The sequence below is a fragment of the Sciurus carolinensis genome, chromosome 3, assembly GCF_902686445.1.
Source record: "Sciurus carolinensis chromosome 3, mSciCar1.2, whole genome shotgun sequence".
Taxonomy (NCBI): domain Eukaryota; kingdom Metazoa; phylum Chordata; class Mammalia; order Rodentia; family Sciuridae; genus Sciurus; species Sciurus carolinensis.
Window position 1 is genome coordinate 6,926,831 of NC_062215.1, and position 562,567 is coordinate 7,489,397.

Below are 562,567 nucleotides of genomic sequence, written 5' to 3' on the forward strand. Positions count from 1 at the left end.
ACACCTGCTTTGGCACATTCGCTAAGGGAAAGTCAACCCCTCAAACCCTCACAAGAGGGCTAACTGGTGAGTTCATCCATCCCACTTCTGCTCAGCCTGCCTTTCCAGCTGGTGGTTGCTGGATCGAGAGGGGCCAGACTGGATATTTGTATTTTGACTTTCTGCTGGAAAAAAAAAAATTACTCAGTTTGTGAAGTTCAAACACATTTATGAAAAATAGCAGATGCCTATTAAATTGGACAATTAGCTCTGGGAGTAGAAAGCTAATCAGAAGCACAGCTCTGACAGCGATTATTTGATCCTGCCTTGCCCAGGATGTCTGCGGATGCTCATTAGCCATAACACGCACATCCTCTCGCCCGCGTGCCCGGCCCGGCCCGCGTAGGCAGCAGGTACTCCAGCGTCGTTCATTGCCTAGCATCACCTTGAGGGACGGAGAACAAAGACTTCAGCTCGAGTCTCAGGGGAGGCCCAGGAGGGAACACGGGTGATACCAATCCTCGGAGGCCTCTGCATACCCACAGGCAATTTACAAAAGAAAATGAGGGTCAAACTCTATCAGCGGAAGCCAGTGACAGGCTCTCCATGGCCCAGGACATAAATTGTGCTCAGACCCTTGCTGCCAGAATGCTTTCTCCCCACTCACGCGGCCACGCACAGAGCGCACCTTCTCTCCGGTCCCCAGGGTGGTCGGCAGGCACTCCACCAGTTGCAGTTCCTTTGCAGGTGACCTGGCTCTAGGCTGGAACGCACTTCCCAATGCAAACTGGGAAAATCCCCAAGGTACAGAGACTGTGGCAGAGGTCCCCAGGCCCTTGCAGAGAAGCGGGTGCAACCCTGTCCGGGCCCCCAACCTCCCAGCAACCTTCCAGTGCAATTCATCACCGCCCACAGAGACCTCAGGGCTGTAAGAACTCTTTTGAGAGTCACCCCAGTGTGCTCAGGACTTGGTGGCAGCTCCAGAGGGCTCTATTCCAACTCCACAGCAGACGTTTGCAACTGGCCATCTCCTAGACCAGCCAGCAGCCACCCTGAAAAGGTCCTCTGCTTGGACACTGGGGACTCTGTGGCCAGGCCGAGCCTGGAGCCCTCCAGGTTGAGGCAGAGCCCAGCGTTGAACCCTGCGAGCAGCAGAGCAAAGGCCTCAGCTGCGCTGGCTATTCCTGCCGAGGACGGCTCTATGTCCGACCGTCCAAAATGGGAGTTCACTGTCATGATCCGGCATTGAATTCCCCTTAACAATCAGGGGGAGTTGATCCTGACTGTTTGCAAGCTGTGGAATGAGTCGACATGTGTGTGTCTCTCCTCTCCGGGCGTGCCAAGAGTGGGGGTGGCCAGTGCTGGGCAGAGAGAAGGCGGCCTTTGAAGCTGTGGGACCAGATCTGGATCTTCCAGGCTGATGATGTGCTAATGCAGGTGGAAACTTAAGCCATGGTGGTTTTCCTGAGTAAATATCAATATTTATATGACATAATGGCTAGTAATAAATACTATAAATATTATCCTTGCTCTAAGCCTCCCATATATGTGATCTAATTTAAACCTCAGAATGATCCTGGGCGGTAGGCAATATTCTTACACCCCTGGTGAGAGTGAGTGCTAAGTAACTTGCCTGAGGTCATGCAGGCACCAGCTGGAAGACCCGGGATTTGAATCCAGGCTGGGTTGCCCCAGGATCTAGGACTTACCTAGTCTGCGGAGTTCAGCAGGATCTGGGACTGGAACAGTGCTAGCTACCTGTGGCTGTTCAGCAAATCTGCCCGAAATTTCACAGCTTGAGACACACATTTATCATCTCACAGAGCATGTGGACCAGGCCTCTGTGGGGAAGCCTCCTTTGAATCCCCTTCTTTGGGATCTTTTGCAGGCTGCAATCAGGGTATTCACCAGGGCTAGGGCCTGATCTCAAGTCTTGATGGGGGAAGGATTCACTTCCAAGTTCACTTCTGTGGCTGGTGGCTCAGATTTTGGGTCCTTGTCACTTGTTAGCTGAGGCTTCCCTCAGCTCCTTATCACTCAAGCCAGCAGGGGAGAAGGCTAAAAGTAATCTCAGAAGAGACGTTGCATTGCTTCTGCCATGTTCCTTTGTTCAGAACAAGTCACCAGGCCAACCCACGTGACAGAAGAGGAGCTTATGCAAGGGGGCGGTGCAGACACTGGGAGGGGGAATCACCTTAGACCACCCTACAGTTGGCCAGTCTCAGAGGGAGGGCTGCCAGCTCCCCTGCTCTCAGCCACAGCCAAGGTTAGGAGGACGTTCTGCAAAGCACGGGGCGTGGGCTCCTATCCACACACAAGGAGCTGGTTCCACTCTAAAACAACTGGAGAGGATGACCTTTTGAGAGCTTTGTCCCCTGGCCTTTCCCACAGGGGTCAGAATGAGAGGTCGGCATCTTGTTTCTGGAGATGATGCGGAGCTCTGCTCTGCAGCCCTCAATTCAGAATAATTCCCTCTCACACGCCCCTCGCCTCCTTCTGCCTCTGCTTCTGGAGGGATCAATCACGGCTAGCGCCCATGCTTGGTGAGCGCCTACTCTGCCATGCGCCGTGCTCGCTGATAAAGCGCCGGAGATCAAGCTCACGGCTCCTGGCTTCAGGAGAGCTCCAGAGCTATTATCTGGACAAAAGAGCTGTTAAAATGCAGCCGAGCTGTAGGAAGGGGGACTAAACAGAAGCCTTTTCAATCCCAACCCAGATGACACAAGTCCCTGTTGGGTTAGTGCAGGCTGCCCTGGGAATCCAGATGAGGCGGCTCACTCAGGCCTGGAGAGGCGGGGCCTGTGGGATGCTGGCCCAGCAACGATGGTGAGGAATCAGGGGGACAGTAGAGGACAGGGGGGATCCCCAACACTGTAGCCTGCTAAAGGCCCTACTCCAGGGAGCTAGAGGTCATGTGAGTGCTAGAGTCCATGTGGCATGAGGCTGCGGGGGGCCAAGTTCATGTCCTAGGGATGCTGACTGAGCATTTCCATCGCTACCTCATGAATACTTGCTGCTTGCCTCGAATGGTCCGAGGCTCCTGGATGACGTTTGTGACTAACACGGAAATGATCAAGGGCTCCAGAGACCCCTGGAAAGTTTGGGAGCTTCCCAAGACCACCAAAGGACTCAACAAAGCCCTGCTTCTTGCAGTGAGAGTTTATAGACCACCAAGATCACAGGTGAAAATGAGCCCGAGAAGAAGCCCACGGGGCAGGGTCCAGGAGAGGCCAGCATCCTCCTCCAGCAGAACTGTGAACAGGGTGTGCTCTCCCAGGCAGGTGGCAATGCCAGCTAAACAGGCCCTTCACCCAGCCTTAGTGTGCAGAGATGTTCTTGGGGCTCAGTCACGTTGATTGCCAGTGTCGTTGGCCTTAGTCTCCAGCTCCTCCGGGGGTCAAGTTGATACCTAGAGGCCCGAGGCCCTGTACTCCCCACACTGGGTCACATTTTAGTACAGAGTATTTGACGTGGCTGGAGACCCCAGGCAACCAGACACTCTTATCAGGAAGGACATTCCTGGGTTTCAGAGGGTCCCTCCCAGGACCCAGGGGTAAATGCAGAGCTGCTTTTTGGGCAAGGTGAACCCTTCACTGCACAAATACAGATTAGTCCTGACTTCGAGGCGTGTGCCTCCTAGGTGTAGTTACCACACACAGGCCACCAGCACCACCACCCGTACGAGTCAACCGGCCCTGGACACGTGCTGTGGCAGACAGGGATCCCAGGGGAGCCCAGCTGGAAAAGCAGACTTTGTTGATAGCAGGGAGAAGGAAGACATCTCCGCAGAGCTGGCTTTTGAGTTATGATCTGAAGGATGAGAATGAGCTGTGTGTGTGCCCAGTGAGGGCCAGAGCGGGGTCAACCCGTGCCTGGTGGGGACACGTGGAGGTGTGGTTGTGTGGCATGTTCAGGCACAGGAAGGACCCAGATGTGGCCGGAGTCATGACTCCGAGGGAGAGGACAGCTGGTGGAGTGGGACAGGCAAGTGGGGCCTAGCTTTGTGGGTCACCATAGGGAGCTGGGAAGGCAGAACAGGGCGATGCTGCGGCTCGCCCGAAGGACAGAGAGGTGTGCGGGGGAGCTCACAGGGTCTGAAACCCAGCCTACCGAGACCAGTCGTCACGCAGGGAAGCGCCCGAGGAAGGGGTCTGCTGGAGAAAGGCTGGCTGAAGACCCTCTGGGGAGGAAGCAAAGGGACAGCAAGAGAAAGGATCCAGGACTGTCTTCCATGTGTGACGCTGGAGAGAGAAGCCTCCAGGTGTCATGTGGCTTAAGAGCAGAAAGAAGGCAGGTCCTGCTGGTTGCGGCTATGTGGTGGGAGGTGACGGGTGGAGGGACAGTGTGAGTGGAGATCCAGAGGTTCCGTTCACCTCCTGGTCCCAGGAGAGCTGTCCGGCTCTGCAGGAGTTTAGAAGTCCAAGGTGGAAGCATGCGTGCGTGCGTGCGTGCCCGTGTGTGTGTGCACATATCTAACGTGAATCAGTCTCTGAGAGGAGAGAAATTTCGTGGTCTGTGTTGACTCAAGTGGATGTTGGGGTGGCAAGCTCTGTGTAACGTCCACTTCCTGATCCTCCCTGGCTGGTGTCCTCTCCCTGAGTCTTTATTCCCTCAGGGCTTTCTTGTGCTCTGAAGCATGAGTCTTAACTCAGATGGTATTCCCTACTTACCAGTCTTTTCTACAGCCTGTCTCCCCTACTACCTGAAGGAGGGTGCGGACAGGGCTCTGCTCTGCCCATGGCAGCGTCCCTGCTGCTGGACAGAGCATGCATCCCATGGACATTGCAGAATGATCCCCACAGGAGCATGCGTACCTGGCAGCACCTGCCCTACCTACCTTCAGGGGCTTCCGCAGAGAGCTAGGGTGAGGCTCTCAGGAATACAGGCTCTGGGGGTCTCAGAAGATGCTGAAAGCCAGGAGGGCAGGAGGGAATGAGCCATTTTGTCATCTGAGACACACTCACACCAGGAAATGAAATGCTTTCACCTTTATTAGCACTAATAAGAATAATAGTCCATTCTCCTGGCTTTTAAATCTTACTCGATCATCATTTCCAAACAAAGCTGCTGAGCAGGGCGGGATGACAGTCTTGATGCAGCTAAATCACTCTGGTGCTGGAGCTTCTGCAGACACCAGCCCCTAGGGAAGGCCAAGTCCACCTTGGAGGCAGACCACCTGGATCAAGGGGAGGGTTCTTAAGGACAAGAGCTGGCCCAGAGCTACTGGGACTTTGCATCCTGCCCCGGTACAAAAATTGCAAAGGTGGTGGGGTGCAGCCCACGTGCATGAGACTCGATTGCCTGGGTTCAAATCCCAGCTTGGGGCTCACTAGCTGTGTGAACTTGGGCATATTATCGACCTTCCTGGATCTGTTTCCTCATTTCTAATATGGGGGAGATAATGGTGAGTAATCCCGGGCAGCTGCAGGGATGGAATAAGTTAATATAGATAAAGTGCTTCAACCAGCGTCTGGCAGATAGTGAGTACTCCGGTGTTTGTGAGCTGCTACTCGTATTAATTGGGTGCTTGCTCTGTGCTGAGCAGTAGCCCATGCACAGCTCATCATCCCTCATGAGTGGATGAAGACATGGAAGCTTGGTGGGTTAATCACCCACATCCAAGGTCACATGCCCTGTTGAGGACAGAGACATGATTTAAGATAGGCAGTTGGACCTCAGTGGCACGTGCCCAGCTACTGGGACCTCTGGCCTGTTGGTGGCTGCTCATGTGAACTTTTCCTCTGCCACCTTCCGTGGCTGGTCACAGGCTGTGAATTTGGCTGGCACTCCATCTACAGGCTGAGCTTCAGCTGAAGCCTGGGGAGGTGGCTGAAGGAAGTTCTGGGGACCCACAGGCAGGGACCTTGTGCCCAGAACCCACACAGCCCCATGTCCTTCACCCTGAGCGAACACACACGCATGTCTCTACTCCCCCGGTCTGACACACCTGGGATGGCAGAATGGGTAAGTCAGGGAATGGAGAGCAGCCCAGATGAGACAGGAAGGCGGGAGACGTGGCGGGCAGCCCAGGAAGGCAGGGGCGCCCCAGCACGCGCACACGCGCTCTCCGACCGACAGCGCCATTCATATTGATCTACCTAATTTCCAGAAGCAAATTGATCTCGGCTTTTAACAACTGATCTAGGACGGAGAAATCTCTGAGAAGCCTTTTCACGTGGTAGACAGCCCTGGGTACCCGTGTTTGTGAGAGAAGAATTCCCATCAGCTCCCAAGTGCCAAGCCCAGCGGGGCAAGGCCTGCAGCCTCCACGGAGGCCTGGGACCTCCCTGACTACCTGGTGCTTGGTCTGCTGTGCTGGGAGAAGAGGGGACGATGAGATGGCATGGAAGGAACCCGCAGCCCTGGCTGGGGCGTGGACGGAAGTCTTCTAGGCAGCTAGATTTGGCAATTTGTGGGAGGGCTAGGAAAACAGACAGCTCCCAGTGGGGCAGCGTGCGGAGGGAGGTAGCCAGATGATTCTGCAAACAGCCTGGACTCTGCTCTCCAGGAGGCTGGCCTTGGAGAACCGCCTGCTCCTTTGCGAAAAGCCTGTTACCAAAAAGTGTCAGGATCATTTACAAATAGAGCAGGTGCCAACAGCACCTCTTTCCACTAATTAAACGGGAGTGATGGAAGGCGAATGTCCCGTGTCCCTGCACAACCACGGTGTCACCTGTTACTGCATGGGCACTATCAACCAGGGAGCATCAGGGAGAACCCCGGTCCTGCTGGTGGTTGCCATGGTAGAAAGTGTGGTGGCTTGAGGTCAGAAGAGGCAAGCGTTGTGACCTCGGGGCATGACATATGCGTTACTGTGCCCTCCACACAGAGAGAGACCAGAACTCATCTCTTAATAAAGGGAGGGAGGCGAGAGTTATTACCCGTCACACGAACCCAAGATGAAATCCAGCAGCCTGAGGTGGGCAGTCACCACTGATAAAAATCTGTCTCCCTGCCAGCTTAAAGTGCTGCTTAAAAAGCTAATGTATAATTTAAACCGTGCAATTTGGGAATGGGCTTCTATAGGGCGACAGCAGAGACTCTCCATCCCGGGGAAAGAGGCCCTGGAGGAACAGCCGGAGCAGAATCATCCTTCTAGAATTGACCCAAGGGCTAGCCTCGAGCGTGTGAGGGGCGGGGGGTGATGAGGCAGGTGCTGGTTCTTTAAACACAGGTGGCCATAGCGTGGAGAGTGAGCAACTGCGTTTCCGCTGCTCAAGGGCTGGAGTGTTTTCAGGACAGATTTGTCCTTCCCTGGGCTCAGGGAGCAGTTAGGCGAGGTGACATCCCAGCCTCCCAACTGCGCTCGGTGTGGGACAGAGCAAGGAGAGTGACCGTGGAGGGAGTGCCCACTGCAGGCAATCGACGCTCCCCCAGGTGTGGGCCCCGATGGAACTCTTTGGAGGAGTTGCTCTCTGCGCCGCAGTGGGGTGAATGGTGTCCCCCAAAGTCATGACCCTGAAACCTCAGAACATGACCTTGTTTGGAGACTTGTACAGTTAAGATGAGGCTGTGTAGCTAGGGTGGCTGGTGTCCTTATTAAGGAAGGCCAGGACACGCAAGAAGTCACGTGACAGAGGCAGAGATGGAGTGAGGTGCCCACAAGCCAAGGAGCATGGAGGATTCAGACTTTTGGCCTCCAGGACGGGGAGAGGATAGACTTCCATTGTTTTAAGCCACCTGGTCTGTGGCCATTTGTTAAAGTGTCCCTAGGAAACTATGAGCCTCCATGTGCTCATGCCCCAGAGCACGGAGCAGTCGAGGTTCTGGTTTATCTGGTCCAAACTGCCCTGGCGCTGTTTTGGACACCTGTGTCCAGCCTGGACACCTGTCCAGGGGCTTCCCCATCCTCTATGGGACAGGGAGGCCAGTTTCACAAACCCACTTTGCAGATGGAGAAGCCAAGGCGTGTGGGCTGGGACCCAGTCCTCTCCTTCCATGATGTGCTTGTCGACAGGTAGGAGGTGAGACAAGGCAGGAAATTCTCAGGATCTTCCAGACTCAGAATTGCTCAGTTTACTGGGTTTGGTTCTGTCATCGCCAGGGCAGGAGGGACACTTTTGTCACATCCCTCTCTGCTGTCCTCACTGGCCCTGTCTCTCCCCACATCCGCAGGGTTGAGCTCCCTCCTTCCTCCTTGGCCACCACCCCCAGCTGCTCAGAGGAGGGGAGCCTGCCAGACCCCGCCCACCGACTGCACCCCGGTCTGGAGCTTGAGGTGTGGATGGGCTCCCCTATGGTCATCGGGGACCCTCGGCTGGTCACTGGTGGTGCTTGCAGACAACAATGGAACCCCGTGAGCACATTGATGATCATGAAAGGAGTAAAGTTTATTGTCTGGGCCATTTCGGTTAGCGGAGGGAAAAAAAACAATGTATGAATCGCAACGATGAAAGATTTACTGCATCTGTCAGCACAGATAGAGGGGTTGGCTGGAATTATTGCAGCTGGGAAGAATTGTGTTTTAGGATCTGCCCCGGGTATTAATTTGTGGCAGGCTTATCCTGTCAGGAACATACAATGCTCGTGGTGTCGAGAAGTAATACTTTAAAGGGCCTTTCCGCCAATTGGATGGAGCTGGGTGTCGGAGCCTGGGAGGCAGCTGATCCCCTGAGCAAGGTTTTCCAATAAGTTCCAGATGAAAAGCGTGAGTCTGCTGAGTAATATCATCTTCCAAGACTCTCAAACCAGATCTGTCCCCACCTATTGTGCCAGTTCGTGGATCACCCTCCGCCCCAAAGCACAGAGCCACGGGGTCTCCACAGGCGACCAGGGATCCCAGCTGGTGGCCCTGGGCTCCGATCCTGTGTGGAGGTCAGGCAGGGTGGCTCCCGTGAGGGCCTTGGGACTCGGAGTCCTGCCACCCACCCCTGCAAGTTCAGAAGGAGTGGGCGCAGGCCCTGCAGACTGTGCAGGAAAGGCCTTCCATGACCTCTGCCATCCCCACAAGTCCTGCTTGGAGCCAAGATGGTCCAGCACTGTGGTCCTGTTGCAGATCTAGTTACCCCAACACTTCCCTCCTTCTCTGACTTGGGGATGTCTGGTCCAATCTGATTTTTGCCAAATAACCAGGACCTTGTTCAGAGAGCATGCTGCTTGCACCCCACCTCTGAACCCTTCCCAGGCCCAATGCTGTCATGATTCCACAGGTTTTCACACATCTGTGGGTGCACAGCTAAGCCTCCTCCTTTACCCGCTTCCTTCAGTCACGTCCTCTGGGAACTGAAGTACACGGCAAAGACTGGAACCAGCCGGGGAGGAGAGACAGGTAAGACTGACTTCTGTGGGAGCCCCCAGCCCCCAGGACCACCCCGTGCCCCAGGCCACAGCAGCCCAGCAGGGCTAACTGGGGCAGGGAGAAGACAGCCCCAGGAGGGACCAGGCCAAAAAGGAGTTAATGCCCACTGCCGCTTGGGTGCCCTTCTGAGTCTCACGAGAGGGAGGCAAGAAGAGGCCAGCTCTGGCTGGGGAGATAGCTCAGCTGGTAGAGAGCTTGCCTTGCAAGCACAAGGCCCTGAGTTCAATCCCCAGTACCGCAAAAAAAAAAAAAAAAAAAAAAAAAAAGGGCCAGCTCTGGTCAGCTGGGCTGAGGCGGCTGAATGGGCTGGCATCCTGCACGCCACCAGAAGACCTGACGGCAGCAGCCTGGGGCACCCCTGGCTGGGGAGGACGGAGCCGTTGGGAGCTTGGTGGTGTCAAGGTCTGTGGGGAGGAAGTGCCGGCCCCAAGGATGGTGTTCATGTGGCCTCCGGAGTGCCTCTGGAGCCAGTCTCTCCCTCTGCTCCTCCTCCAGGAAGCCCCTCTGCTCCAGCAGGGCCGAGCACTGGGAGGAGGAAGGCCAAGAGTCTGTCCTTCAGCAGGGAGCCCTGGGAGGGTTCCCTGGGGGCAAAGTGGCTCCTTGCCAGTGCCCAAGGGGTTGAAAGGTGGTCTGAGCCGATGGGACCTGGCTCCTGACCCTAAGGGAACCAGCACCCTGAAGGCTTCCTTCCCTCCCGGGGCAGACAGCCACAGTGGAGGACAGGGAGGTCCCCCAGTCCCAGGGAGCTGGCCAGCTGCTCACTCCATCTCTCTCCAAAGCAGTGTGGCCTCCCACTGCAACAGTGGGTCGGTGACGGGTGCCACCTCTTCCTGGGTGGCTTCCTGAACACCACAGTCCCTGCAACTGCCCAGGAAGAAGCAGAAAGTGTGTTGAGAGAGAGGAGGGCAGACTGGTTCCTCCTTCGACCTTGACCAAGGTCAGAGGGGGCAGCTCTGGCCTGGGCATGGGAGGAGCTGGCGGTAAACCTGTCTTCCTTCCTCTTAGAGCCAAAATCAGAATAGTTGCAGAAAGTGCACGGGGTGCAGGTGTCCTCACGGCCAAGAGCAATTCAAACGTGAAAGGACAATTTTCTCACATTGATGAGCTAGAGCGAAGGCGTGTTCTCAGCCCCGCTCCCCCACCATCCGGAGGTGGACGGCAAGGAGCCTCTTTCCGGCTCTCTGCACTGTGGCTTCAGGGCTGCTCCCAGATGCTTGTGGTCTCTCCAGAAATCTGAGTTGCAGGGCATGAGGGAGAGGGTGGGGCAGGGGCAGGTGCCATGAGGACACACGAGGCACTTCCGGTGGTCAGAGCCTCGTGGGGGCGTGGTGCTGGACAGGGAAAGCCCATCTGCTTCAGAGTTTTGTTGGGTGGGTTTGCAGGCTCTGGGCCCAGAACCACCTACCTTCTCAGTGGGACCTGTTAGACTTCGAACAGCAACAGTGAGTCATAGCCGAGGTCTGTTTTCTGAGTTTGCAACCAGTGGAGAGATGGACCCAGGTGTCAGAGGAAGAGAATTCAAAAATCCCAGCTTTATTCTCCAGGGCAGCTGGGCTGGCATGGCCAGGGGCCACATAGGCGGCGGCACACTCCCTGCTGAATCGAAAGGTCCCTCCAAGAGAAGCTCCGGCCTGCTTTACAGGTGAAACCGTGCCCCGGGGGCTCTCCAAAGAAATGAGGCCCTCTAAGGGATTAGATTAAGGTGTTTTCACAGAGCAGCAGGGAAGAGCAAGCCCAGGGGCTGAGAGGGCATGTGAGCTCAGGTCACCGTCCCCAGGAGCCCCACAGGCCTTGAGGAGAAGAGGTGATCAGAGGGCTCCCAGCACGTGCCTCGGACACTCCAGTTGATGATCTTCACCACGTGGGTGCATGCAGGCACTGCGCGATGTTGGGCATGCTTGGTCTCCACGCTCCAAATGCCAGCAGCAGCCCCATGTCATTGTGACAGCCACCCCCACCCCATTTCCAAATGCCCCAAGGACAGGCAGTCACACCTCATTTGAGAGCCACTGAGTCATGCAGACAGGTGGGGGAATGGGGACTACCCACTTGACCTCTGGGCTCTTCAGGAAGCCCCTGGGGTAACCTCTCGACAGGATACAGAGGGAGGCAGGCCCGGCCAGGGGGCAATCAGGATGGAAGATGCCATGCGCAGAGGACCGGGAAACCCACAGGGAGGTGTCCGCTCAGGCAGTGGCAAGCACGAGGGGGCCCAGAGGATGTAAGAGTAAGGAATATCTGCAGGGAGGACCGAAAAGTTCTCGTCCCATAAGACCTACCTCTCCTCCTCAGCTCCCAAGCGCCCCGAGAAACCCGCCCTCTGTGGCATGCCCAGGCTCCCCGCGTGGCTTTCTCCCTGTGCTGGGAGTGACCTTTGGCTGTCTGCAATCACCTCCTCAGTTCACCCAGGGTGCAGGGCTGCCAGGCCCAGCTCCTCCCTGCGCAGGGAGCAGAAGTCAGTGCTTTGCCCGCAGGCGATGAGCGATCGCCTCATGAGGGTACGAATAAGCGAATGAATGCTATAGTCTACGTCGCTGGGCCACCCTGACTTCCTGACTGTGGGTATCCCCCAGATTTCTGGACAGGCAGGTCCCTTTCCGTTTGGAGCCAACTCTATCTGTGCAGTGTCTTCTTGTAACAGCCACCAGCTGTCATCCCCACCCGGCGCCCTGGAGCTCACCACCCTCAACCCCCTGGGAAGGCTAATGGCCTTTATGTTGCTCTCCTGCCCTTCCCATCATCGGAGCTACTTCGCAGCAAATTATCCTGCTTCCCCCCGACCCGTTTCCCTTCTGAATTCCCCATTTCCTGGGTCTTGACCTCCTCCCTTGCCTGACTCCGGAGTTGGAGGACTTGGCCCTCTTCTGTGTGACCCTGCCCTGTCTCATTAAAGCAATCCTCAGCTCTCTCTCTCTGGGAGTTGCCACCATCATCACCACAGGGAACTTTCTGAAGGCTCCCCAGTCAGACACAAGCACGGGGCCAGCCCTACCCGGGAGATCCCTTTCACCCATGGTTATTTTGGAGGCTGATGGAGGCACCCTGGGATTAAATTGCAGAGCTTCCAACGGGGTCCAGCTGCCTGCAGCTGACACAGGAGGAGGGGGCTGCCCACGCCTGGAGGCCTCCAAATGTCAGGTGGTGGCCTCCCAGAGCCCTCCAAGAGTCAACAGGAGCATGTTGGAAATGAAACAGCAATCGGATTGGGGCCTCAGGCAGGGCGGGGGGAAGCCAGCCCAAGCGCTCCTGTGAGGTTCAGCTGGCCGCAGAAGGGCACAGAGAGGGTTAGGGACTGGAAGGCCTTGGCACAGCTTCTGTGTGCCGGGGGCAGGAGCAGAATGTGGAAAGGGGCAATGGCGGTGGTGTTTGGATTGTGTCAGCAGGAGGCACGCAGGGAGCCCATGATCCTGCCCCATGGGAGGCTTGGAACCCCAACCTCTCTCCCTGTGGACTCAGCGGCTGCATGCTCCATGGCAATGCCAGGAGGTCCCTCCCTGCCTTGCTGGGGCCTGGTGAAGACACACAGATGTGTCTACACAGAGGGCAAGGCCGTTGGCCAGGACACTCCAGCTGGGAGCCAGCTTGTTTCCGTCTGCTTCTCCCCAGGGAACTCTGCAGTTGCTGTGCACTTTTCTCCAAGCTCCCCTAGGAGGGGACACAGGAGAGGCCATGGTATACTCAGTAACTAACACACACACACACGCACACACGTGCACACACGCACACACACGCACACACGCACACACACGCACACACACGCACACAAGTGCACTGAATGAGAAGAATTTGAGCAGAGTTCTTAGACACTGCTTAGGCACAGACTGCATTTTCCAAAGATGGCCCAGTGACACCTCCTGCTCTTTGGGCTCTTTTTCATCACCTGTTCTTGACACTACCCCTGTCTCTCACTCCCTTGATCCTGGGAGGACCCATGTGACTGCCTAGATCATTAGAATACGTGGAGGTGACATTACATGACTTCCATGCGCTCCCACCGAGCCGCCCTGGAGATGCTTGCTCTTGGACCCAGTGACCATGCTCTTTGGAAGCCGGAACCAGCCCACATGGTGCCCATGCAGATACTCTGGCTGGCAGCTGCTGCGGTCCCAGCCGACAGTGAGCATCCAGCAGCAGACTGTGAGTGACGATGCCACCAGATGGGTTCAGCCTCCTGGTCCTCCCAGCTGAAGCTCTGGAATCAGAACAGAGGCAAGTTTCCACTGTAGCCCATCCAAATCCCTGACCCACAGGAACCATGGGAGAATATAGGGGTTCTTGTTCCAATCTGCTAAGTTTGGGGATTACTTGTTACCCAGAAATAAATAACCAACACCATCAACATCCACAGGGGACCCTCTCTGGCCTCCCCTGCCTGGCTTGCCCATAACTGCCTTTGCCTAGAGTGCAGCCCCCTCTCCCCTGGACCCATCACTGGTTGCCAGGGTAACTGCGTCCCCTTGCACAAGGAGTGGGGACAGACTTTGCAAGGAAGTACTGAGTGGTTTTCCTTAGGAGAGAGTGTTGCCTTTCCAAAGCTTGACCCGTGTGGAAGAATCCAGAATTCTCCTTCTAGTTCTTACTCTGCCTCCCATTCTCTCCTGTTAGACACGGCCTCACCTGTCCTCCCTTGTCACTTTCTTTCTCCTTCTGCATAAAGAGCAAGCTGGACACAGTGAACTCGTAGGTCCCTCTTGGATCTATGAGTTGATTTGTTGCCCCAACTTTCAGTAGAGGCTGTGTCTGATCATGAGGGGGTCAGCGTATGGTGCGGAGTGAAGACCCCACGGGAGAAGGCTCTCCCTCTCTCCTGCCATTGACCGAATGCTAACAAGCTGGGTCCTGGACTAAGTAATTCATAATGCGCCAAACATATTGGCTTTCTTTATTATTTTCTCATCTCCACTGGGGGTCATTTGTAGATGATTAATCTAAATCATTATTTAGATTCTGTCTAATCATTTTTTTCAGAGTGGCATTGATAACCACAGATGTCTCTAATCCGCCTGAGAGGTGATCATTCACCATGGAAAGGGCCGGCTCCTGGATGCTGATCCTCCTGAGGAGGCAGGATTCCAGAGTTGCAGGTTTGGATTGGCCAATACCTCAGTTTCCCTACCTGTGAAACTTCCCACCTGGGGACTCCATGTGTTTCTTAGTCACATGGTTGGGAGTGTCTGGTGCCCTCTGAACTTCAGTTCCTTGGAAAATACAGCTCTGTCTATCTGACAATGTTTTGCCAGCACCTCGTCCTCTCTCCGGCCTCAGCTTCCACAGGAAGCTTTCCTGAACCCTCCTGGGCTGCGGCTTCAAGGCCAAGTAAAGCAGCCACCAACAGACTCACGAAGAACAGGTGCCAAGCCTATTGCAGGTTCTGGCAGCAGTAGCCACATCTTCATCCCCACCAGAATACAGATGCTTCAAGGGCATTGACCCAGTCTGCTGTGCATCCTGACCCATTCCTAAGCCCACTCCTGGTGCTGGCTCATACTCTGTGCTCAATAAATAGTTGCTGAACAAGTGAGCAACAATCATGGTAACGCCCCTGTCGGCTCCCTGTGCACTGGGAGTGAGATGTGCAGTGAGCTCTCCTGCGGGAACAGATGCCAAGTGAAGAGCTATTAGTGCCATTAAGGACCACAAATAGCCAGGTGCTCCTTGCTCCTGGAAGGATCTGCCTGAATGTGAAGGCAATCCGGATCTTCCCCAAATGTGCAAGGCAGGAGCAACTTGGAGCAACTTAGAGACTGAACGGACGGGGCTCCTAAATGCTGGGGGACACCTGCCCTGCTGAGCTGGCCATGCCACCTGGCTAAGGTAGCTCCTCTGTCTGTCCCTCCCTCTTCATCTCTTCCTTCCCCTCCCTCAAGAGGAGGATGCACTTCCTTGAGGAGGGCACAGGGCACCAGGGCTACTGCTGGGGACGGGAGGGACGTCATGTGTCCCCACCTGGGGCTGCCAGCCATAGGATGGCTGCAAGTGACTTTTCAGGAGTCTGGAGGAAAACGTGACCCTTTGGCGGGGTATCCAAAGAGGCAAGATTCGTCAGGAGTGTGTACCAGGTAGGTTGGCTGCTCTCAGCTCCAGCTTCCCCAGAAACTGGCCAGAGCCCTTGGTCTCATCTTGGGGAGACCCCGCAGCCACTTTCTCCAAAAAGTAAGCCACCCCTCCCCCTGCCCCCATGTTAGGCTCCAACTCTACAAACTCTGCAAATAAAACCCCAGGGAATAATTGGGTGTGGAAGGGAGAATCGAGTGTGGGCATTACACTGTGAAAACCCCTTAACTGCCTGGCCTGGCAAATGAATTAACTTGTTAAACAAAATGCATACATCTGCATACATTTGAATACATGAATAGGATCAACTCAGACCCTACCCAGGTCCAACTTCTCCAGGGAAGAGGAGAAGGGAAGGAAGATCCTGGAAAAAGGGTTTGGAGCGCTCTTTCGCTACACCTTAAAGAGCCGGTGCCTTTGCATGCTATATTTATAGATTAAACACAAAAAGCGTCTCCCTGCTGCATTAAAAACTACCCATCAAGGCTGAGGACTCCAAGGAGCAGTAAAATCAATCTCATTGCATAAAGACAACAGCAAGCAATTGGCATGACATTTTAAGTAAATGCTACAGCCATTTGTAAATGTTCATTTTCTGGGAGACCCCATCTATTATATGACAGCTATTTTCTTAGCATCCCAGTGTGAATTCAGTCGGTTTACAGATAAGCCCGTTGAGGAGAATGGATATCAAGATGTAAAGTGCTATAATACGGACAATTTGTTACCGCTGCACCACGTCGCTCTGTCATTATGTGTCTGCCTCTTGCAGGGGTTAGAAATCGCTTGGCTGTTTTCAGAGGTTGGTGTTGGTAAGTGAGAGGGTCTAAGTGGGTGGAGAGGAAGTCGGGGAGGGAGGGGACAAAGGAGGCAGAGGTGGCTCTGAGGTAGGTTCAGGCTGCAGACTCAGAGCAAGGGGACTGGCCTTGAGGCCCAAGTAAAGACTGGTCCTTTCCCAGAGTTCCTTCCCCAGAAAGGCCCAGGTGGGAGACAGGAGCACAGAGCAGGGTGGGCCTGGATTCTGATCCCGAGTGGAGAGTCGGACAGAGGCTGCAGACCTTCCTCAGGAGGAGACCGGCGGTGCTTCTCCGATGCTCACGCAAAGACCCCCAGGAGAGGGCCTCCTTCCCTTGGTTTCTTCTCCAACTCCTCCTGGAAGAGCGGAGGGGACCAACAGGGACTGAGAAACAGCCTAGCCACCGCCTGGAAACCTGCTTGGGAGCTGCCCGAGTTGAAATATGGCCCAAGAGAAACTGAGGGTCCCCCTGCCTCATAACTCACCGTTAACTCCGACAAGCCAGACGTTTCCAAGGAGGAAATAAATGACCCCCGCGGTGAACCTGGAGCTGCGTTGAAGAGGTGCCATGCAAGGCAGGTGACAGATTGCACCAGGTTCCCCTGGGTGGGGTGGGTCGATGGGGGGAGCTCCAACCTCAGGTGGTAAGAAAACCAAGTGCCCAGAAGTTACAGGGCACTTTCAAAAAGCGCGGGAAGCCGGAGCGATGGGTCACATGCTGCTCAGGGAGCGCACAGACGGCGGGCATCTAAGTGCCAGGAGAGCAGGCGCCACCCAGACTGGCCCCTGCACTTCATTCAGCGAATGTGGGGGCCTAGCAGGCCTTTCCCAGGCAGCCCCGACCTTCCCGGGACACGGAGCTGGTCATGTAGTCTGCTAATCCTTTTAGGGCACAGATTATCTCCCCCACGTCTGGCACAGTGCAGCCTCACGCACCTGCTGCATGGAGGGTGGTTGGCCCGGCAACTGAGCCCCGGCAGGGCCTCCCTCCAGGGCAGGTGGATCCCTGTCTCTCCAGGACTGTTCTGGGCACAAAGCTCACAGGCAAGTCCCACAGCCTGAGTTTTAATGTCAGGTCCAGCAAGCATGTCACCTCTCTCGTTGGTGAAATGGGGCCACGTGACTCATGAGAACCTTCCAGCAAAGATTCTGTGATGCCAGCAGAAAGAAGGAGCAGCCTGCAGAACCGGAAGGGTCAAGTACTTGACAGAGTCACCTGCGGCCTCCTCTGTCCCTCAGCACCACGGGAGGACGTGGCTGCTGCTCACTGCACAGCCGAGGGTCTTCAGGAAATGCCCATCCAGACTCAGGGCAGGCTTCCGACGACCCTTTCCCGGCCCACGTGAGAGCAAGAGGCAGTTCACCTAGGAAACTGCTTGAGGGGTCCCAGGTCCCTAAGGTGAGGCAGCCAGTCCTCCGAGCTGCCCCTGCAATCTTGCTGGTTTCTGGGCTGACCCACCCCAAGGAGGCTCACAGGTGAACCTGTCACAGGTGGTGGCCCAGGAACTTCCCTGACGGTGTCAAACGGGTGACCAGAGAATAAGAGGGTGGCTCCGAGGTTGTGACATGAGCGTCCACGGCTGGTAGGTGTCCAGAATGGTCTGAGCCGGGAGGCGTCTGGGGTTTAAAAAGTGTGTGTACAGAAATCGGTTCTTTCAAGATAAGTACATTGGCAATCGCCAGCAGAGGTGCGTCCAAGAGTACTGAGCTCCATCTGGCTGTGTCATCCCCGAGGTGATTTGGAGGCCATTCGTCACGCTCTCCTGTGTGTCACCGCTGCCAACGGTCCCCCAGTCAAGGCAAGAGGTCACAAAGCTGACTTCCAGTCACCTCTGCTCCTTCCCTGCCGCAGCTCTGCACCTCTGGGTAGAGGACAGGGTGACGCCAGGAGAGTGTCCCCTCTGCCCAGGAGGCAGCCAGGCAGGAAGGCCACCAGCCACCCTGGGTGGCATTGGCAGAACTCTAGCCGGGAAGAGGGTGGGGCAGGGAGCAGGCCCTTCCTTCATGGCCAGGAGACCTGAGCAGCTTTGAATTCTCATTTTTGTAACAAACCTGAGAAGAAAAACCATCCCCCCATTTCATCCCTGGGCAAACCAAGGCAGGATGGACTAATGACCATTGGGTGTGTTGTTACCGATGAGTGGGCTGCTCAGGTGGATGCTCAGGCCACTCACAAAAGCAGACCTGGAGGGTTGGCTGCCAGGGCCTGGGGAGGAGTGGGCGGTGGGCAGAGGCTGGCCGAGGTGCCCAGGTTTGGTCAGGCAGGACAAATAAGCCCTGGAGGCCTGTGGGCAGGATGGACTGCCTCTCTACCTGTGCCGTATCCTGGCAAAGTCACCAAGAGCGGAACTTCACCTCTGACACAAACAGCAAGTACACGAGGTGACGGATGCCTTGAGGGGTCTGACTGGATCATGTCACAGGTCCGCATACATCGCATCCTGCGTACTCCGGAGGAGAGACCACTTTTGTCTGTCAATCAGACCTTAACAAAGATGAAGGGGGGGGAATCAAACTCTCAGGCCTGGATTCCAACCCCGGGTCAGCCCTTCGGTTGGTGCAGGGCCACATGTGGACTCCCCGTCTCTCTGGCCCTCTCCTGTACTAGTAACGCCCGTGTCACTGACCATGCGATGACATCACTGGGCCTGGAACAGGACCGACGTTAAAAAGCAGCAGCCAGCCATGGAGTGGAGGGGTGTGGCTGAAATCATGCCATGGGTCAGAGCGGTGTGGGGAGGCACAGTCCAAAATCCTGGTCTCTCGACTCTCATTCTACGGTTTCCATAGCAACAGATCCCAACCTGTCAATGAATGTGCTAGATTTTGTGACATCCCATAGTATATGAAATTATCTGAAGGCCATCACAAAATAATCAAATCATATGCTCTGCTGTGCTTTCTCTGGGTGGGTATGTCATAAAGACTTGACAAAATGACAAGATGTCAGCTCAGCTCCTAAGGAGTCAGACGTCCCAAGTTCAGCCCGCCAAGATGATGTTTGCCTTTGACTCTGACATGGGAGAAAGTTCCAGTCAGATTCAATTGTTTGTGCCTTTCTAATTAACCTGCAGATGCTCAGCGTCAACGGCCCGGATCCCTCATCGCTCAATGTCCCCTTATTTTTCCATTGCCCGTGTCTCCAGTCCACCGCTCCCACCCTCCAAAGCTGTCCCCTTCTCTGCCCACCAGACCTTCACAGAGAGCAAAAGTCCCAAAGCAGTGGTCCTTAAACTACAGTGGGTGGGAGAATTCCCTGGGAGGAACTTGTGGAAATGCTAAAGCCCAGCTACGGCTTTTGGGAAAGTTTAAGATTCAGTGTTTCTAACGAGCCCCTGGCGAGGTGGCGGGCTTGCTCTTGGAGTTTCAATGAACTTGAGTGGTGCCTCTCCAACCCTGGCATCGGGGTTGCCAGGGAATGGCCTCCTGGGCTTGTTAAAACAAATGGCTGGACTTGCCCCCAGAGTTGGGTAGGTCCGGGCGGGGCCTGGGAATTTGCATTTCTAGCAGGTTCTCAGGTGAAGCTGACGTTGCTGGTCCAGGGAACAGCCTGGAAGCATAGCATGGCGCGGAAGGATGGGGCACTGCCAGGTAAGGCGGAAGCCACCCCAGCCAGCTCCCTCACCTGTTCTAGCTGTGTGCCCACCAGGTGTCTCTCCATCGTGCCTCTTCTCCCACCTCCCCTCGGGAAGAAGCTTCGCTTGTGAGCCTCCCTCCTGCAGGGCAGAACCATCTCCTGGTCTCTGCAACGGGTGTGTATACACAGAGTGAGACGGAGGGAGACTAATTTTGCAAAATCTGCACAAAAATCGGCCAAATTTATGTTTCCCTTGCAAGAGAAATGCTGCCGAGTGGAAATAAAATGCAGGGTTCCCGGGCACTTCTATTACCTCTTCATGTCACCAGCGGTGACTGATGGCGAAAAGTAAGATTGCAAACGGAATTGCTTTCGCTTTGCCCAGAACAAACTCCGCCTGGCGTCGTGGAGCCTCCTGCAAATCTGTGGTTCTCCCGAGTGTCACCAACAGCCGCTGAGAGGAGCCGGGAGAGTTGCCAGCTCGGAGGAGGAGAACCTCCACCCAGCTCGGGCCCCTGGGGCCCGTCCTTCACCTCAAAGCAGAGGCCCCTGTAGACGAAAGGAAATCTAGTCTGATTTAATGCGGTTCATTTTTCTTCCTTGTTTTAATCACGGAGTAATAATAATAATAAACTTGGCTTTATATAGTGTTTTTCATTGCTAGTGTATCATGGAACACTTTACAGATTTAATAATAGAGTTTCAGAAATAAATAATGGGGAATAATAATAGGAAGGATAAATAACATATTTATGGAATTGTATTGTGGTTTATGGTGGTAAACAATTGCTCAGACCGTCAGCAGCGGGAAATGAAGCTGTTTGGAGAGGGAAAGAGAAAAGAAAAGGGAGATGCTTGCAGGTGAGAGCCGACGGAACTGGAGTCAGCAGGTGAGCAGGCTGCACGGAGCCCTGCATGCGGCTTTCCTGGCGGGGACCCAGGCTGGGAGGCACGACTCGGTGCTTCTCCTTGGAGTCTGTGGCTGCCCTGGACTGGGTTCTCCAGATGCGAACCCAGGGAGAGGTTTCATCAGTGCCCAGCCCCGTGTAGGAAGGCGGAGGATATAGGATTCGGCAGAAGTAGAGCTGATCCTAAATGTCCAGGCCTTTGGACTTCGGCTGGCTCAGTCACAGGAGCCAAGGGGGCTCAGGGACCACTCTCTAGAGCCAAGGTCACCTGCTGCCTGCACTTCTACTGCCTCCAATGAGGGGGATGTCAGCTTTCCTTGAAGGACCTGGTGGTACCTCTTCACGTTCACCCCAGAAACAGGCAGGGGACCTCGCTTGGATACAGCCTCCTATGGGGCAAGGCCCTTGAAAAGAAAGGCAAGTTGCACAGAAATTTCTCTACACAGACTGGATGTTCCCCTCTGAGTCTGTGGTTAATGCCAGGCTGGAGGGATCGAAAGGTCAGAAGGGAAAGGAAGTGGTCAGGCGTGGTGGCACACCCCTGTAATCCCCGAGACTCGGGAGGCTAAGGCTGGAGGATCGCGAGTTTGGAGACCAGCCTCAGCAATTTAGTGAGACCAGGTCTTGAAACAAAAAAATAAAAGGGGCTGGAGTTGTAGCCTAGTGGTAAGAGCAGTCTGGGCGCAAACCCTGGCACTGCAAAAAAAAAAAAAAAGGAAAAGGGACAGGGACTGGTCTTGCTACCAGGCTGAACAGAAACTTCCAGGGCCTCTTCCTGCACTACCCCTTCCCTTGTTGATGGTACTTAGATTGGAGCGTTGATCCATGATACTATCAGCAGTCTGGGTTCTCAGCCGACTGTGGTTTTCCTGGCAGTACTCTAAGGGTTTCACAGATACTGTCCCTTCGGCAGAGGAGGGAAATGAATTGGAGGCTGAATAATTTGCCCAGGGGCTGTGGGGAAGGTGTGGCAGAGTCAGGGCATGACCCCAGCCCCACTAGAAGACCTGTTCCCTGTACAGACTGAAGGTTTCATGGAAGCCAACATGAAGCCAGCATCAATTGTGGAAGATCGGTGAGTGTAATTTTGGCCTCCTAGGCCTTGATTCTGGAGGCCTCTGACCTCTTTGAGGTGACGGCCTAAATCTGTTGATGGAGTGGGAGGCCTAGAAGCTGACCCCACCACGCCTGGGACCTGGAGGCAGAAGCCACTGGGCAGACTTGCTGCCCAGACCTGCCCTGCTGCTGGCCAGCCCTGCAGAATGGGCTCTGGCCAAATGGCCCCATGCAGGGAGACCTGCTCCAGCCACTGGCCCCACTTTGGGACCTGCCAATGCCTGGCAGGTGGCTCCCCGGAGCTGGCCTGGCCCTGTGGAAGGCTGGCCCCGTGGAAGGCTGGCCTGGCCCCGTCGGAGGGCCCTTCCAGACCACACAGGCTTGCAAACAAGCGTCGCTCGCCTCGACAGCATGTTACCTGGGCTTTAAATGTGTTAGTCCTTTTATCATCTTGTAGGAGGCGGATCGCCAACTCGCACAGCACAGGTCCATCTCCCTGGAGCATCTCTGGTGTCTGACTGCTGAGCAGGTGTAACTTGGTACCTGGCTGGGGTCTCAGGAAGGAGAGGACCCAGGGGCCTGGCAGTTGGATTCAGATAACTCCCCCCTCCCGGAGCCCATCCCTGCTGATCCTTCAGGCAGGTTTCCTGAGCACCTGGTGTGGGTCAGCCATGTGCCACCCCCTCCAGATAGAGCCAAGAGTAAGCCAGACAGAACGCTGGCCACTCCAGGAGTCCTGGAACTAACTACGGACCCACGACCCTGCTAAGGAGACCCAGCCCCGCCTCCAGCTCCACACCTCTCTTTTAAGAATCTCCGTTTCCACCTGGAAAATAGCAGAGATGCCTGGTGGTCGGCCATTCAGAAGCTTGTGGACGGCAGCCTGTGCGTGACCCAGCCCCCCCGCCCCCAGCTGCATGGAGATTGTCACCAAGGTGGCATTTGTCACGGCTTCCTCCCTGCAGTGCGGGCAGGTTGCAGCCCAGGGCCTCCCGCTGGGCACGATGCTTAGTATTAGAGTCAGACAACCAATTTGCATTTGATTCTTTTTAATGAAAAGCCTCCCTTACCACCCCTACCCCCAGGAGGTGGGTGCTCCCTGTTGGGGACAACAGGCAGGGACCAAGGCCACTTGGGCTCTGGGGACGTCCACTCCTAGGGTTTGGTGAGCTCTTGGTGATGGCACCTGTGTGTGCACCTTACCGCACTGGTGGGCGGAGCCCCGTCTGCGCCCCGTGGGCGGCTCTGGGTGCCAGTCAAGGAGTTCTTAACCTCCAGGTGCGGAGGGAGCCGGCAGGGGGCATGAAGAAGGGACTCAGAAGCTGAGTTCAGCCAGCAGCACACCAGCGAGTCTGTGGAGGCAGCAGTCACTGCCGTTTATGCAGAGCCCAGCGTCACCTGAACAGAGCCCGAGAAGGAAGCAGGTCCCCACACCCAGTTCAAGCAGCCCCACCCAACTGTGGCTGGGAGGAGCCACAGACCCCTGCACCCACCTGGCTGTTGAACTGCCTTTCCTGGGACCAGTCCAACTGGCAGCACTAACGTGGGCCCTGGAGTCCCTTTGCATGGGGCTCCAACTCAAATGTCACCATCGGTGTGAATGAAGAACAAGCCCTGAGCCACAGACTCATCTGTGACATGGGGGCCAGGAGAACCCAGATCTGGGGCCCTCTGGGGAGGCTGGCAAGGTTGACGAGTGGCTGGCAGGCACCAAGGAAACGTCAGGCACCTCTGTCCTTCACTTTCCCTGCCCTCTGGCCCCTGAGCCAGATGAGGACCAGAGCCATTGGCTTAGCATAGGAGACCCCAACTCTAATGCAACCCACAAGCTCTGGCCCACAGCCCCAAATTTAGCCCTGCCATGGCCTGATTGTGTAAATGAAGTTTGGAACGCACTCCCTCATTTACATATTGCTTTCTGGTTGCTTCTGTGCTACAAAGGCCGTTGGGTAGCTGCCATGAAAACTTTTTAGGGTGCAAAGCCAAAAATATTTCCTGCCTGGACCTTTGTGGAAACATTTGCAGACCCCTGTTTAAAAGCCCCGGGCTCCCTGAAGAAACTGTGCTGGAGAACTTTCTAGGGCCAAGGTCAAGGCCCCCTATTATAATGATACTCCTCTCTCCAGTCCAGATCCTAGTCTGTGCAGGGAGACTTGGGTCTGCCACTCAAACTCTGGACTCACTCCCTTAACTGTCGGCAGCCCAAAGGGTCACTGCGCACCTGGCGGACAGCGGAAGGGTGAACTGACCCCCGGAGAAGAGACATAGAGAGAGGTGACCTCGAGGCTGGCCAAGGGACGGCAGGGCCTGACCCAGCTGGCACAGATGGCCAAGCCAGGCCAGCTCTTCTCAGAGGTTCTTGGCGGGCAGTGCCAGGAGGAAGGAAGCTTGTGCCCTGGCTGGGCTGTGGCCCAGTTGACTTCCGCCTCCTTCCAACCGCACCCTGCTTCTCCTGCTTTGGGAGGGAGGGACGTCTCTGCATGCCCCAGGTCCAGAGTCCCCCACCTTTGTAGGTGGCAAAGAGGGACAGAAAGAAAAGGGTCTCAAACCTTGCAAGGACTCAAAGAATTCTAGCCAGTGCTGTTAATAACTATTACAAACCCCAATTTCCCTCTGCTGCTTCTACCTGCTGGTCCTAATGCAAACTCCTAACAATGCAGACTAACCCTGCTCTCTTTCCAATAGGTCAACTTACACAAATATTTGAAGATCTTTGCCAGTGGTTGAGGGGCAACTCGGCCCTGCTGCTGAGTTCTAGCAGTTTCTATCACCATAGCATCACCTCCTGAGAAATGATAAGTTTCCTGGTCTCAGAGTTGAGCTTAGGTACTGTTTTAAAATATATAAATAAATCTCCAGCACAACAGGGTTTCATGGAAGGGCCTGTGCCTGGGACTTTCTGGATGTGCATCGAACCTGATGCACAAGGTTGAGGCTTGACTCCCAGCTGGTCTCGGCCACGTCAGGGTGGTACTGGGAGAGAGCATTGGGTCAAGGTCGGCCCCGGAGGCTCCCTTCACCTCTGCCTCTTCTTACTCTAATCATATGGGTACTCACGGGACTTCAGAGTCAGCAGCCTCCTCCAACCCCAGAAGTCAAGCGGAAGTAAAGCCGCCTCCCCGCGAGATCTCAGGGAGCGTCTTCCAACCAGGCTGGGCGGAGCCCCGGCAGCTGGAGAAGCCTGCACCCGGTTTGCAGACATGGTCTCCTGGCGATGCACCGTGTATTGCTTTCTGTGTATCTTTGATAAATGGCCGTACTTTTATATTCTAATTGGCAACAGAAACAACACCTCAGAGACCCGGGAGAAGCCCCAAGTCCCAGCTCAAAAGGGAGATGAAAGTGTTTCCAATGAGAGGAAAAGACCGTCACAGGAAAGCAAACCCAGAAGGCGACTGGAAGAATTCTCAGCAAGTAGAGAGCGGGACACTTGGTCCTGCAGCCTGGAGCCTGGGCTTGGCTGGGCCTCAGGTCACACAGAAACAGATGCATCCCAAGGGTCAGGGAAGCTGGAAAGGGGGAAGTCAGCAATCTTGAATACCCAAAGAGAGAAACCCGAGACGTGGCTAGACCCAGATGTCCAGCCCCAGACGTCACCAAGCAAAGCGTGCACCTGCCCAGTCTCCCTGGCTGACTGGGTGGCTGGGACACATGCTCGTCTCCTTCCACTGACCCAGCCCTGCCTGCCCTCCTGCACTGCCCCTGGAGAATTGCCACTTTAATGCACCCCTTGTCCCAGGGTCCTCAATATCAAAGTGTAGGTGCCCATTCTGCATTTAGGGCACGGCTGGGATTCTGTGTGTCAAGCCAGCTGTAGGTCATGTTGATGCTGTGGGTGAGTGGCAACCATTTTGAGAAGCAATCAAGGGGACAGTCAGGAGCATGCTACTAAGAGGATGGTCTTTGGGTTTAAGTCCTGGGGATCCTGCTTACACATTGGCTGTGTGACCTTGGGCAAGTTACTTAACCTCTCTGGGATTCTGTTCTTCCATTTGTGGAATGGGAGTAAAACATCACCATAGACTGGCAGAGGATAAGTGTGATGTAAGGTAAACACATTGAGCTCAGCGTCTGGGATATGCTAAACACACAGCAAATAAAGGACTCAAGTTATTACTTCGAGCACATCTTGTTGATCTTCCCATGAAGACCGGGTCAAGAGGGGGAAGCCTTTTCGCCAGACTGCTGCCTGGAGGAGATCCAAGGCAGGGAGCCTGCTCTCTCTTGCAACTGAAGGGACGGACAGAGTCCGGCAGCAGGTCCGAGGGAGGTGACACAGGTGTGGCCTTCTCCCCTCAGGAAGCCCAGTCCAGAGAGGTCAGCTGGCCATGCCAGGTATGGGGGCGGTGAGGGAAGAGGGAAGGCCAGAGGACCGGGATGTCCCTCCCTCCCCCCTCAGCTCCGCTTATGAGTGGATTTCCGAGGATGAACAAGTGGCAGGGCCCGCGGGGCGCGCGGGAGGGGCCCAGAGCCTCTGTCTATTCACCCCCCACGCGCTGTTCACATCGCCCCCAGGCCGCCCCGCCTGGACGGTGAGCCGCATTATCCCTGGGAACAGGGGGCGCCCGGAGGTCCTGCCCTGACCGTCAGCGCCGCCCGTCATTTGCAGAGAGTCCTCGCGGGAGGACCGGGTGCCGCGGCAGAGGTGGCGAAGAAGCCAGACCAATCCACCTGGAAGCCGGCAGCCTGGCTGGAGCCGAGCCCTGCCAACATCCGGCTCCCCGCCAGCGGGGTTTCTCGGCTGGGCTGCGCTGGCGTTCTGGGTGGGAGGGCTGGTGTTGTGGGGGCTGCCTGGCTTTGCAGGACTGGCTTTATCGGCTGCGGCAGCCTCCCTGGCCTCTACCCACTAGATGCCAAGAGCCTCCTCCCACCCTCCTCGTGACAACCAGAAAATGTCTCCAGACACCGCCAAATGTTCCTGGGGGACAAGGCCGCCCCCGGTGAGAGCCACTCCACACGTCCTCCCATGGACCTAGATACGTCTGAGGACACGGAGCCAGGGGTCGGCGAACCTGGCAGTGAACCAGGGGTTAAAAAACCACTGAGCCCCGTTTCCTCTCTGCCAGCTCCAGGGGGCCCATGATTGACAGGTCCTCAGAAAGCTCTGGGGCTGGGCCCGCCTGTCAGCTCCCCGGCTGCCCAGCGCTCGGGCTTTGCCTGGGGATGCCGGGCTTCGAGCGCAGCACCCCCCTCACTCCCACTGTGTGAATCTCCAGGGGCCCCAGGTTCCTGAGGAAACCGTCTTTGGAAAGGGCAGGGGCTGGAGTTGGCACGGGGAGCCCTGTGGAGGAGCCAGGGGATGCGGAGGCTGGGTGGGGGAAGCGAATGTTATCACAGAAGCCCGATTTTTCTACACACTCTATCAGCTCCCCATCTGCTCCTTGATTAAATGTATTGCGCGCTCCCTCCCCACATGCCCGCTGCCAGGCCGTCTCGGGAGTCCTGATTACATCTGTGGAGAGAGCCTCAAACCTCACAGACGAGCGGCCCATCCATCAGCCCGGCGACTGACGAGTGCTTTAGAACCTGCAGGAGGACGGGCAGCAGAGCGCCCTGGCCGGGGTGGCGTAGGGGGCTCTGACCCCACAGGGAAGCCCCGCGTCCTTCCTCTCGCCCCCGGGAACCAGAGTCGGCGCCTAGGCCAGCGTGGAACATCCATTCCCTGCTCTGGGACCTCAGCCAGCTCCTTCCCCTTCTCTGCCTCGGTTTCCTTCTCCAGAGGGAGGGTCCTGGAGCAGGTGCTTTTAGAGTGGCCTCCAGAACCAGCCACCTTCTGACTCCAAGCCTGGTCCCGGGGCCAGCAGCCCGGGACTCCCCCTGGAGCTTGTTAGGAATGCAGGCTCTCAGGCCCAGGCCGAGCTGGCGCAGGCCGACCGCGTCTGAACCGCCTTTAACAAGCTCCCCAGGTGCCTCACGGGCACCTCACGGCGTGCCGGATGTGCCGAGAGCTCCACTCATTTGGCTACTTCAGAGATGAACATGTAAAAGAAATCCCTCAAAGGGAATGAATCACCATCTTCTCTGGCCTCAAAAAAATGTTAGAGATTTTCTTCCTGCCTGAGATCCTTAACCCTAAAAAGGAGCCAGTACTGAAATCCTGCTCCCCGCCTGTGGTTTGAAGAGTGAGATGGAAATTGTCACACCCCATTCATCCCTTAACAAGCGTGGGCATAGAAAGACCACCAAGATCCCCTGCCCGTCCTCCCGGAACTGCCTCTCTAGTGGGGACAGGAGACCCACCCCTACCTCTCTACTCCCTGTCCCTCCTCAGTGACATCTGAAGGAAAGGCTGGTTCCATGGGACCATCACCAAGTGTCTTGCTTTCTTGTCACTGGAACAGGACCAGAATCCCAGGAGCAGCTTCAATCTTCTGGGACTCTATTAGTGTCCTGAGGCTGCTGTAACAAATTACCAGAGACTTGGTGGCTTAAAGCCGCAGAAATGAATTCTCTCATGATCTGGAGGGAGGAACTCTGAAATCAGGGTGCCACAGGGCTGTTCCCACAGCAGACTCTAGAGGAGAAGCCCCCCTTGCCTCTCCAGGTTACAGTGGTTGCACCACTTTGCTCTCTGCCCCATGGCCACATGGGTGACTCCTTCGGTGGGTGTCAGAGTCACTGTGCTCTTTTCTTATAAGGACGCTCACGTTGGCCTGTAGGGGGCACGCAGATGATCCAGGCTCGCCTCCTCCCAGCATGCTGAATTTCAGCTGCGAAGACCCCCTTCCCAGGTAAGGTGCCATCGCATCACGCCCTGGTAAGGGTGGCTTACTTTTGAGTCTGCCATGCCCTTCAATCAAGATGTGGCCTCATTGACAGATCCCGGGTGAGTTACCGGCTGACCTCAGAGTTCTCCCCTGGAGGTTGGGTTGGTATTTTCTCATGGGGTGGTGTTATATTTGAGTGCCTGGCATCTCCTCTGGGGGTGGGGTCTTGTTCAACACAGCTGGGGTGCCACACCCACATCTCTAATCCAGTGAGTCTGGGGAGCAGCTGAAGAAGGTACACTTCTGACCAGTTCCCCAGTGATGTTGAGAACCCCGGGATTGAATAGAGTGATGCACCCAAAGAGCCTAACCCCACCCCAAAAAGCACTCAGTGGATTGACTGATCGATTGAGTGATTTTGGTAGTGGGAGGTGGAACTCTCTGAGCCACATCCCCAGCTCTTTATATTTTTTATTTTGAGACAGGGTCTCCATAAGTCGCCTAGGGACTCGCTAAATTGCTGAGGCTGGTTTGAACTTGCGATCCTCCTGCCTCAGCCTCCCGAGCCCCGGGATTATAGGTGTGTGCCACCGTGCCCTGCTAGGACTCGGTAGATTTAAATGTTGGTGACCGACCAACAAAAATGACATGCACCAGGGCTGTTTGGCTAATTGGAAGCAAGCCGAGGAGGAGGGTCAGCCCCCGTAGCAGGCGACGCTTGGAGGGCAGGGCTGTGTCCATGCATCCTGGCTGCTCTGGTTCAACACTCCACTCACAGAACTGGCCCAGGCTGGGCCCTGTCTTGGGCTGCTCCTGGCCTCTGTGGGCCTGGGTTGTCAAGGGGCTTCCCATAAAGCACTTGCCTGTAACTTAAAAGCCCCAAATGTGCACAGACCGGGTGTGCAGGGGGAAAGTGACGGTCCCCCAGGGAGGCCCCACAGAAGTGGTGGTGGCCGCAGGGCTCCTGAGGGCTGTGAATTCTCCAGCAGCTCCGGAGTAAGTGGGTGAGAGCACGTGCGGCCTGGGATGCTCTGTGTGACGCCGCATCCGTTACCCAAGCGCTGGGGACCCTAGAGATGGGGGAGACCTCAGCAGCCCCCAGGAGGAGAGCAGCCTTCCTTGCCTGATTTGGAGTGAGGGTCTGCAGCCTGTGGTCCCGTGGGTGACCTCATGGGGCTTTCTTTGGGAGAGCAATTCGTTTAGCCTTGGGTTGGGGGAGGCGGCCCTGGTGGCCAAGCAGGGGGCATTGGAGGAGGAAGAGACTGGACACAAGAAAATCATGGAGGCAGCCTGGACTTGGAGTCGGGAGCACACTCTGGGCGCTCCTCTAGCCTCCTGGAGGAAGAAGCGTGAGCGGAAGGTCAACGGCAGCGATACCCTGGCGTCCTCGGCTGTGCCTTCGCCGGGGAGGCTGCCCACGCTTCCTTGGCACCTCTCTTTCCTCCGTCCTGGCGAAACGGCCCCGCTCTGTGATTACCTGGGGCAGGTTTGCTAAGCATCCTCAAATGTTAAACTGGCTAATTTCTTTGGGGACTTTTCTTTAAGCCAGCATGACACAGGCTTTAAATCAATTTGAAATCCGTTGTCTACAGATCCACGCAGACAGGGTCCTTGGAGGACGGTACCAATTATTCCCATCAGTCAGCGAGGACAGGCCGGCTGTGAGGGGCACGGGCTGCAGCGGGGACTCAGGTTCCAGGTGGCGAAGGAGTGGAAGTCAAGACCGCCCTGGGCAGGCCGGAAGCTGAGGGCACGGGAGCCGGCCGGCTGCAGGGGAAGGGCGCCCAGCGTGGGTTTGAGAGAGAGGAACGGGGAGATCTGGTTAAAAAGACAGGGTAAGCTCTGGGGTGCCGGAGTCCCCCCAAGTTCAAGGCCTTTGCCCTTTGCTCTTGGTCTCACTCCATCCGTTAAATATGTGACCTTGGTAAAGCAGGAAGGAAGGGCAGGGTCTGGACGGGACGGTGGCTGTGCTGGTGGGCATAAGGAAGGTCAAGGGGACTCATTAGTGGCCATTTGCCGCCTGCTTTGGAGCTCGAGATCGCTGGGAGTATTTATGAATAAAATCAATCTTGCCCCCGATGCAGGGAGACAAGCCAAATTCACAGGCTCCATCTTCCCGTCCAAATGGCTCTCTTCTCCTTCAGAATATTGCTTTGTAATAGAGCCCACCCTTGCCGTCCTTCCTCCCCGAGGGAAGCCTCCAATTTATCTGCCCTGGGTGGAGGACGTGGGCAAGTTGCTAATGTGGCTTTGCCCCTGCCTGACCAGCAGGGGAGCCAGGTGGGAGCTGAGGGGTCAGCTCCAGGACCAGCCGACGTGCTCTCAAGGGGCAGCCCCAGTGGGCAGGTCGCAACCCACTCAGCCCACCGCTTGGCCTAAGGGGGGACCTTCCTCTCCGCATCCCAGGAACCAGGGCCGTCAGGTGACCAGCTCGGCCAATCCCAGCCGCCAGAGTCATCAGGTGACCAGGAATAGCCAACCATACATTCTAGCTTTGCCTCTGTCAAGACATAGGGACAACTGGAACTTGTTTGCAGAGGTCTTTGGGGGCAGGTCTGGTGACCACGGTGACCGAAGTGTCACAGCCAGATTCTGCTGCCCGCCTTCCAGAATCCATTTTTCTCCCTACTTTCCAAACTTTCTTTTCATCCTCTGTGAATGCCTCGTGCCCCCATATCCTTCTAGAACATTCCCTCGGTGAAGGTTTCTGTGGTTTGCTACCAGACAGATTCAGGAAGAAGTTCTTCAAAGTCTGGGAAAGACAGGAAGAGCACATTCTCCTAGAGGGTGACACGATATGTCCTTGGCCCACCCAGAGGCCGGAAAGTGACACTGAGCTCCTCTCCTGTGTCTTACGCTGCCATGACCCCTCCCTGGAGGGGAGATGATGGAAAGCTGATGTCCATCCCTGTCTTCTCCTAAAGAACTTGAAGCTCTTTTATGTCAGAACTTGCCTGTGGTCCTGATGCCACCCAGATGCAGGAAAAGGACACTGAGGCCACAACCTGTGCCCACAGCGAGTCAGAGGTGGCACTACCAGCAAACCCGCCCTCCTGAGCCCACGGGCAGAGGCCTGGCCTCCTCTGCAGCCCTCTGTTGGCAGCTCACAGCACCAGACGCTTTGGGACTGTGACTATTCTCTCCACAGCAGCGGGTGTTGTCCCTGTTTTACTGCAGAGAGAGCAGAGGCATCGAGGGGCCTGGCCACAGCTGCTCAACACGACCCCGCGAGGGCGTGGTGCAGTTTGCATGGGCCTGTCCATGGGTCCTCCTTAGACTGGAGGGCGTCACACCAGGCGTCACACTGGAGGGTGGCCTGCTTGCTGACCAGAGCCCAGTTTCTGAGAGTCACTAGACAAGTCTAATCAATGATTTATCACTTTCTAATTTGGTGGTGGCCGTGTGGTCAGTGATGTCACCCCGGGTCAGCAGGAGCTGGAAAGGCTTTGCCTGAGGCCTGAGTGCATAGCCCAGAATGGGGGCGAGAGGAGGCTGGGAGGCCTGAACTCCCGGCAGCGGGTCTCCTGAGGTCCTGGCCCCAGGGATGAGCCCCCAGCCTGCCCCTCCCGGCCTCCTTCAGGGGCAGAGCAGGTCTCTCCAGAGGGTCTTCCAGCCTGTGCCTGGGACCTTCGTGTTTCCTTTCAGGGTGGAAGAGGAGAGAAGGAACATCCAGCAGGGACCAGGTGGACGCGTATGTTATTTGTGTCCAGGTTCCACAGCAGCCATGGTCCTTCTTGATTCCTTCCATGTGACAGGAAGAGGCCCTCCTGCCCCACCTCCAGCTTTTAATGCCTTCAGAGTTTTGCAGGGTAACAGGAGCCCACAGCGCCCGGGTCACCGGTCCCTTAGCACAGCAGTGAGTCCCTTAGCCCAGGACTGCCGCCTTCTCTGTCTACATCCTGGCTGGCCTTTTTACCCACCCTCCTGCCTCCCGCTTACCCCCTTCCCACTTTCCTCCATCGCACAAAGAAGTCCTGCTTCCCCTGGCACATGCCCTGGCGCTAGACCCGCCTCCGTGCCTCCCGACCCATTCAGGGCAGAACCCAAAGGACTCCACAGAGGGCTGCCACTCGTGGGAAGTCAGTCGTGGTTATACACCTGGGGAAAGTCCCCCTTGAGCACAGAGCTTCATTGGGCCTATTGCAACCCTGGAAGATGGGTACATTTGCTGCTGTGCACACAAAGGCGAGGCCCGGGCTTACCCCAGCCCAGTACCAGGCCGAGTGCACGCTCAACTCAGGTTCCAAAGCTTGCCCTGCATGCTCAGCTGCCAGGAGGTAGGGGAGGAGGAGAGGCAGCCTCAAGGTCCACTCGGCAGGTGCAGGGACACCTGAGTCCTGAGCACAGACCCTTGCTGGCCAAGAGAGCGAGGTGCCCTCTGCATGGCCTCCCGTTTCTGGAGGAGAGACACCTTCCAGAAGAGCCAGAGGAAGCTGCTCCCAATGGCCTGAAGAGGGTCAGAGGTCAGACCAGTGGGGCTAGGTGATGTGATGGATGAGGTGCCTTGGACGCGGAGCTGACAGGCTGGTGGAGGGGCCGCGCAGGGAAACCGAGCCGGGGCGACAGGCCCAGGCCTGGAAAGCCTACCAAGTGCTTCCAGACGTGCTCAGCTCAGCCTGGAGCTTCAGCCCTGGACACGCAGGGCCAGATGCCCAGCTCCGGCTTCCAGCTCCGGCCTCCCTGGGGTGCCAGTGACCCATAAAACTAACAGACAAACCTGGTGCCCAGCTGCCCCTTCCACGGCCACGCAGCCTCCAGGCAGGGCTCTGCACCTCCCTTGGCTTCCCGGGAGTGCTGGCCCCACTCCGGCTGGCAGTCAGAGGAGGCCTTCCAGATTCCTCTGCCCATCCTCGCTCTGGGCTGCTCCCAGCGAATGAAGAACCCACAGATCGATGCCAGAAAAATGACCATGTCCCTCATCCTCGCCAGGAGTGGGGCTCCTACACGCCCACCGTGGGCTCCGGCAGGGGCGCAGCGGGGCCCTCTGCTTCAGTTCCCTGAGTTCTGTCTCCTCTCGGCGGCATCCCGAGTGCTCGGGGCCAGAGCGTTCATTTATCTGTCACAGGCACTGAAGCGGCTACGACATATTGATGTGGCCATCAGGGCGTGAGGGTGGATAGAAAGCGCGGCATTGGGCCCGGCGACGGACTTGGGGTGCACTCCCAGCTCCAGCGACACTGCACCTCCGCGATGTCCGCGTGCGGATGAGCGCCGGGCATCGTCGGCCTTTCAGCTGCAGCTGGTGGATACATCCGAAGGCTGTCCTCGCCCAGCTGGAGTTAAAGGCTGCGGACACCTCCCTGAAGACGTGGAGGAAAGCACCCAGCTCAGGGCCAGTTTGGCTCGAGGGCCCAGCCCTGCACGCTGGGCTTTTCCCTTTCTCCCTTGCTTATGGGTGTGATGAAGGTGGCAGGGAAGGAATCCGGGCAGAACCAGGGACCCTGGTGGCTGAGAAGGTGTTGTCCTTGGAGTCACCTGGGTGAGAATCCTGGCTCCAGCCAAAGCTCTGAGACCTGGTCACAATTACACAACCCCTCTGGGCCTCAGATTGGCAACAGCAATAAGCCTCCTTCCTCAAGGTCTGAGCACGGCACAAGGAAGTAACCTGGGTAGATTGTTGAGGTTCTAGACTACGGATGGCTGCTTCAGCCAGGGTGCTAGATGCAAGCCACAGAGACTGATTCTGGCTGATCTAAGCAGAAGAAGGAAGGAAGGAAGGGAGGGAGGGAGGGACGGACACTGGGTGGTTGCAGAATTTCTTGAAGAATTTGACTTTATGACAAAAAACACAGTCAAAGTCTTACTGGGACTGGTCTGGTGAAGACCCTCCACCACCTCCGCAGAGTGGCCAGGGCCTCGGGGCCTGGGCCCTGCACACAGGACCCTGCAGCAGCCACTACAGGCCACTCATCCTGCTTCTGTGTGGCCAGTTCCAGAAGATCCCATGTGGTGGCCAGACCCGGTCACAGGTAAGAAGGACCAGCAAAGAGAGTCCCTGGCATGTTAAGTTTCTATATCCGGGAGGTTTCCAAACCTAGAGAGGAGCCTCGGGTTCTGGATGGCCCCAGGGTCACTGCTTCTGTGCTCTGTTGCTCTCCTGAAGTGGAGACAGGCCTCAGGCTACGTCCACCACGTGTTCACGTCCAGCCCCAGTGCTGACCAGTCCCTGTCTGTGCCAACTGGTAAGTCTCCCCAGGGAGACCTTGGGTTGCTCTTGCCTGCCACATCCCTCCAAGGCAAGCCTGGACCAGTGGCATTCCCAGTGTTGGCTGAGACCTTTGTCACCTAGGAAGCAAAAGCCACAAGCCCTCTGTACTGGTCTCCAGAGAAGAGAATCAACAGGAGACCGTGAATGTGTGTGTGTGTGTGTGTGTGTGTGTGTGTGTGTGTAAGGAACAGGCTCATGTAATTGTGGAGGTTGAAGTCCCAAGATCCGCAGTCAGCCCGCGGAGAGGGAGATCCAGGAGCACAGTGGGGCATCGCAGCAGGAGCTGGAAGGCCCAGGGGAGAGCTCAGGATGCAGCATGCTGTCCCCACAGAGCTGCAGCTCCAGACCAAGAAGAGCCAGTGCTTCCGTCCAAGTCCGAAGGCTGGAAAAGGCTCACGTTCCACTCAGCAGCCGGGCAGGAGTTCCCGCCTACGCAGCCTCTTGGCTCTGTTTGGTTCTTCGGTTAGTTGGACGAGGTCCCCCCATGGTGGGAAGGGCAATCTGCTCTCTTTGGTCTCCTCAGTCCGCGTTAATCTCCTCCAGGAACACCCTCACACACACGGAGAATGACGTTGGACCGTCCATCTGGACGCTCTGCGGCCCTAGCAAGTGGTCATGCAAAATTAACTGACATGCACACCTGGAGGAGAACAGTCAGATCTAGGCGGAGAGCAGTGTGGGGGTGCCGATTCCCAAGACCATGTTCCTAAGCCGTGGTTAGCGGTCAACGTCAAGGGTGTTGAGACTAGTGGTTAGAGCCTGCTCTGGATCCACGCTGCCTGAGTTCAAATCTGTTTCTGCATTGAAGGAGCTGTGTGATGGTGCACAAGTTTCTGGGTCTCTGTTTTCCTCTCTGCAAAACAGGGATGATAATGACACCCGTCACATAGGGATAATTGGAAAACTGAGTAAATAAATGTCAACTTCTTAGGGCTGGGCAAACAGTAGGCACCTCATAAATGTTAGTTTTCCTTCTCCTCCTGCAGAGCATAGGCTGCTGCAAAATCAGGCTATGGCTGTACTTCCGGGGTGCATGATTAGGTGGTGAGGGGATGTGCATGGACTTGAGGGGGGGCTGGTTGCACCTCCGGGCCCACCAGGGTCTTGTAGGAGATTCCAAGATGAGAGCCCCTCCAGAGGATTCTGCCTGGAAGCTCAGGCACAGCTCTGGCCACCTCTGGAAACTTACATTCTCTTCGGGATCCTGCTCTGCCCTTGCAGAAGGGTCTTTGGGCAGTGGAGTCGGGCGCAGGTCAAGTGCGAGGCCTGGCAGATAAGGGCTGCCAAAGATGCTTTCTTGAACTGGCTTGAGTCTGCTGGCCCAAGCCTGCTGGCTGCTCTACCCCCACTGGCCCTTGGCCATGGACTTGGTGACAATTCTGTGGCCTTTCCAATAGCAGCAGAGATCTAATTCCTTGCTGGCCCTAGCCCAGTGTCCTCTGCCTCCAGTTACCAGAGCCCTGTCCTGACAGCCACTGAAAGCAAAACTATCTCAGAGTTCTTATTCCCGAGCCCACTGGATTCCAAACCAGGATGGGTCCTTCTATCCTGAGGACCCTGAAGCCAAGGGAAGTTGAGGTCACCCGGCCTCTCCCACACAGGGACCCTTGCAGGTGGGCCTTGCAGAGGCAGGAGAAGGGGTGACAGGGAGAGAGACACTGCGGCATCTGGAATTCAGGCCCCTGAGCTGGGGACATCCAGACCATCCTCCTCACTGCAGAGCTAGCTGTCCTCCTCCATACAAGGACGTGTCCACATGGACTTGGGCCAGGCCGCAGAGGAGGGGCCTTGGTTTGGGTTTTCCCCAAAGCTAAGCCTGAGACAAGGATTGGGGTGCAGGAAGTTGATTTGGGGGCAATCCCAAGATGCATATAAATGTGGGGAAACAGACCAAAAAGGACAGGAAGCAAACAAGGGGCATGTTGATGAGCAGTAGCCATGGTGGACACCGTGGGGGACCCTCCAGGCGGCTGGCACAGGTCCCAAGCCTGGGGTACTTCCCACAGACCCCAGGGCTCTTCGGTTGCTCCCAGAGGAAGGGGAGCCGCCTGCTTCTTGCAGCCTGACCTGCCTGCAGGTGACCACACGGGAGGCTGCGGGGTGTGGTGGGCATTGGCACCTCTGCCAGAGGAGGCCAGGAGAGCACTCTGCACACTCACAAAGGTGACCAGGTTCATTCGGGACCATTTGGCTGCCCTGGGCACCCCGAGCTCTGTGAGTCCTGGGTCAAGGTGGCTCCCCTGAGGCCTCCATCGCCCTCACCAAGATAGTGGCCCTTGCCATGGGCAGCCCAGGGACATTTCGTTTCCTAGGAGGGATGGGAGTTTGACGGACACCAGGAATCCAACCTCGTAGGCCCCAGGGAAAGGAGGAAGAATGGAGAAGGAAGAGCCCTTAAAATATCCCCCGGCTGTTTCAGGATTGGAGATCTGCACTAAATCTCGAGAAAAGGAGTAATTACACTGTCAGCAAAGGTGATATAATTTTTAAGACTCAGTTCCACAGCCGTAATTTTTCCTCATCCTCCCCGTGTCTCACGGGGGATTTAGGGGCCAATTACCTGTCAGTTTGCTGAGAGGTGCTGTTCCCAGGCAGGAAGCCATCACCTGCCACAGCTTCCTGAAGACCCACTTGACAGCCAGGGTGGACGGGTGGGGGAGCTGACAGCTTCTGAGGGGACACTGTCTGCATTCAGAGGGGCACTTCCCCAGAGCTTGAGGGAGGAGCTGGGGACAGAGCCCTGCCAGCCTCTGTGCCATCTTGGTCTTGTCCTAGCCAGGCCAACCCAGTCAGAGGCTCGCAGGGAACGCCGAGGGAGGAAGCAACAAGGGCTGGGTTTCTGGGCAGTGGAGGGTTGTCTAGCAGACTGCAGGGTGTCCTAGTCCGTTTTCTGTTGCTATAACTGATTACCACAGATCCAGTAATGTATAAGGAAAAGAGGTTCATTCAGTTCACTGTTCTGAAGGCTGGGTGGCCGCATCTGGTGAGGGCCTTCTTGCTGGTGGGAGCTCTCTGCAGAGTTCTGAGACTCCTGTGATGAGCAGGACTGAGAGTCCTAGCTCCAGTCTCTCTTTCTTATTAGGCCACAGTCCCATGGGATCAGGGCCCCATGCATATGGCTTCTTTCAACCCTAATCACTTCCCAAAGGTCTCCCTCCGAGTGCCATGGCAGATTCAGCTTCCACCCTCAATGCTTTACAATGGAGACTACCTTCCAACCTGAGTTTTGATGGGGACATTCAAACCATAGCACAGGGGCTTTGGGCAGCAGGGGGTCTTCCAATAGACTGAGCATCTCAGGCAGTCTGCTCCTTCTAGTCCAGGGGTGGCCGTGCATGGGCTCTGTGGCCCACCTGGACCTGACCCTGTGAGACCTTGATCAGTTTCTTAACCTCTCTGTGCCCCACGTTCCTAGGGAAAGTTGTGTGAGGCAGGGGACCCGCCTCATCAAGCTGCTGGGTACTCTGTTGTAGCCCTAGTGCCTGAAATCTGTCAGGGGGTCGCCTAGCTCTCTTGAATACCTCAGTAGACAGGGAGCTCAGTGGGGGAGAGGCAGCCCATTTCTGCCTCGGATCACTTGCTTGACCCTCATGGAGAAAGAATCTCTTCTGCAGTGGTCACCACAGGTGCCATTTAACCTTCAAGGGTCCCTGGTGTGACCTGTGCCAGGCTCCAGGGCTCAGCTGTCACCACCCGCAAGCCCCTCCCCAGCCTTTGCAGGGAGTCACAGCCACTCTCCGGGGGTCCTCAGGCTCTGAGAAACAGTTTCTACTCTGCCAAGAAATGCTGGGCACCCCTGGCACGGGGGACCCGACCCTGGCACCCAGCCCTGCCTGTCCATCCTGGACGTGGGATATGGGCTTGTTTTGTCTCTCCCGGATTTCTCCTTGTTCCAGGCCCAGGAATTCCCTGGCTCTTCTTTCTGGAAGAGTAAGAGGCCCAATCAGCTGAGGCTTCCCTCTGGCCTGGGCTCTCCCTGAGTGTGTTCCCGTTCTGGCCAGCAGAGGACGCTGTGCTCCACGTCACCATGACCCCCAGGCCGGGCGGGACACCGCAGGGAACCCGGTATTCTGGGATGGGTACCCCATGGTCGTATCTCCTCTTGAGACCCCTTGTTGGCCCAGGATCGTCTCACTGGACAGAAGCAGGCTAGGGTGAAGGTGGACGGGTCATCTGGTCCCCGGCGCCACTAGAGCCACTTTCTTCACGCTTTCCCGGCTGAGCTCAGCTTCTTCACTAAGGGACAGCACAGACCAGTGTTGAAGGCCACCACCCCGCAGCCGGACCCTCCCGTTCCAGTCCTGACCACCGTTCCCAGCGAACGTGCCCATTGATCTGAACCTCGGTTCCCCATCTGAACACCGAGGATGACAGGTGGGCGGCGGCGGTGAGAGTTAATACACACGGAGCCTTTAAGAAGCGCACCGTGAAGCCAGGCAGCGCAGCCCAGACCTGTAATCCACCTCCTCAGGGGCAGGAGGACTGCAAGTTCAAGGCCAGCCTGGGCAACTGAGCCAGAACCCTGCCTTAGGAAACCTCCCTGGGTTCGTAGGAGGAGAGGAAGAGCTTCATCCAGAGGCGGCCTTCAGGCTCTGCTGTGGTTGGATGTGGTTTAATTGCCTCCTCAAAGGCTCACGTATTAGAAGCTTGGTTCCCCGGGGTGGCCCTATGGGGAGGTGGCAGAATCTTGACAAGGCAGGGGCTCGTAGGAGGTCCTCAGGTCATTGCAGGATGTGAACTCGGAAGGTAGTTCTTGAGGGACCTTTGAGTTCTCAAGAGAGTCAGTATAAAAGGAGCAGACCGAGCCCCACTCTGCTCTCTAGCTCCTGAGCTGAGATACAGTCACTTGCTTGCTCCAGCGTGCTTTGCCATTGTCCACCATGAGGTGATGCTGCCGACGCACAGCCCTCCGCAGAGCCCGTGCCCTGCTGCTTGGACTGTGAGTCCCCAGACCTGTCAGCTGAGTAAACCTCTTTTCTTCAAATATAGCATTGTGTCAGACATTTTGTTACAGTAACTTAAAGCTAAAGTGACTTGGCATGACACCCTGATGGGGCTTACTTGTCTCTTTTAATCCCTCAAGTTTTCGAGACCTTGCAATTCAGAGGGCTGGGATCTGAACTCATGACAAAAACTGTATGAGTAGCCACCATCCACTCTTACATCCTATAACCATTTTCCTTTGTACCCAGGCCTACCCCCATGCTTACATAATTTCATGGTTTCAAATACACAAATCTTCCCACCCCCCTTAACATTCGGTGGTCTGGCTGTTAATAGTTACAGTGTTCTGGTAGATTGTGAACTGTAGTGTATGTGTATGGACCAACTCTGAATTGCCGTCCAGGTTGACCAGAAGGACCTTTCTGGAACATCTAACTCAGTGTCAGGGCGGGAAGAACTGTCTAGTCTACACCCCGTATTGAAAGGTGAAATGCAGCCGCTGTGCCGGCCTGGCCAGGGGAGAGCCGAGAACACCCGCCAAGGCCTGACCCTGTCCTGGACTCATCTCGCCACGCGGGGCTGCTCTTGTCCCTCCAGGCGGGTCCTCCGTCTTCTGGGTCTGAGGACTCTGGATGTCTTGCCTCCACCTGCCACCTCTGCCTGTTCCGTCTCAGGCAGCTCTTCTGGCTCTCACCACCCACTTAGATCTAGACAACAAAGACACAGAGAGTGAACAGGACCAGGGGAAAGGGGGCTTCCTCACGCACCTCTGCTGCCCGTTCCGTCCTTCAGTTTCCTGCTCAGAAAGAGAAGCAGGAAAGGGTCGGAGTAGCCTGGGGTAGGATGGGGAGGCCGGAGAAGACACCAGGGAGCTAGCCGGGGGACGGGAAAGGCCAGCGCTGGGGGCGGGGAAGGACTCTTCCCTCCATCCCCCACCCCCCCACCACGCCGTGCTCCTGAGACTCGCCAGGATCTAATGGCTCCCAAGCCCTTGGTGTGCCAGTGTAAGGGGGTGTTTGCCTGCAAAGGGAGGGGCCTGGCCAGCAGCTACCCGGGGTACATCCCTCTTCAGGGCCACAGCCAGTTTAGGGTATGGATGGGCCTCGAGTCAGGCCAACCTGGGTCACCTCCCAAGGTGGCTGCTTGTGACCTGCCCAACAGGTGTCCCGACCTCACTGAGACTCCACATCAGCACGGCGGAGACTAACAACAGCAGTTGCACGCGGCTGTGGAGAGATTTAAATGCAGTAAGGCGTGCCAAGCGCTTGGCAGACAGAAATGCTCAATAAATGTGTTGCTTCTATTTTTCACTGGAGAGCAGAAGGAGAGGACAGCACACCATCTTCCTCCACTTCTCACATCTGAGGGTGTTTGGTCTCCACCACTGTGGGGATGCCGAGGTTTTGGGATGCAAAGCAAAGCCGAGACCCCACCCCAGCACCCAGCGGCCAGCCTGCTCCTGAGAAGCACGGGAGCCGGTGTGTTAATGCTGTGCATGATCCAGGCAGTTGGGAAAATAATTAAGTGCTAACTTGTCATTTTTTTAATGAAGTTCTGGAGTTAGAGATTTATAATTGCTAATGAGCCAGGCTAATAATTAGTTGCTTTATAATAAGGGTGATGATCACTCAGACAGAGGTAGAGAGAGCCAGGCTCCGGCCTAATTTTTCTCTGTAATTATGTGACATGCCCAACTGCCTGGAACAGCTCTCACCTTCCGTCCCTTTGTCCCTCTGCTCCGTCCCACCCAGCCTCTGGATCCTGAGGTTCCAGTGCTTCTTCCCCGGCAGCACTGTCCTTCGCCCACCTCTCCTGCTGTCCTGGTGGGCTGAGCCCTTCTCTCCTTTTGCAGGTGAGAGCCCAACTCCACGAGGGGAGAGCCACCCAGGGCCTCAGCCAAACCAAGAGCTGGGATTGAGAGGACACTACAGCTGGGCTGCTGGCACACCACACCCCACCTCAGAGGGAGGGCGGAGGCTCCTTTTCCCCTCCACGGTGTCTTCAGCCAGAGGACTGCCCAGCGCAGGGGTGTCTGGAGGTGGCCAGGAGTTACACTACTCTGGCTGAGGAGGCCCAGCAGTGCAGAGGGAGAAGGCCGGCCCAGAGCAGAGGCTGCAGGTCCACCATGACCTCCCCAGCTTCTCAGGTGCAGTGGGAAGAGTGCTAGTGGGCAGCCCTGGGACCCGGCTGAGAGTCCTGGTCCACCGTTCCCTCGCCGCCTGACCTGGGCACGTCTCCCGATGTTTGGGGGCATGACTTTAAGAACCCCAGAGTACACCAACATGCCCCCGTGTTGAGACCCTCTGCAGCCCTTTAAAGATGGGGGTTCACTGGAAGGCAGAGTCCCAGGGGAGCCAGTGAGGGGACAGAGACAGATAGAGAGGGAGGCCCTCTGTCCCCGTGGCTGTGGACCTGGGAGAGTGGCGCCACTGCAGGAGGGTAGACCAGATGTCCAAGCAGCCTGTGCCCTCGGATTCAGGTGTTTGGTGTCAGTTCAAATCCAGCAGGTAAACCGTAGCCTGGTGAATCCCTTCCCCTTCCCATGGTGGGAACCATGTCGCCTCTCACCTCTGCACTCCCTTCCTGTGGCTTCCTAAGCCATGTCTCCGTAACATGACTGGAAACAAGCAAGAAAACAGACGTGAAGCATAAGAGAGACTCCACCTAACCTGGGCTTGTGTCCTAGGGTTGATGACAGGGGGACGCCCTTCGGGGGTCTGCAAACGTGCGTGGGGAAGGTGATCCTTATTTCCACTGACCTTGACCTCAAGCTGTCATTTTTAAAATTTTCGGCGTATGGCCGCCAAACCACAGACACAGAGCCCGAGTCTCTCCCACCCAGGAAAACACAGATATTTTCATATCACATTACAGTCGTGGCAGAGAGCTCAAAATATTGTTTGTGCTCATCATGACTTTGAAATTATGGTAGTTATTAGAGCCACTGCTAGATCTTGTTATTTAACATATTAATAAAAGACCACAGCAGTTACTATATATTCAGTTTTTTTAAAATACAAATTACTACGGATTTTTAAAAAGGGGTTGATAGCCATGTTTCAATATAACTGCCTTCCTTGCTAATCCCATGTATTTCATTCTCCCTCCTCCTCCTCCCACCCCATTTTCAGGATCCGTGTCTTCCTCCTGCCATTCCTTCCCGACCTGGGGCAGGCTAGACACTCCCTGAGGACAGAGACTAATGGCTCAGGCTGCAACCTTGACGCAGGCCAGGCCAGAACTTCAGCAGAGAATGAAGGTGTGAACTGACTCGGGGGCTAGGAAGGAGAAGACAGGAGGGACGGATGGGTCTGTGGGCTCTGTCCCCACCGGCTCCCCCTGGCCAACACGATGGCCTCCCAGGTACCTAAAGTTCTCCCCCTGTTCCCTCATTTCAGATTCTGTACCTGTGAGTCTCTTGCTGGAAGCAGAAGAAGGATACAGATGGAACGTTCTTTGGAGTTCCAAGCATGGCTGGCTGTGTGCCCACTCCAGCCACGTGGTGGTTGGCTTCCTCCAGTGGAGCAGCTGGGGACGCAGAGAAGGCCACCCGCAGGCCCAAGAGGACAGCAAGACTTCTCGGTGTGGACTCTCTAGCCCACTTGCTTCGAGTTACAGAGCATGCTGCAGGAGCACACTGGTGTCCATTCAGCCAGCAAGTTCTCTCACTGGGCCTTACCTGAAGGGACGACGGCGCACCCAGGAGCTTCTTCCCGAGATCAGGACAGACCTGGGCAGACGCTGTCCAGGAGACAGGCCTGGGAGTTCAGGGTGGACCTGGGTGAGACATAGCTGCCCTTGGGGGCCGTGGGAGTGACAAGTGATAGCGAGTGTCCCCTGGTGTGCCAGCCATCTGGGGCTTACTTCTGATCTGTTTTGCAACAAACTTATGATTGGAGATTAGAGTCCCCGGACCTACAACGGTTACCATACGACCTGGATTTTTACAAATGGCTCTGATTTCAAGAATTCTACTCCGTTCTGCCTATAAACCATCGAAATGCCAACATGTCCGCAACCAAAGTCCACCAGGTTGCCTCATCCCAGATACGCGCCACACAGATCCTCCCGGGTTCGGTCCCGATTTCAGGTTTGAAAAAATGTACTGTGGGTCTGTCCTGTGCCGCTCCTGGGCTCTCCCGCCCCACCCTGCTCCCTCCCCTCCCGGTTCAGGCCTCCCATCTAGCTCAGAAGGTGCTTATGCAGGACACGAAAAGCCATTTGGAAATTAGAGGAAGCCAAACAGAAGGAGGAGGCTAGGCAGCCGGCTGTGGAAAGAGGTCACTCAGCACATTCCCCAGCCAAATGGGAGAAGAGTGCTCCTTCCCCGCCGATTGTATCGATAATTGAGTATTTTCTGTTCCTTCGGCCAGTACAGTCTGTCTTCAAAGCCTCTTTGTGTGCATTGGAGGGAACTGGCTAAGCTGTGAGCGGATGAAGTAATTGAGCAAATTAAACCTGGACGTGCAGCTCTTTCTACTCAAAGGTCCAGGGCTCAGCCTGGGAGGCAGCAGCACCTTTACTAAGGTGGGCTTGGGCAGGGGTGATTTTGCTTCTCTTTCCCAAATAGAACAAATAGATCATATTTTTTTAATCAAAGGCAGTTGTAGAATAGATTTCCAGGCCTCTGGGAAAGCAGCCTTGTCCCCGGCTGTGGTTCCTGAGGATGATGGAAAGTAGCCGTCATTTATTGAACACATACTATGTGCCAGCCCCTATAAAAGAAGGTAAATATCTCATTTGCCAGCACACTGCAGGTGAGCTGAGCCATAAAACAAAAATTTGAATCTCAAAATCTGAGCCCAGCCCTCTTAAGACACTGCATGGGACCACAAAGGGTAGGGCCACCCCAACCCTCAGTAATGCCTAGCTGCAGGGAGGACTTTCTGGAAGAGACAAACTCCTAGGCAGAAATTGAGAAAGGGAGTCGTTAGTCCAGCACAGGCTCAGCGGGAGGGAGAAAGACACCTGGGTGCATTTTGCAAGAGCCTCTCCCACTCACCTTTGCCTACACTTTCATTTAATCCTGAAGGTGAATACGTAGGTTAGGCATAATGATTGCCACTTTACAGGGGGGAAAACAGGCCAGACAATAGCCTAGGATTCCAGTCAGTATGTGGAAGACCAGCCCCCGACACTCATCCCCACATCCTATCCCTCCTTCATTTGGTAAGCCAGCAAGGTGGGGGAGTTCAGGAGGTTGATAGGGCATAAGGGACAGAAGCACCAAAAATTAGGTTAAAAATTGGCTCCAAAGTGCCAGCCCACCAGGATCGGTATCTGTTTTAATCACACTCGAGAACCTTGAGCATAGGACACCCCCTTTCTTCCCTCATTCACTTCCTTCCCTTTCCTCCCCTTCCTCCCTGCCTTTGGGACAGAGTCTTGCTACGCTGCTCAGTTGGTCTGGAACTCCTGGGCTCAAGCAGCCCTCTGCCTCAACTGGAATGCAGGTGTGCACCCCTACACCTGGTCGATAGCAAACTCTTTTTCTTTTCTTTTCTTTTTCTTTTTGGTACCAGGGATTGAACCCAGGGGCATTTAACCACTAAGCCGCATCCCCAGGCCCTTTTATTCTTTATTTAGAGACAGAGTCTTGCTAAGTTGCTGAGGCTGGCTTTGAACTCGCCATCCTCCTGCCTCAGCCTCCAAGTTGCTGAATGATAGGCGTGGGCCACCATGCCTGGCTTGTAGCAGACTCTTGAAGGAACACTTGTTGAATGAAACTTGTGAAGAAGTAACTGCATGAATCCACATGTATTTTAATATAACCGTTTAAAAAGCAGGTGTCCTCTCATTATCAGGGTCCTCCCGCCTGTCCCTGGCCCCGGGGACGCCCCTCTCTTCGCCGTCTCCTCTATCACTCATCCGAGCTCCTGATCCTCATTAAGCTCTGGGAGGAAGTGCATCGCTCCAACTCTCCAGCCGCCTCTTTGCTGCTGTCGAGCTCCAGAGCACAGTATTTAAATCCTGTTAAATAACCTGTTTTCATGGGCAATCACAGTCAGGTTAGTAAATTCCCTGCACGCTCACTCTTTAGACAAAACTGACATCCCAGGTCCCCAGAAAATTGGCCATTGTCCTTTAATGGTGGAATTGAATGGAGCAAACGGTTGCACTTTAAAAGAAAGTTGTTCCCATTCTGACAAAAAGTTCAGCCTACTGCTCTGGAAATTTCCAGTTCACGGCCCATTTCTCTCCAGGTATAAAGGAGAAAATAAATACCCTTGCAAGGCAAGTGATTAATTTCAGCCAGCATTTTTAGGCTCCTGCTGGTGACTGGCTCTAAGGCTCTTAATCGGTGGCCTCGGCCAGGTGGGGGGTCCCATCTCTGGGATTTTAAACTGGCAACTTCTCGGCTTCCACGTGAAGGTGAGAGGGGACCTGGAGGAATGTGCCTCTTCTCTCGCTCGGAAAGGTGGCGAGGCGGTGAGCCCCAGAGGCTGCCGGGGAATTGCTCATTTTTTTCCAAACCTGCATCTCGGTGGCTCTGATCCTGGCTTCTGCCACAATCATCACCACCTCTGTGCCTTTATTAGGCACCACAGTGCGCATGGCTCCACATTAAGGGACCAGGGAGGGTGGGCTGCTGGGATGCACACACTGCTGAACTCAGCAGCTTCCTGCCTCCAAGGCGGTGTCTAGAAGACGTCAGAGGTGCTCAGAAGGCGTCTTGATGGCCAGGCCACTAGCAGATGGCCCAGGTCTTAAGCCACTGGTTTTTGTTATACCCCAGGCGAACCCCGGGAGTAGCATCCTCTTCCCCATCTGCCCAGAGCCAGTTCCACCTTGTGACTCAGTCATCTCTTGCCACATAACAAACATCCCCAAACTTGGTGGCTGAAAGCAGGCATTCACTCAGTCTTGACTCTGGGGTGACTGGTGTCGGGGGGCTTGGTAGGTCTGGGGAGTTCTCCTGGCTCACTTGCACAGCTGCTGGGCAGGAGGGGGGCTGGCTGGTCTAGGGTGGCCTCCACTTGATGGGTGGGGTCCTTCTCCACACCACACCTTCTTGGCCCCCTGGACTGCTTCGGGTTTATTGACAGGTGGCTCGGGGGTCAGTGAGCAAGTGCAGAAGCTCCGTGGTCTTCAAAACGATGCTGTCACCTCTACACTCTATTGGTCATAGTGAGACATAAGGCCAGTGTGGATTCAGGGGTGGTGGAGTAGGTTGGCTAGGGTTCCCCCAAGTTCATGTCCATCTGGAATCTCAGAATGTGACTTTACTTGGAAATAAGGCCTTTGCAGATGTGATTAAATCAAGGCTCTCCTGATGATCATCCTGGATTTGGAGTGAACCCTATATTCAATGACTGGTGTCCTTAGAAGAAGGGGGACCCAGAGTCAGAGAGACATGGGGAAAGATTGTGGAGGGAGTCAGAACTTGGAGCCATGGAGCTACAAGCCAGGGGCACCCAGACTGACGGTCGCCACCAGAAGCTGGGAGAGAAGCATGGAGGGGGCCCCCGCCAGCCTCGGTGTCCCGCCAGCGACTTTGGACTCATTCTGTCATTTAAGCTGCCCGGTTTATGACAATTTCTTACAGCATCCCTCAGAAATGGATGCTGACAGGACGTGGACTCCCGTCTCTCGGGAGAAGCTGCGAAGTCACAGTGCGCAGGCAGAGGATCCAGGGAGGCAGGGAGCCACGCTTGCAATCTTGCACCTTGGTTTATGGTTCCCACTCTGCTCCTGGCGGCTGCCTTCAAACCCAAGAGCGGCCTCAGGATGCCAGACACCAGACGCACCGCAGCCCGAGGCTTCTATTTTTGCTCAGGCTTCGGAGAGAACGCGTCCCGTGTGCCGTCCAACACAGCTGCCTCCTCTGCCACAGCCTCTCCTCCGGCGACAGATTCCTCGCCACATCCAGCTCCAAGTCGCCTCCATCTGAGGCTGAGGAAGGCAGACGGCCAGGAGACGGAGGCCACCAATGCTCTGGGTACAGCACAGAGCGCCGGCAGCATCTTCAACACCTCTGGCCTGGGTGGCCAGGGATGACGGGTCACGGGCCCCTCCCCAGACCTGAGTGTGCTCCCAGGGTGCAGAGGGGCAGCCCTGTGGTTGGTGCAAACATCACACCAGGTTTGCAGGGGGACGTTGCTCTCACTGTGCAGGCACCTCGGGCTTGCTCTCTTGGGAGCCTGGCTGTCACCTCAGGAGTCACCAGCCCGTGTTTTCTGAATTCCCATCTGGCACCAGTGTTCAGCAGTGCGGAGAGGGCCGTTGCCTGAATCCTGCCATTAGAGCTGACACTGCGGCCCAGCTCTCGGGTGCGCCGGATCCACAGCTCTGCGGAGTATTGGTGCCTGGCATCCCAGAGTCCCAGCTGGGGCAGGTGCTTGGCTCCCATATGTGTCACCTCTTGCAGGACCAGGTCTCCCTTTCTCCTTCCAGGTCCCTGGAGAGCTGCTGGGAACCATTCCAGGCTGCAGCCCCACAGTGAAGGTCAAGGTAGACAAGAGGGCCACCTCCAGAGACCTTTCACACAGCACGGAAGCAGACACGTCTCCAACAGCAACACCCAGCTCCTGGGCTCAGGCCATCCTCCTGCCGCAGACTCTCCGGTAGCTGAGACCACAGGTGTGCACCCCGGATAATCAACATCAGCAGTAAACAAGCCAAATTCCAGCTTGTGAAGTTGCCCAGAAGCAATAAGATGTGGTGAGAGAAGGCAACCGGGTTGGGGTGGAGGTGGGGGTCAGAAGGAGATCGGACATGGGAACAGACTAGGCTGGATAGTGTCCCTCCAAACTCGTGTTTCCCCTGGAACCTCCAAATATTATCTTATTTGGAAGTAGAGTCATGACCTATAAGTGGAGATGAGGTCATCCTGGAGTCAAGTGGACCCTGACCCCAGCACGGCTGTCCTTATAAGGAGGAAGAGACGGCTGTGTGCAGAGGAACGGTCACATGAACAGAGACACACAGAGCGAAGCCGCGTGATGACGAGACACTGGAGAGATGCAGCCATAAGCCAGGATGTTAAGGATTGCTGGCAGCCGCCAGAAGCTGGGCATGACAGGAGGGATCCTCTTCCAGAGCCTTCAGAGGAACAAAGTCCTTCTGATGCCTTGATTTCAGACTCAAGCCTCCAGGGCCGTGGGACAATCCCTTTCTGCTGTTGGAAGGCTCCAGCGTGTGGCATTGTGTTACAGCAGCTGCAGGAGACTCATACAGGAAAGAGTGCTCCAGGCAGCGAGGACGGCGAGATGCCTGTGGGTGGGAGTTTCTGGGTCTGCAGAGAGGAAGACAGGCAGGGATGGTTCCGGAGGGGGTCGGCGTCCAGGCACAGGGTCCTGTGGGTCACGGGGATCATCTGTGCTTTATTCTAAGAACAGTGGAAAGTCACTGGAGGGTTTCCAAAGAAGGGAGAGACACCATTTGAAGTTCACTTATTAAACAGCCACATCAGATGCTCTGGGAAGAGGAGATGTGGAAGAGGCAAGAGAGGAGGCAGGACAGTCACCCTGGACAAGAGTCTGCAGGTCCTCAGGGGATCACGTAAACTTAGTCATTATGTGCACAGTAACTCCACTCCTGGGTACAGACCCAAGAGAAATGAACACGGGAGCCCTTAAAAAACATGTGCTTGTGTTTGAAATAGCTCTGAGGTAGGATCCAAACAGCTGTCCATCCACTGATGGGCGCATGAGCAAAACAGGGAACGGCCGTGGGGTGGATGGTTTTCAGCCAGAGCCAGGAGAGAAGTCCTGACACCGTCACAACTTACGCCAACCCTGCAAGTGCCACGCCAAGTGAAGGCCGTCCGTCATGAGACACAGGGTGCCCGGTTCCCTTTGTATGCAAAGCCCAGAATCAGCAAATCCATAGGGGTGGCAAGTAGACCAGTGGATTCTGAGGGCTGGAGGGGTTGGGGGTTTGAGTGGTGAGAGCCACAGGGTCTGGATTTTCACTCTGGGAGGCTGGAAACATTCTGGAATTGACTACCAGGACACAAAATATGCTGACCGTGGAATTGTACACTTTCAATGGGTGAATTGAATAGTATCTACATTATATCTCAACAAACCTCAACTTTTACAAAGAAAGAGGAGGGGAGGCCAGGGAGAAGGCCCCTGAGTGTGCGGGTGGAAGGGCTGGTGGCTTCCTCTGGGATCCTGGAGACAAGACAGCAGGGAGGGAGGAGAACAGGGGGCAGAGTAGACCCGGGTAAAGAGCCAGCCAAAGATGGCCTTCCCATACGTTGCAATGTTGCCTGTCCCTAAAAAGAGATGGGGTTCCGACATGGGCCGCTGCAGGGAGGAACGTCCCTCTCCCTGTGCTAAGCGACATCAGGCGGACACAGAAGGCCACAGGTTGTATGATTCCTCCCATGTAGAATTTCCAGAATAAGCACATTTGCTGAGACAGAAGAGGACCGGGTGGTGCTGGCGGGCTGGGAGGTTCCTACCTAGCAGTTACAACCAGGATTTGTCTGGGATGCCGAAAAGTTCCAGCAACGGGGAGCCAGTGGCTGCACCTTTTGAACGCGCTTCGTGCCGTTGGCTTGCACACTCAGCCCCTCGTGGGTGCAAACCCTCTCCCGGATCTTCCTGTGCATCCTCCCGGGGCCTCGAAGCCTCCAGGGCAGGAATCTGGCTGTCTTTCTGCCAGGCCTGGGGCCTAGGCTGGCCTGCGGGTGGGCGACTGGACCCCGGATCCTCCCCGACCCACCTGGCCCAGCTGACCCCAGCTCTCCTGCTCCCTGTTTTCCTGGGCCGGGCCCCGGAGGTGGTCCCCAGACAGAAGCCGTGCTTCTCCACGCCGCCGCACTTCGTGATCACATTTTATTAAAACACAGACCCAGCCCAGACCCTGGCTCGCGTGGTCTGGGCAGTCCCCAGGGGACTCTGCTGCACAGCCAGTGTGAGGCCACAGCTTTAAAGCAGCACAAATCCCTGGGACTTCATTAGACTCCCTCGGCCCCCAGAGATCTGGCCTCTGGAAGTCCAGGGTGGAGTCCCAGAATCTGTGCTTGAACAAGGCAGCCCTCCAGGGGATCCCCATGGTGAGGCCTGGGGGACCCTCTTATCAGTCCCAAGGCCCGTCTCCTGGCAGCTCTGAAGTCAGGGCTCCTGAGGCTGATTTGTGCCCGAGTGCGGCAGGCACGCAGCGTCCAGAGAGCCCAGCCAGGTTACCTGGACACCAGGGTGGGGCAAGCAGCAGGTGAGCACTGGGTTCAAGGGCGTGGGGTGCGGCCACCTAGCTCAGGCCATTCCCGCTCTCTCTCGTCCCGAGCCATCATCAGGGCCACCAGGGAGTCTCCCTAAGTCCCTCTGGGGAGGACAGGGAGAGGCTGTGCTGGGCCAGGAGGCCAGAGGTGGGAGCCTGTGGCCCGCAGAGAAGGTGGAGAGGGTCGGGACGGAGCTTGGGGCAGGTGCTCCCAGCAGGGGTCCTGGGCACGGGTGCTCCGGGCAGCCCACTGCCTTGGCTGTTCAGATGGACGAGGGCCAGCGGCACCAGCACAGTGACTAAGTCCCCGCCAGGTCATCCCTGCCCCACCCTGTCACCCAGCCATGGCTGCTCCATCAGTAAGGCGAAGTGAGCCTGCATCGCCATCGCTGCGCCCCGCACTGCTCCTCCCGCCAGGACAGACTGGCCCAGGGCCAGCGGGCCTTCCCACCTGCAGGGCGCAAACTGGCACTGAAGCCTGTTGCTGGGGAACAGGACCTGAACGCAGACTCCTGAGCCCTGACACCTGTCTATACCTGTGTGCTCGCCCTCCATCCTCATCTTAGAGACGGAAGTCTGGGCAGCAGGCCAGATCGCCTGAGATGAATCCGAGGTTCTGCTCCAGACAAGCTGTGTGGCTCTGAACATGTGTCTCAACCTCTCTGTGCTTCAGATAACCTCATCTATGGGTGGTTAATACTATTATTACCTGCTTTTTAGGGTTGCTGTGGAGATTAAATCTAGCCATTTAAATGTTTGTTTTTTTTATAAACCTGTGCTTGGCGTAGTGCTCACCAGGAAGGACACAGTTCTAAGCACTTCGTAGAAGTTCAGCTATTTGTACAAATATGTGTGCCTGCTGCGAGGAGGAAAGCCCCACGCTGTACCCATGAGGACACCGAGTCACAGAGGGACTAATGGCGGAGTTGGAATTTAAACCCAGAGTGTGGCTCTAGCTTCCCGGCCGTGCCAATTGCCGCATGGCTGGCGGTGGTCTGAACGTGGCTCTGACGTGATCGTGGCGTGAACCCCACGCCTTCCTCTTCCTCCCCTTGCCAGGCAGGAGAGGCCTGGAAGTCCCTGCAGCTGGGAGTCCCCGTGCCGCCAGCTCAGTGGCAGGGCCCTTCTGCCCCCGTCCACAAGGGTGCGATTCACGGCGGGTGCTGTGAATCTCTGGTCTCCTCCTCACCTCCCTGCAGGGTCCCCAATCCTAAAGCCACGTCAGAGGGTTCGCAAAACCACCCTCACCGACGCAGGTTAACACCCACATAAAATGCCTCAGAAGAAAAGGGACCGAAGCAAAAGCAGCGACAATAACGTGGCCGGAGATTGCTTATTTGGGGGGTGGGAGAGGGCTGAACTGAGGTCTGGTTATGGACGGACAGAAGGTAATTCCAAGATCCTTTCCTCAGACAGAGGCCTATTCGTCTCCCTCCTTGCTGGAGGTGAGGGTCAGAGTGGCCCTCTGCAGATGAAGGGTCACAATGAGAGAAGCCCCCCTCTCCAGCCCCGGGGACCCCAACTTCAGGGAAGACATCCAGAAACTGAAAAGCCTTTCCACAAGTCTTCCTCTCCTCCTCTTTAATTGCTTTGTGCTTGGAAATCCTCCCAGCATATTGACCCCTGGTCCCTCCCAAGAAAGAGCAAGAACAGGGAGGACTTGTGTCTCCCAGGCAGTTCGCCCTGCCTGCTCCTTCATTTCCTGGCAGTCAGAAGTGACTCTCTTTTTCTGCGGGAGGGAAGGCACACTGCCACTTTAGATTCTCAGCAGGCGCTGCCCTCCCCGTGTTTGGGCCTGAGCTGCCTTGGAGGAGCCGCGCACCGCAGAGCACAAGCCAGCCTGCCCCCCCAGGACGGGGCGGCCAGGAGGCCCCAGGCACGCGGGGGGCTCCATCCTGCACCCCCCCCAGGTCAGAGGGGTCTCTACCCGGACGACTGTGCTGCTGCTACCACCCTGAAATGTTCTATCACTTTTTACAGGAGCCTGGGGTCTTCCCCTGCGCCGCCTCCTCACCCCTCGCCCACGTTCCGCTAGGGGGTGTCCGCCTCCTGCAGGCCCAGGGCACCTCCATGGGTCAGCCTCTCTCACGGTGGGGTTTCGCACCCGCAGCCCTGGTGACGTGGCGGGCTGGGTAACTGCCATTCTGACATCTCGGACGCTCAGGCACATCCTTGACTTCTACCCAGAGGAGGCCCGTAGCCCCCCGGCCCGGTCTCCCAGGTATGACGACCAACTCCAGATGTCCCTGGGGGAAGGAAGGATCGCCCGGTCCTACCGGCTCCAGCTGCGGGAGCCCAGCCAGGAGGGAGGAAGGGAGACGAGGTTTTCTTCTGGCTCAACACAGAAAATTCCTAAACAGCCCTGGTCCTGGGTTCACTCTGATGCCACAGAAATAGGAGAGGAGGAAGGCTGCAGCTTTCAAACCGAGAGACCACACTGCCAAAGTTCTGGAATATTCCAGAAGGTTGGGGAAGAGGTGGACGGGCAGAGCCCAGAGAACTGACTCCTTGATGGAGCCAAGTGCAGCCCGCTCCTGGGCTTCTGGGCTGCCTCGGGCCTCCCTCCTCGGGATCTCGCCTAAGGGGGCGTCTTGTCCATAGCCCGGTTGGGCCAGGGCGGTCGGGTAGGTTGCAGACAGACCAAAGAAGGTGCCCGGAGACAGCATGTGAGACTTGTGGTTTACACGAGCTCACTGGCTGCTCCGAGGTCAGGGTGTCAGCACCTCCGCCCCACAGTGCTTCTCCAGGCTGCACCTCTGCTCCCTCACCTGTTTGGAAGCTGGCTGGTGAGCCTCTCATGTCCTTTCCCCGTGCCTTCAGTTCCATGAGTGTCTCCACCCGGGGAGGGGTTTCTACGTCAGACTGCCGAGCAGTGCCGTCATCAGCATCAGCTTGCTCCGTCAGCTGTCTGACCAGCGTCCCAAGGAGCAACAGTCCTGATGTACATGTAAGAAAGTAGCTTTGCACAGAGAGCAACGACTTGCCCCGGTTCCCATGTGCACCAGAGAAAGCCAGCGTCCTTCAAGATAATAAGCATCTGAACTTCCCAGCCCAGGCTGGCTCTGTGTTCCCTTAACGCCGCTAGGGTTTGGGGGAACAGAAAGGAGACATTCAGGGGCAGGGTGTTGTACCACCTCCCTTTGCTTTAGGGGTGGTACAGGGGGCAGAGGGGAAACCACTAGGATTTTTTTTTTGTAATCTGAAGACACACGTTTCCATTCCACCTACCAGCTGTGTGACCTTGAGCCAACTTCTTAACCTCTCTGAGCTTGTTTTCTTGTCTATAAAATATGACAAATACTATTTACCTTGAGAATTCAGGGTCAAAGAAAAAGTGAAATTCCCCTGCACTGTGCTCAATGTGGTACTAATACAGGCAGCAAGTAATGGTTTTTTTTCTAACCAACTCTGAGTAAATCCCTGACCTGCCCGGGACCCTCATTTATCCTTACCAGGAACATAGGAAAAACAGCCGACTGGCATCTTCCTCCACCAACAGGACAAAGAGAGCTCGGGAGAGACTGAAGTGGAGTGCTGAGGCTTTAGCAGAGGCCTGTCTGAGAAGAGGACCTTTTCATGCTTTCGTGAGTAATTAAAAACTGTGTTTGGTCTCCCGCGGTGAGAGAGCCTCGTAAAATCAGCTTCAAAGGTGGCCGTGCTCCCCAGATGTTCGCTCGCCGCTCTGCACGCAGCGTTTAAGTCCCCATTAAGGAGCAGCTGAGGCTGCAGGCAAGTCCGGGCCCCATCTCTCCTCGAAAGAGATCGAATCTCTTCGCTCAGAAATTTGGTTTTAATTGCGGTTGTTCTTACTCATCTTGAAATTCATTTGAGGATATAAATCGACGCTCCTGCCTCACTCTCTTGATCCCAGGAGGTTTAAAGCCACGGGGGGAACCACACTTCTGTCCCAGGTCGGTAGACCTGGGCGAGAGTGGGCTCTTGCAAGGGAGGGGGCCCTGGGAGTTAGGGACTCGGCTCAGCCTGGAGGTCCCCTCGGGCTCAGGAGCTCCTTCCAGATACCGCGGAGGGTCCAAACCAGGCACTGCTCTGCCCTGGAGGAGTTAACGTCCAAAGCATTGAGGGACTGGGTGCTGACCTCCTCCCCAACTCCAAACAGCCACGCAGGACAGAATCTTCCAGAACAAAGTGAGTGGAAGCTCCGTTCCTCTGACCTTCAGGGCTCTTAGGTCCTTCTACTTGAGATGTCCTCCCTCCACTCTGACCCCCTACTTACTCCCTTCTTTGCCAGAATAACTCCTTTTAATTCTTCAAAATCCCAAATAAGTGCCCCCTCCCCGGGAATGAGAGAGAGTTCATTGCTGTGGCCGGTGTCTATCTTCCTAGTCATCTTTGAGTCCCCTGGGGACAGGGCTTTTGCCTCCTCTGCACCTCCGGCTTTTCTCTGGCTATTGAATTTTGCAATGGAGCCAGTTAGAGATGGGGACCTGGACTAATGGCTTCTGGAGCTCCCTGCTTGCTCTCCGAGTTCCAGAATTGCTCTTTCTCTGCAAGATGAATACTTTGGCCATTTAGTGAGGAAAGTGAAAGGATAATTTCCTGACCTTAATATGCAAACTGAGATTTTTCTCAGCGGTTAATGATCAAAGGGCTGCCCTGGCCTCCTTAGGCACAGGCGGGGAGGACGCAGTAGCTCCCAGGCTTAGTAAATGGCTTTAAACATTGCCACGGCCCTGGACCTCGTAATTAAATTTTACATGTTAATCCGAAAGGGATCTCTCTGAAGCGCTTCCTTTGAGCCCAGCAGGGCTAATTCAGTGGAGCCAGCAGTGAGGGTATATAGCCTCTGCTTAAAGTGGAAATAGAATGGCAGCCTCCTGCAGGTCAGGCCTGGGACGTGGCCATATGCTAATGAGGGTGCTCTGCTGAGTGGAGGGGCATTGTGGGAACATCCCGGGTCCTCTCCGTAGATCTCTACACCTCCTGAGCCTTCACGCATCAGCCCTCACGTTGCCAGGACCATGTGCAGGGCTACCAGCAGGGCTCTTAATTGGCTCAGGCTGATTCGATGACTCACCACAATGCTAATAGCAGAAGGAATGTGTGTCATCCAGTGAGGCGAGCTGTGCCTGTGGGTGTGAAGGTGGGAAATGTGTTCAGGAGCCATCCTGGGGGGTTGTCCAAGGTGCCTTCCCTGAGGAAGCCAATCCTGCCTGTGGGTATGTTGTTGAAACCCATGATCCTAGAGTTTTCCCTTTTTCTACTTTTTACCCTTCCTCTCCTTCCAGATTTAGCCGGCCCCCCCCCCCCCCCCCCCCCCGCTCCAAGGTCAGGAGCACTGAAGTTTCTTTGAGCCTTTCATAGAGGACTTGCATGAATCACTTCAGGGACCTGGTTCATATTCCAAATCCCAGACCCCATTCTCAGGGATACTGATTTGGGGATCCGAATGCTAAGCAAAGCAGGCTTGATTCTGATACTCAGGTAGATCTCCCTTGGAGCAAACCCTGCCCTGCGTTCCAGATCAAGAAAGATGGATACTTAATGTGGCCATGTGGACCAGAATGACCTCAGAAATCTTGATCATCAGAAAGAAGAGATTTTGTTGAGTTTCTCACTGTGCACGGCTATGTGCAGCAGACACATCCTCTGTCCTCCAAAACACTTGGACATGAAGTCACGTTTGGGAACATAACAGGACAAAACAATCATGACCATTTGGGTAAAGAGGAAGTAACTTTTCTTAAGCATTACACCAACGTGGAAGAGTGAGCGCTGGTATGTGAAATCTCATTTATTCTGCCATTCACCCAAATAGCTAGACATCCTTATTCCTATTACAGGGCTGAGAGAAAACTCAAACTCAGTGATGTTAAGTTGTTCAAAGTCACATCGGTGTGGCACAGAGAGGACAGACACCCATGGAGCCATGCTCTGTGATAGAGCATGGAGTTTCTAGCATCTGCTAAGATGCTACTGGCCAGACGCCCTGCAAGCACTTTGACCCATTCACCCAGACTGGCTAAATCTTGCCCCAGCAGAAACACTGGGCAGGGAGAGGGAGAATAAGAGGTCTTGTTGTTCCTCTTGCCCAAAAACATTCATCTGTCCATCCAAAACATATTAGTACCAACACCCATGCTTAACAGTGGCAGAATCTCGGCAGTCACCATGAACCCGATTGCCCTTCCTCTCCCTCCATGCCCTCCAGGCCATGCCTGGTGTGAACTATGAATTCCCACGGAGGTCTTGTCCAAACCTGTGCTAGGAGACCTGACCTGAGCAGTCTTGGGCCTGGCTTCCAGCACACAAGGCCATGTCCCTAAAGGTTACTGGAGAAAATGAAATACCACCAAACCCCAAAAGGTGTGCATCCCACCCCACCTGGCCAAACCTCTTTCAGCAATCCCCACGTCCTCAGAGTCTCCCCTTGTCCCTTCTCTGTTCCCTTTAAAATCCTCCGTCTCCCTCATCGGGTGGAAGCTCAGTCTGTAGTGAGCCTGTCCTGGGCGGCTGCCTGATCCAGCGTGACACCTTTAACTCTCTTCGGCACTGGATTCCCACAGAACACAGGCAGACGTGAGCCCTCTGGAGAGGGGGTTCTGGTGTGGACTCTGTGCTGAGGAGTTTGCCTGCGCCTGTGGCCAGTTAGGAAATAACTGTGCTCGTGAAGCCGAGTGGATCAAGTTCCCCATAATCCTCCATATTCACAGGACCCCATGGGTCTCTCACTCTGGCCTGCCCTGGGTCACACCCTCTGGGCTCCAGCCGTTCTTCAGATGCACCCCACCCCTCTGTCCCCGATGTCTTCTCCAGACGGATGCACTCATTGGAGAAAGTGCTCATGGTCCTTCAAAGGTACTTCTCCACTGGCCCCTGTGTGGTGAGGTCCACTCTATTCCCTGGCCCCTTTGGCCCTAGACGGAGGCAGTCTGCATCAGAAAGCACTTGCAATGACCCAATTGTGGAAACTGGCGTGGCCTGAGAGCGGGTAAAGGGTAACCCGACCTTTTAACATCTACAGTGCTGGTCATGGCTCCTCGTCCAGAGGCCCAGCCGGCTACCAGCAGCCTTCCCTGGGATTTTCCATACTGAGGCTGATTGGGATGCCATCTTCCCTCCTGGGCCTCCAGGAACAAGGTCACCCTAATGCTGCCTATGGCCATGTTCCCAGCAAGTGGGGAAAGAAACTCATTTGCAGGGGAAGGAGAGGAAGCCAAGAGGCAAAAGAACCTGGTGGAGAGACTGTGATTAGTCCTGGTTTAAACTGTGATGGCTGCTTTTAACCTGAGCAGCATCTGCTCATTCTGATTCTACCCATTGGGGTGAGTGGCGGGAGGGCACTCGGCAAGGTGGGCAGCAGAACCTTCTTCCCCTGGGATTCCACACCCGGAAGGAGGCCTTGGCTCTTTCCAGCTCTCAGTGGTAGCTGCCCTCGTCCCTGCATGGAGAACGCCCGGCACCAGAGGAAGGGTGGGCTTTCCTTTTTGGAGGTAGATCAGTTGAGCAGGAAAGCGACCGCTGCAAAACTCTCACGGTGACAGAGACGATAATTTACTCTCACAAGGGGCGAAGGGTTTGCCTGAATCACAGAGATGAAGCCACCGCAAGTCACATCTCGGTCCCTCAGCCTGACCGCATGAGAGTGTCACCCAGGAATTCTTTTCAGAGCCCCCTTTTCCAAAGAGTCACCAGGCAAAGGTCACTGGATGGGGGTGGGCCCTCCACATGGGCTGTGGACGCTCACAGGGGATTCTCTAGGCAGTGGGGGGTTCAGAGAGCTCAAACCCACCTGGAGTGCCTGTTCAAACCGGCCGTGGCTCCACCTTGGCGCCTAGTGCAGCGGGTCTGGGAAGCGGCCTGAGAAGCTGCACGTTGAGCAGGTTCTGTGTTGACGCCCCTGTTGTGAGTGAGAACCACCAGCTTTCACTCTGACAGATAAGTGAAGCATCGGTTAAGAATGTACACAAATGTCTCCGTTTCTTTAAACGTTGCTTTGACTATCGCTACTGACCGTCATTCATAAGGTGAGAAGTCCTTTTCCAGTCCTTTCCCATTTGACACCATCAAATGGTGTCATCTCTGACCTTTAGGGCCGGGTAGTAGGTCGCGCATGGACTAACTTTCGTTGGCCTTGCCTGTGGGTTAGCCTGGCTCCGGGGCCAACTGGGTCCCAAGAGGGTCTGCTTGCCTCACCTTCCAACAAAATGCCAAACTAGACTGAGAGCGGAAGCGTGGGCATTTCTACACACAAATGCAGTGGACAGCTGCCATCTGGCCGCCGTCCTGCACGTCCCTGCTCTCTGCAGCGGCAGGAGTCCTGACCCACGAGGCCCTGGGGACGGCAGCAGAGGGGCTGCTGAAGTGGGACCAGCATCCTCTCTCCACCCCAGAAGGTGAGGGCACATGGCCGGTCCCCTCTGGACCTGGGGTTGAGGGAGCGACACAGGGCCCCGGGGAAAGTTGAGTAGCCTGGAACCCCGGGGCTGAGGGAGCACCAGCAGCAGCCCCCTAGCTGTCCTGTGTCCACTGCCTGCCCTCCCTGGTTTCCGGCTCCTTCCCCCAGCCTGGCTGGCTCCCCTTCGTGTTGACGCTGAGCTTGGCTTTCTCTGAAGCAGTCTGTTTCTGCAGCAGTTAGCCAGGCCCTCTTCTGTGGCTTGCACACCAGAGTTCATCTGACACACCAGAAAGTTCCCAACGGCCAGATGCACACGCAGAAGGTCAGATGACCATGGCATGGGTAAGGACCACCCTGAGGGTACCTGCGACTGTCATTGCAGACGAAGGCCAGAGTGGGAAGACTCACACGGTGCATGGAGAGAGCCTGCACAAGCAAGGGACCAGCTTCAGCCATGCAGGGAGGAGGAGGCACCACGGCGAGCAGGCAGAGTGGTCCCCAAGAAGGCCCTGGGCAAGTGACAGCTGAGCAAGATGGAACATTTTTTTTCTGGGGTAATGGAAGCAGCGGTTTACTGAAACCACTCCTGCCTTCTCTCTGCCTCCCTGGGCTGTAGGAGGACCAGCCCTCTCCTCATTCCTAGTGTTGGTTAAATATCGACAAGGCCTCTCAGGAAAGCTAAGAGAGAGAGATGCTCTCCCCATATTTCATAGAAGCTAAGAGCCGATTGCAAGGTGCACCATTATTTTATGTAGCCAGGAAGAAAAAAAAAAAAAAAAACCTGCAAAATAAATTATGACATTGATTGCAAAATGTATCCAATTCCAGAAATAGTAAAATATGAAAAAAACCATGTCTTTGAATCAATAACACACAGTAATAATCATGAAATACTAATCCCAGTTCTTCCTTAGGAAGCCTCTGCCAGGCTCCTTACCTGTTTTTTTTCATGGAGACTCTCAGGATCCCTCAGTGGCAGGTGCTATTATGACTCAGATAAAGTGAGGCTTCAACATTTGAGGCAATTGGTCCCCAGCTAGGAAATGAGGGGCGTTGGACTTGGGGCTGTCTGGTGCCCTTAGAGTGAGCTGAGGGAAGAGGAATCTCGTCTCATCTACTATCGCTGGAAACACAGATGCTCGATAAATAATTGAAGGGCCAGGCTGCTCTGAACAGGCAGAAGTCGTCCAGTGGAAGTTTGATAGGGGAACAGCCTCGGAGGGGCTCGCTGAGAACCTAAGTGTAGGTGATGTGTGAGCGGCGCATCCTTTTGAAACATTAAAGCACTGTGGTTAGAGCTCCGGAGCCTTTGGCCGCTAATCTCACTCGGGGTTGCCTCCCCTCCCCCACCCCGAGGTACAGGGCCCAGTCCTGTGGGTGCGGATCCTGCTGGGTGCTGTGTGCATTCACACGCCCGCGTGGAAATGGGCCCGTCTTCACCTCTGTGGAAAGCATATGGTCTTGTACTGTCGAGTTGACTCATTCACTTTCTAAGAAACTGACTTTACTGAGCTATAATTTACATACAATAAACTTTACTGTTGGATCAGCTTTAACAGACACACACGGTCTTATAGACACAACACCAAGATAGTTCAAGTCATCCTGAATGTCCCCGTGACTCCTGACGGTCAACTCCACCCCTACCGCCAGCCTTTGATCCGCGTTCTGTCACCGTGGCTAACACTGCCTTTTCCAGAATCTCCTCTGGAAGGTATCATACAGTAGTACCCGGCGTCCAGAGCCTTCCACTCAGCATCTCGCCGAGGTCCCCACGATCGTTTCACGTCAGTAACTGATGCTCATCTGTTGCCAGGCAGAGTTCCACTCTATGATCTGCCACTGCAGACCCGTCCCCTTTCTGGCGGGTGGACATCTGGGTTGCTTCTCATTTGGGGCTTTTAGGAATAAAGCTCTCATGAACATTAACATACAAGTCTTTGGGCAAAACTTTTCACTTTTCTTGAGAAAATATCTGGAAGGAACCGTTGGGTCACATGTCATAGACATGTCTGTCCCTGTAAGAAGCTGACGCCTTGTTTCCCACAGTGTGGCCCCACTGTGCATCACCACCTTCACACGCAAGCTTTCCAGGGGCTCGTGGCCTCACCGATTCTTGGCGTGATTGCCGTTTGGTTGTAGTCATTCTAGCAGGCGGGGAGCAGTGTCTCGCTGTGGGTGTTTTTATTCATATTGGGATCGATCCCAGGGTTGCTCCGCCATGCAGCTACATCCCCATCCTTTTCATCTTTAATTTTTATTTTTTATTTGTTCTAATTCTTTTATTTTTATTTTTTATTTGTTCTATACACGATCGTAGAATGCATTTTGATACATCATATATAGATGGAGTATAACTTTTTTATTTTGAGACAGGGTCTTACTAAGCTGTCCACACTGGTCTTGAACTTGCCATCCTCCTGCCTCAGCCTCCCCAGTGACCAGATTAACTCATGAGGAATAGAGCCCTCCTGAATGGGGTTAGTGTCCCTATGAAAGAGACCTCAGGGAGCTACCTTGTCCCTTGTTCTACCTTGTCCCTTTGTCACATGGGAGGACCCAGGAAGTAGGTCCCCACTAGACACGGAGTCTGACAGTGCTTTGATCTTGAACTCTGGAGCTGTGGCAGATGAATTTCTGTTGTATATAAGCCACCCTGTCTCAAGTATGGTCACCTCAACCGACCAAGGCACCCGATGGTCAATAGTTTGAACACCTCCACGTGTGCTTCTCTTTTTGACTATGTGCCTGTTTAAATCTTTTTTTTTTTCCTTTGAATTTTTGTCTTATTTTTGAGTTACAAAATGTTTTTATAGTTGCATACAAGTCTTTTGTTGACACACATGTCATGAATGTTTGGCCCAAGCCTCTAGCTTACTATTTCATTCTCGTAATGGTGCTTTGAAGAACAGCATTTTGATATTTCTGTGAAGCACAACTTACTGTTATTTTTCAAGCTTTTGGGGTCTGAAGACATCTCTGCATCCTCTAAGATCACTTTCTTCCATGGTTTGTTCTAGAAGCATCAGAGCTTCGGGCTTTACGTCTGTGACCCATTTTGAGTTACGCTCGGGGTGAAAAGTGACGGGAGTGAGGCACGTGTCGCCTCCTTTGGTAAGTGTCAGGTACCTTTGAAAAGCTGATGCTACAGTCACCATGGCTGTGCACCAGTGGAGCAGCTGTGGTGTGAGGTAAGGGTCACCCTACTTATTCGTGTAGGGCTGCTGTTGTTCCCTTCCCCACCAATCCTGCTGGTTTCTAGAGCTGCCGTTCAGACCGGGCTCCTCGCCCTCTATGTTGGCAAGTTGAGTGGCCCTCTCCTTTTTGGGGCTCATTTCTCCTGTTCTGCACGTGGTTTCCGACTTGGCACTCCTCCCCTCCCCCACCACTCCCTCATCGTCTGCGGGTACCATGTTCCTCTTTCCTCCAACCTCCCTTTCTGAGGCTGGCTTCTGCCCCCACCAGAGCAAGACCTATGCCCATCTCGTTTCCATTCCCCCCCTCCTCCAGTCTTACATACTATTCCTCATCCGCACACCAAGACCCCCCACTTTCCCATGGCTCACCCGTCCGTTGGTCCTGGATTTTAACACACACATGTGTTCCAGTGGCTCCAGGTGCTCACAGGTCTTGGCATGGGGAGACTTTTAATTTGAGCCGTTCCAGGAGACAGTCGAGTGGCCTCTTGTGATTTCCCTTCCCCAACGCTGCAGCCTGAGTGTTGGCGAGGCCACGTGCTGAGGCTGGAGGAAGGCAGCTCCCGGTCAGGAAGAACGAAGGCCTCACTCGCCACCCGGCGGTTCCACTTCTGCACATTTACCCTAGAGAAGTGGAAGCGCAGGTCCAGAGCTTTCTATGCTAATATTCCCAAGGACTTCATTCCCCAAAGTCCTTCATTTGCCCAACTCCATCCATCTCCAGGAGATTATCCAGCTGGCACCTCAAACTTGACAGGTCTCAAGGAGAACCCTGGATTCCACCCCTTCCCGTATTGGCAGCTCCCGGCCTCCTCCTTCTGAGTCCACGGCATGGAATCTGCTGAGGGTCAGGCCTCCTGGGGCTGAGCTCCCTGACTGGGGAGTCTGGGTCAGGCAAGTCAACCATGAGCATGCGCAGGTCCGTGGAAAGGGGATGAGGTCTCCTGACCCGCCCCTCCCTCTAGGCGTGACACGCTGACTGTGAGCGCGCCCCGTGGAGGGAGAGGAAAAGGACTTCTGAGCCTCAGGCTCCCACTGTTGTTCTGGGGCCTCTTGGATCCACTGGATGTGGAACAACACGCTCACTTCACTGTGGACGTCACCATGAGGGGACACCTGAACGCTCGTGGATGGGGGATGGGGGTGAGGAGGACACCGTAGGTCATACACGACTCTCGTCGGAAGTCCCCCGCCCCTCTTGGTGGCCCCTACCACCCCCAGAGCGGCCTTCCCAGGGAGCCCACGGCCAGCTGTGGACGGCGAGCCCTCCCAGCCTCTGCCGTCTGCACTGCCCCACGGGTGCTAAGCAGGTCCCTCCTTGTGGCGTTAGCTTTTTATAGGCAACCACTTAAATTTATGTGACTGGTTAAAGGAGGAGCTGAGCGTGCCCACACCCACCCCACCCTCTCCACATGGTATTGTGATGGTCACTTGTCATGCGCCTCCCACCAAGCTCCTGGCACACAGAGACGCCACTCTCCTCTAGCCCCAGCACCTGGCACCCGGTAGGTGCTCAGTGGCGCAGGTGAGGATGGGTTTTGATGAGGTGCTGTCTGTCTTCTTCCTCCAGGAGCACCTGGTAAGACTTGGCCCAGTCCTCATGCGCACAGTGGGTCAAGCCCACCTGCCAATTCATTTTAAGGAGATTCCGGTCGCTCCCATGTCCCCGACGACTCTGGGAACATGTAGCCAGAGCTCTAAGCTGGGACCAGGTGAATGGTGTGAACCCCTCCCTGCACTAAACTTGCCAGCTGGTAACCTGGCAAGTCCCCGTCCTCTCTGAGCCTGCTTCTTTTGCAAAATGAGAGGCTGGGTCGCCTGATCCCAAAGTGCCCTGGACACCTGTGATCTCAGCACAGGGGCTGGGTCACTGCAGGGACCAGGGAGGGCTTGGGTGTCCCATGATGCACACCATCACCACCCCTTCCAGAAGAGGGGGGAGAGGCCGAGGAGGGCTGAGGATCAGTAACCAACCCCACCATGGCCATGACAGGCAGGAAGCCGGTGCAGAACCAATCTCTCTTTAAAATTCCAGGCCCGCGGTGCGCGCCTTGGATAAAGTTCAGGTAATTGCCTCCAGCCCGCCTCCTCCCCCTGCCCACCTCTCCCCTGCTCTGCGCTGGCAGAGTTTTAATAATTGGGTGCTGCTGCTTAAACTCATCAGCTCCAGCTTCCTGAAAGGAACGTTGCAATTAGCAGTCCTCACCCTGTAATAAAGCCTTTAATATCCACTTTCATGGTTCATATTACAGTCATTCAGGCCTGTCCCCTCATACACAGCCTGTCAGGCAGCGGGGCCGGGTGCCGCCAGGGAGCTGCCCCACTGAATGGCTCGGCAAACAATGGCTCCAAGGGCTCAGCAACGCGGGCCAGGCAGCTGGGGAACGTGCTGCGGAATGAAAAGGGCTCTCTCTGCCCTCCGAGGCTCCGGAGGGCCAAGGGGGAAGGGGCAGCAGGCAGAGGAAGGGGCCGCTTCCCCTGCCTCTCCCTCTGTCTCCCACAGCCTCCAAGCTTTCCCACAATGAACTCTCCTCTCTCCAGCCAGCTCGCTTCCATTCTACTGTTGGAGGTTTTAAAGGAGGAGTGCGAAGATGGAGGTGGTACTGGGAAGAAATGGAGGATTCGGATGGAGGCTCTGCCCCGTGCACCCCTGGGGTGGGGAGGCTGTCCTGAATGGTGGGTACAGGCTGTGTGTGTGTGTGTGTGTGTGTGTGTGTGTGTGCACGCACGCGCCAGGGTGGGAGACAGCTCTGGCTGGAGACGCTGGCCATCTTTGTCTGAGTGCTGGTCACTGGAAAGGGCATCCCTGCTACAGGCTGGAGGGTCACTCTCAGTCTCTCACTTATTCAGTCATTGATTTTGCAAACATTTAATGAGTGCTAACTATGTGCCAAGCACAAAGATAAGTAAAATATAGACTCTGCCTTTATGAAGTCGGATTAGAGGGCAGTGTGAGGGTGGGCACAGAGGTGGCAGGGGATGGGGTGGCTGGAGGGAGGGCCCGTCCTAGGCTTCCTAGAGGAGGGCTTGTTGCGTGCGCGTGTATTTACTCAAAGTGGCCATGACACCGTTTCCATTCCACACATTCTCTCACCCTCACCGTGCCTTCTCCATGAGACAGAGTCTATGTCCTCTTCCCTTGAATCTGGGCAGGCCTAGTGACAACCTCAATGAGTGGAATATAGCACAAGCTATACTGCAGGGTTTCCAAGGTCAGGTTAGAAACAGCCATGGAGCTTCTGTTAAGTTCTGTCTTGGAATGCTTATTCTGGGACTATGGCTGCCATGTTGGGAGGAGCCAAAGACTTACGCAGAGGCTGAAGAATGTTCTGGTTCGCAGCCACAGCTGAGGCCAAGCTGACGTGGTCAGACCTCACCGTAACTCCAGCCCCAGCCACATCTGACCCCCATTCATGTAAGACCATGAATAAGAACCACTGCCCTGAGCACATCAAGACAGACTATGAGAAACGGGAATAAAGTAATTGCTATTGTTGTGAGATACTTGTTTTGGGGTGAGTCATGACAGCAACAGATAGCTAGAATAGAAATTCCTTGGTTTCTAGAGTCTGAGCAATGGTGGATGGAAAATTTTCTGGCTAAAAGGGCAACATATGCAGGACACAAAGCAAGAGATAGGTCCTTGCAATTGGAGACCACAGGAACTGGTATTATCATGGTGGTGGGTGGGCAGGGAGTGGAAGGAGGAGGAATCCAAATAAGACTGAACAGCATGGGGTCAGGGGACTTGATCCTGCTGATCAGGGGGAGTTATGGAGGTTTTCATGCAGGAGAAAGACATAATCATCTCAGGATTGGGAAGAGGACCCACAGCAATGTGGACACTAGGATGCAGGGAGACAAGGCTTATTCAATGACCAAATGTTGATTACCATTGACATGATTACCAGCCTCTAGGCCACCCCATCAGAAGACCAGCAGATGGGTGACCACTCCACAAGCGTATTCAAGAGAGGAAGTCAGTGGCAGTGGAAAGAGAGTCCTCTGATATTTCAGGCATAAGGTAGGTTTTATGGTCGGATGAGTGTGGGAGCTGAAGAAGAGGTTCTGGAAAGCTAGTGTCTGAATTGTAAGAACAGGAGATACCAGTCCCTGAAATAAAAAGCAGAAGGAGAAGTAGGTTTAGGAAGCAAGACAAAGGGTTCCATTTGGGGCACCATGATTTTTAAGTAGATGAATATGTCCCGTGGACCACTGGATTTACAAATCCTGGCATTCAGAGGAAAGGGCAGAGAGTTTATCTGCACAAACAAATCATAGGAAGGCCTTGAAAATGGGAAGGTTGAAGGGTCAAGGTTAAAATTTTGGAGGAAGCCAGTATCTAAGGGTAGAGCAAGAAAGGAGAGCAGGAGAAAGAGACTGAGAAGCAACAGAGGGCATGGTGGGACAGCTGGAAGTGGAGACAGAAGGCACGGGTGGAGGAGCGTCCACGTGAGGGTGCCCAAAGACCCCACCATGCATATGCAATGTGGGCACCCACCATCAGGTTTCCATCTCGTGTGTGGTTAGGGGAAGGAGCAGGGAGGCTGGGCAGGGTAGGGAGCAAATGGGATGGGCGGGAGAAGACAGTCACTGTCCTGGGAACCTGGGATATCCCTCTGAGGGGAGGTGCTCTTCCCTGTGTGAAGAGAGGGGTGTATGATTACCAGGCCTGTCTCTTGTTCAAACTGAAGGGTGTTTCAAATCATAGAACACTGGGCACAGGGATGTTGAGGTCGTTGAACCCAGTTGCCCTCCACTGGTACTGTATTAGTCCATTTTCAGTTGTTACAACTGAATACTTGAGATTGGGTAATGTGGCAAGAAGAGAGGTTCATTTAGCTCACAGGTTTGGGCGTTGGAGGTCTCAGCTTGCATGACTCCACTGGTTCTGTTTCTGGAGGGGGATTTGCCTGCATCACAACATGACAGATGGCATCAGGGTGGGAGCAACTGAGAGGGGGAGGGAGGGATCACATGATGGGACAGGAAGCAAGAGCAAGAGCTTCCCCTTCTTAGGTTTTCCAGTTCTACCTGGGCCCAAAGTCAATTAGATGGTGCCTGTCCACCCCATTTGCTGACCCAGCCACCCATCTTCTCTGGAAGCACCCTTACAAACTCACCTAAATGGAACAACTTCCTAATCTTTAGGCATCCTTCAATCCAGTCAGGTTGACACCCCAAATTAATCATCCCATGCGCCATTTTTCAGGTGAGGATTTTGAGATTCAGAGAGACAGTGATTTTTGGTCTTTGCTCCAGAAGAGCAAGGAACCCAAACCCAGGGTCCCAGGCTCCCAGACCATTGTTCTTTCTCCCCTCCACCCCCAGAAAAAAATCCCAAGAGTGGCAGAAAGGCTTTAGCATTGCCCCACGAGGGTGTCCTGGTCTTGGGGTGGATATTCAAGCCTTCCTGTCTCCCTACTCACCCTCCTTCCTCCAGCAGGGTTGCGGCTGCTTCTCTTGCCTCTGAGCCTGTTCAGCTCAGCCTTCTACCCTGTTTGGTCCTCATGGTGCCACCAGCTTACAGAGGGGCCAGGAAGTGGGTGGTGATGGGTTGAAGGGCAAGGAGGTTGGCTTGGTGTAGGGGAGCGGGAAAGAGAGAAGGGCATCGGGGTTGGGGACGCCTGCTGCTCGCTCTCCCGGACTCCCCCTGCGCCCGCCAGCCTGCTCCTACCTGTCCTGCCCGGCACCACCGAGCCTAACTGCATTAAGGGGAGCCGGGCAGGTGCTTAGCGCCTCTAATGTGTTCCATTACAAACGCGCACAAAAAGGTAATTATGTTAGAAAATAATAAACGTGTCAGTCTTTCTGGAAATATTTTTACTTCTGGCGAGAGGGAAGCAGCTCCATTGTTTTTCAAGTGCATCTCTGTTCCTGTACATATTAATTAACTGTGCTTGGGCTCCACCACCTCACGGCATTTGTATTATTCATAAATGTCTCGGGGCTGCAGTAACTTATGTACTCCCCACCTCGGCTCGGAATCATTTTTTAATTTCAAGTTCTTTTTTGACTAATTGCTCTTGTGGTTTGTGCCTCTGTACCAGGAGCCCCGTTCCCTGGCTGTTTCTCCACGCTTTCTCCCCAGCCCTCTCCCCGGGCTCCTCTCTCACTTCCAGGTCTCCAGAGGAGGCAGGGCGGACTCTGGGCAGGGTGGACTCTGGACAGGCGGAGGCCACTTTAGGAAATCCGGGGAAAGCGCCTGGCTCCTCTTTGGAGAGCTCTCCAGGCTTCCTCCTGCTCCTCTGCTCCCTTCCCCTCTTCTAACCCCGGCTTGTTAGGGGAACTTCCCAGAATCGCTTCACCCCCTCTTCGCTTCTTCACCCTGCACTTTTTAAAAAATTCATAGACTTTATTATTTTGAGTGGTTTCAGGTTTAGAGAAAAACTGAGTGGAAAGCAGAGAAAGTTCCCGAGGCCCTCGCTCCTGCCTGCTGCCAGCATCTGGCATTAGTGTGGTCCGTTGGCTTCGAGGCATGCACCAGTATTGGTGCGTTGCTCTTAAATAGCGTCCACAGTTGGCATTAGGGGTCACCCTGGCACTGTTCATCCTGTGGGTTTGGGCACATGCATGGCACATACCCACTATAGCAGGCCCACTGGAAGAGTCTCTCAATCCTGAAAACTCCTCTGTGCCTACCAGTTCACCCTTCCGTTCCTGCCTGACTGCCCTGAACCTCTGCCAAGCACCGATCTTTCATTGTCCCCTCAGTTTTGCCTTTTCCAGAATGTTCTACAGTAGAAATCATACCTTTGGCAGTCTTTTCAGATCTGGCCTTTTTGGGATCCAAGTCTTAGTTTTTGAGTTGGTGGAGTGGAGACTGCTGGGGGACTCTCAGGCTGGGGGACTCTCAGGTCACTACATGGAAGCTTCTTGGCTCTTCCTGGAAATGTGTGGGTGCACACTGGGCCACTGTGGGCCAGGGCCAGTGACAGGGGCCCCACTGTACAATACCTGGTGGGGCCAGATGTCCTGTGGGACCTGGGGTTCCAAGGATGAATCAGGGGTCTGGACACATCAGCGCTTCTAGATACTCTGCAGGTCCCTCTGAAGCAGGAACTGGTCACCGTGCTGGATGACTTCCCAGTGCCTGTCTGACTCAGGTGGGTCTGAGACCTGAAGGGTCAAGCAGTGGTCTGAGTCCTCAGGAGGAACGGGCTGTGATGTGGGTAACATGTGGGGGCGCAGGTGGGCTGGCACCTGCCAACAAACCCTCTCCCGTGGAACCCAGCGGGGCCATGCGCTTCTCTGGCTCTATTCCAGTGCTCCACTGTGGCTCCATCTCCACCTCCCTCTCCCTGGCCGTTGCCTGTCGAGCCTGTCTCAAGAAGGACAGCACCTCTGTCCAAGAGAGACCTCAGCTGCAGGATCTCAGGAAGGAAAGAAAAACCCGCTTAGGAGCAGCGCTGCCTCCACATTTAGAGGAGACTGCAGCCGAGACACAGGGCCCACACTGCACACGGACCTGGTTCCAATCCTGGCCCAAGATGATAGTGTCCTTTAGGATTTCAACACCTCTGGAGCCGGGTGGGCTGCTGTTCCTGACTGTCCATCTCAGACCTTCCCACTAGGACATTCTTGCTGAGGTGTAACCGGTATCCATCATGAGAAAACCACAGAGTGTCATTTGTTATTCTGTTCCTCCTGGGGTAAGAACAACGGCTGGGTCCCAGTTGACAGGGGGCTGAGAGGACTGCAAATTCAGTCATCCAGCAAAGTGGGTGGCGTCCAAGACACTGATTCTGCAGATGTAGAGAAGTCAGGTAAAACGAGAATGTTGCAGTGGCCCCCAAGAGCTGGAAGTCCGCGCTACATCTCTTCTAGAACAGCTCTCTCTCTGCCCTGGTCAGTGCTCCTGAGTCAACAGAGCGGGATGCACTGTTCATTCAAAGCCCAGAAGAGGATTCTGCCTGATTGGCTCGGGACAGTGATTCCCAATGGTCGGTGCTCTCTGGGATTCTAAAGCCCTTATGATCTGGCGACTTCCCTGAGCCTTCTGTTCTCTGCCTTTCATTTTTGTTTTCACATAAGGAATTAAATTCTAGACTATGGACCCACAAAGTGGAGGTGAAGTTTTGGATAGGATGTATCCTGGCCCGTGTCTCCAGAGTAGCTATATCAAAGGACATGTGCCAAGGCACCCCTGGTCCCTCTACTACAGGGGCACACTGGCACTACCCTTGTCTTTGGGTTCGGACGGCTGGACAAGGCTTCTTCCCATCCATGGAGACTGTGGATTACAAGTGACAAGAATCCACCAGGAAGTCTCTGGTCTAGCAGCGGCCGCAGCTGGAAACAAAGGGGCCACCCTGGCCTGGTGTACACCACTCTGACTATGTTGCTAAAGCAGGCGTCCAGCTGTTGCCCGCCTCTCTGGGTTCCTGGCCAGTCTTGACCTGACACCCTCCAGCCCAGCCTAGCCGGCTCCTCACTGCAGGAGGATGGGGGAGTTGGCTTCCCAGGCTCCCTGGCCCCAGCTCCCTGGCAAGGTGAGGTGGGTGGTGTTTCCCCACTAGCCTTCACGGTCCTTCTCACTGATTTGGGTGCCCGCTGAGGTGGTGTTTGCACTGCTTTTCCATTGGTGCCTATGTGTCTGCTCACCTAGAGGCCACATGGGGAGACCCAATCAGCCCCGTCCATGGGAGGTGGACAGTACCCTCACGGAGAAGCGGACATGGCCACCTCTGGATTTCAGCCTCTGCCCCTGAGCTGCAGAGGACAGACTCTCAGCTTTGAAGCCACAGACCACTGGAGTCGAACCTGATTCAGCGGCTCGGCTTTGAGGATTCCTGGCAAGCTGGATGCCCCAAGCTTGGGTCTTCGCTTTGGGTGACGTGAGGGTAGCCAGCAGCCTTGGGAGGACTCTGTGGGGATCCAACTGGATTCTGGCTGGGGGGGGTTCTAGATGAGCTCTTGGTAAGCAGCAGCTGTCCAAGGAGCCCCTCCAGGGCAGAGAGAACTGCTCTCGCCCAGGTTTCGCCCGCCACCCACCGCTTTCTTCCCTCCGCCTGCCTTCCTTTTCCTTCTCCCCTTGCTCTGCGTGTCACCTTAGCACGTGGCCTGTGTATTTATTTCTTGTAGGTGTCACAGAGCTGTTGTGGTTTGCTGCAATTTCCATTTTCTCATCCGATCAATATTCATCAGATGGTCACTGGATAGCAGGTGCGGGCTGGGCACCCTGTCCACCCGTGAGGATGGGCAGCGCACACATCTTGTTCACGTCCGAATTATGGTCTGGTGAGGAAGGCCGGGGCGATCGGGTCACTTTATTAAACAGCAAAGGTTGGCATCACTCAGCATGTGGCATCAGCGCTGGCCCAGGTGACAGGAGGGGTGGCTCCTGTCAGGTGTCCTGCAGCTCGTGGAGCTCTCAAACCCAAGCCTGCTGTCCTCAGTCACAGCACAGGCTTCACCCCACCACCAGACCCACCGGCAGACCCACCACAGGACCCACCACCAGAACCACACCAGAACCACCACAGGACACAACACAGGACCCACCACAGGATACACCACCAGAACAACCACAGGACCCACCACAGGACCCACCACCAGAACCACCACAGGACACAACACAGGACCCACCACCAGAACCACCACAGGACACAACACAGGAGCCACCACAGGATCTACCACCAGAACCACCACAGGAGCTACCACAGGAGCCACCACAGGATCTACCACCAGAACCACCACAGGAGCCACCACAGGACCCACCACAGGACCCACCACCGGAACCACCACAGGAGCGACCACAGGACCCGCCACAGGATCCACCACCGGAACCACCACAGGAGCCACCACAGGACCCGCCACAGGACCCACCACCAGAACCACACCAGAACCACCACAGGACACAACACAGGACCCACCACCAGAACCACACCAGAACCACCACAGGACACAACACAGGGTCCACCACAGGACCCACCACAGGACCCAACACCAGAACAACCACAGGACACAACACAGGATCCACTGCCAGACCCACTACAGGGTCCACCACAGGACCCACCACAGGACCCACCACAGGACCCACCACCAGAACCACACCAGAACCACCACAGGAGCCACCACAGGACCCGCCACAGGACGCACCACAGGATCCACCACAGGATCCACCACCGGAACCACCACAGGAGCCACCACAGGACCCACCACAGGAGCCGCCACAGGAGCCACCACAGGAGCTGCCACCTCTGGCTGTGCACGTCCTCTTATCCCCAGTGTTCCTGGCACTCACACACAATTCCACGCAGTAGCAAAGGATAATGAAAATAGAGAGACCTAAGGTCAGGGACAAAGTATGTGGCCATGGGAGCCACAAGCAACCGTGGGGTCATTAAAGTGGAACCCCACACTCAAGTTCATCCAAGCAGCTGGGGTCAAGACAAACGCGATCCGTTTCGAAAGTCTCATTCCCCTTGTATCTCATTTTCAAAGAAAATAAAGCGTTTGTGGGCTGGATCTTCATGTGGAGGATGCTGGCTGAAAGGGAGCCACCCCCATCCATCTCTCTGAAGGAGTCGGGCAGATGACTCTTGAAGGGTCTCCAAACAGAGGCCCAGGGCCACTACAGTCCAGTGCCTGGAAATGATCCGACCTGATCCAGGGAAAAGCCCTGAGTTCTTGGATCAGTGGCTTCCTACCCCAACTCTCCTCAGGGTCACCTGTGACCTGGATGCTGGGCCCCTCCCTTGGGGACTGTATGCAGTGTTGCAAGGGGAATTTCAGAGCCTGTGCTTTTCAAAAGCTGTTTCTGATTCACAGAGAATGTTGAGAAACAGCCATGTTCACCAGGAATTCTCAAATTGTTCTTCAAAGCCCTGGGAACCTGCTAGCAGCCCTGGGGCTGCTCCGGGGGAAGCTCGGTGTGGGGGAAGGTTCTGTTGAATGGCCTCCGGGCTCTCGTCTTGGCTGTGAGGAGGGTTGGGCAGACTCTGGGCGCGAACCAACGCATCTGGGCCAGGGCCAGCCAACCCTTTCCCCCATCTTCCCGCCAGAGGAAACGTACAGAGAAGCCGTCTGCCACCAGAAGGGAGAAAGCGGAGACCTTAGCTCCTTTCCCAGGGTGGGGGCTGGGGGACACCTGGCTGGTGGGCCAGGTCGAGTCCCATTTTCTTAGGTCAGTTGAGCCTCGGTGGTACCGGGCAGCTTTGTTTCCATCTCCAGGGCTGGACTCTCAGATCTGCACGCTGCGGTCAGAAACCCAGCACATTGGAACCCACGTGGCAGCTGACCTGCCCTCCCAGTCCTGGCCACAGGGAAAGGGGACGTGAGCTATTCTTGCCACACTGTCCTGAGAACACAGCGACTGCCTTAAGACCACCCAGAAAGAGAAAGTGCTTTCATGTCTTCCCGCAGGGACAAGGTCCACTCAAACAGGGCAGCTCAGCCTTGCCTGGGCCTGTAGGTGAGGCTGCTAGAGGATTCGGCAAGTTCTCATTTGAAAAAAAGGTTCCTTGGCTAAAACCCCAAGCCAGTGCTGGGGCGTGGCTCAGGGCTGGAGCTCAGGCCTCACCTGCTCCAGGCCCTGGGTCCATCCCCAGCACACCAGGGAAAAAACAGAGCAAAAACGACTATTATAAACCCTGAGCAGAGGAGGGTTGAGGGGTCGGGGCAGGGGACGGGTGCGAGCTGTCTGTGTGGCTAAGGACTACTCAGATGCTTTGAAAAGCCCGCGACAAGTCAAACCAAACCACAGGTGGATGTGCTGTTACGTCAATCATGCAGATGTTAGGTGTGCTTTATGGGTTAAATTGGTGGCCCTTTGAAAGCTGTGTGGAAGTCCGAGCCCCTGCTACCTGTGCACCTGACCTTATTTGGAAGTAGGGTCTTTGCAGATGTAATCAAGTGATAGGCTGAGCCCATGTCCAGTGCTGTCCTCATAGAAAGGAGGGACATTGGGTGCAGGCACGCACAGAGAAGCCCTGGACCGGTTCAGGTGGAGGTGGGAGTGAGGCTGCCTCAAGGCCCAGGCCACCTGGCACTATCAGAAGTTGGGAGGGGCAAGGAAGGACCCTTCCCTGCGGGCTGTCGGGGGACGGTGGCCCCCCGGCCACCTCGACTTTGGATCTGGACTCCAGGGCTGCAAGGGGACACCGCTCTGCGGTTGTGGCGCCTGCTTCGTGGTGCTCTGTCTTGGCAGCCCTAGCAAACTGTATTCGCTGTGCTTTTTGGCCGAAGTGAGAGTCCTGATCAAAAATGTCACCTGATTAGACAGTACCCCGGCCTTCCACAGCAGGGGTGCTCCGTGGGCAGGGCCAGGTCTTCCCTAAGAGGCATCCGGGGCTACCATCACTGGGACTAACTTCGGCTCTCGGGGCCCTCCCTCTTTTCGGGAACGTGGCAGGTGGCTTGCCCTCCCACGAAGTCCTGTCGTGGCCTTTGGCCTGTGAAACGTGAACAGGAGCAGGCTCTGTCCTCGGCACGGGCGTTAAGAGCCTGAAGGTGCCTCACACGTTCTCCTTCCCCCTGGTGCAGAGGCTGCCCAAGACCCACGCAGGGTGCTCAGGAAACCTGGCTTCTGCAGTTGGCAGGGTGGCAAGGGGGCTGGGTCCCAGTTTGGCTGTGTGTGTGTCTGTGTGTCTGTGATCTGAGGGAGACATAAACCCTCGTTTTGAGTGACCGAGGTCTGGGGACAGCGTCACCCCTCCCACGCTGACTAGACTGCCTGGCTCTGCTCTCACGGGTGGATGCTCAGAGTCCCCGGTTTTACGTCATGCTCTGGGGTGGCTGTTTCTCGGGGGACACGTGAGTCCATTTTCTACTGCAACAACACAATACCACAGACTGGGTGAGTTACAAAGAAAAGAGCTTGATTTTTGGCTCATGGCTCTGGAGGTCCAAGGTTGAAGGGCTGCATCTGGTGGTGACCTTCTTGCTGGCAGAGTGCCAAGGAGGTACAGGGCTTGGTCTGGTGGGTGACAGGCTTGCTGTGTCTGCCACATGCCCGTCTGGTGGCTCTCGCTCGGCTCCAGCCACGGGGATTCAGTCTTGGGGGTCCATTTACCTAACCCTAGGCCCTCTTCAGGGGCCCCACCTCTAACCCTTCGTAGGCTTCCCTCTGGGGATTCAGTTTCAACATGCAGAGCTTGCGGACACTCCAGTCACCGCTCAGGAGTTAGCAGGTGCTCACCGTGATCGTACTAAACACGGAGCGTCTGATCTCAGGGGCGTAGCCGCTGAAATTCCACCAGCAGTCATAACAACACTCATCCCCGCACAACAAAAGCAACTAACTTGTACGACAGAGCTGCTGAAACGGAAACCCACTCCATCGGTGGGTGGTGGGTACCTTTCCCTCAGAACAAGTGGCTTTGTCTTAGTTGTTCTTGGGGCTGTCATCCTGACAGTCATTGCTGCTGATGAATTTATTGCTGCTCTGTGACAACAAAGTAATAGCGTCACAAAGAGGAAGCTGCTGATTTTTTTCTCCTGTTTTTTTTTTTTTTTTTTTAATCAAAAGAGGGCTATTCAGATAATCCAAAAGGCATTTCCAGTCACTAAGATACATATTCAGAGGAGGAGGACCGAGCACACTCTCATTTTGCATAGCTCTGAATTATCACCAGGTTCTCTGGGTGACTATTCATGTCATGCCTGACCCTCACAACATCACTGGGCCGCCTATGATGAGTTCATAACTCTTGGCCGATAACCAACTCCTTCCACGAAGTCAGAAGTCAGCAGGTCAATAAAAACTGCATGCGACCTGAGGTTCTCCTTATCAGCTTTCTTCTGGAAATGAAAAAGGATGTCAAAATAGTGAAGAGTAGAATAACCCGCTGACCCCTTTCTGCCCCTAAGGGACAATTACTGGTTCAAGAAACCCAGATTTATAGTGTGTAGAGCAACTTCTGAGACTCGTGGTTTCGGGGAGAATAGTAAATAGACGCTGTGTAAAATGGAAGAGGCGCAAGCCCTGTCCTCACTCGCACGCATGCTAGTGACCAGAAGGGGAGCAGGTCAGACAGTCTCTGACCGAAGTCCATCCAGGGCCATGAAGTCCCCTGATCCACCCTGGTATCTACTAATCATGGTCCAAATTATGATCACATTCAAATTAGATCATTTGGAGTGAGTTTATTTATGCAGGGACTGTTTTCAAAGGCGAAGGCAGAAAAGCGGGCATGACCGCCTGGTCTATCTCCTGCCTCCCTCAGTTGGAAGCTCCAGAGCCAGGAGCCCATAAGGGGAGAGGATGGAGAGAGGGTGCGGAGACATCCCGTGCCTCCAGGTGCCACCCTCAAGACCTGTCCTCGTGGCTGCTCCTCACAAGCATGTCTTGTCCCCGGGTTTCAGGGTGCCAAGCTTGGTGTGTGTGGAGGGGCGGGGGGGTTGTTAGTCATGCTAACCCTGACTCTGAAATGGTAAGGTCCACATGGTCCCAAACATGGAATTGATAACTTTGGCCTCACTCAGTCACTGATCCACCCACGGTGGCGGACCCTTGAGCCACCCAGATGGTACTTGGATTGATCCTTGAGTATCAGGAGTTCATATTGGATATCAAAAGGCTGTCACTCATCTAGGGCTCCTCCAGCTCCTAATGAATCAGGTTCAATGACTGCTACCTTTCCTAGTCGGAGACAGGCGGGTGGTCCAGGACTCAGGCACGGCGACATGGGAATGTGGGAATAAAGGGAACCTTCTGGGTCTCAGAGGAGGTGCTCCACACCTGACATGCAGGAAGCACCCAGGACAGTCACAACTCCTGAGCAACGGGCCCTGACCCTGCCCTGGACCCGTGCCCTTATAACAAGAGGGCAATGAGGGCACAGGGAAAACCAGAGTGGAATCTGCAGCTCCACTCCTCCAGCTCTCCTGCAGCCCAGCACGGGCCGTGAGCATCGCACCACTGGAGGCTGCTGCCTCCCTCTGGAGTGCCCTTGTTCCCCCTGGAACATGCATCTACCTCCCTGAATCAACCTCTGTCTATACCTTAGACTGGCACGTGCCAATCTTGTAAGCCAAAACCTCCTGGTCCTGAGTGGAATTCCCCCTTCTCCCCTCGGACCCTTCTTTGGAGACACCTCTTCTCCTGTGCGAGACAAAGAGGATCCTCCCGCTGTGCCTCAGCCGCAGAACTCTGGGGGATTCCTTTGCCTCTTGGTTGGTACAGAAACACCCTAAGCTCTAGGAATAAGACTCCACACTCCCAGAAACCTAGAGTTTATTCCGTTCTCTCCAAAGCCCCAGGCAAACGCCAATTAGTGCCTGCTGGTTAGAAAGATGTGAAAGTGGTTACTTCTTTCATCGTTCAAAACACCTCTCCTAATAAAGGCAGAAGCCTGTAGTTAGGTTCATCTTACAGTCGGGTCATCTGGACCAGCGGCCCAGTTTCTCCAAGATCAGAGCTTCTCTCCTTTGTAAAATGGGGATAATAACACAGACCTCAAAGAGACGAAGCTCTTGTAATAACTCCTACAAGGACCCACAGTGGGTCTGACAGGTGCTGGGCACCCACCAGGGTCACTAGGGCTCCCTGCTCCTCCGTGAGGTCAGGAAGGAGGAAAATGACCATGAACTTCATGGTCTGGCTTGGAAAGGGGAAGAGATGCACAGGGGAAGACCTGGACTGTCAGGTTCAACACTCCTAAGTGCAGCAGGCCTGGCGCCCACAGGCCGGCTGCGGAGGACGCAGGCATCCCGAGGAGGCAGTGAGGAAGGCCAGGGGGGCCCAGGTGGACCTTCCTCCCATGCGTCGTTCAGCCGCAGGACCTGAGGGTGTGAAATGTTGATTAAACGCTCTGTTCCTGAATGCAGCCTGTGCTCTGGCTGGACACACCGGGACCTGGGAGCCTCACCTAGGAGTGGGTCCCGCCTGCATTGGTGCTCGGCTCCGTCCCACCCTGTGGGGAAGCTGGGGAAGTACCTCACCCTTCTCTGCATCTCAATTTCCCCTTGAGAAAAGTGGGGCTAATAATTCCATTTTCATAGAAAGGTTAGAGGAACTAGTGAGATTGCAGGGGAAGCAGCCCCTCATCTGAAAACCCAAAGTCTGGGCGCTCTACTTGACTCATACGACACCATGGGGAGAAAATTCCAGCACACCGGGCCTCATGTGAGAGGTCAGAGTCAAAACGCAGGAACCCTGAAGATGTATACAAGATGACCTTCAGGCTGCGTGCACAAGGCGTATGTAAAGCAAACGGATTTCTTGTTTGGGCTTGAGTCCCGACCCCGAGGTACCTCGTTATGTATACCCAAATATCGAAAGAAAATAATCTCAACTCCAGAACACCTGCAGTCCCCAGCATTTTGTATGAAGGCTACTGAGCCCGTATCTCTAATGACTCCTCGCGTGTCTTACGGTTCAGCCTCGCCCCTCACCCACCGTGTTTGTGCCAGCGCCGTGCTGCGCAGGGGATCTGGCTTCAAAGATCAGAAGGACGGTCCACGCCTTCCACATGCTCAGTCGGAGGGGCAGCCGGCCGCGGACCAAGCAGTTGATCTGCAGTGAGCAGCTCCCACGCAGACACCGCAGCTGGGGCCAGGGCCCCTCCGAGCTCAGAATTCTGGGTTCCGTGTCAGCCTCAGGGGCTCAAAGGAGAAGATGCCTTGCCTGGATCCTGAAAGATGAAGGAGAAACGATTCAGGCGGAGGGGACCATGCGTGCGAGGGCGGAGGGGGAGAGATCTTTCTAGGTCAGGGAGTCAGGAGGTGGTGGCCGGGCTAGGGAGTGTGGGGTGGCGGGGGTCCTCGGGCTTTGTCAGGTTGGGGATTCCTCTGCCCCTGGGTCAGCCTCATAAGACCTCATGACCTCCCAGAGCTAAGACCCTAAGCAGCCAGACACCCACAGGGTGCCCACATTTATTCAGTGCCTCTCAGAAGCCCTGGGCAGACACCAGTTATTTCCTCCCCTGCCACGCTCCCCTGCAGCCTGGGGGAATCTTCTTCCAGAGGGCAGACCTTCCGGTCAGGAGCCCCGAGGGCAGCTCAGACCAGGCTGAGTCACCATGCCCCTCCCGGGCTGGCTCATCATTCAGGACCTGCCATAGGGTCGGGGTGGAGGCTCTTGGTATTCCTCCAGGACCCAACTTAGAAGTCAAAAATGTGACCTTGTTCGGGAGTTTCTTTAAGTACATATTCTGGCAATTTAGGGTCTTATCTCTGGGAGGTTGTGATATCTTAAAATGTCAAACAAGGGGCAGAGGAGTCTCCCCAAGACTTTCCAACATTTATATCTACGTGTGTGTGTGTCTATCTTCTCTCTATCATCTATCGCCTATCACCTATCTATCATCTATCTCTACTACCTATCATCTATCTATCACCTATCTATCATCTATCATCTATTACCTATCACCTATCTTCTATCTATCACCTATCACCTATCAATCATCTGTCTATCATCTATCTCTCTAGATACACATCACACACCTATGGGGACCAAGAGGAAGTAAGGTGGAGAAGGCAAGTGGATGGCAGGGAGCAGGAGAGAGTGCATAAGCACATAAGGGTAAGAAAGAGAAGTTTCACAGATTTTAAATATAGGAGTATAAATATTTGAAAATCCGGGAGCTGTGCATGTGTGGAAAATGAAGACTGGGCTCAGGAAGTCAGACACCAGAGGAAAATGTTCCTTCTCCTAAGACACTGCGAAGAGAGGATGGTGCCTGTTGAGGACTCCCCACACAGCTATTTAGGGACACTAAAACAATGACACACAGACGCAGACACAGGCGCACAGACACCAACACCAGAGGGAGGAAGACCCTAGAAAAACACGCACATCTGCTTTCCCACGGCACCTCCGCCTCTGGGCTCGCGGGTGTTGGAGCTGCTGCTAGGTGCCAGCGGCAGTGCTGGGGTCAGGACGCGGCTGTGGGCAGGACCTCCCGGACTCTTCTGTCCAGCACCAAGGCTGGAAAGGGAACCGCAGGCGCGGAGAACTGGAGCAAGGGGCTGAGTCAGGGCGCTCCGGATCCACACCGTGCGACTAGCAGGCTCCGCTCTCCAGGTCTCCGGAGGAAGCTGAAGGGTTGACGCGTTCCTCACGCTGTGAATCGTTGCCATGGCTCCAGAGAAGACAGTGAACAGGTGGATAAATCAGTCAGTGAGTGAATGAATGAGCACCTGCCAATCTGGCCTTGGGCTTCCGGTTCCAGGAGAGAGGAGCCCCAAGGAGCTGAGCTCTCCAAGTACCAACCAAGGACGATGATGGGGTTTTCCGCTCAGGCCCCTGGGCCCAGACAGCACACCTGATCCCCGCCTGGCCCTGCAGCTCCAGGACCTGGGAAGGGGTGTGGCAGGGGAACACCTGTCAGGCTGCAGCTGGGAAGCCAGACTCTGATGAGCCTTTAAAACAGGGTTTCCCTGTGTCCCCAAAGGAGAGGAACTTGCTCCTCCCGTCCTAGAGTGACTTCCTCCTCAATGATCTCTTCCAGGGCTCCAAACTCTGCAAAACTTCCTGGAAGGTGTCCTGACTTCAGCAGTGAATGGCAGCTTCTTACCAGTTGATTCCTGGTAAACCTCGTCTAATCGACTCCTTGCTGCCCTCATGACTATGGGAGGAGTAGGAGTGGGGCCCAGGGGTGGAGGCACAAGCGATCCTGAGGCCCCAGGCCCAACCCCCTGGACTTCTGGGCTTAAAAAGGTCCAGGCTTAGCAAACGCTGCAGGTGCCCAACCACGTGCCTTGGACCTGAACATTTTATGGACTCCGGCCAACCTCCAACTGCCAGTATCTGCACTGCTCTGCCAGAGGGCTTTCTCCTAAATGCACCAGAGTGCTCTGCCCCAGGAGCACAGCTCCCCAGAGAGCAGAGGAACTGGTGCGCTCTGGGCACTGACCCCCAGGGCCTCGGGTGGTGCCCACGAAGTTCAGGGTTTACCTAGCAGCTCCCCACGGGGGTGGCAAGCTCAGAAATGGCCCCTGCAGAGGATTCCTTCCCTTCTAGTACCCCTGCCCAGCCCTCTCCTCCTCCCACCTCTGCTCCCTGGGCCTCCCAGCTAGAACTCTACGCCCTCGAGCCCTTCAGGGCCAGCTTCTGGGAGAACTCAGGAAAACACACTTGTACTGAACTCCTGGCAAAGGTGGCTGCCCTCAGGCCAAAGCTGGCAAAGCCGCGTCCCGGGAAGGTCACCTTCCCCAAGGAACTGACCTCATCCGAAGGTCTCATGAGGTGCTTCTGAAAGGGGAGGGGCTGCCTAAGAGAAGACAGAGGTGTCTCCTCTGTTCAGGAGATGCATGACCAGAGTAGGGACTGCAAGTTTTCTGGGGTCCCCGTCTGTCTCAACCTCAACCCCAACTCAACACCTACCTCCTGCACCAGTGACTGAATGGAGCCTTCTGAAGCTCTTCTCAGGGGCCTCTGGGCAGAAGGAGGGGGACAAGAACCAACCCAGGACAATATCAGAGAGAAGGCAGCAGGTCTTTGGGTAATTCTTAGCTTGTCAGTCACCCAAAGAGGCAACCAATTTACAAGTGTATGTAAATACACCACGATGTTCAGATAAAGGGAAGAAAATGGCTTCTTTAGAGCCATTATAAAATGCAGCCAGTTGTAGCTAGGGAAGGCGATGGAGGGTGATAGCGAATGTTCAGGGCTTGGGGAGGCGTGATGTAAATGATCTAAGAGAAACTGGCCATGGCAGCGGCATCTGAGAATGCACCAAAGCCATTGTATTGTATGCATGTGTAAGTGACACTTTTTAGGCAGGTGGGTAGAGAAAAGCGCTGTTTTAGAGGCAGACAGTTGTGGCTTCAGGTCCCACCTCTGCCACTTCCTAGCTCCACGGACAAGACACCCAACCTCCTTGAATCCTCCGCCTCTTTGAGTGAAATCCTTCTCTTTTAGGGTTGTTGAGTAAAATTGAGACACTTTACACAGCACTTAAAAAGTTCTTGGCACATAACGCACAGTTATTTTTAATAATTTTTAATGATAATAATTAACAGCTGAAAATTATACAGAACCTGCTACGAGAAACCACCATTGCATACGAAATTCTCATTCATTAGCGGAGAAGGTAACTGGTGCTGGAGGGAAGCCATCTTTCCACACTGAGGCTTCCCTGGTAACCTGGCTGGTTGAAGTAAAGAAGGGTATTAGGAAAAGGCTTCTGGAGATGACCACGGCCTTCCAAAGATTCTGCCCTTGAGGCGAGAAGTGGTCACAGACAGAGGGGCGTGCAGGTTATCAGCATGAATGGCAGAAGAAAACTCATCTTTCTCCAATTTGAAAAATTAGCAAGCAGTGGGTTTCTGATAACCACAGGTTGAGTGAATTTGGGGTGACAAAGCAAGGCTGGACCAGAGGAGCATGTGCAGACCTAGAAGCCATTCTTGTGGGATTGGGTGAAATGTTCTTAAGAGAAGAGCTAGCTCCAAAGAGGAATTGGGAACCAATAGGGAACCTCATTGATCCCAAGTTTTGTATGTCTTTTTTTTTTTTTTTTTTGGTACCAGGAATTGAAACCAGGGGTACTTAACCACTGAACCATATCCCCAGCCCTTTTTAAATTTTTTAATTTTGAGACAGGGTCTTGCTAAGTTGCTGAAGTTGTTCTTGAACTTGCAATCCCCCTGCTTCAGCCTCCATCCAGAGCTGCTGGGATTACAGGCATGAGCCACTGCACCGAGCTTCTTTTTAACACTTGATATAATCTATTTATCTCACAGAAAGGGGAAGGTGGTTAATCTGTGTTATTTAGTATCTAGTTGAAAATCAATCATTAATGGAAAACACAGATTTTGCTTAAATATCACCTCTTGCTCACCTATCTCCTAAACACACAGTTCTTGAGGGAAACAGATATAGATTTAGATGCCAAATCCACTGTTCCTCATCAGGAACCACGCAGGATCTGAGGTTTTACACCGTGAGTTAACAAGTCAGCCTGACTTGCCACCATTTCATCCGTGCTGGCAGAAGACGTGAGATCCACAGAACAGAGGCAAAACACAATCCATCCCAGCAATAATGGAAGTCAGGGAAGCATTGATTTTGCCCCAGAACCCTTAGCCACAGTTCCCGTAAGGTAATGCAGAAAGGGCTGGTGATTCCAGCACACACATTGGATCAAAAGGAGCCCTGAGCTCAGGGAGTCTGAATCTTTTATACTGGATAGTAAGCATGCCTACCTTCCATTCCAGAGGGTAACAATGTATCTTCCAAAGCTGTTCACTATGCAAAGTCTTTGTCAAGATGGTTCAGAACAAAGGTAATTAGTGTCTCTGCTTGCAAGACCCACAGAAATGTGAGAGACCTGTGGAAAATTGTCTCCTAGCACTCAAGAGCTGGGTAAGTCACTTGTCTCTCTGAGACTCAGTTTCTCCTTTGTAAAATGGAGACAATACTCATCTGGCATAATGTTGAAAAGAATAAATGAAATTTCAGTATAGTCTTTCAGGCACAGTTCCTGCCCACAACAGATAGTCAGCAAATAGTAATTACTTCTTCCTGTCACCTCCTCCTTCAGCTAAATGGCAGTTTAGTGAAGACTTTATTCTGTGCAAATCTAAACTTGCACCAAATCTCATTAAAAGCCATGACAATAAAACTCGTGAAAACCATATATCATGCTTTTGCAGCAAGGTAGGGACTTACCTGGCAAATAGAATCTGTATCTTGATCTCATTATTAGGGTATCGAACTTGATCAATTTCAGCCCAAAGACACACTCACCACTGAACAATTCAAAACTCCTAAATCCTCTGGTTCAGCAGTTCTGACTTTGTTGCATGTCTAGGTCACCAAGGGAGCTTTTAAAAAATGCCACTGCATCCAATACCAATTAAATCGTATTCTCTGGGAGGGTGACTCAGGCGCCAATAGTTTAAAACATTCTCCAGGTGAGTACAATATGCAGCAAGGGACCCAGGCTCTGGCGCTTGCTTAGTCAGACAGAAGGCTGTGCATGTGAGACTTTGCATTGCTAAGTCCTTTCACTTGAGTGTAATTGGGCCAACTTTGAAAAGGTCATCAGGCATTTGTAGGTACTTCACGGAGCCCAGCAGGGAGCTGTGACCTGGAGGAGGAAAGGGAGGAGACACAGAGAAGAAATTGAACAGTGGGGGCGAAGGGCCCAGGCAGTAACAGAAGATGGAGGAGAGGCATTCCCTGGAAGAGCCATGACTTGAGAGTGGGCTCTACATGCAGGGGTGCTCCATTAATGCTTGCAGGCAACCTCAAGCCTCCTAGCTCCACCCCCAAGCATCAAGGGTTGGAAATAGCTCCAGTCCTTGCCTCCCTCCCTCCTTGGCAGACTAGATTATAGGATTAACTCTTTGCCTCCTGGTAGGGCGATGGGAATCCTCTTCCCTCTTTTTCCCTAGGTTTAAACAATCGATGATATTGATTTTCACTTTCTTCTCCCACCTCCCTTCGGAGCTGCTCTTAGGCAGTTAACGTTTGCTTCACTGGCGGGTCCAGAAGGAGAAACTAAGTCACAGCCCAGGACGGGGCCAGGCTCCTCCCACACTGCTCAGTTTGGGATAGGTGACAGGCCTGCTCCCCGCCGCCCTCCCCTCTTCCGGGGGGTGGTAAGTGAAGGAGCAGCAGAAGGGCCTTCAGGGACTTGCTTCCCAAGTCAGAATTTGGAATTCATTTTGAGCTCCAGTCCAATCCCTTCACTCATAAACATGCAAATCACCCAGGTAATGGGGACACCTGAAGTCCAAGTAGGCCTATTTGTCTAAATAATTCAGGCTGCAGGTAAATTACCTGAAACTCAGTGGAAGTGGGCTTTTCAGACTGGGGGAGGGCCTGCCAGAGCCTTTATTTCCAAACGGGAAATTCCTTTTGATGCCACAAAAGGGCCACTCACGGGTGGGTGGTCAGAAGCCGGGGGAGCTGCTTCTGTCCTCCATGAAAGTGCAAGTCCTGCCTGCCCGCCCCACCACTGAGGCTCCTTCTGAAAGCCACTTGGCTCTGGGGCAGCGACAGAAGGAACCCAGGCTGCAGGGAACTAGGCCTGGGGCCTGAAGTTTGCTGGAGCTGGGAAATGGGCAATGAAGTCAGAGGCGGGGGTTTGCGGACTTCGGGCCTGTTGAAGGGAGAAAATGGTCCCCTGGGGAAATGGAGTCCCGGCACCCACAGGTGCCCATCCCTCTGGTGATTGTGTGGCTTTTAAAACCATTGCTGTTCCAGCAAGCGTGGGGGGCTGCATGGGCATCAGGGGAAGAGACTTGGGGCGTCTTTCTGCACTGCCCTGAGCTGGGGCGATGTCCAAGCAGACAGATGAGGACCGGCTGCAGCCTTAGGTCCGCGCCTCCCTATCTACCCCACCCCCATTTTCCATTTTGGAGGGCACGATGGCGCAAAACCAAGATCTTTGTTCCTTCACTCTCCCTGGGCACCTGCCGCTTTCATCCTCCCACCTGTGAGGAGGCTCACAGGCTGGTGACATCACCAGCCTGTCACCGCGGAAACGGGCAATGAGGTCAGGCAGCGGGGGCTTGATGGCTTGATGGCTTGAGGCAGAGAAAGGGGAGCGGAGATGGAAGGCCCGGGATTCTGGGAACGGAGCGTGAGGCGGATTAGAGTGGGCAAGGGGACAACATTGTGGCCAGCCAGTCTCCTGGATGGGGAGCCGGTGCCCAAAGGCCCAGCAGATTAGCCGCTGGCTGGGAGCCTCACCGCCCGGCACCACTTTCCAGAGCCTGATTGCCAATTCGGAGCTGGTTCTACTTGTAATTTGTGGGCTCAAAGGTCGGAATGGACTCCCAAGGAAGACAGATTTCCTAGTGGCCATTCCTTGGGGACTGAGCTCTCGAAACCAATTGGCCCACGTTCAGCAGGATAAGGGCTTGAAACTCCCATGGGGTGGGCATGGCTCTCAGGGGGCAGGGGCAAGAGGAGTCAGAGGCCAGCAGGTGTGCGATCGGCCTGGGAGACCTCACGCCCCGCGGGTCAGCGGCCATTCTGTGGGGGCGACGAGAAGGGACAGGGAAAGCTGCCGGAGCCCCAGGAGGCACAGAGAGAAGATACTTTATAAATCACCAGCTCCTTCCTAAAAATGGAGTTTAACCTCCCCCAGCTTTGCTTTTGAATTTATTAGCGGCTTCTTCTCCTTGGGTAATAACTCATTAGCTCATTCCCTGCCGGGGGAGCGGCGCTGGCCCAGAGGTGGCATTTACCTCCGTACCTTCAAGGGAGGCTTTCTCAGCCCTGTCATCTGCAGCTCACTCCCAGCTGCCCCGGTGCCAGCCGCACCCCCTGCGCCCTGGCCCTGGGAGGAGGGCTGGCAGGCCCCTGCAGCCTCCTGCCCCACGCCGGCCTGTCTTTGGGATGCTGTTTGCACCGGGCTGTCTTTGGGGCCCGGAGCCTCTCTATCGTGAGGTGAGGCGGCTGCATGCTGCGGTGAGATAGAGCCATTCTGCCAGCAGAGATAACTGCCACTGGGAGGGGACCCGGCGGAGGGCGGGGGCCTCCTGCGTCAGCTTAACTGGAAGATCTGAAAGAGCTGTTTCAACCTCCTCTCCAAGGGGGAGACTGGCAGATGCCCTTCTGTGCAAGGAAAGTTCCTCTTCCTCTTCATCCCCTCTGCCAAGGAGGAGCCCTCCATCGCCAGAGCAGGATGCCGCTTTCTCACCAGGAAAGCGTCCGCTCCCCCAGCTCTCCCGGCTTCACGGGAAGGGCCCCTCCCGATGTGGCCGACCAGATCTGGGGGGCTGGACTGCAGGAGCCCCACCCCCACCACTAGCCTGAGCTCGGACACCTCTGTCCTCCGTGGTGTTCCCGACGCGGGACCTGGATGTCATCAGTGAACAAAGTCGTCCCTCTCACAGGGCTCACTTGAGCACCATGATTTTGCCATTTGGTGACAAGGGTTACCTCCTTTCACCATCCAGTTCTACCAGCTGCGGAAGGCCTGGGTCTTCACTCTGTAATGACGAGTTTCCTAAGTCACCGTGGGGGTGGGTCAGCCCACGTCACCCTCTCTCCATGGACGTGTGTGCTGAAGGCCGGTGGGCTGTGTCTGACTGTGGCCAGACGCCATCTGACAGCAGCGGAGCCCAGGAGGCACCTTCAGACCCCCTGATGCCCAAGACGTCGGAATCTTTGAGGTGGCCTCTCCCTGCATCTCAACACCTCTGTCACCGATGCCGATCAGAGACGTAGTGTGCTATTATTTCCCCCCGTCACTCAATTGCCAGACCGGCAGCTCCAGGTTGGTAAAGGACACCTCTGTCCTAGCCCCTTCACGGGAGCGTGGTGCCTGGCTTGCAAATCACCTTTGATATTTGCTGAATGAATGAATGGATCAATCAGTCAACCAACCAATGAACGGACAAACCCCGGGGGGCTCCGCCCCAGCCACTACGATTGCTCGATATCACGCCTGTTTTCCTTCTAGACTGAGACCCTCACGGCCACCAAGGATCTTATTCATCTCCATGCTTGTGGTCCCCAGAACAATGACCGTCCTCAGAGGTTGAGTGGAACCCAGTCAAACTCTGAAGTCCAGCAGGGCCTGTTGCTGAAAGGTCAGCCCTGCCCAGGAAGGAGGAAGTGACCGGGGTCTCCCGAGCCCTGGCTGGGGCTTCCCGCGCTTGTCTTCACGACCTGGACGGCAACTCCCTGAAGGCAGGACCACGCTCCCAGGACGGAGCCAAGGACAGGGCTCCCCTGCCCAGCAGCCTAATCCCCAGGGTGCAGAGGCGGAGACGCCAAGCTAGACCACTCCTGCAAAAGGCTCCACTTAACCCTCTTCTTCGCGAGCCTGAGACTGTGAGTCAACCCTCAGTGAACCTCTTCTCCCGGGTGCGCTCCGGCGGGAGGCTTTGCTCTGCAGGAGGGACGGCTGTTTTAAGATCACCTCTGCGGTTGCATTCATACCGAAGCACAATAGGTCAGTGCTCTTCCTGTGCAACCAGAAAACGTGGTCACAGTCAACAAGCTGACGCCAAATGCCATGGTGCCAGAGGTGGGGGCTGTCCCTGGGCATCACCCCCCAGACCCCAGCCTCCCGAGCCCCTCACTCCCTTGTCCACTAGGCCAGTTGCAGAGCGATGTTGTCGTTTGGGTTAGAAATCCCGTTACGACGCCGAGGCCCTCCTTTTCTCTTCCCTTCCCTCGGTTCTAGTACATTTCTTGTGCAACCCACGGGCCACCTTTGGTCGGTCAAATGGTGCGTTCTCATACCAAAGGACAGACAGCCAGGCCCGGGAGGTCTATTTTTGGAACATTACTAAGCTCGTATTCCAACTTTATTTTTATCCTGAGCTTATTTTTTCATGAGCTAAAAGACCAGGGCACCTGCCAAGAAAGGGACTGCGGGACCGGAAGACATGAGCAAGATGATGCAGAGAACGATGACACAGAGCAGGTCACCTCCCTCCCGGAAACACCACAAAAGGTCTCTGTGCCTGGAAGGAGAACAGATGCTATGGCTTGCATTTGCTTCGGTTGATGCCTCTTTATCAAGAAGTAGTGACAGTGAGATTCTCCGAAATGCTTCAGATCTGCATTCGTTGACCAGAAACAGTAAGAACCACCATTCCTCATCCGAGTAGCTGCAGCGTTAATGGAGGTCGGGGAGGGGATTGATGGCAGATGGATAAATAAATGATGACAGACCCACGAAGGAATATTATACAGCCATTAAAAATACATAAGCCAAGAATCTTTAATGACATGGAAAGTGTTCACTACATAAAATTAAGTTTAAAAAAGTCAGGCCTAGCTAGGGGCAGTGGCACAGGCCTGTAATCCCAGCACTCAAGAGGATTGAGAAGGATCACAAGTTCAAGTCCAAAGCAAAACTCTGTCTCAAAATAAAATTTTTAAAAAGGAGCTGAGGATGCAGCTCATAGGTCAGTGGGAAAGCAACCCAGGTTCAATTCCCAGTACACCCCCCAAAAAAGTTAGGCCTTAAAACTATACATTCAGTAGAAACTGCATTCTGCATGTTGAAAGAAGACTAAAAAGAAACACACCCAGTATTTTCTTTATTCTTCATATTCCCTGAAATGTATCTTTATTCCATCTAATTTCATTTCCTTTTTTAAAAAACCTTTTTGAAGTAAAAAAAAAAAAACAAAGTCATTCTCCATGTGCACATAAATCCTCATTACATCGAAAAATAAGTTTGAATTATATAGACGTCAGAGCCGTATCCTACCACAACTACTGTTAATCATCTAGTATCTCCAGAGCTCTCTCTAAGGTGTATGTGTAAGATATCTGTACATACACAGATTGAACATCCTTATCCAAAATGTTTGGGACCACAAGTATTTCAGATTTTTTAATAAATTTTGGAATATTTGCATATTCCATATTTGCATAATGAGCCACCATGAGGGGCCCATGGTTAAACACAAAATTCATTTATGCTTCATATTCAACTTACATGCACAGCCTCAAGGTAATTTTATGCAATATTTTCAGCACACCTGCATTCTGAATACAAACTGACACCTGAGATTGCAAGTGGGGGTTTCCATTTGTGGCCTCATGTTGGTGCTCAAGAAGTTTGGGATTTTGGAGCACTTCAGCTTTGGAATTTCCTGATTCAGGATGCCCCGCCCACACATGGGCATGTACATACCTATGTGAATTGTAACACCAAGACTGAAAAATGAGACCACATTGCGCACATACACGCCATTAGTTCTGTTATTTTCTATTGGCGGCATCAGGCCGGCTGCTTTTCCTATTAAAAATTGTCTAGCTTTTTTTTTTTTCCCTGAATATACAATTCATATTTGTAGATGTGGCTTTAAAACAGGGAGACTGTCCTGGGCTATCCAGGCAGGTCCAGTGGAATGGGGAGGGTTCTTAAGGGAGGCAGGGGTGTCAGGGTCACAGAGGAGACCCCCTGAGGGAAGCCAGGTCAGAGCGGTACCCTTGCTGGTGGAAGGGGATGCAAGCCAAGGAACGTGGGCGGCCTCCGCAAGTTGGAAAAGTCTGGGAGCTGACGCTTCCTGGAAGTCTCCAGAAAGGCCATGCTCTGCGGACAGCGTGATTTTAGCCCCACAGGACAAAGTGGGAGTTTCTGACCTCCAGAACTGTGGGATAACAAATGCACGCTCTGACCCACCAAGTTCGTGGTGATTGTCACAGCAGCAATAGAAAACTCAGACACATGATCTCAGGGCCTCCTTCAGGACAGCGCGACTCACTCCATTCTCTGGGGTTCAGTGTTCGTCTCTGCAGCGCCTGGCTTCCCACTCCAAAAATCTCTGTGTATTCTGCCTATATAATCAAAAAAGCATTCTTTAAAAAGGAGGCAGCATCCTGAAGGGAAAGAGGGCCCCTGAGTGCTCACTCCATAAGGCCTTGCTTAAGGGCCTCTGTGACGGGCACTTGGCACACGTCAGCGAGCACAGGACAGATTTCCGCCCTGATAGAGCTCGCGTCCCGGGCAGTTCTGCTGGGGGGAAGTGGACAGTAAATACAAACGTAAGAGAAAAATAAATCACAAAGTTGGAGGTAACGCTGCAGCAGAGGGAGACTGGGAGTGGGGGGTGTTTGAACAGGACCGTGGTGGCCGCCTGGACTGATCTTGGGTAGGCCCTTGTCTGCCGGGCGCTCTACCTCAGCCTCTAAGCGCAGGCACTGAATCACCTAACGCACATGACGACCCTTAAGTGGATGCCATTTTCCCATTTTGCAGAGAAGAAAAGTGAGGCAGAGAGGAGTGTAGTAGCAGGTGGCTAGCAGGTGGCCACAGAGAAATTCGAGGCCAGTCTGTGCTCCTACCCTCCACACGGGCTGCCCGATGTTTAAAAATAAAATTCACAGTGATAAAGGAGTCAGTCACGCAGGTCTCTGTGGAAAAGCATTCCAGGCAGAAGTGACAGCTGGTGCCAAGGCCCTGGGGCAGGAGCAGACTTGGGCTACTTGGCCATATGGGCAGGGGAGCCAGGGCAGGGGACCGGAAAGGTGGGCAGAGCCATCACTGAGGCCACATCGCAAGGGCCTGAAGCCACAGGGGGAGGACTTGATTCCTTTGCGGGGGGAGCTCTGAAGAGGTTAACAGAGGGGGTTCAGCCTCAAAGCTATGTTGAGAGTGGGTGACCAGGGGCAGGGATGGACAGGAATCACACCCAGAGATGGGGGTGACCCAGTCAGGGCAGTGACTGTAGAAATGGAGCATGACCACAGGCTTCTGAAGAGCCCAAGGCAGAGCGGCGGGGTGCTCTCCTGCTGTCTTAATGAGGAATGTGGGAGAGCAGAGGATCTGAGATGGCTCAGAGCCGCGGGAAACCGGGAGGACTGCATTGCTCTGTGCCCGGATGCAGAGGAGTCTGTTTTCCAACAGGCGGCAAGTCCCCTTGAGGACAGAGTCTCAGGTTGACACGCTGGAATGACAATCGCCATCTTGCCATGGAGGTGGTGTCTCCACGAGACAGGACTTTCAGAGGAGCCTGCTGTTTTGATGGGTTTTTTGATGGGTTTTGATGGTGATGGGTTTTGATGCTTTCCATACACACCTGATCCAAAGGCCACCTGGCAAGTCGAGAGAAGCATCAAAGAACCCGAAGATCTCAAGGCCAAGACCCAAGTTGACCTCCTGAAAACCAGACTCGGCCAGCAGGAGGAAACGGTCTCCTGAGTGCCCCCTAGTGGGCACTTGCTCCTTTCCGTCCCCAGGACGTCCTGAGGGTGGGGTGTGCGTTGCCTCTGTGCTCAGGCCTCTGGGCTGCCTGGGTGGGCCTGCTGGTGCTTTAATCGGTCATACAGACATCTCGAAACTTCTGTATTTCCTTGCAAGGGGAGGAGGCAAAATGAGGAGCCATCCTCAAACTGAACCCCAAGCAGAAGAAACGTGTCATATCAAAGCCACTTAGAACTCCCTTCCCATCAGCACCTAGCTCCAAGAATTCCAGCCAGGACAGAGGAAACCAGGCCAGCACAGATGGCACAAAATAATACCCAAATAGCCGGCTACGGAGAGCCTCACCCGTTCTGCCAACACCCACGCAACGGACAGCCGCGAAGCAGGGCCTCTCAGGGAGGTCCACGGGTGCTTCCCAACCCATACGTGGTATGATGTCCGTGGGCAGCAGGGACCCCTTGCAGCAGTAGGAGCCAATGTGCGACTGTCAGAGAGGGAAACCCAGGTGAGCAACCCCCCAGCCTGGTGGGAGTCGCGCTGCCCGGGCTCAGCCGTGGCCAGCTCCGGGAGTCCTTCTAGCCTTTCCTCGAGAGCCAGGGGCTGGGCGAGGGTGGAGAAGCGGCATTCCCACTCTGGCTGGATCCTGCCAGTCACGTTACTCTCCCTCTCTCGCCCCTGCTCCTGCTTGTGAGAAGGGCGTGCGTTTGGGGCGGGGCGGGGCTCTTGGAAGCCCTCTGCCATCGCTCCGTTTACCTGGTGCCCGCTCAGTGCCAAGCACTCTAGGAGAACAGGCTCTCCATATTTACGTGTGAGCCTTCAGGGATACGAACCTTACGGAGCCTGCCTGGGAGAAAGCCAGCTCCCACCTACAGGAAGCTCTAGGCATCTTCCCTGGAGGTGATGGGTGCCGCGGGTGAGGACAGGGAAAGTGGAACCCCACACGCTCAGGCTGGCTAGCCTGCTAAGGCAATGACGTCCATCCTGTTGGTCTCCCCACCCGCCTCCACCAGCTCCAGGAAACACATTTGAGCCCAGGGCCCTGGGAAATGGAACCTCCCTCTCCGATTCCTTCTCTGGGGCACTCACCCCAGCTGCCAGCATGAGTTTGATCTGCATTTCCGACCAGCCCCTCACGTGAGGCCCAGGTCTCACGCTTCGGGGCTAGTGGATCACATGGCCCAGGACAGGTGCCCGTGCCTGGGCAGACCTGTACGGGCAGTCACGCTGGGTTATAAATATCTATAGAGTGCAATACCAAATAATTGTGGGACATATTTCACCCAGCCTGTTGAACACATCGCAAGCAAGGGATTGATCCCTGCTGTTTCATTTATTAGATGGTGTAATACCACAAAAATCGTTTCCACAATATCCCAAACTAAATCATTTATTCTTGACAAAAATCCAATAAAGAGCTCAATCCTTCTCCATAGGCAGATAAAGCACAGATTAATGGGGCTGCCTAGATCAAGAAAATGCTGGGAAAATGAAAGGGAGACGGAGAGAGAAGGCTCCTTCCTCCTCCTCACTTCCCCAAGGCTGCCTCGGCTCAGGGTTTTATTACAAAAAGCCGCCTAAGTATTACAGGCTAATCCGTAAATCCCAGCCTAGTAAAATATGTGACGGATTTGTAAATTGTGCCCTTTACAAATCTGATTGAACTTTTTTTTTTTTTTTTTCCTGTGGGGAGTTTTGTCTTTCTCCTGTTCTTCTTTTTCTCACCTTTCTCCACCTTGCCGGCTGCCCGGCTGCGCAGGACCCAGCATCCAGCTGCCTGCACCCCGCAGCTCCTCCCTGTGAGCTCAGCTCCTGTGTGACCCCTTTCTGACCTGGCTCACGGAAGGTGGAGATTGTCGTGGTACAGGAGGCTCCACTTGCCATCTACAGGGAAACCGCATGCAGGTGGGGTCAGGGGCAGGGGCAGCCGTGGCAGGAGTCAGGGGCCTGGGGGGCACTTGCAGCCCGGGGCAAACGTGACCAAGGACCTGAGGGGGCAGGGTGCATGGGTCCCAGTGGAGAAGAAGGAGACCGAGCTGGTGGTGCTCAGAATCACAGATGAGCTGGCCAGAGGAGGCGACTCGTTCTTCCCCCGAATGGAGCCCTGATTTCTTGAACCCAAGTCAGGCGGATCCCCAGGGCCCATCCGGGGTACTCCTTTCACGCCCACCTCTCTGTGCACCCCCACCCCAAGGGGACTGACCATCTATCTCAATGTGCCTGGGACCCAGCAGGTTCCCAGGATGCAGGACCTTCAGGAATAAAAGCATGGAAGCCCCAGGCAAGTGGGACCGGCAGCCCCCTCGGCACAGCTACTAAAGTCCCCGTCCACCTGCACCACGAGAGGAGCGAATCCCTCAGGCCTGCTTCTAGCTTCTCCGCCTCTAACCACTTCCCCTGTGGAAGCAGAAAAGCGAGTGGGCAGGAGCCTGGGTTTGGAGCTGTTAGCCTGGGACGTGGATCTAGGATCTGTCCTTGGCTACCTGTGGGCATTGGCAGGTCGCAAGGCATTTCTCAGCCTCAGTGTCCCCATGTGAAGCATGAGGAGAGTGATACTGTTTCATAGGCTCCTCGAACTGATGAAAGAGCAACCCCAGGAGAACTCCTGACCTGGAGTAGGCACAGGGTGCCGTCGTCGCCATCCTTATCCGAACACATCTCCCTAAATAAGGTGATGGAAGAACCAAGAGAACAGGGAAATGGCAGCCTCCCCTCCAGCTCCCTGCAGCAGGAGCCCTGGCGGGAGCACGGCTGTAAGTCTTTAAAGGAGGCCATAATGCAAGCAGCTGGGGCGCAGATGACGTCCTGTTCATCCCGCGAGGCTGCACCCGGCACCCCAGGAAAACGACGGCTTCCTCTTCTTACAGATTCCCAAGGGCAGAGGGAAGAGCCAGCTGGGATGGTTGCCCTGGCAACTTTCCTCCCCACCCCTCCCACACTTAGGCCTGTTCAGCAGGAAACTGGGCTGTAGGGAAGCGAGGAGAGGGAAGGGTCCTGGGGCCTGCAGACTCTGCGACGGACGAACGGCGTTTAGCGTTGTGCAGAAACAGTGAAAGCAGCACCAGCCCTGAGAACCAGATCCCGCTCATTCCTCTCTCCAGGGTGGAATCGCCCCTTACGCTCCAGAGCGGCAGCTGCGGGAGGTTCTCTCTGCTGTTCCACCCCCACCCGTCAAAGGGGACGGTGCCCGGGGAGCAGAGGCAGAGCCTCCTCCAGCTGCGGCCTCTCTGCAGGTGTGCTGTCTCCTCCAGGTCCAGGAACCTGTGGCCTCGGACCTTGCTTGGTCCTGGAAGGAACCTTCTGCCCTCTCGGGATGGAGGAGGAGGCGGGAGGAAGGGACAGGGTGGGGTTCGGTTCCAGGGAGATGAGGGCCTCTTGGCTGGCGGCTTCCGCAGGAACCACAGAAAACCCGAGCCCTCTGCGAAGAGAGGAGGAGGCAGAGGCTGGGGGAGGCAGGCGCCCGAATGCAGATGCAGGGCGAGGTCGGGAGGCAGGCCTCACCTTCCAAGACCAGCCCAGGGAGAGCAGGGCTCCCGCCTGCTGAGCCTCTGAAAGCCGGGAGGGCAACGTGACCCCGCTTGTTGCCACCCGGCCAGGGTCCTCCCTTCTGTCCCTCAGCTTCCTGCCCGGCTGAATCGGGCTTCCCCTCACTGTCCCTCCCGCTCCCCTGGCTGCAGCTGGGATGGCCCTGAGTGTGGACTCCCGTGGCCACAGCCCTGGGCAGCATCTCCCAGGCGGGTTCCCCTGCCCTCTGGGTTCTGGCCCTGGCGACGCAGGTTCAGGTGACGTCCTTGGCAGGTGGTGGAGTCGCAGGATATGGGCAGTTTTCTGAGCCCCTGTGTGTGGGGGAGGGGAGGGGCCCTGCCCACTACTCTTTTGTGGACGCAGGGTTGGAAAAAAAATCAGCGAGACCCCCCCCCAGTTTTGTGGGCCATGCATAGGAGCATCTGAGAAGGTATTGCTTTTCTATTCTGGGACTGAAGAGGGGTGGCATGAAAGAGGGGTGCCAAGGAGAGTGACCCCATTCCGCAGGACATCCACCCCACGCCCACCACCCAAAGACCCAAATTATCAAGACCCGGGAGCAGGGGCATCTGGTGGAGCACAGGCTGGGGCTGGGGTTCAGGAGCCCCTGAGCCGCTCTCTGGCCCTATTCCACCCCCATGCTGCCTCGTGGGGGCCCATGGAACAGCCAAGCACCGTTCAAGGTCTCGGGATTTGGTTCCTTGGGAAGGGTTTTAAGGGAAGGAGGGAAGTTAGCAAGCCCAAGAGGTATGAGAAGTGACCCTGGCGGCCACCAGGCCAGAGCTTGTCTGCATGGGCCTTGGCCACGCTGGTCTGCCCAGCTCCCTGGGGTGTCATTCCCTGTGGTCTAGGTGGAGATGCCAAGGCTCTGGCCACTTGGTCCCCGCCTGCCTTGCTGGGGCCATCTCCCACTAAGGCTGCGGGGTGAGCTGGGCAGAGGGTTGGGCCGGAGCAGAGCCGTGGGGTCAGGGCGAGCGTCTCAGGAACTTCTTATTTATGGGTTTCCGCCAGGCCCACAATCACCGCTTCTGCTCAATATTTTATTCTTGTTGCACCTGCTCAGGAGCAGTGCTGCAGGCGTTTTTGATAAATGGATTGAAGGTTTGTCTAGTTTGGCCGAAGCTTCTCTAAGTGCCTCTGTATCTTCCACTGAAATTATATTTCCCATCTTCCTACAGTGATTTCTCTCCCCCGCGGCCCCTCTTCCCCGCAGCCAGCTCTGGCGCCCTCTTTCTCCCCCTCCGCACACAGGACAGGCAGAGGTGTGGACGTCCACCAACTCACACGCCCACGGGCTCATTGCACACCCACCCCTCAGGACCCCCACACGCAAGGACCCAGGGGGCAGCCGTGCACCCACGCACACCCCTGTGCACACAGATGCAGGTGTGCACCGAAGAGTTTGCTCCAGTCGGAGTCCTTGGGCCGCCCTCCCCGAGCTCATCCAGTCTCAGGCCCCGAGGGAGAGCTCCAGGGCCAGGCGCCCTGTCGGAGCCAGGGTGGCGATGACAGGCAGACTCCATGCGGGAGAAGCGTGCGCCCCCGTGGTCCCTGGCAGCGCCCCGCGGAGCCCGGAGCAGCCCTGCCCCCATCCTGGCCCGCTCCTCCCTCCAGCCTTCCTCCTTCCTCCTCCGCCTGCCCCGCCCTGGTGGCCCCAAGGGGCCAGCTGGAAGCTCTAGCCCACCACATCTGAAGCAGCTCAGGAGCTGTGCCTGGCCGCCAGCCGTTTCCATAAATAACTCGCTGGGCCTGGCTCCTGGCCCTCCTGGTGATGTCATTGGCCACTGTCCCAATGATGAAGTCATAGGCTTCCCTTCCCTGGGCGTGGGGCGCTCCTCCGGGGTGGGGCAAGAGACCCCCCTGGCAAGCCGTCTACTGGGAACACGCTGTCCGCACCCTCCCTGTTCCCACCCGCCAGGCAGAGGTGGAAAGTCTCCAGCACCTGGGACGGCGGCGTGGCCGCGCCAGACAGCAGCACCGTTTCTGAACTGCCTCCCAACTTCCCATCTCCCACTCCTTCTCCCCTCATTATGATATTTATGGCTTCCAGGTGACAGCAGACTTAGGCGCTTCGAGGCTGGCGCGGGAGGACTGACGCCTGGGTAAAGCTCTACCCAGGTCCACATCCTGGCCGCCCCACTGACTAGCTGTGTGACTGTAAAGAAGATGCTTCACCTCTCTGTGTCTCTGTTTGCTCATCTTTAAAATGGGGAAAATGATAGGACCTATCTCGAGGGTGGTTGTGAGGCTCACCTGGGCTCCTGTTTGTAAACAGAAGCATTGGTGGGCACTGAACAAATGGAGTCTGTGATCACGTTGCCATGCGCCTGTGTGCTGGGGAAGGGGGTCTTCTCTCTGTGGTGTTCAGGTCCCCGCTGTCGCCAAAGCTGCCATGTTCCCGGCTGGAGCTCTCCCGGACTCCTTGTCCTATTCTGATGGCATCCTTAGCTCACGCCCAGGACTGCCCTGGTACCAGAAGTGGAAAGACCCAGGGTGTGGGGGGCACTTGGTAGCAGCCCCAAGGCACCCGAGCCCCACCCATCCTGCAAACAGAAGGAGGCGAGACTCCCAGCCTGGCCAGGGCTAAAGGGACAGATGTGAACCGTGTCCTGTGACCTGACCGTCCACAGAGCCCCTGGTCATTGTCTCCAGATGTGCGTGCTTGGAGACCACCAGGAGGCCACAGGAAACACACTGCCTCTGGATTCGAGAGTGGAGACCATGGAGACGTGTCACTGTGACTTTTGTGGCCCGTGCTGTGGCTGTGGAGCCCAGGGCTCCGGGCTCACATAGTGGAGGGATGAAGAACACACCAGATTTTGAGGATTTAGCATGAAAAAGAATGCGAGATAGCTCACTAATAATTCTTTTATATTTATTATGTGTTGAAATGACAGTGTTTTCATATGTTGGGTTAAATAAAATATGCTATTACAGATCATCTCTCCCGTTTCTTTTTACCTTTCTCATGTGGCTCCTAAAAGAGTCTGCCTATGGGTAGCTCTTGTCCGTTCTCTCTCTGGGTTCTGGAAAATAGTCACGGTTCTCCCCATCCTGAGGATCTGGCTGGGTCAGTGTGGCCTCTGGCCACCTGCACCCCACTCAGGATTGCAGGGGACAGGGCAGCGGGGCAGGTGTCCTTGTCTGGCTTCCTCCCCATGTGGAGTGTCCACCTGCCCAGCAGCCAGTGGCCCGAAGGCAGCACTACACAGTGAAGGAGGGGCTCCCAAAGATGGCCAGGACCCCCAGGGACACCGAGCCTCCCGTCCCAGGTGCACTGCAGTATCACTGTCACTCCTCCGTGACTTTCACCCCCCGGAGACCTTGCCCCTCCCCTCCACGCACGCAGGTCTTCTGCCTCCACTGAAGCCGAGATCAGAGGCACCGCCTCCGTAAAGCCTTCCAGGCTCCTCGAGGGCAGGAACCAACGGGAGGATGAGCGACAGCCTCCCCTGGGCCCTCACGGCACTCAAGGAAATGCCGCTAAGGGCGATTGGCCGCAACCTCAGGGAAAGCACGGCAAGTCCCACCGTCTCCGTCAGCGTGAACCCTTAGAACGGCCTTTCACGGCGGCTCCTCGGAGTGTCCTTATTTTATAGATGAGGAAACCGAGGCAGAAAGAGAGTCAACATTCTGCCCAAGGCAGAAGCGTGTGTTGGTGGAGGGAGTGGACTCTCAACCCAGGAGATCTGGCCCAGGCCTTCTTCTCTCAGGTCAGGCCATGGCCCAGTCAGAGTGCCTATCATTTCCGGGTCCCTAAAAGACAAGTGTGGTGTCATGAGCCAGCTAGTTCACCTGTTGCTGTCACCCCACTGCCTCCAGCCAGGTCCTGGCATACAGTAGGTGCCCAATAAATGCAGCCTGCATGAGATCCGCCTTGAACTCTTCAGACTGGGCGTGTCCAGTGCCCAGGCCCGGCTGCCTCACCCACACTGTTCCTGAGGCCCTCAACCTCCCCACGACCCACCCCCTCTGCTCCTGCTTAATACTCAGGGACAGTCCTGCCACCTCGGCCAGCCGGGAATTAATTCCCCAGTTACCACTGCATAAAACCCAAGCTCTCTCTTTATGGCCTCTGCACGCGCTGCCCTTTCCTTTTATGCAGGTCCCACCACTCTTCTGGGGAATAAATAAACAGCGTCAGACTCAGGCCGTCTCTATCAACTGGAGCCTGTGGCACACGGACTGACCTAGCACCCCAGCCTCAGCTGGGCGCTGGGGAGCTGGGCACCAGGAGGATTCTGCACCTCTGACCTAGAGCTCTCTCTGCAGGAGGCTCCCAGGGCGCACCCCAGCCAGACGTGGCTTCTCCACCCTCTGTGGTCCTCGCTGCATCTGCCACTAGTTCCCTTAAGGAGGTCCTTGAGCCCTGGAGGGGCCTCCTGAAGTCCAAGTCTGCACTTAGCAGCAGCTGGAAGGAGCGTCCACTAAACACATGGCGAGTAGAGGCTGGGCCAGACAGGAGGACTGATGGGTGCAGGGTCTGGGACTCCAATTGCTGAGCCCCCTCCCTTCCTAGAGAAGGACACCAGAGAGGATTTCTGTGGGGGCTCCTGGGCGGTGCCCTGCCACCCCAGGGGTCCCCACAGTGGGTGCCAGGGTCTACGACCACCCTAGGGAAGTGGGGCACCCCTCCCGGTGTTCAGCAGGGAATAAAAGATGCCTGCCCAGCTCCCAGCTCCATTGCACCTGCCTACCTGGCCCCTGCCCGTGGGCCTCAGATTCCATATGTATGCTTGCTGGTTTGGGATTAAAGTCTTCTAATCCCTGAGCATGTTTTCCATCAGGAAAACCAGGGAATGTTTCTCTTCCCACTGAAAGGTCTGTGTAGGGGTCAAGGTGGTGCTCAGTCAGGAGGAGGAAGCCCCCGTCGTAGGGGAATGAGCAGGCACATGGTCCTGTGGACCCTGGAGCCATTTTACCTTTGGCCTGGGTGCCTCTCTGCCAACCGTTGTCTTTCTAAAAAACATTCCCTGTGTGGTAAGAGAGGATCAGCACTAAAAGGCAAGCCCCCTCCCTTCCTTCCTAGCTTACCGCTGTCCCCTGCCCAGGCACAAAGCTGCCCCTGGGGTTGCTTTGCCACACACCCACCTTGGCCAAGTGGGTGAGGGAACTTTGGTTTTCTCTCCCAACTCCCAGACCCAGGAACTTCCTTGTGCCTCAAGCCTCCCTCGCCCCTGAGTCTGAGTGACTGGGGACAAATATCCTTTCCTCGCTTGGGAATTGCAGGGAGAAGGTATTTGGGTGGCTTTTGTAAGTAGAACTACAGGTGGCCTGGTTAGCTCAAGCGACAAAATTCAACAACAAACAGATCTTTGGGGTAAGTCTGGCCCAGCCGATGTCTGAGATCTATTTATACCACTATTTCCCCCATGGTTTCTCTGTAATTCTGATTTCTCTGGGCATCCTTGTTGTGGATCTACCGATCTAAGCCCTGGGTTGCAGGTCTGAGGCTTCCAGAAGGATCTGTGGGGATCTGCGTGTTGTCTGCCCATGGAGGAGGAAGGTGCCAGTCACTCCTCCCACCAGGTGTGGGAAGTCTGTGCAGTAGTTGGGAGTCAGCCCTGGGCTCAAGAAAAGGCCACCAAGGAGGCTGTGGTCTCCTCCAGACAGAAGCTGGCACTTCCCTCTACTTCTGGCCTGGAGCCTCTCCATCTCTCTCAAGCTGACCCCGAGACCCAGGCTCAGGGACCTGGTGGGCTCAGCCCTCCTGTTGTGAGTCCTTTGCCACGTGTGCCCGAGGCTCCAGGGACGGCAGGGCAGCCTTCGGTCCAGCTGTGTCACCCACGCCCGCCTGTGAGGCCCACGCTGCTGCCTAGCTCAGTGGGGAAACTCACAGAGTGTTTCTATATCTGGGACTCCCCAAGTGCACCCCGTCTCACTGCTCCCCACCCTCCACAAAAAGTTCCTGGAGATGGGAGCAGCTATCTCTGAGATAATTGCTTAATTAGGGGAAAATTACTTAAATTTCAGCAGCAGCGGCAGCAGAGGCAGCCACCATACTGTTCTGGCCATAAAAGCCTCTAATCCCGGCTCCTGGGAGAGATCTCCGCCCACACCACCCCCACGGCGCCTTCTCCAAGGGGCGGCGGAGAGAGCCCCAGCTGGGTGTCAGGAACTTTTCACGCACACGTTGGCACACACGGGCCTGAGGGCCTGTGCACACCACCCTCAGCTCCAGCCCGGCCGGACTCAGTCAGCCACGGCTGAGCTTGGGCTTCGGCTGAAGGCGAGAGGTAACACAGGCCGAGAACTGAACACGCGTGTCCGCCCGACACCATCTGTTGAAGCCCAACCCTCCCTGTGATGGTCAGAGACGGGCTTTGGGGAGGTGACTACAGTTAGGTGAGGTCATGAGGGTGGGGCCCATGATGGGATGGGCGCCCTTTCTCTGTCTCTGTCTCTCTCCCCCCATGTCATGTGAGAACACAGTGAGAAGCTGTTCGCCAACCAGGAAGAGGGTCCTGGCCACCATTCAGCCATGCTGCGCCCTGGTCTCTGACGGCGGCCCCCGGAGCTCTGAGCCGTAAATGTCTGTGGTCCAGACCCCAGGTCTGTGGCATCGGGTGAGCAGCTCCAGCTCAGACGTGCATTCTCTGCAAAGGGCCCGACAGTGACCCTTCGGGCTCTGCAGGCCACCCAGGCCCTGCTGCACCTACTCAGGGGCCATTGCACACGAAAGCAGCCACGGACTCGCGTCCATGAGCAGGCCTGGCTGCCTTTCAAGAAAACTTCAGGAAAGCAGGGAAGTGAAGACCTGGCCCTTGAGCCAGAGCTGGCTCACACAACCCACCGGTTGGTGGGGCTGCAGCTGCTGTGACTGGCTCCAGGGTCCTTGGAATCCAGGAGGAGGGTGTCCGTGAGTAGCCCAGGGGTCCGCAGCCAGCCCCAGGCCCGCAATGAGCCTTGTCCTCTGGGGAATGGCCACCCACCAGGTATCCCACAGGGGACACTGGAGAGCAAGCATGGGGCTGTCACTCAGGGTAGCCAAGAGGTCCCGCCAGGTCTGTGTTCATTCTCTCTAGTCTCCAGGTCTCTTCTAGACAGGGACATCCTTCCCCCTGGGCCTAAACAGTCTCCTCTAAAGTTGCCATGGATGGAGAGAAAGCGTGGTCTGAAAGGAATGGCCAGGCAATACGAGTGTCCATCGCTGTCCTGGTGCCAGGGGAGACGGTGCGTGCCCACATGAAGGCAGTACTGTGTGGGGGATGGGGGCGCAGGACGGAAACCCCCATCGTGACAATGAGCAGCAGGGCACAGGGGAAATGGGGCTGTGGGCTCGGAGGGTTAGAAACGAGAACCCCCTCCCCCCCCCAGGCCACATGCCCAGAGATGCAGGGCTCAGGGGACAGAGATCCTGCTTCAGACTCCAGAGAAGCTGTAGCCCTGCACTTCCCAGGCTTCTGGGAGAACCATTTCCACCAGGTTGGGGGGCATTGGGGGGCATTCTGAGAGGGGTGGAGAGCGTCACTCATGTATGTGAGCAAGTGGCCCCCAAGGATACCCCAAGGCGGGGTCCACCAAGAAACCACTCTATCATGCCTGGTCGTACATGCCTGAGGCGTGACCAAGTGGTGTGAGTCTTATCTGACTGTATTTGACTGCAGCTTCCCCTAAGCTTCAGTCAAATATTTTATGTACTTTGAATACACTATCCACCGAGTCCAGCCAAGAGGAATGCCATAGATGGGGAGAAGGAAGGGCCCTGGGAGCCAGAGACCCGGCCTTGGGGACGGAGCATCAGCTGACGGTTATCCCAGCTGCAGGAAGTCAGTGGAGGAGTCTGTCTGGGCTCCTCCTCCTGAAGCTTTGCTCACCCTCTGTCCCTCCTGGCCCCTTTCCTGCTCCTGGATGGCTGCAGAAGCCGATGACAGCTACTGCCTGCGGCTGTGCCCAAGGCAGGATTCTCCACACTTCCCGGGAGAGGTCTTCCTCCTGCACCAGGCCAGCAGCCGGGTCTGGGGACTTGGGGGTGGCTCTGGTCCTTGGGGCTGCCCCTTCTGATGCCTGGACAGCAGATCATGGAGCTTTAGCCTCTGCACCATGAGAACCAGGTTGCTCCCAGCTGTGGCCTTACCTACGGCTGACCTTCAAATCCAAGCCCCCCTGGAGCTGTAAGGGTCTCTCACCCCACGGTCCCCTGTCTAAAGGCAGGGAGCTAAAAGGGTCCAGGTGCATGACTCCCTACCCAGCTCACAGAGTGGGACTCTGACCTCAGGCCCAATGTGGAGTTTCCGGCCTTGCTCTCCCGGGACTTCTGCCCGGTCGGTGACCTGTTCCCAGTTCCCTGCTCTGTACTGTCTCCCTTCTCCGTCACCAGCTGCTTCAGCTCCTCGGAGATCATGTCATGAACTGGCCACCCTCTCCCCATATCCAGACCCTGCCTCTCCCGCTGGCTGCCATGCCAGTGGCCTGCCCCGAGACCTGAGTGGTCCCAAACATTGTTTTCTACCTTTTCCTCCAGCTGGTCTCTGCTTCCTGCCCCTCGTTCTCTACTGCAGTGGTTCTCAGACTCTGGTCTCTGGACCCAGGGCAGCACCCAGGAGCTGGTTAGAGATGCAAATTCTCCACCTCAACCCAGACCTGCTGAATTGAACACTCCTGGGCCCAAGACCAGCGATCTGTTTCCATCAGCCCTGCAGGTGATGGCGAGGCAGGGTGGTTGAGAAAGTGTCTGGCACATCCTCCCTGAGCTTCCGGAGCACAAGGCTCTCTCCTAGTTCTGCCTGGCAGCAGCGGACTCTCTCTTGCCTTCAGAATCGATTCCCAGGCACAGCGGTGGGGGCCCTTTGCCCTCCCACCAGACTCCCTTCCTGCCTCCTCTCCTCCAAGCTGGCCGCCTCAGCACCCCTCTCCCCTTGAACTACTGAAGGCCCTGTTTAAACGCTGGATGGCGCTTCTCAGTGCTTGGAGTCCCTGGAACCTCCCCTTCCCCGCCATAGTTTACCGTGATTACTTGGGAACACACTGATCCCTCGTTCAGTGGGGAACAAGGATAATGGCCTTGCTTAGCGTTATATTCCCAGTGTCGACCCCTGGATGCTGCTGAGTGGCTGCCGAAGGGTTTCTCCCGGTGACAGGGACCAATAGAACTCTTCCTAGTCTGTCTCCAAAGGCGCCCCCTCGACCCGGCCATCCTACCAAGCCCACCTCTCTTCCATCCTGACACGGTGCCTCCGGAGACACTTAGACCTCCTGGGATCTCTCTGAATCCTGCTCATATTCCTGCAGGTTCTTCTGGGCCAAGTCACTTCTGGCCCAGTCACTCTGCAGCCAAATAGCCCGTGGGAAGGGTGGAGAGGGGGCACCACGGGGCCGGCGAGGGTCTCTCCCCATCCAGGAGGGTTGGCAGGGAAGCAGGTATGGGATCTCCTTCAGGGCCCTCCCAATGGTCCATTCGATCCCTCTCACAGAGGAAAGCATGCCACGGACACCCCTGACCAGTAGCCACCCTCCTGTGACTCCACGGAAGGCTCCTGGGTGGGGCTTGGGTGGCACTGTTTATGTATAGATCTAGCATCCTCCACGAGGTCTTCCTCCCTAATCATGTCTGCTTAACACCAATATTAAGATGGCCTTGCGTTCTCTGCCCACAGCAACGGACATGATGGCCGGACAGCCCAGGGGTCAGTGCACTGAAATAGGAACGGAGCCTCGGTCTCACCTGCAGACACACAGGCCCGGGTGGGTCATCAAGGGCTGGAGGGAGTCTCCTCAGTGGGACCCGAGCTCTCTGGCTGACATCTAGGGAAGGTGCAAGACCGTCCACAGACTGGCCTCTGCGGTCTACTTTGCTCTTGGACGGGGCCAGGTTGCACAGGGGGTCTTATACCCGGTGGAAGAGCACAGGCACTGTAGTTGGGGTTGTTGGGGTCCCCCTTTCTCCTGGGACCCTTGAGGACTGGCCCAGCCCAGGCCCTGGAGTCCTTCTAACCCCAGCTTTGGAGTCCATGCCAGCTGGTGTCTCTGTGACCTCCTGCCTCTGGCTGAGTAGAGGGCTCTGTCTTGTCCCGTTCATTCTTCAATTAAGGTCAAGCACAGACACACGGACCCCAGGACGACATCCGGACCACAGCATGGCAGTCTGCCCAGGCTGCCCCCAGTGTCCTCAGCTTCCATCTGGAGACACCCCCTCTCCCCAGCCTCGACGCAGGTCACGGAGCAACGCCCTGCCCAATAAGCAGCCAGCCTGGCCAATCACTGGGGGCTGCTGACCCACACCTGCCTGCCCGGCCAGGAGCCGGCACACCAAGGGCTGCCCACCCCGCCCCCACCCTGCTGCCCCAGGCCGCCCCACCTTCCCGAGGCCCCTGAAGAGGCAGCAGTGACCAGTGCTCCCTCCTCACCCTTCACTCCCCACCCGAGGCCCATTCTGTGGCTTAATCTGTGACATTTAACATAAATGGTTTTCTATTCCCAGGTGACCTTTAATGGCTTTTATCATCAGCGGCGGCTCCTGGCAGCCATACAGGGCCTGCTATCTGTTGCCCCAGTCCATTCCGGCAGAATATCCGAGGAGCGCCCACGGTTCACACCACGTGAAGCCTGGGGCCCTGGAGCCGACTGCCAAGACTTGAGCTTGCCACTCTCCGCCCGGAAATATCGTTCCGTGTTTCAATTAGAATTAGTGGGGAAGCCAGTTATTAAGTGGTTAGTTATTATGGTAATGGAGACACTCTGCGTTAACTGGGGCAGGCTGCGCTGGCCTTCCCCTAATGGCCACTTTGGAAGCCCCTAATCCCTCCCTGGGAGAGAGCAGGGCAGAGGTGGGAGAGGGGAGGCCAGGAAGAGGCGCCCCCCGGGGTGGGGGTGAGGTGCTGCCCTGACGTCAGCAAACCTTCCGCCCAGAAGCCCAAGCCATCTTCCTGCCCCCAGAAGCAGAGGAAGCCCTGTCGAGTCCAGTGCCCCCTCCAAACCCCTGCCGCCATCTTTCTTCTGCCCCACCGCCACAGAAAAGGGTCTGGAGGACTCCTTCAGGGATGTGGGAATTTTGTTCATTTTTAGTGCTGGGGATGGAATCCAGGACCACGCCCGTGCTAAGCACTCTCTCTACCACTGCGCTACGCCCCCAGCTCCCAGAGGCGAAGGCCCTGGAGATACTAAAGACGCAGAGAAGTGACCAAGCCTCCCCCAGGCTGGAGGGCAGGGGACAGGGCTTTGGCCCCTTTGTGCCAAGTGACCCTGGGTAAGTCACGGGACCTCCAAGAGCCCCAGCCCCTCGCTGGGAACCAAATCCCCACCATTGCCCTGGGTCAGGGTACCCAGCACGCCACCTTCCCACAGCAGGGAGGGAGGTCCATTACCCAGGGTCTTCAGTGGGCGTCCGGGAAGCGCAGGCTCCTCTGTCCAGCGGAGACACCTAGGGTGCTTTCTAGGATGGCTTCCAGTGCGCCTGTCCAGTCGTCTGGTCCGCCTCCTGCCCAGGGCTCTGTCTGGGTGGAGTAGGTCAGCAGCTCCTCTGCCACTGACCAGTGGGCACGGCTCATCCTCTGGGTTCTGACCTTGGTCAGCTGCCTGACCTGAGGCATGTCCCAGAGCCCACAGGCCTCAGTGTTCCCCTGAGGGTGACCAGCCAGGGCAAGGGCATCCCAGACCTGGAGCCACAAGGGTGGAGGGCTCAGGCCTGCAGTTGGGGTGGTTCTCGTAAAGGCCAGCAGAAGAAAAAGAGGAAAAGGGCAGCCCAGCATGGCTCCCTGCTCTGTGAGCTCTGACAGGTGTTGGGAAGGGAAGGATGTGGAGACTAGAGATGGGACAAGCGAGGGCAGACCCAGGTAGAGACGGCTGGGGGCGGGAGGCTCAGGAGGAGAGAGGAGAGCGGGAGGAAGAGAGCGGACCAAGCAGCGGGCGGGAGGAGAGAGGGCCTGGGCAGGGGCTGGCACAGACCAGGAGAAGTGCTTAATTTGTTTTCTTCTGCTCAGCTGTGCCAACAAAAAAGAAAATGAATCCGAGACGCCCAGACAAGGCGGCAGTGCGGACACGCAGCTCCGGCCCAGGGAAAATTACCTTCCTAACCACCGCCTCCTAACGCAGTCGCCTCCGCGCGGCTCCGGCTCTTGGGGGAGGGGTGCCGGAGCGCCCCTGGGTTTGATTCCTTTAATCTCTGACACCGCCTGTCACGCGGAGTGTGTAATTAGGGCACGCGCACCTTCCCGCCGCCCAGGCCGCAGCCTTGCAAGATGAGAGCCGAGCTGAGCTGCCGGGCCTCCTGGCCCGGCTGGGCTGGGCTCTTAATTGGCTTATTTGCTTATCTTGGAGTCTGTTTTCCTAGGGATGAAGCTACAGCCCTGACTTCTGCAGCAATTGCCTTTCTCCAAAGGCAAGGGCATGTGGCTTCAGGGTGCCTCTGAGAAGCCAGGGATTCTGCTGAGACAGTTTTGGGGACATGTGGGTGGCAAGCAAACCCCAGTCCACTCATCGTGGCCTGAGAGTGTCCCTGTCTGCTCCTGGGACGGGGTCATCTCTGATCCCAGAGGCCTGGCTGCTCACACTTCTGAACCCCCACCCTGGGTCCTGGCACCTCACTGTAAGGAGTCAACCATGGAGACACGGCCACCCCAGGGGCGCCATGGTGAGGCCCTCCTTGCCTGGGGTGGCACCAGTCACCTGCCTTCCATGCTGGGCAAGACAAGGAGTGCCAGAGGAGTCCCTGAGAAATGGACAAGGGAATGGGGGAGGCAGGGTGGCCTGGGGGTGACGGAGAGACTGGGTCATCCACTTGGACCCCAGACCATATGGAAATGGCGATGGGGGTTTGCCCACAACCCCCTGCTGGTGCCCACGTCCAGGCCACACTGCCACTCGGAAGAGGCGGCTCCCTCCTCCCAGCCCAGCCTCTCCTGTGTGTGCAGGTGTCTCCCCTCTGGCCTGTGGGGGCTGGAGAGTCCGTAGCCGAGGGTGGCAGTTTCCCCGTCTCCAGGCTGCAGCCCGCTCAGCAGTCCCCGCTGCAGGCAAAGCTGCCCAGCAACCCTGCATCTAATCATCCACCAGCCAGGAGCAGCAGGGCTCTGGGGGCGGTGATCCCCACCATGTGGGAGGCTGAGACAGGAGGGTGGCAAGTTCAAGGCCAGCCTCAGCAACTTAGCAAGACCCTGTCTCAAAATTTAAAAATATTTCAAAGGGGCTGCGGCGTGGCTCAGGGGGACAGCACTTGCCTAGAATGCTTGAGGCCCTGGGTTCAATACCCAGTGCCACCAAAAAAAAAAGTGTGGGACCAGTCACAGCAGGGAGGGGAGTGGTCTGGGACAAGGCCATGTGCAAGGACCCACGGCCCAGGACTGGGTTTGCTATCCTGCTCTGCCAGGCCCGGGCGGCACAGGCAAGGCAGAGGACACAGGACACCCTGTTTAGGTTCCGTAGGATTCTGGAAGTGGGCATGATGATCAGGCCAGATCCAGACTCCAGACACCAGTCCAAACCCCAGCTTCCCAGATGGTGCTGTGTGACACGGGCACATTCCTACCCTCTCTCCACCTCCGCTTTCTCATCTGCAAAGTAGAAGAATAAAGGAAGCCTTCAAACCTCTGAGGACCTCTGTGAGCGCAACGGTCACAGCTGACCAGGACAGGGGTGCACAGGACTGGGGTTCCTCTGCATCTTCTCACAAATCCTTTGACCCCAGACAGGATGAGCCTGGGCAGTTTAAGAGGCCCCTTCCAGGTCTCCCAGCCGGTGATTCTCCGGGAAGTCCATCCTAGACATCCTGGGTCCCCTTTTAATTGTTTGTTCCCAGAAAGGAAGTTGGATCCTTTCATCCAAATGTGTCCTCCACAGAGCACTTGTTGGAAACCTCACCCTAGTGCAGCAGTGTTGGGAGATGCGGCCAGATGTCACGAGGGTGGGACTGGATGCCTGTCATTTGGTGGGAGTGGGCTGTTTATCTGGACAGTGAGTTTCCTAACAAAAGTGAGTTTGGCTTCCTCTCTGGCTTTCTCTCCCCCTCCTGATCCCCTTCAGCCTCCTGCCAGGGGTCAAAGTCTCACCAGAGGCTGGAACGTTGCTCTCTTGCTCTTGGACTTCCCGGGCTCCAGATGATGAACCAATAAACTTCTGTTCTTTATAAATGACCCTGTCTCAGGTATTCTGTTGTAGCAACACAAGAGACTAAGACTGCTATGTTTCATTCTGGCTAACTAAAGTTGTAGCAAGACAAAATAAACCACAACCCACCCACTGAGTAGTAGTAGCTCCAGTCCTTCTGGAAACTGACCATGAGCCTCTCTGGGTCTGTGCCACCCGAGGCAGGTTCTGTGGACCTGCAGCATTACTGTCACCTGGGAGGGATGTGGCTCAGAATCTCCAGCCCCAAGCCAGCTCATGGAGTCCCACCTGCATTTGAAGCAGGTGCCCAGAGACTCTCAGCACACAGAGCATGAGAAGGCTGCTCTCCACCCTCAAAAAAGTCATGTGAGTCCTCTTAAGTCTCAGTAATATGTCCAGGGAATGGGACCTACCCACCAGTAAATTATTAGTACTAATAGTCACAGTTCAACGTTTGCAAATAATGTCAGTTTTGGAAAAGGAAGGCAGAGGTCTTGCATGGACGGCTTTCTTGAGAGTCAGAGTTGTGATCTGCATGCCCAGGGTACCCATGCTGCAGGTGTCCTTCGAGGGTCACTGAGTTGACCTGCCCTCCCCACAGGATCAGGAATCCTATTCACCACACTCCCAAGAAGCAGTCAGTCAGGTGATGGGGACACAGAAGTTCCACTGTGCCCAAGGCAGTCTCATTGTTTCTGGGTGACTCTCATTCCAGAAAGTTCTTCCTCCAGCTGGTCTGAGAGACAACCCCCTGGAGCTTCCACTGAGGGTCCCCATTTGCTCTGGTCCCATGCAGAGCCAGCCAGCTCCCCTTTGATATGATGTCTCTCTTGATCACTTGTGGCTGCTGTAAAATTGCCACAACCTGGGGACTTGTAACAGCATAAATGGATCCTCTCCCAGTCATAGAGGCTGGAAGTCCAAAGCCAAGGTGTCCGCAGGGCTGCACTCTCTCTGCGGGCTCTGGGGAGGATCCTTCCTGGCTTCTTCCAGTTTCTGCAGACTCCAGTGTCCCTTCCAATCTCCTCCTCTGTGGTCACATGCCTTCTCCTCCTTCCTCCCAAATCTCCTGCCTTTCTCTTAAGATGCGTTGGATTGAGGCCCCACCCTGAATCCAGGAGCATCTCGTTTTGCAATCCTTAACTTGGCCACATCTGCAAAGATTTCTCTTCTAAACCTCGTCACTTCCCAGGTTCCTGCAGCTGGGACTCTGACAGATCTTTTGGGAGGTCACCACTGACCTCACCATGCCATCCACTCATGCTGTGAGACCTTCTCTCGATCATCACACCTTTCCCACACAAAACCAAATTCCAGGCTCCTTTAGGGGGTCTTCAGTGGGACCCCAGGGACCTGAGCAGAGCGCTGGTCCTCTCTTCTCCAGGACAAAGGAGTCGCAAATTAAACCTGTGGGGTGCCTGTGGGGATGGGGGTGTCACTGGGCAGAGAACTTGGAGAAAGAGGTTCCCAAAGCAGGGGTGAGGCAAGCGCAGGGCTCAGGATGCAGAAGATGCCCACCCCCATTTGTTCAGGTGCCAGGTGGGCCCAGAGCGCAGGCACCCACTGCAGAGGGCGCCCTGGGCCCCTCTCTCTCCTCTCTAGGCCTGGCCATGCCGTGGACACCAGCCTGGGCGTTTCTGGGCCCCTCCCTGGAGAAGTACTCCAGAACTAAGCCTCCAGCACAAGTGGGCTTCCTTCGGGGGTGAGGGGGACTCCTCAGACCCCTGCTCCCACAGCTTCCCCTCCAGGCTCCCAGGTGGGGTGTCGAAGACCTGTCTCCACCTGGTGCAATCAGGGACGGTCCTGGGAAGAGTCAATGGCACATAGCCAAGAATTCCGTTCCCCGAGGGCCTTGGCGCTGCACCCCAATTGCAGTGCATCGTGGTTTGTGTGGAGAGCGCCCCCTGGGGTCAGGCAGTGCACAGCTCCTGTTGTTCCAGGTTTTCCTAAGTAGAGTCCTTGAGCTTCCAGACCCTCTATGGACCCGATCCGAAGCCCCTCTGGAGGCTGAGGAGGGGTCTCATGCGGCTCGGTGTCCTCAGGCAGCCTCCCTGCAGTCTCCTGCTGCCACCGCACCTGGTGGCAGGTTCAGGCAGGTTCTGGCAGGTTTCCCAGCCTGCTTCTCCTTCCTGACTCTGATAACAACTCCCATTTGTACAGAGCTTTGCAGTTCTCCAAAGCACTTTTTAATCCCCTTTCACAGGACCTTGACAATGCCCTTGGTACTCACTTACCCACCCCTTTTGAACCAAGGAAGAGGCTCGGTCCATGAAAAGCAAGCCGCCAAGGCTGCACGGCTCAGAACTGGGGTTGGGGCTGGACTCCCACCCATCCTCCCAAGCAGCTGAGCCCTCTCGGCCCTGCATCTTGGCCTAATTCAGGATCACAAGCATGTGGCCTAGTCCCCTACAGAGCCAGCTCTTCCAACTAAGAGGAAGAATCCATGAAGAACAGGGTCCTGGCCTGACAGGAAAGGATCTGCCTGGTTCTTGAACTTCCAAGAGGCTGCAAGAAAACAAACTGCAAGAGGCCAGGCCAGGGTGGGTGAAGACCAGCCCAGCTCCTGGTTTCCGGGGGCTGCCGAGTCAGCCCTCCCCTTCCCCGCCCTTCCCCACTCGCCAGGCTCTACCTGAATTGCTCACTCCTGGAAAAGGCTTCCCCACAGGCCTGTTTCTGAGATGGGCTGGGAAACCTGGTTGCTGTGCTCTGTGCTCCCTGTTCTGCCCCTCCCAACCTGCTCTGTTCCGGGGGACAGCTGAAAACACTCCAATTAGTTCCCCTGGTTGGCTTCCAGCTCTGATGTCCCAGGTGCCTGGAGGATGGGCAGGATCCGCTCATCAGAAACCTCTTGGGAAGCTCCAGAGGGTGGCTCTCCATCCAGCTGGCAGGAGGAGAGCCCGGGCCCCAACGTGCCCAGATTCCCTAGGACGAGTACCACCTGTGGGTACTCAGGCTCCAGGCAGCAGGCCCCCGAGGTGATCCAAGATGGCTCTTGCCTCTGCTGCCAGTACAGTGGTACATCCCAGGAGAGGGCAGATGAGGCTCCAACTCCGGTCTTCAGGCCTGCTTCTTTAAGTCCATTTTGTGTTAATCCTTGACTGCACTATGTACTGGGTGACCGAAAGCAGTGACTCAAGGTCCCCGAGTATGACCATCCCCTTCTGCATTGTGGTTTTATGGTTTGGATCTTAAATTCTCCCAAAAGCTCGTGTATTAAAGGCTTGGTCCCCAGCTGATGGCGCTATTGGGAGGTGGTGGAAACTTTCAGAGATAGAACCTGATGGAAGGAAGTTAAGTCTTTGGGGGTCATGTCCTTGAAAAGGATTTGGTCACACTGGCCCTGCCTCACCCCTCCCCTCCCCTCCCTTCTCCTCTCCCTCCCCTCCCCTCCCCTCCCCTCTCCTCTCCTCTCCTCTCCTCTCCTCTTCTCTTCTGTTCTCTTCTTTCTCTCTCTCTCTCTCTCTCTCTCTCTCTCTCTCTCTCTCTCTCTCTCTCTCTCTCTCCCCCCTCTACCCTCTCTTCCTGGGCATCATGGCATGAGCAGCTTCCCCAGCCACACATTCTCCCCTGCCATGATGTTCTGCCCCACCACAGGCCCAAAAGCAACAGGGTCAACCATGGATTGAAACTATGAGCCAAAAAATAGATCCTTCCTCTTCATAAGTTGATTTTTTCAGGTATTTTGTCACAGCAATAGACCACTGACTAGTACATGTGGAAATATTAATAGGTCTCCTACCCTACAGCTTATGAGAAGGATCACAGTAATTGACGGATGGAAAAATACTTACTGATCTGTAAAACACTCCACAAACGCAGTTACCGTTAATGTCCCTGTTGTGTTGGGGTGGGCAACAGGAGCCACTCCTGCCAGAGCACCCATCTTTCTGTCCACTTCCTTTTCCCACCAAAGTCAAATTTCTAATCATAATGCCATGGCTATTGCCTTGGGTTGAAATGAGTCCCCCTCAAATTTATACATTGTCGCCCTAATCCCCAGTACCTCAGGATGTTCCCATGTTTGGAGACAGTGTCTTCAACGAGGTAATTAAGTTAGAAGGAGGAGGTTAGCAGGGGTCCTAATCTAATATGGCAGGGGTCCTTCTAAGATGAGATTGAACAGGACATTGTGAAGGGACAGTTGCGTGAAGAACAGGGAAAAGACGGCATCTACAGGCCAAGGACTGAGAACAGATCCCTCCTCGCAGCCTTCAGGAGGAACCGCTAATGCAGACACCCTGGTTTTGGACTCCTCACCTCCAGAACTTGAGAATATATATTCCTGTAGGTTAAGCCACAGGGTGGCTGAGGCACGCTGTCATGTCTGCCCTAGGAATCTAGCTTAGTTAAGTTCACCGCCATGTGTTCTGGGAAACGCTGATCCCACGGGACATCCGCAGGGCTCTGTAGCCCAACACTTTGGGGAGCCACTGGGCTGAGCAAAGCCAACTGGGTTTCTGCACAAGACGCAAGCTACTAGGCATTCTGGGTCTCTGGCAGGGGGCTAGATTATGCGGCATTTCCCAGACTCTCCTGACACAGAACCCTTTAACTTCAAAGCATGTGTTCTATGGGCCATGCCTTCCAACATTCTGGAAACTTCTGGCCCCCACAGGCATTCTGCACCAAGGATTCTGCCTTCTGTACCTTCTTCCTCCCATCCCTGCCCACCTACTGGGACACAGAAAAGTACAAGGACCCTAAACAGGCATGGAGCTCAGTGCCCTCTGCCTGTGCTGGGAACTCTGCTCATCGCCCTCATCAGACACAGCAGAGCCAGCCCAGCTCCATGTTTTATGGCCCTATCGTGTGAGATCTTGCCCATTAGGGAGAAGCTGTCAACGCAAAACATAGATTTCAAGACACACTTTCTACTCCGGGATTATGAATAACCCCTCTGATCATTAGAACCAGAGCATTTTTTAAAAATCCAATTTGTTTCTCACTTCGAAACCCATTTAGTTTGCTTCCTGCTCTTTCTGTTAGGGAGGGAGGGCTGGAGGTTGGAGCCTTCCAGATTCCCGGCTCTAGAAACCCGGCACCCCCAGAAACCGTGCAAGTTCCTCCTCCAAGATCCTAACTTCCCCTGGAATCATCTGTTACCCCTTTCCTGCAGCCCAGACACAGATCTGTATTGGAAGGTGTTGCCTCTGTAATTGGAGCTGAAGAGAGCCCTATGGAGTGGTCAGTGTGCCCAAGGACAAAAGGGCGTGCCCCGGAGGGCCAGGCTGGGAGTGAACCATGGGGGCTGGAGGTAGGGGGGCAGTGCCGAGGGTCCCCTCACAGGGGAGTTTTGGAAGGTGCTGATTTAGATCTGACGGGTCCTCAAGCAAAGCCTAAAACCAAGATTAAAATAAAACAAAAATATTCACCAGGCGAAGGAGCATTAAAAATCTCCATTTCCGCCTCTCTCCTCACCAGTGACAGAAACTCCAGCTTCCTAGAAGAAACGAGGCTCCCCCCGCACCCCCCAATCGTGCAGCCTCATCTCTCTGCGGTGAAAACTGACACGAGAGATTCATTGGAACATGTGCCTCCTTCCACTCCCATCAGCCCACCACGGGGACAGGAGCTGTTCGTCTTCTTTTTGGCTCAGCTTGCAGCCTCCAGAACACTTGCGAGGGGCACCTTGCCCAGCTCCGTGATCGCGAGGGGCGGGGGCTCTTCCCAGGGCTGGCGCTCTCCCAAGTCGCAGTTTGCCTACCTTCTGAGGTCAGAGTGGACGGTGTCTGTGCGGCAGGCTGGACAGACCCCCAGGAGGCTGGGGCTGCAGAGGTCCCGGCCCATCTGCGTCATGGCTCACCCAAGCCTCCTTCCTGCCTTCCTGACCCCGTGCTGTGGGCTGCCAATGGCAGATGAGCCCCGACACCCTCCCTACCCTGGAGAAGGTCAAGGTCCTGGAGGGAGGGGCACCGGAGCAGCTGTTTACAAAACCACCTGATTGCAGCAGCGTGGGTGTGGGCGGGGATGACCAGGAGCCCCAAGGAGGTGACGATTGACCCCTGGTGGCCTTTGGGCAGTGTCAGAAGAGAGGGCCCACCGAGCTAGGCCTGCAGGGATGGTCAGGGTTCCTCCGGCAGACGAATCGATTTGCTTTCCATGCACGTACCAATCTCTGAAATTACCTTCTTCGTGTTGGTGACTCATTTGTTTGTCTTTCCATCCCCTAAAACGTCTCCAGCTCCATCTCCCTAAAATATAACCTCGGGGAGAGCAGGCCGCTGTGGGTTCTGTGGCTCCGTCCCTGCTGAGTGGTGGGGAAAGGGGGCACTTGGAGGCCCACGTGGAAAGGACCTTGTCAGGGAGCAACAAGGACTTGCCCCGCCCAGGGATCTTCTCCAGACGTCTACTTGACAGGCGTGGGGATGGCTTGCCAGGAAGTCAGTAGCCATGAAGTCTCCCTTCAGAACTCCCAGGTGCACCTGGCGTCACCAGTGGGAATGAGTTCCCCGGGCTCTGCCTCCCTCGCCAGCAGGAACAGAATGACTGCCCCGTCCCCCACCTGTCCCGGGCCCTTATGGGGACCAGCCCAGCATCCTAGGAGCCTCGCTGCCCCTACCTCTGCCTCCACTGAGCCTCAGTCCTTTTAGCTCTCATTTGTAAGTGGGCCTCAGCCCAAGAAAAAGATTCAGCGGGAATCCGGCCGGGTTCCCAGACGCTTAATTGGAGCTGGGCTCTTCATTACCCGCACACCTGTTCCCCAACACCATATGGTCTGAGGTAAATAGACTGTAATTGTTTATCCAGAGTCAATTCTGCCATGAGTGAGTGAGTGTGTGCGGGGCCATGGCCTCCCCCTCCTCCCCAGCCTCCCCCGCCATCGTCCCTGCAACTGACTCCCTCTCCCGGCTGCTGAAGGACAAAGCCCCACACAAGGTTAAAGAGTGCCCGCCGTCCCAGCAGAGGTGCCTCCGTGTCCAGGCTCACCTTGCAGCGTCTCTCCTGCCAGGTCCAAGGAAAGGGCCCCGCCCAGCTCTGCTGGTTGGCAGGAGCTTGGCCACCAGGCCTCTCTGCCCTTGCCAACGTGGCTGAGCCAGTGGGCACCTGTCTAGCTCTGGGCTCGTTTGTCTTTTCCTCCATGGAGGCTGGAGGTTGTCTGAGACGGGCTGGGCTCAGGACCCTGGCGAAGCTGGGCCCCATCTCGGCACGGCCAGACTCCAATTCGGTGACCCAAGCGATTTCCTTCACTTCCTGGAACCTTGGCTGCTTCAATGACTAAAAGCATAATCCCTGTGTCACACGGTCCTCCATAATAAAGGCAGCGTGCAGGGTGTGTCCTGAGGGGCCAGGGGTCAGTTGGCGCCCCCTCGTCTCTCTGCCCTTCTGTTGGTGAGCAGTCCTGCCCTCTGCTCCTGGCTCCCATGTCCAGGCAGCATCCAGAGCTTCAGGCTACAGGTGCCTCTCCCCAAGCTAGAGTTTAAGTAGAGCAGATTCCTGGCGCCTCCTCAGCCTCCTGTCTTCACCCCTGACCTGCCTTACAAGGGACAGTTAACCCTGTCCCTGGGTGTGGCTATCCCCACACTGCCCAGGCTATAATGGCTGACCGAGGTGGTTCCCAGCTCTGAAAGACATTGAGGGAGTGATCTTAAGAAAGAGCAGGGGCCCCTGAGCATTTTCTGGCACCCAAGAGCCCAGACAGTCCCCAAACCTGGAGCCTCTTTGCTTCCTGAATTTCCCTTCCCTGCTCAGCCCTCCTGCCTGCCCCCAGGCTACTCCAGGTGGACGGATGGAGCCCCTCCAGAGCAGACACTGCTCAGGGCCCACCTGAGCCAGCAGGCAGCCCCATGGGCAGCTTGGACGCCGCTCACCCAGCCACAGGGCAGTGGCTCCGGCACAGGCCTCCGCCAGGCTCAGGGAGAAAGGCTGATCCCTGTCCTCGGAGACGCCGGCATGCTTGGGATGAAGACGCTAAGTTCCCACCGTATGCACGCAGGACCACAAAGACAAGCTCCCACGTCAAGCACATGGTCAGGAGGAAGCCGTGGTGGCAGAGGGAGCAGAAAGGAGAGGGGAGGGGATTAGGGCCTCTTTACACAGGAGGCTTCCGGGGCTGCGGGGCTGGAGGACCCCACAGGTTCCCTGAAGACAGGAGCCAATGCAGGAGCAAGAACTCTGCCACCAAGAAAAAATAAGTGAGAAAAAAAAGAAAAGAGCTTTTCCTAGCAAGTTTCCACCTGCCCCGGGCCCGGCCTTTGAAGAAGAGCCCAGAGCCTGGGGCAGCAGCGCTGCCTCCCACGTCAGCAGGGAGGGAAGGAGTTTTAAAAAGGCATTTAAGCTGCTGCATAAATTGACCCTTCAGGGGATGCCACGTGGCTCTGCTTGGCCTGGTGACTGCAGGGACATTTCCACCCCAGGCACCCGAGGAGTTTGTGCAACGGCCCACGGGGGCACCTCCCTGTCCTGGGACTCGATGGAAGGGGAGTGTCCCAGAGACAGGGAGTTCCGCCCCCTGGGAACGTGAGCCTCGGAGGGAACCCTGCCTCCCGAAATACCCCAAGGGGAAGTGGGTGCCGGGTGTGGGGAGGACTGTGGATGGAAGCACCGGAAAACCAACCCTGGGAATGGTGTCCCGCCGCAGCACCCTGCCAGGCCCCTTGTGATGCTGTCCCACATCGCACGTTCACGCACATTCCTGCCGTGGCAGCAGCACTCAGCGTCACAGATGAGGAAACTGAGGACAGAGAGATGGAGCCACTTGACTGAGTTCACACCACCAGAAAGGGCCCGGCCAGCATTCGAACCCGGACAACAAACTCTGCCTCTCCTTGAATGTCCCCTTCAGGATAAGGAAGGCAGAGCAACTGGACACAGTCCCTGTCCTCTGCACCCTGGTCTGGACTTTGCAGCCTGGCCTCAGACCCTGACATGGACACAGGGGACCCACAGAGCTGTCAGAACTGGGGTGAGGGACAAGGGCTGCCACCCCTGCCCCAGGCTCATCCTGGGATCAGAACACCAGTGACCTGCCCCTACAGCCTCCCAGTGCCCACCCGTCCCGCAGCCGGCCCGTGCTACAAGTACCGTGAGTCTCCAGCCAAGGGCTTGTCTCAGGGGCCACACCCCGAGGGCTGGGGAGCAGCCTCAGTCAAGATCAGAAAGGTCAGGTGGGAAAGGAGAAGACTTGGCTCCCAGTGGGGTGCGGCTCAGCAGCAGGTGCTCCCCGGCCTGGCGAAGGCCTGGTTCAGCCCCAGCACCAGGAACAACACACCGAGGGGCTCCTCATCTCATCCTTAGGTTCCCAGCGCGATTGACCCCAGCTCCCCGTGGCTCGGCACCCTTTCTGGGCCTCCTCCCTCCTTGTCCCCCCCCACGGGTGCTTTCCAGGATCACCTCCTAGTAAATGACCTGCCTGCCACCCCCTGACCCAGGTCAGCTTCTCAGAGAGCCCAAGGAAACCCTCCCCTGTGCAACATCCCTCCGGCCTGCACCCTCTCGGGGCCTCCTGTGGCCCGACTCCCTGTATCAGGAGAAAGAAGGTAGGTTTCCCCCGGAGGAGGCATGACGCAGGCCCCCGGGCACGGGCATCAGATGCCGCACAGCCAGCACCAGATCCTTATCCCTCCGTCGGCCAGCACGGTGCTGGGCGGCCACCCTCCCTCCCGTTGATGAAGTGGGTTCTAAGTGCTAAGTAATAATAATACCATAAAATGCCTCAGTGCTCAAGCGCGAGCTCAGGCTCCGGAGAAAACGCCAGACGATAGATTAGCGGGCGGAGGAAACGCTCCGAGAGCCGCCCCACTCGGCTCCCAGGCCTAACGGATAGGCCACTTCAATTACTACTCGGGGACTAATAGTCAAGAGGCTGATTAAACCCCCTGCTTGGGAGCTGGGGAACAGTGTCCATGCTGTGCTGAGCTGGTGACAGCAGGGCAGGAGAGCAGGAGAGAATGGAAGGTGTGTACTGCCCTCCCTGGGACAGGAGCCTGCAGGTGGTCATCTAGGCTGACCAGGGGACAGGGCCCCAGCCTTCCGCACGACTTGCTGAAGCCCAGACTGTCACGCAGCACTGGATGGGCCTGGCGGAGGGCTGGCGCCCTTTGCTGCCCTGCTCTGCCCCAGGTCTCCTGGGCGCTCTGGAAGGAAAGTGGGAAACCTTCAAGCCCTGGGGGAAATTTCCCACCAAGAGAAAATGAGGAGGCGCTGCGGTGTGGACGTGGCCCCCAAAGCCCAGGCTCCTTCTTCTGCTCGTGGTCTTTGGAGCATTGCTGGAGAGCCATGGGGCCAACCCGAGGTGGCACCACAGGCGGGAAGGGCTTGTCTCAGGGAACGGCAGGACCAGAGGAACTCTGGCCACTGTGCTAGAGAAGGGCCGCCTGGGCCCGGGCTGCAGCACTTGGACCTGGGCAGGAAAAGCCCAGGAGGCGTGTCCGGCTCTGGAAGAAGCTGCCTTCCACCGGGGAGGCGGGAGGAAGCACCCAGAGTCGCCGTGGGGCAGCCGTGACTGCACCCCGGCCAGCCCAGACACCTGCCTCCTCTGTCCCGTCTCCAGGGTGGCATGGAACACCTGGGTGGCCACTGCTGCAGAGCTGAGAGGCAAGGACCCTTCAAGTACAACCGTGCTGCGTGTCGCGCCAGCCGGGGAATCTTTTTCCTTGCAGTGTTATTGACCTTCAGAAAAATATTTAGCACAAGGAGGAGGAGGAGGAGGGAGAGGAGAGGGAGGAGGGAAGAGAAAGGAGAAGAAGGAAGAGGAAGGAGGAGGAAGCCTCAGAAAACAATTTCCATTAAAATCTGTACTTGGGAGAGAGCACGGGAACGCGTGGATTCTCTCAGAGTCCTTCAGAGAACACGACAGCGTGAATGTTGCTGAACATGTGTTCCTTCAAACCCTAAGAAAGCAAAACACAAGAGGATGCGAGATCCCAGCCAGGCCTGGAAACAAGCAATACTTAAACGCTCACAAGGGGGTTTGCAGACCCCGGGGGGCAGGGCGGTGCAGAACAGGCAGCAGCTCAGCAGACAGGACTCCAGGAAACCTCCGGAAACCTCTGGGTTCCAGGTCCCAGCGAGCCACCCATGAGCAGAGGGGAAATGGGACCTTGGGGAGCAGGCCCCACATGAGGCTGGGCTTCACGGCGTGAACAGGGTGAGGGAGAGGCGGGGGAAGGGAGAGGCCGGGGAGAGGGGGGACCGGGGCCAGGTCTGCGAAGACTAGCTGGGGGCTGTCATGGAGGAGAAGGGAAGGAAGGGGTGCCTGGAAGTGGGTGGCAGGCGGAAAGACTCCCGCTTCCAGGTGTTCCGGGGGGCCCGGAGCCAGGATGGGTGGAGCCACCAGCCAGGCCAGGTCTGGGTTCTGGGACCACAGGATCGTTTTCCAGCCAGATCCACATCCTCTCTGGCCCTCGGTCAGGTTCTCATTCTAACAAAGGAGGAGGCAGAGGACTCGGGGCACCTCCCCCGTCCTCGGCCTCTGCTCTCCACACTCTGCGGTGCTCCTGGCGCTGGCCGCAGCTCCTCCCCGGCTGCACTGGCCTGTCCATTCACCTGAGTGGGGTGCTGGCCAGGGCTGCTGTATCCAAGTGCACGAGAAGTGGGGTTTGAACAACAGAAACATTCTCCTCAGCTCTGGAGGCTCAAGTCCAAGATGAAGGTGCCCACAGGGCTGGTTTCTCCTGAGGCCTCTCTCCTGGGCCTGCAGACGGTCCTCCCCATACCCTCACAGTCGTCTTCTGCACGTCCCTCTCTGTCCTGATCCCTTCTGATAGGGACACTGGTCATGTTGGATTAGGGTCCACGCCAGTGGCCTCCGTTTAACTTACTCACCTCTTCCATACTCTACCACACTGCCGGGTTGTTGCTGCAGGATGGGTCCCCAGATTAGTGGATGTCAACATCAGGCACCCGATCAGAAATCTAGAATCTCTGGGGAGGTTTAGAAGAACCAGCAGAAACCAGAAGATAGGGAGGAACCCAAAGCCAGGAATCGCAGGTAAGGGGGTGTTTGGAAGCGCAGGCAGAACTGAGGCAGAAAGGCTTATTTATTTATGTGTTTACTTACTTATTTGTTTATTTAGTCATGTTGGGATGGAACCCAGGGCCTGTCCATGCTAGGCAAGCGCTCTACCACTATTCCTGCCCAAGTGGCTCACCGAATTGACACCTGAGGGTGTCCAGGCTGGGTATGTTCTGGAGACTCACCTGAGCAGCCCAGCCCTAACCCAGCTGGAATGTAGCTCCCGGGTCCTGGCCAGCAACGTCCACGCCATGTTTGCTGCTAGGTCTGCAGGTGCACCTCAGCTGCCTGTGCAGAGCTGGGCTCCTCAGGGGTTAACCAAGGGCAAACGGAGAACAGGAAGCAAGGCCAGGGTGCACACTCAGGTTGCCCAGCCCTGACCTGGCCTCGCCGTTGACCTTGGGATCAGTGCACTACTGGGACGGCTGGGAAGGAAGTTCTTAATAGAAACTGGGGTGACCCAAGGTGGGAAAGACCCTCTGGAAAGGCCAAGCTGGGGCCCAAGGTGGAGGAGCGAGCCCTCTCTTCAGCTACATCCATGGCAATCAGTGGTGATGACAGGGACCAGAGAACCTGGGTCTACGGTGTGACCTTGTCCAGGGACTTAACTTACCCCTGCCTTAGTTTTCTCACCTGTAAAATGGGAATACATCCAGAATGCTTCTCAGTGAATGGAAACGTTCCCAAGGGTGCCTGGCCCAGTGCCAAGGTGTGTCCAGGAGAAGCTGGGAGAAGATCCCTCCTGGACAGAAAACCACCTGGCTTTGACAATTCCTTGGCCCAGTACTTGAGGTGAAAGTTGGGACTCTGGAGCCTGATGGGTGAAGAACCGCCTGCAGAAGCCAGAAGAACCTGTGGGCTGTGTTGCAGGGAGGACAGAGCCAGGGCCAGGCCAGGGCAGCTGGGGAGGAGGAGGGCTGGCAGGTGGTTCCCACCTCGCATCCTGGTGACTTATTGAACTCGGCAATCCCAAGACCAGTGGGTGGTTCTTGGGAAATGGTGAAGGGTTATGTTTTGTCTCCGTATCTGTCCCGATGATGTCCCCAGTGACCACAGGCATGACACAGTTTGAGGTAAGTTGTCCTAAATCTCTGAGGGGCAGGGGACTTTGCAGTCACCATTGAATCTCAATGAGTCCTGCTGAGTCAGCTGGAGGCCAGAGAGTGAGCCAGATGACCGAGCTGCCTCCCGTGACAAGTCCCCAGAGGTGAGAGCCAGCGTCTCAATATCCAGCTTCCACCCCAGGTCCCAGCCTCTTGGCAGCTACCTCTTTCTGCAATTTGCGTCCCATTTCGAGCGGTAAAGACCGTTGGGTGTCAGAGACGGTTGGAGTCTGGGAGCAGGCCAGCGACTCCTACGGAGTTCCCAGTACGAGAGCGCCAGGCCCGGGGAAGATTTCCCTAGTGGCAGAGCTGAATTCCCAGCCTGCTTCTCACCTCCACAGCCTCCGGGTTATTGAATCCAGCGTGACTGTCTCCTGGGCCCTAGTGGAATTTTATCAGGGATCCCCGTAACTGGATTGCTTATTCGCAGCCGTGTGCCGCGGGCAGCTCCAGATAAAGAATGCAGAGTCTGTGCTGTGGTGTCAGAAGCCGTGCCTGGTCCCCATCCATCATCCTGTCAAGACATCAGCCCAGAGAGCCCGGCCTCAACTGAATCAGGTTGGGGACTTTCCACCCAAGAATAACAAACAGCATCAGAGTGAGGCCGGGCCTCTGCCCCACCCCGCCCGCCCCTTCGTCAGAGGTGAATGGATTCAGGGGCTTCCCTGTTGCCTCCCCCCAATTTCTTAGAGTTTGGAGTAACAATCCCCAACTGCCATCGGTTCTGGAAGCCTCTAAATGCCACAGGGTGTACAACCTTTGACAGGTAGGGTACAGACAAAGACTAACAGAGATTCTGTGCATGTGCGGGGCACCTACAGAGGCAGCCATGGCCCTGCTTTAGGGCCACCCTGTAAGAGGGGTACGGTTATTTGCTGGTTGACAGATGAACCAAGCGAGGCTCCGGGAAGTTAAGTGACATCTCCAAGGTCACACAGAGAGGGGACGTTAGGCTGCACTGGGTTCTTTCGACTCCAGATTACGTGACCTTTCTGCTCATTCTGTAACTGTTTCTCCCCCAGACGGTGCTCACCTTCACCCCAGGTGCTTTCTTGCTGCCTGTCCCCAAATGCGGAGCCAGGGACCAGAGTTCAGTAGCTGCCCTCGCTTGTCTGTAGAGGGCGTGATCTTCATCCGGTCTGCCCCCACCCCAGTCGCACCTCCCGGGATGGGTGAGCCCCGAGCTAACCCAGGGCCAACAGGCTCCAGGCTCCGTCTTTGGACTGATGTGTCTAGAAGCACAGCCTCGCATGGTTCCCTTCTTTGGGACTGTGCAGGGTGACAACAGACCCAAGCCCTGACCCCCGTTCCCTCCTTAGCAAGATGTGCCCACTGTCCTCAACCAGGAGAGAGGGTCCGGGACTGGGTGCCCCAGGACTCACGATCCCCATCCAAGCCACCTGAAGCTCCGCCAGCGGTCCCTGTGGGAATTCATCTAGGAGCGCGTGATAGGACAGGACTTTGGTGTCTCACTCTGGGACACGGAGCACTGTTCCCCACAGTCCTGTGCACCCCACATGGAGAAGGGGAGGAGGAGAGGAGAGGAGCTGAGCTGCACCCGGCGCCACTGAGCATAGGCATGGGAGAGAGAGGGCGCAGACTCAGGGTCACCTTCGCCGGAGGACGGAGGCACAGGCCCAAAAGGTTCACAGGTTGGATCCCTAGGAGCTGCGAGGGTTTCTTCATGTGGTGGAGATTTCAAAAAGGGCTTTGCAGATGTGATTGAGGGTCCTAAAAGGGGGAGACTACCCTGGATTATCAGGGTGAGCCCCAAATGAAATCAAGAGTGGGGGGCAGGAGAGCTGGCCACAGGCCAAAGGGAAGAATGCAGGGAGTTGGGGAATCACACAGGGCCACATGGGGCAGAAGGCCCATGGGATGTGCAGCTGAGCCGTCCGCTGGGGAGCTGGCTATGGGAACCAGTGACAATGGGGAATGACTGGCGGCCTTGTTCAGGGTGGTAGTGCAACGACAGAAATAGCCAAATACAGAGGCCGACCCCAGGAAAGACCACTCAGGACGAGCCTGATGAGTCGCCTCCCAGAGGAGATGTCAAGGATGAATGAAGGACGTGGGGACTGGACAGAACAGGGTCCAGGACCTAGGAATAGAGGCAGCCAAGCTCTGGGACCCTCGGGGGTCCGTTCTCGGCTCTGGGCTCTGGGGAAGGCAGGACACGGAACCAAGGGTCCTGCAGCCCAGATGCAAACAAGCAAAGCCGAGTCGACCGGCAGGTAAGGGCAAAGCCCCGCTCCCAGGCGGCGCGGAGCCCGCCACTCATTAACAGGGGCATTCCCCGGGCTGGAACTGAAGTTCAGAGGACAGAGTGATGGCACGGGGCTTCCATTGTCACCGAGGGATTGCTGAGAGGTAAGACAGGACCTGGTTTCAAAGGTGGGGTGGGACCTGTAGGGGAAAGATGTGGGCAAGAGCTGGTCAGGTGCTGCGGGGCTGGAAGGAAAGTAGGGACCAAAGCCAAGAGCTCAGGTCACGCCTGGATGGAGGGCAGGCACGGGCCAGGCTGCAGGAGAGGGAGAGGGAACCCCAGGGCCGGTGCCACAGACCGACAGTTCTGGATGTGCTCCTGCCTGCGATTTGGGATCAACAGAAGACTTTTGAGCAGGGAAGTGATAGAGCCAAAGCTTTATCCCCAAGTCAACCCCCAGGAGGGTGGAACAGAGGGCACCGGAGGAAGGAGGGAGGCAGGGATCCTGGGTGGGGGATGCTGTCCATCATTGGGTGGGGAGGTGAGGAGCCAGGAGAAGGGAAGAGAAAGAAATTGGCAAATGGAAAACATTTCCGGGAAAAATGGACAGAGAGGAAGACTGGTGTGTGGACACAGGAGTGGAGACTCTGCTGGGCCTCTCCTCAGCCGTGGAGCTCAGCCCCTGGGCGGAAGAGCCCAGACACCCCACCCTGCCCACACAGGGCACCTCGCCCGTTGCTGTTATCTGGCTTTATTTTGTCTTACTCTGTTTTCATGTTTCACACCAGCCTGGGAACTACAGGGCTGGTCCAGGGCTCTGCTCAGGTCAGCACCCAGGACGGCTGGGGGCGGAGCTCGGGCTTCTCGTGCAGAAGGCCAGGACTAGGTGGTGCCCTCCCGGTCCCCTCCAGATGGCCGTCAGAGGCTCCGCTGTCCCTCACAGCCCGCACAGCCCAGACCGCCTGCTCCTTATCGCCCGCAGCACCTTCTGCAATGAGCGCACTCAAGCAGGACCAGGAAGAGGAAATTCATTCTCCTTCCTTCTCCCGACTCAGAGCGGTCTCGGGCCGCGGCCCTATTTCGCAATCTCTCCTCCAGCGCGTTTTAATATTTATAACTGCGTGGACAGAATGTGCGGCCAGAGCTCCTCGTCCTGGGGAGCAGAGACTCAGAGAGCTGTCACCCACCCGGGGCCCACAAGCATACCGGGTCTGCCCAGGGCTGCCAGGAGAGGGTCCCAGTGGCTATCTGTCTGATGGCACCCCTGTCCCCTCCCAAGCTCACCTTCCTGCTCCTGTTCTGGTCCACTTCCTGCCTCTCCACCAACCCAACCCCGATCTCTACCACTTGATCCTGAGGACCAATTTCTGGTCCTCTGTTCAATTTGTCTCCATTGGTGTACTAGTGAGCTACTGCTGCATAAAAAAATTACCCATCACATCCTAGCTTAAAACAATCCAGAGTGATTCTTATACTTTCTGGGGGTCAGGAGTCCCGGCCTGGCCCAGCTGGGTCGCCTGGCCTGGGGTGTGTTACGGCTGCAGCAAGGTGTGGGTGGGGCGGGGTGGGGTCTCATCCGAAGGCTCTGCTGGGCTGCTCACCCCTGGTTGCTGGCACAGCACGGTTCCTTAGGGGGTGTAGGACTGAGGGCGGTACCTTCTTGCTGGCTGGTGGCCAGAAGCCACCCCGCTCCTTGCCACCTGGTTCTCTCTGACAGGACAGCTCACTTCATCAAAGCAGGCATGTCCATCAGGCGAGGAGATGAGAGAGTGCCCGGGAGAGAGTCCTGGGAAGACACCCCTCCCATCCTCTTGCTCTGCTCTGCTCCTTAGAAGCAACTCCCCAGGTCTGGCCTGAGTTCAGGAGCAGGGATCACCCAGGGCATGAACACCAGGAGGGGGACTCAGACCAGCTCAGACGTCCAGTGGTACCTGTGTGCTGGCTCCTGCTGACAGCACCATGAGCCAGTGGAGTTCTCTGGACCTCAGCAGAGCAGTCAGCCAGGCCACTCAAGCACAATCCAGGACCAAGTAGGATGTTACACTGTGCCAGGCCGTGACAGAGGGGGCAGCACCCACTGCAAGCCAGGGGAAGGCAGAGGGGGGTTCCTACCCAGACTGGAAGGGGCCTGCCTCTGTCCTGGGTCTGCCATAACCTTGAGAGCCCCACAAATGTGACAGTAACCTGGAGTCACCTTCACAAGACCTGACAGTCCTGGACTGAGGGGCCTTGTAATGGTCACTCTGAATTGTCAACTTGATGGATTAAGAGATGCCAATGATTGAGAGGCCTCTGGGTGTGTCCATGAGGGCGTGTCTAGGAATAATTGGAAGGTGGGACAGTGAACTGAAGTGGAGACCCTCCCTAAGCGTGGGCAGCACCGCCCAGTAGGATGGTGGCTTGGGTGGAATAAAAGTTGGAAGAACAAGGAAGCAGATGCAGATGCAGGCCCGGCTCTTGAAGGGGTTCTTGATTGCTGCTTCGATTGTCTGAGGATATCAGACTCTCGCTTCTTCACTCTTCCAAAGCAGACTTTGCCAGTGATTCTCCAGGGAGTTTCCAGAAGGCTTGATCTCAGACTAGGTAGCACGGTTGATCCCTCTTGTTCTGGGGCTTCTGCTTCTTGGGCTGCACAGCTGCTGGTTCTTCCAGCTCTCCAGCAGCAGATGGCCATTGTGGACTATCCAGCTTCTGGTCATGTGAGCCAAACTAATAAGCCTCCTTTTCATAATCAGACTTCCTGTGGATGCTGTTCTTCTAGAGAACCCTGACTAACACAGGCCTAAAGGGTCAATTGGAGGAAACTACAAAGATCCTAGACAGAAAGAAGAGAGAACAGAAGGTCACCAGGAGGGAGGAAAAGAGAATGACCTTCAGAGACCTTGCAACGGCTGGGGCGTCTGGTGGGCACATGGGAATTTCAGATCATGCTCCAAACCGAGTATGTTAGTCAGGGCAGACCAGCTGCTGTAACAAACATCCCCCAAATTTTCAGTGGTGTTCACACAATATGGGAGTATTTCTTGCAGTAATAGCTTCAGTGAGCCTGTTGGGACGTTCCTCTCCTCCAAGGCTATTGGGGACTAGGCAGCTCCTGTCCAATATTCTCACTGTCTTCCTTCACTGTGTCGTCTGCGTCCGGGTGGTTTCCAGGGAACAGAGAGCCTTTTAGGGCCCAGTCCTGTAGGTGGCAGCTCTCCTGCTGCCCAGATTGGGTCTCTTCCTCCCCTGGTGGCCATGCCACGGTCCCCTGGACCTGCCCCTCTGGTGGGGGAGGGAAGGGGGCACAATGGCCAGGGAGGAAGCCGTGGGGGAAGAGCACCCCGCCCTTGCCCCCCGCAGAGTCAGAGAGCAGGACGAGGGTAGAGACGGCTCCACGGCTGCCCACCCTCTCCCGGGCCTGCCAAAACGGCCTTTCCCGGCTCCGCCCCCACTGGCCATCTCCCACCGAGGCTCTAGACACAGGACCTTGTGTTCACATGACCTCTCTTCCGGCACCTTGTGCTTGTCTCGTGGAGACTCCTCACGGCAGACAGTTGGTCTCACTGTCAAAGGCTGGGCTCGAGTCCACACCTGACCTCAAGTCTGGACACTGCCGCTTCTCTGGCTCCTCTGTCTGGGTTTCTTAAGTGAGGAGTAGGGACGGTGAGGGGGAGGTTTGAGCTAAGTGACCTGGAGATCTCCTCCACCGTGCTCCCTACCTCATCTGACCAAGCCTTGACCTCGCCGGGTGGTTCTATGCAGCTCTTTCCTGAATCCGATGCACCCTCCTCCCCACGTCTGAGTTTCCACACACCTGTCACCTCCATGTGTACCACCTGTGTCTCTTTCTCTCTCCCAAAGAGGGAAGCTGTCATTCAGAGGGAACTGGGATGGCTGGGTCATCTGCCACACCTGGATACACAATCAAACCCCAGATCGGGGCTGCCCAGGAGAGAATTCTGTTCTGATGGACGTGTCCTCTCATCTGGGGTATCCAATAAGGCACCCATAATCCCCAAGTGGCACTTGAGCCCTTGAAATGTGACTTGAATGACCAAAGAACTAAAAGATTTCACTGCGCCTCGCATCCCTCAGTTTGCATTCGACTCTGTTAACCGGCGCGGCTCGGCCTCGCTGGACAGGCAGCGGCAGCTCAGCCCTCCCCCACTCTACTAGACGCCCTTCCTCTTGGCGAACGGAACCTCTGGATGCGCAGAGTGGCCAGGGGCACTGAAACCTTCCCGGGATTGCCCGTGGCTAACACAGGGCTTCTCAGACACGTGCACACGTAGAGCAAGCCGCCTGTTACCCAGCAGACTCTGATGCCAGAGTCTGGGGCTCCTCTGAGGCTCTGCATTGCTATGGAAGTTTCTAGTTGATGACGAGGTTCCTGTTACATGGACCCCACTCTGAGTAGCAGGGCACTCAAACCTGCCTCCTCCACCCCTCCCCACCCCCTTCACTGTATTTACCGGAGCTACTATCTATTTTCCAGATTGTTCCATCTATTTCTTTTGAGAAAGAGAAGCACCAAACCTGCAGCACCCCAGGGGAACCCTGGCCCAGGCTGAACAACAGGAGGAGGGCTTCCCGGGCTGCACGTGGGCTTGACTCAGACTTGCAATGTCAGCGCGGCCGTAGCAGTTCAGCATCTACCGGGGGCTCCCACGGGCTCTCCAGCGTGCGCACGCTCCTGGCTGCAGGAGGAGGGTGCGCAGAGGAGCTCTGAAGCTTTCCGCTGGAAAACTTTATTCAGAGTCGCACACATGTGGCCCCGGACTGCCGAAATCATTGGCCTGGCCATAGGATGGAGGCCAAAAAGCCAGGACCCCTGACCTGAGTCTTCCTTCCCACAAGACACCTTGCAGCCTCTCATTGGGTCTCCTCTCATTCTCACAGAATGCTGGGTGCCAAGTGCTGTATCGGCTCCTTTTACAACAGGGGAGCTGAGGCACAGAGTGGCTGAGCAGTTACCTGATCTACAGTCACATGGCTAGTAAATGGCGGACCTCAGAATCCAACCCAAGCGTCCTGGTCCCAGAGTTGGCCCCACTGGGTGTACTAGGCCTCCCCACCCTACCTGTTAAATGGAGATCCCAGGCACGTGGGCCCTACCCACTGCCCGGGAAGATGGAGAAGATCCAAGGACACAGGGTGTGGGATGCCTCAAGTGTCTGTCAGTTATGGTTGGTGGGGTCTGTTCACACCTGGGATGAGGTGTCCCCAGGGAGCAAGCAGACGGCCCCCCACCTTACATGCAGGTGTGCACGTACCTCCACCAGCCCACACCTGACACCCTCCTGAGGACAGGGCCGCAGGGGTCACTCACGGCTGCACTCGGTGCTCAGTGCACAGTGACCTCCCTCTCACTGAGTGAAGCCTTCGGTATTCACCGGACCACACGTGTGCACCTTCCCTCTCCCAGGCTTCTCTGAAACTCCATCCAAGAACCTCCAGCTCCTGACCCACCAGCTAGACAGCGTTCCCCTCAATGAGCAGTGATTGTTCCCTGGGCCACCCAGCTTCCTTCCCATTCCAGGCCAGGGGCTACCTGGTCCTTTTGTCCCATTCCCTGTGGGGCCAGCCCCACCTCCACCTCCACCTCTAGGCAACCAGCGGGCACAAGACTGGTTCAAGAAGACCCAAGTGACCCAATTCAGGCTCAGAACTTGGCTTTTATTGGTCGGGAAAGAAAAGCTCATCTCCCGGGGAGACCTGTGGGCTGCCATCTTGCCGCCATCACCTGAGCGAGGAGCCAGAAGAGAGGAAACGGAGCTGAGAGCTGAGATGAGGCAGAGAGACCAAAGCCTGAGCAGGCCACCGCTCCTGGATCCCGCCAGGCCTGGGCGTGTTGACGAAAGGACGCAGTAGGAGCTGCCCCTCACTTCTGACCTTTCTTAAGTCATTTTGAGATGCATCTTCTGTCACCTCTGGCCCAGAAGAGTGACTCCACCTCTCCTCTCCCTGCTCTTCTGCCCGCGCCTCTCCCAACCCCACACGCCACACACAGCCCTGACCCACACCGGCAGCTCTGCTCCAGCCAGAGAAGCCCAGGTTTGCCACAGTTCAGTGGGCACTGAGGGAGAAGGCACCCAGGGAGCTGCCCGCTGCCCTCCTGTCATTCACTCTGTGACAGCCAGGCCCGGCCACCTGCCACCAGCATCCAGTTGTGCAGATCTTCTCAGAGATGAGCAGGGTCCGTGCCCTCTGCATGGCTGCACACAGCCGGAGCCTGCTCCTTCTGCATGCATTGCCCCTGCCCTGGGAGTCCTGGCAGAGAGCCATGACCCTGGGGCCTGAGGTTGGTTCATGCCCCTGGCTGGGACCATAATGAAGACAGAGCTGCCATATTGATCAAGCACTGGGACATTTACCAAAACCTCTCAGACGACAAGTCAATAGCTTGCTGCTTTCTCTGCCCACATTGTCAGGAGCACAAATAAATGTGCAAAACTGATGTAGGTTCCAGGGCCCACCCTGTGCCCCTGCAGCCTCGAAAATATAACAGCCCTGGACGGAGACACCATCTCCACAGCTGCTACCTCGGCCTCTTCAGAGCTAAAAACCACTTGTGCTAGAAGTTTGTCCTGCTGAGCTGCACTCTGCCTCAGAGTGATGGGTTTGGGGACTGTCCAGTGAGAGGCCCAACAGGCACACAGAAAGCTTCCAGGCCCTGTTGGTCACCAGCAGTGAGCAGGACCTTATTAATGGCTCCTCGGTGTGCTCATCTGTAGGATGGGGCTGCAGCAGTGTCTACCCCAGGAGGTGGAGCACAGGCAGGCGAGGGGACTTGGAGGGGCACACGGGCCACCCTACCTGCCAACGCAGGAGACGGCTACTCTTAGGCATCATGGGTTGCCCTGGCCACTGTCCCTGGACTGCCACATCTCTGTCTCCTAACATGCACTAGCCTGTCACCACACACACACACACGCGCGCGCACACATGCATATTCCAAGTTCACATCAGCATCCATTCCCCATTTCTCCAAAATAGATTTTCACCTGAAAATGTGGAACTCCTTGCTGGTCCTTTCTGGCCTGTCCTGCAGGGCTCTGCCCTCCCTCTGCAGCCCACACTCACGTGTCTGCAAAGCCAAGCGGGTGTAGGGAAGGAAATTCGTTGCAAATTGGAATCCTAATACATCCTAAATAGAAGCAATTTTTGCAGTATCGGCTGTCTGGACAGAAGGGTGCATGGCCTCCTGCCCGCCGTGGTGCCAGGAGAGGAGGGCCCTGCCAGGCCTGGCACTGGGTGCTGGGTTTGAGACCCTGCGGAACCGCAGTCCAGAGTCTCCAAGGTAAGGGGCAGCGCTGAGGTCACCGCACTGCTGACAGCTCCTGATTCCCCTGCCTTCCGTGCTCCCCAGAGCCCAGCCCACGGCTTTCGGCACAATTCATTTCCAGGTTTGAGGCTCCACCCAACTGACTGGGGAGAAGCTTTGCTTGGTCCTTTCAACAGGGATGCTCAGAACCGGCTCGGAGCCCAGCCATTGCCCACCGCGTCCGGCCCTCTGTCCGGCAGCTGGCTCTGGTCTCTTGCGTTCATGGCAGCACTTGCCAGGACCAGGGTCGGAACATCCTTTCCCCTCCCAGGAATTCTGAGGCTCCAGAAAGCCCCCTCCCTCTGGAAGCTTGCTGGGCTCTCAGATCTCAGAAGTGCCTTCTGAGGGTGACAGCTGGACCTTGGTCAACAACCCCATTGCTGCAGATGGGCCCAAGGGGGCTTGTGAGGGAGCCGCAGCCGAGGGAGCACAGCCCGGAGCTGCCCAGAATGTGGCCAAGCCCGAGGACAGACAACCCAACACCCCAGAAAGACAGCTCATCAGCCTCAGACAGACAGCTCAACAGCCCCAGATGGACAGCTCAACAGCCCCAGACAGACAGCTCCAACAGCCCCACACAGACAGCTCAACAGCCCCAGACAGACAGCTCAACAGCCCCAGCCTCTCCCAGGCTTCGAAGCCGGTCCTGGTGTGTGGGTGGGGGGGCACTGTCCACACTAGGGGTGACCCCAGGGCCCTCACGGCTGCACCAGGCCTGTGCTGAGAGCTGGCTGGGCTTCACTCATGGCTCTGAGCCTGGGGAGCCTCACTGGCTGAGCCAGGAGTCCCAACGATCTGTGCTTTCCCACCTGAGCCAGACCAGCAGGAGAAGCCAGAGGGACCTGGACATTAAGAAGGGACTGACCCCTCAGGAGGAAAAGGACCTGCTTTCTCTTCTTGTCCTGCACACACACACACACACACACACACACACACACACAGAGGCCCTGTGGCCATGGAATTCCATAGGCCTATTTTCCTAGGACAGCTTCCATCATTCCTATTGTTCGGGTGTGACCGGGGTGACTGCCACCTCCTAGTTGGATTGCTGATGTGCACAGCCACCCACCAACGGGAGTTAGGGAGAAAGAGAGGCGGGAGGGGCAGCTGGAGAGACCTCTCAGAGTGGAGGCATCTGTCTTGCTGCTTTGTTCTCTGTTCAGATCCTGTGCCCTGGGCAGGGTCCCTCAGAGGGAGGCCAGCAAAGATTGCTGTATGCTCCCACCTGGAATGAGGGCGGTACTCGTGTCAAACCCAGGGACACGCATCACATGACACCCTGATGTGAAACCTTAGTGTGGCACAAACCCTTAACTTTTGGGCAAGGTAAATGATCACTTGGGCTATTATAAATCACTCACCCTTTCTTATCAACGTATCTGTGTGGCTGCCACCCATTTATCTGTGTCAGGGAATTAGGCCTAGAATGTAAGTATCCAGGGAAGACGAGAAAATAAGTCTCCGCCTGGATGGCAGCTCTGTATCTTAGAGCTAGCAGCTGCCTGCTAGATGGTAGTGTTAAGAAGGATTCTGAGGCTATATCCCAGCCCAAATCAGAATATGATATATTACATCTGCTCGGGAGGTGGGAGATGGGTTAGCAAGACCCTTGCCTGCTATTCGCCATTCTCATCCAGTAGGTACCAGGCATCTCAGTCTCTGTTCGTGCAGGTTCCTGGCCCAGAGCTGTGCTTAGTGAGCGTTCGTGTGTGGCATCAGGGATACTCTGCAATGCCTCTAACTGCAAAGAGGGCACAGTGTTGGCTGCTTGACCTTGGGAAGAAAATTGGACAAGTCTGGGACCCAGAGATAGCCTGGTCGGGCAAGATGCCTGCTCAGATTAGCGTCCGCTCTTAGAGAAACGGTCTGTCCCAGCCCAGTGCCAGGCTCAGCTGTGATGTGTCCAACGCTGATACCTTGACATTCTGCCCATCCCTACCCATCCTCCTCCTTCCAGGCCTCAGCACGTGGTTCTAAGGCAGGAGACCAGGGAGGCTGACGCCCAGGGTCTTCCACCAGCCTGTCTTGAAAGAATTCCTCCCAGGGATAAAGAGGCAGTGACACAAATGACTTCTTGGCTGAGAGTCAGAGGCTGCTGCTTCTGAGGCAGGTATGGCTCTGAGGTCTGTTGGGTCACCACCCACTCCAGGCAGGAAGTTGTGTTGTAGGAAGCATTTGCATGCAGGCCCATCTGTCCAAGCCAGGAAAGTCCCCCTCCTGTGCCTGGCAAGGTCACGAAGCCCAGGGTGTCAGACGTGCGGTCTGAATGGCTTACTCTCCTTCCTTCCAATCGACTGCAAAAGAGAGGACACTTGCATGTGCCCCTTTCAGTTCATGCTGCCCTTGCAGTTGATCTGGAAAGGGACGGTCCTCCACGCCAGCTTTGCTGCAAGAGATGGATATCAGGATGGAGACCCACTGGGGACTGGTTTCAGGACCCCTTGCTGAAACCCAAGTTCCCATGTGCTCAAGACCCTCCTATACAATGGCGTAGTAGTAGCCTGTGCTCCGGCTTCCGTGAACTTCACATTGCCTCTGATACCTAATACAGTCCAAATACGTGACTAGTGTCGTTCTATATTGTTTAGAGGGTAACGACTGGAAATCGAGTCTTTCATGTTTAGTACTGACACGGTTTAAAAAAAAAATTACCACCCATGGTTTGCTGGAACTGCAAGACACAGGACCTGGGCGTACGAAGGGCCGATCATACTGGTACTTGCAAAGGTTGTTCATCAAGGAGCATGAGGACAGGGCCAGCTTTGGGGGAGTGGCAACTAGGTCACCGGGCTCAGCTCCCATGTTGCAAAACAACAGGTCGACTGGCCGTGATGGATCTGTAACTGAACCATGAAGAGCGTCGTGATTGCCCAGGAAGCACCTGAGGAGTGCCGGACACCCGGAGCCCGGCTCCACTAAGGATCGCAGCGAGGGAATGAGCCGTGTCTGCACATCGGCTGAGGTGGCTGAGGTCAATCCTACGGTCCTCTCGTGCTTTCCCCTTAGACTTTGTCTTAATGCCGTCTTCAACGATGTCAGAATTAGCTCGTCTAAATTCTGCCCAGATCTCTGGTTCAGGAATGGAGGTTTAAATGGCTTAAGAGTCCAGCAAGGAAGTGCGTTCCTGTTTGGGGGCAGATGGGAGGGACAGAGAAGTGCTTCTGTTCCGAGACCGGAGCGGAGGGGTCTCTTACGCAGGGCTGGCCATGTGCGCCTCGTCTGGCCCTGGGCTGCGTTCTGAGCTGCTTCAGAGCACACCCGGTGATCAGCCCCTTTCTCTGCGTGCCTGTCCTCGTCCTGCCTGTCTTTCTCCTGTTCTGAGGTCTTGGAACAGCCAAGATACCTTGTCGTCTGTTTGAACTGCTCTAGGAACGACCCACAGACACAGAGATGCTGACATTTGCTATCTCTGGGCTCAGCCAGTTCACCAGAAAGCAGGAGCTGAGAGGAGGATCCAGCACATGTTTAGGTGACACAGGACCCCTCTGGAGAGGTGGGAGGTGGTGGAGGGGGCAGGCAGCCCAGAAGGGACAGGTCATCAAGCTGGCTCCCACTTGGGCTGCTGGTGCTTCATCCCATGGGGGTCACTGAAGACCTGGAAACAGATGCCTCAAGTCCTCCCAACTGAGGACGTGCAAGCTGGGGTGGTTACACACCCTTAGCTGCTGGTGAGGCTGCTCTGGAGCCTGGTGTTCTTCCCCCGCTCCTGCAAAGCCATGAGACCGTGAGATACTGAGCATGCCAGCGACAGCACCCCCTTCCCCTCCCCAAGGACTCAGAGAGAAGCTGGAAGATGGGCAGAAAATTGGTGCAAGGCTCTTTGCTGGGTCCCTGTTGTCTCTGCGTCCTCCTGTGCTCTCCTCCTACCTCCGCCTGGACCACAGAAGGCTCTGCTGGGTCTGCAGCAATAATATGCTTCTAGAAACATCTTGGAAGTCCTTAAATCCATAACCAAAGTGCACGTTCCCTGGGGCTGGAGACAATTAGATGTGAGTACAAAAGGGCCTCCGGGTCCTTCTTTTTCTGGAGGCAGATGTTCCTGTCATGTGGTCTGAAGAAGTCCAGATGTGTTTGCTCAGGATGTAAAGAAGGGGCCTCCCAGGAGCGAGGATGAAAGAGCAGCAACCCGACAGGCAGCCGGTACACAAAGGAGGCTGGTGCAAACCGGGCCTGGGGCAGGAGGCCTTGCAAATCACGGAGTGGGCCAGGATGTTTCCATGGAGAGGGAACCAGAGCCGGGTGCAGCCCCGTGGAGAGACTGGAGTCACCACAGACCTTTGAGCCCAGGGATGGTGCTCACTTGCCTGAGTTCTGTGTCCAGGACCAGATGGTGGCCTTGGGCCCTAAGACGGAGCTCACCATGGGGTGCACTAGATAGGGAGTCCCCTTCTTATTGGCAGCTGCGTCTGTGACACAGCACATGCCTTGGTGCAAATGGTACATTTGAGAGGGAAGGAAGGAAGAAAGGGAGCAGGGAGGGAGGGAGACAGACAGGCAGATACACATGCTGACAAATAATGCAGCGAGCCTCATCCTGGCCTCGGGAGGTGGGGCAGGGGAGAGCCCTGGGGCAGGGTAAGCGTGGGAGGCGAGGGTAGAAGCGACATTTCCCCCACCTGTTCCTCCACCTCAGCAAACTGCCGCTCACCCTCTCTGTTCTCCAGCTAAAATCCCGGGACTCCTTTCCGCACCCTCAGCCTGCAGTCTACTGTCAAAGTGGATCCCCCGGCCACCTTCTCTGCTGCCACCGAGGTCCGTGCTACCACCTTCTCGGCCTGTGTGCAAGTGGATGCCTGCAGTGCAGCCTCTGTGGCCGCTGCCCATCTCTCGGCGTCTCCTCTCTGCCCTGGACACAGCACGCAGGCGTTTGCCTCTGGGCTGAGGGTGCTGTCCTCCTCCTCCTCCCTAGCAGAGGGGAAGTCCCCTGAGCCCTGGGACTTGTCTCTTCGGACCCTTCATGCTTCCCTGGGGTTTTGCGGAGTGCCAGGCACAGGGCCAACAAGCATGTGCTGGACTAATCCAAGCCCAAGATTCAGATTTCATAGTCCCTCCCTGGTGTGGGTCCACCTTGTCCCCTTGCTCAAGCTCTTTAACGGCCCCTAATACTGTCCCACAGATAGAGGGAGAAAGAAGCAGTCGTAGCCCATAACATCGGAAGAAAGGCTCAGGGACAGCAAGTGGCGCGAATATGGGCAGGGCCAGGTCATGTCTTTGCCTGGTTCTCTCGGGATCTGGTCCAGCGTGGGTGCTCAGGACAGGTCTGGAGAGTTGGAGCGAAAGGCCAGCACCCCTCCTCAGAGGTCGGGCTGGCTTCTCCCTTGTCCCCAAACTGTTCTCCTCTGACCCTGACTTCAGCATGACTCCCTTGAGCAGCAATGGGACTGTGTTCCCTGTATCCCGAGGTGGACCCAGCACCTCTAAGTCCAGGTCAGGGGCACATAGTGGCCGCTCAACAATATCACGTGATGAATGAATGAACGGGAAGGAAACACCAGGGTGGCGACCCCCAGTGCAAGCTGGGCAAACCTCCCGGCCGACCACATCCACCTATTTCCAACAGGACTGGACGATCCCTAGGAAAGACCCGTCCCACCCCAGAGGCAGGTGTGCGCAGCCACACCAGAGCACATGCGGAGCTGGGGGCAGCTGCTCAGAACCAGCGGGGTCGGGCGCGTCTGAGACATCCAGCAAGGCTCCCCGGCCCTGGCAGCTCCGATCCAGGCAGAGCCCTGACTCTGCTCAGTTGCAATCTGTGTTTATGGGCCCATAATCAAATGGAAACTGAAAGTTTCTCGTGAGAATCATCTGTCAAAAATGTGAGGTGTCCAAGCCCAGGGCTGGGAGGCTGGGTTATAAACAGCCAGCTCGGCTCGGGCTCTGCTCCATCTCCGGGGACGCGTGGGTCATTTTTCAACCCAGCACTAATCCGAGGAACTCGATCTTCAATCAGACACTGTGTCTAACAGGCTGGGTATTTGGGATACTGATTGTCCCCTGTGGGATCGGGGAGGTGAGAGCGACCGTAGGAGATGAATCTGAGAGTTCTACTCACCTTTAATACCCGCCCAGCCGCTCCCAGGCCACCTGCATCCTAGACCTGACCCGGCAGCTGCTGTGCCCCGAGCCAGACACCACAGCCTGCGGCGGCCGCGCACCCTGGGTCGAAGGACCCGCAACAGAACCACTTCTTTTAAAAAATGGGTTTCCTAATTACAAAGGCGCTCCATGCACTAAAAATCCAGTTGAAAACTGAAGGGCACAGGAAAAGAAAAATTGACCATCATTCCATCACTGAGAAGAAAGCTCTAGCATTTTTGATACATAGATTTCCAGCCTTCTTCCTCTCTCCACCCAATATTTTTTCCTTATTAAATATGCAACATTGCAAATACTGTATCTTCCCCGACCCCCACCGCCGTGGCCTTCTGATCATTCTGCAGAAAGGCTGTCTTTCCTACTGCCTAATATTTATTTTTTATTTTTTAATTTTAATTTTTTAAATTATTTATTGTTTTAAATTTTTTACAGACTGCATTTTGACTCATTATACACAAATGGGGTACCATTTTTAATTGTCAACAGCCACCTTTATTTTCTCGGTTTGTTTCCATTTCTCCAACAGCATAAAAGAAGCTGTGAAGAATATATCGTATCTAGATCTGGGTGCAAAGAGAATCGTTTCCTCCAGATAAATTTGCAAGAGTGAAATTGTGCCAGGTCAAAGAATACGAATATTTTTTAAAGTCTTTTGATACTTCCTACCTGTCTCTCATGTTTCACGTTCTTAGAGAGAGCCAAATACTTTTGGAATAATTTTAACCGGTAGCCACCCTAGAGTAATAGCGGTGGAAGGAAAGTAACTTATTGTTTGTGACAGACACGGAGGGGACAGTTCATCTCTCTGCTCACGCCGGCTGTTTCCAGAATCATCGTTCATCTCCCCGGGTGCGCACAACAGATCTGGAGACGGGGATGCGGAGAGCAGCGATTTCTCTTGAAAAGCGAACTCCGAGCCCCCAAACTCCTTCTCACTTTGTGGGATCTCTGAAGGGCAACACACACCTGCTCTTTGCTGTCCGTGACTTTGACTGGGGACATGGTGACCTGATTGGGTGGCCTGGGGAGGGGGAGTCTGGTCAAGAGGGAAGGTGGGGAAGACGGGTGGCTGGCCTGACCTGGAAGAGCAGTAGGGCTAAAGCAGAAGAAGGCAGAGAAGAGCCATCAGAGGAGGAGCGCGGGACCGGAGGGAACCCGCAACGCTCTTTCCCGTTGCCCTGTGGAAGCCTGTGTGCTCAGGGGGACAACTGAGAGCTTCGAGCTGGTCCACGGGGCTCATTTAAATGTGCCCAGGTCCCAGGGGCAGTGGAGCAGGCCAAAACCGCAGCCCCCGCCCCTGTGTTTATTGCCCTTGACCCAATTCTTGCACAGACTCACGGTGAGGACCCCCGAGCCCCCACAGGAGTGCCCCTGGAGGGCTGGGCATCAGGGTGCCCAGGGACAGGCCAAACTTTGGGAAAATCGTCAACAGGAAGAAGATTGTCTCTGGAGTCCCCCAACCTCCCTGGCAGTGTCCTTCTTCCTTCCTGGACCCCCCGCCCGCCACAGGGGCACAACATCAACCCCCTGCTGCGTCTGCCCTCCAGCAAGGAGCAAAGAACTGGGCCTGCGGACCAGAGACCTGCACCCCGAGGCCCAGCCCCTACTCCACTCTGCAGTCTCGGGGGAGTCCCCACACCGTTCTGATCCTCCGTTTGCGCCTCTGTGGGAGAGAACCAATATGCGCGCTTCATTTCCTGTTGGCGCAGGTGTGAAGGAGAAGGAGCACAGACGTGCCCGCGCACTCCTTGGCACCTAGCAGACACCCACCCACCGTGCTTCCTCGGTTCCTACCTGCAGATCCAGAGCCGCCGTTCCCAGCAGGCTGCAAACTCTGCCCTGCGTCCCTGGCGGGTCACCATGGAAAAGATCCAGTCACTGTGTGATCCTCCAGGAGTTTATCTTAGGTAAATAACCATGGGCTTAGCCACCAAATTGTCCTTGACAATGTTGTTTATAACACCTGAGAAACACGCAATTTAAATACCAAGCTAGAGAGGACTGAACAAAATATAAAACATCCACATAATCAAACACTATGGGTATAAATTTCAGCCCATGAGGCAACAAGACAAAAACAGAAATCCCAGTTTGGGTCTCCACGGGCACTTCCTTAGTTACTACGTTGCTAAACGTTTTTCTTTTTTCTCTTTTGGTACCAGGATTGGACCCTGGCTTTGTTTTCGTAGGCACTGACCTGCTATGTAATGTGTGCCTCTTTGTATTTGATAATTTAAATTTTCTTCTTACGGGTTGTCTGAGTGCTTCAGAAACTGGCTTCTTGCCTGTGATTTGTGCTATGGGCATTTTTCCCCCATTACTCTCTTGTCTTGTGATCCTAATGGTCCCTTGTCCTTATTTTCCTTCAGACTGAAGTTTTCATTGTTCAGAACTGGATTGATCCATCTTTTCCTAGATGGTTTCTGGATTTTGTTTCCCCCTTTGAAAACTAGTTTCCACCTCCAATGTTAGAAATACATTTACACATGTTTCTCCCATACCTTTTTTTTTTTTTCTTTTGCTTCATTTTTTTGAACATTTAAATCCTCTATCCATCCGGAGTGCTTTGGTATGAGGAGTCAGGTGGGAATCCAATTTTATTTATTTATTTTTTCCAAAGAGTTAGCCAGTTATCCCCAGCCACTTATTGGATAATCCCCCTTTCAGACAAATCCTTTCAATAAGTCCTTTATTGAGGGGGTCATAGAACACTTTGAGAAGCTGATGAAAGCTAGGCACCTTCTCCGCAGGAAAAAATAACGATCATAAAATAAACTCGAAATTTCATAGCCAGTCTCCACCAGGCCCCCGGACCCGCCACGGCACATTCGTTGACTCCCGGGGTCTGTACGCGCTGGATAAATCCCCTTCGCTTTATGTGGAAGGGACAGTGTGCACACAGGCCTCCACGCGGGTCATGAGGACCATCTGGTGATGGAGCATGTGCTAAAAATATTCCCAGAACCTCCTCCAGGCGCAGACTTCCTGGCTGGCCCTGGGCGGTGGGACAACCCCAGGCTCCCGCCCTCCTGGGGCAGCCCACCATTCCACCCTGTCTCTGGGCTCAGAGCATCCGCCCACAGACACCGCTGACCACCACAGGTGGCCCCTCGGGTTCCAGATTCAAGGAGCCCTCGGTGAGCAGCTACGCAGAGGGGCAGGCGGGTGCCCTGCTTCACGGGAGGAGCGTTCCTTGGTTCCACGCAATTGCCTCAGTCCGTTTCGGATCTGCCTTTCCCCGATTTTGTCTACTGCTCCAGGACCTGATCCTTTGGGTCATGCACCTACCCCTTTCCTCACACACCCACCACTTCTCTCCCCTCTGCTGAAGTCCAGGGCTGGTCTTTGGCTTCTGGCGCCTGGGAATACAGGTTTGAGCCGAGCTGACTCGGGTCCCTCCTGACCTGCACATCTGGGCGGTAGCAGTGGCCTGGCCTCGGAGCTTGTCTGTGTGGGCACCTCCTCTGTCCTGAGCCTGTGGTGCTTTCCACTCCTCTGGCTCAGAGGATTCTCAAAATTCTCACCTGGGAACTCATGAGAAGTGCACATTCTTGGGCCCTATCCCAGATCTTCTGATCCAGAAATTCTGGGAAAAGGGCACAAGAATAAGCTAGATCAGGGAAAGCCAGATCTATCCCTTGCAGGGCCAGGGCAAAATGAAAATGTGGGACCCCTTGTTCTAAATTTATTAAGAGTTACCATATGGTGGCAACCAACAGTTAACCCTTATCAATGTAGGATCTTTCTGAGTGCGGGACCTGTGCAACGGTACAGGTGGCTCCCCTGTAATGCTCCCCTTACCCCTGGTGATACTGGGCGTGCTCTGGTTTGAGAATCTCTGTCCCAGCCAGCAATATTGCCCATTTTCCATGCATTTCTCACTCGACTCCCTAAACAGTTCCAGGTCTTGAAAGGGTTCATCTTCTCATGGTCCTAGAGTTTGTAAGCCCAGGTGGCCCATCATGGGGACCCCAGCCCCCACTGGAAGTCTCTTCTCCAGGCCCTGCTGCTCCTGACTGGTCCCTGTTTGAACAAATGTTAACACCCTGGTTAGCGTCTCTGCTGCTAACCATTGAAGTCTTATTCTGGCCTTAGATGGAAAACCTAAGATCTGCTCTATATTTGGGGATAGAGGTTTGTGTCCCGGCCCCGTGTTTCTCAGCTCTGCCCAACCCCTGGCCCCCCACACAGGTTCAAGGCAGGCCCCACCTTGTTCTCGGCCCCTTTGGCCACACTGACTTTGGTGGCTGCCATCTGTTTGCCACTGGTTTGCACCTGGCTTGTCCTAGGAGAACCCGGCTCTGGCAGGATGATGCAGCCGTGGCCTGAGGCCGAACCTCGTCTGTTCCCCTCACTCTGGAAGCGTCATCCTGTCAGATGCCCAGAGATAGTATCTGCGTCCAGCCCAGAGCCTCGGGCCACAGCCTCAGGGCTCACTTCAAGGTCTGGCTCCAGGGAACTTCCTGTCCAGGGTCTGTGACTTTCTCTTCTCCTGAACCTTGAGACAGGGAGGTGGACATCTTGGACAGTGTCCACCTCAGTGGAGGAGGAGAAGGCAATGTCCTGCCATCCAGGGACTCTGTCCAGTGCCCTCCAGCCCTGCCCTCTGCGCTCAGAAACCTACCTCATTCAACAGATGCTAACTGAGTATCTACTAAGCGCCAGGGGTAATGGACTCTTAAAATCCAGGCCTTCCTCTTGAGCCCACCGTCTAGTTCCTAGAGATGGAGAGCTTTGTTACCAGGACCCGGACTTCCGCCAGCTCAGAGCCTCTTGCTCCACTTTGGGGAAGATCGTGAGCCTGTTGCTAAAGCATTAGTAGCTGGACATAGCCATCACTGGAGTATTTACACTGGGAATTGGCAATTGCCACCCGGCAGACTTTTTGGGGGGAGGGTCGCTATAGCCTTGCAGGTCCTTATTAGGATGACCATTGCTCCTCCCCCACTGCAGCCTGGTGAGGATCGGTCCTCCGATACTCCCTCACGTCCCTGCAGGAAGGGCCCCGGGATTCGCAGCCCTTGTGACACACTATACAAATGGAGACCTCTACCCGTGTAACTCCGTGTGGCAGGAGAAAGACCAGGAGTGGTCGTCCATCAGAAAATGCGACCGCGTAGACCCAGTAGACCTGGTGGACCAGCAAGGGAGCCACTGCCCAGGCGGTTAGAATGGCAGGTACACAGGCAGGAGGCACAGAGGGGCTTGAGGGACCATCCGGAGTGACAGGCATCAGGAGGCGTGCTGGGGCAGAGCATCCAGGGGGCAACAGTCCCCTGTCCCCAAGATGGCACGGTGTCCCCAGGAGCCAGCCACTGGCAGACGGAGCACCAGGACAGGAGGATGCCAAACCCCAGCACCAACCAGCCTCAGGGCAGCCGGAGCTCCGGTCCCCCCTCAAAGGCGTGAGTGCCCGTCCCCTGCTTCCTAAGGCTCCCAGCGCTGGCCTCTGCCACCAGTGCGCCCACGCCTCCACCTCACGACCCCGGGGCATCCCCCGGCCCGCCGCCCTCGCCTGCCGTCCTTCTCCCGGCCAGCAGGGGTCGCTGCCCCCATGTGCCCCTGCACACGGGGCTCCGCCTGCTCCCTCCGTCTTCACCCGTCATCTGCGCAGCCCGCACCGAGGCCGCCCCGCCGCACTAAGCGCTGTGTCACCTTCAGAGAGCCGTCACCTTCAGAGAGCCGTCTCCGAATCGCAGCCCGGGATGACCGGCAGGCTGGGTGCCAGCCACATTCTCCCCGCATCTGCCAAGCGGCTGCCCTCCGCCGGGTAGCGGTCAAGGTCTGCAGATGGAACCCGGCCACTGCCACGGCTATTAAAAAGCAGGCTTAAACAATATTATGTGATCATCTTTACAGTCATTGTGATCACCGCCCAACAACTTGGCCTCCCATCTGCAGCCTACGCGGCGCCAAGACCAAGATGGGTTGAAGTCGGCTTCTTTGCTTCCGCGGGAGGGAGGCAGCCAAGCCAGGGAGTTCAGGATGACCAGCATGTCCATAGTCCCCGCTTCTGTGCCCGTGGCAGGCATAGCTAATGGAGCCCAGGTCTCTTCCCCCCTTGGTGTCCCCATGCAGACCCGCCGCCTTTTCAGCCAGAAGTGGGGGGGAGGGGGGCGCCTCGCTCATTCACCTAGAATTTGAAATGTCGGGATGAACCTTTCAGGGTCTGAAAACGCCTGGGGACCTGCAGAGTGATCCATGCAGCCCGCGGTGAGCTGGGGAGGCTGCTGGCTGTGCAAACCCGGGCCAAGCCACATGGCCCTCCATGTGACCTTCTGCTATTGATGACCAGCTAAGGCAAACAGCTCGGATGAGCCCCGGAGAGCGCGTTGGTGAGATGGAGAAACAGGAGGGGCGAAAGCATTCTCTCCCTCCATCAGCCGAGAAGAGAGGGTTCTCATCCATTTCTCCAGCAGATCCCACCCCAGGGCGGCAAGCACCCCGACCACCTGGAGCAGAGCTTAGGAGCTATAGCCTCGGGGGAGGAGCAGGGGATCTGAAGTCTGGAGACTCCATTCTGGTCGAGCCCTGCGGGGAATCATGTCTGGGCCTCAGTTTCCTCATCTGTGATGGCCACTGTGAACATGAAGATCAACAGTGCCTAGAAAAGCCCCAAGTCCAGCTCAGCGGCTACTCAGACCCGGCTGAGACGGGGAGGCCCGAGCGGCAGTGGGGGAGCTGGCCGCCTCCCCATGCTGCGGGGACTCCGCATGGACACAGGCCAGGCTGATGGCTGTCCACCCTGGCTGGGGAGAGGCGGGGCTGTTGGAGAAGCGCCCGTCAGCCCCCTCCCCCTCCCTCCCTGGGCATCTTTCTTCCTGTTCCTCTTCCCCCCCTCCCCCCAGGCCAGAGGAACTCCGGGTGGTACTGAGCCAGAGTCTACGCTCCTCTGGGCAAGTGGGAGCCAGGACACCCGCGGCTGCGGGCTGGGACCAGGGTGGAGGGCCTGGCTGGGGGTCATGGCTGACCTGTGGCTGTGTGGCACAGATTGATGGGGACACAAAGGACTCTGTCCAGGAGCAAAGCTGGAGTAGAGAAGGAAACAGAAAGTCGGCGAACCTGGAGAAAGGCCGGGACCGCGTTCTGCAGGCGGCGTGCCCAGAGCAGGAGTTTGGGAGAGTTTCCTGAAGGTGGGCTTCGGGCAGCACCCCAGCTCCAGGCCTGGACCGCGAGGGAAGGGCCCAGACACCAGGTTCTCAGCAGGAGCAGCTCAGAAGAGGACAGTCCTCAGGAGCTGTGGCCCAGGGCGGGGGACACAGGCAACCGCAGCAACTGCAGCAGAGGCGCCCTCTGACCTCCAATGCCCCGCCCCCCGCTGGTCTCTCCCAGCCCAAGCCAGAGACAAGGAAGCCACTCAAGGACACTGTGGCGTCCAGCCCCGGGAGCACAGAGTGGGGGGTGGGGGTCATCCAGAGAAGCACAGACGGCAGCAGAGCAGAGAAATGCCAGGGCAGAGCGAGGATCACAGACGCCTGGAAAAGAGGAAGGGAACCCTCGTGGAGGGGCAGAAGGAGCCCTCAAACAGCCATTCACACTGGTTCCACGAAGGCCAGTCTCCCACCTGAGCATTCACACCACCTGGGGTCAAAGAGTCCTGAAGGAAGACCTTGGGGGCCTCCGGTAGTGATCTCACTTTCTGATACAATGAGATGTGGAAACTTCCTTTGCACACCACTGTATACGGTCAAGGTATTTGGAGCTATGGCAGCTATTTTGTGGCTATGAGGGGACACACAGTCCACTGTGAAGGACAGAGAACAAAGATGGAAACACTGTTGGCGATGACATTACTGAATCTTTGCCCCAGCACTGGAACCCCTCTCCTCCAGGTTTCCTGCTGGGTGAAAGCTAACATCCTTGGATTTAAGGCCACTGGCAGTTGGGTCATCTGAGATAGAGTGGCAAGTGTCTTGGTCTGAGCAAAGGGTCCATCCCTGGACCCTGCAGAATGTCTAGCCCCTAACAAGTGCTGGATCACTTTGTTTGTTGGTGATCAGTAAGGACTGCATGCACCCATGCACAGAGTGAGTGACACCTGTCACTCACCTGTCTCTCTGCCTCCCTGAGGGTCCAGAGAAAGCCCCTTTGCCTGTGGGGGAGCAGGTCCACAGTACGGAGCGTCCCGGGCGAGCACAGGAAGCGACGTGGTGGCACACATACAGATGACTCATAAAGACGTATTTTTACCCCCTTCAAATGGCGATGTTCCTGTAATAAAGAATTTAATAACCCGCTGTGCCTGTGCGGAGAGGAGACTCATTTGTTTAATAGGCAGCAGTTAGGCTTTGTCATGTTCATTTAGTTTTTAATGACACACAGTTGTGCCAATATTGATTTTAGCTTATAGGGACTCAAAAAATTTACTGTCTAGATGGATCCAAGACGCCACCGTTTTATCTTGCCTGCCCTGGAGACCCATGGCCCCCGGCCTGGGCTGCGAGGGCCCTTGCTGGCCGGGGCTTGGGGAGGCGTACACTTTGGCTCCACCTGCCGCCCACTGTCCCCAGCCTCACCTCTGGCCCTCCCGGATGGAAGGGAGGCTGCGGCCTCTACAAGAGAGGTGACACTCTCACCTTGGAAGACGAAGCCAGGCTGGGTCAGGGGAACCAGGCACCCTGACAACCAGGACTTGTGCGTGCCGTGTGCACACCTGCGGACTCGGGCCCAAGCCCAGAGCTCAGGTCCCAGATCCAGGAGAAGGCCCTGCTGGGTATGCAGAGGGCAGTTTCAGACGTGGCCTGTGCCCTCTGGGTCGGGCCCTCTCTTTCACGTTACTTACAAGGTTGTTTTTGTTTTTATTTTTACCCAGGGACCGTATAAAAACAGCAGAAGGGATCATGGAGGCGAGCCCATCCACGCTGTTTTCTGAGCAGCCCATTTAAGCACAAACGCGTAGAGCAGGCCCCTGGTGTTTGTAGGTTTGACATCTGTAATCGCAACTGTGCGCAACTCCAATTACTGGAGACGGGCCCTGCAGAACGGACTGGAATACTAAGAGTCGACATTTATTCAGCACATACTATGTGCCGGGCACGGTCGGTAGCGCCTCACAGCATTATCTCATTTAATCGGCAGCGAGGCTGGCGTCTGCGTCTCTGTTTGAGAGGCATCTTCTGCTTGGAGACGTAAAACAGCTGGCCCAAGGTCTCGGGCAGAGGAAACGACCTCAGACCCCAGTGCGCCCTCGTTCTCTGCATTTCCAGGGGTTCTGAGTCCACCTTGCCCGGAGGGAGGAAAACTGGTGTCCAATGCCTGGGCCACCCTCCTCCAGGCAGGTGAGCCCCACAGGCATGATGTCTGTTTCTCTTCTGCAGAACACGACTGGACATCCCCAGGGGTCGCTGGACGTTTGCTTGGTGGCCGCCTTTCCTAATCCCCGAGTGGCCATTAAAATAAGGCAGGGGTGAGGGGGAAAGAGGAGCGGGGTGGCTGCGCAGGATGGTAATGAATCACATTAGATATAATTTCACGTCGTTGGCCTGCTTAATCTATTTATGTAAGTTTTAGCGAGCACTTTAGTCATGATGGGAAGTCATTGAGGATTGATTCTCAGATTCACAAAACTTGAAAGGATCTATAAATCATCCCCAGGAGTCCAGTCCCCGGAGAGGGGAAATGACCTACCCAAGGTCATGCAATTAAATCTGAAGTTGTGGCGTTTTCCAGGAAAGATTGGCACAGGGACCCCGGGCAGGAGGGCGACCCTCACAAGAACCGGGGTCCTGGTGGTGTTCACAGCGTCATTTCAACTTGGAGCGCCATCTCCAGGAGGGTGCTCACCATGCTTACGAGGCACCACACTCCACACCGACAGGGGCTGCTTCCTTGTCAATGCCCAGTGCCCAAGAGTGGTCTGCAGGGCCTTACTCTGTGTTCCTCTCTGGATTCTCTTTGCTCCCCATCCTGCAGCTTCACTGGCCTTTTAAAATATCTCTTCCTGCCCCAGGACCTTTGCTCATGCCAGAATACTCTTCTTCTCACCCCCTGTCAAGTTCCTGCTTTTCCTTCAGAGTTCAATCAATCACCACGTTCTAGGGCAGCTGCCCTGACTCCTCTGGGCCAGACCAATGGTCTCTCAGAGTTCTATAGGGCTCTTCTTTGTAGGAGACTTTAATATCTATCTCGCCACCTGGGTAGTAAGTTCTTTGAGAGCACAGTCCAGTCACCAATTGCTATGCAAACGCCCAAACTTGGTGATTTAAAACAGTCATTGTACTTTGCTCATGGTTCCATAGGTCAAGAATACGGGGATAGATCATTTGGACAGCTCTCACCTGGATCCGTTACTCAGGTACAATCAGATGTCAGCAGGGACTCTGGTCCTCCAAACGTTCACCTGAGCTGGGCAACCAAGATGGCGCCCTCACTGTCTGGCAATTAACTTCTATTGGTCGAATCTGCTTGGTTGTTGGCCAGAACATTCTCACAGTGGTCTCAGGACACTCAAACCTCTTATAGCTCCCAAAGTCGGCTGCCCGACCTTCCGATCTGGCCTGGGAAGTCACTCAGTGCACATGACTTCACCTACATTCTACTGGCTCTAAGAGTCATTTGGTTATGAAAGTCCAGCTCAGATCCAAGGAGAAAGACATGGACTCCAGCCCTTGCTGGGGGCGTGCAAGGCCACCATGCGGAAGAGTGTGTGGGGCGGGGGGTGTTTCTGCAGCCATCCTTGACGGAGGAAATCCACTACCTTGATGGAAGAAGGCCTTCTTCTTTCTTTCATCAAATTCCTGATACCCGGCACAAGAATTCAACCATTATTGCAGAAATAAGTGGATAGACGGATAAATTAATAAACGTATAGATACAAGAAGTTGGGAAGGGGGAGGGAAGGAGAGAGAGAGAAGAAAGTGCCGTTACACACGAGGCCCCCGGCCTGCAGGAACCTGGCTCTCTGGTGACCCCAGTCCTCATTCCTATTTCAGGGGTGACTCTCCTGCAGCTCCCACCCAGGGCCCCTGGGGACAATGCCTTGTTCAATTTGGGTGTGAACCCCAAGATAAATTCATTTCAATCTCAATCAGAGCAAAACAAGACAGGAAAACCAACAGGCTGTAAGTCAAACAGCAGCAACAAGAAGCCAAACGGGCACGCGGTGCATTTCAAAGCTCAGAAGAAATATAATTTAATTATCTAAGCCTCCTGATTTTGCACCCGTCGCAGTGGAGAGGTGACTGTGTTTTATGCGGCGTCACGCAGCTGGGGCACCTGGGGGCAGAGACAACATCTATGTCCCTAAAGCCAGTGATTCAATAATGTGGACTTTTTGATTTACTCCCCTCAGTGGGTGGCAGGTTAATAAAACTTCAATCAACTTGCCGAGCTGCCCTTCCTTGTTCTCCTGACAGGGTGGCGCACACTGTGAGAGCTCGGGATGGAGTCAGCGCCCCCCTACAGCCCCATCGTCCCCTCTGCAGGCACCTGGGTACCCCAGTTCTGTGTGCCAGGCGGGGGCAACTGCTGACCGGTCTCATTGCTTGGCACAGCCTGTGCCCTTGCCAGTCCTGATAGGCGGGGCACTAAGGTGAGCAGGAGCAGCGAGCCCAGGGAGCCAGCTCGTTGGGGGCCAGGGGGCCCCGGCTCCTCCACAGTCAGGCCCACATGCACCTGTGCCTCGCGGCCGTCAGCAGTCCTGCCAGTCCCTGAGGCCACCAGCCCTCATTCTGTACCTGACAGAAAATTATATTGACAAACCCTCAATGAACACAATTACTCAACAGGAACCATCCTGAATCCATTAACCAGAGCAGACCCAGCTGTGGTTCTGCAGGACTCCCAGCATTTGGGAATATTCACGGTCAATAGTTGAGTCTCGTTTTTAGAAAAGACTTCACTCCGCAGAGGGGCTCTCTGAATAACAGACCCTCCGTTCTGTGCTGAGACTCGCCTTCTTCAATCGGTCCCACTTGGGAGCTCCCACCCTCCCCAGTGGTCACCTTGGTGCACTGAAGGCACCCTCTCCTCTTCCACAGCGTACTGAGGGCCCGCGCTGTCCGTCGCTGGCAGAGATGCAGCTTCAGTGGCCCACGGCAGGGACCATGGCTGCTAAACGTGGCATGAACCCAGGTCTGTGACTCCAGAGCTGGGTCTCTGCCTTCATGGCTGCATGGCCTCTTGCCAAGAGCATGGGCCCTCCTCCTGGGGACACGTGGCTCACCATGAGAGCCGGGCACCGCATCAGAGGGCTGTTCTGGCGTCCCTGGTGCGCTGCAGGGACAGGCTCCACGCAAACCCAGCTCCAGCCCCTCTCCTTGTTTCTCAGACGCCCCCTCTGGCTGGTTCCCCACGTGGTCTTTCCCTCGTAGGAGCGTGCCCCTGTCTCCTTGCGTCTCCAGCCCCCTCTTCCACGAGAGCACCCAGCACACTGGATGCCGCCCAAATGGCTCCCCGCAACCTCTGGGAAGACCCCGTCTCCAGACAGTCGCACCCTGAGATGGACTTGGGACCACACCTCCTCTACCGCATGGACTCAGCAGGGACACGATGCCGCCCATAACGCCAGAACCCCAGAGCGACCGCGAGGGGACAGAAACAAGAGGGGACGTTGACCAAGTGGGATTGCTCTTTCCAGAACTGGAGGAGGGTCCGTCGTCTTGACAAAGAGGAGGGCAGGAGAATGAGTCACACTAGGGGAAGGTAGCAAGGCCCAGGCCCAAGACTCGGGGGCACAAGGACAACCCAGCAGGGAGCACCTGCTGGGAGGGACTGGGCAGCTCCCCAGGAGAGGGACCAGAGCAGGCGCTGAGGTGTGCTGGGACGGTGGCGGTGGCCAAGGACAGCTGGATCCTGGAGGGTGAGAGACAGGCGCCTCCTGCAGGCTGGCCTGACCCCTCCCCAGCTCCCGTCCGGCAGCAGCCTGGTGGAGTCTGCCTACCACGGTGCCTAAGCAGCAGGGTCCTGAGTCTGCACAGGGACCCGGGGGCAGTGGCGTGGGGGACACCGTCTTAGCTTTGTGCTGAACACCCCAGGTGGGGCCATTTATCACTAATAGAAATGCGTCTCCACGCAGCTCTGGAGGCTGGGAAGGGACGAGAGCGGGGAGGTTGGCATCGGTCAGCGGCTTCCTGCTGCGCCGACTCTCCCTTCTTGGAAGGGAGAAGAGAGAGCCGAGCTCACCCCACCAGGGTTCCCGGGGATGACCAACACCCTCCCAGCAGCGCCCCAGGACCAGCTCCGCCTCTCTGCACAGACGCGCTGGGGACAAGGTTTCCAACACAGGAGCTTCGGGGACACGTTGAAACCATCGCAGGCGCCCATGAAGTTAGACTCCGTATCCTGTGTGCCCAGGATGGGGCGGCGGGGACCCCAGGCTGCTGAGTGGGGTTTCCCTCGGGGTCCTGCAGCTGCACCATGTCCACTAAACAGATGGTTCATAAAGAGGGGCTCCTCCTGGCCCACCGGGTTCCGGCACCGGGGCGGCATCTTTAAGCCCTGGGAGCCTGTGCTGTTTGCTGCAAAAGGAGGAAAAAAGAAACAGAGAACCAAACAAAACAGATTGCAGATCTTAAAACCTGACAAGGAGGTGAGCTCTCTGAAGCCGCCTCTCCTCGGGCCCTGAGCTCGCTGGGGAATCCCCCGCAGCCCTGCCCCTTTGATTCCGGCCGTGGCACCGGCGGACCAGGATCAATGGGAGGAGGGCTGATTTTCTATGCCCTGAATTGGAAGCAAAACGCATGTGGAAATAGAGAAATCAATTTCCAACCTTGGAGGCTTCCTGGGAGACCATTCTTCTCCCCAGAAAGGAAAAATGCAGATGAAAAAATGAAGGGGCTGAGCCCTTGGCGCGACCTTGGCCTTGAGGCGAGACCCACAGGTTTAGCAATCACTTCCTCTCACCCTTCAGATTCCAGAGCTCCTCGGAGTTACCCCGAGGAGAACATCCCGGCGGAGTTCAGTTTTCAGCGGGCGGGGTTGTAAGTGCGTGGTGGGGTGCGGGTGCTGGGTGGTGCCGGCGGATGGGGTCATGCTAGTGAACCCTGAGCCTGGCAGCTCCCCAGATCCCTCTGTCCGCGATCACCAGCTGTCAGCCACCCGGGAAGGAACCGGGGAGGAACAAGACTCCTGAGAAGAGTCAGGCTGGCTCTTTCTGCCAGCCTAGGGATCCAGGCCCTGTGTCAGAAGCACCCACCAGAAGCGCCCCAAGCAGGGTGCAACCCTGCTGCAGGAGGGCACGTCGCCTGTCCCCCCACCGCCCTAGGGAGGGGTGCACAGCGAGGGGGGCCTGCTGCATGGCACTGTGACTTGCTCTGAGGTCAGCAAGCCGCTGAGCCAGAGTTTGCCCTCCGAGGCCAGGGTCCCAGCAATGGCTAGCCCCGTCCTTCTGGGGCTGTCCTCAGCACAGACTTGGGACCCCCAAGTCATCACAGACAGACCCAGACTTTGACCTGTCCCCACGCAGGAGAGCGCTCCCTGAGCTGCCCGTGGGGCCTGGCTGGGGTCTCACGAGGAGGAGAAAGCAGGGGCGGAGGCTGTGCCGTGGACGCTGCCTCAGGGTTTCCTGCTACTCAGGGACAGAGCACCTGCGGTATGTAGGGGTGGACCTGTATCGCCCAGCCTCTGACTCAGAGGACCTCCCCTGGCCAGGCTCCTGCATGCCCAGCCACCCCGAGTGTGGTCCTCAAGTCCAGCGCTGGGGTAGCAGTGTCCTCCTTTCTCGGCCTCAAGAAATAAGCAGCAGGAGGGGTCACCTGGCAGCCGACCGGCCTCAGGCGTCTCAGCTGTCCGTCTCCCGCCGGCCTCCTTCTGGGCGACATCCCTGGTATTTGCTGTTATTTGTTCCGTGCGGCATCATGGCTGGTACTGGAGAGGCTCTCGAGAAGCCGGGTTCCACCCCCAGGGCTCACAATCAAGGCAGACCAGCAGCTCAGAATGGAGTGCCGCCGAGACTCAGGGAATCTCTGCCAGGGGCCCCCCTTGGCACTCTTCCCGCAAAGTCCACATGGGAATAGGGGGGACTCTGGGACACTCCCTTGGTGCTCCAACTGGGATTGCAAAGCTCAGAAACCCCACCCCTCACCTCTGTGTTTGGCCTCGCTTCTCCTCCCCAGCACTGGTAGCTGTGGCAACAGGCCAAGCTTTATCCCTCCCCGGGACAGGTGGGGAAGCAGGACCACAGCGGGTGAAAGAATAAGTAGCCCACCGTCCCTGTCCCTTGGGCTGCTATGCAAACACCATTAACTGCGGGACTTAGAGGCACCAGAAGGCCATCAGGTGAGTTCTGCAGGTGGGAAGGCCAGCAGGTTCCACGTCTGCAGTGGACGGCTCCCCAGTTCACAGGGGGGGCCTCCTCTGTGTCCTTGAGGGAGCTCTGTGGGGTCTATTCTTAAGGGCACTGATCCCAATTCTTGGGGGCTCCACCCTCATGAGCTAATCACCTCCAAAGAGCCTCACCTCCAAATCCCGTCCCGCTGGAGATGAGGTTTCGGCTTGGGAGTCTGGGGAGGACACACGTTCAGTCTACTGCAATCACAAAGGGCAACCCTGCAGAAGAGGATGTCCTGACAAGGACAGAGCAAGAGAACTAAATGACAGGCCCAGGGGAGAGCTTCCAGGGGCTGTGGAATCCAACAGAAAGGACTGCAGAGCTTCCCGCCCATTTCCCAGCAGCGCCTTGTCTAAAGCCAAGTGAGGGCTGGGTCTAAATCTTTGTTTTCCCAGGAGCGGGATGGAGGTAGCATACCCAGTGGCCACCACGCCTGGACAGTCACAGAGGTGACTCAAACGAATCATTGATTTCACAATTGGTGGATAACAACCTATGTTTCCAAACCCTGTGGCACCCACAGCACCCCATCCAGTCTCGTAGGAAAGATTAAATGATCAACTACCTTGCCCTGAGGGCAGCCGAAGGCAGACACTGATCCCGAACATTCTGCACTTGAGCTCACTGACTTCTCACAAGGAGCCTAGGAGGTAGGGGCTGCGTTGTCCTTAGGGACAGATAAGGACACTGAGGCTTGAAGGCATTGGGTCCCACAGACGAGATGGCACAGCCTGCTGGTGCCGGAAGGAGGACTGGCAGGAGGCAGCACTTGGCAGGAGAGCGCTACCATCAGTGTACGGGGATTGAAGGGCACCAAGCCGGTCCAGCAGGTGACCAAGCTACACAGCTTGTAAACTGATGAGCGGTGGTCAGGGGAACTTAGAACACACGGGTTGGGGATCATGCCATCAAGCGCACCATGGAACTTGGGCTTCCCATCCCACCTAATGTCACCAGGTACAAGCAATGTACCTTGTCCACGTGAACTAAGAGCAGGTGTTTCTGATAGGACAGCCAAGCCTTTGAGCAGACTTCAGCTCCTGTGGGTGGGGAGGTGGGGGACTTGGATCTATTCTTTTCCCAGGACAGAGAGTCACCTAGAAAGAACCCCCATTGGTGGGCACCATCCTCCCTGGCTACTGCTTTGCCACTGCTTTGGAGATGCAGTCGGCTGCCCAGGCAAGGAGCAGCCACCTCGTTGCAAGACTGGGAGCTGCATCGTACTCACGGCCCTTTGTATTCTCCAGTTTCACAAAGTACAAAATAGGAGGCAAGCTCCGAGCCAGCTCCGATGCCCGCTCAGACAGTCTCAGCCAGGAGAGTGGAGGTGCGGGGGGAGCGGAACCCAGGGAAAGGGAGAGAGAAAGGGAAATCAGCCACTTAAGGTCAAAGCAGTGAGAATAACATGAAAACGCTGCCAACCGAGTGGAAGCAAGACGCCTTCGAGGTTGGAAATGTGACAACGGAGCTGTTGTTGCCTCGGGGCTGGTGTCACCCTCACGGAGACAGGGATGTAGCGCGGAGGCCGTGGAGGGGGAGGCCGGCCCTGGCTCTCACTGGGGGCTTGCAGGGTCCTCCTGAGGGGCGGGGCTACGGATTCGCCCGAACCCCTAACCAGCCGGGGCCTCTTCGATCCTCAGATCTCTGAGGCCCCCGGAATAGAGTTGTGATGGATGGTGCTCGATGGGATGGCATGCAAATGTATGCAAATGAGGCCTCCGAGACCAGGCCTGCTTCTCTTTATTTGTTTATTTAGTTGAGACAGAAGAAATATATGCTCATTGTAAACAAATCAGAAAATTACAGATATGCACAAAGAATGAAATCAAAGTCCTTTGTTAGCCCACCACCCACAAAAAAAAAAACAGAACTCCATTGCTAACATTTCGGTATAGATTCCCCATGACAATTTTTGGCTGGTACGCATATAGTTGGTTTTCTTTTTGCTCACCAAAATAAGTTCTTACTTTACATACTGATTTGCAACCTGCTTTTAGCATTGAAGAAAAATACCATAAATGTGTGTAGGGCACCACAATTTATTTAACAGACTCCCCTATTGTTGGAAATTCAGCTCATGCTCTCCTTTCTTAGCCAAGGTTAGGAGATCCCACAATGCAATTCCAGGAGGCAGGGTGAGCATTTCAAGGTGGGGTGGTCATGTGCATGGTGGGGGTGAGCAGAGGAGACTCAGACTCTCCCGGCCCAGGATGGGGGTGGGGAGTGCAGCCCAGATAGCAGGCCGGAAGACCAGAGGCAAGTGATACGGCTCCCTCATCGCTGTTCTGGAAAATAAGTCTCGAGGGGTCTCAGCCAGCTGGAAGCATGGTTAGGCAACTTCCCAGGGAGAAGGAGAAAGGAGCACATTCCCATAATTCACCCATCTCCTCTCTTAGCGTCAAGCATTTGGCTGCCCCAGCACACACAGCCCTATATCAGCTATTGTAAGGAAGGACAAAGACAAGCCAAGATCACCCCAGTCTGATGAAAGACAAAGAACATTCCAGTTGCAATATGAAAACCAATTCTGGTTCCTGCAAACTGGGTGTCTAGGTAGAAGAAGGCCTGGGGTAAGAGGGTCATTCAATTAACTTTAGTTGAACACCAACACCTACTTCTCGCCAGACTCTGTAGGCCCCTTTGCAAATAGGACTTTGTTTAGTCCTCAGAACACGCCCCTAGGAAGCTGCCCTCCTGCTGACCGGGACACTGAGGACCAGAGAGAGGCACTAACTTGCCTGGGGTCACTCAAGGTCAGAGCTCAGGTGTGAACTCAGCTCCTCCATATCCCCAGAGGGGCCCACTCTGAAGGGAGAGTCTGCAGGGCTGCTGGGAGGGGCCGATTTGGAGAGACACTTTGCAGAAGTGTAGGAGAGGGTTTGCAGAGGGTAGGAGAGGGGGAGCAGAGGGTTCCAAGGCAATGCACAAAAGAGAGAGGAGGGAAGACCCCGGGCCAGGCTGCTGGTGCCAGAGGGTGTGGAGTGTGAAGCATCATTCATGAGTTTGAGGGAGGAAAGGGCCAGGCTGTCCCAGGGGCCACGAGGGGCAGACGTGTGGGAGCCACAGGGGTGGGTGAGGGCCGTGCCTGCCTCACGTGGGGCTCAGGAGAGTGAGCATCCCCCCCCAGTGTGGGGCTCCTGCCGCCTCCCTCTCTGCTGCCCCTGACGTGGCCCCCTCTAATTACAGCTTAGGGCTCCAAGCAAGAGCCACTTTGGACGAGATTTATTGGGCTGCTTCTCTCCCTGCAGCGGGGCTTCATTTGTTTTGCTCCGTATTTGCTGATGGCCCGTGCGCAGTGTTAATGGCCTATTTGGGGTCCACGATCCTCTGGTGCCCTCTCTGAGGCCAGAGGGGGCATCCGGGATTTTTATTTGCCCATTTGGTTTGCTTTTTAATTACACCAAGCCTGGAAGCAGGAGCTCTGGGCAGAGGGGCTTGTTGCCGCCAATATTTTTCATTATTGTTAATGTTTTCACTACTAATAATCCTGGTAAATGAGAAACTGTAATCCAGAGGATTGGGTTGTTAATTGAAAACTAACGCGGAGGACAGATAGCAAACGGGTGGGTCTGGGAAGGGGACGGAAACGCAGGCTTGCCTCCCGCAAGTGGCAGCGGTATGGCCAAAGCCCTTTGTGCCCACGGAGAAGGCTGGTCTGCGCACGGGGAATCCAAGAGAGCATCCTGGATGTCTTTATTATTGTTATTCTGCAAACTGGGCCTGGAAGGATTGATGGGCGGCAGTGGACATCCCTGGAGGTCAGAGGGCAGCTCCTGAATCCACCACTCCTGCTGCTCAAGCCAGAGGAGAAGTTACAGAAAAACAGAACCAAAAGAGAAGGCTCAACATCAAGGAGCACGTGGGACAGTGGCCGTCCACTACCACAGTGAAAGAAGGAGCCTGAAGACCTTCTCTGGAAAGGAAGGTGGAAACAGGAACGAAAGAGATCCTGAAAGTGTGCCTTCCCTCGGACCCAGCAAGTCTCTGTCTCAGCGTGCATCCTAAGGAAACGAGAGGTGAGAGAGGCAGGGGTCAACAGGGACTTGGGATCAAAGTCTCCAGGCCCCCCTGTCTAGAGAAGGGTCTGGAGTTGTGTCCAATAGGACAGCTTCCAGCTACGAGGGGCCACTGAAGTTTAAATTAGCCCCTCAGTCACGTCACATCCATTCTGGGGCCACATGGGATGCATGGTCACCATGTTGAATAGCACCTCCTGTTTGTCACCCATCGTCACTGAGGTTCTTTTGGACAACACTGATCTGGAGGTTCGTCTCCAATCTAGTCTCCCTCGGCAACAAGAAAGGGTATTTTTAAAAATGTAAATGTTGTGACGTCATCACGGTATTGGCGACCCTTCGGTACCTTCACATTGCCCCACAGTGGGGTCCAAATTCTTCCTACAGGCTCATCTCTGGCCTCAGAGTCAGCAACATTCCTCTCTGTCAAGTTTGGGACACGTGGATCCTTTAGAACCCCAGGACCTTTGCCCTGGCCATTTCCTGCTCCTGGAACCACTTTCCTCACGTAAGCCTGGCGGGGAGAAGTGGCTGCGAACCCGGACATCAGGCCCAGAAGCAGACACAGTTGACCACGTCCTCAGCAGTCCCCTCCAGAGACTGAGGGCCCTTCAGAGCTCCTCTTGGTCTTTCTCCACGGAGAGGAAACCAGGCTCTGAACCCAACTTCTGGAGTTTCGAGAACAGTGAGTACAATGAGCAAGCAGAGTCCAGGATTGTGGCTGGACCCTTTCCTCGACACAGGCACCTGTGAGTGTCCCGCCTCAGGGAAACACAAGCGGACCAACTTGGATTCCAGGGTCACTTGGCCACGGCTTTATGACTGTCATTCCAGGGGACATTTGCTTTGGGTTCCGTCAGCCTCCCTGGCCCTAGATCGAGCAGACTGCTCCTCCAGGGTGCCCTCGGGTGCTTACCTGCCTGGGTCCTCTCCATCACTGCAGGGCAAGCTTCTCAAAAACAGGGCCCTGTGTTGCTCCTCTTTCCATCCCCAGGCCCAGCTGAGCATGCAGCATCCAGTAGGTGCTCAATAAACACTCGTCAAATGAAGGGGGGAAACGTGGAGAGCCTCCTCTCAGCATTATGAACCTGAATTAGACACTTCCTGAGAAAAGCGGTGAGAAGTTTACAGCTGGGATGCTAAATGGAATGAGGGCATTCCTGGTGGTCTTAATGGGTATTGTTATTTTAAATTAACTAATGGATCTGATTTTAATGCGCTCTTGCAACGCAGGCTCATCATCAGCATGATCATCGTTTTATAGCTCTCCGAATCCAGCCTCGCCTCCTAATAGCAGTGGTCCCGTTCGCCAGGTGTCTGGTCTTCATTGACTCAACACGGGGGTCCCGGGGCCATTAAAGGCACCCAGCAGAGATGCAAGCGGATGTCAACAGCCATTGGCCTACCCTGTTATTAACGTTATTACTCAGATTCTAACTAACGTCTGGTATGTCGTCTGGAAGTCGTTCTTCCAGGGAGATGAAGACCCTGACACGTGGAGGAATCAGAGACAGCCCGTGCAGGGTGCGTACTGCGGAACTGGCTACTGACCGCCTCGCTTCCATATCCAAGCATCTGAATCTAGAGTCGCCTTAATTGGCACTGTCTCCTCTCACTCTCCATGAGGCCTTCCTCCCTCTCGTCTCTTCTTCATTCTCTCTGCTCATGTTCAGAACAGGTGCTCCTCCCCTCCCGAGGTCATGGCTATTGGCATTGTTGATCTTCAGTGTTCCTGCCCAGTTCCTCTGGAAACCACACGTAACACAGCCAGACTCACTTCCGTAAACCTCAGGTCCAGACTGCTCTCTAGTCCTCTCTCTCTCTCTCTCTCTCTCTCTCTCTCTCTCTCTCTCTCCACTCTGCCTTCCATTCCCACCTCCAGCCAAACTCCTCTCTAGCTGGCAGCCCTCTGCTGGACACTGGGTGTAATGAACAGATGGTCTAGCTAGCCAACCCCTCTGGTGGAGGTGGGTGCAGCTTCCTGGAGTAGATACATGTAAAAGCCAAGAACAGAATGCAGTGAGACAAGAGCAGGCGATGACTGATACAAGGTGCAGAGCGGCCCAGAGGAAGGAGCCTCCCAGGTTTCACAGGGGAGGAGTTGGAACCTTCTCAGAGGCAGCGATGTTTGCGTCTCTTGAGGATGAGCTGGCCTTCAAGTCTCTGTGTCCTTGGTCCCAGCAGTCTCTTCACCTCCTGTGTACATAAACTCATGGCTACCAAGTCCGCTCGGTCCCATCTGTCTGGCGACCCTGGAACTCTGAGCCCATGATCTCTTCCCCCTCCTCTGAACACCTCAGTCTCAAGCCACCTGCTGCAGTGAGGGGCTTTCCTGCTTAGGCGTTGGTCTCCAAGTCATCTCGCCTTCCCAGCAGGGGAAGGGCCTGTGCCGAGATCCCCCTCTGGCTGAGACGTACCCCAACTGTCCCTGGGGAGCGGCCCCATGCCTCCTCCAGGTCTCTGCTCTCACCTGCACAACCCCATCTGGACGAGCCTGCTCCCCAAGCCAGCCCTCCTCTCTGGCTCCCTTTCCTGCATCCTTCGTCAATGCACAGAGAGCTCCTTTCTGCTTTCCTCCCCAGCTGTTATCATCAGGTAACATGCCCCGTGCTTCCATCTGTCGACTGCGTCTCCCTCTGCTGCCATGCCAGCTCGCCAGCGCGAGGATTCATGTCTGCCTGCGACAGCACCGTAACTCTAATGCCCCCCGCGCCAGGCCCGTGGCAGGCGACTAATGTGTGGTTGTTAATCTAGCAGAATGAACGAAGGGAACAAAGTTGCTTTGTGTCACTTCCTATGAGGTGGCTTCGCGGCCCAGTGCTCCTCTTAACATACCTCATCAGTGGCTAGCTGGGGTCTCGTGTCCCTTGAGAGCTTGTGTCCACTCGCCCTGGCCCCTCCTGGGCTGCCTCCGTCTGATTGACTGGCTTCAGGTCACACGTGGAAACCTCAGGTCCCCATGTGCCTCCCCATGAAGGATCCACCCCACCAAAATCCTGTAAGCAGAGAGTTTCTGGGGCTTCGTGGGAGGACTGGGGTGGTCGCCTTCAGCACTGGGCCTCGAGGTCATGGCTGCTGGCCCACCCTCCAGCTCCCACCCCTCTTCCTGCCTACTTCTCTCCTGGGGTTCAGCGGATGGGTTCTGCCCACAGCCAGAGCCCCTGGGGTCTCCCCCAGCCCCAGAGCAGCCTCCCTGGGTCTCCCTGCAGACAGGAGCATTCCGCGGTGTACGAGGACTCCCACCCTACCAACTGCAGGGACCTGGGCTTCATTTTGTTACTGTCACGATCCCTGTTTTATGGAGAAAAGAAAAAACCCACTGAGGTCAACAGTGACCTCTGAGTGCCACATCCCAGCGAGACGTCTCAGGCTTGGCGCGTTTGCTGTTTTGACGAGATACGAAGCTCCGCCACCAGACCTCCGGCAGGCCCCCACCCCACTCCCATCTCAGCAGACCCCAACGCAGGCTCGTGGACCACTGGAGCGTGGCTTCCTCAGGGAAGCCCTGTCTGACTGCCCCGTAGGTGACCTTCCATCGTGTGTGCTGTTCCATGCAGGACAGTATCCAGCATGCGGTCGGCAGGTCTGATACCTGCTGAATGATCAGCACGCGTGAACGGCCCCGTTTACTTCTCTCGGAGCCTTTCACTCACACACGCAATTGCACACCTCTCCCCCACCAGGCGGAAGGCGCCCCGAGAACAGGATCCATGCTGGTAGGTTTTCCCTCCACTGCATCCCTAGCACACAGGCCATGGCCTGACCCAGGCTGCAGCCCCCTGGATCCGTGTTGCACGGATCAAGAACTGGGATGCATACCCAGATTGCCAGTTCCAAAGCCTGTGCCCTTGATTGACAGACAGTAGGTGACCCCAGCCATCTCCATGAAAGCAGTCTTGTGAAACTTTAATGTGCCTAAGAATCATCTGGAGATCCTAGTAAAATATAGATTCTGATCAGTGCATCTTAGGGGGCCCCAAGGGTCCCCATTCTAAGAAGTTTCCAGGAGAGCTGATGATGGAGGCCCGTGGGTGCCACTCTGGGCAGCAGGGGCCACAGGGCGTTGACCTGTGAACAGAGCATCCTGTGATCACAGAATGACGGCAGCCGGGGGCGGGCAGCGGGCTCTGAATTCACCGAGGGTGCCAAACAGTGTCCAGGTCGGAATCTATTATCCGTCCCTCAGCTCTCTGCGGAAAGATTCTCCAAGCCGGCTGGGGTGAATCCAGCGCGTTCATTTGAAAGCATTACTGAATTCAGAGCAACTTTTCAGCATTATGCATTTCCTCAAGTGATAGCTGCTGGACCTGTGGGGGACGGTGGGAAGGAGCCGAAGGAACTACAGGCCCTGCCCTCTTCTGGGGCTGTGGGCGGACACCGGTGCTACAAAGAGGAGCCCCTGAGGGGACTGATGGGAGGGCGGGAGGGGAGCACAGGCCCAGGGGACAGGGACAGAAAGGCAGGCTGAAGGAGCAGTTCCCGGGAGCAGGACAAAGGATGCTGTCACTCCACCACGCTCTGGGTTGGCATGGCAACAGTTATTCATGTAAATAGCTGACCCATGATTAATTAATTAAAAAAAAAAAAATAAGAGAGGGATGGGAGGGGCCGTCTTAGCTGGATCCTGCCCTTGCACCTGAGGATGGACGGGCCTTTCTGACCAGCGGCAGATGCTGGTGAGAGACAAGGGACTCCGCAGCTGACCGCTGCTCCCAATAGCTGGGGAGGGGGCAGATCTCCCCTGGGAAGAGCGAGGCCAGCACAGGCCCTGGACGGTGGTGTGGGTGGTAAACACATCTCTACCGCAGCCGCTGCTCGCCGTGAGGATATCGCCATTGCCCTGGGACAGGCACCTGCTGGCTCTTCATAGCTGTTGCTTTATTCTATTAGACAAGGACACGATGACAAAATGCCTGCATACCCCTACTGGAAAGGGGAGAAGTCCGAGGCTCGGGGAGTAAGTGACTTGTCCAGGGTCCCGTGGCTAGTAGGTGGCTGTGGGAGTCTACACTGTGACCTGGGTGTGGTTCCCCTCCCTGGATCCAGGCTGGCCTTGGGACAGGCGTTAACCCAAACAAGGTGACACCATCAATGCAGATCCTCTACATGGCAGACATCAACCCAGGCTCCAGGCAGCTCATGCTGCGGCCTCCTGCCCTTGGCCTTGAGCCTGGGGAGAAGCCCAGCTATCCTTCTGGAGGGGCTCCATGGGGTTGAGGAACAGGAGGGAGACAGAGAGAGAGAGAGAAAGAGAGTGCGCGCAGGCCGTAGCCACCCACACTTGAGACCACTGGCAAGACCAGCTCCCTCCAGGGCAGCCCAGTCCAGTGGACCAGATCTTGGGCCGAGGTCTGGGTGGTTGGTTGCACAGCAAGAGACAGTGAACTCTGCCTGCCCTTCTGCCCTCCCCCGCCCAGCCTGGCAGTGCTGCGATCCCACCCACGGGAACCTCTGGTTTCTCTGCCTGTCGCGGCACACACCTCGCCAAACCCCACTCGTCCTCCTGAGGTGCCGGAATCGTCTTCTCCTTCCCCCTCCAGTCCTCCAGCCCCCACGCTTCCTCTCCCTCCCTGCAGACCATTCCTCTCTGCATCTGAGGACACCACCGCTCCTTCCCACTTGGCTGCTGTCTCCAAACACACTGGCCTCCTCTGTCCTTGGGGGACTCTTCCCCACCCCATGAGCCTGCCCACGGTGGTTCCCTCTGCCTGGGATGCTCTGCGCCCTGCCTCCTGAGCTAATCGCTACTCCTTCCTCAGGACGTGGGGTCCCAGACCATAGGGGAGAGGTGGAGTGTGTTTTACATAAAATGCCCAGATATTAGATGCATCGTTTGGTGAATTTTGACAAGTCGTTGCATCCTTATAACGATCCCTCGAATCTCACACTTTGTTCCCATCATTCATGGCCCCACCAAGACATGCAGGACATTCCCATCACATCAGGGTGTCCTGGGTCCCTTTCAGTCCACCAGAGAACCGCGGGTGTTTTCCATCACCATAAGATTGCTCTGCCTGGGCCCCAACTTCATGCAAATGCATCGATCCCAATCTATTCTTCCGTGGCTGGCTTCTTTCACTCAACAGCGTGCTTTGAGACTCACCACGTGCGTGTCGATAGTCTGTTTCTGTAGCTGAGTATTACTCCCTTGCATGAATACACTTTGTCTGTCCTTCCTGTTGACAGGCATTTGAAGTGGTTTCCAGGTTTTCGTTATTAATACAACTACGACGAGCATTTGCATGCAAAGCCTGTTGACGGGCGCACGTTTTCATTTCTTTTGCACAAGTGCCCAGGAATAGAATCGGTACGGCACCGAGCGGGCACGTGTTCTCCTCGGTGAGACGCCAACGGCCCCCAAGCAGCTGCACGGCTTCCCGTTTCCGTGGTAGCGTGTGCATCCCCGGTCCTCCCAAGTTATTGCCAGCACTTGCTGCTGTCAGTCCCTAGCTCGCCGTCCGTCAGAACTTCCTGCGGTGGAGGGCTTCTCAGCACCCCTGGGTTCACCGGCGGGTGCTCAAACGCGCCCATGCCAAGGTCCGTCCAGGTCTCTGCATCCTCCGCTTTTAATGCTACCATTGTTCCTTCCGTTGCTGAGTTGTCCATCTCAGTTTTCAGGCCATTCTCAGGGAAGTTCCCCATGAGGGCACTGTCTCCATCCCCAGCGGCCACACAGGAACATGTACACATGCTCCACACACTGCAGGCCACATGCAAGCACACACACCACACACACCATACAGCCTGCACATGAGCCCACCTGTGTACCCATGGCTTATGTAGCACACATACGTGACAAATGCACACCCCATCTACACACATAGACGCACAAGCCACACAAACACAACCCACACAAACACACACAAATGCCATGCCAAAGGCACACACACCACTTATGCACACACCTCATTCACATACGCACTCCCCCACACAAGTACACAGAGCACACACAGCACACACCCCTCAGACACCAACCACACACAAACCCCACATTCCACATACGGCACGCTCCCCTCTCCCTCCCCTCACACACACAGGTAGGTCCTGCCATCACCTGTGCTCACAGGACCTCATGTCATGTGCCTGCGTTGTCCTCCTGCACACTCTGCTCCACCAGGGCCCGTCCACTCTGCCCACTCTGTGTCTTGCTCAGTCTCTAGCTCTGAGCACTGTCCTAGGCCTCAACAGTTTTACCAATGTGCCTGGAGCGTGCCGTGCAGTGTTCTAGGCCACCGTGGGCCACTCAGGTGAGTGCACTGTCCTGGGGCTGCCATGCAGGGAGTGGGAGGGAGAGAGGCCAACAGCAAGCGGGAGCCATGGGTGGTAGGTCACATGGTGGCACCGAGGACCAAAGGGTCAATGACAAAGTGTGGAGAGCCCCGCACAGGGGGTGGGCCACGACACCAGCCTGGAGCCGGCAGGAAGGGTGCCCAGCGAGATGTCCGGGCAGGAGTGGACTGAGCGGGTGCAGATCACACAGGCCGCTTTCAAACCTCTTCCCACAATCCCCTGGGGAAGCACACACGTGCAGGTGTGCACGCACAAATCAGATGGTTCCATAGCCTCACCTGGCTCTGTGATCAGTGCAGCACTCTCGACCACGTTTCTCCTTTGCTCCCCTGTATTATTTTGTTCTGTTTCATAAGATAGAAATGAAACACAGTGCACCAGATTGGTTTCATGATCCCTTAACTGATTTCTGGGTAAACGACAAAGATGTTGGGTTTTCCTCTGCGAGAGAAGCCACTGGAGGATTTCAGACAGAGGAGTGGCCTGCCCTCACTTCTGGCTGATTTTTTAAATTTAAATTTTATTTTTAACCTTTTCATGGGATATTGCATACAGACAAAGGCAGAGAGGATAAAATAAAACATGCCTGCCCTGTACGACTCCGTCAGCTTCAACAGTGAACTAGTGCCACCTCCTTCCTGCTTTGCTGAAACGTCCTAAGGCAAGTCTCATGTGTGACGTCCTTTCACCCCTAGGCATCTATGAATGCTATTAACAAAGAACACCAACACCATCCTCAAACCCAGTAACAACGATTGTCTGATACCTTCTCCAGCCCAGTTCATGATCAATTTTTCATGCTTGTCTCAAAATAGATTTTTTATAGCTGGTTGATTCCAATCAGGTTGTGAACAAGATCCATACATTGCATTTGGATGGAATTTCTCTGAGCTTCTCTCCTCCTTCCCTCCCCTCCTGTCTTTTCCTCTTTCTTTCCTTCCCCCTCCCTCTGATAAGGACGCTTAAGCTACATAGAGTAAAACGAACAAGTTGATGGGTTTGGGCAACTATGTACAGTCAAGCAGCCACCCCCCGGGATCAAAATGCAGAACATTCGTCACCTCTGAAATTTCCCTCAAACCTCTCACCAGTCAGTCCACCCCACCCTCACCCAAAGGCAACCGTTTTTCTGATGTCTATCACCGTGGATTTGCTTTGCCTGTTCTTGAAAGTCGTAAAAATGAAATCATCGAGCATCTTCTGTCTGGGCTTGTTGGTTCAGATAAGTTCTGTGGGGCTGGTCCCATGGTTGTGTGCAGGGGCCCTCCTGTCTTTGGATCCCTGAGCCCAATCCCACCGTACGGATGGAATACCGCGTGATTCCCGTTCTCCCGTGGACGGATAACTGAGTCATTTCCAGGGAGGGACTGCCAAAACCAGGCTGATGCCCTGAACGTACTTGCACAAGACTTTGTGGGGCTGTGTTTTTACATTTCTTGGGCAAAACGTTGTTGTTATTTTTTCCAGACTGGTTCGTCTAGATCTTTACTGTCTTCACGTAAATTTTAGGACTAGCTTGCCAATTTCTATTAAGACAACTGTTGGGATTTTGATTGGGATCCTACTGAATGTATAGATCAATCTGGGAAGAATGACCATCTTAAAAATACTGATTTTTTCTAATGCATAAGTGAGACAGAGTTCTCCATTTAATTAGGTCCTTTTTTCCCTAGTGCTAGGGAGGGAACCCAGAACCTTGCATGTGCTAGACAAGTGCTCTACCCCTGAGCTACACCCCTGGCCCTAACTAAGTCTTCCTGAATTCCTCTCTCTGAATTCCTCTGAGTTCCCAGGGCAGAGGTCTTGTACATCTTCTTGTCAAATTCATTTGTAAGTATTTGATTTTTTTTTCTGTGCTATTTTGAATGATTTTGTTTTAAAATTTTATTCTCTAAGAGTTCATTATTGATATATAGAAATGGAATTGTATGTTGCATATTTGAACTTGTATTCTAAAATCTTGCTAAATTCATGGCAATTCTAAGAATTTTCTATACTTAAAATGGTGTCATCCGTGAATGAAAAGTTTTCTTCTTTCTTTCCAATTTTTATAGTTTTCATTTCTTTTTCTTGCCTTATTGCACTGGCCAGATTTTGAATAGATGTGATGAGAATGGGTATCCTTGCCTTTTTACTAATCTCGTGGAAAAAGCATTTTAGTGTGCCTTCAGTAAGTATGATTTAGCCTTAAGTTTTTCATAGATGTCCATTATTAAAATGAAATTTTATTGTTTTCTACTTTTAGGATGTTGGCAAATTTTTTAAAAAATCACAATTAGGTGTTGCATTTTGCCAAATGCTTTTCCTGAACTTATAAAGATGACAAAGTGTGTTTCCCTTCTTTATTCTGTTATATGATTGATTGTATAAATTGATAATTAAAGATTAAATGAACCTTGTATTATTGGGATAATTTCACTTGTTGATAGATTACCCTTTTAAAATATCACTAGATTAAATTTGTTGGGCAATGTGGGAGGGTGAGGGGTTTTTATACCTAAGTTCATGAAAGATGCTTGTTTTTAATTTCCCTTTCTTGAAATTTCTTTGTCAGGTTTTGGTGTTGAAGATATACTGACTTCATGAATTGAATAGGAGAGTGTTCTCTCATTTCATATAATATATATATAATCTTACATATACATGTATGTATTATGTATATACATATGTAAGATTGGTATGATTTCTTCCTTAAAAGTTTGAGAGAATCCACTGGTAAAGCTGTGTTGAATTTAATTTCTTTGGGAAAAGGGTTTATTTTTAATTCAACTTCTATAATTGACATAAGACTATTGAGATTTTCTATTTTCTTGTGATAGTTTGTGTTTCTCAAATAATTTGCCAATTTCACCCAATTTGTCAAACTTATTATCATAAAATTTTTATAATATTACCTTATCATCCTTTTATTGTCCATGGAATCTGTAGCAATAATATCTATTTAATTTCTGATATTGGAAATTTGTTTCTCTCTCTCTCCCTGCCTTTCTTTCTATCAGTGTGGCTGGGCTTTGTCAACTTCATCAATCTTTCCAAAGGACCAGTTTCTCTCATTGATTTTATCTATTGCTTTCCAGTCTCTATTTCATGGATTTCTGCTTTTATCTCTAATATTCTATCCTTCTAGTTTGATTTCAATTGGCTTTTTTCCTGGCTCCCTCCAATGGATTTTGAACCTTTTTTTAATTTCTATTATGAGCATTTAAAGTGGTAAATTTCCCTTAGAACACTGAATTATCTTCATTTTGCAATGTTTGATATGTTTGCATTTGCATTTAAAACACTTTTTAATTACTTTCTTCAGCCAATGGATTATTTGGAAGTATATTGCTTAATTTCCAAGTATTTGCAGATTTTCTAGAATCTTACTGTTATTGATTTATGATTTAATTATGTAATGCTTAGAGAATACACTCTGAGATTTCATTTCTTAAATCTGAGTCTTTTTTTCTTGATCCAGCATATGGTCAATCTTGGTGAGCATTCACATACATTTGAAAAGGAACTGCACTCTATAATTGCTGAATGCAACTATGTTCCACAGACACCTGCTCTATCAAGTTTTTTAATAGCGTTGTTCAAATCCTGTATGCCCTTTACTGATGCCTTGTTTATCTGTTATGTCAATGAACAATAAAAGGACGCTAAAATCTCCAAGTACAGTTCTATGCTTGTCTGTTTCTCTTTATTTCTGTCAATTTCTGCTTCACATATTTTAGGTTCTGTTATTAGGTACAGACAGATTTAAGGCTGTTCCATCTTTTGATAAATTCACTCCTTTTTCAAATGAAATGGGAGCTAGGACTGTGGATCAGTGGTACAGCGCTTGCCTAGCATGCAGGAGGCTTGCTTTGACTCCCAGCATGGTAAAAGAAAAAGAGGGTAAAAAGAAAGAAAAGGAACTTTATGGAATGGTGCATATGCTCCTCGTTTGGACACCTACTTTTGTACCCAGTGGACACACCAGTTTTCTAATGCTTGGAGTTTGCACTAGAATCTCTTGCTACCTTTGACTTGTCCATGACTTTACATTAAATTGTGCCTCTTACGTACCACATATATACACCATTTGACCCAGTTATCCCACTCCTCAGTATATATCCAAAGCAGTTAAAAATCAACATACCACAGTGACACAGCCACATCAACGTTTATAGCAGCTTAATTCAAATAGCTAAGCTGTAGAATCAACCTAGGTGCCCTTCAACAGATGCATGGATAATGAAAATGTGGCTTATAAATATACACAATGGAATATTACTCAGACATAAAGAAGAATGAAAGTATGGCATTTGCCAGAAAATGGATGGAACTAGAGACTATCATGCTAAGTGAAATAAGCCAATCCTCAAAAAACCAAAGGTCAAATGGTCTCTTTTACATATGGAAGTTATACACACAAGGAGTAGGGGGAGAATAGAGTTTCTGTGGATTAGACAAAGGGGAATGAAGGGAAGGGCTGGGGGATGGGAATAGGAAAGACAGTGGAATGAATCTGACGTAACTTTCCTGGGTACCTATATGAATACACCCTGTGAATCTCAATGTCATGTATACCCATGAGTCTGGGGTCCTAATTAGAATAAGAGATACTCCATTTGTACAAGTGTGTCAAAATAGATTCTATGGTCATGTTTAACTAAAAAGAATAAATTATAAAAATTTAAAAAATAAATTTAAAAAAACCCAACCCACATATCTGGCCAGATCCTGCTTTTTACCCGTTCTGACACTCTGTCTTTTAATTTGAGAATTAGGTTCATTTGTGTTTTTTTAAAAAATAGTGATATGGTAAAATTTCAACGTGCTTTCTATACTGGCTTCTTATTGGTCCTCTACCCGCCCCCCCCCCGCCGCCGTCTCCAGCCCCTACCTTGTTTTTGGATTAATTATTTCTCAGTATCCCACTTTGTCTCTTCCATTGATTTTTTTCCTCAGTCATACCTCTTTATGTTAATTTTTCATTGCTACTCTAGGTTATAATATGCATCCTCAACTTAGCACGGTTTTCTTTCAAATAATTTCATACTGCTTTATAAACAACGTAAAGCCCTTGCTGCTACATAATGTGCTCTTGCCATTACCCTCTTTTACTTCTACATAAGAAATGAGCCCCACGAAATATCATTATAATTTGTACATTAACCAAGTCTCCTATAGAAAATTGAACATATGTTTGCATAGACTGTAAATATCAATTTTGACCATGTCTGGGTCACACAGCTGGGTGCTGTCTCCACCTCTTCCCACAGGGGAAGACTTCCACCTGGGGTGACACCCTCCAGCCTGAAGTCATTCTCCAGGGCAGGTCTGCAGGAGAAACCTTGTCATCCCAAAGTGTTTTTCTCTTTCTATTTCCAAGGACATTTGCACCTGGACATGACGTTCTAGATTGGGAGTTTGACGTTTCTATTTTTAACACATGAAAGATGTCAGCTCATTGTCTCCTGGTCTCCTCTAAGAGAAGTGACTCATCACTCTAATGTTTCTCTTCATGTATTATGAATTTCTTAGTTGGTGGCTTTAAAGAGTTTTCTCTTCATCTTTGCTTTTCAACAGTTTGACAAGTAACGCGGCGAAGGATGATTTTGTGTGTGTTTATACTAATTGGGGATTATCAAGCTTCCCGGATCTGTGGGTTGATCAGTTGCAGAATACTGTTGACTATTATCTGTTCAAATATTTCTCTCCTCTCCTCTGGGTCCCTAATTATATACCTTAAGTCACATCGATCCTCTTGCTCGGGGCTCAGAAGATCTGTTCAGTGTCTTTCAGTTTTCCGTTTTTGCTTTAAGGCCAAAGATTTCTTTTGACCCATCTTCAAGTTCGCTGGTCCTTCCTTCGACTGTGTTCAGACGGCTTTTAAGCTCATTGAGTAAATTTTATATTTACGATACAGTAGATTCTAGTTTGAGAATAACCGTTTGGTTCTCCTTTATAGTCTGATGCCCAAATCCACCATCTGTTCTTCGATATTGTTCACCTCTCACACTGGAGCCGTTACCATATTTTAAGCTGTCATTTTAAAGTTCTCACGAGTTCATTGCAACCTCTGGAATAACCACGGTTCTGCTTCGGTGGCTTTCTTCCCTCCTGATTATAGGGCACGTCCTCCTGCTTCATCAACTGTTTTATAATTTTTAATTATATTTCAGACATTGTGTATAAAAGAACAGTAAAGACTAAAGTACATAATTACTCACTGAGGCAGGAGGCTGAGTCAACTTAATCTATGCTTCAGTTGAGTGTGAGCATCACTGCCTCTTGGGGACAGCCAGCTCACCACGGACTTCGAACATTCTGCGAGTTGCTTCAGGCCTTCCTGCAGCAGGCCTTAGGTGCAGCACCCAGAATTCTTCTAAGCCACAGACGCGCTCTTTCTGAGCCCAGATGTCCGTTCTGGGGACCCCTGGGATCTGTTGCTCTCCAGGCCCACCCTGGCTTAGTGCCTTGGATGATCTCTCTGCGCCTGCTCCTCTGTCCCACCCTCGGGCGGGCTGCTGTCTTGCCCGTGGTGATGTCCTGGAGTTTATTTCAAGGGTGTTTCTCCAATATCCTGACTTGCCTCTGTCACTGCCAGCCGCGTGGAGAACTGGAAGGGATGGCGGGCTCTGCGGAGGGGGAATCTGCCCTGTCAGCCTCCACAGGAGACTTGCAAAGTCTCGTTGGTCTGGCTTTTGTCTTTTTACCCTGGTGTGTTTAGTTTCCTCCCACCACCCTCACATCACGGGCCTCTTCTGACCCAGGAATGACGGATACATCTGTGTCCTCGGCTCTCCCGATGGGTTTTAAAAGATGTGATTGTGTAGCTTTTCCAGCTTGTTTTCGTTTTTAGGATAGAAGGCAGAGTGGTGGACATCCTAACTAGTGGCAAAAATCCATCTTAACCAGAAGCAGGCGTCCTGATAAATAATGACGAGGTGGGCGCGTCTCCCCCTGCGCTCCTGCGGTCTGGGAGGTGCGATCGCTCAGGCTTCTCGTCTTCCTCCTTGAAGTATTTCCCAATTTCCCCAGCAGCCCTGGGCACTTCTTATTCTAGGCTCCTCTGTTCTTTGATCCTGCCTACATTAAAGCTGTTTTCTCACTCTATCATAATTGTTTGCATGTCCGTTCTCTGCTGAACTTTGAATTCCTCAAGGGCAGGGACCCTGCAGTTAATGGCACATACATAGACACAGACACGCAAATGCACACACAGACGTCTATCCGCAGACACACAGCAATTAGTGAACCAACCTGTGCTTATTGAAACAACCAACACAAGGCTTTTCATCTTTTGTGTCTGGGTCCTAGCACCCTGGTAGACACGTGGTGAGCATGCAACATGTGTGGTGACATTAATGCATGAAGAGACGAGGCCATGAACTCCTGCTCCTTCCTGAAGCTTCATCAGCACCACCTGCTAATTTGTGGGTGGGGAGGGGACAGTGTGGAGGGCAAGGGTTGATTTGCATATGCATATTTATCATTCAGCCTGAGTATTCTGAATCAGATGCATTTGCTTTGAAGTTTGAATTTTTGGCAGCTTGAGCCAGTGTCCAGAGGAGACAATCAGTAGAAGATTTGGAAACGGGCCCAAAGCTGGCCAGAGGGGAAAACGGCTTCCAGGGCTGAGCTGAGCTGCCAGGATATGGTGATCAGCAGGGTTGGTGCTTCCTACTTCTATTCTTGTCATTTCAGATCAATATTTTTGGAATTTCAGATCCAAGGCGGGATCAGAACTCCAAGGGCATCTATACCAACTCTCCAGTCAAATCAGAGGTCTGAATGTCCCTGTTCTCCTCTCCTCTGCACCCAGAACACTTCCTTCCAACACATGGCTCAGTTGCGTCTGAGACCCGAGTCAGATCTCAGCTCTTAGATTCTCTGACCCATTTTCTCAGCTGTCAATGAAGTAGACTGAGCCTGCACCAGGGTTGCTCTGGACACCCCGGGAACCCTGTGAGCAAAGCGTCTGCCCTGGGTTCCCTCCCTTTCCCAGCATCTTTCCCACCTGAGTGGGATTGTCTGCCCATCGGCATCAGGACAAGTCACCACCCTGGCTGGAAAGCAGTGTCCAGGCACAGGAGAGGGTCTGCCTCCATTTCCCCCTTCTCCATCATGCCCAAGGCTGCCCTCAAGTCCAAACCACCTTGGCAGGGTGCAATCTGGGGAGAGAGAGCTGGGAGAGGGCAGTCAGCAGGGCCACAGGAGCTTCGAGGTGACCAGGGAGAAAGGCAGGAAGGGAAGAGAGAGAACGACCCCATTCACACCAGAGGGCATGGAGATGCCCCATAGCCCACCCACCCAAGGACACAGGCAGCCCACCCTGGATCAGAGAATCCCACCAGGCTCAGCCCTGTGAGTCCCAACCTCCCAGCAGGCCCAGCACCGCAAGGCAGACCCAGAGTGGACCATAGCCCAAGGCGTGGTCAGTCAAGACACAAACACAGGATCTGACAGGAAGAGGCAAAACCTTTTAACTCTTCCTGTGAATGAGAAACCAAAATAAGTGCCCAGAGCAGAGCATGTCAGGGAAGAGAGCAGGGTGTCCACCTCTCTGCCGTGCAAGGACAGCAATAATAAATCAACCAGGTGAGAATTACCAGACACCCACCAGGTACCAGTCCCCCAACCTCCCTGATTCCACAACCAGACAGGTAGCACCTGGCTGGGGCAGCCTAGCAGGCCGTGGCTTGCAGGTAATAAGACCAGGGACGGCTCCTACGTTCATTTGGCCTCAAAACATAAGCTCTTTTTATGACCCCAGCCTGCTTGGTCTCCAACCAGGTAAGTTTGGGCAGGTTAAGAGAGCTTCTGGGAAGCAGGTATCTCTATCCAAAGTCCTGGATGTTCTCATGGGACTGAGTGTGACTCTGTGAGACAGAACACACACAGGGGTTCCTTTCCTTTCCCAGGCACAGATCATAATTCTGAGAAAGTTCCCTTGGTGGGATTCAGGCAATATACGGGAGTCTGTAGTCTCCACTTCCTGCAAGAAAGGTAATCAGTTTTAGAACCAACCCCCTCCGTGCCAAGATGACATCTGGGAGGAAAGGGATTGGTTTTTTAGCTGCTGGGCTTGCTGGGCAGGCCCGGCCCACCTCCATGGGGCCACTTATTGACATTGAAATATCTCAACAATAAGCGGCTATCGATGGCCCCGAGGTCAATACCAAGATTCATTGACCCAGGCTGCAAATATGGAAGGCGGTGAGTCCAAGGTCACTATTTACCTGAAGGGAAGAAAAATAAATCTTGATAAGAACCAAAAATAGAAATCAATATGCGTACTGTGGTGTGCATTGCATTACCTCTTTCCAGCAGAGGGCTATTTTAGGAGGGTTCGGAAGTTCTTCTACCATCAGAAGCAGCACTCAGGACTGGAGAGGAAGTCGAAACAGAAAACACTCCTCTGGTGGCCCCGGCCAAGGAGATCGGGCACTCTACACTGCCAGTGGGGATCAGCCCAGTTCCTACGGAGAATCTCCACGCCTCCCGCCACCTGGGAAGAACGCGGTGCAGTGTCCAGTCGCAGGACCTGGTGTGGGCACAGCAAGGTGGCCACACCCCACAGCACAGTGCATTCAGCGGGTCACCTGTAGGGCAGTTGACATGACCTTCACCTGTCTGGGAAACCTCAGCCTTACCGAGGGGTAACCTGGTGGGAGTGGGGGACCCAGGTCTAACCACTAAAGCCAGCACCAAGCAGGCGAGTGTGGGTTGCAGGGCCCGTGCCTCTGCTCACAGACATTCCAAACTCTAAGTTGCTGCGCTGTGACATTTCCTCTTCTTTCAGGGCTATTTTTATTATAATTATTTGTTTAGGCTTAATTAACTTCTTTCCCAATTACAAAAGAAATCCATGTTCTTTGTAGAAAATGTCAAGCCTGCTTGTGATGATCCTTTTAATCTGGCGCGGAGCGTTCTGCTGTCTGACAGCGAGAGGCAGGCACCGGCTCTGAATTCAGACAGGTCTGAGTTCGAGGCTCAGGTCTGAGGCTGAGTGGGCCTGTGGACCCTGGCAAGCCAAGGGATGATTTTCTTTGCTGCCATTTCCTGATCATATAAAGCTCCTTTGTGAAATTGGTACAAAGATTAAATAAAGATATATGTAAAGTACCCAACCAAACACTAATAATGCCTGACAATGCGCTAAGAGATTTGAAAATCAATATACGAAATAGGTGACTCCTTAAGAAAAAAACAGATGACATTTCAATATGGTTAAGAAAGTAAATCTCAAATGTTCCCATCACAGAAAACGTCACATGTTTGAGGTGATGGATAGGTTAATTAGCTTGATTTAACCATTCCTGGTTGTAGTCAAGGATCATAACATCACTTTGTGCTCCATGAATACACGCAACTAGAATTTGTTAATATATAATTAAAAATAAAGAAAAGAAAAAGCCTAAACGATCAAAGTCGATGAAAGAGAGGTTAAATCGAGAGCTACATGAGTCAGAAACCAGTCAGAACATAGAAATGGAGGTATCTCAAACCAAAGGAGTTTAATACAGGGAATTGGTTCCATGTAGACAGGAACTTAACTGGGTTGCCTAGCAACTATTGGAAGCTGTAAAGAAAAAGGGGAGGGGCACATCCAGGAGGGGCCAGTCCCATGGGAGTTGGACCCTCCAGGCACGGGTGGTGGGAGTCGTCAGTAAGGGCTGCAGCTGCTGTCAGGGATGCTACTCAAAGCAGAGAAATGAGAGGGACCTTCCTGGGCTTCTCTCCACGTCCCTTCTTCCACTCTTTAAGCACTGCTTCCCTTGGACCAACCCACCTGGAAGCCAGAGGGCGAGCCAGCCTGAACGTGTATTCCCCTCCACACAGAGCAAAGCAGGGGAAGGGCGGGGAACAAATCTGAGGTCAAACGGGACTACTGCTCAAGGTCATAACCCTGGGGAGTTCATGGCCAAGTTCAACTAAACCTTCAAGGAGCAAGTTTCTGAAGATATATAAACTATTCAGCATAGAAGGAAATGAAAAGTTTGCAATTGAACTAGCACGACCTGATTCCAAAACCAATGGAGCACAAAAAGCAAGAAAATACCCACAAGCCAACTTCATTACCAAAAATTAGAGGCAAAACAGATGATGAAAAATCAAATTCATCAGTGCATTAAAAATAATATGTTATACTCAAGTTTAATTTTGTTTCAGGAATTAAAGGATGGTTTAATAGTAGGAAATATGTAATATAATTTTTATATTAACAAATTAAAGGAAGAAGCATTCTGATTATTTAAGTGGATATTGAGAGAGGTATGATAAAATCCAACACATTTTCTCATTTAAAAAGTGAAACCTTAGCAGTTATGACAAAGTTCCATTTTGCAGAATTCAAGGCTGGGGTGGAGAGTGATTTTCCCCCCTCTTCTCAGGAGGAAAACTTAATCAATTTTGTAACCTCCTCAACCAGGTTCCTGGTTGGGAATGTGCTATGATTTAAATGACAGAATCCCCTCTAAAACTCTATCAAAATTTAATCCCCAGTGTAACAGTATTAAGAGGTGTGGCCTTTAGGTTGTGAAGGCTCAGCTCTCACGATAGGATTGGCACCCGTTGAAAAGGGCCCAAGTTTGAAGGTAGAGCTCTTTAGCCTTTCTCTCTTCTGCCAAGTGAGGACATAGTAATAGGGCGCCATCTTGGAAGCAGAAAACATAGTTCACCAGATACCACAGCCAACCCTTAATCTTGGACTTTCAGTCTCCAGAACTGTAGCAATACATTTAAGTTCTTTACAAATTCCCCCAGCCTGGGATATTTTTTAATAGTACAAATGAACTGAGACCTATTAGGTTTGAGCTTTACTGTTTACATCTACTGGTTTATTGGGCAAACCTCTTATATTTCCAATGAGTCTCATACTGACAGAGAACCATCTTAATAATAAAAGAGGGATGGAATGGAAGAAAAGTTTTTCAATGTGCTGAAGTTCCCTTCCCACTATAGCAAACCAAACCACAAATATCATTCTTAATAGTCACATATTAGAGTAATTCTCACTAAAAACAGTTTCAATAAAAGTTTAAATGCTGTAATTCCTGTCATTTAACATTATAATGGAAGAATAAGCTAATGCAATAAGGAAATAAAACAAAATGAGGTATAAATATTGGTAAAGGAGAGACCAAACTGTCACTATTTGCACTTGATTATCAACCTAGAGAATACAGGAGAATTGACTGAAAAGCTATTAGAACAAATAGAACTAAGTTGAATTAAAGTCAACGTAGAAAATCCAATACCTTTTCTATTCATTAGCGATAACCAATTCAGAACTTGCATAGAAAAATAGACGCCATTCACTCCAGGGCAGCAGAAACTATAAAATATCCAGACAAACCTAAAGAAGCATATACAAAGAAAATTATAAAACTCGAAAGCAGAACACAAAAGAAGACTTGGATAATATTCCTCTGTGGGGAGACTCAACCTTGAAAATACATTAAAACTTTGCACTAGTTAATATATAAACATAACATGATCACAATTAAAATCCAGACAAGAGACATTTCACTAGGTAAGTTGTTTCACGCGGAAAAAAAAAAGCAATGCCTAAAAATGGCTGAGAAATTTTTGAAAAAGAAACACATTGAATAAGGTCTTTTCTGTTAGGTAGCAAACCATGCTCGGCAGGCATTTGTTAAGAGAATGTGGTCATGAGGCAAGAATAAACACGCAGATTAAATGAGCAGAAGAGAGTCACCACTTGCATAGGTGGTGACTTTGTCTAAGGAGTAGGTGACATCTCAGCAGGAAAGGATCACCTAGGCCCTACATCACATCCTACACCAAAACAAACTCAGGGTAAATTAAAGAGCCAAGCATGAGCAAAATCCAACCTTAGAACACTATTTAAAAAAAAAAAAAAAAAAATTCTTATAAGCGAGAAAGCTTTCTAAAGAAAAAAACAGAGAACCTAGTAGTCACCCAAGAAAATGACATAATGCAACAATTACAGAAAACCAGAACCCAAAGGACAATATGGGAGAAAATATTTACTCCAGACCTAAACCAATAGAAGACTAATATTGAGGTTGCCAAGAAGGAATCTACAGGTTTAAAGGAAAAGCCAAAATAATTTTTAAATGGAAGATGCAAGTAATTAAAACAAAACCAAAAAAAAAAAAAAAAAAAAAAAAGAACCAAGAAGTAGTTCTTTGGCAATTTGTTCTTAACTGATAATCAGAAAAATAGACAAAGATACAGAGGTAACTTTTTAAACCACCACTTCATTAACTGGGAACTATAGACTGCTCCTCACCCACCACCTTCTGCAAATTCTGGTTTGGGTAACTTGGCTTGGTGCTGGTTTCTGCTGTCCAGGAGCTTGGCTCTAGGGCAGTCACTTAGAGATGGCACCCCTGCCCTTGGGCCAAGCTCTCCCTGGTCTCTCTCAGCCTCGCCTTCTCTCTGTCACCCCAACATCTGTGTTCAACACCTCCACTTCTAAGTACTCAGTGATGCTGCTTTCCCATAGGGAAGTCACTAAACAAAGTATGGTTCTCCATATCCTGCAATCAATACCACACAGGATTTTTTTCCCCCAAAAAAAGGTAGACATGTATCATCATGGAAAGATTTCTGAGACCTATTGTTAAATGAAACAAGTCAGAGAAAAATATGTTCAGAGTTATCCAACTTACTGTTAAATGCATGTGTGTGTATTATGCACACACAGAAAGGTGACCAAATTAATCATGCCACCAGTGATGTCCAGAGGACCCTGGAAAGGGCCAATGGGGAGAAAGAAAGGGAGGAGTCATTTTTTCCTGCATACATCCTGCTAGTTGAACCTAGAGAAATATATTTTAAAAGACTAAGAATAACATCTGTCATTCTTCCCAAAAGCAGAGCCCCAGACAAGGATTCTGTGCAAGTGACTTTTGGGGGCTGTGTACCTGGGAGGAGCACTCACACAGAAGTGGAGGACATGGGGGACGGAACACAGTGCTGAGCGGAGACATCCGTCTTGCTAAAGCAGCACTTCTGCCTGACCCCGCCAGGCTGCTCGGAGCACCAAGAGCTCGGCACAGAGCGTCCCTCTGTGCAGCGAGACCTCCCAGTGACCCACAGGTTCTACTCTGAGTGGGAAAGGCAGGTGACCCCCAGGGCCGCTGGGCAATTCCGAATGGCCAAAGACAGTTTGCTGGACAAGGAAGCTGTGAGTGGCAGCAGTGGACACGGATGGCAGCTGGGAACAGGTGCACCTCCCTGGAGGAAGGACTTGGGCCAGACCCAGCAGCATGTGGCGCAGTCTGCTTTCTGCAGAACTAAAACCCACCTGCTCCCAGGAAGAGTCCACTCTATCTAGGTCAACTTCCTTGGGGTCACAAGTTCTTGGGAAACTTAAAAATTTGGGGGGCAATTAGTAGAACAAATACAACCCTTTCTGTTGCAATTAGCCCTGAGTCCATAACTAATACTGGCTGTCTCCTCCAATGTCACTCCTAGACCACTACTAGTTCCATGCCTCTTGGGTCATGGCTATTGTTTCTTACTATTTCTCCATATGTATGAGAATGAGGGTACCCCAGTGGGTCTCCTGAGCACCCTGTATCTTCCTCTCTACTTCCATTACATAGCAGCTGCTCTATCCCGTGATGGTCACCAGGGTAAACATTCCCTGCTTTGCTTGCTGGCCTCCTGGAAGGAAGATGCCAAGGCAGCTTGGAAGCAGCTGTCATAGCTTTAGATTTGGGGGGACCTCACCACGTCTCCCGGTGGAATCATCCTCCTGGGAGCTGCACCTCTCTCCTCACAGACCTGACATTGCAGAGGTAGGAAGTGCATTGCCCGTGAGAGCCCCTGGAGAAACAGCGGCTAAGGCCGCCCCTACTTCTACCCTGTGGTGCCTGAGCCCATGCTTTATGTACCAGGGACATGGCACTAGGAAATGATCATTGACTCAAGAGCCCTGGCGTGCCACGTCCTGAAGCGCAGCACTGTGTTATGCTTTGGGTGTCAAATGTCACCCAGGGGCCCATGCATCCAAGGTCTGGTCCCCTGTGGCACTACAAGGAGGTGGAGGTGGGACCTAAGGAGTGGTCCTTGGGTCATGGGGGTGTGCCCTTGAGAGAGGTAGTGCTTGTGGGACTTCTCAGTAGTTCTCACAGGAGTATGGCTTTACAAACCCAAGCTTGACTTTCTCTCTCTCTCTCTCTCTCACTCTGCTCTGGCTCATGATGTGACAGCTTGATCCACACATACTCCCACCATGATGTGCCACCATCCCCTCCCTCACCAAAAGCCAAAACAGTGGGGCTGCTTAAGCTTGGACTTTGAAACTCCAAAACAGTGAGAGAGAGAGAGAGAGAGAGAGAGAGAGAGAGAGAGAGAGAGAGAGAGAGAGAGAGAAAGCTTTTGTCTCTATAAGTTAGCTGCTTCAGTTAGTTTGTTGTGGTTGCTCAAAGTAATACCCACTCCATCCTCAGAAGATGTTGTCTCCAATCTGTTATTTTAGCTGCACTTTCAAGAGACCATTCCACAGTTCTCTCGGGCTGGGCCCTCCTGGATGGTGCTGCACGTGGTAGGAGGTTCAAGGTGCAAACATTTTTCTTTCCTCAGAGGAAATTTTCTGGCATGTCTCAAAGCACTGGGTCCCTCAACGCTTCACTGATGTAACAGATTCCTGAATTTTTGTTGAGTTATTTCCTAGCCTCTGGAGAACATGTAACCTTCCAAGGTGTGTAGACACTTGTACTTCCTGCTTACTGGGTCTAATTAGCATGATGCTGTCCGTGTAGACCGGTGTCATGTTTTATGGAACATCCAGACACCCCTATCCCGTTGAGACAGACAGCAGGAGAATTAACACAGCCCTGGGACAAGACTGTGAAGATTTACTGTTGTCTATTCCATAAATGCAAATTGCTTCAGCTCCTCAATCTTGAGGGGCATTGAAAAGAGTGCTTTGCCTGATTGGGAGCTGCATACATACCATAAGCTACGTTAACTTGTTCGTTGAAGTTATGGCATGAAGCCAGCAGCCACAACTGAGGGTGGTGCCTGCCTGAGTTTGTGGAAATCCTCTGACATCTGCCATGACCCCCCTGGTTTTACAGGGGTCAGACGTGAACAAAGGAGAGCCTCCCCTGCATCCTGTGGTCTTTGAGGACCTCCTCTCTGCCATTCCTCCCAGGGTGCGATATAGGTTTTTTGTTTTGTTTTGTTTTGTTGTTTTTTTAATATTTTTTAGTTGGCGATGGAAATTTATTTTATTTATTTATTTATTTATTTATTTATATGTGGTGCTGAGAATCAAACCCAGTGCCTCACACATGCTAGGCAAGCGCCCTGTCACTGAGCCACAACCCCAGCCCACAATATAGGTTTTGATTTACTATCATGGTCAGGTGAGGGGTGGTGATGGTGGTCAGTTTCAAGAGTGGCCACCTGGCCATCTCTACCATGATTGCACTTCCTATTACAGAGCACCTATTTCATAGGCAAAGGAGTGAACCTGAGGACTGTGTCAACTTCTAAGTATGGTTTATAAATTCATTACCTGTGAAAGTGACCAGTAGGGGCCATGGACTCAATGGAGTCACTGTGAGGTGACCCTTGGCTAGAACTCTATTTATTACCCGACCTCATATACTTATACAGGGAAGCCATAGCAGCACTTTGGGCCCCTGGAAATCATTGTCAATTTGGACCCTGATCAGCCCTTGAAATATCTGGATATTCCCTTTCCTAATGCACAGTAAACTGAGTTAACAGACTTTCTTCTAACGAGGTGGGTTGGGCCACTTCTGAAGTCCCTGGGGGCTCAAGGAAATCCTCTGTTTTAGTCAGCTATTTCACGCGGCAACTAAATGTTCTGACCAGCACGTCTGTAAAGGAGGAAAGCTTCATACGAGGGCTCCCGGTTTCAGAGGTCTCAGTCCATAGAAGGCCGGCTCCATTCCTCGGGGCTCCAGGTGAGGCTGAACATCACGGTGGAAGAGTGTGGCAGAGGGAAGCAGCTCACACTGTCAGGAAGCAGAGAGAGAGTCTCCACTCTCCAGATACAAAATATGTGCTCCAAAGCCAAGTTCCAATTCCAATTTCCTCCAGCCACACCCCAACACTCAGTTAATCCCTTTCAGGGGATTAAATCACTGATTGGGTTAAGACTCTTACAACCCAGTCATTTCTCCTCTGAACTTTCTTGCATTTTCTCATGTGTGAGCTTTTGGGGTCACCTCACATCCAAACCATAACATCCTCCAAGTTCCTGATCACAGCCACACGGACATCACGTTCCTAAATCTCAGCTCCTACCCTTTTCCCATCAGCATCCTGACTTTGGTAGGAGACTTGTCAAGGCTGAGAAGTCAAACTTCTCTCAGGTTCTGCATCTCTTAAAATTAGATACTAGGTTTGGTTTTCAGCATGATCAGTCTTTCTCCAGGAGATAAGGACCTCATTGCCAAAGAAATCCTTTTCCTTGTGCACTCTGCCCTGAGTTGGTATTTAATCAACTTGAGCCTACATTCTCTTTTTTTGATGCTCCAGTAACTCTCAGAAATAGCCTCTCAATTCCACACTCTTTATAATTACTGTCTCTACTGTATTGCTCAAATGCCAGAAATATTGCAAAAGCTAATACATCCCCTTCCAACTGAAAGCTGTCACAGAAATTGCATTACTACCACGTGACCGGAATTATCAATTCTCCCTTTACCACTGGTATTGCCAGTATTACCATTGCCAGCAGGTCAAGTCATGTCAGAATCCTTTCCTTAGAGTTTGCTTCTCCTGGCACCAACTGGCTTAAGTCAGGTTCCCTAGAACCGTGATTCTGGAAAAGGAGCATCAGCACCTAGAGGCTTACTGGAAATGCAAATTTTGGGGTTGTTCCTTAAGACCAACTGAAACAGAAACTCAGGATGAGACCCTAGAATGTATGTCTTGGCCTGCTCTGGAGGTGATTCGGGGCATGTTAAAGGTTGAGGACCATTGCCCAGGAGTGGAACCTTGGGCAGGAACCCTGGTACCAGCAATGTCTTGCAGGAATGTTCTCAGGAAGGCGTGAGGAAAGCAGACTAAGGCAGGAAAAAGCTGGGCAGAGATGCCTCGGCTCCAGGGAGCTCTGGAACATAAGTGCTACCACAGAGTTGTCCCCACCAGAGGCTCCAAGGCCAGCTCTGTGCACCTGTGTCCAGTAGCCATGGGCTGAGGCATCCCCTGCCAAGGAGAATGGAGGACAAGTTTCAGGCACCCCCAGGTGAGTCTGCTCCAGATGACGGATGGCAATTCCCAGGGAGGAGCAGCTGTGGGCCTTTAGCAGGCAAAGCTCACACCCTGGCAGATGGGCACGGGCCTGGGAAGGGGTCTGCATGGCACCACAGAGCACCCAGAGTCTGTTAGCTTTCTTCGCAGAATAAAAGCACAGGGAGGAAGTGTGGGGTAACAGAAAAAGCACTGGACCAAAACACGGGTGGGATTTGATCCCAGCACCACATGGCCAGTGGGCGACTTTATAGCTAGCCTCAGCTCTCCCATTTATAATATGAGACTAATGCTCCGCTCCTGTGCCTGTGAATGTCAAATTAGGTGATATATATAAAAGCGCATTGTAAACTTTAAGTCATAAAGGAATATTACATATTTTATGTTTTCTGTTGAGTAGAAAAAGAATATATAATTTACCTTTGGTGATAGGATTTATTACACAGATAGAATTGCTGGGGCACAGGGCTGAGCATTTTTATCTTAAGTAGATATTGCCAAATTGCTCTCTAAAACGATGATATCAATTTGCGCTCCCACCGGCAACAGCACCTGAGTGTTCCCATTGCTTGGTGACCTGGCCAGTTCGCGCTCATTTATTTTATCCGGGGTAATGAGTATGAGGCACCTGTGCATTAGGAGACACACATGCAAATTCACTCCTTCCAGTTGTGTGTGTGTGTGCGTGTGCGTTGGAGATAAGTCAGACGCAGCTCATTAAGGGAATGAATGAATCAGTTGTGGTGTACTCGGAGGGGGGACTGCCGTGTAACAGTTACGAGGCGGAACTGATTCATCATCTCTATGCACACACGTACATACGTGACAACGCTGAGTGGAAAATAGAAGTTGTACAACACTGCACAGCATATTATGCCATTTATTTTTAAAAACGCATCAAACAATACCATTGTTTATGGAGACGCACATTTGTAATAAAAATATTAAAAACATGCGCTGAATACACATCAAATCACACAAGTGGCTTATGGGGAAGGATGGGGATAGGCCTCAGAAGGAGGCAGGAAAGACTCAACCTTACCTCCGAGTGTGTTTTCCTTCCGTATGAAAAATGCTTAAGCTTTGCTGATCGGGCAGAGCAGATACCTGTCTTCCTGCATCCTTTTTTTTTTTTTTTTTTTTTTTTTTTAATTACTGGCTTTAGCTGCCTGGAGCAGGTTTCTTCTGACAGTCCAAGGTGTGGTGGGCTCCTCCTATTATTTTGCAACACCATGCATGCGTGCGGGGCATCAGTGTTAACACCAGAAAACAAAATAGCTATGAACTTTGCCCTCACGAAATGCATGCCTCAGAGGAAGATAGACCTGCAAGGTGGGTGGCATAAGCACAGACTGGGAAGGTCAAGGCACAGGGGGGAGGTTGGAGAGGGACGTGGCATGGAGGCCAAGGCCAGGGCGTTGGAAAGGGTGTTCCTGAGAGGGCTTTTAAATGACAGCTCACCAGTCAGCAGGAGGTGGCAGGGTGCCAAGGAAAGTGGGTCTGACGCCTGGCCTGGAGAAGGCGCGTGGAGAAGCCCCCCGGAAACAGAGTGGCATTCATTGCAAGGAGTCTGAAGGACACTGGAGGCAGTGGGCTGGGTAGGGCAGGAGACAGGCCAGAAGCATAGACGGGCAAGACCTGGCAGCAATAGCCGACTCCAGGAGAGCTGTGTGGGTCTTTAAATTTTATGAGTAATGGGGTTTCTTTGCAAGTTTTTTTCTTTTCTTAGTCTTATGAGTAATGAATTTACGTTTTAACTTTTTCTTTATAAAAAAATTTCAGACACATATCAAAGCAGACTAGTACCACGAGCCCCGGGGGCCATACTTCACCAAGGCCAAGCTCTCCCTTCCCTGCCCATCTGGTCTGATTTTGAAGAAAATCCAATGCGTCACATCATTTCACATATCAATATTACAGTATGTGCCTCTAAAAGGAAAGGACTCTCTTTCTGGGGAAAAGAATAAACCAAGCGACAACGTTACCCCTTACAGAAAAAATAATTTCAGAATAACATCAAATATTGAAGAGTTTTAAGAGGGGGGAATCTCATGATTCAATTTATTTTTAAAATATCATTCTGGCTGCTCTGTGCAGAATGAACTGGAGAAATGGAGGCAGAGTTTGGAGCCCATGACAGTAGAGGCTCTGGCAGGACTTGGAGGCTGGGCCAGGGTGTGGCAGAGGAGAGGAGGGAAGCAGCGATATTGGGTCTATTCTGGAGGTGAAAGCACAGTCTTGGTGATGGATGGAATGAGGAGAATAAAATGGTTTAGATGGCAAGGATGACCCTCAGCTCTGGCAGAAGCATTAGGAAAAGTGGAAATGCTATTTATTGGGCAGGGGACTCATGGGTGGGCACGGATGGCGTGGGCAGAAGGGCAGAGGGAAAGCTCAGCTTCAGCACCCTCTCTGCTCCTCTGGTTCCTCAGAGGGTCATGAAGAGGTGCCCGCCTGCCCCCGCCAACCCCCTCCACCTCTCCATCTCCTCCCGTACCATCACATGCTTGCAGCACGTCCCAGGAGGAGGAGACCCTGGCTGCAAGTCAAGGAGCAAAGCGGCCACTCACTGTCCAGAAGGGCCACAAACTGTCTGTGGGCAGCCAGGGGGTCAATCTTATGGGAGGAGCATGTTCTGCCCACAAGATCCTCCACACTCGACTTGACCCTGGGCGGCCATCTCTGAAGTGTTCTCACATTGCACGTGGGAAAGGAGAGTGGGGACTTGTCCAGGCACGAAGGCAATCGCAGCGATGGACCCTGCCAAGCTGGAATGGATCCTGGAGAGCACAGAAGAATACAGCCTGTGCTGGGCCCTGCAACCCTTCGGGTAAGTCAGAGAGAAAGTCCCTTCTGGGCTGATGTAGCCACCCAGCACATGGCTTCGACAGAGCCTGGAAATTTTGTGAAAATGTGGGGAAAGTGTTCCTCTCCAGGGCAGTGAAGCCTCTTGTCCAGCTGTCCTTGGGCAGCAGAAGTCACCATAGTGATCTTTCATGGTGGCCCAAGACTTAGTCCTTACAATGAATAGCTTTTAATCTGGTCATTGGGAAGAAAATTGCAATAATTAGATCATTGTATACCTTGGCTTCCATGTGCGTGTGTGTGCATGTGTGTTTATGTACATGTGTGTGTTCATGAAAAGAAGGGTCTGCTGCAGGAGCTGAGGGGCTTCGGTGACCAGCGTGGAACACGGTAGTCAGGAAAATCCCTCCCAAGTGCAAATTTGAACCGAGCCTCCCGGGTGAGGGGATTCCCACTCCTTCTCCAGTAGGATAAGCCCACCCCAAGGTGGCCTGAAGGTCAAGGGAAGAGAACGTTCATGATGTCACGGGGGCCAGTCACAGGCAATACTGCCGAGAGGACCCCAGCATAAGAGCTGAGAGAAGATCTTTCCAGGAAAGATTTTTAGTGCAGTGAGCCAGATGCCAGATTTCCAGGGGCTCAGGAAGGGACTGTGTAAGGAAACAGAGGTAGAGCTTGTTTTGCATGAATTCAAGAAATTTGGCAGGAAAAGCCAGCTGAGAAATGGGATGAAAGCCGCACAAGGCAAGAGGTCAAGTGAAGCTTTACCAAGGGGGGAAATACCTGCTTCTAGTTAAAGGAGTTAGGAAAAGAGTCAGTGGAAAGTACAGGCTGAATGCAGCAGAGAGGACCAAGCACACAGAGGAGCCGAACCCCTTGGGAGTGGAAGGTTCGCAGAGAACCTTAGAGAAGATCAATGTCTGATTTCCAAGCCTGGGAAGAGGCAAGGAAGGCACAGGGACAGCTGCGGTGACAATTAGGGCTCTTCTGCCACGTGGCCTCAATCCTTTCAAGCTCATACAAAGTGAGAATGAGTTAAACGGAACTTCTCAAAGTGGAATGCACCCACCTTACCCAGGGATCTTGTTAAAATCCAAACCCCGCTTTGGCAGGTTTGGGGTGAGTCCTGACAGCCTGCATTGTCAACATGGGCACCACATCCAGCTCCTGAGAGCCCTAAGGAGTGGCAGCAGAGAGCCTAGACAGAAGAGAGGCACAATCATCAAAAACCTAGTTGAAGGAGCATCGTAGAGGGCCGCTCCCCCAGAGTGGCAGGATGGGCGAGGCCAAAACCAAAACACAACCTGGTGACATTTCAGAAACATATGCATTCTGAAATTGGAGATGAGACCTTCTCTCCAGAGATAACCAACAGGTTGTCTGCAGAGCTAGAAGAATAAAACTAGCACGTTAGGTTTCACCAATGCAGAGGCCTCCAGGGTCTACAGGATTTTATATACCCAGCCAGACTATCGCTCCAGTGGGAAGATACTTGGACATATAGAGCAACTTTTTGAACCAGAATCTCATGGATTCTGTTTCTCACACTATCTTTCGTGGCAGGAGGACAGTCCAAGGTTCAGGAGGACAGTCTGAGGTTCAGGAGAAGCGAGAGCATAGACATAGTGTAGATAGGCAGGTCTGATTTCCCGACTTGTAGCTAAAAGACAAGAGTTGAATGCTCTAGAGGGAAAAATGAGGCAGTCATTTAGGCATGGGGGAGTGGCTCATGCCATCGGTAAAGGTGAAGCCAGCAGCAGAGACTTGGAACAAAAAGAAATAGAGGCGGGATGGTGGTTCCTCAGCCTGGAGAGCCACACCTCCTGTGCTATGACAGGGAGCAGAAGTCACCCGGTTCTTTGGCAGCATCTTTAGGGGAAATTCAGGGTGTGGTCAAGATAGGGAGGTGAAAGCAAGAGGCGAGGAATGGGGTTCCACAGAAGGTGGCAGAGACAGAGGGAGAGAGCTTGACGGGCGTGTGGGTGGCATGGAGGTTCTGAAGATTTAGGTCCCTCAGGCTAGGGTAGCCTTGGATGGCAGGGGTGAGGGCAAGCAGGGCAAGGAAACACGTGTCCAGGGAACCTTTCATCTGGCTCGGTTTGTAGGAATCACGAGCATTTCGTCTTACTCAGGGCAGACTGTAGAGGTAAAAGGAAAAGAGAGGAGGCCCAGCCTCAGTGTCCCCAGTCCTTGGGTTCGTCAGAGCACTAGACCATGGGCGGAACTGGCCTTGGGCAGACCCAGGCAGGGCAGATCTAAGCCCAGATCTAAGCTCATTCATACAGGGTCTGAGCAGGAAAGAGAGACTCCAAGAGGCCACTGGCCTACAGCAGCCAGGGCAAAGGAGAGGGAGAGGCTGGGGCATCAAAGCAGAGAAGGGCCAAGCTCAGAGGGGTCTGTGGGACCCAAGAGTGTGTCTGGAGCTGGAGCCTGCAGGGCCCTGGGCCAGGAAGGAGGTTGGAGACAACCAGCTTGGTGCTTCTGGACCTGAGACAGAGCAGATTTGCTCTCTGCCCCACTTTTTTATATCTTACAGATTCCTGCTGGGTGACAGTGTTAGCCAGATAAAAGTCAGATGCATGGGAGCCAGGGTGACCTCACAGCACTGAGCTGATGCCCTGACAGCTTCAGGCAAGCCTGGCAGGAGCAGCTGATGCTTCTACCTGCAGGACAAAGTGAGCGCAGCCCCGCAGGTGTGTACTTGCCAAATCCAAAGGCCTAAGGATGCCTGGATGACTCACCTTCATTTGCTTCTAAACCCAGAATTAGCAGACTTCTTTGGTAAAGGGCCCTACAGTTAATATTTAAAATCTGTGGGCCATGAGCTCTTTGTCAAAACTTCTCAACTTTGCTCTCATAGTGGGAAAGCACCGACAAAAGTAACAACATAACATGCAAGCGAATTAGTGTGGGTGTGTTTCAATAAAACTTGATAAGAATTGCCAGCTGGACAGATTTGGCCCACATGGTATGGTTCACCAACCCCTGCTCTTCTTCCATTGTCTTGAGAAGTAATTGCAGAATGGTTTGAAAACTCCAAGTTATCATTAAGGAATACATTTTAATAATAATGGCCACTATTACCGAGTGTTTATTAGAGACCAGACTCTGTGTATTGTCTCATTTAATCTTCACGACATTGGAAGGCAGGGATTTTTATCAGTCTGTCCTATATCTGATGAAATGAAAACAGATCTCTCTGGCACGACATTCCTGCTCTTGTCCGCCTTTTAAAAAATACCTCCATCTTATCCCAAGCACTGGTGAACGCCGTTGTTAGAATGGAAACAGAATGATATTTTATATGCATTGATTTTTTTTTCACAAATTCTGTAGCGTAAAGCTTTAGAAAGAGTCCTTTTCAGAAGCCAAGTAAGATGGCTTACCTCATTCAGAGGAAAATGAGAAATGTGCATATTGTGCATAATTAATGAGAAAGAGCCACGTGCCTAAGACTCATGCTGCCTCCCGACTTGCTGGGCTTGCGAAGCCTCACTTCTTAGGAACTGAATGAATGCATGTGGATGTAGAGTCAAACATCGGGTTAATTTTTAGGGATTAATGAGTGTTTGCTATAAATCCAAGTAGCAGTAAACACACATCTGAGGTGTAAATAGCTTAATTTGAAAGGTCAGCGTAAGCAGACGCAGTCATGAAATCAAAAGGCGGTCCACACTTGATGTGTATCTTCTTGCTGTTTTGATCACTTTGAACAGGTATCAGGCACAGAGCCAAACAGGCAAAAACCCCTGCCTTCAAGGGGCTTGCCATCCAGCAAGGGAAGACAGGCACTAAGTAACAAAAACCAAAGTCTGTGGTACAGTGCACTGGAGGGTGGAGAAACTGCTAGAAGGGAAATGGCAGGAAAGCACACATGTGTGTGAGAGTGAGCACACACACATACACACGTGTGCTGGTAGGCCACCAGCTGGCATGCAGCGGCATGGCTGTGGAGGGACTGGGCAGCGGCTGGCCGTGGGTCGGCTCCTCTGCCTTCCAGAGACCACATCTTCCCACGAGGGTGATTGCTTTTCCAGGTGACTGGCAGGGAGGCCTCACTGGTCGGTGCCCATCAAACACAGATGCAGGGAAGATGAGGGAGTGAAGCACGTGGGCACCGGAGGCAGGGCATTTCATGCGAGAGATCAGCCGGAGCAGAGTGCGGGGGCAGGCCTGCCTGTGGTGTGACTATGGAAGGGCAAGGAGGTCAGCTCAGCTCACCTAGAACAGGCTCCATCAAAGGCACTGGCCCTTTGAGGCGTGAGAACTTGACTCCACTGACCCTGAAGGGCAGATCCACCAGCTTCCTCTTGTACTAAGCAGATGAAATAAGCCTTGTTCAAGTTAGAGTTCTTTACTCTGTGATTCCGAATGGCCCTAAATGATTCTAAATTCTTGTCCAATTCAAAGATCAATGTCCCAGCCTCCCAGAGGCAGACTTCTCTGTGGTGCTTATGTATTTTATGGTAGACACATTAAAGGTGTCTGCAAATAAAATGACTCCGGCTTTTGTTTCTGAAACTACCACAAAGTGTACATTCTGCCCCAACCAACTTCCTCCTTCCTGGGCTTTTCAGGGGCATGTGTATAGTGCCCTCTCCTGTCCAGCAACAGCACGGCGCTTTAGACAGCTGGGCACAACCCGCCAGCAGGCTGTGCCTGTGACTCAGAATGGCTGAAACAGACTCAGGTACAGGACAATCCTGTAACTTCCTGCACCCCCTGCCCCAGCCTACCTACAGACAGTGTTCTATTGTTTTAAAAGCTTGTGTCCCAAGGTCTCTTAACCTCTGTTCTCTCCCGCTGGCATCTGGCTCCCCACCAGCTCCCTGCTGAGCATCTCTGAAGCAGTGCTGGTGGTTTGGAGCCCTCCTGGGTCCTTTCTGCCTTTCCTGGAGAATGGGTGGGCACAGCAGGAAAGAGCACAGGAGTCCGAACCCCAGTCCGTTAGGATACGCGCCTGATCAGATCCCAGGGCTTGGAGGCCAGGAACTGGACACGCGGTGATTTGGATCTTAGCACAGAGAAGTTAATGGTGCTGGCCGCCCCTAGCCCAGCCCAGCAGTGGACGGGCACCCTGCTCCTAGGCCCACTTTCCTAAGGGATCGAAAGTACATTTTAATGAAGAGTTGCACGTGGGGAGTGAAGCCTGGATTAAAAATGGCACCGAATTCGTCAACTGAAGCTCTTCGTGTGAAGGTATTAGAAGGCGGGGGCTTTGGGAGGGGTGGCTTGGTGTCTTCATGAGAAGAGGAAGAGACCCGATGGAGCTCCTTCTGTCTCCCCAAGAGAGCCCCCGCCAGGAGCCAGATTGCCGAACTGCCCAGTCTCCAGAACCGTGAGAAATACATGCCTGGAGCTATAGCCCCCATCTATGGGGTTTCATCAGGGCAGCCCAAGCTAGCTGGGGGCCCAGGCCTCCCTCTTCCCATTCCCCCACTTTGGCTGTGTCTTCAGGACACAACAAATTGAGAAAAGAGTGCCACTGTGTTTGCTGGAAGCCCATGTGACAAGGCAAGGCGTCTCTATGTTTCTTTCAGGTAGAGGGGCTCTGCTGAAAGCCCCTTCCCTGGGGGCCTGTGTCCAGTCCAGCCCACAGAGCCCCTGGGTGCAGCAGGAGAGAGCAGGCACAAGAAGCCAGAGCAGCAGTGTCGGGAGGGACACAGGTGAGTCAGTACCTTTGCTCCAGAGCCCCAGGACTAACGGCCACTTGGGCCTCCCGCCTCCTTCTGAATGCCGTCCTGTCCTGAGCTTCTGCTCACTGTTTCCGGCTTCTCGTCTCCGTCAAAACATCCCTGGGAGTGACATCTTGATTGAAGGTGGCACAGAGCAACTTGGGAGCAGGGCACAGGGGAGAGGGCCTGGGGGCCTGGTGTGGGGCAGTGGAAGCTCGCCTGTGTCTCTGGGGGATCATGGCCGCCTGGCTGGTCCTCCTTGGTCCACCCATTCCCGGCTGGTGGAGAACACAGTCTGATCCTGCAATGGAACGCTCTGTCCTAGCTCCTGTTACATCTGCCATTGAAAACAGAAACAGATACATTGTAACCACGCTGAACTGCGCCTGTGCTGGGTTGACATGGGGGCAGAGCCCCACCGTGATGCCCCAGGATGGCGGAGTAGGGAGCATCTTGGCCTCTGTGACAGTGAGCATGCCCCGGTGCCCGTCCTGGGCTGTCTTCTGGCGGCTTGGCTGGGAACAGGGGGTAATGCACCTCCCCCTCTCAAGGCTCTCTGACAAAGGCCTGTAGTGACACCCGCTCACTGACCACGTGTGGTTTAATGGGAAAGGAAAGCGGTCCTGTTTGGGGTTCCCTGGAGGTTTTCCAAAGAGGAGCGAAGCGTTTTACACACACCCCTGGAGAAGGGAGAGGGGCGCGGGCGGAGAGAAGGGGAGAAGGCCTTCCTTCTCTTTGGAAAGGCATCCCGTAGCTCTCTGCCTCTGCCCACTCCCTCTCCAGTTTTCGGACTCAAATGTAGAGAGAGAAGAGTCTTCCACAGGGGTCAGTCCAGGGGATGGCAGATCTAAATGAGCAACCCCCATCCTGGCCCTGAGCATTCGGGGAGAGTTAGATGCAGGAGTCCAGTCGGAAGGAGTAGGGTGACCACAGGAGGCAGAGGAGACACAGTCCCTCCTGATGGGGCCCCCGTTGTAACTGTGCTGCCTGCGACCTTCTAATTATGCCGCTGGTGGCAGGAATGAGGTCATGGCGTCTGCAAATGACTTTCCCAGGGACAAGGCCCTCTCGAAGTGCAGGTCTCCTGCACAGTCTCCTCCTGGGCCAACAAAATTCTGATAAGAAGCAAAATCCCTTCCTGTGTGTAAAGGCGGTGGCCCCCAGGAGCACAAATCCGCCTCTTCAGCCCAGATGGATGGAGACAGATTTGCTGTAAGATCTGCTGGAGGGCGACCTCCTCCTCTTTAACATGCAGGCATGCCTGTGCCTGCCAACAAAGACAGGGACCCTTCTCCCCACCCCACCCCCGGGTCCTACGTGGCCCCCTACCCTGGCCTTAGGAGATAAGGCTCCCAGAAGATTCATAGGGCCACACAACGTTGTGCAAGAGGCCAGTTCCCAGGAAGGGAACGAATACTATTCCAGGCCTCAGGAGCACCCAGCTCAGACTCCTGGCTTCTGCCAGGTCCAGGGACTGGACAGCAGCAGGGAAGAATTCACGGAGGTTCCAGACATCTGTCTACAGGAACTCCCAGGCTCTGCAAGCAGAAATGCAGCCTCTCTGCCGTCCCTTTGCTGGCTGAGCAGAGGTTCCTGGCAAATCTGGCTCTCAGGCCCCCTCTGTGAGTGAGCTGTGCAACAGCACCCTAAAGACCAGCGGCTGCTGATGGGCTGGAAGGGCCTGAGCTCCCAGCCGAGGCCCTCAGACCATGGCAGGGTGTGTGAGGTCACATCCTGACATCAGGAAGCAGGTGTGAGTAGTGCGGCCACCTAGAAGATGAGAGCTGGTCACATCCAGGCTGCCTGCCTCCAAAGCCCTTCTGTCTAGGAATTAGCCAGCCAGAAGGGCTTTGGCGGGGCATGGAGCACAGGCGTCCAGGGAAAAGTTCTACAGTGTTTTTAAATTAGGTGATTGAAAGGCGAAGGCAGGTGGCCAGCTTTTCATCCATTTTCAGAAAATGCCTACAGCTCTTCTTCCGAGGCAGGTGAAACGAGAACGTGTGTAATGAAATATTTGTGATGTCTGTGTCCGTTTGGCAGCTATCAGAAGGGGTATCCTGGGGACGGAGGGGAGTGGGCATCTCCAAAAGTTAGTGAGGCAGGGGCCCAAATTTCAAGGACTGAAAGAGAAGGCAGGGGAAAGTACAGGTGGGGGCAGAATAGGCAGGACCAGGAGGAAAGAAGAAAAAGCAGCAGGCAAAGTGGAAGGTCTCACCAGTTCTTTGTTTTCCAGCAGAAATACCATGCTCACTGGTGGACTTCACTGAACCCAGCAGGCACAGGGCCAGGGACCATAGTCTTCTAGGGGCCTGTGAAAATGTTTTAATTTCTTTTAAAATCAGAAAAAAAATGCATTTTTAAGTGGAAAAAATGTCTTAATATGTAAAATCTGTCACTATGCCAGCACAGTCACAAATTATTATTTTTAATATTTTTTAATGGAGGAAAGGGTCCAGGGAAGTAAAGGCGACTGGAACCCAGGGAAGCTTAGCTGGGTCCTGATGAGCCTGGGCTGGGCTTCTCGCTCTAGGGGTCCGGTTCTCTGAGCTCCCCTGGACCACAAAAGAGGACATGTCCGGGCTCTCGCCTTTGTGACTGCCTTGTTAATGTCCCGTTCTCCCACCCTTTACAAGTAGGAGCTCAGCAGAAAGAAGAAACAAAGATTTCACGCGCCTTGGCACCAACTTCAGTCTGGGCCCTCAGTGAGTCCCAGGCCTCCCTTTTGTCTCGCTCTCCGCCCTGAGAGGTTCCAGACTTTTGAGAGAGACCTGGGAAGGGAGAACTGGAATCAGCCGGCTGACCGAACCCCTCTCCCCAGACCCCTCTTCCTTCGCCCCTGCCACTCCAAGTCCGGGAAAGGTGTTGGAGGTTCCCTGAGACGGGGCTGGAAGGCGAATGCGGCGGAAGAGCTAGGGCTCGGTGCGCCCCTCTCCTCGCTAGGCTGCACGGTTGGCACTGCTGCCCTCCGGCGGGTCCCGGAGACGCTGGGCGCCCGCGGCCGCGCACACGGCTCGTGTTTCCGCGGGGCTCGCTCCCGGGCCTGGCTCGGGGCCGCCGCCGCCGCCGCCCCCTCCCGGCGCGCAGGCTGCTCTCCAGTCGCGGCCACGGGGTAGCGCTCGGCCCCCCTCTCCGCGTCTCCGCCTCCGCCTCCGCCGCGCTCGTCCCCGGCTCACGCTGCCCCCGCAGCTCCGGCTCGGCGCAGGCAGGAGCGGTTCTTAGGACGCCGAGCCCGGCAAGCGGAAGGCGGCGGGCTCGGCGAGCGGCGGCGGCGACCGAGGTGGGCGGCGGCGCGGCCAAGGAAGGCGCAGGGGCGGCCGCAGCTCCTCCCGCCGGGGCGGTCGGCAAGCTCCGGGCTTCCGAGGGGGCCCCGAGCCCCCGGGGCCGGGGCTGCTCTCCGGGCTCTCGGTGCGTCTCGCCGAGAGCTCTGGCCAGGGCGCGGCGGAGGGCAGAGCCTCGGGTCTCCATTCTCGCGCCGGCAGGAGGCTCCGCGCCGGAGCGCCGGCTTCAGCTCGGGTCGCCTAGACCAGCAACCGCCCCCGCCGGCCCGCAACTGGCGTGGACATGGGCGCGCGGGGCTGTGCCCCGGGCCGCAGCACCCTCAAAGTTTGCTAGCCCCCGGGCGCGGAACCGAGGGACACCCGGTCCCGAAGCCCCCGGAGAGGACCCAGAATCTCCGGACTCGGCGCGAGGGCGGTGGAGCCGAAAAGGGTGGCTCGGCCCCGCCAGATACCGCCCGCAAAGTTAGAGAAGAAAACTTCAGCTCCAGGGAGATTCGGACCGTTATGCTAACCGCGCCCCCCGACACTGACGCCCCTGAACCAGCCTCAGCACCCGCGTCTGCCGCCGCGCTCGCCTCAGAACGGGCCCCGGGGACCGGGCGCCAGCAACCACGGTGACTGCGTGGGCCCGGAGAGCCCTACCAGGGGCGGGGAGGGGCGGGGGGCGGGCAACGTGGCCACCGGAGGAAGTTTCCTGAAGTTGTCCGCCGATTCCGGAGCTCGGCCGGCGACCCGGCCGGATCGCGGAGGCCGCCTTGGCTGGGAGAAGAAGTCGGAGTTGGGGTGCTAAGGGAGGCAGGCGCCCGGAGACCCAGAGGGCGGCCCTGCCTCTTTCTCTTTGCTTGCCCCTCTCCTTCCGGGCGCGCCGCCGGCATCAGACTCGGACAGCAGAGGAGGAAGGACTGGGGTCGCCAGCGCGGGTCCTCCCAGGCACAGTACGCCTGGGACCCAGAGCCGCGTAGACAGTCTCCCGGGACCAAGCCGCGGGGCACCGGACCCCACGAGGATTATAGAGCAGGACGGAGGGGAAGGAGACCCCGGAGGACCCCCTCCGGGCCGGCCACCATGTGGAGGCTGCTGATCTGGACTCTGCTGGCTCTGTATCGGATCCCGGAGGCCGGAGCCCAAGGTACTGGGGACCATCCCCACATGGGGCTGGGAGGGGGCGGACGGGGGTGGCCAGCGGGACAGCGGGCTCAGCCTAGACAGAGCCCTCTCTTGGGAGTTTCAGGACTGCCCCTCCCCGAGTTTGGGGGCTTTCTGTCGGGTGGAGCATTCTCTGTAAGACTTGTGGCTTCTGAATGGGGAAGGTGGGGTCGCCCGGGAAGGCTGAGAAAACCCTAAGGTGAGGTGGGAGGGACGCTCCCTTGTCCCCCGCCGGCTGCGGGAGGGGCGCGCCATTCCGTGCCGGCTCTACGGCGGCTCCACTGAGCTCGGAGGCCGGGCTCCGGGTTCCCGCTCGGCGTCCGCGGGAAAGGGCAAGGCCCTGCTGGGCAGGCACTGCCGCCCTGGGGAGAGGGAGTGGGGCGGGCCGGCGGGCGCGGGGAAGGAGCGGGGGTAGGATGCTGGGCGCCGGCTTGGTCGCCCCTGGAGGGCAGTTGCCCTGCTTGGCCACGTACCGGAGCCCGCGCCTCGCCGCCTGGTCGGCCGCTGGGACCCGGGTGCTCCTCGGCAGGAGCTCGGGGCCGCGGGTACAGTCGCGGACCCACCCGGGGGTGGTGCACAGGGAGGGGCTGGGGCCTCCTTCCCACCCACCTCCAGACACGCCCAGCATCCCGCCCCTGCCTCCAGCCGCCTCTGGTCGCTTGATTGTCTAGCAGCCTGTGCTTTGACCTGTGGCTGCCTGGAGCTGCCTGGTGGTGTAGAGCTGGCGGACTGTGGGGTGGGAGTGTTAGAAAGGATGAGGTGTGATCCGCCCTGTTCCTCTCTTGAGAGCGATGTCCAGACGTCCCCTCAGTTCCCCGGCGGATCCTGGCGGGGATCGGCGGCTGCACCCTCGCTTCCTTTCTTTGGGGTTCGCGGATCTGCACAGTGGTGCCCGCGGTGTCCGAGCGGCGCCTGCTGGGGGCGAAGGGAGATGAGCCTGAACCAGGGCTCCTCTGGGCCTTGCCTCTTCCAGGCTCAGAAGGGGACCGGACCCACCAGGGGCGCCGGACTGCAGGGCAGGGGCGGGCTGCAACCCTGACAGAGTCCAGAGCCTGCGGGAAAGAAGGTACCCCTGTGCACCCAGAGTCGGGCAATCTCCAGAGCCAGGATCAAAGATGAAAATGATCGGTTCTTGCTCACAGGGTTGAGGGGATGATTTTACGAGGTAATTTAGGTAAAAGCACTTAGAAATTTTGTAACGAGCTCTATAAATGTAAAGGTAATAAAAGTTATTATTTTTATGATCGTCATAAAAATTTCTAGCAGGCGAGGACCTCAGAGGTCATCATATTCTAGTAGCCATTTAACAGATGGGGAAACTGAGGTCCTGTGGCCGTAAGTGATTTTCCGGAGACCATTTAGTGATCTGGGGTCAGAGTCAGGGCTGGGACCCATGGGTTCTGGGACCTTTCCTGGCACTAGGACAGGGCCCCTTTAGGCAGGGTGGTGGGAAGGTGATGCTGGCAGAACAGGGCTGTAGTCTACCCAGGGGTACCTCATGGGTAGGTTGAAGATGCCCGTGGGATTACTAGCCAGAAGACAGGGAGGCCTCTGAGGGGGTCAGTCTCTGTCTGGATCCTTCTAGTTTCATGACTGAATATCCGCCAGCAACCATGTGACTTCCCTGGGCAACTGGCTCTCCAGTTCTTGTCCCATCCAGGACCAGGCCCTTCTGGAGTTCCCCAGGGCACCTGGTGGCTCTTCCTTCTGGGTCTTCATGTCCCTCCTGCCTCCACACCTGCCCCATCCACCCAAGGCCAGGGTATCCACCTGTCTCGCTGAAGTTAAGGCCAGGCCGCCTCCTGGCCCTGCGCTTCCTTCGGGAGGGGCTGCGCCCGTCAGAGCAGTGCAGGTCTCTGATTGATCCACTCCCTCTCCTGCTGCTCCTGTTCGCTGCCTTTTTGTGTGTCAGGCTGCCCAGGGCCCCTGCTGCTCCGTTTGTGCTCTCTGGCTCCAAGAGCGTGTGTCTGCCAGCATTGGTCCCCTCCTTCCATTTGTCTTCCAAGCAGCAAACCCTGCAGAGGATTGTGGGAACAGGGAACACAGTCTCTCCACCCCAGCTTGGGGGACCATGCTGGGTTTGCATGTTGGAGAGGTGGGGTCAGGATGCAGGTACCTTTCTTATCTACTTTGGGGTCAGCAAGTGAGTTTCTTCGAGTCTGAGACCATGCCATGGTTGCTTTGCTGGTAATTGAAGGTACTTGCACTGTCTGGTCACTTCTGAGCACAGGAGCCCACACCCCCTGGAGACAAACCTCACACCGGCCACATCACTGGGATTTTTATCCAGACCTTGCTTAGTTTTAAGGATCTTTTTTCCAGGTGCTGGGACTGAGCTCCATCACCTGGGTGTACTGGAAGCCACCATTTGACCATGTCCCGGCAATCTAACGTCCCAGGATTCAAACTCGTTTCCCACATGAAGTTCAGTGACACTGTAGAAAGAAAACTGGCTTTGGCAGCAGAAAGAATGGACTCTCGTGATCTGGTGTTGCTGCTTAACTGCACTGAGGTTTCAGGAAGTCTCAGCCACTCAGAACCTCGGTTTCCTCATCCGTACATTGGGAATAGTAGCTCCCCCCTTGCAGATTCAAATACCCTGGCAGGTGTACCCCATATAGAAGTGCTTCATACTTGGCAATTGCTCTTGGCATTTTTGGCATTTTAATGGTTCTAACACTACGTCAGACCACTGAAGAGTGGTCCCCTGACCTTGAATTCCTTTCTCTTACCCAGGAGCTTTCTTTAACTTCTTTCCACGAGTATCTTTGTGTGTCTCTGTCTGAGTGGCCCTTAAGCTCTTAGCTCTCTGGGAGCTGATGACCGTGCAGATTCGTGTGCTCCTCACAGACACTGCGATTGAAAAGGTCTGGGTGAGCCTGGCTGACTGCCTCCTGTCAAGCACAGGGAGCTTCCTGCGCTTGCAATCTTGCTTTCTGCTGGAGGTCTTCCTGGCCATCCCGGAGGCTGGGAGGAGGGTAGCAGGCACCTAACCAGCTGGTCCAGAAGATTCTCTCAAGAGAAGCATGCCTGGGGGAGAACACGAGGGTAGTGGTGCCGAGTGAGCCAGGCAGTGGGGAAACCCTGGAAGAGGCCTGGATCCAGCTCTGGAGGCTCCTGCCTGTAACTCCAGCTCTGGAGGCTCCTGGAGGGGTCCAAAGGGAGAAAGTTTAGTGCTGGGAGCTCATCACAATAAGTGCCAAACAGCACGCGAGGGAGCAGGATGAAAGTTTAATTACATGGTGTGGCTAAGCTGTAATTATTAATTACTGACAGCAAAAAATAACTTATTGATCAGGGCCTCTTGCTAATTACCAGGAGGCTGAGTGTCGTGCCTGCCTGGGGCTCAGCCATCTAAAGCCTCACACCAGAGCAGGGTGGGAGGTGTCTGCTCCCCATTCCCTTCTCCCATGCACCTTCTGCCTTGCCCTGGGTGCCCCCTAGGCTTCAGCTGGGGAGTCTGGAACATTCTTAGGGTGGGTAGATGAGTGATACAGTTTGCTGCTTCCACCGGCTGCAGGTGATACCCCTGCCTAGGACAAAGGGCTCAGACCCCACCCAGAGGCGGATCATGTGGGCAGCCCACACCTGCCTCAGGAACCCTCCCTTTCATGCATTAGTTCTGCAAATATTTATCGACTGCCTCTCCCTGTGTCCTCTACTGGAAGGCCAGAGTAGGGGCCAGGAACCTCGTTCCATCAGGGAAGGGAGGCTGGGAAGGAGGCCAAATACTTTACAGCAGACCTCTGTTTAAACAGTGCCCCAATGGTGGATTTTAAGATGATGTGTTAAACTGCAGATTGGTATGCATTTGACCTTGCGCCCTAGGACGTGGCTGGGCTGTAAGCTAAAGATAAGGGAGTGTGGGCTTGCTCTCTGTCCTAAGGACTAGTGGAATCATGGCATTGAACTTGAGTGACACAAAATCATCTAGAACTGTTCTCTGACCACAAACCCTGGACAACTAGCCGTCTGTCTGCTTGCACACCCTTGGTGACAGAGGACGCACTACTTCATACAAGCTGGTTGTTAGATGGTTCTTCTTCATGTTGATGAAAGAATTGGCCTCCTAGTGGCCCATTGGACGGTCTGGAGGCCTCCTCCCCTCTCCGCCTGGGCTCCTTGCCCCTGTGGGCACGGGGAGACGGTAAGGATTGACGCTAGGTGTTACCCTGCTGCCTGCAGGATTTCCACCCAGCTCCCCCTGGAGCACATTGCTGAAGGCTGCCTGGGGCCTGGAGCTGCCTAAATCGGTGGGAATTAGTCATCGTAATTTGGGGCCTTGGGATGCCAATAGCAACAAATGGGCCAGCAGCAACTGCCGGCAGCAGCCCACTGCCTGTAATGGAAAGGAAAACAGTCTGGCTGCTGAGACGCCCCCATGCTTCCCGCCTCCCAGCGCCTGCTGTCCACATGCTGGGCAGGAGGCAGTCCAGGGAGCCATGCTGGGCGATGGACTGTCCAGGGCAGCCCGGGATCTTAGGGGAAAGGGAGAGGGGACAGCTGAGGAGCTGTCTGATCCCAAGCCCTGGGCCAGGAGTCCCGGCCAACAAGCCCTCCCGAACCTGGGAGCCTCCTCCAGGCCCTTCTGATGTGGGAGGTGCCCATAAAGCCATGGTTCCCAGCCCCATCTGCCCCTTTGAGACCTGCCTCTGCTGCTGGGCGATGGCAACTTGAGCCTCAGTTTCCTCATCTGTAAAATGAGTAAATTAAGAACTAAAAATTCCCATATTTACCTCCAGGTTGTTTGGGTGATTACATGCAATTATTCAAATTCATTTTAATAAATGTTATGTTTATTAAATAATAAGCATTAAATATGCCATTAAATAATGCATGTAATATGCTGGTCACATGGCTCCCAGGATGTCAGAATCGACCACTCTGTTCTCCTGGAGCCCCCTACGTGCTCTGGCCTCCTACCTGACCCTTGAACTTCCTGCTGCTCCCAGAGGTCCGCAAAGCCCACTCCTTGTTTCCTTCGGGCCCCTGCTGTTGTGTCCCTCCTCTGACTCCGTGCGCCCCACACCTGCGTCTCTGAGCGTGCTCCCCTTTCCCAGCAGTGCCGTCTGCGGAGCGCTGGGCCCCCACTGATTGCTTTCCACTTGGTCAGTCTCAGGAGGGCAGGGCCTTGTGCATTCCCAGTACAGTGTCCGCAGCCTCCAGGGCAGTGCCTGGCACAGACGGGAGCACAACACCTATGAATGAACGAAGGATCCGCTGGGTGAGTGAAGGAACGTGCACTTTGGTGAGGCACACACCCGCTTGGCCCTTGGCCCTGCCTACTTCTCACTTCCTGTTCAGCCTCCTCCTGTCCCACCCTCCCCACGCCTTGTGGGAGCCCCGCCCCAGCAGTGACCTCCTGGGCTTATTCAGGATAGAGTGGTGCTGCCACTGGCCACTGAGACCGCAGCCCCCGCTCAGGCCCCGGGCTGTGGCCCACAGGTGAAGCTGCCTCTAGCGGCCCGCCAGCTGCACTCTGCCTTGACGGCCGGAGGGCTGGGGGTGAAGCCCCTCTATGCTGCGGAGGCACCATTCTAAATACGTGGGCCCTTGACCGGCGCTGCGGAGCAGGAGGGAGGAAGGCTCGGCTCCGGGTAAATGCTGCAGCCCCTGTCTCCTGGTGCAGCCCTCTAGCTGATTGGGTCCCATGGTCCCACCCCTGGCAAGGGAGCTGGGAGGTGCAGGCTTCCGGGTGCTGGAAAGGAGCTGAATCGCGTGCACTGGTCATGCCTGGCGTTCCTCTGTCACCCCAGAGAAGACACGGGGGCTCTGCATTTCATACAGGGCGTAACTACAGGGGCCGGGGCCGGTCCAAAAGCAGAGCCCCAGCCCCTGCCGTCGCTTCCTGTAGTGAAGTGGTACATGGGTAGCGATGGTCCTTGGAATCGGGGCCACTCAGTTCAAGCTTGTGACTGGTGGCCTGTTCCACTCGGGGTTGGCACTTAGCATTCTCAGCCTCTGATTCCTTGTCTGTAAACAAGGATAAAAGCCTCCAATAAGGTAATACCAGTGGAGCACTCAGGGCCAGGCTGCGTGATAAGCACTTCGTCAGTTAATTAAACTGTATTCCTGCAGTCGTGCGTCACTCAGCCCCGGGGATGCGTTCTGACAACTGCGTCACTCGATGGTTTCATTGCGCAAACATCACAGAGGGTGCTTGGGCAAACTAAGAGGGCCACCGTGTCACCGTGACGCAGTGCATGGGAATGTCCCGCACGTGGTTGCTCCATTGACCAGAACGTCGTCGGCGAGTGGCACCTGGCTCTCCCGTGTTTGCCCCTCCGCTGGTCCTGGGGTTCTCAGCTGGCATTTAGGTCCCCGATTTTCTTCCCTGCTATCCGTAGTCTACACTTCACCTGGGTCTTGTCTTACTCACAGAGCCTTCCCCAGTTGAGAGTCTCGGGTGCTCTCCGTGGCCTGGAACTCTGTGGCCTTCTCAGACGTGGCAGGTGCACAAAGTCATCACCCGCCACCGTCCTTCCTGTCAGTCGAATATGTGGGTAAACTGAGGCTCCAGCTGTGAAGGCAGGGAGCCAGGATTCGAACCCAGAGCTCTGTGGTCCTCATGCCTGTCCTCTTTCCACTACCCCAGGCCGCCCTGCTTCTCCTTGGCTTCCTTTCTCTCTCAAGGAGAGATGGCCTTTCACCACTGAGAGGCCGGACCATTTTGCCACTAGGAGACCAGGGCTGGCCCAGGGAAGGTGGGAGAGTTTGGAAATGAGCCCTGAGTCCACCCCTTCTCCTCCTGGTCCTCCCGGCTCCCGCCTCCACTCTGGTTGGGTCGCAGGGGCCTGAGTTTGGCAGGATGCCAGAGGGCTCCTCCCGCCTTTCTCCCAACCCTCCCTGGGGTCGGGATGTCACCAAGCTGTTGGAGGAGGCTCCTTCAGGCCACTTGGGACGTTTATGGCTGGCTTGCCAGTGACTGAGCTACACAGAATCCTGTAAACTGAGCAGGGTGTGGGGTGGGTGTAGGGGGACGGGGAGGAAAGGCAATTAAAGTTTGATGCCACTAGGATGCTATTAGGGACCCAGGGGGACCATGAAATTTTGATGATGTGATAATCCTGAGGGGAGGAAATGTTGCTTGCTGTAATGGGGCCCATGCAGGGCATTCGGCTCTCAAGGGTGTGCTGGAGCCAGGACCCTGGACACCTCCTCGAGGCCCCAGGGGAGGTGCGAATCAGACAGGAGGTTGCTGTGTCGGTCGTCTGGAATCTGCGTATTGCCAGGAATATGGCTGAGTTCCTAATTGCCGGGGCCATTGCAGCATTATAGGAGTTGGTGATGAATCTGGCACGGATTCTCCACCCCCCTGCTTTGAACTATGGAGCCAGTGCAGAATGTGGCTTTGGAGGGTCCAGGTGGGTCAATAGGGGCCTCTACGGAACCTGCAAATCTGGACGACTCTCTGGGTTCAAATCCTACCTGTCATTGGCTGCTTGTGTGACCTAGAACAAGTTAATTACACAGCCTGTCTGTGCCTCAGTTTCTCCATCTGTAAAACGGGGATCACAGCCCTGCTTCCGTCACTGGGTCATGACAGGGTTCAGTGCTAAGTTCTCAGGGCAGCGCTCAGAGTGTGGGAAGCTCTAAGCGAGTGTTAGTGCTATCTGTCACTATTATCCTCATTTTGGAGACTCGGAGACCAACGTCCACCTTGGGCCTATCATTTGATGGGTTGCCTCAGTTTCCCTTCACAACCTTCCGGTGGCTTCTAGACTTCTGCTACCTTCTGGGATTCATCTAGTGGGCTAAGACAGTCTGTCTCCGCTTAAAATGTCTCTGTGCGGTGGAGAACCCACACACTGAGCCGTCCTCAGCCGCCCAGGCCTCGGGGCGAATGTTTTCCCTGGGGCCTTTCAGGAGACCTCAGGTTGATCCAGGAGCTTCCAGACCTCCCATTGGCTCTGCAGCGCCCCCACGAAGGGAGTTGACCAGAAAGGATTAATACTGTGTTAATATTAGTACTGATACTGTTAGCACTCAAGTTCAGAAACAGTAACTTGCCAAGGTCACTTGACTTGTAAGAAAGGGTCAAGGCCTGCAGGGTAGCTCTTCCCAGGCCGCTGCTTCTGGCCTGGCCAGTGTCGCCACGTCCAGGAGGGGCTTGCCACGCTGCTGTGGGCCAGCAGGCCCGGGGGTTGGGAGCAGTCTCGTTTGACCACAGCCTTCTCCCCAGCTTGGGAGGTCACAGGGGCTGAGCACTGGCTGCAGCCTGGGGCAAGCCTACCCCTGGTGGCCCTTCTGTTCTATCCACAGGTCTGGATGCTGAGTCTCATCAGAGCCCCCTGCTCACATGCCTCTGGTGACCTCCTCCAGTGTAGTATTGACCCCCCACTGTCACCCTCTGCACTGTCTCTGTGCACTGCTGCTGCAGTGTGGTATTGACCCCCCACTGTCACCTTCTGCACACTGTCCCTGTGCACTGCTGCTGCAGTGTGGTATTGACCCCCCACTGTCACCCTCTGCACACTGTCCCTGTGCACTGCTGCTGCAGTGTGGTATTGACCCCCCACTGTCACCCTCTGCACACTGTCCCTGTGCACTGCTGCTGACCCTGCACCAAGCTCAGGCTGCCCTTTCCACCCGGGACGCAGAGCAGCCTTCCCTCTCCTCTTCTGGGCCCCTCGCCCCCTCCACTGACCCAGAGTCCACCTGTCCCCCACTGTCCAGCGGGAAGCCGTCCTGACCACCAGCTGAAACAGTCCCTGAGGTTCCCGGCCCTCGCGATGCCGGAGGCCTGGTGTGGCACTTTGGCCTTGCTGGTTCTGAATGATCTTGTGAGGCGTGTGTGAGACTGATTTCCTTAATTACAGACCCCTTGAGTTTAGATAATAACCCTTCATCAACAAGGATTGAGGTATTAGACAATTATTTTTCTCAATTAATGAACTTCACCCAAAGGGAGCCACGGGGTCACGTGGAAGCCAGAGAGAAGTTCATAATGCCGTGTGGGCCCCCGAGGCCTCCGAGAGTCTCAGTGGTCCTGCTGGGCCAGGCCTTGTGGCCTCTGTGACTAAAGTGTCCTCCTTAGGGAAGCAGGGGACATCAAGACAGCATTTCCAAACTCGCCCACGGGGCCTCTAATCGGAGGGTGGACACCCGCCCTGGCCACGCAGCCTCAGCCGCCTGCCGTCCATCCACATGACCTTTCCCTTTCTCATATTTTACTTTTTAAATATACGGAAATTTGCATTCTATCCCATGGTCTTCCTGAATTCTATTTTAAACCATAAAGAATATTTTAAAGCCAGGGATGAAGCTAGAAGATGTGGCCTGTCTTCTCTATGGCTTCCTGGATCCCCCCAGGGATATATGTTAAAACCTGCTTTGAAGATCTTGGCTGGACTTATTTCTTGGGTCACCCCATCTCTAAGACTCTAGGATGCTTTACATATACAGTTTAACCCTTTCTACTTAAAATGTTCAATCATGTTCTCTGTATATACCTACCTTCTGAAGCAGCTGTATGCTAAACATGGTGGACTCTGGGCCGCCATAACTGTCCACCATGACTGGTCTGTGGTGCTGCTTCCGGGAGGCAGGGGTGGGTTGAGGGCTGCCATTCCTCACAGATGCCCCTGCGGCAGGGGTGGTGGGTGTTTTCTGGGTTCTTCTTCCGCTTCAGCCGTTCAGCTCTGTTCCACTGAGGCCTGTCTCCTGGTCGTCTCTGCCTCTCCTCCCTCCTTTTGGTTTGAACCAGGTCCATGGGGCCATGTTTGGAAGAGTGGGGACCCACTGAGTGAGGGTCTGAATCACCACTCTGGGCTCTGGGCATCTATCCTGGGCATAGCACCCTCTTCATTCAGCTGCATGGAGAACCAGGAGAGCTGAGCTTCCTGGGTGTGTTGGCCAGGTCAGAAGCAGTGGCCTGGGAGGAGCTTACCCGCATTGGTTGTCTCTCTTACGAGTCAAGCGACCTTGGCGAGTTACTGAGTGTTTCTGCACCTCAGTGCTAATAATATTAATAACCTGAATCCTTCTAGCCAACTTCCTTCGTGGGTAGGGGTGAAGGGTAAATGGGATGTCTGCAGGAACTACTCACATAAATTTGAGGCTTTATGAAAGAATCCAGTAAAAAAAATTCACCTAAAGGCCTAAGAGCTGATAATCACAGAGCATGTAGGTTCTCTGTGGCATGTTTGCGTTTATCTTCAGAAGAGGCCACTCTCCAGCAAAGCAGGCCTTCTGGAAGCTTGCAGCTCTGAGCACCTAGCTCTGCCCCGATAGCAACAGCTGTGTGGTTTTTGGGTTTTGTTTTTGTACCAGGAATTGAAACCGTGGTGCTTAACCATTGAGTCTCATCCCAGCCCTTTTTATATTTTATTTAGAGACAGGGTCTTGCTGAGTTGCTTAGGGCCTCACTGAGTTGCTGAGGCTGGCTTTGAACTTGCAATCCTCCTGCCTCAGCCTCCCGAGCCCTGGGATTACAGGCCTGTGCCACCACACCAGTCTACCTGTGTGTTCCTGATCGGGCTCAGTCACTTCCTCCCCCAGAGATCCAGCCAGCTTCCCAGGCGCCCGCTGGGCTGCCGGCCTGGCCCGTTGCTGTTGTTAGCCTCTAGCTGCGTGGCCCATTGACTTGGAACCCAGAGCTTGTGCCCTGGGGCCGGGCCCAGCGCCACACCGTATTGCTCAGTCAACCCTGAAGTCTCCTCCCCACGGGAAGCGTGCTGCTCTGACTGGCTCAGCCGGGGACCCTTGACCTCCCCATTTGGAGCCCCTTCTCCCTGCCCTGGTGCGGCGTCTGCAGGCAGGGGTGGGCTGCAGGGCAGGCCATCTCAGACCAGAGCTGCTGAGGAGGGCCAAGGGGGAGTTCCTCATTAGCTCCGCTCCAAGCTCATTACCAGTCTGCGCATCACTGGGTGAGAAATGGCTGTCGTCAGGACAGTAATAAATACGCGGCTGTCAGTGTTGATGTGATTGCACTAATGAAGAGAAATCAGACACCAAGAGAGAGCCGCTCCTGGCTGCTGCTCTGGGTGACTGGAGTGCTCTGTCCACTGCCCGCCCCTCACCCAGGAAGAGGCAGGCTGGACGTGGAGAAGGAGAAGGGAGGGGTTGACATTTGACCTCTCCTCTTGAGGTCATGGCAAATGAAGAACCTAGAAGGTTCTGGAAACCATCCGGGTAAAAGGAACACGGTTGGGCCCCAGGAGGAGAGGGCGGTCTGCCGAGGGGCTCCAGGCCTCAGCCTGGGCCTTGGGCAGAGGCAAGCAGAACCCGTCCAGTGGACAGTGGTCCTTTTGAGGGCTCGACCTCCCTCGCAGGCCCCGGTTCGAGAGCGGTCCGGCGGAAGGCGTGGGGAGGAACACAGGCGCATTGTCTGTGCCACCCGGCCGCCACCTCGCCTGCCATGTTAGGCCTGATTGTGTCCACGGGAACTTGGAATGCTCGGCCCAGGGCCCGGAGCCGCCTGGACTCCAGCATCTCCCACCTCTGCAGCAGCAGGCTCAGGGCCCAGGGCCGAGTCCAGGCAAAGCCAAGGTCCAGCGCTGGCGGAGGGGAGGGGAAGTCTTCCACCCGACACAGCGCCAGGCCTTGGGGGCCCCCCGGGAAGGGCAGGAGGGCCGATGGGAGGAGTCGGCTCTGTCCTTCCACCTGGGGCCCAGGTGTCCCTGCCTGGTGAGAGAGCGAGAGGGTAGCAGGCTGCAGCACAGAATCCCCCCGGGTCTTGTTTAGAATGCAGAGCCTGGTCCACCACAGAACTTCTGAAGGGGCAGGTCCACGGTGGAACCTGGTAATTTGCATTTCTAACAACTTCCCAGGTGCTCTTGGTGCTGGTCTGGGGACCACACCTTGAGAAGTCCTGGCATAGAAGTTTGGCCCAAATAGGGGTGTTACAGTGGTGGCCGGGCTGAGCCACTGCCTCTGTGGGCTCTGGGTCCGCTTCTGCTGCAGAGGCCAACTGATTAAAATGAGAACTTGACATGTGGCCTTGTCCCAGGGAGTAGGAGGCAGATCCCACTCATTCTTCTCTTCTTTCCTAAAAAAAAAAAAAAAAAATTCTTGTTCTTAATGTCTGTGTTAAATAACTTTCCATTACTGTGACAGAATACCTGAGGTAAACGACTTAACAAAGGAAAAGGTTTACTTTGGCTCAGAATTTTGGAGATTTCAGTCCACGGGTGCTTAGCCCTGTTGCTTTGGGCTGGTGGCGGCCCAGTGTGTGATGGCAGAGCACATGACAAAGGAGGCAGGAAGTAAAGAGAGAGGGAACAGGCCAGGTTCCTCTATCCCCTTCAGTGGCCCCACCTTGTGACCCACTCTCTCCCACTAGGCTCCACCTCTTAAAGGTCCCATCACCTCCCAACAGTGCCACAGCCTGACACCCAAACCTGCAACGCACAGGCCTTTGGGGACACTGACCTGTAGCCATGTCCTTCCTTAAATAAAACAAAAGCCAGCCCAGAGGCTTCTCTCCTGCACATAGATGGGTACCAGCTGAAGCTCTGAGTGAACCTCTAAGTGAGTCGAGGGGTAACCAAAGCCAAGAGCTGCTGCTTACCTTCCGAGCCTTTTCTAAGCACTAGCTGTGTGCCAGGCACCACGCCTAAGACCCAGCGGGGATCAAGGAGGTCCCTGGCCTCAGGGTGCAACAGCCTGTGTCAGTTACAGGGAACAGTGTGAGAGGCACTCAGTGCAGGTAGGGGCCAGGGGACCTGGGAGACCAGCAGTGACCTGGGAATGCTGCCCAGAGGGAACTCCAGGGGTGTGCGGGGTGAAGCAGGGTCCCGCAGTACGGGACCTGAGGACACTGGGCTCTGTCTGAACCCCCTGGCACCAGGGAGCGTGTGCTCCTCTTGGCACTAGCTGCCAGGGTCAGCTTGTGCTTGGTCAGGCAGAGTGGCTTCCTCAAATGTGGCTTCTGCTTGGGGACCCTCATGCCATCTCATAAAGCTGTGCCCACCTCACAGGGAAGTGCTAAGCAAAAGCCCGGGGAATCACCAGACTGCACCCGTGTGACCAGCAAGTGCATTCGGGGCTCGTTGGCTTGCTTTCTCTCCTCTTCCTCTGTTCCAGGTCCTGGAGCCTCCACAGGGGCAGCATGTGAGCTGAAAGTGTAGGGGAACTGGGGACTCACTAGGGTCAGATGACAAAGGGCCTCCTCCTTTTATCGAGGAGGACATGGAAAGAAGTAAGTGAGCCAGAACCTGGATTTCACGTCCCCTTCGCAGGTTCTGTCCACTGCCGTGTTGGGCCTTCTGATTTTCTCGCTAGCTGGAAAACCAGCCTGTGGTAGGACTGAGGTTTCTCTGGTCCCTCTTTCTCGGCTCCGTTCCTCACGCAGGATCTGGCTATGGGGATGGCTGTGTCAGCAGAACTGGGAGGTGGGGGGCTGTGGAACAGCTGAGCCAGGAGCCCGGGGCCAGCGGGAGTCCAGGGCCAGGCACAGAGCTCTGCCCCCTCTGCCCGGGCAGGGGTGGGTCCAGAACCTGCCCTGGGGGTGCGCTGGGCTTGCATGTCCTCGCAAAGTTGGGAATCAGAGCGGCAGGGTGGCCGGCCTGGAGCTGGCCTGAAGCAGCCAGGAGCCTGCTGGGGTTTAGGGTTGAAGCACCCCAGGCCCCTCCTGGGCCGTCCCGACTCCCCTCTGCTACCCCAGCTCTCAGCCCCTGAGTGGGGTCCAGGGAGCCTGCCATGCACCCCGGATCCTCAGCTTTTGGAGCCACCTGCAACTCAGGACTCAGTGACGAGAGGCTGCATGGAGGGAGCCTCTGCCATTTTCACTGAAAGCCCAGTGTGGATTTGTCCTCGGATCCTCTTGACGCGGGAGGTCTGCCTTTCCCGCTGTATGGATCAGGCGACAGGCACGGAGAGCTCAAGCAGCTGCCCCGAGCTCGTGAGCCGTGGACTCAGGGGTGGACACAGCTCCGAGCTCTTCCTCTAAACTCATCGAGGATGTTTCCATGGTGACCTAGAGGTTGGCCTCGCTCTGCCCCTCAGAGGCCGATGGCCTTGCCCACGTGCCCACGCCTCGGCCTCCCCAGCTGTTCTGTGTGGGTTTGAAGCAGGAAACCTGGGGACAAGACCCGGCCAGTGTCGGCGGGTGGGGAACTGCTGTGACGATCCCAGGGCGCCTTTGGGAGGCCTGTCCTACCTGAGGCCCACAGGCTCCTGCCCCGCCTGTAGGACTCGGCCGGCCTCTGCCCGTGACCTTGTGCTCAGCCGTCCTGCCCGGCTCCAGAGCCCGGGGGCCGACACCAGCTCCCAGACCCGAACTCGCACAGAGGGAGTCCGCGCTGGGACCTGAGACGGGCGCCACCATCCTCGTTGTCATTATCAGCGCCATCTCGCGTCTCATTGACCCAAGACTATGGTGAGACGTGCCGTGAGTTCACGGGTCCCTAAGAAGGAAAAAAAATGCAATAATGGTGCCACTTAATCCACAAAAAGATGCGTTCTGACCCCAGAGATGTACAAATGGGGAAAAGGAAAAGAAAAGAGCTTCGGAGTGGGCGAGCTGCTGACCGCGCCGGCTTCCCGTGCCTCGGTGACACGGGGGCTCTGACACGGGGGCCGTGCCTGTGGGAGGTGACCGTCCTAGAAAGCAAATAGCAGACCAGCAGCATTGGTGTCCACACTGCAGTTGGCTCTTCTCACAGCCGTCCAGGACCTCGAGGATTCCCCCCCAATCCCGCCCGGCAGCCAGCGCCAGGGCCTGTCCTCGGGGCTCGGAGACGGCGCCAGGGAGGCTAAAAGGCCCGGGCACCCTGACCCTGGCCCCGTCCCCAGCACGGATCGGGCAGACCCGCCTGGGGCCAGGCCCCGCGGGACTGAGAGCCTGGTGTGCCGGCTCCCTCCCCCACCGCGCCTCTCCTGCCCGGCTGCGCACGCCTTCCTCTGGCTTCCTGATGCCCGCCCGCGCCTGTCTCCTGGCAGCTTCGGCTCCTGCACCTGGCCCGAGCAGCTGAGGGTGGGTGAGGGAGCCCGGGGAGCCCGCAGCCTGAGCTGGGGCCTCAGGCCAGGCCAGGCCTTCTGAATCGGATCCACTTGGCTTCGGCCTCCCCTTCAGCCAGGCCCAAAAGGAAGGGCTTGGCTCGGCTCAGACTCCACAGCCTGGGGATCGGCTGGCACAGCTGAGCCTCATCCGCCGGCCCTCGGGGCTCTGGTGTTGAGACAGAGGCGTCCTGGAGAGGACAAGGCCCACGGCAGCTGACCCTGACCTCCCCTCCCCAGCCTGGCCAGCTGGTTAGTCTGTCACCGCAGACCAGGGAGGACAGGGGGGCAGTTCCCAGGCCTGGGGTCTAACCCTGACCCTGGGCTGTCCCTTCTCCAGCCCTGTCAGGAGGCCCTTCCTCACTCCAAGCTCCCGAGAGTCCTTGGGGCTCTGTTTGCAGAGGGTCACCAGCCTGCCTGACAAACCAGCCCACGGAGCCCAGCCCTGGTCAGCAGCCACACCCCGGTGCCTGCTCGGAAAGGGCCCGGCCCTGGAGAGGGCCTCGCGTCCCCCTGGCAGGACCAGCGAGTGATCTGTGGATCCTGGTGTGAAATGAACACACCGGCCCCCCAGCCCCCATTAGAAACGTATTGAGAATGTCCAGGTAGCGACAGGGAGCGTTGAACGGAGGCCCCAGTGCATCTGCACAGGTCCCCTGCCCGGGAAGCCCACCCTGTCCACAGCGAGCCCTCCAGCCCACCCCTCCCCCCACACCTGGGTCCTGCTCTACAGCAAAGGGGCCCTTTCCTGCTGCCCCTCCCCTGGCCCTGCTCCCTCTCAGGGGCTGACGTGCAAACAGCCCCTCTTGTCTCTGACCCCAAAGGTGAGATGGGGATGAGGCAGAACAGTGACCAGCAAGCCTAGAAACTTCTCCAAGAAGTTCTCCAGCTTTGTCTAGGAGGCCGGGGACTGGAGGGGCAGGATGTGGAATTCAGTGCCTTGGTGCCTGCTTGTCTGATCCTGTCTGGTATGCACCGCTCTATCCACCCCTGACTCCTTACCTCATGGGAGGTGGTGTACACAACCCCACGGGCTCTGAAGCCAGCACACACCCTGCAATCACCAGGAACCACAGGTGTGGGACCTCAGCAAGATACCGAAGCTCTCCTGGCCTCAGTCACCTCATCGGCAAAGTGAGTCGGCTGCACAAGTTGTTCAGTTCAGTATGTTAGTCAGCTTCCTGTTACTATAACACATGCCTGAGATAATCAACTTATAAAGACAGAGGGTTATGTTGGCCCACAGTTGAGAGGTTTCAGTCGACCATCAGTTGGTCCTGTTTCTTCTGGGCCTACAGTGAGACAGCACATCATAGTGGGATGGGAGTGCAGAGCAAGAGACCAGGGTCCCTCACAGATGTGCCCCAGTGACCTAGAGACCTCCCACTGCACCCCATCCTTAGAGTTGCCACCACCTCCTGATAGGGCCAAGCTGGGGACCAGGTCTTTTTCTTATGGGCCTTTTGGGGACATTCTAGGTCCATTCAGAAAGTGTGAACCATCTTATATCCAGGTTCCTCCTTCCTGCTGATTGGCTGATTCTTTGAGGGAGTTCAGGAAGGTCCTGCCAGGCTGGTCCTCCTGTTGTGTGGGGTGGCCTGGAGCACCAGGCTCCTGGTAGGTGCTCCGTGGATACTTCCTGGAACAGCAGCAGCTCAGCTGCCGCCTCCAGGCCCCGAGTGCTCCTTCCTCAGGCCACACTGGCCACCAGGGCCCCAGGTGCTCCTGTCCTGTGAGCGGCTCCAGCGGTCCTCGTACCTGCAGACGCTCCACTTACAGGGTGCTGCAAATGCAGACTCTGAGCCCAGGCCCAGCCCTGGTCAGTCTGCCCTTTAGATCCTCAGGGGACAAGAAGCCTGGAGCTCACTGGCTGCCATTGCTGTTCGGAGGGGAGACCCTCCACTACACCCCGAAGCTCTCAGCTGGAGGAGTGGGCGCCGAGAGTCTGCTACCTGCCTAACACGGGTCTCCGTTTTCTGTGTCCCTGCCCCTGCCCCAGCCCGTGGCAAGGGGGCCCCTGGGAGGGACCTGCAGCCCGAGCAGTCCCACCCAGGCCTCCTGGAAGAACAGAGCAGAGGCCCTGCTTCGTTAGTGGGATGTCTGCTGCGCTGTCTTTGACCCACCCCTTAAATAAACAAAACCAAAAATTCCCCAGGGGACGGAACAGGCGAGCTCTCGGATCGCATCCCTTGTTTGAGGGCAGTTCCCTGCAGAGTGAACCCACCGAGCACCTAGCCTGGACCCACATGGGGGCGGAGCCCGGCGAGGCAGGGTCTCCAGCGAGCTGACCCTGGGGATCAGAGGCCAGCATCAGGAGGTGGAGAGGCAGCAGGCACCCCCATCCCTGCTGGTGCAGAGCGGAGTGGGAACTGAACTGGGACAGGGCGTCCCCTTTCCCCCACTGCCCTCCTTCCTCCCTCAAGCCCCTCAGGGCCCTGGGCAGAGGAGGGTTGGCATTGCCGTTCCTCTACTAAACCAGTTCCCAGGGCACTGGAGAACACCCAGCTGGGGGGTGGAGATAAGACACAGCCAGATTGCCTCTGCAGCCTTGGGCAAGTGACTTAACCTCTCTGAGTCTCATTTTCCCTGCCCATAAATCAGGAATGATCATGCTTCTCCCTGAGGATTGAACAAGTTATTGTTTGTAAGAAGTCTTGGTCGAGTTTCTGGCATAGACTTAACATTACGTAGATCGTTGTCAAACAAGTTGAAATAGAATGGGAAGCAGCGTTCAAATGGGGAAGAGATGCCTCCCTCCTAGGGAATCAGGAAGGACTTCCAGGAAGGTGGGACATTTGAACTGGGAGCAGAAAGGTGCATGGTTGTTGGGATATAGAGATGCAGGCTCGGGAAGGGTGCCCGGGCAGAGGGCACTGCAAAGGCTGAAGGCTGGACCACTGGTCAAGAGCAGGATGTGTGAGGTTTGGGGCTGGAGGAAGGGAGTCAGGGGTCAAGACCCTTGAACTGCAAACTGTGTTCAGGATCCCTGAGGATGAAAAGCAGGACTAGCCCCAGCCCCTCCAGGAGCACTGGAGCATTGCTCTGGGCCACCCTAGATCTGGAAGGACCTCTGTGGTCCTTCTGGGGCTCTTTACTCTGGAAAGACATCAGAGGTTCCCTGGGAGGAGCAAGGCCAGGCGAGAAAGGCCCAGCTCCCCTTTGCAAGTCACTCTGCCCCCAGGTGAGGGGATGGGTGGGTTTCCATCTTGGCATGGGCCATAACAGTTGCTACCTCCCACCCTCTTCAAATGCTGAACTGAGAAGAGGAGGAGGAGGAGGAGGAGGAGCAGGAGGAAGAGGAGCAAGAGTGGGAGGAGCAGGAGGAGGAAGAGGAGGAAGAGGAGCAGGACAAAGAGGAGGAGGAAGAAACAGACAGACCTGCTCTTCCTCCCTGAGCTAGGAAAGCTTGTCTGGGACATGAAAACAATTCCAGCTGCTTCTGGAATCCAGGTGGGTCAAGCTACAGCCAAGGGGGCATCACAGGGTGGGTAGGGACCCTGCATCCACTGGGGACTCAGCCTGCACAGAGATGGTCGGGCCTGGGGCAGGGGCCAGGGTCACATTTCGAGTAGCTGCTGACTTTCTGGAGGCCTAGGAACGGAAGGAAGCCTTGCTTTCCCCTTTAGTTGTCCTCTCTTGGCCCTGGCTGAGCCCGAGAGCCTCCTGAGGTTTGGGAATGTGGGCACAGCTCCCGCCTCACGTAGGATGCAGCAGTGGGATGCTGACTCCAGGGGACAGCTGGATTGGTCTCTGGATCCATGCAAGTCCCTCCTCTTAAGCATAGCTGCCAAGGGGACCCAAAATCCTTCGACGCCTTTCTCTCTCTGATCGGTTTTCAGAAGTTTGCCTATGATGTGTCTGGACATGGTTTTCTTTGTATTTATCCTGCTTGAGATTCACTGACCTTGATCTTGAACCAGAAAATGTGTGTCTTTCACCACATCCTGGGAAATACCAGCCGTTATGTCTTCAAATTCTTTTTCAGGCCCATTATCTTTCCTTTTTGGGCTTCTCTAACACACGTTGGACGTTTTGATACTGTCCACACGTCCCTCTTGACTTTTTTCAATCTTTTCACTTTGTTCTATATTTCTATAGATACGTTTTCAAGTTTGTTGTTTCGTTTACTGTCTCCATTCTCGTTATACCCACCCAGTGGATTTTAAAATTTCATATATTTTATTTTCCAGTTCTATATATGTATATGTGTATATATTTGTTTGTATATGTACATAATAAAATTTCTAGTTCTCTAAGGATGTACTATCTGCTCATCAATTATGAGCATATTGTCATTTATTTCGTTTTTAGCTGCTTTAAAATTCATGTCTGCTAATTTCAACATCTAGTCATTTCAGAGTCAGCTCACTGGTTGTCTCTTATCTTGATAACAGGTGGCATTTTTCTGGTTCCCTGTTGGTGAACTACCTTTATGTGTGTCCTGAGCTTGGAGAAGCTAAATTGTTACATTTATTCAAAGAGTGTCAATTTTATATTTGATTTAGTGGAAAATGAACTGTGTTCATGATCTCCCTCTGGACAGTAACTCAAATCTTGGTTCAGTTCTTTAACCTCAGCTGGGTTATTTGCAGTCTCTCCTGATTGTGCATGGTTCAAGGTCAGCCAGAGATTTGGCAGCGTCTTTACATAGCATTTGGGGTTCCCTTTGGTTGTCAACTTTCCAGGACTCACCCTTTCTTTCTGGTGACCAGGTTTGCTCTAAATTCTATACTGAGTTTCTTTTTTTTTAAAGTTGATATGAAATTCACATGATATAAAATTGTCATGATACAATGCAATATGATACATTGGCATTAAGTGCATTTATCATGTTGTGTAATCAGTACCTCTGTCTAGTTTCAAAACGTTCCACCACCCCAAAAGAAAACTCCCTATTCACTAGGCAGTTGTTCCTCATTTCCCCTCTTTATAGTCCCTGGCAATGCCCAATCTGCCTTGGGTATCCATGGATTTACCTATTCTGGATAGTTCATAGAAATGGAATCATTTTGTGTCTGGTTCTTTTCACTGAGGATCATGTTTCCAAAATCTGTCCATGTTGTAATATATATCAGCCCATCATTCATTTTTTATGACTGAATAATAGTCCATCATATGTATCTGTCACTGGTTGTTTATCCATTGATTTGTTAGTGGTCATTTGGGCATTTCCACTTTTGATGGTGGTCATAGTGCTGCTGTGAATATATATTCATGCATACTTGTTTGAGGTCCTGTCCTCAATTCTTTCAGGTATATAACTAGGAGTGTAGTTACTGAGTCATATGGTAATTCTATGTTTAACTTTTTGAGGCTCCAACAAACTGTTTCTGCACTTACTGAACAATTTTACATTCTCACCAGCAGTATACAAAGGTTCTGTTTTTTCACACCAACACTTCTTATTTTCTATTTGTTTAATTATAACTATCCTGGTGGGTGTGAAGTACTGTCTCATTGTGGTTTTGATTTGTATTTTCCTAATGACTAATGATGTTGACAGTCTTTTCATGTACTTGTTGGCCATTTGTAGATCTGCTCCAGAGAATTTTTTAATAAAGTTATTTGCCCGTTTTCATTTTTATTTAGTTTTACAGTTCTGGGGATTGAACCTGGGCACTCCTCCACTGAGCTACATCTCCAATCCTTTTTATTTTTTCATTTTCAGACATGGTCTTGCTAAGTTGCTGAGGCTGACCTTGAAGTTGGCCATCCTCCTGCCTCAGCCTCCCAAGTTGCTGGGATTCCAGACATGTGCTTCTGTGCCTGACTCCTTTGCCCATTTTAAAATTTTGGCTTTTTTCTTTTTGTCTTTCTATGTTCTGGATATTAGACCCTTGTCAGTTACGTAATTTGCCAATACTTTATACTATTCTGTGAACTCTGTTTTCAAATTCTTGATTATGCCTTTCAATGCATAAAAGTTTTAGATTTTGGTCAAGTACAGCTTAACTCTTTTTTCTCTTTTGTCACCATATCTAAGAATCCATTGATAAATCCACAGTCATCGAGGTTTTGCTCTGTGTTTTCTTCTAAGAGGTTTATGGTCAGCTCTTGTGTTTGGATGTTGATCCCTTTTGAGTTTTTCTGTATGGTGTGAGGTAGGGACTCGCCTGATTCTTCTGCATGTGCATTTCCCATGATCCAGGCTCCACTGATTGAAGAGACTAACGTTCCCCCCGCTGAGGTTCTCGGCAGTCTCGTCAGAACTCAGCTGACTCTGCTCGCGTAGGCTTCTTTCTGGACCCCGTCCTATCTGGCGTTCTGTGCGTCTGTCCGTACGGAGGGACCACTCTGCCTGGAGACTGCGGCCCTGTTCTGTTGGAAGTTGAGCTCCCTGTACCAGGCCTTCGGGTGACCAGCTGTGAAAGCCAGCACCCTCACCTTGTGCCATCTGTGTGCCCCAGAATCGGCCTTCAGGGAGTTCCTGGTTGGGGTCTGGTCCAGAGTTCGCAGTTGTCAGCTGTGGTGGGGTTGCTCAGCGGTGGCAGAAGCAGACCCCCTGCCCACCTTCCGCGCTTCGCCTACCTTGCCCAGGAGGGAACAGGAGTCACCTGTCCGATACTCACCCTGTGGAAGGGGTCTCGTGTGGCCCCTGCTCCCCCGAGTCCCCGTGCCATCAGACACTGAGTGGACTGTCTATTCCAGAGACACACCCTTCCTGTTGACAGGGCAGACGCGGAGACTCCCCTCCTCCGTCTCTCAGCCCTGCCCGCCGGGCAGTAGGCTTTCAGGAGTTGCTCATTGAATAAGAGCCGTGCCCTGGGTCCTGCTCCTGGCTCAGCCCTGGGGCTTGGTCTGTGCTGCCTCCCGGGAGGGTCTTGTCTGGGCCACAGGAAATGAATCAGCAGACACGTTGAGCTCTCCCTTGCCGCAGGGAGAGGCCAGTTGGCATGAGCCGTGCTGCTGCCCCAAGCCCAAAGCAAAGCTTCCCTGTGGCTGGCTGAAGGTGGGGCCGGGGACACGGGGCACTCCAGGATCAGAGCCGTGTCGTGTACCCGCCGACGAAGGGTTCTGCCCAGCAAGTCAGCCTCTTCCCTGCTGTGGGAGGAGCCTGAGTCCTGCCCCAGCTCGCTAGGCTGCCTGCCGATGCGCTGAGCATCCCTTCCTGGCTCCCCGCGCCCAGGGACCTCCTGGGCTTCTCGGCTCCTTGGGCTCAAGGAGTGTTCAGCTCCTCCGAGGGCAGCTGGCTGTGCTGGTGGCTCGGCTCCTTTGATCTCCTGGGTGTCCAGGCGTGGCCATCTTGATGCTTTCTCCACACAGGGCTGCTCCTTGGTTGGGTTTGGTTCAGTTTCACCACATCAGGGCCTGAGGGCTGGACAAGGCGACTTCCAGAGGTCTCTTCAGGCTCCCGGCTGTTACTGTCCTCCTCTCCTGGAGCTGGATCAAGGATTCTTTGGTTAATGGGCAGAAAGTGCTTTGAAAACACAAAGTGTTAAGTAGCGTGCATCGGGCTGGGCGTGCTAATTATTTATGATTTCAGGAGAGCCGGTTAATCCACCAGGAGAGGGACTGTGCTGGCGGGTGGGGTGGGAAATCATTTAGGAGGATGCGAATAGGAGCTCCCCACCCCCACCGCCACCACGGCCCTAAGCTCCCGGTCCGGGTGACTCTGTCCTGGGCTCACTGGTCAGGGAGAGCTCTGTAGCCAGGTGGACAGGGTCTTCAGGCAGGTCACCTGCAGCCTTCCGTCCCCTCCTTTGTTGCTGGGAGTTCAAGGTCAGCCAGGAGCTGGAAGGGACCCCAGAGGTCCTGGTTCAGCCCCCTGCCTTAGTGCAGGACCGTGGACACCAAGTGGCCAAGGCTTCCTGAGAAGGGCCCGCGTGCTCCCAGGTCTAGAATCAGCAAGGCTGCTCGGTGGTTACCAGGCCCTTGCTGCTACCACTGTCCCCTGGGCACGCTCCCCTCCTGGCCACCTCACCCTGGGGCCACCGGTGCTCATGCCTGTGGCTGTTCATCCCTTCCTCCGTCATCGGATGCACAGCTGCCCTCCCCCCACGCGCCCCGTGAGCTGCACCCCACCCTCCAGGCCTTCCCTCCGCCCCAGCTTCCTGGGACCTCTCCACTCGCCCCACCCGCAGCCTCCCTTCTTGCTGTCCCACTTCAGAGGGGCCTCGAGCCCTGAGCCCTGGAACCCCACCCTTCCCCAGCGTCCCCCGCAGGGGGCGCCTCTGCTGAGCCCCCGCCCCAGCCCAGTCTCGGGCCCTTGGCCAGGGTGGGCTGGGGAGCGTGGCCTCCCGACCCGGGACTCGCGCTGCTCTCCCCGCACAGGCTGGCGGCGCCGGTCTCTTCCCTTCCTTCTGCTAGACCTTCCTGGACCTCCCTCTTCCCCAGCCCCGGACTCCAGGACTAAAACTCCGCTCTTCCAGGAAAATGGTCTGCCTCGTGGCGATTCAGCCAGGGGAGGAACCAAACCAAGCCACACACGGAGCCGAGGCGGCACGCGGGGCCTTCGAGGCCAGGCCGGGCTGTCCCCACGGGAGGGATCCCCGCAGCAGCCCGTGGCTGTCCCCGCGTCCTGGGCTGGCACGCGTGCCTGGGGCTCTGGTCTGTGGCTGGGGGCGCTGAGGGACCACAGTAGGTAGAAGTCTGCCCGGCTCAGGAGAGGAGGGACGAGGGTGGGCAAGGCACGGCAGCCGGACAAGAGGTACACGGTGCTCCCAGGTCCAAGTGCCCTTCTGGTCCTTTCATGTCACCCTGGGGAAGACGAGGGAGGGGCCCATTCCAGAAACTGGGTGATGTGCCTGCTTTGTGCAGACTGGTGAACCAGAAGCAGAGAGAAGAAGTGTGCGCCTGAGTTCACGTGTGTGTGTGTGCGTGCGTACGTGTAGGTGCTGTGTGGGCGTGTGCGCGTGGATGGTTTCTGTGCACTCGTGTGTGTTAACCCGTGCACGTGTGTCCGTATGTGTGGTCGTGTGTGTGCATGTTTGTGTGTGTGTTGCTTATTGCACAAAGCTGGCCAGTTGGCTGTAGGACCGGCTGGTCCACAGGGAGTTTGGTTCTATACCAGGCCCAGCGCAGCCAGGTCAGGCCCTGAGGTCATGCTTGATGGCAGCCTGGGATGGAGACAGGGACATGTCAGGGGCTCCCTCCTTTTTGGTGAGCAGCATGGACCAAGTGTGCCAGCCTCATCCCAGATATTCCCTAAATCCCATGCAAAGACCCGGGTTCCACCGGAACCCTGAAAGGGCTTGCCTGTGCACCAGGAGCATGTGGCCTCAGGTGGACTTGCAGTCATAGGGGGAGGACAGCAGGCTGCACGTCATTTGGGACATCAGAGGGTCTGGGCCTAGGCTCAGCTCTGCTGGTTAAGGGACCGCAGATAAGTTATAGGCACCCCCTTCTCTTCAGGGGATGTGTGCCAAGACCCCAGTGGATGCCTGAACCTGGGGACAGTACCAGCCCCCGTGCGTACGATGGCTTTCTCTACACGTACACAGCTGTGAGAAAGTTTAGTTTATAAATCAGGCCCAGGAAGAGAATAACCACAGTAACATAATACAATAGGACAAGTATGACAGTAAACTATAATAAAAGTTATTTCAAACTTACGAACTGTGTGTTTCTGGAACTTTCCATTCGGTATTTTCAAGACTGTGATTGACCTTGGGTAACTGAGGCTGCGGAAAGTGAAATCATGGGTAAGGAGGGACTGCTCTCCTTTACCTCTGGCTCCTGGAATTCACGGTCAGCAACAAGAGGACTGTGAAGCCAGAGATGACCAAGGCTGTCCCCTGCTGCGTCTTCCCCAGGTCCTAGAACGGAAGCCCACACTCAGAGGCAGCCGCGTCTGGACCAGGGGTGTGCTCACGGTAGCCACAGTGCTCAGAGTACTGGGGGACAAGGACACTGGTAGCCCTAGCGGCAGCTCTAGTGCCCAGGGAGCGTGCTTTCCACACCAGGCGTGGTTTGCACACAACCCAGGACGTTTAGGATGGGTTTTCTCCTCCCTCACCTCGGGTCCAGCCTAGACCCATGGACTGGTCTGGGGGGTTGGTCAGACCATAACCAGGAAATCCAACAGGACATTCAAATCAAGTGCTAGGAGAGACGTGTCAGAGGCGGGCATGTGGTCCATCCTGGGCCCATCCCTGTGCTGTGCAGTGAAGCAGCCGGGTGGGACCCGGAGACTGGAAGGGTGGGGCCACAGTGGAGCATCCATAGTGGAGACTTGATTCCTTCCCTGTGGAGTCCATGAGTTCCCCTCCTGTCGTCCCTTCTGCCGCATCCCTCCTGCTTCTCCTCCCAGGGGCTTGGCCAGTGCACCCAGCCCTGGTGATGACCCAGAATAGAAGGGAAGGAGGGGCAGCTGCGGGGGGCGAGATGCCACTGGGAGGGGGTTGGTGGCCAACCAAGGGGTCCCGGACAGAGTGATGGATGGCCGGGCGCGTGCGGGGGAGGGGCGGCACATTGGCTCCGATTTCAGAGACCTGCCCCCAGCTGCCTGCCAACAGCTGACTGCCCTGGAAAGCGGATGAAATGGGATTAGGGCGTCCTTTCCAGAGACAGCAGGGCAGCCCAGCGTGACAATACGGGCCCTGTCCTGCTGGCTTCCTGGCTAATTCCCGGGGCCTGGAACCATCTCTCCCAGGGGCCTGGGCCAGGGGACCTGGGAGGAGGGGGAGGGCGGGCAGCCCAGGAGAGCAGTGAGCTGCCACTCACTGGCGTCTCCAGGGAGATAGGTTTGGAGCCACGGAGAGCCTGAGCTTCTCCAGAGGCCAACCTGTCCATCCTCCTGCCCCTGCCTGGCCACAGGACTGTGGTCTTGTTGCTCTTCGATAGTCACTTCACTGCAGGAGACGCCCTCCACGAACCTGAGTCCCTCTGGCCCCCTCACATGCCCCGTTCCCCAGCATGACCTTAGGCGGGCCCTGGAGTCTTCCTTGGTAAGATGGGATCCATTTTTCCTACCCCGTGGGGTTGGTGGGAGACCAAGGAGCACACGGCCAGTATATAAGAAGCACCCCCAACGCCGTGGCCGGCCCCCTCTCCCACAGCCTGACCCCAGGACTGCGGCACCTTCAGATGGTCACCCTGGTGTCGTCATGGGCTCTTCTTTCACCCCCACCCCAGTGAGGCAGCCCGCCCTGCGGGGTGATTCGCTTCTGCCCGGCCAAGTCTCTGCCCGCGGGCGGCTGGGTCAGGCCAGCCGGCCTGAGGATTTCATTTATCTTCCCCGGCTTGAAGAGGCTGCGGCCGGGGTGAAAGGAATTGATGTTTATTTTGATAACGAGTTCCCAATGCGTTTGCAAACTAATAAAATCAACTCATTAGGCTGCATGTTTAATTCACAACTGTTCTGTGGGAGACTTCCCTGGTGGCTGATGGGTAACACGGGTTCCCTCCTGGGATGGGGGCGGGGGCCACAGGGTTTAAACTCTCTGTGCCGGCAGCCCATGGGTCCTCCTCCCCCTCCCCCTGCAGGCTCAGCCCTGTCCCTCTCAGAGCCAAAGCTGGTGACAGCTTCATCTGCCCTTGGTCCCTGGTGCCATCTCCCTGCATGTGGGCTGCAGGGCAGGAAGAGGGCAGAGGCCTGGCTGGACAGCTGCCTCCAACACTGGCAAGGACCTGGGTACCTGGGTCCTGACGGGAGGGGGTATTGGACCCAGACCTTCAGTAGCTCACACACTGAACAGAGCCAGATCTCACAGTAGGCCTCAGGGACGTTCCTCTTGTGTGTCACTAATCACGTGAGCCTGGGGAGGACCTGCCGGGGTCCTAGGTGTCCAGGAGGGAGGAGCACAGGGGCAGCTTGCCTTGGTGCCTGGGCCCTGGGGGGACCCCACACAGAGAGGCCCTGGCCCTGCCGGAGAGAGGACATGTGGTCCTCTGGAAAGCACTGGTGTGGGAGCAGGGGCCTGCCTAGGTGGTGGCCCTGCCCAGAGGGAGATTCAGAGGACGCCAATGTCACAGCCTGGCCTCTTTCCACACCCCAGTGCCAGGACAGGTGCGGGATCTGTATCCCTCAGCAGGGTCCTAGCACAAAAAGAGAGAGAATGTAAATCCCTGTCCTTGGGCATTGGTTCCCTTCCCTAGGGGAGACCAAAGTTGTGCAGAGCTGCGTGTGCCTGGGCAGGACCACAGCCTCTCTGAGTCCCTGGGCCACCCCTTGCGTAACCACAACAGGACCACAGCATCTAGCAGAGCATGAGGTCTTGAATTTCTTGCAAAGTGCAACTTCACTCCATGCAGGAGATGCAGAATCAAGATTTGTCGTCGATTTCACCTCCTTTGGAAAGTTCTACCTCTTCGTTGGCTGGGTGTTCGTTGCAGTTGGACCCCAGGGGCCCATTGCCGGTGCTCTGCGGACCGCCCCGTTCCCGGCCCCGCCACCTCACCCCCACCACACACGCGCACACACCTCTCCTTACCTGCATACCGAATGCATAGCTAGACATGTGCAGGAACATGTGTGCACACGCAAATACCCACGCTCACCCACCCCAGTCTTCCCTGGACACACAGAGCACACCCAGACACACTATTTACGTGCATGCCCTTACACACACACACGCTGAACACACATGCCCACACTCCCACCTGGCCCGCAGGTGCTCGGGGGTGATAGCCATGCCCAGCTCTCCAGGCTGCCAGGCTCCTAATAGCAGGGAGGGAGGCAGCACTGTGAGTCTCAGAGACCCAGCCGGTGACCCCGATATGGAGAAAGGCTACTAGATGGATCCCCTTCTGCAGCTGCTGGGCCTGGGGTTGGGACAGGGGCATCTCAAGGCTCCTTCCCTCCTGAGCACGTGGACCACTTCAAAGAGCTGAGGACCCCTGGGTATCCCCTCCCCTCCCCAGAAACCCCCGGGCTTGTGTCCCAGCACACAGCTTCTAGGGTATGATTCCAGGGAGTCTCCACCCCTGCCTGGGGACCCTGGGGGCAGTGGCTGCAGAGTACCCTAGGCTTTCCCTGCCCCCGGATTGACGTCACTGCCCCGGGAGATGGGGCCGTTCCTCTCCTCATAGCTCAGGGCCGACGGTGCGCAGGATGCAGGGTGCCCTCTTCCTCACCCGTTTCCCAGGGCAGGTTCCACGCGGCTGTGTGACAGGCACTCACGCCGGGCCTCGGGGGCTGCTCGGTCCTGGCAGCTGCCTGTTGGGGTCTGTGCTGGGTGCCTGTCTCCCTGCTGTTTCCGGAGGACCTCATACAGCACCCCCCACACAGCCCCTGCCTTTCCTTGCCTCCTCCCTGCGCTGTGGCCCTTTTGGGACTTGGAGAGATCCAGAGGCTGTGCAGCCCTGCACAGGGCTGAGAGGCCCCTGGGGCCTCCCTTAAGGTCACACCCAGCGGTGAAGAGAAGCCACGTGACCTCTGCCAGCTTAGGGACAGACCTGCTCCTGAGCCGTGGTCCCACACCCTCTGCCACATTCCTTTGCTCCCTTTGGAGCCCAGGGTCTTGGGAGAGCTGTCAGTGCCCCCTTCCCTTCCCTCCTAAGCTGGCCTGAGGCCTGGACCCTGGTGCCCACCAAAGCTGCCCTCGTGGGGTGGGTCCTCCGTCTTGGACCCCACCCATCGTTTTCTTCTCCAGGCTGCCTTGGCTCGGCTCCTCCGCCGCTGGCTCCTCCTGCAGGTCTGGCTGTGGCAGGGCAGCCTGGGACTCCAGCCCTGGCCGTCTCCCCTTCCCCAGGCAGGCTCAGCCCTTGGTGACCTCAGGTGTGTCCCTCCAGCCCAGACCTGCCTCTCAGACTCTGGACCTGTCTCTCCAATTTGTCATTCACTTGGATGACCAAGGCACCCAACCTAACACACCCAGGTCTTGCCAACACCTGATCCTTCCCCAAATTGCTGTCCCCTGCCTGGCTGTGATGCCAAGGTCATTTGTTCCTGGTCCAGGCACCTGGGCGGCTCCGCCACCCCGTCCCACAGCGCAGCCTGCTGCCTGGAGTCCACGCAGGTAGTGCACATGCCGTCAGCTGCTTCTCGTGGCCCTTCTGTTGCTCACCGGCCCCTGCCAGCCACCACCCTCTTGTGCCCAGCTGCTGTAGTGACCGCCTCACATTACACAGGACCTTCAAAAATAGACGGCCCCCTCCCCTGCACGGGGGCTGCACCCCCCGGCCTGCTGGGAGTACAGTGTGCACAGAGCCACTCGGTGGTGGAGAGGCGCGGCCCGCCCTCTCATCGGGTCCCCCGGGTTAACGTCACCCGCAATGAGTCACACTGACCGCACATCCTCTCCAGAACCCAGGGCCTCAGTCTGACCGTGGCAGACGAGCCCAGGTTGGGGGACATCGGCTAGGTTCCTGACCAGTACTGCCCACAGTGTCAGAGCCATCGGAAACGAGGGCTCTGGGGGACAGCCAGTTGACAGCAGCTGAGGGGCGCCATGACTGTCAGGAGGGAACCTGGGTGGGACCCGGGACAGCAGAGGACGGGGGGCACTCTGGCAGTATGAGGCCTCCATGGGGTGCAGGGCCTGCCAATGGCTTCCCGGGCTCCTGAGCTGTGACGGACGCACCATCGCAGGCGGGAGGTTCGCGGGAGGGGCCGGCGACGGGGTGTGTGGGAACCCTCGCGCTCTTTGCAACTGTTCTGCATAGAGTTGTTCTAAAATAAGACATCATGAATGACAATGACAAGTGGGACTCCGAGCACGTGTCCTCTGCTGAAAGCTTGTCACGGACAACCTGGGAGGACATGCCTTCCCCCCCCGCAGCTGGCGAGGCCCCTAATCAGGCCTGTGGTTGCTCCTCTGAGCCTCTGCCTCGGCCGTCAGCTGTAGCTCGGTGGCCTCTGTCCTGTCCCTCACCCCTGCAGCACTGCTGTAGACCCTCAGGTCAGCTGGTCAGCCCTAGGTAACTCCCTGCTCTACTTTGGAGTGTCTCCTCCTTGGGGGGTCTAGCCTGCCTCCCCTTGGTGAGGTCTAGCCTGCGTCCCCAGTCAAACTCGAGAGCCTCTGCTGCCCCTTACCTTGACCAGTGAGTTCCTTTCTGGCACAAGACATGCTGCCTGCTAATGCATGAGATCGCTTACCTCTTTCCCATGTCGATGGGTGATTGTCGCCTCTGCCAGACTGTGACTTGCAAGGGCAGCTAAGGTCCCCAGGGGCAGTGGCCTTGTCTCAGTGGTTCACTGGTGGATCCCTAATGTCCGGAACAGCGCCTGGGACTTGGGAGGTGTTGAACAATCCAAGTTTGTGGAATGAATGAACGAGTGTGGCCCTGCCCAGCAGCAGGCCTGGTCATAGTTAAGATGGTGCTGTAGTTTGGATCCGGACTGTCCCTCCAGGCTTGGCCACCAAACCGTGGTGCTCTTGGGAGGTGGCGAGACCTTAGGAGATGAGGCCTAGTGGGCAGAAGCTGTCTTTGGGGGCGTGCCCTTGAAGGGGACACTCGGATGCCAGGCTCTTCCTCTCTCTCTTCCTTCCTGGCCACCATGGGGACCATGAGGTGTACCACCCTGATGTGCTGTGTCCCACGGGCCCAAAGCAGCAGAGCCAAGTGACCGTGAGCTGAAACCTCAGGAACCATGAGCCAGAATGAGTCCTGCCTCCTTCAAGCCTGTGACTGCAGGTATTTTGTCCCAGCGATGGAGAGCTGACCCACATGGCTAGCTATAGTCCACCACCGGGGCCCTGGCCAGGGCCTGCATGTCCGTCACCATGCTCCCTCAGGGCTGCTTCCCACCAGGCTCCTCACAGCCAGGCCATGCCCGGAGCAGCCACCTCTTCCTTCTCGAGTGTCTGGAGATGCCATGGCCCCCCCTTGTCCCCTCCTCCTGTTTGGCACCTGAATCAGGAGACCCTGTCTCAGGGATGTGTCTTACCTTTCTCAGAGAGTGTGGGACAGAGAGGCCACTCCCAGAAGAGTGTCCGAGGAGCAAGGAGGAAGGGCCAGTCCCCATCGCCCGCCAACCTGTGTCCAGTTCAGAGCCTTGCCTGTTGAGAAGCTCAGGGGACGCTGGCTCGGGGGACACTCCTGTGCTCGTCCATAATGGCGGCCTGGACACTCACCTGGCCTGGACGCTCACCTGGCGCCCGACCTTTGGCCAGTAACCACCAGTTCCACATGGCTTGGGAACCTTCCCGCCCGTGCCCAGCCCCTTCTCGGTCCCCGGCCTGGATGCTTCCTCGGTGAGGAGCCGTGTCCACTCCTCAGAGAGGCCGTTCCTGTTTCTTCGCCTTGCCCTCGCCCTTCACTCGCGGAACTGCGAATCTGCATTCTCCCACCGGGGACCCTGCCGTGGCTTTCCGGCAGACCCCAGGCTCTGCAGGGAGCCAGAATGGAGCGAGAAGCCCGGCTTCGCCATTTACCAGCCACGTCCCTGAGTCCCCAGCCCCGTCTGCAAAGCAGAAGCAGCGGTCCCTGCCTGCGAGGTCCCGCGAGGGCCGGCTGGACGTGTCCTGACAGCAGGTGCCGGGACAGGAAGCTGGGGCTGTTTTCCTGTCCTCCTAAAAGCCCTCCAGCTGTGACTTGCCAGTCCCTCACCCCTAAGCAGCTCCCCTGCCTCACTCAGAAGAGGGGCTCAGTGGGCCACCTGGTCCCTGCCTGTCCAGCCTCCCCGGGGGCCACCGCCGCAGTTTCCTGGGCTCCCCGGCTGCCTCTGGGAACTGCCGGCTTCCATCCCTGGTCCCCCGGGTTAGTCCGGGCGTGAGGCTAAGTAATAATAAGAAGCAAGCCTGACGTGTCCGCCCCGGCACCCCGCACGTAAACAGGACGCCTGCGAGGGAAAGCCCGCGTAGACCCGTCTCCGCCGACGGCGTCTCACGCGCCCTCCGAGGCCACCTCGTTCTGCTGGGTCGGAGTGGATTTTTTTTTTTTTTCCCTCTAGTTTTCCTTAAAACACAGCAAGGAAAACGCCAAGTCCACAGTTTTCTGTGGTCTGGCTGGGTTGGCAGAGAAGTGGGGTGTCGGCTTTCTCAGACTTGGCGGATCCCCAGGAGCTGAGCTTGAGAAGAGCCTGCGGGTCTGCCAGTCACTCGGCGAGCCTTTGAGGAACTGTCACAGGCTGGGCGCGCACGTGCGGAGGGCTCGTGCTGGGAGTCCGTGAGGAGCCCCCACGAGCGTGCCGGGCACGGGGTGTGCCTGGGACTAGGTGACAAGGCAGTCCGGCGGGGACACACCCTGGGCTGGCGCAGGTAGGAAGGCCGGGGCGGGGTGACTGGCATTCCCCTGCCTGCAGACTGCCTTCCCCCAGAGAGCCTCAGATGGGCTGTCCCGTGCCAGCCTCGGCCTCCTGCCCGCCACCCCAGCTCCTGGCTCAGGCCAGCCTCCACTGGGCATGGAGCTGCTCAGCTGCCCCTCTGCCCTGCGCCCTCAGCCTCTGTCCCTGGGGCCTGCCACCAGCACACGGCCACCAAGTCTCACCCCAGCAATGCCTCGTCCCGGTCTTCCCTGCACACCTGCCTCTCAAAGGTGCCAGGGCCACGTGCCCACATCCCTCCCTGCCCACCCGCCGCCCACTCCTGTCCCTGCCCCTGCCGGCCCTCGAGCTTCCCTGCCAAGGATCCTCTTTTCACTTCTGGTGCTGGGAAATGCACGGGGGAGGTGCTCTACCCCAGCCACTGCACACGTGTTTTAGAGTCTCGCAGATGCTCAGGGCCTCGCCTCCCGAGGAGCCGGGATGGCAGGCGTGTGCTGGAGACCAGGTCCGGGGACTCTGATGGCCTTGTACTCTTGCCCAGCGGGGGCCTCCTCTTTCTTCTTGGCTTCAGAACCCTGGTGTCCCTCTGCGCTGCTCTCCTTCCTGGGCCTCCCCTTCCTGCGGTGGGTGATTGACAGATGTGGGTGGTGGCCACGCTCCCGCCGTGGGGCTCCATCGCTGTGCAGACGTCACGCTTGCTGGGCTGCCTCTGCGGAGTCTGTGACGAGCCCGGACCTGCTGGGCGCACCAGGGCCCCCCCCTTTCCTTGGCAGCACCCCCTGCAATTCCCCTGATTCCTACACCTGTGTGCCTGTGGCCCCGGGGAGACCCACCCTTGCCCGGTGGCTGAGGCCTGAAATAGGGGTTCAGCCCCTTGTGCTGCGTCCAGGCTGAACAACTCAGGTTCCCCAGACTCAGGGACAGTCGGCTGCGGGTCCTGCCTGCAGCCCCAGGACTCGCCGGGTGGGGGGGGGGTGTGGGGGGGGATCCCGGGGTGCTGTCATCCCTCAGGCAGCCGCCCGGTGTGTCCTGGGCTGTCGCGGGCCTGTCTCATGGCCAGACTGGGGAGTCACCAACCAGGCCTGCCTGCTGTGCCGGGCCGTGTGGGCTGCGTCCTGGGATGGGGCGCGGGTCGGCTCCCAGCCTCTAGCTGAGTTGACTTTTCCACCCTGCCCGGACGTGGCCTGCGGTGCCCGGCTGCTGAATGGGGCTCTGTTCTGAGGGTGGCGAGGGCAGCCCCGGGGAGGCTGAGCCTGGGATTTCCACGGACCCCCACCTGGAAACCGCTCCCGGCCTCACCCTGGAAACAAACAGCCCCTTGGCCAAGGAGGCTGGCGTGCTGGCGCCGGTGTTCAGGAGCCGCCCGGCGGGCGTTCCCCACTTGCGGCCGTCTCCAGGGGATGTGCTGCCCATTTGGCCCTGGGTCCTGAGACGGGCATTGTCTTCCTGCCAAATGACGTTGTCGGCAGGTTCTGACCTCCCTCCGCGCTCCCCATCCTCCTTTCTTGGAGGCTGGGGTTGACAGGACACTCCTTGTGACCCCTGGCTTCTCTTCTCCCCGGATGTGGTCCAGGTAGGACGGAGGGTAGACCCCGGCCCGCGGTGCAGCACCTCGGTGCTCGCAGGAATCCTCCACCCAGAGCTGACGGTGCTCAGCACACGGTGGTCCAGCCTCTATCCGGCCCCTGTGGACGGGAAGCTTCCCGGCCAGGCAGGCCCCTCCCGCCAACCCCACCTTGTCCACCACACAGGGAGGCCCCCGGGGCAGCCTGGCGCCCTCACCTCTGCCCCCCACCGGGGACACAGGACAGTGTCTGCAGACACTTGGTTGTCACAGCTGAGTGGGGGACGTGCAGCCTGCTCCCAGCATCAAGTGGGTGGAGGCGAGGATGGGGCTCCCCAGCCACGGAGGCGGGGAACCCTGCCAAAGCCAGCATCCCGCCTCGCGGGCAGGGCCAGGGCCCAAACAGGACTCCTGTGTGGGTTCCTTGGGACTGAAGAGAGCGAAATGGGAAAACCAGTCGTCCACCTCCCTTTCCATATGGCTTTTAAAAGTGAGGGTTTTGCAAAGAAACGCCACTTAAAAATCCAAGATTTCTTTCTTCTCCTTCTCCTTTTCCTCCTTCTTTTTTCTTTTTCTTTCTTTTTTCTTTTTTTGGTCCTAGGATAGAACCCAGGAGCATTCTGCCTGTGAGCTACACACCCGACCCTTTCCATTTTATTTTGAGGCAGGGTTTCACTGGGTTGCCCAGGCTGACCTCTAATTTATGATCCTCCTGCCTCAGCCTCCTGAGTCCCCAGGATTACAGGAACGTACCACCGGGCTGGCTCAGATTTCTTCCTCTTCCGCCCACGTGTTCCTTTATTAGCACCTTGTGAGCCTCAAGCCCGAGTTCTAGAGTTCCTAGACACCTCTTCTGAGGTGGGACACCCTGGCCACAGCCTCGTGACAGGGACTCTGTGAAAAGCTGGGGGACAGAAGAGGAAACGTCCCCTGCCACCATGGTTCTCCGGCCTCCCAGCCTGGCCTCCTTCCTAACAGAAGGGCCACTGTGCAGGGTCCTGTGCCCCAGTGCCAGGAGCTCAGAGGGGATCCTGGGTGGGCAGGGACCTCGAAATGCTGGCCTTCATGCCGTCACTGCCTGGACCTCGGGTGACCACTCCACTGCCTGGGCCTCAGTTTCCCAAACTTTCCTGACCCACCTACGTGCTGGTGTTGGTGCCTGTGGTCACCACAGTGAAGGACACGTACTGGGGCGTCCAGCACAGTTCTGGGGTCCAGAAGTCCACACTCGAGGTGTGGGTGAGGTGTGGAGTCCCCAGAGAAGAGTCCGCCCAGCCTGTCCCTGCTCTCCATCCATCCGTGGTTGTCCTCAGCTTGGAGACACCTGGCTTCAGTCCCTGCCTCCACCACCAGGGCCCTTCTGGCCTCTGGCCTCACATCTCCTCTCTGCCCCTCTTCTTGGAAGGACACCATCTCTGTTTTCCTCACACCGGGGGTCAGATCCCCCACCCATTCTAGTGTAATCTGGTTTAAACTCCAGGAGCCCAGTTCCGTATGAGGTCACAGTCTGAAGTTCCCGGTGGATGTGAGTTTGGGGGACACTGTTCAACCCAGGGCACTGCCTCAGGGGCTCCGTGTGGCGAAGGCCTCGTCATTTATGAGGAGGAAGCTCGGAAGGCCGGAGGCCTCTCAGTGGTTACTGGACACAGACCCTGCCTCTGCTCCTGCCCCCCGGGGCGCCCGGACCAACTCGGGCAGGGACGGGAAGGCAGAGGCGTGAGCGCTGGATCAGCCCAGAGCTGCTCCAAGGACAGGCAAGGGTATGGCAGGAGTGGAGCGGGACCAGCCAGGCACGGGGGAGGGGACTGTTTGTTTTCAGGACAATAAATGCCTCTTGATGGGCTGCGGTTTGCACAGGGACTGGATGCCAGATCGAGTTGTCCGCATTGATTGGATGGCCACAAAGCCCTGTCACAGCAGGAGGGGAGCTGGCAGGGGCTGCCTGATGGCCTGTCCCCAGCCCATGCCCGGGCATCTTCCTTCAGAGTCCTCCAGGTCGCTTTGCCAGTCAGGGGCCGAGTGACCCCAGCCGTGGGCTGTACCCTGGAGAGGCCCCGTGGGCCCCCCGGGCGGAGAGCTCTGACCTGGGACCCGGAGGCCGCCTGCCTCCCCTCCCCCAGGAGGGAGTCCCGCCCTTAATGAACAAATTACCGTCCTTGTCAGCTGCACGGACAGCGCTTTGGGGGATCAAGGGAGCCGGAGCTTGGGAAACAGCCACTAATTTAATGAAGAGGATGAATTCCAGATGTGGCCTCTGGCCAGCAGACAGCTGCCCTCCTTGGGCGCCTGGGGAGAAGCCCCGGAGCTACTGGACGGGCCGAGCGTGTGGGGGGAGCCTGGGCTGCGGGAGAAAGGTCGGCGGCTGAGGCTCAGGCTGCCGGGGCGGCAGCGCCTCCTGGTCCAGCACAAGGGTCCCTTTGCCAGAGGGCCGTGGGCGTTGCCACGTGCTCCGCTGTTTACATAGCAACCACAGTTGAGGAAACGCGGACAGCGGTGCGTTGCCGTGGGTGCAGGGCCACCTTTAAATGGGCTTTTATGTATTCATCGCGGCAGCGGCCACCATGCTGACAGATGACCACAGGTGCAGGAGACACCACGGGCAGGCAGAGTGTAGCACCCCACTGCCCTGCAGGACCCCAGAGCAGCTCGGGGACCCTTGGCCTTTGCGTTGAAGGCCTTTCCTTAACTCTCCAGAGGTCAGGAGCAGGCAGGGCACCTGAGGGCCTATGGAGGGGCCTCCAATTGTCCCCCAAGTCCCAGGAAGCAGAGGCGTTAGGGTCGGGGTAGAGGAAGGGGTTTAGGGCTGGGCATGAGGCGAGAGAGAAAGGAAAGTGGGTTCAAGCCCGTTCCCCGCCTCCCTCTCTTCCTCCTCTGCACCCTCTGCACGAGACAGGTTGACATGCCGGGCCCACTGAGCAGGACAGAACAATGAGGAGTGTCCAGTCTCAGTCTTCTAGAAGCTTCGTGACTTCAGGAGAAAGCAGTTTTGAAAGGGGTGGTCTTGTCGAGGTGGTGCTACACTTCCACTTGCTCCTTAACCAGAAATCTGTTCTTGTCTGCTGGGGACCCGTCTGTAAAGAGATGGCTCCACGATTTAAAAAAAAGAAAAGAAAAGTGCCCAGGCTGGAGCCACACCGGCCTGAGCTGCTCTTGGATCTGCGGGAATCGGGCAGAGGCCAGGGAAGCACCTGACTTACCCGGGGCCGCACAGCTCAGGGCTGTGACAGGCCCGCGGACCCGGTTCTCTGCCTCCCTGCCCGGGACCACCCCACCCTGTGGGCAGCAGGTGCCCTCGCAGGATGGATCGGAGCCCCCACTCACAGAAGAGGCCGGCCAGCCAGGCTGTGCCCGGTGCTTCACACTGAGCTGGCAGCGTCCTCTCTGGGAGGGTCCTTACTGACAGGGACAGGGTTGAAGTCCAGCTTAGCAAGTGGCTTCTATAAAGAGCCGAGCCGCATCCCCGGGAGCAGGCGGGAGCCGGCAGGGAGGGGGAGCAGCGTGCTCCGTGTTATGGATTTTATCGAGTCGTAAACAGGCTGGAGAATAAACAATTAAAACCGGCTGAGGCACGGGGCTGCCTCGGCACGTGGCGCTCGGGCGGCCTGGGCGGCGGGAGCGGCCCTGCCCAGCCCGAGCAGCGGCCGTTGGGTAGGTACCCCAGGGGGGCCAGCCTAGGACGCCCCCAGCCCAGCCCCAGCCCCAGCAAGCTGCCTCTGAGGCCACAGACCCTTTTAATTCTGCATATGCTTAGATGGGTCCTGAGGGACAGGGCAGATGAGGTACTGACCAGGCCAGGGTCCAGAATCCTAGCACCCTCCCACTGGGGAGATGTGGTGGCAAAGTCCTAACTTAGGACACCCAAGAGTGACCCTTCCCTTGGCTACCTGTAGGCCCTGTGACCCCAGGGTAGTGACTGGCCTCTGAGCCCGTTTCCCGCCCCTAGAGTTGAAGGAGGATGTTCAGCCACGTAGGGGGTCATAATGGCTGAGAACAGTTTGCTCCTGAGGGCGGATCGCGGGGAGGACTGTGGGGGAGCGAGGGAGGGGGCTGTGGCTCAGGTCCTGAGAGCGGGGACCAGAGGCCCGCTGGGGACATCATGGGTCTGTGAATCTGCGCCTGCCATCTTCAGGGACTTTGCCAGCCAGTTAGAGATGTTATCTCGGAGAGTCCCACAAGGAAAGGATTATGGTTCCCTGTTTGACAAAACCGAGATCACAGAAGTTAAATAATTTGCCCGCAGTCAGACACTGACGTGCAGGAGGGAGGCTCCGTCACGGGTGGGTCTCTTGAGTCCGGCGTCCGGGTGTCTCAGCACATCCTGGGCCATCTGCCCTGGGTCAGCTCGCTTTCCTGCATCGGTAACGGGGGTAGCTGGGGGCCGGGCAGCCAGAGACCCCACCCTGCAGGCATCCCGGCATCCGAGAGGCCGAGAGAGCAGACGTTACGGACAGGTCAGGGGAGAGGATCACAGTGACCCAGGGGGAGCCTGGGAACAGCCGCTGTTGGCAGGAACAGGTCCAGGTACCTTGCAGGAGAGGCAGTGCCCGGTCCCTGCTCTGCAGTGGGGCAGATGGAAGGGACAGCCCCTGGGCCCCTAGGCTTCCCACCAGGGTCCTCCGGTCCCCCTGTGTCCTCCCGGGCTGGGAGTGAAGGAGGCAGTGGTGGCCCAGGGGTGAGGCCAGCCCCCCGTGTCCCCTGCCAGCCTGCTTGCCCTCCTTTGCCCAGTTGCTGCCTCTGGCAGGGAGCAGCTCCCAGGGCCCTGCCATGAGGCCACAGATCAGAGTGGTCCTGGAGGCCGGAGCCACCACCCTTGCTGTGTGCCGCTCCGCCCCTCCTGTCTCCCGCAGGGAGTGGGGGACATCAGGGACAGCCGCAGCCCCACTGTGTGCTGGGGACGGCTCGGGAGGGTTCACCATGGATCCTACCGCACAGCGCTTGGGGAAACAGACACCGCAGCCAGCGTCCTCTGCCAAAGGCTGGACACTGGACAGGGAGGCTGGAGAGGACACAAATGCATCGATACGGTGACAGATAAAGCGCATGGTGCTTTCCTGTGTCCTACATTCAGGGGACAAGGAAACCAAGGCTCCCGAGGCCTCGTGCTGTGACCTGTCTGAGCCTCCAGGTGACTGTGCAGTGCCAGCTGACCTCTGTACCACGCCAGGCAGCCTCTTCAGGGGCAGGAGGAGGCTTCCTGTGGCCGCCCTCCAAGTGGGCTGGTGCCCAGCTGTGCCGACATCCCACCAGGGTCCTGACCACCGCACCAGGCGCCTTTGCTAGTATTGACCCCATTGCCATGTTCTGTCCCAAAGCTGCCCCGACCCTGTGTGGCCTCCCACTGTCTCTGACCTCCTGGGGAGTTTATCCCTGCCTGGGACAGGTCCACGCACTGGCACAGGCAGGGGACAGGAGGCTGCTTGGAACCTGAGATCTGGGGAGCCTCACGGGATCCCACCCATTACCCTGACCTCCCGGGCTTCCCCGTCAGCCCGCCTGGTCTGCGTCCTCCGCTCCCTCCAGTGGCTTGGCTGGTCTGAGGTGGCAGGAAGCCAGATAGGAGGGGCCTGCCCGCCATAGGCCTGGCCCCTCACTGCCCTCTTGGCTGCCCGCAAGCATTCTGGGGAGGACGGTCCCTTGGCAGGGCCGCAGGGTGCAGACACCAGGCCTCCTCCAGACCCCTCTGGTCCCTAGCGGCTGGGACCCCCTGCAGTTTCCTGCCTGTCTCTGGGCCTGTGAGCAGCCAAGGCCATCGGGACTGGACTGGCCACCTTCCTGTGACTCCACACCTAATTAGGAGGCTGCCCAGGTGACGTCCCTGATGCACATAGAGCTGAGGGCCGCTGGTGGGGCGGGGTCTCTGGGCGGCACCGGCCCTCTCCTTCCCCAGCCTGCCACGTGCCAGTGCTGCCCCCGGGCATCCCAGGGGACACCTTAGTTAGGAGCCAGGGCGTGGGGGCCACTCCAGTGGCATTAATAAACTGCCCCTGCCCCACCAGCCCCACCTGCTCCCTCCCTCTCCATGACCACCTCTCACGCCCTCGGGGCTTCTCTCTCACGAGTGCCCCAGGGGCCCTCCACACGCCCCCGCCTTCTGCCCAGGCCTCCGTCTCCTTCCTGTGTGCCCTCACTCAGCAGCTCCAGGTTCTGCCTCTGGGTCTCGGGCACCGTGCTGGGGGCTGGGGAGATGGTTTTTAGGATGGAAATGATATTAGATAGATCCGGATTGGAGTCCCAGCCTTTCTTGCTGTGAGTTCCAGGGCATTTTCTTGATCTCCAAGCCTCAGCTTTTCCCTCTGTTAAATGGGGATGCTGCAGCCTACCCTGTGAGTCTCCTGTGGGTGCACGTGTGTATGCGCGCAGCTGAGGTGTGCAGACGGGCCCAGACACACGCTCAGCACTGAGAGAAGGAAGGGCGTTGGGTATGGTCCAGAGGGTGGGTGAGGGGTCTGGGCCAAAACAAGAAGGCTGAGGCGTGGGGCTCCCCAGGCCCTCCTGAGTGCCCCTCACCCCTGCCCAGGAGGGAAGGAGGAGGGCGAGGTGGACGCCAGCCCCGGCACATGCCCAGGCCCCAGTGCTTCTTAAACACCCGCTTCCACGCCGGTCCGGAAGCCTCCTGCCTAATCCAGTTAACACCTCCAGGGATCCGATTACTCTGATTATCTGTGTAGGAAACCCCAAATCTGATCAGTAAGGCAGCATGCGAGTGGCACTGGTCAGGGTGGGCACTGCGGAGAAGGAGGCTCCACCTCGGGCGCCAGCTCCTCCTTCCTCCCAGGACTCTGCCCCTTCCAGGCAGGTTGTCCTCCTTCTGGGTTCAGAGTCCTGAGTCACCACGACCCCCACAGTTCCCCTGGAAAGAGTGTAGTGCCCCAGTCAGCCCAGGACCCCGAGCTCAGGCCTCACGGGCTTGAGGGAGCCCCCACGGCCACCTGCCCTCCATAGTGTCACTGCACTGAACAGTGAGGAGCGAGGTCAGGGCGTGTGGGGCCCCGGCTCCATCTGTCTCCTGCCCAGCAACACGAACAACAGCACTGGACGCAGTTCTGTTTGGCAAGGATGTGGGCAGGGGACAGAGGCCACCAGGTTGTGGGAAGACCTGCCGCAGGAGCCGGAGTGGGGACAGATGTGCCCCCATGTCGTCCCTGAGAGCGGGGTGGTCCCCCTGACCCACAGCTTCGCTTTCAGTTACCCACGGACACCTGCCCTCTGAACACATTAGACGCGAAGTTCCAGGAATGAGAACTCCTGAGTCCTACACGGCCTACCGTAGTATCTGGTTGGGGTTCTCTGTCTTTGTTCCTGCTGTCAGTCCCTTCCGGAGCCTGAGAGGGGCACCAAGCTTCGTCCTGGGTGTGCATCTAAGAGCTCCTTACGCCTGGGGGCGGTGCTGTCTGGGGTCTTGGAATGCGTCCCCATGGATAAGGGGGGACATCGTGTGCAGCCAGCACAGCATGACGGGTGAGCTGAGGGGACACCAGGGAAACACCCAGAGGAGCCCGTGAGGACAAGACACATCCGTGACCTTGAATCTGGACGTTTCCCCCAAACTCCTGGTACTGTGAACGTGGGCACGTTGGCCCTCCCGACGTCCTTGTCCTCAGAGCAGGCATGAGCCCCCGGGCACGCCTGTCCTCCCCGTCTCCCCGTACCTGTGTGTCCTGGCCAGCCCCGGGCCTGGTCCATCCCTCCCTTCTTCCCACCCGGGCCTGGCTCAGGGTGGTGGCTCCCAGTGGCCCCATCTAGACCCCATTCTAGAAGCGAGCTAACCAGGCAGGGAGCTGATGGGGACAGATGGCTGGAGGCTGGCAGGGGCTCCACCTCCAAGCTGTTGGCCCGCTTAAAAAACAAAAAGGCCGCAGCCTCCCTCCAACTCTCCCTCTTGGCTGGACTCCGACTCCATTTTGATCATTTTTATTTTTATTATCCCGTGAAATCTGCTCTGGCACATTCTAATCATACAGGTACAATCCTGCCGGCAGGTGTGGGGCGGCCACACGGAGCCAGCCACTAATTCTGGCGCTCTGGGGACAGAGGGCCTCCACGGTTCCAAGCCAGAGGCGCCAAGTGCACTGGGCCTGGCTGCGGACTGTCATGCGCGCTCTCTCTTGACTGGGGGGCCCTTCCTTTTCGTGTGTGGCGAGGGCTGTTGGTAGGACAGGTTACAATTCCCCGACGGGACCTATGGACAGGGAGGCCGCAGGCTGGACTCAACCTCAGGGTCCAGGTAGAGGTGGGGCCACCGAGATCCGCTTCGGGCCTCTTATAAGGGAGGATGGAGCTGAGCCTGTGGGCAGGTGCCGGTAACTTCCGGCCTCTGGATGAACCTCCGCTGTCCCCCTCTACCTCTGTACCCCGCAAAGCTTTCCCGCTAGGGCCAGTGACGGCTGCCTCCGGGCACTGCGGCTTCATGGAGGGGCAGCGACCCCACACGTGGCCATGTGCCTGCCGTGTGGGGCGAGTTGGAGGGCACAGAGAGGTCCTGCCACCCGCCACACTGTTCTCCTGCCTGTTCAAGATACTGCAGAGCAGGGTGCTCCAGGCAGACGGGGTTCCAGGAAAGAGACGGCATCTCTGACAGACCCTGACTCATGCCGTGCGAGGTTCGGCCACAGGGTGCGCGTCTGCCCCGCTCTCCCTGCAGGCCTGGCCCCTGAGGCCCGCCGTCTGAAGGGAAGCTCTCATTAACTGGGCATCCTGTGTTGGCCTTTGGCTAAACCGGGCGATGCCATCATGGAGGCCCGGAGGGTTGTGCTGGTGACTGAGGGGACAGAGATGTTCCCCGGGGCTTGACCAGGAGCCCTGGTGTGACACCCCACCCCTTTAGTCACCTGTGCACATCCTGGACCCCAGCAGGGCCTGCCCCACCCTCTGACCCACACTCCAGAGCACAGGCACTAAGAAGCTGCCACCCCCCAAGGAAGTAGGCACAGGCGGCTGCTCCGCAGTTGGCCCGAGCCTGCGATCGGGGTCTCTGACGCACTGCCCCTGGCCCGAGCCTGTGATCGGGGTCTCTGACGCACTGCCCCAGGCCTGAGCCTTGAGATCGGGGTCTCTGACACACTGCCCCAGGCCCGAGCCTTGAGATCGGGGTCTCTGACGCACTGCCCCAGGCCCGAGCCTTGAGATCGGGGTCTCTGACGCACTGCTCCTGGCCCGAGCCTTGAGATCGGGGTCTCTGACGCACTGCCCCGGGCCCGAGCCCTGAGATCGGGGTCTCTGACGCACTGCCCCGGGTTTGCTCTGCTGGGAACCTCGGTCTGATCCACCAGGGTCCGAGGGCACAGCCCTGCGTCTCAGGGGTCAGAGTGAGCCGCTCTGTGCTGGGTGACGCAGGGTCCCTGCTGACTCTCTCAGCAAAGCCAGCTTCTAGCCGTTGGCATGTTCGCATGGGACGCTCGGGCTTTTGAGCATCGTCTCCAAAGGGGGAAGTGACGCCTGGGAGGGCAGCGTCGGCCCTGTCAGTTCTCTGCTGTGTGAACGCACCCTGGGGCGCCGTGCCAGCCTCCTGCACGACCCCTGCCCCAGCCCTCGGCAGTGACAGCTGCCTGCTCTCTCCGGTGCCCCCTCCTCTGCCGTTCACCTGACTACAGCAAGGACAAGGGCGTGATCAGGTGCCAAGGGCCCTCAGCACCTCCAACGCCTGCTAACGCGGTGCCCGTGCATGGCTGGGCCAAGCTGGAACCCGGGTCAGCCTGGCGGAGGCTCCTCGCTGTTTTGCCCACCTTGCCTGATCTCACACCGGCCTTGAGTCCTGGTCTCCGAGGGCCACCTCAGAATTTCCTCTGCTTCCACACCAGCCAGCGCCGACCTACGAGCAGCACTAGGAACAGCCTGAGGACTTGGAGCCTCCCCTGGGCCTCCCTTTCCCTCCTTGCCCAAGGCCATGGGCACACGGTGGCATATTTGGAAACTGAGGCCCACGGAGTGAACAACTTGGCCAAGATTCATGCTGCTCGCAGGCTGGCGCAGGGCCAAAGTCACCACGTCTGCTCCCAGGCCACACTCCCGGCCCCTGTGTGACCGGCCTCCTTCCCCAGCCCTAATCTCACTCCCATCCCAAAGCCTGGCTCCCCTAAGAGCCTCCCTCACTGTCTGTTTCCCTTCTAAGGGTAGAAGAGACCAAGAGATGCTGCCTTGTTCAGGCATGTGTGTGCCTTTGTGCGTGTGCGTGTATGTGTGCGTGCGTGTGCGTGCGTGTGTGCATGACTCTCTCAGAGCTGACTGGGAATTCCTCACATCCCGGACCCGCACCATCCCAGCAGAGCGGCCGGCCAGAGAGGGTATGCAGTAGGCACTAACTGCAGAGACCGAGCGAGGGAGTCAGGGCAAGGCCTCTCTCCTTCCCTTTCTGGCTTAAAGAGATGCTGCCACCCCAACAGGCCTGTCCGCCTGGCCACGTCGGGTGTGTGGCCTGCTGGCGGAGATGCTGGCTCTGGCTCCAGTGGCTCCGGGTCCTCCCTGGCCCCGCCGGGTGCTCGCGAGAGCTTGGCCGAGTGGCGTCCCTGGGCTGCTGGCTCCTCTCTGGCAGATGGTCCCAGAGGACCCTCCCTGGGCACTGCTTTGGAGGGAGGTGGGCTACCGTGCATGCAACTCTGACCACCCAAAGAGCACAGTTCCCTGTGATCGGCTGTCCACAGCCCTGGGAGGGACTCGGCCCTGTGCCAGCCCACCCTCCCTGAGGTTGGGGCAAGATCAGCCTGCCCGCGCCTGCGGCGGGCACCTAGCACTGCCGGCCCTTGGGCGGGTGCATCTGTGACCCGGAGCCGTTTGGTGTGCCAGGGGTGTTTAGCAGCATCCTGGTCTCTGCATGCCAGCGGTGATGACCAAAAATATCTCCGGACGTTGCCGGACATCCCCGAGTGAGTCACCCCTGATGGGAAGCCCTGGCCCGGAGCATTGGTTCCCTTCCCGGGCAGCAGCATCCAGAAGCTGTACGGCACCCCGACTGCTGCCCCGCCACCCTGAAGGTCCCCACTGGGACCCACTTTGAGAAGTGCCGTGCAAGAGTCCTGCGACGCGGCCAGCTTCAGAGGGGCCAGGTTAGTAGCTGAGGTGGGGCCCGGATGAGAAGAAAGGCCAGGGCGCAGCTTCTTGGAGACACGCCTCCTTGAGGGGCAGAAGAATCACAGACAAATCTGAAGATTTACAGAAAAGCAGCAAAAGCAACAGACATCAAAAGCAACGAGCAGATTTTGAAGGGGAGCAGCTGTGCACCCGGGAGGGGGACTGGCCCAGGGACACTGCGCAGGGGTGGCCGCCAGCCCGGCTCATCTTCAAATGAGCCCACACCACAGCCCCGTGGATCTCTGTGCAAGGAACAGAGGGCGTGCGAGAGAGAACCCAGGCTCCCTGCTGCTGAAGGGAAATCCGTGTGCACTCTCCGCCGCCAAGGAGGGTGGCCACGCTGGAGTGACCCAGGCGGAGAGGCGTGCCAGGGGCCACCCCGGGGCGGAAGCCGCTCAAAGTTATGCAGCAGCTGCAAGTTAGACCTCCCGCAGCACCGTCAGTTCCAGTTCTGTCTTGGCACCGACAGCTCCCAGCTGGGGCTTGTGGACACACACTGGGGCGGGCGTTTGACAGGCTGGGGCCAAGTGGACTGAGGGACCCAGCACAGCCACCCCAGATTTCAAACCCTGGAGATGAAATGCCAAGAGTGTGGAATTTGAGTGGCTACCGGTGGCTGGGCTCTGCCTATTTGCAGCTGGAGGGGTCGCCCTGGTTGGGTCATTTCAAGGAAGATCTCTACCCTGGGCAGCAGGTCCGCGCCAGACACTGTACCAGGTCTGTTACTTGTGGCATTCAATCTCCTGCTCACATCAAAACTGCAGGAGGCTTAGACAGAAGAGGAAACAGAGGGTCAGAGAGGCAGCTAGACCATGTCTGGGCAGGAATTCCATCCAGATCTGCCTCTAAAGTCCATGTTAACTCGGTGTTTCCATCTCTGGAATGAGGTTCACACTCCCAGCCTGTTACCTCATAGTGTGGTCCTGAGGCTCAGATGGGACCTCATATCCAAAAGGCATCACAAAGCCAGGGATTAGAATCGGCAACTGAACTGCTGAGCTTTCAGGTTTCGCGAGCCAGGCACACTCCGCCTCCAGACATCCGGGAGGCGGGTTGGCCAGCCCAGCCAGTCAGCCAGGGGTCTGGTGCCCGGGCTGAAGTTGGGGTGGCCCCTGAACAGGTGCCCACCCACCCCACGCAGTCCACTGGAGCGTCAGAAATTAAATTTCACGGCCGGTTGCACAGAGATACCAACTCGGGCTGCGTGTGTTTATGGCTCGAGGAGGAGATAAGATTTGATTAAGAAGACTGCTATTAATTTATGGCAAGTACACTGGCGCTAAGGGAGAGCCTGCTTTTAATTAATAGCCAGAAGGAATTGACGCTCCTGGTCTCAGCGACGGGGAGAGGCCTGGAAGGAGGGGCGAGCCAGCCGGGCTGATGCGGCGCATCGATCCACCGGCGCACCTTCTCCCGGAGAGGATGGAAATAAATAAGGGGTGACAGGAAAGAGAGGAGCAGCCCAGGCCAGGGGAATGGCAGGTGCCCTGGCAGAGCGGGGTCAGCAGGAGGCGGAGGGGGAGGTGAGGAGGGGCCAGCTCACCCTTGACCTCTGCCGCTCTGCCAGGGCCCCGCTCCCCGCGCAGCCCGGGCAGGAATCCCCGCCGCCAGGTGGGCAGATGGAAAGGCATCTGGGAAAAGCAGCGTCATAAGAAAGCAGACCCCCAGGGCGTGCTGGCCAACACGTCTCCCCTGCCCGCACTGACCCGGCGACGTTCCAGCGGCCACCTCTGGGCCTCGCAGACTCCATGTGGAGGCCTGGGGTAGAGGCCATGTTCTGTTCAGCCCGAGCGTCTGCGGGCAGCGGGTTGCAGGCCTGCTACAGACCCCGGCTTGGGTTGGCCAGCTTCCCTTCCCCCACATCAGCCTTCTAGCTCCTGTATTTTGAGATCTGAGAGGAGCCGGGAGACCCTGGAGCTGTGCTTGGCTCAGGGTGGGATCCACAGACCAGCAGCAGCCACATCCCAGGGTCCAGGGGCAGCTGGGAAGCCGCTTACCCAGCCTTCCAGGTGCTTCCTCTTCTCCTTAGTTTGAGCAGCCTCCATTTTACAGACAGTAAAACTGAGGCCCACAGGAGATCCTGAGTTCTCCAAGGACACAAGGCTTGGTGATTGGGGGCTGGCCTTTGTGGGGCTCCTGATTCCCAGCCCAGTTCCTTTCCACGGACTCACCCTAGACCAGGAGGCACCTGGCAGAGGGAAAAGAGTACGAATTTTAAATCAGCCAGATCTGGGTTCCTACCAGCTCTGCCTCCAGCTGTGTGGCCCAGGGCCAGTTTCTTAACCTCTCTGAGGCTCGATTCCTTACATCTGCAGCAGAAAGAGCCCTGCCTTGCCTGCTGGGTGGCTAAGCAGACCCGGCGAGCTGGCGCGCTCTGCACACTGGCCAGTGGCGGGTTGTTACCCCTGATGGAGAGCTGAGGCTCCGTCCCCTTCACCCCGCTCTTCAATCTTCCCTCTGATGCGGGTTTCTGATCAGCCGCCACCACAGACGAGCGGCCGTCAGCATCCATCACGTGGACCATATCAACAGGCTGTGACCTGCGCGCCCTCCTCTCAATCACCCTGTTCTCTGAGGCAGAGGCCACGGCTGGGGACGTGCGGGCAGGAGTGGGGGACAGGGAGCCGCAGAGCAGGGAGGCGCCGCTGGACGACGGAGGCAGCCTGTGCCTTCTACGGTCTCAGAGGGGGACACACAGGGCCCACGGGGACACACGGGGCACATATGGGACGTGGCAGAGGCTGGAGCCACACCTCAGCCCGGACCCTCCGTCTAGACTCGGATCCCCTGCCCGTGGCCCAGCCCCACCTCAGAGTCCACTGCTGCCCTCCTGGGAGATCGGGGAGGCCTCTGCCTCCCCCACGCTGGAGCCAGGACGCACTGCCAGGGACACGTGGCCCACGCGCAGGACACCGCCAGGGAGGGAGGCGCGCCCGCTGCAGAGCCGTGCGGAGCCCCACGCCACCCAGTCCAAGCCTTGTCCCTACCAGGCCCCTCCTGGAGGCCCCTCCCGGAGGACCTGTCACCAGGTTGCCTCTGACCCTGGCACCAGAGACCACGGCACACCTGGGACTCACCTGGGACTCACCACCCCTGCGTGCTGGACCCCTGCAGGCGAGAGTCCTGGACAGACCATGAGTGACCACCTGCCCTGCAGGCGGCACCTGCCAAGCTCACGGTGAGGCGGGCAAGGCTGGGCCGTCGCCCAGCCCGGGCACTGCACAAGCTGCCCTGTGGGCGCCTCCTCTGCTCCTGGAGGGGTGGGCGGCGGCTCGCGGGGTGGATGTGCCTCTTCAGGGCTCTGCTCCCTCTTTTCAGGGGGGCTGGCCACGTGCTGGATGCATGGCAGTGACCCAGGGGCTGCTCCTGAAGAAGGGGCAGTGCCACCCCCACGTCAGACCCCAGCACTCGCCGGGCCCGTGGCGCCTCTCAGCGACGCCTCTCAGCGACGCAGGCTCGCCACCACTGCTGCCCACCGCAGAGCCTGGGGGACTCAGGGCTCGCCTGGGCGGTCGCTCGTTCGGGCTGTGGATATTTATGGTCACTACTGTCTGCTCTGAAGACAGCAGTGGACAGAAAACCACTCCATCTTGAGGGAGAGACAAGTTAGGTTGAAACTTAGCCGAGGACTAGGATGATGACGGGCGCCATGAGGAGGTTATAGGACTCGGAAGATCTGTGACCTAGAAGAGGAGAGGGGAGTCCGAGAGGGCTTCCCACACCAGCTGGCAGCAAGCCTATCCCTAAGGATATGTAGGAGTTAGTAGACAGAGGTAGGTGAGGGTCTGGGAGAGGAGACAGCATGTGCAAAGGTCCTGGGGCAGGCTGGGGGGAGTTCACCGTGTCTAGGGGACCGAAAGGAAGCTGGGGGGAGATGTCTCAGCCCCAAGGAGCTCTCAGTAGCAGGAGGCAGGGCAGGATGATGAGGCACAAGCCTTCCCAGCCACACTCCTGCTCACAGAGCGTACCGCTGCAAGGATGTGGCCTCCTGGAAGGCTTTCTGGGTGGACGCATCTCATGCCCAGGTCTGAAGAGCCAAGGGGACACCCAGGAAGGGAAGGGGCCCCATTCAGTTCTCAAGGGACTGGACGAGCGAGAGAAGGAGCAGACCTGCTCAGAACGCAAGCCTCTCCCAGCTCCAGGGCACTGGCCGGGTCGTGGTGAGTGGGCAAGAGAGCAGAGCCCTTCCCGGGAGCCTGGCCCCTGGCTGCCGCTCTCCTGCTCTGGCTGAGTGGCGGTGGGCCTTCTGCATTATTAATAGTGACACATAGTAAACATTTTGATAATCGTCGCAGCCACGGGCTCCAGACTCAGCGCCAGCTGTTGCCAGCCTGGAAAGAGCAGATCTGGCGCCTGCGCGGCTGGCTCCCACGCCACCCTGTTCCCGCTTCCCCAGAGGTCAGACGCTGCCCTGGCCCAGCCAGAAGCGGATGCTCGACGGGCAGGAGAAACAGGGTGGCCCGGCCTCCTGGCCAGCGCCTGGGCAGTGGGGGCCGTGCCTCCCCTAGAAGGCTGCCCACCCTCAGGAAGCTCTGCCATCAGCCGCCGCTCCGCCCCAACGTCCCCTCCCCAGCAGGCCCGGGCCAGTGGGCTCGCGTGGGGACAGGCTGGAAAGGGCCTTTCCTGTGCTGACAGGGGCTCCTCTGGGGCTCCTTGGACGAAGGCCTCTTGCGGCACTTGGGGGGGTGACCTCATGTGAGTGGCAGAGATGGGGGTGGCGGGCGGTGTGGCTCACGAACGGATGTCAGCCTGCAGCAGGGAGGTCCAGCAGGGGCCGGACCCGCCTGTGTGCCCATCGAGAGCTGAGCAGCACAGGCTCAGCCTGCGGACCAAAGCTGTGGTCGGCCAGAGCGCGGGAGGGACCGCCCCGTCCCCTCTGGGAGGTTGGAGGAATTGGTCAGAGGGAGGCCTGGCTTAGTGGCAGCTGGAGAGAAGGTAGCCTGGGCGGGGCTGTGCCTGCCGGGTGGGACCGGCCACCGCGCAGGGTCACGTGTCTGAGCAGCCGAAGCTCAGGGCCACGGCACTGTCCAGCTTCTCCTTTCTTCTGCACGGCGTCCGCTCACGTGTGCGTGCCCTGGCTCCAGAGGACGCCACTCTCAAGCCCTAGTTCACAGAGAAGAGCGCCGGGAAGTCCTCACGCCGAGCCGGGGCCCTTCTGAGCGGCGGTGGGGGCTCCGCGGCCACAGGGGGCTCTTACCAGAGGCCACCGGGGTCTGCGTGAGCCCAGAGCAGAGCAGCAAGTTGAGGTCAGGAGCATCGTCCCTGCAAGGGAGGGGACATCCCAGGGGCCTCAGCTCAGGGTGCAGCTCAGGCCCCTGCAGAGCGAGGGGTGCAGTGAACGGGGGGCTGGCACCAGGGTGGGGGTGTGGCCGTTTCAGCCTGGACGCCAGGTCCTCGGAGGAGCCAGGAGGAGAACGGGCTTTGCAGTCTGGACAGAGGACGTGTCCTTGCAGACGTGTGTGTGCCGAGAGCGAGGTGACAGTGCCTGAGAGGACAAGACCACCCACCCAGCCAGTGCACACGAGGCCTTCCGGGTCCTTTTGCCGGGTGACCATAGAGAAATGTGCTTCCCCCGGTCCTGGAGGCCAGCAGCCCACGATTCGAGAGCCCTCCTGACCCACTACCCTGCTTGCAGGTGGCCTTTTCTTCCTGTGTCCTGCAAGCAGGACCCTGGTGCTGTCTGGGCCCTAATCTCTTCTTACAGGGACTGTGCTGTGTGTCTCCAGCACAGTCCTTGTCCCCTCCGGAGGTGCCTGGGGCTAGGACGCCCACCTCTGGATTCTGGGGGACATGATTCAGCCCGCAAGCTGCTTCCCCGCCGTTGGGCTCAGATCAGTGGTGAAAGGAGGGAAGGGAAGGGGAGAGTCCCCAGGCCCAGGGACCTTGTCTGAGAAGCCGGGGGGAGGGGAGAGGTGAAGCCAAAGGGCGGGGGAGGGGTGAGGGCACTGGAGAAGGTTCCAGAAGGTGGCGCCCAGGGAGCTCGCAGACGAGATCGGGATCTCCATCCCAAGAGCCCAGGAGGACTTGGCCCTGCAGAGCTCAGCGTGGCCCTGACTTTGCCGAAGAGGACGGACTGAAAGGGGGTGAGGGGCTAGAAAGGGCCTCGAAGAGAGGGCACCCAAAGCTGGTGGCAGCTGGGGCCAGCGTGGTGGCATTGGGGGTGCCAGAGAGAAGAGGCGGCACCGACAGGGCCCAGGGTGGGGCAGAGGCAGGGGCGTCTCCTGTGGTCACTCCTCCTCTGCTCACAGCCCCCGGGGGAGCCGGGCATGGGGCAGCTGCACCCTGATGACCCTAGGCGATCCTGGTCACCTCCCAAAGCCCCCTCTGAACCTGAATCCGGTCAGGGTCCCACCCTCTCGGTCCCTCGCCAGGGGAACGAAGCCCCAGCGTGAGTTCAGCGCCCAGCCGCCTTCCGCTGCTCCTGCAGCTCAGGACCCCGGCGGCAACGCGCCCACCCCGCCGTCCAGGATGGCCACCCTCCTTCACAGCGAGCCCAGGAGCATCCCGAGCCCCATCTTTGCCGGGTCCCGTAGCATTTTCACAGGTTCTGGGAATTCGGAGGGTAGTGGGCGTCTTTGGGGGCACCGTTCTGCTGACCACATCTGATCACCGTCTCTGCTACAGATCGGGAGGCTGAGGCTTGGGAGGTGCCTGGCGGACTGGCCTCCGGGCTGTGGGCTCCCGTCTCAGGGCATCTGGTTCCAGATGGTACGAAGAGTCCACCCTGCTGTCCCAGGGAAGCAGCTCTGTTGCAAACATCCTGTCCTGCGGGCCCTGGGGTGGGGACCTCACCTTCCAGCTGACCACCACCAGGGAACCCTCTCTCCTGCACTGGAGGAGGGTGTCCCGGTAATGTTTCTGCCTTGGTGACCCTGGTAATGCTTGATGCCTGATTGTGGAACCGGTAAGGATCCAAATGACCAGGCGTGGCCTCAGGACTTTCGTGCCAACAGACTTAAGAGTGTTCGGTTTCTGATTTGGGGTAAGCTCCGTGGAGACTCTGTAGGTCTCTGCTGGTGGACGTTACTGCTCCATCCTCCACCCTCATCCCTGGACCTGGGTTCCAGCCTCAGGAACCAGTTTTAGGCTCCCTGGGTCCACACCTCCATTCCCCGTCTGTGTCCACTTACAGGGGACACGCTCCCAAAGGCAGTATAGCTGGGGCTGGGCAGGCCGGGGGACTCGGGGGCCCTGTTCAGAGGCCACTGTGTGTCCTTGGAGACTGCAGTGGACTCCTCGGGCCTGGGAGGTCAGGACTTGCTCTTGGAACCACATGGAGGGCCTGGCAGACTGATGGGGTATTTGGGGGACCCTGGAGCTGGCAGCCATGGCAGTGAGGGCGTTAAGGCTGCAGGTAAAGACGTACCGTCAGTGACAGCTGGGCAGAGCCCCCAAGGTGAGGAGGATCTATGAGTCCTGGCGGCTCCGTCAGGAGTAAAGGGCAGGGGAAGAGACGCTTGGGCCCTCCTGAGCGGGTCAGAACCCTGAGAGTTACAGAAAGCCCTCAGCGTTAGCGATGGAAGGGACCCTGAGATAAGGCGCGCCTGCTCCTTCTACCCAGAGAGCGTGGGCAGCTCAAGGTCACCCACCCCAGTGGCCCAAGGCCAGCACTGGAACTCAGGTCTCCTGACCCTCGCATGGTGCTCTCTTGTAAAAGGGCACGCTGTTTACACAGAAGCAGGGGCTCTGGCCCCCTGGTGGCACTGTGGACCCCTCCTCAGTTATCCACTTGTCCCCAGAGGCAAACCACTGGACCAAGGTTGCAGGGGCAGAGTGTCATTTGGAGGGGACCACGGGTGGACCTTACGGCTCCCAAGTCCTGAGACGCCATCCTCCTTTCTGCAGTGGCCCAGCCTTCTGTCTTTTTGCTGTGGGAACGCCCTCCATCCAGATGCCCTTCCCATGCTGGGGTGCCCTGCTTGTCCTGGGACACCAGTCCTTATCTTGTTCTCCAGTGTTTTCCACGCCCGCCTTGGCCCCAGACAACCCAGGCAACCCTCCTTTAGCCTCGGGGACCCGGCTGCTGTTCGGTTGTTTGCTGGGAACCGAGTGGCCCTGCCTAGGTCTTTGGCGTGAGCCATCCCATCTCGCTTTGGGCCTTTATCCTGCTGAAGTGGTCCCCCTGGACCGCCTGCTCGGCCTCAGGTTGACTTTGCTCCTCACTGTGTATCCGGTCCCCCCCATGCAATCTCCAGCCCCTGGAGAGCACCCGCCCCGCTGCGAGCCCCAGCACCCCGCTCTGGGTCCTGGCGCTCTCCTGCTGCAGCCGTCTGGGTGCTCGCTCGTCTCCCACCCTCAGCTGAGCCCCGCGGGCGCGGAGATTGTCTGTTCATCTTTAATTCCACAGTTACAAAGACCGCGATCATATGGTGCTGGCCGAGTGCTGGGCGGCGAGGTCCCAGATCTTCGCACATATTAACCCTCCTGATCCCCACCCCACCCTGTGAGGGCCCTGCTTGGCGCACGGACACAGTGCAGAAAAGCACCGGAGACCGTTTGCAGGTCACAGGGCTGGCGAGAGGTGGGGCTCGGGCCACACAGGGTCTTCTCCAGAGTCTGTGATCTCGGCCGCGTCCTCCGCCGCATGTCACAGCCCCGCACGGCACTGGGGGAGAGTTCAGCAGATACCTGGTGAATGAATGAACCAAGTGCCTGGTTTGGAGAGAGAGCTGTGGGTCACCGGGGCAGATCTGGAGTCTGTGAAGGAGACACCTAAGGATTTCTTGGACTAGGGAATGATTGACAGCATGGCCGGGTCCAGTTAGAACTCAGCTGGACTTTATCACCACAGCCCCACGAGCCAGGGCAACCTGGAGCTCAGAGAGCTTCAGTCTCCTGCCCAGGGTCACCCCAGGGTAAGTGGCAGAGTAGGAGGCACATGGCCCGGATCCCCAGGTTGTGTGGAGCCCAGCCTCCCTCGTAGGGGCCAGAGGCTGATGTCTGAGGCTGTAGGAGACCTTGGACCACCTGCCACTGAGACCCGGTGCAGAGAAGACAGTGGCTTCCCCGAGTCCCAGGGCTGGTGTGGGCCAAGGTGCAGGACTGTGCTCACTGTGGCTGTTTCCTTCAAGCCCAGATGCCTCTAGAATGTTCCATGGGGTTCCCCCCGGGGGACTGTACTTCTTGAGACTGGGGATTCGCCCTCTTGGTCCACGCACATCCCGTCTCCTGACACAAACTGCGTGATAGAAGGCACTGGAGGTGCGTGCAGAGCTGGGGCAGGGATGGGGGCCAGCCCGGCACAGCGTCATTAGAGAAGCTGGGACAAGAGCTGGAGCACCTCTCTGGCTCCAGAAGGGAGGTGGAGGGGGTGCTGTGTTTGCGGGGACTGCTGGTGGTAGCAGGGCCACCTCCTCATGCATTTAGCACACTTGGGCACACGGTGATCCCCAAAAGTTTCTGCTATTGGAAAAGGAGAGACGTGAGCCAAGCTCAGCATCTGGATGACTCCAAAGGGGTTGAAGGAACAGATGAAGGAGGAGAGGAAGAGGAGGGGACCAGCAGCGAGAGTGCGTGCGTGCGTGCGTGCCTGCGTGCGTGCGCGCGCACACGCTCCTGTGTGCATGTCTGAGTGTGCATGTGCGTGCCCCCGTGTGATGTGGGCTGGGTTCAGATCGTATCAATGTCTCTCCAAGCAAACCTGACCCAAGGGGACCTTGACTAATCAATAGTGGATTTTTAAAATACTGATTTATTTATTGAACAACTATTGATCGAGCACCTTCTGGAGATCAGGCGGTGGAGGGGCTGAGGGACGGGGTGAAAGAACCCGGCAAAGCTCTTTAGCATCATGGTGGCTTTACTCCAGGGGGCGGGCAGAGCAGGAGGGGCGAGGCCATGGGGCGTGAAGCGCTGGAGAGGGTCTCCCTGAAAAGGAGACAGTGGGACTGTGGCCCTGGTAAAGGCAGAGGGAGGAGGGGAGCTGAGGGCACCCTGAGCCAAAGGCGGGCTTAGCCCTTGCTGGGAGCAGCACGGGTGGAGGAGAACCTAAGTGGGAGGGGACCGGGGCCAGTCCCCAGGGGCCTTGAGGGTGGCCGCGTGGACTTTGGATTTTGTTCTGCACGTGAGGCTTTTAGCTGGCAGAGGTTTGAGGTATGCAGGAAGTTGAGGCCTCCCTCTGGTGCCATGTGGGGCTGAGGTGCAGGGACGGGGGGCACACAGCGGGGGCCGTGGCGCTGGCTGGAGAGGGCAGCGGTTGGGCCAGGTTCGGGCGGCGGGGCGTTGAGGTATGGTCGGATCCCAGCTCCTTCTGGGACCGGGCGGGCAGGATGGGCGAGCGGTTGGCTGGGTGTGAGAGAGCATGGATTCCAAGACAAGACCCAGCTTTGAGGTCCGAGCAGCTGGGTGGGTGGTGGAAGTGCTGTTCCTGGGATGGAGGGGACTTGGGAGGTCCTGGGGTCAGGGGGTGACTCAGAGTGACCTGAGGGACACTGGGAAGAACAGGAAATTTGATTAATCTCCCCTCCCTGGAGCCCAGTACTGGTGTCCTCTGGTGCAGGAAGGAAGGAGGGCTCCATGATTCCTGGAGCTCAGGGACCCCTTGGTCACCTCCTTGCCCACGTCATTGTCTTGGCACACAGAGAAAACCCCGGCCCTCCTGTGCTGTCTCCCCACTGTCCAGCCACAGCCTGCTGGTCCTGGTCAGGTTCTCTGGAGACTTTCACTCGGGTACCAGGCAGGTGGCCAGGGCTGGCTCCCTGGAAGCAGAGGGTGCAGAGGGGCTGTCCATGGCCAGGCGGTGCTGCCCGCAGCAGCAGGGCAGGTGGCGGCTTCCCATCCGTCCGTCTGCTTGGCCTACCTGTGTAGGCACCGAGGCACGTGTTGGCTCTGGGGACTGTCCTCTGCCTCAGGTCCCAGGGAAAGGGACAAGTAGGTGGTCCTCAGAAGGAGCCCGCTGGGGGAGCTGCGTGGGGCTGGGGCTTCCTGCAGGGACCGTCCCAGCACTCAGACGAGGAGGGACCAGAAGGAGTGGGCTGCAGATGCGAGAAAGGCTGACCACGAGGACTGGAGCCCTGGGGATGGTCAATGGCGACAAGAGGCAGATGCCCTTCCCCAGAAGCCAGCGGCCACCATCTGGCCGATCAGCCACTCATTCACTCATCCAAACTCGACCACTGCGCACTGTGTGCCTGGCCCCGGGCTTATGCTGGAGCTAAGGAGACAAATTGACATGGTCCCCACCTGTAAGGAACTCTGGGAATAGTAGGGAAGACCGTCAGCAAAAAACCACAGAAATAAAAATGTCACTAGAAAATGTGGCGTATGGCGATTATCAAGAACACAAGCAACAACAGGTGTTGGCGAGGATGTGGGGAGAAAGGTACACTCATACATTGCTGGTGGGGTTGCAAATTAGTGCAGCCACTCTGGAAAGCAGTGTGGAGATTCCTCAGAAAGCTTGGAATGGACCCACCATTTGACCCAGCTATCCCACTCCTTGGCCTATACCCAAAGGACTTAAAATCAGCATACTACAGAGACACAGCCACATCAATGTTCATTGCTGCTCAATTCACCATAGCCAGATTGTGGAACCAACCTAGATGTCCTTCAATTGATGAATGGATAAAGAAACTGTGGCATATATATACAATGGAATATTACTCCACCATAAAGAATGATAAAATTATGGCATTTGCAGGCAAATGGATGAAATTGGAGAATATCATGTTAAGTGAGATAAGCCAATCTCAAAAAACTAAAGGACGAATGATTTCGCTGATAAGCAGATAAGGACATATAATGGAGGGTGGGAGGGGTTAGCGTTAGGGTTAGGGTTAGGTTTAGGGTTAGGGTTAAGGAGGGTGGTAAGAATGGAGGAAGGAAGGACTGTATAGAGGGAAAAGAAGGGTGGGAGGGGTGGGGGGAAGGGAAAAAATAACAGAATGAATCAAAGAACATTACCCTATGTGAATTTATGATTACACAAATGGTATGCCTTGACTCCATGTACAAATAGAGAAACAACATGTATCCCATTTGTTTACAATAAAAAAAAAATTAAGGGTCATGAAACAACCATAATTTTTCCCACTGATTATTAAAAGTACTTTACACAGTTTCAGTTGCATGCAATTGCAAAGTGAGGACTATCTATATTAAAAAAAAAAAAGAAAGAAAGAAAACGTGGCGTATGTTAAAAGGATGGGCGCTGGGTGACCAGATGGCAGAGAGGCAGGGAGGAGCCCTGGAGGGGGTCTGTCAAGATCTGGGGGAGAGGGGTCGACATGAGGCACGGGCTGAGCAGGACAGTGTCGTGGAACCCTGTCCCATGGAGTTCCGTACCACCATGTTCAGAGTGACCTTAACCCCCCGTGGCAGATAGAGGACGGACGGGGTCGGGCGTGCAGGGACAGCCACACAGCCAGGCCCCCCGTGCACCCCGCCTCTTGCTCTGGTTTATCTCCTGGAGCCTGAGTAGGGCTTTGTTGAGACCAAGTCTAAATCCACTTGGAGGCTCTCCCTGGGTGGAAGACACGCCTGGACAGCTCCAAGGCCTTGCCGGCCTGAAGCTTGAGCCCTAGAAATGACCACCTTCCCCAACGACGGATGGAACGACCCCACCGTGGAGGGGAGGGGATCCACGGGGACCCTCCTGGCCAGCCTTGTCAGGGCGCTGGCCGACCCCCAGGAGGAGCTCCCACCTGAAGCCAGGAAGCCTCCCCCAGCTGTCAGAGGGCATTTAACGCTCCCCTGACCCATACACCCTGCAGACTGGGACATGCCACTGGGTGGTGGGACCCGTGGGTCAGAGAGGGCAGGAGAGGGCAGCGCACTGGGCCCCAGCCGGGAGATCTTTCCTGGAAGACGACCGGGCAGCGGGAAGCTGTGCTTCCAGTAAGAAGACATGGGCCGACTTGGCGTCCACACCCCTTCGCTCAGAGAGCAGCGAGCTCTCCGTGCTCCTCGGTGGCTATAATGAGTGCTGTGGAGAGCTGTTTGCAGCTAAGTGAGCTGTAATGGCTTTCTGCGGTCATTAGGCACAGGCCGCCGGGAGCCCTGAGGGTCCGCCCAGGCGGGGCTCCCACACGCTCCCCCAAGACCCGGATCAATGAGCTCGGGATGGGCTGGGTGGATTCCAAACTCTCTGAGCACAGGCGGCCCTGAGGACTCGTAAGTCACCCTTGACACCAGGCCACCCACAGATGGAGTGAGAGAGTTCCCAGGGGCAGGAACTCCAAAGAACAAGTAGGCTCAGCCCACCCTGGTGGAGGGAACCATTTAATTATAGTCAGTCCAGTAAAGGTTGGAAGGAGGCTAGGAAAGAGGAGACTGGGCTGTTCCTAATGACTCCAGCGTTAGGGAGAATCTGATGTGATCTCAGTTCTGTCTCTCTGAACCTCGGTGTTTCCATCTCTAAAATGGAGCTAAAATAACACATTTGGTGAGCTGGTTGTGAGGACATAGTGAGGTAATGTGTGTTAAGTGCCTAGCATGTCTCAAGCATGTCTTTGGAAGATAACAACTACTTCACCATCGCCATCACCATCACCATCACCACCACTACCACCACCACCATCACCACCACCACCACCACCATCACCATCACCACCACCACCATCATCATCATCACCATCACCACCACGACCATCATCACCATCATCATCATCACCATCACCACCACCACCCTCATCACCACCATCATCATCACCATCACCATCATCATCATCACCATCATCACCATCACCACCACCACCCTCACCACCACCATCATCACCACCACCACCACCATCACCACCATCACCATCACCACCACCATCACCACCACCACCACCATCACCATCACCACCACCATCACCACCACCACCATCACCATCACCATCATCATCATCACCATCATCACCACCACCACCACCATCATCACCATCATCATCACCATCACTACCATCACCACCACCACCATCATCATCATCACCATCATCACCATCACCACCACCACCCTCACCACCACCATCATCATCACCATCACCATCACCACCACCACCACCACCACCACCATCATCACCATCATCATCACCATCACTACTACCATCACTACCATCACCACCACCACCATCATCACCATCACTACCACCATCACCACCATCACCATCATCACCATCACTACCATCACCATCATCACCATCACTACCACCATCACTGCCACTTCCACCATCACCATCTTTACCACGACATCACCAACACCACTACCGCCACCACCATTACCACCACCACCACCATCACCATCATCACCACCACCATTACCACCATCACCACCTTCACCACCACCACCTCTACCACCACTACCATCACCACCTTCACAACCACCACCTCTACCACCACCACCACCACCACAACCATCATCATTATCAGCACCATTGTAGGAGGGATGTTTGTTGGGTCTCATTCTCTCCATTTGCTTTGTCTTCTAGTGAATCTAGTAAAAATGGCCAAGCTGAGGCACCCATTCACCCAGTCAGCAGTGGGAGCTGCCTCACTCACCATGGCATGCATGTGGAGACTAGCTCATAATCACAGAGCTCCTGGGCCAAGTGCAGCGGGTAGTAGAGCCTTGTCCTGAGGCCAGGCCATGTTTGGGGGGCTGGGGCGTGAGCAGTGACAGAGAGGGGAGGGAAGGGGTATCTTCCCAGGCCCCCTTGCCCAGCACAGTCTTGCTGTCTTCTCAGAACCTCCAGGTAGTCCCGATGGGTTCTGGGGAGAGGAATGGGGCTGTCTATCTTTCTTCCCAAGCTGAAGCCTGGAAGAATTAGGGCTCTGAGGTCTGACTGTTCATCCCTCACCCAGAGGAAGTGTCCTGTCTGCTGCTACAGCCTCCTGTAACTCAGGCCCTGCTGCACAGAGCCTCCTGGGACAGTTTTATCACCCCCATAACTTCTGGAACCAAGAGGAGGGGACAGCTGTGTGAGGATGGAGAGTTACAAACTTACAGGTTGAGTCCTTCACAGAAGGTTCTGACCGCCTGCCTAGCAGTGTGAACAGGACTGGCCTAGTCTCCTCTTGGTGGAATCTTCCAGACTGCAGCATAGTGTGTGACAGTGGTTTTCAACCCACATCACACCTTAAAATCTCATGAAGTGGCTTAAAAAAAGATCCAGCACCTGGACCGGACCCCCACTGGTTCCGACTGAATTAGTCAGGTGACGGTTGGTTTGAAAGCCCCTCCTCCCACTGTGTGATCCCATTGTGCGACCAGGGTTCATGGGCACAAGGAGGAAAGAAAGTGGGCTTTGGGACAGAGCTCCTGACCCTAGCTCCACTTCTGACTCCTAGCTGTGGGACCTTAGGTGAGGCATTCAGAATCTCAGCTTAGTGCTGATTTGGGTTTTTCAAAATATAATTAATTAATAAGCAAAATTAATTGGAGACAAGAGCTCCTGGTTCTCAAGGAGGTTACTGGAAACATAAATTAAGCAAATGTAGGTGACGGTCCTTAGCACCTCCTGGGTGCTTTTTTTTTTAGCTTTCATACCTTCTGTGCATGTTTTAGGGAGATGACAAAGATACTGTCACATAATGGATCACAAAAGAGGTGGGCCCTGTTGCTCAGAAGTTTGTAAGGTTAGGCACAGTGATCCTTCTGCAGATCCCTGGGTTAATAACTCTTTACCCTTGGTATTTATTCTACGTGGGGTTCGGTGAGCCTTTCAAAATTGCAATTTGACTTCCTCCAAACTGGGGGAGTTTTTAACCCTTATTACTTCAAATGCTCCCCCATTCACTCCATTTTTCTAGAACGGCATTTACAATGTGTTAGACCTTGCTGCACAGTCCCTGGGGCTCTAGGGTCTGTTTGTCTGTTGTCATTGAAAACATTTGTCTTCTGTCTGTTCTTCAAGCTGAATATTTTCTACTGATCTGTCTTTGCAGTCATGGACTCTCTCTTCTGTTCTCTTCCATCTGCTATTACACCCATCCAGTGGACTTCTCATTTCAGATCATGTATTTTTCAATTTGAGAATTTTTGTTGGGTACTTTCTTTAATAGTTTTTATTTTCCTACAGAGGATTCTTATTTATTCATTCCCTATGAGTATGTTTTCCTTTTTGACTAGAAGAGCTGCTTTACAGTAGTTCATATAAGCCATACTTGACTATTTCCTCACATGTCTAGAAATTTTTGACTGTGTTCTTGTCACTATGAATGATGCATTGCACACTCTCTGGATTTTGTTATGTTAATCTAAACTATATTGAAATTGTTTTCTTAAATTATTTTAAAAGCAAACAGTTAACTTCTCTAGACTCAAAGTCCAAACTCTTGTTTCCTTTGGTGAGCAATCACAGAATCTCTGATTGGTCCCTCTTGCTTTGTTGGGCCGCTTGGACTATGAATTCAGGTCTCCTCCCTCTGCCTCTTCTTTCAGTGGTTCCCACCCTCACTTTCCAACATCTGGGATTGCCCTAAATCTGTGCTCCAGTTCTTTGTGTCATTGAGACTGTGGGTTTTCTATCTGGATTTTAGCCTGACCTCAAACCATGCCCCTAAATATGAAAATCCACCCAGTGCTGTTCCCGTCTTCTCTATCTTGCCTTCCCTCCAATGGTTGCCTGCTTTTGATTCTTCTCCACTCTCCTCAGGCAGCCGTTTATAGTCATATCTGTAGGAGAGGATTGATCTGAGAGATGCCACTCCATCCTTACCTAAAGCCCAACGCCTTGCTGTTTGCTCAAAGTCACAGCAGTGAGAGGGCAGGCATCAAGCACTTTGAATTAGCTACATCAGTTACTCAAGATACCTTTTTTGTAGCCCAGGCCCAGCCCAGAGAAGGATGAAGCTGTGCCTCATCTGCAGCAGAAACAGACTGAAGTGGACTTTATACACTAAGCCAACACTGTCTAGTAGAACTCTCTATGGTCCTTATGGTGTGCATCTAGTAGTATCCCCCCAAAAGCTCCTATGTGAGATAACTCAAGAATGCTCAGAGGTGACATGATTAGAATATGAGAGCTACAACCTCATTAGTGGATTAATCCATTTGATGAACTACTGGGTGATAACTGTAGACAGGTGGAGCATGTTTGGAGGAAGTAGGTCTCTGGGGGTATACCCCTGGACTATATCCTGTCCCTGGCTTCTTGTTCCACTGTTCCCTCTGCTTCACAGCTGACATAAACTAACAACTTTTCTCCACCGTGCCCTTCCACCATGATGTTCTGCCTCACCTCAGATCTACAGCAATGGAGTTGGTCAACCATGGACTGAGACCTCTGAAACCGTGAGCCCAAAATAAGTTTTTCCTCCTCTAAGTTGTTCTCATCTGGTATTTTGGTCACAGCAACAAAAAACCAACTTAACACAGTGGTTCAATTAACTGCACTGCCCAACTCAGCAACCACAAGACATGTGGCTTCAGATATTGAGAAACTGAATCTTTAATTCTATTTCATTTAAGTTTAAACTGAAATGGCTGCACGTGGCAAGCGGCAGCCCTGTTGGGCAGCACAACTCTAAACAAACTCCAGAAATCGAAGTCTGGATTTATAGAAATACATAAAGCAAGGCAAATTTTTTTAAAGAACATTTTCAAAAAGATTTACTGCAAGAAAAAAGAAAACTCACTGAGGGCATTTGAAATAGCTTTTTATTGCCCCCCCCAAAATATATAGGTGTCAAGAATCAACCCTTTCAAAGCCCTGCTGTACTGTAAAGTCACTTGTGGAATCTCAAACCGAGAGGTAAATTAGAGAGCAATTACAAAGGACGCAAAATAAATTTTTTGTTATGAATTATGAATTCCTCTAAGATATTTGAGTTATAATGTGATTTATAAAAACTAGATTTACCTGTTCCTTCTGGGGCACATGTTTCTGGCTGGAAGGGACTTTGCCTGTCTCTGGCGTCACCTCCGTCCTGCCATGCTAGGGGTCTCCTGGGTAGTGGGCGCCTGCTGAGCCTGTGTGCATTGGTGGGCTGAGGGCCAGGGTGCGGCATCTGGTAGCAGGCCATACCTGAGTGGAGCCCTCCTCCCTCCTCCCTCTCCCTCCTCCCTCCTCCCTCTCCCTCCTCCCTCCTCTCTCCTCCTTCTCCCTCCTCCCTCCTCTCCCTCTCCCTCCTCCCTCCCTCCTCCTCCCTTTTCCCTTCCCCTCCTCCCTCCCTCCTCCCTCCTCTTTCCTCCCTTCTCCTTCTTCCTCTCCCTCCTCCTTCTCCCTCTCTCTCCTCTCTCATCCCTCCTCCCTCCCTCCTCCTTCCTGGAGTTTAGAGTCTGAGGTCTGACTCCACTGCCTGGCTGGTGGTCAACCCAGCTCGTGGCCTCAGGTGCCTCAGTCTCCACATCTATAAACTGGGGAGAGGGAGGGTCTCCACCCCACAGGGCTGCCTGGGATGCAATGAGCCAACAAGACCACAGGACCGGACAGAGCACTCAGAGCTGCCCAGGCCATTCAGCATAGCACCTCCTGGAGGCCACTCTCCCAGCCTCTTTCTCCACTCCCTTTCTCCCAGCCCCCAGCCCCCAGGCCCAGCCTCATGTCCCCTGGCCCTGGCCCTTGCCTGGAGCCCTGGACAGTCACTAAGAACTGCCTGCCCAGCCCCCTGTCCTGTGGAGCCTCTTCCTCCTTTGAGAGGCCTCTGCCCTATTCCCTGGGATTCCTTTGGGCTCTTCTTACATATTCTCGCCTGGCCTCTTGGTTGGGAGTTGGTGGTGAGTTCATTGAAACTACAAAAAAAAAAAAAAAAACAGGACAAGACCACTCCTAACATTTAGGGGGCGACCGCAATTCAGTAATCAAGTCAAAGATTTTAATGCAATAAAATAAAAATCCATACTGATGCAGAAAGACTCTAATGAACAAAATGTTTAAGTATCCCATGAAGACGGGATCCATATTTGACTTTCCAGGGTCCCCGACTCTCCTCTCTGAGCGCCCACTTGGTTAGAGCCCATCTTCAACCTTTTGAGGGTTTGTTCATTATGGAATTCTTCACGTTAATTTGGACTTGGGGGAAGATGACTTTAAGATGTTATTTATCTTGGTTCCTGAGGTTTGGGGTACTCCTCTTTTAATTTTGTGCCTGGGGCTTCTTTTGCCTCCCCCACCCCCAGCCCTGAACAGTGCGACCCCAGCTCAGAGAGACTAGTTGCAGGGGAAGCAGCTCAGGGTCTCCACGGTGACATCCCTAGGGGGTCCTCTAGCTTCCCTTGCTCCTACTCCAACCTGGTGGCCCTTGGAAGCCCAGGGAGAGCCCAGTCCTGACTCACGCACAGGAAGAAGGTGGCCCTTGACACTGTGGTCCTAAGCGCCCCCAAACAACCCACGTCATGCATCTCTAAGGCCATGACAACAACCACACAGTGCAGCCTGAAGAAGAGAGCCAAGCTCTGCTTTTCCATGGTAGCCCCAAGAACCAGATCTCGGCTGCTTCTCAGCAGCCACATCACCCTTGGGGATTTGTGCTGACGTCATGGCTCCCTGCCCAGCCCCTTTCCTGGCCTTGCTCCTCTTGGGCCTCATCTTCATCAGTCAGTGCTGAGGCCAGATTGAGGACTGACCACAGGACAGGGTGGGTGGGGTGAGCAGAAGGGGCCAGCAGGAGCACGCCCGGCCCTGCCAACCCTGTCATTGTCTCCTGTCCTGCCCACCACAGCTCTTTCCAGACCCAAAATAGCTCCCAGCCCCTCCCCGGGCCCCGTCTTGGCCCCAGCTAGCAGTGCAGCCTTGAGGAGTCCGGGGGCAGTTTCCAGGCCCGAGCGAGGGGAGGCCTCACCTCTTCGCAGTACCTGTGGGCAGTGGGGAGAGAGGAGGGCATGGACGTCCCACTAGCTAGGGTGGGACAAGCAGGGTCATGTCCCCCAGCCCTCATGCTGATGGTGGGGGTGGGGTCCTGCCTCCCACAAGGCCCTGCTGGCCACCAGCGGGGGCAGCCTGTGTGTTCCCGAGTCCGAGCTGGGGAGGGGCAGGAAGCCAGCGCGCACACTCCCGACCTCACCGACCTTCACATGCCCTGTGGGTGAGGCCGTGGTCCTCCAGTGGCCGCCCACCTGTCCACGCACCAGATCTTTGCCTCTGGAAGTTCTGCTTTACTGAACCAGTCAGTAACCAGTGTCTGACAGCCCTGGAACCTTCCAGCTCCCAGCGCTGGGGGTTAGTGCCTGGCACAGCTGAGGGGCAGGGGTGTCCAGCCCCACCCCAGCCCCACAGCCCGATGTCATTGCAGACCAGCAGTGTCCACCTGTGTGCGGTCAGTGGATCCTCACTGAGCCCTGTCTGTACGTCCTCAGGTGATCCTGGGGGGCAGGTGGGACTGGTCACAACTGCCTCTGACAGAGGAGGAGACGGAGGCTCGAAAAGACCCTACGCCCCGTGCCCATAGCAGGGTCTGAACCTGGCCAGCTCCGTGTGGGCCCAGGGTCCCTGCTGTCCTCCAGAGGACACTGCTGGGCTAGGCAGGGCCAGGGCAAGACTCTCAGGACATAGATGTACCCCACCCCCTGTGACATTCCTCCTGGGTGACCTCCGCTGAGCCCAGCAGGCCAGGAGATGAAGGACAGGTGCTGACCAGGGCACCCGCCTTGGGGAGGCCAGGCCTGTGCTGGGGCTCTGGGTGGCCTGGCCCCTGCCTCACGCCCACCTTGCGAAGGACTCCAAGGCTGCATGACCCTGGAGGCCAGGCATCGGGCTCTCGTCTCTGCAGGACAGGCGGGGGGAGGGCAGGAAGGGGAGGGGCGGGCCTTACCTGCCCGTCCTGCCCAGGCTGCCCACCTGGCCGTGGGCGGGGAGCTGGAGAGCAGCCCCCACAGTGCAGTGCAGCTCAGAGAGGGGAGGCAAGGAGGCGGGAGCCCAGCCCCAGCCCCCTGTGAGCAGAGTTCTCAGTCCAGGAGCCACAGAAAGAATCAGGAGCCACATGCAACACGTCAGACCTATGGGGTCCCGTTCCAGGGCTCTGCCGCTGTGTTCTGCCCTGACAGCTCCACCGACGGCAGCCCCCCACCCTCCATGGTGGAGTGTCACCATCGTCCCTCCTTCCCAGTGACAAACCGAAGCTCAGGAGGTCAGCCAGCCTCCCCAGAGCCAGGCAGGAGGACGTGAGCTCCGGCCAACCACTGCCCCCTTGGGGTCCCCTGCCCTGTGGACAGGACGGGCCATGACCCGTGGCTCTGGTGTGGCAGGGCCCCAGAGGAGGCAGAGGGACAGCAGCCCGTGATTCACACTCTGTCCCCAGGACGGGAAGAGGCAGAGGCAGAAGCCACTCGCTGCCTCCTTCTCCCCTGTGCTCTGTCTCCCTCTTTTCTCCCCTGACTTTTCTTTGTTGGAAGTGAGACCCGTCAGGAGATGGCACCGCAGAGCTCCCAGCCTGGCAGGGTCGGTGGCAGGATGCAGGACCCAGCAGCGGGCAAGGAGGCTCCTGGAAAGAAAGAGATGGGCTCTGCTGGCCGCCCGGGAGCCCTGGGCAAGACGTGGGGGGAAGAGGAAACCAGGGGACCAGGCCGACTTCCCACGGCTGGGTCCCTAGTTGGCCATCCATTGTGGTGGAGGCCTGGCAGGGGCAGAGCCAGGGGGCAGGAGAAGCAGGTGCTCTCTGCGGGCCTGGCCCTGCCCTGGGTGGGACACCTCTTGTCCCGTGACGGGCCCTTTCCTCCAGGCATCAATCAGGGACACCCCATCCAGGGGGAGGGACTGACGCCACCTCAGCCTTCCCTCAGGGACCGTGGCGGAGAGGACGCGAGGCTCTCGGCTTGCCCCCGAGTCTTGTGGGCTTGGCCACTGACCCAGCCGTGGCGTGGGGAAGGCACTGGCCCTCCACGTCCTCATCTGTCTAATGGGCAGCTGATGCCCACGCCATGAACTTCACAGGCTGGGTGATAAAGGGACAGCGTCAATGTCAAAGTGGCCGAGATGCCACACAAACCAAGAACTGGGCTTCACATTTCCTTTCCTCCCTCCCTCCCTCCCTGCCTTCCAAGTTAGTCTCAGAATGAGGCATCCAGGTCCCTTTCCATCTCTGCATGGACAGGGTCATTGTCATTAGTGCAGAAATTCTGGAAGGTTCCAGAGGAATTCTGCCAGAGCCACAGGCAGAGCTCCTCGCAGCCACAGCCTTCGGGTTGCCTGGCTCCTTCCACATCTGCACCGTGAAGCTGGGGCTGAACGTCTGCTCCAGCCTGACAATCCCCTGGCACAGCTGGGCACTCCCCTTGGTAGTGCCCGTGTCCCCCTGCTCCCTCCTGCACTTGGAGATGGCACCGCAGAGCTCCCAGCCTGGCAGGGTCGGGTGGCAGGATGCAGGACCCTGCAGCGGGCAAGGAGGCTCCTGGAAAGAAAGAGATGGGCTCTGCTGGCCACCCGGGAGCCCTGGGCAAGACGTGGGGGGAAGAGGAAACCAGGGGACCAGGCCGACTTCCCACGGCTGGGTCCCTAGTTGGCCATCCATTGTGGTGGAGGCCAGAGCAGAGCCTGCCGAGGGCAGGAGGTTGGGACGCCCTCAACAATGGGGACTTCCCCGTGGCAGGCGCTGAAGCTGGGTGCTCGGAGCTGGTGCCCCCTGTGTCTGGTCAGAAGAGCAGATTCAGCCTGGAGGAAAGGGGTTGGTAGTGGGGGAGGAAGAGAAGGTGGGAGAACAGAAGGGAAGGAGGGAGGGAGGGAGGAAGAGGAAGGGTGTGTGAGTGAGAGAGAGAGAGAGAGAGGAGGGAAAAGGAGATGGAGGAAGAGGAGGGAGAAAGGGAAGAGAGAGAGAGAGGAAGGAGGAAGAGGAAGCCAAAGGGAAAAGGAGGGAAGGAAGGAAATAATGTACGACCTCTGACCACCTGGACAAGGTGGCGGGGCAGTGGGGCCAGCTGGCACAGGTGATGGAGCAGGTGTATTGTCATTCCATGAGCCGCGGCCACTTAAAACTGACCTCTTACAAGGAACGTGGTCACCCTGACTCCCACTTCATAGACGAGGAAGCCGAAGCCCAGAGAGGTTTAGTGACCTGCTCAACTGCCCACAGCTGGAATATTCTGGAGAATTCTGGAGTGTGGACCCCAGAGTTTGCACTTTCTAACTGATGCATGGCCTTTTCCTAGCTTAGGAGAATGGAGCGCACTGAGGTTAGATTCCGAGCTTGCTGATCACCTTGATCCAGCTCTGCTGAGTCTGGGGCCAGATGACTCACGTGTCTCAACTTTTAAGACCTCCGAGGGAGTGTCCTTATACTCACTGCCCCCTGGGACAGGCGAGCCACACCTGGCTCTTCCAACAAAGCTGAAGGACCCCGAGGGCCATCCTGCTTCTTTCCATCTGGGTGGGGTGAGCTGTGTCCAATGCAAGAAGGTCGCCCTCCTTTATTTAAAAAACAGCATACACACAAGTCCCCTTGTCACTGGTCGTGGCCAGCTACAGCGCCAGCTCTGGCTCTTCGGATCTGTTTGTCTGGAAGGAACCTGCTGCTCCCCACCTCGGTGATCTGCATCCGTGGCTGTACCTCCATCCTTGGTGTCTGATGTCATTGGAGGGAGAGGAAGGGTCGCTGCGTGTGTCATTTCTTGATGGTGACTTCTGATGAGTGGTATTCCCCAGCCCCAGCCCCTGGGAAGCTCTGAGTGTCCCCATCTCCCTCGCTGAAGGGACATCGCTGCTTCCAGCCAGCAAAGAGCGCTGACCCCCGCCATCTTGCCCTCGGTCTCATTCCCAGCACCCCTTTCCTGAGGTGCAAAGCTCCAGGGCTCTCCAGGTGTTGGGAGTCTGCAGCATTTCAATTCCATGTTTGCTTTTTATGAAAGGAAGCGATCCTGTCTGCAGAATATTAAGTGGCTCGGGCAGCTTTGGGCGGCAGAGCTGCTAATCCGCCGACATCTGCTCTGTATGTGATCTTGGCGCCCAGCAGCCCCGCTGCCCTCGCCCCACCCGGCCCTTCCTCATCCTCCCCTGCCCAACTCAGGACTTCCAGAGAGAGAGGGATTCTGGTTAGCACAGCCTTGCTTGACTGATGGCAGAGGCTGGGTGGTGGCTTCCACGGCCCCTCTGGAGCCCAGGGCAGAGGCCTGGCCAAGACCAGCAAACTTGGGCAAGGCCCTTCCCCTCGTGGATCTCAGCGTCCCCATGACACTGAAGAGGGGACAGGCCACCTGGCGTCCACTCCCACAGGCACCTTCTTGGGCTGGTTCTCCAGCCTCCCGTTCACAGGGCCTCGCCATGCTGTGTCCCTCCTGCCTTCAGCCAAGCCAAGTCTTGCCACCCTTCAGGGCCAGGTCAAGACCAAGTCCTCCCTGAGGCCGTTCATGGGCTCAGCTCTATAGATGGCACCTCCGTTATTCCTCCTGTCTCAGGCCCCCATGATCCCCTCTGCTCCATGCCAGGTTTTTGGGGTCCAGACTATGAGCCTGTAACCCCCACTCAGGGCCAGGCACACAGCCGATAAGCCAGGGAAGGGACTAGAGAGGGCCCACCCCATCCCCCTTCCTCCCAGTCTGGTTGCTCCGTGACGTCTGAGCCCCTGCAGAAGGAAGAGACACCCACAGAGGCAGGAGGAAGCTCACCATTTCCATCTTGGAATGGAACCCACCCTTGATCCACTTAGTGACATTACAGAACAACCCACGAATAAGGGCAAATCAATACCCAGCGCACCAGGCAGCCAGAGCTCCAGGGGAGGCGTGGGCCAATCGGAGGGGGCTTCCTGGAGAAGGTGGGCTCAGAGCCAGGACTCGGTGGACAGAAGCCACACTGGCAGGGGAGGAGCTGCAGTCCCGGAGTTGGGAGGGGATGTGTAGGGAAGTGTGGGTATTTGCTAGAGGATCCGTCACAAGTGTCAGACCGAGTGGTTAAACAGTGCCGCCTCATTTTCTCACTGTTCTGGAGCCTGGAAGTCCAGAAGCAAGGGGTGAGGTGTGGGCGGGGAGGGGTATCTTCTGAGGCCTCCCTCCCTGCACCTCTATGGAGTGTCAATTAGCTGCTCCTTGTGCCCAGCACTGGCTTCCAAAGGTTAGCATGACTTGGTTGCTGTCCCCAGGAGCCCAGGGTCCCTGGAGAGCCCCCTGGAGGGAGCAGAAGACCTGAGAGGGGTTAGAGTTGGGAGCATCCCCAGAGTTAGGAGCAGCTGCTCCCAGCCCCACCTGGAGGTCGTGAAACCTTCCGGCCCAGCTCCCCTGTATCCCTCCCTCCGGCCTCCTTCCACCCCTCCCCAACGCACCCCAATGGGAAGGAACAGGGGTTCCAAGAGGACACTTTAGGGTCACTTAACGTGCCCCCCTGAAGAGGCTTCTCCAGGCCAGACTTGCACCCAGGGAGGGTGAGCACCAGCACCCTCATCCCACCCCTCCACCCAGCACTGGGAGCTTCCAGAAGGGATCAGAAAAAGGGAGGCTCCGGCTGGGGCTGACGTGCCCACCGTCTGCGCCCACTGGAGAAGCTGAGCTGTGTCCCTGGAACAATGCAGAGGGCCAGGCAGGGAGGATGGCGCGGGGACCCTGGGCCTCGGCCTCAGACCTCTGTCCTCTGTCTGTCCAGTGTCCTTCTGGCTTTTCAGAGGGCAGCTGCCCGGGCGGCGCCGTCAGGTGGGGGCACGGGAAGGCATGCAGCCCACTCCCTGTTGGCAGGTACTCTGGCCCAAGACCCCCCCAGGGCTCCCCACAAGTCCTGTCTGATCTCCCGAGGCCTCTGTTTCCTAATCGTCACCACGAGAATGAGAACATCGCTTTCTGGGGTCACCCTGGGGACCCTGGGATTAAACAGGTGACATGTGTAGGTAAAGCCCCAACACCAGGAATAGTCGGTTAAGATCAGTGTCCCCACGGGCGGGCCTGGGGTTCCTGCCACTGGCCCCCTGTGACCCACCCAGCCCCTGCTCTGTCTCTTGGCTCTAACGCAGGCTGTGGGTGCTTCCGCGCTCCGCGCCCCCTCCATACCTGCAGAGGGACCACGGGCTCCCTCCGGCCCTTCACTGCAGGCCCCCCTCAACCTCCACCTCCATCTACATCCTCCCATCCCAAGAGGCAGCGTGAGGCTGTGGCCACAGAACCAGGATAGGAACACACCCAGGCTGTCCCTGAGAGCTGCTCTCCCCACGGTCCCCTATCTCCAAGTGCCAGCCGAGGCCAGGGAGAGGGAAGAGCTGGCTCAGGATGCAGTCGCCAAGGAAACCCTTTCTGAGAAGCAGCCCCCGTGGCCGGTGGCACAGGAGCAGCATCCTCCCGAGGCTCTGCGGTCAGTGGGCCGAGTTCAAATCCTGTTCCCCCGTGGTGGTCTGGGACAGGCCACTTGAGCTGTGCGCCTGTTTCTCGTCTCTGCAGGGGTTGCGACCCCAGTGCCTACTCGGATGGGTGCTGGGAAGTGAACCCGGATGGCACGTGGGGATCCCCCCATACCTGGCGGTCATTAAAATGATCTGATCGGATGTTGGGAGGCAAAAAGGCAGAGGGCCCAGGGCCCCTCGGTGGACAGGCGATCTTGCCGGGACACTGTCCCTGCCCACCCTTCTTCCTTCCTCCAAGTGGCCCAGAGTTTGGTTGTGTCACTGTTTAGCAGAATGGCTGTTTTGGAGGATCTGAGCTCTGGCCTCCTCCAAGTGCAGACAGCACTGCCTTGTGGGGCCCCTTCCCTGTGCCCATGGGGAGCTCCCCAAAGTGTGGATGAGGGGCCGGGAAAGTCTGCAGAGGGCACCAGGGCAGGGCAGAGGGTGGATGGGCCTTGAGCGCTTGCCCAGGCCTGTTCCTCTGCCACTCACCACCCCCCGGGGCAGGTGGACAACCACCACCTGGGTCCCTGCCCCCGCTACTCAACTCATGACACAGATGTCATGGTCCCTGCCAAGCTGCCTTAACATGAGGGAATTTCTATCTCAAATATGTTGCACAAATGAATAATAAAAACAAAGGAAAATTACCCTCTTTATTGAAACTCATTTTATGAATAAAACAATTATTCTGGTAATTGAAAAAATGTGTCGTTAAATTAAATGCAGTGGTTCCTATTAAAATTTTAGTGCGTTTTTGCTGCTGCCGGCTAGAGGCTGGTAATTATAGTCGAGAGTTTCGCTTTCTCTTTATTGTTTTTTAATCTCTCTGTGCTGCGGCTCTCCAACGATATTTTATGTCAAAGAGATTTAGAGCTGCGCCCCAGACGGGGGAGACGCTGGCCGAGGGGTGGGGGCGGCAGGGGACTGCAGCGGCATCTGCCTCCGACTCCAGGTTGCCTGTCACTCCGGCTGTCCAACAGCCTTGGTTGGTCTCTTGGCCCATCTGTCAGCCTGGCGGCAGCCAATCACAACCCTCCAAATGCAGCGCCCTCCCCTCCCCTTCCCCCTGATTCTCCTCTGCTTGAAAGGAGCTGCGAATGGTGGGCAGCCTGGAGTAGGGGCTGGTGGATGCCGGGTGTCACGCCCTCCCGCCCCTGTTTGGAAAGCTGCAGGGGGAGGCGTGTGGGACAGACCTTCTGAGGTTCTTCCTGTCCCTGGGGGCTGTTGAGGATGGGCGTGGCAGCTCTTAAGTGTGTAAGCTCCGTGAGGACAGGGACCATGCCTGTCCTGCTAGCCATGCATCCACAGCGCCCCACAAACGTGCGCTGGAGGGGAATTCATGTCAAGGAAGGGAGGAAGAAAGGAAAGCAAGGCTGTGTTACAGCCTGCCTGGTCCGGTGGGTTTGGTAGATGATAACAGGGCAGAAGAGCTGGGATTTCCTTCCCAGCCTCCCTCCCCAGGACACACACACCAGAGACAGGAGGAGAAAACCAGTGGCCCCAGCTGCTCCCTCTCCATTCCTGGCCCGAGCTGAAGCTCCTGGGCTGACTTGGACGTCGGCGTCTGCCCTTGATGTGTTATATGTCTCTGGCTTCCTTTCTGTGCTCTGTCTGGGAGATTAAGCTCCTGGTGGGCAAGGTCTCTGGCCACAACCTGCCTCTGGGAGCTTGATGGACTGGCGGGGGTGGGAGCGCCTGGGCATTTATCTCCAAGGCACCAAGGAGCTGGTGAGGAGCCAGGCACCATTGTCCAGCAAAGTCGGACGAGCCCTGGGCAGGAGGGAAAGCAGGGCGAGCCCCAAGCCCCCTGTCTGTGCCGCCTTGCCTCCCTGCCGCCCTCTTGGGTGCTTGTTCTCAAACCCTTTCCGGGTCCTTGTTCTGTTCTGACCTGGGTTGCTGGGGACTCTGGGGTCAGCAGTCTTCAGGCTGGGTTTGCTGATGGGAGGGGAAAGGGAGAGATGTTTCCCCCCTCCCTGCCTCCCCTGGCACTTCTGGAAATGGCTCTTTGGCTCATGATATCAGCTGGTGGTAGACAGGTGACTCTCCTGGATCTCAACCCCACTTCCTCCCTGGACCCTTCTAGCCCAGGTGTGGCAGAGGCGTCCTGCGTTCCTGATCTCTGGGTGACCTCATTGTCCCCTGCTTGGCTTCTTGGCCCTCCCGTCACCTGTAACCAGTTGTCTGTAGCAAACTCCTGTGTGAAGACGCCAGGTGGTTTGTTTCCTCACTGGGCTCTGACCAGACACCCACCTGCTAACATCCTAGGGAGAGAGAGAGCGCTAGCTAAGGGCCACAGGGGCCAGGGCGGCCTCCCTGGCTCCCTCCCAGCCTCCTCCCTGGCCAGCTGCAGGTTGCTGCGTGCAGCTAGCTGGTCTCTGCACTGTGCTCCCCAAATAAGTGGCTGCTCGTGTCCAACCCATTCTAATTATCTTTAGATGCTGATCCACCCACACTGGGACAGCTCCTTGTTTTGCAGTAATTGAGCTATTTTCCCAGCAGGGCAAAGGGTTAGCAGGTTAGGGGTCCCTTCCTGGGGACACAGCATCCAGCAGAATGTATTTCAGATCCATTAACCCTGGGGCAGAGTGGCCAAGAGGCTGCAGGGGCTGGGAGATGGCTCCAGCCCTGACACCCACCACTTCTCTGTCCCTTGGCCCTGCCACGTCCAGTCCAGAACTTCACCATTCAATGGCCTGGTCAGCCCGACTCACCCTGATCTGGAGATGGCCAGGGGCACTAGACCTGGGAAGATCGGGCAGTAGAGAGGAGGTGAGCTGTGGGGAGCAGGACTGGGCCCGCAGCCAGACGCCCTGGGAGCCCCAGAAGTACAAGGCCGGGTCTCACAGGGCCTTGGTGCAGAGGCGGGAGGGCGAACCCTGAGGCCTGGAACTTACCTGCCTCTCTGTCCACACTGGTAGCACCCACTGTCTCATTCTGGATTTTGGTCTCTTGATCATAGCTAGTCCCTGCCTGGCCCTCCCTCTCCAGTCTCCAGATTGCAGCCAGTGATCTGTTGATGCAGAAGTCTGATGTGTCACCCTCTGGTGACTTCCTGTCACCTTGCTTCCTTGGGTCCTCCCTTCTGGCCACTCTCCCTGAATCTCTGTTACCCCCTGACCCATGCACACACACACACCGTGGCCCACGGGACTCCCTTTGCCCTCTCCCTAGAGCGCACCCCCTCCTCTGCAGGGTGACGCCATGTCCTTCCTCCAGGAAGGCTTCCCAACCCTTCCCGACAGGACTAACCCCACAGCACCTCCTGGTGCCTATTTTAGTTCACCCGCTTGCCCTGGCCTGGGAGGCTGGGGTGAATCTTTTTTCAGGACCCGCACATGCTGGGCGCTCAGAGGATGACTTTGGGTGAATGACGGAGGCATCACATTTTCATCGAGTACAAGCTGAAAGGCGAGGAGAACCCGCAGAGTCCCAAGCAAGGAGGAGGCTGTGGGCAGCGTTCTCCAACTAAGAGGCACCCCGGTGGCTGGCCGCTTGCTCTGCTGCAATCCCAGCAGGCTGCCTGTGGGAGGGAGCCACCTCCTCTCTCCCACTGCTCTCCCCTGCTCCCCTCCTGCTCCTCCCTCCTGCCTCCTCTTCACCCTGAGAGCTTCCTCGAAGGCTCTGCTTGCTGGGCCCTTCCTTTGGCAGGGACTCACTCCCTTATCAGCCAGCAGCAGGGTCAGGGCAGGGCTGCGGCACTCGGAGCCTCTGAAGGACGAGAGGCGTGTGGCATCATGGTGACAGGAGCCCTTGACACGTCTCTGCAGCAGGCAGTCAGTAGTCATTGAAACCCGGAGTGGTGCTGAGAAGAAAGCTGATAGCAGCAGCTGCTGGGGACGGTGACACATCTAGGGGCGTCTGAGCCAGTCGCTGGGCCAGAGAAGGCTGGGCTGGCCACAGCAGAGGCACCTTCCCGGTGCCTGTCCCCCTCCCAGGGATAGCAGCAGACCTGAGAGTGCAGGTCAAAGGTGGCAGTCAACTTTGAGAGGGAAGGTGGCCACCCACGTTCTGGACAGTGTCCAAGGTCATGTCCTCCCCAGGGAGAAGATGGGCTACCCAGGGCCTCCTGGGAGCAGGCCACACTGCCCTCTGAGCATGGAGAGCTGGCCATTGGGAACACCAGCCAGCGTGGTCAGCAGAGGACGGTGGGGCAGTCAGCAGACAGCCCGGTGCACCTGGCTCCTGTGGCAGTGGGACCTTGGGCTCAGTTTCAGCATCCCCCAGATGGTATTGGGATTAGATGTCCCCTCATCCCCAGGAAGCTGTGGCGAGAGACCTAGAGAGAGCTGGGCAGTGAGTCCAGTGCTGCACCAGCAGGAGGGTCCCCTGGAATTCACCGAGCTCCGGGGCAGCGGGAAGGGCCAGCACCCAGGACCGAATGCATCAGGCGTGCCTGCGATGTGACCACTCCCAGCCTCAATGGAGCTGTAAAGTCCCTGCTGACTTGACGTGAGATCAGGCAGCAAAGAGCTTCTGGTACAGTCCCTGGAGCCTCTGCTCCTGACCAACAAAGGGTCCGGTGACAGTCTTGCAGGAGGCTTCATGGCACCTGCCTGGTGGGACGTCTGGCCACTTCTGCCTGAGCTGAAGAGGGTGAGGGGCCCGCTGGGCTCCCACTCCTCCTTCTCCCTCTGAGCGGCTATTGCAGGAGCAGCAACAGAGCCCAGAAAACCTGGTCCTCCTTGGCGCACAGAGGCTGGAGGCCCAAAGCCTATGACCCGTCCAGGCCCCAGGTGAAGGGACGGTGTGGGCCGATGGTGTCACTCAGTAGCACAGGAGGAGGCTGGGCCGAAGCCAGACCAGGTGCCCGAGGGTGGGCCCCTGGGCGGGTCCAGAGCCAAGCCCAGCAAGGCGGCACAGAGCAGCGGCTAAGAGTGCAGGCTGGCCCCCGGGAGTGAGTTGGTGTCCCCGCTCTGCCACCGCTCAGCTGCACCAGCAGAGCAGTCCCCGAGCTTCTTGTGGCTGCCCCGCTCTCTGGCCCCTGACAGCTCCAGTGCTGGGGCATTTGAAAACATTCCCAGATTCTGGAACGTAAAGTGGTCGGCTCACGACAGACCCCACAACGTCATATGGGTCTCTGGAGCCTTCTGCAGACCATGAGGCCCCAAGACCCAGGGACGGGAAGTAAGGCCTCATCAACCTGGCAGGGCCCTCTGCTCCACCTGCCACCCAGGCTGGGCTGTAGCCCCGGGCAGGTCTAGGGACAGCCTTCTGTATATGTCACCTGGAAAGGGAGATGGGGCCCGTGCCGTGACTGGGAGGGGCGGCCCCTTCCCTGACGGAAGATATTCTACCTGCCCCGGGGAGTGCCCGGCCTGTGGCGCCTACGTCTGCAAGCATGTCCCACGCCATGGAGCAGCTGCTGGCCCAGGTGTCCTATCAGAGCCAAAGTGCCATTAGTCCAGCACTGGCGGCCATTCACAGAGCAACCCTCACAGACATGTCGGCCTAATGAATCAATTGATCATCTGATTCCTTCCACGGTGGCCCCTGTGGGAGGGGCAGCTCTGACGCCACCTCAGCCTTCCCTGACAGTCTGGGGAGGGGAGAGACCAGGGAGCCGGGCCCACCCATCTTTCTGCCTCCCCCAACCCCCTTTGCCCAAAAAGCCCTCTTGCGTGTTTTTCCAGACCTCCCTCTCCCAGCACCCATCTTCCGAGGTGGGCCTGAGTCTACGGCTGGGTTTGGCCTCAGCCCCGGGTTACCCCCTGCAGCCCTCCCGGCCTGCCTGCCCCGCCCAGTCCTGAGAGGCAGAGAAGCAGGCACCCTCAGCCGCAGGAGACCCCTCTCCACCAAGGCTGTTCCCTGGGCCCCTTCCTGCTCACCAGGACCCCCTTCTCAGCCTCTCTGAGGTGCTTGTGAGAATCCCAGCTCTGTGGAGGGATGGGGACAGCCTGGGGGCTGCAGAGCCCCCGTCTATCCAGAAAGAGGAAGGGTCTTAACTGTCCCTTAACTGAGCCCAGAACTGTCCCCACTGACAGGCCGGGCATCCCTGGGGCAGCCCTGTGCCACCGTGGGACACCTCCTGAGAGCAGCTGCTGGTCTCCATGCAGCCCAGTGGGACCTTCCATTAATTGGCATTAATCAGGTTGGCGAGCAGCTGGAAATGGCAGCTCTGTCTGTCCCTTAACCACTTCCCCTTGTGACAGTCCTAATCAGCCCACTGGGTCCCAGGGCAGCGTGGGGTGGCGTGGGGGCTTCTTCATCTCTGGCCCCTCCTCCAGCTTGCAGCCGGGCACAGTAGCTTCTCTCCCGGCCCCGCCTGCCTCTGGCACCCCTTCCTGACCCTTCTTCCTCATCCCCCGCCGCTGTCTGTCAAGCCGCTCTCCTGCGCATACATTAATTAATTAAGGAGGAAAGTCTCTGGGATGTGACACAATGAGTGCGCCACAGGATCCCCTCCTGCAGCCGGACCCGACCTACTTAAACTGCGGGGTGGGGTGGGCGAGGGGGAGGGGGAGGGCGAGGTGCCGGGTGTGCCCAGTGGGTGAGCTCATCCGCAGGGCCACCTTGGGCAGGGAGGATACAGAGGCCCAAGGGGGACGGAGCCTGGGCCACAGGGTCACTCGGGAGACATTTCTCTGCAGAGAGCAGGTGGGGCGGCTGGAGAAGCTCCCCTGCTCTGCGATCCGTGTAGCCCGGTGATTGACAGGGTCTGGCGTGGGGGCTCTAGGCCTCTCGCAGACCCGGCTGTTCCCCTGCCCTCCTCGGAATTCCCACGGGAGCCATTTCCCTTCTGCAAGTCTGTCTTCTACCTGTGAAATGAAGGGGTCAGGCTAATGCCAGCCCAAGTGATTCTGGGCATGGTTTGACATGAATCTGGCATCTCAGCCGTGTGTCCGTCAACTGTCCTCCCTCCCTCCCTTCCTTCCATCTGTCCGCCTTCTGTGTGCCCCATCCCATTGCACACCCTGAGAGTGACACGGGCGCCACAGGACGGGAGAGCCCCTCCCCTCGCGGCTGGTGGGAAGCAGGCCTAGGAATGGTGGCCAGGACACACAGAGGGGGGCCGCGAGGTCGCCCATGCAGGCCCACCCCTCCTCTGGGGGTCCAGGCGGGCTTCCTGGGGAAGTCAGGGGCTGCAGCCAAGGGCGAGGGCTCTGGGCAGCTTCCTGGAGTGTTGCCCGCTCTTGACGAGCTCGGGGCAGCAGAGATGGAAGGCCACTCAGCAAACCCAGCAGCAGCCGGGCCGAGCCTTCGCGGCTCCCGTCTCCAGGTACCCGAGACACCAGCTCTGTGCGCAGGCCACGCCCCTTCCTTTCTGCTCACCTTTAAGATCACACGGTGACCTCCCCAGACAGCCTCCCAGCCAGTGCCTCTCCCCTGGCAGGTGTTGGCATCGCCTGGGTGACCCCACTGGAGGGGCTTGGCCCATGCCACCCAGCTCCACACCCCACGCCCTGGGGCTCCTGCAGGACAGGCCTGGCTCTTGAGACCCTCCCAGTCGGAAGCTGGTCAGGCTGGACTCTACGAGAAGGAGGAGGCTGGCCTGGCCCTGGGTGCTGCCTCTTCCCAGTGCACAGAGCAGCGCCCATGAGCCCACCCAGGTCAGTGGCTCTCCCTGGGCTCCCACTCAAGGCTGCCTGTGTCTGGGTGCGCTTCCCGGGCCCTGACACCTGCAGTGAGAACTCCAGTGTCCCCTGAAGGGAGGGCGTGGGGGCCCGATAGCCCCTCTAAAGAGGGACCCTCCTGCAGCGGGGGAGGGAACCTTGACCGCCAAGTGCTGTTTAAATGGACTCTGGTTCCGAGCGTGGAGGGTTGGTGGCAGGGGAGCCGGCCGGGTGGGGCATCTGCCATCAGAGAGTAGAGTCCCTTCCCAGGGGAGGTGGGTGGCTGCTGCCCCTACACCGCGTGCCTCCTCTGGGGACAGAGGAAGAACCCCGCCCCCACGCACCCGAGAGGGAATTGGGAAGGAGCTCAAGCCAGGCGCCATCACGGCCTCAAGACCCAGGGAGGGCTCTCTGTCCACTCCACCTCGTCCCTCTCCTCCCTCCTCAGCCCCAAGTCCCGGCCAGGAGGACAGAGGGGTGCCCGCTCCCCGGCGTCCTCAGTAAATCCAAGGCTGCCCGTCATGTTTTCCTTCGGTACAACCACAGAGGCCTGAGGAAGAAAATGGGGTGGCTGAGCAGCCTGCTGCAGCTGGGCAGGCCCAGGACCTGCACCCCGCAGCCCGCGTGGGACCCCGGCTCCCTCCCGTCTCGTCCTGAATCCCAGAGCCCCGCATCGGGGCAGGGAGGGAGTCCCGACCCGTGAGCGTCCAGGGCACTGCCGTCGGCTCCTGGCATCTCCTAGGGTCAGCAGCGACTCCCATGAAGCTTCAGGGCCCCTGCCCGCACTGCCCGATCAGGACTTCAGTATCTAAATTCATATTGATTTTTTTTTAGGGGTCGGTGAAAGCGCACGTTGCAAACCCCATATCATGTAAGCATCAGGCCCTCACAGGTCCAGGGGTGGAGGCCAGGCATCCAGAGCCCAGGAGCCCAAGCCCCATGCCCCGGGCCCCGCGGTCCCTCCATGTCACCCCTGGCCTGGGAGCTGGCTCTTCTCCTGCTGCTCCTCAGTCTGCCGGCCCCCACCAGTCCTCACTGGGGCGATGGAGGCCCAGCCGCCCAGCAGAGCGCAGATGGAGACCTCACTGCCCCCATCCCCCCTGGGAGACCCTCCCCACAGGCTTTCCCTCATTCCTGCCCGGCTGCTTCACCTGCCCCCCACCAGGGCAGGTGCTGGGGGGCCAAGCCAGGGCTGCTCCAGGAAAGGAGGATTGGAGGACCCCTGTCCACACCACGGTGGAGCTGGCCTCCTTGCTGCCGTCAGGCAAGTCCCAGCCTCCACCTCCCTCCAGGCCACGCAGACCCCAGAACCTGCCTGGGGTTTCCGGAGTGGGCCTTCCAGACAGAGGCCCCCAGCCGGTAGGCGGACGTGGTGCCAGTTCATATCCTCCCTGAAATGGGGTTCACGGGTCCCGGATGCTTCCAGGCTTCCCCCGAGCTGGGAATCCAAAACACCACAGCGCCACCGTAGGACGCCTAGGGTTTGCACCGTGCGCTTTCACTGACACCCGGCTTCATCCTGGTCACAGCCCCCTAAAGGAGGAGCATTTATCACCTCTTACCAGCCAAAAGCTGCGGCCCAGACAGGTTGGGCTGGGCGGGAACCCACAGGCAAAAGCAGGTCATGACTTGCACCCGGCCCTCAGCCTCCAAGCTCCACCTGGCCTCCACCAGCTGTGGGCCCGATTGACCAGGGTCTGGTGCTGGGCTCCAGTGCCTCCTGGGTTTTCCTTGGGGGGACTCTGCTAATGAGAGGCTGCCTCTCAGTCAGCGATCAGTGGCTCCTGCCCCTCTGCTCCACACCCCCTTTCCTTCTGCTGCTGGGAATTCTGGGAAAATTCGTTTTCTCATCAGACCAAACAAAAGCAGACTGAATCAGGAAGGTAAACACGCCATGAGAAACACGGAGCCAGCAGCCAAGGGACAGGGAGGACGGGCAAGCTCTGGCCTCAAAGTCAGCGCAAAGTGGCTGGTGGCAGGCGGCCCGGCCCCGCCGCAGGACTCGGTGTCTCCACCTGTGAAATGGGCATGCTGCGGCCCTGCCCTGCTGAGATGGGGGAGGCAGCCAAGCAGCGGGGGCTGCAGCTCCAGCCAGTCACCCGTGCAGGGCACATGTGCCAGAGCTGGCTGTGGCCCGGCTGCCGCCTGCAGCCGGGGGATTAGCTGTGCTTCCGCGTCTACCCTGCCGCAGGGAGAGCCAGGGGCTGGCGCTGGTCCACCCGTGGGAGGATCAGGCTCCTGGCGGGCAGGCCAGTCAGCCCCCTCTGCCCCGGGGACGCTCAGGCCGTGTTGGCCAGAGCAGGAGGGGCATCCCCACTGCTGGCAGAGGCCCCTCCCCAGGCACCTCGCAGCTTGGCCGTCTGAGACCATGTTTGTCGGGTGAGTGCCGGGCAAGCAGGGCAGGGGCGCCCACAGTGCAGGTGCCAGAGAGGCTGGGTTGTGCGAGTGGTGGGCTGGGGCAGGGGCTCAGGGGGCCCCAGCCTTGCGCCCCTGCTCTGGGGAATGCACTGGATGACCACCAAGTCAGGCAGGCCTGGTGCGAGGACTTGACCAAGCCCAGGGCGGGGCGAGAAGAGCGAGGGACGTTGACGTGTCTCCTACCGACTGACAGGTCCGCCCTTGCAAGCCAGCCTGCCTTCCCCTTCCCTTTACAAAATGGGGGTGGTGATAAAGGCACCTGGTCCAGGTTCCGCTGGGACATCGGGGACGTGAGGCAAGAGGCTCCTGAGGCTCATTGTTAGAGCAGGAGGGTGAAAGTTAGACGCCAAGAGACACATTTGCTTAGTACACAGTACGTGTCCCCATGGGTGCCATGTCCCCATGGGTGCCGCGTCCCCTCTCGCCGGGCTTTCAAGAACCCAGCAGCCCAGTGGAGGGACATTCTACCAGATGGCTGACCAGCACTCCTTACAACTACGAGGCCACCCAAATGCGGAAGCCGGAGGAACTTTCACGGTCTCGAGGAGCTCAGGGACACGAGACAGCTGAACATAATGTGCTCTCCCGGACCGGATCCTGGAGCAGACAAATGACATTACGAAAAAACTCAAAAGACTCCGAAACAGATCATGTAGCGTCGTTGCTAGGAACGTGTGGATACCAGCTCATTAGCTCCGACAAAGGCACCGTGGAGGTGCAAGCTGGTGACGGCAGACGAGGACATCGGAGGGCGGGAGCTCTGGAAACTGGCCTCAGACTGTTCCACGGTAAAAAGTTGATTAGGAATGACCCTTCCCTCCAGACGGAGGTAGAGGTTGCTGCGCTCTGCGTTTTCTGGCTCGTCTCCAAGACTGCGTTTGACGCACGCACGGTGACGTCCCCCAAGCCTGCTCGCACGTCTGGTCTGTTGTCTCGGCTCCCCCGAGTGTGTGCCAAAGCCATCCAGAGGGCAGGAGGCAGGGCTGCACAGTGGTTAGCAGCGGGGACTCTGACTCCACAGCCCACGGCTGGGCCTGGCCTGCTGCGGACGTTGGCCCGTGGAGCCGGCGTCTCCCTGGGAGCATCCGCTAGCAGGCGCCATGTCTGCCTCCTGCCCTGGTTCTGCCCACCGCCAGGCTCCCGAACGGCTCACTCAAAGTGTCTTGATGCGATGGGCAGCTCAGCCCCAAAACCAGAGGAATAACCTAGACGGTTCTTCAGGCCTCCTCCCCGCTGTCACTCAACAGCATGGGATGCTGCCACCTGGTCACCCTCGCCCTGCCCCTGCCATGGGATGACCAGCGGATTCGCCCACTCACCCCGCCACCTCCTTGATTCAGGGGCACCTGCTCCGTGCAGCCGCGCTCTGCAGGCGCTGGGAGGTGGCGGTGAACAGAGAGAGGCAGCCTCATGGAGCAGGTACCATGCACGGAGGTGCTGAGCCAAGCGGGTAAGGAAGCCAGGCCAAGGTGGGTGCGGGCAGTAACAGCAGTCAGGGAGAACAAACCAGACCGCATGGCGGGGCAGAGGAGGGCTGCTCGGGGCTGGGCGGTCCAGTGAGGCGACGCTGGACCCGAGCTGGCAGAGTGGCCCAGGTGGAGAGACCACATGCAAAGGTGGGGACCCATGTGGCTGACCAGAGGGTGGAAAGAGGACAAAGAGCCCCAGAGGCCACCAGGCGGGGACCCCACAAGGAGGGTCTGGTTTTCCCTGAAGCCTGGCGTTGAAGGCCCTTTTTGTTTCTCTATGATAAAGTATACATTGTATCAAACTCCATTTAACCATTGTGCGGAACAGTTCTGTGGCATTCATTGTATTCACGCCTTGTTCAACCCTCCCCCCACCAGCTCCAGAACACATTCACCTCCCCCAGCTGCAACCGACTCCACTTTACACTCGCTTCCCACCTCTGCCCCAGCCACCCTGCCCTTTCTGTCTCATGGGTTTGATTCCTCTAGGGACCCATATTGGTGAAATTGTGTGTGACCTTGCTATTTCATGTCTGGCTTATTGTACTTAGTGTGATAGCCTCAAGTTTCATGTGTTGTAGAATGTGTCAAAATTTCCTTACTTTTCAAGGCTGAATAATATTCCTTTTCACATACATTTTGTTTATCCGTCACCCGTTGATGGTCCTTTGTGTTGCTCCCACCTCTTGGCTGTTGTTAACACAGCATACCAAAGTCTCTCTCACACCTGCCTTCAAGTCTTTGGATATGTCCTCCAAAGTGGGGAGACTGGGTCACATGGCATCTAGGGCATTGGATCAGGGAAGTAAGTGCACTGGGCTTGTTTACTTTTTTTACACGTCTCCCCAGCTGATGGGGGACAGTGGGTGTGCAGAGCAGGGACAGGGAGAACAGGTTGGCAGTGCCTCCAGGTAAGAAGTGACAGTGGGGCCAGAGAAGTGGACGGACCCTGGAGCGTGTTTGGGTGGAAGTGACCACAGGACCGCTGCCTGGGTGGATGTGGGGCCTCCCAGGACCGGGCCTCAGTCGCAGGTGGATGAGGCCACGCCTCCTCAGGTGGAGGACAGTGGGAGGTCTAGGCCTGGGGTTTATTAGAGAGTCAGGTTGTGCGGGAATCACTCTTGGGCTGTGGGTCAGCTTCCCGGGGCTATCGTCACAAAGTGCCACCCAGGTCTGCACCGTCTACCCACCCGGAGGCCAGCGGTCTGGGCTGGAGGCCTGCCCAGCACCTGCTTCCTGGGGGACTCTGAGAAGAATCGCCCCTGGTGTGGGCAGTGGCCCCCGGGTGTCCCTGGGCCCACAGATGCAGCCCTCCCGTCCCCACCTCAGCCCTCAGGCACCTCTGTCCTTCTCCCCCTCGTCCCTGGGACAGCTCAGCAGGTCAGGGCCGCCTTCAGCATCTAGCTGGGCTGCACTACAGAGACCCTGTTTGTGTAGGCGGAGGGCCCTGCCTCTCTTCCGCCAGTCGCAGCTCAACCCATAGCAGGTTCTTGCTCCTGCTTCCCAGCCTGGTTCTCTGTCACCTGCTGTCACCAGAGTCCCTGGCTCTGCCCCCAGCCTCCCTGCAGCTCCCAGCCCTGGACTCTCCTCTCCTGAGTCCCATACCCCAGCTCCCCAGCCAGCCCAGCCCTGGCCCTGACCCGGGCTGTGCTCCACACGGCAGTTTGGATGCACAGCTAAGGCCTTCACGGACCCTGCCCGGGCCTCCCCGGTGCCACTTCCCTTTGATGACAGCCAGTGACTGCCCACCCTCTCCTTTATGGTGACTTTCCCTCTCAAGGGGCCTGCTCAGCCTGTCCAATGAGTGATGGGCAAACAAATTACAAGTGACAAGGAAGTGTCCCCAAGGTTTCTTCTTTCCTTGGGAGATTTAGGAGGCAGAGCAGGGTGTAAACTGGTTCCCAGCCTCTTAGGGGGAGGCTCCAGAGGAACCAAGAGAGGAAGCAGCTGCTGCTCAGGGCGGTGGTGGCCTCCCTACCTGCCCTCTCTCTGGATCTCTCTGGAGGTCCCCTGCCCCTGTCTTCTTGCTGGGTCACCATATTCTAAGTAATACTCCCAGGATAAGCAGAGGAGATCAGAATGGCCATGGGTCAGAAACTCAGCCCTGCAGGTTGGAGCCGCAGGAGGTGACTGCAGAGCTCAGGGTGGGTGTCCAGAGGCCTGCTCCGGCCCCCCTGGGCTCCTAAGTGGACCCTCACCTGGACAGTTGGGACCCCACAGCCCAGGTGCCCTTGCAGGTTAGAAGAGGCAGTTAGTTGCATGCAGTAAATGCTGCTTTCTGTCCCCTCCTGCTCCCTAACGTGGCCGTGGGGGGCTGTTTCTCACTGAACGCCCCCTGTGGGCTGGGCACGGGGACCCTGCTGGGTACTGCTCCTCAGGGCCGGGAGGTGGTTCTGCCTGTTCATTCGTTTCTGCAGGTCTCGTCTGTGCACATGGACTTATTTTTGGATATACTGCAAAAAGCTCTCCTTACACTTTCTACAACCGAATCTTGGGTTAGGGCCCCAAGGCCTGGCATCACCTGGTGAGTTCCCACCAAAAGTCTTAAGCGATCCCTTTAAAAAGGGACAGAGAGACAGAGGAGGGGCTGGGGAGCTGGGGAGGGGAGCGGAAGGCCAAGGAAGCCTTGGGAGCCGCCCCCCACCAAGCCCACACAGCACAGACTCACAGGTGGACTGGCTTCCGATTTGTAGCTCTGTGACCTTGGGAAGTTACATAACCTTTCTGTGCCTCAGTTTCCCCACCTATAAAATGGACATAATTGTGGCAAATACTGGACACCAGTCCGCGTGGTGTCAGAGTCTGGCACTAACTGAACAGTCACGGAACCTCCCAGCCAGGTCCAGGGCTGTGTCTGCCCAGTGCCCGCCCTCTGATCTCAGCGCTACCTGCAGAATGGGACAAGAAAACCCACCCATTCCAGAGGGTTGGGTGGGTACCATGTGCCAGGTGGGCAAAGGCCCAGTCCCTTCTGCACCCCCTTTTCTGTTGGCCTGTGGGTTTGTGGATATGCTTCCTCTGGTGTCATTGCTCAGTTTTCCTGGGAAGAATGGATCCAGGGTGCCTCCTGGCCAGGCAGCCGAGAGAACAGCGTGGATTCACAGTGGGGGGCTGAGCCCATGGACCAGGGAGACGCAGCGCAGGACGGGCACGCCGACGGGGCACCACCCTCCTTTGGAGGCTTGTTCCCCCACTGTGGCTGGGTTTCTCCTCTCCCTGGGTCCCCCAGTCAGTCCCCTCACCTGCTCAGGCCTCGGGCTGCTGCAGCAACCCCCCCAAAACCTCCCATCCTGGCCCCGCGGCCCCGGCCATCCTCCACCTGCAGCAGCAGATCTGGGGCCCCCTGAAAGGCACCCTGGGAGTCGCATCAGTCGGGCCCCCTCTGGGAGCTGAAGGCGTGGGTGGGGAGGAGAGCGGGACGCAGGGTGGGGGCGGGGTGGGGCAGAAGCGGGAGTGAGAAATGCGTTGCCGAGAGGCCCCAGAGCGAAATCGACAGCTCGAAAATCTGCTTTGATGGCCTCTCCGTGGATCTCCCTCGCTCACAGACGCGCCCGTTGGGCAGGGGTGAGGGGAGCGGGGCGGGAGCTGGCCCGGCTTCAAGTTTGATTTCTCGGGGCTTACAATCCACCGTCTTTTTGCATAAAAAGGGATTAATATCTGTGGCAGAGCATTAACTGAGCACCCGGCGTGCGCACAGGCGCGCACACACACAGGCACACACACACACCGTCCCCGGGAGCTGCTGCTGACTCGAGCCAGCACGAGGCTCAGACCTGTCCTCACAGCCCCAGAGCCTCAGGGCCGGCCAACACTCCTCGCCCCAGATTCCACTCCTGCCCCCAGCCGTTTAGAGAAAGGCCTCGCTGTCCCCGTTATGTAAATAAAGTGCAGGGACCAAGAGGTTGATCCCATTAGGGGGGATTAGTTACTCAGGAGGCTTGGAGATTAGAATAGCAGCCGGGAGAGAGAGGGAGACAGAGGAGGCAACCAGGAAGGGCTGGACCACAGTTGCCTGCAAAAAGAGGTCCCCTGGCCGCCCAGCATGGCCCGGGCGTGAGGCAGAAACTGGCTCTGCGTGCCGAGTCCTCTGCGTGCCCGCGGGAGGCCCTCCCCGTTATCCTGGAGTCAGAAACCCGCAGCCCCGGCGTCCGACCCTCCGTGGTCTACCTGGGGCCTTCCTCGTGCCTCAAAGGCACTGGCATGCCCAGCCCCAGGCAGAGGTGGAGGGCTGCCCAGGGGGCAGAGCCAGCGACCAGGGAGATGCGGAGGAGAGAAGGGAGGTGGAAAGCAGAGCCCAGCACAGGCCGGGTGGCTCCCAACTGGATCTGGAGGCACCAGGAGGTGGGGTGCCGGCAGAGAATCCAGCTGTGGCCCTTTGCAGGCAGGGAGAAGCACCTCTCAACTCCCCACCCCGGGGTCCCCTGTACCCCAGGGCAATAAGCAGTCCTCTGTATCCTGACTTCCTGCAGCTGACCGGCCCTCTCTAGGCCAGTAGTTCTCAAAGTGTGGTCCCTGGACCCAGGACAGCAGTAGCCCCTGGGAACGGCCGGATGCTTGGCCCTGCAGGGCTGTGTTCTAACGAGCCCTCGGGGGTCCTGGTGCACCCCAGCGGCAGAGCCCAAGCGTGCTCTGCTCCACTGACTGTGCGGGATGCGGGGCTCCGTGGAACGCGGCGAGAGTGGGAGGTGAGCAGAGAGGAGTGCCGGCCCAGGTGTGAGGAATCAGGAGAACAGGTGTGCGGTGGCGGGGGCGTCCCTGAGAGAGGATGTGTGTCTGCCAGCTGTCTGTCTGTCCCCTCCTTTAGTGCTATTACCTGTTCTCCATCCTGGGCCTTCCTCCCTACGCACCCCTCCCAACACCCCAGAGGCCTCCAAGGTCAGCGCCCAGCCTGGACCACCTCTTTGGCATTTGGAATGCTCTTCGCCAGGGCCCTGGACCAGTGGATGTGTCCGGCATGGTCCTTCACCCAGCCGTGGGCAGGTGTGCGTCAGTCCACTCCCCTTCCCCCACACTCATTATCCGACAAGGGTGCCCCAAGTCTACGGCATGTTCTGCCCTGTGCTGAGATGCTGTGGGAAAGCTGGCAGGATGAGGGAGGGGGATCGGGGAGGAGGAGCAGGAGGAGGGAGGAGGAAAAGAAAGGGGGAGGAGCAAGGAGGGAGGAGTGAGAGGAGGGAAGAGGATCAGGGAGGAGGGGCAGGAGGAGGAGCAAGAGGAGGAGTGGGAGGAGGGAAGAGGAGCAAGAGGAGGAGTGGGAGGAGGGAAGAGGAGCAGGGAGGAGGGGCAGGAGGAGGGAAGAGGAGCAAGAGGAGGAGTGGGGGGGAGGAGTGGGAGGAGGGAAGAGGAGCAAGAGGAGGAGCAAGAGGAGGAGTGGGAGGAGGGAAGAGGAGCAAGAGGAGGAGTGGGAGGAAGAGCAAGAGGAGGAGTGGGAGGAGGGAAGAGGAGCAGGGAGGAGGGGCAGGAGGAGGGAAGAGGAGCAAGAGGAGGAGTGGGGGGAGGAGTGGGAGGAGGGAAGAGGAGCAAGAGGAGGAGCAAGAGGAGGAGTGGGAGGAGGGAAGAGGAGCAAGAGGAGGAGTGGGAGGAAGAGCAAGAGGAGGAGTGGGAGGAGGGAAGAAGATCAGGGAGGAGGAGCAGGAGGAGGGAGGAGGAGCAAGAGGAGGAGTGGGAGGAGGAGTGGGAAGAGGGAAGAAGAGCAAGAGGAGGAGTGGGAGGAGGGAAGAGGAGCAGGGAGGAGGAGCAGGAGGAGGGAGGGGGATCAGAGAGGAGGAGCAGGGAAGAGAGAGGAGGGAGGACCAGGGAGGAGGAGCAGGAGGCGGAGCAGGAGAAGCACATGGTGCCCTGGCTCCGAGCGGAGGTGCAGATGTTGCCCTCATCCCTGCGCCTTCCTGCCGCCGTGTTGTGTTTGGAAAGTGATGAATTTCAGCACCAGCTAATTAGTCTCTAATTAGCAAGTGGAGTGTAAACAATCACAACAGATGGGGGAGAAAAGGCATTAGCAATAATGACCCTTCTTTGGGGGCAGAGTCTCAAAGAGAGGCACTTCCTTGGCGAAGCTGGAGGGCAGCTGGAGGAGGCCCGCTGGAGGAGGCCCAGACGGGACAGGGACGGGGAGGGACACAGGATGCAGCCGAGGCGCTGGCTGGGGCCCACGAGCTGCCCCAGTTTGCCTGCAGGGTCGGAGCGCTTCCAGCACAGTGTCTGTGACCCGCCTGTCGCTGAGTGTGGCCAGGCCCGCCCAGAGCACCTGGGACGGGCTTGTGCAGAAGGCGTGGAGTCCCCGGGGTGTGCTGGTGGGCCACACTGAGGCCTGCAGTCAGGGGCCTGTGCTCGGGGACCGGGGTAGCCCAAGCCACTGTGAGGACACACGCCTGACACTGGCCAATGACCAGACAGACCGCAGCAGGGCATGCTCACCAGCTCTGGGGATATTGACCCTCTCGGCTCCGCAACCTGCCTCTGAACCCCAGCCAGGTCTTCAGGCCACTTGACCCTGGGGCCCTGAGTGTGCCCTGGCGCCCAGGCTGCATCTTTGGCTGCAGGGACGGGGGTCTCAGGAGCTGGTCAGGACGCGGTTCCAGGCACATCCCATCAATGCCGTCCCAACCAAGGGACACCACGGAGGGCTTCCCTGGCCTTCCTTGGTGAGTGTTCCCCTGCCTCTGTCCCACAGAGGCACCAGGGTCCTCAGAGGACTGGGGGGGAGACTCTGCAACAGGTACAAGGGAACAGGCCTGCAGGGACATGGCCAGAGAGGACCAGAGAAGCTGAACCCAAAAAAGGAAGTGTTCACACTCTTCCTTATTTTATTCTATTCTTTTCTTTTCTTTCTTTTTTTTTTTTTTTTTTTTGGTACTAGGTATTGAACCCAGGGTTACTTAAGACAGAGTCTCGCTAAGTTGCTTAGGTCCTCACTAAGTTGCTGAGGCTGTCCTTGAACGTGTGTGATCCTCCTGCCTCAGCCTCCCAAGCAGCTGGGGTTACCAGCGTGGGCCACCACACCCAGTCACTCATCCTTATTGAATGGCTTGATTGAGTGCCAGTCTGGCACACTGCTGTGCCCTGCCCTGGGGAACCAGGGACTGGAGAAGACCCCTCTAACTGCCCTCTCTAGACAGGCCCTCCCTGTGACCCTGGGTTGCAGCCTCAGTGAGATGACACTTCCCTCCTCACTGGGAAGTGGCCAAGGTCCATCTTGGATGGGAGAAGAGAGGCCCCAGCCCCCATGTCCTTGGAAGACTTCTCCTTTGCGCGGCCACTCCAGGCCTAATTAACAGGCTGGTCTTTCTTGCCAGCCTGGCAGTGGGAGTCGGTGGGAAGGTCGGTTCCGTCCTCTGGAACGTTGTCACAGCGCTGGCAACTTGAGCACTCAATCGGACGCGTCTGCCCTGGCTCCTGGAGGCTGGGAGCTTCTTTCTGGAGAATGAGCTCAGCTGTCTCTGTCCCCAACACCTGATCCTGGGGCCTGGGAGACGGGCAGCAGCCTTCCTTTACAGCCTGGCCTCCAGTTTGGAGGCTGGGCTGCACCAGGGCTGGGACAGGGCTGGAGGGCCTACTGTGTGGCAGGCGCGGGCAGGGCCCTGGAGAATGGAGGGGAGCGAGGCGGACCCGCTCAGGTCTACGCTGGCTCGTCAGCCTCAGCACTGTGGAGGTTCTACCCGATCATTCTTTGTCACAGGGCTGTCTACGCGTGGTAGGATGCCGAGCAGCATCTGGCCTCTACCCACCAACCTAATAACGCTCCCCTCCCCCAAGCTGTGACAACAGAAATACCTCCAGATGTCCCCAGGGTCTTCCTAGAGGAAATGGCTCTCCCACTGGGATGGGAGCAGGAACCGGGTCCCCCTTGCTGGGAACCGCTGGTCTCCAGGGACAGACTAAGGCTCCAAGAGATCACCATGGAGGACCGCGGTGGAGATCATCGAGCACTGGTGGAAGTGTGGGCCTGGCCGGGCAGGGGCGGGCATGGCAGCGACCTGGAAGTTGGGGAGCAGCGGTCAGGAGGGGACGGTGGCAGCAAAGGCCAGGAGCAGGTCTGCATGGCTTGGCAGGTGCCCACAAGTTGTCAGGGTATGAACCACGTGTCTGCTCCAGTGACAAAAAGGGCTACGGATTCCTCGTGAGGAAGGAGCATTTTATCCTCTCTGCCTGGAAGGAACTTGACTGGGAAGCACAATGGTTAGAGATTCCTTTCATTAAGTCGATCAGACTCATGATGGACACCTGAAAGTCAGCCAGGACCTGGTGGAGGGAATCCAGATCAGAGACAAAGGAGACGGGGCAGGGTGGCTTGCCAGTTGAAGGAAGACTTAGGAGGGAAACCTGGCAGAACTAACTAATTTGCTAGTTCAGAAAGGACCTCTGGACTGTGGGCCGGAGGCTGCGTTAAGAACTAGAACTCAACCCAGCATTACAAGGAGGCAGCTGGACTCGGGCCTGGGGTGGAGGTGTGAATGACAGGGCAGGGCTGGCCCACAGCAGCCCCAACAGCACTGGAGGATTGGGGGCACTTGGCCAGAGGGCAGAGAGCTGGGTCCAGCTCTGGGTGTTTTAAACATGTGCGCGTGGAGCTCATCAAAACAGAGTTGGCTCGTTCGAGCAAGAAATCAGGGTCAAAGGTCTGGGAGGTGTGAGCGCCCATCAGCAGAAGAAACCAGAAAAGCGGACGTTCCCCCCAGGGAAGATGGTGGGAAGGAAGGAGAAGAGCAGAGCAGAAAACTGGACGCCCCAACCTTTCAGAGCCAGAGGAGGAAGAAGAGCAGAGCAGAGAGGCTGGGAGGCAGGTGGGAGCCAGGGCAGGACCAGGAGGGTCACACCCGGTGGTGAGCTGCCTGCTGCAGTCGGAGGTGGCGCAGGGCCCTGCACCCAGGAGGCAGACAGGGTGTGGTCCAGGCAGCTCCTGTCTCCCTGCTTCTTCCTATAAAGCCACCAGGATTCAGCCGTGCGGGCCCCACCCTAAAGGCCTCGTCCGATCCTAACCATCTGGAAGACCACACCTCTCAACACCTGGTCGGATTACTGTCCACCCTCTCAGTGCCCCACACTGGGGATTCAGCTGAACCACATTTCAACCATCATGGCGCCATGATACTTGTCCAGACCACAATGGGGAGGAGGGAGGACAAGCTGGGGAAGAAAGGCCTGAAGACAGATCTGCCACGGTGCCTTCGACATCACCAGGACCTCCCGACAGCAGGAGAGGCCCCAGACCTGGCCAAGCCCTGCCCAGGTAACAGCCCTGCTCCTGTTGGTACGGCTGTTGGTGTTCTGGGTCCTAAGGAGAGGGATATACAAATGGACACCAGAGACAAAGTGAGAAGTGTAAAGAAACTTGCTCTGCCTCCCTTCAAGACTCAATGCAACTGCAAAGTAGGAGATGGAAGGAGGGGCTTTGCTGACCTGCCCCATGTCCAGGTAGAACCTCTCTTGACCTCACTGGGCAGACAGGAGTGGAGGATTCTCTCCTACCACCTTAATACCAGCAGTATTTGTTTCCTGTGGATGCTATAACAAATGACCACAAACTGTGTGGCTTAAAGAACAGAAAGGTATTGACTCACACCTCGGGAGCACAGAAGGGCAGAATCAAGGTTCAACCACGTTGGCTCCTGTTGGGCCTCTGAGGGGGAACCTGTCCCAGGCCTCTCTCCAGACTTCCGGAACTTGCTGGCAGTCCTTGATGCACTCGACCTTAGATGCGTGTGAACTCCTGTCGCTGTCCCCACAGGACCTTCCTCCCTGGGTGCTTCCGTGTCATCTCGTGGCCTCCTTTGGAGGACCCCAGTCACTGGGTTCCAGGTCATCGCAGTCTAGCATGACCTCATCTTAACTAATGACACCTCCAGAGACCCTCTTTCCCAAGAAAGCCACATTCCGAGCTTCCGGGTGGATGTGAATTTGGAGGAGCCCCTTTCATCCAGGGCCCAGGTTACCCTGGCTGTCACTTCCTGTAGCCATCTTAGGCCGTCCTCACCTATCCTGTTTAATTATCTCCCCACTCCTCACGTGATGTCCCACCTCCATCCAGCTGAGAAACTGAGGCACAGAGAGGCGCAGTCGACGGTCTGACCTGCAGCTCACCGTGGTGGAGGGGACCCAGGAGCCCCGTCGCTGCCTCCCGGCCCGGCCTCCCCTCCGCTGCCTGCATCCTCGTTACTCAGGGAGGGGCTCCTGGGGCCTGCTCACCAGGGCTTCCTGCTCCCTGCTAAACTGCCTCTCTCCCCCTAGAACCATCTTTCTTCCAGACAGGGAAATCTTTTCCCCCGTGACTGAAAAGAAAGAAAGCTAAACCCCCCAACGGAGGTGTTTAGTTTACGGGAGGCTCAAATGGCCAAAAGGGTAAAAGAGAACTCGAGGAGGAGAGAGGGGACGGGAAGAATATTGAAGTTCCGCGAGAGTCGCCTAAAAGAGCCGGAGGAGTTGGGGCCCCCCAGGGACCCCAGCCAGAGGTGCGGTGAGACCCCTCCCTGGCCCCTCACCTGTGTGCTGCCACGGTCCACCAGGCAGTGGACATACTGCGTGGCACATAAGTCATCTGTGCCTGGGGACCCCAGAGCGTCTCTCCCCTCACCCTGCTTCTCACGCAGAAATAGAAGCTTCGACCATCAGGAGACAAATGCACTGTGAATGGACACAGCCCAGAGGGACGGATCCGCTGTGCCAGGGGCCAGCCCTGCAGTGCCAAGGGTCAGCAGAGGGTGGGACAGTGATGGAGGAATGGGGGCCTCGGCCAGGTCCTGCCACGAGGCAAGCAGGCCTCCCTCCCTGTTCACCTGGAGCTGGGCCTGGTGGTAGGTGTGCCTGGGACAAGAGCCAAGTTGAGGGCGTGACCAGCCCTGAGTGAGTCCCGGGCAGTGGAACCTCGGGCAGACCCTGGTGCTCTGCTGCCTCCCATCTGTTGGAGGAGCCAGACTTTGAACGAACCAGATCCTTGAAGGATCGTCGTGTGGATTTGGCGCGTCAAAAGCACCCAGGACAACCTGGCACTCGGTGGGCACTTAACACACGTGGACCCTGCACCCACCTGGCCTGTGCGCTGGGCTGAGAGACGGCGGGGGGGGGCACCCATGAGCTTGGAGGGCGAGCCCAGCGGGGACCAACGAGCGCCCTGCTCAGTGCCGCCCCTTTCCCTCTGGAAAGCTTTACAAGGTCTGCAATGATGCTGGCCTCGCTCCTGGACCCAGAGTCCCAGACCTGCACGTCCACCTGGACAGTCTACCTGGACATCCGACTGGCCACAACTTGCCCCAGAGGGACTCAGCCTCTTCTCAACACTCCAGCTTCTGCTCTGGGATTTTGCTCTCAGCACCTGGCAGTCTCTCTGTGCCGTCCCTCTCCTGCTTCTACAGCTCGGATCCTTAGTGTCCCCCAAAGGCTCGGTCCCCAGTGGGTGCTCCTAGGAGATCTCTAAGAGGTCTCCTGGTGGGGTCCACTGGGAGGTCACTGGAGGTGTGCCCTAGAAGGACACTAGGACCCAGTCTCTTCCTTTTCCTCTTTTGCTCCCTGGCCATCAGGTGGGATGTGCTTCTCTACCGGCCCCAAGCGCAGGGGACCATCTGATCCTGGACCGGCCCCTCCAGAACTTGTGAGCTAAAATAGACCTTTCCTCTGTATCAGTTGATCATCTCAGTACGTGTCACAGGGACAGAAGGCCGACTAAACCTCAGACGACCCCACGCTCCTGGCTAACAGTGACCCCGGTGGCACCCTGAACAGCTCCCGAGCCCCCAGGCTGCTCACACCCCCTGCCACCACCAGGCTCCTGCTAAGTCCCCTGCTCGCCCTTGGCCTCGAATTTCTCTGGACAGCATGCGTCCTCTGCAGCTCACTGGGGTCCCGGTTCCCCTTCTTGGTGTCCCCGGGGCCTGGTGGCCGTGCCCTGAGAATGAAGGGTTGTGAGGGAACCTTGACTCTGACAACTGCGGGTCCCTCCTCCGCCCTCTTCAAGGCCATCTCAGCCTTTGTCACTGGAACCGAGCTGGGCTCCTCCAGGGAGGCTGGAGGTGGAGACTCAGCAGGCTTGTGGCTGCAGCTAACCACGCGGTCTCACCACGCGGCCCCGCCATGCTGCCCGAGCCACCCTCTGTGCAACATGCACACGCCCTCCAGGGCTCCTGCTGCCCGCAGCTGACCTCCGAGCTCCTTGGCACAATGCACACAGCCTGGATTCTCAGGGACGCTGACCCTCACCGTTCATCCCTTCAAGACCCAGTTCCTGTGCGGGAGAGGCCCCACCTGCTCTCCCGCTCACCCTCCTCCCGCTTCCTCTCCTATCAGGGAACCAGCTGGGCAGGCTACCTGCTGTGCCCACGGTCAGCACTCCCGCTGGAGAAGCCAGGGCCTGCAGGCACTGGCCCTGTCCAGAGCCGGGCTGCCCTCGGGCACCTGCAGGCCAGCCTCCCCTGCTCCCGCCCCGCAGCCCCACCCTGCACCTGCTGGCTCCCAGGAGAAGCCTCCTGCCTCGGGCATCCTGGCTTGGGCTCGAGCAGCACCCTCTGCCATCGAGTCTTCCCGAGGGGCCTGGCCCGGCTCACGTCCTGCTTTCTTTTCAGGGCGCTGTTTGGGGTCACCCTCCCCAGGAGCCCTTTTTAGCCCCTCCAGCTGTGCCGCAGGGCAGCTTCTCCCTGTCCTGTGCTGGTCCCTCTGCCGAACGGCTCCTCTGTCCTCCGCGTGCCCAGAGCCCCTGGGAGCCCAGGTGTCCTGGCCCCCTGCGACAGCACACAGGAGGTGCTTGCTGTGAGCACTAATGGATGAGGTGACCCTGGGCGAGGGCGCTGGACCTCCAGGGGCCAGCCTGGGGGCTTTGGGGGTGTGGGAGGGAGGAGCCAGTGAGGAAGCCGACGTTCCAGGATGGGGAGGGGGCTGCAGGGGAGGCTGAGGACCAAGTGCACCTGAGGGACCGGCGCTGAGGCTGGGGAGGGGCCCGAGGACAGCCACCACCCCACCGCCTCTCCCGGCCGCTCCGTGAGACCCGCTTCCCTCCTTCCTTCCCCACTGTGCTTCCTCATCCATCCTGTGGACGATCTCGCTTGGGGCTTCTTTGGGCCTCATGTTTTATCCCTGTCACCAGCCAAACAGCCCTATTACATTAATTTATGGTCCTTTCCAGTAACTTGTAGGCTTCCTGTAAACTATCCCTTTCCCATGCCGGGGTTGTCCACTGCCAAACCACAGCCCGCCGCCTGCCTCCTGCCCCAGGGCCTGGGCCAGTCTGGACGGTGAGCACAGGTCTCCTCGGAGCCGCCTGGCCTCCCCTGAGGCCGCCCGCCCCTGGGGCCTCCCTCAGCTGCCCATGGAAATAGGGGCTCACAGTGCTGGTGACAAGACCCCTGGTCCTCCTGGCCTCTGGCCTCCAACGCCATCTCTCCTTACCACCCAGTGCCTGGGGCGGGTGGGCAGAGCTGAGCTGGCCGGGCCCTGGAGGGAAGCGAGGCTGAGTCCCACAGGGCCTCGGGGACAGGGGGCCTCTTCACAGACTCCACAGCCCCAACTGCAAAGGGTGGGCTGGTCCTGCTTCTTCTGGGGGCCTCGCCTGGCCTTTCCCGAGCCATCCCAGGCCAGGCCAGGTCCGTGGGGGCCGTGGGTCCCAGAGGGAGGCAGCGTCCTCCTCCCTGCCCCTGGGGCTTAGGTGTGGTTGAGGACAGAGTGTGTGCCCTCCTGCCTGTCCCACCCTGTGGCACCTTCAGTGGCCACATTGGCCACCCGGAGGTGGACAGAGGCCTTAGAAGGCAGGACTCTGGCTGAGGGCCACTTCCCAGCCCAGCGGGGGGACAGTGTGCGGACACTCACCACAATCCCTGGATGGGGCGCCCTGGCAGGAGCAGGGCAGCACCAGAGCCCCTCACTCACCCACAGACCCACCCGAGCCCTCAGGTTGAGGGCAGGGGCTTCTGGGAAGAGGGAGAGCACGGAGAGGGGAGCGGTGCCCCCTGGTCCCCTTCCCAGAAAGGCCAGGCTCCCGAGGAACGAGCTGGAAACAGCCTCTCATGCAGGGCCGTCCATCACGCCAGTGCCAGCTGCCAACCTGCCACTCCTGCCGCTGCAGGCTCCACGCCGCGTCGGAGGCCGTCAGTCACCATTAGCCTCGCTCAGGCCTGGCTGCAGAGCGGCTGGCAGGACGTTGCCCCAGGCCAGGGAGGCCAAGTGGAGGCCGGCGTTCGAGGATGGGAAGCGAGAGGCCGGGAGGGGCTGGGAATCGTCACGGGGCCCTGGAAACGTGTTTATCCAACTCCTACTCTGCGCAAGAAACCAGACGGTGACCCAGCATACAAGCAGGACCGAGAGGCGTCCGGGGCCATTCGGAAGTGTGGGGGAGCCACAGGGTTGTGCCGGGGACACCGCTGCTGGGAGGGGCGTCCAGGGAAGGTCCTTAGAGGAAGGGGCTCTGCTCCCAGTTGGCTTGGGATTTGGGGTGCGGTGGGGGGATGATGGGCTTCCCAGTCTGCCCTGAGGAAGTGCCACAGGCTGGGGGTCAAAGCAACCTGAGTTCCTGGTCCCAGGGTTCTGGAGGCCAGCAGGCCACCATCACGGTGTCGGCGCAGCCGCTGACTCTGGAGGCTGTGGCTCCTGGGTCTCGTGCCACTGCGTCTCTGTGCACCTTGGCTCCGCTTGCTATGCTCAGGCCCTGCTACGGTCACGTGGCCACCTCCCAGTGTGCGCCTGTCTCTGTCAGTCACGTTGGATTAGTCCCCCACCCCGGCGACCTCCTCCTGACTTGATTGCCTCTGGACCGACTCTGCTTCCCAGTGAGGCATGGGGTCAAGTCAGCCTGTCCTTTTGATGGACACTCGTCAATCCATAACGGGGTGCAGCGGGAGCCCACAGTGAACTCTTGGAAGCAGGGCTCCCCAGGAGACTTGAAGTCTCCCAGCGTAACCAGCATCCGACGAAGCCCAGCAGAGAGCCCAGACTTGCAGAAGGATGGTGGATATCTGTCCAGCCCTTGTTTATAAGTGGGAAAAATGAGGCCAAGAGCTGTCCACCGAGGCAGCAGAAAATCTGGGCTCAGATTCTTCCTTAAACTCCTCTGCCTCGGTTTCTCTATCTGCCACCCTGAGAGGGTGGGCGGGATGAGCCCCAGAAGTGCTCCCCACCAGAGAAGCTAGGGACAGTGCTCCGGTGATGGGGCAGAGCAGGCACAGGGCCTGGCCTCTAGCCCAAGACTCCTCTGAAGTCCAGCTGGGCCTCGGCTTCCTCCCTCACCCACCACGGGGGTTGCTGGGGCCCCAGGCAGCACCAAGAGCCCCTCTCCGTGGGAACCGTGCTTCGTTCCCAGGGACGCTCACGCGAACCTGGCCTGCTTTCCCTCTGCTGACTTTCCTGTCTCTCTCTTGTTTTCCCTGGTGTCAGCTGCTGGGCCTGGGCTTCTCCAGAGAGGGCTGAGGTCCCCAATTCAATCTGGGGACCTGGCATTGAGCAAGCGACGCAGGAATGAGAGGAGGAGGCTGTCAACCTCCTGGCTGGAGAGCATCGGGGGTCAATAGCAGAGTCCAGATGCCATCTTCCTCTCCCACAGACGCCAGTTCAGCTGTAACGGCTGGGCTCTGCGTTTTCAAGGTGACAGAGTAGGAAGCCAGACTGAAGCCCCGGCTGGTTCCCAGGCCAGGACGAGGCATGCCGCCTCCCAGAACGGGAGACCTGTTCCTGTCCTCGGCCCCCACCCCACCTGCCAACCCCACTCAGCACACGCCCCTGCGTCCCCAAGCAGGCTGCTCGTCAGAAAGGCCACCTGCCGCTGGGACATGGGAGCACTTGGGCAGCCCCTTTTCCCACCCACTGAGCTCGCCGGCCGTCTCTGGGGCTCTCGATCTTGGAGTGGCACATGCCCATTGGCCTCTGAAGACACGGGGCTTGTGGAAGGAGCCTTGTGTGTACCCACAGCTCCACCCAAGCCGCTTCCCTCAGCAACCCCTCTGGAAATCAGGGCCCCTGACAGCTCCCAACCCGGAGTGTGGCTGTGTGGCATAAATAGAGGACACGCCCAAGCAGACTGGCCTGGTCTCAGTACAGCAGCCAATGTGGCTTCCCCAAGCCAGCAGAGCCCCTTGCTGGGTCCAGGGGTCTCGCTGCTATTGCTTCACCCCGTGAGGCTCCCAGAGGGGAAAGGGGCTTCTTGTGGAGACACAGGGACACTGCCGGTCAGAGCCCAGGGAAGCTGGAACTTCTTTCTCACAGGTGGAAAGAGAGCTCATGGCCCTGGACTAGACCCAGCGTGGGGCTGCCAGATCTTGGGGGGCACCAGGAGTGCCAGGAAGAGGGGCAGGTCAGGTGGTCGGCCGGGCGGGCTCTGGGCCAGCATCCTGGGGGGCCCGAAGCGGCCCTGCTGCCTTCCAGCGTGGGTGGACGACCCCAGGACGTGAAGGGGGTCGGGGCTGAGGTGCTGGGAGGGCCGTGTGACGTGGCAGCCGTGCCCAGGCCTCTGTGCGTAATCCAGCTTGTAAATTGCTCGGGGACTGTGACTGTGGAAAGGGCCACGGAGCCGCGTGCTGTTATTATTTATGATAAAGCGCGGAGGTGCCTGCCAGGGACTGGAATGGGCTGAGCGCCGCGTGCGGGGTGGACGGCAAATTGAACTCCAATTTTCTGCTCCGCAGTCTTTGTTACACGCCACAAAGCGCCGGTACAGCGGGGTCACCAGCCTGATGAATGTGCCCTCCTCTCCGGCAGCGGGTTCCATCTCCAGCCTCCGCGTGCAGAGACTGGCTCCCGCTTTGTCTCTCTCTGCTCCCAGGCCCAGCCGCGGACTCCTTTTCTGGGATCCAAGCACAGTCCTGACCCTGGGGCAGAGCAGAGGCCCTGCGCAGAGCAGGGAGGCCCCGGGTTCAAACCCAGCTCTGCGGCTCACTCCTGCCTGACCCGGCTGCACGCACTCCGCCTGGAGCTTCAGATGAGGGGGTGAAGGGGCGTGATCATCAGGCGCCCCCAGGGCGGCTGGGAGGAGAAAGCATGGCCCCCTTCCCTGTCCTTCCCCTGGGCTGAGCTCCACCCTGGCACCAGGGAAGGGAGGTGGGAGGAGCCCCTGCAATTGGATGGAAAGCCCCCCGGGCCCTGCGGTGGCCGGCTGCTCTCTCAGCTCTCTGCTGTCCGTACTTGGTAACCAACGCCAGGGTCAAGTGGCTCTCCTCCCCTGCCCCGTCCTTCCCCGCCCCTCACTTCCATGTCCTCCTAAGGTGGGCAACAGGAGGACACAGGATGGCCCCTGAGAGATACCAACCAGACCTGGGGCTGCGTCCCCCTCCTGGTGCCTGGCCTTCATCAGCTAAGCAGACCCACTCTGGAGACCTCAGGGCTCGGGGCTCCTAGAAGCGTGCTGGGCCTCTGAGCACCTGCTGTGGGCTCCCCCAGGCCTGGGAGAGCCATGTCTCTGTGTCACCAGAGTCTCCTGGTGCAGGGACAGCTAGGGAGTGGCACCCGTGTGGTGAAGGAGCCCGCCTGCAAGGACCTTCACGGGTATCACCTGGAAGAGCAGCAGGGACAGGTGGGGACAAGCCTCCCCAGAGACTCTGGACCTGACCAGGCAGCTGACCCCAGGCTGACCTGGGGCCTTCCAGGTCCCCGCTGTATGCCCCCGAGAATTACTCCAAGTCGACCACTCTGCTCAGGCCACCGAGGGAGGGAGGAGTGTGTCCCTGCAGCAAGCGTCTCGGGAGGAATCCCAGGAGTTAGCCAAAGTGTTATCATCACTTTTTAGGGCTCGAATGAATCCGAACACACTAAAATGATAATAGTGCTGTTAGGCAAAAGCATTCCGGTCAATGGTGTCCGCTGGGTCTCTGAACCCTCCAACGGAAATGGAAGAAGGGCCCCTGCTCGTGTTAACCGAAAAATCAGCCCATCGGAAACGAGAACCAATCTTTTTCCAGGCAAGGCTGGGGCCGCTCAGGCACAGTCACCCGTGAGTTCGGCAGGCGGCCCTGGCTGCGACAGGTACACAGAGGTGACACCCAGCAGAGGGGCAGTGGCCTCCTTTCTCTGGGCTCCTTCTCAGCACTGGGCCCCGTCCAAGCCTTGGCCTCTCACCAGGTAGGATGGTGCAGTGGGAACATATCATCCTGTTTTTCAGGAGGGGACCGAGGTACAGCAGAGTTACAGAGAGACACGGAGGGTCACCCAGCTACGGAGTGGAGGGGTCCACTGGACTTGAACCAGGAGGTCCACCCCTGGGTCTTGCAGTGCAGAGCTGGACGGGAGCATGGAGTTCTCCCAGGACGGCTAGCCCCCAAGGGGGTTGACAGGCCAGTTCTGCAGCACACTGGCTTGTCCCCTCTGTCGCTCATGGGTGGCTCTTCTCTCCTGCATGCAGGCCAGGCCCGGCTCAGAAGAGGTCAGGGAGCCCTGCCCACTTTGGGTGGATGACGCTCTAGCATGGGGGCTGCCCCACATGTGACTGTGCTGTGCCCCCTGAGTGCTGTCGGCAGGGACCCCCTGAAATCTGAGGGGCACTAGGAGGACATCTGGGAAAGCATTAGGGTGGGCGCAGCGCTGAGCTTTGAGGGATGCCAGACCTGGCTGAGCAGGGAGCCAGCACCGTGTTTTCCCAGGAGAAGAGAGCAGCATGGGCAAGGGTCCTGGGGCACAGTGGCAGGGTGCCTGGGAAGGAAGCCCACTCGCCACGACCCTCATTCTCCATATGTCACCACCATGCTGCTGTGCATGGGGTGACAGACACACATTCCCCAAGGCGACCAATGAGTCCTCGGTTTGCCACCACGAGGCACGGCCAGTGGTTCTGGAGGTCACAGGTCTGCAGTGGAGATGTTGGCAGGGCCATGCTCCTCTGAAAGCTGGCGGGAGGCCGCCTGTCCTTCCTGACCCCCAGAGGCTCCCAGCAGTGCCCAGGGCCCCTTGACTTGTGGACGCATCCCTCCAGCCTCCGGCTCTGTCTCCACGTGGCCTCCTCTTAGCCTGTCTCGGTCCTTGTGCTTCTTCTCTTACAAGGCCAGCGTCACACGGACCCACGGGACTCCGGTATGACCTCATCATTGTCCCTGCAATGGCCCTATTTCCTAATGAGGTCACATTCCGAGGTTCCAGGAGGATGTCGCGTCCTGGGGACAGCTTTATCGACGTTATTGACACCTCTGTCAGCCTGGCCGTGCCCCAGGCCTGGCCCTTCACTCTCCGTGTGTTCTCTGAGCGTCCCCCCCGGCTCCCTGCCCAGGGCTGGGACTTGAGACAGAAGGGAGCCGGGGACCCGGCCCTCTGACGTCGCCGATTCACCCTCCTCTCTACAACTTCTTGGCTGGAGGCACGAAGTCCCCAGCCAGGGTCTGGCACAGCCCCTGGCTCCCAGCCGGGCCCCACCACCCCGCCTACAATCCCAGGGCTGCGTGGAGGCTCCGTTGTGCTGGTTGCCCCGGTGACCAGGCCCCCTAATCAGATTAGATGTGTATTCAAACAAATTGATGATCCGCTCCATTAGATGCTTTTGGAACACGCTTTTCTGAGCAAGAAATTCATGCGGCAGCAGCTGCAGAGGCCGCGGCATGATTGATGGTCGCGCCCTCCTGGGCCCCGACGTCAGAGGGGGCTGGCTCCTGAAGGTCACTGGCGAGGATTAGATTAAGGAGGGCTAATGAAGCACTTGGCATGCAGGCGGCACTGGGCGAGCTGGGCCAGGCATCTGCCGGGAGCCGGGAGGCAGGGAGGGACGGACATTTGCATCTTATTTGTGGGCATAAAGTGGGAAGAGGGGAGTGGGGCCGCAGGGTGCTTGAGGCCCTGGCTGGGTGGCACAGGAGCAGGCAGGCACGCCAGGCACCGGGTGGGAGGGAGCCTGGGACCCACGCGGAGAACGCCTGCCTTGCCCCCACCGAGCTCCCCAGGAGGGCTTCTGCTGGAGGGCGGAGGCCAACAGCCTCCTCCTGGGCCTGCAAGACCCTGCTCCCCAGCCCCTGCCCATGCAGCTCCCGGGCTCAAAACCATCCCCACCTGGACTAATGGCAGAAGGACTTGTGGAAGTCACAGGCACTGTGGGACAAATCCACAGACCCTCCGCAGCCCAGTGCTGAGCCCCGGCACAAGACCGGGAGTGTGAGCCGCCCGGCGTGGCCCTGAGAGGCTGCACGTGGAGGTTCTCCAGGGCATATGGGCGCTGGGGAGACAGCTCCTGAAGGGGGTGGGTCAGAACCCTGCCCTCGGGGTCACCCCACAGGATGCTGGGAGGCTCGATGGGTGCACGGAAACCCCAGCAGCCTCTGGGGCCGGGTTTTCGTCGGGTTGGCTCAGAGGCCAGGCCAGGCCAGCAGGGGGATTTACTCTACTCCCGTTAGCAGAGGACCCGGGACTTGAACCCTGTTCCTCTCCCCCCGGGGCCTTGGCGCCAGGCCCTGGGAATCGGGGACTCCAGGAGGCTTAACTGGCAGGCAGCGCTGTGGGGTGGGGTCCCCAGCTCAGCCCACGGCCCAAGCCTGCGTCCGCACCACGCGCTCGCCTCCTCTCCCAGCTCCCCACCTGCTCCTTGACACCCCACTCTCTGCGCCCCTTTCCCCAGGGTCCAGTCTCTCCTGGGCGGCCCCGCACCGATGTCCTTCGGGACAGTTCCCAGGACTCACCCAAGCCAGCCCACCAAGTCACCCTCGCCCAGCTCTGATCCTGGGCCAGGACGTGGTGAGTTGGAGAAGGATGGCCAAGTGACCTCTGCCTCGGCCTCAGAGTCAGTGCCCGGACAGGCCCCCGGCCACCCCGTGCGTCTCACAGGTCAGAAGACCAAGGGCGACACTGCGCATCCTGTGTCCGCCACGGAAAGGCCTGGAGCGCGGGATTCGGCCAGACCTGGGCCCCTCCCGGGGAGTCCAGCCGCAGAACCTTTCTGAACATGTTTCCTCATGAAGGTCCGTCCAGTCCTGGCCCTGAGAAGGCCTGGCGACCCTTCCTGCTGCCCCCATGGTGTGCAGTAAGAGCAGAGCAGGGGTCGGAGTTTGGGGGGGGTGAGACTCGGGTCCAGGGCTGGCTGGGCAGTGGAATCCTCTGGAGGGTGCCACGTGGGGAGCCCGGCCCCTCTGAAGAAAGACGACACTATTTTGCAGGAAGATGAGATTCTGTTTAGCCTGGAGCCTAGCGTCTAGGGTGACCATGGGGACATTTAGTGGGCATATCAAGGGAGAATGGCCGTCAGGGGCCCCCTGACCTGTTACAGGAAAGGAGAAGGAAGCCCCGGGTTGAGGCCTCTTGCCCCCCTCGGAAGGCGACTCTCCATCCAAGGGGCCCAGACCCCCCACATCACCCACCGAGGGCGCGTCCTTTCCCCTGTCCCCAGCAGGGCAGCCCGAGACAGCCCGCCCAGACACGGGTGCACAGGTGTGCCCAGAGCTGATGGCAGCTGAGGAATCCATGCCGTGACTACGATATAGAAGCAGTGCTGAGAGAGGCACTGTCAGAGGCCAACGGAAGTCACACCTGGCAGCCCGCCCGGCCGCCCAGCCCCAGAGCTTCACCCGAGGACAGCCCGGGCCTGTGCCAACGCTAGGGCCTCCCCGCCGGAAGGACGGCTGCACCGCACCCTGCATTTCACGCGGCAGGAGTCCCCAGGGTGGTTCCCACACTGCCAGCTGGGCAGCCTCCTCAGCCGGAGGGACGCTCTGGACAGACGCTCAGGTGTCCAAACGCCTGCCGTCACCGCGGTGGGGACACGCTGCCCTTTCACACAGGCACCAGTGTCCTTGGGGGTGAATTCCTTGGGGAACCCGTGGCCCAGAAGGTGCGTGCGTTTCTGACTCAGATGGAATTGCAGGAAGGGCCGCGGAGCCAGGCGGGTCCCAGGAGGCGTGTCCCCGGCAGGCGGCTGGCCGAGGTGCCCCACGCTCCCCTTTGGGTCTCGCCGAGCCTTGCTTCACCTTCCCCTTGTGGGAGGCTGAGCGGCTCTGCCGTGTTCGAGTCCCCGGTGACTCTTTCCTCCGACCTGCTCAGTTCCTCTGCCCATTTTCCTATGGGTTGGATCATCTTATTGATTTGTGGGAACACTTTTTATATGGGGAAAATGAGCTCTTTGCCTGTGATAAGCAGGCGTCACACCTGCCTCTCCGAGTCGCCTCCCTGTGTGGGTGGGGTTTCTTCCTCCGGGAGGAATTCTGTCCATCTGTCTCCTGACCGCCTGTCACCGGGCGGTCCTTAGAAAGTTCTTGGCGGGTACTTCGCTGCGCCAGGATTGTGTATTTTTAAGCTGCTGTGATTTTTTTTCTCCCTAGTTCTCTTAGAATTTCATTTTCATGTTTAAAACATCCATTCTTCTAGCATTTATTTTGAGGTAAAGTGTGAGGAAGAGATTCAACTTTATTTTTTTTTATTCCCAAATGGTTTTCTGGCTGTTCCAAAACCATTTGTTGAATAATTGATCTTTTCCCCACTGGTTTAAAATTCCACTTTCTTCTTATATTAAAAATCCCCGTATGTATCTGTGCCTATTTCTAGACTCCTGAGCGATGCCTTCATTGGTAGCCTCTAAAAGATCACAATTTCAATTCCTGCTGCTTCATAACATAGTCCAGCATCTGTACTAGTCTAGTCTCCTCCGCCGGCCATTCCTTTTCCAATATTTCTTGCTATTCTTGAGTCGTGGTTGTTCTTCATGTGAACTTTAGAATCACTTTGTCTAGTTAACAAAAAAAATAAGTGTGTGTGTGTGTATGCATACACATTTGAAATGAGGAAGAATTTAAGAGATTGACATCCTTACACTGTCAATTCTTTCTATCCACAATTCTCCTCTATTCACAGTTATTCCTTCCCACTGAGAGGGTCAAAGTGGCTGACAGTGCTGTTATATACAGTTGCACAGGTTGTAAACTGCACCATCCTAAGACAAAGCAGAGAAAAATTCCTGGTCCCTGCTAATAGAGTCTGAGCTCTTCTCACCAGGGTAATCTGACCATCCACACATATGAGCAATGGCAATAATAGGCACCCCTTCTTTAGCATGTGCCAGGCTTTGTTCTAAGGACTGCATACTTATTAATTTCACAGAAAACATATCCCCAGTTTGCAGCTAAGGAAACTGAGTTGTAGTGGTTAAGTAACTTTCTCAAAGTCAATGACACACAGTTTCCTGTGTACTCACAGCACAGAAACCTGCTCCTGTGGAGACAGATGCACACAGATACATGTATGGATGTGCACACACACACGCACACACTGCTGCCCCACGGTATCCCCTCTCCTTTTGCCTGTCCTTCCTCCTCTCCTACAGCTCACAGCCAGGTCCCTGTGGTCTGCTGCTTTCAGATCAGTGCAGCCCCGGGGAGGACAACAGCTGGCTGGACTCCCTGCCACTGCCTGCATCCTGGGCTGGACCTTCCTCCCAGGATCCTCTCTCCCAGGGAGCCTGCAGGAGGGGTGGCCTCCCTGCAGGGTGGGGAGGAGCCTCAGCCCTGGGTGCTGCTGCCTTGGGAGGACAATGTGGGAGGAGGGAGAGCACCCAGCACAGGCCTGGTGCCCGGCAGGTGCTCAGGCAGGGTCCCCCCTCCCTTGCTGCCTTGGGAGGACAACGTGGGAGGAGGGGGAGCACCCAGCGCAGGCCTGGTGCCCGGCAGGTGCTCAGGCAGGGTCCCCCCTCCCTTGCTGCCTTGGGAGGACAACGTGGGAGGAGGGGGAGCACCCAGCGCAGGCCTGGTCCCCCTCCTTCGCCTCCCCCGAGCCATTCTCTCCAGCAGCCGCAGGAATCAGCAGGTCCAGGCTCAGGTCCCTGGTGCCGGCTACCTGCTCCCACCCAGGGCCAGGCAGACCTGGAGCCAGTGGGCCGTGAGCAGGGTGTCAGGCGCAGAGCGTGTGGGCACACACGTGTGCCCGTGGGTGTGCCAGGTACGTGCCGCCTCCCCTCTGCTGTTCTGGTGGGCGTCCGCCCCACCCCTGTGGAAGGGAGGGAGTCACCGTCACTCGGGGTCGGGAATGTTATTGTTTTAAAACAAACCAGCGGTGACAGCCGGGAACAGAGGGTCTTTAAAACCGCGATTCAAAGGGCTCTTTAAAGCTGCCGGGGAGTATGAACGCGCCTTTGAAGCCAGAATGAGCCCATTTGTTAAGCCGAGCAGAGCAGAGCCGGCGGCCTCCAGGGCGCGGGTCCCTCTCCTTGGCCAAGGGCTGCCCAGGGCCTCCCGGCCAGGCTGGAGATGGGCCAGAGGCCCCGGGGCCAGCCGAGGGCGGTCGCCCCGTGAGTCTGTGCTCTGAGCAGGCGCCTCCTCACCGTCCTGCTGATGTGTGTTCAGGTGACAGCTGTGTATGAGGAAGCTCGGGGAGACGCGGGGCCTCCGCCAGGCGGACCCCCACCAGGAGGCTCACCAGGAGGCAGTGGAGGGGCCGGGCCACCTTCAACCTGTCCCCGGGTTTGCCCTCTGGTGGCCCCACAGGGATGGGGTCCGAGGAAGAGTCCCCCAAGCCACAGCAGGTCGCATGCATACGACGGAGCCCTTGGGTGTGGAGTGGGGGACCAGGTTTTGGGGTGCAGCCAGCAGGGCACATCCACCGATTCCCAGAAGCGCAGGGCAGCTTTTGCTGGACTGTGAACCTGACGGGAGCCCAGGGAAGCAGGGCAGCTGTCTGCAGACCTCGGATACCCGCGCTGCTGATGTGGGAAGGGAGGAGCAGCCCTGGGGCCCCGGACGCCTGGGGCTCAGCCGGGTGCCCCTGCCCCCCACCCCCAGCCTCTGCAGCACGAGCCCCTTCCTGCCCTTCCTTCCCGTGTCCCTTTCTCAGGCCAGAATAGGACTGTCTGGGGCTCCCAGGGGAAGACTCCTCTGACCAAGCTACGCCTGGGGCACTGCCACATCAGGAGCGCTGGCCCTGTCCCTGCTGGGGACACCCACTGTCACGTTCAGGGAAGAGGCCCGTCACAGAGCCCCTTTCCACGGCGGGCCCCGGGGCCAGCCTTCCCACAGTTGGTATCTCATTCAGTCCTCGGGCGGCTACTTCTCTTCCACGTCCACCAACCGAGGGGGCGATTGAGACTCAAAACATGCAGGGCTTGCCCACCCCACAGCCGGCCGTGGGTGCTGGACCCCTGACGCGGGCCTGCAGGTCAGGATGCCCCCGCCTGCTCTGCCAGCAGCTTCCTGCGTGGCTCCGAGCTCATGGGACCCGCGGGAGGCACAGGGATGCCGTCCCGGGAGCCGGTCCCCAGGCTGCCACTTAGCGGCCCGGGACGGGTCCTCGGTGCACAGTGGTCACTCGCGGGAGGACCTGCTGGACTGCTTCTGGAACTCGCACCCTGAGGCGGTCCCAGGCCAGGCCTGGAGGTCCTCACCTGGTGTCCGCCCTCCTCCCCTCTCCGTCCCAGCTTCCCAGCCGTGAACGCCGCAGGGGTCAAGTGCTCAGCCGTGCCGCCAGCGAGGGACTCAGCTTGGCCCTCCCGCCGCGTGGCCTTGGGCAGACCTCTAACCCCTCTGCGCCGCAATGTGGACCCCTCTGGTGTCGTGGGGTTGCCACGGGCATTAAATGGGCACCTGGCAGGGCCCCTGGGACAGCTGGAACTCACCAGAGGGTCCCAGTTTTTATTGAGCTTGTTCCCAGAGGCTGGCCACCGTCTCCACCACGGCACACCCAAGGGCAGGGGCTCAGTGACAGGCTTGGGGTCTTCCCCACTTCTCCCACCTCCCCTCTCTGTCCGCCCTGGTCCCTTCACGTCTGCCTCTTCCCCGCGGCCATTCGGGCAGAGACCTCACTTGCAGCAGAAGCCGTGAGTCCGAGCAGCCCCTGCAGGTCCAGGGCCCGAGTGCGTGGTCTCTGTCGAGGGGACCTCGGGGCTCAGCTCTCCGGGCTGCACCAGCGCAGGGTGACTCTGCAGAGAGGCGGCGTGCCCTGCAGCCCAGGCAACCTGGCAGTGGAGGGGCCCCTGAGCAGACTCCGCCCTCGGTGGCGTTAGGGGCTCCCAGGCCTGGGGAGCAGGGCAGACTCCGCCCCTCGCTGATCCTGTCAACCCACCTCCCTGTTCTCCTTGTGAAGTGGCCTCCTCTTTGCCGGAGGTGCAGCGAGCGCCCCTGCTTCCTTCTGTCCCGGAGGGAGACGCCCAGAGGCAGAGGGTACGGGGTGGACGGGGCTCCCCGGGGACAGAGAGGCAGGGTGGGCCAGGCGCAGGGCTGAGCCCGTGGTAACCAGTCCTTTGTTCCCTGTCTCCTGCAGATGACGTGCCGCCCTACTTCAAGACAGAGCCTGTGCGGACCCAGGTGCACCTGGAGGGCAACCGCCTGGTGCTCACCTGCATGGCCGAGGGCAGCTGGCCCCTGGAGTTCAAGTGGCTGCACAACAGCAGAGAGCTGACCAGGTTCTCCCTGGAGTACAGGCAAGCCGCGCCTGCTGCCCTTCCCCCCGGCAGCCGGGTCCCTGTCCTGTCCCGAGGGGCGGTGAGGGCGGGCGGCGTTGGACCACAGGCTCCCATGCCCCAGGGGCGAGACCCCTGCCCTGCTCATCCTGGCAGAGGTCGGCAGGCAGCGGGCCACGTACTGTAGTGGACAGGAGCAGAGGGGACAGTGGGTGGGGGCTCTACCTCAGCAGCTGCAGCTGTGGCCCTGACTCTAGGCGGGGTCCCTTCCTCACTAGCCTCCGGGAAGCGCTCTGCTGTCTCCAAGGGGCTCTGTTGGAGGGGCCGGGTCCAGTGTGGGCATGGAACATGCTGCAACTTGGGGTCAGAAGGGAGGTGGCACCTTCTGTTTGAGGACAGTGTGGGTGGTCCATGGAGGTGGCCTAGCCAGGACTTCTGGCTCCTTACTTATGCCCAGACTCTGAAGCACTGGGCTCAGTACACAGCCAGGTGGGGAGGGCGAGGAGGAGAGGGCTGCCGCCCCCAGCCCAGCCTGGCTCCAGCTGGCCTGTGGCCCTGCACAGCAGGGACATGGACTCCCTCCCTCCTGACCCTTATCCTCCCATCTCTGCCTTTTTTATTGGCTCCCAACCCTGTGGCTGGTGATTAATCCCCAGGCCTGATGTGCATAATCGGTTTTGTTGGGGAAACAAGATTGTCTTGCCCTCGGGATGTTGATACAAATCTGCCACCAGGGACTGGAATGCAGATGAGAGGGGTGTCTAATTGCTGGCCGCTCTGTCCTTCCCAGAGAGCCAGCCTTTCCTTGGTGAAGCAGGAGGGCCAGAGTCCGGGGTGACCCCCACCTCCAGTCCCTCTACCCTGGCCCTGGACTGCATTGGTGGTGTGGTGTGGCCACATTGGCCAAGAAGGGAGCAGGAAAGGTGGGAAGGACAGTCCTCCCCTCCTGCAGCAGGTCCTGGACCAGGCAGAAAGGGACCCTTGAGCAGCAGCTGCTCTGGGCCTGTTTCTCCAGGAAACACACAAGGAGACCAGCGGGGCCTCCCAGCAGCCCCCGCGATGGCTTTCAGCTGGCACAGCCTGGCGCCCCTGGGGCAGCTGACAGTCTCTGGAGAAGCTCTCGTCCTCCTGGGTGGTGGACAACCAGGGGCTTGCAGACGTGGGCCGTGGTGGTGCAGGGCCTCCCACCTGCCCTTGACTCCCGGCAGGGAGCTGGAGCGGGATCCCAGAGGAGGGCCGTCTGCTCGGCATCTGGGTCAGAGCTGCTCATTCTGTGCCCTGTGAGGCCACCGCACGAGGGTGGGTACCGCTCAGGAGCAGAGTCCAGTGCGTCTGAAGGCTTGGTCTTGCTCACCAGAGGAATGGGCCACCTTTGGAATCCGTTGGCTCTTGTCCCTGGTGGCCTCCAGGTGGTGGTCAGGATCCAGCTGTGGGCAGCGCTGTCATGGTCAGTGAAGGAGGATTATCCTGGGGCGGGCATCCTGCCTGCCCCGAGCCTGCGTCACTCAAGCCGAGAGTGGGTGGGTTATGTCCCGCACCGCACAGGTGAGCAGGCCAAGCACAGGGAAGTCAAAGAACTCAGCCAAGGTCCGAGTGCGGAGCAGGGCCTCAGAGCCCGATGCCAACCCCAGAGCCGGAACCGGCTGCCCTCTGCCGTCCTGCCGCCGGGAGGAGGGCTTGTACCCCTGCCTCCTTCGTGTGTTTCCTGAGCCGTCTTCCTGCTAACCGTGCTCTGCACATCCTAGAAAACAAGGGGGTGGGGAGAGGCAGACACCCCGTTTCATGGCTGGAGTGGGTGGAAGTCACCCAGGAGAAATCAAGGAGCCGCCACGTGGGGGCATCCCGTCGCCTCTGCCGCGGGAGCGCTAACTCTGTGCCTGGTGGTGACGCTGCCCCCGCACGCGGGTCTGAGCAGAGGGGTCCTTGAATGGAGCGCTTGCCGAGGCCCTAAGGTGAGGTGTGCGGGCCTCAGTGTGGCCTCCGAACTCTTCGTGGGCTGCTCCTGATGGCATGTCCTTACTTCTGCTGCTCCCGGGCCTGGGGTGGCACACTCCTAACACACCAGACCCTCGTGGGTCTCAGGACTGGCCCAGCACATTCCCTCTGGTGTGCCTTTGTCCAAACGGTCCCATCCCTCCACCTGGAAGAGCACCCCTTCCGGAACCTGCTCTCCTGCAGCCCCAGCCCAGGCGCCTTCTCCCTCAGAGAGCCTCTCTGGTGGCACACACGAGTTTTCTCTGGCACTCTCTCACACACACACACACACACACACACACACACACACACGTGCACACATGCCCGCTCTCTCTGCTCTGGGTGACTGTCCACAGTGCCTCCCCTGACACCTTGCCTGTCAATCATTGACCTGGGCTTCTGCGAGTAGAACACAGGCCTGTGGTCAGAGCCTTTGGAACCCTTCTGGGGACCCCAGGCCTCAGAACTTGACGTGACTGGGCCCTCTTCCCTCTGGGCTGTTTGGCTGTGCCCACCTCTAGGTTCAGAGACAAGGGACCCTGAGAAGTCCAGGGATCACAGTTACAGACAGCTGCCTGCTTTCAGAGTAGAGGGAACCTCCCTGAAAGTTTCACTTAGAAAGTCCCAGAGAAGGGTTCTGACTGGCCAGCTCCAAGCACCCCTGGCCAATCCTGGAGGAGCAGCAGCATCACAGTTGGCCAGGCCTGCCCCGTGGGTCTATGCCAGGGTGTGGGCATGCCCACGCCAGGGCCGCATGGTAGGGAAGGAGAGTGAAGGTCGTTAGCAGGGGGGAAAAAACAGAAGCCACCTGTGCCCATCCCCAGGTTGGGGCAGGGACTGACCCACAGCAGGTGTTTCTTTCCTCCCTCCCTTCCGCCCTCCCACCTTCCTCCCTCCCTCCCTCCCTCCTCCCTCCCTCCTCCCTCCCTCCCTCCTTCCTTCCTTCCTTCTTTCCCTCCTTTTCTTTCTCTTTTTTCTTTCTTCTTTTCTTTCCTCTAAATCCGAAAATGACAAATCTTGGGGAGATGGTAGGTGCAGCACTGTGACCCTGTGGGTGTGTTTGTTCATTCACCAGTTTGCCCCCGACTGCACGTGCACACACGCATACACACGCACTGTTTTTGCAGAACTATTTAAGAACTTGTTGTGGGCACCCTGTCATGTCCTGTCCAAGCAGGATTTCCTCAGGACAAGGTACTCTCCTGCAGATCCACGGCACAACTGCCCACTCAGGAGATTCAACACTGAGGCGGTACCACGACCTGATTCTCAGTCCTATGCAAGTGTTCAGTGGTCACTTCTTTAGCCCAGTGTCCTTTATGGCCACTGGGTTTCTCTCATTGATGCAGGAGCTCATTGAGGACATAGGCTGCATTTAGCCATCACGATCCTTTGTACTTCTTCAGTCTAGAACTCTTCAGTCTGGAACTCTTCAGTCTGGAAGTCTTCCATCTAGAACTCTTCTGTCTAGAACTCTTCTGTCTAGAACTCTTCAGTCTAGAACTCTTCCCTGTTCTTCTGCTCCTGTCAGTCAAGGCCTTGACATGCTTGTGAGTCTAGCTAGTTTTGTCAAACTTCCATGATTGTGGATTTGTGCCATTACAGCCTCGTGACGGGCTTCACGTTCAGTCTTTTTGGCAACAGGATTCCATAGCTGTGGGTGCTGGATGCTTCGTAACAGAAGGTGCCTGACACCCGGTGGCCCCATTAGAGGTGAGGCTGGGATTGATCACCCGGACATGGCGCTGTCCACCAGACTGCTCCGTGGTCAAGACCTCGGGGGACTTCCCTCCCTCTGTAGCATACTCCTCCCCAGGGCCTGCCACTCGGGGGTGCTGAGGCCAGGGGTGAGGCTGACCTGCTTTGCTTCTTGCCATGGTGGTTGCGACTGGATTTCCATCGCCCCTTGCACTTTCATTAGCAGTCGCTCTTTGGTAAAAAGCTTTTCCCACTCTCTTTAGGACTATTTAGCATATGGCATATATTATTTATGTACGTATATCAATACATCCAGACCCCTGGCCTCGAGCAAGGGACTTACCTCCATTTCATTGTGCACAGAATTGCTGATAATAACACTTAAATTTATGTTTATTCAAACGCGTGCATTTTTCACTCAGCGTGTTTGAACCCATTCATGCCATTATTCATTTCGGTGCTCATAATAACCCCAATTCAGCCGGCGGTTCAACAGAATGCTCCAGGTTCACCTTTTCAATGAACACACGCTGAACGACAATTTTCAAAGGAGGTCGGCCGGCTTGGCATCCTGGGGCTCCCTGGCTACTGCTGGGCTCCGAGGACTTCCTCGTCTTTTACGAAGCCCAGGCTTGGAGTAGGGTGATAATGTCCATATTTCAGGCAGAGAAATGGCTAAATTTACTCAGCAAGTTGAGAGGAAATGAGATTAGAAGTGCTGCCTTAAATCTAACTCTGCTTCCTGCCCTGGATCCAAAGGAAGAAGTTTCCATTCACCACCAGTCTCTGAGGGTCTTATTCCTGGTGGGATCTGTCACCAAACACATCTGGGGTATAAGAGCGGGAGGCAGAGGAGGAGAGAGGGGGAGAGAGACGGCACTCAGCAGCAAGCCATTCCCTCGAGCAGAGTCACACGTTGCTTAGTGTCGGGGACATGTCCTAAGAATTGCATCATCCAGAGAGTTTGTCACTGTTGGAACATCATAGAGTGACTTACAGAAATTCAGACAGCAGCGTCATGGCTTGATGTGGCCTCTTGATGCAGCCTTCTTGGTCAGCCCAAGACATTTGAGGTTGCTGCTGGTGTAACATGACACACTCTCCCCCTGTGATTTTTTTTTTATTGATAGAAAAAATATGCTCTAAAATAATAATAAGTGCAGTAGATCATGTGCCAGTCACCTCGTCCCTTATTGTTAAGTACGGTGCGCTGTCCATAATCGCACGTGCTGTCTTTCAGAGGACTGGCCGTGCAGTGGGTGTTAGGCCGCCATCTTCACACACATGTGAGGAACGCCCCACACTATGGTGTCAACCAGGCCATAGGATCACCACGTGATGGGAATCTTCTAACTCCTGGATAATCTTATGGGACCCCGTGGTAGATACGGCCCATGGCTGACCATCTGTTATGGGGCAGGTGACTGTAAGGTGACAGTGGCAGGGTGTGGGTGGGTCCTCGTCCACTGCTGGGGGCACAGACTTTGGACTTGGGCTCCCTGAGTGCGATGCCCCCACCCAATAACTCTGTGACCTAGGGCAGCATTAGCATTAGCATTAGCATTGGCTTCTTTTCCTGAAATGGGCACAGTAATGCCCACCCCACAAGTCACTGCAACGATGACGGGCAGCTTCAGGTCAAGCCCAGTAGGCAACAGCGGTGCCCCAATGTGGAGTCGATGGCACCTGTCAGGATTGCACGGTGTGTGTGACTTGGGGGAATCTCGGGACAGATCTGATGACAAGCCACCAGAACTCACAGTGCAGAGGCTCTGTGTCCTCCGCCTGGCCACCTGGGGCTCTGCCCACACATCCCTGCCTCCCTGCCGTGCTCCAGAGCCCTTCCCAAAGAACTCATTTTGGCAAGTGTGGCCCTTGTGGACGACAAATCTCTGCCAGTTTTGAACCCAGCCTTGAATTCTCAGTCTGAGAGGTAAAGTGACTCGGTGGTGGGTCTGGGTACAAAGCAACACCGAGTCTAAAGAAATAAGAAGATCTCTTTCCTTACAAGAGTGGGACATTGCCAGGGAAGATCCTCCCGAAGCTCTCGACCCCAGTGTCCACGCCCCCCTCCAACAGGTGCACAACCTCACAATGTGCCCTCCGGGGTGCAGGCTGCGGGAGGGAATGGACACAGTGTTCTTTCGGACGGATCGGGTCAGACGCATCCGCCAGAACGTAGGAGCGGGACTCCTTCCATCCTGCATGCACGCTCCGGGCTATGAGCCTGTGCGTCCGCCACATGCGAGTGTCTGTGCAGTTTCCCGAGTGCGTGGAATGGCAGCGCGCATGAAGCCATCAAGGTGGGGCCCTCCTGGGTTGCCCCGAGCCACCAGTTGGCGCTGCCCCTCTCTGCGACCTCCCCTCGGAGCGCTCCCTGGGCTAAGTCAGTTCAGCCTGAGCTCACACCCACGGCACCAGGAAGGCCTCCGGTGGACAAGACCCCTGCCCTCATGGCCGGGTCCTGGCGAGGTCGTCAACCAGATGATTTTGTCCCATCTTGGCAAGGCCACCTCCCATTATTACTATCACCCAAACAGGGAAACGCGATCGGCCGTAGATCCCTTGCGCATGCACATAGGCGCACATGCGCAGATGGCCTCGCGCGTCCGGAACGCACAGCCGGAGGAGAGCTAGTGTTCATAGAGGCCCGACTGGTGCCCGGGGCTTTACACGCACCCTCTCAGCGCAGCACTTCATTCTGCAAATGAGGAGCCTGAGGCTCAGAGAAGCTCTGGACGCCACCTAGGGTCATGCAGAGCAAGCGCAGGACCGGAGGCTCCCGCAGGCCCGCGGCTTCTTTCTGTGCAGACACCCTCAGACTTCCCGAATGGGCACCTCTGCTCCAGCCCCATCACCAGGCTTCTCTTTTGCCTCAAGGGCAAGAAGCCTGGGCCCCCTGCCGAGGCCAGGGTTGCCCGCTGGGTGTGGGCTGGAAGGGCCCGTGCGGTGGGCCCTGGTCAGCCACCCTGCCCATTGACTCCGCCCAGGTAGAGCTGAGGGGCCTGGAAGCCCACAGGCGCGGCGCTTGGAGAAGAAAGCTCATGCGAGTCACAGCCCTGGTGAGGGGCACAGAGGCGGACTCCGGCAGACTTTGAACCTCCTGAAGGAGCCAGGAGCCAATGAAGGGAAGCTCACCAGCAGCTGTGTCAGGTTTCTCCACCAGCCCTCCCTGGCCTCCCCTAAGAAGTGAGAGCCACGCAGAGGCGGAGCCCAGAGACCAGCTCCCAGAGAGTACGGGCCTGTGATGGGGTGTGTGGCAGGAACCAGCCAGGCTCTTACTGGCAGCAGTTCTGGGACACTGACGTGATTGTATCCCTGGTGCATAACTAGGAATCACAGCTCTGAGAGGTTCAGCAACTTGCCTGAGGTCACACAGCAGTGTTTGGGGAGTCAGGTTTCACTGGAGAGCTTTTGCACCCCAGGACTGTGCCCTCCCCCTGCTCAGTGTTACCTTGGGGTGCATTTGCAGGCCTCAGCCTCTTGGGGGTTTTCCCAGACAACCTTCTAAACCACGATAGAAGAAATGTTCATGGCTGAGACTGACACAGAACTTGGCCTGGGCCCAGCCCTGTTCTACGTGCCCCATGTCCACCGTTAAAATCTCCGGTCACCTGCCTGGTGCCTGGTCCCTGCTGGCCACTTTCACCTGGGTTGCCCTTCTGGGTCCCTCCCTGTCACTGCACCACAGGGGTCCTCCAGACATAGCCATGCACAGGGGCTCAGCTGCCATTTCTCGCCCGAGCTCGAAAGTCATAGAGCAAAGACAAGGGCCAGGTCTTCTGCCTCAAGCTGGGGAAGGAATGACAGGAGATGCCAGCCTCTGTCCAGGAGGCTCTGTCAGGAGGACAGGCTGCAAGGTGATGCTGGCCCTGTACTTGGTCTGTAAAATGGGACACCACCACTAGCGGCTCCTGCAGGGTAGCTGTGAAGTCACGCGAGATCAAGCCACACAGAGGCCAGACTGGTCGGTGATGGCTCTCTGGATGTGAAGGGCGGTTTGAGAGCCGCCAAGGAAGTGCTTCTGCCCTCTTCCCCCCAGTCCACGTGGCGGCTGCCCCGGGGCAGGTGCCCCTCCACCTCCTCCCTGGCCACAGCCTCCATCCCAGTGTCCCAGCAAACCCCAGCTCCTCTTCCTCGGCAGGTCCAGCTGCCATCTGCCTCCTGGAGATTTACTGCAATCCGGCCATGAGTTTGGACATCTCGTCTGAAAACTGAAGGCGGACGGTGAGGAAGCTGAAGTGCAGGAATTAGTTATGATGGACGTAAATTGAATTTTAATAGAGATGTTGGTGGCTTGGAGCCAGTGTACTCAGGCAGAGGGAAGGTAGTAATTAAAAGTTAACGAGTTTAGAGATGTTGTAATCCACAGGGAGGGCGGGGAGGGGCGGCGGAGGGGGTGGCCCAACCACGTGCTGCCCTTCCCCTGACCTGGAGGCCGCTCCTCCCACCCTCAAGAGCCCGGCAGGTGGGAAGGCAGCCGGGAGCCATCTGCACCCCGGGGTCCACCTCCTGCCACGGGGTGACAGCAGAGGGTGCAGGACCTCCAACAGCTGCTGGAACAGGCTCCTAACCTCATACTGCGGTCACCACGGGACAGTGGGGCGGGCTGTCCCGCACATCCTGGGGTGCAAGCAGCCTCCCTGGCCTCTACCCTCTAGATGCCAATTGCCACACCCTGCAGTGTGACAGCCCAGAAAGTCTCCGGATGCTGTCAGATGTGCCCCGGGGACCATTTCTCCCCCTTAAGAGCCAGTGTCCTGCAGAGCCATGCTGCTGTCCCCTAACTTCTCCCAGGGGGAGCCAGTACTGCCCTCTGCCATAGGTGTCTCCCCATGCTGGATTCGGGGCCCAACTCGGCATGGGGACAACCAACCTGGCACAGGAGGAGGGACAACGGAGCTGGAGCCTGGTCCAGCTCACTCCCTGTGAGCAGGAGTCCCCCCCAGCTGCCCAGCATCCAGCAGCCCACCTGTGTCCAGGACAGGCCTGCCAGGCGTCGACAGGGAGGTCAGGGCCACTAGAGGAAGAGGACCAGGGTGTGGCTGTGGATCTGGGTGACCCGTGGCTACCCGGCCTGGCCCCAGAGGTGCCCAGGAGCCTCTCTAGCGTGGCTCTAAACTCCAGCAGCCCTCCCGGGAGCCCCCTCCTCTCTGACACAGGCTCTTCCTGGAGGGGCCAGGCCCGGCCTCAGCAGCTACCGTGAGAGTTAGGAAAACTGGAGGGAGGGAGGGACAGGAGCACCTCCCAGGTCAGGGGGCAGCGAGAGGCAAGAGCCACGGCTGGCTCCCGGTGCCTCGGGTGGACGTGGCAACGATTATGTCAATTAAAACTAATAAGTTCAAAGTGTAAGAGGGAAGGATGAAAAGAAGCAGAAGTGTCTAAAACCTGGCTGGCTCCGTTTCCATGGCAACCTGTTTCCTGGAACTCCGCGCCACGGTCCTGGCGTGAGGAGGAAGTGGGGCCCTCACCCCTGAGGAAGCTGGGGACGGATGAGGTGTCACCTCGGTGGACTAGGGTGGAGGGAAAGGGACGCTGGGGGCGGGGAGGGTGGATACCAAAGGTGTGAGCCTCACAGCCACAGGATGCCTCTGCTGGCCTTGGGGCCAAGCCTGCGACTTACTCCAGGGCCCTGAGTTCAGCTGACTTCCCAGGGACAGGACAGGGGTTCCAGTCAGAATGGGAATTGAAACCAGGCCCCCAACTCTCTGCTGGTTGCTGCTCCCATCCCCGGGGCTACCCAGCTGTCCATCATTCCGTCAGGTGGCAAAGATCCAAGAGCTGGTTGGATTTGGTGGCATCTCCCGAGTCAGCCTGGGTACCTGGGGACGTGGAGGGACTGGCTGTGCTGGGGGTGGGGGCGTTGCCATGCCTGACCCCCTGGATCAGAGGTTCTGTCCCTGCCTCCCTCCCCTCTGACGTCTGCTGAGTTCCCTCAGTGTCCCCGGTGTCCCCGTGTTGACAGGATCACGCTGGGGCATCGTAGGACTGGGGACGGGACAAAGGAGGATGTTTCCCCGCAGAGAGCTCCCATCTCCCTCTGACCTGGGCTGACGGAGAGGCCTCGCTGTTTCCTAAGCCCCGCGTGTCCCTCTGCCCACGGTGCTGCACGTCCAGCCACGGTCCTCGTGGGGCACACAGCCTGAGCTCAGCGCCACACAGCCGAGCCACGTGCCTCCGCTCACGCCCAGGCTTTGCGCTCCCCAGCGGGGCCTGGCCGTCCACCAGGCAGCTGGCGTGCCTCCGGTTCATAGGTGCAAGAAATTGAGGCCAAGAGGCAGAGTGGCCCGTCCAGATCACACTCTGCCCGGAAGAGTCTGGAAGGCACAGAGGCGCGAGCCGAGGGCGCCCTCCTCTCACCCACGTTCCCTCCCACTCCCCGGCCACCGATGCATTTTCCGCGGCCAATCCTGGAAGCCGGTGGCTGCACCCCCAGACTCCCCAGGGCACGCAGCGCGGAACACGCAGATGCAGCGCTGGCTGGCGCCTCTGATGAGGGCTCCGGGGGATGCTCTTCTCTGATGAACTGAGGCTATTTATTTCCTCCACGAGGAAATTTAACATGCAAATGAGGAAGGGTTTGATCATTCATCACCTGAAATTGACATCTTTGAATTTGGCCTGATTCCTTGGTAACCACGGCACATCCCTGGGCGTGGGTCCCGGAGGCCACTGGTCCTCTGGGAGGCGGCGAGAGGTGGGCTGTGACCAGGACACCTGTGCTCCTCTCTGGGACGCTTCAAGGTGCGGAGAGGAGGGAGCTCGGCCTCTTCCACGCAGCGGGGCTGGAGCGGCTTGCCCGGGCACTGCCCTCTTTCCTGTCCCTCCAGGGTCTCTCTGCGCCTGCACCCCGTGGCCCTCAGCCAGGGCACAGAAACGGGTTGGCTCTTGACTGTTGCACACGAGACGGCAAATGGCTGGGATGCTGCCTGGTACCCGACTCCCCCTCCCCACCAGGACCGCCCAGAGCCCCCTCAGGCCCATTCTGGGGACTCTCCTGGTGTCCCTCCCCTGGGTCTGGGTCTCCCAGGGGGCGTCTCTGTGGAGGCCCACCTTTCTGCTCTCTGGCTTGTGGGGAACAGGGCTTTCTGAGAGTCTGAACCGGCCACCCCGGTCTTCTCCCAGGGGCTGTGCACCTCCCCTGAGGCAGCAGGGACCCCTGGGAGTGGGCGTGGGGAGCGTGGTGATCAGAAGCCAGGGTCTCAGCTCCAGCTGGCAGCACTAGAGGGCTGGGGGTTCCAGCGCGTTCTCAGGCTCAGTATGAGCAAGCCTGCAGCTGGGGCCCTGGACACCCGTGGGCTCCTGTGTGCTAGGGAGAGGACAGGCCACTCCTGCAGAATAGGACACAGGACCCAGGAAAGACAGTCTCCCCAAAGGAGACCGGGCACCAGCTCCGGAGGACAACTTGCCGCGCATTTACAGCCTCCAGCCTCCTTTAACCTTGATCCTTAGAGGACAAGGAAGGGGCCTGCCCAAGCTGGCCACAGCCTGTGCTCCGTGACCTGCTGCTGGGTGGAAACCCACCGTGGCAGCTTGACCAGTCATGGTCTCCCGTTTCTCTGCCGGTGTCTCCTAGCTGTCCTATCCAAGGGTCCACTGGCCACCAGCCTTTGTCCCACCCAGGGGTTCACTAGTCACCAGCCCCTGTCCCACCAGGGGTTCACTGGCCACCAGACCCTGTCCCACCCAGGGGTTCACTGGTCACCAGCCCCTGTCCCACCCAGGGGTTCACTGGCCACCAGCCCCTGTCCCACCCAGGGGTTCGCTAGTCACCAGCCTCTGTCCCACCCAGGGGTTCGCTGGCCTCCAGCCTCTGTCCCACCCAGGGGATCACTGGCCATTGGCATGGGGGCTGGGCCCGTCCCTCCCGCGGCTTATTGCCCCTGGTGGCGTGGTGGGCTCAGCTCGTGATCTGAGAGGGCAGATGTAGACTCCACCAGGCCCTGGAGTCCTGTGCTTTGGGATGTCCCACCACATTCTGTGAGTGACAGGAAGTCACAAGGCCAGCCCAGTGCCATAGACCTCTGGGGCCACGCCCTCAGCCGCCTCGCCCTTCCTCAGGCCTGGCCGGCGCCCAGCAGCCATGGGGATCCCCTTTCACAGCTGGCAGCTTACAGACGGGTCCCCAGGGTCAGGTCACAGACGAGTCCCCAGGGCCTCATCCTCATGGTCTGGTCTGAGTCTCGCTCGCGGTGGCCCTGAAGTCACCTGTCTAAGGGTGACTTTGGAGAATCCAGAGGGAGGCGGTGGCGGTGGAGGAAGAGCAGGAGGGTCAGAGGTGCTGGGGTTGATTCTGGGGCCAGCTGCCTGGTCTGAGCGGGTGCTCGGGAGGGCGGAGAGGAGTCCACCCAGGGACTGGCTCCTGGCTCCCGGTGCTCATGGCAGCCCCACGCCAGGTCCTGATCCCCAGACAGCTGGCTGGGCAAGGGCTTGCCTGGGTGAGTGGGCCTTGGGCCTGGCATCAGGGGCCATTAGAGGGGAGTGAGGTCCACGTTCCTTTCTCCAATGATAAGAGTGGAAGCCCCACGCCAGGCCCTGTCCCAAGCACGTTACATGAACCATCTCACTTAATCCTCACAGGGTACCTGTAGGACCACAAAACCTACAGGCTGTCAATGGGGCTTGTCACCCCCAAGCTGTGTAATCTTGGGCAAGTTACTTAACATCTCTGTTCCTTGTTTTCCTCGCCTTTTCTATCGACTAATTTGAATATGATTCTGAACTCATTGGGTGATTGATAGGATGTAAATGCATTATCACAGGTAAAGTGCCCAGAACTGTGTCTGACCCACATTAGTACTTATTACCCCTATTTCATTGATGAGGACATGCAAGCACAGAGATTAGGCAACTTGCTCAAAGTCACACAGCAAATAAAACACAATCAAAAACCGTCCTTCTCTGCCCGTAGGCACCAGCCCTCCAAGCAGAGCAACTCAGGCAGAGAAAAGCAGGTGATGCCCGCTATTTGACCTGGACGCATCGGCGCTGGGCTGCCTGCTGCGGAAGTCCGCCTGCCCAGGCTTGCTGAACCCGCTGGGCGTCAGGCCAAGGATGAGGTGCTGCTGCCTCCAGAAAGGTTAGGACACAGCCAACCGGAGTGGGCAGTTGTGAGGAGCGCATGGGTCCTGGACCCTGGTCCTCGGTGGTGCAAGAGGCCTGGACGCGCCCTGACAGGCCGGCTGTGCACCATGCACACCAGGGCCACGTGCTGCTTCCACATGACAGAGCTCCCATTTGGCTGTTTCCATCTTTTTTTTTTTTCTTTCTTTCTTTTTCTTTTTTTATTCGTTCTACTTAGTGACACGTGACAGCAGAATGCATTTCCATTCATTGTACACAAACATAGCACAACCTTTCATTTCTCCGGTTGTACGGAATGCAGAGTCGCACCATTTGTGCAAGCGTACATGTACCTAGGGTGATGACGTCCGTCTCATTCCACCATATTTCCCACCCCCTGCCCTCTCCCCTCCCCTCAATCCCCTCAGCCCAATCCAAAGTTCCTCCATTCTTCCCTTACCGCCCCCCCCATTATGTATCAGTATCCGCTTATCAGCCGTTGGTTTTTTGGGATTGGCTTATTTCACTTAGCATGATATTCTCCAACTCCATCCATTTACCTGCAAATGCCATAATTTTATTCTTCTTTATGACTGAATAAAATTCCATTGTGTATATATACTACATTTTCTTTATCCATTCATCTACTGAAGGGCACCTAGGTTGGTTCCACAATCTAGCTATTGTAAATTGAGCTGCTATAAACATTGATGTGACTGTGTCACCGTAGGATGCTGATTTTAAGTCCTTTGGGTATAAACTGAGGAGTGGGATAGCTGGGTCAAATGGTTTACTGAGGAATCTCCACACTGCTTTCCAGAGTGGCTGCACCAATTTGCAACCCCACCAGCAATGTATGAGTGTGCCTTTTTCCCCACATCCTCGCCAACACCTATTGTTGCTTGTATTCTTGATAATCACCATTCTAATCAGAATGAGATGAAATCTTAGAGTAGTTTTAATTTGCATTTCCCTGATTGCTAGAGATGATGAACATTTTTTCATATATCTGTTGAACAATTGTGTATCTTCTTCTGTGAAATGTCTGCTCAGTTCCTTAGCTTATCTATAGATTGGATCATTTGTATTTTTGGTGTTACATTTTTTGCGTTCTTTATGAATTCTGGAGATCAGTGCTCTATCTGTTTCCCATCTTTATTGGCCAGGTGATAGTCAGTCACTCCCTGTGCTGGGGTGGCTGGGGTAGCCCGGTGTCAGAAATCAACTTCCAGCTCCGACTCAGTTTCCCCACTGTCCACTCTGACACCAGGTGGGGTGGGCGGCCTTCCCACATACCCAGCGGGCAGTCCCGGCTCAGAGGACAGCAGCTGGGTGTCTCGAAGCTCAGTTCAGCTCTGACGCCTCCACCTGGCGTCAGCTCCTGTCCCACACGACAGCGGCCGGTAGCCCCCAGGAAGTTTCCCCTGGGCTTTTGCCCCACTAGATGCAAATGGGGCTTCCCATGACCCGCTGCTCGGGGTCCATCAGTGTGCTCCAGTGGCTCGGGGGGCTCAGAGAATGCTGTGGGTTACCGGCTTCTTATGAAGGATGTGGTGAAGGGTACGGAGGAGGAGCCGCATGCAGTGAGGGCGCTTCCTGCCCTCTCCAGGTGTGCCGTCCCCTGGAGCCCCCAGTGCTGTTACCCTCAGGCCCTCCAAATCCCGGCTTTGGGGTGTTGGGGGAATTCATTGCATGAGCATGACTGAAGGCCAGACAGCCGTGGGGAAGGACGGTCGGGCAGAGGGCACAACCTCATGCCAGCAGATGGGCGGGCAGCCCAGCCTGGCTGCGGGCAGAGCCTCCTTGGCCCCTCTGTGCCGCCTGCCTTCCCCCTGGGTGCAGGGAAGGCTCCTCTGAGGTGGGGTCTCACCAGTGGCTCTTAGCTAAGAGGTCAGAGGGAGGCACGGAAGGCCGCGGTCTCTGTGACCTGCGTTGGCAGGAGAGAGACTTTAGTTTCTGTGTCCTGCCCTGGGGAGGGACAGAGAAGCCAGGACTTTGGACCAAAAAAGAAAAGGGCAGGAGAGGAGAACACGTGTGCATCACACAGTACAGTGTTAGAGGCCCGGAGAGTGGAGACAGCCTTGCTCAGGTAGAGGCTGACACAGGCCTGAGGCAGGTCTGCCTGGGACAGGGCTGCCAACAGCAGGCGTGGAGGGGTCCCTGGGAGGCCTCCTCCCTGCCTGCCTCCCCCGCCTCGCAGGGCAAGTTGCAGGGAGCCTGTGGGAGCCCCGGCTCATCCTCCAGGTTCGTCGGCATGCACTAATCCCACAAACATCTGGCCAGGGGAGGTCTGGAGCCCGGGGAAGGCCAGGGAGCAGGCAGGAAGCTCAGGCCAGCTGGGCAGCGCTTGGCAGGCTCATCCCACTGTGGCTCACCCGCTGCCCACCCGGCGCCCGCCTCCACGCTAATGCTTCCCGTGCACATTTGCCCTCTCCCCGCTTGGCATTAATCAGCCATTGTGCTTTGTGGTAATTAAAGGGGCCGTGGCAAAATTGATTCCATACAAAGGTGACCAAGTTGCCATTCACTTAAGGTCCCAGGGATTCAAAGATGCCAAGGGGTCTGGCATTTAACTCCTTTCCTGTCACCACCAGGGAAGGCCCCACTGTGGCCTTGTGGCTAGCTGTAGCAAAGGACCCGAGCAGAGCTGGAGGATGGTGTGGCTCTAAAGAGTGGCAAGGACAGTGACGTTTCCACCTAGATGGGAGGAGGAGGTGACGTCAGGATCCGTGGAGACGAAGTCTCTGCTGCTGCGGCTGTCCTTACCACTGTTAACACCCAGAGCCCCACACCGGGCCTGGCCCTGGCAGACCCTGCAGGAGGGGCCAGGTCATGCGTGACAAAGTCGCCTACGTCAGAGCGCATTTCCAGGGCGCCCAGCGGTGGGAGGCAGCTCTGCCCTGGTGCAAGACCCACGTTTAGCGAATGTCCCCACACCGTGCAAAATTGTGCCAAGAAACCCAGACAGGGCCTGGGGGGAAACGGGTGAGTGGAGCGACACCGAGAATCTTCATAAGGGCGCATTTTAAACGGGGGAATGATGGCACCGTGGACATGCGTTCAGGGGTTAAGACAGGTGGGCGCTGCACCCTCAGCACCTTTGCCTGGAAGGGCCTGAGTGCGCTTGTGCAGGTGGGCGTGGGTGGGACGGAGGCTGGGTGTGACTGTTCAGGGGTGGCAAAGGGTAGTGTGGAGTCAAAGAGGAGGTACGGGGCCCCAGGTGTGGGCGGGGACGCGCAGAGCCCCCGGGACTGGAGCGCGGGCGGTGGAGCAGGTTGCTCCGCAGAGCTGGGCCTGGCTCTCCGCACCTCCCGGACTTCCTGCGGACAAGCTCGCGCCTGCGCCAACGCAACAGGCCGTGCTCCCGCGTTCCCCAGCCTGTGGGTGCCTCTGGGCACAGGCACGTGGTCCGAGGGCCCTAGCGCAGGGGCTGCGCTGGATTTTCAGTGTGGCGGCCCCGCATGCTCCGCCCACTGTGTGGTGGAGCGGCCCGAGGTTTAATGAGGCTCAGTCCTCTGTCCCAGGTCACGTGCGCCTTGAGAGATGGAACTGGGACTGGAGCCAGGGCCGTCACAGCAGGGGCAGCGATCAGAGCCATCCCACGGATGGGGAAACTGAGGACTGAGGCGGCACCTGCCCCTCGTCATCCCTGAACCGGTTTCTCCCGGAAACCTGAACACTGACTCTGCTCTCCGCAGCCACACCTCCAAGCCCTGCCTTCTTCCAGGACCCCTGCGTGCATGCGAATCCCCCGGGACCCGCCTAAATGCAGAGCCCAACTCGGCAGCTCAGGTGTGCCCCTGAGTCTGCGTTCCTGACCGGCTCCCAGGTGGGCCCAGGCTGCCGGTCTCCAGGCCAAGCGTGCAAAAGCCCTCCTGCCTCTCGCAGGTCCTTCCTCTTGTCACCTCCCACCCTGCTGCTCTTGCTTCCTGGCCCGGGCCCCTTCCTCTCCAGCTCAGCCTCTGTCCTGACAGAACATTCTGTCCTTGCTCCATGGTCTGTCCGTCACAGCCTCCTGGAAGAACCCCAGCCTTGGGTTATGCCAGTGTTCAATCCACCTGGCTTCTCCCTGGAGGCAGTTGAACCCTACCACTGGCCACCTGCATCGATAGCACCTGGACAAGGTCAACATACTGACCTTTCCTGGCCTCCAGAGGTCTCCTGGGCCTGCTTGCTCCCCTCAACAACATTTAAACTTGCTCAAGTCTCTTAAAAACACACAGCCATCCAGGGGCCCTGCTTCTGCCCCACGTTCCCTGGCTAACTCCTAGCCATAGACCATACGTGCTCTGTCTGCTGTCCACTGAGCCTGCACCCCCACCCAGCCGGTGCCATCGGGTCTCTCCCTTTCCACCCTCCCGGTCCCTGGGCACCACCTTCCACAGTCAGGGCATCCTCTCTGGCTCGGCCCCAACCCTTTGGCCGGGACCAGCTCCCACTCACTCTCCACCGAGGGTCAGCATGAGCTTCGTGCCAATGCCGATCTGACTGCCTTTCTCTGAGGCCTGTCCGCCCTTGCTGACGGGGCCGGGGGAGTGCCTGTTTAGGACTTGGGGCCCCATGGCTCGCCGCAGCTCTTCAGCTCTGCCATGGTGGCACGAGAGCATCCTGGGCCACGTGAATGGGCACTGTGTTCCAGGAAGCTTTATTTATGGGTGCTGAGATCTGAATTTCACACAATGCTCATTCTTCTTGCCTTTTTGTTCAGAAATTCAAAGATGCAAAAATTATTCTCAGACGCCTCTTTACAAGAGAGTCTGTGGGCCGCAGCTTTGAAGAATGGGCTGGGGTTTGCCAACCCCAGTTTCATGGCCTGATGAATACCTTCAAAGTAATTCCTTTGTCCCTGGGGAAAGCCCAGATTCCTTAGCCCCGCCCCTGAGGCCCTGGGGCCTGGCGGGACTGTGAGTCCAGCGTCGCCCCTGCCCGTGCCCTCCTCTGGCCAGTGCTCCATGATGGCCGTCCCAGGCGCTCCCCACCATCCTCAGCCTCCCCTCTCAACTTTCCACAGATAGCATCTCCTCCCCAAGCCCACCCTGCCCCCAGCTCCCCGGCCTCCCCCAGGACCCGCCCCCCAGAGTCCCATCCACCCTGTTCTCTGGTCACCCCAGACTCAAGCCTCACTGCTGGGCGGACGAGGGTCCTTGGAGAGCCTCATTATGGGTTAAATTGTGTCCCCCTCCCGCCAAGACTTGTTGAACTCCTAACCACCCAGATCTCGGAATGTGACCTTATTTAGAAATAACGTAGCTACAGATGTGTTTAGTTGAGCTGAGGTCATGCTGGCGTTAAGGGGTCCTCAAATCCAGTAAGGTGGTGTCCATGTGAGAGGACGTGGAGACCCAGAGAGGAGAATCCCTCGAGGAGACGGACATGCTCGGGGAGAAGCCGTGTGGATGGAGGTGGAGACTGGAGGGAAGGCCGGGGCCATGGGAGCGGGAGCGGTCAGCACAGGGTCCTCCCGGGAGCCTTCGGAGGGAGCGTGGCCCTGCTGGGATCTGGAGTCCAAACTCCTGGCTTTTGCAGTTGTGAGAGAAATTTCTGTTGTTTTAAGTCACTCGGTTTGCCGTATTTGGTTCCCGCAGCCCCAGGACACCAACCCCAGTGACCTGCTTCCCCCAAACGAGAGGGGCCTCCAGAACCAGGGACCCCACCAACCGTGGAGCAGGAAGGAAGGGGCTCCTGAGCACAGCACCCTTTGGCCGTTCTAGCAGGGATGCCGCTTCTACCAGACTGGGAGGCTGGCTAGGCCCCCGGAAGGCAATCAGCTGAGGCTGCTGCCCCGCCCACTGGTCAGGCCACCAAGCCCAAGCCACTTGGCTCCTGGAGGCCTGACTTCCACCAAGGCTCCTTATCAACCTGTTTCAGTTTGGTTTCTTTCTGATCCACCTCAGCATGTAAAGGATCCTAATGAATTTCAACCAGGTGTCAGGAGCCCGGAGCAGAGAGGCAGCAAGAGACTGTCCTCCCTGGAGGACAACCAGGAGCCCTGGGGACATCCGCAGGCACACCTGTTGTGGAGGGACAGGTGGTACTCCTCTCTACCTTCTTTTGTTTTCTCCTTTGTTTATTTTTAGAAGAATAATTATTGCCTCCCGACCAAGCTCAGAATTTCTTTTCTTTTCCTTCCTTCCTTTCTTTCTCTCTCTCTCTCTCTCCCTCTCTCCCTCTCCCTTTCTCTCTTCCTCTCTCTCTCTCCCTCTTTCTCTCTCTCTCTCTCTCTCTCTCTCTCTCTCTCTCTCTCTTTCTTTCTTTCTATCTTTCTTTCCTGTCTTAACTCCTGGCACCCTGGACCAGCTGGTCCTCCCTGGCTCTGGCTTCTTTTCTGCTTCTCATGATACAAAGTCACTTTTCACTGTTCAGAGTGACCCCAGCACTCCTGACTTTTGTCCCATCCTGTGGAGGGGAACACAGACACAGCTCTGGGCCAGGCAGGACTGGGAAGCTCCCCAGAGGACATTTACTCTGGACAAAGACAAGCAGAGGAGAGAAGATGTCCCCTAGAGCAGTCCCAAGGGCCCCAGGACAGGTCAGGGGGCAAGGGTGCTTTGGGGGTAAGATGGACCTGAAATCAAATCTCACTTTATCTCAGCTGGGTGACCTCGGGCACAGGCTAACCTCTCTGAGCCCAGATCCCAGGCTAGAGAATGGGAAGAGGTGTCTCCTCCACCTGGGGTCACCCTGGGAATTGGCCAGGTGCTGTGTGTCAAGCGTTTGGCCCAGAACCCGTGCTGGGCCTTGTTGTCATCGGGGGAGGGCCTCTGCTTTCCCCCCATGCAGCACTGGTCCTGCCCACCCTTGCGGAGTGGCCATCCTTGGTCATGCCAGCACCACCCCTTCCAGCCCTGCACTGCCCTGTCCCTCCTTGCTGGCCCACTCAGCTTCCGCCCCTGCTTTTCCTCCAGCCAGACCTCTTTGGGGGATGGCTGGGCTGATGGATAACAGCTTAATGAAGTCCCTGTCCTTGTTCATTGTAAGTAGTTAATTGGCTCAGAAGGTCGCAGGGTCGATGGACACCCTCCTCCAGCCAGCCCAAGCCAGGGCTGTCACGGTGTAAGCAGTCCCAGCTCAATAACACCACCATCCCTCTTGTTGACCATATAGTCTGGGATCAATCAAAGCTCTGGGGCAGGCTGGGGGGAGGCAGAGAGGCCAGGGCAGCGCTGAGAGGCTGAAGGCACCCCTCTGCTTCTGGAGCCAGCCTCCCATCCGAACCATTTGGTACAAGCCCACAGGCTGTGCTTTGCCCAAGTACCACCTTCAGGGACCTGCCAGTCTCAGCCTGCTTCTAAGAGTCTATGGAGAATGAGTAGCACCCACCCTGATCCCTGACTCCACCATCCCCTCGGGCACTGCCAGAGATTTTCCTGACCTGCCTCACCACCAACCTGTAACAAATTATTGCAAACTTAGGAACTTGAAACAATTCAAATGTATCCATCGAAGTTCTAGAGCTCAGAGGTCCTAAATTCAAGCTCAGCAGGGCAGGGGGGTCTCCAATGTCTGCAGACAGAAGATGGTGCCCCCGCTCCAGCCAACTGGTTCCTCCTTCCTCCACCTCTCTGTTCCATTCCAGCCCTCAGGATTGGTGAAGTGGATCTCCATCACTCAGCTGACCCATTCCAATACTGATCTCTTCCAGAAAACCATGTCTTACCAGCTATCTGGGCAGCCCCTAGCTCAGTCTGTCGGGTGCATACAGTAGCTGTCATGGTCAGCATCTTGGGCTCCTCCCCTTCCTGTCCACTTCAGGCACCACCCCTGCACCCTGCAGGACTCTAGGTGCCAAGTCCTCCCACCTCTGAGGACCACCAGGTCCCTTACTATCCAAATGTCCATCCTCTGTGAAAGACAAGTGCAGAGCCATCCCAGCCTTGCAGTGGTTCTGGAAGACCTTGCCAGCCTTGCCGTGGCCTGCGGTCACCTCTGCGACCATCCCTCAGTCCTCTGGCAGCCCCTCCCTCCCCTGGCTGCTGCCTCCTCTTCTGCCGCCCTGCTGCCTGCCTGGCCAGGACGCTCCTCCCTCCCCAGCACTGTTAGCAGCAGCTCTGGGAAGGGAGTCAGAGAAGCGTGGGGAGGGAATTACAGCACGGGACGGAAGCCGCTTAAAATAGAACAGAAAACCCTCTTCCTGAATTGTCCCCCCACCACCCAGCCCTCAACCTGACGTCAGCCTCCAGGGCCAGCCTCTGCCTCCCTGTGTCAGAGAGCTCTCGTTCCTCTTGGTGGCTGCCTGTTTCTCTCTCTCCCGCCCCCCTTCTCCCCGACCCTTCTTACCCCCACGGAGCCACACCCCAGGCCCTCCTTGGTCTGGGGCTGTGGAGCTCTGGCCATCTCACCCCTCCTGGGCCTCCCCTTCCATGACTAATGGACTCTCCTGGCCTCTCTAGCTGCTTCTTCCTGAGTCTCCTGTTACTAGATTTCCCGGTCCTTAGCAACAGCTCTTTACTAACACCTTCCAGACCCAGTTCTAACTGCCTGCTCAGCAGCACCCCTTTCCTCCACCGTGAGTCCATCCAGGTGTATGGGGGAGCAGGGCCACAACCAAACCATTCCGCAAACCATTCTCATTTCAGGAATGAGACCTCAAGGTTATGGGGCACCAGCCAGGTGAGGTCCCTGTGCTCTGCGTGCTAGACTGACCGGGCGGGCCAGCTCCCTATTAGCTGTGTGGCCTGGGGCTTCCTACGGTATTGTAAGGGTTAGATGAGTCGGTGTGTGTCAAGGCGCTTAACGACTTTCCTTGTGTTACTATTATGTTAATCGCACAATGGTACACATCATGTATGCACTGTATATAATTGCATATGGTATCTTCAAAGGGGAGAGTACAGGGTGGGCAGAGTTTTGACTTCCTTGCTGAAGATTTTTGCAAAAGCTAATGCCTGACATGGAGCTGGTCTGTTGCCAACTGACCAGGCCTCATGCTAGCAGGAGCAGGCATGTGCCGTGTGTTCCCACAAGTGTCTGCATGCCAGCACACACAGACACACACATGCTGTGGCACTTGCCACCTCCTGCCTGTTGCCCAAAGAAGTCCATGGGAAGAGGGACAGAAGCCCATCTCCCCAAGCTCAGTTTCCTGCTACAGTCCCCAAAACCTGTGCCAGCCTCAGCCATCTATGGTGACACCTAGGTAGGTGCATTGGGTCCTGCTGACCCCCAGTGGATGTGGAACCCAGCTGCCTTCTCTCCTGAGCACCATGCACTTGAGAAGAGGCCTCAGTCAGCATGTGTGCAAGGAGCTTGAGTGTGGGTATGTGCACATGTGTGCATGAGTGTGCACAAACACGGGCCCACGTGTGTGCGTGAATGCCTGTGCACACAGGCGGGCGTGCATGAGCGTGCTGTGTGCGTGCTCAGGGTGCACGCACACACACGCCCTTCCTCCACGTGAGCATCACCGCGCGCATCTCCAGGCGTCTGATTTATTAACCAGGACAATACAAGGAGAGCGTGCCTATTATTTCTGGTGTCCGCATCAGCTCCTGACAGCTTCGTGGAATTGAAATATCTTATTTAATGTGAGTAAGAATCATTTTAAATATCAACTGTGACACTCAAGGACTCCAACCAAAAAGGGCATCGTGTGTTTCCCCCGTTCACCGGAGAAGATGCCACATTTGTTAGGCAGTTATTTTCTCCCCTGCTCTCCTCTTGTCTCTAAAAATCCAATTATCTGTGCCGGTTCTTCTCCCTGCTGTCACGCTGTGCCCTCCACCCCCAGCCTCTCTCTCCATCTGGGGAGAGTGGACTGAGCGGCGGGGTCCTGCGGGTTGGACAAGGACGCTGGTGAAGAGGATGGGTGTGTGTTCTTGGTGTGACTTCCTTGACCGCCCCCGTTCTGCTGCAGCCTGGGGTCCGGCCCCTGAGCCTCTCTCTGCTTCTGGCTGCCAGGACCATCTAACTGGGAGAAAGCAGAGCTCCCTGCATTCAGGAGATTCCTCTGCCTTCTGCAGCTGTCAAAAAGCCCAAGGAGGCTCTGAGTGCAGCCGCGGGAAGATCTCCAAGCTGTCCTGGCATGGACACAAAGCACGGGGCAGACAGGAGGTGGGTCTCTTGCTTACAAAGGGGAAGGAGTCAGGATCCGAATGTGCTTGCGTTTGCATGAAGAAATTCTGAGAAGGTACTTAACACCAAGTTTCTTCCGTGGGTTTTGGGGGCGACGGGCGGCTGGGGCCCAGGGTAGGCTGGCCTTTCTGCTGTGGACTTTTTCTAATATTCTTTGAGTTTCGAAATTTGTGGAAATATTTCCTGCAGGAGATAAGTAAGCAGTCCTTTGAGGGGACCTGGACTGGGTGGATCTAGAGGCCACGCCCTGCCCGACACTAGCAGCACTCAGGGCTGCTGGCGAGCCAGGAAGAGGCTCCCTGCCGTCCACCCTCCTCTTCCCTGGAGGACCCAGGCTCAGGCCCCTCCAGCTGGAGGATGGGAATGGAGATGACCAGGCTGCGAGTCTGGAAGCAAGGGAACCGTTGCCCCCCGGTGCTTGGCGTGGGCCCACACTCAGGCAAGAGGCTCCTCTGCTCCCTCGTGGTGCCCCCCTCCGGGTGTCCTGCCTCCCCCAGTACCTTCCCCAGTGAGTCTCCCGTTGCCTGTCATCCAACAGCCCTGTGCCTGGCCATGCTTGCATGGGAGATGGCCACCATCCTCCCCACTCTACAGACAGGGGGACTGAGGCCTGTGGCTTTCCATAACTTGTCCAGAATGAGAGGAAGTGAAAGTCAAGCCTATGTCGCTGCAGCTCAGAAGCGCTGGTGCCCTCTCCCACGCCACACTTCCTCTTGGGTGAGTCAGGTGTGGACCCCGCTACGTGGGCCCCTCCTCCAGAAGCCATTTCGTCCAGGCCCCTGCCCCTGGCCTGGAGGCTTGGACAGGGCCAGGCTCATCCAGTTCCTTGCTGGGCTGGCAGTCACCAATAGGTGGGAGAGACCGAGCCGTGGGCTGTCCCAACTGCCCTCGGAGGGGGGATAATGAGCACTCTTATTGTCATTATCGGGGATGCTCACAGCGTGCTGGATGTGCAAACCAGGATGCCGGCCAACTGCCTCCTCCTCCCTCCCGGGAGGTGGAAAGGCATGAACTGCGATCTGGGTGGCGTGGAGTGGGTTCCCCGGCAGGAAAGGCTGTGGGTGGAACTGTTACTTTAAATAATGCTGCCTGGAAGTCGGAAATAGGTCTCTCAGGCAGGGAGCACCCAAAAGGCAGCCCGAGAGAGGGAGGAGGCGGGGGAGGAGCCGGAGAGGGGCTGCTGGGCTGCTCTCCCTCTGCCCAGCCGGGCCTCCAGCAAAGAGGGGCAGAGAGAGGCCTCAGGGGCGGGGACAGACCAGAAACCTGTTGGCCTGCCTCGTGGCTCCAGCTTCCACCTGGAGTGATGGACCTAGAACCTTCCCCAGAAATGGACTTAAATTAAAGTTTAAATTCTGGCACGCATCCCCAACATCAGCAAACAAACCCAGATCCGACGAGTCCCTGGTGCCCGTTTTATAATGTATACTTAAATTATGTGCACGATGTGCATTTTTTGAATTTTATTTTTAAAATAAAAGCAATATATGTGTATGATAAAGAAAACTCTAATGGCACAGGAAGACATAAAATCAAAAAAAGTAGAAGCATCCTTCCCTCCCCATCCTGGATACCTCTCCCAAAAGGGAGATAACACATTCTGGAGCATCCATCTCAAAATAAAAAAAAAACTCTATGCAGATACCAGTGTGTGCGTGTGATTATATGTGTGCATTTGCACACGTGTATCTGTATACACACACTTGAATATAGGAACTATTTTATTTTACCAATATCATACCATACCAAATTATATTATGTCATCACCGTGTTCTTTGGCTTTGTGGGGAAGCTAACAAACTTAAATTATTTTTATGGGATGAATTGGCGTGACCCCAAGCATTAAACTAAGGAGTCGGTAGCCTGTGTCTCTAAGTAGCAGTTCATAAGGATGCATTATTATTCTTGTTCCCAGCTGTCAGCGGTGACATTGCTTAGCCTCTGGTGACCTCGCGTTCCTCTTAACTCCTCCCTGCCCTTCCTGCTGTGACTTCTTCTGCATACGTTGTGTCTTGGAAAACTTCCACCTCATCCCACACAGGTGTTCATTCTTCCCGGGGCTGAAGCATCGTTTATTGATCCAATCCCACTTTGATGGACATTCAGGTTGCTTCCTGTTTCCCTTTGCTTACCTCTGTCATTCCAAGCACACCACAGTGAACATCCTTGTGTATACTTTTTGTCACATCGTTGGCAAGTGTATCTAAAAGTCCAGCTCCCTGGGTCAAGGAACTGGTGATGGATTGTGACCCTAAGGCTGGACCAGTCTGCAGCTCCACCAGCAGACCTGACCACACGCCGTCCCCGCCCCCTGCTCCTGCCAGCGCCAGGGCTGCCCGTACCTGAAACTCACTGGCAGTCCGACACGGAAACGTCTTGTTTTGATTTTAATTTCTCTCATTATGACAGAGGCCGAGCATCTTCTCAGGAGTTTATTGGCTATTTCTATCTATTTTCCTCCCCCTGGTGCTTCTTCACGATATCTGAGTTCATTTCTAAAGAGAGAGCCCCTCTAGCCTCTCTCCTTATGTCACCCCTTGCCGGTCATCCTGTCACTTTAGAGAAGTTTCCCCAAAGCCACTGTCTCTCGCTTGGGGAGGTGGAGCAGATGATAGGAGCAAGCACTTGGGGTCGGGGCTGGGGAGGGGAGGGAACAGATTTGCCAGTGCTTGGGCCCCCGCGGTCTCCCCATCATCTTGCTCTGCACAGTAGCGAGAGACAGATAAGAGCTGCTGGCAGAGATGGGGGCTTGGGCAGCCAGAAGGTTCTGGATAACCCTGCAGAGCTCAAGCAGACTCGGCGCACACCCAGCTGTGAGTCAGGCAGCGTTGATCTCAACGCTGACCTGGCTCACAGCCAAGCTTGGAGTCAGGGAGGCTCCGTGGGACCCTGGCCCAGCCTCTTACTGCGTGTGAGAGGAGGGGTCAATGCCAAGACGTGTCTGCACCTCCATATCCCCCACTAAAGTGGGACTGCTACTGAAAGTACTCCCTGGTGTCAGGGGAGAGGAAATCAAGGCCCCTCCGTGTGGACCCGTGGCTGCCTGCAGCCCTACATCAAATGAGACGCGTAGGGCTGGTGCAGTGGGCTCTGCACAAAATTCAAGTTTAAAAATCTGTTAAAATTGAGATTCAGCTTCTTTTTTTGTCATCTCAGAAGTGTCCTTTTAAAATAAAATGCTGACCATTTCTATTTATTTTTTTCTCTCCCCAGCACTTTTGAATATTATTCCTCCTTTTTTTTTTTTTTTAAGTGTTTATTGCTTGCTTCTGTTTGCTTTCTGGTTGGTTGATTTTAATGATCTTGGCAAAGTAGAAAGTTGACAGTCTTATGTCGAGCCCTGTATTTTTAAGCATTACTGGTTCGTGATATCCAGTCGTCTGGGAACTGCCTTGTGAAATGAAGGAATGCATGAAAAGTACTTAAAGGAGCCTCTGGAGCAGAGAGGGTGCTCAGAAAGGGGTTCTACGGTGCCATCCCTGGAAAGGTGGCCAGGTGGTGATGGGGATGATGACCGGGAGGGTGCTGTTGGTAGGGCTGGTGGGGAACATGGTGACGACATCTGTGGTGATGAGGAGGGGGACGGTGGTGGTGAAGATGGTGATGATGGTGTGACGATCATGAGGGTGCTGATGGTGGTGGTGACGGTAATGATGGTGGCGACGGTGATGATGGTGAACATGGTAATGACATCTGTGGGGGGATGGTGAAGATGGCGATGATGGTGTGACGATCATGAGGGTGCTGATGGTGGTGGTGACGGTAATGATGGTGGCGACGGTGATGATGGTGAACATGGTAATGACATCTGTGGGGAGGGGTGAAGATGGTGATGATGGTGTGACGATCATGAGGGTGCTGATGGTGGTGGCGACGGTAATGATGGCGGCGACGGTGATGATGGTGAACGTGGTAATGACATCTGTGGGGAGGGGTGAAGATGGTGATGATGGTGTGACGATCATGAGGGTGCTGATGGTGGTGGCGACGGTAATGATGGCGGCGACGGTGATGATGGTGAACGTGGTAATGACATCTGTGGGGAGGGGTGAAGATGGTGATGATGGTGTGACGATCATGAGCGTGCTGATGGTGGTGGTGACGGTAATGATGGCGGCGACGGTGATGATGGTGAACATGGTAATGACATCTGTGGGGGGGATGGTGGTGGTGATGATCATGGGTGCCCATGGTGATAGGAATGGCGGCAGTGGTGGCGATGGTAATCATGGTGCTGGTGAGAAGCCCTTCCCTGGACTCACGCATCACAGACCTGGAAACTCTTGAAAATGAGCTGCTCCCCATTTTCCCCATTCCAGGTTTGGCATACCCTCGGAGCAGTGAGCTTGTCCACCAAGGCAGCTGGGCAAAGCTGAGGACACCCAAGGACTGGGACAAGATATGCTAGACCCCAAATCCTTATTCCTCTGAGGGTCCTGCTAGACTCTTGCTCAGAAGTGGGAAAGGTGATCAGCCAAGGCCATCAGGGAGCCAGGCCATCAGGTCCCCAGGTTCCTCCACGCCCATTCTCACTCTCGGAAGCTCATCTCCCCCGCCCCCAACCTCCACGCCTCTTGCCAGGTGAACACACCAAATACCTGCTCACCAGCCCCCGCGGCCCCCATCCCAATGCCAGACTCCGCAGTTCCTTGAGTGACCTGTGTCCCAGGAGGTGTCTACCAAAGGTCTGGCTTGAGCCATGCCTCCTGACCAAGAGCCCACACCTACCGAATGCAGCCTGTCTGGCCCAGAGGCTCCTCCCTCCCCTCCACCAAGCCACAGCGGAACTGCCTGTAATCTCAAAGGACTGACGCAGAACATTTGGTGAAACATGTGAATTTCCCTGCCTCTGTCACCTCCATCCATTCCAATTAATATTTACAGCACAGTCCTGTGCCTGGCCCCAAACCAAATGCCCCCGCCTTTCTGCATCACGTGAGTCACAGGCAGGGGAAGACTGGCCTCCAGAGACCTGAGGTGGCCATAGGAGGCCAGGCCATAGGTAGGGTCAAGGACTTAGGCCAGTTCCTCCCAACGCTGGGGAAGTGCAGGCTGTGGCCTGCAGAGCCAGGCAAAGCTGGGGGCCTGTGACCCTACTGATCAGGACCTTTCCATGATCCCACGGCAGAGCCGAGAGTCCAGAGCTCCCTGGAGCCCTTCATCCAGAAGGGGGTGACCCTGTGACCTCTGCCCCTGCCGCCGCTTGACTCACTCACTCACCTCCCGTCTCTCCCTAGGTACATGATCACCAGCCTGGACCGCACCCACGCTGGCTTCTACCGCTGCATCGTGCGTAACCGGATGGGGGCCCTGCTGCAGCGGCAAACGGAAGTCCAGGTGGCCTGTGAGTACGGGGGACGGGGTGGGGGCGGAAGAGGGTCTGCAGGGCCCACACCCACCGGCCGCACTCCAGCCAGAGCCAAGCCCAGGGTGGCCTTCCGCACCTGCCGCGGGCGGGGTGGCCTCCCACTGTCTGGGCTGGTCCCCTCTTTCTCCGTTGGCAGGAGAAGCTCAGACAGGGTGGGAGCTCCCAGGATGCATCAGTGTCCCGCTGGCTCTGTGACCTTGTGGACATGGCCAGACAGTCGCCAGCTCTCTGGTGTTCCTTCCAGAAGAGCACGGCCTCTTCCGTGCTCTGTACAGAGGAGCAGCCAATTTGTTTCTTAAAAGAGGGCCTCGTGGTCATTTCTGAGGGCCTCCTCCAGGGAACTCCTCCCTCAGGGGGCAGGGGCGCTTCAGAGTGGCCACCCTGAACCTCAAGGCTGGGACACTCTTCCTGGTAGTCTGCCTGGGGAACCCCAGGACCTTGCCTTCCCATCTTCCTGCCCACTCAGCCCTGGGCAATCACAGCATAAGGAGCCCCTTGATCTTCAGGGGGCACTGGGAGGTGCCTCCATGGGGGAACAGAACTCTAGGAGGGAGTCGGGGCTCCCAGAGGGCCTAGTGGCAGAGGATAAAGCCCTAGGTCCTTGCCGAGCCCTTGGAGTGACCGCCTTCTCCCCGCACCACCAACCCCTAGAAAGGCTTCCTGGGGTAAGAGAGGGAGGATGGCGTCAGAAGGACCCACTGACACGGCAGAGCCGGGGCCTCACCATGCTCTCCCCAGACCTGCACCCTTCCTGGACACCCCTGCAGGCTGGAGATGAGCCGCAGCATAGGCTGTTCCAGCCTGCTCTTCCAGAGACAGGCCCGAGGCTGCACTGGGCATGGGTGTGGGAATCCTTAGTGAGCTCTGAAATGTAAATGAAGAAAGTACGTCTCCTCGGAGCCCCCAGGGGCAGCCCCTGAGTTAACACCAGCAAGAGCTTGCTAGGCAGAGAAGCAGGAGAGAGATCTAAAAGAAAATCTGAAGTGAGGCAGAGTGCTTATAATGATTATGGAAAACAGCCCTAATCAAAAGTGGAGGACGCCCCTGTAAATCTACTGCCATGCGGTGCAGCCTCTGCCCAGAGGGGGCAAAGCCTGGGGCACAGGCTGGAGGCCTCCCTGGGGCTTTGTCTAGCATGTTCAGGAGGCTGGAGGCAGGAGCTGCGGCTCACTGGCAGGTGTGTGCTCTCTAGCAGGCGTGCCGGTGTGTGTGCATGGGTGCACGCACATGTGCTGCAGCGAGTCTGCCTTTAAACGTGTGTGTGCAAGTGTGTGCACGTGGGTGTGTGCACCTTGGTCAGCCTGCTTCTCAAGAGCACGTGTGTGTGTGTGCGCCAGCATGCCCACACATTGCATGTATGTGTGCGTGTGCAAACATGTGCGTGTGCATGTGTCTGTGTAGCATGTGCTTACGAGTGTGCATGCACATCTATCTGTGTGGCTCTGCATGTCTGGTTGACCTGCTCTTTACTCAGGTGTGTGCAGGAGAGGACATGCGTGTGCCTGTACACACATGTGCACACGTGCAGTCGGTAGCACCATCCAGGACACCATTCAGTGCAGGCTGTGGGGTGGAGGTGAGGGGGGCTGCTCAAAGCCCTTCTTCAAAGGAGGCAGCAGTAAGTTTCTGGAATTGAGAGCCCTGAGATGAGATGACAGTCTCCCGGGCTGGCTGTGCTAGAGCCAGCCGGCCAGTGCCCATGCGTCTTTCCTTGGTTGTGAGGGGTTCCAAGTGCGCGACGTTACACACCCCGCTCACAGGCGCACAAGCCCAGGGTGATAGGTGCTCCCTCCAAACCAGGCCAGGCTGTGCATGGTCACTGCTCCCAGGTCTCAGGGATCCTCCGACCCTTGAGCTGGGGAAGCAGGGGGACTAGACCCATCTGTAGGCCCAGCAGGCCAGGTGCACCTGCTGTGGGAGGAAGACTTTGATGGGGACCCGAGGGGCATCTGGCCTTTCCTGGCTACTGCAGAGGAGAGTTCAGATCACTCTGCCCTGCCCTCCAGGGACACCCAGCCTGGAAAGCAGGTGGGAGGGGATTGTGCTGCCCAACACTCTCACCTTCTGCCCAGGTACAGACCCTGGCATGGGGTCACCCTGAACTCCTCTCCCGCCTGTTGCAGTTTCCAGAGGTCCCCAACCCCTCTGCCCGTGCTGGCAGGGTTGACCCCAGGTGGGTGGCACGTGGGAGCCTGGGCACTCCAAAGCGGCTGAGATCCAGTTGACAGGCTGTGGGGCCAGCACTGCAGGAGGCAGTGTGGCCTAACAGGGAACATGGGCTGGGGCTCAGATCCCATTCACATCCTGCCTTTGCCCTTGGTTGCTTCGTGACCTCAGGAAGCAGCTGCACCTCTCCTAGCCTCGCGCCAGCTCCGTTGGCTCCTCTGTAGAATGCATTCAGTCGTTCCTACTTCCTAGGCTCACCCGAAGATTCCTTGAGCTCATACGTGCCAGAGCACCTAGGCAGTGCCTGCAGATAGTGCACCCTGAATCCCCGGGACGCGCTGCTGCAATTGATATTCAATCACACCATCTGAAGAAGGAATAAAAGCAGACCACCGAACACAGAGGCCTCCAGCAAGAGCTGCTCGGGCCAAGTTCAGGGACGGAGCTGGCAGCCTTCCCAGTGCCTCTGCCACCTCCCACGGCGGGACTTCTGCCCTGCCACTCTGCCCGCTCAAAGCTCCAGGTGTCTCCTAGACGTGGCTGTGACCACGATTGTCACCATGTCCCCACCACTTCTACTGTGCTGCTGCTGCTAAGATGTGCCATGCGGCACAGGCAGAGGCCCCCTTGGAGGGGGAAAGCAGAGTGAAGGGGAGACTCAGGATGACCAGATCCCAGCCACTGCTGGCTGCCGCTCCCCCAGACCAGCCTGAGCACCTGCTGCAACACCCGGCTCTGCAGGTCTCGAGACCGTTTCCGCCATGACCCCCTAATGTGGAAGCTCCTGCTTGCAGCCCTGTGGGCCCTGAAGTCAGGGAAACCTGAAGCCTGGGATCTCCTGTCTGGCCCTGGAGAAAAGCCTTAGGCCCAATAAGCTACAGGTTTTGCCCAGCTCTGATGACCATGGCAGGTCATCAAGGAAGTTGAAGGTTCCACTGTCCAAGGCTCCCCACCTAGGAATTCGGGGTGCAGGGAAGATGAGACCTGGCCAGAGCACCTCACCATAACTGCTCTCTGGGCAGTACACACCATTCTTTGGTGGTCATCCTGGCCTGCAGAGAAGTTCCTATTCCTGTTTTGTGGTGAGGAAACCAAGGCTCAGCAGGTGATGTAACTTACCTGGGTCTTAAGCACCAGAACCGGGATTTGAACCCATGATTGCTCAACTGCAAAACAGCCCCACTCTGCTGCCTGAGCGTAAGAAGAGAAGAATCAGCATGGGGTGAAGGAGACAAGGACACTACGGGGTCAAGTTCAGATGGAATCCCAGAGACTCTTGGGCTGTAGTGTCCCACAAAGAGATGCCACCCCCACCAGGGATGCATGCAGGCTGGTCCTGGCTGGGGTGGTCACCTGTCAGGTGATTTTCACTGCTGTCTGCATGGGCTCTTTGGTGTGCCAGGTCATGGCCCTTCTGTCCTGATTAATGACCACTCAGTGAGGATGGGCTCAGAAAGTATGCATCCGAGCTCTAGCCTAGGACCTGACCCGCTTAGGACCCTGGGTACACCTCTTCCTCTCCAGGCCTCCGTTTCCCCTCTGTAAGATCCATGTTGGCTCTGATGTTAATAAGGCCAAGGTGACCATCAGAGCCAGGACTATGGGGCCCAACACAGAAGGCCAGAGCCAGCCCCGTGCAGGAACCTCCAGAATAATCCTTGCTCCGGCATAATTGGGTAAATGTCTTTCCTCAACGGGTTCCCAAGACAGGTCTGAAAGCTTGGAAGGTATGTCCCACGGGCCACATGTCAAGATGGGAAACTGAGGCCCAGAGAGTTGAGAGGACAGCCTGAGGCCCCCCAACCAGTATTTCTGCCTTCTACCTTCTTCCTCCTAGTAGGGCATAGACGTGAACCAGCCTTGAGCTCTGGTTCTTACAAGCTGTGTGACCTTGGGCAAGTTACTTAACTTCTCTGTAGCTTCCTATCCTGGTGTATAGAAGGGAACGCTGCCGTGAGGGCCTGCCCGCCTGGGCAGCTGCAAGGATCAGTGGATCAGTGCTTCCCAGCCTGGATGGACGCACGGGAGAGCAGACTTCCTTCTCTCCCAGAAGTGAGCCAGGGAGGGTGACCTGGAACAACCTTACCACCTGTGTCACTCTGTCTACCCAGCAGGGACATCCCAGCCACCCCTCCATTTGGCGAGGCTGGGACTGGGGGAGGCAGGACAGGCACCCAGGAGCCCAACTCAAGGAGGCTGCCCCTCGATGACCCGACCCCGAGAGTGGACGCCCAGCTCACCTCGCCCTTCCTTGTCCTGGGGCTCTCGCAGGCCCCCGTGTCTGTCTGTCCGTCCACCCATCATCTTGCACAGATGCCCGTGCTGAGCATGGGCGGGTGGGGCTGCTTCTCCTGGACCCCTGGCTCTGGCCTCCTTGGCTGCATTCGCCTCCCAGGGAGGGAAGGGTCTGTCTGGGGCTCCAAGCAGCGGCTCCCCTGGTGGCTGCTGCCCTTTGTGCCCCTTCCAGGGACCATCAGACCCCAGGCCCAGCTCCCTCCTTCCCAGAGAGGGCCTATGAAGTGGGTTCTAATGAGAAATTAATAAGGCAGCTGTGCTAACAACTAATGATAATGGCAAAGTCGTTAAAAAAAGATTCTTTACGTGTTTTTAATTACAGCAATTAAGGGGAAGTCAATAAAACATCTCTCCCCCCAGCCCCCTTCTTGTCCCCACGCAGAGTCTTTTCTTTGTATTTTTAAAGTCACCATAAATTTCTGGCATTCGGCATGTGGGATGAATGGCCCGGAGGGTTGGGAGAGCCCTCTGGAGCGGACAGGCTCCCCTGAGCCAGCGGTCAGTCTTGTGCAGGTCCTAGGGCACCCTGGTCCCCCTCCCAGGCTGTGCCAGCAGGAACTGCTCCCCAGCACCAAGCCCAGCCACACGCTCAGGACAAGGCCCGCGGTGCTGGCAGCCGCCCTCCAAGACGGGCCTTCGGGGTCCGAGCCTCAGTCACGTGGGCTGGGGCCAGGCCTGCAATGCCTCTGGGGGCTTCTCCTCCTCCATCCGGGCATGAAGTTGGCCTGCAGCAGGGAGGCCACCCAGCTCAGGACACGCTGAGCCCGTGTGCTCCGAGCGTCCATTTTACCAAGACCTTTAAGTCCCTCGTGAACCACTGTCCTTGCCATGCAGTGCCCCCTAGGCTGATCCAGACACTGAGGTCACAATAGGGGACAAACCAGACTCCCGTCCCTGCCCTCCAGGAAAGTCGCCCAGGGGGGACGCAAGCTAGAAGTGACCTGTAATACCTAACACGGGGCACGGGGAAGGCAGATGAGGTATTGTGAGAACGAAGTCAGCGGGGAGGGACAGAGGATGGCAGGGACCTTAACTGGTAGGCGCGGAGCTGGGTCACCCTGGGGAGGTGGCTTTGAGCAGAGTCTCCAGGAAGCTGGTGGGGATGCGGAGGTCATCCTGGCCAGGCAACAGCAGGTGCAGAGGCGCTCGGTGGACTTGCCAGACTGGGCCAGGGTGACCGGGGCAGAGTGAGGGCACCCTAGAGTGGCAGGCGGTGGCTGGGAAGCAGGCCACGGGGACAGACCAGGATTCTAAGCCAGGGTGGGAGAGGCTCGGTGGGCTCTGGTTGGAGGGAGAGCATGGTTTTCCTGGCAGGCACATAGACCCACAGGAACACCATTCCACCCCCATCAGATCGGCAACACCCGCGGGGTCCAGCCCGGCCCTGTGCTGGCAGAAACCCGGGGCACTGATGGTGGGCGTGGAAATTGGCGCAAGCTGGGAAACAGTTGGGCATTATCAGTAAAATAACCGTGTGCATGCCCTGCACCCCCACCCAGCACGTCCCCTCGCATGCTGGAGCGCAGGAGGGGCTGCCCTTGGTGGGACAGGGGCACACTGGAGGAGGCTGTGGGGGCAGCGGCAGCACCTACCCTGTGGCCCACACACTCCCCACAACCTGCAAGTGACCAAATTAAGGGCAAGGACTCAGGGTCAGCACCACAAAATCAGGTTGCTATAAAAAGCAAATCGCAGGAGGCCACCCGGAGGTAATCCCAGGTAGAGGGGTTTCAAAGCAGCTAAATGGGCCATGGACTGCTTGAGGGTGCGCTGGGGCGTGACAGGAGTGTCCCCCACCCCTCGGGCCCGCCGTCCAGGAGAGATACCAGCCCTGCAGGGGGGCCGGGCAGGTGTTGAGCTGCGTGCTGGGTGCTCGGGCGTTGATCTCATTCTTTAAGCTACACATGAAATGACATTCACTTCTGTATGCATGACATAGCTCATGATCTAAGAATAAATAAAAGCAGTGACTATGTTCTGAAGCGGAACGCACACTTTGCGGAACCTGTTAAACTGTAACAAAGACGTCAAGGATATGTCTTAGGCCAGGTCCAGCTGCGCCCGGGCCCACACTGCTCTGCTCCTGGGGAGTTTGGTTGGCGAGGATGCCCCAGCCCTGGAGCATGAGCAGGCCCATGCTGCAGGGGGCATGGGGTCGAGCCCTGTCTGCTTCCTCCTGGACCCTGGAGCCCAGCCGCGGACCCCCGCTTCCTCTAGCCTGCCCTCCTGTTGTCTGGCTGGACGGGCTCCCCAAAGCCGCCTCTCCCTTGCTGGGCAGCAGACCAGGTTCCCGGTGCCCACGGGTGCCATTGCCCGCCCAGCGGGGGCTCTCTGAGTGGAAGCCCACTTGACGGGGTGGAATGGGGAGAACGGGAGAGCACAGGGGTCCAGGGTCGCAGCGAGGGTGGGCAGACGGTGGATGGAGAGGTGGAGGAGGAGGGTCACCGGCAGAACTGGGGACACGGCCCTCAGTGCCCTCCTTCCTCCAGCTGTCCCGCCCCACGTGTGTGCGCTCCCGCCCGCCACCCATCCTCCACACGACTGCACACGGCCAGCCACGCTCACGTGCAAACATCCACACAGGGCAACACCGTCCACCACACACTGCAGAACAGCACCCTCCTCTCACCCACACGAATGCACACACATCTTCCCTGCCAACACACGCGCACTCACACACGCATTCCTGACACACAGAAGCACGCAGGCACGCATCACGCAGCATCCGCTCACCCGCACACACAGACACACACGCATCGACAACCCTCTGCCCACCGTCTGAGCATGTGTGTGTCGGGGGTGTGTGTGTGTGTGTGTGTGTGTGTGTGTGTGTGTGTAGGCAAGTCCAGTTGTGCGGCCTACCAGCCCTCCATCTGTCCATTCAAACGTCCATCCAGGGACTGAACAACCCCATCCCTGGCCCTGCTGGCCTGGCTTTTCCTCTGACCACCCCTTCTCTCCACCTCCTGGCCTTTAGCCACCCCCCCCCATAAGTTCACCCAGCTGTACCTGCTCCTCAGTTATGTCTCAGCCTGAAGGAAGCCTCACCCAGGCCAGCCACCAAGCTCCCGGAGGACAGGGACCAGGGCTTTCTTCAGCACCTAGCACAGGGCCTGCCTGGCCCGCAGTGGGGGCTCCATAAAGAACTGATGAACCACTGCGTTGGGTGAGTTTAGATAGGACCTACTGTGCGCAGAGCATGGGCCTGGTGTCTGGGAGGAATCTGCAGCCTCCCCGTCGCAGCCTCCCTCTGGCAGAATTTCAGGGCAGGGCATGAGTCACGGAAGAGGCAACTTGGCCAGAAGGCTGGGCTCTGCCCAGCTCTGACTGCTGGCTGGGCTCTGCCCGGCTCTGACTGCTGAACGCGGGAAGAATCGCTCTGTCTCCATCAGCCTTCATCTCCCCACCGACCAAATGGAGCTAATAAAACTCCAGCGAGGAGAAAGAAACACTATTGCCCCCAAATTGCTTTAAATTGTCTAAATATATCTTCGGAGTTCTGTGAAAAGTTTTTTAAATGGATAAAATTATCGTCGGAACTGAAACCCGTGTGATTTATTGATGTAATCTTTTATAGACAGAGCCAAGTAATAGAAATTAATAAACAACTAAAAATGTCCATGTATTAAAATTGAGCTTGTCATGTTATCGGGAGAATTAAATGAGATAATGCATGTGAAGCCTCCTACCTAGCAGAACCCTGCACAGCCTAAGTGCCTGGCAACTCTGCTTTTTATTTCTATTTGGTCGGCTTGGGGTGATCTTTGTTGAGGAGGTGATGTTTAAACTAAATGAAAAATGTGTAGGATTCCAAAATTTTAGTACTGGAAATATGGGATATAGTTTTTAAGACTTTTGCATTCATCCAGTTTCTATGACTGTGTAATCAATTACCCAGGACATAATGGTATAGGGCAATCATTAAGCTCACAGATTCTGTGCTTACCAAGTTTGGACGGGGCACAGGGGGCAGCCTGGCTCTGCTGTATGTGGTCAGAGGTTTTGGTGGAAGTCTTGAAGGCACAGGATGAAGTCACCTGAGGGCTCACCTGTTCCTTCAGATGTCTGGTATTGAGCTGGCTGTATCTGGAACCTCTATCCCTCTTCATGTAGGTCATTCCCATATCCACTTGGGCTAGCTTGAGCTTCCTCACAACATGGTGGCTGGTTCCCAGGCCCAGTGTCTGGTGAGTGACAGCCAGGTAGAAGCTGTATTCCTTGGATGACCTAACCGTGAGAGTCACACAGCATGGTTTCCAACATGTTCTATTGGTGGAATAGTCACAGCCTCCTGAGATTCAACAGGAGGGTGCATTGGTCCTCCCTCCCAGGGGGAGGAATGTCAATCACCTCGTAGGATGGGCAGTGGGAAGGGGGGTGATAGTACTGATGCAACTGTCTTTGGAAAGCCACGGCCAGGCACACACACCTTATCCCACGTGACCCCCCGTGCAACCCCGGAAGAGGCACTCTTCTTAACTTTCGTTGTACAGAAGAAATTAAGGCTCAGCAAGGTTGAAGGTTTTGCCCAGCATCACAGTTTTAGGTATCAGAGCAAGGATTGGAACTCAGCGTCAAAGTCTCCAAAGCCACCGCGGACCACTGACGTACGGCATGCCAAATTTAGAACAAGGACGCCAACAACAGATTTTGTTTTTTGAAACAGCAAATCACCCATCATGATGTAGATCCATGATGCCTTGGCGAGCCCTGGTGGCCTTCCAGGCAGGTGCCCAGCAAGTCAATAGAGGCTCTTTGGTGGGCAGTGGGTGTGTGTAATTCAAGGATGTGGGACAGGGTGGACGTTCAGGAAAGCAAGGTCGTTTGAGGTCCCTTGAGGGAAGGAGCTTGAATCCAGGCAAGGGGATCAACTTTCCTGAACCGGTGAGGGGATACCAAAGGCTCAGCCAGGTCAACCCCATGGCCAGACACTTCTTCAGGAACTATGTGGGAGTCCCCCCAAGCTGGGAAGCCAGCACTCAGAGCAAGGGGGCTCACTCGTTGGCAGGGCCTATGGGGACCTGGGACCTTGGTACCTGAGAGCGATGTCCCAGAGGAAGAACTGGGACCTTGTAGGGGACAGAAAACACCTGTGGTGTCAGGAAGGGAAGCACCATCAAAGACTCCAAGTGTCCGAGCGCAGGTGACTGGCCCAGGGCGGTGGCAGTGGGAACAATGGATAGAACGAGTAGCACCAAAAGAGGCGCTTGGTCCGGAGGAGGCGGGGCCTCCTGCAGAAATGCCCCGCAGACCTTGGGAACTGTGCCTTGGAGCTCGGGGGAGCCCAGCTGGAGCAGAGGGCGTGAGAGTCGTCTGTAGACAGGTCAGGGTCAAAAACAACCGTGGCTTGTCCTGGGCCGTAGAGAAATACCCATGCCTGGGTCCCACCCAGCCACAGATTCTCAGCTCTGGGAACAGAGGAAGCAGCAGCCAGGTCGTGAGAGGAGTTGAGGAATAACAGCCACCTGGTAAGAGAAGCCCAGGTGGCTTAGGACATGCGGCCCACTGGGTACAGAGGGGACCACTGGGCAATAGGGAGACCAAGGCCCATAAGGCCATGGTCTGAACCCTTACTGCGCACAGGCCTGCTGCCCTGGCCAGCCCAGGCTCTGCCTCCATGTGGTGAGGGTTCGAGGGGGAGACTGGGGGCTGGGGACTGATGAGGGGGTGCCCAAGCACCATGCCCCTGCTCCCCCGCATCTCTCACCCACGAAATCGGAAGCCTAGCGGGCGGGACTCCCATGAGCACTCTTTAACTCTGCAGGTGTTCCTGACAACGGGCGCCTTCGGAAGACTCAGCGCCTCCTCTTGGTTGAGCATGGACGCCCTTCACGGCGTCCTGCTAGGTGGTCAGTTCTGATCAGCAGGCCCCAGAGGCGGAGACTCTGCATGTCTAATGGGCGCCAGATTGATTTATTATTTATTTTCAAGGCTGGAGCGGAAACCCCAATGCCCCTTCCCAAAGCCACCTCCATGCCGAGGCTGCAGGAGCGGCCCCTCCACGCCCAGCCCCAGCTCAGCGGGTGGGCGGGGGGCACCAGAGGGTCTCCTGTCTGGCTCTCTGCTCCCTGCTCCCTCCCGGCTGCCAGAACATCAGGGGCTGGATAAATGTTCTCCTCCCTGTCTGCCAAGCAGGGAGGATGCTTTAAACAGAACAGTCCGGGGCTTATGTCCCACATACGAGCTGCCTCACTCACGGCACCCCCAGGGCCCGGGAGGGCATGCTCTCCACGGCCAGGCTATTTATGAGGACCCAAGAGCCTGCCCTGCCCAGCATGCCCACCCTTCCCTTTTCCCACGGGCACAGAAGCCTGGCCCTGAGAGCTGTCTGTGATACACAGCGAGAAGCCCTGCCAAGCCCAAAGCAGCAGGGCAGGAGGAAGCAGCCTGAATCCAGAGTTCTAGGTCCAAGTGCAAAGCCTGGCTCTGTCCCTTCCTAGCTATGTGACCTTGGACAAGTTAATTAACCTTTCTGAGCCCATTTGAGCAGGGTTTTTTTATTGTAAAATATGTGAAATAATGATCAACTCTCAGAGTTGCTGGATAAATCGATTCAAGGATATATGGATATAAGTGGATATAAAACCCAGACGCATAAAGCAGAGCGCATCCCACTGGTGAATCAGAGTCTGGGCGGGGGGCAGACCTGAGGTGCTCCGGGCATGGCGTCCCCTTCCGGGTGGTCATCCCACCTAGCCCATGTCATCCCACTGCTGCCACCACCTCGCACGGGCTGTCCCTGAGCGGACCTCAGCCCTGATCCCGGCGTCCCCTCTCCCTCTGCAGACATGGGCAACTTTGAGGAGGGCGAGAAGCACCAGAGCGTCTCCCACGGAGAAGCCGCCGTCATCCGCGCCCCGCGCATCGCCAGCTTCCCCCGGCCGCAGGTGACCTGGTTCCGCGATGGCCGCAAGATCCCACCCAGCAGCCGCATGTGAGGCCCCACTCTGGGGGAAGCAGGGGAGAAGCTGTCCCTGGGGGAGGGACCTCAGGGTCAGATAGACGCTGGCTCTTCTGGGCCGCAGTCAGCCTGGGCACCTCCCAGCATGGCCCCGCAAGTTTGGTTTGTGCGGAGCTTTCTTGGGACACATGTGCCAGGACTTGGGGCTCCCTGGGAATCCCAGGGTGTGCCTCCGCTCTCAGCTGGAGGACAATTCTGCCTCTCAGAGGACTTAAAACACCCAAGCAGGCAGCAGGAGGCTCATCACGATGGCAACAGGCCAGCACAGCAGGGGTGATGGGCGCAGGCGTCTCCGTTGTGCGGGTGTGGCTGGTGTCCGCTGGGCTGCCAGGGCGTGTCTGTTTGGGCTGCAAGAGGTTGGCGTGGCCAGGGAGGCCGGGCAGGGAGGGCAGACACACGCAGCTTTCCAAGTTCACGAGGACCCTCTGTGCACCCCTGGCCGGGGGCAGGAGTGACGCAGCCATCGTCCCTCAGTTCCACAGAAGGCAGGAGGTAAAGCAGGCCTCCAGGAGATCCCTGGGCTTTCCTCTCTGGGACACCAACTCTCCCCACTCCCAGAAAGCCCAGCTGCTGCCCATTTGCTCAGGCTGCCAACCAGACTGGACAGAGCCCGTCCTGGTCTCCGTAGCAAGTGGAGAAGTCAGTGGACAGCTCTTGTCTTTGGGGAACACGAGGACCCGCGGTGGAAGCACAGGAGCAATAACACAGTACTGTCATAGCGACAGTGGTGACCGTCATCTATCCAGGGAGCCGTGTGCACTCACAAGTCCGCACTCCCCCAGGGCCTCTGTGCTCCAGGAGGTAGCGGGCATTCTCCGTCTTGTTCTCTCTCCTACCCCCAGAGCGCAGGTTCCACAAACACCTGCTGAGTGCAGGATCCCACCACAACCTGTGAAGTGGCTGGCTTTGCGCCGCCGGACTGGCCACAGCCCGGAGCTTCCAGGGTCACCACTTTCCCAAAGTTCACATAGAGCCAGGGTCGCTAATCCCTCCCTTCCTTGAAACACAGGGGCAAACAGGCCCAGACTTGTGCACACGCCTAGCCTTGGAAAGCTCGTCCGTCACAGTGACCCTCAACCTGGCCATGGAACTCTCCTGGAAGCTCTGAAATAGCCTGGTCCGCAGGTTCCATCCTAAGGCACTCTGATCTAACTGAAATGATGTGCAATTGGGACATAGGAATTTTAAAAACTCCCTAGGTGATTCTAATGCCCGGTTGAGGTCAAGAAGCCCTCCCAGTTTGTAGCAGCAATCTACAACCACAGTAATGCTGTGTAACAAAACATCCCAGCGGCTAAAACAATGAGCATGAGCACTTTCTAAATTTTTCTTAGGCATCGACAGGTTGGTGTTAGAGGCTGGGCTTGCAGAGGTACTTCTGCCTGGGGTTGCTGGCCACTCACTAACCTCGAAGGACCTCGTGTGGATGACAGGTGGCCGCTCTGCTCCAGGTGTCATCCTCCTGCCCGCTGGCCCCAGCACGTTGTCCTGGTAGTGATAGAGGAGCAGGAGAGGAGGCAGAAACATAGGTCTTTAAGTCTCCACTAACATCCCGAAACAAGGACACGGCAGAACTCAGAGGCCACATGTGGCCATAAGTCGCTGAGAGAACTGTAGAGTCACAGGGCTCAGAGCAAGGTGGAGAATGGAGCAGCAGCCTGGGTCCCGGGTAGACTGACAGCGAGGATCAGAGCCCACGCCTCAGAACTAAGTTGCAGTGAAGCCAGCAGAACATTCTCCCTGAGCAAGGCGGCTGGGTGTAGGCTGTAGATGGGGGACTCTAGGGCACAGGCGCAGGACAGAGAGAGGTATCCGGTGCCATGCTCGCTCCCTCGCTGAGGTTATCTCACATGCCCAGACGCACCAAGATGTCCTACAAGCAATCAATTGGTTGTGTCTGTCCGGAACACAGAGTGGAAGAGGATTCTGAGGCCCCACCCAGGCTCGTGGGAAAGAGCATCGTGGTCGATTAGCCATGTCTGCCCTGGCTGCGGAGGGGGCATGTTGCTTTATCTACCCCACTCCCATCCTCCCTTTCCTAACACCTTCCGGCATTCCAGGCCTCTCATTCCCAGCACCCTCTGGCACCAGGACAGAGTCTCTCTGGTCTGCATGCGCACACACACATACACACTCATACACACACACATACACACTCACACGCACCCCGCCCCGCCCAGTCTGACCAGATGCATGCTAGAACGCTGGGGTGGTTCTATCTTGGCAGTTGCCACACGTTAACAGTCATCACTGAACAGAAAGGGCCCCTGGAAGCCGTTCCCTGGTGTCTGTGGTGCAGAGCTCCGTGTCTGGTGAGCACTGTCAGTCAGAGGGACAGGCAGGGCATGGAGGAGCTGCTGTCCAGACAGGCTGCCCTCACGGTCCTCCGGGGCAGGACGGGGATTAGCACCCCCGCACCAGGCCCAGAGCTCCGTTGACGACAGGACAAGACTCCCAACAGAGATGCCTGCTGGGGGCTTTGGGCACCTCCTTGGGGGGTTTGCTTTATTCGTAATTAAATTACGGATTGGACCCCTTGCAGCTAAGAGGAAGGGGCTGGCTGAGGAGGAACAGCAGGCAGGATGTGGGGGCCCCTGGAGGAGTGGGAGAGGCCCAGGGAATGCTAAGAGGGGCGCGACTGAAAAGGATGACCCAGCCCTGCCTGAAAGGGAGAGTCCAGTGCCCCCAAGACCCGCCCCCAGGGGCCCGGCAGACAGGACACCCTCCTGGTACCACAGCAGCGGGCACACAGGGACTGAGCACACGCCATGCCGTGACGTCTGCCTGCGGTCCTCCTGCAGAGGAGCCCAGGGACCCTCCTTGCCCGCTGCTGGGTTAGGCAGCAAGTCAGAAGGCCTGTCTGCCTCCTGTCCCACTCTGTGTTCAGAACGGAACCCAGGCCCTGCAGGTGGGCCCCAGCCCGGGTGCCAGTGAAGGTGAGGCCAGCTGCAGTAACAGAGGCCCCTGTCATGGTGACCTGACACCCACCAGCAGGAAGTCCCGCCCCAGTGAGGGACAGGAAGGGTCCTCCTCCACAGTGGCCAGAGCCCAGGCTGCTGGGGGCTCTCCATCCTCAACACAGGCCCTCAACCAACCGCCGTGCTGTCACAGCGGGAGAGGCTGGCCCCAGGGAGCAGGGGGCTCTCGGGTCCACACCTAGGGCACGCTCGCCCCTCCCTGCCTCCCTCCAGCAGAGCCACCCTGCCCCACCTGGGCGGGAAGCTGTACAGGGGCCCCTGGCTTCCGGCAGCTGTGGTGCTGTTTAGAAGGGAAGCCCGGCACTGAGGTGGACGGCCGGCCCCCTCTGCCCACTCGCCACGCTCCACCTGGGCAGGCTCTCTCAGTGTGCCCGCCTGCTCTCTGTTGCCAGGGTCGCCGCAGGCTGGTGAGTTATGAAGGGAAGAGGTTTATTTGGGCTCAGGATTCTGGAGGCAAGAGAGGGGGGCACATCTGGTGGGAGACCTTGCCAGCAGGGACTGAGGTGGTTCAGGGAGGGACACAGCAAGAGACAGGGAGTACACCTGTGTGAGCGCCTCTGGTCTCCCTCCCCCTCCTCAGAAAGCCACCAGGACTCAATCCTGTCTCCTCCCCGGCACCCCAAAGGCCCCAGCTCTGAACGCCATACTTGGATTAAGTTTCCGTCTTCTTAAGATCTCACAGTGAGGGTGGAACTTCACCCCATGAGTCTTGGGGGACACCATACAGGGCCAGTTGCCCTCTCTCGAGGGACTTGAGGTACTGCCAGCAGCCTCCTGGGCCTCCACCACCAGCTGTCAGGAGCACCCCCGTGGTGGTGCCAACCAAGCCTTGTCCAGACGGTCTCAGAGTCACCCCAGGTTGAGAACCACTGACCTAGAAAGATCAACCACAATGCACAAAATCCAATTAAAGGAGAGGGCGGGGGCAGGGGGCTACCTGGTGAGAGAGAAGAAATGGGAGGTGAGGCCTCCTTCTCTGGAAGCCAGGGGCTCAGGAACCAGAGAGCAGGCCCACTGGGGACTTCCTTAGGTCTCCCTTAGTGACCAGGGCTGTGGGTGTGCTGGGGAAGCTGGGCCCTGTAAAATGGTCCTGGGGTCTTGAAGCTGGACTGTGCCAGGTGAGGGTCCGGGTGGGCGGCAGGCAGTGCTCTGCTGGGCTGTCTTGGGCCACCTGGGGAATACACAGAAGCAGAGACGGGACTCAGCATCCCCGGGCTCGGGCTGGAAAGCACCCTAGCGAGGATTTGCTTCCAGCTCTGTAGGGAAGGGGACGAGGCCCGTGGGGGCGAGCACGCACCTCGGAGCTGGGGTGCACAGCCCGGGCTCCCTTCCCCCAACCTCAGCCACCCCACACCTGCTCCAAGGACAAGGGTCCCTGTGGGAGATTTGCAGGTGGGAGACGGCCACCTTCCCCATCCTGTGTCATCACCTTTAAAATACATTGGACTGGCTCTGTTCCCACCTGTCACCCCATTAGCTGGAGCTAAATCTCCGGAATTAAAAAAGAAAAGGGACATTGTTAAGGTCCCTAGGCCCCAGGGACAGGAGGGCTCACCTCCCCATTGCCCGGAGTTCCTGGACTGGTGTGAGTCTCAGCAAGCGAAGCCCCAACACCAGGAGCAGGGACCCCACACGCCGCGGCTGGGAGAGAGCGGGGCCGGAGACGCAGTCGTGGGGATGTTTATTTGAGAGCCTGTTTAAAACTCTGTAACATTCACCTAATGGGAAAATTTGAAAAGAATTCAACTGGATTTGTCCTTGTTAAACTAACATTAAGGATGTTTAACAGCTGTCTCGGGCACATCACATTACAATCCGGAGATAGACTTGGCAAACTAATGGGTTTGTTTGTCATCGGGAGAGAGGGCGAAGGGAGCTGGGCAGAGCCGGCCTGGGCGACACTGCCCGCACCACTGCAGGTGCACAGGAGAGGCCCTGGCTGCCTCCCTGCCTGGAGACCCGGCCTGCTGAGGAGGGTCTGCGTAATGGGAGCCCAGCAGAGGCACCCACCAGCGGGCGACGGCCCATCTCCATACCCGCAGCCCAAGAGTGTTCGCAAGCTGTGGGGAGGGAAACTGATCCCTGAGGAGGGGGCTAGGGGGAATGGGACCCCAGAAGTCTATGTTCAGGTGAACTGTCACCTTGAGTCAACCTAGGCAAATTTAGAATCAGGGTTAAGGAGTCTAGGCTCCTCAGGAGGCTGAGGTAGGAGGATTGTTCGAGGCCAGCCTCAGCAACTTAAGAGAGACATTGTCTCTAAATAAAAAAATAGAAGGGCTGGGAATGTGGCTTACTGGTGGAAGACCCCTGGGTTCAATTCCTACTACCAAAAAAAAGGGGGGATTAGGGTTAAGGCACTGATCCTGGAACCCTCTAATTATTAGTGCTGCTCATTACACAGCGGTCACTCAGTCATTCTGCAAACATCACTAAGGTGTCCAGGGCTTGTGCTGCTGCAGAGCGACCTCCCAAAGCCATCAAGGACAAAATCCCACTGGCACTTGTGGAAAAGGCCCCCAGCCCCACCTTGGGGTCCGGTAGGGAAAGCCTCATGCGGCCAGTCTTGAACTCCAGGCCTGACCTTGGGATCCTCTGCAAATGCACGGTGTCTGGGGTCTGGGCAGCAGGTGGCTGGGGAGGTGGGCTGCAGGGGGAGGCAGGGAGGCCATCCTCCCTCCTCTTCCCAGCTGGGGAAGGGACAGTACGGTGAGGCCAGCCACTTCAGGTCCCCACTCCCACTCCCTGGAGACTCAAGAGCCCTCGGGCCCCTGTCAAAGCAATCCTTCCCTCTTCCCAGAGCCATCACGCTGGAGAACACCCTTGTCATCCTGTCGACGGTGGCTCCTGACGCGGGCCACTACTACGTGCAGGCTGTTAATGACAAGAACGGCGATAACAAGACGAGCCAGCCCATCACTCTCGCCGTGGAGAGTAAGTGAGCACCGGGCCTGGGACCGGCTCTGAGCGGGTCATTAAATCTTGGGAACGGTGCTCCAGAGGGTCATTGGGAAGATGGAACGGCAGCGGGGCGTCTGGGGACGGCGGAGAGGGACCCTCCCGGGGTGGAAGCGTGGAAGCGTGCATGGGGGCGGGGTGAGTACCAGAGAGACGGCGGCAGCTCAGTTCTGGAAGCCTGAGACCCTGCATCCGGAGGGGGAGGCCTAGTGTGGCGTTAGCGGGTCCCCCGAGGCCGGGGAGGTGGGGACAGGGTGAGAGAGGGTGAGCACGCGTGGCTTACACCACCCAGGCTCAGGTGCTGCCAGAGGGAGCACCCGGAGGGCGGAAGCTCGTTTGGAAAGAAATGTACCAGCTGCCTCTGCTCAGCTGGCAGGAGAGCGGCTCCCGCTCAGAGCCAGGCCCCCCGCCCCCGCAGGCTCCCCCAGGCTTCCGCCAATACAGGCACCAGGAGGCACTTGAAGGGGGACTCCTCGGTGCCCTTTGGCAAAGAGATACGTGTCCAGCGGAGACCGCAGCCAGGTGCCTGGCCTGGTTCTCCCCTGCCACACTGTGCCCTCCCTCCAGGCTCCATCCCAGGGTGGAGAAGCAGGGGCCGGTGGCTAGGGTGGCAGCCCAGGCTGGGAATCACCAAGCCCAAGTCCGTGGGGCGAAACCCGTGCTTCTGGTGCTTCCGGAAGCAGCCAAGCGCCGCGGGGGGAGCCAGCTGTCTCTCACATCTGTACGGCTCCTGCTCCCAAAGCCAGCATCATTTATCACCCGTGTCCCGCCGGCACAGGCCCGCCACCAGCAAGATGAAGGTGCGGGCCACAGGGCCCTGCCTGCTCCCAACCCCTGCCAGTGCTCAGGCATCCCAGGACATCCCCGCCCCTGCCCTCCATCTTCAGGGCTTTGCAGGCTCCAGCAGAACCTCTTCCCCTGTTCCAGTAAGGTCCTTCCTCCAACCCCGGGTTCCACTATGCCAAGAAAGACGTCTGGATGCAGGGAGGGGAGTTCCAGTGGATGCTGGGCCACCAGGATCATGGTGTGACCTCTGACACGGACCTGAGCCAAGGTCTCAGTCGAGTCCCACAGCCTGGGCCTGCCAGGCACGAGCCAGCTTCCTGTTTCTATAGGAGAAAGGAATCCGGTCACCGAGGGAGACGTTTCCCTTCTATTTTCTGGTGGCCCTACTATCTGGAGTCTCATGGAACCTGACAGTCTGGCAAAGGCAAGGTCAAAGATACAGAGTGGCTTGTGGTCTGAGTCAAAGCCAGGCATCTTCCTCAATGACTCAGTTTACCCTGAGACCCAAGGTTGGGAGCCTTCCTTGAGGGAGTTAAACGGTTGCTCTCTGGGCCGAATGTGGGGGTCCTCCGCTCTGCTCCATCTCGAGCCCCCGCAACCCTCCTGCTGGCCCAGGGGAGGCAGGCAGAGCCCCTCCCACCCCCAGCTGCTGCCTCCCCACCCCGTGCGCTGCTCCGCTCCTGCTCCAGCCTGGTGATTTGTGCAGGATTGAGAGCAGAGTCGGCTGATTTTTAGCTAATTTCCCCTCCCACAAGTGATTGCACTTCAAAACCCCTCACGCTGACACAAATCCCCAGCCTGCCCGCCTGCCAGCCAGTCTGTGAGGAGGAGCTGCCTGTTCGCCCACCACCAGCTCGGCTCCCCTCTGCTCTCCTGTGCAGCCCTCCCCCCTCCCCTGACCTTCCCCTTCCATCCCTCTCTGCTCAGGTTCCCAAGGTGAACCCCACAGCAGACCTGTGGGGAGCCCATGCTCCTCAGAAATGGAGAAGGAAAGAGCAAGCCTGGTGATCCGGGTGTTGTCCCCTGCCTGGGGCAACCCAGGGACTTCACTCAGACTGTCACAGCTCCTAAAACTCCCCACCTGGGCAGCGGCCCCACACCTGGGGATCAGAGCTGCATAGACGTATAGTGTGAGTCACAGGCATGAGTTTAAATTTTCTGGGAGCCCCATCTTTTTTTGCAAAGTAAAAAAAAAAAAAAGAGGCAGAATTAATTTTATTAATCTATTTTATTTAACCCAGCGTTTCCAGAATATCTTTTAAACATACCTCCTATAGAAAACATAGCATAGATTCCGCTTTCTTTTCTTGCACACGAAATCTTTGAAATCCATGTGCATTTGACACTTACAGGGCACCTCAACGCCTCTCATTTCCGACGCTAAATTTTCGTCTGAAATACGTGATCTGTATTTAGATTTCGTAAAATGCACAGCTGAAAAGATAGAGGCTCACACCCAAGTTGTTCTATACATACTTAAGTGTTCTAATAACTGAATTGGGATCCTTTTTTTTTAATTAAATGTAAATTAGTTAAAATTAAATCACAGTAAATCAAAGGTGCACCAGCCGCCCTTCAGGTGCTCTGGAGGCACAAGTGGCTCCCTGCTCTGGGGGGGGGGGGGGGCGGGTTCGAAGGCCTGGGTGCTGACAGCCGGGCCCCGGGCAGGAGGCCCTGCTGAGTTCCTGAGCCTGGGCTCCTCTTCAGCAAAGCCACGCTTGTGGCCATAATGGAAATCCTCTCGGGGCAGCAGGATCCAAACCTGGCCCCTGTGTGGGGAGCCCTCTGCTTCCTCCTGTCCTGGGTGCAGGACGGGCCACCTGTGTCAGGAGCTCACGTGGCCTTGCCCCCTTGCTTGGGCTTGCTGTGGCTTCACAGCTTGGGGCCCCATTCACCCCAATAACCCACGCAGGCCGGAGCAGTCTTCACCCAGGGCCAGCCTGTGCCCACTCTCGTGCCGGTCAGGACACCTGCCAGGTCCAGCTCATGGCCAGGGACCCCCACCACCACCATAGGCGTGTGATGGGTATCGAGAGAGGCCCCCAGGCTGAAGGCTCTGGGCTCCTAGCCATCTGGCCTTGCTGGCTCCAGGGGCTGTCCCTGCTCTGCCTCTGTGCAGACCACAAGGTTAACGAGGCACGCCCCGTGCTTGGTCCTGAGTCAGCCCTGGGAGACCTGGTGACAGAGGGCTCACCAGCAGAACACCCGACAGCCGGAGTGTCCCCCCACCCCCCTGGCCATCTCTGGGAGTCACCCCAGCGCCCTGCTGTCCCCACCGCCTCTCAGCCTTGTCCTCAGCTCCCAGCTGCCACTCACTGCCCCGCCCTCTGGTCACTGGGTTCTGTTGCCCCTTCCCTGGTGCCTTTCCCCTGAGCTTCCAGGACCTGCTGCCCAAGCTTTGGGCCTCTGCTGGTTCCTCCTCGGCCGACACGTCTCCGCCTCCCCTGACACGAGCAAGCCCACCGTCCAGTGTGTGGCCTCTTGTTCCTCCTGCCTCCCCTGCCCCTGGCTCTTGGATCTCTCCAGTGTTCCCCAGCACACCTGCAAGGATGGCTGCCAGTCCCCCTCCAGTGGGCCTCCACCCCAGGATCTCTGAGCATCTCCATCCCGCCACCACCTCAGATGGCGTGACCAAATCCAAAGTGACCCGTCTCCCCTGGAACCCAGTTCCTCCTGGGCTCTGCAAAAGGGGCCCCATCATCAGGCATCCAATGCCTACACCGACCTTGGCCCTTCTGTTTCCTGCACCCAGGCCAAGGCCACCCTGGTTGACTGTTCTCCCCTCCATGACCACTGCTCGCACCAGGGTCAGCATCCAGCCCAGAGACAGGCAGTCAAAGCTGCCTTCGCTCCCCGAGCAGGAGTGGAAGCGCGTGTCACCACGTGCTTGCTCCGACCCCTTGGGTGCACTGTGTTAAGGAGGATTCTGAGGATGCATCGGGGCTCAGCTAAGAAGAGTTAGCACCAGTTAGCACTTTCTCCTGGACAGCAAGGAGAGCAGCCTGGGAAGGGGCAGCAAACAGGGCCGGACCTGAGCTCTGCTCCGTGGGCACCTCCCCTCTGGGCCCCGCTGCCCTGCAGGCCACCCGCACGCCGCCTTTCTGCAACACCCTCCTCCTTGCCCTCTGAGCCCCACTCACGTCCCAGCATCTACTGTGAAGCCACCACCAACTGCAGCCCCAGAGGCGTGAGGCTTTGCTTTGCTTCCTGGAGGCGGAAGGCGCCTGTCCTCTCCCTCAGTCAGGAGGCCCCGCGATTCTGTGGCACCCACTTCAGTAGCCTTGGGGTCCATCGCTTGGTCCGGGGTAGTAGGGAGAGCACTCTCCAGCAGCGGCAGGCAAATGCCCAGGAGCAGAGACCATCATTAAGTGAGTGCCTACTGTGTGCGGGCACCAGGCACTCATTGCCCACAGGCTGGAACACGCCCCTGCTCTCCTGAGCCCATCGCCAGTGTCTTTAGGCCCTTAGATGTGTGAGCACCGCCCACACCTCCCAGGCTGTCCCCAGAGGACTGACCCTCGGTGGGGCATCTCTGGTTCCTGGCCTGCACCAGGCGCCCACCCAGGAAGGGTTTGTGGAGGGGTGGTGCTGAATGTACACAGCCCTAGAGATGGCAGGTCTACACACTTCGCCACTGAGAGACAGACAAGTGGACGGAAGTAGCCCACCACCGTCCTGCCCCAGGACACGGGCAGGACGAGGCTTTGACCCAGGCTTCCAAAACCCCAGCGCCCCCATCCGGTGCCACTGTGGCTCCTCTCCAGCCCTACAGGCTGCTGCCTGGGCACCTGGCCCAGGGGCCCTTGCTGGGTCCCTCTCCCCGCTCCGTCCCTGCCTGTGGGCAGCCTCATTTCTCCGCCTCTGCCCGCGTGCACCTTCCTCTGGGCCGTCTGCGTATCCCCAGGCGTGTGTGCCACACGCTCCGGCTTGGGCTCTAACTGTCTGTCTCCTCCTCGTGCCCCATTAATCTGGGCTGTGGTACCTGTGCGCCCCAGCATGTAATAAACAACTTAGAGCACACTTTTATGGATTCAGCTATATCAGCAGCTTTCAATCCGATCGCGCTTTATGGCGCCTACATGAGACTTTTATATTGTTGCAATTATTCTGCTTTATATGCTCCCTTTCCTGGCCCCTTCATTTTACTTTATTTTCACATTTTATTCCCATTCTTCCTGAGCCTCTTCGAGCAAGGCCTAGAGTCCAGGTAAGAAAATTGCCAAGGCTGACCGGGGTGGCCCGGAGGGGCAGCTGGCCCCACAAAGGATGTCCTGCCACTGTCACCTGAGGTCGTGCAGTCACAGTGGCTGGACACTTACAGGGCCTCCTGGAAAGAGGCCAAATAGGAAGATTTGTTGCAAGAAAAAAATGCTGTGTTTCAGGGGCCCTGGAGCAGGAGTTCAGAGAGGTTGCAGTTCCTGCCAACACGGGGCCTGCACGGACCCTCAAAGAGGAGAACTGGCTAAAGAATCCAAAACACACCAGGCACGGGGGCGCACAGCTGTAAACCCAGCAATTCTGGAGGCTGAGGCAGGAGGATCACAAGTTCAAAGCCAGCCTCAACAAATTAGCAAGGCCCTAAGCAACTTAGTGAGACTGTGTCTCAAAATAAAAAATAAAAAGGGCTGGGGATGTGGCTCAGGGGTTAAGCACCTCTGCTTTCAATCCCCAGTACCCCAAAAAAGAATCCAAAACACAAGAACAGGAAACGCCACCCTCTCTGTTAGAACAGTTGGGTCTTTTTCTTCCCCCCGCCCCCCAATAAAGCCCGCTCAGTCATCTGCCTGGGAGTCCTACAGTGGCAGCTCCACTCCACTCCCTGTGGGTGTGAACGCATCTGAGCGCCTACTAGGTGACAGGGTGGACTTTCGTGCTGGAGGCAAGGTGACCAGGAGGGTCGCGGGTCAGCTCGGGCAGCCGGCAGATGCAGGTCGCATCTGAGCACCTACTAGGTGGCAGGGCGGACCTCGTGCTGAAGGTGAGGTGGCCAGCAGGCGGCAGGTCAGCTCGGGCAGCCATAACAAAGCTCCCGCTGGGCCCGACGCAGCAGCCAGCCTCACTCCCTGTCCTGGAGGCTGGAGGTCCCCGTCAAGGAGTGGCCTGTCGGGGTCTCAGAGGGCCCCCCTCCCAACTTGCAGACGGCCACCTTCTCACCAGCCAGAGCTCTGCTCTCTTCCTCCTCTTGCGGGGACACTAATCCCGTCATAGGCACCCACCCTCAGGACCTCAGCTGGACCTGCTCACCTCCAGGCGCCACCCCTCAGGGCTAGGCTTTCCTCACAGGAGCCTTCAGGGCCACAGCTCTGTCCCCAGCCAGGACCCTCCTGCCTCCAGGAGAAGTCAAGGCCCTGTGGTCACCATGACAAAGCACCACCAACCCCTGACTTTTTGTAATAGGAATCAATTCCCTGGGTTCCAGAGGCCAGAGAACTGAAATCAAGGTGCCATGGGCCAGACTCCTTCTGCAGGCCCTCAGAGGGTCCTTGGGCCTCCTCCAGTCAGGGCCCTACAGTCCTTGCTGGGCATTCCCACCTTCAGATCCTGCCTGTCTTTACCCGGTATCTGTGTCTGAAGGCTCCTCAGAGCACACCAGTGGCTATGGATCCAGAGCCCACCCTCATCCAGCATGGCCCCGTCCAAACTCACCACATCTGCAAGGACCCCATTTCCAAGTGGAGTCACATTCCCATCTGCCCAGTGGACATGAATGGGGGTCACTGTCCAGCTCCAGGTGGAGTTTGCATTCTGGGAAGGAGACAGTGAGGAAGGACACCAACAAGGGAAACTGAGTCAGGGAGCATTTTGAGAGCAGGAGGGAAGACCAGGGGGCAAGGGAGGTAGGCATGGCTGCTTCCCAGGGGACCAGGGAGGGCCCTGGGTGCCAGCAGGATCCTCAGGGGCTATCCCTGGACACCCACAGAGCTCATCACAGAGGATGAGAGAGGGGAGATGACAGTCCCTGGGGTCAGTGTCCAGTGGCCAGCCTGGCTGATCAGAGCCAGGTCACTGTGGGTCACCCCCCGCTGCAGGTCTGGCCACCTGCCTCACGTTGGGAGGTCAGAGGTCTCCCATGGCATCAGCCTGGCCAAGAGGGGTTGGAACTTTTGACCTCTGCACCCAACTCACCCCTGACCTCTCCCCAGATGTCGGGGGCCCCGCTGATCCCATCGCACCAACCATCATCGTCCCTCCCAAGAACACCAGCGTGGTGGCCGGCACCTCGGAGGTGACCATGGAGTGTGTGGCCAATGCCAGGTGGGTGGACCTTTTCTGCTCCTTGTCCCTCCTAACTGGGGCCCCTGCTCCTGAGGAGTGCAGTTGCAGTTTGGAAAGTTCTGGAAGCTCTCTCACGTGAGGACCAGGAGAGTAGAGGCGGGATGGCAGGTGGATGCTCCAGCTGCTGCCTGGGGGTGTCAGGTAGGAGCAGAGCCGGCTCCTTCTCTGGGTCCCAAGAGAAGCGAACAGAACCAGGAAGCAGAGCTCAGCAGGCTGCCTTGGGCCAGTGGGAGGTAGAGACTTCCACCACTTAGAGCAGCCCAGAGAGGCAGGGGGCTCTCCTTGCAAGCACAGGCAGGCAAATGGGAAGGGTATAAGGAAGATGAGTCATGGCGGTCAAGACCACGGGCTTTGTAGGAGGTAGACCTGGGGCAGGTGCCACGTGACCTGAACTTCCCTCACCTGGGAAGCATAAAATCAGGACAGGCTGCTAAGTGCTCCTACTTGACCTCCTTTCTCCTAGCAACTACCCTGCAGCCCAGAGAGGGCAAGCAACCTGCCAAAGGTCACCCCGCTGGCTGATAGCTGAACTGAAATGCAAATAGCTATCCCTGAAGCCCATGTTCACTGCTCTGCCTCTGGACTTTAGTCTCCTCATCTGCAAAGTGACTGCCACTCAGGGATGTGGTCTTGAGAAGGAGGTGGGATAGGGGTAGGAGAGGTGGAAATCCTCACCGTAAGGCATGCAGGTAGGGAGCTGACCCCAGACTGACCTGACACCTCCTAGTGCTGCGTAAACCGACACGATGGGTAGAGTTAAATGACAATCCTAAGGTCACCTACAGCTGGAGATTCCTGGAGGGCAGGTCCCTGTAGCAACGGTTCTGAAAATATGGTATACAGAACCTAAGCTTCTCAGAGGCGTCGGCAGGTGGCCAGGCTGCTCATTCAAGGCCCGGAGGAATCGTGCCCTGGAGGACCCGGCCAACTCCACAGGAGCCAGGCCTCCCAAACTACAGGACCAGAGGGCTCACAGGACCCTCCGAGCACCCCGGGCAGTGAGCACGGGCCTCTGGAAGAGCCATTCTTCGGCCGAGCAAGATGGCCAGGTGGACAGAGCTCCAGGGGCGGGGGTGTAGCGCAGTGATGTGGGAAGGGCCACCCGCTCTCCCTGGAGCTGGGACTGGGTCTCTGGGCTACTTTCCCATCACGGGCTCTGGGACTTACCTCCTGTCACTCCCACTCCCTCCACGGCCTCCCCCTGTACAAAGGCCCCCTGCCGGGCGATTGGGAGGAGCCAGCCAGGTGCCCAGCACGGCCACCCTGCGTCCTGCCCGAGCTCCTCAGCTCTCGAACCTCCTCATCCCCAGCGCCCCAGGGGCCGCCGCAGTCACCCCTGGTCTACAGATGAGGAGCCCGAGACCTAGGGCACCCAGGAGCTCGCCCTGGCCTGGGCAGGCGCGGAGGGAGTGGCATGCAGGGCGGCCACCGCGCTCCCCCGCCCCCTTCAGGACCCCTGAAGCCCCGTATGTGAACACCCCCGCTCCCGCAGGCCGCTGATCAAGCTGCATATCATCTGGAAGAAGGACGGGGTGCTGGTGTCGGGCGGCATCAGCGACTACAACCGCCGGCTCACCATCCCCAACCCCACGGTCAGCGACGCCGGCTACTACCAGTGCGAGGCCGTGCTGCGCAGCAGCAGCGTGCCCCCCGCGGCCCGGGGGGCCTACCTCTCCGTGCTGGGTGAGGCGTGGGGGCAGCTGGGCGGCGTGGCGCAGGCCTGCCGGCCGGGAAGGGTGGCCCACAGTGGCCTGGCTCTGATCCCACCTCCTCTGGTCCTCCCTCCGCAGAACCACCCCAGTTTGTCAAGGAGCCAGAGAGACACATCACCGCAGAGATGGAGAAGGTGGTGGACATCCCCTGTCGGGCCAAAGGTACCGCAGTGGTGCGGGGCAGGCGAGGACCCCAGACCCGCAGCCCCTCCCCTGCCTGGCCACCATTTCCAAATCCCACCTCCTTCTAGGGCCACAACAGGGAGTGAGTGTCCGTCTGACTGTGAGCAGCAGCCCCGGGTAACACACGGGCCAAATTACCGTAATCTCGGGCTGAAATCAACCCATGTTACCATAACTTGAGGGTTACAAATGAACCCAAATTACCGTAATTTCAGCACAGGTGACAGATCCAAATTGCCCATAATTTGAGAGTTGTAGACAATGCCAAATCATCGTAACTTCAGAACTAGCAGGCCTGGGCGCCTCTCGCTGCAGATGGGGTCTAGCTGCCCCGCCTGCCTCTGGGCCCTGTGCTCGGCATATGCACCACCCCTACCCCAGGCACACCCCCCCCCCCCTCACGGGTCTGGGAGGATTTCTACTCTCCCATCCCTGTTATCCCTCCTCCTAATTTAACTGAGCAGAAAGAGCCCACAGCCAAGGCAGCAGCCAGAGAATAAAGAGAAGAGTGTGCACAAGGGGCCATGGCCACAGGGCAGAGCATCCACTAGCAGGAAGGAGGCTCCCCGGAGGGGGTCTCAGGCTCCCCCTTAGGCTGAGAGCTGCTCTCCCAGGCAGAGAATATCTTTCGAGGGCTTTCCATAGGCCAGTATTGTTCTCGTGGCTAGGGAGTTTACAGAATGAACCCAGCAGCTAACTCCCGGGTTTTTCTAGAACTTACATTCTTACGGGGGAGGGGGGCGAAACCATAAACAAAGACACGGAGTTTCATCTCATCTAAAGTGCCCCGAGTTGTAAGATGCCCCATTATTTTATGTACCACTAAGAAAGGAAAAAGGCTGCCAATTAAATGATGATGTGCTGTCGATGACGAGACCCCTGCTGGTCTCCAAGACGTCGCACAGTTGAGCACATGGGCGTCTTGGAACAGATGAGGTGCGCCCCCTGGGTGGTCAGCGGGCTTGGGGGCACGGAGCCGTGGGGCGCTGCTCTGGGCAGGTCATTTGGGCGGAGAGCCAGAGGGAGGGAGGGTGGGCTGGGGAGGGCTCTGAGAAGAGTCTGCCAGGACCAGAGGCCAGGGAGCCCGTCACCTCTGGGGTCCTCTGCCTGCTTTCCACACGGGCTCTGTGCTCAGGTGGGTTTGAAAACCAAACCTCAACTTGGAATTTCTCAGAGACATTAAAGCCTCTGCTGAATATTGCAGTAAAAAAAAAAAAAAAATTGTTTAAAATTCATTTGTCCAATCCAGCATTTCCAGAGTAGACTGAGCCCAGGTAAACCAGTCTTTTCCTTTTCTTAAAATCCCTCCTGTATCCAAATGATTTGAGAACTGCCGCTCAGGTAACATCCTCCCCTTCTCTACAAACCAAGAGTGACGCTCTGGGAAGGTTCTGGAGACCAAGACACGGGGGCTCCCCTGCCCGCTTCCTCCCAGCAGCCCGCAGGTGGTGAGGGAGGCCCAGGAGGCGCTGACTCCGCCCTCCGGCCCACAGGTGTCCCGCCGCCCTCCATCACCTGGTACAAGGACGCCGCCGTGGTGGAGGTGGAGAAGCTGCCCCGGCTCCGGCAGCACGGCGACGGGGGCCTGCAGATCAGCGGCCTGGTGCCCGACGACACCGGCATGTTCCAGTGCTTTGCCCGCAACGCAGCTGGCGAGGTGCAGACCTCCACCTACCTGGCCGTCACCAGTGAGTGGGCCTCCCCCATCCTGCCCCTGCCCCCGCCCACCAGGGCCTGGAGAGAGCAGCGTTGGTCCTGGGATCCCAGAAGGCTCCTTGCCCGGCAGCCTGGGTGGTGGGGTCCAGTTACACCGGTGGCTTCTGCAGACAGAGAGCACTCGGGGGAAGTCTGCGTCCCTCAAGGTCCCCCGATGACCTGGAGCCCAGGGTGGCCACAATGGCTCTGGGAGAGAAGGCCCTGTGAGTCCAGGTCCCAGCTCCAGGGTTTCTGCTGACCCAAGTCCCCTGAGCCGGCGAGAGAACCTGCTCCGGCTTCCAAGGAGGAGAACCAGCGCTGAAACAGTCCTCAGCTGGTTTTCATTGAGCAAGCTGGAGCCTCAGCTTCATGCCAATGAAGCCCTTGTCCCGGGGGCGTGAGCTGCCCCTGGGTCCCCTGCAGAGGCCCAAGAGCCCAGGCGGATATGTCCCTCCATACGGCAGGTGGCCTGGGGCGTCCTCCCAGGCTCCTTTCCAACACTGGGACCTCATCAAAGCCTGGCCCTCTTCCCAGCAGAGGGCCCTGCCGCACAGAAGCAGCAGGGGGAGGGAAGGACATGCCCTATGCGTGTGGCTGAGGCCTTCCTGTGTCTACAGGTATCGCCCCCAACATCACCAGGGGCCCCCTGGACAGCACCGTGATTGACGGCATGTCGGTGGTGCTGGCCTGTGAGACCTCAGGGGCACCTCGGCCAGCCATCACGTGGCAGAAAGGTACATGGAAGAGACCGTCAGAAGGTGGGGCTGTGTGAAAATCTGGGGTAGTCCTCAACACCAGGTCTGGAGCCCCCAGCTGGGGTCCCCACGTGCAATCGTAAGGCCGTGCCCTGCACAGCGCAGGAGGGCATCTCTCACAGCGCAGTGACCACGCGGCTGCCTTGCTGGGCATCTCCACGCAAATGAGTAACTCACTCCAAGCCGCAGGCTCCCCTGTGTAGACCCGGGATGATGGTGTGCGGGGTGACATGATGATAGTGTGCGTGTGGGGGCCTGTGTTGAGCCTGCAGCAGCAACGGCTAGTAAATGACCACGTTTGATAATTCACACTGTCATGGTGGGCGTTGTGCTGTCCTTCCTCCCAGGTGCTCAGGGAGTCCCGATGGCTGGGCCAGCAGCACTCTGTCCACCCGCCCTGTGTCCCTCCCCATCTCTTCTAGGCACACACAGCTCAACCTTTCACTGTACAGGCATGCACGCACTCAGGCACACACACTCAGGTATATGCACACATGCACACACATGCACACTCGGGTACATGCATACATGCACACCCATGCACACATAGGCACTCACACTCAGGTACATGCACATGTGCACACACATATGTGCACACATTCACATACATGCACACAGTGAGATACATACTTGCACACACATGCACACTCTGGTACATGCACACGTGCACATACATGCACACTCAGGTACGTGTATACATGCACACCTATGCACACACAGGCACACACTCAGGTACATGCACATATGCACACACGTGCACACCCATGCACATACAGGCACACACTCAGGTACATGCACATATGCACACACACATATGCACACACATTCACGTACATGCACACACACTCAGGTACATGCATACATGCACACACATGCACACACAGGCACACACATTCAGGTACATACACACTCAGGTACATGCATACGTGCACACACACTTATGCACACACACTCATGTACATGCACACATACTCAGTTACATGCACATGTACACACACACTTATGCACATACTCACGAACTTGCACACATGCACACACATTCAGGAACATACACACTCAGGTACATGCATATGTGGACACACACATGCAGACACATTGAGGTACATATTCAGGTACATGCACACATACACAGGCACACACACTGAGGTACATGTACACGTAGACCTTCTCACAGAACTCCCAGCCCTCTCCCCAGCACCCACCCAGCTATGCAGCTCTTCCCAGGGCCTAGGACAGTCTGGCATGCACCAGGTGCCCACTAAGTACTTGTGGATGGATATGGCACAGCCACCCAGCACACAGCTGGATCAGGTGTCTGCCCACATGGGCACATGGACACACCCACCTGTACTTCCATGGGGACAGGCGGGGTGTTCTCTAAAATAAAGGGACAGAACCTACACTCTCAGGCCCGCCCTGCTCACACCTGTGCACGCTCCTGTGCTTGTGCACGCACTCTCTCTTGCTCTCGCTCTCTTTCCCTCTCCCCACTCCTCCCTCTCCCTCTCTCTCTGGTCAGAACCCCACCCCACCCCAGGCCAGGCACCCGGCCTCGGGCCTCCTGAGTCCCACTGCAGATCTCTTCTGACCGGGGCTGTGCGCCCAGACACCACGTCTCCCTGTGCCCACCTGCTCCTTGCCCTCCTGTCCATCACTGTCCTCTGCTCCTCTGAAGGTGACTCTCTCCACAGCTCCCTGCAGCATGATGCCTTTACCAACCTGTCCCTGTCCCCCCACCCTCCTGCCCCCTCATCCAGTCCAGGTGCCAGCTGCTGGGCGGCTGTGCCTGGCTGCCCCTCACTGCCATCAGGAGACAGTGTGTGGCCCTCTCTGGCAGAGGGCAGACAGCGTGGACAGTGAAGAAGCCTCAGGAGATCTGGGCTGCAGGTGCCACCCTGTGGCCCTGTGACCCTGTGCCATCACCAGGCTCCAGCCCTGCTCCCGGCCCTTGTGGCATTTCCAGAGCTGGGGTCTGCCTGAGACCAGCTGCCTTGGAGTCGCCGGGGTGGTGGGTGTGACTGCAGGGCTGGGAGCTGCAGGTTGAGCCCCCCGTGTCCCCCCAGGGGAGCGCATCTTGGCCAGCGGCTCCGTCCAGCTGCCCCGCTTCACGCTGCTGGAGTCGGGCAGCCTGCTCATCAGCCCCACGCACATCTCCGATGCGGGGACCTACACCTGTCTGGCGACCAACTCTCGGGGTGTCGATGAGGCCTCAGCAGACCTGGTCGTGTGGGGTGAGTGTCCGTGGCTGTGCCTCCCTGTGGGTGCCTGCAACTCGGGACCACCTACAGGACACACGCGGTGGCAGCCTCTCACACCGGTGTCTCCGTCCCAGCCAGGGCCCTTCCTATCAGAGGGACAGTGACAAATCAATCCAGAGGCCAGGGGCCAGGAGGTAAAGGTTCTGCCAAGGAGTCCACAGGTCAGCGAGTGGAGGTGGCGGAGAGAGCTGTCCTCACACACTGAGGGCGGAAATCAGACTTTTTACCGTAAAGGGCCAGATAGTCAATATTTGGGGCTTCATCGGCCAGACGGTCTCCATCCCAGCTGCCCCTCTAGCCTCCCTGATGTCCAGAGAGCTGCCAGAGACTGTACCTAACCCAGCGGGTGTGGCCATGTTCCAGGAAAAGCTTACCTACCCGGCAGGCCACCTGCCAACTTGGCCCCTAGCCTACTGCTGACCCCCTGCTGACCCCTGCCACCGCTGCCACCTTCCAGCTTGGGATCCACATACAAGGCACACATGCCTGTGGGCCACCTGCCCAGGACCAGCAGGTGTCTGGGCACGGCACCAAACTGGACGCCATAGACCCATCTCACTCTGGTGTGCCATGGACAGGCTGGACCTGTGGCCCTGACCGCCCTCGAGTTGTTTCTCTGTCCCTGAAGTGATTGTGAGCAAGACTAAATGAGGCCCCACTGCAAATGTGGCTCCGTGCGTCACCTTGTCTGGAAGCACGTGGTTCCTTGTCAGCCCCCCGGACTCCCCCGCAGCACACTGTCCAGGTGGCAGCTCTGCCTTGGAAGCTCGGCCTCTGGCCACACGGCCACAAACCCTGGATGGCGTGCCCTTCCATGCACCCATGCCCCCTGGGGTCCCAGCAGCCACACGCCTTCCCCACACGCCGTCTCTGCTGTCTTTCAGCCCGAACCCGCATCACCAGGCCTCCCCAGGACCAGAGCGTCATCAAGGGAACCCAGGCCTCCATGGTGTGCGGAGCCACCCACGACCCCCGAGTGACCATCAGGTAGGCGCTCCGACACATGAGGCCGGGCGGTGGCAAGGTTGGGGTGGGCGTTGCCTCGGGGCCACTTACCAGGCTGAGGTGTGAAGACTCCTGAATCACACCTGGGCACTGAGCCGCCTTGCCCTGAGTGCAGGCAGTGTCCGTGGTGGCAGGAAAGGAGGAAGGGCATAGAAACAGGAGCAGGAGAGGACGGGCAGGCAGAGGGCCGGGCTGTTCTCCGAGGTCGGGGACATCACTGCCAGCCCCTCCCTGTAGTGCCCCGAGTTTTAGACCTTCTGGGTAATGTGACGTGGCCTGGTTAATTTAAGCCCAGAGGGTCTTCTCATCTTAGTTTAGAATTCCCAGCAGAGGGGTCTGGGTAGGAAGATGCAGAGGCAGCCGTGGGGCTGAGGCAGGAGTCGGCCCCTGGGGGACGCTCCAAGCGAGGAGGGATGGGGCGGTGCCAAACTGAGGTCTTCCTGACCCTGGAGAAGCTGGGACCTTGGCCTGCAGGGCTCAGGACTGCTCTGGAAGAGACGGGGACAGACATCTCTGGACAGAGCAGTCAAGAAGGGATGTGGAAGCCAGGACCCCTCCCGGGCTTCAAAGGGGCACACCTGGGCCAACCCCCCTGGGAAGGCTGCATGCACTAAAACCAAGAGGAAAGAGCACTCGGCTCTCTCCCTTGAGCTCCAGAAGGCCCAGGAACAAATGAATCTGCTTCCTTAGAAATGAAGGTCCCCTGCATGTGGCTTCTCTGCCCAGTGAGCGATGTCCTGTCAAGCCACTGGCATCCTGACTGGAAGGGGCCTGGAGAAATGGCCTCCTCTGGCTCTGCCGGGCTGCTGCATCCTGGGGCGCCATCTGGCGGTCACTGGGCCTGGAAGGTCTCCACGGCCATCGGACGCCAGACCCTGGGAGCCACAGGTCCAGAGAGCTCTGGCTTTGATCAACACCCATTCTCAGGGAGTGCTTGGCAGCCCCAGCTGGGAACTCAGGGGCCATGAGAACATTGGGCCAGACTGTCTCCATGTCAGGATTCATTAGATTCTTCTTTAAAAAATTATTATACTGGTTGTGAAAAGATCCTCAGAGAGAAACCACATAGACCAGGACAGGATGTAGCACGTAGCATCTTCTATATTTTTAGCATCCATTCATTGAAAAACTGTAATAACAAAAAGTTAAATTAATTTGCTAACACTTCGGATTGGTATCTTATTTATGAAAATATCATCGCCTCCTGTGTGGAGTAGACTTGCACGTTTTGTTCCTTCTCTAGATAATTCTTAATGCATGAAGGGATTCAAGGCTCTGGCAATATCTATATAGACCCACCCTCTGGGGACCCCTCCCAGCAACCTCCAGGTGGTGAGTCCCTGCTCCTGTTTTCAGGAAGGGGTCCTCACCTGGAATGAGATTAACCACCCAGGACAGTCCTTTAAGATGGGAGGAACAGAATTGGACCTTTACCAACCCCCCTACAAGTGGTAGAGTCGATACTCAAAGTCAGCCCTTCATCTTCCCTCACAGCCCATCTTCTTCGGATGGTGGCACCACAGCTACTCTCCACCTTCTGGAGCTTAATCTTGAGGGTGGCTGAGACCTCAGCATTTTAAAAGCTCCCCAGGCAATTCTAACATGTCACCAGGATTTATCCCTGTTCTAGCTGGGCACAGTGGCAGGTACCTATCGTCCCAGACACTCAGGAGGCTGAGGTAGGAGGATCTCGAGTTGGAGGCCAGCCTGGGCAACTTAGCAAGACTGTCTCACAATAAAAAATAAAACCTGCTGAGTGTAGCTCAGGGGGCAGAGTGCCCCTGGATTCAATCCCTAGTACCACAAAAAAAAAAAAAAAAAAAAAAAAAATTTTAAAGACCCTATTCTAACTGCAAAACTCAACAGGGTCCCCTGAGTGGAAAGCATTTGAACAACCAGATGATACCAAAGTGTCACTCAATCCTCAGTGACACGTGCTTAGAATCAAGCCAGACTCGAGGGGCTGGGCAGGTGCAGGCTGCCAGCATGAAATCCTCCAAGACTATTCTAGAAAGAAATGCTTCTATTTGGTATCTGGCCCCAGATCCAGACCAAACCTGAACAATCCACTTTTAACCATTATTAATATTAATATTTTATTATATAATAAATATTTTTAGGCTGTCTCTCCCTCTGGAGCTGCCCGCATTCTCTCTTGAATATGTATCTGCTTTCCTAAATAAATCTGTCCGTGTCTCTAGTGCCTGCTAAAATTCTTTTCTGTCACGTAAGCCAAGGACCTTATTTGTCCTGAGCTGAGGCTCCCCGCTTCAGGACCTCCTCCCAGGGACGTAAAGTTGAGTGACAGGCACACAGGTCTGCACGGAGCAAGGCCTGCTTGGCGTGCCCAGGGACAGCTGTGGGTGCATGTCGGTCTGGAAAGCTGAATGGAACTTAGACAAGCACAGATGAGACCTTGCCAGGACCGGGCTCCATAGGAGCATGGGAAGGGTGACTTCCTGAGGGTGGGCAGCAGAGGGGCTGTGGAGTGACCAGGAAGAGGTGTGGCACAGGCAGGCCTCAGCCAGAGCTTGGGTTTGCTGTTGGGGAGGGAAATCAGGGTCCCTTCTCTCCCCTGGAGCTCCTAGCGTCTGCCCGGCCCGTGCTGACCCTCCTGAGCTCTGCCGTGTTCCCACGCCTACGCCTAGCCACCAGAGCCGTCTCTCCCAGGCCTGCCTGTTTCCTTGTCCCAGCGTGCCGTCGGTTACGTTCCCCAAGAGCTCTCCTTCTCACTAGGGGACGTCTCCCAGACCCATGGCTTCCTCAGTACCTGTACCAACTGAGTCCCAAATATGCCTCCAGCCAGATCTTTCCTAAGGTTTGGGCTCAAATACCTGCTCACTCTGGCAGGTGGACCTGAATGTCCCCAAGGCCCATCCAGCATCTCCTTCCACCCAGGCCTGGCCCTGCGTCTATGTCTGCTGGGACGTCTGGGCCTCTGATGCTACCTGGGTTCCATCTGCCCTCCCCAGGCCGACTGCTTTCTCTTAGGCCCCGCCTTCAGAAACCATAGGTGCTGAGGACGACCAGTTCTCAAAAACACCCTTTCTTCCCCAAGTAACCGCCTCCCTTCCTTCTCCAGCCACCCCAGGGCGAGAGCATCAAAAATGGAAAGCCCAGCACCCTCGTCCCCAAAACCCAGCGGCTCATCATTGTTTAGGACACACGTTCCAAGCCCGTCATGCAAACAGCCCCTTTCTCTGCTGGCCAGCTCCCTCTGCCTGCCTTGTCTCCCCGAGGCCACATTCCCAAGCAACTTCTGAAGCCAGGCTCCTTACACTGGGAGTCCTTCTAAAGTTCCGCCCAACCAAAAAAGGGAAAAAAATTAATTATGCAACAAATGCATTTCATTTTAGATGGAAAACAGAAAATGCAGATGAACTAAAAGAGAGAAAAGAAAAACAGTGGCGTTACCAGTTCCTATTAATTGAACCTAACAGTAGTGATGCTTGGGGACTTTTTGTTTCTTTGGGGTACCAGGGACTGAACCCAGGGCCCTGCACATGCTAGGCAAGTGCTCTATCGCTGAGCTCCATCCCCAGCCCTTTTTATTTTTTTATTTCAAGAGAGAGAGAGAGAGACTTGCTAAGTTGCAGAGGCTGGTCTCGAACTTGCCCTCCTGCTGCTCAGCCTCCTGAGTCCCTGAGGTCACAGGCCTGTGCTACTTGGGTACCTTTTATTTAAAATTTTTTTTCATATTTGAGATTTGATTGACTCTATTGAGAATCAGTACACAGACATTTCACTTTGTACACAATTCTTAACACACGTACTGAAAATCTAAAAAGCCTTGTACTGTGATTCTTTTTCAGTTCTTCCAGTGACTTTCCAGCTTTGAATTTGGAGGCAAGTTTTTCTTACTAGAATATCAAGTATCTTTGAATGCTGTCGTTATTCCGGTCCCACTAATTCAAAACCTCGTTGCACACACTACATACGCAAACTCTCGATCTTTCAGAGCGCCTTAAAAAGATTCGGAAAACTAAGAGTTCCACAACCAAAGATGTTACAGAGTACACATGATTCTGACAGCAATGATCCAGTAGTGGTCTTCTTCAGGAGACAATTCTAAGAAACACAGGAAGAGAAATAATTTAAAATATTCAAGACATTGAGTGCAAGATTGTGACTCCAAACTGACATTTAATATGCTTTGTATTGTAGGATGTAAAACTAACCCCCCACCCATGGAATGTTAATATTTTTTTAGTTGTTGATAAACCTTTATTTTATTTATTTATATGCAGTACTCAGGATCGTGCCCAGTGCCTCACATGAGTGGCCGGGCAAGCGCTCTGCCACTGAACCACAACCCCAGCCCCTGGGGTACCATTTTTAACAACCAGGAACACACTGTTTCTTCATCGGCTTTTTCTCAAGACCCTATTGTGCCTCTGGTCCCATGACAATAAATATTTTGTATCAACTCAATTACACAATTATTCAGGAGTCCATTGTACAGCTGGAGCATGATTTATATTACCAGTTCCTTAGTCCTGGGTATTTAGATTATTTCTTAATGTTTGCTAATATGAAGAAATCTCATTATGAATGTCCTTGTAACTGAATATTTTTACGTCTTTGATTTTCTGAGAACTATTATTATATAAGGCTAAGAGGGCCTCTACAAACTGCTCATCAAAATTGCTTAACAGCAATTACATAATTGCAGATTATTTTGGAAAATTTCTACCCCATCTGAGTTCCATAGACTTGGGGGATGTCTTTTTTGTTTGTTTGTTTAACCTTTATTTATGGAAATTCCTGGTAAGAGTGTGTTTAGTTTTGTAAGAAGCCACCAGGACTGTCTTCCAAAGGGGTGGCGTCGTTATGTACTCCCACCAGCAACAAGTGGGTCTGCCGGCCACACCGGTGGTGCCACCATTGTGGGGTCTGGCTGTTCCCATAGCTGAGTGGTGGATCTTCCTGTTGTGGTAATTTGCATGGGTTTGTTTATTTACCTTCTGTGTCTTCCTGGAGGCTGTCCATCAAGGACTTCAGCCCAGTTCATAATCGGGTTGTTTACTGTGTCACAGTTAAGAGTTCTCCATATCTTTTGGATAGCAGTGCTTTATCAGGTATTCATCGTGCAAATATTTCCTCCCCGTCTGCAGCTTCTCTTCTCATTCTCTTGAGATAGTCTGTCAAAGAGCAGAAATTTTCATTTCTAAATTTCTAATTAATTTTTAATTTTTTAATCTTAACCCAGCTTATCAATTCTTTCTTCCATGTATCATGCCTCTGGACTGTATCCAAAAAGCCAGCACCAAAGACTGGGGCATCTAGAGTCTCTCTGTTAGCTTCTGGGAGTCTTAGAGGTTGGCAGCTCATGAGTAGGTCTGTGATCCATCTTGAGTTCATGTTCATGAAGGGGATAAGGTATTTTTTCTGTTTTTCTATGTGGTTATCCAGTTGTTCTAGCAGTGGTTGTTGAAAGGACTCCTTCGTTTTATTTTTGTCTTTTAGTTTTTGCTCTCATTCTGTTTTCATGTAATTTATTTCTTAGAGAAACCAGGTTCTATAAGACAGGTCAGCAAACTCTTTCTGCAAAGGGTCAGACAGAGAGTAAATATTTTAGACTTTGAGACCTGCACAAACTTTATCATAACTACTCTGCGGAACAGAAGCAGTCATAGATAATGTGTCAACAAGCGGGCATGGCTATTGCAATAAAACTTTATTTACACAAACAAGTAGTGGGCTGAAGTTTCCTGACCCCGCTGTCGATTCCACATTCTGGGTTTGGCTAGCTCCTTTCTCATGTACTAACATGTTCTTCTATCCCCTGAATTCCTAATTAGATTTAAGTTCAGTGGCTTGGCACAAATACTTTGTAAGCAGTGATATATGCCTCCTGACATACCATATCCTGACGCAAAGAGAGTCTGCTTGCCACAGGTTGTTTCTTAAGCAGCAATTACTGTCTGCAACTAGATTTGCTTTTAAGGAAACCTCTGCCCATCCCCAGAATGCTGACAAGGAGGATTCTTTTCTAGCTAAAGAGAGGAATGGAAGGTTATTACTGTTGTCAATTTGTAACTATGGATTGAAGGCCTTGAAAATTAACTGAGCAATTTCATTGCTGATAATTTGTCTTTGAGGAAGTGATTTGGAAGACATGTGAATATTTTGCCAGTAAGGATGTTCATGACAGTATTAACTACAGTGTCAGAAGAAAAGGAGCCAAACTGTATTCCTGATGCGAGGAAATCAGCTAAATAGCAGGGTGAGCATATTAAAACACCTGCATCTGACTTTAAAAGACATGGTATCAAATTGTCATAGCAAAAGGAGCATGTGATATTTCGCTGAGTGGAAAAGGTAGATTTAAAAACAGGATAGATGAATCAAAGCTTAGATGATGGATGGATGGAAGCCTGGATGGATGGATGGATGGATGGATAGATGGATGGATGGATGGAAGCTTGGATGGATGGATGGATGGATGGATGGATGGAAGCTTGGATGGATGGATGGATGGATGGATGGATGGATGGATGGAAGCTTGGATGGATGGATGGATAGAAGGAAGGAAGGAAGCTTGGATAGATGGATGGATGGATGGATGAATAGATGGATGGAAACTTGGATGGATGAATGGATGGATGGTTGGATGGATGGATGGATGGATGGAAGGAAGGAAGCTTGGATGAATGGATGGATGGATGGATGGATGGATGGATGGATGGATGGATGGAAGTAAGCTTGGATGGATGGATGGATGGATGGATGGATGGATGGAAGCTTGGATGGATGGATGGATGGATGAATGGATGGATGGATGGATTGATCAATCAATCAATCACTAGAAATCATTGATGTAAATTTGCTGTCAGTAGAAATGCTGATGGTTGACTTTTATTGTCCTCTGGCCATGTCTCAGTCAGTACTCTGAGTGTTTCACACGGGCTCCACATCCTTATGCAACCTAGTGAGGTGAGAGGTGAGTGGTATTAGTTCCTATGTATTCCAGGTGAGAAACGGAGGCCTGGTGAGGTTAAGGAAACTTCCCAAGGTCACAAAATTGATGTGCAGCCAAGCACTTGACCTGGGGGTCTGACTCCAGAACCTGGTCCCACTGCAGGCCACTCCCATCCCTCCAGGCAGGGGGAAGAGTCTGGAAGATGATTTCATCCTATGGGTTTGTCCTGGTTCCCTGGCGCTGGGACACCTTTGAGTGACCTTTATCCCCCTCCTCCTTCCTTCACTTATTTTTTTTTTCTCATCTGTTCTTTCTGATTTTCTGTTGATTTTCCCTTTTTAGACTTGGTTTAAAATATTACAGATGAACTCTCTCTAGCAATCTTACATTCTGGATACTTCTAGCCCCCTGCGGCCCACTGTCCAATGCCCTGGGTGATCCCTTGTGTTGAGTCCGTGGCCAACCTTCCCTGGGGGACAGTGCAGCATCCTGTCCCCCATCCCCCTATAGAGCTGGCCCTCCAAGTCTGTGGACGGGGTGATAACGGCTGTATTTCCTCCAGAACAATTCCAGAGGAGATATTTCTTATTGTCAGGCACGGGCATGTGTGTAATTTCTCAAGTCCCCCTTTGTACCGACTGACCGAAGCTAAAGTGATTTTTTGGACACTGAAGTCAATTTGTCACAGTGATGCATTGATCTAATGATCCCCCTCATAAAACTAATTCCAAAATGTAGTCTGTGTGGGAACTCTAATTCTTTTTCCAGCCATGATCTTTCCCCTCTGCAGAAGCCAACCTTCTGCTGGCTCCTTTATGCCGCCTGTTTTGCGATGGCCTCTGGCCAAAAGCAACAACGCTTTGACCCAGACCTGAACCGAAGGTGTAAGCGACCAATAATGGCTTAACGTGCCCAGTGCCCTTCCGACCGCAGGGTGACGGGCTTCCAGGCCCGCAGCTCTCCAGGTCTCCCCCGAGGCCAGCGTCCTGCCCGACCCACCCCAGCCCCAGAGGAACCCCTGCCGCCTGGGATCGTCCCCTGCCTCGTGGCACTCGCTTTCCAGGACGAGGTTTGGGCTGGGCCTCCCTGGGGTCCACCCCCCCACACCTACCGGCACTCTCTGCTCTTAGGTACGTGTGGGAGAAAGACGGGGCCACCCTGGCCATGGAGGGCAATCCTCGCATCCGCCTGGACAAAAACGGCTCCCTGCACATCTCGCAGACCTGGTCTGGGGACATTGGCACCTACACCTGCCGGGTGCTCTCAGCTGGTGGCAATGACTCCCGCAGTGCCCACCTGCGAGTCAGGTAAGGGCGGCCCTCCCTGGTGCAGCATGGGACAGGGAGAGGCCAGAGCCACGCCACTGCCTTTAGTGAGGACGCAGGGCCAGCCGTGTCCCCAGGACACAGCCCAAGCTCCTGCCAGGCCTCTCCCTCAGCAGGCGCCTGAGCAGGGCTTGGAGCAGGGGGCTCCAGTTCCAGAGAGGACTGTCCACCTGGAAGGCCAGGAAGGCCACGTCTTCCTCTGAGCACCAGGTGTCGGGAAGTGCAGGGCCACCCAACCTGAGGCCACGGCGGCCCCGCTGCCTGACCGAGGGCCACTCGGGGCCAGTCCGCACACGTCCCTCTTACAGGCAGCTGCCCCACGCCCCCGAGCACCCCGTGGCAACGCTCAGCACCGTGGAGAGGAGGGCCATCAACCTGACGTGGGCCAAGCCCTTCGACGGCAACAGCCCACTCCTCCGCTACGTCCTGGAGATGTCCGAGAACAGTAAGGTCCCCACTGCGGCCCTCCTGCGTCCTCCTCAGCAGCCCAGGCCGGGGGGCATGGCCGGGGCCGCACACGTGGGTGCAGGTCAGCCCTGGGCTCCAGCTTGGCTCCCCCACGGCTGGTTCTGGGCCCCGGGTAGGTCCTTCCTCTCCCATCTGCAAAGGGAACAGTGGCCTCTGCCGGTCAAGTCGCCATGGCAACTGAACAAGGTAGTGCCCAGGGCAGTGCCTCGGAGGTGGTGGCTTTTACTCTTATTTTTATTCTCCAAGTTGTAAACTGCAATCAGCAGGCTCGACCCCAACGGCGTCCTGTGTGCACTTTGCCCCAGCTCAGCAAGAACGGAACGGGCGAGAGCTCCCAGCCCCATGAGCCCTGCTTCCTCCCGGGTCCCGTGTGCTGAGGGGACCCAGAACAGTGACGTAGCGGGTGGCCGCTGGGCCAGCGGGGCAGGCCTCACTCTCCTGCTGCCGGAATGAGGCGGGGGCCTGCTAGGAAGGAAGGGCGAGACGCCTGTCCCAGCCCCAGACGCCCACGTCTGCCCGCTCTCTCCCTGCAGATGCCCCCTGGACCATACTCCTGGCCAGCGTGGATCCAGAAGCCACCTCAGTGATGGTCAAGGGCCTGGTCCCCGCACGCTCCTACCAGTTCCGTCTTTGTGCCGTCAACGACGTGGGCAAAGGACAGTTCAGCAAGGACACGGAGAGGTGAGGAGGCAGGCGTTCCCCGCGGGGTCTCCCGGAGTCCGCCAGGGCTCGGCTCAAGGCTCCTCGCGGTCTGCTCCCCGGCCCCTGGGCTGCCACCAGGTTAAAGGGACACAGCGCTCCCGGGGGATGCAGGGTCTCCACAGGTGTCCTTCCCCAGTACCTCGCATGGTACCAGAGCCGTGGGGGTCCTAGGAAAGCTTTGATGAATTTGAATAAGAACGACAGGTAGTCGCTACCAAAGCATCACCCAGTAGAACCTGCTCACGTGGAAGCAAATCCAACCCAACTCTACCCCACAGAGCAAGCAGCCACTCACTGAGAAAAGAGCTGTCAGTGTCATGGAAGAGACCAGACTTACCGTGACACAAATCATGTGCACCAGAGCCGGGCTCTGGGCTCTTCAGAGGACACCCTAGGTGCCTACGAAGAGACCCCTGGCTGATGTCAAGCACTGTGGGTTTGCCCTGCCCAAGTCTCTGACATTCGCGGGACGACACTATAACAGGAACAGGTCCCAGCCCGGCGTGGGGAGTAGTTATAGGAGAATTTATCTGCTCACTGTTAATTGTGCACCTACTATGTGCCAGGCTGTGTCTGGAGCCTAGAGGTGGTATCATGGGCAGACGGCCGTGGCCCCAGAATCAAGACAGGGAGGCGCAGGCTGCGGGGAGCCCCCGCCCACACGCCTGCCCTGGACTTGCCCCGTGCCTCTGATTCATCCTGCTAACACACCTGCGCGCTGCTGGCCCTGAGTCACCGCCGCGCTTCAGCCTTGGTGAAAACCCGGAGGCGCGGTGCGGCTGGAGAGCTGTCCGTCAGAGGCAGAAGCATAAAGATAAACACACGGAGCAGCATCCATCAAAAATAATTAACCTTTCTTTTTAGTGGATAAGCGTCAGCCGTGTGAAAAACGCACCCAGGCAGAAGGCCGCGTTCCAGCCTCGCCCGAGGAAGGACGCGGCCTCGGCTTCAGGAGCTGCCGCGCCCACACAGGCCACGGGCCCAGCCGGGCTCTGTGGTCAGTTAAGGAGGCACCTGGGAAGCACTAACATTCCCACTTGTGAAATACTCGCCCACGCCTGACCTCCTCCATCCCAATAGCAGCTTCCTTGAAAAATGAGAAACGGAGGCCCACATCCCTGCACCACACCAAAAACAGTGGAGGGACGTGCTTTGGAGTGTCTCTAAGAGGTTCATGTACATGTTGTGCCATGCGGACCTCGATCGATCTTGTAAGGCAGGCAAAGTACTTTTTTTTTTTTTTTTAACAGAAATAAGCTCAGAGAGGTTAAGTGGCTTACCCAAAAGCACCCAGCAAGCCTACAGAATCATATAGGGAGAGAAGAGTGCAGGGTTTGGCCTTCTTGTATCCCATTGAGCTCCTGTGTTTTCCCCAGAGACCCAGAGTGAACGGCCCACCCACTCTTGTTTTTGGCCCAGGGTTTCCCTCCCCGAGGAGCCCCCCACGGCTCCTCCACAGAACGTCATCGCCAGCGGCCGAACCAACCAGTCCATCATGATCCAGTGGCAGCCACCTCCTGAGAGCCACCAGAATGGGCTCCTCAAGGGCTACATCATCAGGTAGGCAGCCATCCGAAGGCCAAGAGGGGTGCCAACCCAAGGGGAACAGGTGTGCGGGCATCAGGAGTGACTGGAAGATGGGGCAGATTCATGGCAGGTCCTCCGTCTCATAAGGGCCAGGAGACACGCCGTGGTAGGAAAGATTTAGATTAGACATCTAGAAGAACTTTCATCAGCAAGAGCCTTGGAAATCAATAGGCAGGGAAAAGCGAGGACATAGTATAGTCTCCCCTGGGCTGTGTGGAAGTATCCGGAACCAGCCGCCGGGGAACTAGAATATTCCATCACAGGCCAGATTGCTCTCTCGCTGGACCATGAGCAGCGAAGCTCAGGGGGCCAGAACTGTGTGAAAAGTCAAAGTCCTTCTGGCCCTTGCTGGAAAACAAAGCCAGTTCTTGTGACTTTTTCTTTGCATTTGCCTGGGGTCTAGTCGCTAGTAAACTTGAAGAGCCCCGAGAATGTCTCGGTCCTCAGTCAAACTAGCTCCATTGAAAACACATAGCCAGACACCTCCCTGTGTCCACTGGCTGCCCAGGGGCACCTCTGGTGCTGAGCTTCCCCCGAGTCGGAAGATGCCACGGTTGGTTTGGCCCTGATGGGGGTATTTCACCATGACCCTAAAGGTCAGCCCAGAGGGCGATGGTTCTCAAAGTGCGTCCCCTGGCATCTACACACTTGGGGCCTCTGATCTCGCCGTTACCAGACTCCAAGGTGGGTACGCACCCTGGTTCCACGTGTCACCCCCTGTGCAGAACCGTCACGGTCTGATCGTGCAGACTCCTTGGTTCTCGTGGCTTCTGTGTTCCAGTGGGAGGTGGACATGGGGCCTCAGGTGACCGTGGGTGTTTTCACCCCACCCCTGCAAGGAGGCCACTCTCCGAAAAGGGAGAGAGGAAATGAACCCAGGGCTGGGCAGGGGCTCAGCAGAAGAGCATGTCCCCAGCTTGCACATGGCTCCATCCTCGACACGTAAATAAAACATAAAATAAGGCACCGGAAGATGAGCTCAACCACGGGGACCGTAGTTCTGTCAATGACCCTCAAAGACGGAGGCCGTGAGGTCTTCCCTAGGAGCTCTTGCCTCCCTGGTCGGCCACCCAGCTCACGTCCTCACCCCATCAACAGGACCCGTCCGGGGCTGGGCTTGTGGCTCGAGGGGGAGCGCTTGCCTAGCAGGCCCTGGGTTCCATCCTCAGCACCACACAAAATCGATAAAGAGGTTGTGTCCACGACAACTAAAACAACCTTAGAAAAAGACAAGAAAGGGCCCGTCCAGCCCACTCGCTAGGCCTGTGCCACCCAGTAGGTAGCTGTTCAGACTAGGAAGACAGGCACCTGTCTTGGGCTGCTGGGTCGCACCGTTCAGCTCAGGGCCTGAAGAGCCACCCGTGTCGGGAGCACAGACACCAAGCACGTCCAGCGCCACGGAACGTGCGGGTGGACGGTGCTGCCCAAGGCCGCTTCCTGGCACCGCGCCCGGCAGAGTGCCTGAGTCAGCGAGCCCTGGCCTTCCCCTCAGGTACTGCCTGGCCGGGCTGCCCGTCGGCTACCAGTTCAAGAACATCACGGACGCCGACGTGAACAACCTGCTGCTGGAGGACCTCATCATTTGGACCAACTACGAGATCGAGGTGGCTGCCTACAACAGTGCCGGGCTGGGCGTCTACAGCAGCAAAGTCACCGAGTGGACACTGCAGGGAGGTGGGTAGGACGGTGGCCCTGGAGCCAGAGGCAGCCCAACCTCCAGGCCCCGCACCTGTCGGGTCCTCTGCCCGTCCAGCCCTGAGCCCCTCAGTCTGTCCCCGCTTCACCCAGGCCCTTGCCCTGGCATGTGGGGGGACCATCACCTGCGCCCAGCTCCTGAGGGTGGCCAGCTGGGAGGAAGGGAGCAGGGGCTCAGGGTAGGACGGGGACCATCACTCACGAGACAGCTTATGTTTCTCGTTCTGCCTGGAGCCCACCCGGCTCCGCACACGGTATCTTGCGCGTCCATCCTGACTGTGTATCAGCGCCCCGTGAGGGGTCAGGCCAAATTTATGGAACCCACACTAATCCAGAGAGAGCAAGAGGGCACTGGAGCCTGCACAGGGAGGGACAGTGGGGCGGGCAGCGAAGTGCAGGCCTGGACCCCGCCCCACCCGTCTCTCCATCTCCAGTTCCCACAGTGCCCCCTGGCAACGTGCACGCAGAAGCCACCAACTCCACCACCATCCGCTTCACCTGGAACGCCCCCAGCCCCCAGTTCATCAACGGCATCAACCAGGGCTACAAGGTACGGGGGGGCCTCCCTCCCCGGAGGAGCCTGGGCGTCTCGGGAGGGCGGAGGCTGCAGAGGGAGGCAGGGTGCTTCTGAAATCTCGGGCCCAAGCCAAGCAGAAGACCGGGACAGAGGGGAACGGTGCAGGGACTTTCTCCAAAGCCACACACAGGCCTGGGGGAGCAGGGACCGTGCAGACTGTGGCCAGCACGGGGGTGTTCTCGGTGAGGCTGGACCATCACCAAGACCTGGTCCAGCCTCAGAACCCCGAGGTGCAGCCATGACCCACCAGAAGAGTCCAGCTGGCGCGTCTTACCACCATATCTCGGCTGTAAGGGGTGTCCCGCTGGGGCAGGTCTCCCTGGCCTGACCTGACCCCACACAGGGTGTGGCTAAGGGCAGGAGATTGGGGCCCAGGCTGACCGGGGCTAAAATCCCAGCTCTGCCTCCTGCCGTCTGCCTGGACAAGTTCTTTAATACGCCTGAGCTTCCATCCGTCCGTGAATATTTATTGAGCAACGACTATAGACACCCTACTGGCTTCTGAGTAACTAAACGGAGTTTCCTCGTTCTGGATGTGAAGGTGGCCCTGAGGCCTCTTCCGTAGGGTCACGTGAGGATCAAGCAAGATAATATGTGAGATGGGTCCAGCACAGTGACCGACGTCAGAGCGCTCAGAAGCGGTTCGGGCGGGGGCCAGACCTTCATTTCCTAGGGCTGCCACCACCAAGTGCCACCGAGAGGCGGCTGAGACAACAGGTGGCCTGTCCCACAGTTCCGGGGGCTGGAAGTCCAAGCTTGGGGGTCAGCAAGTTTGAAGGCTGGCGAGTCCTCTCCTTGGCTTGCGGATGGCGCGGCCTCCTGGGTCCTCACCTCTCCCTATGTGTCTGTAGCCTGGCCACCTTCCTGTGCGCGCCACCCGTCCCGTTGGACTAGGACCCGCCCTAATGACCTCATTTAACTTGAGCGGCCTCTTCAAAGGCCCTCGTCCTGGTGGTCACGGTCCGAGGCGCAGAGTCAGAACTCCAGCATGTGAATCCCGCCAGGTACCCAAGATGCTGCCCGCATCAACCCGTGGTGGGAATGGCCGAGTAGGTGGCAGCAGCATCCACGCCTTCGCTACCACAGGCACCTGACCTGGTCCTCTCTCCTCCTCCCACGGGCGCGTCCTGCCGGCCCCCCTGAGAGCACCAGGTCACTAGAGTATTTTAAACAAGTAGCGCCTGTCCCCAGCCACTTGGGGCAGTGGGCAGGGGCCGTTGCTCCCTCCTAACGTGGGAACGGAGACAGAGTGTTTCAGGGGCGTGGCTCTGGGAAGCCCGCAGGGAAGGGGAGAGCAACAGGCTCTGGGTTTGAGCGGAGGGATCTGGTGACCTTGAGGTGACCACTCCCACGTCCTGCAGCCTCCTGTACCTCTCTGCACTGTCTCTCCACATGTGCCATCACCAAGAGTATTTCTAGGACAGGCGGCCTGAGCCATTGTCCCTGCAAGGCAGGGGAGGCCGGACAGGAAGGCAGAGAGGTTAAATCGCAAGGAGAATTTTCTGCTTCTGTCACCTGGCCTGGCCCCACCCCGGCCACTGCACTGTCACTGCAGGAAGGCAGGACCCAGGGCTGAGCTGAGCTTCCTGGGGCAGGGTGCTGCAGCCTAACGCTCCAGTGCTAGCTGACTGCAAAAGGCTCCTAATGAGGGCCCAGGGGAGGAGGCAGGGAGGAAAGGAGGAGGCCAGCATTACCACGGAGTCCAGGAACCAAGCTGGGAACAATTAGCATCTTGCTCCCAAGTCTGAGCTTAAGTTTCATTCCACATATGGGAGGATCGAGCTGCAAACTTCTAAAGGCAGACAGCGTCCCAAGGACCGGAGGCCAGTCAGTGGCCTGGACAATTAGACCAGTGGCCCAGGGTGACCCAGAGCAAGAAAAGGCTGCAGACGCCCCCTGACACCTCCTGAGGCTCAGGCCCATTTGGCGTCCTGCACCCAGAAGCTGCTCAATAAAAACTGGCAGGGATGAGCTGCCCAGTGTTTTGAGTGGAAGAATAGGAAGGGCCACTTTCCCATGTCAGGTAGCAGCTAAAGTCCTTGCTCACACACAAGCCGCACAAGAGCCCCAGGGAGGAAGTGTTCCGGCCATCATCCCACTTGGCTGAGGAGGAAACAGAGACCCAGGAAGGAAGTCACCTGTTCAAGGTCAAGGGAGTAATTGCCAAAGCTGAGATTCAAACCAGAGCCTGCACTGTTTCTTCCTTAAAAAGAAACTGTGGTACATTTTTATTGTAAAATAATTACTACCGCTTGATTTTTTTTTTCCTTGCAATGCAAATGAATAAAAGCAGGAATTTTTTTTTTCTTGCTTCTTTGACCTTCCGTGTGTCTATCACAGGAAGGAAAGAAAAAAGGACTGTCTTCTCTTATATATACCTGTGATAAAAATGGACTTTCCCCCCACTCTTTATTGTGAAAATTTTCAAACCTCTCCAAAGTAGAGGCAAGACTCTCGTGAAGGGCCCTCTCCCAGCCCCCCAGGCAACGCATCCCCTCGATCCCCCAGGTCCTGGCCTCTTCCCCTGGAGTATTTTGAAGCTAATCCCAGGCCCTGTTCCACGTCTTCCATAAATGCTCTTGTAGATAAGGATTGTAGATAACGTCTCTGCTTGGAACAAAACCGCATCATCATTATCGTGCCTAAAAATGTCAACAGCCCCTGAATGTCATCAGACGGGCAGCCGGGTTTCAAGTTCCTGGATCACCACATCATTTCTGTTCCTCGTTGGTTTCTTTGCTCCAGGATGTAAATGAGGGCCACACGGTTGCAAGCAGTTGGGATTTTTTTAAGGTCTCAGTTGATCTGTATATTCTCTCTCTCTCTCATCTCTTTCTCTTTTTTCTTATAATTTATTGGGTGAAGAAATGTAGTCATTTGTCCTACGGAATTTTCTGCAGCCTGGATTTTGCTGATTGCATCCCGGGGGGTCATTTAACACATTCCTCTCAACACTGTATTTGCCGTGAATTGGAATGTAGCACCACGGACTGGTCGGACTCAGGGTCAATTTCTCTCTCTCTCTCCCCCTCCCCCCTCCCCCCTCCCCCCCCCCTCTCATCCTAGATGGTGTTGTGTATTTCTATCAAAAGCCAAGTCCGACTGTCTCTCATGGTGATATCCGTGGCTGTCAATGGCCCTCAGATGATCTATTATTTCAGCAGGGGTTGCAAAATCGGGATAGGAAAACGCCATCATGGCCTTTTGATTTATTAGCTGAAATGCTTTTTAGAAAAGAATGTTCCCTTGATTGACTTTTTGGCCATCTGAACATTGAGTTCATTTAGCCTGAAAAGTAAAGCAGAGGCTCCATTCTTTTCCATTTCTTAACAATTTTCAGTATAATGAATTGGTCCCATCATATCCTCTAAGGTGACAAGTGAATTCGGGATGGACGGGGAGGGGGACTGTCTGGCTTTTGTCTTGCTTCTCATAGTATGATTATGCACGTAAGGACTGTTAGCACCTCTGATGTGTGTCCATCCACTGCCGTTATTATTCTTCTTGGTGCCACGTTGACCACCCTTCAAGTTCATTCCTCAGTCCTTGAACATGGCCCGGGAGTCTGGCGGCCTCCTTGCTGTATGATAAGATGTTCCAAGTTATAGAAATGTCCTTCCTCGTGCCGGGGATTAGCCATTTCTTCCCGGCACTGGGGTTCCTTTTAGAAGGAAGTGACCATTTGACACCACAGTCCGGGCACCAAGGCACTGCTTGATCCAGGATGGTTATTGTCCCTAGACCCCATTCAGGGTCAGAGGAGGAAATGCATTTTTTTTTTAAGATAAAATGCCTACTGATACTTCCTTTTCCATTTCAGGACTCCAAGCTTTTTAATAATCTCACTGGTCTTTTTAATAATCTCATAACTCTTTTCTCCATACTGAAAATTCAATTCCTGCACCAGCCGCGTAATTACCCACCTACTTCACCCCACAAGCTCGTACCGCAGTCTCAGAATAGTAATAGGAGCAGGTTGAAGACTGAAAATAGTTTGAGAAGATGCAGTCCTTTTTGCTCTTAGGGTCTATCCCGAGAGGGATGCGCTCCGCACGCTCGGCATGATTTCGCTACAGCTCGATACCCTATTAGGTTCATTGAATTCATTTTGTTTTCGATTTTGGGGGGATTGATTTTTTTTTAATTTAATTTTGTTCCATAATTATGTACACTATTTACATAGCTCTGAAATCAAATCCACAAAGCCAATTCCAAGAGCTCCATCCTCCGTCCCGCTCTCTCTCTCTTCCCAGAGGTTGGAGTGTTCCGGTTTGTTTGATTGCTTTTCTCATTCTGCTTATATTTAAAAAGCAGGTGCATGCATACATATAAGCGTGTGTCCTCTCCCTCCTAGGTAAATGACAGCGCGTTCTCTCCACTCTCTGCACCCTGCATTTTAACGTGATTATTATTGGCAGTACATCTGGAGGTCCCTCCATTGAAGCATTCGAATGCCCATCTCCCTGGGTCCTTTTTTAAATCCATATGTACCCCACCCATCCTGTCGTCAGGTAACCAGCCCCCTGGTCTGGGTCACTTGATCTATAACCAGCCTTTCCATGGTGGTCAGAGTAGTGCATGCAGCTCTCTGTATTCCCACAGCATAGCCCTGAAATGGACACCTGGAAATGAGATTGTTAGGTCAAAGGGTACATGTGTCTGCCGTTTTGCTACTTTTGCCAAATATTCCCCATTCAACTTATTTTTTTTAATTTTTTAGAAAATAGCCAGGTGCAGTGGCACATGCTGGTGATCCCAGCAGCTCCAGAGGCTGAGGCAGGAGGATGGCGAGTTCAAAGCCAGCCTCAGCAACTTAGTGAGGCCCTAAATAACTCAGCAAGACCCTGTCTCTACATAAAGTGTCATAAAAAGGGCTGGGGATGTGGCTCAGTGGTTAAGTGTCCCTGGGTTCAGTGCCCATTAAAAAGAAAGAAAGAAAAAATTTAGAAATACACGTATATGATCACATGAACGAGCTCCCGTCAGAGCGTCCTCCTGCCTGCGCCTTCTCCATCTGCCTGGTTCCACTTCACCCAGCTCAGGGCTGCCCACCTCCGTGACCGCAGCTGGTGGCTTCCCACGTGTCCCTGCACCAGGAGCCGGGGGCCCAACACTTTCTCCAGGACCCCCATCCAGCAGGGTGGCTAACGCTCTCCCCCATCTAGCCAGGGCCCAGAGGGGAGGAGCAGCTTTCCCAGGTCACACAGTAAGTGACAGAGCTGGGCTCAGTTTTAGGGGTCCCACCTCCAGGCTGTCTCCTACCCCCCCTGTGATGGCTGCACATTCTCTGTCCCCCAAACCCTCAGTTATGGGTTTTCTCCACTGTAAGGGCAGCTGCCTGCCAGGAACCACCTTGTCCTGCAGTCCACACCCCAGAGCAGATGGCTAGAAGCAGCCATGGCTCTGCCACTTGGTGGGCTTGGACATAGGGTGTGGAGCTCTAGGTGACCAAGTCCTTCTGACTGGGAATGAGCCCAGGGCCTCACACTCACCAGGCAAGGCTGGACCTTGGGGCTACCTCACAGCGCCCTTCTTTGTCCTCCTTTCCTTTCCCAGTCCTTTTTGAAGGACTTTATTTTGAGACAGAGTCTGGATAAGTTGCTGAGGCTGGCCTCGAGCTTATGATCCTCCTGCCTCAGCCTCCTGAGTCTCTGGGCTCACAGTGTGCACCACCAGGCCTGGCTATGACATCCCTATTGTTGTCCTCAAGACCATACTTCGGTCACCCTGCGCGCTTCCTTTGGGCCATTTTGGGGGCCAAGACCCAGTGATATTGTCTTAAGGCCCATATAAAGACTTTCTTTTTCTTTTATTTCTTAAAAAAATAGTAGTGATTGTAATTGGCTGAATCCCAATAAAATAATATTTACCCAAATTTTACACTTGCTGGGGAACACACCACACAATTAATTCCAACAGCGTAATTAATTCAAATTTACATTAATTAAATTAAATTAAAACATTAAACTTGTTTCTTCATCTACTCCAAAGAAGTTCGGCAATTTAATTGCTATGAAACAAGATAACTGAAATAAAGAGGATATTTAACATACTTATTAAATGCCACTTAGTATTTCTGATTAGTATTTTTAGGGTCTAATTAGTGTCTAATTAACTGGCTATAGGCTATCTTTTCACAATACCAATTAAATTTCAAAACATCCTTTGTAAACACTCAGGCCCGAAAAGGGGAAGATTGAGCATCGTATGGGCGTGAGTTAATCGGGAGACGCGGGCGTGGTATTGTTTTATATCTATAAATACCCGTGCTTATGAAAACTCACCAAGTGTAGCTTTTCGCCATTAATTGCTATTTAATCAACTTCAAATAAATGAGGAATCTCTGAGACCAGCTGTCATTGTTGGAGACAGATGAAGGGCCCAGAAAACAAGCCCGGGGGTGAGGCAGCAGGAGGCAGGGCGAGGGGGCCAGCCTGGGCAGCCCATGGGGTACGCAGGGAGTGTGCATTCCCAGGTGGGGTGCTTGCCAACACCCCAGCTCCAGGTGACCGTGAGACTGGAATCCTGGTGCGGAGCCACAGCCGGAGGATAAGAGACACCCACAGGCCAAAGTTCCCAGCTCAGGGGCCAGTTGGCCACACCTGTAATCCCAGAGACTCCCAAGGCTAGGGCAGAAGGACGTCAAGTTCAAGGCCAGCCTGGACAACTTAGTGAGATTCTGTCTCAAGATTTAAAAAAAATTCTGGAGACATAACTCAGCAGTAGAGTGCCCCAAGTTCAATCCCTGTACCACACAAAATAATAATGATGAAGTTCCCAGCTTTGTGAGAAGTGAGCCTTGGAAAACTCCAGGGAGAGCTGCCCCCAGCCCACAGGGAGAAAGATGTAAGAGTGCAGGGGTTGGCATCTGAGACCTTCAGCTTCCCCCGGGCTGTGTGACACAGCCAAAGTCACAGCCTCTCTGAGCCTTGGTTTCCTCATCTGTAAAATAAAAGGCCAGCTTCTTAGATACGCAACCCGTGCATTTGCGCAGGGCTCTAGCTAAACGCTGTGGCTGTCACCTCGGGATTCTTTTTGAACAAGGATCCCTTCGTTTAGTTTTATACTGAGCCTGCAAGTTACGGACCTGGTCCTGGTAAAATGCCTCCTTCCAGGGGTCCCTGTGGGAGTTGGGGACAGACACTCACGGGAAGCACCCAGCCTGTACCTTGCCCAGAGTCAGAGGCTCAAGAAACAGAGCAGCACATCAGAGTGAACACACAGGGCACAGGCCTCTGGAGCCTGCGGGCTGCCCACGCTGCCTGTCCCTTCCCTGGGACGAGGGACCCCGGGACCTGGGCTCCTGGACACTGTCCACCGGCCCAGCCTCTCCTGGAACGTTCTTGCTGGCCTGTCCCCAGCTGATCGCCTGGGAGCCCGAGCAGGAAGAGGAGGTCACCATGGTGACTGCCCGGCCCAACTTCCAAGACAGCATCCACGTGGGCTTCGTGTCGGGGCTGAAGAAGTTCACGGAGTACTTCACCTCCGTGCTGTGCTTCACCACCCCCGGGGACGGGCCCCGCAGCAGCCCCCAGCTGGTGCGCACCCACGAGGACGGTAGGTGCCCGCCGCGCGGCCCCGGCCCGCCCAGCAGCCCTGCTGCCCTGCAGGCCGTCCCGCACTGACTGGCCCTCTTGGGGAACAGTGCCCGGGCCTGTGGGACACCTGAGCTTCAGTGACATCCTGGACACCTCGCTCAAGGTCAGCTGGCAAGAGCCCGGGGAGAAGAATGGCATCCTCACAGGTAGGCACCAGGTGCCCCTCCCCAGGGCGCGGTCGGTCCCAGAGAGGCCAGCTGGTCCATGCCTGCCGTGGGGCTGGCCTTCCCCTGAGGGACGCTGAGACTACTCAGGGAGGCTCCCCGGTCCCTCGTCCACCCCAGGGGCTCCGTCCAGCTCCCCCAGGACTGCAGGGGCTGCCATGAGGATGTGCCCACTCTGAGGTCCCCAGCCCTAGGCCAGCAGCTCCCACCTCCCGGGACCCCCTGTTCCCAGCGTGGGGGGGACAGTCCAGCTGGTGGAGAAGAGGCAGCCAACCAGGGGGGCCCAGCGAGCTCAGGCCCCCACCGGGCTGCCCCCAGGGTACCGGATCTCCTGGGAGGAGTACAACCGGACCAACACCCGCGTGACCCACTACCTGCCGAACGTGACCCTGGAGTACCGCGTCACCGGCCTGACCGCGCTCACCACCTACACCATCGAGGTGGCCGCCATGACCTCCAAGGGCCAGGGCCAGGTGTCAGCCTCCACCATCTCCTCCGGGGTGCCTCCAGGTGGGTGGGGCCCTGCTGGGGAAGCGCTGCCTGCGGGAACGCTGGCCTTCCTCCCCCAGAGCCTCCCCTCCCCTGTGGTCTCTAGGAGGAGGCCCGGGGCTCGCTGAGCCTCCTCACCGCCCTCTGCGAGGCAAAGGCTTGGTCTGGCCGCCACCTGCCCTGCAGCAGCCTCTCTGGTTCAGGGGAATTCTCACTGTCACCCAGAAATTCCAGAAGGGTCAGCTGGGCGGGGGTGGAGGGCCAGCTGAGGGCTGGTCTCAGCTTTGCAACCTGGGGCAGGCCAAGCATCCCCTCTGTGCCTCAGTGTCCCCCTCTGCATACATGGGGACATGGACCAGACAACCATGTAGTTGTGTCCAGATCCATAAGCCTGGGCAGTGGGACCTGACCGGAGTCCCGGGACTGCCCATGCAGAGAGCTGAGGCACCAGGGCTTCTGCGACGACTTGGGTCAGTAGGACTGACAGATATTATGTGGAGCTCACTAAGGGCTTTATAGACATCAGCTCATCAAATCCTCATGTCGACCCTGAAGTGGGTGTTGTCAGTATCATCTCCACTTTACTGAGGCACAGAGAGGTGGGTAAATTGCCCACAGACACACAGCTTCTAAGTGGTGAAGTTGGATTCAAACTCAGTCCACCCCCAGGGTTCTCAGTTGGAAAAGAGGAGCTGCCTCCCATCCCCTGCCCCGCCCCATCCCATCCCTCTCAAGTCCTCAACCACTGTTGAGTGTGGGAGGGTTGGAAGGTGGGGTGCAGGTGGAGGAGAGGCTTGGTTTTGGGCTGCCTCTGGCTCCCTCACAAGCATCTCACTCACACCCAAGTCTGCCAAGGGTGGCCCCTGGCATACGTGGCCCTGGGAGGTCCCCTCTGTCCCCAAGCTGTCAGCCACCTGGTATCAACATGGTGCCCCATAAGAAACACAGGGTCAGCCACACTTGTCCTGGGCCTCTCCAGGAACAGAGGATGCACGGCCCTCTCCACGCCCAGAGTCTGTCCCTGGAGAGCAGCACCCACCTGCACCTCCCCTATCCCATCTCCTCTTTCTAGAACTCCCAGGAGCCCCCACCAACCTGGGCATTTCCAACATCGGTCCCCGCTCCGTGACCTTGCAGTTCAGGCCGGGCTACGACGGGAAGACCTCCATCTCTCGCTGGCTGGTGGAAGCTCAGGTGAAGCCTGCCGGGGGGCCCCACACAGCCCCCAGCTCGGATTTACCTGGTTCAGGGTCACTGGGCTTTAGGAGCAGGCCAGGGTGTTTTGGAGAATCTCCCGGGAGCTTGCTCCAGGCACAGATGCCTGGCTCCACCTTCAGGGAGTCTGCTGGGTGCTTTTGGCCAACATTCCCGGCTCTGCTGCCGGGGGTCTCTGATCACACCTGTGGTCATGTGTAGGGGCCTGGAAAGTCGTCACCCCCAATTGGTGCCCTCCGCCTAGCCCTGGGATTCCAACCAGGACTTCCCCGGGAGCTGGGCTCAGCACCTCGGCGCTGCAGTCTAGACCCGCTAAGGGTCGCCCCTTTTCCAGGTGGGCGTGGTCGGGGAGGGAGAGGAGTGGCTGCTGGTCCACCAGCTCAGCAACGAGCCCGACGCCCGCTCCATGGAGGTGCCGGACCTCAACCCCTTCACCTACTACAGGTGAGGCGTGGGCTGGGCGTGGCCTGGGCGATGGGCGTGGCCTGGGCGATGGGCGTGGCCTGGGTTCTGCTGGTACCATCCGGCTTATCTCACCCCACCCCAGCTTCCGCATGCGCCAGGTGAACATCGTAGGCACCAGCCCGCCGAGCCAGCCTTCTAGAAAGATCCAGACCCTCCAGGCACCCCCTGACATGGCCCCAGCCAACGTGACGCTGCGCACAGCCAGTGAGACCAGCCTGTGGCTCCGCTGGATGGTGAGGCCCCAAGGGCGTGGGGGGGAGGGGGCTGGGGGGGACTGGGGGGGGACATCCCTGACCCCCACCTCCCTGTAAAGCCGTCTAGGCTCAGAGGGGTCATGCGAAGAATACCTATGCCCCCTCTCTCTACTTATTTTTATTTCTTTTTTAAAAAAGTAACTATATATATACATATGTGTGTGTGTGTGTATATATATATATATATATGATATATATATATAAATATTTTTTTTAATTTATTTACTTCTGTACTTACCTGGTAAACTGCCTGATAATCAACCATGGCCAAATGAATCAGTGCCCCATGGGAGAGGAAGAAGCCGGAAAATACTATTTACTGAGTGTTGCCAAGTGCCAAGCGTTTTAAATTTCCTCTTATATTTAATCATTTCAGGAACTATACAAAGGGCACATTATCATCCCAATTTACAGCTAAAAAAAAAAAAAAAAAAAAAAACAAGACTCAGAGAGGCCACGAACTTGCCCTTGGCCACTTAGCTCCCACAGTGAGTCTGGATTGAGAGGTTTCCCTCTGCACTCAGTCGGAGAGTGAGCACTGGCCGCTGAGCTGGAGGGGGCCCCGGAGGGCATGAGATTGTTACCTGGTGACCCTGCAGGAGGCAGCCGGCTAACAGCTGGAGCTCCCTCTCCTGCCAGGTGCTTTATTCAGAGTCAGGCTTTGAACCTCTCAGCAGGCTTGTGACAGCAGGGTGTTCCCCGTTTTGGAGAAGAGGAAACTGGGGCAGAGAGAGGTCGGATAGCCTGCCCAGGACCCTCAGGTCCTCCCACACCCCCCACTTCACAGCAGAGCTGGGTCCCAACCCCGGGAGTCCACCTCCCAAGCCACAGCCCCGGCCACCAGCTCCACTGCCCGGGGTCCAGGTCTCACTGCAGGCCTCCCTGTGCAGCTGAGTGGCAGTCCCAGGGGCTGGTGGAGCAAAGGAGGATTCCTAGGGGAAGGTGGGCAGCAGCCCCGCCTCCTGGGCTCCTTGGAGAACCCAGAACCCCGCACTGAAAGAGCCGGCCGGCCGGCACTGGCCCTGGCCCCCCGGGCCACACCACCTTTATCCCCACGAAGATCTCCAAGGCACCGCGTGCAAAGCACAGCTTGCCAGGACCTGCTTCACCGAGGTGGCCAGGCGCACGGACCTGGCTGCCTCTCACTCAGGGACACAACCTGACGGATGGCTGTCCCCCGCGTAGGCATTAATAGTCTCAAGGCCAGAGGCCAGCACCGAGCAGACCTGTCTGAGGGGTGGCAGCCTTTCCTTACCTTGCTTGCGCCCCACACCCAGCCCCGCGGGCTCTCCACTTCCCCCTCCTGAGTCTCACTTGGAGGTTTCCAAATCCAGAAAGGTCACAGTCCCAGGCAGGGAGGGTGGAGAGCCATGTCTCCATCCTGCGGCCAGCGCCTCTCAGGCCCGCGACCTTGGGCTCTCAGACCTGCCGAGTGTGCTCTGATGGTCTCTGGTCCACTTCACTAAGTGTCTGCAGAAGGCCAGGCGGGCAGGAGGGATGCGTGTGGTCAGCCCGTGAGCCAGGACAGGGGAGGAATTGGGTAGAGTGGCTTCCAACGTGGTGAGCGGTGGACCGCGGGTCCTGGGGAGGCCGACCAGGAGGACCACAGACAGCCCAGCTCCACTGTCTTACTGGGAGGAGTGAAGGCCAGCGCTCGGCTCCCGGCTCATGGACACTGGCCAGGTTCATCCAAACAACCTGGACCCAGGGACCACAGCCCCTCTGGCCTCGTGCTAATACCTGGGCGAGGAATCTCCCTTTTCTTTGGTGAGCCTTGAACTCGAGGGAAGCTAAACGTGAATCAGGAGAGACAGAGGTGTGCTGGACGGCAGGACTTCCTGGCAGTGGGAGGGGCCCCACACATGTGCCCATGTCCCCTCGCCTTGCTCGGCCTCCAAGGGCGGCCTGAGTCGAGGCCAGGAGTGGCGGACAACTCCATAAAGTGTGTGTTGGCGCCCGAGGCAGGGAGCTGGGCGGGGGGAGAGCCAGAGCTCTCCTCAGAGGACCCCATCCCTGGAGAGGGTCACACGCGAGCTGCATGCACAGCAGAGACGGCTGCTCCCTCTCGGTGCCTGGAGTGGAGAGGCGGAGGGATCAGAGACCACCACCCAGCCAGGCGGGCAGAGCGCCTGTGGTGGACGCCAACACCTGGCCAGTGGGCCGGGTCGCCTGAAGGCCGGGGAGAGGCGCAGGCCCTGTGCCCGGGCAGCCCGCCCTGCACGGTGTCCAGGCCTCACAGCTGTGCCCCCCGCAGCCCCTCCCTGAGATGGAGTACAACGGGAACCCCGAGTCCGTGGGCTACAAGATCAAGTACAGCCGGTCGGACGGCCAGGGCAGGACGCTGAGCCACGTGGTGCAGGACCGGGCGGAGCGGGAGTACACCATCGAGGACCTGGAGGAGTGGACGGAGTACCGCGTGCAGGTCCAGGCCTTCAACGCCATCGGGAGCGGGCCCTGGAGCCCCACGGTGGTGGGCAGGACCCGGGAGTCAGGTACCCGTCCCTCCGCCCTCGGGCTGGCCAAGCGCCCGGGAGGCCTGAACCATCCAGACGCCACCCAAGCAGCTCCCCTCCACTCAGAGCAGGGATGACCCGGTGCCTGCCCGTCTCCACCAGGGCCCCCACTGCAGGGCTGCTCTGCAGGAGAGCCTGGCGGCCAGACCGTGCAAACAGCCCCTCCCACCCTCAGCCTGAACCCCGCCGCCCAGCAGGGCCAGGGGAGCCTAAGATGAAGTTCCAGGGAAGGGTTTGCTCTCAGAACATTCCAGAAACATAACCAGCAGCTCCGAGGGGTCACCCAGCGAATAGGAGTCCTGGTCTACAGGGAGTCCTCGGGTGTCTGCACCCAGGCCACCGCCCATGGCCCCTTTTCCTTGACCGGGAGCTTCTGGGCCTCCCTCGTCCCCCACCCCACCCTCCTCGCTGCACTGGTAGGAAGCGCAAGCTCACTGAGGTCAGTCGGAGCAGAGGACAGTCGGGGGGCAAATCCGAAGCCAGAAACAGCATCTGGACAGCCCAAACCCAAAGACCTCAGAGCAGGGCCATGTTTTCTGGAGCTGGCTTGCCCACCCCTCACCCTGCCCACCTCCCTCCTCTGTGGAGGGACTCCAGGCCTCAGCTCTCGCTCTCCACTCCTTTCCTCCCTCAGTCCCGTCCTCTGGCCCCACCAACGTGTCGGCGCTGGCCACCACCTCCAGCAGCATGCTGGTGCGCTGGAACGAAATCCCAGAGGCCGACCGCAACGGGCTTGTGCTGGGCTACAAGGTGAGTCTCAGGTCGACGGAGGGTGGGGTGGGGAGACAGGTCCTCAGGGTTGTGCCCCTTCTTCCAAGAGGCCATGCTAGGGGGTCCTAGCCTTGCTGTCAGCTCTGCTGGGCCCAGGTTCTGTTATTGTAGTTGTCAGGTTTTCATTACCACAACAAAACACCTGGGACAGGCTCACTTATAAAGTAAAGAGGTTTGTTTAGCTCACTGTTGGGGAGGCTCAAGGACATGGCATCTGCATAGGCTCAATTCTGGTGAGGGCCTCTCAACTGTGTCACTTTGTGACTGATGGCCACAGAAGGAGCTTGTGATCACATTTTGATCACAGCTGGGTACAAGGAGCCAGGGAGAGCTGAGCAGGGCCAGGCTCAGGCCTCTGTAACAGTCTCCCTTGGGAGCTCCCAAGGGGTCACATGAGAGCTATGTCAGTCTTGCCTGAGGTCAGGGTCTCACTAGGAGTCCCATCTGGTGAGGACCCGGCATGCCATGCATGGGCCCTGGAGGGAAAAAGGAAATCCAAACTGTAGCCTTCCATTGCCTTCTGGAATTTTCTTTTTCTTTTTTTTTTTTTTTTTTTTTTGGTAGCAGGGATTGAACTCAGGGGCACTCGACACTGAGCCCCATCCCCAGCCCTGTTTTGTATTTTATTTAGAGACAGGGTCTCACTGACGACTTAGCGCCTTGCTTTTGCGGAGGCTAGCTTTGAACTCACAATCCTCCTGCCTCAGCCTCCCGAGCCACTGGGATTACAGGCGTGCGCCCCCGCACCTGGCTGGAATTTTCTTAAAGCTGTGCTGCTCCTCAGGGACCGTCCAGCTCTACAGCTGCATGATCCCCGTGTCCCCGGCCCTCTGGGTGCATGAGTTCTGCAGTTATCCGTGTCCCTTGGGTCACTCCGAGGAGCCCGTCTGCCTGCCCCGTCCCCACACGCCCTGCTCCTGGGGTGGGACCCTCTCCTGAGGTCCTCCCTGTGCCGGGCCCTGGCAGGTGATGTACAAGGAGAAGGACTCCGACTCCCAGCCTCGGTCCTGGCTGGTGGAGGGCAACGCGTCCCGCAGCGCCCAGCTCACAGGCCTGGGCAAGTACGTGCTGTACGAGGTCCAGGTGCTGGCCTTCACACGCATCGGGGACGGCAGCCCCAGCCACCCCCCCATCCTGGAGCGGACGCTGGACGATGGTGAGTCCAAATCCCAGCGAGCCCGGGAAGACCAGGAGGGGCCGCCCTTCCTCCTGTCCGCCCAGCCTGCCCCTGGCATCCCGCTCTGCCCGAGGGAGCCAGGGCCTCAGCCTCCTCCTGTGGGGAACGGGTCACTAGGGGCTACCAGGTCTGCAAGGGGACCCTGATCACAGCCTGTGTGTCCTCCAGGACGGTCGGAGAGCTGATTGTATCTCTTGGTCTCTCTCCAGGGCAAGTACGGAGCGGGGACTTGGCTCCCGTTTTGATCTCTCTCTTGCCTGGGGCAGGTTTGCTCTGAGTAAAGTCTGTGAGAAAGTCTTGATTTTTCCTGGACAGGAGCCTCCTGGTTCTGTTTGAAAAAAAAAAAAAAAAAAAAAAAAAAACTGCAGGAGCCGAGAACTAGCGTTCACCTCTAGCAAAGCCTCGGGTCCAGGCTGACCCAGGGGTCCTGCGCCCCTCCCTCTCCCTCACCCACCCCCGTCCTGCCCCCACGAAAATGCACAGTCCAGACGGGAGTGGAGGAAGCCAGTGCAGATGTGTGGACCCTCTAAAGTTATGAATCAAGCTGATGAGCTGTTCTGTCCTCCTGCCTGGACAAATATACCCAGATAATGACCAGGAAGGCCAGGGTCAGGCTTGGAAATGGCCCCCCTCTTGGCATCCTGTGTTGGAATGAGGCATCACAGGAAGAGCCCCCTGCCCCGCCCACCCGCACCATTCAGCGTCCATCCACACCCCCAGAACAGCTGCCCTTGACCATCCCTGGGGTCAAGGGTGCAGTCTGCCCTCAGGAGGTGGATCTGAGGACCCTGGAAGCATGCTGGCGGTGTCTGAGCAGGGAATTCCAGAGTCCCAGGATTCCAGAGCATGATCTAGAGAGAGGGATCATGCAGGCTCAGGGTGGGCGCTTACTTACCACTGCCCCCCGGCCACCCCACGCAGGGCGGAGGGACATCAGAGCAGGGCCTTCTAAAACAGACGGACTGGCTGGCGTGTAGTCAGGGCAGAGGCTTGCCTACTCAAAGCCAGGCCGGGTTCCACCCTGGCACTGCAGCAGTCAGTAAATAACATTAAAAGACAAAGACAGGCCCAAGCCAGGGCCTGTTGTCCAGCTTCTAAGGGTGCGCACAGACCAAGAAAGCTGGAGCCCAGGTCCCTGCCATAGGACCCCTGCCGGAGGGCAGAACCCTCATCCTGCCTTCGAGTTCAGGCCCAGACCCCCGTCTCCAGGACGGAAGCCTCCCCAGCTCATTTTGTGTCACTGGCTCCTGACCTCGTGCAGGGCACCAGCAACTCTCCACACTCACTCACTGAGCCACACGGAGCGGCCCTGTCCCCCTCCACCCACCGGTCTCCCCTGCTGCAGCTGGACAGGGTGGGGGCTGAGCAGAGCCTGTCAGCCTTCTCCCCTGTGTCCCCTCCAGTCCCAGGACCACCCATGGGCATCCTGTTCCCGGAAGTGAGGACCACATCCGTGCGACTGATCTGGCAGCCCCCGGCTGCCCCCAACGGGATCATCCTGGGTAAGCCTGGCCCCTCCGGAGCCCCGTCTGCAGGAAGGAGGGGGAGGCACGTTCAGTGCTGGCGGGAGGGAGCCAGGGCCTCAAGTGTCGCAGCTCCTTGAGAAGGGGACCCGCGTCCCATTTCCCCCGCTGAAAGTTACTGCCCAGTGCATGATCTGATCTCCAAGCACACTGGCCCGCTTCCTGCCTCCAGTGCCCGTCCTCAGGCTCTGAGCACCTTGAGAACCTTGGCTGCTGTTCCTGGGGGGCCCAGTGGGGGGCGCTCACAGCTGGGGACAGGGCCTGTGCTGGGGAGGGAGGCCGCAGACCGGAGGTCCACTGTCGGCTCCAGGTTCCCTCAACACACTCCAGGGCTGGAGGCAGAGCGTCCGCAAGTCTGCTCCTCCCGCAGCCTCCGCACCTCACCTTTAAAATGGTGGCTTGCCAGGCATGGAGACCCACGCGTACCTGTGGTCCCAGCCACTCAGGAGGCTGAGCAGGAGGGTTGCTTGAGCCCAGGGCTTCCAGGCCAGCCTGAGCAACATGGCCAGACCCAGTCTTGAAACAATCAAAAATAAACCAGAGAATACACACTCACTAGCACAAACGGTGTTTGCACGCGTGCTCTGGATGCACCCCAGGCCCGCAGACAGTGGGCAGGGGCCTCAGTGCTTTAGCCCAGAAGGACCCGGGCTGGAACTCCAGCCCAGCCGCCCACCAGCAGGGGTCCCAGATACTGTGCACACCCCCAGGGCCACCTCCCCACGCGGCAGCTGAGGTCCATGAGTGACCACGAGGGCTCCAAGCAGATGGACCCAAGCCCAGCGCCCAGGTGCAGACGCTGCTGGGGCTGAGGAAGGAAGCACCCTGCCCTCCAGCGCCACCCTCTCCCTCCTTGCCCACAGCCTACCAGATCACGCACCGGCTCAACGCGACCACCGCCAACACCGCCACCGTGGATGTGCTGGCGCCCAGCGCCCGCCAGTACACAGCCACGGGCCTCAAGCCAGAATCAGTCTACCTGTTTCGCATCACAGCCCAGACCCGCAAAGGCTGGGGAGAGGCAGCCGAGGCCTTGGTGGTGACCACGGAGAAGAGAGGTGACCAGCCGCCCTTGGGGGCTGGGGAGGTCTAAGGGCAGGGATCAGGGGGCCAGGTCCTGACCTGGAGTGAGCTCCAGCCGGGTGGGGTGTCTCATACCTGCAGTCTCAGCAGCTCGGGAGGCCGAAGCAGGAGGATCGCAAGTTCACGCCCAGCCTGGGCAGTGTAGCAAGGCTCTAAATTTAGCGAGACCGTCTCTAAATAAAAAAATAAACAGGGCAGGGGTGCGGCTCAGTGTAAAGTGCTCCTGGGCCCAAGGAAGGAAGGACAGTGGTCGGCCCCAGAGATGAACTCCCGGCACTCGAGCGGCCTGGGCCGGTGTCTGATTGGGAGGCGGAGGTGCTGGCTGCTGGGCGGGGACCACACAGGGCACCCGAGAGCATGGAAGTGGGGGGCACTGCCTCACCTGCCCCGCCCCGCCCCTCGCCTCCCCCAGACCGCCCGCAGCCCCCCAGCAAGCCCACCGTGCAGCAGGAGGACGTGAAGGCGCGCAGCGTGCTGCTGTCCTGGGAGCCGGGCAGCGACGGGCTGTCCCCGGTGCGCTACTACACCATCCAGACCCGCGAGCTGCCCAGCGGCAGGTGGGCGCTGCACTCGGCCTCCGTGAGCCACAACGCCTCCAGCTTCACGGTGGACAGGTGAGGCGGTCCCCGTAGGGACGGCCGCAGACCCTGCTCCTCCCCACTCGGCCGGGGCCCTGGCCCTCCTGGAGCCGCTCGTCCGGCCTGGCGACCCCTCGACCGCGGCGTCTGCTGCCCTCGTGGCTGACCTCAGGAAGGAAGGGCAGCCTGCAGACCCCGAGAGCTTTAAGACGGGAGGGAGGGGTGGATCCTCTGTGACTGCCTGGCCTTCCCAGCAGGGGCCTGGGGCCTGGGGACCTGTGGCTCATTGTTGCAGCTAAAGGGCCCCCATGCAGGCCTGGTCTGGGGTCTCGGCCCCAACCCGACCCCTCTGTAACAGAGTTCCTTTCTGAGCCTCAGTGTTCCCATCTGTCTGGGGGGTCTTCCCCGCTTCCCTGAGCAGGATAGATCAGTGAGACCCCGTGGCAGACGCAGGAGCCTCGGGAGATCCTCTGTCACTGAACCCCATACCTCCCACAGGCTCAAGCCCTTCACGTCCTACAAGTTCCGAGTGAAGGCCACCAATGACATTGGGGACAGCGAATTCAGCGAGGAGTCGGAATCGCTGACCACCCTGCAGGCCGGTCAGTGCTGCCTGCCCCACTTGGGTCTCTTGCTGTTGGCCCCTGGCTGCTTCCTGGAACTGAGGGTTCTCTTCTAGTGGGGACGGCCCTCTGAAGGTGAAAGGCCACTGGCTGCTGGGCCCTTCCAGCTCCAGGGAGGAATCCCACGGGGTTGGGGCCAGAGGGGACTTGGCCAGGGGCTCAGGTCCCGGACCCAGCCTGACATTCAAACTGCATCCTTCAGATGCCCCACAGGCTACCAAGGGGCAGCCCGAGAGGCCCGTGGCTCTCTCTGGGGCAGAGTGGGAGGCTTGGGACCCACTGCTTTGGACTGGGGTCCATCTCTCCCTCTACACTGCAGCCCTTTGTTCTGCAGAAGTTGGGTTGGTGAGCATACGGGTGACTTAAGAGGGACCTGCCCATCGGTCCAGCATCAGCAGAGTCTGGACCCCATGGGCGCCATAGGGCTACAGCTCCAGCCCCCGGAGCCCACTGTCTGTCTCCCCACAGCCCCGGATGAAGCACCCACCATCCTCTCGGTGACGCCGCACACCACCACCTCCGTGCTGATCCGATGGCAGGTATGGCCAGCAGGCAGGCTGCCCCCCAGGGACTTGGCCAAGCTTTGCTCTGGGACCAGAAAGCCAGGGCTGCCTGGGACCCCAGGTTCTCTGCCCAGAGCACACGGAAAGTCACGGAACATTCCGCACATGCCCGCATGCACACCTGCTCCACTCTCCAGAGACACGCCAGGCAGGTGCCAGCGTCCTCTACTGCAGATGAGGACGGGGGTGCAGGAGGGGACGCATGTGGCCCCAGGTCACAGAGTTTGTGAGTGGCAGTCAGTTTATAAACCCATGTCTTTTACATCCTTGGGCAACAAAGCCCTTGGGACTCCCAGGATCTCGCAAGTCCCCAGAGCCAGCAGTCAGAGGAGGGATTTCCTGTGCCCGTGGCTGTGAGCAGGAGCCCACTGTCCACGTGGAGAAAGCACCCTCCTCTGTCCTCCAGCTGCCCGCTCTTTGGTGGGCACTGCTGTCCTTCCAGGGCCCAGGGATGACCATAGGTAAACCTCACAGACCAGTCTGCCCGTGAGTCCTGCCCTTCAGGGCCTCTGTGCCCTCCAAAGTCAGCCTTAGGCTCAGCAGGTCACCCAGGAGACCCCAAGGGGGCAAGCTCATGTCCCTGCTTCTCAGGGTCAGAGGAGCAGACGCCAGGTTTTGCCTGTGTGGGGCTGAGGCTCAGGCTCATTAAAGAGGGGACACCCCCCTTTAGTGGAAATGACCTGGTACAGCCAGGAGCAGGGGGCCAGGAGGGACCTGAGCAGATTGGGGCCGAGCTGGCAAAGGGGGCGGGGAAGCGCCGGCAACAGCCAGAGAAGCAATTAAGGGGCTAATAAAAGGCTGAACCATTTCAGCAGGTTTTTAAAAAGTGGTCTCATAAAAAAGTAGTTCCCACCTTCTCCAGAAGCCTGTTCAACTCAGCCATGGATGGGAGCGGAAAGCGAAGGGGAAAATGATGGGGGCGGGAAGGAGGAAAGGCGGCCCACGGAGCCGGGGAGGGCCCCGCTGGCAGCACATGCCCGCCAGGTGGTAGGGAGGGCTCGGCAGGCCTGGGGAGACCAGGGACAAGCTGAGGCACTTGCTGGCCAAGGGATGGCTGGTGTGTCCAGAATTGTACTTCCAGTGCTGTGTGATGACGAGCAAGTGTCTTGACCTCCCTGAGCCTCAGTTTACCTCCCTGTTGGAGGCGGTTGGTGGGAATCCTTGCCTCCCCGCCGGACAGGGAGTGCTGCACCTCACTGGAAATGCTTTGTGAATGGAAGGGGCTCCTGCAAATCTGGTTTCTTCCTGGTGGAGACCCAGTCCTCCCTCCCGGCGACAGGAGGCACGCTGGGGGAGAGGGTGGCAGGGGGCAAGCATGGTCGGGGCCCACTCATGTCTTATCCCACAGCCACCGGCTGAGGACAAGGTCAACGGCATCCTCCTGGGCTTCCGCATCCGGTACCGGGAGCTGCTGTACGAAGGCCTGAGAGGCTTCACTCTTCGAGGCATCAACAACCCCGGGGCCAAGTGGGCGGAGCTCACCTGTGAGTGACGCGCCAGGGGACGGGTGGGGTGGTGCACTCTCCTGCCTGTTCCCAAGCTCTCAGCTTCCTAAAGCCCTAACCCGACACCTGCCTCCCGCCCCTGTGTGCCTCGTCCCCCGTCCCCTCGCCTGCACCTGCTGGGTGTTTGCTGAGCACCTTGGATGCGCCCCAGACCCCGGGCACACCAGAGATGGAGACAAGGTCCCTGCCTCTTGGAGAAACTCTGAAAGAGGGGCTCAGGCCCTGGGCAGGGCAGCTGAGAGGGAGGCCACTCCAGGAGAGCCTGAGCAGGCTGGGGGAAGGACACCTGGCATTCCAGGTGAAGGAGGCTAACGGGACAGGAGAGGGGCTCTCTGCTTTTGAGGGACCGGCAGCCTCAGAAACCAGGTTGATCCCCCAGAGTGGCCGCCAAGGCCTCTCTCGTTCCGCGGGAAGTCACTGCCCTCCCTGGGGGCCTGGACTCCAACCAGCCCCCACAGGAGCAGGAAAGAGCAAGAGGCCCCCAGGAAAGCCCAGTGCAGGGCCATCAGCCAGGGACGCACAGTGGGAGGGCCGCTTTGGTGGCACGAGGGTGATGACTTGGCCAGGGAGGACTGAGGGGTCAGAGCCCGGGAGGCCAGTGGAGTCTGATGCGGTGGAGTAGCAAAAGCAGGAGGCCAGGGGTGGAACAGGCCGTCTGGGAGAGGACACACCTTGGTGTCCACTCCATGGGGCCCCACGGGATTCTGGAGCAGGAGGGAGGGCAGCAGGCGGGGCGCAGAGGACCTGGGTACCAGGGCTGGTGGACACTCACCAAGAGGGGAGCCGGCAGGAGCCAGGGGGGCGTCTGGGACCCTCCCCATGCCCTCCCCCACCGGCCCCGCCACGTCTCAGCGGCTATTAGCTGACGGCAGCTGATGGAGCCGGTAGACAGGGATCTGAGGGGAGAACAGAGGCTCCCCATCCTACGGCTGGGTTTTTTCCGCCAGCGTGGTCTGCTGTGATTTCACGCAGCCTGCGTGTAATGCACTCATATTTCCTGGTAGTAAAATTGTTTCTGGTTCATCTGAGGAAATTAACGACTCCAGTATTTCATGGTGATTTTCCAGGGGCTCTACCTAGAATCGGGAGAGTGAGTTGGGACCAGAGCGTCCCCCGAGCTGTCCGGGATGCCAGGCTCCAGGGGCCTCCTCGTGACCTTGGGCCAGGGCACCCCTGGGTGGGGCCGCGCTGTCCTGAGAGCTGTCCCCCGCGGCGTTCCCACCCAGACCCCGCCTCAGCCCAGGACGGCCGAGCGCGCGCCTGTTCCGCAGCCCTCTCCCGCCTCGGGGTTCCTGGGGGGACGTGTGCACTAACCTCCTCTGTCTGCTGTCTCCTCTGGCCCCCTCTGCTCCCCCACCCCGTAGCCTTGTACTCCGTGCGGAACCTGAGCCGGCCCAGCCTCACGCAGTGCGAGCTGGACAGTAAGTCTTGCATGGCGGCCCTGGGCGGCCCCGGCCTCCCCAGGGATGGGGAGTGGGTCCTGAGGACACCTCAGGCTGGGGTACGCCCCCCAGGGTGCTTGAAGAACAGGACCACCCTCCACACGCAGCTCAGAGGCAGGAAGCAGGAGGCAGTTCCCAGGGAGGGTCTCCTCTGAGCCCACCCCCCAGCGGCTGTGGGATGGGAGTCCGCAGCCTCCGCAGGTGGGCCATGGTGGCAGGTTGGCGTAGGAGCCCTGGGTGCTGCGGGGCCAGTGGTGGGCCGGCGTCCATGGCAAGGCTCGCTTCAGCCTGCAGCGCTCAGCCCCGTCTTCCCAGCAGGGCCCGGCCAGGGCAGCCCTGCGCTTGCCGGTTCTGAAGCCTCAGCAGGGGTCTCCTCAAGGCCGCTGCTCTCGGGCCCTGTGCTCAGGAGAAGCCACCCCTGTCCAGGCCAAAACCCCTCAATGGTCCTCCCTGCTCAGCTGGGCCCACGGGCTGCAATCAGCAGCCAGCCAGGAGACTTGCCCTCCAAGCGTGGAGCTTCCACCTGGGGAGGAGGAGGAGGGCAGGGAGCCGGAGGGAGGGGTGCAGGGGCGGGGACCCCACAGCCCCCCGCGGAGATAGCGCCTCCCTGGGATGGATGGAGCGTGCTCTCCTCAGCACCCGAACTTGGCAAAACGGGGGGTTTCCTAGACCCGAAGTCGCACCTGATAAGCCTCCCTCTCGGCCGAGGGGGGCTGGCGCCGCAGCTCCCGGCAGAGCACGCACTTGGCATTCAGGGGCTCTGGGAGCATCCCCAGCGCTTCCTGGAAAGAGCTGGCGGATGGGACCTGGGCCACAGCTGGGGCAGATGGTGGGAAAGAGGACGCGGGGAAGGCCTGTCCCTCTGACCCAGGGCGCCCAGGACAGGTTGTCCCAGCATGAATGTCAGCAGTGCGCCCAGTCGGATAACGTGTCACATGTCACCCTAGGCCAGGAGGCCAGCAGCCGCGTGTCGGGTCTGGCTGGCAGGGCAGGAGTCGGAGGGTCCCGGCCACCTCTTACCTGTTTTCTCCTGAACCTTCACACAGGGGCTCAGCTCGCAGGGCCTCCTGCCTCCCTCCCCTCCAGCCTCCGGTGGGTCCCTTGGGGCCGGGCTGGTGACCTGTGTCCCCTCCCAACTCTTGCCCGCAGACCTGAACAAGCACAGGCGGTACGAGATCCGGATGAGCGTGTACAATGCCGTGGGCGAGGGGCCCCTGAGTCCCCCGCAGGAGGTCTTCGTGGGGGAGGCTGGTGAGTGCGCCCGCCCACCTGGCCCCGTCGCCCCGCCACCAGCCTCCCCCGAGTCCGCTCACTGGCGCACCACCCTCTGCCCCCCAGTACCCATGGCAGCGCCCCGAAACGTGGCAGTCCACGGCACCACAGCCACACAACTGGATGTGACCTGGGAGCCACCCCCGCTGGACAGCCAGAATGGAGACATCCAGGGCTACAAGGTAGGGGTGCTCTGGCAGAGTAGAGGGGCGCACGGGGCACTGGCAGGACCCAGGCCGGGTGGCAGTGGGGAAGGTCCCAGGCCCGCCCTTCTCCCAGCCGGGCACTAACCCCATGGGGTCCCCCAGGCACTGCCACCTCGGCTGTTTGCACCCAAGTCACACAAACATTGTGCAGCTGGAACAGAATTCCACTGGTTCTCTCCAGTGTCCAGGGCAGCTGGACCCAGGCGCAAGAAATTCCAGCCATGCCGCTGCTCACAGGGCCCCTGAGCGGCACACCTGCCCTGCCAAGCCCGGCCCCAGACATAGGACCCCTCAAGGGGTTATTTGGTCACCTGGTTACAACAGTGATGCTAATGAGATGACCAGTGAGCAAGGTGCCTCTAGCTAACTGGAAATCCCTGCTTAAGAGTCACTTCCAGGTTTGGGATGATGTCGTGTGTTACAGTGGGTCCCTAAAATTCAGAGAGCCCCTTGGAACTCTTGGGTCCTTTTGAAAGTCCATGAGACAGATGAGCTTTATACCGACAGCCATTGTACAGATGGGAAAACTGAGCCCAGTTCAGGTAGTCCATTATATGGATGAGGAACCTCAAATTATAACGATGTGACCCATTATATAGCTGTCCATGATATAGATGAAGAAACCGAGACCTGGCATGGGTAGCCTGTTAAAGTCCCAAAATAGCAAAGACTCAGGCCTTCCGGCTCCCACCTGCCAGGGGTGGAGAAGAAGAAGTCACTAGAGTGAGTGGCGTAAGAAAGAAAAAAGAGTGTTCAGCTGGAGACGCTGAACCACGCAGCCCTTGGCCATGTGGGAGGCCCCCCACCCCCAGCCAGGGTCAGGTCCACCCCGATACCTGGCTGATTCCTAGTCCGTGCATTTTGGTCCATGTTATTCCAGAGAAAAGCCCAGGGCAGTATCCCCGGGGGGCGGGGCATTCATGGCATGAGCCGAGAGGACCTGATGATCCCCCTGGCCAGCCACAGTGGAAGCCAAGTCTCAGCACATGCTCTGCCACACGGCCTAGGACAAGCAGCCCCGTGGAAGGCAGAACCCAGTCGGGAGTCTCCTCCATCTGGGCAAAGGAGGAGGGAGGAGGAGGGAGGCATCTTGCCAAGGAAGCTCTGAAGATGGATGCCACCCTCGAGGCTTCGCCCAGGAGCGCCAGCTGGGAAGACTAAATATTGCACCCCTAGCATATGCCTCCCAAGGGACGGGAGAGGCACGGGCGGAGCCAGCAGAGTCTGGCAGCCACCAGACTGTCGAGGTTTGGAAGTTGTGAGTTAACACAGATCCAGGAAACGTGTGGGCACAGAAGACATCCACACGTCCCAGAAAACACCACCCAACCTGAGCAGCAGCCGTGGGCGTGAACTAAGGAATCGGAGTTGCCGTCTCAGGGATGCGTGCTGACCAACCTCAGGTTGGCCTTTGTTCCCTTAACAGGAGCCGTGTACTGATGTCACCGGCCAGTGAGTGTGGCTAAAATGATCCTGCATTTGGATCAGGCTGAGCCCCAGGTGTATGGACAGGCACCTTCATGCACAGGCCTAGAGCACCATCTGTGAGTCGTTCGTCGATAGGTGTTCATTGAGCAGTTATTTTGTGCATTGTTCTCAGCAAGCAAAGAGACAATAGGAGCTTGAGCTTTTAGGGGGAGAACACCACCAATGTTCAAAATAAGCGATACTGCCGGATGATTAAGCAGGTTGAGGGGAGGACTAGATCCCAGGGGAATGCTGAAACTTTTTCAAAGTGTTGTTAGGGAAGAGCTTACTGAGAAAGTGATCCCTAACAAAACTTAAAGGATTACAGGGCACAAGGCAGATGGATCCAGAAGAACATTCCAGAAAAAGCAAGGGTCCTGAGGTAGGCCAGGGCTTTAGAGAGTTCACAGAGCAGCAGAAAGCCCCTGGCTTTTACCCTGAGAGAGGTGACAGCCAGGGAGGCCTCGGGCAGAGGAGAGACACTAGAAGCATGGACTTAGGAGTCAGTCTGCAGCTGTGCTGCTGACTTTAGTGTGAAAGGAGGAAAGGACAGAAACTGGAGGGACTGGACCCTCCAGGTAAGACATCACTGTGATTCACACCAGGCAGAGCAGCCCTGATGTGGTGGCCTCAGGCTACGCACTCAAGGCAGAGCCAGTGGAATCTGAGGGCCTCAGAGGAGCAACCAGACACTCCGAGATCAGGGAGGAGGGGCAGCCGGAACTTCCCGCACAGAGCAGCAAGAGGAGGCCGGAGGAGATCCACAGTCCAGCCCCAAACCTCAGCGGACACCCGAGGGGCCTGAAGAGAGGCAGGGACACAGGAACCCCCGCTGGACTCGGGATGTCTGAGCTGCAGATGTGGACTGTGGAGTCCTCAGCATGGAGACGGTGCTAAGAGCCAAGAGGCCAAACAGACAGACAAAAAGGAGGTTCTAAGCCTGGCCGCCGGAACTGGAAAAGTTAGCCCACAGGAAGGATGCTTCTGGAAGGAGGCTGTCTCAGAGCGGAAGCGAGATGCAGTCTGGGAGGCTGGTGGTGCGGCGTTAAAAGAATACCATTACCAGTCCCCTTTTGCCAGTCTGGGTTGGCTTTATTTAAGGTTCTAGAATCAGGACAGCCAGTTCAGTTTAATGGGATCGGCAGACAACAGTCCACTAGCCTAATCCAGTCCACCTCCTTTCTGTAAATAAACACTCACTGGGCCCAGCACGGTGGCAGGTGCTGTGATCCCTGCAGCTCAAGAGGCTGAACCCCAGGATGGTGGGTTCCAGGCCAGCCTGGGGAACTTGGTGAGACCCTGCTTCAAAATCAAAAGTTTAAAAAAGGACTAGGGATGGAACTCAATGCCAAATATATTTTTCCAGCAAAAAAAAAAAAAAAAAAGAATTGTATCCGTACTGAACATTTATGGACTTTTTAAACGATGCAGATTGGCAACTATTTCCAGTTTTGCCTTGCACGAGGGGTTACTGGTGACCCGGAGGTGATTTAAAGTGTGCTGGAGGGTGTGTGTAGGTTGTGTGCAAACACGATCGCATTTTAGAAAAGAAACTTGAGCGTCCTTGGATTTCGGCCTCCATCGGGGTCTGGAACCCCTCCCCCGGGGTCACAGGGTAGTGCAGGACTTGGAGAAGGCCACGCCCCACCCTGCCATGCGCATGCGCTAAAGCCTGGCTCTCCCGTGGCAGCCGCGCTGCGCGCAATGGGAGGATTTCACCGAGGCTGCTGCTCAGGCAGTTTAAGAGGACACGAGATGGGCAGCAAAGGACAGTGGACGGAGGAACGGCCTGCAGAATGGGAGGAGACACCTGCAGGCTGGGCACCTGGCCAGGGGCTCACAGCCAGAATGTGGGGCTCACCCGACTCGAGAGCTAGAAAACCAGTGACCCCATTTAAAAGTGGGGTGAAGGACCCAATGGACAGCCCTCAAGACAGGACAAATTAATGTCCCACAGGTACGTGGGAAGGTTCTCAACCTTGCAAAGCATCAGGAAAATGCAGATCAAAACCAGAGCAAGTAACATACCAGCCCACACCCATGGGGGTACTGTCTCCCAGGAGTCAGAAATCACAGGGGCTGTCGGTGGGAATGCACGATGGCACAGCCACTGTGGAAAGCAGCCTCGAGGCGCCTCAAGAAGTGAAAAACAAAACCACCATATTATCCAGCAACCTCACTTCTGGGTATTTATCCAAAAGTGTTAAGATCAGTTGGGGTCTGTTTGTTTGGTAAGGGGGATTGAATCCAAGAGCGCTTTACCACTGAGCTACATCCCCAACCCTTTTTATTTTTTTCTGGAGACAGGGTCTAAGTAAGTTGCTGAGGCAGGCCTAGAACTTATGATCCTCCTGCCTCAGCCTCCTGAGTCCAGGATTACAGGTGCTACCATGCGTGACTGAAATCAAGACTTTTTTTTTGGTATTAAGGATTGAACCCAGAGCACTTTGTGACTGAGCTACATCCCCAGCCCTTTTTAATTTTTAAAACTTTGAGACAGTCCTTCACTAAGTGGCTGAGGCTGGCCTCAAACCTTAGATCCTTCTGCCTCAGCCTCTAGAGTCCCTGGGATCACGGGGTACACCACTGCACCCAGCTTGAAACCAAAATCTTAAAAGAGATATTTGCCTCCCATATTCATTGCAGCCTGAGCCATCACAGCCAAGATGTGCAGCAGCCTAAATGTTGGCCAGTGGATGAATGAGTAGTGAAAACACACTGTGGGTGTGGACAGACGGTGGGATATGACTTAACCTGCAGAAGGAGGGAAGCCCAGCCCCTTGCAACGGCACAAACCCAGAGAAGACATTATATTGAGTGAAATAAGCCAAACACAGAAAGACAAATACTGCTTGAGCTCATTTACACATGGAGTCTAAAGCAGTCAAACTCTACAGCATGGGAAAAATAAAATAGTCAAACTCACAGAAGCAGAGAAGGGTGATTGCCAGGCCAGGGAGAAATGGAGACGTTACCCAGTGCATACAGAAGTCCAGTTACACGCAGCAGATTCGTTCTGGGGGTCTCATGTGCAGCATAGTGATGATAGTTTATAGTACTGCACGGTGTAAGTTTGCTAAGAGGGTAGATCTTAAGTGCTCTCAGCACACACAAAAAAAGGAAGGGTAGGCCAGATGCAGCAGCTCCCACCTGCAATCCCCACAACCCCCACAACTCACAAGACTCAGGCCAGGCACTGTGGTACACAGCTGTAATCCCAGTGGCTCAGAAGGCTGAGATAGGAGGATCACAAGTTAGAGGCCAACCTCCAGCAACTTAGCTCCCTGTCTCGAAATCAAAATGGCCAGGGGTGTAGCTCAGTGGTTAAGTGCTCCTGGTCCAATCCCCAGGACCAAGTGGAAAAAAAGACTATCTGTGAGATGGTGGGTGTGTCCGTGAGCTAGAGTGCGGGGTCTCTGCAGTGCCTGTCAAGACGTCAAGTCGTGGGCCTTAAATACGTGTAACTTCTGTTTGTCAGTTACCTTGATAAAGCTAAAAAGAAAAGAAACGCCAGAACAGGGAACTGAGCAGAGCAGAGGGCATGCCACACGGTCCTGAACCAGTGCTGTCCGCGGGAGACACGTCCTGGTCCTGCAGTGTTTACCCAGCACCCGTGACCACAGGCGCCCAGGACGCAGGGAGCCAGAGGGACCCAGACGCCTGCCCCCTGGAGCCTGCATCCTGGCATGCCACGCGGCCGCGCGTGCCCTGGGGACCTGGGCCTGGCCCAGTCCCTTTGTGCGCTTTGCGTGAGTCCTTGCTGTTGATTATCATCCAACGAGGGCTGCTGTGTTCAGTGCACACACACAAGAACCCTTGTTTGTGGGGGACCTTGTTTGTATATATGCCGCCCCTGGTCCTGCACCCTGACCGCCCCTCCCCAAGGGCCTGGGGCCAGCCATGACCCTCCTCCCCGCACCAGGCTGTCCTCTCTCCAAGCTGCTGTTCACAGGTAGGGCACAAACACATTCTGAGACGACACGTTTCCTCTGTGTGCATGTGTGTGTGTGTGTGTGTGAGACCAGCGATTGAACCTAGGGTCTCAGGCATGTTAGGCAGGTGCTCCACCACTAAGCTGCACCCCCAGCCCTTTTTATTTTTTATGTTGAGACAGGGTCTCACTAAGTTGCGGAGACTGTCCTCAAAGTTGTGATCCTCCTGCCTCAGCCTCCCGAGTAACTGGGATTGCAGTTGTGTGTCACTGTCCCCAGCTTATTTTCCCTTTTAATGCCTTTTTCTGACCTCACATTTTCTTCTGGTTGTCCCCATTTCTTTGGCTGGTCCCTTGACAGCAGAATTCTTCAGAAGACTCTCCTGGAATCTCTACATACAACTCTTCTCTTGTGTTCTTTCTCTCTCTCTCTCTCTCTCTCTCTCTCTCTCTCTCTCTCTCTCTTTTTTTTAATCATGAATTGAACCCAGGGACACTTAACCACTGAACCACATCCCCAGCCCTTTTTATTTTGAGATAGGGCCTTGCTAAGTTGCTGAGGCTGGCTTGGAACGTGCGATCCTCCTGCCTCAGCCTCCCAAGCTTCGATTACGGCCATGCACACCACACCTGGCTCCTTCTCTCTTGAACCCCTCTCAGTAGGTACTCAGTCTGCCGCCAGGGAAGCCCTTCTTGCCGAAGACACCAAGCATTCATCCCTGATCACTGGTGCTCAAATCTCGGGTCTCCTCCTGCCTGACTTGGCGGTAGCTGGATGAGGCGCTCCCTCCCTCCACTGGGAGGCTTCTCCGGCTGGAGGCTCCTGCTCACCCTCCTTGATGTCCCAACTCTCCTCCCAACGCTGAGTGCCAAGGCCCCCAGGAGTCAAGCCACAGCCTCTGTCTGAGGGAATCTGTCAGTTCTCCTGGTGTGCATTTGCCAGATCCCACCTACATGCGGATCTTTACGTGAACCTTGACCTTTCCCCTCAACGCTAGGAGCCCTGTGCCCCGTTGCTGTGGGTAGACAGGGAGGAATGAGTGTCTTCCTGAATGACCACGACTCCTGCTCATCCACCCGTATGAGAAGAGGCTGCCAAAAGGAAGGCAGGCGAGGCTGGAGAAAAGCAGGGCTTTGCTGGTACGAGATGTCCTGAAGGCATTGCCACATGCAGGGCGGGGACACTTTTATTAGTTCCTTCTAACTTTCATCTGCTTCCTCCAAATGGAGACATTGAAAAGCCAGTAGCACGCAGGAACCTCTTTGGCCAGCAGGTGGCACCAAATGATCTCCAATCCTCCAGGAGGTTTCTTGGGGACCATGGCTTTCAGGATGTCCTGTGTTCACAGTTCTTTACCAGTTAAAGACTCTGCCAGGCTCAGATAACCAGTGTTAGCCCTGTGGATGTGAGGTCATCGGAAGCACCATGGGGCATCTGCTGCCCTCCTGGCCTAAAACCCATAGACACACGGTACCTTCTGAAGCCAGTGAAGCCCCCAGGAGCTCTGTGCCATATTCTTATGGCGTCACTGCTCACGTTGACCCCGGGAACTATGTACATGACAAAACTGCAGCTCAGAGAAGTCACCTGGTCAGGTCGCACTGGTAGTAAGTGGCGTGCCTGGGTCCTCCTCTGCAGCAGGCTTTGCAGACTGGTGTGCCCCGTGCTTCCTGAGTCCTTGTTAACCTGCAGCAGGTCTGGGGCCGCTGGCTGGGGCGTCTCCCACCCGCTCCCAGGTGCGCCCCATTCAGCAGGGGTGGACCCAGCACGGGCACTCACCTCTGTGCTAGGTTCCTGCCCGGCAGGGTTGGTCAGTTCCTCCAGGATCTGCAGTGGGAAGCTGATGTACCCGCGGGAGAATCTGCAGGGACTGCCGAATGAGACCCCGGGGACTGAGCCCCGTGGTATTTACCGTCCAGCAGAGGCTGGGGCCTTGGGCTGGGGAGGAAGGTCCTGGAAAGGTTTCTAAAACAGCTCCTGGATACCTGTGTCCCCTGGGCAGCTCACAACAGTGACTGTGTCTCTGAGGCTCCGGTGGGGCAGGGGCAGGGGGCAAGCCCTGCGTCTCCGTCCCCCCTCACTCCCACAGCCCTTTGTGCCCACAGATTTATTTCTGGGAGGCCCAGCGGCAGAACCTCACCGAGCGGGTGAAGACGCTGTTCCTGGCTGAGAACGGCGTGAAGCTCAAGAACCTGACCGGCTACACGGCCTACATGGTCAGCGTGGCGGCCTTCAACGCCGCAGGGGATGGGCCGAGGAGCACCCCCACCTGGGGCCAGACCCAGCAAGCAGGTGGGCAGAGGTCCGGGAGGGGCTGGTCTGCCTCAGGGGGCAGGAGGGGTGTCGGGCTCTTGGGAGGAGAGGAGGCAGCTGCCTGGTCCAAGAGCCTCTCAAAGTCATGAGAGCTCAGAAAAGAGAAGCTGTCCCCATAAGCTGTGAAGAAGCCCCCAGATCTCACCAGTACCCACCCCGGCCCCAGACTCCACTCCTACTTCCTACCTGTCTCTCACCTCCTTCTTCCTATGGCCCTGTTCATCCCACACTGTGCTTGATGCAGGGGACACAATGGGACCAACAGGTCCCCACCCTAGTGAGGGGCTGCATCTAACCAAATCAGTTGGTCAGCCGCAGTGGGTGGCTTGGGGTGGCAGATGGATGGCTTGGGCAGGTTTGCCCACAAAGGCCTCAGGAAGAGGGGACATCTGAGTTGAGACTTGAGTGAGAAGAGGCAGCTGTGGGAAGTCCAGGAGGGGTGGACCTGGGGGGACATTCTGAGCAACAGGTACAAAGGCCTGCAGGCTTGGGGAGATGCAGGAACACAGAGAGCCAGGTGCTTGCAGGCAGATGGGATGCAGGTGAGCTCTCTGAGGCCTGGAGGACTGGGGTCCACCCTGAGGCATGGAAGCCCTTGGAGGGGCTAAGCAATTGAGCAACGGGGTCTGGTTTATATTTTGAAAATCATTGCTCTGAATGCTGGACAGAGGACAGACTATGAGAAGAGAGGCTGGAGGCAGGGAGGCCAAGAGGGAGGCTGGATAGGAGGGCAGAGCAGAGGAGGCAAAGGTAAGGATTCTGTGGCCAGCAAATGTGGGGCAAGCCGTGGAGGATCCAAAACCACTTCTCAGGCAGTCGCACACTGGATGCTCCCGGGAACCCTGGGGACAGCAGCGTGGCGTCACCCTCAAAGGTCTCCCCATAGAACACGCCGCCTGCCTGAGGTCCTCCCACTGGTCCTGAGGAAGCAGAGGCTGGGACCTAGGATTTCTGAGAGAACCAAGAATTCTCTCCTGGTGGAATTGAATACAGCCAGTCCTGTGGTCTGTGGGTTCCGCATCCAGATTCAACCAACCAAAGATGGGAAATATTTATTTTTAAAAACTGCATCTTTACTGAACACTTGGAAATTTTTCAGGTCATTTCCTAAACAATGCCATAGGACAACTCTTTCCGCAGTCTGGCGTCCTGAGAAACCTAGAGAGGCTTTAAAGAGGGAAGAGGCACGCAGGTTCTGTGCACACATTGTGCTATTTTATTTGAAGAATCCTGGGTTTTTGTGTCCCTAGGGATCCTGGAACCCATCCCCAGGTTTCAGAGGACCATGGCAGGCTCCTGCCCTGGCCTTCCCAAAGCCCCTCTTCCACCCGGTGCTCCCCTTACTGTGGATCCCGTTGGCTCTTAAACAGCTGCAGGGAGCGGACTCCCCAGCCGGTCTGGCTAAGGCATCTGAACGTGCAGTCCTGCCTGCCTGCCTGCCTGCCTGTCTGTCCGTCTGCCTGCCTGTCCCAACCGCTGTCTGTCAGTGTGATCAGGCCGAATGTGACGTGAAGTCTAGGAGCCTGGAAGCCCCGTGGCTGTGGCAGCAGGACAGAACGTTCTGTGCCAGTCTCTCTAACCCAGGGGGGGCAGGAAAGGGCCCCTGAGCTCACCTCCCTCCCTCAAAGCCCTCCCAGCGTCGGAGCTTCTGGAGCCGGAAGCCAGTGCAGATTAGCTCCAGCTCTGCAGGGAGGCAGCGCCAGACAATAATAGCCTGTCCATCTGGGACACCCTGGAGGGGGATGCTTCCTGCCTTCCTCTCTGTCCCCCTCCGAGGCCCCTCACCCCCGTGTTTTCAGGACAGCTCTGGGGTTTTGCGTCTGAGAAACATCCCTTCCGGAGCCTTTGACTGTCCTTGGCTCTGGCTCCTCTTGACAGCGTGGTGTCTCTGTGATGAGCCCGGGACCCCGGCGAGAGGGAGCCCTGGCGAGAGGGAGGCCATTCTGCTGGCCACGTTCTGGCGCCTTCTTGTGGGTTTAGAGTCTTCCTTGTGGGCCGAGGCCCACACACCCCACCTTCTCACCAGGAAAGTTGAAAGATGCACCCCTCAAAGCCAGGAAGTCGCCTTGCCCCACGGTGACCGCGAGGGCGCAATGGCCGGTCCTGGGCTGCTAGCCAGGGCTCACAGCCACTTCTCAGGAAGAAGTCCAAATTCTCCAACTTCAGGGAAAACACAGTTCCCTCTTCTCTCTGCTCCAGGGACTTCACTCTGGGAAATGCGAGTGCTAACGTGGAGGGGCGGGGAGGGGTCCAGTGGCCTCCGGTGACCCCTCCTGCCTTCTTGCACGAAGTCTGCCCGGCACTCTTGTTCTTCCCGGGCCCAGACCCAAGCACTCCCGCTAGTTTCTTGGAACCAAACCCAAGGCTTTGAACGTCCGCAGGAGGAAACAAAACCCCTTTGCTGTCTCCACAGCCCCCAGCGCGCCCAGCTCAGTCAAGTTCAGCGAGCTGACCACGACCTCAGTGAACGTGTCCTGGGAAGCCCCGCAGTTCCCCAACGGTGTCCTGGAGGGCTACAGGGTGGTCTATGAGCCCTGCACCCCAGTGGACGGTGAGTGGGACCCAGCCCCTGGACAAGCTGGCTCTCCTCCGGGGTCCCTGTCACGGCCGCTGTGCGTGCGTTAGAAGCAGTGAGAGTCTTCCCACCTTACAAACAGGGACGCCGAGGCCCAGACCAGGGAAGAGGCGTTCCCAAGGCAAAAACCAGCAAGCTGGGGGGATCGGCCTTGGCATTCCGGGCCCCCAGCTTCTAGGCAGAGAATCTTAAAACACACTCTTCCTCTTCAGTCAGCCGAAGCAGGGAGGACGGCAAGGGAGATCTGAGCCCCCAAGATGGATGGGTCTCCACAGGGACCAGGAAGAAGGGGCTCCCTGGCAGTCGTACCCCAGCCCCTCCCAGACCCCAGAGATCTCAGCCCTCCTCCAGGATTGACTTTGCCCTTTGGAGGGTCAGGAACTCCTTTGAGAACCTGCCCAAAGCCTCAAAGCCTCTTCCCAGGAGGATGCACAAGCTGGGGGTCACTGCCCGCTATTGTCCTCAGCTAGCTGCAGATCCAGAGACGTGCCCTGCAGGTGCCCCTCACACCTGAGCCCCTCCAGCCCTCCCTCCAGGCCCCACTTCCGGGCTCCCAGGCAGGGCCAGCGGACCCTGACAGGGACATCAGACACTGGCCAGGTTCCCTCCCCCCAGGGCTGCCCAGCCACGGGGGCGAGTGATCTCGGGTGGGCAGGGGGCACAGAAACAACTATTCTCTTGTCATCACCCATCTCCTGCAGACGGGGGTCTTAGAGGCTGGAAGGAGGCTGATTCCTTGAGGCCTGGGTCTCACTGGTTCCAGCGAGATGTTAGGGTGTGGCTGACCTGCCACTGACCAGTGCTCTGGCGGCAGGAAGTGACCACTTCTGTGGTCATCCCCCTCCTCTCCCACGCCTCCCAACAATGGAGCCTGGCAAGAACAAGGGGCGGAGCCTGGGAACACTCTGCGGCCAGCAGTTCTGGGTCAGCGGAGAGAACAATGGCCCTCAGTCTTCCCTGCCACCACCTGGGTGCCAGGAACACATCCTGCAGAGGGGACCTGTGTGTTATGATACCAAGGGGGAGCTGGGCCCCAGGAGGAGGCCTGGGGACAGGACAGAGGTCACAGAGATGAGACTCGGGGGCAGGACACGCTTTCAGCACAGGGGCCTCTGTCCAGGGATCTCCCGCCTTGAGGGACGTGAGCGCATCTCAGGGTGCAGGGTCCACGCGGATGATCTGCGTCTGCTTGCGTCTTTCCACCCTCCCGGTTCAGCCCAGCTCTTCGGTGAGCGGGAGGCAGCCTGCCCAGCCAGTGCAGCGTCTGCCCGGCTCAGGCCCCCGCCCTGGGTGCTGGCCAGCAGCAAACCCACCTCCAGGAATCCAGCAGCCCCCTCCCCTGCAGGGAAAACCAAGGCCCCCGCAGGCAAGGGTTCTGTTCAGCAGGCTCAGGAAACAGGTGCCCAGGGTCCCTGTTCCTGGTCCTCGTCCTCGTCCCTCCAGACTCCCACTTTCTACCCTTTAATAGTTCCTTCCTTCCTAATCGACCAAATCAACTGGACACCCACCAGAGTACTGGGGACTCTGTTCTTATATTTGACCCTCAGCGTCCCTGTTTAGGATGCTCCTAATCCCCTAGCTCAGTAGGAGAACAGACGAAGCCAGGCTAAGGGACGTGCCCAAAGACACCCAGGGCCAGCTCTGGGGTCTGAGCCCAGCCCATGGGCTGCAAAACCTGTCCCTGCACAGTGACAGGCTTGAACCTTGGATCTGAGATAGGAACTCCACCTCAGCCCTTAGAGAGCCTGGCAGAGGAGAGGCTGGATTCGTGAGGCTCAGCGCACACCTCCACCTGACAGTGACCCCAGCCTGCCTCTGGTTGCCAAGATCCAGGGTGCAGGGTAGGCCTCATTTCTGCCCTAAGAAGCCAGGTGTGCGGGGCTGGAGGCCGTGGGGATCTCAGCTCCCACTGGCACAGGAGGAAGGAGGAGCCCAGAGGCGGGGCTGGTGGTGGGGCCAGGGTGGGACCTGCAGCTTGTCGCCAGTGTCCCCTCCAGCTCACAGTATCTTTCCAGAAGGCTTTCCTGACAGAGTGCCTAGAATTCGAGTTCCATGGGACATTATATAGCGGAGCAAAAATGGGTGACGTCCAGGTGGGGTCCGGTTGTACCAGATGGTGAGTGCTCTTCCCGCCAGGTGCTCCTGGACCCAGTGACTGTTCAGGACACAGCTGTCCTCAAGCGTGGATCACTGAGCCCCTTTTTCCAAGAACAGGTTATAGGACTGTGCTCTATGAAACCCAGTGGCCATGGGCTGGGGACGTTTCGGCCTGCTTCTCAGGGGCACAGCCTGAGCCTGTGTCTGGGGTATATCCTGAGCCTGTGTCTGGGGCGCAGACTCAGCCTGTGTCTGGGGTACAGCCTGAGCCTGTGTCTGGGGCGCAGACTCAGCCTGTGTCTGGGGTACAGCCTGAGCCTGTGTCTGGGGCACAGTCTGAGCCTGTGTGTGGGGCACAGACTGAGCCTGTGTCTGGGGTATATCCTGAGCCTGTGTCTGGGTATATCCTGAGCCTGTGTCTGGGGCACAGACTGAGCCTGTGTGTGGGGCACAGACTGAGCCTGTGTCTGGGGTATATCCTGAGCCTGTGTCTGGGGCACAGACTGAGCCTGTGTGTGGGGTATATCCTGAGCCTGTGTCTGGGGTATATCCTGAGCCTGTGTCTGGGGTATATCCTGAGCCTGTGTCTGGGGTGCAGCCTGAGCCTGTGTCTGGGGCACAGACTGAGCCTGTATCTTGGGTATATCCTAAGCCTGTGTCTAGGGTGCATCCTGAGCCTGTGTCTGGGGTGCAGCCTGAGCCTGTGTCTGGGGTGCAGCCTGAGCCTGTGTCTGGGGGCTCAGGTGGCTGCCCCTGCCCCACAGCTTCCCGTGGCCCCCGAGGCCCTGCTCCACGAGCAGCTTCAACTCCTACTCACTGTTCTTCCCCAGGGGTCAGCAAGATCGTGACGGTGGACGTGAAGGGGAGCAGCCCCCTGTGGCTGCGGGTGAAGGACCTGGCAGAGGGCATGACCTACAGGTTCCGCATCAGAGCCAAGACCTTCACCTACGGGCCGGAGATCGAAGCCAACGTCACCACAGGCCCAGGAGAAGGTAGGGGAGCAACGGGCCAAGTCCTTCCGTACCCCGAGTCAGAGGGACCCAGGTGTCAAGAGCTGTGCTAGACCCTGCAGACAGAGTGGGCAGCACGGAGCTCTCTCTTCCCCTGCCCGTTCCTCCCCTCCTCTAGCCTCCTGGGCTCTGTACTCAGTCAATGGCATCTGAGTCCTTGGGATCCTCAAGTCACAAACCCAGACCCTCCTCTTGGGGCTCAGGCCAGTGCACACGGCCTGCCTGTCCACGTGTCCCTTCTTTCCCTCCCATCCTCTCACCTGCCTCCAGAAAGGAAGCAGCCCAGTAGGTCCCCTGCCTCTGGCCTGGCCCGGCCCAGAACCCTGTCCTCAGAGTGGGGTGCAGAAGAGCCCCCTCAGCTCTGGTGACAATGTAGAGAGTCCTGATTCCCTGGGGCTGAGGGGGCACCCAGCAATCTGCCCTAATCACAAGGATCCCTGGGGTCCGTGTCCTGATCGGCACCTCTGGGAACGTGGGTGGAGCAGGCCACCTCTCACCAGCTGGGCCTGCTTCCCCTGCCCCCACTTAGCCACCTTTACACAGCAAAATGCCGTTTGTGCTTCCCCAGGTCTGCGGATTCCCTGCTTTTGAAACCCTCCCTGACCACCCACTTTACCTGTCCCTTCTCCAGCGTCCTCCCCCATCCGTGTGTGGTGGTCAGGATTTAGGCTCCAGAGCCCTTGTCCAGGTCGCACTGTCCCATCCCATCCTGAACAGAAAGCCACCTCCCAGGCCATGTTGCTTAGTACACCTGCCCCCAAACTTCCCCTGCACTCCCACGGCCCTCCCAGGAGGCAGGTTGGCCTGGGCCCTAGGAGGGACACAGAGCCCTGGTCTCCTGGCCGTCCACGTGCAGCGGGTTTGTCTCCCCCTGGTGGTCCCAGATGGCCACACCTCGCTTTTTCGTTCTGGTCATTTTCTGGTCCCTGGGAGTGGTTCTGCAGATGAGCGCATCTGTCCCTGGGCACCCTTAGGAGAAAGGCCGCAGTCCCCAAGCCTCCCAGCTCCTTCCGCGCCTGCCCCAGCCCCACCTTAGATGTGTGCACCTGAGTCTTCCCAGGAACCCAGCGCGGGCAGGGCTCTGGCGGGCAAAGGGAGGGCCACTCAGCAGCTGAGGACAGGAGGGGGCCACCTGGAGGGTCACCGTTCTAACTCAAGGCTTCCGCTGTCCCCACTGGGGTATGAAAGGTAGGAGACAGGGGCAGGAAGCTGGGGAGGCACCCAGAAGGAAGAACACTGACAACCCTGCCGGCCTGGGGAGCAGGAGCCTCCGGGAGCACAGCCAGCCTCCTCTTCCTCCAGCCCAGGACCCCAGCCCTGAGCGCTGTCCTGTGCTGTGAGAACCCAGGCCCAGGGCCACCCCCACCTGCCATCGTTCCCCCTGGACTGCAGGCAGGAGGGAGGGAGGGCAGGAGGGAGGGATGGAAGGAAGAAAGGGAGGAAGGGAGGAAGGAGGGAGGGAGGGAAAGGAAAGAAGGAAGGAAGGAGGAAGGAAGGAAAGGAAGGAAGGAAAGGAAGGAAGGAAGGAAGGAGGGAGGGAGGGAAAGGAAAGGAGGAAGGAAGGAAAGGAAGGAAGGGAGGAAAGGAAGGAAGGAAGGAAGGAGGGAGGGAGGGAAAGGAAAGAGGAAGGAAAGGAGGAAGGAAGGAAAGGAAGGAAGGGAGGAAGGAGGGAGGGAGGGAAAGGAAAGAAGGAAGGAAGGGAGGAAGGAGGGAGGGAGGAAGGGAGGGAGGGAGGGAGGGAAAGGAAAGAAGGAAGAAAGGAGGAAGGAAGGAAAGGAAGGAAGGAAAGGAAGGAAGGAAGGAAGGAGGGAGGGAGGGAAAGGAAAGAGGAAGGAAAGGAGGAAGGAAGGAAAGGAAGGAAGGGAGGAAAGGAAGGAAGGAAGGAAGGAGGGAGGGAGGGAGGGAAAGGAAAGAAGGAAGGAAGGGAGGAAGGAGGGAGGGAGGGAGGGAAAGGAAAGGAAGGAAAGGAGGAAGGAAGGAAAGGAAGGAAGAAAGGAAGGGAGGGAGGGAGGGAAAGGAAAGGAAGGAAAGGAGGAAGGAAGGAAAGGAAGGGAGGGAGGGAGGGAGGGAAAGGAAAGAAGGAAGGAAGGGAGGAAGGAGGGAGGGAGGGAAAGGAAAGAAGGAAGAAAGGAGGAAGGAAGGAAAGGAAGGAAGGAAGGAAAGGAAAGAAGGAAGGAAGGGAGGAAGGAGGGAGGGAGGGAAAGGAAAGAAGGAAGGAAGGGAGGAAGGAAGGAAAGGAAGAAGGGAGGAAAGGAGGAAGGGAGGAAGGGGAAGGAAGGAAGGAGGGAGGAAGGGAGGGAGGGAGGGAGGGAGGAGAGGGAGGGAGGAGAGAGGGAGGGAGGAGAAAGAGAAGGAGAGAAGGAGATGAAGTCCTCCAGGGCTACAGGACAGGACAGACGCAGGGGCCCAGCCAAGTGACAGTCCCTGGCCCCTGCCCAGGCCTCCTCTCCTGGCCCTGGAGAGGCTTCAGTCCAGTGCTGTCTTCAGCAGGCATCCGCAAGGCCACCAGCTGCCTGGTACCCGCACGTTCCCAGGTCCCAGAAGCACGTAGGCAGCACCTCCGTGCAGGGCTCTGGGTGCCCAGCCCGTGTCTGCTGGCTTGGAAAATGACAGCAGAAGGGATGGGGGCTCTGCGGAGCAGGAGCCCAGAGGGAAGGCCCCCAACTTGCACTGGCAGGGTGCTGCCCGAGACAGGAAGGGGCTCGGGACCCTCCGTAAACAGCGGCCTGACCCCCTTGGTCCTCAGAAGCAAGCCCCTGTTTCCTGCTCCAGTTTCCTGACTGGCGGATGTCCCAGGCGCCAGCTGGACACACCTGCATCCAGGAGAGCCGGCGGGCAGCCCAGTTCTTCCTCCCTCCCCCTCCCGAGGCTCCTGGGGCCCGAGCCTCCTCTCCCCTCACCTCACCTGACAGCAGGTGCAGTGGGGGGCAGGGAGACTTGGGGCAGGAGGTGGGACGATGTCACCATCACATGCCAGAAAAGGGGAGGTGGGAGCCCTTCAGCCCCCTCACACCATGAGGGGCACGTACCCATCTGCCATGGTGGCACGTACCTCAGCAGCCCCCTGACGCATCCCTTCAGGCCTTACCCTCCAGAAGGCCCTTACAGATGGACGTACTGAGGCACGCAGGAGGGACATATGAAGTGGTCCAAGCCGCCCATCTGATAAGTTCTGGGCTGGGACCAGAACCCCTCTGACCCGTTCTGCTTCATTGCGTGCCCTCTGCTGCCCTGAGACTGGGAAGTGGGGTCAGGGGTGACCAGAGGAGACCCTGGCAGCCCCAGAAGAAGCTCGCTCCTCAGCCTCAGCGTCGCGAGGGGCTGCGGAGGCTTTGGGCAGGGCTTGGCCTGGCCACCCAGCCCCCGCTCCTCCAGCACAGGTCAGCACAGGTCGAGGGGCCGGGCGGCCCCTGTGCATCCTCTACCTCCCTTGCCCACTGTGTATGGTTTGCAGGTGCCCCGGGACCCCCAGGAGTGCCCATCCTCGTGCGGTACAGCTCTGCCATCGCCATCCACTGGTCCAGCGGAGACCCCGGCAAAGGGCCCATCACCCGCTACGTCATAGAGGCCAGGCCGTCAGGTGGGATGCGCGGGGATGGGCCCTGCCTGGCTGGGCTGCACAGCTCATTTCTGCCCCTTCCTGAGTCCCCGCACTTGGGGCTTATGTCTGACACTCACGCTGCTGCCAGCGGGGTCCAGGGGCCCCTGTTGGGGATGGAGAACCTGGGGCAGGGGCTCCTCCGAGCTGCACTCTTGCTTAAGGAACACCCAAGAGGCCCCCAGAGAAAGGCTGTGAGTTCTAGGCGAGGCCTGATCTGGGTTGAGGATGGTTCCAGAAGCCAGAAGAGCGAGGACATGGAGCAGTAGTTAAAGCCCACATCCTCCACGTGAACCCCCGGTGGACGCTGCGTCTCGAAGGCGGCCCCGCTGCCCGTCAGCTGACTCTGCCCTCCCAGCCCTGGCAGTTGGTGCTCTTGCACCAGCCTCTCCTGTCAAGCCTGAAATCCAATCACAAGAGCTTCCCAAGCCGTCGGGGGATGAGCAGCTGATAAGTCACTCCGGGCGACTGCTCTCTGTCCGCTCCTGTTTCTCCTGCTTCCCAGGCTCCCCTTACAGGAGCCCCGGCTCCCTGGTGGCCAGGTTTCCAGGTGAATCAGAGGTACCACAGTCAGCTGAGCGCGGCAGGCTTGTTCTTCGTATCATGCAGATCTGTGGTTGCGTGATTGAATCCGAGAAAGAAAAGACTCTGTTGCTCTAACGCCAATAGCAAATAACAATCATAACGGGAAGTCCTCAAGCGTCTCAGTAGCTGAAGCTTCCCACGCAGGAGGTTGAAGCATTCCAAGACCAACCGTTACTGCCTCCCAGTAGCCGGTGCGAGTCATCCTGAAAGCAGAGTTAATAAGTCCAGGCGTCCCCAAGTTCACTGCCTCCAGCCCTGGCCCTCATATTTTGCTAATAATCCCAGTTACGTGTAGCTAATACATGGAGCAACTCAGAGGCACCGCCGTGCTGGCTCAGTCCCCGCTCCAGATGGTCCCTCCCTGCCCCTCCAGTGCAGGCTGCTGAGTTGGCCAGGAGACCACTGTGTGCTTCTCCCAGCCAGGGCCTGCGCCTGTTTATCCCACCATGTTGGCCGACCTGGTTGCCAGCTCTGGAATGTTGGCCCTGGACTTCAGCCTGCTGAGTTTCCAGTGCCCCCAGGGAGGCCCAGCATGAGCCTTAGTGTTCCAAGTTTGAAGGCCATGACTTGGTCCACACAGATGGAATCGAGGACTGAGCACCAAAGGAAGGACCAAGACAGCACTTAATAAAAGGCCAGGCCAAGCGGCGCCAGGGAGCCCGCCCGTGGCAAGCCCTCTTCAGAGCAACCAAGGGGAGAGCAGGGAGGAGCCTGGCGGGGAGTGCGGTGGCCTTCCCCTGAAGCTGCTGGCGAGCAGCCTCCTGTTCCAGGGTGGGCAGCTCCTGCCCCTCCTCTGTGCTCCCAGGTGCCTCATCTTCAGGACAGGATAGCTCTTGGGTACCCTGCCCCTGCCTGGCCTGCGCTCCGTGTTACTCAGAATAAGCAAAACACACCCACTTTCTCCAGGTCAGAGAGGTGCGGGCATGGCTGGCAGGGACTCACTCTGGGGACTTAGAGACCGGTGGAACTGGCCATCACCGGTGACCAGTGGACTGCACATCAGTCACCTCCCAGGGCTGGAGGCCAGGGCCACAGTGGCACATTCCAGCAGCTTCTGGTCTGGCCCTGTTACCCTGGCCCCACCCTTTGTCTCTGTGTGGTATAGAATAAGGGGAGATAAACAGCAGGCAGGAGGCCTCAGCTTCTAGAAGGCAGCAGCAGGGTCCCCTGCACGCCAAGCCTGTGGGCAGCGAGTTAGCTCTTGAGCACCCCAGGCTCTGTTCTGGGCACCAGAGGAAGTTCAATGCCAAGAGTCAGACCGCTCAGAAACTCCAGCTCCGTGGCACCGTGACCTGGGGAAGATGACGTAAGCTCTCTGAGCCTCGGTTTTCTCATCTGAAAAATGGGACAGCAGTCCCTTCCTCTCTGCATTGCCCTGGCACGGAGGAGACCCAGCATCTGGACAGGGGACTTAGTGTGGCATTATCCTCACGACGGTTACCGCAAGGTGAGCAAGAGAACCCAAAGTCACGTGAGGAAGAAGCCCCAGAGACCGGCCTTTCAAGGCGTGAAGCAACGAAATTGGGCACAGGCCAGGGAAGAGAGGTGTCATTCACATATTCAGCAAACGCTTAGAAGGTGCCCGTGCTCGGGGACCATCTGCACAAAGACCAAGGAGGCCTGGGCCGCCCCTGGAGGAATTCCACAGCCTAGCAAGAGAGAGAGACTGAACAAAAGATATGAGGCACGCGAGGCAGATGCTCAAGAACATTAGCCCAACCGCGAGGCCGAGCCTCAGGGCACCGGGCCTTGCGGGAGGAGAACTGTGAAGGCAGACGGGGCTCTGCTGCCTTCCCCGAGTTGGCAGGGGGACACTGGAGGGGACAGGCAGTCCTCAGCTGGTCCTGCCACACGCTCGGTCCAAACTCAGAACGGACGCGAGGGCCCAGGCCGCTCTGTCCACTGTTAGGAAGAATAGTTGAATCCTCCAGGCAGGGACGCCATCTTCAGCCTTTGGGGCAAATCTTTCCAGGAGTTCAGGAGCCTGTGGAGAGGGGGCTGTGGAGAGAAGCTGGAGGTGCTACCGGGGGTTGGCAGCTCCCCGCGCAGCAGCCTGGAGGGCCCACTGGGGGCTGGGTGACCCCCTTGAGCAAGCCACTGGAGGAAGGGCCTGTGAGCACAGTCCACCAGGGTGCTTCTCAGACCTCTGCCCCCTCATCCCCCTGAGGAAGGGGACACAGTAGGGCCCAGGGGCTTACTCTAAGAGGACATTTCCAATTATCTCTCCACTAACAGCAGCAGGCAGGTGCCTCTCTCCAGAGGCCAGGTTGGCCTCAGTACCCTGCACAGAGCATCTGGCCGGGGCCCCTTCTGGCCTCCCTGCCACCGTGATGGATACCCGCGACCCTGGCAATGCTTGCTCATGGGGTGAAGCAAACAGACATGGTCGCTCTTTCTTCTCTGATCTCTGCTCTGAAGAGAAGAGGTAGCTGAGCCAGTCTTGGTGGTTTACACCTGTAATCCCAGCCTCTCAGGAGGCTGAGGCAGGAGGATCGCCAGTTCCAGGCCAACCTCAGCAATTGAGCAAGTCCCCGAGCAACTAAGTGAGATCCTGTCTCAAAATTTAAAAGGGGCTGGGGAGGTGGCTCAGTGGTTAGGTGCTCCTGGGTTCAATCCCTGGTAAGAAAAGAGAAGAGGGAGCTGAGAATATCCCAAGGCAAATCCAGGCCACCTGGCCAGGCATCACTAAAAAGAGAAAAGGGGAGAAGGAAATCCTGGTACCTCCACCTGCTGCCCCTGCTGTACGTGCTTTGAGTGGAAAAGGGGATCAGAAAAATAGGGGCCTGGCCAGGCGAAGTAGGACGTTCCCATGTGACAAGACCCCAGGCAACCTCTCATCTGAGTGACCAGCCATTTTAGTAACTCGGAAAATGTGGAGTTCATCTTTTCACACAAGTGTAAAGATGTTGAGTCTATTTCTCCAGGTGTGGTACAGGTTGAATCTCCTTATCCAAAATTCTTGGGACCTGAGCGTTTTGGACTTGGGGTTTTCCCAAACTCTGGAATATTCGTACATATATAATAAGATATCTTGAGGCTAGGGCTCAAATCTCAACACAGAATTCATTTCTGTGTCATATACGCCTTATGCACATGGCCTGAAGGTCATTTCACACACATAATTTTGCTCGTGAAATAAATCAGCACAGTGAGGAATTTTCTGCTTGTGGTCTCATGTGCGCAAAATGTTTGGGGCATTTCAGATCTTAGATTTTCAGATTGGGGATGTGCAGCCTGTGTTGGGCTGGTTGCTGCTGTATTTTCTGCATTGTACCCATTTTTATTGTTTTACAGATGCCTTAATAACAAAGAATAAAAGACACACTCCAAGATGTGTCTCTAAAGAGCATCTGCTGAGGACCCCTCAGCTCCGAGCTCTGGCCCTCCGTGTTGAGCCCGTGGCCACTCCAGCGGCCTTGGGGAACACCAGGATGGGTGTGGGCGGGACTTGGGGCTCCCCTCACCTTTAGGCACCTCCCCTTTGTGCTCTCACAGATGAGGGGCTCTGGGACATCCTCATCAAAGACATCCCGAAGGAGGTGAGCTCCTACACCTTCAGCATGGACATCCTGAGGCCAGGCGTGAGCTACGACTTCCGGGTCATCGCAGTCAACGACTATGGCTTCGGCACTCCCAGCAGCCCTTCCCAGTCTGTGCCAGGTACCAGCCTGTGGGACAAGGAGTGGGGGAGCCCCATGGAAGAGCCCAATGACAGTGGTTGGGCAGTGGGGGGGGCACCAGGGTGCAAGGAACCTTAGGGTGGCCTCAAAATGATATGTCCCCTCAATTCCCAAAAGCTGCAATCTCTGGGGCCAGGACCTGCGTCCTCTCTCAACTCCGGGGGAAGCTGAGGGCCTTGGAGCTTTGGGATTCCCTTCCCAGGACTCCAAAGGCCCTAGACAGGGGCAGAATGGTGCATCCAAGATGAGAACTTCCAGAAGTTCAGCACCAGGAGGTTTGAGGGTGCCAGGCCACCATAAACTGTTTCCATGGAAACTGCCTCCTGGAATAGACAGGGCCAGCCGGCATCCTGTGGAACAGCAGCTAACTCAGACAGACAGGCCTCAGGACCTGACTGAGCAGCATCTAAGTGCGCTCAGATCGGCACCCCCCTGACGGCCCCCTCTCCTTGTTCTTCCCCCCGGCATATCTCAGAGCTCACACAGGACTCCTGTCTACACCCGTGATCCAAATCGAATCACTAACCACTTTGAATGGTACAGCCCTTTCTCCGAGGCAGAAACAGCTCAAAATTCCTACCCACTGGATGAGCTCAGAAACACAGCCTCCCCGCTCCCCGCACGCACCTGCTCCTTTGCCCAGGTTGACAGAACCAAGTCAGGGACTAGGAATGCTGTGCCCGGGACAGCAAAGCTACCCCTCACCCGCAGCAGCACAGATTCGGATTGGCCGGGTGCGTGAAGCACAGTCCTGGGGGCTTTGAGAGAAAGGCATCCTCACACTCCATGGGGTCCAGCCTCCCAAGTCCCCCTGCTTTTTGCCACCCAATAAAAATCCCATCTAAACTGACCTTGGGGAAACTCGCCCAGGTCCCCTGCAGACTAGAGAAGCACCCACACAAATGTGAGTCTGTCTATCAGAGCCTTTTCCCTAGGCAACAGGGAAGAAGGACGAGTAGCTAGCACTCTGCTGCCCCCAATTCCTGTGTCCCTGGCAGACATCAGAAATCGATCCCAGCTCTCTTACCTAAGGAGTACACAAGCAACCCCAGAACCTTCTGTGAAATGGCCCTCTGGCAGTCCTTTGCCGTGATAGTCAGCACCCAAGACAAACGGGCCTTGCGACCTTGTCTCAGGTGCTGTCAGACCTACCGACCCTGATGCACACGAGCCGTGGTAGGGCCCAGCTGGGGCGGGAGGCTCGGGGCAGGAGCGCCTGGGCCTAACACCCTGCCCGTGTTCCAGCCCAGAAGGCCAACCCCTTCTACGAAGAGTGGTGGTTCCTGGTGGTCATCGCCCTCGTGGGCCTCATCTTCATCCTCCTCCTGGTCTTCGTGCTCATCATCCGAGGTCAGAGCAAGAAGTACGCCAAGAAGACAGACTCGGGTGAGCGACCAGCCCCGCGCCCTGCCCGCCGGGCTTGACTTTCACCTGTCTCCCTTCTGGCCAGGGCAGGGATGGGCAGGTCACTCTCCTGGCTACGCACCTGCTCAGGTGGGCAGCACCGGGCCCCTAGATGCTGTCTCAGCCTCTTATTCAACTCAGAAGAAAGATGGGGAGCCAAGACAGGAGAGGGAGTGGGGTGGGACAGGGAGGCCCCAGGGCTAGAGGGTGTCTACCCCTCTTCCCTGCCGCAGGGAGCAGTGCCAAGTCCGGAGCCCTGGGCCACGGGGAGATGATGAGCTTGGACGAAAGCAGTTTCCCCGCCCTGGAACTCAACAACCGCAGGCTGTCCGTCAAGAACTCCTTCTGCCGAAAGAACGGCCTGTACACCAGGTAGCCGGCCCTCTGCGTGGGGAAGGGCGGGGGGCATCTTGGGGGCCAGACCTCAGGGCCTAGCAGGGCAGGCTGGGGAAACGCTGGGGAGGACCACAGAGTGGGCACTGCCCACCTGGCCTTCCTTGGTCCCGGGAAGCAGCATGCAGACTCTGGGACCGGGAGCGAAGAGCAGAAAGACATTTCCAGGCAGAACACTGGGGGCTTGCCCTGGTGCCCCCAGACCCAGCCACAGCATGGGTCACACTAGGGGTTCTGAGCGTACCCCTCAGCTACAGCAGAAGGCAAACAACTTGCGAATTTTTACAACCCAACCCCTGGGGAGCCGCTCCAGTGGCTGGCCTGCTGGGGGTCAAATACCCCGAGGTGAGCTGGGCCCTGCCAGGGCTACTTGCAGACGCCTCAGTGGCAGGTGCCAGGAGCTCCCCTATCGTCGCCTGTACCCTCCCCATCTGGGAAAGTGTGGACGCCCTCTCCCTGGTCCTTATTAATGACGTAGCAGCCTGGCTCTGCCACCACCCTGCAGCATCCAGAAGCAGCCAAGGGAAGGTAGAAGCTGGTGGCGATTGTCCAGCTCCTGTTGCTCCCGTCTCCCCTCTAACCCCGGCCCCTCCTGGATCCACCCCCACGGTCACCAGGCTGCCCTTTCCAAGGGCAGGGGCTACTGCTGGGGCCCACCTCACGCTCTGCTGATAGGATGTGGCAGCTTTATGCTCCCAGGAGCTCCAGGGAGGCTTTGGCTGTGTCCAGGGGCTCCTGTGCCCAGCCTCGGCCCTATTGACATTCCCAGCTCATTGGAGGCAGCAAGCGGGGGGCGGGGGGCGGGGGGCAGCCTCTCTCGGGGAGACTCACAAAGCTTCTCTCTGTCTCTGTTTTGGAGGGACAAACCATGTGTGTGCTCGTGGTGGGGGGCAGAGGGGAGGACGGAGGGCGGGGCTCACGGGCTCTCATCCCTGGCCAAATCCGCCTTCCGCAGAAAGGGCCAGCGGGCCCAGCATGCCACAGCAGCCCGCCAGGCTGGCTCTGGGGCCCTGCCTCAGGGAACAAGGGGCCATTTCACCCAGGGCCTCACCTACCCTGCCTCTCCTCCATCTCCCGCCACGGTGCCCACACGCCCAGGTCCCTGCAAGTCCCTGCACCCCTGTGGATACACAGAAATCTTGTTTGCACCCAACCAACCCCGGGCTCCAGGGACCCAAACCTGGCCACAGGGACCTCGTGCCCCTCCCGGGCACCCTGCGTGTTGCCAGGGCAGCATTAGCAGGGCGCCCCTTTCTTCCCTCCTCCTCCAGGCACCTCTCCCCAACGCCAGCCGATGGCACACGGTCACAGAAAGGAGGAACCCCGTGGCCGGGGCTCCTCCAGGCCTGGCCGCCTCTCAGCCCCTCTCCCTGTTCTCCCCAGGTCCCCTCCCAGGCCCAGCCCCGGCAGCCTCCACTACTCCGATGAGGACGTCACCAAGTACAATGACCTCATCCCAGCAGAGAGCAGCAGTCTGACCGAGAAGCCCTCAGAAATCTCCGACTCTCAGGTGAGGGGCCAGAGCGTGGCCACCCTGGACAGGGCAGGGCAGCAGCCCCCTCCCAGAGCGGGGCGGTGAGGGGAGAGGGCCCTGGCGCGCACACCTGGGCAGATGGCCTGCCACACGGGTCTCCTTCCTTCTTCCCTCCTCCCTCCCCTGTCTGGGGCCAGAGAGAGGAAGAAGGCCCTCCAACTAACCAGAAGTCGTTGGTATGTCAGACGCCACGCCCACGTTCTGCTCAGAGTTTGCCCCCAGGACTACAGGGGTCCAGATCATGAGATCCCCCAAGAGCGTGGGCCCCTAGACTAGCCGAAGTCGCCCTCCGCCAGCTTCTCCGTGGCAGAGAAGCATGCGGAAGGGGCAGGGATGAGGGGTTCCACCTGGTCCTGCGGCCAGAGGCCTGGACAGCTGCTCAGTCAGCTCCTTGAGGCCAAAGGAGCTCCAGACACCACGGGCCAGGGTCTGAGGACCGGAATCAGTGGAGACCAACAAGGCCTCACACTGGGCACCCTGACTTCCTGCCACTGGGCTGGGGAGTCCTGGATGCACTAGGTCTGAGCCTCAGTTTCCCCACCTGTAGAGCAGGCAGGGGTGATAACAAGCTCTCTCGTGTGCTCTGGGGGAGCTCTCTGAGAGTGCGGCCCAGGACTGACACACAGCAACCACTCAATAAATGCTGACTTTGTGTTGGGTTAGGGAGACAATAACTCTGGAAGACAGAGCCTAGAGTTGTCATGAGGTGGGCCAGGCAATGGAGACACTGTCCCAGGCTAAGGGGGCTGAGTTCATTCCAAGAGAAGCAAGAGGTGCCCCCAGGGAGCAGGCTGGTGGTTTGAGGGGAGGTGCCAGGCAGGCTGGGACCATGTCCTCAGGCCTCTCCCTGCACTGCTTTGTCCAGCTCCAGGGTTACCAATGGGTTTAGCAGAGCGAGAAAGGCCGAACTAAGTCCACAGCTCACAGCTGGCAGGGAGAGACCCCAGCTTAGCCTGGCTGGCCCTGGGACTTGAGGGGGGACAAAGCTGCTTGAAGCCTTGTGAGCCAGGTTATGACAGCTTTCGATGGGTATTTAACTTTGTGCAGCCATATGGACTAGAGGGACTCACGAGGACACACAGGCCTGGGTCCTTCCCCTGACGCGTGACTTTTCTTTCTTTCCCCCAAAGATGGTGACCAGCGTTTAGATTCTAGACATTCGAGGTAGAATTGAAAAAGATAGAGAGACTTTCTCTGACCCTGGGGTAGTAGCCCGGGGCTCCCTGAGCTGTGCCTCTGTCTGTGGACAGAGGTGGCAGCAGGAGGGACTTGGTGTGTTGCTTTGCTTGGTGGCTTTCAACCTTCTGCAGAGTACACCATTGCTCCACCCTCACTGGCTGCACACAGCCTTCCGGGAACAAGCCCTCCGAGTGCAGGAGATACTGGGCTATCTCAAGGCCTTCTGGTCACCAGCCCTGCTTGAATCTGGAGGAGTCTTCTGGGGACAGAGTAGCCCCATGGCCATGAGGCCATGCCAGGGCCTCCTAGCCTTAAAGAAAGGTTCCCTGTGCCTCAGACCAGCTGGCTTCAGGAGCTCCCCACAGTGGACCCAGAGTGCCTCCCTCTGCTGAGCCCTTGGTCTGATTTGCTCAAAGAAGCCCATCACTTGAGCACTGTTGCCATAGCAACTGGGAACCAGTCGCTCCCCTGGAGCACTGCCCTGGGAGAGGAGGTTCCCTGGGCTCCAGAAGGCAGTTGTCACAGCAGAATGTCTACACTCCTTTTGGGGTTGGTTGATCCAGTCCAGGCTCTGGGTGCCTGTCCAGAGCAGTGGGATGACCCGGGTTTGTGTTGGGGCTCAGTCGTGTTATCTTGGCTCTGTTGGGTCTGAAGGCTGAGTTCCCAAAAATCAGCTGTCTTGATCACTGCATATTTCCAGTATGTGGTATATCCACAGGGCCTGGGACCTGTATACTCCTAGATAGTCATTTAATTAAAAGAGTTAAAGGTTAGCCAGGCATAGTGGCCTGTACCTGTAATCCCAGCGACTCAGGAGGCTGAGGCAAAAGGATCACAAGTTCGAGGCCAGCCTCCGCAACTTAGCAAGATACTGTCTCAGAATGAAAAATAAAAAGGGCTGGGGATGTGGCTCAGGGGTAGAGTGCCCCTGGGTTCAATCCCAGGGACCACCAAAAAACAAGTTTTTTTTAATGTTTAAAAATGAATGCAAGGTCCCTGAGGAAGCTAATCAACCAAAGCAGACTTAAGACCAAGTACAGGTTCCCAGGACACTCACCAAAGACTCAGGGTTTAAAGTTTCCATTTCTTTTTCACCAACTCCTAACTCACACATCAGAAGTCACACTGGTGACCCCATCCCCCAGCGTCCCTCATGCCTCACCACTTAGTGACGACCCTCTGAAGCATTGGTGTCTTCTTTTTGTACTGAGGAGGAAACAGCATCAGAGAAGTTGAGGGGGGTCTCTCGGGCCCAACAGCCAGACGGTGCCAGCCCCAGATACCAGCTCCGAGCTGCAGAGCCAGCCCCTGCGCCAGGCATTCTGACTGCAGAACCCAGGCCCTGTTGTACCCTGTGTCTCTCAAGGCCCCGCCCAGCGGCCGGTGGTGTCCCCTCCTGCAGACCTTTGTGGGAAAGTCTTCAGATTCAGTAAGACACTTATGGAGACCGAGCACTCCTCTAACCTGACGCATTTGACAAATAGCCACAGGTTTTTTTAAAAAAGAAACTCAAGCCGACATGTCCTCAGAGAACAAAGGCACTCGAAGGAGGGGCTCTAGGCACTGAAGTCGTTCCCAGAGAGCCCATGCAGCTGTGGCCAGTGTGGTCGCTGGTGCTCGTCCCACCGCCGCAGAGCGCGGCTTTGAAAGGAATCGTGCACTGCAGTGTGGCTCAGGGTGGCTTGATGCCTGAGCCTGGCCGGCAGTGCACTCTGTCCCACTGACCCTGTGACCAGCCCTTCACCCTCATGAGGCAGGTAGCATCCTCGTCCAGCCAGAGGGCTGCTGACTGAGGCCAAGTGGAGCCGTGGGGTGCCCGGTTCACCAGTGGCTCTGGGAAAGGCCCCCAGGGTGCTCATGGGAAGGCATCAGTCACCCACCAAGGGCCCTAGGCAGACAGCACCCTGATTCTGCAACTACAGGCAGGACGGGACCCTGATACAGCTAGAGGGCTCTCCTCTGTGCTCGCAGCCACTGGGCGTGGTGCCCACGTCTACTAGGGCCCTGTGAATGCCAGGCAAGGGCGCACGCACACACGCGCACACACGCATCTCAAGGCTCATTCCTGGAGCTCACTCTTAGGACCCGGAGGTGATTGAGATGTGACTCTGTCCCCCAGAGCTCCCTGTAGTCCTGGGAGAGAGAGACTGGAGACAGAGCCGCTGGCCCCTCCGTCCACACGTACATAAGCCAAGCCTGCTAGAGCCGACTCGGTTCCAAGGCAGCGTCTAGAGCGTGGCGCCCGACCCTTGTGAAGTCGCTGGGAAGATGGCGGAGCTGATGCCAGTCCCCCAGGGCCAGCGGCAGTTCCCCCCAAAGTTTCAGAGGCTCCAGAGAATCACCACCCACCTTTTTGAAACCCTGCTCCCCCAGGTCCTCCGAGTGAGTTCAGCATCCGCCTGGTCCACATTCTAAGTCAGACCACCCAATCTCACTCTCCCAAACTGGAGGAAGTCCACCAACCACTTTCCTGTGATATGGTCATAAACAAAACCTCGGTGTGACTTATAAACAAGCACGCGTGCTCCCCCGAGAGAGGCGAAACGGGGCTGTGCGTGTCAGGCCAGAGGCAAGGGGCCCGCTCTCCCCAAGTGCTGAAAGCGGGGATCCAGAGCTGTGCTCCAGCGGGTGCGGAGGGAGACACACCCAAAGACAAGACTTCAGGAGCCTGTGGCTCGCTCGATGGAGCTTCTGAAAAGGCAGCCTTCCAACTCCATTTTCAAAATAACAGCCCAAGTTTGGGAGAAAAAAAAAAATGTATCTTTAGCACAGAAATTAGTCTCAATGGGGAAAAAAAGCACCAAACCCTGGGCATCCATCTCCTCATCTTGCTACCCGGTTCTGGGCTGCTTCATGGGCAGCCCCTCCACGTTCATTATAATGGAATTAAGCCTCTACCAAAAAGAAAGTGGAGCTAGGGGCAGCGCAAGCCTGTCATCCCAGCAGCTCAGGAGGCTGAGGCAGGAGGATGGCGAGTTCAAAGCCAGCCTCAGCAACTTAGCGAGACCCTGTCTCTAAATAAATTATAATGACTGGGGATGTGGCTCAGGGGTCAAGGACCCCTGGATTCAATCCCCAGATCCAAAAAAATAAAGCACAAAGAAGACATTCAGGACAAATCCTGTTGCATGCTGCTCCGGATTGCTGGGAGCAGGGGTGACATTAGTCCTCAGAGCCCCTGGGAGCCATCGATGGGGTTATAGCTATCTAGGTAGAGGCAATGAGGACAGTGAGTGGGGGACTCCAGACCCCCGACATCTACCCGATATACCTGCAGTGCACCACGCACACCTGGGTTGGCCTGGGGAGGCGTGGCCACTAGCTTTGCCCTCCCTGGACCTTGTCCATGTATTCACTCAGTCCTTGGTACACTTCTTCAAGAGCTGTCTGTGCCACTGGACAGCCCCAGACGCTGTTTACGAGTGGCAGGACAGACTCTTCATCATAGCGCACTGCGATCTCCTAGGGAAGACCACATGTGTGCAAATAATCGCGTTTTATTTCTCGTTGAAACAGCACAGAACCACAGTGAGTAGCTTCAGGAGGAAAGTGGCCCAGGCGTCTCTCTGTTTCCGTGGTGCAGGGGCAGGGGCAGTGCTGGGAGTGGTCCTGAGGGAAAGGCTGCTCCCCTCAGAGACACAGGGAGGGCTGCCTGGAGGAGGTGGCGTTCATTCAGCATGAGCAGGGCTGGGTCAGGTGCAGAGGAGCCGTGAGGGTTTGCATCAGTCCTGCCCAGCAGCACTGGCCCCTGCAGAGTGTCTCCGGTCTCTACCATGTTGCCTCTCGATCATCAGGTTGGGCACCAGTCAACAGGCTCGGCCCTGCCTCCTGCCTCTCCTTAACCCCAGGCCCTGGCAGCCCAAGCCAGAGGAGAAATGCCACAGAGAGAATCCAGGGAGGGGCAGGGGGAGCAAGACCACTCGTCTGCTCCTGCTGTGCACCGAGCTGTGTGCCCGGGGCATTCTGGTCCCACATCTACGCACCCCACCCTGCGAGTGGGACGCCCCTACCTAATGGCTCAGAGAAGTCCACAGCCCGCTCTGGCCTCAGCGCTCAGAGCAGCAGGGGCTGGGCCTCACGCGGGATCCTGCTGGCTCTGAGGGCGTGTCCACTCAGCCTGGCCTCACCCGGCTGCCCAACACAGGGGTAGCTGAAGGAGCTTTTCCTTCACTCTCCCCAACCCTAGCCCAGGGACTTCCCTTGAGACCCCTGGCCCCAGGCATCTCTGACAGCTGGTGGCGGGGGTCATGCAAGGGCTGTTACTACCTGTAAGGGCTCAGGTAGCACGTGTGACATTGTACCTGCGCTGACGTTTTTCTTGGGACATTCCTGGGAGATGGCCAGCCATTTCAGCACCCAGAGTCCAGAACTCTGAGGGGACATCAGGTGAAGTCCTTCTAGAAGATGGCACAGCTGCCCTCCCTGGCTCTGATTCCCAAGAGGCTGCAGCCCTGCAGGAAACAGACCAGCTGGCGCAGGGTTAGGGCACCCCTGGGACAGGGCTGGGCAGGGCAGAGAGCCCCTGGGAACACAGGTAGGGAGGGGACACCCAGGGCGGCTTCCCTGTGAGGCCACACATTCTTCCCGGACACAAGGGATTCAACTGCCTCCCGACCCCTGCCTGGCCCTGGGTCTCCACCTGTCCCCAAGGTGGCTCCTCACTCCCATGCTGGCCAAGTCTGGTGCAGGAGCTGAACAGAAACGCAGAGGAGCCTGGCTCTGTCGGATCCGTTTCGTTCCGTCTTTTCTCCGGGGTCCTACCTCCTTCGGCCCCCTCCCGACTCCCGTCACCCGGCCTGCAGCCTGTGCTCCCTCCCCAGGCCCAGTCATTGCCGATCTAGGAACCGCTAGGAGGCCAGGGAGCCGAGGCAGTGGCTGGCCCGGCTAGGACGGCCCCTGAAAGGCCCCTTTGTTCTGGCCCCTTCCTGGGAAGCTGCATTCAATTACCGCAGAGGCCCGAGAGCTGAAAGCTGCAAGAGGACCCCTGGTCCCCCTGGCTCTCTTTCTTCTCACCCCTCCCCCATCCCGAAAAGAAACAGATGTTCTGGGCGAGGGAGGCGGGAACAGCCTTTGCTGATGCAAGACCCTGCTCCGCTGGGGGAGGGGGAGGACAGACTCTCCGGGGCTTTCTCTGGCTCTCCCGTCCCTGGCAGGAATCCTGCCCCGCTGAGGGCCTGGCACCCAGTAGGTGCTGAAGAGGGAGTAGCCCCTGGGATGGTGATGATCTGCAAGAACGGGATCTGGGCCACCAGGAGGGCCACAGAGGCCCCGTCCTGCCCCAAACCAGACATGCTCCATGGGGGAGGAGGCTAGGGGACAGAAGCTGAACCTTCTCCCGCTTCCCTGTTCCCTTCGGACCCCTCCCTACAGGTGCTCCCCCTCCCCCCAGCACCCCTCCCCCTCCCCCAGCACCCCGTCCTCGGTCGGCTCATTCCTCCTGTGGACAGGGCGGGGCGGGGTCTGCCTTTTACAGAACAGGACCCTGAGGCTGAGGGAGCCAGTGATGGGCCCACACTCACCCACTGCCAAGGGCCAGAGCAGACCTGAGCGTGCCACGGTCACCACGCCCCAGAGACGCTGCGCTCCAGAGCAGAGCACCTGACCTGGGTGTCCTCTCCGAGAAAGGGGCCAGGGCTGGCTGCAGTTCTAGAACCTCTGGAGACGCGCCCCCGAAGGGCAGAGGCCTAACCTGTAAGGATCCCTGTGGCGCAGGGTCTCATCCCCCTTCCTCTCATTCACCCGTCCCCCAGGAGGGACCCCAGCCTCCTGCCTCCTGGCACACTCCTGACCAGCAGCCTCAGCCCTGGGCCTCAGGTGCCCACCCTCAGCATATGGCGCCCTCCTGCCTGCATGTCCCTTTTGTTCCCCAGCCAGCAGCTGGGCAGGACTTTCATTGTGCCTTTGGGTGAGGGGCTCTCCATTGTCTCGGGCCGTGGGGAGGTGTCCGCTGGGGACTGGTCAGGAGGTGGCAGGTGCTGCAGAGGGGTGAGGAGAGGGGCCAGAGAGCATAAGTTAGCAGATGGGCTGGGAGGATGGTGGGGAGGGTGTGTGGGCTCTCATTCCCTCTGGGGGCCTCTGGGCGGGAGTGGAGGGGTGAAGAGCAGCCGGGCTGGGGAAGACCTGGCAGGTCAGAGTGGCCGCCAGCTAGACCCTGTCTGCCCTGGGCCCTCTTCAGTCCTCAAACAGATCTGGACTCTGGTAGCTGAGGCACAGAGGTGTGGAAAACCATTAGAGATGGGAGTCAGCGTGCCGGGGAGAGGGCCTGCCCCAGAGCTGCAGCCGTGTCTCTGGAGGGCCACATTGGGGCACAGTACCTTCCATTTCCCACGGTGGGAACCCTCTGGAAAGGCCCAGCTCCGGTTTCTCTACCTGCCAAGCAGAACTCAGTGCACCCTGCCAAACCCCTCGCCTGGTGCTAACTGGGTCTTCTTGCTCACCACCCCCAGGCAGCCGCTAGCGGGCAGGGGGTGAGGAAGGCGGGGGGTTTCATTGAGTGCACTCTTCACTAACATCAGGCTCCTGTCTTCCAAAGAGTTCCCGTCTGTTGTCTTTTGAGTTCTCAAAAACATTGCTGGGAGCTCAGGTGGGGGAGGGGTTACCATATTTTTAGTTCCAACCAGTCAGATTTTACTTTACACCCCAGACTGACTCTTGCCTCCATCCCCAAGAGGCAGATGAGGCCTGCGCCTAGGGCAGCAGAGTAGCCAAAGACATTTTAGAATGATTTGCTATTTTATATTTCAAAGAGGGCAGGGGGCTCACAGCCTTCATCACACGAAAATTCAGAACCTTTGTGGATGTTTTCTTGTGCTTATTTTGTAACGGAGTGTCACATTTATTTTGGAACATGCATGGGTAGGGACCCACCCAGAGCCTCCAAAGACCTTATCTGGCTGTGCCTCGTCTGTCGAATCAGTTCAAACCCAGATTACTACACAGTACATGATGGATGAACCTCAGAAACCTTGCACTAAGTCAAGAAGTCAGACATGGAAGGTTACATAGAATGTAATTCCATTAATAGGAAATATCCAGAATAGGTAAATCCCCGAAGATGGAAAACAGACTTGTGGTTGTCAAGGGAGGGGTGGGAAGGGGAGAGACTGGGTTTTGCTTTGGGGTGACAATATTCAGAGCTAGTAGAAGTGATGGACCTTGACATAGAGAACAGACTGAATGCTCGGAGTTGCACACTTGGAAATGTCCTAAGTTTACATTAATGCGAGTTGCACGTCGATTTGAAAAAAAGATTGGAACTCAGGTCTCCCGGTCACACTGAGGAAAGCGAGCGGGCCTCTTCCTTTTCCTCTGTTTTGCTTCTGTGGTTCCAGCTGCTGGTGGTTAACTGTGATCCCAAAGTATTAAATGAAAAATTCCAGAGATGAACAGAGAGATCACGTTCACATAACCTTTCTTACAGCATGTTGTTGTAATTGTTCTATTTTGTTATTGCAGTTCTTCATCTCTTACTGTGCCTGATGTATAAATTAAACTTTACCATAGACGTGGGTGTAGGGAAACAGTATCTGTGGCCTTCAGTACCACCTCAGGTTCTGGGCATCCACTGGGGGTTTGGAACACTGCTGTGGATAATGGGGGACAACTGTGTCCAGCCCTTTAGTGGACATTTTCAACTCAGTCTCTGCTCTAAAGAAGCAGGAAGTACCAGGTGCGGTGGCACAGGCCTGTAATCCCAGCAGCTCGGGAGGCCAGGCAGGAGGATGGAGAGTTCAAAGCCAGCCTCAGCAGCTTAGCGAGGCCCTCAGTAACTCAGCAAGACCCTGTCTCTAATAAAATATAAAACAGGGCTGGGGATGTGGCTCAGTGGTTAAAAAAAAAAGAAAAAAGGAAAAACGGAAAAGAAAAAATAAGGAGCAAGAACAGGGCATCAGGGTGCTATGCCCTCTTGGCAGTGAGGGAGCTGAGTTGCCCCCCAGTTTAAGGTTTGAAAGGGGCAGCACAGAGGTTGGCGCCTCAGCACCCTGTGCCCTCCAGCCCTGGCCGCGCTGACTTGACCCCACTGACACGCGATCCTCTGTCTTTCCAGGGAAGTGACAGCGAGTACGAGGTCGACCCAAACCCCCAGAAGGCCCACTCCTTTGTCAACCACTACATCAGTGACCCCACATACTACAACTCCTGGCGGCGCCAGCAGAAGGGCATCTCGCGAGCCCAGGCCTACAGCTACACAGAGAGTGACTCGGGGGAGCCGGACCACGCCACCGTCACCAACAGCAACAGCGCCCAGCAGGGCAGCCTCTTCCGGCCCAAGGCCAGCCGGACTCCAACCCCCCAAAACCCACCGAACCCCCCGAGTCAACAGAGCACCCTCTACCGTCCCCCCAGCAGCCTCGCCCCCGGCTCCCGGGCTCCCATCGCAGGATTTTCATCATTTGTTTGACGTCAGAAGAGGAAAAAGAAAAATGATACCAAACTCCTCCTTCACGCTTCCCAAACCGCCTGCCAGAAAACAAAACACCGAGAAACCAAGTCAACTTTTCACCTCCCAAGCTTATTTTTCCAGGGATTCCAGGGCCAGCAAAGCCGGTGTCGAGAAGGAGGGAGAAAAATGACAAGAGGACATGGTCGACCAGCCATGGCCTGGAGGTGCTGGGCTCGCTACCCCACGAGGATCCGCAGGGCCTGGGCACGGGCTGCCTCACTGCTGCGGTGGGCAGAGGGGCTCAAGCTGCAGGGCAGAGGGAGAGAAGGCACGGGACCCCCAGGCTGTACCACAGGCAAGACCCAAGGATGGAGAGCCTCTGACATCCTGCCAACCGCCCGATTCTGACACGTGCTGGTTCCCGGGCCCTTCACCACACTCCTCTGCAGAAAGGACGGGTGTCCCCAGGCCCAGAGCCTGCGTCTCCCTCTGCACCTTCCCTGGCAGGTGTGGCGTGGTCTTGCCCAACCCCTGCCCGCCAGCCACCTCCGCTGCTCCCCTCCCTCCTCAGCTTCTCCACCAAGCATCTGGTTTATTTAGAAAAGGAGAAAAAAACTAAAGGGTGAGAATCTGCTTAGCGACTTCCTTGTTCCTACATATATATATTTTTTATTTGTTTTTATTGTGAATCCAAGGAAGAAGGCCTGCGGGCTGGGGGAGAGTTCCCTGCAAGGAAACCCTGCCTCCCTTTACCTGGATTCCCTTCCCTGAGCACAGACAAGGCTCAGTCTAGGGAGCAGAGGTGTAAGGTGGCTGGCCTGGGCCCCCAGGCAAAATTAAGGGCCACACCTTGCAGAAGTCGGCTAGGTTGGGGGGCCAGGATCACTGCCCGGACAGACAGACCACTCTCCCACATCCTCCCCACAGCAGCACGCATGTGTGCGTGCCTGAGCCCACACGTCCTGCACGCACGTGCAAGGAAAGGCTCCAGGATCCTCCCCTAGAGAATCCCCTTGGGCCCTCCTGGCCCCACAGCCTGCTCACTCTCAGATCCGTGTCCCTCTGTCTCTCTGCTGTAGCCAGCTCAGCTCAGCACACAGGGGCCCAGAGACCAGCCCAGTCCCTGAGCCAGAGGTCAGAGCAGCCACCCTATGCCCAGTCTGCCCAGCACCTGGGTTACAGAGCCAAAGGATACCACAGCCCCGGGGGACATCTTCCTGGCTGGACTCAGCATGGCCAGAGCTGGGACCCAGGAGGGGCCAGTCAGGAAGCCCAGTCCAAACTGGACACCGCATCTGAGATGCATGGTGAGCCCAGCCAGGAGGGCGGGCCAGATGGGACCGAGAGACAAGAATAGCTGGCGGGAGGAGAAGCTTTCACACACATGATCTGCTCCAAGGAATGTTCTTTAAAAAGCCACTTCTGGTGGCCTGATCTTCCCATCGGCTTGAGCCTCCTCTGATGCAGCAGTTTAGGGAGAAGCCTTTCCAGCAGATTCCCTGGGTTATCTGAGGCCCCTAGGTGACCACAGCAGCCCTGTGAAGCCTGCCCAGGACCAGCCCATCACTGTGCATGGCCGGCTGCCCCTCTCTCAGAGGAACTGGCCCAGCCAAGGCATGTCCCGTTCTGCCTGAGGCCCCTTGGTGGAGTTCTCGAAGCACAGCTGTCCCCCAAAGGAGGATGGAGGGCCGCTCGGCTCCTCCAGGGAGTCAGGTGCTCAGGGCTGGCCTCGTCTGGAGGCTGCCATGGAGTCAGCGGGACCCCTGGCCCTGCAGCATCTGCCTCTTCAGACGCTGCACGTGATCACGCTGCCCTCTTCCTGCCCTCTCTTCTTCTTCTTCTTCTTTTTTTTTTTTTTTTAAACAATCTCATCCTTCCCCCTTTAACCATTTAAGGAAATTCCCAGTTTGCATTCGGGAATGATTTTAGCCCAACCCAGTGAGGGAGCTCTGGGGAGGAGACAGGGCTGAGAAAAAAGATCGTGTGTATAATCTGCACATGAGGCTGATTGTCCTTTGCCTTTAATGAATCACCTGGTGCAATAAAATGCCCCCTGCTCCCGCACACTCATGTGCACCCTTGCTGACACCCATGTGCAGGTGCAGGACATGCCCATGCACACCTGTGCTTACCCACACGCACACACTTTTGAGCACAGGACACACCCATGTGCGTGTTGGCAAAGGGCTCTTGCAAGTCCCTTGGATGGCCCATGCTGCCCCTGCCACCAGCAAGGCGCACGTGGTCTGGGTGACTTGTGCTGGGGATGTGACTGGGATCTGGTGCCCAAGAGGGTGAGGACATTGTGAGTCACAGCTTTTGAAGAGTCCAGGAAGTCAGGCTGGGCCCAAGGTGAACACCCCCGGCTGTGGTCAATGCCCACCCACCAGAAGTGGTGTCTCCACTGCCCCAGCCACATCTAGAAGCCCAGGTGGGTCTCCCGGTGCGGAGCTGGAACTCGTCTTACAAAGACATGACTTTGCTCTCGTTTACATATCTCCTGGGCCGGTGGAAGCTCCTGGCACCTCCTCCCAGACACCTGGCCACATTGGCAGGGTGTGGTGGGCACTGCCAGAGGGTAATGGGGAGACCTGAGCCAGTGATGCCAGGACCCTGCCTGTGCCGCTGTGCTGGAAGCGGGTGCACACCAGGACACACCTGGCCCCTTTGCTATTGCCCTGCTGTGCCCTAAGGGAACCTGGCGCCCATGCCAGGCACACCAGGCTGCCCTCTCCCCTCTCCTGGCTGTGCCTCCTGCATTCACGAAAGCTCTGCACCCAGACGCCAAGACAAACCAAATAGAAGCCCTGGATTCAGAAGCACCTTCCTTCTAGGGCTCCAAGAAGTTGGCAAACCCAGGCTCACCCCCGGCCCCCTCCCCAAACCCAACACTGCCCTGAGTCAGAGGTACGAGGACACGGCAGCACTGCCTCATCCACGTGTGCTTCTAGAGGCCTTCTGTCACTGCCCGGGATCCGGGCAGCACCCCTAAGGTGCCAGCACCTCACGATCAGACACTCTGGGCAGGGGCTTCCCTCACTGTCCCCGAGAGCACAGTGGAAGTACCCACACTGGCGGAGGGGCCAGTGGGCAGGAGGGAAGCGGGGACCCTCTGAGCAGCCACCACCAGCTCCCGAGTGCCTCTGTATGGTCCTGTCCAGGGACACCACCCTGACTGCCACCCTGAGCACAGGTGCCCCCTTAGGATCACCCCCTCCTCTGTTTCCATAAAAAGAACCAAAAGCATTTAAACGTGTTACCTTTCTTCACCCATGTAGACTCCAAAAACAGAATCAATACAGATCTTTATTTTTTGATTTAAAAGATATAAAAGAAAAATTAAGGGAGAGAATTCATTATGGCAGGTGTCTATCTGTAAGAAAAAAATATATATGTATATGTCACATAGCTTGTTAGCAGGTTTATTTTTTAAATGAAAAGGTGAAAGAAATTGATTTGAAATATATACCACGAGAAGTCCCATGTCCTGTCAAACTGTCAGTATTTTATAAATAAACTTTTGTTTTGGAGTTCTGAAGCAGCGTTCATTCTCTTCCTCCCTGGCTGGTGAAGGGGGACACCTGGCCCAGTATCATGCTCAAACAATCTGTTTCCCAGACACCCACTGCGAGCCACGCGGGGCCGTGCAGAGTCCAGGACCTGACCTCCGATCTCTTCATTCGTAGGTGGGGCATATCTGTGCCATGGAGTGAAATGTGCTATTTTATTTATTTTAAATTTTTAGGATCATCAAGGAGAGGTGAAGCATACCTGTAATCCCTGCAACGTGGGAGGCTGAGACAGGAGGATCACAAGTTCAAGGCCAACCTCAGCAACTTACTGAGATCTTAAAAAGAGCTGAGGATGTGGCCTGGTAGTAGTGCCCCTTGGTTCAATCCCCAGTAGTAGGTAGATAAATGATAGAGGACAGGTATTTAGGGTAAGAGCCACCCAGGTGCATTATGCAAAATAGTGATTTATAACAATAACGACAGCAATAGCAAACCCTCACATGTCACTCACTGTGCCTGGCACTGTTCTAATCACTTTACATTTAGTAACTCATGGAATCCTCGCAGTAGCCCCCTAGGAGGACACTGGAACAGAGCGGGCGTGTGACTTACCTCCGGCAGTGGTAGAGCCAGGACGTGCACTAAGGCAGTCGGGCTCGAGAGACCAATGCTGATTCTCGGCTATCTTAAAGCTCCTCTTGCCCATTTTACTTGAATTTCTACAAAACTAGCTCCCTAGTTCCCAGACGTGAATGATCTGAGAAATGCCTTGTGGAATAGAGGATCTAACCCCATTGATCCACCCAGGTTTAGAGTTAGGACTCAAGTTACCCAATTTATGGGAACAGTGGTGTGGCATTATTCCACACTTGTGTATCATCCATTCTGATGGACTCAAATAAGGAAAGAGAATAGAAGAGAAATCTTAAGAGCACATCCTAGGGCTGGGTTGTAGCTCACTTTAGAGAGTGAGCTCAGCGGGTCTGAGGCCCCGGGTTCAATTCCCAGTACTGGGCTAGGGGGAAGAGTGTATTTGGGAGAGTGGGTAGGAAGGGTTGAACTCACGGCCTCTCGACCACTGAGCCACATCCCCAGCCCTCTTTCATATTTTATTTAGAGACAGGGTCTCACTGAGTCGCTTAGCGCCTTACTTCTGCTGAGGCAGGGCTTGAATACTCAATCCTCCTGCCTGAGCCTCCTGAACCTCTGAGACGCTGGACTTACAGGCATGCGCCACCGTGCCCAGCTACTGAAGAGTGTATTTAATGCCACTCAATGAATAATGTATTGTACATGGTCTACATTGTTGCAAAATGCACATCAGACACTGCATACTGAGGCAGCTCAACTAATCAAATTACATTTAAAGCAGAGGAAATAAATATATACCTTAAATACTTTTTAACTTTAAAAGCACAAATGTAAATTTGTTCACCATTCTGTGAATTTTGGGCCAAGGAATTATTCTTTTATTCAAAATGGGCTCCAAGTATGGAATTATCATCTATTTTTGTAAATCACACTTATAATGAATCTTTAATGCATTCCATCTTCTGTTTCTTTAAGGTTAAACAAGAACATGTAGAAATTAGGCCTTGCCGTAGGAACAGAATCCTGGATTTCATTATCTCTTCTGTTATACTTTATTTCATTATCTCTTCTATTATACTTTACGGTTCTTGCCCATGACTGGATCCACACACCCTTTTATTTTTTTACAGCTTCCCTTTGCCAAAGCATTCAACATAATTTTCAGAGAAAAACTATTACCCTTTTCCACTCTTATTTTATCCATCTACATCATAGTTTATTAAATTATGTAATTACTATAAAAAGCACAATTGGCATAAACAACTTGGGGATAATTGACTCTTTGTAAACACACGGCTAAATTCTCTAGGAGCAGCAGCTCACAGGCACAATGGAAGGCAGCCCCCTACCTCCAACCCTGGGAGACAGGGACGCCAGTGTGCTTTGTGGAGGGCATATGGGGCATCCATTAAGGTGACCGGCCGGTGGAGAGAAGGTCAGATAAGACAACTTCTGTTTATATTACAGTGCAAACCATGTACACTGCACTGTATGACCCATTTCAAGTTGATAAGGGGTTTTCAAGGGTAATTTTTGACTACACATAATTTTTATCTTACACATAATTTGGATCCCCACTCCGACATTAGAAGTAACTCCAGGCCCATGCCTGCGGGCGTTTGGCTAAAGGATAATGACATAGGAGAGATTCTGAGCTGGGAATCAGAAGGGTGAACTGATTCTAGAATGGTCCTTTGCAAAGGGGGAGGCTTCAAGTGTCCCCTGGGGGGCTGGGGATGTAGCTCCATGGCAGAGTTCCTGCCAAGCACTCATGAGGCCTGGGTTCAATCCCCAGCGCCATACAAAAGTAAAAAAATAAAAATAAAAGTAAGTAAGTAAGTAAAGTGCCTCTGGGTTTCTCAGAGGAACGGAGTGAACCCTGAGGGGCCAAGGAGACTGCTGAAAGATCACATATAACAATGGGGTTGAAAGAAGGGGTTTTGCAGCACACACGGAGAAAGAGTTGGAGACCTTGGAGAAACGTCTCAGTATTCCTCGATTCCAATCTTCCTCCTCATTCAGTTTCGAATTCCAAACTGGTCCCTCCCTAAGAGTGCCAGTGGGCATGAACTTTGGTCATCCGTAGCTTGATGACCAACCAAATCCACTTGGCGGGAAAAGAAAGAATGTCTACACCAAAACCCAGTGGGAGGGTCAATCTGCTAAGAAGAGGTTGGAAGACATAATTTCCCAAATCCAGGGGTGAGGAGACACCGCAGTAGGAACTATGCCTAGCACTTCTCTCCCCTGAGAGAAGGTGACCTCAGGAAAACTCTGGAAGGTCTCTTGTAACTGCAGAGGTTCTCAATGCTCCCAGAGTTTCTAAACAGGAAAAGGTCGCCTGGGGCACCGAGAAGAGCATGGGGTTGGGAAACCCAGGTCCCCGGAGACTAGCTTCCACTTGAACTTAAGGCCTGCACTACCCCATCGGTGGAAGAGATGCAACCTCTGCTTCTCCAGCATCTGACGTGTGGAGCCAGGAGTAGGTCAGGAAACTTTTAGGCTGTGTCCTCTGTTTTTATTTGCTCCATCAGCCACCTGGTTCAAGTCTCCACTCAGAGGTGGGGGCTCAGGCGAACCTTGAAAAACATCAGCTTTATGCCAGGGTCAGTGGTACAGGCCTGCAATCCCAGCAAAGCTGGAGGCTGAGGCAGGAGGATCATAAGTTGGAGACCAACCTGGGCAACTTAGCAAGACCCTGTCTCAAAGTAAAAAATAAAAAGTTCAGCAGCAGCAGGGCACCCCTGGGTTCAATCACCACAAACAAAACAAGCAAAACTTCAGTTTTGTCTTTCTAGAAAATGAGGGTGCTGCTCACTGCTCTGTCCCCCTCACGGAGAGTGTATGAACATGAGAAGAGGAATTAGGTGTGCACAGGATTCATGCGTCGAGCAACCCTCTTGAGATTCTTGCGCCTCTGGCTTTAGACACAGTTCACCTCTACCCTTCCTCACTTCACGCCCCCATCCAGGCATGTACTAACCTCCCTCGGGACTCTTTCCAGCTAGGAATCATGTCTGTAGGAAACTTGAAATCTTAGGAAGTCGTGGGTCTCTGAGGGGAGAGAGAGGCCAGTCACAGTATAGCCGTCAAGCTGGAAGGCCATGGCACCCTCAGGTCAGGTGAGGTTGAGGGGAGTTTCTCAGCAACCACGCCCCATGTTGTGGGAGAGGCTCTGGGAAGCTACAAGGGGCACTCCAAGACCCAGGGTGTGTGACGGCCACTGGTCAGCCCCACATGGCCAATGGAGGAAGAGGTCGCTGGAACCTGCAGACAGGCTGGAGGGGGAAAGAAAGGCACCCAACAGGGGTAGAGAGGGTGCTGGGGGTCCACAGGCCCCAACCCTGCTATCCTGCTACCCCGTCCTGCCCAAGCTGCCTGTCATCTAAGCCCAGTTCCCAGGGGGAATTTGGGGGACTCCAGGATTCAGTCCCTGTGGGGCCCAGAGCAAGGTGGGGTGTGGAGAGTAGGGCAAATAAGAGCCAGCAGGCCCACAGTGATGTCCACCTACGCCTCCCCGTGTGGACGTCCACTGGGAAAGTTCTACTCCTGTGCCCGAGGCAGACAGTAGGCACCGGCACTTCCTTGACCCTCTTCTCTGGTTTTAGGTCCAAAGAGGCTCATTAGGAGTGTCCATCGTAATAGGCGGGATCTGGGTGGCACCGCTGTGCCATGGCTTGCCGCCTCCTCAGCAGGCGGGAGCCGCGGGGGTGGCAAAGCGCGGAACCCAGCAGGCACCACACTCCGCCCCGCCTGTGTCAGCCAGTCCTCACGGCAGCCCCGGATGTGGGCCCTCCCTGTTCCCAGAAGTGGAGGGACCTGCCGGGGACATGCCAGTGCAGGGCCTGCCTGCCATCATGGTGCCCCGTCTTTGAACCACTAAGCAGACACGGCTTGACTCAGAGGAGGCCTCGGCATTTGGGGAGATCCCCAAACTCTGGGTGGGGATCAAGAAAACATGGTCACAGCCTCTGTGGCCCAGGCACAAAGGCAGCCCCAGACACGTGGAGGAATGTGGTGTGCGTGGCTGTGCGCCATCAGATTTTCCGTTATTTACAGTCTTCCCATGTGACAGAAGATCATTCCAGTGTTCACTTTGTCTGGATCACAAGCAAAGGTAACAGCCACTCTTAGCTCGTGGGTCCCTCAGAAACAAAGGGAATTAGGAGTCTGCCAACGTCCCCGGGGCAACTGGAGTCAAGTCTACACTTGCTGGAACCTCTGTGGGGTTCTGCTGTGATCCCCAGCTATGGCGATCAAGGTTAGGATAGAAGGTTGAATTCTGTCCCTCGCATCCACTGGGAACCTCGGAAAGCGATCTCCTTTGGAAACAGGGGTTTTACAAATGTACTTGGTTCAAAGGAGGTCATATTGGGTTTTTAAAAATCCAATAAATCCAATGACCAGTGACCTTAAATGAAGAGGAGAGGACACACAGGGACGCACGCAGGGGAGAAGGCCACGTGAGGACAGAGGCGGAGAGCGCAGTGATGCGGCTCCAAGCCAGCGAAGGGTTAGGATTGGTAGGAACCTTCAGAAACCGGAAGAGGCAGGGAGGCTCCTGCTGGAAACTTCAGAGGGAGTGTGCCTGGTGACACCTTGATTTCAGACTTCTGGCCTCCCGGCTGCAAGAGCATCAGTTTCTGTTGGCTTAGGCCGTCCTCGCGGTGGTGATTTGTTACAGCAGCCCTGGGGCGTGCATGGGAAGCTGACCTTGGCGCTCCCACATGCAGCCTTATCTCTGGGAGTTTAGGTTCAATAAACTCAGAGGCTGGCAGGATCCCAGGACCACGGACCTCGGGCCTCCCTTCCGCTCGCTTCTCCCTCGAGCCTAGATTTCTGTAGATAACTCCCGCCAGCTCTCAATTAAATGGGCAATTGTGGGATGCTTGTTTCCTGTCTCTCCCTAACCTCCCCTTTTAAATCGCTTGCACCCCTCACTGAGAGCCAAACAAGAGTCATTCCCAAGTTCTCGGAAAACTCACCGATCACCAGTCTGCAAACTATCAATCACAGATGCTGCTGACCAGATGGGGCCTCCGGCTCTGAGGCCATCTCTGGGTAGGGACACGGAGAGGTGGAGCAGCAGGGCACAGCCAGCCTGGGTGTGCCAGGGATGTGGTAGGCAGAGCAGGTTTGGTCCTGACACCTGAGACCTGGCCACCTAGCCCTACTCCAGCAGTGCCAGGGGGAAGGCAAGTCCCACACCCACCAGCTGGTGCTAGAAGCCCACAGTCCAACCCAAGGTGGAGGAGGCCCAACCTCCGAGAACACATGCAAACAGTAAGCAGGGTTCTCACTTGAACGCTTGTCTACACTTGGCATAAACTCACTCATTTAATTGGGGGGGGGGGGTTGTGGTACTGGAGATGGAATCCAGAAGCGCTCTACCGCCGAGCCATATCTCGGTCCTTTTTTAAATTTTATTTTATTTTGAGACAGGGTCTCCATAAGTTGCAGAGGCTAGTTTCAAAGTTACCATCCTCCTGCCTCAGCCTCCTGAGTCACTGAAAATACAGGTGTGAGCCATTGCAGGGGGCGAACTCATTTAATCTCACAGACAGGAACAGAGACTCGGAGAAGCCGAGTGACCTGCCTAAGGTAACGGGGTGAGGGTCTCCAGAGACCTCGCAATGCCGGCAGACTACCCCAGACAAAGCACGTCTTGCAGAGGGCTCAGCTTCTCGGGGTGGAGAGAGCTGCTCATGCTCTTGAGGAGACACAGAATGAGACCCATTCTCTGATTCCTAGGCTGGGGGCTCTTCTGCATGTGGGCCCTCTGATGGAGAAAATTAGCGTCCCGTCCGAGGCTCCTGGGAAAAGCCCTGGTGATCTCAGCACTTCCCTTCCACTATCTATTTAGGCCTTTGTCTCCTAAATAGATTTGACCCATAGTTGCAAAGATCTGGGAAGGTTCTAGATGTAGATGGATGGGGTTAGTGAGAGGGTGGGGAAGCTACCTCAGAAGTAGTCCTAATGTCATTTCCCGGAAGGAGACCCGTCGGGGACAGGCAGAAGTAGGTGGCCAGGGGCAGGGCTGGAGCGATGACCATATTCACATTTTCGAGAGGCCTCCATCTGCAGCCTGGCCCTGCCTCTGTAATCAGCCAGCTGCCTGTGCCTGTCCAGCACCCTCCTCCTGCCTTGACACGGGCTGTGAATCAGAGGCCGTGCTGGTTCGGTTGCCTTCTGTGGTTCTCGGGGTGGGGGCAGGGGGTGCTTGGATCATAACAGGAGGGTTTCGCCATAGAGGGAGCTCCTCTGCACCCCCTTGGAGGGACACACCCTCGGACGCCCAGGGAGCAGCAGCAAGGACCTACACAGAGAGGCCAGCTGGGTGTACAGGTCGACCAGCTCCACACTGTGATGCGAGAACAACTGAGTTCTCAAAGAAGGGGGACGCGGGGAATAAGAGGGTCATTTGGAGATCCTGCTGGCCCCCTAGAAGGGGCCTCTCTCAGCTGCTGCCACCCTGGAGAAATGCGAGCACAATGTTGTCAGGTTCTTCTGATTTTGCAAGAACCAGAAATCAAGTTTATGTAAATGCCCCTTATGCTTAAATACTAGCAACTAAAAATATATATTTTAAAAACATGGTTATGACAGATTGTGTCTTCTAAAAATGACTGCGACGATGCCTGCCATCTCGCATGTCCTTGACACTGCTTCCATCAAAAGGTGGGGTTCAGGGCGGGGGGTAGCTCAATTCTCAGCCCAGAAAGAAAAAGATAGGGTCCACGTTACTCCCCTCAAACTGTGAAAGGGGGCTAGTACAGAAATGATGCTAGTGACTTTCAAGGCTAGGTCACTGTCAGGGGTTGGATTGTGCTCCACCCCCAAACCCCAGTACCTGTAAACAAGACCATATGTGGAAATAGGGTCTTTACAGATGATCTTGTTAAGATGAGGTCACTGGGTGGATCCTAATCCAGTGGGGAAAATTTGGACACAGAGACAGACACATGTGGACACACGTAAAGTTGAAGGTCTAGAGCCAGACATCAGCCGAGGGAAGCCTGAGGCCACCAGAAGCCAAGAGAGACGCATGGAAGGGCTGGGGATGTGGCTCAGGGATCAACTGCTTGCCTAGTATGCATGTATGCATGAGATGCATGAGGCCCTGGGTTCAATCCCCAGCACTACTGAGAGAGGGAGAGAGAGAGAGAGAGATTTTCTCCTTCACGGTTCTCAGGAGGAACCTGCTCTGCAGACATGCTGATTCTGGACTCCTAACCTCCAGAATTGAGAGACAATAAATTTCTGCTGTTTAACCACTAGTCTGGGATACTTTGTTATGACGGCCCTAGGAAACTAATACAACCATAAAAGTGGTAGAGTGTCCACTTGGTTCTCTTGGGATTCTCCATCTTGTCTCTTGGCCACTGTCTTGTGAGGAAGCCCGAACTCTCCCACACGGAAAGAGTACACACAGGTGCTCTGGCTGAAAGCCCAGCTGAAATCCAAGCTGACGCCCAACCTCAACCACCAGACCTGAGTGATCCTGATGATTCCAGCCCCCACCACGGGAGCACCCCAACCTTCCAGTTTTTCCAGCCAAGACTCCGCACATAGTGAGTAGAAAGAAGCCCTTCTTCCTGGGCATTGCCCACACTCGTGAGACCCATAGAACCCAGACACATAATAAAATGGCTGCCTTTGGAGGAGTGCATTCTGCAGTCACAGAAACTGGAACAACCGTGTGAGCCTAGCAGGGTGGATCTTCAGGCTACTCTGACAGACAGGCCTCTGGTTTAGATAAGACCAACAAGTCTGCCTGCGGGTTCTTCAAGGCTTGACAGCAGCCCAGCAGGAGACAGACTTCCTCTGCACACTCTAGGAAAGGGAGAGGTGGGAATGAAATAAAAAGGGGGGGTGGGCGGAGCAGGGAGGAGCCGAGGCAGGGTGTGTGGACAGGGTTACCCGGATGGGATGGAGGAATGAACAAGAAATCAAGCTCAACTAGGAAAGATCCCCTTTTAAGAGTCCAAGAGCCGAGAGCCACCGTTTGCCAGGACACGCACACAGGAACGCTCATGAGTCCTGCAGTCCTGTGGGGTCTCACAGGGCTCTCTGGAGATCGAATCGGCTACTGTATGTAAAACTTAGATGGGTGCCTGGCATCCTGTGAAAACCCACATGTACTTCAGGGCTTACTATTGTTGTGATAGTGTCCTGATTTTCAGGCAGGGTGCTGCAGACTTAGAGTCCCCCAGAGGTATGCTCAGAACTCCATGGAAAGAGCCACAGCCAATGGGGCTCTGGGACCCTCACTGTAAACACAGCAGGACCACCGTGATTTGTTTGATTTATATCCGGTATGCTTCACTTGGAGTGGAGGGAAAGAATACCTTGCTTACAAAAATAAAACGCTTGGAAACCACCCATCGTGGAACAAGTACTAGCCTGGGGGTTGGAAGAACTCATGTCTCATCCCAGGTCCTGCCAGTCGCTGGCTGCGTGCCCCTGGACAAGTCGCTTCATCTCTCTGGGTTTTATTTTCTATTCTTCAAAGTGAGTAGCTTCGGTCATCTCTAATATTATACCATTATCCTTGAGTTAAGTAGCCAAATTGTTTGCTCAAAAATGAGGGGAAATGTTCTCTTCTGCAAATCTCCCCTTGGTTAGTTTATGACAGATTCAGTGGCAAAGCTCCTAAGCTCCCTCATGCCAGCCCTCTCTTCCCTAGGTCTTTCAATGGTCTTGGACAAAGTTTTGCTTTGCTGCAGGTCCTTAGCTATTCAGAAGCCCAGCTCCTCTGGACCTGGGGCCTGGGCCTGGGGCAGTCTGCTCCCTGTCTCCTCACTGTTAGCTCACCTAGCATGTCTTTTGCCTTCAACCACAACTGCTTTCTAGAGAGCAACTGGCTCTGGAGGTGACAGCAGGCTTGGGGGGCGGGGGGAGGAGAAAACTAGTGTCCTGCAGCATCAAGCCATCAAGCTGGGATGCGTAAATTAGCCTTGACATCAGACTAGGCTGAGTTATTGTTATGACTCAAAGGCTTCCCAGAACCAAAGGACACACACACATACGCACACACGCACATTCACACACACCATGCCGAGACAACACTTAGGAAACGGAAAACCCTAGAGAAACAAGCTCTGCATCCATAGTGATGAGCTTGACAATGACCAGTCCACACCCACCTTCTCCTGCACCTCTCCCTCCCCCTTCCCATGGGGATGAGGGACAGCGAGGCAGAGGCACCAGGCCCTTCTCCCCTCGCCCCCTCTTCACAGTTATGGACTCTCAACAATCTCACTGATGACCAGTTCTGGACCAGGATGGTAAACAGGAGGGCAGGACAGATGTCTCTTACAGTCTCTTTCTCCTTTTCGGTGCCCTGAGTTTGGGGCAATGCAGGCTGGGGTTGGACAGAAGTGTGCAAGTGTCCGAAGCTCCACTTGAAGGTCTGAGATCTAGGGACTCAGTACAAAGGTGGGGGGATGGGGGAGCAGCCCAGTCAAAGGCACAGTCCCCAGAGCCTCCCACGGTGCTGCGCTGCTCCTTTAAGCACATCTGGGCAGAAGTGTCACATCACATCAGGACTGAGAGAATTCTGAGTGATGCCTTCAGCTCCAATCATCCTCCTCTTCACCCGGGGCCCAGTGCTGAGTCCCAGGAAGTGATTTAATTGGGTGTGGATGGGGGTGGATGGCAAAGGTGATTTGAGCCATTACTGTGGTCTTCAAAGAAGTGCCCCGAAGCAGGATGACTCTCCTTCAAATGACATTAAACTTTCCTGGGCAGATAAGGGTCTGCCAGCTTGGTAACAATGATACTGGGTCTCCCCGGCCATGCTCAGAACGGTGACAAGATCGCCCATGCTTCAGCTGGAGTCTTCTCTCCTGCTGTCTTCTGGTTTTGTGGCAAGAGCCTGGCCGCCCTGGCCTTCCTGATCCGTGATCTGCATTTACCAGCTGGGAATCTTGGGCACATTCCTGGGTCTTCTCACTGTGGAATCTGAGAAGTTGGGAATAACGACAGCAACTATTCCAAGGTTTGAGATGAAGAAGTCCTAACATCCAATAAGGTTCTCCATGAATAAAAAAAGCCCTCCATACGCAGGCCTGCTCTCCTAAGTGCTCCCTATCAAAGTCGCTGATGCCTCACTGCTGGAAGAAGAAAGACCCTTCTTTTCTAGGTACCAAGAGAATTGCTTCCTTCCTCCTAGTCCCTGTCCTTCCCATCCCTCTGGAGGTCAGGAGGGTTTCTGGCTACCAGAGCCTGTTCTGCAAGAGACACCCCTGCGCAGGGACAATGAAATAAGGTGGGGCCATCTGGAAAAGCCCACTGGAGACATCAGAAGCTCAGGCCTCTGCGCTAGGGCTGTTGCTCATTGGTGAGCGCTTGTCTAGCATGCACGAGGCTCAGAGTCTGAGCCAGGGCCCCAGCCTGCTCCTACCTCCTGCCTCCTGCAGATAATGCTATTAATGTTTTTCTGTTCGCTCAATTCTGGGAAGCACTAACAGGGATGGGCACATTCTGTGCAAGGTGGACACTAGGGACCAAGCTTGTTCCAGAAGGTTTTAACTTGGGCCCTTGGCTTTGAGACTGGCTGGCATCCATGGTGTGAGCCCTTGGTATGTGGTGTGGCCCTAGCTCTACACTGGCTCTGACCTGCATTGCCTGTGTACACCAACGTCATGAGGTAGGTACCCTCGTGGTCCCTGTTAAATACAAGAGGAAACCCGGCCCAGGTGGGTGCAAACGACTTCCCTGGTGTCATACAAAGACAGTCGGGATTCGAACCCAAGATCACCTGGCCTATGTTCCCAGTCTGCACTTACAGAGCCCTGGAGGCCTCTGCTAAGGAGAGGTCCCAGCTCTCCCACTTTTCCCAGGGGTCACGGTGAGCAAAGCTCTGGGCTTGGGAGGTCTGGGAATCACCCAGAACATTCCTTTCTGGGGCCCTGCTTCCAAGACTGGCAGTCTTCCACTGGAGTCTGATCATTTTCTCAGGAGCCTAGAACTTTGGCTGTACCTTTCTTGCTCACCGTCATCTCCTTCCTGGATGAACAAGAAATTTAGTATCATCTCCCACTTTACGGGAAATGGCCCAGCTCAGTGCTGAGGGGCAGCTTGTTAATAATGGCTAATAACATGACCATGTACAGGAACAGACAGGGCTCCTAAGGGGGCCATAGGGAGGCCTGTGTCATCTGTCCTGTGGCAGAGAGACAGAGGGAGCCACAGTGCTCAGAGGCCTAAAGCTCAACTTCGAAACGAGGATAATAGTCACTGGGGTCTCACCTTGGACTTGACAGTTGTTCAGGGTCACAAGCTCCATCTCTTCACATCCTGCTGAGCACCTCTTGTGGGCTGAATTGGTATGTTCCCTCCTTACAAATGTGACTCTAAGAGACCAAAGACTCCCCCAAGTTCACACAACTAGTGAGTTGAGGGTGCTGGTCCTCAGGTCTAGACTCATTTCTGAAAAATTCCACTTTATCTCTTCCTTGAGCACAGCTCAACCCTACTGTCACCTCCTGCCTCCCCCCAAAAGTCCCCAGCCTGGTGAACAGCATCTCTTCAGGCCAAAGGTCTTCTGAGACAGCGAGCAGCCTCCATGACCACCAGGCCCATATGTGTGTTAAGCTCTAGGGAGCGGTCATTCTGGCAGGACTCTGTCCCTGCAGACAGCCAGCAGGGCTTGTTTCTTGGAGAAAGTGATAGAACAGCTCGGGTTGAGGCCCCGGCTGCAAACAAAATACAGGAGGAAGGTGAGCTCTGGAGTCCGCCCATTCATTCATCAGGCACCCTACTGTGTTGTCTCCTCTGCAGAGTCAAATGCAAATTGGACACCATCCTGTCTCCAAGGAGCCCCTGGAAGGGGGTGCTTTTCGCCACAGGGGATGGGGTGGGGAGCCGGCGAACCTTAACCAGAGCCCCTGGAGCTCTGCCAGCAGTTTGGTACCCTGGGGATCCTCCCAGTTGCTCAGCAGAGGTCAGCCCAGTCCTGTGGAAGGGCTCTGGGTGGTTCCCAAGAACAGGGAACCAAGGGGTGGAAAGAAAAAGCCTCTGCCCTAATGGCAAGAGTGTGAATTAGCCCAAGGCCAGGTCCCGGAGCTGAGGGCCCCAGACCCAGGTCACCAAGTCCCTATCTCCAAAATACTGACATCAGGCCTGGTGACCTCTTGAGAAGCCCATTCCAGGATCATCTCAGCCTCACCTCAGGAGGGGGAGCAGGGACTCAGACTAGTAATGGGAAGTCATTAGAGCTTCTCACAGGACGGCCAGTAGGGCTGGGGGGTGTGGCTCAGGGGTAGAACGCTTGCCTAGCATGTGTGAGGCCCTGGTTTTGAAACCCAGCACTGCAAAGAAAGGAAGAAAAAATGGGAAATGACCTGCTTAGAGTCATACTTTATAATAAACACTACACTAGAAGGAAGGTGGTTTCTAAATTTTCCATAAAGAAGTGTTGGGATATGGGGCTGGGGATGTGGCTCAGTTGGTAGAGTGCTTGCCTCAAGGCCCTGGGTTCAATCCCCCCCACCCACAAAAAAAGTGGGATTAACCAACCAATCCAACCTTCTTAGGGGTGGGGCAAAATAACATGGACTAAAATGCCCAGAACCCAATGCTAACAGTCACTGGGAGGTACAGGTTGGGGCGGGTGGGGGACAGGCCCATGCAGCTGCATAGATCTCTCATGCCCAAGTCCCAAAGGCAGGCCCCAGCGGCCTGTGAGAGACACACGCCCAGGCCTAAAAGCTTATAGGTCAAGTTACACCGAAGGTGCTGTTAAGACCTCAAATCCCTCCCCAAAGTCTGGGCTTAAGAGTTTGCCAGAAATTTCAAGGTAGGTATTCAAGCCTCCATTTCTTTGTTTTGTTAATTTCCTCTGATTATCCACAGACTGCACTAACCTAAAAGATTCAGGCAAAACAGCTTCAGTGATTCTCTGGAGAGAGATCCACAAGTTTTGGATTCAGGGGGAAATTAGCACTTTTCTTTTTGTCAGGTCTTCCCTGGGGCGTGTTCGAGGATGCGGTCTAGACGCAACTACAGAGCTCCCCAGGCAGCCTGTTTGTACAGTGGGCACCCTGAGGGCAGGGATTGGGCTCTATTGTCTTAGTCCGCAAAGACAAGTCTCCATTAACCTTAAATGTTTGTGGAAGAGACCGGATTTGAATAGGGGTGGAGGAATTACAAAGAGGCCTGAAGGCTTTGTCCTGGAGCTAAATTGAATTGATCTGGACTCTATTGGGACAGCCAAACCCAAGACACTGATGAAAAGGGAAAGCAGGAGAAGGTCAAGGCTAAAGCCAAGACCAAAGAACTGCCTTGGGCCCAGTTCAGACATACACACTCAGCAAGGCTCCAGGAGACCTGGGGACAATGGTCTTTCCCCAAGATCTCCTGTAGGAAAGTGACTATGTTTCCTGACATGAGGAAACAAGCTGCCCCCTTCCCCAACTGTGGGTGGACAGCTGCCTCCTGGGGTGGGTTGTTTTAAAGAAAGGATGGGGAGGGGCACCAATCACTGAGAGTCCTAGAAAAAAAAATAATTTATTAAACCTGGAAGGAAATAGATGAGAGAAGGAGTTGTCTCAGAAAAAAAAAAAAAAAAGTATAGTTTTTTGGGAACAGGTAAAATATGCTGAGATTTGGAGGAAAAGTTCCTGAAACTCCAGGAGTCAGGAGGGCTTGTGGCTAGGAGCCACATGGGGGATCCACCAGAGGAAAGGACCACAGAGTGCCTGCACGTGCCCCACTGACCATGGGGGCTTTCTTTAAGGGATCTCATCAGAAAATCGCCCCAACAGGGAAGACAGGGGTTGCTGTTCCCGTTTTACAGAGGGGAAGCTGGTGTGTAACTTGTCCTCTAGTGACAGGCAGAGCCAGAACTCCAGCCCAGAGTTACTGCCAATCTTCCTTCCAACCAGCCTCTCCAGAGTTAGGGCTCAGTCCCTCCACCCCAGGTCATAAAGACCAGCTACTCCATTTGTGCTTTATATGCAAAGTCCTCTCACACCTAATAGCTCATGGTGACAACCTATCAGCAAGGCTAGGAGAAAAGAGCGATCCATGCTCCTTGGACGCAAGGGGGGCCAGACTAAGGAGTAGAGAGGGAACCATTACCCAACGAAACCCAGTCAGGCTTGGAACTCATGCTTCCAACTTGCTCTGAACCCCACTTTCTAGTCCTAATGTTTAGTTTTGATACACTTTTTGCTCCGGGTAGTGGTGTTGGCTATTGAACCCAGGGTCCCAGAGTGTGCTACCACTAAGCTGCACCTCCAGCCTAGCTTGGGAGGCAATTCTCACTGCAGGATGGGGTGACTGCACCTTTAGATTGCAAGAGTTGGCTGTTCTCACATACTGAGAAAAAAGGAGAAGTGCAGTCGTGAGAAGGTCCGTTTCCAGAGGAAACTGGAGAGGGGGCTAAGGGACTGGTGGCCAGCTGGAGGAAGGAAGCCCGGGTAAGTCCACCCCCCACTTCCTTTGAACTGCTAATGGCAAGAGAACTTTCACTTTGTGTAGGCTTTGTCTGCCTTTGTTGAATACTTCACGGCACGCCTTTATTACTTTGGTAATGCTCATTCATAACTAGAACCTACTCCCCTACAAAGAGCCCAAAGCCTTCTTCTCATAGGATTGTTGTTAGGGACTCCGCGTCCCCCTTGAAGTTCCTCTGGAGCAAGGCTTAGCCTCAGTGGACAGTTGGGAGGCAGAGCCCACAGGCTAGGGCCTCACTGCGATCACAGACGGGGTATCCGCCCGAAACCCTTCTTACATCCAAACCCAGCCTGGCCTCGGGCCGGCCGCTCCCCCCGCCCGCTGTTTCCAGTAAGAGTCTGGGACGGAATCCACCGCCTGCCGGCGCCCGCCAGTCCCCGGACCAGGAGGTGGGTAGCGGGTCCCCGAGGGAGCTGGAGTGAGAAACGCCACAGGGGCTGGGGTTTCTGGTTTCTCGCCATTGTTTAAAGTGGGGAAGAGCCTTAGGAAGGCCTCGCAATGGCCCTCGGAAGGAGACGTGTCCCTGACGCTGGGGGTCCCAGGCGAAGGTTCCAGGCTGGAGCGTAGAAAGGTGGGGGAGCCCCGAAGCTTGGCCCCCAGAATGCCCCACATGCAACTGGGAAAGTCTCAGGCTTTCCGATTTGAACAGAGGAGGCGGAGCGGCCGGTCCGAGGCTCCGATGGCCATTGGCTGCGGCAACGCTGTGACATCAGCGCGGAGGGGCGCGAGAAGGAGGGCGCGGGAGGAGCTTGGAAGGGGAGTGTCCGCGCGGCTCCCAGCCCCGAGAGCCCGAGAGCCCGAGGGAAACAAACGCCGGCGCTGACATGGGCCGCCAGCCCGGCCGCCCCGCGGAGCCCACCGAGGGGAGCAAGCAGCCGCGCCAACCCCGCTCCCGGGGCTCTGGGGACCGAGGTAGGCGACGCACACCCCTCTGGCCTCGACAGCCGCGCAAGGCCCTGCTGGGCTCGAGTCCCCCTGTGGGGCGGAGAGGATTTAAAGAGCCGGGGAAGGGGGCCGAGGGCTGGGGAGAAGGGCGCAGGGACCCTCGGTTCTCGGCGTCCGCCCGAAGAGGCAGGGCTGGGGCAGGGAGCCGGAGCCGCTCGCCGCGTCCCATTAGAGCGGGGTTTGGGGAGCAGCGTCGCGGGGACTGGCGCAGGGCGCTGCTCAGGGAGGGGTGAGAGGCAGGCTCTTTAGGTCCACCCCCTGGCCCAGGAATGGGGCGTGTGTCGGTGTGGGCAGGAGCTCAACGATCGGCGGCGCGCAGCCCGCTGGCTCCCCGAGGGGGGCGTGTGCGCGCAGAGTTCTCCATGAATAAGAAGGAATTCTTGGCCTGGAGTGGCAGAGGCGTGTACACGCGCTCTCGTACTCACACTGCAGCACACGCCACCCAGTGTCACCGGCCCGGGGGGACCCGAGGGAAGGAGCTGCCTGGAAGGGAACGGCGCCGGGAACAAATTCTTCCCCCGCCTCCCGCGAGCTCTTCCCCCGCCCTGCCGGGCTCCTGCCCCGCCCGCCTCCTCGCAGGACTGGGAGGCCAAGGCCGCGAGAGGCCCGGGCTCCTACGAGGGGTGGGGCCCGGCCGAGCTGGGGCCCTCGTTGGGACCGGGGAGACGGCTTGGCGCGCAGCCCCGCGCCCGCGGCGTGGTCGCAGGCCGGGAGCGGTGGGTTAATGTTTTAACCACCTGCTCGGGGCGGTCGAGGTCCTGGTCGCCGTCTCAGGCTCCGCCCCCTCCCTGGAGCGCCCCCCACCGGAGAGCCAAAACTGCCCCCTGCGGAGGTGCGTCCCCGGGACCTGCCGCGCGTGCCGGGGATCCCGGCTGCCGCGGTGAGTGGGGGCCCTGGTCGCGAGAGCTGGGCGGGAGCCGGGCTGGAGGGCTGCGCCTGATTTGGCGCCGCTTCCTGGGAGAGGAGTGAGTGAGTGTGTGTGTGTATGCGTGTGAGAGCGAGCGAGGGGAGCGAGCCAGCGAGCACACTGAGGCTGGCGAGGGGGAGGGGTGCTCCCTGCTAACTCAAACCAGGTTCCTTGTGTTTGTCCGATGAGATCCTGCGGCCTGGGCTTTGGAAGTTTTCCTTTTCTCCCGGGGAGAATGGAGGGGAAATACAATGCTTTCTCTTTTCTGGTCTGAGAACTTCTCCCCTCCCACAGCCGCACGCCTGGTAATCTGCCGTGCCCCCACTTCCCTCGCTGGGTCCGCAGTGCCCACGGAGCTGAGCTGTTGAATGGGGAGTGCTTGGAGGTCCCTTTGCTGTGAAGCCCCCTCCCCTTCTAGAGGGTTGGGGTGCCAGAGGAAGACTGTCACCGTCCTTACCCCCAGCAGCCATCTGTCCTGACGGGGGAGTGTAAACAAGGAGGGGCCGGTGCAGGGGCCTCCTGCGGTGCAACTTCTTTGCACAGTCTGGGTTTCTAATAACTCTGCAGCAGCCCCCGCCTCCTTTCTGAAGCTGGGGTGGAGGAGGGGACCACCGGCAGGATGGACTGAATTTTAAGAGAACAAAGAACAGGGCACAAAGAATGGGAGAGCGGAGCTGCGGGTTTCTTCCAGAAATGGGGGTTTGCTGTGGCAGAGCCAGGGGGGCCAGGCAACCCCAGGGCCCTGAGGCAGTAATGTAGCTGCCAGTGGATCCTGGGTGGCAGCATCCCTGCTGGGGTCGGTGTGGGTCCGCTGGCATCAGCTACCTCCTGTGAGCCACCCATGTGACTGACTGATAGGTGGTTTATCTCTGAACTTGGACTTTGCCCCTCCACTCCTTGAGGGCAGCTGCTTCTTCCCACAGTGGGAAACCCTGGGGATACTGAGGGGTCTTATCTGGTTTTCCCAGGAATCCTGATGATCCCTGCAGGGACTAGGAAGAGGCTGGTGTGACAAAGTGAGCCTGCTCCCAAGTTGTGGTTTTTGGGGTGCATCTCAGCTGCTCTTGGGCCCCTGGAGTTCACAGCGTCCCTGCTCAGGGATGGCCTCTGCCCTGAGCCCCGCTTCCACTCTCTGGGGCTTTCTGCTTTTCTCTCCACCCACTTTTCCCTTCGCCCCATTTCTTTCTCAGACATGCCCACCCACCAGTGTTTGTCCCATTCCAAAGTGTGTACCCAACCTACTTCTGTCCCCTTGCTTCAGAACTGCCAGTCTAGGCTACCAGTCTGGAAGGCCAGGGAGACAAGCAAGTGAGCTCTCAACTCTTTTTAAGGCAGGGGGCAGGAGGTGAGCCAGTGTAGACCTGGGACGGAAGCAACTCAGGAGCTTCTGCAGAAGGCCTCGGGCTGGCTGTGGCTCAGGGATTCCAGCCCCCTCCACCTTTGGAGTCCTCGATTGATCTCTGTGGCCAGAACAAGCTGTTCCCAGCTGTGGCAGTTAAGGTGTTTGATATGGCCTCTCGCTTTCTTCTTTATCTCTTCCCTCCCCCTTCCATGACCAGTTTGGGTTGAGAACAGAGGGGTCTGAAGCCAGAGTGTTGAGAACTTCTGTGGGGTACCACCTCCACCCTGCCCTGGCTGGACATCCCACAGGCTGGGTCTCAGACTCAGAGGCGCTTGTCCCTGTGCCGGGAGGGAGGAGTCGGTCCCTCGGAGGAACAGGAGAGCTGGGTTGATGCCAGAGATAAGGCTGGGGGTGGAGAACGGGGTTGAGTAATCTCTCCCTGGGAGCAGAGAGCTGACCTGAGCTTCGCCTGGGTCCCCTGGCCTATGTGCTGGAGGCTTTACCTGGACCTTGGGAAAAGGGACCAAATCCTGGAGCCAGGGGTACTTGAAGGGGTAGTCTGGTGGAATGTTCTAACCACCAACTCTGACCAGTTCTGTGAGGTGCTCTTGGGAGGCAGGCCTTGCCAGCCTTCTCTGGGCAGGGACCTGGACAGTAGTTAGGGAGGAACTGTGAACGACTGGGCACAGACCAGTCTTTTTGGAGGAAGTTTAGCTAGTAGTTGTCCACATTCCCGCTCACTGTCCCCTGAAGCCCCAGCTTAAATGCACTTCCTTGAGAAGCCTCTGGCTTCCAGCTAATGAACCCCGTGTCTCTCCCAGGTGCTGCCAGATCACAGCTCCGGCCCCGTGCCACAGTGGCAGCGCGGGCATCCGAAGCCCTCCTTTGCCTGGAACACCCATTTCCCAAGCTGAGGACGGGTCTCCCTTTGGGGGCTGAGGTCTGAGTGTCTGGGGTGTGTTGTGCATGCCTGGTGTCTGCCCCTCCTTCATCCCAGGACTGGGCACATCTGAAAAGCAAGAGTGCTTTTTAGGGGGAAGACCCCTGGGCACCTCAATGCTTGGCCGTGAAGGTGGCAGGTGAGTCGACTGGGACAACCTCCAGCTCCCTGCGGGAATCTGCTCTCTCCCTGCACCTGTGGCAGTGCAGTCATTGAACTTGGTCTGGAGACCCCAGCTTTGGAGCTCCCTAGAAGTGACAGTGAAGACAGACTCTACGTCCTGCCTTCTCTTCCTGCCCCTTTGTCCTCTCTGCCCTGCACACTTCTGCCCTCGGGTCCCACTTGGTACAACCCTCTCCTTCCCTTAGAATGTTGTCCCTGGCCTTGATGGACCACAAAGGGGTCTCCCTCCTCCACCCAGGATGGAGTTCAAGGCTTGGTCAAATGCTGGAGGGGTAGAGTCCCCCCAACAGGGAGCCCAAGAAGAACCTCAGGGCCAGTAATGCATTTCGTGGATCCCGCTCAGGAGAGTTCGTGCAGGTGCAGAGGAGGCGGCGATCACATTGGAGTCTTGTGTGTTATTTGCTGCCGGTAGCACCCAGGATCCCTCAGATTCCTGAGTTATCTCTCACCCTTACCCTGGAAGAAAGGGGGGTGTTTCTCTTCTCTGCCTTACCATCCTTATCAAACTGGAATCAGAAGGAGCTTAAGTCCTGCCTGAGAGAAGCCAAGCTTCTCCATCCTGCGTCACCAAAGTCAAAAGGTGAGAAAGGGAGAGACGTTGAGATAGGAAAGAAGCCTAGGCCAGCGCTGCCTGGCCCCACCGCTGGAAAGGGTGGGCAGAGTCTATACCTGGGCTTCCATGGCTTGGAGGACCCTTGCCTCTGCAGTTGATAATCCGAGGGACACTGGGGTTTAGAAAAAGGTCAGTTCACACCGCTCCCTGGAGCCTTTTGGATTAGGCGTCCCCAAGTGTGTGTCCCGTTTGAACTTGGGAGAGTGGTAGCCAGGGTGTTGCAGGGGATGCTGGGCGTCTCCATCACACCTTGCAGATGTGGGGGGCTTGCTGAGGGGACAGGTCCCACATGTAAGTGTGCCCACTCCTGGTGCAGGTCTGCTAGGCTGTCTGTCGCAGCCTGATTCACCCCACAGTTACTCTCCGAGGTCCATGATGTTAGCCATTGCTCCAAAACTAAAGGGGAAACTGAGGCACAAGGAACTTGCCAGTGCGGTGAGCCAGCACATAACCTGGGGACCAGCCTGCTCTGGGGAGTATGGGTCCCTCCACTCCAGTCTCTCTGGAGACCCCAGAGTGTCACTTTACTCCCCACACCACTGCTGAGCGCGGAGCTCTTAGGAGAGGTGAGATGAAACCAATCAAGGCCCATCTGATCTGCTTTCAGCACAGCCTGCTTCCTTCTGAGATGGGGAGGAAGGAGGAGCCCTGCTGCGGGGCAGTACCGCCCCTCCCAGGTGAGGGACACCTGACCTGCCCTGCTTGCCGCCTCTCCTGGCTCTTCCTTCTGTGATGGTGGCTTGCAGGCTCCGGGAAACACACGTTTCCAGGAAGGGCCCTGTAAACAAGCAAAGCTGCCGGATGTCCTTGAGTCACTGGCTCCTTCTTCTTGGCTCCTTGGTGGGTGGTCATTTCCGGTCACTCCCAGGCCCAGGCTCCTTTTTTTGTCTTTTCTCTGAGCTGTTGGAATCCTCAGGCAGTGAGTGAGGGAGCTCTTTCCTTGGTCTCTGCTCACCTCCTTCCCCTCCTTCAAGGCAGGTGGTTCTGGGATGAGGGTGGAAGTGGATGTAGGGGCAAAGATGGGGACCCCTGTCCCAGCCCACAAGGGAAGGGCTCCCAACAGGTTGGATCTTCTGGGGGAGGGGTCTCTGTTTCCCAGGATTAATCTGAACCTTCCCTGGAGTGGTGGGGAATGGGGCGCCCAGGCTAGGGAGATTTTAATCAGAAGCGTGTGCAAGTCTGTGTGCCTCCTGTGGGTGTTAGTGCAGCCTTAGCCTCATCAGATCTCCAAGGCCTGGGTCCCAGCAGACCTTACAGTCCCCCCACCACACCCACATTATTGCTTAAGCCAGAGTGGAAAAAGCCCCGAGTTCAGAATCGGCCCGCTCCAGATTCTCCTCTCACCTCTCTTCTTACCAACTGTGTGACTTGGGTGAATTATTTCACTCTCTAAGCCTTCCTCTCCTTATCGGCAAGGTGGGGATAATGATGATAATGCATGGGATTGTTGGAAAGAATAGATGAGATAAAGCCTTCCAAATGCTCAGGACAGAGTATTTCACCAAAAAGCAGTTTAATCAAAGTAAAGCATCCACCACTGTGTGGGGTGCTAAGTCCAGGCTGGGTAAATGCCAGTCCTTTCTCAGACTCCTCCTGAGGCTGTGGGGACAGCATCTGCAACAGCATTTCCAGAGTGGGTTCCTCGGCTCCAAGCCCTGGTATCTGCCCCGACGTACTCTAAGCCTGGCATCGTTCTGGAATGATGCTCTGGAAGGCATCATTCGGAAGATCTCCTGATTACAAGTCACTGTTTGGACCAGCCTGGGCCCCCTCTTCTGTGTTTGCCGGCGACTAAAGGGCAAATTATCCCAGCCATCACGTGCTTCCCCACAACTCAGCCTGGCTCAGCGATCGGCATCGATTTCCTATAAACTCTAAAAATTGTAATTTCTGAAGTCGGTGGAGACACTCAGCAGGAATCCAGGGGTGAGCCTGATGATGAAGGGCCGTAGCCCGAGGACAGCCCTGCTGATTATTTAATGCTGGGGGCCAGGTGGGGGGTGGGTAGTTCCGTGGTAGAGCACCGCTCACCCTGCATGAGGCCCTGGGTCTGATCCTCAGTGTCCCCTTCAAGAGAAAAAGGGAATACAAGGCTGGTTATTCATGTAACTTTAGCTTTTCCAGGAACTTCATTTTAAAAGCTAAAGGTGGATTTTTTAAAAATTAGCCCAGTGCATCCAAAACAATGTCATTTCCATGCAATCATAAATTATTAAGACATCAATGATTTTAATTAGTATTTAATCAATCATTGATTTAATTAGTTAATATTCTTTTTATATGAAGACTTCCAAATGCAGCATGTATTTTACATGGATAGCACATTTCAGTTTGAATGCTAACCTTCATAATTTTATTTAATTAAGTAAATTAATGAATATATTTTTTGGTACCAGGGATTGAACCCAGGGGTGCTTAACCACCAAGCCACCTCCCCAGTCCTTTAAAAAAAATATATATATATATATATATATTATATATATATATATATATTTATAAAATTTAGAGACAGGGTCTTGTTGAGTTGCTTAGGACCTCGCTAGGTTGCTGAGGCCACTGCACCAGGCCTGGTTTTTTTTTGTTTTTTGTTGTTGTTTTTTTTTTTAACTGGGGATCTAACTCAACCTTGTGCATGCTTGGCAAGTGCTCTGTCACTGAGCTATGTTCCCAGTCCCCCTCCCTTTTTCTGTCTTTTGTGATACTGAGGATTGAACCTAGGGACATTATACCACTGAGCTACAATCCCAGGTCCATACCCGCCCCGCCTTTTCTTTTTTAATTTTGAGACAGAGTCTTGCCAAGTCACCCAGGCTGGCCTTGAATTTGCATTTCTCTCGCCTCAGCCTTCAGAGTCTGAGAAAAGATACAGATCAGAATACACTTTTAAAAAATGCTCACCTCATTCATCATCAAAAAAAAATGCAAATGACAGATTATAGTTGTGCGCCACCGTGCCCAGCTCTTTTGGAACTTCAAAGTATTTCTAAACTCCGTCTGGAAGATGCCCTAGGTTAGAAACACCAACACAATTTTAGGGGCAAAAAAGTAAAAGTAGGGATAATACCCTACCAAATACTCAAAATATTTTGTACGTAGTGACATTCTAGACTTGGTTTAGAAATAAACAGCAATGAATAGAACACACTGGAAATAGGCCCAAGGCTAGACTATGTCATCGGGGGATTCGTACCTGGCAAGGGTAGCATCTGTTGCTTTGATTACATTCTAAACGGCTAATTTTATAAGGGAACAGGAACTCACATTACTTTGGGTCCTTAAAATTTTATGAGTCACAGACATCTCTGGTTTGGGATATTTCCTTCTAGTGTTTTCCCCCTGAGTGGTTTTTAAAAAATTATTGTCACCCTTTCCTGTGCCCTTTTAAGGTTGATGCAGTGCTTTAAGAGGCTAACACAGAAGGGTAAAGGAAACCTCCATAAAACCCAGAGAAGAGACTGCAAAACTCTTCTTTGGATCCTGTCTGGAGTTACAGATGAAAAAAAAAGAAGAAGAAGAAAAAATAAATAAATAAATTTAAAAAGTATTATATTACCCTGGTAGTTTTAGAAAAGAGGAAAATATTCATAAACTCAGGGATAGGAAATCTGTGCTTCATGATGTTAAAGCCAGAAACCCCACAGCAGATCTGACCATGTAAATAAGTAGCAAGCACTCCTCAGAAAAATACCATGAAGTTTCCAAAATAGAAATAGGTGTATGATAAATTTACACAAAAAAATCTATAAACTCTGATGCTGATGTAAGTTTTAATATTTAAAGGGATCATGTAAATCCTTTGGAAAATGCAAAACCCCCACCCCACAGCAGAGTGGGCTTCAACAAGCCAACCACAAGAGAGAAGATACAGATTACCAGAATACACTTAAAAAAAAAAAAAATGCACATCCTCATGAATAATCAAAGAAATGCAAATTATAGGTTTGGAGGGAAGAGTTGTGTTTTTTTTGCTATTTTCAATTCAATGAAAGAAAATAGAGTCTGATGTGAGACCCCCAGCATCCTCTGTTGTTGGGACTAAAACTTGGCAAAACCTTCTGAAAAATGCTAAATGAAGAAAGTGATTTTTGACGGGAATCCTCCAGAAATAGTTAAGGACCAGGCATGATCAGCTGAAAGGGTGCTTACAAAGTCTCTCCAGACTGAAGCAGCCTGGCTCTTACCACGTTAACTGGATGTAAAGATGAGAGGTAGACTTCTCTAAGTGTAATTTGTTAACATGCAAATACTTTCACCGAAATGTGAACAATGGTTGGCTTTGTTTCACCATCTACAATGGGAAGTGCGGCTTGTGGCTTGTATAATACGAGGGAAAATGTCAAACTCAGCACTATCCCTTGGAAGTGACATGGAACCTCTGCATGCAATTTACATTTTAATGGCTGCATTTTGTTCTTTATTTTTTGCTTGCTGGGGTGGGAACTGTGGGTCTCTCCCACCTAACCCAGGGCTCTGCCACTCAACAACTCTCTTGGCCCTAAGAGCTACATTTTAGAAACAAACAGGGGAAATGAACGTTTTATTTACCCTCACCATTCAGAATATTATTGGGGCATGTAATCAGTATGAACCCATTAATGAGGGATTTTCTATTCTCACTTTCCTATGGTCTCCCAAGTCCAGTGGGTACTGTGCACTCTTAACATGTGTCAGCCTGGACTGGCCACAATGCAAGTGCTCAGCAGCCATGTGCAGATGGTGGCCGCCATGTTGGACGGCACAGGTGTGAATTATTTAATAACTCACAGCAGTGGCAGAGAATGGGAGTCACAGAGAAGTTCTGGCGTGGATGCTTGCTCGCTTCCTTGCCCTGCTTGTCCTTGAGCCCTGCTCTGACAGATTCATCCCTCTCCCAGTGGCCTGCCTGGGGCATGTGCGTGGCCTCACAGCTCTGGAAGGCGTTCAGGGACTTCCGAGACTTGCTCACTTTCTCTTCCAGGATGTTTATCTTCAGGAAACGGGGTGTGTGCTGGTGTGGCCGGGCAGGGGCTGGTCCAGATCGACTGGCTGGCAGGGAACGTGCAGTAGGTGCTCAGCCTGGTGGTGTCGAGGGCGAGGCTGGGTCTGGGCTCCAGTCTTCCTCCTTGGGAGCTGGGACTACCCAGGAACACGGGACGCTGGCTCCGTTCCTGAGTGCACTGCTTCCGGGTGATCCCCTCCACCTCTCCCTTCCCAGCGAGTCAGAACCTGGGAGGATCCCATCAGAGAAGGTTTCCATGCGGCCATCCTTGGGGACAGACCTCGAATGGGGGAAGCTGTAAAGTGAGTCTTGTTTCCCAGGGTCTGTGATGAACAGTGTCTGTGAACCGGCCCTGTCCACCTTCCCGGTGCCCGCTCTCAGCTGTGGACATCTGTGTGGACCAGGCAGGCAGTATCACCTCCTGCCTAAACCATGGGCCCCAAGCCTCCAGCCGTGGGCTCACTTCCCCAGTTAGAAGCTGTGGAAGCGAGGGAGGGGGTGCGCCCCATCTGAGCCTCAGCCTCCCTTTTGCTAAATTGGGGCGGTCATGGTACTCTCCTTGCAAGCTTGCTTTGAGGCCCAGAGGCATATGTTTCTGTTGTCCCCGACAACGCCTGGCACTCTGCAGCCACCCAGTAAAGGAGAACTGTTGACAGTCCTGCTTTCTCTGCTGCTTTGCAGTGGTGGGTGCAGCCCAGCTGGGCCACAGGACTGGCAGGAGCCACGCTTCACCTGCTCGGGATATCTCTGACAGAACCCCACTGTTCCGTGGGAGGCTGGCCTCCAGCTTGGAGCTTGGGTGTCACTGGACAGAGGCCAGTCTCCGGTGGGGTGGGAGGGATTGCTATCACTCACCTCCTGCTCAGCTGAGGAGGCTCAAGCACCAGGAAGCAGCTGTCAGGGAACAAGTTCTCCTTTTGGGGGAGTCTTAAATCTCCCAGTTCCCCTGATACCAGATTGCTATGGACAACCCACTTTCTCCTCCCAGACAACATAAACAAGGACCTAGTGCCCACGTCCAACTTGGGTGATTTGGGAGGGAGGCGAGAGCAGACAGACATCAGTGGGCGATTCAGAGAGGAGAAGGAGAGCGAATGAACGGCCGTGGAGACCCGCTCGCATCCCGGGCGGCTGAGTCCTCAGAACGGGAAAGCTGGTCATCTTTGTGAGCTCTCGTCCCGCGTAGCGCCATGGCCGCCGGGTGTGAACAGGCGTGTGTTCTGCCTGCTTGCATCTTCCGCTGGGTGCCGCTTGGCAAAGCTTTCCGTGCGGCAGCCCGGCCTTCAGACTGCCCCATCTTCATGACCACATGAACTCTGTTGAGTTCTGGGCTCCGCGCTGTCTGAGCAGTCTGCTGGCTGCTGAACACAGGGTCTCTCCCATCTCGGGCCGCGTGAATGAGGCTCTGATGGGTAGGACGTGACCGGTGTTTTCCTCTGACGCAGCCCCACTCCTGAACCGTGCTTGTTTGAGGGGACTTTGCCATGGTCCTGGGGTCTCTGAGATTCTGAGCAGCCCTGGGACTAGAGTACTGTTCCCTGCCTGGTGGGAGGGCTGGCCTTCCACTCCCCTTTGCCAGCTCTGCTTTGGGTAAGATGGCAACAGGCGCAGGAGGGTCTGGAGTCTGGCTCTGAGCCAGTGCAGGTGTTGTCTTGCTGCAAGAGACTTGGGCTCTAGTGTCACCTGGGTCCCTTGCCAGCTCTGGCTTGGGTGAGTCACCTCTCCTTGCCCCGCAGCCTCATCAAGGCCACTGGGTTGGATAATCTCTGACCCAGTCAGAGCTACGTTTAACCCCCACAAGGCTACTTGGGATTCCAAACTCCACAGGTGCTCAAGTCCCATACTTGAAATGGTGTGACATTTGCATAAAACCTACGCACATTCACCTGTGTGCATCCACTCACCTCCGGGTTGCTTGTGTTACCTCTGAACACTGCAGTACTGCATGGTTTAGGGAGGAACAGCAAGAGGGAGTCCGTACGTGTCCAGGAGAGACGCAGCTTTCTTCTGACCAGGTTTGATCCGAGCTTCGTTGAGTCCACAGATGTGGGATCCACAGATAGGGGCTGCCAACCATATGCTAATTTACAAAGAGGAAAACTAAAACGTATCAAGGTATGAATTGACACATATGTAATCTCTAAAGACTGGGCACATGCGTATGTGCGTGTGTGCCCCTGAATCACGCTAGAAGTTTTTTTTATGTGATGTGCTCACACTTTTATAGTACATCCCTATTTTGGTGCACAGATCCTGGAGTGGGAAGTAAGCCCTGGCTTCAGTTCATGACCTAGGTCAAGTCCCTTAATTGGGTCTTTCCATCTCTGAAAGTATGAGCTCACCATACCCAGGTAGATTCATCCGTGATGTTTCATGCTCCCATCCTGGGATTTTAATTTTTGTTTTTGTAATTGTGACTATTCGGGCTCAAAATGATTTAAGGGTAAGCATCTTAAATGCCTCGCACACAATTTCAAATAAGAAGGCCTTTCCAGAGGGGTGCGTGGAGCTGAAAGATCCGAGTGGATCTGAGGTCGGCTGGATCTCAGTGTGGTTTCCCCGGAAGCCGGCGACAGCGCATTTAACAATGTGCTTCAAAGCTCCCGAAGTCCTCTCCCGCCACTCGGCTGTCCTCAGCCTTGAGCGCTGTTTGAATAAAATAGTCTTCTGCCTTCCCCAGGCCTTCTTATCTTTGCCAGCTGCAGGCTCCTGAGTGTTTTCAGAAAGTGCCTGATCTTTCTCTGGTGACAAAAGGCAGTGCCACTAGTCTTTTACAGAGAGGTGTGTCCCAGGACACACGGAGCCGCCTTGTGGGCCTCCAGCATGTCGTCCCCCGCTCCCGAGGACCTTGTGTAGCAGACTGCCTCCTGTTTTGGCAGAATTGAGTTCTGCCTGGGGTAAGTAGAAAGGCCCCCGGCCCAGCAGGTGAGGCCCAGCCCTGCGCCCTCAGCAAACCCTGGAGTCCCTGCTTCCAACACATGCCTTGAATGTGTCCCCTTCCTCTGCCTTAGCCACACCCATGGCCTGAACGCTCTCCTCTTGGCCCTAAACTCCCACAACATCGTGACCAAATTCCTGCTTCTCTTCCCTCATAGCCCCTGCCAATGGCAGAGCTTCCGGAGCTTCCACGTACAGATTGAGTCACTTGCCTACCGGGAAATGGCCCGTTTCCTTCAGGCACCCAGAACGACATCAAGACTCCTCTCACCTGGTCTGACAGGGAGGGCCCTGTGTGGCCCGACCCCTGGCCGGGTGGGCTTGCTTGCAGCCTGCTCCCACCTCAGGGCCTTGCGTGCGCTGCCCCTTCCCCTAGAGCGTTCTTTGACATGGCCAGCTGACTCCTCACTGCTCAGTTCTCAGCCCAGAGTGCCTTCCTCAGAGGGCCTCCGGCCTCCTCGTCACTCACTGCCCCCCATTTCCCTGTCCACAGGAGATTGCTTTATTTACAGCTCTGAACCCCAGCTGCACCCCTCTATACACGTGCCCTGGGAAGATAGCAATGCCGTTTCTGTCCCTCAGAATCCAGGGGCATGGGTTCCATCCAGGGCCTTCAGATGCCAAAACCAAGGGTGCTCAAGACCTTCCTGCAAAGTATCAGTGTTTGCACAGAAAGCACCCATACCCTTTGCACAGAGCCCCCCGGATCCTTTCCATCACCCCTAGGTCGCTTACGATACCTAATATGGTAAGACTATCGTGTAAATAGTTGTTACACAGTGTTGTTCAGAGGATGCTGACAAGGAATAAAAAGTGTGTACACCTTCAGTACAGAGACCCCCCCCCATAGTTACAGCCGGTGGTTGGTTAAATCTGTGAATTGGAACCCCGGGGTGTGGAGGGTCAGTGCATGTGGACATGCGGATATTGGGGGCCCACAGTAGGGCAGTGAGGAAGGAAGAGGAGCCATGAGCCTCGTGCAGCCAGTGCAAGTCACAGAGGTCATGCTGTGCCCGAGCCCTTTGCCCTTCTGTCCAGCCACGTTGGGTGGAGCTGGTCTTGGACGGATGGTTAGAACCCAGAGAGGGACTGGCCGGCAGGGGCGGCCGCCCTGGGTGTGTGGGCGTTGGAGCGTGTGAACTCTGTGTACTGGGTTGAGCTGTGGGTCAGCTGCAGGGTGGGAGGCCTGCCTGGCTGTCCCAGGAGAGTGGAGGGCTGGATCCTACCTCGGGCAGCTCTGCCAGGGCCAGGTCGCTGCCTGGGCATTAGAGTGGGATGTGTTGGTTCATCCTGTACCGTCCGTCTGCGCGGGGCCTGCTGGGCTGGCTGATCGGGGAGGGCAGCCAGAGTCCAGGCAAGGTTGCCACCCACGGTCCCCGGGGCTGAGCAGAGGGTGTGGCCCGTGAGGCCCAACCAGGAAGAGCTGCTGTCATGGGGAAGGTTTTGTGGTCAGTGGCACTGAGGCTGGAGGAATCTGGCCCTCCAGTGGCCAGGACACTGCTGCTCTGCTTTCCTTACCCAGCAGGAGTGTGGGGTGTGGCTTCCGGGTGGACTGAGGGTGCCCCACAGGGCTCGGCTGTGGGGAGTGGCCACCCTTTTTAGCTGTTTCTGCAGGGCTGAGTCGGAGCTTAGCAGCAGCCCTCCTGCAGCCACAGCTCCCGGGAACAGTCCTCTTCCAGGTGGGCGCGCGCGAGGCCCCTGTGGTGCTGCCGTCCCAGGACCAACCCAGGCCTCTGGCTCCCGCCACCTGCCTGCTCCTAGACCCTTCGTGCCGTCTCCTCACCCCACGTTGTTCTGTGAGGACCTTGGTGTCACTCGGGACAGTGGAACCAGAGACTTGAAACTCCCTTTTGCATGAGCTGCTGCTGGCCCTGCAGCCAGCCGCCCAGCCTGTCCCACCTGAGCGGAAGCTCTGGGACACCAGAGCTCCCACCCCAGGCCCCGGGGCCCCATCGAGGCCCGGGTCTCGGGACCCTCCCAGTGGATATCCAGGATGGTTTGTCACAGGCCACAGGCCTGGTATCCATGCTCCGGGAGTGAGACCTCGGGCAGGAGGGAGTGTTGGGCGGACATGGCACTGTCTTTGACATGGGACCTCAGAGCGTCCTAGGGCTCGGTGGCTGGCCTGAGATGGAGAAGTGGGAACGTGGCCGGCGCTTCCCTGTGACCCTGCCCTGTGGTTGCAGCGGTCTGGACACTTGCTCCCTCTGGGTGGCCAGGAGCTCTCTGCGTCCTAGGCAGCTGGACCTGTGGTTTTGCCTTCTCTTCTCCACTGCGCACCTCAGGTGGGAAACCACAGGGCCTGCCCTGCTCCCGGGTCTGGGGATTCTCGCTGCCACAGCGAAACTTTGCGCAACTCTGGAGTTTACAGCCCTGGGCTCCACCCCGTCCCAACCCTGATGCCCCCTCCTGCCTCGCTCTCGTTGTTTACCTCCAATATACTCTGCACCTATTTTCTTTTTTCTGGTACTGGGATTGAACCCAGGAACACTCTACCACTGAGCTGTATCCTGGCCCTTGTTAACATTTTTTACATTTTGAGGCAGGGTCGTGCTAAGTTTGCCCAGGCTGACTTGCCATCCTCCTGCCTCGGCCTCCCCAGTTTCTGGAATTACAGGCCTGTGCCCAGCACCAATTTTCATGTGCGTTCCCGCTCGCCAGTGGCATTTCTCAGCCTGGGGCAGTTCTGACCCCCCAGTGACACGGGGCTGTGTCTGAAGACTGGGTTGTCAAGGCAGGAGGAGTGGAGGCTGTTGGCATGCGGTGGGCAGAGGCCGGTAATCCTGCTAGCGTCCCCTTCCGCAGACAGCGGCTCCACCCGCAAACAGAAAACCATCCTGCCCAAAGCCTGGGCAGTGTTGGAACAGGCTCTGGGATTACACAGCACTTTCCCGAGGCAGCAGCCGGCTCCTCCCTGCTCTGGGTCCCCTGGCCAGCCATATGGGGAGCACTCGATCTGTGGCCATCCCTGGAAGGGCCTGGTGTGGGCAGAAGGAGCAGAGGAGCCAGGCCCGGCCCGCCTGGGGCCTAAACCCAGATGACTCGCTGTGCTTCAGTGAACTGCGCCCTCATGCCTGCATGGAGGAGCTGCCCTGGGTGTCCCTTCCAGCGATTTGAGATTCCAGCGTTTGGGGAACAGAATGGGGAGCTGGGTTACAGGCAGGTAGAAACCCTGGTGTCAGAAGCCAGAAGGATTTGCAGGCGTCGCCTTGAAGCCGCTTATATTTCCTTCTGTGTCCAGCATGACCCAAGCAGACCCTACCTTCCCTTTCTCTTTTTTTTGAGAGTTTTCCTTAAAGTTTGGCCCATGCCTGGCCCAGGAGTTCGCCTGTAAGGTCGAGGAATTGGCCAACTATGACCCACGGGCCAAATCCATTCTGTCATCTGGTTTTGTAAATAAAACGGTGGGTTTTGTTTTTGTTTTGTACCTGTGGTATGAAGGTTACAACCTGGGAACAGTCATGAAAGAGATGCGTGGGGCAAGGTATTGGGGGCCTGGCGCACACTACCCTTCCAGGACTCGGTGTCACCAACCCTGCTGTTCTCATAAATAAAGTTTTATTGGGACACAGCATGCCTGGTAGTTTGCATATTGGCTATGGCTTCTTAATTTTTTTTTGTACTGGTGATTAAACACTGAGCCACACCCCCAGTCCATTATTTTGCTTTATTTAGAGACAGGATCTCACTGAGTTGCTTAGGGTCTCACTAAGTTGGTGAGGCTGGCTTTGAACTTGTGATCCTCCTGCCTCAGCCTCCTGAATTACTGGGTTTACAGGTGTGCGGTACTGCACCCGGCTTATGGCTTTTTTTTTTTTTTTTTTTGGTTTGTTGGTTGGTTGGTTGGTTTTTTTGCTAAGACAATTCAGTAGCTGCGGCAAAGACTGTGTCAGCCACAGAGGTGAAAATATTTGCTGTCTGATCCTGAACAAAGTGCTTGCTGAGCTCTGGTCAGGCTGTTCAATATCCGATTGTCTAGAGATGGAGGCAGTACTGGAAGGGCCAGAGGGAGGATTCGGGTTGGGGTTGTGGTGAGTTCACTTGAGCGTGAGAGTCTGATGGGAGGAGGGAGAGCTGACCCATCAGAGGGTCATCTCAAGGCCTCCCAGGAGAGCCCTCCCTGGATCCCGCAGCCTGTCCCTGAGGACATGGTGCTAGCTGGAGCGTGAACAGTATCCGGGGCATGGTGAGGGGCATCCTCCTGGTAGGGGAGGCCGTCAGACTGGGCTGCGGTGACTTGGCACAGGAGAGTGTTGGGGGAGGTTGCCAGAAGGCACAGAGAGGTCGGGTGGAAGCCCTGGAGCTGTGCTTTGGGCTGAAGTGAAGACCGAAGGGGAGAAACTGGGGCCCACAGGAACCCTGGACGCTCAGGTTACCCTCCAGCTGGCAGGGAGCAGGACTGGCCCTCAGACCCTCTCCAGGGAGCCTCACCTGAGCCTGAGGACGTTGGGCCCAGAGGGTGGGCCGCTGTGAGTGCAGAAGCTGGAGGGGCTGGAGCAGAGAGCCAGGGTGGGGTGGCCAGTGCTGACCTTGAGTGGGGGCGGGGCAGGCCCTGGGTCCAGGGGTTTGCACAGATACCAGATCAAGATCTGCTGTGGACACTTTGTTTTAACCAAGAAGTGAAGGAAGAACAGAGGGATCAAAAAGGAGGAGGACCTGTCGGGCAGATGTTGAGGGCTGGGTGGGGGGCAAGGCACTGCCTGGGGTGGGCCTGGAACCTGGGTGTCAGTAGGGCCGGGATGGAGGCAGCGCCTGGAGACCTTGCCCTGCCTCTGCCCCCGGCTCCCCCACCCTACCCCGTTCTGCTGAGTTTAACATTTGGGGCAAGTCCCTCGGGGGAGAAGAGGGCTGGTTTGGCCTTGACTCTGAACTTGAACTTGGCCCTTGCTGAGAGCTGTGTGGGTGGCACACAGGCGCTCCTGGGCTCCCCCTCTGTTGTTTGGATTTCTAGTTAATCACCCTGAGGGTCTGTAGGTTCTCTGGGGACTAAGTCATCTGGGGTCTAGTCCCTGTCTCTCTCTGTTCCTAATAATTAAAATGGGAGAGGTTCTCCTGATCTTGATCTCCCTGAGAGAGCCTGGGCAAAGAGCTTGGACCCCCCCTCCCCGCTGGAGATGCCATGGGCAGGATCTTCATTTATGGGATACCCAGCGAGGACTAGAAGGCCAGGGAGCTGGTTCTGTGGGTGCTGGCAGCCCCACCCCGATTCTGATTCACAAAGACAGTCAGCCTGCCCACACACATGCAGGTGCCAGGCAGTGTCTCCGTCTCCTGGGGCCCGTCTTGTCCACTCCCTTCTCTCTCGGGACTGTGACTCAGGCTGAGGTGTCCACCAGCTCCACAGGGAGGAGGGTCAGACAGCGAGAAGATTTTGCAGCATGTCTCCGGACTGACTGCCTGGAATCACCTTAGCAGCCTGGTTGGATGAGGGGAGGTGATGGGGAGCCATTGTCCTTTAATAGAAGGATTATTTGTCTCTCCAGTTTCCCAGGAAAACTCTGTCTCTGAACTCTAACCAGATTTGCAGAATTGCTCCTCTACCCCGGGAGCCTACGGATGAAGAAATAGGCAGCATTGTGAAATGGCTGGCTTGTTTGGCATCATCTCAGTTTTTGCAGGGGAGCTGGGTTTAAGTGACAGCCCTTGGCACATGGGCTTTGGCGCTGGTGGCCAGCCGTGCTAACCCCTGCCTCCTGTCTGCTTTCAGCCCTATGATCTCCACGCCCTCCGCTGCTCCACCTGCCGGACTCAGACTTCAGATCTGACCTTGGGAGGGTGCGCCTCCCTCCCACCAGCAAGATGCCCATCCTCAAGCAACTGGTGTCCAGCTCTGTGCACTCCAAGCGCCGCTCCCGGGTGGACCTCACGGCTGAGATGATCAGCGCTCCGCTGGGTGACTTCCGGCACACCATGCATGTGGGCCGGGCGGGGGATGCCTTCGGGGACACCTCCTTCCTCAACAGCAAGACAGGTGAGCCCGACGGAGAGTCGCTGGATGAACAGGCCTCCACATCATCCTCCAAACGCAGCCTCCTGTCCCGGAAGTTCCGGGGCAGCAAGCGGTCGCAGTCGGTGACCCGGGGGGACAGGGAGCAGAGAGACATGCTGGGCTCCCTGCGGGACTCAGCACTCTTTGTCAAGAACGCCATGTCCCTGCCCCAGCTCAATGAGAAGGAGGCCTCGGAGAAGGGCCCCAGCAAGCTGCCCAAGAGCCTGTCGTCCAGCCCCGTGAAGAAGTTGGATGCCGGAGAGGGCAGTGGGGAGGAGGCGGGTGCAGGGCACCTGGGTCCCCGTCGGAACGGGGCAGTGGGCCCCCACTCCCCTGACCCCCTCCTGGACGAGCAGGCCTTCGGGGACCTGACGGATCTGCCTGTGGTGCCCAAGGCCAGCTACGGGCTGAAGCACGCAGAGTCCATTCTGTCCTTCCACATCGACCTGGGGCCCTCCATGCTGGGCGACGTGCTCAGCATCATGGACAGAGAAGAGTGGGACCCCGAGGAGAATGGGGGCGGCTACCGTGAAGAAGGAGGCCCGGGCGGTGCCATCCAGCGCCCCCCTCTAGCTGAGGCGAGCCCTCCCCGGGTGAGGCAGGAAGGCAAGGCCGGCCCAGGCTTGCCTGCGCTGTCCTCCCACGCTCTGGAGGATGAGGGGTGGGCGGCGGCGGCCCCCAGCCCCAGCTCGGCCCGCAGCGTGGGCAGCCACACCACGAGGGACAGCAGCTCCCTCTCCAGCTGCACGTCGGGTGTCCTGGAGGAGCGCAGCCCGGCCATCAGGGGCCCAGACAGGGCCCGGGTCACCCTCCCCAGACAGCCTGACAAGGAGCTGTCCTTCATGGACGAGGAGGAGGAGGACGAGATCCGAGTGTGAGCCTGTTGGAAGGTCTCCGTCCCCCTCCGAGCTCTCGGGCTGCATCTCCTCTCTGCCCCCACCCTACTGTGACCTTTGACCTTACCACGCAGGGGCCACCAAGAGCCTCGCATTAGGCCGTAGACCCTGGACCTCATGGATGGGGGCGCTGGCTGAGCCCTCGGAGGACCTGGGGAGCTGAGGGGCCGCGGGGCCCGACCAGAGGTGGTCGCCTGGCTTGGTGCCGCACCGGCCCTGCCTGCAGCTGCGGAGGCCGGGCTGTGCTCTCCTAGCGGGAGGCGTTTTTCCTCTCTCTGCCTCCCTGTCCTCCAGCCTGGCCTCAAATGGATGCCAGATGTCAACCCGAGTTCCTGCCACGTGCAGCCGTCGCAGTCAGCCAGAGGCGGCCTCTGCTCCAGCCAAGGACACTGGGCTCCCTTTTCTCTCCGATGGTGCCAGGGAGGCCCGGCAGCAGGAGGAAGGGGGCGCTCACATACTCCAGCTACCCGCCTCCCAACCCCTGGCTCTGCACGGGAAGCCTGGAGCCCCTGGGAGCTCGCTGGAGCAGGAAACCAGCCACGGACATGGACAGAAACGCGGCCCCTTCTGAGCGGGTGCAGAAGAAAAGCCCTGGGCTTCTTGGATGTCTAGGAGGCGCCCTTCAGGATGACACCCGGAGCAGGCTGGGCATGGCCCTCGGTGCGAGTTCCTTATCATCGTGTTCGGATCCCGGGTAGAGCAATATCAGGAAGAGCTTTCCTCGGCCTGCCGCCAGAAGGAAAGTGGAATCGTTTTAAGAAAACCTTTTTACTGCTTCTCCTGGGAATTGAGTGGCCATCAGCACGCTCAAGTCTGGGGCGCGTTGTGTGGCAAAGAACCCCTCCTGACTCCAGCGGTAGGGGGTAGGCGTGTGCTTGTCCCCTCCCCCCCATGTAGAAAATTTCGGGAAATGATTGTTTCAGTAATAGGTTATTGGGGAGCCGTGTCTTGGGCGGCTGCCCTCCCTCCCTCCCACCCTGGGCTCTTCCCCTTCCTTCCTCAGCCTCTCCCTGCCGCGAGGCCAGGAGGTGGTCAGAGTCAGCAAGAACAGAACGAAAATCAGAAGGCGGGTTAAGTTGGAATTTCAGGAAAACCGAAGACTTGGTTCTTAGTATTAGTGTCCCCCTGTGACGTGTGGAACATCTTACACGGAAAGGTCGTGTGCTGTGTTTCTGAAGTTCAGATTCTTACTCTGCCTCCTGTCACTCTCCCCAGAAGGCTGAGTAGGAGCCCGGGGGGAAGATAGCCCGTCCGCCAGGCCTCTGGCCAGCAGGAGGAGGGGGAGAGCGCTAACTGCAGCTGGGGGCCAGGCCAGCCTGGTGGCAGATGCTCCCTCGCCCGGGTCTGGCGGGACCCTGACTCAGACACTAACCTGGTGCGACCCCGCACCCCTAGGTGCTCCTGTTTCCGGTAGTTTAGCTCCCGCCACGGGCGGGGTGGCAGTGGGTGTGCCGCCCGCCAGCGGCCCTGGGAACCCACCCAGTCAGCTCCAGACTTTAAACTGTGTATTTTTTTTTCTTGATATTGTTAAAGCAGCAAGAAAACATTAAAAAAAAAAAAAAAAAAAAAACCACTCTAGCAGGCCTGTGTTTGTCTCTGCTCTTTAGGGGGCTTATTTCAGGATGAGGGGACCGTCAGGAGCCCCTGGGGCTGCCTGTGCAACTTCTCTCAGACCCGTGTGCCCGTCCCCTCCCTCTGGCACCTCACTCGAACCTCAGGGGCCCCTGTGCCTGGCAGCCATCCGGGCACTGGAACTCTGGTGCCCCCAGTGCTGCTTACCAGCTTCGGCCTTGGTCACCGAGCCTCTGGGCACCTCATCGTCCTGCTGCTGTGACGGGGGCTGAGTGGCTATTAGCATGAGGGGTGATGTCCCCCAGATCCCCCAGGACACTGCCTCCCACTCGGCTCCCCTACCCGCTCCTTCTCCTGGAGAGTCAGCCCCCGGGGACATGGTGGGGGACACGGTGGGGGGCACGCTCTCCCTTCCACCCTGCTGCTCAGGGAGATGGAATCTCTCCTGTCACCGGTTCCCAAGTGAAGAAATGTGCTGCGACGGCCGCCCGGCTGCGTCTCCAGTTGCAGAAGTAACCAGAGCTGGAATCAGCCGCGCGTCCTCCACCGCCCCTGCCCTCCCGCCACCACCCCGGGCACATCCAAGCTCGCGGCCTTGGGGAGTGAGGCCGGTGCGTCTGCCCAGTGTGGAGACTGGGTGACCCCCGCCCACGGCCCCCCGCTCTGCCTGACCCCTTCCTCTCACACCCGCGTCCTCAGGAGGGAACGTGGCCTGGGCGGGCCCCACTTCTCTCCGGGAACCCTGAGGACCCCGTGTGGCTGCATTCTGTCACAGGCCTGCCCTCCCCTGAGCGCCCCCTGCTCGGCTGGGAAGCACTTGGGCATAATTAAGTGCCGCCCAGGTCCCTCCACCCAGACAGGCTCATTAGAGCTGACGAAGGGTGTGGCCGCGGGGGAGTTAGGACCCCGAGGGAGGGCCAGCCAGGGAGCAGGGCTGGGGCGCCCAGGGACAGCCCGGCCCAGGGGAGGGGGCTGCAGCCTGGCACGGGGTGGTGGGACAGGGAGGCTCAGGGAGATGCGGCCGAGGGCCTGAGTGGTGTGAACCCAGGGGAGAGGCCACTCCACCCGCAGGGACTGGCCCAGGATGCTTTTTTTTTTTTAATTCTGACATTACACTCACGCCAGTAGGAGAATCCAGGGTTCTTGGGGGCCTGGGAGCAGCCAGCCCCAGCCCTGCATGTCTTTGACCACCATGGAAGGCACCCACCAGGGACCTGCCGGGAGACCGGAGGCCGCTAGCGCAGCTCCACCTCTGGTTTGGCTCAGTTCCACCAGGGGGCCTGGGGCCAGTTGCTTGCCCTCTCTGAGCTGCTTCAGTTTCTCCGTCTTCAGAATTAGGGGCTGTACCGTGTTCAGGTTTTTTTTTTTTCCTTGTTTGTTTGTGCCAGGGTTGGAACCCAGGGCGCTTAACCACTAACCCACATCTGCAGCCCTGTTTTTTATTTTGAAACAAGGTCTCACTGAATTGCGTAGGGCCTTACTAAACTGCAGAGGCTAGCCTTGAACTTTCCATCCTCCTGACTCAGCCTCCTGAGTACTGGGATGACAGGTGGGTACCACTGCACCCGGCGGTTTTCAGTTTACTATCGGGAGCTTTTTCTGCAGTGAGGTGTGAGGTCAAGCCAGGGTGCCCTGGGTGGATGGGCTTGGGTCTCTCCCCCTCCCCCCACCCCCTTGGTCCTGAGGCACAGCTGAGAAACCAGAGCTCCTGTGGAGCAGGCCTTAGTCTAAAGGAGTTCCCTAGGGGCCCTCCCACCTGAACAACGCAAAGCAGGGGCCAGCAGCTACTTCTGGGTGACAATGTAGTCATTTTAATTCGGCTCTTAACCAACATTTCCCAAGACCTGGTGGGACCAGAGCCGCCTGGCCCGCTGAGGAAGGTGCCTCTACATCCCTACCCCTGAGGCTCTGCTCCTATCGGGCACATCCTGCTCGGTTCTCAGATGTATGTGTTCCTGGTCCTACTGCCCCCTGCGAGGTGCTGGTCTTTGCACAGACCCCACTGAAATCCCAACAACGCGGTGGGGTCCGTACTGTTCCTATCAGCCCTGTCTTAGAGGTGAGGCAGCTCAAGGAGAAGGAACGGATGCAGCCCAGGGGCTAATAAACCGAGTGACCGGGACGCAGCCCCAACCTGGGCTCCAGCGCCCTTCCTCAGGATCACTAGTCCTCCAGCTCTGTGACCTGGAGTGACCAGGTGGGGACAGTGCCTGGCGGGCAGCACAGCACAGAGGCCCAGCTGCAGCACTGGGGGTTGTGCGGGGAGCACCCGCCTCCCTCCAGGCTGCCGGCCCTGCCCCTGCCAAGTTCGCGTCTGCCTCTGTCCTGCAGGACCAGGGCTGTGCCCTCCAGGCTGTCCCGCATGGTGTTCACCTTTGACCTTGTTGCCACGCACACCCCTCCTCTCCACCACATTCCCAGAAGGTAGAGGGTGGCAGGTCCTTGAGGAATTCTGGGGCTCCACAAACCTAGCACCTGGCTCACACCCGTCTGCGTTTTAGAGACGGGGGGGACTCTGCTTGGAGAGCACAGGCCCCGGGCAGGGCGGAGCGTCGGCATCTTGGCTCTGGCCTGGTAGGGGGGGCAAGCCGAGGGGCTGGACCCCAGGGGCCAGCAGCTGCTCACAGAGCGCAGAGGGGTGACGTTGTGGGGCGCCGGGAGATGCCAGGTAAGGTGGGGCGGCTGGGTTGGGTGGTCACCACACTGCCCACCCCTCCTTGGCTACCCCTGAGCCTGGTCCCTTGCAGGACAGCTTCCCTGAGAGCCCCAGGCCCTCCACCTGGGCAGGCGCCCTCCGCGCACGGCCCTCACCTGAGCTCTCTACCTGTGCAGATTCATTCCTGGGCCGCGAGGCCCTGGTTGAAAATGCAGGGAAGAAAGTCAGGGAGGCAAAAGGGAGGGCTTATCTCTGCGCTTCCCGCTGCCTTCCCCAGGCCCGCGGCTTCCTGCCAGCCGCCAGATGGGAGCCGGGAAGGAACATCTCGGAGGAGGGAGCAGTGTTCCCAGGCAGATGGATGTCAGTGGTTTGGCCTTGGAAACCTGTTGCCCCAACCCAGCAGGCTGCTGGTCTTCAAAGGGAGACGCCCAGGGTAGCCTGCAGGAGCCCAGGGTGGCTGCCTTCCCCGCAGGAATCCAACCCTGAAGTGATACTTGGCATGTTAAAAAATATCTACCAAGGCCACAGGGATGGACGGAATTTTGTTTTCCTTCTATGCCGTTTTGTTCCAGAAAGTTCTGGAGGCGGCCTACAAAGATACATCAACTACAATAGGATAAAAATAGATGAGAGCACAAACAAGGCTGGAACGAACAGTACCACCAACCCAGGGGCTGGTGCGCAGAAGCACCCTGGACTCCGAGCTTCCCATTGGTCGAAGCAAAGAGCGAAACTAGCCTGCCTCAAGACTCACAAGGTCAAGATGAACCCAGGAGCAGATCAGCGCTTCCTGACGCTGAGGTCTGAAAGCAATCTGAGGGGTCTTGGAAGGGCCAGGGTGTGGTGTCCCAGGCAACACTCTGAGCAGTGGTCTCATGATACATACCAGCAGGCTGAACCTTTGCACTGTTGAAATCTTAAAACCCAAGGTGATATCATTAAGAGGTGGGGACTTAGGGAGGTCATTGAGGTCATGACCGTGGAGCCCACGTGAATGGAATTATTATCCTGGAAAAGAGGTCCCGGGCCATGCCACGCCTATAATCCCAGCGACTCAGGAGGCTGAAGCAGGAGGATCACAAATTCAAAACCAGCCTTGGCAACTTAAGGAGACCCTGTCTCAAAATGAAAAATTTGAAGGGGTGGGGATGTGGCTCAGTGGTTAAGCACCCCTGGGTTCAATCCCTGGGACCAAAACCAAACAAATGAAATAAAAAACAAATTACAGTTAGACAGGAGGAATAAGTTAGATCACTCACTCTACAGCACAGGAGGGTCCACGACAATTTATTACATGTTTGATTAAAGAACTAGAGAGCGGAGTGTGAAGGTTCCCCACACAAAGCGTTGATCGGTCGGTGCTTAAGGAGAGGGGAATGCTAGCTACCTGGACCCAGTCATTACGCACTGTGCACCTGTATGGAACTATATTGTACTGCACCACATAAACAGCTACAATTTTATTTTATTTATTTATGTATTTATTTTTGGCATGACACTGGGCGTTGAACTCTGGGCCTTGCACGTGTTAAGCAAGCACCCTACCACTCCACCCCTGAGCCACATCCCCAGTCCTCTTTTATTTTTTATTTTGAGACAGGGTCTCACTAAGCTGCCGAGGCTGGCCTTGGACTTGGGCTCCTCCTGCCTCAGCCTCCTGAGTCGCTGGGATTACTGGCATGCCCCACGGTGCCCGGCTGCATAGGGCAAGCTTTCTAGTTCCATATTCCAAAATCAAAGGGTGGAAGGCATCGAGAAGGCGGCGACCCAAGGACTGCTCTTTGCAGATCTGGCGTCCTCTCCTGGTGGACAGAAAGACCATGCTAAAGCAATGGCACTTCTCCCTCCCCCCTCGCCCTCCTCCTCCTTCCACTTTTCCTCCGCTTCTTCCTTGATTCCTCCTCCTCCTCTCCCTCCTCCCCTGCCCCTCTTCTGTGCTGAGAATTGAACCCCAGCCCTTGCACGTGCTAAGCAAGCGCTCTACCTCTGAACTACACCCACAACCACCCCACTGATTTTTGCACTGGTTCTTAGTTATACAGGACAGTAGAAAGACCCCATGTGTTTATTTATACTGGGGACTGGACTCAGGGGCACTCTACCACTAAGCTACACTCCCCTGTCCTTTCCTTACTTTTTGAGACAGGGTTTTGCTAAATTGCCCAGGTTGGCCTTGAACTTGTGATCCTCCTGCCTCAGCCTCTGCAGTGGCTGGAATTACAGGCACGCTCACTGTGCTTGGCTTCCGTAGCGTTTCTTACATCCATGGTTCCTCCCCTGCTTCCACACAAATGAGAGCTGACTGCAGAGAGTTGGAGGTTGTATTCTCTGGGGAAAAAAATATTAAATCTATAGTGCAGTCTCATTTACTTGTCAGATAAGTAGCAAACACCTACACTGTGCCAAGCACTCTGGAAGGTGGTGCTGGGGTTATAGCAGTAGGCAAGAGAGATACAATCCCAGGTTGGCATGATGACTTTTGTGGGCTCCTCCCCACATAAAAATTGTTAAAATGCTACAATTACTTTGGTTTACATATATTATTTTGGGATCCCCTTCACCCTGCCCTCCTCCCACACACAACCCAGGGACACTGAGTCACAACCCCTGCCTTGGGTTGTTGTTGTTGTTGTTGTTTGTTTGTATTATTTTGAGACAGGGTCTTGCTAAGTTGCTCAGGCTGACCTCAAAATTGTGACTCTTGCCTCAGCCTGTGGAGTTGCCGGGGTGAAGGCACGGGCCACCATGCCCAGCTCTTGGTTTTAAAAGAAATCAGAACGTCAGTGGGACCCTAAGAGTGCTGAAGCCCTGGCATTGTGCTCAGCCTGGTGGAGAAGCCACCCCACAGGGCTTGGGGTGCAGGGCGGGGACAGACCGCCAACAAGCCCAGGTTGAGCACAAGCTCTCCTCCGGTGCTGCGGGTGTGGAGAGATGCACTCGGGCTGCTGGGGCAGAGGCGACGCGGTCTCCTGCTCCACAAGGACGGGGCCTGGAGACGCCCTGGGGAGGAGGCCTCGAAAGCAGACCCAAAGGGTGTCCGCCGCTTTGTCCCATCTCCTCCAGAAGCCTGCCCTCCAGGCCAGCGCTATGGCTCAGGAGAGGTGTCCCCAAAAGCTCACGTGTGAGACAGTGCAAGGAGGCTTGGCGGAGAAATGGTCGGGTCACAGCCCAGCCCAATCAGCCAACCAGTCCCGGTTGGGAGGAACTGAGTGGTAAGGGGGGCAGTGGGGTGTGACAGGAGGAGGGGCCATTGGGGGCGGGGCTTGGGGTATTTATTTTGTGTCTGGAGCACGGAGCCTCTCCCTCCCTCTCCCTCCCTCTCCCTCTCCTTCCCTCCCTCTCCCTCCCTCTCCCTCCCTCTCCCTCTCCCTCCCCCTCTCCCTCCCCCTCTCCTTTCCTCCCTCTCTCTCCCTCCCTCTTCTCTCCCTCTCTCCCTCCTCTCTCTCTCCCTCCCTCCTCTCTCTCTCTCCCTGCCTTTTCCTCTCCTCCCCTCTTCCCCCCTCTCCCCTCTCCCCCCTCTCTTTCTCTCTCCCTCCCTCTCCCTCTCCCTCCCCCTCTCCTTCCCTCCCTCTCTCTCTCCCCCTCCCTCCCCCTCTCCCCCCTCCTCTCTCCCCCCTCCGTCTCCCTCTTCTTCCCTCTCTCTTCCTCCCTCCCTCCTCTCTCTCTCTCCCCCCTCCCTCCCCCTCTCCCCCCCTCCCTCTCCCTCTCCCTCCCTCCTCTCTCCCTCCCTCCTCTCTCTCTCTCTCCCTCCCTCTCCTTCCCCCCTCCCCCTCTCTCTCTCCCTCCCTCTCCTTCCCTCTCTTTCCCTCTCTCCCTCCCTCTCTCTCCCTCCCTCTCTTCCTCCCTCTCTCTCCCTCCCTCTCCTTCCCCCCTCTCTCCCTCCCCCTCTCCCTCCCTCCCTCTCTCTCTCTCCCTCCCTCTCTCCCTCCTTCTCCCTCCTTCCCAAACATCATGCAAGCTGCTTCCCTCTGCCACACTCTTCCACCATGATGTCCTGCCTCACCTTGAGCCCTGAGGAATGGAGCCTGCTGTCTATGGATTGAGACCTCTGAAACTGTGAGCCCGCCAATAAACATTTGCTCCATTACAGTTGTTCTGGTCACGTCTTTCAGTCACAGCAGCAAAAAAACTGACTAAATCACCCACGTGGGAACTACGGTCCTATAATAATCCTGCAAATGCCTTGCCCAGGACAAGCTCTCTGGAAGTCAAGGACACACTGGCCTTTTGCTTTAGCATCTGGGTGTCGTGAAAAATTCTAGAATGGAAGACTGAGGAGGCAGTGATTTGGGGAAGTGGAGTTTGGTCTCCGATGTATGGAAGCTATATTAGTCAGCTTCCTGTCACTACAACAAATAACCTGAGGTAATCAACTTATGAAGAGAAAAGGTTTATTTTAGCTTGTGGTATTGGAGGGTTCCACCCATGGTCAGTTGTCAGTTGGCCCCATTGCTTTTGGGCCTGTGGTGAAGCAGCACATCATGGTGGTAGCAATGTCCAGGAACTGAGAGAGAGAGAGAGAGAGAGAGAGAGAGAGAGGAGGAGCCTGGATCCTATTCTTCCCTTCAAGGACAAACCCCACTGACCTAAAAATCTAGCACTAGGCCCCTCCTTTTAAAAGTTCCCTTCCTCCCAATAGCATCAATCTGGGGACCAAGTCTAACACATGGGCCTTTGGGGAACATTCCTTAAAATACAGCAGAAGCCATTTCAAGTGAAATGTCAAGGAGGATGCTGTTCACTTGTTAGGGCCTGAACGTTTGTGTCTGCCTGGAAGGTTGTGTCAAAGCCCTAACCTTCAGTGGGATGGTGTGCAGGGTGGGCCTTTGGGAGGTAGTTAGGTTTAGATAGTCACGAGGATGGGCCAGCAAGCTGGGGAGAGAGCCCTGCACAGGAACTGAATCTGCCAGCCCTTGACCTTGGACTTCCCAGAATTCTGAGAAATAAATGTCTGCTGCTGAAACAGCTCTGTTGGTCACAGCAGCCCAAGCTGACCGAGACATTGGGCAGCTGCCTTCTGGAGAAAACACATCTGGCTGTGAAGTTGTGACCAAGAGATGGACTCCAAGGCCCAGCCAAGAACTGAGAGCCAGGGCAGGCTCTAGAGCCCCTGGCTAGCGGGGAGGTCAAGGTGGGCGGGCGCAGGGTCCACCGCGTCTCCCTCTGGCACCTGGCTCCAGGGTCAGGGTGGTTCATCCAGGCTGGGGGAAGGGGGCCACCCTCTGTCGCTTGCTCCTGCTGCCCACGGCCCAGGGCTTTGTGCACAGAATGGGCACAATTGACTTCCTGTCAGTAGCCGTGCCCGCAGCGTTTTTCCGTCTGCACTCTGTCTGTCTGCCTTGTGACCCGGGAATTATTTACAGATACCAGGCTGCAGGGCAGTCTGTGGGGAGGAAAATAGAGTTTTTCTTCCAGACCCAGCTGACCCAAAGGCAAACCCGGGGTGTGACCTTGGCCTCGGAGTTCATCAAGCCAAGCTCAGCAGGCCACTGGGGGAACCATTCTGTCACCCTTCTGGTGACAGCCAGAGTGGATCCCTGTTCTGTAGGACACCTTCCACCCGGGTGAGGTCACACACCCCCGGGGAACGTGAGCCCAGCTGCTGGGGAGGACTTTGTTAATAACTACGGTCTGTCTTGCCCTTCTCCATTTTCCTTTCCTTTCTTTTCTTTTTTTGGTACTGGGGATTCGGGTGCTTTACCACTGAGCCACATCCTCAGCCTGAGACAGGGTCTCACCAAGTTGCCGAGGGCCTGGTAATGCTGCTGAGGCTGACCTCGGACTTGCCATCCTCCTGCCTCAGTCTCCGGAGCTGCTGGGATTACGGCTGTGCGTTAGGCTCCTGGCAAGCTTCTACCTTTCTTTGTATTTTAGGAGGAACAGAATGACTTCGCTGTGGGGAAGAATATCCTCTTTGCTGGGCTGCTTTGCGGCAGCTGCTGGATGCTCACAGATGTGCTGCTACAAGCCTATCTTTTCACCTTTCTTTGAAGAGCGACCCCAGGACTTTGCAGCCTCTTCCTAAGATGCAAATCTACCAAAACCAAACAAACAAACAAAAAAACCCGAATCCACCAACATTGCAGAGTAGGTCTCCGCAGGGACTCCCGAGGCCACAGGCGCAGGCCTGAAGTCGCAGCCCTTCCGCATGGAGGTGAAAGCAGTCCCGCGGCTGCTGCCCCCACAGCACCCTACTGCCCATGACTAGGTCCCACCTCCTCCAGGGCCTTCCCTCATACCACGTGGCGACAAGCGGTCCTGTAACGACCCCGCGATGCCTCTGCCAGCACACTGGCCAAGCCCCTCACTGCCGCGGTCACAGATCACCACGAACGTAATGGCACAACACGACACAGCGTGTGCCATGTTTTGAAGTCCGAAGGCCCAAGTGACTCCCAGATCAGGGCGTGGGCAAGGCCGTCCTCCTCTGCGGGGCTGGGGGAACCCTTCTGCCTCCCGGCCTTCCCAGCCTCCTGCACGTCCGGGCTCAGGGCCCCTTCAAAACCAACCATGCAGCACCTTCACATCTCTCGCTGGGGGCTGGGGGTGTAGCTCAGGGGTGGGCTGCTTGCCTAGCATGTGCCAGACCCTGGGGTCCCTCTGTCCCAGCACCACAAAAACAAGACGACTGAGCTCTCTGCCTCTGTCTCTCTCTTCACCTCCCTCTCTCCCCTCCTCTGGCCTCCTGTAAGGCCCCTCCTCGATGTTCATGGGCGACCAGGATAATCCAGGATACACTTTCTGTTACAAGTCCTTAACTGAATTGCATCTGTGAAGTCCCCTTTGTCACATTCACAGCTTCTGGGGATTAGGACACAGCCCATGATTCTGCTGACCATGCTCTCCTAGGCAAGTGACCGTGTCTTGCTCGTCTTGAATCTTTGGAGTGAATAGAATTTGAAAGATACTTTTGAGTGAGTGAATGAATGAATGAATGGATAGCTCCCCAGAGGGTCAGTGGGCCAGAAGCCAGCGGAGGACAGCCGGAAGGAAGGGCTGCGGCTGCATGGGAAGAGATCAGAGTGTAACCTGAGCGGGCCCCATCTGCCACATCTGCCAACTCAGTTTTGTGGATGGTCAGGCCTGCTGCCTTCCCAAGCTGTGGGTCACAGGGCTCCTTCTCTGCAAAGCTTGGGGGGCCGTGGGTGGAGCCCGGGCCTGGGGAGTGTTCCCTCTGAGTCCAGGGAGGCTTTGGGCAGTTTGCTCAGCCTGGAGGGGCCCTGGGCACAGAACAGAGGAGGGGAGGGTGATCTTAAGACCATATTGTGCCAGGCATGGTGGTGCACGCCTGTAATCCCAGTGGCTCCGGAGGCTGAGGCAGGAGGATCACAGGTTTGAGGCCAGCCTCAGTAACTTAGGCCTTAAGCAACATTGCAAGAACCTGTCTTAAGGTAAACAAATAAAAAGAACTGGGGGCGTGGCTCAGAGGCGAAGCACCCTTGGGTTCAATCCCCAGTACCCCTCCTCAAAATAAACCCTGCACTGAGATGTGTGGTAGCACCAGTGGGGGAAGAAAGCTGTGGGCTCCCTCCAGGTCAGGGTGGAATCCCTGGACCCTAAAGCTCCCATCTCCTTGATTCTTGGACCACACTCTGCCGTCTGCATGCCCACTCTCCAGGCGCTGGGTCACGTTCCGGGCCTCAGGGACCGTGCCTGTCTTACTGGCCAGGGGAGCTTACTCAGCATGGGAGCTGAGAGGGGTGTGGCTTTGGGCTCATACAGACCTGAGCTTGGGTCTTTGGAAGGCGGGTCCAGGTCCCAGCACTGACCGGCTCAGACGCTCTGACCACTGGGCCGCCCGCCCTGTACTTCAAGTGGCTGTTGTGGGCTCAACAGCTGTCCCCACCAAGTGGCATCTTTGGGGCACAAAGAATAGTGGAGAGAGCAGGGCACACTGGTCCATTGTCCCCGGAGCCGAGCAGCGGCAACTGCGGGTCACTGGGGATGCCTCCTGACGTCCACCCCTCCACCTCCAGCACTGTCCAGCTGCCAGGTCCCTGCTGGCTGAAGCTCCCTGCAGCCCCTCCAACAGCATGGACGGCGCGGACCCCAGCCTCCACGGCACCTCTCATCAGGGACCCTCGGGAATAATGAACCTGAAGGGGGGTGCCTTGGACCTGGGAGCATCGGGCACCCCAGCCTCAAACCTGGGCCTGGACAGGGGAGGACGACACTCAAGTCCCAGACCTTGAGGAAGGACAGCTCATAAAACCTCCCTCCTGGTCAGGCCCCCAGGGTGCTTCTTGCCTCTCCTCAGAGCCCCAAGTAGGTAGCACCTACTGGATGCATTTTCCTGATGTGGAATCTGGGCTACAGAGAGGCCCTCAAATGCCTGGCCCAGGGATACAGCCTGCTGGCTGACCAGGTGTGACTGCCCCCTGCCACAGTCTGCACGGTTCCAGCACTTGGGATGTTTATGTGGGGATCAAGGCAGGTGCACAGGATCAAGTGGGGAGGGCGAGGCCCGTGTGCCCGCAAGGCACCAGCTGTGATGGCTTCAAGGCCAGGGGTGGGGCATGGGGCACCCTGACGGCCAGGTCCCATCGCTAGAGAATTCCACGGCTCCCGGCACCAGCCCCTGCTTTGCATTTGTAAAGGGAGAGGAACAGCCTGCTGCTGATTCAGGGAATTTGCCACCAGAGTTAAATGAGAGACTCATAATGACAGTGATTAAAAATTAATGCCAGTGTTTGTGCAGTGATTTGGGTGTCCACTTTGCACCCATGAATTAATTAAGAAATGACAGTGCAAGTGCTGGGCATGAGCTGCAGGGCACAGAAGCTGGATGGGGGAGCTCCAGAGGGGACACCCTGGGCTGGCCCACCCGCCCCTCCTCAAGGGCATCGCCAGGAGTTGTCTGGAGTTGAGGATCACTTCCTGTGTACAGTGGTGTGCGGAGCCATCTCAGTAGCCATGAAGTAGTCTAAACTGAGGGGACAAGGCAGCTCCCCCTGGTCTCAGGGACACGTGGCCATCACTCAACCCCTCCTTTGTCTATTTGTTCATCTGGGGATGGGGTGAGGCCTCCTGAGACTAAATTTCCAAGAAAGAAGGCGTGTTAGTTTCTGGTGGCTGCTGTAACAAATGATCCCAAGCTGGGTGGCTTAAGACAGCAGAAGCTGAAGCGGGGCCCATGCCTGTGGTCCCAGCTGCTTGGGAGGCTGAGAGGCAGGAGGATGGCAAGTTTGAGGCCAGACTAGACAACTCAGCAAGACTCTGTCTCAAAAAAATATAGAGAGAATAATAATAAAAAGGGCTGGTTGAGAAGGTAGCTCAGGGGTAAAGCACCCCTGGGTTCAAGTCCCAGGATGGCAAAGGAAACCAAACCCAGAAATGTATTCTCTCACACTCTGGAAGCCAGAAATCCAAAAGTGAGGTCCGCAAGGAAAGGAAACAGGTGCTGCCCGGGGCTGACTCCTTCTGCAGGCTCTGAGGCGGCCTCCACCCGCGCTCCCTGTCTCCCGCTGCACGTCGGGTGGCGCCAGGCGAGCTTGGCTCTCTGGGGTGGCTGGGTGGCTCCAGTCTCCCCGTCTTCACGTGGTCTTCTCAGGGTCTCTTCAGGGTTGGTGCCTCGAGTTTCCTTCTCCTCTCTCACGAGGTCATCAGCTACCCAGCTTAGGCCTCACCCTCTTCCAGGATGACCTCCTTTGGAGGTGCTTCACTTAATGACACCTGCAAAGACCCCATTTCTAAACAGGAGCACCTTCCTAGGAACCAGGGGTTAGTTGGAACTTAGATGTTTTGGGGGGAAAGAGTTCGATTCACTATGGGAGGGATTTCGTTGATTGATTGACTGATTGATCTGGGGATGGAACTCAGGGGAGCTTTACCCCTGAGCTACTTGTTTATTCATTTTGGTCAGCATTATTCCATAGCATCGCCCCTGCTCTTGTTGTTGCTGTTGTTTGTAGGGGGGCGTCTGTCACGGAGCTGCGCCCAGTCCTTTTTATTTTAAGACATGGTCTAACCAAGTTGCCCAGGCTGGCCTGGCTGCCCAAGTGGCAGGGGCTACAGAAACGTGCCACTGTCTTTTTTAAGTCACGCCCCAAGCAGCCTCCCCACCCGCTTGTCCCTCCTCTGTCCTCCAGAATTCTGTGCCCTCTGCTCCTCAGAGTCCGTCAGGGGCTGGATGCAGCACTGGACGCCATTCTCCCCGGACCAGCTGAGGCCCTTGCTGCAGCCCCTTCCCTCCCTTGCTGAGGCTGGGGGATGCGTACGGAAGGCCATTGTCAGGAGACCTGGATTTGAACGCCATTGTTGCCATTCCATGTGCCCTTGGCTCACCCGAACTGCCTGTCCCGCCCGGCTGGTGTGAACGAACCTTAAATGAACTCTGGTGACAGATAACTGCCCTCTCAGGATCTAATCAGCGCACAGCATAAGGCCAGGAGATGTGAAGCCTTCCATCCTGGGGACCTCCCATCCGCCCCCACCAGCACAGCCTCTCACCCCAGCGAGTGCAAACTCTGGGATCCCTTCTGCACCCCTCCCAGCCCCGCCTGTCTCCAGGTGTCTCTCTGTCCTGCTGTTTCCAGAGCCCGAGTTCAAAGGGACAAGCTAGGTGCTACCGCCTGGGGAGGGAGCCAGCAGGCGGGTTCCTGTCTGACAGGCAGCTGCAGCCTGCAGGGCACTCGAGGGGTCCAGCACAGGAAGGAGGGCATTTGGGTTCTGGTCCTGTGGCCATCAAAGGCCAGCTAGGCTCTGGAAAGGACAGTTCCAGGAGACGAGGCCCATGCGGGTGGAGTGGGGGCGGGGGGGGGGAGCCTGTCTAATTAGAGCCTTGAACCGCCTTTGAGAGTGTTTTCAGATGCCCCAGCCCTGCGGCGGGGGTGCAGTAATGATAAAACAATATTTGCATAGGGATCTGTTCACAAAGCGCTTTCTCAGGGGTGGGTGGCGCTGTGGGGCCCAGGGGAAGCCTGGCTGGGAGGCGGCTTGGTTCCACCCTCCAGCCAGCTTGCGAGTGCCAGTAAACAAAGCCCTATTCATCCAACTTTCCGATCCCCCAGTTCCTTTTTCTCTCTCCCAAGAAGAACTCACTTGGGACTTGTCACTCAGGATAGAAAAGGGGCATCAGGAGTCCCAGAGGGAGGGGTGGCTGGCACCCGGATGGGGGTCCTGCGCCGTCCGGTCTGCTCGGCTTCACATCCCCTCTGCTGCGGTTGGCTGTGTCTTATGGGCACAGCGTGAGCACAGGTTTGGTGTGTCTGCACATAGCATCTGGTGACAGGCAGAGATAAGCAGGTGCGGGTCTTTGCTAATCCCTTCCCACCTGAGTGGGAAATGGGACTTAGGGACACAGTATGGGGCCCTGGGGCCACTGCACCTGCAGCGGTGGGAGGGTTGAGGCGGCTGGGTGCCCCTCCTGTACCACCTGGCTGGAGATCACTGGTGGTTAGCTGGCAACTGGCATCCTTGGGGTGCAGGGGTGCCGCACCGGGCCCTGGCCCCTTAAGGGCTGATGAACTATATAGGGTCCACCTGTAGGGCTCGAGCAGCTTTTAGCAGCCCCTCGGAGGGAGAAGAGGCAAGAGGTCATCGCCTTGTGGAGCTACAGAGAGGCACCCACCTTTCCAGGGCACGGACAGTGAGTGAGGCAGGCTCCTTCTCGGCAGGCCTCTCTGCTCAGCTCCCTCATGGAGTGGCCCCTCAGCGATGGCTGCGGGGTAACCCATCTTCCAGACTGAGAAAGAGGCAGGGAGAGGCGCATCCACAGGCTTGCACTGGTCTCCCCTTCTCTCGGGCTGGTCTGAAGCCCCTCCATCTCCTGTGTCAGAGCGGGAGGTTTAAACTGAGGCTTGGGGGCTCATTCTGAAGGCTTCCAGGGCTGGAATCTGGGGGCTCCCATGCCGAGCCTGGGGGCAGGTTAGGTGGCACTTGCTGGCGGAGGGGTGAAGGGCCCCCCCGGCACCCACAGCTACAAGGAAGCTACCTTCTCCTCCCGCTCCCGCTCCAGAGCGGCCTCAGCTGTGTGCACCTTCTTCTCCAAAGGGCTTGGTGGGAAAGGTGAGCTGTGGGCAGGTCTGGCCTGGGCAGGAGCGGGGCGCGGGGTGGGGGAGGCGGTGTTGGTGGCCCAGCCACACTGGGCTTAGCAGGGGCTCCGCCTGGTGGGGTGGGAAGTCCGCTGTGCCCCACGGGGGAGGGAAATGGGATTGGGCGGAGTTCGGTCTTATTAGGCCAGCCACAAGTGGGTGGGTCCACCAGCAGCCCCCAGCTCCTGAGGCACCTGTCTGCGCTGGCCTTAGGGGACCCAGGGCTGCCTGGAAGGGACACTCCCTGCTTCCTGCCTCCTGTGGGTGTTCGTGGGCTTTTCTGCCTGTGTGTTCCCAGGAGGTCCCAGAACTCCTTATTCTCTCCCCCTTCCTCCTCCCTCCAAATCAGTATGGAAACGGGTCAGTTGCCCCAGCCATGCCTTGTGACCTCTGGTAGCTCTGACCATAGTCTTTGAAACACTACAAAAAGCAGCCACCGCTTCTGTCCCCCCTGCCTGTGGATCAAGCCCTGCCTTCTCCTTAGCCCCTCCCCCGCGCCCGTCTAGGGAGGCCTGGCTTGCCCACAGGGTTCCTGGGCCACTCTGAGCTTCTTCCCATAGCAACAAGCCATTGCCCCCAAATCTTGCCTCCAATTTTAGGGGTTCCCAGCCTTCCTGGAGTCTGCCTATTGATCTAGGCTAAGAAATTCTTCATAAATGGGACCTGCTTCCGGGATCCCTGTGATTCTGTCCTAGGAAGCTGGGAGGCTGGAGGGGCCCAGGCAGGGAGCACCTGGTGCCCTATTTGCCAACTGCCTTGTTGGGGGCCCTCGACAAGGGGTTGAGAAGGGGAATGGGCTCACTGGCCACCCAGGGCTCTGTGGGCAAGGACCCTCCAGGTCCATCAAGGACTGAGTGACCAGTGACTGGTAGTGACACCCTCTTACCAGGAAACCTGTTATCGGGGACCATCACACCAAGCATGTCAGTGGCCAGGGGTGAGGGGAGGGTACTTGAAGAGAACACCTTTCCTGTCCCCCAGATTCCATCAGAGCTGGCCATGCATGAGGTTGTCCCTTCTTAGGAGGTCAGGAGACAGGGTGTCTTCCCACCTGGGGCAATGCCAACTTGGGAGGAAGAGGAGGAAATAGTTTGATGAAACATGTCTAAAGTCAGCTCTTAAGTCACCATATTTTCCAGAATCAGGAAGCCAATGCATTTTTTCAAAGACATGAGTTTGGTAGGCCCTTAATGAGTACTTACTATGTGCCCGGGGCTGGGCTGGGACTGTCCTCTGGCAGGAGGAGCGGGGGTCGTGTCCTAGGAGGGCAAGGGAGGCAGCTGTCCCAAGCCTAGGGCTTCCTGAAGCTTGCTCCTGGCAGGCCAGGCGTGGAGGCGGGAACCGCCATGCTCAGACATCAGCTTGCCCTGCGTGGCACCCTGGCCCCTGTTCCAGTCCCTCCCAGTGTCCAGGCAGGATGCAGGAGGGCAGCTGGGACAAGCCCCGCGCCCCTGGGGACTCTGCGGAGGCCGAGGAGGACCAGCTGAGGCTCTCTGGGGTCTGCAGGGGAGCTCTGCCTGTTCCGGCACGCGCAGGGTGGGAGGCCGCGCGGCTCTGCAGGAAGGGTGACACCTCCAGGATGCCCAAGTGCTACTTCTACTCCAGGTTCGGGAATGCCCTGCCTGGCTGGTCCCCCACCCTGGAGGGTGACGGGGAGGGGAGGGTGCGAGTTGGGGAGGAAGTAGGTTTGGGGGGCAGGGCACCCAATGGGGGTCAGGTGTGTCCCAGGAGGCCAGCCAGGGCTGTCTGAGCTCAGGTGCTGCTTCTCCAGATCCCAGGACAGACAACTGCAGCCTGCCATCCCTGTGCTTTCCTGTCCCCACCAGTTCCCCCCGAAAAGGGAAGGGGGGCATTATTTCCCTCCCCAGTCCTGGCTAATGCACACCCAGGCCGACTGCGGGAGTAAGTCTCCAGTGAGCCATCCCCAGACGAGGCCTCCGAGAGCCACGGTGACAATGCTCGCCATACCCACCCGGCACCAGCACACTGCCCTCTCAGCCATCATGCTACTTCCAACTCTTATTTTAGGAAAAACAAAAACAAAACAAAAAAAAACCCTGTGTGTTGCTTCCAGAAATGGAAAACTAGCATGACGTGTTGGAAATAAAAGGTAACCGTAAACAGAAAGCCATGAGGTTCCGAAGTCTGGCCCCTGAAATTATCTTGTGTGGTCAGGCCTGCTCCGGCATCTCACCTCCCTCCTGGCCTCAGGTCCTTGGTCGGTCATCTAAGGGCTCCTTGCCAGGGAAACCGCAGCCCCTCCACCAGGCCGAAGAGTGAAGCGTGAGTGCTTCAGATCCTGCTTCCCAGCAGCAGCACGGCCCAGCGCGCTCCTGAGCCCGAATGACCTAGTTCAGTGGTTCTCAAACTGTGTTCCAAAAAGAGCAGGGAGAGCCAGCAGAGAGCTGGGACAGACACCCCTCACACAGGAGGCCAGGGCCAGCTTCAGGGGACCCGGGTGGGGAGCCATTCCCTGAGTCCACTCCCGGGAGGCGAGGGCCACGGCGGTTCACGAGGACTGCCTGCATGGCTTTCTGGAGAGAAAGGGCAAAACCTATCTGGGAATCCGGTGCCCTTTATCATTTTTTAAAATGTCACTTATGCATTCTCCCAATAATCCTTGGCAGGTTTCACTGGGGGATTAGACACTGTACTGTGCGTGGAGACAGGAATAGGACCCTTTCTGCCTTAAATAGCCCTAATTATGGGGAAGAGACATTTAAAACCATGACTACCAGGAGTAATCTACGGTTTCGTTCTTAGAGTAAATGAATCTAATATCATATCAAAGTAATTATCATTATTCTTGGATATAAAAAAAAAAAAAAAAATACTGCCGGGGAGGTGTAAGGGTGGGAAAGGGCAGTTGCAAGGTCTAGGAATTCCCAGACTCCTGGGACATGTGACCCAGGTGTAGTGGGCCGCTCTGAAAGGCCCAATGGAGGCTGAGCTGCTGCTGCCACCTGCTGGCCAGGCGCAGGACACAGTCATGCATCCAGACGGAGCAGAAAGACCACACCCTCCCCAAGACCCTGTTATTTCCTTCCAGCAAATGTGTACCAGACCTGGAGTGAGGCTGCTCCATGTCCCTAGAAGGCCAAAGCCCAGGCTGCGCACTCCACCTGGTGATGTACACTGGCCATGGCAGATAAAGCCCTCCTCAACGTGAGGCGGCTGGGTGAGAATGGACGTGCCGCTGCTCGCTGAGCACGGGTGTCCACGTTTGTTCAATGAGAGGGCTAGTAGCCTGGCATTCTCAGAAATCGGGGTGGAATCTTGCTTTGCCCACTGGGTAAAAGAGATCTCTTTGGAGCAGTCTTCAAGTTGGAATAGACACTGAATGAAGTTCCCCTCGCTCTCAAGAGCACTGGGTTGTAGTGCTTCCCCTCTGGAGGGCTGGGGACATTCAACTGCTTAGAAGGAGGCGAGAGAGATCTTCCTTCCTCAAAAAAGCCCCACAAGGCTTTTACAGTGACCCCTGGGCAGCCTGTGCCTGCAGGGCTGGTGGCGTTTAGGAGACAAGCTAATGGAGAGACCTGGTCTAACCCACAGACGCATGGCAGCCCAGGCTCAGTACAACTACCCGGGCCCTGTGCCATGTGCCCACACACCCCCTGCCAAGTGGAAGCAGCTCTCTGCTCCTGGCATTTTCACCACGAGGAACTGCCCCCAGCTCTGGAAGCAGCACAGGTTCCACGGTGGAGACAGAGAGGGCCATCTCTCCACCCAGGGTCTCCTGCTGTTGACTCCACAACTCTTCTTTCTCCCTGCTATTTCCTAAATGCCTTCAGTTCCGGCTCCTCTGGACACCTGGCCTGCTCGCTCTGTTCCTGCCCATGTGTGTATTCCATCCATCCCGCTTAGCAGATCTTACAGGATCCGCTCTGCTTAGACTGCAGGAAGGATTAGGATTAGAAATGTCTTGTCTTCAAACAGCTGCTGCTGACCAGAATAAAGGCCAGCGGCTTATGTGCATGGGAGGACCGAGGTCAGTGTGGCTGGGAGCTGGGAGAGACCACCAAGAGTGCTGGAATTTTCAGGTGACTGCCACAACAAGGAGTGCTCCTTTCTCCACCTGAAGCCAGCTTCCAAGTCCCAGGACTGTCCTTGGTATGCCCAAGGCTTCTGCAGGGATGGTGAGGCCTTACTGCACAGGGAGCTGGGGGGGTCCAGGCTGGGGCTGTCCTCAGGGTGGGGGCCCTACTCCCCTGCAGCACAGCACTGCTGACATCTCGGCAGAAGCCTCACTGTGGCTGTCCCCAGGCTTGTGTTCCAGTGAGACGCTGTGAAGCTCGGCTGTGGGCTTCTCGGGGAAGGCTGACCTGGGTTCGAATTCACCTTCCGAACATTTTCAACTGTGTGATTTTTGAACCAAGTGGCTCAGCCACGGGAAGCCCGGCACAAAGTCTGACCCGTGAGAGATCTGCGTGCTCTTCTCCCACCCCTGAGTAACACCCCAGTCCTCAGCTGTGTCTTCTACAGTTAAGGCAGAAAATGGTGACCCACATCGGGTAAGGTCTGAAGTCGCAGCACATTGGAACACTTCCCACCCCAGCTATTTCAGGACTTGCCAGCTGGCACCTGCCCCAGCCCATACTGGGGTTCCTGTCCCCAATCTCAGGTTCATGGCTGGAACGTGCCTCAGGGAGTACAGACAGGACCAGATTCATCGCCCTGATTAAGTGCAGAAGCCTAGAATTGCCCACACCCTTGCCTGGGAGCTTCTTCATGAGTCTCTTCCTTCTGGCTAAAGCAGATCCTTCTGTCTGGTTTGTCTTTGTCCAGCAGGTCCCCTGTGTAAATACCGCCATGTCCCCCAGATAATGTATCCTAACTACTTCAATGGATTCTGCCCTGAGGGACCCAAGTCCAATTTACCCAGCAAGTAAGGTCCCGTCTCTACCAACTCCCCCCAGGGTGGTGGGCCTGGCTCTGGGTTGGATCCTCGCTTCCCCTGCTGGCTGCACTGGAGCCGAGGGGCCCCGCAAGCATCGCCTGCCTGCAGGGTTTGCCTGGCATTGCTGCCCACCCTGGGGGCCTGTGGCCGCCTGCACGCCAGCACACCTCGCTCACGCCTGCCCCCCGGGGCTGGGGACAGAGGCAGACCGCGCCACACACGGTTCTGGAAATGAGTAGAAACGGTGCTGCCCATTCCCCAGGGCCTGCAGCTCTCCCTGGCTCCCTGGCTAGGGTGAGGGCTCCTTCCCTAGGGAGCCCTGAGGTCGGAGCCGGCAGCGGGCTGGGGCGAGGAGTGCGGACGGGTGCAGATGGGAGGCCAGAGCGGGTGTCCTCTCTCCCCACTTCCTCCATCCCGAGATGGACCTCGGATTCGACATTAAGGTGAGCGAGGGCAGGCGGTGCCCGTGTCTCTCGCTTCACTCTCCTCCCAGGGACGCTCACTCCCTCGCGTGGCCTGCTGAGTCCTGATCCCGTGGAAGGCACACGGCCCTGAGCCTTCGCGTGGCGGTTTCTCCCAGAACCGGCGGCCTCCCCTGCCTTGGGCAAGCCCGCTGCCCAGGCTCTCCTCTTCCTCAGCCAGATAACTCAAGGGGGGTTTTGTTAAAGAAAATGGGGCTCCACTCAGGACTTGGGGTCCAAAGTCAGTCTTCTGAATCAAGGCCACCCTTGACTCAGGATGTGCCCGGTGTCTATGGAGACGGTCCCCACACTGACTGCAGGCAGGGGTGTGCACCCACGTGGGGGGCCAGCCAACTCCAGCCTGTGGCCCAAGCCGGCCCACTGCTGCATGTTCCCCAGCTGGGAGCTAAGAGGGTTTTTAAAGGAGTTTGGGAGAAAACCAAAATGATCATGTAGAGCTGTGAGCACTCACACAGAGTCTCCTATGGTTTGAAATGGGTGGTCCCCACCAAAGCACACGGGGGTCGCCTGCCTCCATGAGGCAGCGTGGGGGGCAGGGCCTCCTAGGAATGTGGATCAGGGGAGGGAGGGGCATAGAATCCATCAATGCCGCCTCCCTGCAGGCAGTTCTTGTTCTCATGGGGCTGGATTAGTTATGGAAGAGCAGATTGTTTCAAAGTGAGTTTGGCTTCCTCCCCAGCCACACCTGCTGTCCTTTCACTTTTTTGCAATGCATGGAACAACAGCAGCACAAGGCTCTCACCAAAAGCCAAGCAGACCTGGCCACTCAATCGTGAACTTCCAGCCTCTGGCACTGTGGGCTAAATAAACCTCTTTTCTTTATAAGTTATTCATTCTCAGGTGTTCTGTTACAGCAACGGAGAACAGTTTAAGGCAGAAACATTTATGCTGTCCATGGCTGTTCTGGAGCTTGTGAATTCTGGGAAGCTGATGCAGCACAGATCTGATGGGCTGAAGTCTGAGATATTTCCTATTTGGTCTTACTGGAAAGTTTGCTGACCCCTGGTTTAGGTGGCTGCATGTTGGACTGCCCTCTAAGTTTGACGATCAAACAGGTCCAATGGGGCAGCTAATGAGCTCTTGGGGAGGAAGGCAGCTCCTACCAGTTCTGAGCAAGACACCTGATAGAAAACAGGAGTCTGTAATGACTCTGGGGAATTACAAGGTCCAACTTTTATCAAAGGCATGCTTTCTGCATTAAAAATGCAGATAAAGGCGTTTGGAGACCTGGTTTGCGATCAAATGCCAGCACCCTGGCCTCAGTGTCTGTCTGCAGGTGGAGTCTCTGCAGTAGGTCCCTGCTGGTGACCTTACTCTGTCTGCAGCTTGTCAAGCCACGGGATTCGGCTCCTCCGGGTTCTGCTGTGGAAGCCCACAAGCGCCCTTCACCAGCTCAGGGCTTAGGAGCAGGGCCTGTGCTACAGGTGAGTGAAGAGTGGACACAGCAGGGCTAAAGTTCTGTTCTGCTGAGGGCCAGGAGGGGGCAGCTGATCAGGTGCTGGGAAATGTGACCCCTTGTCTGTAACAGGTGACAAAGCCATACTGGGGCTTAAGAGTGTTAAGAGAATGGGGGCGGGTATCGGTAAGCCAAATGTTATTTTGTGGAGTTTCAACAACTTACTCCCAGTTGCGTCTCGCGTCAGACAGGGCTGCTTGTTTAAAAGGCCAATCTGTGCTGGGTGTATAATCCCAGCAACTTGGGAGGTTCAGATAGGAGAATCACAAATTGGGAAGCCAGCCTTAACTTAGTGAGACCCTGACAAAGTTAAAAATAAAAAGGGCTGGGGGCATAGCTCAGTGGCAAAGCACCCCTGAGTTCAATTCCCAAAGCCAAAAAAAAAAAAAAAAAAAAAAAAAAAAAAAGACTAGGTTGAACATTGTTTATAGTTTGCTGACTACTCACCTACTCATTCCCTGGGTTACTTACACATACTGATTCCCTTAAGATTTGTAGGCCAGGGTCAGAGTTTGATACAGAAGGAAACACAGTACATTGGTTTTCCTTTTTGCTGTTATCAGGCAGAAAAAAAAAGTCCTTTTTATCTATTTTATGGAACAGCTTGTCAACTTCCCTGGGCTTTGATTTCTGTGTTCTACAATGTTACACCACGATGGCAGGAGGAGGAACTCCTGGCTTTCCTGTACACTTGACTTTACAGTCCTTTCGAAGTTCAGAGCCTCAATCTGTGTGTGGGTGGGTGGGTGGGTGGGGGCTTGAATCTATCTCTTTCAGCCCTGGAATGAAATAGACTTTATGCATGAGCAGAATCCATTAAATTCTTCAGAACGCCAGCTCTCTCCTATGGGTCCCTAGACAATTTAAGATTTTTCTCTTGAGATACGAATTTACAATATTCAAGCAATTCACTTTTTCTTTTTTTAGTGTCAAAAAACAGGCTATGGGCTGGGGAGATAGCTCAGCTGGTAGGGTGTTTGCCTCGTAAGCACAAGGCCCTGAGTTCGATCCCCAGTACCGCAAAAAAAAAAAAAAAAAACAGGCCATGATGCTGTGGGGTGCGTTGAGACTGCACTAGGAGTTATTAAGAACTGAACCGGGGCCTGGGGAACTGCAGGTCTGGAGAAGACTCAATGATGCCACGTTCAGGGCGAGCCCAGTGTCGGCCGAGGACCATGGGGCAGAGCCAGCCTGGCCCACGAGGGTGTGTGTCCCTCCATCCTGTGTGAACAAGCTGCTTAAACGCAGGTTGCAGGCAGACCCGGGTGGGGGCGAGTCTGTGCACGGTGAACCCATGACAACTACACAGCTCTGCTCCCGAACCCCTCCAGTCCTGGGACGCCAATGGCCCTGCACACGACCTCAAGGTTGCTGCAGACCTGATTAAATCCTGAGGTTCCTCTGGCATGACAGTTGCTTCCCTGTGCGGTTTATTTAAATGCACTCTGTGCCTTATGTGGGGTCACAGGTAGGAGATGGTACACGACAGGCTTCTCTGGGCGAGGTAAGGCAGTGACATGGAACGTTTAGCAGGTGTGAGGACTGGGGCGTGTGTGCTATTTATGCTGTTATGTATCTAACAAGTGCCATGCAACCTGCTGGGAAAGAGGGTGGCAGCTAAGTTGACTTTTGAAGGGTCAGAGGAAGGGAGCAACGGCAGGGGCGTGAGGCAGACCTCCTCAGCTCTGGGAGGCAAGTGGAGTGTAGGGCAGAAGGTGGTTTGAGGGCACAGGCCCCAGGGTCAGAAGTGGGAGCCACCGGGGTCAGTTGGAGCCACCCAGGGCTGCTCCGTGGAAAGAACGCCTTGCTGTGTAGCAAACCACCTCTTTCCTTGTTCTGGATTATAAGCGTGGCAGCACATGTCGCAGGCTGCTGTGTGGATAAGGAAGCCTGCCTGGACCGGGCCTCCCTGCCTAGGTCCAGGGTGTTGGATCAGCGTCATGAATGAGTTCCCACGGTGTCGCCCCCTGCTGGAATGCATGGACATGCCGCGCCCCTGCAAAGCAGGGATCTTCCCAATTTACAGTCCAAAGCCAGCCCAGGAGATGGGACAGCCTGCCCAGGGCACACCCACTCACGTCACGAGTCAGAGTCTGGAGGAGGCAACGGATGAGGACTTTTTATTTTCTAAGAACAAAAAGAGCATGGCCTTGGTCTGTGGGATTCCCACGAGGTACAGAAGAGCCTGTGGAGAACACAACACAGTGCCTTTGTTCTAGTTCTGGGGTGCTGGGGACCACACATGCCCCGTCCTCATGCACCAAGAGCACACTGCAGCCCTGCCACCCTACGGCCCTGAAGATGGTTTCATTTTTAATAGCTACACATGTTAATGTTATTAGGGGGAAATGCAGCTTCCGGGAAGCCTGAGTGTTTTAGGTGTGACTCAGGATTCAACGAGGCAGCCGGCACCAAGGCTCACGGCCTCACACAGGCACTGCGGCCAGCTGTGCTCCGCCTTCAGCCTGGCCATGCTGCGGTTCCCGAGCAGGACGAGGTCGGACTGCACTGCTCCGCACAGCTCAGGCTGAATTCAGAGCTCCCACTGCTGCTCACCTGGGGAGGCTCCTGCCAGCGCCGCAGAAGAGGCAGCACACAGGAGGCTGTCGCATGAGGTAAATCATGCTAAAGCCACTGCGCCTGGTCTAAGGCTTCAGAAGAGCGGCATGGTTACCCCCGCCTCGCACCACAAGCACGCTGGCTTCTCCAGGAGCAGTCTCGTCCACCGTTCCAGTTCTGAAAGTCTCCAGTCTCTGCGCTGAAGCTTTTAACCTGCCAGATCACATGTGATTAGGACTGGCATCAGATAAACTCAGTGGGATGTCTGCAGAGATGAACCCAAACCCCCACCATGCCACCACCTGCAGTTACGTGGTGTCCCTTGATCACGCTGTTTAGATCCGAACCTGAGCAGCACCTGGTCATCCACTTCTCTCAACTACTCTTATTAAACCAAGTGAATACGGCAGAGAACCTTTCAGGACTCAGTGACAGGTCTCTGTTATTTTCCCAGCTCAGAAGTCATCAGGGAGCAGATGAGGAAGGCTTTGTCTCCCTACTAGGGGAGTCACAAATGCTCCAAAAGTTCTTTAAAGTCACCCATATTTATTTAAGAGTCAATTCTATTTAGTTCAAAGATGTCGTTAAGACTGTTTGCTCTTTGCTACTATACTTAGTTAGAATTCTTTTTATAATTTTATTTATTGGTACTAGGAATAGAACCCAGGGGCATTTAACCACTGAGCCACATCCCCCACCCTTTTTATTTTTTATTTTGAGAAAGGGTCTCATTAAGTTGCTTAGGACCTCACTAAGTTGCTGAGGCTGGCTTTGAATTTGAGATCTTCTTGTCTCAAACTTCTGAGTTGCTGGGTGTGCACCTCCTTGCCTGGTGAGTTACATTTCTTGATACTGATCAATGTTCAACAGAAAGCCCTCAGATTAACATAGACCTCACCTTTTTAGACTTGCAGTCTGATACTCCTTTGGGACTGATGGGGTTGTCAAGTAGTTTCTTTTCTTCTTATTAAGGAACTAATTTCTAGGAAGATACTGTGATCAAGTTAACTTTTTCATTATGAATTAGCATTCTGATTGACAAGTGATAGTAGCTTATTTAGTGAGGTCAACCTTTTTTTTTTTTTTTTTTTTTTTTTTGCGGGGCTGGGGATTGAACCCAGGGCCTTGTGCATATGAGGCAAGCACTCTACCAACTGAGCCAGCCCTAGGTCAACGTTCTTGATAGGAATCTTGGGGAGCGACCAGCTGCCCTTGTGCTGCCTCTGCACCTGGGTGTTATGGGTGGTCCAGGAGGCGGCACAGGGCCCAAGGGCACTAGAGCCAACTCCTGTTGAACTGGTTCCTAGCCCAGGTGTTCAGAGCAGCCATCCCAGGGCTGCCCATCACTCCTGCAGAGGTGCCAGGCGCCGTGCTCCTCTGGGGCAGGGGTGGGCATACCCTGAAAAGGGTCAGACAGCAAATGTTTTCACTTTTGGGGGCACACAGTTCCTGCTGCAACTATTCCACTTTGCTGTGGTGTGAAATGGCCAGAGATAACACCTAACTAAATGAGGGGCTGATCTGACCTGTGGACTGCAGGAGTCTGCCCCCTGCCAAGGGGACAAAGAGGGTGACCTAGCATTTCTGACCTTGCAGACAGAGGGGAGTGTGGAGGGAACTCCTGTGTCATTAACGGGAGGCCCTTTCAAAAGAGATGGATGGTTCCCGGGCTCCAGCGAGGGTCCGAGGAATAAGCTAGAACAACCAAAGGGCAGGCTCTCCCCCTCACTGCCAATTTTGCCATGGAGAATTCTGGTTACCATGGTGCCACACTTTGGAGCACTGTTTCCCTAATCGTGACGGTGTGCTGCAGCATTAACCCTGAGCCACTGGAGAGGGGATGCAGCAGACCCAGTGTCCAGCCCTGAGGAGAGGAAGGAAGCCAGGGGCAGGCACACACCAGTCGGGAGCACGTCTGTGCTTGGGTGACTGTGCAGGGGCTGGGGAGTGGGACTGACCTCGGGGTCTCGCTGTGACAATGTCACAGCAAAGCTGAGGGAGGGAGGTCCATATGGTCTGGGCAGCGTGCGAGACCAGCTGGTGTGCGCCACAAGCAGGTTTGGAGAAATGACTTCCCGCTTATGCCCCTTGTCCCTGTCAGCTGGCACCCGTGTTCCTGTCCAGGGGTTGAACTCAAAGTTAAAAAATTAAACATTGAGTATTTTCCCCCCAGTACAGGGACGTGCTACCACCGAGTAGAGCCCCTTTACTTGTTTGAGACAGGGTCTCACTAAGTGGCCAGGGCTGGCCTGGTCCTCCTCCCTCAGCCTCCCCGGGGGCTGGGAGTATAAGTGTGTGCCACTGCACTGGCTACACTATTTTGATCAGGGGAAGAGGCCCAGAAAACCCATCAGCCCAAACTAATACTGACAAACTGAAAGATGCTCTTGAGAAGGGATGGGGTGGGATCCTGAAGTTCCCAGGAAGAGACGATCAAAGGAGATCCCACGTTCACTGCTACACTCGCTGAAGATGCACAAAGGGACCTTAACCTTTTCTGTTGGTGTGCTACTTCTGATCGGCTCAGGACACACTTGCAGGAGTGTTTAAGTGCCCTTCCCACAGCGCCCTGCTGCTCAGACCCCAGTCTGCCCGAGGGTCCAGAGGGCTCTTTCCAAGAGGCAAGGGCCTCCACTTAGGCTTATTTTCTGACAGTCTGGACAGTATCCTTTATCAGTATATATGGAGTCTAGTATCTCAACAAATGGCAAAACACCAAGGTTTCGAGAACAACTTTGGGGAGAAAGAGTTAAAACTGAGATACTCCTTTTTATTGAGAATTGAGAAATAGTTTCTTAATTTAAATGACCCATTTATCATCTTCATGACACTTTGAATAACAATCTTATGATTAAACAAAAATGGTCTTTTAAAGTAACTCTTAGTCACTTCTGAAAGTAAGCCAAAGAAACACCAGACAGAGCCAGGTCTGTCCATCTTAATAAGACACACTTTCTACGGCTGTTTTAGATTCAGTAACTTTATTCTGGGCTCCCTCTCCTGTCTGTGCAGGCATCACCCGGCTCCTGAGGCTCCGAGCTTTGGCTTCAATGGTATCCAGGCCAAGGTTACTTTCGCCAGCGCTGCAGCTCTTTAGACAAGCAGAGATAAATGTAAGGACCCGAGAGGGCACTTCTGCGGACAGCTTCTTAGGCCTCTACAGATCAGTTATGTTATGTTCTTATTTTACAAATTTGGGAATAGTCTTGGGCAAAGAGAAGTTTCTGCTTCATGTTCTCAACCCTGATTTTGACAGGTAAAAAAAAAATCACACCTAGCAAATATCTAACTATCCCTTTCAAGGGGCACAACTATAGGGAAGCCCTTATCTCTGGGAGGACGGACTTGCTTTTGGATCTCCCCAATGGCGGAGGGTCTTGGACAAGAGCTGGCAGCTCTGCCCTGCCAGTGAGCAGCAGGGGTGGCTACAGTCTCTCCCTGACCCTCCACCTATTGGACACAGATATAGCCAAAAATATTCAGTCAGATTCAAACCTGACTTTCTAAAAAGTAGGCCTGTTACTAGTTTGTGAATATATTGGCCTTTAGCATACAAGGTTATCTTACTTCTATACTAAAAGTTTTCATCGGAAAGTGTTGGGGACAATTTTTTTCTTCTTTTCTGAATTGTAGAAAAATAGTGGACTTTTCTGATAGCTTACTATTATGCTCTTCTGTAAACTATAAGGATCTATTTTTAGGCTGGGCGTGGTGGCACACAACTGTAATCCCAATGACTTGGGAAGATGAGGCAGAAGGACTTAAGTTCAAGGCCAGCCTGGGCAACTTAGCAAAACCCTGTCTCAAAAATAAAAAGGGCTTAGGATATAACTCAGTGGTACAGCACTCCTGGGTTCAATTCCAAACAACATCCCTGCACCACGAACAACAACAACAAAATCCCCATTTTTTATAGAATAATACTTTAAAAGGGGAATGAAATTCTGGTATTTTTCTTCTGGTTAAAACTTGGTGCCAGCTCAACCTCTCTCATAGCTGGTGTGACATGTGTGTTCTGTTCCCTTCTAATTCTGGCCGAACCTACCTTATACACACCATTATAATCAAAACCTTTAATAAAAATTGCCAACACCCCAGGCAATAGCTCATTCACTAGGTGTCCTTTATATGAAATGCCATCTGGAGAATCCCTGGCAGTCCCTAAAATGGGGTGTGACCTGTCATTTTGCTAAAACTGCAGAAAGGCTTACTCAGATGCCGGAAGCTCCAGCTGCAGCAGAGGATGAAGTAGCCCGTGAAGAGCATGGTAATGCCACCGACCCCGCTCTTCCTCACCACGGCGTTGCACCTGAGCCAGCCTGCAGAGAGAGAGGCGCATCCGTCACACGGAGCCCGACCCAGAGCAGCACCTACACGTTACCCCATTAGTGCAGGTGGTGGAACTTCACAAGGGAACCTATGTTCGTGTAAACAACACAGACACGTATCTCAAACAGAAGAGGCTAAGATACAGAAGACTTGAATGAAAACTTCCAACCCCTCATTCTTATGTTTGGGATTGTTAACATCTTCAGTGGGGTGGGGACCGATGTGACTGGTTAACCTGAGGGCAGCATCTTCCTACTCTGGGAGGAGGCTCGGTCAGTGTGGGCTCGGTCAGTGGGGCAGGTGGCAGCAGGAGGATGGGCAGAGGCAGTAACTGGCTGCTGCTGCTGTGTGGCTTTGGTGCTTTCCATGTGTCCAACTCCAAAATGAAAACGATGAACAGAGGACAACCATGATTTCTCCCTTTTCCTTTGCCTTGCTTTAACAGCAGTAAGAAACCCTCCAAATCCCTGACACCAGTACTGGAACCCAACAGTCACAAACTCCAGCCTCACCTTTGTGCACAGCTCCCAAGAGCCTCCTCAGAGGAAAGCTGGAGGTGGTAAGCCTGGCCGGGGGTTCCAAACTCCTTAAATCAGTCGAGCTTCTTCCCAACAAAGGAACTACGGTTCCAAACAGAAGTCACTGTGATAGTGTGTTTAAATTTGCCCCTTCCCCAACATTCAGTGTCAAAGGTTCCCAGAGCTAGCCCTCAGGCAAAGCATATTCTAAACATGAATGAGCTCTGCACTGAACTGTAGCTAAGTGTTGAAACTCAAATTTATTCCAGGTCAGAGTATTTTCAAAAATCTGAGGGTCCTGGCGATCAGGACCTTATAATTATTTGATTGATGAATACTCTGTCCAGAAAACCCACATACACAATGCTTAACCAAATGAATTACTTGTTAAGTTCTATCAGCTGCTAAATATTTTTAGCAAAAAGTATGAATTTCCACTAGAAGTTGAATATTCCTTATCTGAAATGTTGGGGTATAAAGAAGTATTTTGGATTTTCCAAAATTAGAAATATATGCATATATAATGAGATATCCTAGGGAAAGGAACCTAGATCTAAATACAAAATTCTTTTTGGGTGTTGGGGATGGAACCCACAGCCTTGCGTAAGTTCAGCATGAGCTCCACCACTGAGCTCCAACCTCAGCCCCGACATGAACTTTTGTTTCAGACACACCTTATCCACACCGCCTGAGCGTACCCGTTTTGTTTTTTTCTGGAGATGCTCAGATTGAACCTGGGGTCTCACAGTTGGTAGGTGCTCAAATCATGTTGGCACTCAAAAAGCTTCAGATCTGGAGCACTGCTCGCTACATCTAAACGTCTGCCTCTTCCCCGCAGCTATACTGGCTAGCACATTTTCCTGCATGTCTGACACGGAGAGGACTTAGGCAGAACGAGCAAAGAAGGCTGTGCAGCTTATTCACATTTTTCTGCACCTGTTTTTCTCGGTGTTTAATGAAACTCTCTACGACTGCTGGTTCTCTGGTCTTGGTTTGGTTTGTCAAAAGGAAGGACAAATTAAGCAAGTAATGTTGACGGATTTAGCAGGTGTAGTAAAGTTGCTGTGGATGTAAAAATACCAATCAAATAACTGTTATATTAACTTCTGAAAAATTACACAGATCATTCTCTTGCAATGTGAAAGTTAAAGTCTCTTAAAAAACGCCTGGCTGGGTGTGACAGTGCACACTTATTATCCCAGCAACTCAGGATACTGAGGCAAGAGGACTGCCAAGTTTAAGGTCAGCCTCCGCAACTTTTTAAATCCCTAGTATCTAAAATAAATAAGTAAATAAATAAACAAGGGCTGGTGCTGTAGCTCAGTGGTAGAGCACTCCTGGGTTCAAAACTCCTTTTGTAGCAAATAAATGAAAATTCTTCTTGTTAAACCTCAGACGACGACTGTGAATGCTGCTGAACCTTACTTCCTGACTGAACTTGGGTAAGCGCTTGCTACAGAACCCTCAGTCTGCCCCAGCAGTTCCCATTCTAGGCTACAAAACATCGAAGCATGCATTTTTCTTAGCCAGGAGAGCTTCTGGCTCTAGCCTGTTTTATCAAAATGTCAGGATGGTCTCCCATGCTCTCAGGCCCAGGGATCCTTAGCATCTGGTGGACTCACTCAGGTCAACTTGCTGATGTGTGAGGATGAGCTGCTGGAAGCTTTCCTGATGTGGGGAAGCAGATCTGACACAATCCTGAGGCCCAAAGTCCAAGAGAAGAAACGCTTCCCGAAAAGCCTGGCAAATACTACCAGGTAACCTTACGGTCCACCATTAACTGGAAATTGATGCTGGGAAGTGATTTTTCCTCTCTAAACTCAGTTTCCTCATCTCCGGCAGGGGATAACCCCAAACTCTCAGGACAGCGTAAGGTTACCTGAGGCCTGTGCAAGCCTGCAGGGCTCGAGCCTGCCACACAGGGAACTCAACGACTGTGAGCTTGCTGGCCCTGCCTTTAGGATGGAAGGCTTCCTGAGAGAGGAGGGCAAACAGCTTACCCAAGGTCATGCCTCAGCAAAGGAGGGCACAGCCATTCACTTCAGCAAAGTTCAATTTTCATTTGCAGTCACTACAGGTAGCTATTGCCTGGTGAAGTTAGAAAGCATTCTGAGGAGACAATGACACTACCTTTTAATCCCTTTGAATTCAGTGGCCTTGCTCAAGTCTTTGGTCAACTGTGGGATCAGGTCTTGACCTTCACTGAGATCTTAAGGTCGCTCTCCCTAGTGTGTTTTGTTCACTTGGTGGCAGCTTCAAAGTCAGAACATTAATCCTGGGTTCAACTTCACTAGTTTCTGGGTTAATAGAAATAGAGGCCCTGTAATGACCACATCCTACCATCTGATGCAGAAATACCAAACTAATCACAGTAAGTACAAGAGGGAACAAAACAGACACCAGCCATGACATACTAGTTACTTATTGTTGAAGAAAAAATTACATTTACCCCCCATGTTCTATCTCATAAGCCTGGAGAACTGATGTTCTAAGCTACAATATTGTTTATTGCTGTATTCTTGGGACCTACTGAAGTGAAATGAATCAGTTAACAACTCATATCAAGCAAGGTACCGACCACTAACAACCTCAAATAGTAAGCCTCAGGTAGAGGTTAAAGATCAGATGGCTTGGATCTGACTCTTGACTGTCTCTATGAATGGGAGGCAGGGCTCTTCAGATGTCTAAGGCTCAGGTTCCTCTTATATAAGAGGGTGGGGACAATAATATCCCTTCAGAGTTTTTTGGAGATTAAAGAGGGTCTATAATGTACTAAGCGCAATGACAGTCCCTCCCCTTTTCCTATGAAATGAAAAATGGATGTATCAGAGACACTCCTTAGCACTATAAAAGATAAAGGAGAAAATAAATAAGTCCTTCTGTTTGTTGGAGAGATTTATATCATGGGGTGACTGTTACGGTTTGGATGTGAGGTGACCTCCAAAAGCTCACGTGAGACAATGTAAGAAGGTTCAGAAAAGAAAAGACTGGGTTTTGAGCATCTTAACCTAATCAGTGAATTAATTCCTGATAGGATTAACTGAGTGGTGACTTTAGGCGGGCAGGGTGTGGCTGGAGGAGGCAGGAACTGGAGTGTGGATTTGGTGTATATATATGTGTATCTGGTGAGTGGAGTGTCTCTCTGTTTCCTGATCACCATGATGTGAGCTGCCTCCCTCCACCACCCTCTCTTGCCATGATATGATGTTCAGCCTCACCTCGAGCCCCAAGGAATGGAGCCAGCCTTCTATGAACTAAGACTGCTGAAACCGTGAGCTTTCAAATAAACCTTTCCTCCTTTACAGTTGTGCTGGTTGGGTCATTTAGTCACAGCAGCGAAATAGCTGACTAAAACAGTGGGTGTCTACACATGCAAGTGAAAAACACAGAGAAGCCTGGAGCTGTGGCTCCAGTTTCTCACGGCATGCTTTCTGTACTCTGTAAAGGATGAAGGAGGCCGCAGGAGATGGCTCTACTGCGATTCTACCACTTACTGGTAACGTGACCTTGGACAAATCACTAACCCTCTCTGTGCCTGTTTCATACTTTGCAAAATGGATGAAAACTGAAAACTGAGAATCAACATAAATATTAACATTGCCAAGTCTGAGTTTAATGTGGACAAGGAGTTTGACCTTGAGACTACGACTATGTACCGAAGGTTTAGATGTTAAGGCCTATTTAGTTCAGCAGCACACATGTGGCCCTGGGTTCAGTTCCAGGACATTATTCAAAAGAATAAGAAGAAAAAGAAGATAATTAAAATAAAAAAGAAAATGACTTTGAGACAAGATAAGTAAAGGTTTAACAAATATGTGATCATTTGCAAAATATACCAAAGAGGGAAGATATCTCTTTTTAAGGAGGAGACCTCAGTTTTTCAGGGGTTGCAAACCTATTCCGAGTTGTTGTAGGTCTCCTGCAAAGACAAGCCTGAAAGCGCCAATGACCATTACAGAAGAGAGAAGGATGCTACTTTACACTCCTAAAAAGTCAAACAAAAGCCCCCAAGGCTTCCTGGAGAGGAAAATGACAAAATTTTGTCTAGAGTTAACTGGACAGGCAGTTTAGTACGCAACGGTGAGGTCCAGCAGAAAAAGGCAAGGAGACCAGAAGCCTGTCAGGAGCGCCTTGGCTTGCACTTGGGCCTCAGCCCACCCTCCTCTAACCTGTCCAGGCAGCTTCTCAAGAGATGATAATCAAGGTCAGTTTCAATGCACCCGTCTCTCCCCAAGTTCTTCCTACTCTCTCAGGCTCAACCTCCGGCTCTGTTCTTGGGTCCTCAGCTCTGTGGCCTAGTTCCTCCAGAGCAGACTTCTACACCTTTTCTGTTGCATCTTCCATTCCCGGTCCCTGATCTTCCTGGTTCATCTCAGCCTCCACTTCCAGCTGCTAGACTTGACTGCCATTCTTACCTGGCCAGTTTTAACCCCACCATACCCCCAACTCCACAAACAGCTTCTGCTACTCTAAACTTCTAGATGTTGTCTTTGGCTGTAAACTTGGAATCTACTTTCTGTGCAATCTGGTTCTAACTGAATTTTGGACCCAGTGCTTGTTCTATTTAGGTGAACTCCAAAGTCTTTATCCATCCAGTTTCTATCAGTTAAGCCTCTTCCCAATGTAGAATCTCAACCACTATGGAGAGTAACAGCCTGCCCTAGTTCAACAGTCAGCCCTTGGTGGAGCAAAAGGAGAATAACCCCTACTACTGACCCCTGGAGCAAGAACTGACGTTTTCACAACTGTTAAGATTGTCAACTGACTGCCTAGGTAAAAATAAGCTCTAAGAATGAAAATATCGGCATTCTGATCCTATTTTAAAAAAACAGATTTTGGGATGAGTTGGGTGGCCCTTGAAAAGGAGCTACTTTACCTTGTGAGAGACTTTCTCCCTGAGGACTGGAGAGCTGAGGCTTCTGGGCCACTGAGTTCCAACTCTGAGGCTTCCCGGACAACAGCCCGAGTCCAAGATAACCAGGATAGAGCTCTGGGAACCACTCCAACCCCAAGGGGCTGGAAAGAGTCTTCCTGTCAGCAGCGCTAATGTGACCGATCAACCAGCTTTTAGGAAGGTGATGCTGAGCTGCAGGTGGAGACTGTGGGGACCCAGTGTACAATGCGTGGGGCTGGCAGCTAGGTCTGGGTTCCAGAGCTTGTGCCTTAATCTCCACTAATAAATTTACATCAGGGACTTGCTGATGACTGCAGAACTGTGCTTTCTCTTCTTGAAGAGATTTCATAGCCAGAGAAGCAAGACTTTGATTACTTGATTGCGAGGCAGAAAGAAACTTACTGTGAGCTGCCTCCTGTGGAGCAAACAGATTGAGAAGTGGACCTGCATCTTCCAGCTTCCCCTGGGAGACTGAAGTGCCAGGGTTTAAGTGCTTAGAGCCACAGCTCACGGAGGCCCGCTCCTGCACCTCTGTGGTAGACGCACTTTCCTCTGCATTCCCCTTGCCCCCACAAGCTTCTGCTCCAAGGCCAAGTTCTTTTTCTTGGTTCTCACCTAATGGGCTAACGAGAAGGCCTAAAATGGGTGATGCTGAATTCTCTTCCTGAGTCTCAGTGTCAGCAGAGGCTCCTGGGACGTGACCTCTTCCTCTGGAATCTGTCTCTCTGCTCCACATGGATATTTTTAGTCTCTGAACTCCTTTGCTGAGATTCCTTGGAGAATGATGATAATCAGTCACGGGTACATCTATTAATTTAACTAAAAGTCTTTGAGGATCCATTGTGTCTGATTTTAAATTCACAGAAGTGGCTTGTACCTCATCAGGCAGGGCTGAGGAGTATTTTCTATTGTGATCTGACAAAGAAAGTTCCATTGGGTCAACCAGTAAAGGCGCTTCAGTTTCTGGAGGATTACACCTACTTCTGTCTGATTTAAGCCAATCTTGGGCAACTTCTCTTTCAGGAGAGGTGTTATCTGATGCATCAAGCTGAGCCTTAGTTTTACCCTGGAAAGCTCTCTTTGGCTCTGTGTGCTTTGCAACTGTGAAGGAGTGCTGATTTTGATCCTTTGCAGTATTTGCCTTTTCTGGGTCAACAGCTAAGAGTGGAAAGGGCGCAACTGTCCGTTCTGATTTGTCCCTTGTCAGTGTGGTATTTCTTTCCTCACTCACTGTGTCTAACTCTCTTCCTTTAGCTTTCATTAAGTCTTGGGTTGGCCCCTTCATTTTCTTAGCACGTGGAAGTGTAGCTGGCTTGGATGGATGGACTTTCTGATCAGCAGGTACAGTTGGTTCCCTCATCTTACAGTGTGGCAAGTGAGATTTTAATCGCTTAAACGGCTTCTTACAATGAGGACACACTTCCATTATGGGTGGAATGTCGCTCATCCTCTTCCTGAAAAGGTAAACATGAGGTAGTGAGGATCATGGACCTTGTAAACACCAGGATTTTATGCATGTGTCTTACCTTTTAAACTCATTCGGAACAACCTAGGTTAAAGGAAACTTTTAAAATTTTGTTTTGATTCATTCTTTTTTGTACCAAGGCAGAAAACAGAAGATAAAGCTTGATATTAGGGGTAAGTATTCCTGGTTTCATTTATACTTGGTATTTTACATTTTTTAGTCTTCTAGAAATCAGTTACATAAAGACAAAGAGACTTTTTTCAATAGTCCTAACAAGAAGGTAACCAAGACCTAAAGACTTATATCTAATAAATTAATGGTTAGTCTAAGGAAAAGATGACACAAACACCAGCCAGAATAAAAGTTTATTGGCCATATTTTAAATTATTGTTAGGTAACTAGATGTTACACGAAAAGAAAGTAATTATTTAAAAGTTATTAAACAGTTAGGCATAGGATCACATTCCTATAATCCCAGGGACTTGAGAGGCTAAAGCAGAAGGATCACAAATTTGAGGCCAGCCTCAGCAAGAACTCAGCAAGATACTAAGCAAGAAAGTGAGACCCAGTCTCAGAATAAAAAAATAAGAAAGATGTGGGGATGTAGGTCAGTGGTGAAACACCCCTGGATTCAATACCCGATATAAAAAAATTTAAACATATTATTCAAGGATAGAGGAGTGAGAGTTAAACTCAGGTCAGGATCCAAAGATTACTGATTAGAGCAAAGGTTTCAAAAGCAGTATATGATGCCAAGCATGATGGTGCACACCTGTAATTTCAGCAATGTGGGAGGCTAAGGCAGGAGAATCACAAGTTTGAGGCCAGCCTTAGCCAGACCATCTTAAAAAAAAAAAAAAAAGCAATATAAGAAGAAAATTGCAGCACAAGAAAATATTATAACTCCCATTATCTAGGAATGAAAAATGAAGCTCTTCTAACATTTAGCACGTTAGTAATACGCATGTATGTACATGCATATAAAATGTATATACAATGCACAAACATGTATGTGAAGGGACACTGGCCCGATTTTTTGTTGTTTGCAGTACAGTCAACTAATGACAAATTTGCTTCATTCTACATCTTTGTTAAATATATACCATGTAAAAAAAGTTTTAATACACTTATACCACGCATTATTTACACCACTGGTACACCCTAGAGTTGGGAATAGAAAATATTTAGTCCCAAAGTTGAGTTGAAAGTTACTTCTTTTTAAAATATTTCTTACTGTTTCTATACAGTTCCAGAGGGCAGGGAACAACTATCGTGTGCACAGCTATATTCTCACTACTTAGCACTGAGCCTGATCTGTAATGAATGAATGAATTCTTTCTCTAAACATAATTATACGGTACGACAACTGAGACTATCTCCTGACCATTAAACAGACCAAAAAGCAGACTCTGAAGTCACTTACTAAACAGATATGCACTTGCTGTAGCAACTGACCCAACTAACCTACGTGAAGTCATGCAAAACACAACTGTCTCCGGCCAGTTGTCCACAGTGACTGCTCTTTCTTTGGAAGTACTCGCTGACGATATGATGAAAGCCACGGACCGTTTAGGTACAGAAATCCAATCCTCCGCCCTCCTTTACACCTCTGAACCGGCCTCGGCTGGACGTTTCCGCTCGACAGCCCTCCGCCTACACTGACTCCTACCGGGAAGACCTCCGCATCTACCCGGTAACGCCTCGGCGTGGGCGCCTCTTCTCTTACCCCAGCTCCTCCGGCCGAGGAGGACGCTAGTCCTGCGGCTGTTTCTCCCGGGTCCCGGGCTTGCCCATCGCCGCTCCCGAGTTCGGCAGAAGGAAACCTGCGTAAGACACAGAGATGACTGGGCAGCACGCGCGGGGAAACGAGGCGCAGTACTGACCGCAGACGACCAACGGGCTCCCTGCCCGCAGCCCCGGTGACGTCGCGAGAAGCAGCTAGTCGGACTCCCGCAGGTCGGACCGGGCGGACCTCGCAGCCGGCTCCCCAACACGCCGGTCTCCACGCCCGCACCGCGCCTCTCCCGCCTCCCCTGCCGGCGCCGCCGCTCCCTCCAGCAGGTGGGCGGGACCCGAGGGTTCCGGCTGGCCGCGCCGCCCAGCCGCGCCCCCGTCCGCTCCGCTCTCGCCCCGGGTCTCCCCCAGGCCTGGACCGTGGGCCGCGGGGAGCAGCTCCGCCTCTGGAGACCCACCGCCCAGCAGCGTCCGCACCTCGGCACACCTGGAAGTCCGGTCAGAGCCGCGTCGACCCTGGGCAGCCCGCGTGCGCTTTCCAACCCCCAGACCCGGGACCCGCGCCAGGCGTCCGCGCCGCTGCCTGATAGGGCCCGCTTAGACCTTCGGGATCGTTACCAAACAGGGATTAAATTCAGATACTTGTGTCAATTACTGTGGCATAAATTAATTTATTTTCAACCTGGTTTGAGTTTTACAGCCTGCTCCGTCTTGGCTGTGGACAGGCGAACGCTCCGGCCACCTCCAACAGGGTCCGCTCTCCCAGAAGCTCCAGTCGCACCTCCCCCTGCGAGCCCGCCTTTTCCTGTGGGCGGGGCTACCGGTCGGCGCGGCCGACTTTGCGCCACTGCGCAGCCGCAAGGGGGCGGTACCACGGCGGCTGCGACATGGGGGGGCGCGGAGGAGACGCCGGAAGTAGCGGTGGTACGGGTCCGACCGAGGGGTACTCACCGCCCGCAGCGTCCACCCGCGCGGCGGCTAGAGCCAAGGCCCGAGGGGGTGGGCGTGGCGGCCGCCAGAGCACGACCCGCTCTGTTCGCTCTTCGCGCGGGGCGGCGCCGCGTCGCTCCCCTCCACCAGCTGCCATGAGCGAGCGCCTCCGCCCCAGGTGAGAGAGAAGGGACCCCCTTCCTGCCCGGCCCCTCGCCTGGTGGCCGCGGGGATGAAGTCTGGCGTGCGCGAAGCGGGGGTCCACGAAGCCTGAGCGCTGCGGGGCTCCGTCGGGCCGCTCTGCGGCGGGGAGGCGGGGAGAGGGATGCGCGAGTGGCCGGGCGCCTGGTCCTGTGGTGCCTGCCGGAGGGGTGACTCCGGCTCCAGCGCTGCTCTTTCCGCCTTGTTCCTTCTGCTGTCTTTTCCTGTTTGGGAGGCCGTCCTGGGGGACAGACGGTGGCCCTGAAGCGTCCCTGTCTTCAATTTGGGCGGGTGGGGGATGGGAGGAATGTCTGGTCCTGGAGGGGCAGCCCCGGGGCGGGCGCCGCGCGCTCCCAAGGTCAGCAGCGGGGGTGGGCTGGACCCCGCCGCCGCGGGGCTTGGGAGGACGGCGCGCTGCCCGGGCGGTTGTGAGCCTGGGGGGGCGATGGCCAGGCGGCCGTGGTCTCGGCTGTGGCAGTAACAGGCAGGGTTCTAAACTGTTTTCAGCCGGGCCGTTTGACTCCGAAGGCGAGATGTTCACTGCCTAGCCACCCAGCCGGGCCTCAGCTGGAGTTCTTTATTATAATAATTATTATTATTTTCTGCAAGAAGCCCGGGAGGAGAAAGTTGGGGTGCATTACCCCAGAGTGAAGAAGATCAGCTTTATTTCAGATGAGAAAAATTCCTCATCATGGAGTTTGAAGTGAAAACCTGTAGATCACCAAGTCAGACTCTTTCCTCGAGGAAACAGATTTTAGAGAGATCAGTCAATTTATCCTGGTCTTTCCAGGTTCACAACTCTTTATTCCATAGTAGTTTCAGGCCTAAGTGAGATGGACCATAGGGTTACCTTCGTAGATTATGCTGAATCTTTTTTTGTTCCTTGTTTTCATTGGCTGTAAGTATAATTGGCAGTCTTTCCAAAGGAGGCGTCCCTGAAACACAGTTATTTTATGACATTGAGGTTATCAAAAGCATCCCGAGGTTGTTTGGTATCATAGTGAAAACATAGGGCTCCTCAGCCTGCATTGGATTATTGATTTGGGTCATGTAGCAAGTGGGGCATAAAGCACCTTATTTGCATGGAAGAGAAGAGTGGACTAAATTTGAATTTATAAGGTGCCTGCCAGAGTCATAGCTTGGTCTGTGGCATTAATGCCAAAAGGTATAATCTGACCGTACCAATAGGAACATGAAGCACTGATCTTGCCAATTATTAACAAGATTGTTGAAATGTTTGAATTAGGCCAGATTGAAATTATGGCCCAATTACAGACATGCCATCAGAATTAGGAACAGGATCTTAAGATAAAGTAAGCCTGATCTGACATTGTTTGCTTCCCAATCCCGGTTTATAGTTCCGATACTTTCTTGGGTCATCTCACATACCCAAAGAAGTCTAAATAATTTCCTGCAAAAATTCCTTTTATCCAGTACTGTACACAAATAATCTGAATGTGTTTATACACATGGTAGATTTCTATTATTTAGAATGTTTACAAATAATCTCAATGTTTATAATGGTAACTTTTTAAAAAGAAGTAATTTGGTTTGGACAGGCTTTTCTTGCCTGCTTTTCATTTAACCTGGCATTTAATGGAGGGTCATGAGCCAGGTCTGCCAGCTCCAGAGTCAGTTCATTTCTCTGTATCTGTCTTACCATCTCCAAGTCAGTTCATTTCTCTATGTTTCCTCACTTTTGAGGTGGGTTGATCTAAGATGGTGACTTTTTTCAAATTGTTCCCCAGAGTAGGCTGATAACCATAGTGTCTGGTGAGGGAGTCCTAATTTAAAACAATTTTTCTGTATACTTAGTTTCTTGTCCTAGTAAAAAACAAGATTTCTTTTACTTTGTTTTTTAAGGTTGAAAACCGGCCCCATAGTCTAAGATTACTTCTCTGCTTAGCCTCTAGAAGATGACAGGAAGGTTGGAGATAGATAAAATCACAAAAAGTGGTAGAATCGGCCATCCTGTGAAGTAGCAGATGCCAAACAGTCATCTGTACCTAGATGGTGAAGGGAGAATATAATTAATTACAGGGTGCCTGCCAAAATTATAACTTGGTCTGTGGCATTAATGTCAAAAGCTATAATCTGATCGTACTGACAGATGAGCATGAAGCAGTAATCTTGCCAATTAACAAGACTGGTGAAAGCAGAAAATTTCAAAGATGGACTCTACTCAGAGCCTAAAAAAGGGAGAATGAAGAATAGGTATGGTTCATTCTTAATCCATTACTACCTGAAGGAGAAAAACACCCACAGGCCAGAGAGATAATGTTGGTACCTTGAGAATCAACCGAATATGAGATAGGGATATTTTATGTGGCTTTCCCAGGGTTTAGTTGGAATTCATAAACCTACCTACTTTGTTCTTAAGATTCTCTTTTTCTTTTTTTAGGGGGCTATACAATCCCCTTGACATTCTTGACACTGGAAAGATACAACCCCTGTTATAAATGAGGAAATGGCAAATGGCAAATTTTAGTCAGGCTCATAAGTTTGGTTAGAGTGACTCAGCAACCCAAAGCATAATCAGCTGTTGACATACTGATGAAACCAGTGCTCAGGGACCAGCATCATGCCATTCAATGAGTTTCTCTTTGGTGTCAACTGGCTCCCAGCAGACAGTGTTTTTCTGCTGCAGCACATTCCCACATAAATTCTCTGATCATGTTCTTATGAAAGTAAAAGTTTCTTTGTCCAAATTTACAATTATAGCACATTCATTTAATCATTAACTTGGAATTCATCTAGTTTTTAACCTCCAAATATATAAAGAATAACATATAAGTAAGATCTAACCTAAGTGATGGTCTTATTTTACAAATAACTGCATCTTAGAATTAGGTAAACACTCACTTTTTATTATTCCAGATCTAAACTGGGGTCCATGCTCATTAATAAAGTTAGAAGTATTTAGAATGTTGCATCGTACAGGGAACAGAGGCAACACTGATAAAGTTTGTACAACATCCAGATTTCAACTCAAAACCTTAGATCAAGGGCCTGTCACAGAAGCCAACTCTACCCTCTTAAGAAGTTGATAATTGTATAGAAGATAGTATACCCCCCAAAAAGCTTATATTCTTTTCAAAAAGCACTTTTCCTCTCACTCGCCTTTTGTCTCTTTAATTATAGAAATTTGAACCTTTAAGCATTTTCTTCATAATATATGCTATGCATTGTGTGTGTGACCTCTGATTGGTCCTACCCTTTCTGCAGCAAAGGGAGCATCCTCCATCTGTGCTGTCCAGTGCAACAGGCACTGACTACACATGGCCATTTTGCACTAGAAATGTGGGTAGTGTGTCCTAGCAACTGGATTTTAAATTTTATTTAAATTTAAGTAACTATGTGGTTAATAATTACCGTATAGGACCTAACTGTTGGGGTTGGGGTTTAGAAATCCCGATGGCACTTAATTTTTGCATAGAGTGCATACCTTTTTGTCTCTCCCATATATCTAAGAGCACTTGTCTGAAAAAGATGTGATTTTTCTTTACACCCAGAAATTTTAAGCTGCTTATGATATGGTCTCAAAGTAACAACCTAGTTAAATGCAGTGACTATTATATCACAATAGAGCATGGCCAGAGCAGTCAGGTCAACATGACCAAGAGTTGCTCCTCCAGTGATTGCCCAGAAGAATATTCAAATCCTCTGGAGGGCACAGAGGTTTTGATTAGTGTGATAATTGGGGGAAAATCAGGGATGCAGAAAACTGAAGATAAGAAAGAGGCTACCATGAGTCTGTGATACTCCTGTGTGGCACCATTTTTATAAGGACTTTCAGGGCAAATAGTCAAAGGCAGCCACTTATCTCTTCAATGTTGTCGTATGGAAGGAAATAAAGTTAGGTAATTTGAAGTTGTCATTTCAGAGAATATGGAAAGAAGAAACATGGAGTTTGAAAGCTTAGTTATTAACCTCTTCTTATTTTGTTCCCAGCAGAGTTTGGATGTTGTCAGGCTTTTTAGAAATTAGTATTACTAATTTAAGCTTGACTGTGTTGCTGCTACTTCCAGCTTTTACCCTTTGGGATATCATGTGGTAAATTAAATTCTCTTAGGCAACAGGGCAGATTTATACCTTTTCAGTTTAAGTGTAAAAAGATCAATTGTTGGATTCTTTTCCCCCCTTCTTGTGTTTTAATTTCAGGAAAAGAAGAAGGAATGGCAATGAAGAAGATAACCATCTTCCCCCCCAGACCAAAAGGAGTAGTAGAAACCCTGTCTTTCAGGATTCCTGGGACACAGAGGTAGGAAATGTGGTAATAGACTGAGTTGTTTTCACTGCTTAACTAAATAACCTAGTTTATGTCATGTAATTAAAAGAAAAGAAATTTGTTCAGAGAACAAACGTGATCTTATTTAATTAAAGTGGTTTCAACCTTTTTCTTTTTTTTAGTCTTGACCCCTTTGAGGAGTTATGTACCCTCTTCACAGCAAAGCAGTGTATGCTTACGCATATTTTCTCCCTGCCTCCCTCCCTCCCTCCCCCTTTCTCTGTCTCCACACACACACCACACAGGTATTTATAGAAGTGTCGTGGACCTTTGAAAACCTGTCTCTGAACACCTATTTTATAATTCAGCAACCAGTAATCATCCTTAAGATAAACATATCCTGTTGCTTGAATTCAGTGGAAACTTTGTGCAGATTATGTAAAATGTGTGTGTATGCACGATGCCATTTTGAAGTGTTTTTACTTTTCATTATGTTCTAGAAAGAACTCTGTCCATCAGGTGGAGGGAGGGATTGGATGGAGGGAAGTGCTCTTGAAGTTTTCTACAACTTTGGTTTCCTGAAAGTGGGAAGAATTTTTTTGTGTAATTAGAAGGCTACTCTGTGGTGGAGAAAGAAAGCCAGTATTAACGTAAAGCTATATTAAATTATGCACCTTAAACTTTTGATCCTTAAAACTTGTCGCAGTAATGGAGAAATGCTACAATGACAGATTCCTAAATCATAGCCTTGTACTTTATAGAATTCTCACACACTAGAATGAATTATTCTTTAATTAGTTCCTGATAACAAGATTTGGCCTATATCCTCTCTTCCCTTACCAGCAGTCCAAAGTCATTCCCCCAAAGGGGAAAATCTGTTACTCCCATGTAGGTAATATTCAGGAACAGTTAATGAACAGGTTGAGATTAGAATATTCCTTCTGTGGAGACCTGAATTCTCGTAGCCTTTTTTGTCCCTCTTAAAATCTTACCTGCTTTTTTCAATTTCTTTTTTTATGGTTAATAGAAAAATAATGTGCGCTTTCATTTAGTATGATAATCGGAGAATCTCAGGAATGAAAGAAAACCAAAGATGAGAGGCTGCCATGAACTTTGTGATGAAACTATTTAACAGTAATGGAGTTTCCGTTACTCTTGAATTGTAGGACTATCACTGAAAGAGTGCAGAGATGACTTCATAACGTGAGCATCAGTATTTCCTTCCTAGATCTGTATGTAAACTCTGGTGTCTGATGTTCTCATTGGTTCAAGGGAGTAGTAGGCCTAACTCATCATGTATCAATCACTTCCCCCTGTCACAGTTTTTTTTTTTTGGGAGCTGGGGATCGAACCCAGGGCCTTGTGCTTACAAGGCAAGTACTCTACCGACTGAGCTATCTCCCCAGTGCCCTGTCTACAGTTTTGATTACCGAGAACAGAAAGGAAAATCATCAGCTTTTTGTTTTTACATTAAACATTTCTGTTGTTTTAACTAAACCAGACACATTAGGATTCGTTTTTGTTGGTTTTTATTTTTGGTCTTAATTGTTTGCAGAAAATGGCCTTTACTCAATTCTAAAGTTTATACATTGGTATCAGAAGAAAACAGTGTCTTGTTCTTTAACCTCTTGGATCATGTATCTTGTTCTAACTTGTCTAAAGACATTGAGCTGTTGAACAACTCTGCAATCATTTCTCTACAGCATGAACTAGATTGTCTTCATTATAATCTAAGGTCTATATGGTAGTTTTTATCTGAACCTGCGGGTGGTCAGGGTCCACCCGTGGGCTATTGTAGTCATTAGGTCCAGCCTTGCTGACTGAGCATTTGCCCACGCAACCTGCTGTGCTGTGCTGTGCTCCCTCTGTGACGGCATCAGCAAGGAACGAGGGCAAATGAACTGGATGAGAGCTGGAGAGGCAAAAGGCAGGGGAGATCTCTTCAAATGGGCAGTGAAGCCCTGAGTCATTGAGTTTTCTCTACTGGAATATATTCTATTTATTTTTTTGCAGTACTGGGGATTGAGCTCAGGGCCTCACACCTTCTAGACAAGTGCTCCACCACTTTGCTGCATCTCCAGCCCTGGAATAGAGTCTTATGTTTGTAGCACAAAAACAAGTTTAGAGATATTTGGCTCCTTTTCAACAATTATGTAAATAAAAGGGAAAATAATGTTATTAATTTTGTTAATAATTTATATACTGAAGTATTTTATTATTAACATGATTAATAAAAGGGTTGCTTTTAATTCTAAGCTGGGGCCAGTTTTCCTTTAGAAAAACTCAGATTAAGAGGAACCATTCCTTGTGCCTTTCCTGAAATACCTTAATTCTAAAATTTGTTTTCTTGTAACTTGAACTTTTATTTGGGAGGAATTTGTTTAAATATTAAGAAAGATTTAAAATTGTTACTTTTAACTAATTTCTGAAAGTGACTTTTCCCTCCTAAATGTGATAATATTGGCAGTTATGGGAAAGTTTAGCTTATGTTAAACTGTGTTATAAGGACCTCTGTTATCTGTAAGTTGGAGAGAGTTCCTCTTTCCTGGATGCTATGCGGATCAAAAATGAATTGATTTGTCATGTTAGTTAGATTGAGAGAACCTTCGTACATTTTCTTCCTTCCATTTTAGTAGGAGGAGAAAAATTTCTACTTCCCTGATGGAAAAATTGGGGCACAGAAAACATCACTTGCCCAAAGATACCCGTTCAGTAAGAGGCGGGTAAGGAGCAGGGCCCTGGAGCTTGATAGCTGAGCTGCTTGCTCCTAATGGTGATGTGGGCTGGGCTGCCTCACAGAAGAAAGGAGACACATCCAGGCAGCCAGGTCCCAAGCTCCTCTTGAATTGTAGCAACAGAGAAGAATCATTTTCCACCGTCTTTTCTTTTTTGTGCTACCAGGTATTGAACCCAGGGGTGCTCTACCACTGAGCTAAATCCAATCACACTTCCCACAACCTTTTTTAAAAAAATATTTTGAGGCAGGAGCTCATTAAGTTGCCCAGGCTGCCTTTGAACTTGTGAGCCTCCTGCCTCAGCCTCCACAGCTAGGATTACAGACCTGTGTCACCATACTTGGTTCCTCTACCTGTCTAAATATTTTTCCAAGTAGTGCCATGGTATAGCATTGGTTGGAAAGCACTTTTAGATTTCTATCAAGAAAAAACAAAGAAGTAGTTAGGGTGTAGTGTTTTTTCCCCCAAACTCTAGTTGGTGCTCAAAGACTGAATTTTAATTTTAGGATAGGATACTGCTTTTTTCAATTAAGCTAAAATCTGTTACCAGTATAATATTAAATATTTTTGTTGTTAACTCATTCCAGATGAATCATGTTAGCCCAAGTTAGGCTTGATTCTCCTTGGTGAGCAAGAAGTGAAATAATTTATCAATTTGGGACTTCCCAGTGGGTCCTATATAAAGGTAGCAGTGTTGTCTTATCTGGGGCAGCTCTTTGGATGGGTAGAAACTGGCTAGATTTAACTTAGTTGTATTTGTTCTCTTAGGGATCAGCCTTTTTAGTTTGAATTGTATCTTTATGTGTAGTAGGAGTAAGGTTCTTTGCCTTCAGTTTTAATATCTTTATCTACAAATGACATAGAAGTTTCCATGTATATCTGACTTCTGGTCATTAGATATATTCTTTGTAAAAAGTACTTCTATTTGAGTGAATAAAAGCAATGCCTTTTTTAAATAGGAAGACTGAATTTTGTGTTTTAACTTCTCTTTCCAAGATCATTTTGATTGAGCACTGTGAAAAATGTAGAGATAAAACATAAATGGCTTACCTAGAACATCCTGAAACTTTTTCTTATCTCTGCTAGAAGGGGAAACTTGATGTTCATAATCTAAAATCCCAAGGGTACTCTTAGTGAGAGTGCAGAGGCATGTCAGACCAAAAAAATAATAGAACCAGGTCATCCATGTGACTTTAAAATTAGTGTTTTATAATTCAGCTTGTTTTATTTTAAATTATTTTTAGTTGTAGATGGACACAATACCTTTATTTATTTATTTTTATGTGGTGCTGAGGATTGAACCCAGTGCCCCACACATGCTAGGCAAGTGCTCTGCTAATGAGCCACAACCGCAGCCCTAAATCAGCTTGTTTTAACCAAGCAGAATTAAATGGCAGCAGGAGTATTTAGCCTAATATGTATGTATGTATTTATGACTAAGGATCAAACCCAGTGCCTCCTGCATGCTAGTCAAGTGCTCTACCACTGAGCTACATTCCTACCCCTTGCTTAATTTTAAAAAATGGTTAGAGCTCTTAGATTTTACTCCATTCTCATTTTTAATCTTTCTCAGGGTAGTAGATACATCCTAAGGTACAGAACTGTTTTGATAGGCTCTCTTTTGGGTGAAATTATTAGGGTTATGTGTTTTACCCTGTAGCAAATTAACTCTAAAAATTAGCTTCTTAAAGAGTTCACTCAAGACGGAGGAAGTCCTGTCAGTCTAATTTGCAGTGTATGTTTTAAGAAACTGGCGCACAGTGTAAGTGATGTGTGGTATCACCTCCCAGCTACCGGGAGGCTACCAGGTAGGTAGGAAACTGGCTGACTATTGCAGAGACATACATACATATCTTTTTCTGCAAGTAGAATTATTTTTTGACCTGTGGAAATTTAAAGAAAATGACATGATAAATAATAGGATGTCATTAGGAAGGAATTTAAAACACAGTACATGGTCTAACTTCACCTTATAAAGGAAATAGGTACAGAAAGGATGTTATTTGTTCATGGAGACAGAAAAGTTAACAACTGCTTTTTCTTTTTTAAAATTTTAGTTTAACATGTAATATCTTTATAAATGATAAATTCTGATTTTTCCCCTTTATTTTATAAATGAAACTGAAATCATTTAACATGAATCCTTGATATATAATTTCCTTAAAATTTCTCTGTGGTGAAACAAAAGCGCATGTAATTAAAGAGTATATGTAATATCAACATGACAATTTCAAACCAACTGTTGATGTAGCTTTAAATTATTATTAATTGTGCCAGTGTTTGAAAAAATAAGTGTACAAAACTTATTAAGGCCCAGCATACCAGAAATACTTAATTTCTCAGAGTAAAATCTAAAATGTTACACAGTTCAAAAAGTAGCATTGTTTGGAGATATTATAAACTGACATCTCTTAGAAGTTTCTTAAAACAAGACTAGAAATAATGAAAAATATTCACTATCTCCTATGTAACAACTAACAAACATTTCCATCCACTGCTTTTTGCCCAAAGTGATTAAGGACAAAAAGTATAATGAAAAATATTCAGTATCTCCTATGTAACAACTAACAAACATTTCCATCCACTGCTTTTTGCCCAAAGTGATTAAGGACAAAAAGTATATTTTTTATAAACTGCAATTAAGTTCCCATTAGAAGTTGTTTCGACATCATATCAAGTTGTTTTGGCCTTCTGTTCCTACACACACACACATCTTTATTCAAGTAAAGAAAAGTTTACCAGATGAAAACTATTTGTTGGCAAATATATGTAAACGATATTTGCATTAAATGTTGATACATTAGTTTGTAGTTTATTACTTTCAAGTTAAAATGCTAGAAATGAACTCCAATATTTATAGTTCTTTTAAGGAGTGTTATATAGTGACACATTAAGGTGTAGATTCTTTTGGCATATTATTCTTTATAAAGAATGATAATAGCAAAAGTGATGTGAAATGTTCAGTGTGAGGTTATGATTAAGCTGTAGTTTACAAAAATAAGGTAAGATGGCAATAATGCCATTCAGCATCCTGGATTAGATCCTTTCAGATAGGGTTGATACTTTATACAAATTTTCAAATAGATAAAGGCAGTTTAATACTGCCACTGAGAAGTTTATCTTTTGGCATACGGCTTTCAGTCCACAGTTTTGAAGATCTTGATACTGAAGTATTAAGTTGGTTTGATGACTTAGTGGATTGGCACTCATGAACACATTTATTGCCTTGCCATCTTTATGTGTTTTCAGAATATCGCTGCAACTTTTGGAGTACATTATAGGTGTTTTATTTTGGTGTTCAAGTGCCCTGCGGTTCTGACACTGATGTTTCTTGAAGACATTATTCACTGTATGGAGAAGTTCTCCTGTTGTACTAACTGTATCATTGATTGCAGAAACCTTGCTCTGTCCTTGATCTCATCTGGAATTTTACTGAGATTCTGTGTAAGTGCTCATGCCTTTTCATTTAGGTCTGGAATTCTGACTTGATCATTAAGTCATGTACTCTTCTCCATCATCAGCTGCCATATGAAGAAGGATCTCCATGAAGTTAACGTCTACACTTTTTTTCTCTAAAATTTTCATAGTGGTATCTTGTGTGAGACCTGGATTTTCTTTTTCAACCTTAATGGAAGTGTCTGAGATGCAAATCTTTCTAGCTCATTAAACACAGGATACTTAACCACATAGAGTGGTATAGAAACCTTGGAAGTGGTCTCAGTTTCATCCTTCATCTCTTCCATTGTAAACCTCCTTCAAAATCCAAATACAGTACAAAAAGCAAACCTAAAATGCAGAGGAATCTGTATTCCTGAGGCACTGACCTCACTTCCCACCTTCGGAGCCCTCTTTAACTCCTGAATCAAGTCACTCTGGCAGTGCTGAAAGGACCCCATCACCTGCATTTTCTCTCCTCGCTTATTTAGAAAGTGTTTTTTAATTAATTCCCTGAATTAATTTGGAATCTTATGATCTCACCAGTGTTAGCAAACCTGGAGCTTTCCGAAATTATTGGGCACTTAAACATGCTCTAATAGACTTGTCTAGGATTCTCTCTCACGTTCAGTCCAGATCCTGCAGCTGTCTTAGAATGAAAATGAACTTCATTATGACTCCAGAGAATATATTCTATGAGTGAGATTTCTTTTTCTCTTTTGAAGCTCATGTAAATTAAGTGCACCAATGAATGGGGAAGTGGAGATGGAAGGAAACTGGGGCTTGGAAGAAGATAAAAATATTAGGTTGATCTGCTTTTCTAATTAAGAAGAGAAAACATGGTTCAAAATAATAAATATACACATATATTCTGGTTCCTTTTTTACGTTTTACGAAGCAGAGCTTTCAGCAGATTCCTCCCTGGACAGCTTTCTAAAGAGTATTAGTAAATATAGTCTTTAGACGTGTTTTGTTTCTGCCGTGAGCATAGATGGGTTTGCTTTTAAACTGACTTCACACCCTAGAAAAATAAAATCAAAGGCAGGCCTTACTGGGGTGAGTAATGTGAGGCCTGTGGCCTGAGAAAATAAACTGCCTCAGCTTATCCTCTCCTTCACAGCGTACACTTACCTGGCCCTCTGCCTTTGTGCTGTGTGTTCTCTTGACTCCTGAGAGCCTCGTCTGGCACTTCGCAGATTCTTCTTATCCGTGGGTTATTTTGCTGACCTCTGAGGTTCTCTTTTCCTTCCTACCTCTTCTCTTCAGCTTCCTCTTTTCTTCAACATGACCCCCAGCTGGCTTTGTTGTCTGCAGCCACTGAGGATATTTTCTCATCAGCCTTCCCCTCTTCTTCTTTGCGCCTGGTTCCCCCCTTGGCTCCTCCTTCGCTTGAGGTTCACCATTGGGCTTTCCACTGAGCAGATGTGCGTTGAGCATCTGCTGGTAGCTATGCATGTTCTGGGTCCTCCAGGACAACTGGATGTTTCCCTCTGCAGTCTCCCTGCCATTCTTCTCTGGGGTGTGGCACATATTCCTTTACCTTCCCACAGTGACTCAGGCCTGCCTCCTGCTGTGTTAGGAGACCTCCCAGTGGGACTCTTTTCTGTCTCCCCCGTCTCATTCATCACACACAGATCCCTGGATTCCTCACTCCCCAGGGTAGACCTGAGCATGGCTTATCTGCTCAGAAATGTTGCCTGCAGATTCCAGGGCTCTTCCATTTGGTTATGACCTCTCTTGTATTTCTCTCTCACCAGCTCCTGCTGTGAGCCCAGTCACACCACGCTGCTAGATCTTGCTATCCAGCACACTCTTCTCTTCTGACTTTGCTCTGGATTTTCCAGATTGTCCTTCCATGCCTATTAAAAATCTTCCTCTTCCTTCTAGGCCCAGCAGATGTCATTCACAAAGGAGCCTCTCCCCATTGCTGGAGTTCTGTCATTGGGGTAGCTATGGGCTGTGGTTATCAGTGGATGCATGGCCACCATTTTCTTTTTGATTAAGCTCAGTAAATATTAACTGAATCACTGAGCAGCCCTGTGAAATGCCTCTTGCTGAACATGTTATTGTTCAGCAATTAGATGTGAAAACCACGTGTGCCCTGCTGCTTACAGGTGTTGTCTCACAGTGGCACCCTGACACGTACACTTAAAGCCCGGAGGTGATTCCACAGTGGACTATGAGGACAGTTGTTTTGTCGGTCTCACCCAGGTATCTGTAGTTACAAGTTTATAATGGTAGACTTTATTGTTGCCTAAACTAATGTAGAATCCTCCCTTTTCTGAACAGATTTTCAAAACAGCACTCTTTTGTGTTGCTTTCATATATCATATAGGGAGGTTCTTGGTCAGAGTTTCATCAACTTATTTTGCTTGTGTTGATGAATTTGCAAGTGTCTTTTATTTCACACATCATGGCCTTATTTTCTTTTGACTGCTACTACGAATTTCTCATGAAAATAGCATGGTCAATGTTATTGCTAAGTCTGTTTTTTTTTCTTTTTTTTTTTGCGGTACTGGGGATTGAACCCAGGGCCTTGTGCTTGCGAGGCAAACACTACCAACTGAGCTATATCCCCAGCCTAAGTCTGAATGAATAATTCAGATAAAAGAAAATGAGCTTTGTAATGATTCTATGCTAGGATAGCATTTTAACTTTCATGACCATGAACTATCCAATACCTTCCATCTCAATCTAATAATTAAAAAGCATCACCAGGTGGGGGCAGTCTGATTTTTTTTTTCCTCTTTCAGTTTTTTTGTTTTAAATGACAAAACCATTTTGCTTCTATGAATGCCATTAAGGCACTAATAGAAACTTAAAATTCACTTTTATGCCTTTGAGTTAAAAGTAAATAATGTTCTTTCCTTCTTCCCATAAAGCAGGCCGCTTTTTCACAGTGTTCCAAGATCAATTACAATAACTTTCAGACTTTTTCAGCCCTGTCCTACAGAAAAGTGCTGTGTTTTGTGACAGACTATGTATCATATATATTTGTGAATCATTGAAGAAAGCCTTCACAGAGGAGTTATCCTTACCAGGTTGTACTTTGTTCTTCCTTTAGGCTGGGTAGACCCACCAGTGAGTTTCACCCTCAATTTGAAAAATCCTGGCCCATCTGTAGATTATAAGGTATTCCCAAAGCCTCTCCAACAGTGAGAAGCCTGGACTGAGCTAGAATAAAAAGCTGAGTGCCTTTGAGAGACATGTATTGTTCTCTGAGTGGTTTATAATGTTTCATATGTATTAGAAGTACATTTTCCTGATCTTATATAGGCACTCTTTTATTGGGGTAAACATACCATTGGCCTGCTTGATGGAAGTGACTATAACTAAAGCAATTTTGGACGTCTTATTTAAAAAAAATAGTGTCTGAAATGTGGGTGTTGGGATGAATTTCTACTCTTCTTTTTTGGGGAAGGGACCAGGGATTGAACTCAGGGGCACTCAACCACTAAGCCACATCCCCAGCTCTACTTTGTATTTTATTTAGAGACAAGGACTCACTGAGTTTTGCTGAGGCTGGCTTTGAACTCACAATCGAGCCTCCTGCCTCAGTCTCCCAAGCTGCTGGGATTATAGGTGTGAGCCACCAGGTCCCGTGAATTTCCACTCTTCTTGATTGAGGTTGCTTTTAGTGCTGTATCGTCTTAAAGCCACATCCTTCAGAAAGCCTTGCTTTTCCTCTGTAGGCTGGCAGAGAACAAGAGCATCCATCATACAAAACTACTGTATGCGTGTAGCTAAAGACCTCTTGGCTTTATAACCTGGGCCTTTCACATGCATGAAGGAAGACCTGGGCTCTACACCAGATGGAGCTGTTTCCTTGTCTCAGGATGAGGGATGAAAAAGATCCTTTGCAAGAGGCATATTCTTCTGAGGAGGTCTTCACTTCCAGAAAGCGTTAGAAGTTCTTTAGTTAAGGGAGATAAAACAGTCTTTCGACAGGGATTGGTACTTTTAGAATCTCAGTCTTGAGTTGGAAGGAACTAAAAACCTTATTGGTTTGTAGTAGCAATTTAGTTCACTTGCTCATGATCAAATTTTGTCCTCAACTTACTTTCTTGTGCAGAAAATGAAAATACTAAAAATAGAAGATCCAATTCTAAATGCTTAGTCACATACATCCTTCCATAGTGTTTGTGATATGCATGTACATAGGTATATATTTAAAAAATTTTTTTTAAAAACTAACATATACTAAAAACAGATATAAAAAGATGTTGAGACTCTTCCTTGTGTTAGAACATGTGCATTTGTACCATTATTGTTAATGACTGGGTATAATTCTGTAGTATGTATATAATAAATACATTGTAATTTAACCAATTCCCTATTGTTGGATGTTTGGGGTGATTTCCAGTTTTTAGCTATTGTAAAAAAGGCTAAACAGTAAACATTTTTATACATGTCATTATAAAATTTTAAGTTTTTTTGAATGAACTACAAATTTCAAGTGTACTTACCATCTTTTTAAGTAGTTACTCTATAGGAATCTTTTCAATGGTTTAAAGAATTTTTACCTTTTCTGATTATACTTTGCTCTACTATAGTATGAAGAAAATATAATTTGAGATAAAAAATTGACTTCCTTCAAACTGATTCTAGTTCTTGCCTTAATTTTCAGACAGTACCTGTAACGAAAAACAGTAAAGAAAACAGACTAAGAGGAAACAAAGCGTTCTGCGCGGTGGGTTTCTGATCCAGTGTAGTGACCTATTCATTAAACCTTCATGACTTTCTTAAGGGGTATGTGGCCATCCTAGGTTGTTATACTAGGTTAGGAGAGGTCTTTGTAGAGTAAAATTTTCAAGTTGGCTTTTTACTTCAAAAGTGATTCTGACATAAGCTGGGCATGATGGCACATGTTTGTAATCCCAGCAACTTGGGAGGCTGCAACAGGATGATGGCGAGTTCAAGGCCAGCCTTGGCAACTTGGTGAGACCCTGTCTGAAAATAAATAAAAATGATTAGGGATGTAGCTCAGTGATAAAGTGCACATGGATTCAATCCCCAGTAACAACCCCTGCACCCCCCAAAAAAGTGACTGGCATAAATTAAAAGGACATACATGTATATGTATGTACTCTTTTTATAATGACATATATAATACATTACAAAAAAGCTATAGTGGAGGGTAGAAAAAAATTAAGCAATTGTAATCCTTCCATTCTAGTATAACTACTATGATTTGCTTTCTTTCCAGTGCCTTATGTGGAGATCGCATAGTTATAAACTGTTATTTCAAAACCAGTGTCTTTGAGGGTAAAGTTGAATGTATCAAAGGGGCGAGTTAAAAAATAACATGTATCAGATCATCATTAGAATCCTAATTTTCTCATGATTTATTCCTTCTAGTATTATTTAGGTAAATAGACAATAGGAATTACTAAGCAGGTGCATATTCAAACACCATATTAACATACAAAGGTAAATTGTAAAATGCCATTAATTCTGAAATGGATCCTTGGCAGTACCTTCCATTTTACAAATCCTGTCAGAAAGTAGGAATTTCTGAGTGATTTGTCTTTGATTAGGGACCGCTGAGTATCTTCAGCATGATTAAAACACTTAAGTCATGTTATGTTGAAAAAATTAAGCATGCTTGTACCATACACATATGCATACTGTGCAAAAATGCCATACAACTTAATAAGAAGTATATTTTGTGCCTTGAGTGGTTGTGCAACACCATTGTATCCAGGATGAGATGATCACAAAGTTGGCATAGGTTTTTATCTTAACTTGTGCATTGTGCCCAGAATCCATCTTGTTAGTAATAAGGACACTTTTTTTTTTTTTTTTTTCTTTTTTATACCTTATACTAATGACTGACACTTTAGCTTGTAGACTGAGAACTTCTTTCTTTGGTTTATGGAAATTATTGGAATGAATGGCAAAAGCATAGACGATATGTAAAGGAATTAAGATATAATTGAAGAACTGGGCATGGTGGTGGATGCCTATAATCCCAGCTGCTTGGGAGGCTAAGGCAGGAGGATTGCAAGTTCCAGGCCAGCCTGGACAACTTAGCAAGACTGTCTCACAGAAATTGAAAAGGCCTGGGGATGTAGCTCAATGATAGAATGCCCTGGATTCAGCAGCTAGTACTGCCACACACATCCAAAGTAATGAAGGATGTGGAGTCCAGAGGTCTGAGCTTGAATCTGGATGCACCACCTCCCAGGGCTGTGTCACAGGGGTAATCCATCCCACTTGACCCAGCAGGGCAATTATGAGGATAGAATGCAGTGTCCAAGGTGAATGTGCTTCATGAACCTGAAAGCCCAGTTATGTGCTCATGCTGATAGTCTTAGAGCTAAGAGGGAAGAAAACTCTTAGTAGGGTGCAAATTAAACTATAGTAAAGCTCTTACTGCAGGAACAGGCATATGGTAACCTGGCTCTTCCTCTTCCTTCCAGTCTTCGAGCAGTGACAGTGGTGGGAGCAGCAGCAGCAGCAGCAGCATCAACAGCCCTGACAGGGCCAGCGGGCCAGAGAGCAGCTTAAGCCAGGTCATGCCCGGATCCAGCCCCAACACCCCTCAGCCTATGCCCGAGCAGTCTGCACTGTGCCAAGGCCCTTACTTCCACATCAACCAGACCCTGAAGGAGGCCCACTTTCACAGCCTACAGCACCGAGGACGGCCACCGACATGATGCGTGGGCAGTTTCTTGCCTTCTGTGAAGGGACAGCGCTGTGCAGATTTGATATTTCAACTTACAATTTGTTTTAAAAAATTGCACACAAAAAATGCCTGTTGGCTTTTCAGTCTATATTTGAAATAACAGGTTAACAGGCAGTTGTTTACTTGTGGTTTTGCTGCACTATTGCAATTTCAAAGGGGCTTTGAAGCAATTTTTTTATAGGATTCTTTTAAGGGAGGGTATCAAATCCATGTCAAGGCAGTGGTGTGAGGAAATCTCATCTGTGTGTTGCATCCATAGTGTGTCCAACTCAGACTGATCTCCAAATCTGTCAATTAGAAGTTCTACTTTATGTAAAGGGCCTTTTAAAAATGCGGGATCTTCAATTTTTTAATTCAATAAACTAGTAAAGAGTATCTAGTTTCCATGAAAAACATAAGGGCATTTTTTGTTTGTTTTTTTTCCAAAATATAGAAAGCTTGATTCAGTTTTGCACTGAAATTAACTGCCGTACTACCTCTTAGTATGTACACATCCTGTGGAAAGTACTCTCTGTTATAACAGGAGAATAATAGGATCCAGTTTAGACTGTGGAAGCGAAGCACCCTCCCAGTAAGTGTCCTCTCTGTTATATATTTGTATTTCCAGGGAGGATGTCCTTCAGACTCTTGTATACCCAGATAACTCTGCACCAGTATTCCTTCAGAGTCTGCACCTCAGACTCTAGTAGAAAATACTGCATAGTTTCAGAAGTAAAAAGTAGTAATGACTCTTTATCTTGCTCACAAACTCATATCAGCAGCTCATGTGCTCTCACTGATAATTCCCCTTGCAGTGGTGATAATTAAGGCACTTGTGAGTACTGAGGAAGCGTAAGCTGCGCGAACTGGTACCTGAAGTAACAAGTACTGTAAAGTGTTGGACAAGGATTAACTTTGTTTAAAGTCACCCCTAATGTGACTGGGGGCCTCATTCCATCACTGAAACTGGAAAGATTGGCGTGGCTTAGAAACAAATGAGCAGAGGCATCTTTAGGAGAAAAGAATGCAGCAGTATTTATTTAGAGATGGAAGTATTCCCAATTATTTAGTCATACTAGAGAGCCAGCCAAGTTTGAATAATGAAGATGCAGATGAGTCGTCTTCCTCGCTGACGAGCTGTCTGAATAAGGAGCCAGGATGCATCGGGTCATCTGCTCTGGAGAGTTCCGGGGGACCAACCTGCCATTGGAAGTAGAGGAAGTGCCTTAGAGTCCACCGGAAGCCACCTGCCCTCTCCCCTGACACTCCATTCCACTCGGAGGCCACACAAGTATAGCAGAGCTGAGAAGCATGGATGACTCCACTAAGAGGACTCTGCTGTTTGTTAGGATTGGAAAACGACATGGAACAGCACAGGATTTCATTATGTAACAACTAAAATCTGAGAATGAGGATTGTCCTAGGGAAAGAACACACGCATACCTCCCTTCCATGGGCTGTTCCTCTAGCAGGGACAGACTTTAAAGGCCAGCTGCGTGCTGTGGAAATGTAGTATGGAGGACGTTATAGCAAAGGCCATGCTGATGGGGCACGGGGTTTTGGCAAGAACTTGACCTTTCTTTTTTAATCTACTGTCTCTCAGATTTTAAAAACCAGATTTTAATGACAGGGAATACGGAAAGGACACATTGCTAATGTTTTGTCTAACAATAAAGCAAACAACAACTAAATGCTGTAAGAAGACAGGCTGTGTGAACTCTCAAACACACGCATACACAACACAATTCAGAAATACCCAGGAGGACTCCTGCAGGCTTAATGGAGGCATCCTACTGAAACAAAATGTGTATTAAGAAAATGTAAAATTTGAGGAAGCAAGCTTTTATTTTCCACCCAAATAAAAGATAATGGAAGATGAAATCATCACCAGAACAAAAGGACTTTCTCCAAGTAAGTATAATCATAATGGCAGGTTGACCATGAACTCTTTTTTACTCTACTAAAGGAACCATCTCCATCCTTTCGACATTTTCTACAGCCTTGCAGCCTGGGATACATTTAAATTATGAGGCTACTTGATAGTGTCAATGGGCATCTTTAAAAACTTATATTAGCTCAAGCTAGTAAAACCTTGTATTTCTCTATTGTGCCGCCATTAAAAGCAGCATTAGTGCATTTTGTCACTCAGTTCGTTATCAGTTTTTTCAAAGGGAGCTGATTGGGTGGCTTGGGGAGATGGGGACAGGATCCATAGGAAGACCCTCTTGCTCTTGGTACTAACCTGGGCTTTTGTTTCGATACTTCTGCTGGTTGACTTGGCCTTCCGAGTGCTTGTCATGCTCAGTGGAAGAAGTCCAAACCTCCAAGACGAGAGGAAAGAATTTCAGTGGCATGAACAGGCAGCTTTGGGGCCCAGCAAAGTCTCTCCAAATCGTTTACCTGATCTGACTTGATGCCAATGGCAGTATGTTGTGGGGTTCCTGGGAGTTGAATGCACTGCTCCGGGGGGTGAACTGACTCTCTGTGCCGGTAACCAAGCCAAACAGAACCTGACAAAAGGACCACAGGACAATGTGGGGCTCTGGCTGTCCAGGTCAGAGAGAATGACCTCTTTGGGGGGCTGTTCTTTCAGTGTGTTAATGCTTCAAATTGCTTTTTTTTTAATCACTGCCATGGATCAGAATCTCCTGGTAACAGTTTTTTTTATTCCTTATTTCTGAGGCTTGGGTAAAACTAATAATCCTTATGTACAAATAAAGGGGTCATGATCATGGTGCCCTGTGTGTGGGATTTTATCTAATCCTCTTTTAGCCATTATAACTAAACTCAGCTGTTTGTGTCTTGCCCCCTCCCAAGATTGCTTTGTGGAGTAGTAAGTACAGGAGCAGGTTTATTTTACAATTTGAGCCTGTGGCACTTAGTTCTCCCCAGGCACCTGTGACCTGACTTACAGAAGTTCGCTGCACCAGGCGGTTGAGGTTGCTGTTGAAGTGTGGTGTGAAGACGTCCAGGTCAAATGGATCGATGAGTGCCTCCAGGTGGTCAGTCACTTTCTCAATCCTGAGAGGATTAGGATCATTATTCTCCATAACATTTAAGGACAAGAAACAGTCTTACTGTATTTTATAGGTATAATGGAAACCACTAAGTGGATCTCAGACAGCTGAAGTGGTGACTTGGTATTTGTGTTACGGAGGTCACCTGCCGTGACGAAGTCAAGTCTGCCTCTTGCCCACATTGAGTTTTTAGGGGGAGCATTAAGAGCTCAAGTTACATGAGCAGTGGTGAGGCTGACGCAGGAATAAGGCTCCACCTACTTCTCTTGACTGTGGAATTTATCTGGCAGGCAGCCATTCATTATCTGATGGGCTGATAATGCTAGCACTCACTGTCTTAAGACCTGGGGAGCATCCTGGAAAGGGTGACAGGTGCTCCTTGACTACAGTGGGGCCACATCCCCCCAAACCCTCCACGAACTGAGAGCAACATACATAAATTCACAGCTGAACGTCACAGCTCAGCAACACAGAATGTGGCACTAGGAGAGGGTCACATCACATGTATTGTGGCCGGGGAGATCCAAAGTCAAAATTTGAATTGCAGTTTCTACTGAATGCTTATCGCTTACCCCCCATTGTAAAATCAAAAAACCCTCAGACAAACCCTGGAAGTGGGGGAATGTTGGTACTTGCACTATAAGAGACTGCCTTGGGGAGCCCGGGAGAGGATATGGCACCTGGAGTCGGGTTTGTTTCGGCCACTCTTCACCTCCTCACCCTTGGTTGTTAGAACAAGGCTGAGGTAGCGCAGGTCGTAGAGGAGCTGTAGTGCCCGGTTCTGGGTTACTGGGAATGCACCTTCTCTCTGCAAGTGAATTCCCACCCTGCTGAGAGGCCGCTCCTTCTGTGGCACAACAAACAGCTGTGTGTTCTGAGTGGCCTCAGCATGGTATGGCAGAAGCAGATGCTGTTCCCACTCAGAGCCTGTTTATTCTCAACAACAACAGGTTATGTAAGAAATTTCATCTCAAAACCAAACATCGGGGAAAAGTCCCAGCCCTAAAGAAAGGCCTCAGTGCTGTTGATGGTTACTGCAAAGGAACAGGCTTCCTGCATAAAGGAGATGGATGTGTGGGCGCCCAGGAGACTGAACCAGATTCCTCCCCAAACCAGGACTGGTACCTCTCAAAAATGTTGCTAATGAAATGGCATGGAACCCAGAGGCAGAAAGTATCACGGAAAGCAAGAGGGCTGTGAAGGCCGGGGGACAAGGACTTTCCTTAAGTGAGCACTTCTGTGTGCTTGCACCTGCCTTGTCACAGTCACTGCCCTCTCCCACTGCGGTGGGCACAGCGTGGGGTGTGCTTCCTTTTATGGGTGAAGAAACCAGTTGAGCAGGTCAGCTACTGGTCACATTTGATGCTGAGGAAACAGGTTAATGATTTGCCTGAAGCTTGCCTGGTGAAAAGTGGCAGTGCCAGGCTTGGAAGCTGGGCCTTTGATCCTGTGATAGCTTTTATCCTTTTGTCTGTCAACTGCCTTCTCCATGAAGACCTGTTTGACCCTTGAGAGTGGGTGCAAAATGGCAGAGCTGGAAGCCACGCCAAACCTGTTAGTGTGTATTTATAAAACCAGATGCCTGGGCTGGGTACTACACACTTCGGAGCCTGATGTGAACTGCATAAGCCCAAGATCGGCTGAGGTTTCTAGTTTTCAGTGGGAAAACACTCAAGTACCTACCTTAACCTGCTTTTCTTCTGAAAGTTTCTCATAGGCAGCTACCACTTGATCCATGCAGCTTTTCAGTATCTCCTGCAGCGTCACCTTTGGCAAGGCATGACCTCCAACCCGATTAATTTCCTGGCATAAGCTAAAGAGGAAGGACTGCACATACCAGGATGGCTGAAAGAACAAGGAATGTCGTATTGCCAGCTTGCACCAATTAAATGACCATTCATAGTAAAAGTGGGTCCATTTATCTTTACAAGGCACACACATGGGGACCTTGCCCTCTCCAATGAAGACACCTCTTACAGGCAGACTGTTTAACAGAGCCCCTCGTTAAGTTGTCCTTTCCATGGCCTGAGGTTGGCCTGGCAGGTGGCACCTGCTTTACGCTGCTGTTGTCACTAAAGGGTACGTGGTTCTATAACTAGCACAGAGCCCATGCTACAAAAGGAAAGAATCATTTACTGACCTCTTCAGATAGTCTGCTACTGAAGTGGTGCTACATCCACTCTGCCCCCACAGTAAAGTTGAACTTTACTTTGAGCTACTACTCAGAAGTTGCAATGCTGAATGATTTTCTAAAATGGTTTTGCTTCCCCCAAAAGCAGTTCTATTCCTTTTTCAGCCCAGGCCCCTGTGACAATGGAAAGTGCTCACCTGTGTAGGAAGTCGGATCTTGGATGTGACACTGTTGCCAGACTCTGTCTCCTCTTGAATTTCTAGTTCATCCCAGTTGGTGGCTGTGGCCAGGACTGAGCCAGCATCATCTAAAAGCAATGACTGGGTGAATCCATGAATCAGAACCTGGTGATAAAAAGTGAATGGCCACATGTAAGTCCTTCAGAGCTTTTGTAGAGTTTGTTTAAAACTATCAGCTCCCACTCCTGGGGGTTAGGTGTGGGGTGACAAGTGGCCAACACCACTCTCCTTTGATCCAGTTGCCACGATCAGCAATGGGAATGTGGTTGCCAACCTCCCTACTAATGTCAAATGTCATACGTAAAAGATGAGTAGAGACTGAAGGGATTATGGCATTTACCCTGAAGACCCAGAAATATGGAGCTCCGCCCAGGCAGGAAGCCTTTCATTTCCATCTGACGGAAGGTAAAAATGCAGGGCTTCCGTCTATAAAATCTGGGCTAAAAACAAATGTAAGGCCAAAGTAACTACATGAGATAAGCAGTTATTCCCTTACTACTGAGGCACCTTAAGAGGTCGGCAAGACTGGAACACGAGCAAGGGAGGTGACCCAGGGATCCTGTGAAGTCCCATCACTCACTCTCACAACTGCTGAGCTCCAGACCCGGTAGCCCATCACACTCTGCAGGAGGAGAACATCTTTAACCTCTTGCCACTTGGCCTGCACAGGAAGGATTTCCTGAGCTTTGCCCTTCCCCGGCCTTTTCACGACTCTAGCCTCCCTTGCTGGTTTGTCAGAGCTCCTGGACTTTCCCACAATACACTGCTTCAGGTGGGGGCACAGTTCTCCCAGAGACTGGCAGAGTCTGGCCATGAAAAGGACTGCATGCAGCTTGGTGCCTTGGAGGACATCCTGCTGGCTCTGCACAACTTCCTCGATGTTCTGCAGCTCCACCTTGATGCAATCCATGATGTGCTTGATGCATGCCACAGAGTGAGTCTGTAGCATGTCCTGCACAGTCCCAGCATCTGCGTATCTGTCAAAGGCAGAGTTCCTGGCCTGCATGGGGACAGTATCCTTGGGCAGAGGCACATCATCAGAGGGAAGGTAAGCCAGGAGGTCATCCAATTTAACCTTCAGTTTGGAGTCCAGGGCAGAGCAGAAGTTCTGCACACAAGGGCTAACAGCTTGGGCTTTCATTGAGAGGCCACTACTGGTGAACTGAGTCCGGTTTGCCACGTTGACCCAGGCAGCATCTGGAGGCAGGTCACTGGGACTCTCTGACCAGAGGAAGAGAGACATGTTCTGCTCAAAGTGGATGTGCTTATTCGATGTGGAGTTGTTGGTGCTACTCTCAAGCTCCTGCAAAGCTGAGACCAGGAGTTCTTTGGAGCTCCTGGAGATGGATTCAAAGCCTTCTTTTGTCAGAGTCTAAGAGAGAATGAGAAAAGAGTTTTAATCACTATTCCTTTAAGGAAACTTCAAAACAAGTTACCCAAATCACAATTTATCCTAGTTATCAGAATGTTCTTCATGTTTAGGAAGTGACATGGTGTAGCAGAGAACAAAGATGCCAAGACTGATGGACATGGGTTGACTCTGGCCATCTGCCTAAGGCCTGGTGTCCTTGTTAGCTCTGGAACCCGGCTATGTTAATAAGTAGGGAAAGAATGCACTGAGGAAGTGACAGAAGTCTCCCAAGACAGACACAGACCGCATTAGGGTTGGGCTGTGAAATGCCGGCCCATGTGATTTTCCACCTCACCTGTAACCGGTCCAGGAAGAGCTGCTGCATCATGTCCTCCCAGAACAAGAGTGGCCTCTCCAGAAGCCGCTGACACACCACCTCCCAGCTGTGATTGGCGGACTCATTGGTAAGTAACTCCCACATGGCATCTCGGATCCCTGCGAGACCCTTCATGCTCTTCACATACATAAGCAGGTTGGTGATGCCATTTTTAATGTCTTCGTTACACCTGCAACGAGATCATTCCTTTCCTTTTGTCGTGATGCTGGGGGAGCAAACCCAGAGGCACTCTACCACTAAGCTACATCAGCACCCCCCTTGAGACAGGCTCTAAATTGCCAAGGCTGGCTTCAAACTTGAGATTATACCATCTTGGTTTTCCAAGTAGCTGGGATTACAGGAATGTGCCACTGGACCCAATAGATCATTCCTGTGTCCTGTGGGCTTATTTCTTTGGGGTTCTCATGCCTTTAATAAGAAACACATGAGGATCCCATTTGAAATCCATGTCTGTCTAAAGAGTGTTGAGAGGTATCTGTCAGTCTATCAACATAGTGTGATTCTGGCTGGACTGGGGTGTGGAGTCTGGCCTCTTACCAGGCCCACTCTTGCTTCCCTGGGGTATGGAAGGAAGTCTAGCCCCCATGGAATGGCTTCAAAAATCAATGCATTGAAACAAGCTTAGGGGTTGCAGAACTTATACAGAGAATTGTAAAGCCTCTGCATAATATTTTCAAAGACAAATTGTTCCTTGGTTCTCCCAAGGTAGGTGCTAAGTGGCCATGGAGGCAGGAATGGCCCTGAGTGAGCAGTTGACATGTGGCACATCTCTTCACATCCCTGTATGGTCATATCCAAGGATGCAGAGGGATAAAGCTGGCCTCAAGGCTTCTCACATGTGGATCCATTTCTGCAGCGTATCTCTCAGGTATTCCTGGCTGATGGGATGTGCAAGGGTTCGGAGTGCTGGCTGGAACTCAATGACAGATGCTGGCAGGTATCTGAACCAGCTGCAGAGCTTCATCTCCCCTCTCAAGACACTGATGCCCTTTCCTAGGGAAAAGGTTGAGTGAGAAGCAACTTAGGCCATATTCTGAATAGCATATTAAAAATGAACCTAGGAGAAATTTCCAAAAGTCATTTCATTTTTCTCTGGGTAGGTCAAACTGGCCCCCTGAAATAGGGAGAAAAATAAAGTAGCGCATACATCCACACCCACCCTCATCAGGGGTGCAGTAGCTTCCCTATAACTCTGGCCGTCCCATTGACTGAAAAGAATGACAAAGGTCAGGAAGGGAAGGAATGAGGGAAGAAATGAGTGCTGAGTAGTCCTTATCTTTGTTTTCTTTTCTTGAGGTGAGGTCTCATTATATTGCTCAGGCTGGCAGTGAACCCTGGACCCCACAGGTCTTCCTGCTTCAACCTCCTGCACAGCTGGGACTACAGCTGTGTGCCACCATGCCTGGCCGTCCTTGACATTTTAAAAAGTAGAACTTCAGTTTTCACGAACATATAAGCTAATCCTTTCCCTTTCCTCCTCCTCCTGCTTCCCTTGAAGATCTATGGGGAGAAGTGTTGAGCACCCACCCTGATGAGTGAGTTGCTGGTAGCTCTGCAGGCCAATGCCGGTCATTGCTGGGAGGAATTGCTCGCTGTATTCTGTGCACAAGGTCCCTATGCTGTCTCTTGTACTCTTCCAATGTCATGACAGATGAGCCAATACTCATCTTTAGTGACAATGATAAATACTGAATGGAGCATCTGGAGGGACACCGAAGCGGTGGTGCCCTTCCTGAGAGGCAGTTACTCAAAGATGGCCCTGTATGACATCACCTCTCCCTCTGGAAATGACCAGCTGGCCATAACCACACTCCTTTCCACCTTTGTACATCCTCAGTCTATTTTGCTGACACTTCTGTCTGATCTTGGAGCACTAGAGTTCCATGCGGCACCATCTTCTGTCATTTTCTTTGCTTACTGATGATGGCATCCATTCCCTTGGCTTCAAATAATTGCCATATGCAGATGCACTGCACCTATGTGTCTATCCAGCCCTTTCACTGCTGTTTTCTGGGCCCAGTTGCCCACCCACTCCCCATTCCAAGGTCTCAGTTATCTTCAAGGTGACATTTGCATGTCAACCATCACCAGTCCCTTCAAACCAGTTCCTCTGGACACCTTCCCTCCCACACCCCATACAGCTAATCCTTCACCGCATCCTCTCCTCAACAGGTATCTGAGCTGTCCAATGAGTTCCATCTTTACTGCTCCCTCCTAACCCAAGCTCCAGTGGCTGACTCCTAGACCACAGTGACAGCCTTCTAAGCAAGCTCAGTATCCCTAACCCCATGGGACTCTACTGCTTACTACACAAAAGCCAAAGCATTTATTTAATTACAGTTGGGACAAATGCTAACCAAAGATGTAGGGGATCTCTGGGAAATAGAGGGACCACACCAAGTCTGTAAAGTCTAGGAAGATTAGCACTGTTCTTTGGATAGAGTTCAAATTCCAGCTTGGCCCATAAGTCTTAGCATTACCTGGCTTCAGTTTCCCTCCTCATCACCCACTAAACCTCAGTCTCGCTGGCTTTCTTCAGTTTCTCAATACACTAACATCCTCCTTGCCTCAGGACTCTGCTCACCCTGTCCCTTTGTCTAGAATTCTTCTTTCCACCTTCACCTGAGTAACTCTAACTCAACCTTCAGCTTTGAGTTTAAAGACCATTTCACCTGGAGGCCATCTGTGAACTTGTAAGTTCCAAGGCAACTTGTACTGTGCACATTGACAGCAATGACCAGTACTGACTCACATTTGTGAGTTCTGTATCTGCTTCACTAGACTGTGACCACCAGAAAGGAAGTGTCCATGTTTGTCCAGTTCACTGCTCTATCCCTAGAGCTTTAGCACATGGCTAGCATGGTTGAGAGAAACAGCTGGTTAAGAGCTTACCAGTAGGATTCTGGCCTGTGATAGTCTCCAGAGTAGAGAAGAGCAAGCCACATGGCAGTGATGGATCTGGCAGCAGACCTTCTGGCAAAGTGTAGAAAAGGGCATGAGCCTGGTTCAAAGTGGTGGCCAGCAACTCCACCAAGGAGCAAATCTGGGCCTTGATGCCAGCACCTATGAGAAAACCATCCTCTATTAAACAGTTTTTTTAGTGAAGAACAGATCACTCTGGATACCTCATTTTCCCTGAGCTCATCCTGTTCCATCCCATGCTTAAGGAGCAAACTTCGGAAAGAAGCCACACCCACCATGGTGTGGCTGGTTGAGAAGTTTCTGAATAGTTGTCTTTCTGGCCAACAGGAAGTCTGTCAGGGCTTGGCGGGGAGAACTCTCCTCTAAGAGCATTATAGAGCAGAGGGCCTCAGCTATAGCTTGGTCGGACACAGCTTGGCATTTAAGTAACATCTTGCTTTCGTGTAGAATGGTTGATCTAGAGAGATGACAAAGATCAACATGGAATTTTTACCATTTTCTTGGATGAAAAGCCATGGAAAGAAGCCAGATCCCATAAATATGTAGTGATGAGGCCTGGCCATCACCAGAGGTCTTATGTCAGATCCACTTACCGGAAGTGGCTGGCTGCTGCTACCTGCCGGATGAGTATAGGGAATCGGGAAAGGATGGGGTTGTATCGGGAACTAGAAGAATCCAGCTGAAGCAGGCTGTGAAGGTGGCAGCAAAGCAGGTAGAGCTGTGTAGCATGGAGATACTGAGAGGCCTCCATAAAGCTCCAGATCTTCTCAGGAATTTCTAAGAGTAGTTTGATCTGGGCAGCCATGCTGTAGAACTTCTCCTGGGATGGTGGCTGTGGCTGCAGGAAAGGGCAATGAAGTCAGAAGAGCAAACAAAAGCAGAGGTCAGAAGTTAGTGTCCTATAGTCACGGAGTTTTAGGACCTAAAGCTTTCTTTAAGCTGAACTCAGTACTACTCAGAAGGCATCAAGTTCTGATGTAAACCTTTATCTTGCCCTCTGGTTATCAGTGATCCTCTTGACTTCTTGACATCAGGGAACCCTGTGGGCTAACCCTTGGTGAGCTTCCTCCTTCCTTCCCTGACCTTCAGTCTTCCTACTGTTTCTCCAGTTTCTGTGAGGGCACTGTGGGCTTTGCTGACTGCTCTTCTTCACCAATCCTGCACCAAATATTCATCTGCTCAGTCTTCAGTCCTCTCCTTTCCCCAGTCTGTCCTCTCACTTCAGGACTCCCTGCCTTCAGGCATTCCCTTATGAAGGGATTAGTGCCCTACAGAAGTGCTGGAGAAACCAGCCTAGGCCCTTTATACTCTCCTGCTTTCTGCCAGGTAAAGGTGCAGCAGCAGGATCCTCAGCAGACATCCAATGCCATCACATTTATCTTGGACTTCCCAGGCCCTAGAACTGTGGAAGTATGTCATTATGAATTACCCAATCCCAAGTATGTTGTTACAGCAGCATACATGGACTAAGACAGCCATATTCCAAATCTCATCTGTCCTTAAGGGTCCTCAGTAAGGCATTGAGAAGGACCCAAGCCTAAAGTCACTTCCTTCAGAACTGTTAAGGTAAAAGGACACAATTATTTTGGGAATTAGTCACTTTTACCTTAAAATGTTTCCAACTGCTATTATAAGTTATTTACATTTTTCCTGATAACTTTCCATGGCTTTATTCCTTGCCTAGAATGTAAGCTTCTTCAGAGCAGGAACTGGGTGAAGTGAACACAGAAGACTCACAAATTCTGTGTGTCTGACCAAGAATAAATCAGATATAACTATGAAAATCAATACATTTCTAAAATCAGGCATAATACAAGTCAGCTTTTTAGTAAGCCTGGAAGCATGCCTCAGTCACAGCCAAGTCTGGCTACCTGTGTGCGGAGGGGGCACAGCTTAGGGAGGGATGAGGTCACTGACTTAAAAAACACAGATTTCCAACCTTCTGTGTATTGTTCTATTGTGATACCCCAGTCTACTGGCCTGGATTTTTCTGAAACCCAGGTAACACGAGAAAGTTTCAAATGGGAGCTGGATAGTACTTTGGCAATTTCTTCTTTCATGTTGCAGGAAGGCTCCTTCCAGGTTATGAACAGATTCTTTATTCACCTGTTCTCCCTCTATGCTCTTCTACTGTGTTCATCCGTAGGTCAGCACTCCTTAAGCAGGCAGGCTGCTGCTGCTCAGGATGCCTACCGCCCGTCCTTCCACAGGGGTTTGAACGTTAGCGTTGGGGGGATGAAGACGTGGTGGTCTGAACCGACCTTCGCTCTCTACCCTGAAAACGCTCCGCTACTCGAAGGCGAGGGCCTGGAGGCCGGGCTCCGACCCCGCAAGCTGGGGCAGCCCTTTGGCTCTAGGGAAGGTGCTGGGGGCGGGAGAGGGGAGGCTGGGCCGCGGCCGCGGGGAGAGGCATCTGCTCCCTGAAAACCGGCGTCCGGAGGCGGGGTGCACGCAGGAGCCGCGCCGTCGGGAGACCCCTGGCGTCTCAGCTAAGCCCGAGGCGAGCGCGGCGAGGACGCACGGCCCAGCGAGCGCCCCGGCCGGCGGCTCCGGGAAGGTGAGGGCGCGGCGGGCGGGACCCACCTGCGGGGCGCGTGGGGGCCGCGGCCAGCCGGCCTGGCGGAGGCGGGCACAGTACTGGTCGGTGGCCTTCACGGCGTCCACCAGCCCCTCGGCGCAGCGGCGCATCTGTCCGATGGTGTCGGCCGCCTCGATCAGGTCGCGGTACCGCTCGCCCACCATCTGCCGCAGCTCCTCCTTCTTGTGCTCGATCTCGGCCCGAACCTGGCGCTCCAGCCCGCGGATCTCCTCAGCCCCATGAGTCTCGAAAAGCGCCGCGGGATCGCGGAGATCCAGTCGCTTCATCGCCGGGGAGACAGCCGCAGCCGCCATGGTGCCCTGGTTAGTCGGCCACCGGCCGCTTCCGCCGCCAGCCCCGCCCCACCGCCATCTTTGTTGGGGGCGACCGCGCTTCCGCCCCGCCGGGAGCCATGTTTGTTCCGGGCAGCGTAACTGCTGGCCAGAGCCTCACGGCTGGGGTCTTTCTTCCTTGGAGAACTGCTCGCAGGCGAGTTAGTGATCGTTATTAACGGCGGCCTGACGGCGACACCTCGACGCTCGCGTCTTCTTCTGGGCCGTCTCCACGCCAGCGTGGGTCCTTGTGTCCTGCGACCGCGCACCTCGCCGTCGGTGGGCCCTTCCTCGCGTCGGGCTGAGGCGCGCCGGGGCCGACCTGCCCGAACCCTCCAGGGCAGTGGCCCGGGGCAGCCCAGGGAGGAGCAGAGCCGCCCCTGCTCCTGGGAGTGGTTGGCTTGCGGAGGCTGCCCGCAGGCCCCCTGGTCGCTGTTCGGCGTCGGTGTCCCGGTTGACGAGCGTTTCGGAGTTGCCCATCGCGTTTCAGATGCGCCCCCGATGCAGCCCTCCCGCGGGGAAGGAGGGCAGTGGGCACAAGACCGTACTGCCTGCCTGCGGGGTCGGGGTGACCCATGATGATAAACCTGGGGGCTGCTGGCCAGCTTCTCCTGGGTCAGTTCAAGAGTCTGTTCAAGAGCCTTCGTTTTAAGAGTTTATCATGGGAGATTTCATGCTCACACCAGTGTGGAGAAAACAGCACGATGTGCCCATCGCGGTGTCTGTCTCATGGTCAGGCCATCTGCAGCCCTCCAGTTTCCTCTCCCACCCACCACCTCCATTATTATTATTGCTTTGGTACCAGGGATTGAACTCCGGGCACTTGACCACCGAGCCACACCCCCAGCCCTATTTTGTATTTTATTTAGAGACAGGGTGTCACTGAGTTGCTTAGCGCTTTCCTTTTGCTGAGGCTGACTTTGAACTTGGGATCCTCCTGCCTCAGCCACTGGGTTAACACCTGTGCCACCATGCGTGGCTTCACCTCCATTATTTTGAGGTAAATTCCAGGCATCAAAAAAATCAATCTGTAAGTAAATTATTAAGTTATGATATTCCAGTATCCCTCACAGTAGCCCTACCACATGGGGAATGTAATTCTCATTTTTGCCGTGGTTAACTCAAGACTGAGAGGCAAAGGGATTTAATACAGTTTCCAAAGCCTGTCTTCCACATCATCTAATTTTGTGTACACATCAGCTTTGCAATGTAGGTAGGAACATTCTGTGCATGATTAAAACAAGAGAAGTTTATTTACCTGCCCAGGCCACATAACTTGTAAGTGACAAGTCAACACTTGGATCTAAATTTTTGGCTCCCACCCTTTCTACATTTTCAGTTTGCCCCCAACCCAGAACGCCCTCTGGTGGCGGGGCTGTTTCTGTAATCCCAGTCTGCAGGTGCAAATGACCTTTACTCAGGTTGCCAGCATCTCTTTCTGTCCCTAGGAAATTCCTGTCTGTCTGGCAGGGTCTTTTCCCAGGACCCCTATGGCTGTGGTGCAAGTCTGTGCCTGGGACTTTGATCAAAGGCAGGGAAGAGGGTGGGGATTTCATTCTGCTGATTGGTGCAGGTATCCCCTCCCCAGCCACAGCTCCCAAGTACCAAATGTTGGGTGGTGGTGGAGGCAGGTGTGGGTATCATCCACAAGGTGTCCTCCCCACAGTCACCCTGTGGCATGCTTTGATTGGGCTCTAAACCAAAGAGCATTCCTCTGTTCCTACGTGTTCCCTTAGCTGCTTCCCCAGCATTCCCAGAGTTTCCACGAGCTGTCCTCATGTCTCATTGCTAAATTTTGTTTCTTTAAAAAAATCAAAAGTGGTGTCTGTGGCTTGCCCTGGAGACTGATACTTGCTCCTGAGTTTCCAGCTCTTGGAGAGTTTCCGAGGCCTTTCCAACAGCATGTGGGGAAATGCCAAGGTAGTAGAGTGTGGAGCAGGGGCTTCATGTGAGGTGGCTTGAACTTGTGCACAATACCTATAGTTTTCAGGTCCAACAGAGGCCAGCCGGTTGTCCCCACCACCCAGTGTGTTCTGAAACCAGACTTGCTCTCCCTGCCTTTCTGCTGCGTTTCCCTGGCCAAGTTCATCTGACCGCCCTGAAGATGCCACTGTTGCCCTTCTCCCGGCAGAAATGAACAGTGGCGGAGGCTGTCGAGAACTTTCTTTCCCTGAGGCCTGGAGGAAATGTGCAAATGGCTCCTGGCCCTGAAGCCCTCTCTCCCTTCCCCTGCACCCAGGGAGCGGCCCTCCTCTCCTGCCTCCTTCTGCACAGCAGCCAGAACTACTGGGGATTGCTGTAAGAGCTCAGCTGCAGCAGCTGGACCAGGCCCTGTGCCAGGGACAGAGGAACTGGTGAGGAACTAGTCTTTTTACTCAAGGCGTTAGGAGCTCCCGCATTGCTGCAGTGTAGTTTTGGCGTAGGGATGAGTGCAGGTGTGTCATGAATGATTCTTCATGTCCACCTTCCTTTTACCCCAGATCTTTAGTTGAGAATTTTAAACACGAGATGTTCAGCAGGTTGTGTTTGGATCACTGTGGGCCCCCAAAATCAAATCTAGTCATTCTGCTCATAATAACCATGATTTTAAACATCTAGGCATCTGCAGATAGCATCTCTCATTCTTACAACAATCCTACACATAAGTGGGGTGGCAGTCATTTTATAGATAAAACCAGGGTTCATCAGGACCAAATAACCTGTGGAGGTCACAGAAGCAGGTCCACAGCCAGCCTGCCTTCAGATCGCAGTCAGCCAGACTCTAGAGGCCCTTGATCCTTGCACTTTCTTGCATGATTAGCTTTAAAGAAAATTTCAGAATATCAGGAGACCGGTGGCCCAGAGAATTCTGAGCAACGTTCAGATGGTCCCCACACTGCTGCCTGCCTGAGAGTGGGTCTCTAATCATGCAGGCAATTTGGGGACTCAAGTTGGAGTGAATTGGCTAGGGATTTGGGGGCAAATGTCACATGGGGTGGCCATGCCTAGTGGGCATGCTGAAGAACTCTTTCAGAACTGGAGACATATCCTGACATTTTTGTTTGCTGTAGGCCCGTTGGTACAAACCATCAGTATTTACTTTTCTCATTCAGAAGGTTGAGGGGACATACTCCTTACTTTGAAATACAGAAAATAAGCTAGAATGATGCTTGAAATAGCAGTTTTGCCATATTTGAATATTGAGTGTCCTCCAAAGGCCCATGTTTTAAAGGCTCCATCTCTAGGGTGGTGCTGTTGGGAAGTGGTAGAACCTTTAAGAGGTGGGGTCTGGTGGGAGGCCGTAGGTCACTGGGGCTGGCACCCTGCTCCCCTCCTCGTCTCTCTTTACTTCATGGCCATGAGGTGCATGGCCATGGCTTGGCTTGACTATACACTCCTGCCATGCTGCACTGACTCTCCCCAGGCTCAAGGTGATGGGCCAGCTGATCTGGACCGAAACCCCCCAAAACAGCCAAAACAAACCTTTTTGCTTTATAAGTTGATGATCTCAGATGTTTGTTACAGTGATGGGAAACTGACAAATACAGATTCGTAACAAGCTTTTGTAGATACCATGCATTTTTCCTTTGAGCAGGGTGTGGTCCATCATCTGGGAAAGGTTCCGATAGGTTGTGTGGTTCTGGTACCAAGTAATTTGGCCCATATTTGCAAAATGTCATGTGCATATGTCACATAATCAGAGTATCTGCACAAAAGATGCATTGGAAAAGGCATAAGCATCCTCCAACACAACATGCTTTATATTTGAAATAATAAAAGTAATTACAAACAATTCCCATGCATATCACACCCACTTAACCCTTGTCTTTGCACTTCCTCTTGGATGTAAGGTGGTTGCATGTTTCATGTCCACATAGAATCTGAAGAGTGCCTCAGCTGAGCCTCGTTCCTGGGCTCTGATGACGGAGGAGGCGTGTACTCTGGTAGAGTTAGGGTGGAAAGGGGGCTGGGCACACCCAGAGAAAAGAGAATACATGGGAGATACAGAATTACTTAGGAAAAAGGAAACAAGAAGTCCAACTTTGGGAAGGGAGAAAGCTTCAAAGAAGAGGAAAGGAAAGGAACGTGATCACAGATTAGCAGGAGGACAAGGAAGCGGGGACGATGCAGTAGGGGACAGACCATCAGTAGGAGCCCTGTAGGACTGGACAGAAGGTGGAGATCTACACTACTGCCCAGTGGGATTCAGACATTTGGTGTTTGTTCTTGGTGAGATGCCAATGGCATGGAGGGTGTATGGTAGTTGTCTTCACATCTTATCTTTATGGCAGTGTTTATCAGCCTGTGTCTACTGGAGGTGACATTTGTGGTAGAAGAGGCGGTTATTTGACTTCACTGTTTACAGATACCTGAGACCCTGCCTTCAACAAACAGTCGGGCAGGCGCTGCACCTGAGGAGGGAGCCTCCAAGTCTGGCTTCACAGCACCTCAGCACCCTGACTCAAAGGGACCACGGCCAAGTTCACCTCCAGACTGCGTCCTGTGCAGTGTGTCTGAGCCCCTCCTGTGTTAACTAGCCCTGTGCTGTGCGTGTTGGGGGTACGAAGGGTATTTTACTAAAGCTCGGATTCTGAAGCAAGCGCTCTCTTCCCCTCACCTGTCCTGTGTTGTCTGGTCTGTCTGCCCACCTTCCCACCCCAGCTGACGGACTTGGTTTATCCGTATTGAGAAAATGGGACTCTGCCAGGAGCGGCCTCACGTTCTCTCCACCAAAACTACCAACCTATCCCCCCGAACACAGGCTCCCACCTTCTGCCTTGTCTCCTGTCACTCAGACAAAGTGGCTTCTCCTCTGAGCTCTGCGCGTGACCGGGCGCTCACCCTCCTGTCCCTAAGACCTCATGTCCTCCTACCTCGTCTCTTCCCTCCTAGGAGATCACGCCCACTGTCTTACAATGCTTCCCCTGGATCTTCCGCCATCCAAGGAGACTGCGCTGTCTGTGCGTCCCCCTCCTCCTCCCTCATCCTGGCCAAGTGTCTCCGCCCTTTCCGTCCCCAAGTCACCACCTGCTCTTCCGCCCGTCAGGTCGTCTCCGCCACCACCGCATCCACCACGTCCACCAAAGGGCCTCCCTCTCCGTCTTGCCAATTTCAGTAGTAGCTTCTCAGTTTCCGGACCTTTCCGGAGGCCCTTGCGACGCTCCTCCTGAGGCCTGTGATGGGTGCTGTGCCTTCTCCTTCCCTCCCCAGGCACCACTTCTCCATCACTTTCGCTGCTGCTTTCTCTGCTTGACCTCTCCATGTGGGCTGGGCCTGGGCTCCCGCCTTAGCACCAGCCTCTTCTCGGTCTGCCTCCTGTGGCCTTAGGAGCTGGAGGCTCACTGCAGTGGCTCAGGGAGAAACCTGTAAAATGGGAAGGAGGAGCAGCCGCTTCTGAGTGACCTGCATTGTCACTGTGGCCCCAGCCCCCGGTTTGTGCCTCCACTGCCTCTAGAATAAGCTGTCCCCCGCTCCCCGTCCCACACCCGCTGGCCAGGCCGGCCTGTCTCCCGCAGGGACACCGCCCTGTTTTCCTGGCCAGCGCTCAGGAATGACCCTTCATCTCTCCCCCTCCTCCCCCTCCACACCCAGCCCGGACCTGCCCAGGCTCTTCCTCCAGAGCAGAGGTCCGTGAACTTCAGCTGTGAGGAGCCAGATGGTGCATGGGCATGCAGCCCGGGGCCTCTGTGGCCACTCCTCCACGGAGGCCTGTGAAGTGCAGAAGCAGCAGTGGACAGAACGTGAGCCCTGGGCACAGCTGTGTCCCAGTAGGACTTGCTGGACGGAAACAAGCCGAAGGCCAGCGCTGACCTGCGGACCCTGGTCTGCTGGCCCCCGCGCTTCCGTCTCCACTGTCGCCCTCCTGGTTCTCGTCGGAACCACTCCAGTGACCTTCCAACTCCCCGATTCTGCTCTCGGCCCCCCTAGTTTACACCTCTCACCACAAAGCCAGCTGACTCTCCTAGCAGTGGAAACCAGGTCTTGGGCATCCTCTGCATAAAACCTCCCAGGGCCGCCATCCCTCTTGGCCTTGGGTAAACTGCTGTCAAAGATCATGGCCTCTCAGCCTGCCCTCCTCTCGCCCGCCGTCCTCCTCCCTCCCTCAGCTCCAGCCTCCCCAGTCTCTTTTCAGGTCCATAGCACAAGGCTGGGCTCAGTGCTTCCAAGACCTTCAGTCTTGCTGTTTCTTCTGCCAAAACCCCCTATGGCTGTCACCTCCTCCAGGAAGCCTGCCTGGGCTGCCCCGATCTAGAGTAGTAAAAGCTAACGTGTAGTAATGCTCTTTGTCGTCAGCCAGGCCGTAAACCCTGAGTCCGAACCACCTAGTTTAGTCCTCACACCCACAAACCCTCATGGCTTTTATCTCTGTTTTACTGAGGAGGAAATTGGGGCCCTTGAATCATTGAGGAAGTAATAGAGCTGAAGTACCAGCTGTCTGACTCTGGAACCTACGTCCTTAGCCACCACTTCACTGCCCATATATTTTCAGTCATAGGATTGTGACTGTGTTGAAATTTCAAGCTCATTTATTCGTGCGTTTTTAAAAATTAAGTGTCTGTCCTTTAGCAAGGAACAGATGTCCTGTCTATCTTCTACCTCACTGAGTTTCCAGCTTCTAGAACAGTCTCCAGCACGTAGTAGACACTCAGTGTTTGTAGTGCATGCATGATGATTTAACTGTGTAGTAAAGTCACTTATCGGTACGCTAACACATCTGTAAATAGCTACACTACACCCGAATGAGAAAGCGACGATTATGAGATGCTTTTGCTCTAATTTCCAAAATGTCAAACTTGTTCATATTACCGTCTGACACGGTCCTCCCCTCCCTCCCTCCCTCAATCATGTGACTTCATTGGTCTTTTGACTGTGGCCTATGTAATCAGGGATGACTCCTGTCCATTTGAACCTTCCAGTCCCTTAACTGGCCGTTCCTGGGTGGCACAGGGGTCTGTTCACACACATCTGTCCTCCCAGACAGCAGTGCTGAGTGCAGGGTCAAGTCCAGCGGAGCAGGCCCCTGAGGACCTACCTGCTCGTCTTCAACTCGAGGACAGAGCTCTCTAGAGAAGCAGCTTTGTTCAGCGATGCTGCCCTCCCCTTACCTAAATAAGCACCACTCCCCACACCCGGGCAGCCACGGCCGCCACCTGAGAATCATCAGCTTGGATGATAAATGTCTGTGGGACATTTTCCTCTTGGGCCCAGCAGAACTGGAGGAAGAGGTGGGACGCAGCAGGGTTGAGCCCACCTGTCCTTGGGGTGAGCCATGGGCAGGCCGTGCCCCTTGCTGATGTTCACACACCCCAGCATGGAGCGCGTCAGCTGAGAGCACGTTTGCACCAGGAAGTCAGGTCTGTGAGGAAACTGCCGCGCTTCAGCGGCAGGATGTCTTTCTCCTTCGTGGGTTTGCCCGGCACTGAATCTGAGTTGTGGATTTTGTTTTGTGATTTATCAGGTAAATCAGAAGTGTTAAACATGCTTGGGCAAATCTGGATGATAAAAGAATGTGAATCCTCAGACATGAGAAAATTTGCAGTTTGGGTCCTTCGTAAGTAGAGTTTTGGGGAAATGTAACCAGTGGACGAATTGTGTTGACTGGCCTGGTCAGTGGCTCATAAGCTTTTGGTACAGGAGGGGCACTTACAAAGTGCTGGACCTTTAAATTTGAGATGCTGTGCAGGCGAGTGTAAGTCTTGCAGGATGCCAGGAAGCAGGGTTCCGTGATGGCCAGGCCGGAGTGGAAGTGTGTCTTAGGACCTTGGGCACCGGCGTGCTGCGTGAGTGACTGGAGATTTTGCTTGTCGTTTCTTTTGCAGCTCCCAGCAGTCCCATGGTTACTTTCTGAAAACCTCGGGCTTTAGATCACTTCTAACATGGGAATGGCCTAAGGGCCTCTCACTTGTATCTGGGTGGAAGTTTTAACGACTTTGCTCAGGTTATTCTAATAAACCATCAGCAGCTTTAAGAGTGCTGGGATTGCTGTGTGCGGTGGCACACATGTAAGATCCCAGCAACACAGGAGGCTGAGGCAGGAGGATCACAAGTTTGAGGCCCTAAGTACTTTAGGGAGACCCTGTCTCAAAATAAAAAAGTAAAAAGGGCTGGAATGTGGCTCAGTGGTCCAGTGGCCCTGAGTTCAAACCCCAATTACCTACCCGCCCCAAAAGAGTGCTGGGATCCCCAGACGGGGCAGTAGACAATGGGGTGCCGCGTGCTCCCATGTGCCTCCCCCTCTGCATCCACCTTACCCCTTTCTGCTCTGTGCTACGGAGTCTGCTTCACCCGCTCACCGGGGCCAAAGGGTCCGCTGTGATTCTGGCAGGGGCTGCAGCGTGTGACCCTGCCCTGGGCTTGGCGCTCTCTGCGGGTGGTGACATCACTTCCTCCCCTTCTGCTCTGGGACTGGTGAAGTCCTCCGCTCTTACCCAGCCTCTGGGCCCTGTCCACCCTACCGCGGGCTTCACGCTGCCCACAGCTCTGTGCGCGGCTCCCTCGAGGCACTGGTTTCTCCTGAGTGTGCCATCTGCTTCCAGCTGGACCCGCAAGCAAGCGACACAGATGGCCTGGGATGCACACCGCGCCCCCCCCCCCCCCCCCCCCCCCCGTTGGCACCAGGCCCAGGCAGCCACGTCCCACGCTGCGGAAGGATAAACAGCTCAGCCATCCTAACACGCCATGAGCTGCGCTGTTCCTCAGCGTTCCGTAGTCGGGGCTCTGTGTGGGGAGGTGGGCGCCTCCCCTGGCCCACCCTGAGGAGACCAGGGTGCAGCTGGGTTCGCAGAGGACAGGGTTCTCTAACCAGAAAGGACACCCTTCTTGTAGCAGAGTGTCCCACCTCAGGTAGACACGAGCTTGCATTTGCTGTCTGTCACCGCAGCTTGCTGTCACCTTGCGTCACATGACTGGTTTTGTGAGTGTCGGTTAAACCTTCTGCTAAGGGCAGGACTGGAAGCCACTGGTTAACATGAGCCAATGTGGGGAAAGGCCAGCTATATCAGAATCAAATGCCTAGTCTTCTTTTTCTCAATTAGAAGTGGGTGGATCCTGCGGGGTGAGGTGGCACACGCCTGCAGTTCCAGCTACACCGGAGCCTGAGGCAGGAGGATTACTTGAACCCAGGAGTTAAGAGACCAGACTGGGTCACATAGCAAGACCTTGTCTCAAAAACAAAAACAAAGGATGATTTTAAAGAAAGGTAAGGGACCGGGTATTCACTGGACACCTCTGTCTGATGATTGGCAGTCTTCTAAATGATTTTCTTTCATCCAACCTTGACAAAGTTCCGGGAAGCACAAGGTGTCATCCCTGTCTGTGGACACAGCCTGTCTCATGGGGTGCTCACCGGAACTGAACCAGAGGATGCATATCCAGTGTGTAGACTAGGGCCTGGCACAGAGAGGACGGTCATGTGGGTGCTTTCCTTTTCTGATTGACACTCTGTCTCTCTCTCTCTATATATATATAATATGTTTTCAGACGGGGTCTTGCCATGTTGCCTAGGCTGACTCCAAACTTACGACCTTTCTTCCTCAGCTTCCCGGGTAGCTGGGATTACAGGCGTGTGCCCCCATGCCCCAGGCTCAGAGACTACTCTAAGCAGCTGCCATTGGTGATGTTGGATTTGGGTGAAAGGAAGATGAGGAGGTAATGAAAGGGTGTTTTCTGGGACCCAATTTCTAAACGCTCGGCATTTCTCCGTGGTCACTTTTGCTGTTCCCCGACACCTGGCGCTTCCTTACGGATTTCCTGGACCCACTTTCATCACCGCCCTGGTGACAATCTGCACGGGGCTGGTCCTCGGTTCTTCTGCACGGAGGCTGCAGGATGTGAGGAGACCCTGAAGGCTGGTGCAGGGCAGCCTGAGGGCAGGGGCACCTCACCAGCAGCTGCCAGTTCTCAAGCTTTTCCTTTTCCTCTGTTCCCAAACAATTGTTGATGGTGGGAACTTGGCAAAATCTGGACAGTATTTCGTAGCCTTCTCACTGGGCTGAGATTTAAAAAATAAATTGTAAAATTCTAAAGCCGTCTCTAGTTGAGGCTCTTGGGGAAGCTGGAAAGAGAGGGTTCTGTCCCTGAGACTCTGGTGGTTTCCTCGAGCACGTGGGATACTTCTCAGAGGTGGGTGGGGACAGAGGGGAGTTCACAGCGCAGGCCTCCTGGACAGACTTCAGTGTGAGTCCCTTCCAGAGAACACAGCTGCATCAGAAAGTGCTTTATAAAGCAGTGCACGCGTAAATACTTTTTAAAAGTCACCAAAAAAGAAGTACTCGCCTCTTGTTATTTAGGGTTAGGACGGCACACTCACTTTTAATAGCAAACATGGAGATGAATTTATCTGGGAGAGAAATGCACACGATTGCAGAGCCTCCGCAGAAAGCAAGAGCAGTTTTCTCTATCCCCTGTACACACGGGCCGCGCAGGGTGACGCGCCGGCAGGATCAGAATGCCGTAAGAATGTAAGAAATCCAGCCCAGGGCACACGCCTTCCCCGCATCCGAAACCAGCAGTCACAGAGTTGAAACCAGTTTGCAGGCAGGGCTGCCAAAGGTTTTCCCTGGATGTCCCAGGATGTCCCTGGACATGCCAGGAGGAATCCCATCCCTAGAGCGTGGGAGGAGCAGGAAACTTCGTTCAGCTTTCTCAGACAAGGGTGGCAAGGAGCCCGAAGGGTGGCTTCCTGATGGCCACCACTTACAGCCACGTCGGCGTCACCCAGAAGACGCGGAGAGGGCTTGAGCAGCACGGGGGCTTGCGTGTGAAGCTCACTCGGTCTCCTTGGACAGTGACTGATCTGCCTGTGAAAATCCGTAGCTGTTTGCTGGTGAGTGGCAGCCAGAGAGCGATGACAGATCAGCTGTGAGATGAGGAGGAAGAGGACAAGGAGCTGGCTTCCAGCGCGTTCCAAGTCAGCTCCTCGCACTTGAGCACTGATCGTTACTAATGAGACGTCCTCAGGATGCTGGGAACGCCAGTGGGGACCTTCCTGGGGAAGGCTTCCAGGAATTCTGGGCAGTGGATTGTCCGTTCTTTTTTGCTGGCAAACAGAGTGAGCTTGGCGGCTGCACGTGGGTCTCCACCAGCTGGCCGGGCTGGCCCGTCTCCTCCTCCAAGTTGGAACAGATGGGAAACCGGTGCTCATTAGCTGGTTGTTCTAACTAAGCATCTTTTTCTCCTACTTAACTATGGATTAAACTGCTCCTGTCGGAGGGGATGGGATTACCAAGAGGAGGGAGCTGGGAAGAAAGAGAGTGAACCCTGGCTCTGGACCATCGATGTGTGGGATTCAGAGCCTCTGCTGGGTCTCCCCCTCGAAATTGGTTCCCAGCCTCGTTGTATGAAAACGAAGTGTCCCTTAGTAATGCTTTTAAAGGGGTATCATGGAATTCCCAAAAAAGGAATTCTTAAAAAAAATTTAAATATAAACTGTTACAGATGCTATTTTAAAAGTTTGGTGGAAGATATAGGAAATGAACTCTAAATTTAAAGAGAGAGACTCCCAGCTCAAGGGCAGTCCATCTTCTATGTTGTCCTCACTGAGAGTACCTGGACCTCTGGTGACATGGGGACTTCTTTTATGTTTGGAGGCAGGGACCGTGTTGCCCAGATTGGCCTTGAACCATGGGGCTCAAGTGGTCCTTTGGCCTTCAGCCTCCCAAGTGGCTGGGATCGTCGGGATCGTCAGGATCGCCAGGCCCAGCCTTCCAGTGGAGCCAGGTTTTCCCGGGGAAATGACCTGCCACATCCCTTCCTCTCTTGGGTTCTTCTCCAACAATTAAGATTTACTTTATTGTTCCCGGAGGCAGTAAGGAAGTCCTGAAAATCCCAACCCTGTGAATATCTATTTCTGTGTCTGCCCAGGAGCCCAGAACCTTGTTGCTGGTAGCAAACTGGATTTCGTGTCTGCTCAGCTGGACCTGGAAATGTTCCATGGAAGGCTGAGGACGAATGGGCCTCCCTGGCCTTGAAGACAGCCCTTCCCAGAGGCCCTGCGCGGAGAGCTCGCATGGATGTTCTGCCGCCTTGGCGTGGACAAGCCCTCGGAGCTGGGAGACAGGGAAGGTGGCCGTGTGACGGTGCAGAGGAGGAGAGACTTCCCCTGGGGAGGGGAAGCCCGCAGAGCCACCCACTGGGGAGCTGGGGAGGTAGATTTGGGCGATTGTCTTAAACTGCCAGAAAGCACTTGAGCTGAAGCCAAGCAAAAAGCACGTCTTCGCGGAGGCCAAGCCTGCGCTCCTGGGCGCCTGGCGTGCCGGCTTGGCAGTGCAGCAGGAGCCCCGCTAACTTCATTAACCTTGAGGACAAACCCTGGGGAAGAGACTTCTGTGCCTCAGAAAAGGGCGTGCCAGCGCCGTCTTCCCGGCACACACCGGCAGCTACCTAGAGCGCTAGCAGGACCGGCCCCGCAGCCCTGGAGGCAGGTTGCCCGGGACGCCGGGCAGGGAGGACTTTGGGAGACTTGTGGAGGCATCCTCACGGTGAGGGAAGAGAACGGCAGCTCTGTCCTTGGTGGCCCTGAATCGCAGCTTCCTCCTGGCCTTCAGCCTTAGACTTTATTAAGAAGCATGGGCGTGGTTGGGTGCCGGGAGAGGGTCTGAGATGCTGTTCCCGATGAGGATCAATTAAAAAATGATTTTCAGTGATCTTCCTACAGAACCATGACTGTCAGCAGTACATGTGCTTTAAGATGACTGAACGGTGGGGACGATGATACCGTTTGTGCCCTTTTGCCAGTTCTATTTTTTTTTTTTTATTGAGGTGGCCTGTCTTATCAGGGTCAGCTGGCTGGGGCCAGCCTGCAGCTTGTGGTCTGGCATGGAGTCTGCCGGGTAAAATATTGGCTGATGCACTGTGTTCCTTTCACCATTGTGACATCAGTCTAGGAATAAAATGACCAAAGATCCCTAGACTTCAAACGAGTTAGTGGAATGACAGTTCCCTCCTTCTGTTGACGTCGTTGAGAGTCCCTGCTTTGAAGGTCTGGCCTCAGTGATATAAAATGTGTATCGTGTATTCAGTGGGTCACACATATGCCTTCCATGTGTACCACATGGGTGCTTTGCACATCTGGGCACACACAACACCCGGACACCCCTGAGTGTGTCCTGCACGTGTAAGAGCATCACGTACGTCCCACACCTGTGCTCTCTCATGGTGCCAGGACATGCTGTCACGCGTGAGTGAATGTGTGTGTGTGCTTGGGAGCACAGGAGGAAGTACTAATGCAGAACGTGAGAGGCTTGGAACACTGTCCACGTCGCTGGCTAATGTGGAGCCTTGGTTGTGTTGTACGAGAACTTTGTGGGTTTCCTGTTAAACATCATACTCATCAGAAAAATGTCAGCTCACTCAGCAGAGAACAGGTTCCCTGACCTGGGGCCACCAGTGAGGCCGAGGAAGCACTGCCCAGGAATGGCATTTGGTGCCTGCTGCGCCTGGCGAGTTGGCCAGCAGCCCACTGAGCTGGCTGGGGGTCTTCCCCCCTTGAGGCAGCAGTTTCTCTCCAGGGCCTGGTACTGGCCACTTTGCAAGCTGCTCTTTGTAAGGAGCTGTGTCCAGTGCTAAGGCGGTCTTCAGGGCCAGGCGCTCCTGGGCCTCCCCTTCTCCCTTCAGTGACCTCCACCACAAAGGGACCTTCTTTGTTGCTTAAGCAATTGGAGGTGCCCATCACCGAATAATTGGGGTGGCCATGGCCATGGGATGGCACTTCAGGTTTCTCTGTAAGGGATCTTGTCTCTCATCCCCAGCAGGCTTTCTAAAGGGGCAGGGCCGTTGGATCTCTAACCGGAACATTCCTTCTGTTTCCAGTCCTGGCAACAGTGGGATCAGAAGCGAGCCCCCCACCCCACCAGGCACCAGTATCCAAGCCAAGAGTCCTTTCTTCCCCTGGTCTAGCCCCTGAATGACACAGGGAAAGAGAGAAATGGTCAGGGGAGCCTGTCCCCTCCTGCCTGCCAGCTCAGGCTCCGCCCACCAGCAGCTGAGCCCTGGGCTCTCTCACGCCTAAAATCTCTGTCCAACAGGAGGCAGGTGTTCACTGGGCCGGTGATCCAGGCACAGCATTTCATTTTAATGACATTACACTCACTTCTAATCTTAGGAGAATCAATAATGCTTTATCGTTGGCTTGGTAAGGTCTGGGTTAATATTTAGCTCTGTTTTAAGCACAGTCCAGATACACATGACCCGAGGGACAGCCACAGAGGAACAGCTGCACGATCTGAGCTCCTCTGTGGCTGCTGACCGAAGGAGGGGCTGGGCAGGCCTTGGAAGTGACCAGAGGGGCTGGGGGTGTGAAAGCGTGTCCTTGAGATGCGAAGCCCAGATGGTCCCGAGTCAGGTAACTGACAGCTGTAAAAGTTGTCAGCGGTGAGTGGAATATGGCCACTTTATAGAGGAACCACTGGAAAAAAATGAGAAACTGCCTATGAGGAGGTTCCCAGAAATTCACACGCTGCAAGCCAGACACGCACGTAGGTACAGGTGTGCTCTGAAAGAATGTGCGATGGCAAAATCTGCGTTTTTGAAGGTGGCAAAAATGTGGATGAGACAAATGATTGATTTTAAGTCATTACTTATGACCCTGTTCTTGTCAGCTACTGTGATTTTTTTTTCTTTTTTTTTCTTTTGCAGTACTGGGTACTTTACCACTGACCTACATCCCCAGCCCTTTATTTTTTAAGACAGGGTCTCACTAAGTTGCTGAGGCTGGCCTTGAACTTGTGATCCTCCTGCCTCAGCCTCTCCAGTCTCAGGGGTGAGTGGAGAGGCCCTGGAGCCTGGCTGCAGTAAGGACACACACTTTAGAAACACAAACCAGACTTTCCGCCAACCTTTTGATGATTCTCTTGCCACCTTTCTTCATCAAGGCCACAGTTCCTGTTGTACCGCAGTGGTGACCCCAAGCGTGCCCTGCATGGTCCTCTTTGGGATCTATGTAGGAACACGTATCTCGGCAGCCAGTGGCTTCCTACCCAGCCCAGCCACCAGGCCACACTCTTCTCCAGCACCGTGCTCTTCTGGGGGCAGCTGGGGCTAAGGACTTCAGCAAGCGATGCTTATGCTCCATCAAGAGGAGGAGGTCAGTTTTGTGTAAGCCGATAGACTCCAGGTCACCAACAGCTCTGGAAGTCCCACCCGCCAGCCCACGTTGTCCTCTCTGCATGCATGCGCCATCCACTGCCTTCTTAAGATTGTTCTAAGCCGACTTTCCAACTCTACATCCAACGTCGCCCGCCACTCAAGTTACTGAAACGCAAGTTAACATCCGTCAGCTCAGGCCCCAGGGTCATCTTGTCTTTCTCACTGAGTCCACTTGGGTTTGATCAGCTCTTAACTAGCCATGCCAAGGAAAGGTACGTAGTGTCTTGCGTAACTCAGCGATTAGATATCCTGAAATCAGTGGGTTGCCTTTCTTCTTATTCCCTCTCAGCATCCAGCAGATTTATTTTCATCTGAGGCTAAGAATACATTTTTAAATTAAAATTATATTAACGGTTACATGAAAAGGTTTATTCCCTCTCTTAGATAAGAGAAAACCTGAGAGCAAGTCATCCTTGAAATAGGTATTTCGAAAAGTGGAGAATACATTTCTGTGTAGTGGAAATCTGATTATGTACTTGGATGAAATTAGAGCATTGGTCTCAAAGACCCCTTCCTTTTGCTTTAAAATGACCATCCTGTTGCTGAGGGCCCCGGGTACTGGGTATGCATTTCATTTCCAGGTTGTTGGTGGCTGCTTTGGACTCCTGCCTCCTTGGAGGCAGTTTCTCTGTTTTCAGGAACATGGATACTATAGAATTACCCTTATCTTCCTCAAAACGATTTCTGCCAATTCTTGGTTCCTTGGCATCATTTCCTTAGATAAAAACAAAAAAAAAACCCCAGAATTTATACAAAGATATATAATAATGGTAAAATTGTGTTTATAGTGTTTCCTTCCAAACCTTTGCTTATTTTTATTTAAAAAAAGTCACTCTCCATTAAGTGAGGCTGCTAAGAAGCAAGCCCTGAGCTGAACTTGTAGCTAGCTTTGCCTTTAGCAAGGGTGTAGGATTTTACGGCATGCGTTTTTTTTTTTTTTTTTTCAATGACTTTCCCAATAATCTTAGTTTATGATTGCACCTCTTTTTATTTTTAAATATTTTTATTAGTTGTTGATAAACCTTTATTTATTTATTTGTACGCAGTGCTGAGAATCGAACTCAGTGCTTCACACATGCTAGGCAAGTGCTCTACCACTAAGCCACCATCCCAGCCCCCAAAGATCAGCTGTAATGGGACTACCTAAGCTGGGGATCGAACCCAGGGCCTTGTGCTTGCGAGGCAAGCACTCTCCCAACTGAGCTATATCCCTAGCCCCTCTTTTTATGTTTGCATGAATTCATTTGCCGATCAGAAATCTTATTGAACATCTTTTTCTAAGCCACAGTAAGTACTTTTGGGAATGAGGTGGTACGAATTACATAGAATAAAGCCAGCGCATTGTCCCAGAGAGCCACAGGTGGAGACTGCTAGCCCTCAGCAGGGAGCCAGGAGAGGAAAGCTCATTTTTAAGTACGATAGACTCTATATGAGATGTTAAGAGTGATGCTTTCCTATAAAATCCAGAGATGGTGTCATCTTGCAAACACCTGAGTGTACGTTTCTTCATATTCTGGGGACCTTGACCAATCAGTGAAAGGAGGATTGTTTCTTACCATTTGCACATAGGTCCAGCTACAATGTGTGGAGTAAAAACCCCTGATGCTCTGAAGTGTCTGTCTACAGCAGCCCCCAGGGTAGGGTCCAGGGCAGTAACCATATGACAGTTGTCTATAGAATAGCGAAGAAGGTAGCAGGCTAGTGCCTGTGAGGGACGGGGCTCCTCCAACACCCACACCTGCAATCCCCCTTATACACACAGCTTAGCAGCTTTGTGTGTGTGTGTGTGTGTGTGTGTGTGTGTGTGTGTGTATTTTGGTTCCAAGGATTGAACCCAGCGGGGCTCAATCACTGAGCCAACATTCGCAGCCCCCTTTAATTTCTATTTTGAGACAGGGTCTCGCTAAGTTGCTTAGGGCCTCACTAGGTTGCCAAGGCTGGCCTGGAACCTGCAATCCTCCTGCCTCAGCCTCCTGAGTCACTGGGACTACAGGTGTGCACCATGACACCGGCTGTGTGTGTGTTTTATGAACACTGCGATTTCCAGCCTTGTGTAAAGCCCTTTAGAAAGCCCTTTGAGGACTTGCTGGATTACATTTCCATTTTCTTTCATTAGGAAGCCATGTCTGGCATTAAGGGAAAAAAAAAAAAAAAAAAAAAAAAAAAAAAAAACCAGCAATTTCATGGTTTCTAATGAAAGTATAATTTTGCTTCATTCTTACTCATTTTCATGGTGGGGAAATAAAATCGTGCCCCCACAAGAATCATAGTCCACTTTTTGCCTTTCAGGTTAGTGGTTTCCCCCTCTGTGGCTCCCTAAGAAAGAATAAAGCAAATTGAGAAGACGAAAAACAGAACCTTATAATAAAGCAGGCTTTGTGTTGATAAATACCATGATTGATGACCACGAGCATTTCGATCCTTTGGAGTAAATGAGTAACTGATTGTATCTGAGGACAGGAGACTCACAGGTTTATATTCTGGGTCTTCAGATGTCTTCTCCCTTCCCCCTCCTGCGTTTGGCCTCGGCTGCTTGAAATAAATGAGGAAAACACCCAGCGGAAGAGGCAGCTCTGGGGAGACTGGACGCTTATGTAACTTAGGGGGCCCTCTTAGGAGAAAGAATACAAAAATATCTTACTTTCACAGTAATTTACAAAAGCATATGACCACAGGGACAGGGCGCTCGGGTGTGTCCTGGGTTTGGAAAGGCCCACGCGGGAGCCACCCCTGACGCGTGAACTCTGTCGGCCTCACGCCGAGTCCTGTTCCTCGGGTTCCACGCTGTGGCATGTGTCCACGGCACCACGCGCACTTCAACTTGCTACTCGTGTACCGAACACAAGAAATGTAAAGTGACGACTGTACAGAGACTGGGCAGGAACCTACACGTGTAAATATAAGAACACAAGTTTACACACTGGGCTTGAAGCTCACAAACACGCACATAGGGTTTTTTGTTTGTTTGTTTGTTTTTCTTTTTTTCTTTTTGTTGACCTTGAGCATCCCGCAAGGTCGTAGGTCTCCAGACTTTGCATTGTCTGCCGGCATTCGAATGTTCACCTTGAGGGGGAGGCAATCAATGTGATCGTTACCTATCAGCACGGTTCTGTGACCTGGGCTCCTGCCGAGCGGCCCTCGGTTCTAGAAGCCAGGTGTGCAGGTGGGTGGAGGGAGCAGGGTCTGAGAAGGGCGTCCTCCGCCGGTGGGCAAGAGCGTGGCTGGTTCTGTTCTGCCAGGCGGTTTAGATGCTGGTTTGGAGGTCTCCGTTGAGGAGGGTCCTCTGGGTCTCCGTGGTCTCGTTCAGCCGGGACTTGTCCTGCTTGCTGTCGCTCCGCTCCCCGTCCTCCGTGCCGCTCACCTTCACCAGGCAGAGGACGTTCTGGAAGCTCTTCTTGAAGTTGTCAGACAAGAAGGCGTAGAGGATAGGGTTGGCACAGCTGTTTGCGTAGGTGAGGACCACCACAAAGTCAAACATGCCTTTAAGGGCCGGGGTGGGATCGATGGCCACGGAGACGGAGGAGACGTTGAATATGTAGAAGGGGAGCCAGCAGAAGATGAAGACCGCCACCACTATGGACACCATTCGAGTGACCTTCTTCTCGGACTTTTTCCTCTTAGAGGAACCCACTCGGATGCCAGAGGACTTCACCTTGATGATAATGAACAGGTAGCAAAGGCAGATGATGGCGAGCGGCACCAGGAACCCCAGGATGAACGCGTAGATGATGAACCCCGTGTACCACGCCCCCGATTCACCCGGCCAGTTGATGGTGCAGCTGCTTCGCCCCCGCTGGTTGCTCCGAAGCCCAGCATATATCATGATAGGCAAGATGACCAGCAGGGAGACCCCCCACACAGCCACATTGATCATCTTGGCTGTCCGGGGTCTCCTCCACTTGGCCGACTTGATGGGGTGGACCACAGCCAGGTAGCGGTCAATGCTCATGACGGTCAAGCAGAAGATGCTGGTGAACTGGTTGATGCCGTCCACAGTCATGACCACCCGGCAGATGGCCTTGCCAAAGGGCCAGTGGACCAGCGCCACCTGCATGGCCAAGAAGGGCAGCCCCAGCATGAAGAGCTCGTCCGCGATGGCCAGGTTGAGGATGTAGATGTTGGTGATGGTCTTCATCTTGGCGTAGCGGAGGATGACATAAATGAC

The 562,567-nt window shown here is 55.5% G+C and overlaps 7 protein-coding genes, 1 long non-coding RNA gene, 1 other non-coding gene and 1 pseudogene across 32 annotated transcripts in view; 5 read left to right on the forward strand and 5 right to left on the reverse strand.

Moving 5' to 3' along the window:
- Window positions 1–191,353: 191,353 nt before the first annotated feature.
- On the reverse strand, window positions 191,354–196,235 carry LOC124980506 (uncharacterized). The gene is made up of 3 exons (XR_007107821.1): window positions 196,153–196,235; window positions 193,471–193,564; window positions 191,354–191,592 (listed from the first exon to the last, which is right to left on the reverse strand). It is a non-coding gene; the product is annotated as an uncharacterized LOC124980506 (long non-coding RNA).
- Sdk2 (sidekick cell adhesion molecule 2) lies at window positions 194,454–438,738 on the forward strand. 5 transcript variants are annotated; one of them, XM_047546114.1, is made up of 45 exons: window positions 194,454–195,662; window positions 304,025–304,184; window positions 332,204–332,310; window positions 343,582–343,729; window positions 349,532–349,665; window positions 356,619–356,730; window positions 358,244–358,434; window positions 358,542–358,625; window positions 360,140–360,334; window positions 360,959–361,099; window positions 363,160–363,327; window positions 364,239–364,341; window positions 372,412–372,588; window positions 372,915–373,051; window positions 373,608–373,755; window positions 375,196–375,336; window positions 376,856–377,037; window positions 377,493–377,608; window positions 384,997–385,192; window positions 385,281–385,379; window positions 385,716–385,907; window positions 386,959–387,080; window positions 387,436–387,545; window positions 387,649–387,799; window positions 390,075–390,312; window positions 390,968–391,083; window positions 392,071–392,260; window positions 393,685–393,783; window positions 394,668–394,862; window positions 395,300–395,501; window positions 395,964–396,067; window positions 396,557–396,627; window positions 398,000–398,135; window positions 399,521–399,577; window positions 400,748–400,849; window positions 400,937–401,052; window positions 408,581–408,767; window positions 411,202–411,339; window positions 414,291–414,452; window positions 417,925–418,050; window positions 422,149–422,313; window positions 423,579–423,719; window positions 423,971–424,109; window positions 425,514–425,640; window positions 434,891–438,738. In XM_047546114.1, the coding sequence occupies exons 1-45, from the start codon at window positions 195,599–195,601 to the stop codon at window positions 435,242–435,244; spliced, it is 6,543 nt and encodes a 2,180-aa protein (XP_047402070.1). In that variant the 5' UTR covers window positions 194,454–195,598; the 3' UTR covers window positions 435,245–438,738. The 5 variants fall into 5 exon arrangements, with proteins under 5 accessions (XP_047402070.1, XP_047402071.1, XP_047402072.1 ...); XM_047546115.1 differs by having other exon boundaries at window positions 360,959–361,075; XM_047546118.1 differs by lacking the exon at window positions 194,454–195,662 and adding an exon at window positions 303,869–303,924.
- A 15,423-nt stretch (window positions 438,739–454,161) lies between these two features.
- Cdc42ep4 (CDC42 effector protein 4) lies at window positions 454,162–475,071 on the forward strand. Of its 3 annotated transcripts, none has more exons than XM_047546670.1 (2): window positions 454,162–454,181; window positions 472,345–475,071. In XM_047546670.1, the coding sequence occupies exon 2, from the start codon at window positions 472,437–472,439 to the stop codon at window positions 473,502–473,504; it is 1,068 nt and encodes a 355-aa protein (XP_047402626.1). In that variant the 5' UTR covers window positions 454,162–454,181; window positions 472,345–472,436; the 3' UTR covers window positions 473,505–475,071. The 3 variants fall into 3 exon arrangements, with proteins under 3 accessions (XP_047402626.1, XP_047402624.1, XP_047402625.1); XM_047546668.1 differs by lacking the exon at window positions 454,162–454,181 and adding an exon at window positions 454,548–454,704; XM_047546669.1 differs by lacking the exon at window positions 454,162–454,181 and adding an exon at window positions 455,140–455,617.
- Window positions 462,096–462,217, forward strand: LOC124981559 (small nucleolar RNA SNORA26). Its single transcript, XR_007108066.1, has one exon. It is a non-coding gene; the product is annotated as a small nucleolar RNA SNORA26 (small nucleolar RNA).
- Window positions 475,072–498,711: 23,640 nt separating the features above from the next.
- C3H17orf80 (chromosome 3 C17orf80 homolog) lies at window positions 498,712–512,894 on the reverse strand. 11 transcript variants are annotated; one of them, XM_047544180.1, is made up of 7 exons: window positions 512,799–512,894; window positions 512,109–512,205; window positions 508,900–510,371; window positions 504,018–504,125; window positions 503,388–503,495; window positions 500,075–500,158; window positions 498,712–499,389 (listed from the first exon to the last, which is right to left on the reverse strand). In XM_047544180.1, the coding sequence occupies exons 3-6, from the start codon at window positions 510,362–510,364 to the stop codon at window positions 500,121–500,123; spliced, it is 1,719 nt and encodes a 572-aa protein (XP_047400136.1). In that variant the 5' UTR covers window positions 510,365–510,371; window positions 512,109–512,205; window positions 512,799–512,894; the 3' UTR covers window positions 498,712–499,389; window positions 500,075–500,120. The 11 variants fall into 11 exon arrangements, 10 of the variants coding, with proteins under 10 accessions (XP_047400136.1, XP_047400133.1, XP_047400135.1 ...); XM_047544177.1 differs by lacking the exon at window positions 512,799–512,894 and adding an exon at window positions 512,594–512,732; XM_047544179.1 differs by lacking the exon at window positions 512,799–512,894 and adding an exon at window positions 512,604–512,656.
- Window positions 512,895–512,971: 77 nt separating this feature from the next.
- Fam104a (family with sequence similarity 104 member A) lies at window positions 512,972–533,049 on the forward strand. Of its 2 annotated transcripts, XM_047544200.1 has the most exons (4): window positions 512,972–513,224; window positions 517,409–517,508; window positions 528,273–528,335; window positions 530,068–533,049. In XM_047544200.1, exons 1-4 carry the CDS (start codon window positions 513,004–513,006, stop codon window positions 530,302–530,304), a joined length of 621 nt encoding a protein of 206 aa, XP_047400156.1. In that variant the 5' UTR covers window positions 512,972–513,003; the 3' UTR covers window positions 530,305–533,049. The 2 variants fall into 2 exon arrangements, with proteins under 2 accessions (XP_047400156.1, XP_047400157.1); XM_047544201.1 differs by lacking the exon at window positions 528,273–528,335 and having other exon boundaries at window positions 512,974–513,224.
- On the reverse strand, window positions 520,163–523,953 carry LOC124981052 (programmed cell death protein 10-like; annotated as a pseudogene).
- Window positions 531,329–543,302, reverse strand: Cog1 (component of oligomeric golgi complex 1). Of its 7 annotated transcripts, none has more exons than XM_047544173.1 (15): window positions 542,953–543,301; window positions 540,963–541,207; window positions 540,645–540,826; window positions 540,340–540,510; window positions 538,284–538,440; window positions 537,406–537,616; window positions 536,280–537,071; window positions 535,658–535,804; window positions 535,013–535,174; window positions 534,010–534,176; window positions 533,225–533,333; window positions 532,713–532,822; window positions 532,555–532,633; window positions 532,069–532,102; window positions 531,337–531,512 (listed from the first exon to the last, which is right to left on the reverse strand). In XM_047544173.1, the coding sequence occupies exons 1-15, from the start codon at window positions 543,259–543,261 to the stop codon at window positions 531,481–531,483; spliced, it is 2,907 nt and encodes a 968-aa protein (XP_047400129.1). In that variant the 5' UTR covers window positions 543,262–543,301; the 3' UTR covers window positions 531,337–531,480. The 7 variants fall into 7 exon arrangements, with proteins under 7 accessions (XP_047400125.1, XP_047400127.1, XP_047400129.1 ...); XM_047544174.1 differs by lacking the exon at window positions 532,069–532,102 and adding an exon at window positions 531,756–531,811 and having other exon boundaries at window positions 531,384–531,512; XM_047544175.1 differs by having other exon boundaries at window positions 531,410–531,512; window positions 532,069–532,105.
- Slc39a11 (solute carrier family 39 member 11) overlaps window positions 542,908–562,567 on the forward strand; it is a 397,212-nt gene continuing 377,552 nt past the window's right edge. Inside the window, exon 1 of the mRNA XM_047544191.1 lies at window positions 542,908–542,926. The gene's annotated coding sequence lies outside the window, so the exon portion shown is untranslated. The remainder of the gene's footprint in view (window positions 542,927–562,567) is intronic.
- The window catches only part of Sstr2 (somatostatin receptor 2), a 6,060-nt gene continuing 4,149 nt past the window's right edge, over window positions 560,657–562,567 (reverse strand). The window contains exon 2 of the mRNA XM_047544199.1: window positions 560,657–562,567. This exon is cut by the window's right edge and continues 276 nt beyond it. Coding sequence (XP_047400155.1) covers window positions 561,647–562,567 — 921 coding nt within the window. The 3' untranslated portion in view covers window positions 560,657–561,646.

Bases quoted from the DNA above. Each gene is read 5' to 3' on its own strand.
- Sdk2 (XM_047546114.1), top strand. From the start codon at position 195,599: ATGTGGAGGCTGCTGATCTGGACTCTGCTGGCTCTGTATCGGATCCCG. The intron at 373,052-373,607 runs GTAAGGTCCCCA...CTCTCCCTGCAG, and splicing joins CCTGGAGATGTCCGAGAACA to ATGCCCCCTGGACCATACTC. The intron at 400,850-400,936 runs GTGAGTGCGCCC...TCTGCCCCCCAG, and splicing joins GGTCTTCGTGGGGGAGGCTG to TACCCATGGCAGCGCCCCGA.
- Cdc42ep4 (XM_047546670.1), top strand. From the start codon at position 472,437: ATGCCCATCCTCAAGCAACTGGTGTCCAGCTCTGTGCACTCCAAGCGC.
- C3H17orf80 (XM_047544180.1), bottom strand. From the start codon at position 510,364: ATGAGCGACATTCCACCCATAATGGAAGTGTGTCCTCATTGTAAGAAG. The intron at 504,126-508,899 runs GTAAAGTAGCTC...TTGGAACCGTAG, and splicing joins GGGAGAAAGTCTCTCACAAG to TTCCTTTGTTGGGAAGAAGC. The intron at 500,159-503,387 runs GTAAGCCTTTCT...GTATCTTCCTAG, and splicing joins CTGGAGCTTCCGGCATCTGA to AAATTAGTTCCTTAATAAGA.
- Fam104a (XM_047544200.1), top strand. From the start codon at position 513,004: ATGGGGGGGCGCGGAGGAGACGCCGGAAGTAGCGGTGGTACGGGTCCG. The intron at 513,225-517,408 runs GTGAGAGAGAAG...TTTTAATTTCAG, and splicing joins AGCGAGCGCCTCCGCCCCAG to GAAAAGAAGAAGGAATGGCA. The intron at 517,509-528,272 runs GTAGGAAATGTG...CTTAATTTTCAG, and splicing joins AGGATTCCTGGGACACAGAG to ACAGTACCTGTAACGAAAAA.
- Cog1 (XM_047544169.1), bottom strand. From the start codon at position 543,261: ATGGCGGCTGCGGCTGTCTCCCCGGCGATGAAGCGACTGGATCTCCGC. The intron at 534,177-535,012 runs GTAGGTACTTGA...GTTGTGCCACAG, and splicing joins CAGAAGAAAAGCAGGTTAAG to AAGGAGCGGCCTCTCAGCAG. The intron at 532,634-532,712 runs GTAAACGATTTG...CTCGTCTTGGAG, and splicing joins TTGGCATCAAGTCAGATCAG to GTTTGGACTTCTTCCACTGA.